We start from the raw sequence: 576,716 nt of genomic DNA, 5'->3' as shown, positions 1-576,716 counted from the left end.
CGTATTTAAGTACGATCTTGTATACATGGTTTTCCGGGATGTTCGCTGGGTAGGGCAAATTGAATATTGGTCTGTAGTTGCTTGGATTTCTTCAGTGATTGGCTCTAGTCAGGTAAGTTTTGCGGTAGTCAGTGTCTTGCGCGTTGTCTGTTGTTCGGCGGTTGTGGGTTGTGTTGATGGTCTGTTGGCATGTTTCTATTTTTGATTTTATGTGGTTGGTGATGCTGTCACATAGTGCTTGTGTCGGGATGCTAGCTTTCTTGCAGGATGAGGTTTTTCATCTCTTTGATGATTCTGATGAGGTTTTTCTGTGGATTGTTTGCTGATTTAATTTTTGTAGTGTAGTATTTTCTTTTTGCTTTGAGTACTGTTGATTTGTGTAGTGTGAGCTGTCTTTGGTATTTTATTTTGTCCTGTCAGCTACACTGTTCTCTCAACAAAAAAAATCATTTTGCAGTTGGTTTTTGTGACTTTTTTCAGATCTTCCATGAACCATTCTGCAGTCAGCTTTTTTGGTGTGGCTTTAAAAGATTTGGCTGATGCCAGGTGGGCTAGGGCCTCGGTAATCCAAATGTTCAGTGTGTTTTCTGCTGCATCTCAGGTTGTTTCGGTTGGCTCTGTGGTGCTAGGTAGGGTCAAGTCTAGCAAGTTTAGTGAGGACCCCAGGTCTAGGTTCTTCAAGTTTCTTTTCTTGCTGGCATGGCGTATTTCCTTTCCAGTCAGTAGGCAGGCTCAGAGTTTGATGAAGAATGGCATCAGGTAATGGCCGCTCCATACCATTGGTGTAGGTGGCGCAGATGCGCACAGTACTTCTCTGCAGAAGATTGAGCCCAGGATATGCCCAGCGTTGTCGGTGGATTCATTTACTATTTGCTTCAAGTGCAATTTTTCCTGGAGTGCTCAGAGTGAGTTTGCTGAGGTTTAATTTTCTTTTTCGAACCATATATTGAAGTCTCCCTGTATGAAAAGGTTGTCATGGTAGGTTGATAAAATGGCGATGGAGTCTGCTAGCTTTGTCACCAGGTTCCGGTTTTAGGATGGTGGTCTGTAGATCAGGAGGGACACTATGTTTTCTTGGTCACTGAGTTCGATCTTGATGAGGTGGGATTCACAGTCTTCGACGTTGGTTGAGGTGAGTGGTGCTTCTCGAATGTGCTCTTTGTGCATCATTGCGATTCTACCTCCTCTTTGGTTTTCTATGTTGGCGTGTATTCATTTGAAATCAGTATGGCTTCATTCACAGTTGCTGTGTAGTTGTCAGTTAACCAAGTTTCTGTAAGAATGAGTATGTCTGTGTCTCCTTCGCTTAGTAGTCTGTAGAGTGTTTTACCATGGAGTTAACATTGAGCAGGCTGCAGTGTAGATTGTTTAATTTCCCTTGTGGGTTGTTGGTTGTTCTTTTGTCAATCGGAGTCGGTGTGTTGTCGTTTGGGTTTCCGTTGCTGGTGGTTTTCTCGGTTCCGTGTGTTAATATTGCTGCAAAAATATTGCAATACAAGAGTGCCGTCGTTTTCTTGTGGTGATATTACCCCATGGAACCTGTAGGGGACACCCCTGGAACCCCCATAATTTTTTTAAGTGAGCGGGGGACACCCCCGCAACTTCCGCTCCAATTTAAACCTAATATTAACCCCATCAATAATGTCGCTTATGCCGTCTTCCAATGATTATATGTATGGCGACATTATTGGTGGGGGTAATATTACAAGATACTGTTCTCTCCTGGTTGTGCCTGTTGGGAAGACTTGTTCTTGGCTGGTCCATCTCTCCATCGAGTAGTCTGATTAGATTGGTGGTGGGGTTGTTTGGTTTTGGTTCATTCTGGTTGGTGAGTTGTGTTGGTGCCCATCCTTTGCTAAAGTCTTTGGTGATGTAAGCTGTGTTGAAGGTAATGGATTCAAGTTTGTCCTTGATTCTTGTTCTAGTGGTGTCTATGGTGTACTCCTGGTAGGGGTGGTTCATTTTTTGTCATGCTGCGTTTGGTGTCCCTATGGAGTCTATCTTTGTTTTGCTTCTTGCCTTTAGGTTTGTTGCTGGTAGTCCGTCTTCACTTGCAAAGCAGTCGAATGTGGAGAGGTAGCGAATGATGTAGTTTGTCTTTGCTCTGTTCTTTGCATGTGTCCTCGGTCTGTTTATTATTTTCTTCACCAAGCTTTTCACAGTTGTGACATCTTGCTGATCTGCACCTTCCTGTGCGACTGAGGAGTCCTTCTTATTTCTATTTTCCATTCTACCTTCCTTGTCTTTCTTATGGCAAGACATGCTGTTTTTGAGTTGTGGGTCGCCTTTCCAATAGCCTGAGTCCTCCTTGGGTTGGATTGTTTCCTGGTCCTTGGGGTTGACTCTTTAATGTTTGTCATTTAGTTTGTGGATGGTTGTTATTTATAGTTGATGAGCTTGCTGTTGTGGAACCAGCTGCTCAAGCCCTTGTGATTCAGTCATTTTACCAGTTTCTCTTTATGGATTTGTCTGATTTTGCTTTTCTCGGTGTGTGGTCCTCTGGTGTTTGCGTTTGGGGGCACAGCTCTGTCCTTTTCTGAGGTTTGCTAGAGGTGACTTGCACAGTGCTGGCTAACTTGGGTGGAAGGTATCTGGGATCTAGGTGGTTGTGGTGCGCACCGTTTAGCCCCTCTAGCCGAGGATAAGTTTGGCAGGGATGTCTTTGAGGGTGGCTTTAGGTGTGGTTCTGTACCTGGGCAGGCTGGGGAGCTAAGGACCCTTGGTTGGAAGCACAGCAGTGGTGGTGGGGCACCTAAATCAGATCACCATACTAGTGGGGAACCTAGTTGTGGAGCACTATGGCTTGGAGGGTTAACACCTAGGATTGGGTCACTGCAGTAGTATTGGAAAACCTAGAATTATAGCACAGGGGCTAGAGGGGAAACACATAGAGTTTGGAAGAGCAGCAACAGGTAAAACATCTAGATTCAGAACACAACAGTAGTAAGGGGACATCCAGAACTGAAGTGCAATGCTATAGGGGAAGCACCTAGAAGTGGTATAAAGAAGCAGAGGGGAGAACACCTAGATTTGGAACATAGGAGTAGTATGGAAACACCTAGAAATGGGACATTGTGCTGGAGCGGAGAACACCTAGAATTGGGAAAGAGAGCAGTGGGAAACCACCTAGGATTGGAACCAAGCAGTGATAAACATACACCTAGAGTTGAAACACAGTGCTAGGAGCAGAACACCGGGAATAGGAAGAAACCGCAATGGGAAAAAAATCCTAAATTGGATGCAATGCAGTAAATGGAAAACACCTAGATTTGAGATACCTGGGAAGTGGGAAAAACACCTAAATTGGAGACACAACAGTAAATGGAAACTCATCCAAAAAGTTGTTACAGCAGTGATTAGAAAACTACTTACTAGCTGGCTAGCATTGCTGTGCTATGTTATGAAGGTAAAAAGAGTGAAAGGGCTTTTCTGGAAATCAGTAATTGCTGTGCCCCCCACCTAGACCACATTTACCTTATCAGTCTCTGCTGGTTGACGGCAGCAGGCTTTCCAGGTGATCACGGGAAAATGCGGACTGGAGCTGCTTCTTCAGGAGCTGCCCTTTGACATGGGGCCCTTAGCAGAGGGCTGCCTGGGCAGAGGCTGCCCAGGATGTACATCCATTGATAGCCTCAGTGGACCAATCAGCAGCAGAAGGCGGGATGCCTTAAGGGGTACTGCAGGAAGCGGAGCAGGGACATATCCAAGTGCTCTGGGGCTTACAATTACCATATTATTGCCCAACATTGATGCGAAACACAAGGGGGGGCTAGATTTCACTACCTAAACAGTAGCGGGTCAAAGAGTGGCTTGCAAAGTGAATGCGAGGGCTCTGCGCCTCGCTAACCCACACTGGGCCTCACCAGATAAATCGGTATTGGAGGGTGGGAAGGAGGGAGGGCTCATGGGGTACTGCAGGAAGCATAGCAGGAACAGTATCTGAGTGCTCTGGGGCTTAATATTACCAAATTATTGCCCAAAATTGATGCAGAGTACAAGAGGGGCTAGATTTCACTTACCAAAGCAGCAGCGGGTCACAGAGTGGCTCACAAAGTGAATGCGGGGGCTCTATGCCTCGCTAACACACACTGGGCCTCAGTGAACCAATAGGCGGCAGAGGACGAGAAGGAGGGAGGGCTCAAGGGATACTGCAGGAAGCAGAGCAGGGACGGAATCCAAGTGCACTGGGGCTTCATATTACAAGATTATTGCCCAAAATTGATGCAGAACACAAGGGGGGCTAGATTTCACTAACCCAAACAGTAGCGCGTCACAGAGTGGCTTGTAAAGTGAATGTGAGGGCTCTACGCCTCACTAACACACACTGGGCCTCAGCATACCAATCAGCGGTGGAGGGCGCGAAGAAGGGAGGGCTCAAGGGATACTGCAGGAAGCAGAACAGGGAGAGCATCTGAGTGCTCTGGGGCTTAAATTTACCAAAGGTAGTTTACAATCAAGATTCTCCACAGGTCTTCTCTGTAAAGGACGGCAGACTGGGGTTGTACCCTATATACTTTGACACTTGGAGAGATGACAGGTCCTCCATGGCACTTTGAGAAATTCAGGGTGCTCTAGAGTGCAAAGTCATGCTCCCTTTTATGCAACTGGGGATTCCAGGATCCATTACAATTGAAGTGAACTCCTAAGTAATTAAAGTGCTTTATATTGCGGAATTCCTCCCCTGCCACACCTCTGTAAACTGCTTTAGTGGCAATTCAAGCACTGGGTCTTTGTTACATTAATTGTTAACCCTTTCTGGCACAAATGTGGTGACCTTTAGCAAGTTTTTTGTGTAAACCTATAGAGGTCCTGGATAACAACAGGATACCCAGTCTTTTTCCCATTTAAGCTTTGGGCAATAGCTTCCTACAATGAAACCTCTACTGCCAAGACATGAATAAAGAAACAAAATAACAGAGGCATCAGGGGGGAACCCCTTGTGAATACTGACTTGAACAGGGAAGGGTCTAGTTGGTTCACCTGGCTGTGCTCAACTCACCACTGCATAGTTGAAGGTATACACATTTCTGATTGCAGATATTAAGGTGCATGGGAGGGGTTCGGTGCTGTCAAACCACCCCACAAAAGTGGAATCTCTACACAGTCAAAGGCTACTCTGAGGTCTGTAAATAATATGTATGGGGCCTCTTTGCTTATTGATACAAATCTCTGAATAGGAAGGTAAAGATGCAATGCAATACCTGGTCTTATGTCCCAACTCCTTTTCTACAGCGGCCGACTGTAAGTTGGTTAATTAATTTTTATTTAGGGTCCATTGCTCTTCCCAATTGAGCAAAACCTTACCTCATAACCTTACAAGACCATTGATTAAAGATATAGGGCAGTAATTAGCCGGGCTATTTATTTCACACTTTCTAAACATCTGGATTAATTCAGCTCCTTGCTAGGTTGGTGTTATCTGTTTCCAGGTATGTATCCCGTTGAATAGTTTAGCCAGGAAGGTCACCTAGTCCAGAGGTTCAAGTTTAAATAGCTGAATAGGGAGCTTCCTGGGCCCGGCACCCTTTCTCAATGTCCATACCTCTGAGACTCTATATATTTCTGCTTCTGTGAAAATCAGCCTCTCAAAAGTACCGTGTATGGTCCAAGGCAGTACATCACCATCATCGCTTGCCAAGGTCTGGGCATAAGACTTGTATAGACCACTCAGTAATAACCATTTCTAACAAAGGGGGGTTGTCTGCGGAACACTGGGCAGCTGTGCTCCAAAATGCTTGTTTGTTCTTGGTAGAAAAGGCTAATTGTAAGGCCTCCTCTCAGTTCCTTCCCTCTTTAGTTCTCTATTTTTTTTACACAACCAATACCTTATAACTAGATCGTCGCTTCTAGGCCCCCGGAGCTCGATATTTTTAATGCTGTTGGTGATGAGGATTTGGCCATGCTCCAGTCTTCGTCGAGCCATGATCTCCCCCTTGATAACCGAGCTCGATATTTTTAATGCTGTTGGTGATGAGGATTTGGCCATGCTCCAGTCTTCGTCGAGCCATGATCTCCCCTTGATAACCGAGCTCGATATTTTTAATGCTGTTGGTGATGAGGATTTGGCCATGCTCCAGTCTTCGTCGAGCCATGATCTCCCCCTTGATAACCGAGCTCGATATTTTTAATGCTGTTGGTGATGAGGATTTGGCCATGCTCCAGTCTTCGTCGAGCCATGATCTCCCCCTTGATAACCGAGCAAGAGATTTTGACATATGGGCTGACCAATGCCACCAAAAACCATAATATGACTCTTGAAAACTAAGGAATGGAAAAGCACTATATTTAAAAGAGGTAGCGACCTCAAGTATGTTTCTGGAATCACTGTCATTTGGTTCAGACATGCCAACCTGAAACCTATTCATTTATTAGAGTTAATGATGTCTGAGCCCTCAGTTGTTTTGTACTGCGGAGAGGTCTTGTCTAACGTGATGCTTCTTTTGAAAATCACAGGGTCGTTATCGCTTTCCACACATGTGTAGATGGTCTGGTCTTTTACCCTGTCCCACCCAGGGAATTCCACTATGATATAAAGCGCTCGACGGCATCTGGAGACCATTCTAAACATCTGGCAGGCAGCAGTTTTGCCTGGCAAGCTGCCATCACAGACCCTCATCCCTGGCCTGGCCAAAAGAGATGCCACAGGTAAAGCTTTGTGGTGTTGACTTCTACGGGGTGCAGCATGCAAATCTGGAATTCTCCGGTGCATACCCGCATCTTTTCTGACTGCAGATTTAGCACCCAAAAGGCTCGAGTTGGAAGTTAATGACCCCCAACAGTAACTTGGAAGGCTGGGAGCCCTGCCCTCAGAGTTATGCTGGTTGTCAAAAGAGGTTATCGGGTCCTCAAAACACTCAGAGGACCTACAGCTCGAAAGACAGCAGTCAGTCTGATATTTACCTTGTGCCATGAGTAACTGTACATTCTACGGTAAAGTAATCTTCAAGGCCTCGATGACAAGAGAACCTGAATCAAGTATATGCAAATAAGCATGTAATGTTATATTCAGGTACTCGGTCACCCTTGTTCACCCTTCTTAGGGGTACAGCAAAATATGCATACTCCTGTATAAAAATAGGGTGCATGGACCATGTCTCCTAGTGTTCCCAGTGCAGCATTGAGCCTCGGGGCAGCTGAACCCAAGGCGGTAAGGGAATGCATAGGGGTACTATTAAGGACTGCATACCGACTTTGACCAACAAGAATGTTTTCATTCAGTCAGGGTTAGAGCTCGGCTTGGGCATGAGGTCCTTTTCTCATAGCTCGTCATGGGAAAGTTGTGGTGTTTCTAGTTGTCTCTGTTCTATCATAAACATCATAAATTGTGCCACAGATGTTATTCAAGGACTCTGGTTATTATTCTAGATTATGTCCAGAATGAGTCTGAATGAATGCATCTGCGGCACGTGCACAAATACACGCATGCGGGCGTGCACGCACGCACGCATGCACACACACACGCACACACACACACACACAGATTGCGTGTCACGCAAATTCCAGATGTCAATGTTTTTTTGAGAATATACATTAGCTATATATTAAAGTAGAACGTGTTTCACCTATGAGGGTTGTGGGGCTGGGAATTGTTGCCAGAAGGTGGGGAAATGCCTGGCTCTATCAAGTGGTAACTGCAGCTGCCTCAGGCTAGTCTCTTAGTCTTTTAGCTATTGGCCTCACAGTGCCTGCAGCTTCTCGAGCTTCCGCTTCTCCTCTGAGTTGTAGCCTGACATGATGGCTACGTCTCCAACAGCCTCTGCAGAGCATAGCTACTGAGACTTGGGAGGATAGCTCAGGGGCAACACGCTCGCCTTGGAAGCAAGACAACACAGAGCAACAGTTTCAATCCCCGGGTCTGTGCTTAGAAACCTCTGCGTATTAAGCGCGTCATAAAAAACCTATCATAACCTATCATGTTCAAGTCATGGTACAAAGCTCTGCCTGTTAGTCAAGTGTCTGACACCTCTCTCTTGATAATGATTGAGCTGTGGCCCTATAAACAAGCATTGACAATGCTATTATTTTGGGCTTGTGGTGGGCATGGGAAAGGCACCTGCCAAACAATGCAGTAGTGGTATTAACTGGCCATTGATGGTAGCAGGTGTAAAATGGTGGAAGTACCTGGGCATCTAATAGCAGTGCCTGGCAAAGCCTAATTCTTATACACAAAGAAATACTGTTGCCAATGCTTTTTTTTAAACAGGACTTCTGTGAAGGACACATATAGTGCTTTTAAATCGAGTGGCTCAAGGCAGATCTGGATAAGACTTTTTTATTACACCAGTAGTGGGTTTACAGATCCAATAAAGCCATTAACTCTCAGAAGACTGCTTTGAAAAAAACTGGCAGGCACTTCCGGTGAAATGTTTGATGCTAAGTCTTGATTAAAGGGAGCTCAGAGGGTTCCCATGAGGAGGTATTTTGGGCGGGGAAGGGCAGCAATTGGGTGGGAATGGCAAAAGGGATTAGCATGGTGATGGCCAGTTAATGGGTGAGCACATAACCAAACAACATCTACAGGCTGTGTGTCCCTCCTCATATGCCATTCCTCCCCGTATGTAGTGTTTAATGCAATAGCTTTGGCTTATAGAGTCAACTAACAGCACAAACTAAAAAGGGACATGACCTACAGATAAGGCTGGCGAAGTCAGACCCATCAGTGTCGTCTATATCTGTGTGTGGTATCGTGAACCGGTTGGTATTGAGGGTGGGACTGAGATGGCGATGATGGCTGTGTCAAAACAAGGAAAAAGGTGGAGAGGAAGAAAGTTGTACTAGGAAATACAAGGCAGGCTGTACAAGGTGAGCTTCCTGAATAGAAAACAAACAGATTTTCTAAACCAATGGTAAAACTCAAACAAAAATTGAATTGAAATAAATCAACCAGATGCTAAATACGTGCGTCAGCAACGTCTCACATGACCAACCAGAATGAAAAACTATTTAAAATAGGAACGAATAGAATATTATCAACTTGCCTAGATGTAGAAATTTGGGGTGAATCTTGTGCTGCACCTGGGACGTCCGTGCTAAAGACAGCACGGCGGGGAGCGTGAGAAGCACCTTCACGTACATTGTCGAGAGCCTGAGCAGACGCGGAAAGGCAGGGCTCGGTATTTATACTGCTGCGCATGCCTCGCTGCTGGACACTGCACGGGACGGGCACACAACTTTTGTTGTCAGCGTCCAGATAAATACAGAGAAGCACAATGAACGGCCCTCAGAGCGCCCGGGGCCTGGATGCTTCTGCCTTTGATAAATAAACCCGCGTGTTATGAGTCGGCAGTTTCATCAGCAATTTTTGCTCTGAACGGCGACCACCATCGATTTTCTGTTCGGGGTATTTTGCGCACATCACAGTTTCACTCGGTGTCTAGTGTTTTTGCTGGTTTGTGTGACTTTCGAATTGTGAGGGTAGTATTAAAGGAGTCGTGGAATTAAATGCTATGCCGTCGAATGAACGCTAGATGGCGGTGCAACCTATCGTTACTGTAGAAGTCCAGAAACGATGCCGATATAGTTCAGCATTAGCTCACATACAGTATGACTGCCAGCTAAAGACACATATTCTTCTAAGAAGTAAAAAATGTCAAAGATGTGTTACCCTGGACTCACTCCATCAGTGTGATGCTGTTGATATGGAAATCCAAGGGGCGGGGGGATTAGTAATACCATCTTAGGGAGTTATAGATGGGTAGCTTTCAGGGTTGTTCCACCAATGGATTCTGTGGGAAGACCCTAATATTCGCTCTTGGGGAGGTTAGGCTCTGACATTAGGTACAGCGAAGTTCAGGGGCACGGTACCCTGAATAGAGGAAAGACTATTGCCCTCATTTTGAGGCTGCTAGCAACCTCGGCTTACCGTTATCCGCCGCCCGATATCTCGGTAATACCGGGATATTATGGGTGGCGGCGTAACAGTAAGTTCTCATTCCTGGGGATTCCCATAGGACTTCATGGGAATGGGAACACTGAAGCACCAGCACCGTTAGCAATGGTGCCAGTACTTGCGTGATTTTTCTGCCGTTAGGGGCCTGGACTACTGGCAGGTCAGGCCTGCCGGTCGTTCACAATCCCTACCAGCTGATATGATATGATATGGCATTTATAACACGCCTATACACAGGTGTTTCAAGGTGTGGGACTCAGTTTAAACCGGTCCAGAAAAGGTACCAGTAAACGTTGTTACCAGCAGGGCTCAAGTCGAGGGTACACCCGGGTGGACGGAATCCACCCACCTTTTTTAGAGGGTGGACTCAGTCCCCCCCAGCTAAAATGAGAACATTGAATGTCCTCTTACAATTTATGAATTAAAGTCGACCTCGGGATTGCACTGCAGTCCTCAGGTTTACAAGCCAGACACTTCACCACTGCACTATATAACTCGGTGAAAAATAAACAACTAAAGGTGAACTGTCCCATTTCGGTACTGTAAATCCCAGGGAAAACATTCATATACTTGGAGTTTAACACATGCACACCTTTTAACGTTTTCAAAAATACTATTAGAAGAAAATATACTTTCTTGGTTTTATGTGTGTGATGATTTTATGAAAGGAAAATGCCATTCATCCTGTGCAATTTAGGTGGTTGCGCAAAGCCAATTTAATGAAATATGCATATTTCACCTTGATATGCGAATATCCGTTGACGTCACATCACATTGCGTTTGTTGATGAGTCCCTCCACTTTAATTGGTAGGACTTGACCACTGGTTACCAGCACTTTTTTCCAGACCGGGTCACTCATAATGAGGGCCTATAGACACAGTTGCTGGGTTATGCCAACGGCCTACGCACAAGGACCAGGTGAGCCCATCACATAACAACATACCATCCCTCTCCACCCTAAGAGAAAGCCTTCTGGCCCAAACGATGAAAACATCAACGTTTATTCATACCAATATTTGTTCCTTACAGAAAGGATTCATACGTCACATAATACTGGAATAGGCGATAAAAAAGGTCCTCGCTACTCCTTGTAGCTAACTGGTAACTACAGGAGTAGATTCATGCAGTGGAGCCATCACTCAAAAGTCAACCTTTGCATTTCCACTTCTGATGCTTTACATGGACATACCTGCTTTGGTTGATGGAGTGCCGCAGTCTTGGATCTTGCTGCAAGTGTCGCCTTCGTCCTCTGAATCCCTTGCATGGATTGCAACTTGCCTCGACCACGGTGCTTGATCATTCGGGCTGTTGATTTCTTTTTAAGAACCTGCTGTATGCCTCTGCTTGCAGAAACCATTGCCCCTCTGACGCCCATGACAGTGTCGATTGATCCTGGCTTGTGATGGAGAGTCGGGATTCTATTAATGGCATGGAGCAGCGGCACTGACAGGGTAGGGCCTGATCGGGCAACGCCCACCCAAAATCTGTGAAAGCCCACTCAACAGCGCTGTTGCAGTGGTTGAAGTGAGCGGGAGCGGTGCTCCTCTACTTTTTTAAATTAAGTTTTACTGTTCCTATACTTTTATTTGAAAAATAAACAGTTCCGGAATGGTTTCGTTTTAAAATATAAGTGTAGGAAGAAGTTGCAACTTGCACTTTGAGTGCACTACACTTAATGTTCCCTTAAACAGCAGATGCATGTGTTTGGGGGTTTGTATTGTGTGTGGGAGGGGGCATGGTGATGGGGTTTGTGGGGAGCGGGTGCAGGCCAACAGGTAATATAGCTCCACTACTACTTTTCGCACACTTTGACCACTGCTGTTGGGACATTTACAGATATTAAAGGCATGGGGCCTCATTACGACCCAGGCGGTAAGTTACCGCCTGGGCCGTGACTTTACCACCATGGCGTAAACTACGTTTACGCCATGGTGGTAGGCGGACTTACCGCCCCATTCCGAGGTCGGCGGGGCGGTAAGTCCCCAATCCCCATTTACCCTTCCCCATTCCCATTTTTGCCCCATTGGGCATAATGGGAGTGGGGAAGGCGTTAATTACGCCACCGTAAATTACGGTGGCGTAATTAACAACATGGTCCCTTAGCGCCATGGATATTAACACCTGCTAAAAGCAGGTGTTAAATCCGCCATGGCGCTAAGGGACCTCGTACTCAGACGGTAAGGGTCGGCGCTGTTTACGGCGCCGTAAACCCCTTACCACCTGAGTTGTAATGAGGCCCATGGTCTAGTAAAAAATGTTATTTAAAAAATAGATAGGCAACATAAAAAAAAAAAATACTAGCATTCTCTTTTTTAAAACTTCCTATGTAAAATTTTGAGCTATTGAAGCTAAAAATTCGCAAAAGCAAGCACATGGGCGCATCCATTTTGTGAAATGGATGCCCTCCTGTGCTGGCTTTTGCTTTTGCGGCACTAATGAAGGAAAAGCCAGCCAGCTGTAGTAAATAAAAGCTACCGCTGGGTGGCTTTCCCTTCATTAGTGCTGTACGCGGAGGACGGGGACCGGAGACCAGAGCAGGAAAGCTGCAGCTGAATCTCGGTAAGTGCTATTTATTTTTTTTTAAAAAATAAGCACTAGCTGCGTTTTTTTTTCTACATTTTCCGGGCTGGAGGAGCCCGGAAAACTTAGAAATAAAACCGCAGCTTTAAAAACGTATTTATGTTTGCGGTCGCTTTTGAAGCGACCGCAAACATAAATACAACGTTATTGTGTTGGAAAACGCTGCGGTTTTGCTTTCCAAGTTTCTCAGGCTCCTCCGGCTCAGAGGAGCCTGAGAAACTCGGAAAGAAAAACCGCAGCGTTTTCCAACACAACCGCATTGTGTTTCTGCCTGCTGTGGCTATCACTTTGGGTCTCCGGTGCTCCGGAGACCCAAAGTGATAGCCACAGCAGGCAGAAACACAACTCGGTTGTGTTTACATGCCGCGTAGTGTTTCTACCTACAGGTGATTTCCCATTTGGGGCACTCGGGCTCCCCGTGGGGAGCTCGAGAGCCCCAAATGGGAAATGCTAAATGCTGCGTTGTGTCTGCCTGTTTTCCGCAATGCCGCGTTGTTTCTGCCTGAATCTGCTTTCACATTTGGGGCTCTCGGGCTCCCCGTGGGGTGCCCGAGAGCCACAAATGGGAAAGGAGACTCAGGCAGAAACAACGCGGTTGTTTTCCGCAATGCCGCGTTGTTTCTGCCTGAATCTGCCTTCCCATTTGGGGCTCTCGGGAAAGCAGATTCAGGCAGAAACAACGCGGTTGTGTTGGAAAACGCTGCGGTTTTTCTTTCCGAGTTTCTCAGGCTCCTCTGAGCCGGAGGAGCCTGAGAAACTTGGAAAGAAAAACCGCAGCGTTTCCCAACACAATAACGTTGTATTTATGTTTGCGGTCGCTTCAAAAGCGACCGCAAACATAAATACAACGTTTTTAAAGCTGCGGTTTTATTTCTAAGTTTTCCGGGCTCCTCCAGCCCAGAAAACTTATAAAAAACTGCAGCTAGTGCTTATTTTAAAAAAAAAATAAATAGCACTTACCGAGATTCAGCTGCAGCTTTCCTGCTCTGGTCTCCGGTCCCCGTCCTCCGCGTACAGCACTAATGAAGGGAAAGCCACCCAGCGGTAGCTTTTGTTTACTACAGCTGGCTGGCTTTTCCTTCATTAGTGCCGCAAAAGCAAAAGCCAGCACAGGAGGGCATCCATTTCACAAAATGGATGCGCCCATGTGCTTGCTTTTGCGAATTTCGAGCTTGAATAGCTCAAAATTTTACATAGGAAGTTTTAAAAAAGAGAATGCTAGTATTTTTTTTTTATGTTGCCTATCTATTTTTTAAATACATTTTTTTACTAGACCATGCCTTTAATGTCACTCTGGTGGGCCGAGCTACATTAGCTTCAGGCCCCACTAGTTAGACAATCCTGGATCCGCCTCTCGCACGGAGGTGAGTATTAAGCATCATTACTCTTTTATTCTTTCCTCAAAAGTAAGGAAACAAAAAGAAAACTACAATCACTATCAGCCTTTGCATTTCGCCCTCCCTTTTCCTGGCCTCATACTATAAGAATGCAGTCCTCCTTAGACCGTCCTCTTTTCCAACTGCATTGACCATTCCACTAGCACCACTTTGGGGGAAGGAAAGCCAACAATGCCAAACAAATTCACAGCCACCAAACTCTGCCTGCCACCTCTCGGCCAGGTCAGTAGAAAGGCTGCCCTGAAGCACTGTGATCTGGCAAGAAAACACAAATCAGAGAAAGTAAGGGAGGGAATGGGGAGGGATAAAACTCACCTCTGTGCAATTAATAGAATTCTCTGATTTCATCACAAGCTAGGAGCAATCAACATTTTAAGGCATGGCACAGGTGCTTCCTATTATGCTTGTTCAAAGCTCGGCCAAGACTGCGCTTTAGGCGTACACAAAAGGCTTGCAGTAGAAATTATAAAAAGTCTCTGCATTAGACCGATCCACAGCCTGCAAAAGCCTCAGCCCAATAGGCCTAATTTGCAGTAGCTCTGCTAGCTGAGTCGGCCCCAAAAAGAGACCCATCCACCCCTGCCTGATACATAACCCATTTAACCCATCTGGCCAAAGTAGTAGTAGTTTGTCATTTTTATAGCACCTTTATCCCATTGGTATGGCCTCAAAGCGCTGTTGGTGAACACCCGCAGGGGACCGAAGTTCAGGGTATGGGAAAACTGTCAGAAGAATAGAATGCATGCATGCATTTGGCCAACACGAAGTTGTGTTTTATGGCTAAGACTCCGTTAGCTACCCATGTATATCAGGCATGTAGATGGGTGCTGTCAAGTAGTTAGGAGAGTGCTTGAGTTCAGGAGACTCGTTACTTGTCCAGCTAGATCACATTTTTGTCATAGGTTTTAGCAGCATTTTGATGGCATAGTTGTGCGTTGGGTTTTAGACTGGTATATGGTAGCGGATGCGTGCGGGTGGGAGGCTGTGCCTGCGGCTGGAGTCCATCAAAGTTTTGCACGATACATACCCTTGAGCCCCAGTTATTTTTTACTTTTCTTGATGTGGCTAGGAATTATTTCATCAGGTCTGCTGGGGATTATACTTTAACTTGCTCTGGAGAGTTCCTGGGGTGACAAATAGTGCCACAGCCTAGGTGCCATGTGAGTAAGCATGAAGTGAGGCATGAGTTTGTCAGGTTACAGGAAGAGCCTGGTCGTGAGGGCTGGCCCTCTATGCAGCAGATGCTAAGTGGAAGAGAGTTCCAGAGTGTGGGAGCTTGGACAGAGTAAGGGGACCCCCCCATTCTAGTAGAATTGAAGGGATGGATCACAAGAAGGAGTGAAGCGCCTGATTTAAGGTTTCTGTTGGGTTTGTAGCATGCAAGTTTGTGTTGAAGGAATTCATGGCCTGTCCTGTGGAGGGCACGGTGGGTGATGCACATGGCCGATAGGAAGCCAGCGGAGCACTTGTAGGGCAGGAGTAATGTGTTCTCTGGGAGCGAGGCCAAGGAGAAGCCTAGCTGCAGAATTCTGGATCAGTTGGAGCTTTCTGAGCTGATGAGCAAGGCCACCCATATAAAGGGAACTGGCGTAGTCTAGGCGAAAGAGGATGATAGTCACAATTGCTGTGACTCTGTGAGGGTAGGCGAGATAGGGGAAGGTTCACCTGAGGATGAAGAGGTGTAGATGTGGTGAGAGGGTGTTAGATCTGAATCCATAGTGCATCTTAGGTTCATTACTGAGTTGGATGCTGCGGGCGAGGGCCTAGGGAGGACCGCCAGGGGCTGATTTGGGGGCAGAGTGCCATCTTACCGCAGATCAGGATTTCTGTTTTATGAGGATTAAGGAAGCAGTGGTTAGCCATCATCCAGTGGTCGATTTGAGTGAGGCACGAGGCAAGGTCAGGATGGGGAAAAGCAGGGATCTTGGGGATCTTGAAGAGGATCTGGGTGTCATTGACGTAGTTGTAGCAGGTTAGGTCATATGAGTGAATAAGAGCAGGGAGGGGGCTCAGGTGGAGGTTGAAGAGTAGGTGGGATATGGAGACCCGCTGTGGGACCCTGTTGGAGACATGAGGGGTGAAGAGTAGTACAGGGGGTGGAGGATGATTTGTTATTGGTTGGTGAGGAAAGAGTAGATCCATCTTAATGAAGAGTCCATGATGCCTACGAAGTGGGGTCAGTCTGTGAGGATGCTGTGGTCCATAGTGTCAAAGGCTGCTGAGAGTTCAAGGAGGATAAGTGCAGCACAGTCTTCTAAGTGTGCAGTTCTTTTCAGGTCATCCCAGATAGAGACGAGGGGTGATTCTGTTTCTTTGAGGTGTCTGAATCCCGACTGGGCAGGGCCGAGCAGGGAGTTAGACTCAGTGAAGAGGCAGAGCTGAGAGTATGCCGTGCAGTGAATGAGTTTGGGAATTGAGCGGTTGTTCGAGATCGGCATTAGATGGATGGCAGGAGGGCATCAAGGGAGGGTGTTTTGAGTAGAAGTTTGCCGTGAAAGGTCTTGAAGGCTGCCGGGAAAATGCCTGAGGGCAGTGTATGGTTAATTATGGATATTGCAATGCTGCTTCTGGATGGGAGATGGCAGAGAAGGAGGAGAGGATAGGGCATGCAGCGGAAGAAGCGAGGAGTAAGGAGAAGGTGAATACAGAATGGGGAGCGCTGCTAGCTTAGTGCTGATGGTGTGGTTTCTTCCAGTAGTGATGTTGTAAAAGTGATCAGGCGGGGCATCATAGAGTGCTTGGAAGAGGTGGAGTGGGGGGAGCACATGGGGCCTTGAATTCTGCAATGATCTTGTGGAGTTCCCTGCTGGATGTAGGGGCGCTGGTGGCTCAGATCCCATAGAAAGATCTTTTGACTTTTGCAAAGTAGGTGAAGACACCTGGGGGAAAAAAGTTTCCAGATGGACACAATGTACCCCACATCTCCTGAGCCCTGGCCACAGAAGCAGGTAAACACTGAACCACGCTGATTTGTGGAATACCCGGAAATGCAGGAAGCAAATTACCTATGAGCCACACATAGTCCTGCAATGTAAATGGAACCTGACACCTTCTGAATGCCTCCAGAGCAGACCCAGCGCCCTGACATACCTGGATACAGTTGGAGGAGGCCTGGACACCCAAACTCCTTTGAGCAATCTACAGATCACAAGCAGATCCCTGATTGGGAATCCATCCCTCTAACAAAGAGTGCTCCGAAGGACAAAGCAGATCTTTGCACACATTGATAGTAGGATACGATAGACCCGGGTGGAAAGATGCAAAATATTTTACCACCTGAGGTAATCCAGCATGAACGGGATACAGGTTCTTTGGTATGCACTAGCGTACCTGTTGTTGTCAAGCCACACATAGGCCCTTCTTGTCTTGGGCACCCAAGACCACTGTAATAGATCTGTAGCTGTCTGAAAAATTCCTGCAGGGGACTATCTGCCCCCCCCCCAACTAACCAAGCTACTAACTGTGGGGATCCCTCCCGTTTTAAGGGCGCAGATGCTGGTGGGGATCCAGCAGTAACCATGGAAATCCCAGAAGCAAAAAGAGAGGAGCCACTGCCATCTGCATGAGCAATGGGAACCATGTCTGACTCCTCCACAGTGGTGTTATGGTGACCAGTGTCACCAGTGACGTCCCCTGCAGACGGTCGTGCAGCAAGGTTCAGGCTATCAGTGCAAGTGGAAGGAGCGCATAATGCAGACCTCCCCCTCCAGTGTTGAAAAAGATGGGTCAGTTGCTATTGCAAACGGATCAGGTTTTCAACTGAAAAATGCCCGTAGTTGGGTGTTGTGCCTTCACGCACATAGGTCTGTCTGAAAAGAGCCCCAGATCCTCTCTAACTGCAGAAAGCGGGGTAGGTAGAACCTCCAATCATTCCCATCCTGCCAATGCAAAGATCACCAATCCGCCACCAGACTGAAAGACCCCGTTTGGTACTCCGCCTATACTTTGACGCAAAACTGAATGCAAAACTCCCTAGAACACCTTTTCCATGTCCACCAGGGATCAAGATCTGGTTCCCCTCAGCCTGTTGATATAGCAGAGTGCTGCATTGTCCATGAGAAGCTGCACAACGCAATTGGAGAAACTGCCTGTGAAATATTGTATCGCGAATGAACCACCAAGCATCTCCAAACAGTTTATGTGCCGAAGAGAAGCCTTCAGTGACCATCGCCCTCCAGTGAAGATCATTACACATCTGGTGCTCCAACCCCTTTGACTTGCATCTAACTGCAGACTTGGGGAAGTAGCAAAGATAGCTCAACCTTTCCAGGCATTGCAGTGTCTTGACCGCTAAAGTAACACCACTCTTGCATCGGAAGAAAGTAGGACCCAACCAGAATAACCTACTATTGATTTCAGGGCCTGAACTGTCAACCTCTGCTGTGCCCGGTAGTGCAATCGATTGGGAAATACTGCCTGAATCGAAAATGAAAGGAGTCCGATTACCCTGGCCAAATGCCTGACTGACAAACCGGACAACCCGAGAGTCCTCAGGATAGTCCTCTGGATGACCTCCAGTTTGTTTGGAGGAAGCTTCAGGGATGCCAATCTGGAATTTATCAGTTTATCAGGAATCCCAGGAGGAACATTTCCTGAGCTAGCCCCAGCTCTGATTTCTGGTAATTGATAACAAATCCCATCTCCCTGAACAGGTGCATTGTCAACCTCGACTTGCCCATGAGTAAACTATCATTAAATAGATCAACATATGCACACCTCTGGCCCTGAGGAACTCTGCCACTGGTTTCGGGGGCTTGGTGAAACGCCAGAGGGCTGATGATAACTCAAAAGAAAGAAGTGAGAACTGATAACAGTGGCCATCCCACAGAAATTGTAAGAACTGTCTGACAGTTTGAAGAACGACACTGTAAGGTAGGTGTCCTTGTGATTAGGTCACATAAACCAGGCCCCTGCCCCAACAATTTCTTTGAGCGTGGCCAAAGTTTCCATCTTCAAGTGGTGATAGAAAATGACTTAACTGAACTCCCTCAAATTGATTACTGCCCTGAATCCCATGTCCTTTTTTCAGACCAAAAACATATTGCTGAGAAATCCCAGAAGATGAACGTTGGTCCTTTGTATAGCTTTTTTCTCCAGAACACTTCTGATCTCTTGATCTATCAAATTGCAATGTTCTCTGGAGAAAAAAAATCCCTCCCATGGGCCACCTCTAAAAAGGAGTGTCCACAAAACCGAGGTGGAAACCCTCTACCGTCTGTAGCAACCAAGAAACATGACAAGAGTTTTCTATAAAACACCTCAATCGTCCTCCTACAGGTCCATCTCACTGCTAAAGTCAAATTACCATGGGAAGAGACAGCTCTCCCTCTGCCGCCCCTGTAGTCACGTCCCCTGGTAACTGGGATCTCTGGGGGAAGAACGATTGCTTTGGTTGTTGCTACTGGGTGTCAGAATTTCTACTTGGAATGGAGCCTGTGGCATGGGAATTTTGCCCGGCCGAACGGCTCCTGCTACGGCCGGGTCTGAAAAAGACCCATGGGGAAAATATATTTTTCAAGGATACCTGGGCCTTCTCCAGGGAAGTGAAGGTACTAACATATCTTTTCTGGCCTTTCAAGAAATCGTCTCCAAACAGCAGCAGGCCTGGTGATTCCAACCCTTGGGTGTCTGCCATCCTGACAAGCTTCAGTCTAATCGTAAGGCGAATTCCCTTCCAGCATTTCTGAGTCTAGGATGCATTAGCACTGCAGAAGCAAACCACTTTCTGGGCCCAATTGCTGATCTCCACCGGGTCCAAGGGCCACCCTGAACCTTCGGCCTCTTCAGTCAAATCCAAGATCTTTACTAATGGCCCCACTGTATTCAGCAATCTGTCTTGGCATACTTGCCATGCCCTGTCCACCCCCTTTGACACATCTCTTCCAAATTCTGAGAAAAAAGTAACATACATAGTGTTAGCTCAGTGAGTGGAAGCTATACTGTCATGGATGCTTGGGCGTAGGAAGTCTGCTTTCATTTTAGCCCTGGCCTTGGAGTCTAATTCATGCCGCAGGAACCTGTCTGCATTGTCACCTGCAATCTGGGAGGGAACCCATTCCCAAGAGTTAGGATGAGCCAGTAGCTTGTGACTAAACATAGCATTACCTAGGTTATTCTGAAACCCTGATGGACCCTCTGCGGAGTCCTGCAGATCCAAATCCCCAACCTGAGAGACTGGAGTCCCGAGTAGCTTTGCTAGTAAAGGTAAAGGGGTACCTGCACCCAAGCCTCCAGGTAATGAAACTGGAGACTGTTTCCTAGATCTCTTAGCCTGTAAGTGGTCCTCCTCCAGGCCAGAGGGTCCTGTAATTGCCTGAAGAAAATCAATTATGGATATGCCAGTACCGTGCCTGCTCTGGAGTCACCGGCATATGAAAACCACCACATTGGGTCTGCTCAGTGGGGTAGTACAAAATGTGGGGTGCCGCCTGCGAGCCTTGTGAGGGGGCCCCTCCATGTCATCAGCAACAAATCACAGGTCGCACCACACTCTGGGTTGCCCTAGACTACCACCCCAACTGCCAAAATCAGCTCCTCTGCCCCGAATTACCTCCACGTCCCTCTTCCTGGTCCCATATATATATTTTTCTCCCCCCCTAAAAATGATATGAGTTTTTTTTTAAAAATGTGCAGTAAAAACCCTCCACGAAAAATCATCCCGCGATTAAAGGACGTTGTACCCATCATACCATTGTAAGAAAGGGTTAGACTGGCTGCCCCAAATGCCAGTCTGGCCAAGTAATAAGGCATACCATGCTTGGGTCTGGAGCAGGACATGGATACAGTGGTCGAAGTGGGCGGGAGCGGTTGGGAGTATTGCTCCTCTGCTTTTTTTCATTAAGTTTTACTGTTCCTATACTTTTATTTTAAAAAGAAACCCTTCCGGAATGGCTTTGTTTTAAAATAAGAGTGTAAGAAGAAGCCACAACTTGCACTTAAGTGCACTGCACTGAACGTTCCCTTAAACAGCAGGCACATTTGTTTGGGTTTTTGGATTGTGTGTGCGTGTGGCGCAGCACTGGGGTTTGTAGGGAGGTGGGGCAGGCCAGCAGGGAACATAGTTCCACTACTTCTTTTCGTACACTTCGACCACTGCACGGACACCAGTGTGGCTGCATGCTCCTGTTCTGCACCCTCCATGCACAATAGGGGGCATAGCAGGAGCACGCTCTGTGTCCCGCTCCAGGCCTCTGGATAATCACGGAAGAAAGGTACCAGGAGAGTGTAGCCTCCGGGCAGAATCAATCTGAGTTATTGGAGCAAGTAAAAGGGGAGTTAAGGCAGGTAGAGGGGAAAGCGCGAGAGAGCCAAAACTCTGAGTTAGAATTAGGAAATACCATTCAGCAGCTAAAGGATGAGTTGACAGTACAGCAACAAACCAATTCAGAGCGAGAATCCCAATTATCTGCACTAAGAGAGGAGTGCCAAGAAAGGGTTGATTCCCTGAAAGAGAGTCAACTCAAATTGAACCAACACGTGACAAACAATAGAGCCTGATTAGAGAACATGTATGTATATCAAAAGCAGATTAAGGAATTGGAAGAGGAGATTAATAAGTGGGTTATAAAGGAGGTCAATTCCCAAGCAGAGTTTGACCAGGAACGCCAGAAGTTGGACGCTATGGAACAGCAGAGAGATCACCTCAGTGAACAGAATAGTAGGCTATGTCAGGAAAAAGATGCCCTGTGCCAGGAAGTGTGCCAGTTGAAGGCAGACCTGGAGAAAAGAGAGTCATGTCTTCAGGAACTGACTGAGATAAAAGTACAGTATGAAAAAATAATGGGACATATGAGGTGAATAGAATTTGACCTAGTGCAGACAACACAGACCAAAACTGCACAGAGTGAGGAGATTAGCCTCCTTCAAAAGAAGAGGTCTGAGTATTCCCAGATCCTACAAGAGTTACAGAAAGAAAGTGAGGCAATGTGTGAGGAGAACAAGTGGCTCCATAGCCAAGTTTTAGCACAATGCAAGGTCATAGAAGTTAGTCAAGCCCTGATAGGAGAGCACAAGGCTCATGCCTCTGCATACTATCAAGAAATAGGGGCTGAGAAAGAGATATTTGAGAGGTTAAAAAAAGAACGGGCTAGATTTAATCAGGCCTTGAGGAACCCCAAACAGTTAAAGAGTGGCAGGGCAATCCCTGATCATGGCGTGATGCCCTCTGTACCAAGGGCCTCAAGCCAATTCTCCACCTGGCATGCGCAAGGTGCTGATAACTTTGTGCCGATGAGTTCACAAGAACAAGATAATAGGAGGCAGTTGGACTTAAGTAGGCCTAGCATGATTGAACCGGAAGGCCAGCCCACATCAGAGATTGATGGACGTGCATCAGTGCTTTGGTTCAAAAGTAGTTTGTCAAATGTATCTGACCAGGAGGACTCGTATGAAGAGAAGATCAGGGAGTTAGACTGGCAGAAACATCAGCTACAAAGGGACCACCTGGTCCACTTTGCATATAAAAAGGAGTCTGAGTTTAGGCCCCAAAAGAGCATCCTGAAAACCTCCACCCAATCAGGAAGGTGGAGGAGTTCTCCACCAAGCCCGGAAGAAGGGAGGAGTCAGATGAGTACTCCCCTGTGCGAAAGAGGGAGTCCATGGGAAGTGACCTAGAGAACCCACAATAAAACAGGGGAAAAGAGACTAGACCCCGTAAATCTGGAAGAGACTCCCAATCTCAAAGAATCAGGGAGCGCCTAGAGGATAGGGACGGGCCTCAAATAGCAGCAGCACTGAGTCTGAGGGCGAATGCACTCAGGTGCAGCAGAAAAAGAAGGCTGCCAAACAAAAGAGTACTCAGGTAAAAGACCCCATTCGGCAAATAAAAGCCATTAGAAGTTTCATGGCCCTTTACCATAAAAATACAAAATACTCTGTCTGGGAGCATCTGGAGTATAACCAGATAATGATGTAATTTGGCATAAAAAATGACCATAATTCTATGGAATTTGCCAAGTGGACGTTCGCCCCAGAATACTCCAGTTTCTTTGCTGGGCTGGAGGATCAGAATCATTCAAGGTGGTCTACCTACAAGGCGGCCATCTTGAAGCACTTCTCCGTGCACTGGAACCCCCCCAAGGCAGCCACAACCTGCAGTGCAGAGAAGATCAGGCACCGAGAGAATTTGTCCAAGAATTGAAGCTGGCATTTGCCCAAACCACTAGACGGGTGCGCACAAACAGTAGGGAGTTCATTAACACCTATTTCCATGCCCTCCCTAAGTACATAATGACACAACTGGTTAGGGACTTCCACAAAGAAGGGACCCTAGAGTGGGTAATAGAGCAAGCTATGCAGATCTATGAGGTCCAAAAGCCTGTGGAAAATAAGAATTCCCCCAAAAAACCCAAACCAACCAACACCCCTGCTGCTGCAAAGGTGGCAGAGGTGAAGAATGCCCCCATTTTGGACCTAGACCTAGATACATTTGACATCCATACCCACAGACCATGGGATGACTCCTGTATTTTGTTACTCACCACTCCGAAATAGGCTGAAGATGCAGAGAAGTGACCTTGGAGATGATGGTGGTACAAGAATCGATATTCAGCCTTCCATCCCAGCTCCCCTGAGTACAAGACTCAGGCTTCCTCAAAGAGGGGCTCTTTTCCACAATGTACCTCTCTGCTGTTTCAGTTGGGACAGACAGAGGTGTCAATTGAATAAAAGAGCAGGGAGAACACACACCCTCAATACCAATGTGTAAAGGAATACAAAGATATTAGACAGTGTTGAGGTAAATGCAAGTGATTAGAACAGTTGAATTAAATGGGCAACTACCTGGATATGTATTGGAGTGGAGCGGAATAATACAAAATGAGTGGAAATGGTCTAATTCAATATTGGTCCCAACTATATATAGAATTGATAACAACTAACCTGGATAAGGATATATTGAGGAAAGGAATCCAGGAAACAGAAGACAACGACAGGAGAAAATAACAAACAGGGATGTTAGTATAGGGAAGTAGCCCCGGACGGCACGAGGGTCGCACTAGTGCGGGGTTGGTGCAGTTTTCAGGAAAGCGTTTATATGCACTTAAGGACAATCTCACAGGAAAGTCACTCAATGTCCCAGAATCCAACAGAAGACAAATATCCAAACAAGTCGTGGAGATAAATAGTAGCAGAGATGGGGATAGCCAATTAAGTATGTACCTGAGCACACATGTATCCAGAGTAGCTGTAGAAAAGTTCCAGATAGTCGAAAGCAATTTGGTTCCGAGTGCACAAGCAGCAACCTGGAATGAAGTACTGCAAGAGACAGAAGGGAGCCGGATCCAGCAACGTTCCGAGTCAAACAGCCAGACGAGCACGACAGGAATAAAGGAGGAGACGAGGCAATCCAGTAGTCAGGCAAAGGTCAAAACCAGGAGTTCAGATGAGGAATCGGGTAGGAAGACACGAAGAAGTAACGGACGAAACCGCGTGTAGCTTGTAACGCTAATTAGCAGCAACAAGCCCCTTGGCAGACGGTGGTTTTATAGTCGTAAGAGGGGCGTGTCTTGCCGTACGTCTTCCACGTACAAGACGTGTCAGCTGACTCGGAGTCCGTCAAAGTTTGTACAGACGCCATGGTAGCCTGTATCTGGTCCATAGAGGAGCTTGTAAAGAAGACATACTCTGCAAGGAGGCCCGCGGGGAAGCCTGAAGTGTAACAGCATCCGCCCCCAAAGACTCCGGCAACCCCTTGGCGGAATGGAAACTCCTCAGAAGATCCGGACAATGCAAATTAGAGAGAGGCTCCCAAGTACGGTCCTCAGGCCCATACCCCTTCCAATCCACGAGGTAGAACAACGTACCCCTAGACACCCTGCAGTCCAGGATACGCGAGACCTCATATTCCTCCTCACCATCCACCAATATTGGCGAAGGACGAGTAGGCAGACGGGTCCCCTGGATGAAAGGCTTGATCAGGGAGACGTGAAAGACTGGATGTATGCGCCATGATCGTGGCAGAGAAAGCTTAACCGCCACAGGATTGATAACATCAGTAATGGCATAGGGTCCCACATATTTGGGCAGAAGCGAGCGTTTGCCCGCAATTCGCAAATTACGGGATGACAACCACACCTTCATGCCACTGCGATAGACTGGAGCAGGTGATCGATGCACATCAGCATACTTCTTGGCACGATCTTGAGCTCGGAGTAAATGACAGCGTACATCCCGATGAATCTTATCGAGATGTCTCATACAATCTCTTGCTGCAGGATTAATGGCCGGTAATACCGGATCAAGTGGGAGTGCCCTAGGATGACCACCATACAGGGCAAAAAAGGGAGAAACTCCAGTTGATGTATGCATAGAGTTGTTATATGCAAATTCTGCATAAGGCAGAGAAGTAAACCAAGACTGTTGGAACTGAAGGCATAAACAGCGTAGTTACTGTTCGATAGTAGCGTTAGTTCTCTCAGTCTGCCCATCCGTTTGGGGATGGAAAGCCGAGGAGTACCTGTCCTCAATACCCAGAGAAGGTGTAAGAGCCTTCCAGAATCGTGACGTAAATTGTGTGCCACGATCGGAAACAATAACCGAGGGTAATCCAAAGAAACGAAACACATTTGTCAAGAACAGTCTCGCCAATTCCGGAGCCGCAGGCAAACCAGAGCAAGGTATGAACAATGCATATTTTGTGAAACAATCAACGATTACCCAAATAGTGTCATGGCCCTGAACGTCAGGAAGTTCCACAATGAAATCCATTGACAGCATCTGCCAAGGTTTGTACGGAACAGGAAGAGGTTGCAACAAACCGACTGGTTTGGCTCTAGAAGTTTTACACTGAGTGCATATGGAACAAGTCAAAATGTAGTCCTTTACATCACGAACCATGGAAGGCCACCAAGCCCAACGCCGTAAGGCTTCAAGAGTTTTTTTGACTTCCTGTATGTGCAGCAATCAAAGAATCGTGAGACCACTGAAGCGCTAAAACTCTAGCTTGACCTGAGGGTATATAGACGCGCCCTTGAATGAATGGCATGCCCTGAATTAATTCCAGGTTGAAGTCAGTGATCTCTTTTGGATGGGTTGAGACCCAATCAAGGATGATTGAACGCAAAGAGGGCTGAACCGAACAACCACAAACAACTTTGTTCGGTAGAAGAGGAAGTGCTTCGATCTGTTGAGACTGGCCATCCGCATGTAAGCGAGAGAGAGTATCAGCCGAAACTTGAGCTTTAGCAGGACGGTAAGTGATAACAAATTGATATTGTGAAAAGAATAAATGCCACCGTGCCTGTCTTGCTGTAAGACATTTCATAGATTTGAAGGCTAAGAGACTGCGGTGATCCGAGTATACTGTTACAAGGTGTTTAGCCCCCAGAAGGTGATGTCTCCATTCCAAGAATGCGTCTCTGATGGCTAAAAGTTTGCGTTCTGTGATGGAATAATTTCTTTCGTAAGCTGTCAATTTACGGGAGAAGTAGGCAACAGGATGAATCTCTTCCGAATGAGGACAGGTTTGAGACAACACCGCCCCAAGAGCGTAACCTGAAGCGTCAGCTTCAACAAAAAAAGGAAGCTCGGGATCAGGATGTTTGAGGACAGGGTCGGAGGTGAAGGCTGATTTTAATTGATCAAAAGCTTTCTGAGCTTCTGAAGACCATACAAATGGCACCTTGGCACTTGTCAGAGAGGTAAGAGGTGCAGAGATTTCAGAAAATCCATTGATGAAGCGCCTATAAAAGTTTGCAAATCCCAGGAATGATTGTAAAGATTTGACTGAATTGGGCACAGGCCATTCCAGGATTGCACTAATTTTGGACTGACTCATGCGCACTCCATTGTTAGTAAGATCATATCCCAAAAATTCCACCTCTGAGGCATGAAATATGCACTTTTCGGCTTTTACAAACAATCTATGTTCTCTCAGGCATTGGAGTACTGTTTTGACATGTTTTTCATGGTCTTCCTGGTTTTGTGAATACATCAAAATGTCATCCAGGTAGACAACAACAAATTGATCAAGAATGTCATTAAAACAAATTGTTCATGAATGCCTGAAAGGTGGCCGGGGCATTACATAACTCAAAGGGCATGACAAGATACTCAAATAGACCGTAACGTGTTTTGAATGCGGTCTTCCATTCGTCCCCCTCTCTCATACGGATGAGATTGTAAGCTCCTCTGAGATCGAACTTAGTAAATATTTTGGAAGATCCCAATTGATCAAGGAGGACAGAAATCAGAGGAAGAGGGTACTGGTTTTTTATGGTTGCTGCATTCAAAGCACGATGATCAATACAGGGACGTAAATCCCCTTCCTTTTTAGGAACAAAGAAAAGTGGTGATGAAAGTGGTGATTTGGAAGGACGAATGCATCCCATGGCCAAGGCCTTGTCTATGTAATCTTTAAGGACTTCATCTTCTTTGAGGGTGAGGGAGTACACTCTGCCGGATGGTATCTTTACTCCCGGTATTAGGTCTATTGGGCAATCATAAGCTCTATATTTGTGAAGCAATATCTGTTGCATCTCGTGTATATGGAGTCTGTCACGGAAATCATAAAGAACCTAGAGTCCCGTGGGATAATTTGTCCGGTCCACAGTACCTTTAACAATTTAACAGGGTAAATTAAACAAGGCGCTTGTGAGATGCTTCTCTTCAGTTGTTTCACTGCCTCGGCTTGTTCTGGACCCCACTCCCACTTGACCCTGGCCTTCACTTAATGGACCAAGGGTCTTGTGACCTCTGCGTAGTCTTCGATGAACTTTCTACTGTAATTAGTCAGTCCAAGAAGGATCCGATTGTTGGGAAATGTTATCAACACATTGAGGACTGCATGAATTTTCCTTTGACCGAAACTGATTACATAAGGAAAGAGGATCTCCAGGTGTTGATTATGTTTCCCAAAATGTTCCGAATCCAAGACGGTTTGTTGGTACGGAGATCCATCTCTGGGTGTGACCAGTGGGTGGTACCTACCTCATTCTGAAGCCTGATGTTGAGACAAGCCCATGACACGGCCACAGCCGGTCATCGGGGGTTTCATACTACTTTGGAAATCTTGCGAGAGGTTGCATACTGGCCACATATGGGGCAGGACCTTGACCGATACTTGAAGGGGTGTCTTGTGTGTGCACAATTTCAGCCAAGTTCTTTAACACACCAAGCTCCCCTATAGAAAAGGGGGATGACACTGCCTTTGTCAGAATTACAAGTAGATTTGATCGGGCCCGTGATTCGCTCCTCTAGAGGAAACAAGTACATGTTAACGGTAACATGTTTGTTTACCAAATGGGTGGAATGTCTCCCGGACCCAAATTGCAAGGCAGAAACCGCAGCTGCCCTGATGATCAACGACATCTTCTCGTGTTTCGGCCTTCCCCAAAGGATTGAGTCAGACCAAGGAAGTCACTTCACCAGCGAGGAGATGACAACGGTGTGGGAGACACTTAGGGTAAAGAGAAAACTCCATATTGCCTACCGCCAGCCTCTAGTGGGGGAGTTGAGAGGTACAATAAAACGATTGTGGGCATCCTAAAGAAGTTTGTGGTGGACTCTGGACCTAGTTGGGACACCCAACTACCGCTTGTCCTGATGGCCATCAGGCCTACATCATCTTCTGCGACAAAAATGTCTCCATTCGAGCTAATGACTGGACGAAAAATGGTGTTACCACAGCATCTGCTCTACAGAACGCAAGAACAGACTCTGATTAATGCGTCCACAACACATGAATATATTGAGAATCAGAGAACACCTTCAGCATGCTTTTGTGTACGCTCAGCGGAATCTGGGAAAATCGGCAGAGGGGATGAAAACCCACTTCAATTTAAAGGCCACTAAAAAGAATATCAAGTAGGAGACAGGGTCTACTAGTACAATGTTCTGAGGAACCAGACCAAGGAGCGGTAATTCCTTCCCTCCTGGCGCAGCCTGTTTGAAATTGTAGACACAATCTCACCTCTCGCCTATAAGATCTGCATTCCTAAAGGAGAACAAACGGAAGAGAAGTGGGTGCACATCAGTCAGTTGAAGTGCTACCATCCCAGGCAGAATTTGCAACTGATTGAAGAACCCAGTGACGGTAGAATCCAGGAATCCTCTGAGGAGTGAAGGTAAGAAATTTAAACATGGATGAAGAAAATCATACATTAACAGGGAGCATAACAACTTTTGTTTTTGGAACATGTAATTGCCATAAATATGTCACATTCAAACTGCGTATTTGTATTGTCTATATAAGGAATATGTATGCTTGCTATGTGTACATGGTATGTATCTCTTGTGCTGTTTTGTTATCTATTCTCACGTCCCTACCTGGGAAATGGTATTGTGTAAAATACTTAATCTCTCTGTTCGTCTATTAACTCCTTGCCTCTACAGGCCAGAGGAGAGCTGCCGGACGGGGAGAGGCTAAGGAACCCCAACCCAATGGAAAAATCCAAATCCGAAGAGAGTGGGTGCGAACCAGTGCACCCCTTTATCAGGACCAGGAATAGAGCAGACACACCCTGAAGGAGAGTCCTTGAATGAACCCAGGAGCAGGCCGCTCTAAAAGAGATCCCTGGGGCAAACCCAGGCCGTCATGGAGTGAACACTCCACTCTCTCCTTGCTCTTATCTCTCAATAAAGTTGCTTCAGAGCTAGGAGTGGGAATTTGTGGGGTGAAATAGCCCTAAAATGCCATAACTGCAGGCCGGAGTCAGAGGGGGAGATATAGCCCTCAGCAGAAGGCCTCTGCATGAGCACGTGCAAAATGAGGCCCGTGCCCAAACACGAAGGAGAAAATGTAGGCATTTAAGCCTAGTGAGGCCTGAAAATGTTCCTTTCTACACATGAGGGGAAGACCTCATGGCACTTTTTTTCGAAGGATCCAGAGAGGCTGAGACCATGTTGGCAAAAACGGCGATGTCCAACATGTAAATGAAAGGGCCAAAATGTGTGCAAGCCTGCACAACAGACTGGGGTTTTTACTGTAACAAGAATGATTGTCTTCAAAAATCAGTTTTTCCCTCTCATTATATTAAAGACATGCTTTTCAAAATGTGTAAAAGATATGCCATAAAGGAATTGTAAGTTTGTTCATCCTGAGCCCATCATGAAAAGACACAATTTGCTAAATCATGTGAAACTGCAACAGAATGAAGGGTCACAGCTGGAACTTTCTGCAGTAATCAAGGCAATTGTGCTTTAAATGTTCACACTTGGAGCTTCCACATATTCAGTTAAAGTGTTGTAAAATACATTATGTGCCTTTCTATAATCATGGATTACAGGCAACCACTGCGTGAAGGTTTTTACATATTGTAATTGTGCCATTCTAATAGTTGATTTAAGAAAATGCTTGCAGTGTGGGAAATGCTGGAGTTTCACTTTTGTTTCTGCTGTGGGCTCCTGAGGTGTGATCCTGGCTGTGTCCAAACCCGTTGCCAAGGAGATGGGTTGAGGAATTATCTGCCTTCCCAGTTTACAACCGAAAGCACTTAAAGACCTCATAAACTCGGCTGTAGCTGGCAATCAAGCCCTTTGATGTGGGAACAGCAACAGTCGTGACATCACAGTCCCATTTGGCAGAGGTTGGGGGCCGATTTAATGAGGGGGTTGGTGTCCCATTGCACACAATGGGGAGATATGCATTTCATCATATGGAATCCCCAATATCCATCTCAGAATATTCATGTGTGGATTTCTGGAAAGCTGTCCTGAAGCTGCATCTGATCCACCAAAAATTATTTTTGGGACCCCAATTTAGCAAAAGTTACAAAGGAAAAATGGATTATGATATTTGCATAAATATGACAATCATAAACATTTGAGAAAATGTGTAGCAGATGATAGGCATTCTGCCCATCGAATGACCCAATTTTTCAGTAATATAGTTTGGGCGGAAACGAGGGAAAATTGTGGTGTCGCACCAGTAGGTCCCACGGTCATCAAACAAAGTTTAGGCGACTGCATGAAAAATATAGTATCTAGAAATGTGGCCATAGGTGACATAACATGAGAACGGGTAGTTATTAAAATGTGAGATTTCTAGGTACCAAAGCCCCCTGTTTTGTCATATGATTGATGCGGTATCCTCCCCTGGCTGCTCAAATCACACCTGCATTCACTGGACCTATCTGCTTGCAGAGGGGGAGGGAACCCTTGACCACTGCCCTATCAGTTGTGCGGGTAAAATGACACATTCGTGATGTCATTTGGCTACTAATACACCTCCTTAACTGGGGATGCTCTCTAAAATAATCTGAGGTGCAGATGACTGAAGATCTGGAGCTATACTTGCAGAAATTTCGCCTAGTCCTGGAGTGAAGCATGGACCTGGAGTAACTGCTTGGGAGGACAGAGTGAGGCCTTGATTGACCCCTTTGATGGTCCTGGCAGTGGAGCCCTGGCGCCATTGATGACTATAGAGTCCTTTTTCTTCTGTAAGTATAGATCTCCACGGCCATAGAGTAAACAAGTCCTATCTATTTAAGCACTATCCTAGAAAGAATCCTCTATGCTATCTGTTTATGAATTTAGTAATTTTTCTATTGAAAAGTATTAATTGTCTGTGCACTTTGGTAACTCTCCCCTTGACAAATACTGTGTTCCTCTGTGCATTTAAGTCATCTTTCCTATGGAACAATATCATCCCTTGTGTATCTGTTGATGATCATAGTTCTCTCTTTCCCCTGAAAAGTAATTTGTTGGTTTGCATAGTTAAGTAAGTTATGTCTCTAGTATTTTGCTTAATAAATCAATTAATTCCCCATTGAAATTCACGGAGCAAGGTTGTTGCAATTCGAAATGAACAATCTTGTGCCTAGTGTTGTTATTTAATTGGTATAGTCATTAAATTGTGTGTTTAAAAACAAATCGCATTTGCATCTCTCATATTAAACCCAAACTGTTGTTCCCACTGTGAGAATCTCTTTGCCCAAAACATACATGTAAGTTGTCCCTGTCATTTCCCAAAAAAACGTGGTTCCTATGTGCCTTTCTCATTGTTGACAGCGTGTGTGTCATTTCCAGTTCCAGCTAAAATAAATGGGATTTATAATTTCGTTTTTCCAAATATTTCCTTTTCCCCTTTAAAAATTGATTTTCCTAGAGCATTCCCCTTCCTCTGTCAGGTTTTGAGCTCTGATTTTGCATTGCCTTTCTTTCATTTTTCATGGTTTTGATCTTGCCTGGCAGTTCCAGCTTGAGCTAAAGTTAGGGGAATTTCAAATTTCGAATTTCGTTTTTCCAAATATTTGCAAATATTTCTTTTCATCCTTTAAACAGTGATTTTCCTAGAGAATGCTAAGTGCCGCCTTCTAACAGATGTCCATCATCAAGCATATGCAATACGAGCCAATTAAACACACTCTGCTCACAGGTCGCTCCTGCAGCAACACGTCAAGAGCCCTCACTCCAAAGTAGGGCTAGACCAGCAGGTCTGGCAAGTCTCTCCTCCAGAGACATAGGCAGAGAGCATCAGTGAGCTTTGCGGAGAGCACCTGAAAAATGTGCAGGACATGTCAGGAAGGGCATTTCGGGGGAATTTAGTGCAAACATTCGGGCGATTTAGAAGATATCATAGAGAGGGACGTCTGTTCTGTTTGCAGGACGCCTTAGTGAGTTGTGGCAGGAACAGAAGCGGAGTCTCAAAGGAACATTAGGGACATTACGTGGCTACATTAGGGAGATTTGGCTATCAAATCAAAAAGATTTGATAAACAAATGAAGGCGGCGTAGAGCGATCAGATGGATTTTGGAATGATCATGACTCACATGTTGAAGGGAGATTCATTCATGAGTTTGGGAAGCTCAGTGAATTCCTTGCCGGCTGCGGAGGTGTGTTTCTGACCTGCAGGTGACGGGATCAAATGCCAGCTTGGCTGTTATTCACAGTGTTACCAAATGGGGAAATGGTGGTAGCAAGTGCTGTCTAATTTTAAGGGAGTGTATGTACACCCTGCATTGCATCGGAAGCCATTGTAGGCCTTGCCCACTCCTGCATCTAAGCGGTTCCATCAGTAGGTTTGGTGGGAGCACTGAGGGTGTAGCAGGGAGATCTGGAGGTAATGTGATGCTCCTTCAAGATCCCCTGGCCCATAGCGCGCTGTGCGCCTCTGTGTATTTGTGTATCTATATATCTGCAGCCTGTGAGAACGGTGTGTGTGAGCATATGCGTGTGTGTGTGTGTTCATGCACGAGTGTCTGTCTTCAACCTCTTTGTATGTGGGATCGGCCAGTGTTCCTATATGGGGGCTGGAGTATCTTCTTGCTTCTGTGTGTGTTTGTGTTGTATGACTTGCGCTCTGCATTGTCCGAGAACATCTGCCGGTATAGGCATGCAAGAGTATCTGTGTGTGCCAGGCTGTGGGTTAGTAACTCGTTTGTCTGCAGCCTCTGGACGTGGCAGCATGTGTATGTGCCCTGGTATTATCAGACTGCAACCTGGGATTGTGGGAGTTCCCCCATTCTGAGTCAGAGGGGAGTGCCTGGTATGTATTCTGCTAGTTATCTGCTCTGAGTGGGAGAGGATACGTTCTTATATTGGATGCGTTGCCGAGTAGGAACATCTGTACTGAGTGACACTGAGTGCATTCTATATGGTCGGAAACATCGAGATACATTTGTATACAATGATTCTAAATGTATGCAAATCTTTTCTCATGAATATTAAGGAGGGATATCCTGAAAACCCATCAAGATTCCGGCCCTTGAGGCCTAGAGTTGGACAACCCGGCTATATAGCCACATTTGGGAGGACCCTTGGAGAGAAGCTGTGCATGTTTAGACAGCAGGTAATAGGGTATGGTATTGTATGAGGATTTCTAAAGCACATCTAACACCTCAAAGGGATCCCTGGCACGAGAAGATTGCCACATCACAAGGTACTAACAGAACTATCGAGAAGTCCCTAGGGAAAACATCTGTCATCAGAAGACACGTGACCTGGGGGTGATCAGTGAGAGTCCCAAGTTCTATAGGCAAGGAATCCCAAAGAATTGCTGCAAAAATGTGGGACTTTTTTTTATGATAGGTGCGATGACCAAGACAGAGTGCCTGAAACGATATCCTAAAATCAGCTGGGAGCCAGAGGTGGATATGCTGGCCACTGCCCAGCCTCATCAGAATCCTGCCAGCTGCATTATGGACCAGTTAAATCCTGTAAACGGCTGAACGTGGCAGATCCAAATGCATGGCATTGATATAAAGCTGGCGGTTGCAAATAAATGTGTTTCCCCCAAAAAGTCATCCAAAATGTGGTGCAAGGTGCAGAGACAGAAACAGGCAGGTTCTAGTAACTAGACTGATTTGATGTTTCATTGAGTGGTGAGTCTTAAAAATGCCAAAGCAGAGGACACACATTTGGGGGACCGCAAAGCACGACCTCCCTCTTTGAGGGTTTGAATATGAGCTATTACGATCTAACAATGGTTCACCTCCTCCAGCTTACCTTGAATCTTTCAAGGTGGCACTCATGCCGTCACAAGAACAGAGAATGAACGGACTGCCATCAGTATATATGAACTGGGGAGCCCCACATTATTTGCTCATGTTGTTGAACTGGGGAACTCCACATTGATTGCTCGTGATGTTGAACAAGGGAACTCCACATTGTTTGCCCGTGGTGTTGAACTGGGGAACTGCCCATTGGTTGCTTGTAGTGTTGAACTGGGGAACTCCACATTGCTTGCTCTTGGTGTTGAGTTGGGGAACTCCACATTGGTTGCTCTTGGTGTTGAACTGGGGAACTCCACATTGATTGCTCTTGATGTTGAACTGGGGAACACCACATTGATTGCTCGTGATGTTGAACAAAGGAACTCCACATTGTTTGCCTGTGGTGTTGAACTGGGGAACTCAACATTGGTTGTTCATGGTGTTGAACTGGAGAACTCCACATTGATTGCTTGGGATGTTGAACTGGGGAACGCCACATTGATTGCTTGTCATGTTGAACTGGGGAACTCCACATTGATTGCTCTTGGTGCTGAACTGGGAACTCCACATTGATTGCTCTTGGTATTGAACTGGGGAACTCACATTGATTTCTCTTGGTGTTGAATTAGGGAACTCCACATTGGTTGCTCTTGTTGACGAACTGGAGAACTCCACATTGGTTGCTCTTGGTGTTGAACTGGAGAACTCCACATAGATTGCTCTTGATGTTGAACTGAGGAACTCCCCATTGGTTGCTCTTGGTGTTGAACTGGGGAGCTCCACATTGATTGCTATTGATGTTGAACTGGGGACTCCACATTGATTGCTCTTGATGTTGAACTGGGGACTCCACATTGATTGCGCGTGGTGTTGATTCGATAGGAGGAAGGGGGACAGACTGAGACTGCAAATTAAGGAAGCAAAATCAGTCAACATAATCGCTTTGTTCCTAATATCGGCGGGAAAAGACAGCCTAGGAGAGCTAATCAACAGTGTGAAATGCCACTGAGAGATCTTAAAGGATGTTATCTTAAGAGTAGTAAGGCTCTGACACCGCCTCTCTCACCACTCTCCAAAGATTGTCCATGGCAGAGACAACCACAATCTCTGTGCTCGGTCCCAGCCTAAAACTGCCTCAGAATCATATAAAATAGAAAACTGTTAAACAAATGCCTATATCAAGGGACGTCATTTCACCAAAATGCCAGGGGTAGTGGAAGTGACATCACATGACCCTTGACCTCTGATGAAATCACAGGAAGTGATGTCATTTGACCCAACCCCAAAGTGACATCACGGGGAGCGATGGGACACGCCGTTTCACCCCTTGACAAAACAGAAAGGGACATCACATAGCATTGTTGCGACCCCCGGCGGCCCCCAAATGACATCACAGCCTATATCTAGGATGCAATCATGTACTCCATCATCCTCCCGGAATACTGTAGTTTGGAGACTGGACACAGGTTTGATGTGTGTGCGGTCAAGAGATAGCTTTTTCAGCACAGGGACTACTACAACTTTTTTAAGTCAGTCTCGCACAATGCCCGCTGAAAAGTAAGCATTAACGATGGAACAGGGAACTGACGCAATAAACAAGTGTGGGTCTTTAAAACTGCTAAGGGCATGTAGGGTCGTCTTGAAATCACATAAGGAACCACTGTAGGCTCCGCCCACTTAAGCAGTTAAAAATGTGAGCAGGACAGGGACCTTTAGGTGACCCTGTTTATGAGACAATGGGCCTCGTTACGAGTATGGAGGTAGCCATGCTGCTTTTAGCGGCATGGCTACCCCCATACCGGGTCCAGGTTCCTGGAATGAGGAATTACCGGGCCATTCTGACCTTGGAGGGCCCGGTAATTCCCTTTCCTGCAACCCAGACCCTGTACATCCCCATTCCAATTTGATCCCCCATAGGGCTCAATGGGAATGGGGAGGATGCTAACAATGGGCCGTTAATGACGGCCCGTCATTAGCATCCTGGTCTGCTAGCGAGTCCCGCTAAGGACACCTGGTTTTACCAGACGTCAAAACGTCCTTTGCGGGACCCGCGAGCAGACCTCGTAATGAGGCGGTGAGCAGACCTCGTAATGAGGCGGTAGGGGGATAATGGGGCCGGCAGCTCTACCGGCGCCGTTCTCCCCCTACCGCCTTCCTCGTAATGAGACCCAATGTACCATAATATCTGTGAGATACGATTTGGATGCGGCCGCATAGCAGGGCAAAGTTCTGATGACTCCACAGGCACAGTAGCATGGGATTGTGGTCACCCTGTGGTCTGATTGGTAAAACCTGATCGGATTATCACACAGCAGTTGAGATGGTGGGATCGGATGGTGCAAGAGATAGAATGAGAGGTAGCATTTTAAGGACATCTGTATTATTGTGGAAATGAAAACTACATTCGGCGGCATGCAGTCCTTTGAGAGCGTGTACTATGTCAGGCAGGGCGCATTTTTATAAATGTGTAGTCTGATGGCGTGCTTATGAGTGTAACACTCTGTATTCCTTGACACGTAGTCTGTAGTTGTGTGTATGAGTGTGTTGGGTCATCAATATTAGGGAACATTGGCTTGCTAATGGGGCACATAGGCTTTTGAAGGATTTTGTTTCAACTGAGCCACAGTGCATTGTGGGGTAAGTAGTCCAATGTTTACTAGGTGTGCATTCTAGTTCAGTGGAGAATTCTGTATGGAGACAGAGTGCATTCTTGGAGACACTATGGGGCTCATTACAAGTCCCCGGGTAATTCTGGCGGAATAACGGGGGACTACCGTACCATCTCCACTGCCTGATATCCTGGTGTTACCGGGATATTACGGGTGGTGGAGAGGCCAGTAAATCCCCATTCCCATCAAGTCCTACAGGACTCCATGGGATGGGGCTTCTGCAATCACAGGCACTGGTAGTACCGATGTCGGCGATTACAGCAATTGTCCCCCGGTCAGGGCCTGATCTCATGAGCAGGTCAGGCCTGCCGGTAGAAAACAGCTCCTACCAGCAGACTTGAAGTATGCCTGTCCGGAAAGATGCTGGTGTATGTTATTACTGGCACCTTATTTCTGGACCGGCAATTATAATGAGGGCCATAATCCCAAGGTGGGCTTCTATACTATGCAAGACAGAATGCATATAGGTACAGTCAGTCTTCTAACCCAGGGCTGCATTGAGTGAAATGAATGTGTTCTGGAACATATAATGAAGTGCATGAACCTGTACTCAGTGAGGCTTTGTGACTGTCTCTGGGGACATCAGTAGTGAGTGTGCAGTATGGCATATGTAGTCATATCCTGAGTGATACAGGTTGCATTCTGGGACATGCAGTCCTTTTGGACCTCTTTCTCGGTCAGTCAGAGTTCAATGTGGGAGATGCATTCCTGTTGGGGCATTTCTACCGATTGAAACAGAATGTATTCCTGAATATGTTTTAACTTCTGCACTAAATGGGCTCTGTGCAGTCTGACAAATACTCCTGTGGGTCACGTGTGCTTTGAGAAGGTGCAAGAATCTTCGCATGTGTTTGAGGTACTTAGGCATATTGGGGCACACCCTGCCATGTTATGGAAGCATCTGGGCATGTGAAGCTTGACATGTATTTTACACACGAGGAGCACGTGGGTATATGATGGCTACATCTGATACACACGGCTGGACCTGGGCATGGGCTGACTGCATATAATTGTATTTGGCTGCATGCCAGCAATCAATGCTGCACTGTCATATGATGGCAATACATGACCATATGAGGCTCCACTTAGCATATGATGGCATCACCCATGCAGGCAAGGCTGTTCCTGGGCATATGATAGGTGGGACTGGGTATATGGGACTACAAGAGGCATTAAGAAGACCTAATATTTTGACTTTGCCAATGCTTGTTCAACAGTTGCCACATCATCAACCTTTCTACCATTGGTAGCTTTTCTAGCCTGGGACATACATTTCTTGATGTATTGGATCGAGCAATTTGAATGGGACCACTTCTCCTGGTGCCACTCTGTGCCAGTCTTTATTTTCCTGCTTCCATTTTTACCTGGCTATATACCATTGCATTATTCATAGGGCAGCATCATTAACAAAATCCAGGGCAACCTCAGCCAAAGTACCTACGGCTGGGGTAGACATACATTAGGCTGCATAAATGTAGCTCACAAATGTTGCCGGATAGGATTGCCTACCACCCAAGCCATTCATCTGTGTTACATTTTTAGAAATGACTCACCTCTGTGTAGCTCGTCTCAAACAATCAGCCTGGAAACTGCACAGTGTTTCACTGTGTACCTTTTTCTACATTGGCGCACTTGCTTCGCTCGGGTTCAATAGCTTTGAAACCAATGACCAAATAGCATTACATCTACAGTCCAAACCATAGTTCCAAGTGTCTGCTCTCCGTGAGCTAGTCCAACACATTGTTTCGGGGGGAGTTGATCATATCAGATTTAGCAAATGGATTTCTGAAAGATGATGCTACTGCTGGGTGCCAGCACTCGTCACAGCTGCAGCCATGCTTGACTAACCCTCACACTGAACCTCAGGTCTGACCTTTGTCATTCCCAGAAGCCACTTCTGGCAATTATGGTTGCTGATTGAGATCCTGAAATGCTCACTATCAGATGATGTCCATATACGTCTTATGTGTTTGAACTAGCCTAAGAGTCTCCTATGCCATTCTAACCAAGCAGCATTTACACATGTTTTGTTATTGTGTGTCTTGTAGTCTTATGCCCCCTCAAAAGTTCATATGAGGTGTGTCTCTTTCTCTACAGCCAGTATGTCAGTGTAGGTCATTTCTGCACCCATACCAGGGTTTTTGTTCTTGCGATCAACACCAGAGAGGTCATGGATTGCTTAGTCAGGTATCCAGGTCCTGGTTTCTGTGTCGCTTGATATGGACATGTGGCATTCCATCATTCCCTTCACCTACCTAAGGCCATTTTGAGTTCCTTGATTTTTGTAACCATGCTGTTTGGAATTATTATGCCTCTGACTGGATGTGTGGGTTCTTGGTGCAATTAACGTCTCAATAGTATCATCCATGATTGAAGCTATTAATACTGATTATTATGAGATCACGTGCTATATAGTTCTTTAGGAACTTTCCTGGGTTTTTTGGACTGCTTGTCTCTTTGTTCGCAATGTTCCATCCTTTGGAATATATATGTGGTGGGGGTTATTTGCCCTACATGTGGAGCAAACCACTGTGTGGGTCTTTGACAGTGCCCCGTTTGGCTTGCTTTGCTTTCCCTCGTTCTTTCTCCTACATACTGCAAGGTTGTGCGAAAGAGAGAAGAGCACTCTCCGATGCTCCCCAATGCTCCCCTGGGCTGTCCTCTGGAAGGTGGGGGGGGGGCTTTCAACCCCTTCTTGGAAGAGGGGCTCCCCTTTCAACCCTCCCTTGCTCCTTCTCCTCCATCCACCTGCTTACATTGCCTACTGCGTCCTTCTTCCTTGTTCCTCCTATCCTCCCACCCACTTCCACTGCACCACTTCCACTAGCAACCCCATATACGCCTCCACCACCTCCCAGCCGCCGCTCTTTCCTGCCACACAATCACACACCTTACCCCGCCCACTCCTTGATGCACGGTTCTTTCCCACAAAGGAAACACTGGAAGGTATAGACTGTGAAGGCATCACGAATGAGACACAGACAACAGATTAAATTTTGAACAACAAACTTATAAGGTAGGATGGAATAAGGCCTGACTTGCCCTACAGTGACGTCATTTAGGGGTCGCCAGGGGTCGCAACTGCGACCCCCGAGGTCTCCCTTGCTACCCCTGTGGTCTCCCTTGCTACCCCTAAAAAATAAATGTAAAGAAAAGTGTTATTTTAAAAAAATAAATGTTTTTTTAATGCAAGCTCCTGAGCTGTGTTCAGCGCCATGTGGATCTTTGCTTCTGGAGTGGTTGCCTTTCTTGTTCAGGCCTCTTTAAAAAAAAAAAAATAACAGGGGTTCCACAAGTCTAACACTTTCAGCAGCGACCCTACATAAGAAAGAATAGGAATACCAAATAATGTGTCTTTCTGGAATTCTGTACAAAAATTCCTAAACTCATTAAAGGTTTATTTCAGTCACACTTCAGGGGTGAGTCACTGATTTAGTCTGTTCTTAAACACTTCAACTCAGCCTTTCATCCTTCTGAGGTCGATAAATGAGTACCAACACAGGTTGGGTGATATTGTATGTATATTCTTTCTATATGAAGCGTGTAAGCGCAAGTGCTATGTAATAACACATCATTATCATTTGACCATGGATGTCTGCTTGCATTCACAGTAATTTGGTAATATGGGCCTATACACACGGATCTTAACAATACATATGGTGAATCATTCTTGTATGAAATGTTTATCATATTATAGTGATATGTAACCATATTTTTCGTATTGTACTTATGAACAATGCTATTTGATGCCACTTGCTGTTTTGTCAAGGGGTGAAATGTTGTGTTCCATCGCTTCCCTTGATGTCACTTTAGGTGGGGTCAAATGACATCACTTCCTGTGATGTCAGAGGTCAAGGGTCGTGTAATGTCACTTCCGCTACCCCAGGCTTTTTGGTGAAATGACATCCCTGTTGCCCTATGCTAAGGTGGGCTTTGCCTACCTAAAGAAAACTAAGTATAGTCTTTGTCAGGAAGTCCAAAGCAAATATCTGTCTGTGTCCAAAACCTAAACTTGCTTTCACATCTAAATGTATACAATGTCTAGGGATGTCAGCATCAAAATAAGTAATGTTCAAATAAAAGTTCAGAGCTTCATCCAGCTCCAGCTTTCCCTTTCCGCAAGTTCAAGATAGTGCACAAGGCATAGGGGTTCCCTTCCCCAAGTTCAAGACAGTTCACAAAGCACAGGGGTTCGCTTCCCCAAGACAAGAGCTCAAGCCTTTCAGCTTTCCAAAACAACACAATTCCTTGGAACACTTCCCAGTTCTGCTGATATGGTATTCGTTCATCAATTCACATATGCAATTCAAACACAAGCTTCTTTGTGGGTGCTTTCACAGTAAATATGTAGGGTATTTTGTGGAGATTTGGGGCCTGACGGTATTTTATTACCGCCGAAAAATAACTTAGCAATAATCACTCTTTGTATTCAGATTTGGCCATGTGCAACAATAATACAATGGACATGCATTATTTCAGCACCCAGACCTGCATATTTGGTATACGTGGTTGGTGGTATTTTGGTGAGCATAATTCCCTTGTTTTATTTGTGGCCCCAATGTCCAGAATCCCTTATCTTTGCTTAGATTTTTCGTGTGATCACTAGAGAGACCTCAGACCTACATTTTAGGAATACCACATTTTCCAGTGATAGTGTTGGTGTGCCACCATGGGCGAACTCACTGACTTATTTACGACAGAGAGCTATATATGGTAGTCTTGTGGTAATTTCCACTACCTTATATACGGTAGGGAGCTATGTTCAGAGAGTCTCTCTTCCCGTTGGCTCATGTACCTCCAACAAGCTATGCTACAGTCACTCACAATTATTCATACTGATTCTGACATGCACACATCTGTCTTAAAATGACCATTGCACTGTTTAAAAATCTCCCCACATCATCGGCATTGTAATGGTAAATAGTAAATACACCACCCGTCTGTTTTCAAATATTTTTCTGTATTATAAAAGTTGCATTTAAACACAATCTCACTCTTTACAGAAATAAATAAAATGGTACAGTAAAAGCATTGTCTATGACACACTGCAAAGAGAGTGGCGGAGAACAGAACTCAAATTGCAACATTAGCATTTGATTAAGGCATGCACAGGAATCCTACACTGACTGCATATTACCGTACACACTCAGCTCCCACACTTCTCATTACCTTATCTTTTTAGTTGTTCTCTTTGGCTGTTCTCTTTGTGAATGTGGCTCCCTTGGATTAACTCCAGCAAAAAGGAACGCTTGCCTTCTCAAACCGGGGTCATTGCCTGGAATTCTCAACTTTTGCAGATAGGAATGCCTCAGCCAGTGGAAAGGTCCTTCTTTCAGCTCTCCCCAATCTTGACTGCAGCAGGGCGCAGGAATCTGCATTCAGTCAGGAGTCCCACAGCCAGGTCTTCTCCCCAGTAGTGCAGAAAAATGTCTGCCTGTCTTTTTCTCCGATACTGCCCACTAAAACTTTCATCTCAGCCCTCTGTATGACGTGTCCCAATGAAATCCATCATCTCTCATCCTCCTACTCTCAACAATAGCTTCGCTTATACATTTGCAATTGTTGCAAATCTGACTTCCTTCTTCCTGCAGTTACTGTGCACAAAAACACGGAGAAGCAGGCAGAGAAGAAAAAAAAATCTGCACACACATTTAAATGGCTTTCAGAGTATGCCTAATTCTGCAGTGGAGAACACATTTTATTAGTGGGTTATGTTAAATAAGGTTTTATTAGTCAGGTTAATGGTTAATAGGTTAGCTGTTAATTTTCAAATGTGTCTCTCGCACCATAGGCATTTCAGGTGAAAAATAGTGTGCATTTTTAAATGAGCACGTGTGCTTTTAACTGTAAAAATAGATTTGCATCTTATATGTTAAAATCGTTTTTGACTGAATAGCCTGTCTTTCCTTGTTAATCTGGTAACCCATATAGCAATGCACCGCACCCTTGTGGTGGTAATGCAAAAAAAAAAATGTGCTACTTGTGCAGTAGTGCTGTACTCTGTGCTGTAACATGCCAAATATCCTTACATATACCCTCCTTTTGTTTTTAGAACTTGGCTATAATCCAAGCCAATTCCTAAAAACAACTTGTTCTTTCTTTTTCTTTTAAAATGCATGTGTATTGGGATATCTTTCTCTTCCTGACGTAGTAAAATCAGTAACATTTTCATTTTTACTGATAGCACAATCAACCATCCACCCATGATTAGCACCAGGATAGCCAAACCCACTATTGAGCGTTCCCCCCAGGTTCCCCAATTAAATCTTTCCACTTCTATTATGCCCAGATTACTAATTGTAATATTGTTTTTTCGCAAATTCATTTTCATAACATGTCTTTCTTTGTGATTCAATAAATATTCCACATCTGGATCTATTGGAAAAGTATCCCTTTGAAAAAAATTGATATTTTCCACTTGGCTTTCCCAAACATCATTTGTTACATGAAACAATGTTAATCCCCCAATTGACACAATTGCATCCTTTGGAACCTGTAAATAAAAAACATTATATTTTACCTGTTTAACCACGTATGTTCCATGGTTTAAGTGTACTACCGTCATGTTCTTTAAACAGGTGCTGACCAACCATTTACCTCTGACCATCTTAGCCTGTGCCATTTCTTCACTCCCCATATTACTAATAATCACTTCACATCCCTCTGATATACTTGGGTCAGATTTCAACCCACAAATAGCATCTGTGGCATCAGGAACAAACGGTTTACCTGGACACATATAATTTTGTTCTTTAAATGTTACACATGTTTCCAGGTTTGGTATTAAATAAACTTCAGGTTCCCATGACTGAAATGCCACCACTTCTGGAGTCTTAATCTTAATGAATTTGTCCTCTTGCCAAAATCCCACGTTGTGTACCCACTTCGTTTGATAAATAAGTTCAGGGGCTACAAATGGGATGCATAGCAAAAATCCGATCTCTAGTCTTTCCAAGTCCACATATAACGGCATTGCATTCCCCATTTCGAATGCGATTTTTACCTGTATAAGGTCAATTTCCCTCCTGGTCAATCTTTCTATCATTTGACGAATGATATCCTGCAAAACAAAATACAAGGGAATATGTCCTTGAATCAATTGTGAAACTGCAGTTTGAACTTCTCTCATATAATTCGTTAATAGTCTATCAACAGGACTCATTATGTTCAATATTTCATTTAAAGTTCTGTCATGCTTAAGTATTATTTTAGTCGCCCGTTGCATCACATCCGCTTGTTCATTTAGAATGATTGCAGTTTCATTTATGAATCTCACTTGTTCATCCAGTCCCCCTCTAATTCCATCTAATGTTTTTTGTATTATTTCTAGGTCAATACTCAGTTGTTGTGCTTTAGTACTCAGTGTTCCTACCGAAATAGAATTGGCTGTTGATATTGTGGTACCTATTATTGCTCCAATTATAGACATTACCATTGATATCGCGAGCATCACCGCACCTCTCTTTCCTCTCTTCTTCTTAATGTCTGCTGAATTCACAAATGTTTTTTCCAATTGCATTAATATATCTCTTATTGACTGCTTAGCGTCCTCTTTTCTTATTTCCAGCCACTCTTTAGTCTGTTCAATCTTAATTCCGGTATTGTTCAAGTGTTTTTCAATCAAAATCTCAGGATTTAACGGTATGTATATATTTTGGAAAATCATCCTTCTATCACTCATGATGAATCCTGGTGCCTCTTCCACCGCGATACCAGATGCTGGTCCAGGTTCAATGACAACCTGTGCTTCTGAATTCTTGAAGATCCCTCCAAATATCATCATCATCAACCAGATCATCGGTATCATCTTCAATGCTGATCGCTTTGCAGCCTTGGTCTTCACCCCTCTTTGGGGCTTTCCCGGAATCCGTCCTCGTGGGTTCCAGGACTCCATCGTCTCTCCCGTGGCCTCTGATCCCGGAACCTCCGACCAAATAATGTTAATTGTCTAAATCAATATAGAAAATAAACAGATGAAGTACATAGCACAATACTAACTTCATCCTTTTGCCAAAAATAAAACATGCTTGGTAAAAATATTTCATTTTTTTTTTTCTGAAATTAAATACAAGTTAAAAGAAAACAAGCAGATATTCAATATTTAACACACTTTCTCTCTGCACACCAACCATGAGCTTCCATTATATGGGCATTTATTTATTTATTTATTTATTTATTTATTTATTTATTTATATTATATATTTTTACATATATTACAGTGTTTATGTACCATCATAACAATCAACTTTTTAACTTCTTTGTCACTGCCTCCTGATTGTACCCATTTATTTTCTCTTTTTGTGTTCAAGGGATTTTATCTGTTTCTACATGCTCAAGCCGCCTGATCTCATGTCTGGGATGGCATGGTTTGATTTGATTTACATGGACAAACTGCTCTATTGCTGTTTCACCTTCATTTTTCAAAATGTTATACACTACAGGAGAGACCTTATCTATAATCCGAAATGGCCCCTGCCAGGCTGCTAGAAATTTAGAATTTTTCTGTTTACTTTTTCCAAAATGAAACTTGTACACCTGATCCCCTACACTGTATTCCTTTGCTGATGTCTTTTTATCATAATATGACTTTGCACTGTCAGCAGCTCTTTCCAGATTTCTCTGCACAAAAGCAAATGCATGTTGCAAATGCCTCCTCAGTTCATCAATATATTCATGAACTGTGGATGCACTCACAAGGGTTTGCTCATGTGTTCTGTATAGTAGGTGTTGTGGTAACACCATTTTCCTACCTGTTAAGAGCTCATGGGGGCTAACACCTGTTGCTTTGGCAGGAGTCGACCTGATTGCCATCAAAACCAATGGTAAACGCAAATCCCAGCTGGAACCTGCTTCTGCCACAAATTTCTTTAAAATATCCACAACAGACCTATTGCTTCTTTCAACTGTACCTGAAGACGCCGCCCGATATGCGATATGTAGTTTCCTTTTCACACCTAGTATTTGCCATACTTTACTCATTAGAGTACTTGTGAAATGACTTCCTCTGTCTGACTCAATTCTTTGTGGCAACCCAAACCTTGAGAACACATGGTTCACCAGCAATGTGGCTGCTGTTTGCGCACTACAATCTGGTGCAGGAATGCACTCAATCCACTTCGACATCAAACATACCACACTCAAAATATAACGGTGTCCCCTGCTCGACCTTTTTAAAGGACCTACATAGTCTATTTGCAAATCTGACCATGGGAGAGTTAGGCCTCTTTTGGTGCTCTATGCATTGGTGAAGCAGGTTTAAATTGGGCGCATACTAGACATCCTCTAGTATATAATTCCACATCTTGGGACATATGTGGCCAGTAAGCATAATCTTTTAGTATTTCCAATGTTTTTTGTGAACCTCTATGGCCTGCAGTTATGGCATCATGTGCATGGTGTAACATCAGTCCTCTGAATGAAAGGGGTACTACCCACTGTATTTGTCCTGTTATGGACTCTCTAATCATGAGTCCATCCTGTAATCTGATTCGTGTTTTGTTCTTTAATAACACCCTCAACTCTTCTTTTCCCATACAATCATTTTCTGTTAAAGGATTTTGTTCAGGATCTATCAAATGATTATAATAGATTCCCAAAATTTGATCATTCTTTTGTGCCTCAATCAAATCTTGGTCTGGCGTGTCATGACTCCACTGCACCACCGGTTGATCTACCTCCTTTGGTGCTTTAGAACGTGTGATTGCATCAATTTGTATTTCACCCATTAAATAATCAATAGGTAGCAATTCTCCCATCACAGCCCCAATCTTAGCCAGATGGTCTGCCTTATCATTTCCCTCCTTATCCTCTCCTGGTGTTTTTAAATGCCCACGAATTTTTCTCCAGTATATTGTTAAATTATTTTCTGACACCAATTTGTCTATGGCTTGTATCATTTTTCCATGTTTAAGTGGCTTTTTGTTGTATGTAACCATGCCTCTTGCTTTCCAACCAGGCAAATACTCCACAAAGCTATTCCGTGCATAGTCAGAATCAGTCACCAGGACAATTTCACTGAACTTTTTATCAACTGCAGTAGCAATTGCTTTATAGATGGCTGCCAATTCCGCCACCTGACTGCTCCTATCTCCAATCCTCATCCCTATACTGGGGACGCCTTCACATTTCAACCAGACATTTCCTATTCCTGCCACTAATTGTTTATTACTGTCATTTTCAATGTGAAAAGCACAACCATCCACATATACAGTTGGCAAATCCTTGCATGTTTTTTCATCAAAAGCTTTGTTTGATGATTGTTCAAATTCCTGCAAACTAGTTTCCGCTTCCATTTCATTTGGTATTTGTTCAGCTGCACAGTCATGTAAGTCAGCTAACCCTTGAGCAATTGGGCTCCTTTTATTTTGTCCATATCTCACTTCCACGGGAAAACCTTGTAATGCCAGCGTCCATGAAGTGATTCTGGATTGCGCTAGATTGCCTGATCTAATTCTTTTACTCTCTAAAAATTGCAAAGGTTGATGATTTGTTTCAATAATCACCTTTTCTCCCTAAACAATGGGGCGGAAATGTTGTAGCGCCCACACAGTGGTTAATAGGGCCTTTTCACATTCATTAAATTTCATTTCAACTTGGGAAAATGCCTTACTTGCATATGCAATGGTTTTGTGATTCAAATCGTGTTTTTGTGATAATACTGCTGACATACAATGTTCAGAAAAACCTATTTCTATGAAGAAATCCCTGTCCTTTATGGGGTATGCTAAACATGGTGCCTTTACAAGACATTCCTTCAATCTAGCCACTGCATCAGACTGCTCTCTTTCCCATCTCCAGGGAGTATTTAATTTAAGCAGTTTATTCAATGGTTGAGTGATTTCTGCATAATTCTCAATGAACTTTCTGTTATAGCCTGTCATCCCTAATAAACTTTTTACTCCTTTCACATCTTTAGGATCTTTTAATCTTTGTATGGCCTCTATTTTCTTCCTTTGTGGATTTAGCCCACATTCAGTCACTTCATGCCCTAGAAAGTTCACTTTTTTCTTGCACCATTGTGCTTTTTGCAACGATACTTTGGCGCCTGCTTTCTGCAATTGGCCAAGTACATGTCTTATTTCATCAAAATGGCTTTTCAGGCTTTCATTTTTTATCAGGACATCATCCACATAAACTATTGTTCCTCTTTCCGCTGCATCCGGCATGGCCTTTCTCAAAAATATGCCAAATTCACTCCCACTATTGATGTACCCGAACGGAGCTCTAAGCCAGGCATATTGAGTCCTGTCAAATGTAAAGGAAAATAAGTGTTGTAACTCCTCTGCCAATGGCACACACCAATATCCAGATGTGAGATCTAACGTGGTAAATACATTTGAACCATGTATCTGAGCTAGGCCCTGATCAATGAATGGTAGTGGCCATCTAGATACTGGTACTCTTTTATTTAACTCTCTTAAGTCTGCACACAGCCGCCATTGACCATTTGGCTTTAACACACCTAAAATAGGCGTATTGGATGTGCTATGAATGGGCCTGATTATTCCCCGTGATTCCAAATTTTTAATAATCTCTGCCAATGATTCTAAACATGCCAGCGGTAGTCTATACTGGCGTACAAACACTGGATTCCTGCTACAACCTTCTGGTAGTGTGGCCACATGTAAATCAGTTAAACCACAATCATAAGCATCTTTTGCAAATACATCCTTAAACTCCATAAATATTTCCCTCAGGTCGTCTCTATCCTTATCGCTGTCACATGCATCCGCTAATGAGATCTGCTCTTCTACCATTCTGGAAAATTCTGGAAACTCTTCTGGTAAAGGAATCTCAGCGCTTTCCTCTAACTGTGTGGCTGTGTCTTTTTGTAGAGCTGCCACTTTTAAATATTTTGGCATATCAGCTTCCACTTTAATGGGCTGATTTCCTGTTTCATTTTCATTTAAATTAAATATTATGCAATCCTCTTGATGGCAGCACACTGTCTCATTTGAATCATAAGGATACACAGAATGAATTTTAAATATTCCTTTGGGCTGAGAGTCCAGGTGTTCTGGCAACTCGCCCTTGGCATCTACATATTTTTCAGGAATATTCCCAATCACCATGTTATTTAAATCTGCCGTATAATGTGATTTTTGTATGGCCATTCCTAATGGGGAGTTTTCCTCTAAATGAATATCCTGACAACCTTTATTATTTACCATGATTTTTACAGATCCCTCACCAATGTCTACCAATGGAATGTATTCATAATCCAGGCCTTGCTGTTTTATGGATTCATTCAGGCATACAAATGCATCAGAGCCTTTCATCTGCTGTCCATTTTTGCATTTCAGTGTTATTGCAAACTGTTTTGTAAATGCAGGAATAATAGTATTTTTCCTCATTTGTAATTCGACTGCATAAGGAACCAGTTGTGCACAATGATAAGCCCTTCTTTTGTCTTCAAATTCAGGTGCCGGACCACCTAGGCGTGACCATATTTTTTGATTAAGGAAATCTAAATCCATACACATTCTGTGCATGATGTCATTGCCCATGTAAAATTCATTTTGTGCTCCACTCACTATCCATACATTATGGTAAATTGTTTTCTGCCCAATGCTAATTTTAAGCATGCATCTGCCTGCAATTCGGTTTTCAAAGTCTGGACTGTCCAACCCAGAAACATATTGGTTTTTAATCCTAAATTTCGGGATTTCTTCCCTCTCCATAATTTTTTTGCAACAATTTCTCATTAATGAAACTCCTTTCATGTTCAAGTGCTAAAGTGGCTTTTATTGTTTTAAGATAATCATTTATACCAACATGAACCCATGGTTGCTCATCTTCCATGTGTATTTCTGCCAGAGTGGTAATGTGTTTTTCTGAATCTGTTTTAGGAGCAATATTCTGTTTGCATGTTTTCTCTTTTAAATAGAAACGTAATGTGTGCTCATCTATGGCAGTCTGCCAATCTTTCCTTGGGTCCAAGTATACTTGTACAGGTAGTTTTTCATTGTCGCTCTGCATTTTGTCTTGACACATTAATATAACAGTGACACTAGGTATGCAGCTATTCTGGAGATATACCTCCACAGCATCATTTGTTTTGGCAACGGTGTGACATTCATTTATATTGCTGTTTTGTGATTTTAGTTTCTTAGGCCTCAATGGTTTTTTGGTTAAGGACCACAGCACTCCATTCACCCCATCTATGAGAGGAGACAATCTTTTCAGGCAATCTGTCCCCATCAGAAATGGAATTTCACAAATAGATGTGATCAATACCTCTTGTTTCATTCTGTGCTTTCCTATTTTTATGTCAACCTCAGTTACACCTATGATGGGCACCTCCTCCCCATTAAAGTTATGCACTGGGCCTTGATTTGCCTTCACTGTGATCTGACTCTGTGGAGGCCTCCCTTCATTGATACTCTTTACCAGCTCCTTGGACATAATTGTGGCCTGTGCGCCAGTGTCAATCATAGCAAAGGTGTGGCACTTTTCTTCTACAGTGATGGGTGCATAATATCTGTCCTCAACTTCCTCTAATACACATAAGAAGTGTGAATTCTTACTGAGTTCAGGGCTCACCTTTCTCAGATCTTTCTCACTTTTGGCTAAGCACATTGGTAAATGGAAAGACATTTTTCCCTCCTTTTCACCCATTTCTGTGCGAGATATTTTATTCATTTCTCCATGTTCAGAGGTTTTTTGGAGTGTGGCCACTGTTCGCCCATCCATCTGGGTAACATCAGAGACCACATTACAACCTTCCAACTGAACATGTGTAACAACATCATTCAGCAATTTGTCATTTTTTAATTCTGTGCATTTGTGATCATTTAGTGTAATACCAGCCCTTTCAGCCTCTTCAAAAATATGTGACTCAAAGAATTCTTCAGGTGATTGACTTGTACCCTCCTTGTGAGTATTTCCTTTTTCTCTCTGTGTTTGGTCATTGTTTTGCTTGCCCAGGGAAGGAGCTATGGCATCCCCACTTACTCCCTGTTCACTGGTATTCCCCATGCATGAGTCATTTTTCTTAAATCTGTCCCTTTGTTCTTTTGGAATTCCTAATGTTTCTTTTTCATTTGTGCAAATCTTTACTGTTTTATTTAGCTCTAAGTTAAACCGTACCTCTTTTTTAGAAGTATTTGCACTTTCTATCACAATTTCATTTACTGGTACTTTCATTTTTAATCCATTAGGCATCTCAGAGTCGTTATGCAAAATTATATCAGAGCAATCTGTCTTTTTTGGCACTGCAGTTATCATGAGTATTTAGTCACTTTTCGGAAGCCCCCCGGTCATTGCTATGGCAATCAGCCCCCTCTTTGGAAGGTTGTTTTTGCGCTGTATAGAGCTTTCCTATTTGCTCAGCTAACATTTTCACTTGGGCCTCAAGGCACTGGAACCTTTCCATCTCTCTAGGATCCTCTTTCTGTGGCCTAGGTCGATATTGGTTGTTTTCCCCCTGATTGGATCTATTCTGATACCTCTCAGGTGATTGATGTCGGTTGGGATGGTTTCTGAACTCTTGATTCATTTGTGGAGGGGAGCGGGTTGCACCCATCCTTTGATTATAGTTCCCTGGTGGGGAATCATTGTACTGGCGTGGATTGTAGTTCAAGTTTTGCCTCATGTCCTGTCTCTCAGATTGTGGGTACTGGCCCCTATGTTGATTTCCATTATCAGTAAATCGATCCACATATCGGGGCCTATCCTGATTACCATATATCATGGTGCTGGGATCAAATCTGCTCTGTGTCCCCAATGACTGGTAGGGACCATCATTTCTTTGATCTTGATTTTGTCTCTGGTTATTGTTCATACCTGCCATATCAGGCCGATATCCTACCCGGGGTCTATCCCCTAAATATCTAGGGCTGATGTAGCTCTCTCTATTACTAGGATCATGTGTTTGGAACATTGGTACAGGAAATGGCGATCTTTGTTGATTACCCCTTTGTTCATGTGTCACATTATTTTTACCTTGGCTTTGAGCAGACTCAAGGGACATTTTGGCTGACCTGATTTCCATTACTGTGGCTGAGGGTTCTTTAGATTTAGGCCTGGTATCTTTCATTTTATCACTTTCTCTACCCTGACAATAGAGTACCTCATATAGCTTTGTGCTTTGATGTACAATCCATTCAAGGGACTTGTCACGGTCAAATTCACTGACCAATTGGGATATGATGTCTTTCTGTAGCCCATAGAAGTATGCGGTTTTAAACTCATTGGAATTTGAGTCAAAAGATACATCAAAGCGAGAGAATGCTCTTTTTAAGTCTTGTAAAAATTGGCGAGGGGATGTATTAGGTCCAGCAGTAATTGTGTACGCGACTTTCTTTGCCTCCTGCAATGACTGAAAAGGAGAAAAATGACGCCTAATTTCTTTTTCAAACTCCAGCCATGTCATATTCTGCTGTTCATTTAATCCCCTTATGATGCTGGCCGTCGGGGCATCTAAAGTTAAATGAAAATATTGTCTGTACTGTTCCCTAGGTATCTGGAGTGCTTTAAAAATGTCATGCACCGCTTCTAAGTGATCCTCAATGCAGCATTCACCTCCCTTTTTAAATGGTTTGATCAGGGCTTTAATGGATTTCATTATTTTTATGGGGCTACTTGTTGCAATGCATGGAATTGCACTATTTTGTGATTCAATCCTGTTTTCAGGTGTATGAGATTGGTGGCTGCCCCCAATGGGAGTATCAAATCCCCCAAGGGCGCTGCAACCAAGTTCAGTCACCGGCCCAGTCACTGGGGCACTAGCTCTTTGGGCAGAGCTAGAATTCACCTCCACTCCATTGAATGTGGTACCCTGCCGCCTCTCCTGGGACCTGGGAATGCACATTTGCTGTTCTAAGTCCTTACACTTTTTAAGGAGTCTGTTGGCTTCATCTTGCAAATAATTATTTTCATCACTCATTTTATTAATCACCTCCTGCATATCGCACATTTGCATTTGGCATTCATTGAACTCTTTATTTCTCTTGTCTCTTTCTTGAATCATTTTAATCATTTCTTGTTCTGCACTCTGGAGATCACCTTCTTTTTCGCAATGTTCTTTTTGTAAAATCTGCATTTCTGAAACAACCTCATCTTTATCCTGCCTAATGTGATCCACTAAGGCTTTTAAGTGTGCCAATTCTTGCTCACTATCTTCAAATTGTTTCTTGCTTTTGGATAACTGAGTATCAAAGTCTCTGCATTTTAATTGCATGTCTTTTTGGCATACATCCAATTCTGCTCTCAACATTTCATGATTTTTACTTGCCCCCTCTAATTCAGTCTTTAACCTGTTAATTAGTTGAGTATCATTCTCTTGCATTCGCAGGGACTTGTTTAAAATAAACCATATTTTGCCGCATAGCCGTATTAAACAGTCTTTCTCTGCACTTTTATCGGCTGCATTCAATAATCTTGTAAGGCAGACCTGAATTATGCTGCCTTCTGCAAAAATATTGTCTAGTTTTTCTTTCTGCACCTCACCCTGAATGCGGTTACTCCATTCTAACGTGCTATTCGAAGACCAATTCCCATGTGCAAATAACTTTGCCTCTAAATATTGCACTAGATCTGAGAATGTGGTTTCCCTTTGTGACATTCTGAAATTCGTTTTTAGTGGCACACTGCTATTATAAAATGGGTTCCCTTTAATGTGCAAATGGCAGTGTGAGACACACTTGCCACGCCCAGTAGGTACTCTATGATCACTTTCCCGGCCTGCAACGCACCATAAATATGTAGGGTATTTTGTGGAGATTTGGGGCCTGACGGTATTTTATTACCGCCGAAAAATAACTTAGCAATAATCACTCTTTGTATTCAGATTTGGCCATGTGCAACAATAATACAATGGACATGCATTATTTCAGCACCCAGACCTGCATATTTGGTATACGTGGTTGGTGGTATTTTGGTGAGCATAATTCCCTTGTTTTATTTGTGGCCCCAATGTCCAGAATCCCTTATCTTTGCTTAGATTTTTCGTGTGATCACTAGAGAGACCTCAGACCTACATTTTAGGAATACCACATTTTCCAGTGATAGTGTTGGTGTGCCACCATGGGCGAACTCACTGACTTATTTACGACAGAGAGCTATATATGGTAGTCTTGTGGTAATTTCCACTACCTTATATACGGTAGGGAGCTATGTTCAGAGAGTCTCTCTTCCCGTTGGCTCATGTACCTCCAACAAGCTATGCTACAGTCACTCACAATTATTCATACTGATTCTGACATGCACACATCTGTCTTAAAATGACCATTGCACTGTTTAAAAATCTCCCCACATCATCAGCATTGTAATGGTAAATAGTAAATACACCACCCGTCTGTTTTCAAATATTTTTCTGTATTATAAAAGTTGCATTTAAACACAATCTCACTCTTTACAGAAATAAATAAAATGGTACAGTAAAAGCATTGTCTATGACACACTGCAAAGAGAGTGGCGGAGAACAGAACTCAAATTGCAACATTAGCATTTGATTAAGGCATGCACAGGAATCCTACACTGACTGCATATTACCGTACACACTCAGCTCCCACACTTCTCATTACCTTATCTTTTTAGTTGTTCTCTTTGGCTGTTCTCTTTGTGAATGTGGCTCCCTTGGATTAACTCCAGCAAAAAGGAACGCTTGCCTTCTCAAACCGGGGTCATTGCCTGGAATTCTCAACTTTTGCAGATAGGAATGCCTCAGCCAGTGGAAAGGTCCTTCTTTCAGCTCTCCCCAATCTCGACTGCAGCAGGACGCAGGAATCTGCATTCAGTCAGGAGTCCCACAGCCAGGTCTTCTCCCCAGTAGTGCAGAAAAATGTCTGCCTGTCTTTTTCCCCGATACTGCCCACTAAAACTTTCATCTCAGCCCTCTGTATGACGTGTCCCAATGAAATCCATCATCTCTCATCCTCCTACTCTCAACAATAGCTTCGCTTATACATTTGCAATTGTTGCAAATCTGACTTCCTTCTTCCTGCAGTTACTGTGCACAAAAACACGGAGAAGCAGGCAGAGAAGAAAAAAAAATCTGCACACACATTTAAATGGCTTTCAGAGTATGCCTAATTCTGCAGTGGAGAACACATTTTATTAGTGGGTTATGTTAAATAAGGTTTTATTAGTCAGGTTAATGGTTAATAGGTTAGCTGTTAATTTTCAAATGTGTCTCTCGCACCATAGGCATTTCAGGTGAAAAATAGTGTGCATTTTTAAATGAGCACGTGTGCTTTTAACTGTAAAAATAGATTTGCATCTTATATGTTAAAATCGTTTTTGACTGAATAGCCTGTCTTTCCTTGTTAATCTGGTAACCCATATAGCAATGCACCGCACCCTTGTGGTGGTAATGCAAAAAAAAAATGTGCTACTTGTGCAGTAGTGCTGTACTCTGTGCTGTAACATGCCAAATATCCTTACATATACCCTCCTTTTGTTTTTAGAACTTGGCTATAATCCAAGCCAATTCCTAAAAACAACTTGTTCTTTCTTTTTCTTTTAAAATGCATGTGTATTGGGATATCTTTCTCTTCCTGACGTAGTAAAATCAGTAACATTTTCATTTTTACTGATAGCACAATCAACCATCCACCCATGATTAGCACCAGGATAGCCAAACCCACTATTGAGCGTTCCCCCCAGGTTCCCCAATTAAATCTTTCCACTTCTATTATGCCCAGATTACTAATTGTAATATTTTTTCGCAAATTCATTTTCATAACATGTCTTTCTTTGTGATTCAATAAATATTCCACATCTGGATCTATTGGAAAAGTATCCCTTTGAAAAAAATCGATATTTTCCACTTGGCTTTCCCAAACATCATTTGTTACATGAAACAATGTTAATCCCCCAATTGACACAATTGCATCCTTTGGAACCTGTAAATAAAAAACATTATATTTTACCTGTTTAACCACGTATGTTCCATGGTTTAAATGTACTACCGTCATGTTCTTTAAACAGGTGCTGACCAACCATTTACCTCTGACCATCTTAGCCTGTGCCATTTCTTCACTCCCCATATTACTAATAATCACTTCACATCCCTCTGATATACTTGGGTCAGATTTCAACCCACAAATAGCATCTGTGGCATCAGGAACAAACGGTTTACCTGGACACATATAATTTTGTTCTTTAAATGTTACACATGTTTCCAGGTTTGGTATTAAATAAACTTCAGGTTCCCATGACTGAAATGCCACCACTTCTGGAGTCTTAATCTTAATGAATTTGTCCTCTTGCCAAAATCCCACGTTGTGTACCCACTTCGTTTGATAAATAAGTTCAGGGGCTACAAATGGGATGCATAGCAAAAATCCGATCTCTAGTCTTTCCAAGTCCACATATAACATTTCGAATGCAATTTTTACCTCCTGGTCAATCTTTCTATCATTTGACGAATGATATCCTGCGAAACAAAATACAAGGGAATATGTCCTTGAATCAATTGTGAAACTGCAGTTTGAACTTCTCTCATATAATTCGTTAATAGTCTATCAACAGGACTCATTATGTTCAATATTTCATTTAAAGTTCTGTCATGCTTAAGTATTATTTTAGTCGCCCGTTGCATCACATCCGCTTGTTCATTTAGAATGATTGCAGTTTCATTTATGAATCTCACTTGTTCATCCAGTCCCCCTCTAATTCCATCTAATGTTTTTTGTATTATTTCTAGGTCAATACTCAGTTGTTGTGCTTTAGTACTCAGTGTTCCTACCGAAATAGAATTGGCTGTTGATATTGTGGTACCTATTATTGCTCTAGGTAAGAACAGGTGAGACAATCCCCCTTTGGAAACATGTACAAACTCAAACCGACAGGTCTGATGCCCAAGATGAATTCAGGATGGTGCAGATATCGCATCAAATAGGTCCGCCAGGAACGATTTGGTCCCATCTCCAGATCTGGATTTTTATTTAGAGTATTATGTTGATCAAACAGCAGATGGAGATTGTAGCATTTTGGGATGTACCCCGTGAGAGTATGCAAGGGCTAGAAGAAACTTGTGCAATGTGAGCAAAATGTGGGTGCTAAAAGATGAATATGATTAGGCATGGGAACGGAAACTGGAAGAGAAAGAAGCATCTAAAAGATTTGTTAATGGATTAACGAAAGGGGGAGCGTGGGATTCAAGCCCAACACCCCAAAAATGAGAGAAAGTACAAACTAAGAAAGCTCCTATAACATGGAGAAATAGCCATTCCAGTGCCAGCATTTTTTGTCATTGTGTGCAACATTTTGGCCATGTGTAAACAGGATGTAGAATGTAGTTTAGGGTGTGGGTCAGAGTGGCATAATGGGAATTTGCTGGTGAGCAGTAGCTGAAGTGGATTGTGGCACGTGTATGTTAAGGAGAAGTTGGGCAGGTACTCTCTTGTATTGAGGAAAGCTTTTTTATTTAGTTACTAAGAGTCAGTCAGTTTAAATATTAAGGAACATGCATCCTGGGTTTATTATCAGACCTTTGGTTATATTGGCAAGAGTTGTGTAAGGTTGAATTACGCCACATTAGAAGGTGTAGCTTTTGGTTGCCCCAGATGACTAGGCAGCGGGTTAAACTTTGTTTTTTGTTTGTGAGTTAGATTTCATTCCTGCTCCCCCTAGCCAGCGTACAGACAGTGTCATCATCCTTGGAGGTGGTGTGGAATGCTGTACAGTAATTGGTTGATGTTGTAGGTCCTAGCAGTATTCCAGGCTCCGAACAAGGACATTATAATAGGGTTGTGTTGCAGACATTGGTTCAGCACCTTAGTGGCGAAGGACCTATCTCGGTGAGAACAGGGTAGTGTTGAGCTGTGGTCAGAGGGATCGGATCAGGTTGTGGGTATACTGCCACCAGTGAAAAATGGTCACTTAAGTGCAACTGCTGTTAGCAAAGTAAATGAAACCCATAAATCAGAGAAATTAATTTCCAAAGAGTGGTGTCTTTTTGGTATTTGTATAAGGCTACCCGTTCTCATAGGAGATAGGGAAGGATATGTACTAGAATGGCAACATTTTTCCAAATGGGAGTGGATATATGATCTGTCAATTGTACAGCCCCAGGAGGGAGAACATCAGGGGTTGCCATTTTTCTAGTTGCATGGAAACATGATGATGTGTTCATTTTTGTTGTCACACTGTCTGCACCTCACCATCTGATTGGTCAATTCTAAGGGGCGAGCTCACCATGAGATACTCAGGGGTGGGTGAACCAATGGGGAAGAGGTATCATTGCAACAACTGTACTCAAAACATTCGGGCAATGGAGACAGAGAATTTCTGCTGTCTCAGAAACTAGATAATTAATGGCGGGGTTGTGTTTGTTTGGTCACGGGGTAGAGGTCGGCCAATAGGGCCAACTAATGTATGGTTTTCCTTAGGGGACTAATGGCATCACACAATGGGATGTAGGGATTTACATGTGCATTGTAACTGTTGCAACTTACTGCTTGTAATTTTTCCTTCAAATAGCGCCACTTAATGTAGCATTTTTAATAAAATCTGTTTTCTCTTTGGCCGAAATTGCATATAATAAAACCTTGATTTTTTTGCAATTCGTGCACTTGCTCCTTGGATTGTTTTTGCTCATTTGGGATATGGGCCATCCATACAGTTTATCAAATTTCAGTCACTTACAGTTTTAAGGGTTTTAATTGCACCCACACGTCTTTAGAGGTTCTTATTTTCTACAAGTTGAGTCTTCTTCTCATCCTGATTCTGCTAGTCACAGCATACCCCTTGTCCTGGCTGGGTTTAGAGCTCTGAATGTGCTTGCACCTTATGCCTAGGCAGCCAAGACAGAGCAAGCTTAGTGTTTCCAGGCCAGGTCCAAGAGTTCCCACCAAGACCCGGGCTATGTTAGCTGATTTCTGGGCAGGGTTCAGAACGCATTCTCCCAGCTAGGAGAACTTTGTTGTTTCTCAACTCTCCACATCTCTATACCTCCTCGACAAGTGGAGATGATCTTGTTCCTAAGGGTCAACCTTCTTCTTTCCCTCTTATGATTCCACCACTTGTCTGTACTTTAATCTTTTAGAGGTTCTGTCACAATTTGTTCCACTCCTCTCAATCTTCCTCCCAACAAACGTTTAATCTCCCCACTCAGACGTTCTCCTCTCCTCCTTAGATGTTGTCTCCTCTTTATTCTTCATCTCTCGGATACCCTTGGATCCTCTCTGGCCCCTTTTCTGGACTTTTCTCTCAGCCTACCTCTCTTCTCTCTTGCTCCTTTCCACTTTCTTTTTGCCTCCAGCACATGCCTGTGCATTACGATTGTAAGTGATCCGACCGCGGCTGATTTTGCCATGGCTGGAATGTTTGCATGAGAAAGGTGCGACATACCAAAAGTTTGCACCTTTCTCATGCAAACACACTTACACACTACGGGTGCTGCATGGGTTTCCCCCACAACCCCCGCTCACTATACTCTAAAGTATAGTGGGCAGGGTGTTGCGGGTGACACCCCTGCAGCCCTGTTTTTTTCCATTTTTTTTTTTTTGCAACACCCCGCTCTCTATGCCACACAGTATAGTGAGCGGGTGTTTTTTTACTTACCTGCAATGCTACCACCAAAGGTTCCAACTTTTGGTGTTCAAACCTTTGGTGGAAGCATTTTTCAGTCATTTTGTACGGTCTGACCTTTTTTTTCCGATCCGATCGTACAAAACTGTTCATTACCACTGCCTCCAACCATCCATTCCCTACTGACAAAGCTCAGCCTTGATACAGGGGCTTGGCCCCACCTCTGGGGACCACCTCCATGTAGCTATGATCAGGTGTGTGGGATTTTATATGCAGGAACATGATTGGAAATTTTAGCTTGACTGCAGGCCTTGTGCGCCTTGATTGACTCTGTAATTCCCCCTGATGAGAACATGGACTGTGTCTTTAGATTGGCCTGGTGCCACCTTTGATTCAGAGTTCTGCACAAGTGCGGAGGGAAGTGGGTGCGGGGAAGCTACTTGTACCATGGATTTCTGCTGCTTTGAACCTGGAAACCTCTCTGCATGCAGAGACTCCCATGCACTGGTTGGTTTTGCTTTACATAACTTTCAGACATTTCTGAGGACCACTCTCCAAGTGCATCTACAGCTAGCTGCATCTTTATACCTTGCTGGGCTTGGCGACCCCAAGTCAGGCTGGGTGCCGCTTGACTTGGGGTGCAGTTTGACTAAGGAATACTATATTTCTCTTAAATATGTCCACATGACGAGGAGCACATAAAAAGCAAGTGTCATGACTAGGTTCCTTGTGACAAGCCGCAGCCAGATCGCTGGGGTGAAGTGGAGCAAGCCACAAGATCCTTCTGGCACTGTCCTCTGACCCTGCATCGCTTAGCGTGTGGCAGCACCTGGCACATGTGGCTACCCCACACTCCATGCAAAGTGTCAGGCAGGGGACTTCTTCACAGGTTGCACATGACTGGACTGATGACTAGTTGGGAAAGAAAGTATAGATTGTTAAGCCGGGCCTAGTAACAAAAGCTGTATTTGCAAAAAAATTGAGGAAAAGAGGAAGCAATGGAGAGTGGAGCAGGGGGGAGTGAAGCGATGTGTGCTCCTAATGCAAATCTGTTATAGATCACCGATGCTGATCTTAGTGCTGGAGGCCTCTCCCTTATTCGTATCTATTTAAATGCTAATTTGTATGGGCCTCCCCCCAGCACCACCCCCACGTCCCCCGTATCCTATGCAAGCTTGAGGATGCATCTTCCAGCAACACTTAAAGCATTCTGCAGGCTGTATACAGGCGCCAATATGTGCGACATATATTATATTGGTACTTAATTTATAATGAAGAACGAGAAGTGAGAATGAAAGGAACTTTGCATGTACAGCAAAGTATTGCTTTAATTAGAAACTGCATATACAGAAACACAGCTTTTGAGTGATATCGTTGAAGGTAAGAGTCCTTTATGTATTGATGTTAAGTCTGGGCATGCAATCCACTCACTCACGTTGAGGTAACATTTGTTTTTGCTTTGAGAATGAACTGACAAGTAGATCCTTCGTTTTAAGTAATTTCACTTTGCACCACCTTCTGAAGAAGTCTATTGGACTTCGAAATCTAAGGCATTCTTCCACCTCTGCATATGTCCAGTTAGTCCCAAAAAAAGATGTCAAAACCATTTTGTGTGATTGTAAAACTAGGCGGACATGTTGGAAACGTTTTTTCGCAGATATATTGGACATATTTTCTCAATTTTTTTGGTGCAAATGATAAAATGCGCTAGCGTATCTCAACACTTGAGCCAAAATAAATCTGCCCTATTCTCAAGGGACATTTGAATTTGCGTATCATAGATGCAAACAATTAAATGACCTTTTTAACCCCTGTTGCACTATTTAAGGGTGTCTCTGTATATTCTAAAGTGCACACTACATTAACAAACGGGGTGGGCTTTAAAATGCATAGAAAGCATAGACCTTCCCCTGCGCCTGTTTGGGACAGGCTCAGGAGGACGCGCAAAGCATGATATGCTAATTTCTGACCTCGCAATGTTTTCATCTAAGGGGAACAGCAGTGGTACGAACTGCTGTTTTCCCACTTGGATTTCTATCCTTCAAACATGCGTAGAAATGTGTTTTTCCTTTGTGACCCATTTTAAAAGGGCAGGCCCTTTAAAGGCCAACCCATGCGATGTGTGCTCACACCACGTGGATGCTGGAAGCCTGCCATACAATAGAATCCAAAGTGTCCTCCTGCTACTAATGTATGCACGGGGCCTGGCCAGCGGATATTGTGTTCTGCCACACAGCCCCGCAAAATGCGCAGACCACCCTTCAGCGTACACTGACCTGCTCATTTACCAAACTAATGCACATAACAAAAGCGTACCCTCTGCGCATTTGTTGCTTGCGATAGATTTTGAAAGTCTGTTCATGTGTATATGGGCCTATGTCCACCCTATTGGGACTGTGGCGGTATTACACTGCTTCACCAAAACCACTCTAAGCACTAAAGAAGGGAACTTGACATTAGGCATGGAGTAGACAGAAAGCATGGCAGTGTAAGAGTGGACCAACTCAGGAGGGCATTAACCCTTTAACCCGTATTCTCCAAATACCTCACATAGAAACCAGAGGTGCAGGATCACGTGTTCTCATATGGGAACACGCCTATACCTAACAACTAGCATTTGAATTTATTACATTGAATTTAGAAAATGAAAATGTAACATACTCAGCTGCAAAGCGTTAATCCTTTTCTTTTACATCCCATGAATAATAAGTTACTGTGACCTGGAATCAACTGTGCATTGACCTGTTTCCTGTTCCAGTATCAATACGCTGCAAAGGGGACATGTCCGATTCGTGATCTGCCTGTAGAGCTCTCTCACAGGGTGGCATCTCATTGACTCCTGCCCTGGGAAGATGTAGCTAAGCAGTGTCCCAGTTAAATAACTAAAGGTCATGTAAAGCATATGGACTGGGAAGCATGCATGATGTCCCCATTGTGTATGTCCCCTTACGTAAGGCATGAGCTGCTCTGTGGAAACAAGATAGTCCAAGGAGATGAAATAAATGTAATACAATGTGACAAGTCCATACATCCAAGCAGACAGAAATGGATGTGTGGCACACAGTGACACATTAGACAAGAAAGGAAGGAGGATATTTGTATTTAAACTTGTATTTGGGTTTTATGTAGTGCAAACCTAGAACAGAATCAAAGGAGGTTTGTACATGTCGTTGATGTTAATGCATGAGGTAAGGGGGGGGGTACGGTACGCGGCACGGGATGTTCCAGCAATAGGGATGGGATGTGAAGCGGGAACGGAAGGAGCCTAAATGGCACCTAGCTATTGACTGTAGGGTAAGGTCTTCAGTTAATTCCTGACCTTCAAGTGCATTGGTGCAGTCTGGATAGCCACGGGTATGGTGCTCCAGTAGGCAAGGGCATAGCAAAAGAAGGCCTGCTTTTTTCCGTGCATGCCAGTTGCGTCTCAAGTCTAGCAGTGCACTGGCTCCTGGAGGAGCACAACCCACCTGATCTACAGAGCTTTGCAGCTAGCTAGGCAGGTGTGACTGGTGGTTGCCTTATAGCTAATGCAGGCAGTTCTAAAAGGTATTTTGGCTGAGAAGGGCGGCCAGTGCAGCTGGGATAGGTGTGATTGCTTTTCTTATTTCCTGGTATGAGTCATGCCACAGTGTATCTGGCGCCCCTGAGTGGAGCCAGACGCATCACTCGAACGCCATTGTGGAGGGCATTTCATCCATCCATGTGGGAGTTCACCAGCGCCTGGACTGTGGCTCTGAAGACCTCTGGACGAAGGGGTTTATTCTTCCAGAAGGGGGCCAGTTGTTAGCAGGCAGTTTGGGTCTTTTTGTTGGTATGTTGTTGGAAGGAGAGAGTGCTGTCGATAGTGAGCCCAAGTGATTTGACATTCCAGACCAGGTGAGGTTTGAAATCGTTAAGGTGACTGTTGTTTAGCCACTCTTGAATAGGCTAGAATGCTTCTGATAAATACTACAGGGTAAGGTAGAGGAAAACTTTAACAAAAAAACGCTGTACCCATGTGACCCTGGTGTAGGTTCTTGATGGGTGCAGGTGCATAGAGCAATACATGTTAAGGGGTTGGATGTAGAGCCTGTAAACAGACAATTGGGAGAGATCGGCACACAAAGGGAATTCTCCTTGATTTGCGTCCATTTTGTTTTCTACCATCAAAACAGATTTCAGTTTAGATGCTACTGCTCTGAAGGTTTTTGGAATGTTCCTCTTGTAAATCCTAAACGTCTTAGCAATGTGGCGAAGGTGTGCATTTAGATGTTTATTTTGTTGTCAACCTTGGTGTGGCATTTTACATTTTTTGTACGATAGTGTCACTCTTTTTCAAATTAATATATAATTAAATATAAAGAAAACTAATGGTACAGTGCCATGTATGTTTTCTAAAAAACGAAATTCAAGCAGGGGAGGGAATGCATTGACTATTTATTGTTGCTCAGTGATTTTCTCAACTCTGTGTTCCTTATTTTGTACAGGTTCTGGGAGATGCTGATTGTGATGCCTAAATGGTCCAGAAGTAGATGAGGTCCTGTGAATTATCAACACATGTTTTTATTCGTTTATAAATTGACACACATTAATACCAAAACAATATGCTTTATAGAGCCAAGAAATAAGATATTTGTTTTGGCCATCAAGGCTCAGTAGAAGCTTTTAATGTGGAACAAAATAAGTGCATAATGTGAAGAATATGCTCTTCGCATAAGTACATCATATTTCCCAAAATGTGTCTCTTTAACCGGATCAAACTCTTCTCGCAGTGTCCTCCACACTCACATATGGTCAAGCAATCATCACTTAACAATGTTGTGCATGGTATTCTGCTTTCTAGAAGCTCAGCAGCAGGCCAAGGGAATCGCTTAGCTTCAAGGACTCTATCAAGTTAAACGAAGAGACGTTGTATACTCAAACTGAAAACAGAACAGTTCCAAAACTGTGAAAATGGTTGTAAAATGTAGTGGAACTATTAACAGAAAAAAGCAAAAATAGTGGAACTCAGTTCCCGTTAGGTTCCACTCACTTTGACCACTGTTCCACTGAGAAGACTACTGTGAGACTAAACATGCATCTGTCAGGAAGGCATGGTATCAATAGTAGACACAGACACAATGGATACACGTTTTGAAAACCTTTATTTGGTATTTTGGTTGGGTTGGTAGAATTCCTAAGTGGCCCTACCTCTAGAATGGGAGTAATATCGACCATTAAATGAATAACAAACATGTCCAAGTCAATCTAGTCCAAAGGAAAATAGTGTCTCAAAAAGAAATGTAAGAATGGCTTAAATAACAACTGCCTGCCCCACATTCAGCATCACATGGGCTAGAGAGTTTCTTAAAATGGATAGGTGAATAGCACAGATCTTTCAGTCTAGCACACTTTGGCTTACTGGTACATATTAATGGTTCAGGCTTGGGCTTCAAGCTTCTGGTAGTTCAATCACTTCCTTAGGCTTCTGCTGCTGTGTCATAAATTTTACCTTTAACTTTACACAAATCACCACAGGCTTCCCTCCGCCAGGCTCAAGCCTGTTTCTCCTTTCACATTTACTTTCCACTTTATCACTTTGTGGGAATTCTCTTCCCCACGTTTTGTCTCAGGTATCTTTTCACTGTCAAAGACTTTCGAAACTGCCAGGATTTTACATAGACCTTTGTTTGCATGACCACTTTATCTTCTCTTTCAAAAATTCCACAATCTTCCTCCTCTTATAACACCAATGCCTCTTGGTACTTGTAGTTTCTTTTAGTTTGCCTTCTTGGCCTTTTTCACAGTTCATATATTTTTTCCTTTTGGCATATTTAGAGTTTACATACTTTGCTCTTCAATCATCCAACTCTCTTTTGGGATCACGGTTACTTTCTTGCCTTTGGTTCCCGTTCAATTCAGAACTTTTCACAGAGACTTTTGAATGTGAGATTTCACCTCACAGGACCACTCTGTTACTTCGTATTCATGCCTTTTACAATTAAATCATTGTCCTTTCAATTATGCATTTTAAAAATCGTGCTTTTATTGCTCTTGATAACTGACTGGTCCTGTTTATCAGTCTTCCTTTATCAGCGCTCTTTATGCAGCAGTCAAGGCTGTTTGCAATGCCTCCTCTCCTCCTCCCCAACTCTGTCATTCACCTGGGAGGGTCGCATGCCGCTTTCAAGTACCTTGGAGGGTTCTTTCTTCCTGCTCACTCGCTTTCCATCTTGCAATGCTTACAGCTTCCCGAAAGTGTGGGATTCTCGCTTGGCTCTCTCTCGATCTTCGTAACTGCAGATCATCCCCTTGGCTTCCTGACTTCCATCGCCTGGTTCACATCAGCCACAGAGGAACTCTTCCTTCTCGTACCCAGCCTTGCTCAAAGTGTGCCTGTGCGCACCACCTTTTAATCACCTGACAAGGTGTGTTAATAAGTGGCAGATGTACATAGTTAGGATTATGTGCCTGACTCTGCCTGGCCTCATTACAGGGACAGAGCCATTGCAAATCAGAAGACATGATCTGCCTGACCTCATTCCTCATCTTCCTCGGCTCAGTAGTGCTGCCAATTTAACATGGGGAGGAATTATGGGAGCTGTAGTTTCCCATAGAATAAGCAGGGATAGGGGTTAGATAGGCTGTGGAAAGAAAGGGATACCATGTCTCACCATTGGGTGTTTCTCCCCCACTCTCTGAGGACCACCTACCCAGGTGATCCTGCTTCGCTTGTCCACCCCCAGGCCCTTCCCTGGCCACCTGAGTATGGGAACCCTAGGGACAAGGTTGTGAAACAACCTCTAGTTTTTCACATACCCTTCACCTATGCAATGTGTATGAATCTGTTTCACAGGGGAACTGTGAAAGGAAATCTACGTTGCTCTGATCTTTACCTTTCCAATGTTCTACAGTGAAACAGTATGGTTGTAAGTTCAGAAACCATTGCATAACACGTGGTTTGGATTCCTTTTGCTGACTTATCTAGACAAGGGGAGAATGGTCAGTAACTAGAAATAATTTTTTTTTGGGTCCGGTTATGGGCCAATGAACATGCCTCTCTCTGCCATTCCATTATTCATGCTGTGCTGGGCAGAGATGGATGGAAAAAAATCCCATGGCTTGTATATGTCTGGAAAACTCTGGGGGCAGCTAATTTAAGATCCCTCTTCCCACCCGCCATATTAATTACAAAGAGTGAGGGGGTGCAATATAAATTAGCATTGGGGGAGATTAATGTGAGGAAAAGAATTCTGGAGGAGTATGGCCACAGATCTGGTCAATTCCACACCAGTATTAGCAGGCTCACAGGAATACAACCCTATCTGACTTGGAGCCCTCACAAAAAGGATAGGTGGCTGATCACGAGGGCACGGTTTGATTCCCTAAGGTTACAAGGGAATACCTACAAATGGAAAGGCTTCCCTGATTCTGCAGGCTGCCCAATCTGTGGTTATCATCTCGAGGATTTAGCCCATTTGTTGTTTTTCTGTACTGGATATGCCGGCATTCGTAGAGCGACCTTGATCCCTGCCCTTAAGAAGACAGCGATACGTTCGCACAGGGCAGCTCTTGTGTTTCTATTGAGTGCCGACACGCCCTATACAGCGTGGGCACTGCTTATGTTTTTGAAGAGAGCGATGTTCTTTAGAAAGGGTCTATTATTAATGCAGGGAGATGCTAGTTAGCACTCTGAAACATTTTTTAATAGGGATTTAAAGTTCACCTTTCTTATCTAACTGATACTGCTAGTGTTTTCATGGGTTTTAATCATTCTTGTAATTTTTTGATCAATGTTTATGGCAGGTTATCTAGGTTACGAATGCCTATGATTTTATTATTAGGATGAGTTTTATGATATGTAACTTTATTTGTGATTAATCGTGTTTTTTTTGTCGTTTAATGGATTTTTCATAATTCGAATAAACTTGTTTGACTCTGACTCTGAATTAATTTTCTTCCGAAGCGGTAATATTTGAGGCAAAGGCTAATGCTTCTTACTTTAACACTGAATAGTTCTCTCTGGGAAATAAATTGCGACTGGCATATAATATAGGATGCTCTAAGCTGTCATGCACTTGGGACATTACAGCCTCCAGTGAGGTGTCAGTCTGAAGTATAAACTCTTTTTAGAAGTCTGCAACTTTCAGTATGGGATTTTGACATAAAGTGTGTTTCAAACTATTATAACAGACTTCATCCTCATCAGTCCAACAAATCTTTTGAGGTACAGCATTTTTTAGATTATCAGTCAGTCGAGATGTTTTATCTAAGAAATTAGGGACAACCCTTCAATAGTATCCAATTAGACCCAAACATTTCTAAGGTCTTGCTTGGTCTTGGGTGTTGGTTCATTTAGGATGGCTTTTACATTCTCTAGCTGAGGCTGTATGCTACCATTTCCCACAAAAAAAGCCTAGATATTTTACAGCCGACTGAGCCGCTTACATTTTCTTTGCATTAGCTGTGTGTCTGGCTTTTCTTTTCGTAGGGCTCTCATAATGGTGTAGAGATGATAAAGATGGTCTTCCCATGTTTGGCTATAAATAATAATATTATCAATATATGCCCTGCAGAAATCAGAATAGGGCTGCAAAATCCTATCCATTAGTCTTTGGAAAGTCGCAGGTGCACTGACAAGAAAACGACATTCCCCAATTTGTCTATCGGGTCATCTATATAAGGCATGGGATATGCATTAAAGTTGCAAACAATCCTTCTTGGGTTTTGCAATGGAGGTCATATTTTCTAAGCTCAACTGAAATAAAGTGCTATGTGCTGTGCAAAATGTCCAATATCCTAGTCCATATTAGTCATGTAATACGTGCCAAATGTATTAAGCCAGCAAACAACAATAAAAACCTCCTACAAATGATCAAGACATTTGGTCGGGACTACTGGAAGGCATATAAATACAACACAAAGACAATGCAGATGCCAAACATGTTAATTCACCAGCGCCAAAACCCAGCTAAACCCAAAGACAATATTAAAAATTAGATAAATGTTGAAAAAACCCTCCCGAAAAAACACAAATCACTCTCAATATCAAATCATATTCTCTGGTGTTCAGATACCCCACACCCCATATACTTCAGAAACTTCATAAATGCCGTCTTCATTACAGGCAAATAAACTCAACGTGGGTCCTCAGAATAGATCCCAAAGTAATCATGTTGTTTTCAACTACCTCATACACTCTATATATAGATATATAGTAGTCCACCATTGATGTATCCAGGAAAGTATGCAACTCCTCTCCACATTATGTCCAACTGGGTATTGCGTTTCAAAATCAAGAACATATCAGATTTCTCACTGACGTAATTCGTGTTCCTTGTCAGCACCTCTCTAGGTCACATTTCTATTTCATGTAGGCCAAAAAATCCCAAACCATCCACTTTCATTTCATGTGCCTCATAAAAGTGTTCGTCCATAGGGTAAGCAGCATCCTGATTTTTAATCGCCCTAAAATGCTGCAAAACTCGCACCTTCAATTTGCATTTGGTGCTAGCAATATACCACTCACTTATATATATAAATAATATAGTTAAGGTGAGATGGACTCCCATAAAAAAACATGAAAAATTCTATTGTTAATAACTTTTGATTTGAGTAACAGATGTGGCCGAAATCTTGGAGTTGGTTAGAGATGTGCCGCCCCACCCCCCACCCCCACTCACCAGACTGCAGGTTTTCTAAAGATTTGTGAAAAAATAAAAAAGTCATTAAGAAGACAATTAAAAACAAATGTCCAAAGTTGGGGCCTACTTCCCATTCATTTTTCCATAGACAAACAAGGTTACTTTTTGCCAGACTGCACAGCCCAAACCGCTGGATGGATTTGGACTAGGCCCAAAACAACTTGGGCACAAAGCATTCCAAAGAGGCATTTTTGTGGTTTAGGGTTATTCAGTGCAGTAGTTTATTAAATACTTTACAGTGAAGGGGTGCCCCTTCTCAAAAATAGATAGCTATATCTCAGCTAAATTGCAAAACCGGGGATTTTTAGAAATGAAACAGCCGCCATCTTTGTTTTTGCTCAATGCGAAAAATAGCAGAGTTCATAGTGGGGGTTATCAGAATATGAAACGCAGAAAAAAGCCATTTGCAGCTTAAAATGCCAACAGTCTAGAGGTGTGGGGGTGGCTAGAGGGCATCAAGTGACATTTGGGAGTTAGAGAGGCTCTAGGGACTGAGTTTGCAACACAAAGCTTTTCTTTAACCACGGTTTTATCCGCGAATAGCTGACATCTCAAAGCAAACTGCGTCACAGAAACAGCATGTGTTGTGGGGGAAGGGGGAGGGCAGGGCAGGTGAGGAGGCCATCTGGGGAGCGGTGGGAGCTGGCACATATGATGGGGGTACTTGGTGAGGGACTGGGGGGCAAGAAAACATTTTTGTTCAACAGCTTTTCTGATACTCGCGGCTATAGAAAAATACACATAACCGCGGCTATCTGTAGTGCATACATTAAATGACTACAGATAGGCAAGATTGTTTGTAGTTCTGTACTCGCGGCTACACAAAAAAAATTAAAAACTATATTTTGACAGGTACAGTGACGCTTCTGTGACTCCCATCCAGGCAGTAACTGGAACTGACCCTGCTTAGCTTCAAAGCAAGGTAGCAGCTGGCACCCTCAGGCCAGGTTGCCTAACAAACTAGCACAATTTAAAAGACCATGAAGAGCAAGCGCCCGAGGGGGCAGGCAACTTCCTTGCATTGAAGCTAAAGAGGGTCGGTCCAGGTTACTGCATGGATGGGAGACAGTCGACAGTTCCGGATGCTATATGTTTTCTTAGTTTTAAATATCTCAAAACACACTAAGAAAACACACGCCATCCCCATTATTCATTTTTAAAACGTGCTAATGTCAGCCCTGGAAAGTATTGCACTTAGAGACCATTATTTCGCATTTTGCTGAATTGCATTCTGGTATTTGTAGTTGCCGAGCCTGGATCGGGAATAATGCCATAATGTAACACTTTTTGCCTGACATAGTTTGATAATGATTTATATATTTGAGTAACAATATGGTATGTGTACATTTCAAGTTATCTTTATAAAGCAGAGTATTGTTGAAAGCCAGGCATGTGGGTTATGAGGAGAAATGAGAGGGCAAGTGAATCATGAGTATTTTCCCATGATGTTGCTAGAGAGTTTGCAATCCTGGACACTGGTGCAGTTATTGTCCCTAATGGGGCTGATTTTTAGGACACAAGTAAAGGGCACAGGTGAGTGGACAGCGTAGCTTTTTTTCAGAGGGTGGACGCAATCCCTTGTTTTTTGTTTAGGTTGACAAGCTTGCTCAAGTATTTGGCTACCTGGATTATACTCGGGTTGTCATGTTCCCAGTGCAGACACTTGCCCACAAGACCACATGCACTGGCTTCATGTTGGGATTTTGTTTTCCAGGGATGTTTTCATGACAGATTGCTGGGTTTAAAAGGTGAGCACCTTAATACGTTGCCATAGTTTTTGTAACATTTCCTCTCTCAGGTTATTTTTCTGGTGTTCATTACTTTTTTTCTAAAAGTCCAATGCTATTTTGTGTGCGCGCTTTCTTCTAAGAGGAAGATCAAATGAACTACATTTGTATATTTCACTTCAGGATATTTGTTCACTTACTGTGCATATATTCATGGGTGCCAGCTTTTGATATTTTAGCTATGGGGGCAAATGTACCTGGGCAAATGTAATTCATGCAGCCAGTGATTGTTTTCCTTTTTCTGTGCTGCTTAAATGTGGTTAGATGGGGTCGTGCGATGTATCACAGTAGTTACCAAAATACTGGCTATAAAAACCAGTGGCTTATAGAACGCTGCTTAACTAAAGTGTGTGGTCCATGGCAAATAATGTAATCTCACTGCACATTGCCTAAAAACATTGTGAGTTCTCAAAGCCTGCAATCCTTTATACATAACCGTACCATTCGCAAAACAGGTGAACATCATTTTGTGATTGATGAACGTCTTTGAGCGATGGGCTGCAGGTGTTTTAAAATAAAGAGTGGCCGTGTCCACCAGCTATGACCAAATGCCATGGCTAGAAGTTTGGTAGTGTTCAGCCGGGCCCACCGGACATGGCCGAAGACCATAGCTAGGTCTGGTAGTGTTTTAAAATGGACAGTGGGCACAGCCAAAGGCCCTGCCCAGTGACCATGGCTGAAGAGCATGGCTAGTGGTCTAGTAGTGTTCTAAAAATTCAAGGAAAAATTTTATGTTGCAGGGATGTTAAGGTGAGCAATACATTGCAAGAAAATCTTTCAAATTCAAGGAAACAACTTTAGTTGCAGGGACATTAAGATGAGACCTTAACACAACAAAACCCCTGAAATTCAGCTAGAGCCACCTTTACATCACTCCCCCTGTTGCACAGCCTATGCCCACAATTGTGACATCACAGATGGCATTGCTAATAGCATCATAAATGACATCAATGATTATTTAACTAATGGCATCAGGCATAAGATCACTCTATGTATTTGCCCATATTTAGACCACCCTTATAAATAAATAGAAAGCGACACTTTGAACCCTAATTATTAACGACGTTTTAAAATAAACATACGTGAAATACTCAATTGCTTTATTGTAAGAAAAATGTGTACACGTATCATTTTCTAAATTACATGAGAAATGCTTTAAAACAGGGAACTACTACGTATTAGGATATATTTTAAGAATTTCCTTTCATGGTAATTGAAAAAAGGGATAATTACTGTAAAAGTATATATGTAGAGAAAAGAAATGAAGTTTTAAAATTCAACATTTGCTTGAAAACATGTACATAGATGTATATTTCTTTCTGTGTGTCTTTTTAAAGTGATTAACATGTTAAAATTGAAATAAAACACATACTGTACAAAGTAAAAGTAATCTTTAATTAGTATCCAGTTTTTTAATACATTTTTGACTTGTGTGTATGTCATCAGCGATGTCACCAGTGATGTCACCTGTGATGTCATCATTGTGGCCATAGGCTGTGCAACAGGGGGCGCAAAGCTAAGGTGGCTTTAGCTCGATTTCAGGGGTTTTGTTGCATTAAGTTCTCACCTTAACATCCCTGCAACTAAAGTTATTTCCTTGGGGAAAAAATAAATTATATATATATATATATATATATATATATATATATATATATATATATATATATATATATATACACATTTTCCTTTCACACAAAGGGGGGAGAGGGGCACACTTTGGTTCGCAGCACATTCAGCCTCTTATAGTCTAGGTGGTGTTCTCCAAGTGATGTTGTGCTTCTTGCACTCATCAGCGAGGTACTCAAATCAGGTGTTGCTGGGTAATCCAAGTTTGTAGCTTCAAGGAATTCTGGTAGCTGTAGTCTACGATGGCAGCCAGGAACCAACTCTTCCTATTACATAATGCAAGACCTATAGTGTGGAGAGAGGGGACAAATCAGTAGTGTGGTTCTCCTCAGTAGGATGTGTCACCCCGTACAGCCCCTCAGGAGTCTGAAGTTTCCAAATATTGTTTTGCACACCAAGTGGATTGAGGCGTACTCTCTGATTTGCAGCACATTCAGACTCTTACAGTCCAAGTGGTTTTCTTCTCCAAGCGCTTTCGTGCCTCTTGCACTCATCAGGGAGACCATCAAATCAGGTGTTGCTGGTTAATTAAATTTTGTAGATTCAATGAATTCTGGTAGCTGTAGTCTATAAAGGCATCCTGGACCCAACTCTCCCTACTATTACATAATGTACGACTCATAGTTGTGGAATGGGGGAAAACCAATAGTGTGGATCTCCCCAGTAGGGGTCACAAAGGGATGGTAGTTTGTAGCAGTACAGAAAAAGGTTGAACGAAAGCCCTGGGGCTGGGTTTAGGGAAATTCATATGAAAAGTGGAATTACTGCAGGCAATACCTAAAACTGAAAGCTGAGACACTCTCAAAAGAGGGCTGGATCAATTTTGCTTAAGATGGACAGCAGTGAATATTTGCAGTTACCACAAGGGAATTGCCATAGCATTTTGGTGCTGGTATGGCCATGTGGACGGGACAAAGACTGATATGCAAATGGACATTTCCCATCTGTGAAAGTTATAGTGAGCAAAAAGCGATGGCTGCGAACTCTCAAAGTGGGAAAAAAGCACAGAACAGGTTATCATGCCATGTTCTTTCTGGAGAGGGGCGCCTGCTACCTTTTTGAAAAATGTATGCAAGGAACTTGGGGTTGGCCACCCTGATTTACCTGGGGCAGCCCAGACGTGGACTCCCTGCTCACTGTGCTAAGAGAGGCACAGTTCCACCTCACTGATGAGGCACAAGAAGGCTGAAACACGTGTATGGGATTGCTGTTGGTACTCTTGTTCAGAAGGGAATTGCCATAGCATTTCTGTGCTGGACTGCCCATGTGGGTGGGACAAAGACTGATATGCAAATGGATATTTCCAATCTGTGAAAAGTACAGTGATCAAAAAGCGATGGCTGCAAACTCTCAAAGTGGGAAAAAACACAGAATAGGTTATCATGCCATGTTCTTTCTGGAGAGGGACGCCTGCTACCTTTTTGAAAAATGTATGCAATGAACTTGGGGTTGGTCACCCTGAATTAACTGGGGGAACCCAGACGTGGACTCCCTGCACACTGTGCTCAGAGAGGCACAGTTCCACCTCACTGATGAGGCACAAGAAGGCTGAAACACGTGTATGGGATTGCTGTTGGTACTCTTGTTCAGAAGGGAATTGCCGTAGCATTTTGGTGCTGGACTGCCAATGTGGGTGGGACAAGGACTGATGTGCAAATGAATATTTCCCATTTGTCAAAGGTACAGTGAGCAAAAAGCCATGGCTGCAAACTCTCATAGTGGGGAAAAAACCACAGAACAGGTTATCATGCCATGTTCTTTTTGGAGAGGGGCGCCTGTACCTTTTTTGAAAAATGAAATATTTCATACTTGCCTTCTCGATGCCCATAAACAAGTGCTGCACCTGCCAAACACCTCTCATGCTCCCGTATACATACATACACACACACACTCAAATTCATACCCATTCACCATGGTCGGCATCAGGGCCTTTCAACCTTTTCAAATAAAAGCGGCCTCAAGCCTCAGGGGTGGCCCCCAGCACCTGCCCCCATGTTGCCAGTCAGCACTCAGCGGTCTTGTAACACAACATTATATTAATTTCTCTCTATTTTAGTTCTGGGGCTTAAAATGTGCACTTTGCAGCGCTCGCATTACAAACTGCGTTTTCTCTTCCCACCGGATACACCAAAGTGTTATCACCTCTTTGCTTTCTAACACTGGTACCTCCACATCAGCCACATGCTGTCAGAGAAGGGTTTAGAGCTCTTCAGTGGGCATTTAGCAAGATAATTGGCGGCTATTAACCTTATATTTATCACCATTGTAATGTATGCACCCCACGGGTGCCTCAGACTGTTTTTGCTCTAATCAGGTGGCCCTGAAACATAATTTTGAAAATGGGCCTCCAAACATCTTCATTACTGCCTGTCACCCACCTATAGCCACAACAACAAAACATTCACAAACTTCAATCCACCCAGAACAAACAAACCATGCATTATTTATCATTCATTCAGACACAAAAATCAACACATGTATGCTTGTACACACTCAGCTACTCACACACACATGCACCCAGCACCTCCATTGCAATGCAGTGTGTGCCCGCAACATGCATATGTACATTACATACACAATAACACATGCAAACAGTGGCGCAACAGCCATTGAGCAGACCATGCTTTATCCCCCCTTGCAATGACACCCGAAATGTTGAGCTACTTTGACTTGACCTGACTGACCTACAGTGCCATTAAGGCCAGGACCTGACAAACAGTGCTTGGGGGAAGGGGTGCACTTTTAACAAAGGCCAGGCAATTAGTAATAATTTAGTGCATTTCATTGTTAGCACCTGAATTTGTATGCATACATTTTTAGGCAATTGAAATCATGATGAGTGACTTGGTACTTGCATGTCAGGGGAGTGAGCAGGACATGGGAGTCAGAAGGCAGCTCATTCTCACAGTTCTTAAGTAAGTGTGTGTTTCTGAAACAGAGAGTCAACAGCTTTTAACATTTAAGCTGACCAGAATAGTCTCATTAGAATATGCAGATGCACCCACAAAGTTTGCCCCTCTCCCGGCGACTCCCACAGTCTCAAAAAGTTAGCCCCTCAGTGCAAGGTTAGCCCGCAGTCAGGGCCAGCACTAGGATTTGCGGGGCCCTGGGCAGCAAAAGATGTGTGGGTCCCCTCATAGAAAATGATGTAAAAACATTACTCATTAATATCCATAGGGATCAGATAAACTGACGTTTAATATCTGAATTTTAACTGTTAATATTACGGTTGTAGCAATATCAGGAGTGAGGCTTATTTTGGAGTCGCCGACCAAGTGAGCTGAATCATTTGTAGAAATGGGGAACTAAAAAAAAAAAAAATACTGTGACGGGGAAGAGCATGGCAAAGCGTAATGAAGATCGCTGTTAAGTAATCCAAACATACCTAAGGTGACTGAACATTCCAAGGATGTAGGGCCGGGATTGGTCCTGGGCCAGACAGGGCAAAGTGATTGTGTTGCAGTATAGTGCAATCGTAACAAAGCCTATTTACTGGAAAGGTACTAAGGCAGCTGGAGTAAGCAATTAGGCAGGTCTTCAAATGTCATCAATAGGTGTCAAGTCCAGAAAAAAAGTGTGGGGGTTCATTAACATATGCATAGGGACTGAACGTATCCTACAGTGAAAGACACACATTTAATTCAACTGCCCTTGCCTAATGGAAGAAAATTCAAAATAGAAATGTACATTGTTTTTCCAAAATGAATCCTCAATACCCGAAATAAATAAAGAGCTAGAGGAGATTTTCCTAGAACACTGCTGGCAAAGAGTAAAAGGTGTGCACCTTTTAACCCAAAAATCTATATTGAAATATTCTATGGAAAGCAAAATACCAATACAAGATGTGTGCTTTGGGGACACTTACATGCGGTTTTGTGGGTTCAAATCCTGGTGGGCGAAAACTTGAGCAAACCATTTTTTTTGCAAGCTGGCCTCAAAAACACCCAAGGGGGATGGAGTCGGCACTGTGAAAAAAGTGAGCAGACGCAGTCATCCCACATGTAATGTCAACTTGTACCCTGAAAATCAACACAGGACCAGGGGGAACATCTACAGTCCAGCAACCTCTCTTCCCACATCCAGGGACCTGGTGAATCATCACAACAAATGTGCCCTCTGATCCTTTCCCCTCCTCACCATGACATTTGGCTTTCAGCAATTATCTGTTTCACAAATTAGACCTGAAAAGTACACGCATCATAATTAAAGTACTCCAGCAATATAGGATCCTTATTGAGATATGTCAAACTATAAGAGCACAAATGTGTTATTTTCACCCCATCTTGAAGACTACAAATAAACAAATGCAATTCCACAAAATTATAAAGAGTTGCTTGTAGGCTGTCTTTGAAGACTTAATCATAACAAAAGATAATGTGAAATGGTAACCTTTTGCATCTTTTGATAAAGGCATTCTCCCCAAAAAATTCAAAATCTATTTAACTCACTAAATGCAAACATATGAATACTACCAATGAATACTATGAATTCCACCCAGTCCAGCACCCTGGCAGTGGCTGCTGACTTTGAGTCAGGCCACCAGCCAGGGAGAGGAACGGAGCCGCGCGGGGTATCCCTGCCGCCCGCTTTATGTAATGGACAGCCAGGCTTGCGCTGCCCAATTACAGAATTGATGCAGCGGCTGCAATGTGGCCCCACGGCCCTCCCTATAATTATGCCCATGCTGGTTAGGTTTGAGAAGGGTGAAGGCTCTGGTAGATGATGGAGGGATGAGGGTAGTTGAGGATTGTGGAGGATTTGAGTGACGTAGACAAGAGATGGAACTAGAGAGGTGGGGATGAGTGAAGAGTGTATGGCTTTCACCCCTCCTTTGCTTCTAAACGCACAGGATCGTGTGCTCTCTGGCTCTATGCACAACAGTGTCTTAAATTCATGTGGTCCTGAAGATGCTGTTTACTAAGATGAGTTACAAGATTGATGGGGGATGTGTTATAGATTGTGTATATTGCCTGCGTGCATTATGTGGTGTGGGTGTGTGCACTGTGTGGTGCGATTTCGTGTGGACGAGGAAGGGTTCTAGAGAAGGTGAGAGGGTGATAATGGGCGAGGGAGAGTTGTAGGGGAGGGAGGAGAAGAGAGAGAGTTAGTAAGGAAGAGAAGAACAGGGGATGAAACAGAAATAATTAAAAGGGGCGTGGCTAAGAAGAGCTGAGATGGGCTGCTTTTGTTGCCGAGAGGGTCAAAGAAGTCTTTCATAGAGTCATAAGTAAATAAGCGGAGGCATTAAAAAAAAAAGAAAACACAAGGCTACCCATCAGATTCCCTCCCAATTAGCATCCACTTCTCTATGAGGAGGGCACAGGAGAAGGTCTAGGAGGTGGTATATTTTGGACTGTAAAGCATAAGCAAGTTGGCCTGCCCACTGCTCACCTTCACATTAGTGTATCACTTAGCAAGGAGCCAACCACATGCTGATCCATTTCTCCATGGATGAGGATGGCGCAGTATGAAAACTAAAAACCCGTATGTTGTGCCTTGAATTGGTGACAAGCAGTTCATTTTGCAATGCCAACATGATCCATTCCTTTCAGAGACACTAGTCCAGTCCTGGCTTTCGCTTTGTATTCTGAGACTTGTAGTCCTGTGTTTGTAATGGTAAAACAAGGGATTGACTGGTGTCTCCTGAATGGAATGGATAATGATGGCCATGTATGGTGGAGGGTACGACGTTCATTCAACGACAGTGTTTTTTTCAATGTTTTTTATCGGCCAAATTTCATTTTCTCAAAATAACCCATTGAAATATATAGGGGGTTGTGGGGATGGGTATATAAGTGGTGTGGGTCAGGAATAGTGTACTATTAGTAGGGCTGGGGGGGATGCGGCAACCCCCTCACAAACTGAAAATTAACCTTTTAATGACTTTTTTGGAGGAAAAGATGTAGGCAAAAAACCCATTTAAAAACACTGTCAATGAATGACCATAGAAAGTATAGGAGGAAGCATACTCATGTTTCCTCACTAATTTGCAGGCTCACATATAGAGCACAGTTTGCTATTTGAACACTAGGCGTGGACAAGGACTCTGAACAGACTTCAATGCTGGGAATGCTGATCTAATGAAGCATAAGAAAATAAAATACTGTATAGTTATAACTGAGGCCACACCCCATCAATGTGTAAGCCACACCCCTTGCGTGGTGCAACGCTCTGGGTTAAGCAGCTTGTTACTCAGAGCAGAGCCCCCATGTAACGTCCGCAGGCTGGCAGGCATACTCCGCTGTTCTCAGAGATGAGCAATTGTGTTGTGAGAGGAAGGTCCTGGAGCTCAAATGGGCGGGAGGCTTCCCCCGTCCCCCCAACTCCCGCCTACCTAAGCCCCCACACGGCCCTCTTGAACGAGTCAAAACATAATGTGTATAAAACAGCAGAGTATGTTTTCCTGTGCTAATGCGGGATTAATGTGGTTTATGTCGTGCTATCAATTGGCTGATGGCGCTGTTAAGTGGCACACAGTGCCAGGCTGTGAGCAGCCGGATTTGCAGGATGGAAAGCGGCCTCTCAAAATAGAACAAATAGCCGGGTCTATCCTCTTGCGCTGCCGCCTTCTAAGCCACTGCAGAGACTCAATGCCTCGTGAGAAGAAAACTAGCTTCCATTTCTTCGGATTTGCGCTTGCCCTGTCTGCTTGTTTGCTGGAATCTCGTGAGTTACCCCACCCCAGCCCCTCGCCCAGCCGCCCCGTTCACGTTTGAATTTCAGCAAATTTATTTATTTACATTTTTGTAAAGCGCCAACTCGCCCGTAGGTCTCAGAGCGCTACCACAAAACAGACAACGAAATACACGATGAAAACAATACAAGGCGAAAAAAACGAAAAAAAGAGGAACATAAAACAAACAATCATAAAAGTGACCTCTATCCAAGAAACCACAGAAAGGTGCAAAAGGAAAAACAACAAAACGTGGCATAAGTTCCCAATTAGATGTTCCTTGCTATAATGGGGACCAATTAGAGGTCCACTACTGTGCTCAAATCAGATGAAGCTTTAGTAAGGTCCCTGAGTGGAAGATTGCTACCACCACACCCTGCAAGGATACAATCCCTGTTGCTCTGCATGCGCCATTGGTCTATTTTGATCCTCAGTAAGAATTTAATAATAATAATAATAATTCAGCATTTATATAGCGCTACGAACCCTCAGGTATCTGAGCGCTGCTTATTATTACCCACAGTGGGTGGTGCTCATTTATCGACCTTGGAAGGATGAAAGGCTGAGTTTGGCCCTGCCAGGATTTGAACCTGCATCAGCAGGCTCTGCACAGATGTTCTAGTGAGCGCAGCTCTGCGCAGATGTTAAGGTTCTAATGACTCCCGGTCCAGTCTTCTGGCAACGCCAGGCCAGTACTTTGTTCCTCAAAGCTTCTTTTGGTTCAAAACCCAGCCGGCGACTCAACATTGGTAACAAAATTACGTTGATCCATAACAGTCCCTCTTAAAATGAGATGTTGTCCTTAATCCGCGGCGTATGACTTTTGGCAATGCGCAGACTCCCAGCCGTGCCAAATGTAGCTTTGGGATTACCAAATCGCCAGAGGTTTGGAAATCTGCCCCGCCCATTCTTAGAATGACGCAGAGCAGAGGTGATAGGATGATGAAATACTTCACACTAAACAACTGATTTGATTGTTACCTCGAGCTGTGATATAAGGTTTGCACCTTTAAAAAAAAAAGAGACAACATGTGTCTGTTTTCTGCTGCTCTGGTAATAGTTTTGCTCCAGTTCATTTTACCTACAGATTCTTTGCACAAGTGTGAAAAGACAACTATGCAGTTTTGCACAAGCTTGGATTCTTATGTAATAGGGGCGTATTAAATCATATTTTGTACCAGGACAACATGCTGTTTCACCTTTTTTTTGCTTCATCAGGAATAAGGAAATTAGGAAATAATTGCTGCTTCCAGCAAAGCAGAAAAGATAGGGAAGAACCCTCTCAATTGGAGGAACACCCATTTGCGCCATTCCAAATAGTCCCTGCAGATTTTCTAGGAGAGCAAGTGATTTGTGCTTTTTTGTGCATTAAGATACTCTTTGCTTGTTTGTGGTCGTGTCCCGCCTAGTCATTGCCTGTCACGGGCCACTCCTCCCGCCAATTCAATTTGCATATACATAAGTGCATAGTTGGCAACATGACCCATTCCAATCTGTAGGTGCATATCCAGTCCCGTTTTTTTTCTTTGCCTTCTGAGACTTGTAGTTCCACTTTGCCCCATTATAAAACTCGGACTACAAGTCCCAGAATGCTAAGAAAAAAACACCAGAACTGTATAATCACCTACAGATCGAAATGGGTCATGTTGGCAACAATGCAAGTAATGATGGGGTGTGGGGGGGAGTAGGATTTGCTCACTTTTGTTTCACCACTAATGCTTTGGTGCCTTCCTGATAATGAACATTCCTTCAAAAACCCTGTGGAATGTTGTTGCAGTGATCTGGAAGCTGCAGGCTGCATTGAACACGTCCTTCCTACCCGCACGTAGTTCTGAATTACGTCAGCCAGCATGTGATTTTAAACGCAATATTCCCTAAGCCAGGGATGGGTGAGGGACGCAGAACAGTTGTGGCTGGCAGGCGTTAGCTGCTGATCACACCTGAGGCATGTGATAATTAACTCTGGAAGCTTCCGTTTGCCTCAGTTCAGTATTAGTCATTGTTGCAGGGTGCCAGTTGCAGTCGTCTCCCTGGTTCCTAGTTCCTATCTCTCATTACTTGTTCCGGATGCCTGAATTTTTATTTTTGCTAAGCTTTGCAGTGTTTTCCTGCTTCCTGGGTTTATTCTTTCTCACGTTCCCCTTGTTCTTGAGCTAGCACTTTTCCAGTGCTCCCAAGTTCCGGAAAAGCACAGTTTTACTGCGTAAAATAGTTAATTGCCCTTGTTTTGTTTTGAAGGTTATCGTAATTCACTGGAACTGCCCCACTTTCGGGAGATTTCCTGTTTCTTGTTCTAATTTCCTTTCATCCTTTCCTTTTGTTCGCTCCTCTGGGAGAGCGGTTCCGGCTCTAATACCTGCAAAAAAAAGACCGACATTGCGGAAGGGAGCCATAAGGGGCGCACCCACAACATCGCTATTTTGCCTCCTCCACGTGAATCCCTACTTTCCACCATCCCTGCTATCAAACTCCCCCTCACCCTCACACCAGGGACGCCTTATGGGGGAGTCAGGGCCGGTCTTACAACAGATTGCACCCCAGGCGGGAAGCATCGTTGGCGCCCCCCTTCCCCCGACCGGTGATCTCATGCATGTGTCATGGGCTGAGCAGCGGGAGTGGGAACTATGAGTTAACACAATTGTCAATGCTGGCATCTGCTGAATTTCATGAACCTCAGAAAAGAGCAATAAGAGGGTCAAACCCGAACAGGCCTGGTTATGTTAGTCTGCTTTTGCTCTTCATTTTTAGTAACAATGACCAGTTTGCTGCTGTGACTCAGGTCAGAGAATCGATAATTTCAGATCTACATTAATGTCATTCGTATGACCTCAAACATTTAGCCACTCTTAAAAGGTGATGAACTGGTCTTGAACAGTGTTACTCAAACCTCCAAGACCAAGCACCAGCAACATACCCACCGATAGCTGTACAAGCCCGTTTATCTCAGCAATAAAATACATGCATTTATGCAATATGTATTGCATCAAATATTTCACGGGAAGTTAAATATATTTAGGAGGGACACACGTAAACAATATCACTACTACATGTGAGTGGTAAAGTCTACTTTAAACATATGCAGAGAGTTGACATGCATGTACAATTCAACATAGCTCCCAATGTTAATGTTGGAGAGGTGGCGTTCTAAAATTATGACATTACAATGTGGACTTTACATTGAAACACACTGCAGTGCATTACCGTGGCAGAGAAATGGCAGTTCGAGAATTGAGGTTTGTTTCGCTCATGCTCGTGAACTCTCCAAATTCTTAAATGTTTCCTTAGTGATCACTCATTTTAGCTCCCGACAGAACCATGAAACTGTAAGATCGCAAAGAAAAACGATGTCTACCATCCCAACATAAAAACAAAAACAATCAAATTCTTAAAGGGTGGAAGATGACCTTTTCTTGGGACTCGTTAAGTTTACTTTTTGCAAATTACTAGTCGCGTGCTGCTTGAATAACAGCGGCCCTTGCACATTGTGCAGTGTATAGACAAATTTCATTTCAAGGGACTTGGAGCACTGCGGGTATCAGGGGAAGCATCTCCAGTGTACCCCAAGTGTAGTGCGCTTTTCCCTCCACCCTCACCCCCCAGCCTTGCAGCGCTGCGCTTTTTCACATTCTCCATTATGGTAAAGAACATTGTCCCGAGCTTGGGAGAGTAATGGACTATGCAGAAGGAGCTGCCTCCCCAGGGTGTGTTTAGCTGCTGGTGTATCAAATGCAGAAATGGGTGGCATCAAGAGCCCCACGCTCTGGAACATCTTTTGCGCACTGGTTGGTCACACGACAGAAAGTGTGAGCAGGTGATTCCCCAACCCTTGAACCATTCTTTAGAGACCTGGCTTTGATTAATGTGGCGTTAGCTAGTCATGGCCATATCCCAGCGTTTGTGTTAAAGGAGATCGGAAGCTGCACCATGCAGGGTATTTTAAAGGCCATGAATTGATGTTACAGCATGTCGCCCCCAATGGAACAAAGAAAGTGAAGCATGCATCCTACAAGTCTGGGTATTTGCATTATACGGAAGATGGGCCAACCGTCCACAGAGACGGTTTCTACTGTAGTTGCTGAGTAGCTTTCCCAAGCCAGCTGCTGTGCAGACTTCGCTCAGCTTTTGGTCCAGCGCCTGCATCCATCCTTCACACCATCATTCACAAGGCGCGTTCGTGTAGGTGTTTGTTTATCTCGTTAGACTAGCGTGATTACTATTCCAAACAAAAGAAGCAGAACGACGAAGAAGAGTATAAGACAAGTCTGAGCGAACAGTGAAATGTATGAAACTCTTGCACTAAAATAAAGTCAACAGTGCATGCCCAGGAAAGAGGGAACGGCGAACAATATGCTCGGGAGCGGGAACTAGGGGGGCGTAGTAACCCCCAAACTGGCCCAAGTGTGGTACCGGCCCCCAGGGCCTCGCCCTGGAAGTGATTTTGGCCCGGCCAAGGGACCGACCAATCCAACCCTGCTGGAACGTGCAACTGTCTAAGATCTGCTGACGGTGACACTCTGCCCAGGTCTTCCGAGAACCTGCCTTTTGATCTCCTGCGGAGAGTCCACCAACAATGCTGGCTTCCCTTTTCATGACTACTTGAGCCTTGACAAAAGTGTCTAGCTTTGTGGCCTCCAGAGGCTGTTCTTGGATGGCCCAGTCATCTCCGCAATACCATTTTAAAATAAATAAAACGCCTATGCAGCAATAGGCCTCACCTACGAGGACGGGAGCAGGAGGAAAGAAGTGTGCTTGCCTTGGCAGGCTGTAGTTACTGCCGGGTTTCCTGAAACAAGGCCAATCAGTGATGGCAGGATGCAGAAACTGTTTGTATTTGCTGATTATGCTGCTGCTTGGCAGTGTGTGCTTGTCAACTTCAGGATTTAGTGACCCACTCGCTCCTCTTTTCTGTAATGGCCGGGGCGACAAAACCAGCCAGCCCCAATCGATCCACACTTCAGTGTCAGTGTGCGCCCATAGCCTGGAGGAGGGCACACCGCACGTGCGCCCATGGGCCTGGCTGGCGCCAGCAGCGCCGGCACCACCCGGGGCTGGGGGAAGGTAATAAAGCAACAAATGTTGCTAATTTATCTGCCCCTTGCCCGTCCCTGCCTGAGGGCCGAAGCCAGGCCTGTTTCTTGGCCCGGACGAGGTGGGCAACTGCCTGGGGCGCAATAGCCCCAGGGGACGCAATTGCCCCGGTCCCTGGAGCCTCTGGAGGGGATGGAATTCCCCAGTTTGTGGGGCGGCGCATTGACGTGGGGAAAGTTCCGCAGGTCAGGTGCTGGCGCTGCCCATTCCGACTGTAATGTCACGTAGTACAAAAGTACTACGTGACATTACAGAAGTCAGAGGCTCCCTCTGACCACTTTTGCGCCACTTGGGGTGGGGGCATAAGCACACCAATAAAAACACTTTAGGTCCCACTGCAGATAAGACCAGCCCCTTCCATCACAATGCCGGCAGGAAACTGCTAATGGTGGCCCATTAGTCACTAAATGGTTTTGTGCTGGCATTGAGATCGGAGGGGAGATGCAGTGGGCTGTGGGGAGTGTGGGTGCCTTGCAGGCATGCACCGTGGGCCCCGACCCTTTTGGGCCCATGGTGCGTCCCTGCAAGCCCAGAAAATGGGCAAAGTAATATTTTAAAGCAGCGCTTTTTCTTTCATGCTGCTTCTTTTCCAAACTATGTATCAATTACACGTTAAACCACTTCTATGGCACTGGTGATGAGTTACTTCACTATGCGGACAATACTTTTGACCAGTGTTGCTGAGTAAATATTCTTTAAGCTACGAACTGGTTTATTTATTTATTTATGCAATGTTTGTTGGGTACATGGAGACGAATAATTTATTTATTTATGCAATGTTTGTCGGATACCTGTATCCGACACACATTGCATAAATAAATAAATATGCAGGTACCCGACAAACATTGAATGAATAAATAAATAATCCTGGTAATGTATCCTTACAACAGTCAAGACTTTACTGTATCAAAGCATAACCCTTGATTCCCATTCAAAGAATGTTAAAGTGATTGTTTATTGGGTTCAGGTGTCTCCTTGTCATTGCCCTTTTGGCTTAGGTTGCCTCCAAACCCCCGTCAGCGTCTTGTGTTCTTTGTTGGTTGTATATACTGCATCCTGTGCCATAATCATGGTCTCTTGGTTGGTGTGCCCAGCCCTCATTATCTGCAGCCTGGATGGGACTGGGGCATAAAAGTGTCTTGGACACCAGTGAAAAAGTGGCCCACTGTTGCAAATGGCAATTCATTCCTTGTGTGACAGACCGTTTGACTTTGGGTAGGAGTTCCTTAACGGTGTAGTTTGGGAATGGCGCATAGGGTGCAGTGGGAGTGGTGCGCGGGGTGCGGTGGGAGTGGTGCACGGGGTGTGGCAGGAGTGGAGCGCGGGGTGCGGTGGGAGTGGCTCATGGGATGGGGAGCGTGGGGGGCACATTCCTAGTATTTCGCCCTGGGCACCAAATGGACTAGAAACTGCCCTGGCCGAGGCCACAGCCTGCAGCAGTTCCAGTGGTAGAATACACGTGTAACACGTTCGTTTCCTAACATTATAAAAATGAACAGGCGCATTAATTTTTATAATGTTAGGAAACTAACATGTTACACGTGTATTCTAGCACTGCCCTGTCTGAGGGCCGAGGCCGCATCTTGCAGCAGTGCCAGTGGTAGAATACACGTGTAACACGTTAGTTTCCTAACATTATAAAAATTAACAGGCGCATTCATTTTTATAATGTTAGGAAACGAACATGTTACACGTGTATTCTAGCACTGTGGACTGCTGGTGCAGCGCCCCCTAGATGCTGACTGACGTCAGGCAGCCACCTGGGCTGCCTGACGCAAAGACCGGCCCTGGGGGGAGTCTTTAAAGGTCTCCCCCGAGCTGGCGTGGTGGAAGAAGGCATGGCAAGCAACCTATTAAAATTTTATCGGGGCACATTTAATAACAATAGGGCGCTGATGCTTTCGCATTCGCATCGGCGCCTATTGAAACATTTGCCCTCCCTCTGCATGACCATAAGCACGAGGAGAGAAGGAGGGCGGACGCCAAACTTTTGTTTTGCTGGCTGGGGCACTGCCGCAACTAAGCCCATCTCTGCCTACAACAACGCTGGCTTCCTCTTCCCAGGAGTCGAAGTGTAGGAAAATAAGTAGTGGAACTATGTTCCGTGCTGGCCACCGGCTTCCCACAAACCCCCATACAACACCCCTCCACACGTAATACAAACCCCATACCTGTGTCCCACCTTTCATCCATATCACCCCTACCACTGTTTTAAGGCTGAAAGAAACACAGTGAAATAAAAATCAAAATACATTTTAAACGACACCCATTATCTGTATTTATTTTCCCCCACAGCATGCAGCTTTACACACTCCTCCCCTTTCTAATCACCCACCATTCACACCCCTTAAGGGAATGCTAAAGATAAAAGGCATCTGTGAGGAATTCGACCATCCGCACGGGAGTCTGCGCTGACCTAGGCTTTTTTGAAGTTTTGTAATGAAAATGAATGATGGGAGAGCAACCTCAGAAAATGTGTGGGGCTAATCTGCACAAATCTTCCTCTGCTTACTACACAACAAACACATAGTCATGTGTACTCTGGGGGGGACACAGCCAACAAGCGCAGTTCTCCCTGTCACATTTAGCTGAAATGTGACAGCCACTGATACATCAAAGCATCTCGGGAAGGGGGAAGGCAACACCTTCCTCCGGCCATGGCCGGCCTAATTAAAATATCAATGGCTCCATGCATTCACTGGCCCTATTGTCTAAGTTCTGCTGGTGGCACGCATACTGATGAGTAAATTGAAGCAGGCCTGCGAAGGGGCTTGTTTGCAGAACTGACAAAACGGGACAGGAAACCCAACACCTCTTTGATATGCAATGTGTCAACTTGAAGCTAGCTCCCACCCCGCTGTATGAAGGGCAGTGAATGGCATGTCTGCGACAACTTTTTACAGTAGGCAACCCATGCAAGGAGACCCGCTTTCAGAGGGAAGAAGTATATGAATTGATGGAGACAGATGTCTGTTCTTGCCACAGTCTTCTAGGGAGACCTGTGCTTTGCTCAAGAGTTACAGAGAGCTTAATTAACAAGAGAGACACTTTGATCCACAACAGACAGGAAGAGGGGTGGGACTTAGTAGTACATGTTGCTAGCCCTTACCTTTTCTGTTGACCTCACGCATAACAGAAGATTGTTGGTGGGGACCCCGGATTGGTTCCTTAAGGTAGGCTTAGCCTGCACCAATCACTGGGGCCCATTTGGCTTTAAAAGAGTGTTGAGCCTATTTTTTGGCAGATCATCCGACGACTTCAAAAGGAGTAAGAAGAAGGACTAATTTGGACGCTGGCTGAAGGTACAGTCTGCCTTATAGCTTCCGCCAGTGAAGGAAGGTCATGATTTTCAGGAGGGAAGCAAGATCCCTCCCCAAAACATCTCCCACGGAACAGAGGGAGATACCAGACTCAGAGGACCCATCCAGCAGCTCCAGAACCAGTACCCAGCCAGCACACAGCGTGCCCTGCTAGGTTCTACCAGCCAGCTTCCTAGGTGGGAAGTGCCAGAGTGTCTCTGAACAAATAACAAGGCCCTTGCCTGCAAGCACTCTCCTCAGCGCTGGGCCAGCCACCTTAAAAGATGACAGGAGCCCTGCGAAAAAGCTAGGAGGAGTGCCACAACAAGCATAAACCAGCATCCATTTATTTAAGGACATTTTCAAGGTATTCATGGCCTCGAACAATGACCGGCTGCACCACTGACTGTTGTCACTCTGCAGTCACTACAGCTGTTCGAGATGCCTCAACCAGCGTTCCAGATCCGGCAAACAGCACAAAGACAATGATTCTTGACCCTAAGCCGCTGTGTAGGCCAGCCTGCAGCCATCCGTCCAGCCTCACCTGCCGAACCGCCTTTGGCCTAATACCCGCAGCTATCTCCCATCTTGAACTCTGTCGCAGGAGCTGCAAAGCATCCTGGAACCGACTTGATGCTGTCGAGCATCAAGATCATCTCAAGCACCAGATGCATTGTGGTTCTGTCGCCATGGTCTGTCTCCGAAGGCCCCTAGTGATATTAACGACCCTTTGCTCCCTTGGTGCTGAAAACAAATAACCATAAACAGTTAAGACGGATTGCTTTACCGCCTACCCTCCTGTCAGTATCCAGATTGCATCCCTTTCCTTCGTGAAACTGTCTGTCCTCTGTGTTCCTCCTTTACAGGGTGGTTTGTATTTCGTAGTGTGCTAGAACTGTCTGTTGTAATAATAATAAAGTAGATATTTTCATACAACATTGAGTGGACAGACCCTTTTATCATTGTGTAATCATTGTATTTTCGCTGTGTTGCAACTAGCCAACGATCCACAACCTTGCAGAGATAAGCCTTTCGTTCCGTCCATGTAACCAAACTTGGATAAGGATGTTTATAATTTACTTGTGTTCCCAATCTGTTCGGATCCCTTCTGGTGTGGGGCTGATTGATGCTTTAGAAACCGATATTTATCCCTAGACCACTGGCTGCCCGGAAGTTGATTCGTCACACCATCCCTCCCACATTCCCATTAACTCCACATGCAGCTGTGCCCGCAGTATGTTCACATTAAGTTGCTTCAATGCAAAAGAAACATTCTGATTGCTGCGGGAGCAGGGCGATGATGGGGCTTGGGATTGGGCTTTGTCCCAAGCATGCCACTGAAAATATAACAGCCACCTAGCAGTTCTATGATGGTCCACTGTGGTGTGAGGTGGAGAGCTGATCAAGCGGCTCCCAGGTATGAATCCTCAGTGAGGCGAATGCAAGCAACAAACCCGACTGCTGCTTAATGTGACACAGAGCAAGTTTCAATGTATTATTTCCTACGCTTTTATTTTAAAACGAAACCATTCCGGAACAGTTTCTTTTTTAAATAAAAGTATAGGAACGGTAAAACTTAATTAAAAAAATGTAGAGGAGCACTGCTTCCACCCACTTCGATCACTGCCTCTTCCTGCTTTCCTCTAGGCTACGCCCGAAGGACAGATGTACACCAGGTTGTGCAATGTTACCCGGCCTCTGTACGTCCGTTTTTAGTGGGGGGCAGTCTATAGACCGCCATTGGCGTGAGGAGCAGGGCGTTTTGGAGAGTTTTTTTCTTCTTTTCTCCTGTTCCCATTTCCACTTCCCCTCTTTGGGTTTGTTCCTGGTTTTCCTCTATCCTGCTCCCTTGATCCCTGCTGAATACTGAAGTATGTGGTTTCATTTGCTATTCTGCTTCTGCATTAATGTCTATGCTTTCATCTCTGTCACAGTGTTACTAGTCCCACTGACTCCTTGTGTATGACATGTTCCACCATGCGTTGTTACAGCCTTTCATACTCCCGTGTGATTGATTGCAAGGGCTTTTGGGCAGGGTTGGACCGGGCCATACTATAAGCTCGGGCGCCAGTGGAAAAAGTGGCCCACAGTTGCAAACGGCAATACGTTCATTACATATATGAATTGACTGTGTGGTGTTGCACTTCGATTATCTGAATTTGTGCTGTTTTCCCCAGAACATATACTGCACTCAGGAAATAGAACAACAATACTGTGTTTGCTTTTGAGAAACACTCTTTAGGCTACACCCATCATTTACGTGGTCCATATTTTCATAGCCCAGGTGGACACCGAGTGCAACGCATTTTCATAGCTCTCACTCTCTCAATGATATTCATGTACAACTTACATTTTCCATTCACCTGCTTTGAACAAAATGTATATTTCTGAGGATTAAACTATTTAACCTCTTACTTATGTCAAAAACATACATATAATATGGGTCAGTGCACTGCTGTGCATAAACTACACGGACTCTGTCACAGCCAAGATCAGTAGGTAAGTCAAAGTCAATGGTAGATCCATGTGCTGCCATTATTTTGCAGGAGACAGCACAGGGATTATGTCTTAACTGGGCCCAGGTGCTGGGTGTTAGGATTCCAGATTAACCAGGGATGTCTTTAGGTCAGTGGACTTCAGTCCTTCCTTCTCTCCCATAAAGAAGGTCAGCCTTCATTGTGGCGGTCACCCACAGTCTCTGGAATTTATAGCATTCCCCTGAACTTCCTTGCCCCTTGCTGGGCCTTTCTTGGTAGTCGATGGGCTCTTCACAATGTTACCCCGTTCCTCCTGCGCTTTCAGTTTACCTGTTGGCGCTACCTCTGGTATCCCATGTCGTCTTGACAGGGGGGGGTCAAGCATCAGACTCTTTCAAAGTGGTTGGATCAAAGGATTTATCAGTCTCTCCCAATTATAATGAGTAGCCTCAACTGGCGGGACTTCCGGACCTTTTGCGTCAACACTTAGGTCTCTCCACCACTGGAGGATCTTTGCCAATTCTGAGTGTCTAAGAACGTTGACCTGCTTCCCTCCCTGTTTTCCTTCCACCTAATCCTTTTTGCGCCTTTGTTGGCTTTTATCTTTTACTATCTTTCTTACACATCCTACCACTTCTCTTGCTTTCTTTCTCTACCACTCCCCCTCTCCTCTAGCCTCTCTTGTCCCTCCTTCTGTCAGCTGGTTTTTCTCTCTCACTTTTACCTTTTCTCTTCCTTCCTCCTCATTTCCTACGTTCTCTCTCTACCACCCTCTCACATCCTCGCCACTCTGCCACGCTTTACCACTTCTCTGCCCCTCCTCCCTTTCCCTTCCCTCGTCTCCACTCTTCTCTCCCCACCTCATCCTCCTTTTCACGCACTCTCCGCTCATCCTCTTTACTACTGTCCCTCAACTTCTTCTCTCCTTTCCTTCTCCATATCTTCACTCTCTATCCTCCCCTTGAATTCCTTGCTGCACTGCCAGGCTCTATTCTCCACCTGCGCCACACTCAAACGGTTTGGGTCTATTTGACCTAAAACATTTGACCTAATCACATTTGATCTAATTTATTTGACCTTTTTTTCAGTCTAAAATACAGGGTGGGGAGACCGCCCGCAAATCCCATCCACTTCCCCTCAACCTAATCTATACCCTTACCCACCCCCATATATATTTCATAACATTTGACCGAAAAAATGGTCAAATAAATTCTATCAAATGTTTTAGGTCAAATGTTTTTAGGTCAATTATGCTAATACCCACTCAAACGCCTAACTCCCATGTTGCCCCTAGGCTCCACTCCCCTTTTCCCACTCTGCAGGTTTGGAGCTGTGAAATTGCCCAAGTGTGAGCATCTGCATTTGTCACGGGAGCTTGCCCTGAGATTGGGTGCCGTCTACACAAACTGTTGTTTCTCCAGCTGACATAAATTGGTAAGCCGTTCACCTGTGGCGGCACGAGTCACAGATACAATAAATGCATCTGCCATGTTGGAATTAGTTGTCCTGGCAGCTGCAGCTCTTTGGGGCAGCTGTTGTAACGTCTGCACTGAGTATCTGTAAAGTATGATGCTCCTCTTCCTTCTGCCATCAACAGGACATGTGACCAGGCCAGGGGTTCTTTCCGCGAACAATGCTGGCAGCCATTGTTCTTTCTGTCAAGCAAGTTTCTCCAGCTATATTTTGTGGCTCATTGATGCTCATTGATGCTTCATATGCCAAGTCCCTGTGTCTTTACCACTATACTTGTGTTTCTCAAGCAGCCCTGGAGATTTCCAGGCAGTAGGAGTGGTCATGCGCATGGCGGTAGGGATGCGCTGGTGAGCCTCACCTCTGGCTCTCACATTATGGGGAAGGTGGTGTCCCCTTGCCCCTCTGCCCCTCAGGTCACCCCACACACATTAGCTAGCCTCCAGAGTGGGACTGCGGCACAGCCCCAACCACAGTATTGATCGCTATTGGGAAAATGTATCACTCTTAATTAATCGCAGAGTTCACCTGTTTATTGAAGAGAATACTTTGGTTCTATGTCCTTTCACCGTCAGGCATTTCTACTCCTGCATTTTAAATGTGTATAATAGAAGTTCATCCATTTTTTTGTTTTGTTTTGGGGAGGCAGCCCCCCAGAATCCTCCCTCCCCCACCAATTTATGACTATACCCGACCCCCCCGACCCCTTATATGGCCTTTCCCACCCCCAAAAGAAATTCGAGGAACTTATTTTGCTATTATTTACACATGTAACATGCAGGCGTCGAAATGCCTGACAATGAAAGGACGTCGTACCAATACTTTTATTTGGAATCAGCATGCTGGTGGACAGCGCGCTCTCTCATCTCATGGGAACAAAACTACAGTGAACATGTGAACAGAAGCAGGGCTTTGCATTCTTCAGTTGAGGAAGGTGTGCTCATGTGACATGTTCACGCCTCCACTTAATCAGGCCTCAATGTTTCCCCAGGGGCATTGTTATTAAGTTGTATTTATCTTCTCATTGTATTGTTTGTAGCGCAAACCTAGCTCAAGAGCAGCAGAGTGCTTTACATCAGGAGGGGACCAGCATGGGGCTTGGCTTTTTCTACACTAGTGCAGTACTGTTGGTGGAGGGGGAGAGGGATTACTATTTGCCCGGTCGGTATTGTTGAAAGGGCCACATTTTTTTGAGTTTTGCAGAACTGGAGGATGGTACAGACATTTCGAGCCTCTGCCCAGATTGAGTTCCAGTTCAGCGGGGCATGCGAGGATAGGAACTGCTTGCACGTTTTATCTCACGGGAATAACTTCGACTCCTACCTTCTGATAGTTGTGCGACATGAAGTGTGAGAGCCACCAGAGGTGTGGGGTTTAGCCGCTAAGTATGTTGGTGTTCCGTTCAAGACTGCTTTGTAGGTGATAAATGCACTATTGAATATAATCCTGATGGAGAGCGGAAGGAGGTGAACCCTGCACGGTGTTGGAGAGATGGAGTCAAATTTCCGGGGACCTGCAATGAGGCAGCTGCAGCGTGGTGGACTGCTTTGAGCGGGGCCAGGTGTGAGTGAGGCTGATGCCCAATAAGGTGGCCGCTTCCACTTTTGATATTTCAGATCCCAAGTGCTGGACCACCGTGCAGATGTCATGCGGGGAGATGAAGGGCTCGATTTCGAGGAGTGTGGAGATCTGTAACCACGTGGTTTGCGCCTTTATCTCTATGTGCTTCTGGCAGGAAAGGCTGCGGTCGATGATAAAGCAAGCCCAGGATTTGGCAGATTTTGACAGCTGACGGGTGAATTCTTTCAGAGTCATGTCATCCAGCCATTGTTGCACCAGTTGTTCTTTGGTGAGGAGACAGATGAGATAAACGTTTTATTAGATCGTTTTTAGGCGAGAATGTGAGAATACTAAGAATGTGATTTTAATATTGACGGTCAGCACAGCGAGTAGAGCACTAGCTTTGACATCCGTGCAGAGCCTGCTGACACAGGTTCGAATCCCAGCAGGGCCAAACTCAGCTTCCATCCTTCCGAGGTCGATAAATGAGCACCATACACCGTGGGAAATAATAAGCAGTGCTCAGATACCTGAGGGTTCGTAGCACTATATAAACGCAAATTATTAATATTAAAACATTATTAAAACATTTATTTTTAGTAAAAAGGTTTTCGGTATGACAAGTAATGCTTCAAGTGCTTTCACGCTTTTTAATGGGTGGGAAATATTCTATAGTTAATAAAACATCATTTTAGACAAGCATTTTTTTGAAAGGATCTATGCACAGTACTGCTTTATGCAATCATTGAGATGATAGTGTGTTACATTTAGGTGACTAAGTATAAGGAATTTCCTTTCTAGTTTAGAAATTGCAAGCTCGCATAATGCACTTTTGGAATTTCGATCTGTCATAGATATAAGACTACACAGCCCTTATTCTGCAGCATTTAATACCCACAAAGCAAAAAAGGGCAATTTTAGGCAGATTACTGAGCGATAATTGGCAAAGGCTTCAAAAAGATACATTTTACTTGTACTGCAGTGTAGGGCAAGCTTAAGAAATAGAACAAAAATAACAAATATAATGTAAGGAATCAAAGAAATGACAAAAACACGATATATCAAGCAGCCGGCAAACGAAACATGCTTTTAAAAGCATATTTGACAAATCTTCTCCAATTTAGACAGCTTCGCTTGCTCCTACTCAATGGCTGCCACTCTAACAAAGCTTTCAACAGGATGCACTCGTTCTGCATCCTGGGGCAGATGACTGGCACCAGGGCCATCTCTAACATGTATCTTCAAGAGGTTTGGCAGAGAGATAAAACGTTTTCCTGGCAGGCCCACGTTTATTTCCCTGCAGTTTAGTGTTTGCATATATTTGGTTTCATGCAATCAAAACAGGGACATCTTGGATTGTTTTTCAGATTTCCGTGCAGCACCCAATGCAGCAGTAGCACTACTTTCCTGTACAAGGTCAGCACCCCAGAAGCAGAAGAATTGCATGTCATTATTGATGCACCATAATGCCTGATATTTTGCCATTTTACTGTATGGAATACATTATGGATGAACGATATCCTTTACATGGAAGCAAGATCATTCTTCCTGTACAAGAACAAATGTGCTTGCTCTAAAAGCCACAGTAAAAAAAAAAATGGGCACAGGACAATGATTGCACGCGACATGTTGCCATCTATTGCATGTGCCCTGCCCTGACTGTGAAAAGTTTAGGAACACATACATTACAGAAAGGGCACTATCCCCTGGCCCCCCAAGTGACCCCAGACCTATTACCTAGGCTCCATTAGGTGACTGCGTCACAGCCCCATTCAGAGTACTTGATAGATATTGGAGAAAAAAAAGATCAAACGTCATTAATTGCAGATTTCACCTGTTTATTCAAGAGAATACTTTGACTTAGAATTAACCTGCGGGTGGACCCACTGTCTCATCTCGTGTGAACAGAAAGGCAATACAAACGATGCGAACAGAAATAGTCCCTTGTTCTTTTCACTCGTCAGTTGAGCAGGCTGTGCTAATGTGACAATGGCTCAAAACTGTACAATAAGCGGCAAAACATGGGCTCAGGCCTCCAATTAATCAGGCCTCAATACTGTTTACCAGGAGCATTTTATTGAATTGTATTTTCTTTATTTTACTTTATTGCTTATGGCGCAAACCTAGCTCAAGAGCAGCGGAGCACTTTACAAAAGGGGGGTACAAGCATTGGGATTTGCATTTTATGCAGAAGTGCGGTAATGTTGGTGGAGGGAGAGAGAGGGATTTTTATTTGTCTAGTTGGTACTTTTGGAAAGGCCACATTCCTAGAGTTTTGCAGAACTGGAGGGTGGTGGGGGGGGGCATTTTGACTCTCTGCCGGGATTGGGTTCCAGATGGTTGGGGCCTGGCAGGATAATGCTTGCAAGCTTTCTCCTATGGGGTAGCTTAGACTCAAACCTTCTGATAGTTTTGAGACATGCAGAACCTCCGAAGGTGTGGAGCTGCCGACCACATATGCCTTCGGACAAATAGCTATTTGCACCCTGGTGTTCCCTCTGAGGTGCAAATAGTTTCAATGTTTATTTCCCCCAGGAGACAGGCCCTGCTCACATTGCTGGTGACCAATTGACTTTAAAAGAAAAAAAGAGATGGCCACCACCACAGTGAAAAGAAAAGTGAATAAGTCTGCTTTCTATTTCTACAGAGGGCGTGGACAGCAAGGGTGCACGGCAGCCGGAGCCTGAAGCCTCAGATCACGAGGTAAGTGGGTGGTTGGGTGGAGGTGAGGTGGTTGGGATGTTGTGGGGCCCAGAGAGGAGTTTCCGAAATGGAGGAGGGGCATGGGCAGAGGCACTGAGGTTAAGAAATGGTTGCATCCAGGGAAGGGGCGTGCATGGATGGAGGGACGCAGGTGGACACTGGCAGTTTCTACCTACGTTACCAGCTAACTGATTGTCAGAGTGCTCCTTCCCTGGGTGCAACACATTCTTGGCTCTCCTTTTGATGTCAACGCATCATAACACTTTCTGTCTCCCTAGATCTGTCGTTCTTGATCAGCAGACCTCTGTGACGTAGACACATGAAATGATATGTGCACTAAAAAATCCCCTGTTTGGGTACCTGAAGCAGGGGTGTAACGGGTAGACATACATTTCCTTTACTCTTCCAAAGGTTAATCCAGTGGGGTAAATTATTTAAGCACGTGATTATGGAGCTGTTCACAACAGCACCATTAACATTCTCCAATGCTATGCCTGCTTGACTTGTAGGTGATGTGATATCCATTGTTGGTTTGTGGTGCTACAACACCCCTTCTGGGAAGATGTCATGCCAACCTCTTTTCTGTTGCCTCGCTTGGGGTAGGCTTTCTTTTCCTAAATTATCACTGGACTTTACAGCAGACTTGGAAGTGGTAGTTTCCCAGGTCCTGAAGCAAAACCTTAATGTCACTGGTTAACTTGTTAGCATCCACTAGCTGCCCATTATTTTAGGAATCTTTTTATCATGTTGCCGAGGTGAGAGATCATTCCTAGCATTTAGTCATCTTAAAGGTGAACTAGTTTTCAGCGTAAACAGACTTCAAACACGTTCTAAGGAACTGACTGCATTCATCACACCCGAAGGCCTCTTCTAATCCATGTGTGTGACAGTTGGTCTAGTGTCGGCCGCTTCAGTGTTCCGAAGAATCATTTATGAAATATTCAGAAATTAACCAGATGTTATGGGCTTTCACGATGATCTACTAGTTTTTGGTGAAGACCAGAAGACATACGATGAAAGGTTGAGCAGGGTAGTAAAAACGTTAGTAGAAAAAAGTCTCACATTAAGCGAGGAGAACTGTAAATTCAATTGAAAGGAAATTGCCTATTTGGGGGACATGATATCGGCCACAGGCATTCATGTGAAAAAAGAGTTGCTAAATAACATTAAAGGAACACCTGAACCAAAGGAAAAACTGTGTTCGTCTCTAGGAATGGCTGAAAACTAATCAAAATGAATTTCAAACTTTGCAGGCAAAACAGTAAACATGAGATCTCTGCTGAAGGATCGATCCAAATATGAATGGAATGCAGAATGTACCAAAGAGATGAAATGATTAAGGCTGCTCTAGACCAGACACCATCTTTGAAGAATTTTAAAGTTGGAACGCACATAATTCTATCAACAGATGCCAGCAACACAGGTTTAGGAGCTTTGACAGTACAAGTGGAAGGAGGCAAAGAACTCATCATAGTATTTGCCTCGTGGCTTCTCAAGGGTGCAGAAGCAAATTATTGGACCATTGATAATGGACTCCTTGCAATTAAGAGCTCAATAGAAAAATGTAGAACATTTCTGTAGGGATCGCAAAGTATAGTTCGAACAATTCATAAACCACTAACACTAAAGAAGAAAGGTCTTGACAGAGTTTCCTTGAAGTTAAGAATATGGGGGATATCTCTACAAGAATATGCATTTGAGGTGCAATATGTTCCTGGAAAAAAATATATCTGCTGACTGTTTATCGCATTTGGTTACAGGTGAAGACGATAATAGAGAAGGCGGTGAAGAGAGTGAATGCATTCTAAATTAATGCATTCTAAATATTGAAAAAACTATGGTTTATAAGGATGAGTGGGATGTCTGTTCGGATAAAGTTTTAGAAAAGGTTGGGAGTGGGATAAAGGAGAAGGGAACCATGTCGAAGGAGTGTGAAATAGGAAATTAGTCAGAAGTGTTTTAGATCATTAGGGATGAGATGCAAGTGAGTGGAGACTATGTTGTGAGGGGTGATAGGATAATACCTCCGTATGGAGTAAGAAAACGGATTCTACAAGTGGCTCATGAAGGTCATCAAGGCATTACTAAGATGAAACAGAATGTGTGTGCTGAGTATTGATGGCGATGGCTGTCTGTGATTTGTAGATAGAAAGAGTTCTGAGGGACTGCATTTCATGCAAATTGAGTGAGAAAAATCTCAAGTCAAGAGAACATTCCATGACTCTTGTTCCCATTTCCTGCATTCCCTAGGAAAGAGTAGGCATGGATATAGTGGGACCGTTCAAGGGTCAAAGAGTGCCTAAATATGGTATTGTTCTGGCAGACACGCTGTTAAAATGGGTAGAGGTGAGAATAACAAGGAGCAGAACAATGAGAGAAGTGATACATTTTATGGAAGCAGTGTTTAGACTTGAAGGATAGTCAAATTGAATACTGACAGATAATAGGGTACAGTTTAAGCCTAATGATATACTGGAATTTATTGCTGGCAATGGTACAGTGCATACATTTACGTCTATGTATCACCCTCAAACCAAGGGTGTTATGGAAAGGTTTAACAAAAATGATGAAGGATTGCATCAGGTGGGCATGTGACAACCATGAAGATTGGGAAAAGGCAGTTATGGATAGGATGGTAGCTCGTAGATTCTCACCACGTTAGTATGGGAATGTACCCCTTTTGAAATGAGATGGGGAAGAAAACCTAATAGCAAATTGTGCCCCTGCCCCCCTGCTCCCTCCCTCCCCAGTTGAAGAGAGCAAAGTGGGTTAGGAAGAATGTGGATTGAGCCAGATCACATACCAGAGAAAAGTAAATGTATAGTAAAATGAGGTATGACGAGAGGACGGCTGTGTAGGAGAGGAAGTTACAAGAAGGTGAGTGCATGAGAGTTGAACTATCTGGACTGCTTAGGGATGTACCCATGCAATGGTCCCAACCACAGACAGTAGTAGGTGCTTGCCACAGCTCTGTTAAGACTGAGGATGGGAGAATATAGAATGTGAATAGAGTGGTCAAAGTAGGAAGAAGTTGGGATAGTAATGAAGCAGGTGGGCCGCTTGGAGTTGCACTCCAAAGGCCAGTAAGGTTAGTGAGACGGTCTGAGCATTTTAAAAACTTTGTGGTATATCGGCGTGGGGTAGGTGTGTAGCATGCTAGCAGTTAGTAAAGCACTGGAATGGGAGCTGAGAATGTGGAGTATGATGAGGTTGGAGAATGTGGAGTGTTGCGAGTGAAAAGCAGTTGGGAGACCGGTACTAAGGGGATGTGGATCTTTATGCTGCTGGTGGAGTTTTGATGTAATAACTTGAAAAGGGATATAAATAACACATCTTTGGAGTCCTGATACTACAAACATCATATTTAAGACAAGAGGGAGAAAGCTTAAACATGGAAATATGCTTTTACTTTAAACAAACAAAGGAGCTCATTTTGCTCAATATCATAATTTGACGGCAGGGACCTGGTAAATTTGCACTCAGCCAATCCCCGCCACCAAATGTTTGCCATTTGCACGGCAGAGTGAAAATGTGAAGAACAAAAGATGGTGGTAAATGTTACATCCCATGCGAGCATGATAGACAGGGCCTCATCACGAGTTTGGCGGTAGCCCTTAAATGCGGCGGTAGCGCTGTTACTGCCGCATTTAAGGGTCTGCCAAATCATGGCTTCGGCTGATTTCCCCCCAGCTCTGAGCTGGGGGGAAATCCGCTGAAAAATTGCCAATTTTCAGCACGTTTACCGCCGGCGGGAAATCCGCCAGCAGTAATAGCGCAAAAATTCCCCATTGAGCCCAATGGGGAATCGGGAATTCCCGAATGGGCTCAATGGGGAATGGACAATACCCGTTCCGCCAAACCCGTGAACCGGCGCTATTAGCGCCGGTGGGTTTGGCGGTAGGGCTATTAACGCCAGCACCATTAGCGCCGGCGTTACCGCCCAGCTTGTGATGAGGCCCACAGTGTTTAATTGTACTGTACTGCAATTCAAATTTACTGAGTACTGGCTTCCTTTTGAGGTCAGGACTTGTATGAATGTAGTCCACCCTATTTTCGGGTTTATCAGAGAAATGTCTGTGACTGCTTTTTTAGAGAAATGGGGGTGGTGTGGGTCTGATTCTGAACAATTTAAGTGTAATAGGACAATGAAAAACAAACTAGAGCAACAAACCTAGTTTGTAGCATGGCACGTAGCATTTACAATGGATCCATAAAGCAGGTGGGCTGCATAGGGATCTGCAGCATTTGCGGCGGCATGAAAATTCATGCTAACGCAAATATGGGGCATTTGTATGGCACGATAATGACCCCTCCCTCAGTCTATAAGGCTATAATACTTAGTCTACTTAAAGGCAACATTGCCCTCCAACTAACAACAAAATAAACATTGTACTTCTGTTATATCATCTTGGTTTTCTGTACATGTGCAACTCATTAATTGCAAAGCACTAGATATAATGGAAAGTCAGGGAAGCCGACGCTTGGTTAGTAAACATCTGAATTTTCGGGAGGGAATTTTTGACACTTTCAGTCTCTTTACTCGGCACTAGCTTCCTTCCTTATGAGGCAAGGAACTGTATGAATGTAGTCTACCATATTTTCAGGTTTGCCAGAGGAAGATTACCGTTCTTTGGTTGGATAAAATGTATTAGAAGCTCCAGGACTAGTGACGCAGGGATGAAGCGCAGAACACTTTACTGGCTGGAAGGTAACCACCCTGGGGGTCATCAGAGCAGCACTTTCTGAAGTCCAGTCTAACTCGTTTACTTCCTCGACTGCTTTTTATTTATTTATTTTTTATTAAAATGTTATAGTTTACAAAGAAACTTTTCATTTTATCATATCTCTACTTAGTTCTCATTCAATGTATAGTGAATATAATTTACATATTAGGTTTCTTATGTTGACAGTGCATCAGTTTTCATGATTTTAATCCAAAATTGGATAATGATGAAAATCAAGTTCTTATCATTGCCTAATAGGATTTGCACCCATCTTGTTTCTTCATCTGTCATTGTCTCTTTCATCTTAAAGTAAGTTTGATATCGAGATCTCTCAGATTGTAGTTCTAAACGCCATGATGATATGGCAAATTGTCTCAATCGTTTCTGGCCTCTTACAGAATCTACAGAATTGTTGAGAGGCATCTATCTGCTTTGTTCTTGCAAGTCTTAATCTAGTTGGTAATGTGTTCAGTCATAGTTTCAAGTAAAGATTTCTAATGGATTTGCCCGGAAATGTCTTTAGGTAAGTTGCTGAATCATTTAATGCTCTTATGTACAGAAAACATGTCAGGTTTTCTTGAAACCTTAGTTTTCCATTCATTGTATGTATTCAGTCATTCCGCATAAAATTCTGTTTCGCTTCTTGTATGTGATTTAATAGCATTTTCATTGTGATGCTTTCTTTTGCGATGCTTGTAAGTATTTGTGCCTTCCATTCAAGCAGTGCTTTGCTGCATATTGCATTTTCCTTTGTTCTCAAGATGTCTATGGCTGGAATTGATTTCATACAAAGAAAATGTGGTAGGGAGGGTCCCTAAGGCAAGTGGATTGGGACAATCAAAAACAGTATATATACCAATAGTATCCACTATGCTGGAGAAAATGTTTGTTAAAAGATTTTTTTATTTATTTTTTTTTTATTTAATTTTTACCTGGTGTGTATCCAAACACAAATATCACAGTTATTTTAAGCCTCTATAGATGCTGAAAACAATCCTTTTTGTTAAATCAAATTTAATAGAACATTTTTAATTACAAAGGCAAAATTTGTTGAACATGTTTGAGTTAAAAAATGACATTGTTAAATAACAAAAGAAAACACAACGGGAACAACAGTTTTGTTGAAAACAAGTGTGGAATCACAAAAATAGAACGTAATAAAACAGAAGCCTTAGTTAAGGTAGTACAGTATTCGAGTCTTGAAATAAACACAAAGGAAAGTACAGAGTCAAACAACATTTAGAAAATAAGACAGATGATGTGCAATGAATGCATCAGAATTTGGTCATAGACATTGGAAGATAGAACAAATAACAAGCAATGGATGCCTCAAAGAAAATGGTCATAAAAGAAAAATGAAAAATGCTGCGGCTTCTATTAATAGTCAGAATTCCATAGTCCTACATATGCAGGTCCGCCGACGTGCTAGTGTTGAAAAGAGATGCAGACTCATCAATGGACTCTGACAGAAAAACGTTATTGTTTGAAATTACATCAATGTCACATTTCGGCGAGAGCGTCCCCTGCTGGGCAGGATATTTCAAAGCCTTCCTCAGGGCGAAAAAAGAAGAAAGAAGGAAACTTTACCCGTGGTCATTAGCAAGGACTAGATTGAATGCTCACTCTGCAAGGGCTGCAGTCCCACACTGGTTCAGGAGACGCACCATGGACCTGAAGGCAGATACGTTCAATTCCCTCATCAAGCATATTAGTTCTTGTTTTTGAAATCTTGCTTTCAAAAAACGTGATTGCAGGGATCCTCAAGAATATGCAAGCCGAGAGTAGGTTGTGGCAGCTGGGCTAGCTGAGATAGAAATCTCATCTTAATGGATGCTTCAGGAAGCAAAGCTCGTGTTTGCTTATTTGAAATGCCTGACAATGTGCATCCAGGCAGAAGATTAATTGTATAGCGTAGCTCATGTGCAGCGTCCTGGCTGCATGTCTGATCCCAAAGTCAGTGCAGAGCAGAGCAAACCGTCCCTGCGAAGGCTGAGTCTGGATGGCTGGAATTGAATCTTCACTCATCATTTTGCGGAATAGGTTGATTTTCTTCCAAAGCACAATCAAAGCCAAGGATTGCGCAGCAATCTCAAAGCGGATTCTTGTGATCGGGAAGGAAGGTGGAAGCATCATCATTTTCCTCCAGAAAATGGCTTCTATCTTCGGCCATATCGTGGGAGACAGTTTAATCATAGTTTCACTTCCATAGGTTATACACGGAAACACTTTGTTTCTGTTAAAGGCTAAGATTGGATTGAAAGAGAATTTTCCGAATTTTCCATGGAGCATACTTCGTTGCCGTGCAAGTGAATGGATTTTGGTGAGCAGATGATCGGCTTATTCCTTTTCAACTGGAGATTGATTAATCAGAATGCCCAGATATTTGTGTGTGGGCACTACAGCTAGCGTTGTTCCTTTTATATGGAGTTTTTGGTTTTTCTGTTTCTTATAATGAGGCTTTGTGATAGATAATATTTTCGTTTTTCCAATGTTTACCTTAAGTTCATTCTGTTCCATATAGTCTCCCATCCGATTGAGACTTGCTTGCAGACCTCGTGGGGTTTTATCAAGTAAGCCAACAACGTCCGCATACATCATCACTGATAGTGGTGTAGAAATTAGTATCGGAGGATTGGAGGTGGTATTTATTGTCTCATCTTCATAATAGGCAATGTATAGATTCAAAAGAGTTGCAGCCAACGTGCACCCTTGCTTCAGGCCATTCCAGGTCTTCTTATAAGTAAATTGTATTCCTTCTTTAGTTAATCTTACCCGTATCTTTGTATTTGAATATAGCAGCTTGATGGGTTCCAATATATGGGTGGGACATTTCCATTTTTTTTGTTTTTCCCATAACAATTGGCGATTCACTTCATTAAACACCAAATGTAGATCCACAAACGCTACCTATACTGTGATTTTCTTTAGCATGGCTTATTGTTTGATAAGGTTCAGGAGTATTAGGTTTATATTTTTCCCTACTTTTCGCACAAAGCCTGTTTGTCTTATCGCAAATCGATTCGTGTTCCTGGCCCAGGCACATAGGTCCATCAAGAGGAGGGTCCCAAAGATTTTCCCCAAAGGGTCAAGTAGAGTAATTGGCCTGTAATTCGGTGTGTCTGCCTTATTACCCTGTTTGTAGATGGGGATCAAGTTTGCATGTTTCCATGTGGTTGGGATTTGGTTATGCAGTTAATTAGAGCCATGATTTGCATCAGAATCTCAGACCAGACTTCAAGTGATTGTTTAATGATTTTGTTTTTTAGGCAATCAGAGCCAGGAGCACGGGAGGTGTTCAGATGTTTAATGATATTGGGGATATCTTCTTTAGTCCAACTCATCTTCCAAGGTCTCTTCTGAGTCAGTTCCTCTTCTATCACCGTTTGTCCTCTTTTGCGATATAGATTTGAAAAATGGGTATCAATTTTTTCTTTGGGACATTTTGGATCAGTTGATGTTGTTTACTGTTTGTTGTGTTCAGGAGGCTCCAGTCATCACGCATATTTCGGTTATTTAATGTTGCAAGGGTATTCTCTGCGTCCTGTTGGTACAGTGTTCTTTTGTACATTTGAATCCATTTTCAGTATTGTTGAGTTTTTAACTTACGATTCTCCGGAGTGTTGTTCTTCCTTAGCTCTCTCACTCGTTTGCGTAGTTCTTTTTTCGTGTCCTTAATTTGTGAGCTGAAATGGTGAGTATGGCTCGTAATCTGTTTTGTGTTAGTCTTTACTTGTTGTTGGTAATGATCAAGAAGCCATCCATAATTAAGTTTCTCAAGCCTTTCTTTGTCAGCTTGCTGATATTAATGCGATAGGGAAATCATTTGAGTCGGCTTAATTCGTAACCTGGTACATTGTTCATTCAATTCCATCATGGGTAAGGGTTGTAGATCTCGCTTCAGGCCGAGGCCTGTCCATGAGAGTGTCAGTATTTGATGATCCCTCATGTTTGTAGGGATCACACTGGTTTGTTGAATTGCTGCCAGGATCCCTGAGGAGACATATATATGTTTTAGGGCCATCTCTTTCACCCATATTTTCACTCTTATTGACAGACCAATTTTTTCCAGACGGTTTTTTCATTTAGTTATTTTTTCGCCATGAATGTTGTTTTCGTTGTAAGTTCCAGTTTGGCGCCAGTTGATCTAGGGCCTGTTTGGCTGGTGCTTCTGAGACGCTGATCCACCGCCCCATGCCGGTGTTACATAGGCCTGTTATTGTTTATACAAAGTGCGACTGAGAAGTAGATCTTTGGCGATTGTGAGTGAAGACGACACATTAGAGAATGCTGTTTGGAGGGGCGTGCTGTTCTGTTCCCCTGGACTTCGGAGAGACAAGTCACCCCCCTTTGCACGAGTACTTAAAGATAGGATGTGCAAAAAATCAAAAATCTAGTTACGTTACCCAATTCATTTATCATCCATGGAAGATACAAGCACCCCCTAACATTGTGTAGTTGAGCATGCCTAGGACAGATTCAAGGAAAATGCGTGCGCGCACATACCTTTACCCCCACCCAGGGGTGTTGCTAGATCTGGGGCCACGCTAATGCTGGGAGTGGTGGGTCTCGCGGCTAACTAGCATTTTGGTTGTAGCACTTGGGCTTCTATTCAGGGCTACAACCAAAAGATCCGGGGCTATATCCCCATCAGCACCCCCTCTTGCAACGCCTCTACCCCAGCCTCTGGTGTAGTGTTGCTTAGAAATCCGCCTTCTCAGTTTGCAGTTTCTAGCAGGGGCCTGTTGCTTACGTAAGGCTTTTTTCCAAACTGATTTCAGTTGGTATTTCAGTTATATCTGTTCGTGTCATGTTATGTTGTCAGTAGCATTCCCTTTTGTTTTTTTCTTCCAAGTGTACATGTTGCAGGGAAAAGATTGTACAACTGGTCAACTCGTGAGTACAATGTACTCAAAACCCTGACAAATGCTAGACAATGTGAACTGGATAATTTACAATTGGTACGTGATATGGTTAAGGGCAACGGTTCAGAGTGGGGATGGTAACCTGGTGGCATATACTGACATCTACATGTTTATTGCAGCTGAGATGTGATTGTGCACCGCTAGAATTGAGAGAATAGTTTTTGCCCCACTACATCTCGGCTCGCATCACATTCCAACCCCACGAGGGCTTTGAAACTGGCTATCCAGTATTGAGTGCTATATTGCAAAAAAATCAACCACGCATTTGGTAAGCCTATGGGGAGCATGCATGTTTTGTCGAGGTTGACTTGGGGTTATCATGGGAGAGGTGCAGTGCTCGTAAGGGACCATGGACCACAAACCATATGTGTTCCCTGCTTTGGAGCCCTCGTTACAAGTTTAGGAGGTTGTAACCTTCGTGTGTAGACCGTTATTCGACTTTTGGAGCAGGCCATCCCCGTTCTATAGGAGGAGGCGGCCAATATTTTTCAAACACATCCCATTTTCCCTGGTGCGGTTGACAAATAGCTGTGCATGCACCTAGTTCAATGTTTTTATAAACTCATGTATTTCTTTTTAGCTGTTTCACAATATTGACTGTGAGCTCACAATATTGTCTGTGAGCAGTACATATGACCCCCTCTGCTGAATGCTTGTACTTGAAGACTCGCCTTTGGGTCCAACTTCGCTGTTTATCTTAACAGGGTTGATAGTATGAGTACCGCTGAATTTGATGAGTGTCTTGTTTACAATGCTGCTGGCTGTCAAAATCAGCTGTAGCAGGCACAAGAACCATTTTATGGGACATGTTGTCCTTTCACTCCATCAGTGAGCCCAACAATGTAAACTAAAACGAGGTGGGTTAGGGGGTATGGGGCACCCACTTGCTCCTTTGCAAATCTATGGTCTGAAGAGCAAACAGCGTTTGATGCTATTATTGGGACCCAATGGAAATGGTTGGCCTTCTCATCGTAGGCCTTCTGGCGGGCTAAGGACTAGAGCAAGAAGTCTGGCAATGTGCGTTGGTCGAATGTCGCCCTCAGTGCTCGCGTCAGGAAAAATAACTCGCCCATACCCTGCAACTGAAATGGAAATGAACCTCAAAGTTAGGGTGTCAGAGAGAACTGGGCCCATCATAATACATATTGTTGGGGGGCGGTCCTGAGCCCCCCGCTGCGTTCCCGTAAGTCCCAGCCCCGAAAGGAGACACTGACACAGCCTTTCGGTTCGGGCTTCCCGGTCGCTCTGCTCGTGGCCGGGAACGCCCCTTTATTTATACATTAGGCGGCGGCGTGCTACGTCACGCCGCCGCGTAAGCCCGTCACTGCGGGCAACGCCACACTCCTCCTTTTTCAGGAGGAACCACAAAACAGTCCTTTTAATGATCATTATGTTTCGAAACACAACTATGCTATAAAACTCCACTGCACACCCAACGCCCCTTTATTGTCAACCACCCGGATCCCTGCTTCACAATTTACACGCTAAGTGTCCAAGAACATACTCGTTGAGGTAAGCAGGTTTCCCTCTCCCAGCCCTCTGGGGGTACCTCCTGCCTACCTCCGGCCCGTGGTGTCCCTCAGCTGCGGCTCCCCGGATTGGGGAGTCCGGGACCTCGTCCCAGAAGTCTCCGGCGCCGGGGTCCTCTGGTGGGTCAGGTTCCGGCAGAGTGTCAGTCCGGGGATCACCCAGTTTCTTGAAAAAACTCACATTCCGGGTGACGGCAGACCGCCCATCCGAGGCCGTCACCATGGACCCCTTGACAGCCACCACATCCAAAGGCTCGGGTTCATAGGGGAGCGAGAGCTTCCCGTGGGGGTGTCGGTTGCGGACCAGAACTTCGTCTCCCGGCTCCAGCCGTTGAGGCCGGAGACCCCGTCGTAGGTTTTCCTGGTCAATCCTTATTCTCCTCTCCGTCGCAATCCGCTGATCATCAATCTCTCCCGGTTCCTTCTCCCCAACCTCAGGGAGCAGACCTCGGGGACATCTTTTGAACAGCGCTTCCGCGGGAGCCACTCCAGTTGACGCATGCGGGGTGGTTCGATACACCCGCAGGAATTGGTACAGGGCCCGTTGGAGGGGTTGACCCTGTCCCTGGGCGATCCGGAATGTCTTATTAAGAGTCCGCATGAGTCTCTCTGCGTCGCCATTGGCTCGGGGCCACAGCGGGGACACCTTCCTGTGCTGCACCCCGCAGCTCTCCATTAGCTCGGAGAACCGCTCACTTTGAAAAGGAGCCCCATTGTCTGAGCACAGGGTGTGGGGAAACCCGTGGGCTGCAAAGATCTTCTCCACCGCCACCACCACATGCTCAAACGCCACAGATTCGACGAACTCCACCTCTGGATATCTAGAGTATTCGTCGACAATAGCCAGGAAGTGGGTGCCCACCGACGTCGATCCAAAATCTGCGTGGACGACCTCCCAGGGCCGGGTACCTCGAGGCATCACTTCTATTTCGGGCTCCCGTTGCAGAGGAGAGGCTGCCTGGCACCACACGCATGCCGCTACAAAGTCATCAACCTTCCTTTCTAGTTCGGGAAACCAGACCTTCAGCCGGAGTCGCGCCTTGGTCTTGGCCGCGCCTTGGTGTCCATGATGTGCCAGCGTGATTACCTCCCTCACTTTTGACAGGGGGACGACAATCCGGTCACTGCGGAGCAGAAGGCCCGACTCCGAAAACGACAACTCATCCTTGACCTTCCACAGCTGCTCAAGCGTTGTTTTGGCCTCATGTGTCCGCCCGGCCACCGCCTCAAGGACGGACTTCCAGGAGCCGTGTTGCATCGAGTGCCTTAATACTTGAAAGCACTCATCCTGGGCTGCCGCGGCCTCCAGCTCCTCCAGCGGCATCGCGTTTGGTGTGGCCGCCTCCACCACCATCTGCACATGGCTATCAGCCTCCTCCTCACAGGCATCGTGCCCCTCTCCCCCGCGCACCCTCGGGTGGCGGGACAGGTAGTCTGCCGCATTATTGGCCCCAGGCCGGTACACCAGGGTGACAGAATATTCAAGGAGGGCAAGCATCCATCTCTCAATCCTTGCCGCGGCTTTGACGAAGACCCCACCAGAATCGGGAGCAGCGGCTTGTGATCGGTTACCACCGTCACCGGACGACCCAGGACATAGAGTCGAAAATGTCTGCAGCCCCACAGCACCGCCAGGGCCTCCCGCTCGATCTGGGAGTACCTCTGCTCAGCCTCTGACAGTGCTTTACTGGCATATGCCACTGGTCGAGCTCCCCCGTTGCTGTCCACCTGAGTCAGCACGGCCCCCAGGCCAAAAGGACTGGCGTCAACAACAATCTCCGACTCCAGGGCTGGGTCGAAGAACGCCATGGTGTCTTCCGTTGTGAGGGCTGCTTTAATGTCCTCGAAAGCGGCCTGCTCAAGTGGGCCCCAGTGCCACGCTGACTCCTTCTTTGTCAGTGCCCGGAGTGGTTCCGACCTGGAGGCGAGGTTTTGGATGAAACGTCCACAGTAGGTCACCATCCCCAGAAAACTCCTCACATCTGACACTGACTCTGGGGGCTGTGCCGACTTCACGTCCTGGACCTTTCTTGGATCAGGCGATACCCCTCCTTCCTTAAACACAAACCCAAAGAATTCGATGGAAGTACGCATGAACTCGCATTTTTCCTTATGCAGGGTAAGGCCCAGAGATTGGAGTCGTTCCAGTGTCTTACCCAGCCTCCTCATGTGAGCAACTTCCGTTTTAGCAAACACCAGGATGTCATCGCTGATGTTGAGGATGCCCTCGAGATCTGCAAGGGCTCCCCTGATGATATTCTGGAACACCTCCGCTGCAGATGACACTCCAAAACTCAACCTTTTGTACCGGTACAACCCCCGCTGGGTGGTAACCGTCGTTATGTACCTGGACTCCGGGTGAAGAACGACCTGGTGGTAACCAGCTCGGAGGTCCAGTTTCGAGAAGAACCTCGCCCCCTGCACTTCCGCAATGATGTCGTCGATCGTGGGGGTGAGATGCCGCTCCCTCTTTATTGCCTTGTTGGGGAGCCTCATGTCGACACAGATGCGGACCGAATCAGGCTGCTTCGGCTTTCTGGCCACCACGATCGGTGACACCCAGGGGGTTGGGCCCTCCACCTTTTCGATAATGTCTAGGTTTACCAAACTGTCCAACTCCTTGTCCACTTGCTCTCTCAGATGAAACGGTACCCTGCGATGTTTCAGGGCGATCGGTTGGACCGACTCATCAATGTGAAGCCTAACCGGTTCGCCGGTCATCTTCCCGATCCCACTGAAGAGTGCTGCGTACTTGTCCAGGAGATCATTGATGTCTTCCAAGTATACTGAATAGGCGAAGCTGACGATCCCCAGGGCCTCGGCGGCCGCACAGCTGAGCAGGGTGTTGTCACTCACCGGGGTAACATAGAAGCGAGCCTTAATCTGTGCGCCGTCATGCTCCACACGGGCTACAAAGGCACCATCCAGTGGTATCGGTTCCAGCCCTCCAAACGCAAAGATGCAAGCTTTCGGTGCGTCCAGACCCGGGAGGGGATCAAGCTTGTCATAATGTCCTCTGGCCATTACATTCACGGAGGCCCCCGTATCCACGAGCACCGGGACTGGGGAGTGGTTGACCTCCACCACACATCTGGGCTGGCTCTTCCTTTTCAGAACCTCCTCACTCGAGACGAAGAAGATGTTCTCCTCGTCGTCCTCCTCGGCACCCTCCACCTGGGGATCCACCTCTCCCTGATCCCCCTGGGCCACATTTGGCGGCGGGTTCTGGCGTGGAGTCCACGTCCTTGGCTGGCCTGTCGGCACCATCACGGGCAGGGCTGCACGGCATACCCTCGAAAAGTGGTCGGCCAATCCACATCTGCCACAGGTTTTTCCAACCGCCGGACACTGTCGGGTGAGGGAGGTCGTATCCACACTTCTGGCACGACTCCGCGGCTCTGCCTGCCCTGTCACGGAGTCCTCCACTAGGACGTCTCATGCCTCTGCCGCCTCGCCACACAGCACACACCTCCTCCGACCGCACTGACCGGGACCCTGCCTCCATCTTGTTGGCCCGAGCCTCTGCCACCTCATGGCACCGGCCGAGCTCCAGTATGCGGGGCAGAGTGATGCCTGGCTCTCTGAGGACCTGCCTTCTGAGTTTGCCGGATGAGCATGCCTGGATAAGCATCGTGCGCATCATGTCTTCTGCGTCCGTCCATGCACATCCAAGGGAGAGGCGGCGCAAACGGCCATAAAAGATGTCCAGTGTCTCATCGTCCTTCTGTTTGGCCGACAGCATGACAAATCTCTCATAGTCCACATTAGCAAGGGGGAGGAAATGTGCAAGGAGCGCCGCCTTAGCCGCATCATAGGAGGCATTAGCAGGTGTGAGGGATTCAAATATCTCCTGGACCACAGGTCCTGCGGAATACAGCATGGTGGCCACTCTGCTGTCATCATCCGTCACCTGAGAGGCTCTGAAATACATGTCCAGGCAACTCACCCACCTTCTCCACCGGGGGCCCATGCTCGACGGTGGCCCTGATGCATCAAACTCGGGAATGGGCTGCAGAGCAGCGTGGGCCGTAGGAGCTCTCGCCTGAGCCATGATGGGAATTCCAGGTTGGGCCGCTGGCAGCACTGCGGGAGGACCTGGCAGGGGCAACTGTGGAGCCGGTGGCGGCTGTTGCAATGTACTCACTGGAGGCTGCCCAAGCAGTTGAGGAGTTGGCGCAGCCGCTGCCCCGTCATCCGAGTCTCCAGAGTCACTCATAGGTCTGAGCGCACAGGCACCCCCACCAGTTACCCTGGGGGCCGCAACTCAGCCTCGCTTCACCACCCACAGTATGAATGCCTTCAACAGTCACATCCGATGTGAAGTACACACCTGGGACGGGTACCAGCTCCCAAGACCACTACCACAGCATACAGGTGTGAATGGCTCCCAATCCTAGCCTTCCCCGATGATGAAGAGGACGAAGAAGAAGCCACAGCGACTTGATGATGAAAGGGACGAAGAAGATTGCAGTCTCCATCCACTGGCATCCACCAATATCTTGGTAGTTCCAAAAATTAAGCCATAAGCATGGAGTAGGCTAAACAGGTCCAGCCATATTAACGCTTCTCCTGGCTTTCACATGATGTAGTTACACCAAAACTACATAAAAATCCACAATCCAACCATGGGTGTGCAGATCAAGCTGCCTGCAAGCAGAATTGCCAAAAATTAGGCCCGGATTCACTTCCCCTTTTCAACCGGAGCTCGGAGAACATCCGCGGCCTGTCACACAAAATGGCCGTCGGCCACGTGTACGAGCCGCAGCCACGGCGTAACACGGAGCATCCAGGCGCTCCGTGTATGCAGAAAAAAAATTCGGAAGCCTGCACCGCCGGGCCCGGGCATCCGCACTCGCTCGTCGCCACTGTTGGGGGGCGGTCCTGAGCCCCCCCGCTGCGTTCCCGTAAGCCCCAGCCCCGAAAGGAGACACTGACACAGCCTTTCGGTTCGGGCTTTCCGGTCGCTCTGCTCGCGGCCGGGAACGCCCCTTTATTTATACATTAGGCGGCGGAGTGCTACGTCACGCCGCCGCGTAAGCCCGTCACTGCGGGCAACGCCACACATATGACTGTGTGGTCTTCTGGGCACCAGTGCACTGTGACTAATAGGAATATAAGCGCCACTGCTTTTGCATCTGACGTTTGTGCATGTCACAGATTTTCGGTGCTTAGATAAGAATCTCACGTCACCCTGTACCCCAAGATAGTTTACCTGCACCCCCTGCACTAGAGTTACTGTTCCACGTGATGCTTAGTCCACAGAGCATGGGTTGTGTCGCAAGCTAAATTCTCGAAATGCTTGTGATGAGCTGTGCATTTTAAAGTGTACGTTAAGTATATCGATATTGTTTTATAATAACGCGGGCAGGTAAAATGGCTGAAAAAGAAATGAGCATGTTGGCAATTGGTGCAAGGCTGAATGCACAATCAATGGTGTAACTTTGCTGAAAATGTTGGGGGGGGGACATGCCATCTGAAGAAAAGGTGCCCCAGCCAAATGAATGGGGACAAAATGGTATGTCATGAAAGTTGGGGATGGGGGGCAAACACCCCTGTCCCCCTATAAAATTACACCCATGGTGCACATATTAAGCTATTGCTCTATTCTCCTTTCTTCTCATTGTATTGCACACTTGCGCCCCTTATCGTATCCTCCTTTAAAACTTTGCACCCTCCTCCTTGCACCCTGGTACCTATAACTGCACAATGCAAATAATTCAGTAAACGCCAAAACTATTGGCATTGCCAATACTTGTTTAGAGTAATGAGGGGGAGAGAGGGAGGCCTCTGATTCCAAACCCTAATTATTATAGGGCTATGAAAAACAAGCCGCAGCAACCTAATCCATAACGTGCTGTTCAAAAGACACATTTCCTGTGATAAGTTATCTGTAGGCATTTTCTGAAGGCCTTTGAACATGCCAGCCTCCGTGACTCACGCAGGAATGTGCAAACACAGGAACGCTTGTGGCGCGTGGTTCATTACACCTCTTACGTGCGAAAACTGCGTCTTCAGTTTAGTTGGATTGGGCTTGTACTTGTTATTTTTTTTGCACCAGTTCTTTTTAAGGATATTTTGTGAACTTGTGTCATAAGCTTGCTACTTTTGGTGTAGTTTGATATGTGCGTGTGAAAATGTTCTTCAAGAACCTTCTTTGACCTTCATCACAGTCTATGGATTCAGCAAGCCGACATCTGTTTCCGTTCATAACAATACATATAAATCTGAAATGCATTTGCTGGGCATTGGACAAGATATTATAAGTGTTGAATTAAATGTATGATTTGTGAGGCTGCAACAACAAGACGTCAACCTGAGCTGCAGATAAAATGGTGGTGGGGTGTGTGTGGTGGGAGGTGTTTGAAGGCAAAATAAACAAAATATTTTAAAGAGTCAATATATATGCAAAAAAGCAAAGGAAATACATCTCTGCATGTTTCAATGGAGTTTACCATTCTGCTGCCCCCACCATTCAAACTCCGGCCTCCACCATTTTCTCTTAAACTCAGGTGGAAGCCTTGTCAGTGGCATAGCAGCCAACAAATCATACATGTGTGATAATTCAACCTTTATGCTTTCCAATTACAATAAAAGATAGTTTTATGCGTAGTTCTTAGTCTTACTGCTACGGGAATATTGGAGCTCATTTTCTAAAAATGAGTAATTTGCGGCAGATAGTCGTTATGTTTTCACTTCAATGTAAACGGCTCCCTACTGCCAAATTTTCATAATTTGCACTGCAGGGCGCAAAGTGAGTACATGTTGCCTGGCATGCTTGAATGGCAGGCAGCGTTAACGTTTGACTGTGAGTGTGGCAAGTGGGACTCACAATTACAATTAAACCCTCTCTGAGCGTTTCATTTTAATTTGTAAACACTGCTTACCAGGCGCACGGTAGGCAGCGTTCACAATGAAAAAATAAACACTCCCCAACATGCAAGCATGTCGGAAGAGCGTTGATTTGTAATCGCAAGTGGATCATTATGGAGTCTGCAGGCTTTTTGCTGGTGCAAAAAGCCGGTGGGCTCCTTAGGGATCTTCCAAATTTGCACCCGCATGAAAATGCATGTAGGAGCAAATGCTGAAGTCTTTGTTTGGCAGAGAAAAAAGGAGCAGCGGAAACGTAAATGGCTACCCTCTGCCACATTTTTGACATTTGCACTGCGGGGTGCAATTGTAAAGGGCAAAAGGTGGCATGGAAGCATGTACTCGGCCTTTTGCCCTTTTTGCACTCTGCAGTGCAAAGTGAGTAAACGCTAACTGGCAAGGCTTTTACACTTTGCATTTACAGTACGCAGGGCCGAACCTGAGCCTCAAAGTGTCTAATAGCTGAGCTGTACATACCAGGTGTTGCTATTACCCAAATCAAGGCAACTAACTGTCTCACCCTTGGTTTCCACAGCAGACACATTACCTCCAAGTCCACCTTCCATGTCCCAGTAGTAACTTATGAGGCGCCACCCTCCCTGACAGGAACCCATTTTCAAATGTATATATTTCTTTTGCTTGCCCCATCTGTCTATCAAAGGTATGGTACCCTCAGCATCCCATCATGCCTGAGTTAAAAAAAATGGCCCTTGCCTATTTCGGCAGGGCTGAAGTGGTTAGCTATTTGAAGTATGCTCGACACGGTAAGTAAATAAGATTTACTTTATTGAAGAATCAAAGAAGCGGGTGCCCCGCACTGCAACTCCCATCAATCGCTCGACATCCTTCTCAACCGTCGCTCTAAGAATCTCTTCACGCCCTCACGCTCTAACCCAACAATCTCTCTCACGCGCAGGCGGGAAGCCGCGGCACTTCCAACAATAACATTGCATTAGGCATTAGAATACTACATCATCTCCCCCTTTACAAAATTGAACAAGAATAGAAGGAAAAATATTATAAACACAAAAGAAAACATGCGTGTGAAATTACATAAAGTTGTAACCAATATTGCAAACAAAATGAATAACATTGAATAATAGTACCCCTACATAAAGTTGTTACTTAACTCCGCATGACATAATCTCTGGACCAGAACGGTAACTTTTTCTCTCTTGAACTACGTACAATCCTCCTTTCACACACCTCATCACCTTGTTGTTGTTGTACGCTCGGTTCACTGACTCGTCTCACACCATCACCATTCACATTCTCAATTCTATTTTGAATAAGGTCATCACCAAACAAATCACACGTTCGTCCCTCCAATTAGACTTGCTTATCTCTTTCATTTTTACCTCTCCACATCCATTTACTAACTCTATACAAGTTCCATACTGATCCTCCAGTAACTTTAACCGCTCTTCTAAACACTTGTATCACTTTGACTGGACTGCTGTATTTTGAGTCACCTTTCTTAACATTTTGTCCCAACTTGATTTGCACGAAATCTCCCGGTAACAATCTCAACCTTGGCCTTTCTAGAGACATACTGTGCATTTCTGGCTGTTTGTCTGAACTCTGTAATCTTTTACTTAAACCTCTCCTACGATTAACCCATGCTGGATTAAGAAAGGTATTGGGGCTCTTCCCTTCATTAATTCAAAAGGAGAGACCTCCATTCCTCTTTTAACAGACATTCTAGTGCTCCAAACCCTATCCTCAAGAACTTTGTCTACCGGCATGTTGTTACTTAAAGCCATTTCTACTGCTTCTACAATAACTCGGTTATACCTCTCCACTAACCCATTGGTTTGTGGGTGATATAATGATGAAAACCTCCATTCAATTCCCGATCTTTTGGCAAATTCTCTCATCTCTCTTCTTCTAAACTGAACACCATTATCACTTAATATTATTTTGGGAAATCCTTCCCTTCTGCAGATTTGCATAATGAATTTTATTACCTCATCAGTATCAGTTTTACTCACCGCTTTGACCTCCAACCATCCGGAGTAGTAATCGACTAAAACTATCAAAAGTTTCTTCTCCCCAACCAACCTCACGTATGGCCCAACAATGTCAATTCCTACCATCTCCCATGGTGTTTCACCCTTACAAATATTAATTGGCTCTGACTTGAAAACCTTGCAGCTCTTGTCACTATTCTGACATGGGCAACAAATCCTGATAAATCTTTCAATCATCAAATCCACACCTGGCCACCAATATTTCGACCGCACGTTGTTCTTTGTGCCAGTGTTGCCTGGATGGCCTATGTGTGCTTTTTCAACGAGTTTCTTACACAAACTCCGAGGAGGAATCAATTTATCTCCTCTCACTAAAAATCCATCCTCAATAGACAATTCATCCTTCACTTCCCAAAATCTCATACATTCTTCACTAATTGCCCTCTTCTCAGGCCACCCTGATTCGGTATATCGCCTTATCTCTTGAATCACATCATCCCTACCCAGCTCCTCAATCCATGTATGCTTTAACGTAACCTCATAACAACAGCCACCATCTCCTCATCTGCATCAGCAACTGTTTCCTTACCCTTCAATGGTAATCTAGATAAAAAATCAGCAACAACATTCCTTTTTCCCGGCACGTATTTCACTGAAAAGTTATAATCTTGTAACTTGAGGCTAAGTCTTGCTAATCTCGGCTAGGCTTTACACATCCCTTTCACCGTGAGAACTTCAATTAAAGGCTTATGGTCTGTCTGAATTACAAATTTGCTTCCCCACAGATATTTTCTGAAATAATTCACTGCCCATGAACATGCCAATAACTCTTTTTCAATGACAGAATATCTGCTCTCTGTTTCTGTAATAGCTCTTGAAGCATGACTGATTATCCTATCATTAGCATCTTCGTCTAATTGCGATAGCACCGCCCCTAAACCACTCCCACTGGCATCAACTGTGATCTTAGTCAATCTCCCAAACTCGAAACCTCCTAACTCCAAAGAGTTGCAAATTTCTCTCTTTATGCCTTCAACCGCTTCATTACACTTCTCAGTCCATATAAACTTTGCATCCTTTTTCAATAACTTTCTCAATGGTTCTGTTACACTCACAACATTTTTAACAAATATGTTGTAATATTCACACAACCCCAAAAATGATCTTAGCTCATCTTTGTTATAAGGATTGGGCGACTCCTTAATCGCTTTTATGGCATCTCTTTTAGGCCTGTACCCCTTACCATTCACAGTATGACCAAGATATTCCACCTCTTCTACTCCAAACGTACACTTGCTTTTCTCAATTTCTAAACCAACTTCTTCTAATCTCTTCAACACTTCCTTTCACCTTCTGTCATGTTCTTCAGATCCCTTACCAAACACAATTATATCATCTTGATATAAAAGCGTACCACTTATTCCCTTAAGTACATGCGTCATTACTCTTTGAAATAGTGCCGCAGCAGATGCTAAACCAAATGGCATACGTTTGTATCTATACAGTCCATGTGGCGTAATAAATGCCGTAATGTCTCTACAATCTTCTGTCAGCAAAATCTGATGATAGGCACTTGATAGGTCCAGCGTGGAAAACAGATCAGCATTACCAATTCGATTTAACATTTCAGATATAATGGGAAGAGGAAATGTGTCAGTTATGATGTTCTTATTTACGTCTCTCAAATCTACGCAAATTCTTAATTTGCCGTTCTTCTTCAATGCAACAACAATGGGGCTCACCCATTCGGAGGATTCCATTTTTTCGATCACTCCTTCAGATTCCAACTCTGTTAATTGTTGCTCAACCTTGTCGGCTATGGAAAATGGGACTGGTCTGGACTTTGTGTGCTTAACTGGTATTGCACCATTCTTGAGACGAATTCTGTGTGCAAAATGTTTTAGTAAACCTAATTTGAGTCGGTTGTTTCTCTTCACTTTGATAGTTTTATCTTCGTGGTCCTGACTACAGTTAACAACCAGAATTTGTTCTTCGTCACATGGATCCAATCTGATCCTCAATCCAGCTGGATCTCTCCAACCTATAACATTGACGCCCTTCTCTGCAACATAAACCTTTACCTGAGCATGTCTATCTTTAAATTGAATGATGCAAGAAAACCATCCGATCATCTTGATCTTGGATCCTTCAAACCCACCAGGATCTCGTATGTCTGATGCATTCATCCTACTTTTGAGGCCACGTGCGACTAAATTCTGCCATGTTCTTTTAGTGATAATCGTCCATGGTGAACAACTGTCCACCTTCACCTTAAATTTCCAATTGTCAACTTTCACTTCACAGCTAGGGCATTTGAATTCTCCACCAGGTGGCTCATGTATCAGGAACACCCTTTCTTCTTCCGATTCCTCTTCTTCTTCTAAAATGGCAGAAATGTTCTTCCTCCTTCTACATGCAACTGCGAAATTACCTCTTATGCCACAATTTCCACATTTCTGCCCCAACACTGGGCACTGCTTTGAGAATGCATAATGACCAATTCTGCCACAATTGTAACATCTGTCTCCCTCTCTTGGTTGAGCCTTCTGAAATCTCTGATCATTTTGAATCCTGGGTTCATTCTTCACCTAATTCTTTCCTCTAAAAGAACTTCCTTTTTGCTCAAAAGATTTTGCCCTGTTATTTCTTCCTGCGTTGATTTCACTCTTATCCTTACTCCTAACATTAGATTCAGCTCTGTCTTTAGGTCGCATTACATTAACCTGAGCCTGTTCATCTGTTTCTTTTTCCTGTATCACTTTGATACTCTGTTTTTGCATACTTTGTACAGCCTCTTCTTTCTTGCTTTTCATTTCCTTCAAGCACAACTGACTGTGTTCCACACGTTTAGCAATCGCTATAGTTTCTGGTAAAGATGGATTCCCAACCATCCATAGCCTGTCTTGTACCAAATTATCCTTCGAATGAATAATGATTTGATCCATGATCACCTCATCGAGGGTAATGCCATTGCCAAATTGGTAAGTTCGTGACAACGCTCTTAAGGCTGAAACATATTCTTCGATGCTTTTGTGTTCCTTCTGTACTCGTGTATAGAACTTCTATCTGTTTATGGCTAAGTTTGTTTCTGGAGCATAATACTTGTCCAATTGTCTTATGGCCCTATCATGCTCATCAGCATCACCAGCTTCATCTACAGTCAACTCTGGTAATTCTCTGAACTTTCTTTGTCCTTCTAACCCTAATGCATGTAGCAATAGTAACTTATTTTTGCGGGATGTGAGTTCTTCTTGTTCTACGGCTTGAATGTAATTCAGCCAAAATTCTTTCCATTCTGACCACAAAACCACAGGTTGGCCTGGAGTTGGAAGGAAACTTGCCGGCGGTTGGATGCTGATACCTTGCATTTCTTTTGTTTGCTTTACTTGAGAAATGTCTTATTGCACACCACTTCCTTATAATCCTCTTGCTAACCCTGCTACGTGCAGGGTGTATAGTCTGTGACTACTAGTACAAGTACTTTGACGAAAATGAGGGAATCACTGTCCGCTCTTCATTTAGCCTGGCTCTAGATCAAGCAGATCATGTGACCTAAGAGCTAAAGGCGGGTCCTTTCCTTCAACCCACCAGTATTACGGCGTTACTTGCAGTTCATGGAAAACTTCCTGGACCAGAGGAGGAGACTTCCTGGACTCGGCACAAACCAATGCACAATCTGCGCCGGTTCGGAGCACACGCTCTCCTTTTCAGTCCAGCCGTGGACCAGAAACAACACCACAAGCCAACGCAAGATGATCGTTAGCTCGGAGCGTCCGCTCTCCGTTTGTCCTTTCCTTTGTTGGGGAACACCAGCACAGCCTGCGCAGCGTAGCGCTTAGGCTCGGAGCATCTGCTCTCAACTCCTCTTCACCCCGTGGGTCCTCAGGACGCCGGCATCCTTGTCGCCAAATGAAGTATGCTCGACACGGTAAGTAAATAAGATTTACTTTATTGAATAATCATACAAGCCGGCGCCCCGCACTGCAACTCCCATCAATGCTTGACATCCTTCTCAACCGTTGCTGTCAGAATCTCTTCACGCCCTCATGCTCTAACCCAACAATCTCTCTCACGCGCAGGCGGGGAGCCGCGGCACTTCCAACAATAACATTGCATTAGGCATTAGAATAATACACTGTTCTACAGCAAGATCCTCTCCCTGCAGGGATTTGAGGGTCACACTGGCGTAACAGGGGCCCCCGTAGCCCCCGCGGTGCGGGGGGCCCGCCAGCACATGTCATGGGAGGGGGCCCCACTTAAATTTTTTTTTTTTTCTAACAAAATTAAAAAAAAATTCTTTTGAAATTCACTCTGCCTTGATAAAGAAATGATTTCTGTAACAGAAATAATTTCTTTATGAAGGCAGAGTAACTACAAAAAGAAACTTTTGAGGGCTCTCCCCCACCCCATGACATGGAAAACCCTAGGCTGGAGGCCTCCATGTCATGGGACAGGGGGGAGCCCTATGACTTCAAAAAGAAATAGTTTGTTTTTGAAGTCACTCTGCCTTCATAAAGAAATGATATTGGTTATGGTTCGGTCCTTAACTGAAATAATTTCTTAAAGAAGTTAGAGTGACTTAAAAAAGAAAGAATGGGGCTCATTATGACCATGCCGGTCCGGAAACAACAGTGCTGGTAAGCTTACCCGCACCGTTGTTTGCGGACCGGCATATTACAGGTCTGCCTGCTTGGGCCGCTATGCCCGACAGGTCTGACCCTGCCAGGCACAGCAGCCATGGTAGGCAGACCCGTCACGGAAGCACCGGCACGTTAACAACGGTGCAGGTGCTTCCGTGTCCCCATTCCTGTGGAGTCTCCACGGGAGCAGGGATTAATGAAATTACCTGTGCCTGATTTCCCAGCCGCCGGACTTGAGATAGCCCGGTGGCACCGGAAAGTCAGGCACCAGTCATTTTTTACGGGTTCGACGGAAACCCGCTGGTAGCACCGGCACGGTTACCGCTGGACCCATATTGAGCCCCAATTCCTTTTTCAAGTACTAGGGCTCCCCTTAACCCCATGACGAATGCGTGTGTGAGTGTATGGTGGAAGGGTGCACACTCAAATGTATAGGTGGCTGCCTGTGTGTGTATGGTGAAAGGTTGCACACAAATGTATGGGTGGCTGGGTGTGCGTGTGTGCGTTTACAGTAAAAGGGTGCACACTTAAATGTATGAGTGGCTGCCTGGGTGTGCCTGTATGGTGAAAGGGTGCACACTTAAATGTATGGATGGCTGGGTGTGTATATGGTGAATGGTGTGTGTACTTGTGTAAAGGGGCACAACAAAACCTTCATTTGGGGGGGCTAACCCTTCAAATGTTGGGAGAGGCGCTTACTTCACAGGCGGTGGGGAGGGGGAAACTTATTTGTGTGGGGGCATCTAACATATTTACGCATTTTAATGAGACTATTCTAGTGCAGATTCAATGTTAAAAGCAGTTAACTCTCTCCTTTAAGTCTCCTGTTCCCTCTCTACCCTTCCAACCACTCCCCTGGCATAATAATTTAATAATAATAATAATGCAAGTACTAAACCCACATCACGATTTCAATTGCCTAAACAATGTGGCATTTCAATGCAGGTACTAACTGCCAAATGCTTTACGTTGGTAATTGCTGGGGTCTTGTTAACAGCAAAAACTAGGTGCCGTTTAACATCTGTGTCCTGTTCTGTCTGGCAACTGCTCATTAGGTCAGTTAGGTCAAGTCAACATAGCCCAACATTTCGGTAGGTGGGGGAGTGCTGAAGCCCAGTCAACTCAATGGTTTTGGGCCACTATTTGTGTTTAATGCCTTGCTTACTTCTATCCCTATTCTTCCTCGTCCCAGTACTTATGTATGAGGCAGTACTTGTGTGTGAGGCACTCTGCCTCATACACAAGTACTGGGATGAGGTAGAGGTAAATGGAGGTAATGCCTGATTTAGCTGCCTGTAATCTTCATTACTCCTAGTTCCACTGTTCCACATCCCAGTACTTACCTATGAGACAAGGAGCCTCATACGTAAGCTCTGGGACAAGGATGAAGGACGTGGAGGTAATTCTGGGCCAAGGAGCAGATTCTGGAGATTGGGGTAAGGGGTGGGAGGGAGAGGGGGTGGGTGGGGGGTGGGATTGTGTGATAAATCATAATGGTTGTCCATGTCCATCCAGGCTAAGCAGGCATAATATGTGGTATTAGTGGCTAGAGAGGCATTTTGATGCAGCCACTCTAGTCATTCCTCGGTTTGGTATGACTTTCTTTTAACTGGGCATTTCTGATAAAGCAGTCCTGCTAAGTGTTTAGTTACCTGGCTAGATTGGCATTTGGGTGCTGCCAGTCTAGCCATTTCTTTCTGCGGCATTGTATATTTTTCTGGGCATCTGTGATAAAATTATATAATATGATACAAGTAATTTATAGCGCGCCTGTACACAAGTGTTTCTACATGCGACAAGACAAAGGAGGGAAGAGAGAGGGAGGACAAGACAAACAATCTCACTAGGCCTCGTGTCATTGCGAGAACGAGAAGTGCAAGGGAAAAGGGAGGGGGAAGTGCAAGGGAGAGGGAAGGGGAAAACAGGGCAGCAATGCTCTGAGTAAGTGCAGCCAGGGCAGAGTGGCTATCGGTTGTGCAAGGGTAACAAGGGACTGCAGGGTTGCAGTTACAGCCCATAAGTGCCTGGTAGGCCCGGAGGCAGTGCAAGGGTGACCGATCAAGAAAGAGCCTGGACTCAGAGAGACTCTCAGGGTAGCCAAGCAACCAGCCTGTACACAACTGAACTGGGGGCTTTGAATCAAAGCAAACATAAATGAGCTAATCTAAAGTCACTCATGTGCTACTAACATCACCTATAATACAAAGTATCATGTGAATGAATGCCAAGACTAACATTGTTGACTAATTGTCTCTTTTTATTTTGATCTTTTAATATGTTGTTGAGATTTGCAAATGTGAACAAATGGTCTGTTTTATGACCGAGTTGAACAAAATAAACATATGAGATATTTTTGTTAAAATTGAGCCTCGCATCTCTTCACATGTTAAAAGATTGATGGTGTGCCTGCACACACATATGGGTTGAGATTCATCTTTGTCTCCTCCTGTGTGGACATCTAAAGGTAGCTTGGTGTCATCCTCCTAGTTTATACTCCCAGCAGACAGGTAGGTCAGCAGGGGAGGGAGAGAGAGAGAAAGCAGAGGAGAAGAGGAATGTTTTGAGCTGCTTCCGGAACTTCCGGTTGTCTGGCTCAAGTTTGAGAGGGGCAGGGAGGCCATTCCAGAGGAAGGCACCAGCAGAGGAGAGAGATCTACCCCCCACCATCTGCCTGGAGAAGCTTCTAAGCCTTAGAGAGTTGGAGGTAGCTGAGCGAAGGGCTAGAGAAAGAAGGTATTTTGGAAGAGAGCATTGGATTTAGTGTGTGCCCTGGCCTCAGAAAGCCTTGAGTACAATGCAATGGTTCTTGAACTTGATCCTTGCAGCTACCGGGAGCCAGTGGAGAGATTTCAGGGCGGACAGATACAATCCCAGGGCTTGAGGCCAAGGTTAAGTCTTGCAGTCCTGTTCTGGATTAGATGCAGATGATTGAGAATAGAAGAAGGCAGATTGAGAAATTGGCTGTTGCAGTAGTCCAGCCTAGAGAGAACCAGGGCTCTAGAGACAGTGAGCTTTTCATGGAAAGTGAGAAAGGGAAGAGTCCCTTTGAGGAGGAGCAGCTGGTAGTGGGACTTCTTGGCGATGTCCGAGATGTGAGGAGAGAAAGAGAGAGTGGCGTTGAAGATGACACCAAGGTTTTTTGCCTAGCAGGAAGGTGAAGGAAGAGGGCCCAAGGCGGGCGGCCATAGTGAGAGAGGAAACACAGGGGCAGGGGTCCCAATGAGAAGGATCTCCGTTTTACTAGCATTAAGCCAGAGATTGTTGGAGGCGCACCAATCCTGAAACGTGGATAGACAGTCAGGAATGAGTGAGAGGAGGCTAAGGGGAGCCTGAAGGAAAGCTGAGTCATCGGCATAACACTGAGAGTTAGAGGAGAAGGTAGAGATCAGGGAGGCCAAAGAGGCCAAGTAGAGGTTGAAAAACCAGGGTGAGAGGATAGAGCCCTGGGGAACGCCACAGGTAGAGAGAGGCGGCTGAGAGAATAGGACCAAGATGGGAGGGTAGGGGCGGTCCAAGTGGAAGGAGGTCAGTCACTCCAGGGTCTGATCCGTGATGCCCAGGTGCTCACGGCATCGATTGATCAGGATGGCGACAATGACCCTGTCGAAAGCAGAGGAAAGAAGAAGGATGAGGACAGAAGGAATGCTGGAATGAAGGTTAGAGAGCCGATCTTCACGGATGTTCAGGAGAGCAGTTTCCATGCCTCTGGCAGCTCTGAAGACAGACTGAAGACAGACTGATGGTCATGGAGACAACCAAAAGATTCAGTGTGGAGAGTAAGCTGGGAGATGGCAAGCTTTCCCAAGAGTTTGTCCAGGAAAGGGGTGATGGAGATTGGGCAGGTAGGATCAGCAAATGGCTTCTTGAGGAGTGGGTGCACAAGGGAATGCTTAAGGGGAGAGGGGAACGTTCCAGTGGCGAAAGAGTGATTACAGGAATTGGCCAAGGCTGGAGCGAGGGTGTCAATATGGTCCTTGATGGTTCTGGAGGAGCAGGGGAGCATCAGGTTGGACAACACTTTCATAGATCGGACATGTCTAGAAACCTTGTCAGGTGTTGTCAGAGAGAAAGAGGAAAAAGGAGGAGGAGAGGTAGAGATGGCCAAAGGGGGCCGAGAGAGGAAGAAGAGATAGGGGACAGGATGTCTGGGCCTGGGATGGAACAGGAGAGGAATAGACCGCAACAGCATTGACCAGTTCCTTGCAGATTTTAAAGAGTTTGGCCGTGTTGTTAGAGGCCGCGGTACATTCCTCAAATTCATCACATAACTCATCAACACATTCAATATTCTCTGCTTTGGTTTTGCAACAATTAGTAATGTGTCCTTTCCTATTACACCTTTTGCACATTTCTTTTAACGCAGGACACTTATCACTGCTAGCAATATGATATATGCTACCACATCTAAAACATTTCCTTTTATGATCGTTCACATCTCTTTTTTCCTTGAATTTTGACCCTTTTTTTCTTTCATACACTTGATATTTCTTGTTTGTTTCTTTCTTTCTGGTAGTTTTACTGTTAACTTCTTGTGCATACAGTACTTCTGGAACACTATTTATATTTAGTTTGTTATCAGTTTCTTCTCTCTTTTCCGGTTCCTTTACACATCTGTTTGTATGTTCAACTTCCTTTGGAATCCTGAGAACTTCATCCAATGAAGGATTGCCTTTGGCCCATAGGGCATCTCTTACTTATTTTGGGTGGTAAAATCTGAGGCATTCTTATTTAGATGAGATCCGGCTTGTATCCCCAAGGTCAGATCAAAGTCTCACCAGTTCCAATAACTGGTTCTGCCAGCCTTCTTTCAGAACGCCCCATCTGCAGAGAAGCCTCAATGGAATAAGGTCAAGATACCCGGAAAGAACTAACCCAGCAGGCAAATCAGACGGTTTTTGATTACCTTTGGAGGGCTGCAGCTGAGTCCAAAGGCTCCAGTTCCTCTTAATAGTGGGCGGAGAGGCCATAGCAATGGGTCTCAGGGATCGCTCTTCCCCCTATTGTTCAGGCAAGGTTGATGAGGGGATGTCGGCATCCTGGGCTGAGGCCCAGGGCGTTCCAACCCAGGACATTTCTAGGGCAGCGACATGATCATACACACAAACCTTCACTAGACACTATCACTTGAGTCCACACAGACAGGAGTTAAGTGCATGTGGCAAACGTGCACTTACGGTAGGTATGAAAAGAGGCACTTGTTAGATTATTAACAGTGAAAGTAATTGGAGATGCTGCTTGTGCACAGCAGACAGATTGGTCTGAGTGGTTTGCTTTCTTAGACCAATGTTATCGAGTACTTTGGTATTCCTTATAAGCAGGTACTGGGATGATAGGAGGGATGTGGAGGTAACGCTTAGGTTACTTATCAGTAATCACCATTACTTTAAATCCTGGTCTTCGCTGCCACAGAACTTACAACCCGCCTCTGCCATGGAGTGAAATGGGCCATGATGTATTTGTAAATCAACTGAGGCTTGCTTGGAAACTTGGAAAAAAAAGTGGGGCACGCAACATACATATACATTTGAAAATGGGTTCCTGTTGAGTAAGCTGGTGCTTCATATTGTGACATGAAAGAGTAGGACTAGGGAAAATAAAGATTACCAGTAAGTAATCTGAGTATTAATGCACTCAGGTATCCTAAGCAATTATAAGAGAAGAAAACAATAGTGTGCCTAATCCTTTTGCCCTGAAATAGGAATGTTTGAAAACTGCAGAGGGGCAGAGAACGAGTATAAAGGTGCAAAAGAAACCCATCTTTAACAATTGGATTTATACTAAATTTCTGGAAAAGGATGTGCGTTTGTAGAATGTTTCTGTCCACCCAGGATCACACAGTTGGTATTATATTAGAACTTTGGTTTTCATATTCGGGAACCAGTAATGTAAGCCCTAGGCCAGCAAAGGTTGGCAAATGCATATTTTGATGCATCGAGAGCCAGCCAGCATGGACGCGGTGAGCAGGGCTGGGATGCACAGTGGGTGATGATGCACAGTGCGTGAATTGCAAAGCATCATGTACAAATACTCATGAGGTGGAAAGTGTCTAGAAGTGGTATCTATGGGAGGATGAGCGCATTTACATGTGAGTAGCTTTATTATGGTGGCCTGGGAAGACATACTTAACAAATGAGCTTGGTATTGTAGCTAGTCAGCAAATCGATCCAAGTCGACATTAACCCAACCCACTGATACTATTCTCTTAGGGTGCCTATGCCTTGGCATCTAAGCATGTACAGAATCATCTTCTCTGCGCTGCAAAAGGAGCTTGGATCTGGGACGGCCCTTGGACCCCACTAGAGAGACTGATGCTGGAGCCATTTCCTCCTTACATCCAAATCCAAAGGCTGCCTGAATCAGTTTATATATTTCAATGTTGCAAACATTTAAAAGTTCCGGTGAGTGTTGGGAAAGATTAAATGAGCAGTGTTTATTATGCACTTAACGAATCGGGCATATATTACCCTTATCACACACATAGCAGCAAAAATAAAGATGTGAGGTTACTCTTACATTTACAAACTTCTCTTGTTTAATGCCAACGAGGCTGGCCGGAACCCTCACTGGTGCTATTTGTCCACTTACCCCTTTTCATATTGGGCATATCAAAAGAGCACAATAGGAATCTACCACGAGGACCATCTTGTCAAAGCTGAAAAAAAGAGCCAGTTTACAATACTAGTACAAATACATGATTTATTTTTAATAGCTATAAAAAAGTATTCTGACTGCATACTGTCGGAAATAAGGTCCTTACCTGCACTCCATGGCTACCACGCCCTTGGGACGCCAGCAACTCTGTGTGATCCTGTTTTTATTAGAGCTTCTAGATGAGTCAATAGGTGTACTTACCCTATGATAGTACTTAAGCACGATGCACTCCAAGAGGGTGACCGCCCTCACGCAAGCAGCGCGAGTCACGGTATTCAGTCAAAATACTGTTCTTCAACCAGGATCTCTAGATGTGTACCTGCACTTACCAGGATAGAATGGAAACCCTCCCCTTTTCCTGATCCGTCTCTATTATAGCGCGCATTTCCCCCATTCTAAACAGCATCCAGGCTGCTATAGAGGATCATCCCGGCAGAGCGGACTGTGTTCAGCATGTATGCATGCTCATGTCCGAACAGGACGCTGCTAGAGTGTGAAGTAGCTTCATTTTCCTTACATGCTTGGCAAAGCAGAACTAGCATTACACAGCTATTCCAAGGTTCGTTTTTTTTTTTTTGGTGGGGGCGCCGAAATGACACCGACTACTATGCCTGCACTCCCAGCCCTTTAACTTACTACACATTGATGTAAATGGCAAGTATATTGCATTAGATGTGCACTCCAATATGCTATCTTTATAGAAAAGGCAGCGTGCCCACAGTGGCAATTTAACGTCTTATTAATAATCACTAAATATTGGGATTTGATGATGACTCGCTACTGGAATTTCATGGATGGGATCCATTAACAATGCTCAAATTATTATTTTGCTTCATGGACATGTAGATGTCTTTCTTGGCTATATTAAGGTGTGTTTTTTGTACAGGTTGCTGCTTTTGAATTGCACACGTCATCCAAGAAGGACTTAAGTAAGCTATTATCTCTTTACAGGAGAAACATGGGTATTTAAGGCCAATGTGCAATGTTACTGAGTCTGCTAGCATATTGTCGAATGTAATATAACATTGATGGTCATTTTTGTCTTGTTCTGTCCCCTTCACATTTTTAGTTTTGGCTATTGGGTGCCGCCTGAGACACCTCTATGCCTGAATTATTGTATTAGAGCACAGATAGGGAGAAATGACATAGGAGGAGGGACCCAAAGATTGTAGGGGTGTTGTTTGGTTATTTGTCCACCAATTGACTGCCCAGGGCCATGCTCCTCCCTACGGCCAGTCAGAGCTGGTCCTACCCTTTCCTGCCCAAAACACCTCTGCATCGGATTCTTTGAGCTTACTTTATTCAAGCCTTACCATCAAACTGTGCACTTGAAGTGCCTGCCAGTGCTTTTTCAAAGCAATCTTGTACGAGATCATGCCTTAATTGGAGTTGTAAACCTGCTACTGGTGTAATAAAAGTGTCTTAACAAGGTCTGCCTTTGGGTGCTCTATTTACAAGCACCCTGTGTGTCCTTCCCTCAAGTCCTGTTAAAAACAAGCATCTGACTTGTGTATAAGTAGTAGGCATTTGCCAGGTACTGCTATTAGATACCCAGGTCCTTGCACGATTTTGCACCTGCTGCCATCAATGGGCACTTAATAACACCATAGCAGTGCCTGGCAAGTGCCTTTCCCATGCCTACACAGAAGCCCAAACTGTTGGCAATGCCAATGCTTGCTTCCTGTGCATCTTCTTCAGTTCTACGTGTTTTTATAGCCGTGCAGTTTTGGTCGTCATGAATTTGAACAATTATTTAATTTGTTTTAAATCAATGTTTCAACATTGTATCGGGCCTTGTCAGCAGGTTTTTCTTGTGAAGTGAAAAGCAGGTGTTATGTCCGCCCTCCGCCCCGCTACGCGGTGACGCAGGGCGTCTGAATAAAAGCCCCTCCCCCGCACGAGGGAGGCAGTTACGGGCACATTGTGTTGTGTCTTTCTTTCGAAATCAGCAGTGGTTTGCTAGGAAGGGCCAGCAGTGATCTTGTGACACTGGCTGTGATGGCATCCCTCCACTTGTTGTAGCTTATATTCTTACATGCTCCGCTAAGGGTGCAACACCATTGGGTAATTGGGCTTCATGCCCCCCCAACCCCCATCCCTGCCCCCACGGCATTCTGGGCCATGCCTGAAGGAACCTGCTGACCTTCAGGGCTGTGGTGCACACAGTTACTTTTCTTTTGTTGTTAGTAATGCCTTTCGTAGAGGTTGTCGGGCAAATGGCACTGCAAAGGGCAATTTCCAACTAAAAGACCCCCTGTGTAGCTCCAATTAACCCGACAACCTGTGGCTGTATCCTGGACAAAACAGGAGCGCTTCCTTTTACAGATTAGGCCGTACCCATGACATCCACTATCTTCACATGCAGAAAAGGTTTGCGTTCATGTGGACATCCATTATGCATGTCAGAAACCTGGAAGTCTGTGACAATCTCTATACCAATTATTTTCAGGCAGGGATCGTGGTTATTATGACTCAACATAAAGGCATATGTGAAATGTATATGAAAGGTTTTGCACATGCTTTTTACGAGCATCCTATTTTAATTAATTTGTATAGCAGAGAGGGGGCACGGTGTGGAATTGCCTTTTCTGCCACGCCGTCCTCTCTGTCATAGAAAGGCACACATAATAACACCAGCATGTCATGTTCATGCTAGCGCAAATGCTTCCGATTCGTGTGGAATTGGACTGCTTTTTACACCAGCTAAAAGCAGGCTGCTTGCAAAAGAATACTTTGCAAACACTGCTTACCATGCATTAATAGCAAGTGGCCTTTACTCAATTCGAACTTCAAAGTGGAAAGACGAAAGCGTTCAGAAAATTACGCCTGCATTTGCACCTGCGTTTTGTACTTGAAAGTTCTGATAACTAAAATTGCATGCAGGGGACCGGTTTGCATGTGAAGGCAAACATAAAGTCCTTGCCATACAATTTACATTCTTAAGCAAAATGATCCCTGGTATTTCTTAAGGTGCTAAAAGCACATTAGTACCCGGCCAGTGGCAGATTTAAGGCAAAGGGCCCCGTGGGCAGCACCTGACACAGGGCCCTAGGTGGGCGGGTCATGGAGGCGGAGCTTTGGGTGGGCGGAGTTAATTGTGGTAACAAGTGCACAATGGCAAACTTTAGGGACAAAAGCTATTTTTTATGAAGTTACCTAGGGGTCGGTCTAGCTGGGCCTCCTCAGCAGGCTTTGCTATCAATGGTAATATTGGAGGATGAAGCCTGAAGCTACTGTTGGAAATTAACATGTTTCAATGCTAAGGACGAAAGAGAATTACTTAAAGCTTTTTAAGAGCACACAATTTCCTAGAAAAATGGCTCTAAGAAGTCTAGTTGGATCCAATGTTTCTAATTACAACACTGGACATCTTTCACAAAAATACAAAACCTTGTAGAAATGTCTTTAATAAGTACACATTTCGCAGTACAATAATTTCAGTATTGTGCAACCAAAAAAAAACTATTCCTTGATAGACGCAATAAGGCAAGTAAAAACACAATTGCCAGCTAAGCTTCATAAAATGATGCCCTAAGCATAAATAAAAAATAAAGTGCAATGCTAGAAGTAAATAAATTGCCAGCGCCAACCAAAGGTCCTCAAATTTTATTGGAATACACTGCCTCTTCGTGCCTTTGCCTTTGCAAATACTTCTATCAATTTTGATAAATCTAAATTATACACAGTATCTTGTTCAATTGCCAGAAGCGCCAAGTCACTTAGACGCTTCTGTGTCATGTTAGAGCGCATGTAGTTTTTCACACGCCTTAAAGTACTCATGCTCCTCTCTGCACTTGCAATGCCTATTGGCAGGGTCAAAAAAATCCTGCACAGCACGGACATCTCTGGCAAGACATCTTCCAGAGAAGAGGAGATTATAAACTGCAGATAGTTTAGCACTGTGGGGCATGCACTCCCAGTTTTTACATGTTTCTGAACTCCAAAATAGTAGGTCTGCAATAAGACCAGGTTGCCTAGTAGCTCATGGCTGAAGACTGAATATTTCTTTAGGAGGAGTTCAACTGGTTTCCCTAGCTCAACACTACTCAAGCCTGATAACCTTTGGGGCTGCAGGAAGCCAAACAGTTCGCTCACTTCTTGGAAGCCATTGCTTCGCTCTCTCATTTCACCAAGCATGTTATGCAATACTTCAAACTATCCTAGTTTATGTTTTTCCAAAGGTGAAAGTGCCACATCCCTTAAAGTTTCTCCATCACGCCTTGGTACACGCCTTTCACGTTGGACAGGGAAATCATTCTGTTCAAGTCCCATTGCTTCCCATTCTTCTCTGGCACATTTAATAAAATCAAAGTAGGCATCATCTGACCTTAAATTTTGAAGCTTCTGTATCGTCACTTTATATGTTTCAGCAACCAAAAATAGGTCAATTGACTTAGACTGTAAGATGCGTGCCACAGCATCCATAACAGTCAGGACTTTCTGCCACCACAACAAGTTCAGATAGAATACCCAATCCATTGATAAGAGGAGTGTTCTTGCCTTCATAACATCCTTTCCATTACTTCGTTGGGCATGGGCTTCATCCTCAAGGCATTCAATTATGTTCAAAAGGTTCTCTTTCATAGCATCAACTGCCTTCAAACGAGCAAACCAACGTGTTTCACACAGGGCTTTTAAGCGCAATGGCACATGGTGAGGTTTTTCATATTCTTTGCTTGCTGAAGTAGGTGTGACATCATATTCAATTTCTCCTGTACTGGAGGATTCCTCTTGTGGAATTCCGTCGCAGTCTTGTAGAGCATCAAAGTTACAAATGTCATCTAGTTGGGCATTTGCCTTTGTAACTATTGAGTCACTTTCTTGGGCAAGAGAAGCAAGGTGTGCATGATGTTCTGCTTTTTTCAATAAAAGTGCCCAGCGACGATTGGAAAATGCAAAGTAAGTGTACACTGATTGTATGACGGCAAAGAAACATTTGGTGGTTGGGCTGGCCTTGTTCTCTGCTGCATGTACCAGAACCAAGTTAATTTGATGAGCAGGGCAGTGTATATAAGGGGCACAGAGATGGGCTCCCAAATAATCTTTAATTTTTGCCTGCAATCCACCCCGTGCACCCAACATCACACTTGCTCCATCATATCCCTACCCACATAGATAATTGGGATTCAGCCCATATTCCCCAAAAAGAACATTCACAATGCGGGAACACAATGCAGCTGCATCTGCTTGTTGTAGGTCAATGAAAGAAAGAAATCTCTCATTGATGGTCACATGGTTTTTTTCTCTATCAATATGAACATAACGTACCAATATGGCCATTTGATCTACATGGGATATATCAGTTGTTGAATCAGCAATCAGTGTAAAGAATTTCGCCTCTTTACACAAATCTAGGATTGACTTCCTAGTCTCCAAAGCAATCATGCCAATGAGCTCATCAGTTATAGTTTTGCTGACATACTTTATACGGCTTTGTCAGTTGAGATGAGCATTAAAAGTAGGATTGTACCTGGCAATCAACTTAACAACCGTCAAAAAAAAGTCCACAGTTGAGACCATCTAGGTTTTCCCGATGACCCCGAAAAGGCATTCCTAAAGTAGACAAACTTCGAACTATGTCTAAAAGAATAGTTAGCACTTCTTAGCATCTTCGGAAATTTGCCTGTCAATAAATGTTTCAATGCTTTGGTCATTGTTGTAAGCTAAAAAAGCTAAAGTAGATTGCATGTGCGATTTGCTTTTTGCGTGCATCATCATTGATTGTCCAAGACGCCGCCAATCAATGAAGCCCTGAACCCACTTTACATGTTTGGCTTCATGGTCACTCAAAAGCCAGCAATAATGGCAATATGCATAGTCTTCTTTGTATGAGTAAGCCAGCCATTTCACTCTTACGCTTTCATTTAATGCATTCTTTATGAAATAGGCCGAAGAGGAGAAGTGACGCAAACTGGCATTTCTTGGATTTTGGCCATCTGAAAAGTCTTTTTCAAGTGGTTGTCATGCACCATGAGAAACAAGAGCACACAGTCCAGCTTGAGTAACATGTTTGTACAGCGCTTTATCTGTTACAAAACAACCAGATCTTAATTTATCACCTGGTGATTCCACCTCAGTGATACATTCATTCACTGTATTATCTGCAGCACTTCCTATTTTCAAATTGGTTACAGAAGGATTCTGGAGTACTTTTTGTGGGCTCATGTTTGTGAAAACATCAACATGGTCCACATTTTGGGTAAGGTTAGTTGCTGTAGTTAGTTGCTGTTGCGTACACACAGGCAATGGAAATGCCACAGCAGGTTCCCCAATTTGCAGAACAACTGAGGCCCCAATAGACGTTTGCCCCCCTCTTTCTGTACTCAAGTGCTTCTGACAATCTATACTGGAAAAACATAATCTCCTCTGTTTTGGATCGCTTGCTGCAGAATTCAAAAGTAGTCGATCCTTATCTTTCCTTTTCAAAGCACCAGACTTGTGCTTGTAGGTGATGTCCACATCATTTGGAGCCATTCAAGTACTATATCCTGACTGTTTCAGTAGCTGATGAGCAATGCGCATGTGTACGTGGCAGGGCAAGTCTTAAAAAAGAAAAAGAAGAAAAACGGGTCCTTATTAACATGGGCAATGGGAAGACATCACAGGGGGTGACATCACAGGATAATTCCTACAGCATGCAGGTCCATTTTATCGATGGCCCCACTGTCCAGCAACTTTTGTTATGAAATCAAATCCACTCTCGACACTAAACTCTAGTTGATGATCATTATAGGTTATTTTGCCAACCACTATATAGATAGAACATATTCACATACAATAATCGGCCAACCAAAACTGGAACTGATTTATCAACCTCAGAAGGATGAAAGGCTGAAGTCTGAAGTTACAGTGCTTTGAGGATATTGGGTCAGTTACGCTCCAGTCGAGCTTTACCTTTCAGAAATTTGAATCTCTCTCGGACCCCTCCTGAAGCTCAAATGAATGACTTTCAACTTTGACCACAGACAGTAAAATTTGAAAAAAGACAAAAGCAGATTTCTCTTTAGTTTATCAGTGTCCCGATTATGCTTCATTGGGGGGTGAGGGGTTGACGAGCAGCAACCCAGGGTAGCAACTGCTGCACCATGCGCATGATGCCCTTGTACACCCATTGAATCTCAACAGCAAGTTAGGGTGGCGAGTCACGTGTTTGATCCCTATATAGTCACATTTCACAGAGGCCCATCTATTCCCACAAGTCCACCCTTTCAGACAAGGGTGTTGCTAGATTTGGAAAGATCCGGGCTATGCTAATGTCAGGACTGTCTGGACTCGAGGCTACCTAGCCTTTTGGTTGTAGCCTCTGAGCTTCCAGCTCTTTGCAACAGATATATACGTGAAATGTGTTCTAGTTATATCAGGCGTGGCATTGCTTTTCTTGTGCCAATCATTTCAAACCGGATAGACAGCATATTGGTGCAAGATCCCTGGGGGAAGAAAGGGGAGATGTGTCTAGTTATATCAGGTATGGCATTGCTTGTCTTGTGCCAATCATTTCAAACCAGATTGGTTCAAGACCCATGGGGGAAGAAAAGGGAGGGTGCTGTGAAGTGAGGAGTGAAAGAGAGCAAGCAAGGTGGAAAGAAAAAGAAAAACAAAGGGGGACAAAGAGTGCTTTTGAGGCGGATGGGAGGGGGGATGAGGGGAATACGATGAAAGGCGAGAGAGGTAATGATGGGTGCCAGAGAAGGGCGATGAGAAAGAGGAACAAGAGGGGCAAGTGAGAAGTGGGATGGAGTCATGAGAATGAAGGAGAAAGGAATAAGGAAAAACAGGGAGTCTAGGCGAGGGAGTGAGAAAGATTATATAAAGTGAGTTAAGAGAAAGAAAGACAGAGCATAGGATGGAAGAGGAAGTCATGGGTAAAGGGGAAGGGCGATGGGGTGAGAGAAGAATTCAGGTGAGAGGATTGTAGAGAAACAGATGAACGAGATGGAGGGGAAGGGAGAAGAAGGCGGACAGGACGAGAAAGAAAGACATAGAAACAAACACAGATAGAGAGACACAGAGGCAACGAGGTGGGCCCATGGTGGCAACGCACTACTGCGGTCCATGAACTCCCCCTCTGAGCTGGGCCCAGAGCCTCTGACTCACTGTGCCAGGGATGGTCCCTGTGCCTGGCGACCGTTGGATCCGCCTCTGAATCAGGGCCGCAATTACCATAAAACCACTCTATAGACGTACTTTCCCCAGCCAAGGCCTGGCCAACCAGCATATCAAACGGGCAGCTGTCGCTACATCCAGCCCAGGGCATGCATTACAAATTTGACAACGAATCACAAACCTGACCGCTGAGGCCTTCCAGAGTTCACCACACCAGGGGAGAGGCAACGAGAGGCCAAGCAGCGAATGGGTGGGAGGCCCTATGGCCGAGCACTGAGTGAGCAGAGAGGCTAGACTTCTCCCAGCTCCCCCAGAGAATAAAGAACAATCACTGGATGGGCACTGACTGCACTGCTTTTAACACCTGGGCAAGCCCCATAGCTAAGCATCACCCACCGAAACCCGCTAATTCGGAAATTCCCCCACACAAAGAGGCCAAGTACGGAATGCGCACGGTGGCTGCAGCTGCACACTTCCGTCAATAAAGAGGCCAACCACCTACATGTCCCATTTGATCCCCCCAGCAGTAGCTGTGTCGAGGCCCAGCAAAGACAAACCGTCAAGGAGGCGGGCAGTTCAGGACACATCAGCCTAAACTCTACAATGAATTGAAAACGAAACGAAAACACAGTTACACACTCTTTAGTTTCGGAAGCACTGATGACATAAAAAATAGTCAATCTGCCATATCTCTCCTCCCTCTGAACATGTCTCCCCTTCCACTCCTTACCCCTCCCTCTAGCGCCATAGCGCCGATTACACACCCCCTTTAAATAAATACATCCATTTCCACGCAAAGGCCTACAGACAAATGCTTAGAAACACTGGAAACAAAAAAAACACTACACGTACATGGCCTGGGCTAAGCGTCTATCCGAGAGCATCACTTGAGCCCAAGGTGCTCTGCTTGGAACAAGACGATACCAAGTCCTGGTCGCTGACTTGGCCCTTCCCCAATCCCCCTCTCTTCCAGGTGGAGTGAGTGGGTAATAATAGTGACACTGATTATTACCGTACTTAGAAAGTGCAGCTATCCGGCATTAAGTGCTATATAAATGTCCAAATTCGTGTTATTGTATAGACTTATACGGCGTCCAGCCTTTCAACCTTTTAAAACGAAAGGGGCCTCGAGCCTCAGGGGGCCCCCGGCAACTGCTCACATGTTACCCGTCAGCAGCCTTATAATACGGTAATAGATTCCCTTCTACATTATTTTCGTTTTGGGACTTTAAAGGTGCGCTTTGCAGTGCTCACATTCCAAGTATCTTTTGCTGGAGCCCTTCAGGCCGTCACCTGCAAGTGATGGCTTGAAGGGCTCCAGAAAAGGAAGTTTGTAATGCAAGTGCCGCAAAGTGCACATTTAAAGGAAATAAATACACCCAGGCGTTAATAGACACTGATTAACACGAGACGGCCAACCAGCTGAAACACTAAGGGCCTGATTCACAGAAGCATTTTACAATGGTAAAATCCCATTGGAAAATGTTCTGTGAATCGGGCGCTAAATGTCCACTGAAAAGCTACAAATGCTTCTTAATGGAAATGCTCCATAATTGGAAATAAAAAAACACCATCCAGCCCCCACCCCGACAATAGCCAAGCTTACCTGTTTTAGTAAGCAGCAGCAGACAGCAAACACAGCTGGACGACAGCCTCCCTCGACTCGAGCAGCAGCAGCACCTTCTCTTCTGCAGCTAGGCTCGGGCAATGGCGATTGGCGACTCCTTCCTCGTGGCACCACCACACTGGCACATAACACTGAGTCACCTGAAACAGAGGCGGATCTAACCGTCTCCTTTCTTCCTCCCTTCCAATCCTGGGCCAGTGTAGGGACGTCACGAGATGTGTCTACATCACGGTCGTCTCTCAGGTACCACTACCTACACTGGCCCAGGATTGGAAGGGAGAAAGAAAGGAGACTGGACTCTGGAGTGACGTCCAAGACGTCCAACAGACAGGGCCCTGAGCTGCAAAGAGCCCTGTGCTGCGTGAAAGGGGCGGGGCCTGGCACAGGGGCCCGGTCGCCATTGGTCTGCCTGGCGACCGTTAGATCCGCCTCTGTACCCGGCGAGGGTCAATGATCTTGTTACAAGCAATCTCACTGGCCCTCGCCCGGGCCTCACCTTGCCGAGAAGACTCTGAAGCCTCTGCTTCACTGCTGCAGCCCGTCATGGAAAGGAAGAAGAGACTACCCCAAAGCGGCAATTTTTTTGTGTTTACTTTTTTCCCCATTGGTCTGAATGGCCGCCATGGAAAGGGCAAAGGCACTACATGTAGTGCCTCCTCCCGAACCCCAGTGGGCATTTTTTCCCTTTTTTTCCTCAAGTGGAGAAATGGTCACAGCGCTTTCTGAACTCAAGAGAAATTGCAGTTAGTACCCCAGTACGTCATGCCAGGGTACTAATGGCAATATGACCCTCAGAGGGGGGCCATTACCGGTCGGGTAATGGCCCCAGGGGCATTACCCGACTGGTAATGGCCCCCCTCTGAGAGTCATTTTCCCTAACTGGTGTACAATAGAAGATGTTTTAATCAATCATTATTTAGTAGTCTGAGACTTGTATTTTTCCATTCAGGAAAATAAAAGTTATGACATTCTTTTGGCTTAATATGTATTTGTAAGTATTTACATATTGTCAGTTTCCTTTACTACGAGATTTGTGCATTTTTCATGTAAACACTATAAGACAGTATTACTGTAGTCCTTGAAAGCCAAAACTTAAATAATTGTACCAAGTAGAGCTCAGAAGGTATGTGCTTATTTGCCTAATTTGGAAAGGGGGGTTAAACTGTAGAAAGTGGAGTTCTTAGACGTGATTAAGTTCGCACTGTAAAAAAAAATACTGCCTTACAGCGGGACAGATTTGAGGATTTTAGGGTCAAAATGGTGTCTTCTTGTCCTCCTCCATTGGTGGCTCACCAAGGCTGCCCCCTAGAATTGCATTATTGCTGCAATGACCTGCCCTCAGTTCCCATATCACTGAATATGACCAGCAGAAATATAGTCTCACTAGCCAGTCATTGCACCAGAGTTTATAGCATAGCAGGCTGACATTCATTTCCTGCCCTCTTGCTGTCAGTCTCCGAAGTAGCCTGCGCTGCTCAGAGTACTACCGCAAACGACAATGAGTGAAGCTCTTTGCTATGTCCTGGGAAAACTATGTTACAGAGTCTTGCAAAACACGTCATCCTGCTTTTTTTACGATTGCTTGGAGCTGCAGGATCTGTAAGCAGTGGGCTCAGAGTCTAACACAGCGCAGTACAAGGCTGCTTTGTTGCAATGTTGACGAGTGCAGATCTGTAAAGGTATGGCTGTAAGTAGTGTTTGTGCTTTAGGTAATTTGTGACCTGTCTAGAGTTGTGGTTAATGTGTGCTCCAGGGTGCTCACGTAAATTGTTTGTGTGGTTGACTGTGGGGTCTGTCAGAGTGGTGTTTAATGGAGAAGTTGTGTTGGTGTATCTGTGGTGGGATTGCATGGTGTTTGGGAAATGTAGTGAAGACATTTGTCTTCATTGGTATTGGTGTACGTTCCATTGTGTAACCTAGATTGTTTTGCTGTTGGAATTGTGTGCTGAGATGTGTTGATAGGCAAGGGGATCGCATGTTGGTTGACTCTATGCCATGACACACATTTATGGATCATACTGCCTAGTCAGTTTCCTGAGGCCTCCCCCGTGTGATTGCCCCCTCACACCTTATAGAGACTGCAACGGCAATGCCACTCAATCTTCACTGGATTATGGTGCAATGCAGCGGGATATGCATCATAAACTACCAAGTGACACATCCAGCCGTGCATCACATAACAACCACAACAATACCATGTTGGTAGTGACAATAAAAATGCATGTTTTGTATTTAAAAGATAGTATGTTTTTGGAAAATGCTGCTGGTCCAATAGGCATGAAACATCCCTTTGGGACAACATGAATGGGGCACCATAAAAGTAAATGTGCCCTGCCCACACAAAGACTCTGAAGGTAACCCCTCCCTTATGATTTGCTCAATAGACCCTCACCCCCCAATGATATGGTCTTTTTGCACCCCTGTTGTACCCCTTCATGCAATACACTGGTGAAGTGAAGATTTATTGCCGTTTTTTTTAGCCAGAGAGGGTAATATGAGGTTTGCCAAACATAACAAAAAATGTGCTTTCAGCTATTTGGAATGCAGCTACTCATACAAAGGCTCACAAAGGACTGATGTGAAGTCATGTTTTGTTACTGGTATTTGTGCAGCACAATGCTGTCATTTGCATGGCCTGCAGCTGCTCTGGCGGTTCTAAAAAAGGCAGGGGCTGTGTTAAGCCAATGGGGAGAGAGGCAAAATGCAGGATAAGCTTGCTGTTCTGTTGGTGCCTGGAGATGTGTGATCCAGTGGTCGTCACACAAACCTTGCACCTTAAAATCCATGCACTCTATGTGTTGCGGTTTATTGTACAGTCACAATTAAGCTCCTTCCCCTACAATGAATGTGGCGCACAACAAATTACTGAGCACAGAGTTTTTAGTTGGTTCACTATGGTGAGGCTTCCAACCCGTCTCGCACACATCGTCAACAAACACCCAATACCACAATGGACTAGGAACCAAGCCGGTGTGTATTAATAAGATATGTATTAATTAATTAATTTAAACAAATTAGAACCAACAGATTACAGCAGCCACCAATGTTGTGGCAACACAGACAAAATATCCTTTTTAGTAGAGTACCACCACAGAGCTGACACCAGACTGTGCAGTTACAATAGCTACCTTTTACGTCACCCCCCTCCATCCCCCAATACAAACAGAGAACAGTTAAAAGCACAACAGGAAAATAAATGCAAACAGACAGGAAAGTGATACTTTTGTCCCAGCAACCCTCGCCTTCCAAACATCAATTTGAATGGATTTCTTTGACTGGAAGGCAGTTGCAGGTACTGGGGAACACAAGGGAACCATCGGATTTATGACTTGTGGGTCACAGAACCAATAGGGAAGAAAGAAATGCAATGGAACACATTCGTTTTGCTACACCTGCTACACCTGGTAATAACACACAGGGCTTTAGGATTATGGTCAGCACAGAATGAGAAAATCGGTTTTCAGTTACCTAACACAGTTGCAATGGGAAAGCATAGAAAGAAATGGGATTCGTTTTGTTCCACCAAAATCACAGGCGGGATTTGGTGAACATTAGCACACACTGGAAAAATCGTCTTTTGATTCACAGAAACAATATGACAGTAAGAAAGGTAAGGGAAAAATGCGTTTTGCTGCGCTTGACCATAACACATAAGGCTATAGGATGATGGTCAGAACAGCATGGGAAAATCGGTTTTGGGATGAGATGACTGATGCAATGGGAAAAGGAAATGCAAATGGAAATTAGTTTTGCTGAGCACAATTGAAACACAGGGACAAATTCGTTTTTCAGATCACAGTTGGATTAACACTTTATGATTATTCCGACTTACACTACACTGCAAAAATATGGTTGGTTTTGAATGCCAACAATACTGATCCCGTGGAATAAATGCGTTAATTAATTAATTTACTTTGATAAACGTGCTAAGGATCTACACGGGCCTGCAGGGGATTTTTCAATGGAGAAATAACTAAATACAAATGCAAACAAGGGATTTTCCAATGGGGAAATGACTAAGACAATGATGAAAGAATACAGGGCCTACTCACTCTATGACTTTTGGAGTTTAGTTCTACTTACAGGAGAGGTCTGGACTGGACATCAGGGAGCGTCAGGGCACTGCTGGGACAGCCAAAGGTAGCCAGTCCAGGTCTCTGCTGAGTCCTCCAAGGGGTTCCAGGTCAGCTTCTAAATCTCCTCTGCAAGATTAGGCCTCACTCTGGTGAGATGTTCACGCCAGACTTCAGAAGCAGGTCACCTCATGGAATTAGTGGCAAGAGACCTGCTCTGAGGCAAGTTTGCTTAGTTATAGGGCAGATGACATCACTAATGTGTCATGATTCTCGTGAAAGGGATTGGCTAGCCTCCACTAGCCCCACCCCACCTGTGTGCTGATAGGACAAGGGACTAGAGGAGTGTTTTTGGAAACCAGGGGAGGAGATCACTTCATCATCTCCCTTCGACAGGTGGGCTTGGTCATGTTTTTGAACTCAAAATCTCATGACATGGCAAATGCCCTTCATTTTAACATCTTGACAGATATGAATATATTTTTGAAAACTACATTTGACAGTGAATCACATAAAAGTAGCCAGTAGTCTGTAGGTCATTCCTGTGAAAAGATACCGTTTTTTCTTCATTTACTCCGGAATCATATCCGTGAAAAATACACCATTTTATAGGCATCATAGGAATTATGATTGGCATGTTTTATCACATTTTTGCATTGCTGGTAGTTGTGTTGATCACACCAAAATAGTTTTGGCATGGTCAGAAGGGGTTTACTGTCATCTTTCCAAAAATCCTACAATGACTGTGCTGCGATGAATATGGTCAATTTTACATGATAAAATACATTTCTCCCATTGTACTCAATGTGCAATCTCACTCCTCACCTGGCTAGGCCCCCACCCTCCTGGAGCACATTATGTCAGCAGTGTCAGTACTCACTCAGTGTTCCAGATGACAAAGCAGCTGTATCCATGCAGGCCAGGTAGACGTGGAACCTGGGCTAGCCCTAGCCCAGGTCTCCTCTCATGAGGGAGTTCTTCCTTTGGATTCGCCACTCGGCTGATTCCAAAATCACAAGACAGAAGGGAAAATCGAATGAAAGAGCGGGAGCACACACCGCTGTAACCCAGGCTGCAAAAGAAAGAACAAGATTACACTGAATTGTTATTTCAAGTATATACAACAGATATATACCACATCACTCCAGCCCTAAAAACACTACACTGGCTCCCAGTAAAACATTGCATCACCTTCAAAACAATGTGCATACCACACAGGGCAATCAGCGGGCAAGGAGCAGAATTCCTACGAAAGAAAATAACTGTCTACAAACCAACAAGACCCCTCCGATCAAGCAACGAAATCCGCCTGGAACGCAAACCATACCTCAAGAAAAACATGGAGGCACCTCCTTCTACCACTTAGCCGCAAAAACCTGGAGCAATATCCCAAAAGAAATAAGAAACACAGAAGATCACCTAAAATTCAGGAAATCACTAAAAACCTGGCTCTTCTACACCACATATTAAAAAATGAAAACCGAAACAGGAAAAAGGATGACTAAATTAGAAAGGACACGGACAACTCCGAACCGACAGGGAAGCTCCTGTGGCACCTGGACGGGTGACACCGGATAGACTGGAACACAGGTGACACGCACAGAGACTGAGTCAACTATCCCTGCCAACCCCACCAACACTTTCCGTCCGCCCGTTAGCTACCGGCAGGTACTACAGTGTTGTGGAATTGTTGAGATATTGGCAATCACCACACTACCTGAGATGTTGACATCAGCAGGGACACTGGCCACGGGAGTATGAAGGGAGGACAGGGAAGGCTATGAGAGAGCATGATAGAGGTGGGGGCCAGAGGAGTAAGGAACCTTGTATGCCAACCGGACCCAGATCAGGAAAGAGGCGCATCAGGGAAGACTACGCAAGCAGAGCGCCTCAATTCAGGACAGAGATGCAAACTAACTAACCCCACTAACAATTTCCCTTTCTGCATACACTCTCAAAAACCAAACTAAACACAACCAACACCTACAGCACAACAAACCACACAAACATCACTATATTGCAACAACAAAACAAAAAAAAACACATAGACTTGCACAACAGTACACGAGGACTACTGGCCGCAAACACCCCAGGCCCATCCTACGGACCCATCGGGCTGAGACCGCCAACAGCACATCACTGTTCTCTTGCACTTTTCCTGCTTCCTCCCACTAACTCAACCCCCCCCCCCCTCCTCTTTCAGAGCCGCCAGAGTACCAGGGGTGGTGCACCAGGGGTCACTCCGGTGGTGATAGTGCGCAGTACAAATGCCCTTTAACATTAACATTAACATATAATATGAAAAGACCAGCCTACGTGATATTGTATGATCTTGGGCCAACCCGTGGGCAAGAGATGCTCTGTCTTCAACCTGATCACCCTTTAAGATCGAAGACAGAAGGCAGAATTGAATTGAATTGATATTTTATTTCTATCGTGCTCGTACACAAGTGTTTTTAGTACCGTGGTTAACTATAGTAAAAAATGCAGAGGATCTAAGACGTATCTTGCCAGTGTGGGACTGTATATGGATCAGAGTGGGAAGTAGTATGGATAAGAAGTTTAATCCTGGAAGAATGGGTAAGGGAAGGAAGGTTAGTATTGGAACTTAACCCGAACGGCAAGAGGGACGCTCTAGGAATGGGTTGGTGCACTCTATTATTGTCTGCAAGGCGTCCATATAGTGCACAATACTGTTTTGTAGAGGTACAGGCTGGATGCACAAAATGGAATGTCCCAAGTCCTAGGGCAGTCACATATGTCCAGGTGGTGAAAACAGACATGAGTAACAGGCAACAGAGGAGTAGTTCAGGAGAGTATGCAGAGTCTTGGATTCTCTTAAGGTGACCATGCTGAATAAGCACAACAATATCAGCAAAGCGGAATCGCGCTGAAAAGAAGGTAGGAATTGCTCTTGAACGTTTGTTATCTCAGCGGAGTGGGATTGCACTGAAATAAATGCAAAAGAGGTATGAGGATTGCTTTTGTCAGTGGAGCGGGATTGCGCTGAAATGCATGTAACAGAGGTATAAGGTCATAGCGCTGTAGCGTAACCCAGGGACTACGACAAAGGAACAAAGAAAGGTAACAACAATGATACCGTAATGCGAAAGTTGTCCGTGAGGCAAATGGCAAGTTAGTTGAAGCAGAAAAAAATGTTGTTACAGTATGATCGTCAAAGTACAGAATCAGCAGGCAAGGGAAAACATAAAACACGGCAGGAATCAAAGCCCTGATGTGTCTGAAAGCAGTGGAATGCTGAACTAGACGTTAATAAGAAGCAGTGTTGGTAGTAACCCGGAAGCTTTTATTAATGGCATAATACGCCGCACAAAAAGGAAACGTGTGGAGTCACGTGACCGTTGAAACGCACCATAAACAATACGATTATGCTGTGCGTGTTGTCTATGCTGATGTGAGATTCTCTACAGAAACCTGTATTGTTGGAGAAATGGAGCGACACCATAACGGGATGGACAGGATGCCTTCCGTGTTTTCGTTCTTGAAGGCAGCGCTTTCCTGGAAGATTTTTGACATACTGGAACCGTGACAAGCAGAGGGTCTGTGTTTAGATTAACCTACCCATTCCAGGGGCTAATGACTAAGCTATTGCATTTCTTGTGATTGAGACTTGGGGCATGGGGTCACCAAGGCCAGAGAACAGACCCACTCTTATCTGGTCCACCCCATGTCTCCCATCTCAAAAGTATTTAAGGTTGTATTTGTAAGGGAAGGCATTGTGAAGTTGCAGGCTTAGATCTCCAGAACAACAGGGACCCTGCAATGCAGTTTCACATCTTGAAGAAATGGCAAGCAGCACAAGGCCTTTCAAACTCAGCCACAAATTGCCTTTTAACTCACAATTCACTTTTAAATAAACTCTTAGGCACACAGTTTCAGCATATGTAAGTGTCACTGCAAAGTCATCCCTTGCATACAGCTGTTAAATAAGAGCATCATCATCACACTTTTAGTTTTTTACCTTTTTGCTTTTCAGATTGTCACTTTGGAGGAAAAACTAAATTACATTTTATTTATTTGCCATGCAAAATGCTTTGCTTCACTACGGCTACTTGAAACACAATTCTGGTATTGCACTTAAGATGCTGGGCACTGCTGTTTCTGAGAATGTTAGTGGAGCTCTCCATAGATTTATTAACACGTTGGGCCCAAGTGTGTTTTGCTTCCTTCATGCACGGCAGTTCGCAACTTTCAGCATCTGTAAGTTTTTAGATCCAATTTCTCTTATTACTTTGGTTCCATAGGCCTTACGTTAGACATCATCTCAGTACAGGACTGGGAATTTGGTGAGTCCTCATACTTGACTCTGGCCTCTTTATTTCTCGCATCCAGGGGCCATTTCACCCCACAAATCCCCCTCCTATCTCTTAGATGAATTTCCCAGAGAGAGAGCAAGGAGAGAGTGGGGTGTCCATTTCACTGCGGCCTGGGTTCATCCCAGGAATCTCCTTTAGAGCGTGTCTGCTCTTTTCCTGGTCCTAATGGAGTGGCTCTGGTCTGCCCTCCACTCTTTTCGGATTCTTATATTTTGGTACTGGACCCCTCCCTTTCCGGTGGCTCCACCTCTGCCTCTAGAAGCAAGGAGTTATTTAATTTGCCAAGAAGAAAGGAGAAATTAAGTTTTTCATACAATACTATTTTCCTCGGTCGGGACGTGAAAATTGACAACAAAACAACAAGAGACACACCATAGTTTATACATCAAAAATGTGTTTTTTAAGATGACAACTATTCGCAATGGTTTCAAAATAAATATAAGTTGTTGTACTCCCTGTAAATGTATGATTTTTTTCATCCGGGTTGCCAATCTGTACCTTTACGTGTCATATGGTTCCTGGGCTCTACCCTCACTGTGTTCTTCAATCAGATGCAAGTTCTGCCTGGAATGACAGCTATTCAACTGATTAATGTGGACCCATTTCTCTTCTGTTTGTTCTACTTTAGGGATGCAGATGTTATAGGCGACAGGTGAGATTTTATCTAATATTTCAAAGGCGCCGCACCAGGAGGGGAGGAACTTACGCTCTTTGGTCTGGTTCCTATGAAAATTGTACAAGTAGACCCGGTCTCCTACTTGGTACTCTTTAATCATGGTCTTTAAGTCATAGCGGGTTTTCATTCCCTCTGCTGACTTTTCTAGATTTCGCTGAGCGTAAGCAAAAGCGTGCTGAGTGTGTTTTTGTAGGTTCTCAATGTACTCATGGGCCGTGGACGCGTTGATCAGGGTCTGCTCTTGAGTTATGTAGAGCAGATGCTGAGGTAGCACCATTTTTCATCCAGTCATGAGCTTGAATGGTGACATTTTTTGTTGCAGAAGATGATGTAGACCTGATGGCCATCAGGACAAGCGGTAATCGGATGTACCAACTAGGCCCAGAGTCCGCCACCAATTTCTTTAGGAGGCTCACAACCATTTTATTGTACCTCGCCACTCCCCTACTCGAGGCTAGGTGGTAGGCAATGTGGCGTTTTCTCTTTACCCTGAGTTTCTCCCACATCTTTGTCATCACCTCACTGGTAAAGAGACTTCCTCGGTCTGACTCAATCCTTTGGGGAAGGCCGAAACGCAAGAAGATGTGATTGATCATCAGGGCAGCTGCTGTTTCTGCCTTGCAATTTGGGGCCGGGAGACATTCTGCCTACTTGGTAAACAAGCATGTCACGGTTGTACTTGTTTCCTCTAGAGGAGCAAATCACAGGCCCGATGAAATCTGCTTGCAAATATGACCAAGGCAGTGTAATTCCCCTTTTCTGTAGGGGGGCTCTGTGTGGGAGGGGACTTGGCTGTAATTGAGCACACACAAGACACCCCTTCAAGTATTGCGACCTCTTGCAAGATTTCAAAAGTTGTGTGAAACGCCCTATTACTGGCTGTGGCTGCGTCATGGGTGTGACTTTACATCAGGCTGCAGAATGAGGTAGGTACCACCCACTGGTCACATCCAGAGATGGATCTCTGTACCAACAAACTGTCATGGATTCGGAATATTTTGGAGAACTTCAACACAAAGAGATTCTCTTTCCTGACATAATCAGATTCGGTCAGAGGATGATTCGCTGGGTCTTCAATGTGTTGATAACATTTCCCAATAATCGGATCCCCTTTTTGTGCCATAATGAAATCAGCCTAAGGGGTTTCCTTACTCCACTGGGCAGTTGAGAGTTCATTTTGGGCATGTGTTTGGGACCTGATGACAGCAGCGACCTGGATTTCCCCCAAAAGGGGTTCGGTTTCTATGAGATCCCTGTGGATGGCTATGGTTTTGGCCAACGGGTCAGCCAAGTCATTTCCAGTTTTGTCTGGTCCCTTAACTTTGGAGTGACCTTTGATGTTTTTCCAGCAGATGGTCATCTCATTAGAGGTGACCAGATCATCAATGGATTGTATTAATTTTCCAAGCTTCAGTGGTTTGTTATTTGCACACAGCATGCCTCGATTTTTCCAATTTATCAGGTGCTCCACGAACCCATTCCGGACATAATCTGAATCAGTGATTATGACCAGTTCTTGGAGTTGGTGTTGCATGGCAGTGAGGATGGCTTGATGTACCGCCATCAACTCTGCCACCTGACTACTTTGGAGACCGGTCTTTTACCCAGCAGAGAGCTCTGGAGTATCGTTCACGCAGGCATTCCCAATGCCAGCCACCAGTTATTTTTTACCAGTAATTATCAACATGGTAGGAGCATCCATCCACATAAACTTTGGGAATCCCCTGGCACGTGTCTTCCTCATAGACTTTGTGTGGGGAAATAAGGTACTCTCATTGTTGTCTTTAGTTTTTATACTTTCGTCCTTGAGACAGTTATCTTGAGCACAGTCATGCAAGTCAGCCAAACCTTGCGCTAGGGGACTCTTCTTTTTTTGGCAATATCTGACCTCCACAGGAAAGCCTTGCATGGACAGAATCCAGGAAGTAATTCTGGAATTACTGACGTTCCCTGTTGGGATTCGGTCACTTTGAAGATATTGCAAGGGTTGGTGAGGAGTCTCGACAATGATGTGCTCCCCCTGGATGAACGGGCGGCAATTCTTCAATGATCACACTGTTGCTTGCCAGGAGAGCCTTTTCGCAATCGTTGAATTTTTCCTCTACAGAGGACAAAGTCTTGCTTGCGTACGAGATGGCTTTGTTGACCTTGTCATGCTTTTTTACAATGCTGCTGTTAAGCAAGTATTTGAGAACCCCAAACAAGGCGTTTGGGAAAGGCTTCTCTTGAGTTGTTTTACTGCCTCGAATTTCTCTGGACCCCACTCCCAGTTGACCCCGGACTTTAGTAAATGGACCAAAGTTATTGTGACATCTGCATAGTCCTCCATGAACTTTCTACTATATTTAGTAAGTCCAAGAAGGCTTTTTAGTTTACGCAGAGTCGTAGGGTCTTTCAATTTCAGTAAGGCTTCCACCTTTTTTGCCTTTTTTGGTAAAAGGCAGAGGGGACATCTCTCACAACACAACAATTATGTTCTATACTTTTGTCGCCAATTGAAATGTTTAGTATGCACCTGCTAGGCAGGAGATGTGTGGAATTGGGAGTTTACAGGCCCATTTCCCACTTATCAATCAACTTAAATGTGGGAATGGTCTGATCTTTCCTGAATAATGCTTTGCTGATGAAACTTCTTCCATTATTGAGGCATACTCTGGCGAGAACAGGCACCCCACCCCATCTACCTGAATGGGGAGAAACAACTGTTCATCCCTTTTCTGGGTATCAGCCAAACTTTGAGCTGCTTTTTCAGCATCTTTTGTCATGGGATTTGGGATTTCTTCAGATTGTGGATCGGTATAACATTTGAGGGTATTTCTTTCCAGTGTGGAATACCACTTAAAACTGGGAGGAAGGTTGATTTTAAAAAATGGAGAAGGGTTCCCATCACCAGTTTGCTCTCCTACAGAGATGACAGTGATGTCTGGGACTTGATTGTTCTTAAAGGTAAATTCGATTTGGTCTGACCGTCGCTCAATAAAGTGGCATGTGCCATTTAAACTCACATAATTTGTGATATGGTACAATTTTATTGGCTGGCTAGTCTGTGTCCAGAGGACCTTGTTCACACAGTCAATCAGGGGTGATAACCTCTGGAGGAGGTAATTTCCCAGTAGACAAGGTGTGCCCTCTGGGGTGACAACTATATCGCCAAATTTTGATCTCCAGATTTGCTGTCCCCTCGACAGAATTATCATTTCCATCGAAGTTTTGGAGTTGTCCAGGAAGAGGTGTGAGGAGAATTTGGTGACTCTCTCCCCCTCCCCCCTTCCTAAATTAATTTGGTCAATGCACATTGACCCTGTACCTAGATGGAGGCATATAATCTGCCTTCTCTCACTTCAAAGGGGAAAAGAAAATGTGCATTTTGGGCCAGCTTAGCAGTTAATTTCTTTATTTTGAACTCTGACACAGCGTGATCTTGGGCAGTTTTCGGTGTCGTAGTCTGGGAATCTGTAAAGAAAATCTGGTACCCAGATATCTGTGGGATTTGGAAATCCCCTTTTTCCCCTGATTCATTGCTGCCCCCTTTTCCTGGAGACAGTTGTCCAAACCTGTTTGGGGGAAGGATCCCTAATTTCTTTTATAGTTCTCTGCATGACATTGTTGGGGGTTCAGGAATCGGTGGTCCTGGGTCAGTCTCCATACTTACCGAGTCTAAGTTAGGGTCTTTTGGGACCCATATTTCCTTGAGAGGGATCCCTCCATCCCTGAAACAGAAGATTTTCTTCCCTGAATCCTCCAGGGATTCTTTGCCTTAAAAATGGAAGACGCGGACTTCATCCATGAAATGGGTTTTCTTTGGCCCTTGATTTCTCCTACTTACCTTCTGTTCCCTAGGTTCCAGCTTTTCTGGGGTAGGATATTTGGGTTCAGGTTCAGAGGTTTCTAGGGGGTTTTCTCTGGTGATGAAGGAAGTTTCCTCTATGGCTTTGCATCTCCCTTCCCCCTGAGCCTCCTCCTCTGGAACCTGTTGATTGTCAGGGCTTTCTCCCAGTTATTGTTCCGGCGCACCAGATCCAGGTGTTGAGCTGTTCTGGGCAGACATGTTCATTTGAGGGCTCTCGTGAGCTCTCAACATGCGACCCAGGTCTTGTGTCAGAATTTGGAGCTGGCGTTCCAGTTGCGACATCCTTTCGGGTTGGCATGGGGGTCTGGAGTCATACCTTTGCTGCTCTTGGGAAGGGTAGCTGTCCCTTCTCCAAGAATAGCTCAGGTAGTGAGAGTAGTGAGAGTTTCGCTGATAACCCTCCAGCCTTGGCCTCCCTTTGCCCTGATTTGAGGCTCTATTGTCCTGAAAGTGGGGAGAGATGAGGATTATTCTGAAAGTTGGGGTTTGGAGAGTACCTGGGAAAGAAACTTAAGTTGGAGGGTGGAATATTTCTTTCCTCCTGAGGGAAGTTCTGAGGGAAGTTTTGAGGGAGGCTTTGAGGGAAGCTTTCAGAGAGGTTTCCTGATTGGATCCCCCCATGTGCCGGGGGAGTCCATACATACCCCAAGATGGGTCTCTTACCCTTGTATCTCGACCTAATATAGGTGACAGGGTCAGGTGAAGAGTTGGTTGGATACCCTGCCTGGCTATCGCCCGATTGGGATTGATCAGAGGGTCTCCTCTGCCTCTCATTCTGCATATTAGAGGGAGGAGTATTTTTAGGCCCCCCCCATTTCCAATTCCAAAATGGGGGTATTGTTAACCTCTGCCACCTTGGTGGCAGCGGCTGTGTTTTAGGTTTTGGAATACATTTTTGGGGTTATTTTTGTTTTCCACTGGCTTTTGGACTTCATAAATCCACGAAGCCTGTTCCATTAACCAATACAGGGTCCTTTGCTCATGGAAGTCCCTAACCAGTTGGGTCATTATGCACTTAGGAAGGGCATCGAAGTAGGTATTAATGAACTACCTACTATTGGGGTGCACCCATCTAGATGTTTGGGCAAATGCCCGCTTCAGTTCTTGCATGAACTCTGTAGGTGCCTGGTCTTCTCCGCACTGCAGGTTGTAGGCTGCCTTCCAGGCCTCCTGAGGGTTCCTGTGCACAGAGAAGTGCTTTAAGATGGCCACCTGCGGTGGTCTTGATCCACCAGTCCAGCAAAGAAGCTGGAGTATTCCGGGGAGAATGTCCATTTGACCAACTCCATGGAATTGTGCCAAATGACGTCATCATATGGTCATACAGCTCCAGAAGCTCCCATACTGAGCATTAGGCATTTTTGTGATAGAGTGTCATAAAGCTTCTGATGGCTTTTATTTGCCAAATTGGGTCTTTTACAAGAGCTCTTTTGTTTGGGAGCCTTCTTTTTCCGCTGCACCCGAGTCCACTTGCCCTCTGACTCAGAGCTGATACTATTTGTGGCCCACTCCCTGTCCTCTAGGCGCTCCCTGCCTGCCTGAGACTGGGAATCCCTTCCAGAATGACGGGAGCTGGTCTCTTCTCCCTTGTGGTACTGTGGGCTCTCTGGGTCACTTCCCTTGGGCTCCCCCTTTCGCACAGGGGAGTACTACTCATCTTCCTCCTCCCTTCTTCTGGGTGTGGTGGAGAACTCCCCACACATCCCTAAATGAGTGAAGGTTTTCAAGATGCTCTTTTGAGGCCTATACTCTAGTTCTTATCGGTCTGCAAAGCGGAGCAAGGGACTCAGTTTCCTTCTGCAAAGCCTGTATTATCTGGGCATACTCAGACCTCTCCTCACTGCACATTTTGGGCCTATGTTGCCTGCTCTAGATCAAATTCTGCTTCCCTCACATGTCCCATTAATGTTTCATTTTCTACCCTCATGTCAGTCAGTTCCTGAGAACATGACTCGCTTTTCTCCATGTCCATCCTTAACTGGTACACTTCCTGAAACAGGGCATATTTCTCTTGACACAATTTACTATTCTCCTCAACGAGGGGATCTCTTTGTTGTTTCAGAGCATTCAGATTCTGGCACTCCTGATCAAATTCTGCCTGGGAATCGATGTCCTTTATGATCCACTTTCTATTCTCATCTTTTAGTTGTTTAACTTGCATTTGAAGTGCACAAATGTCCACTAAGCAGGCTCTATTATGCCCTACAGGCTCACTTAATTTCTGTTAACTCTCTCTCAGGTTTTCTTGATGTTCTTCTCTCAGTGCATAAAATTGGGACTCTAACTCTAAATCAGTTTGCTGCAGTGCCACTAACTCATCTTTTATCTGCTGAATAATGTTTTCTAATGTTACCCCAAAATGTTGCCTCGGTTGCACTTTTTCCTCTACTTGCCCCAAATCTCTCTGTGCTTGATCCAAAAGCTCAGATTGGGTTTGGACAGAGGCTACACTCTTCTGGTATCTTTCTTCCATGATCACCATATGGAAGTACATATATGCTTTGAGCTGAGCCATTTTAAATTTGCTCATCTTTGGTGGTCTGTGTCATATAAAAGTCTGTCAGGGCCTGATGTAACAGACCACTATCCTGCCACAAATCCACCTTTACAGAGGTAACCTCCTGCATCATTCTAGATGGCGACTTGTCTTGTTCTATCCATTCACCCTTAATAAACAATTTGGATAGAAGGGGCTTCCTTGCCGTGTCAATTTCTACGGTGCTCATTATAAAAAGTGTTCTGCACTTAGTAGGTTCTCTACGCAAGGGCAAAATCTCAACCCTGCTCCTGCTTAGTTTGTATTCACAATAATCCCGACTTTTATTTATACACACAGCCCTGAAACCCAGGGTACAGGTTTGGAAGGGGCCTTCACAATTGCACCCAACTTTTTATCCACTAAATTTAACAATACCTTCAATGAATAGTCTGCTCTGGTGCACTGTCACGAGTGAAAACTCTCTACCAATCATGACACGAGCCCCCAGTTTTGTCGCCGGTTTATTGTACGGTCACAATCAGGCCAGGTAGCTCCCTCCCCTACAATGAATGTGGCGCACAACAAATCAATGAGATTTTAGTTGGTTCACTATGGTGAGGCCTCCAACATGTCTCAAACACCTCAACAAACACCCAGTGTCACAATGGACTAGGAACTAGGCCAGTGTTTATTACTAAGATATGTATTAATTTATTAATTTAAGCGAATTAGAACCAACAAATTACAGCAGCCACCAATGTTGTGGCAACACAGACAAAATATCCTTTTTAGTTGAGTACCACCACAGAGGTGACACCAGATTATGCAGTTATAATACCTTTTATGTCACTCCCCTTCAAACCCCCCACCCCCCACTGCAAGCAGAGAACAATTCAAAGGACACCAGCAAAATGAATGCAAACAGACAGGAAAATTATACTTTTGTCCCAGCAACCCTCACCGTCCAAATATCAATTTGACTTGATTTCTTTGACTCTAAGGCAGGTGCAGGGAGTGGGGAACACAAGGAAAACCTCGGATTTAGGACTTGTGGGACACAGAACCAATAGGGAAGAAAGAAAGGAAATGGAACAAATGTGTTTTGCTACATCTAATAATAACACAGAGGGCTTTAGGATTATGGTCAGCACAGAATGGGAAAATCAGTTTTCAGTTACTTAACACAGTTGCAATGGGAAAGCATAGAAAGAAATGGGAAATTAATTTTGTTACACCAAAAGGACATACAGCGCTTTGGGGAATATTAGTCAGCACACAATGGAGAAATCGATTTTGGGTTGTGATTCACAAAAACAATATGACAGTAAGAAAGGTAAGGGGAAAATGCGTTTTGCTGCACCTGACCATAACACACAAGGCTTTAGGATGGTCAGAACAAAATGGGAAAATCAGTTTTGGGTTGGGATGACAGATGCGATGGGAAAAGGAAATGCAAAAGGACATTTTTTTTGCGGAGCACCATTGAAACACAGGTTTTGCAGATCACAATGGGATTTGTTCTTTTGGGCAACTCTTTATGACTATACCGACTCACAATACAGGTGGAAAAGATGGTTGGTTTTGAATGCAAACAATACCTATCCCGTGGAGTAAACGGAGGAATTAATTGATTTACTTTGATAAATATGCTAAGGATCTACATGGGCTAACAGAGGATTTTTCAATGGGGAAATAACAAAATACACAGGCAAACAAGGGATTTTTAATAGGGGAAATGAATAAGACAATGCTGAAAGAATACAGGGCCTACACACTCTATGGCTTTTGGGGTTTAGTTCTACTTACAGGTGAGGTCTGCACTGGACATCAGGGAGTGTCAGGGGACTGCTGGAACAGAAAAAGGGGGTCAGTCCAGGTCTCTGCTGAGTACTCCAAGGGGGCCCAGGTCAGCTTCTAAGTCTCCTCTGCAAGATAAGGCCTCTCTCTGCTGAGATGTTCATGCCAGACTTCAACAGCAGGTCAAATCATGGGATTAGTGTCAAGAGACCTGCTCTGAGGCAAGTTAGCTTAGTTATAGGGCAGATGACATCACTAATGTGTCATGATTCTTGGGAAAGGGATTGGCTAGCCTCCACTACTCCCCTCACCCCCCTCTGTGTGCTGGTACGACAAAGGATTAGAGGAGTGTTTTTGGACACCAGGGGAAGAGAGTGCTTCATCATCTCCCTTCAACAGGTGGGCTTGGTCATGTTTTTTAACTCAAAATCGCACAACATGGCAAGTGCCCTTCATTTTAACATCTTGACAGATATGAATATATTTTTGAAAACTACATTTGACAGCGAATCACCTAAAAGTAGTCAGAAGTCTGTAGGTCATTCCTGTGCAAAGATACAGTTTTTCTTCATTTACTCAGAAATCATATCCATTAAAAATACACCATTTTACGGGCGTCATAGGAATTATGATTGGCATGTGTTATCAAATGTTTGCATCGCTGGTAACCACAAGGAGGACCACATCACATGTTCATGAATAACTTTAGTTGTGTTGATCCCAACAAAATCGTTTTGGCATGGTCAGAAGGGGTTTACTGTGATCTTTCCAAAAATCCTACAATGACTGCGGTGCAATGGATATTGTCAATTTTACACGATAAAATACATTTCTCACATTACAGTCAATGTGCAATCTCACTCCTCATCTGGCTAAGCCCCCACACATGTGGAGCACAGCACATGATGTCAGCAGAGCATCTGTGTTTAGATTAACCTACCCATTCCAAGGGCTAATGACGAAGCTAATGCATTTTTTTATTGAGACTTGTGATCTGGGGTCACCAAGCCCAGAGAACCGACCCACTCTTATCTGCTCCACCCCATGTCTCCCATCTCAAAAGTATTTAAGGTTGTATTTTGAAGGGAAGGCATTGAGGTTTTAAGTTGCAGGCTTAGATCTCCACGACAACAGGGACCCTGGAATGCAGTTTCACATCTTGAAGAAATGGGAAGCAGTACAAGGCCTTTCAAACTCAGCCACAAATTGCCTTTTAACTCACATTTCACTTTTAAATAAACTCTTAGAAGGCACACAGTTTCAGCATATGTAAGTGTCACTGCAAAGTCATCCCCTGCATAGAGCTGTTAAATAAGAGCATCATCATCACACTTTTAGTGGCTTTGGTGAAGGTTTTGCTTTTGCAGATTGTCAATTTGGAGGAAAAAGGAAATTACATTTTATTTATTTGCCATGCAAAATGCTTTGTTTCACTACGGCGGCTTGAAACACAATTCTGGTATTTCACTTAAGATGCTGGGCACTGCTGTATCTGAGAATGTTAGTGCAGCTCTCCATAGATTTATTAACACGTTGGGCTCATGTGTGTTTAGCTTCCTTCATGCACGGCAGTTCGCAACTTTTAGCATCTGGACGTTATTAGGCCCAATTTCTCCCCTTATTACTTTGGTTCCATAGGCCTTATGTTGGACATCATCTCGGTACAGGCCTTGGAATTTGGCGAGTCCTCATACTTGACTCTGGACTCTTCATTGCTCGCTTCCAGGGGCCATTTCACCCCACAAATGTAATCATGGAGTGAGGGTACGGAATAATACATCTTAACCATAGAAAGCAGTAGTAACGACATCTATGGTGTGACGAGTTGACTTCTGCCCACAGGAGTACAAAAATGAACAGAGCCTACTCAGGCCTCACACTTATACAAACCAACAGTCAACACAATCATAAATGCAAAACAGGCATAGTTAAGAGATATACATACTGCAACTTTTGTGGTAAAGTGGGCAGAGGGAAGGTTGCACTCCCAAGAGGGGCGTGAATGTCATTCAGTAGCAACTGAAACAAGTACCAATTCAAAAAACCTAATACTAAGCAAATCTAAACCTACAAATAGTGCAGAAAGTAGCGATACACCAGGCAGTGAGGGGACTCGAAGCCGCAACAAGATACTGTGAAGAAGTCAATAACCTGAAATTAGGTCTTTCTTTTGCACCAGTCCCAAACACCACTTGCTTTTAGGAACACATTTATCTTTTTAAGCCAATACGCAAAATGGAATTGAATGTGTTTTTCTCGAGTCAACCAGAACTTCAAGAGAGATGAGCTGTATCTGATTACTTGGGGATGAAAGACAAGAGTGTGTTACAGCCATAAATATGTCCTTGACCAAAACAGCTAGTAAATTGGCACCCTTGCCATAATGGATACATATTTCTATAATACTAGCTGTATGAAATTAATTAATGATCAGTATACATATATAGAGCTTGACCATGACCCTACAAATTCCATCACTAAATTGATGGCTGAAGTGTTGAATGAAGCCTGTGAGCTAGAATGGATCACACAGAGAACAAAGGAATATCTAACCAAAAAGCATCCTATTATGCCTGTATTTTATGCTCTTCCAAATATCCATAAAGACCTCATGAGACCACCTTTCAGGCCCATTGTTGCAGGGACCAAAAGTGTGTTTGACCCCCTGGCTAAATACTTAGATCAGACACTACAACTGCTAGTGCAACAGACATTAACCTATCTAAGAGCTCCTCAGACTTTCTCTTGTCATTAAGTGAGTTACAATCATCTCACACAGGTCTAATACTGTTTTCTCTTGATGTACAAAGTTTGTACATATCGATCCCACATTGTAACGGCATTGATGCCTTTTAGTGGATGTTGGTACAGCATGAGTATACACTGGTTCATATGGTTTTTGCGATCGAAGTTGCTAGAATTATTTTGTACAATAACATTTTCTAATTTAATGGCACATACTATCTGCAAATTTCTGAGCCAGTCATGGGCTCGCCCATTGGGCTGGCCTATTCAAATATCTTTACGAATAATTTTGAAACAATACACATTCTCAATCAACATCCTTGGACTTCCAAGATCATCTATTGGCGACGTATTATCGATATCTTTGGAATCTGGCAAGGAACTCAACTTGAGATATTAGAATTTGTTGAGTTTTTTAAGAATATTCATCCACGTATAAAATTCACACTTGAGGTGGGTGAACCTGACTTGCAATTTTTAGATGTAAAGGTTACTCTGGTCAATAACATACCAGCGACCACGATTTACAGAAAACCGACAGATGTTGACAACACCTTACATTACATGAGCTTCCAGCTCCCACACCTTAAAAACAGTCTGAAATGTAGCCAAGTTATGAGACTTAAAAGAATAATATCCGATACTGACTCTCTTCATATCCAATACGACCTCATGATCAGCCAATTTCTTCAGAGAGCATTTCCTCAGAATCTACTCAAGAAAGCCATTGATCGTACTGAAACACATGATAGGGAAGCGCTCCTGAGACCCAAACCTAAAGATGACAACCTTCCAATATTACTCACCATGAAGTTTTCTAGCCAAAGCTACCAACTATCGCATATTATCAAAAAGAATTGGAAGTTCATCCAACTAGATCCTTTGCTACAAAGGCTATTCCCGAATCCTCCAATGGTAGCATTCAAAGAGAGAAGGTATTTCAGGGACCAACTTATAAAAGCAAAAAGGCCAAAACAGAAGACACACATGTTCATTCAAAATCTTAGAGTAGGCACATTCCCCTGCCAGAAATGCCAATACTGTGTTAACATCATCAAAGGATATTCAGTCAAACATCCACATACCTGTAAAAAGATTAGACTCCACCACTATGCTGCATGTGACACACTTAATGTCATTTATGGCATCCGCTGTCCATGTGCAAAAGTATTATGTTGGACAAACTGGGAGAAAAGCAAAAGATTTCTGGATGGAGCACAAGTCAAACATTTGTACACATAATGAAACGTCGCCAATAAGTAGGCATTTCCATGAACATCACAATACTATTGCAAAAATGGGATGTGTCACATTAAAGATAAAATACTCCCTTCCAAGGGGTGGTGATAGCCACAGAAAACAATCACAGAGGGAACTATATTGGATACACCAAATGGACTCTTTGAACCCATTGGGTATGAATGAAGAATTCTACCTCGATCTGTTTTTATGAACGTCATCTGTGTAATGTCTATCAATATTAATTGGGGCTTCATATACATTAGGCAGATTAATACTTTTAATGCATCCTCATTACTGCCATTGACTATGTCATCCATCTTTTAATGGATTATACATTGTTGAGTTACCAGACGCTTTGATGTACTGTGTATCTACCTTGGGCAACCAGTCTACCATTGATACTTTAATATGTACATAGGCTGTCTCTTACTTGAACTGTGCATTTGTATGCTTTTTATCTGTCTTTCTGGTGTCATTTTTGATTATAGAATGGCAGTGTTTCCAAGTTGTTTTCACGTATTCATTCTAAATGCTTGATCATGCATTCCAATGAGCTCTAGGAACATCAACCTTATCTATTCATAGGAATTTCTTCCAGATTTTGTAAATAACTTGATAATTTTTTACTGAGCATATCTGGAGCCAAGAAACAATTTGGTCATTTAGGTTATGCATTTGGAGGTTAAAATAACATTGAGGGTCACATTGTGACATTATTTTTAAGCTTACAATGACAGCTTTTACAAGGCTCAGAACACTAAAATGGTGAGTTCCGCTATGTATGTGATGACGTTACCTAACCTCCAACATCCGACTAATGGCAGCCATTTTTTCACCACTTACACAGTGGCATTTTGCATCCTATGCAGCTATCGGCCACCGCACAAATTGGAACAGTGAGCAGGTAAATATACTGAGGCTTTGTACATTTGTGCAGGCTTTTAGATGAATGTGACATGCTTTCAGTGTCTCATTAGGTCAGTTTCTGCCCCTTTTTCCCCTTTTTATCCTCAGGTGTAGAATCAGCACTAAAACTCACCTGCTCCACCCAGTATGATTTCAAAAATGTAACCGGGAAGGTAAGATTTGTTAACCCTCCTGTTATCACTTTGATTTCTCCACGGTTGATATTTTGAACACCCTAATTTTGTTTCTTACCTTCAGATATCCAGCTTTTGTAGAGCTTAATGACCATTTCCTTCACTGAACTGAAGCAATTTGCTTTCTGAGGTAGAACACATTCTTGTCCTCTCCTTTATACTTGAATATCTTTTATTTTGGTTATCATCATCTCACAATATTTACAGATGTACTCTAATTTATACATTGGAAATGGTTTCATGGACACACTGTGGACTTCTCTTATATGCTGTCTATTGACTGAAAATGTCAGCTATAAGAATCTCACATAAATCCTAAGGTAAATGACCAACACTGATTCTTAACAGCACATATTTGTAGTTATTCAACAAATTACGGATGGATCTCCATCTTGTTAACCCAACAGATTTAAATTGAATTGCTACTGAAGAAGGGACAACCTGGTGCTGAAAAGCAGTCAGCCAGACCATTTTGCTTTAATGAATACACATCCTCTTAATGAAGAATAGAACGACTGAATGTGATCATATCTGTACCTTTTATCAATACCATCTAAAACATATTGTGTAATGTTTTAGTCAATTTGAACTAATTATTTGGTGATCTGTGCCCTTGATAGAGTGCCCTTACATTTTGGATACTGTTTTTCTTTCTATTTGTTTCACAAACAATGTGCCAGGATTCTTATTTTTCTCCCCTTCACCTGGTTGAACCCGATACATTTTTTTACTTATTGATTATAACCTTTTCCAGTTTGAATTTCTCTGTAAAGTAGGAATGCAGTGCAAGTTATTTTCTTTACGTATGGGACAAAGCTTGCCTGTGTCTTTGAACACCTGTCTTCACGCCACAACTGGAAGACTTTGGAAAGGACTGCTCTCCCAACTGGGTCCTACAAAATCTTCAAGGTCTGGAGTCAAAAAGATGATACATTGAAGTAGTAGGAGATCCCTTCTTTTAAAGGGAAATGTCCCCAATCAATTGGACTAAAGCTACCCTGCTTTATGGGTCTAATCCTTGTTCTAGGAACAAGTGGACTTTGCCTTCTGACATCACACCCAATGTGCTTTGTACTACAGGAAGTGGATGGGACAGGAAGGAAAGATAGTGGCAGAGAGAAACAAGTTGGTAGAACCTTCCTCAGATCTAAAGAGATCCACCTGTCTACTCTAACCCACTCCTCTCCCCTTATCAATAGAATCAAAAACTTTTAGACTTGCAGTGCGAGGCCTAGCCTTTTGTGAATTGGTGTGCCATTTGATTCCTTTTCCCAGGCCAGCTTCCTGTACAGTAGGTGTCATTCTGGGGAGGGTGTTACCTGTCCTCACAAAAGGATAAAAGAGAAGCAACCCCCAATGCTACAGTCTTGCTGGCAGCAGAAGGATTAGCCTGTCTGGAGGAAACCCACATAGCCCTTTCACAGATGAACTGGGCTCTGAGGGCTGACACATGTATGACATCAAATTGATGTTGCTTGGATAACTATGAGAGTTGTTGGCCATCATAACCCAACTTGGCTATGGCTTATATTTACAGTTTAACTTGCCATGCCACCAGGACAGCACTCCTATAGTTCTGTAGATTTTGGAACCAATGTGTATGTTTTGAAAGTAGTCCCTTTGCTGCAGAGACTGTCGCTGCAGCGGTCCAGAGGGCACATGTGACCCCTGAATCTGGTGGGCCACTGGAGAGCAGGCGCCGCAGATCAGGCTGAGGCAGCTTGTCATAGGTGTGCTTTATGCTTTTGGCATGGAGCTTTAGGAAATGCGAATCTGATCAGCAGATTTCTCTTCTTTTCCTGAGATGCAATTTACCTACAATATTTATGAACTAATACAAATGAAAACAGTAAGGGTTTCTACACCTTTGCCAGAAAGCAACTCCTCACATACAGTCCAGTGTTTCAGGAAATGTTAAAATGACATGCTGAAAATAATCCACTTTCTGTTTTGGGCTGAGACGCTCCTAGCAAGCCAGCATAACATTATTATGTCATCCGTTGATGCCACAGACTTAACAGGCATTGGCAATGCCAAGAGTGCTGCTTTTGTGTAGGCACTGGATAGGAATTGCCAGACACTGCCCTAATTGTACTAACATGTCATTTGTTGTAGCCACAACAGAATACAATAGCAGTGCCTAGCAAAAGCCTACACACAAGCCAAAACTGCTGTCCTTGCCAAAGCGTGCTTTTAACAGAACCTCAGTTAAGGACATTCATACTTCCTATAAACCAAGTGGTTGAAGTAAACTTTGTGCTTGAAGTGCCTGCTAATTGTACCTCAAAGCAGTTTTGAGGTAACACTGACAGGCACTTCGAGCACAAAGTTTGATTTTACTGTTTGAAAGAGATTGCTCTATGAGATCACATGACATGCTTTTAGCTATGGGAAGTGAATGGGTGGGAAGGTAAATAAATGAATACCACCTACAAGCTGTGTGCCCGTCCTTGTATAATATCTCCCTCCTAGTTGTAGTCCAATGCAATAGTGTTGGCTTATTGATGATTCTTCAGCGCCACCTGATAGCTAAAACTAAAATTGAACCTCCATTCACAATGTGTTTTATTTTCAAAGGAATTCTGCTGTGTAAATAGGATACACTGGGATTCTTTAACTATTTGCAATCTAGAACATTGATTCATATAGGTCTAGAATGGTAAAGGTCTGTGCGCACCAATGTTATGTATGTGCTGCTAATATGTAAGACACGGTAGAAGTGGGTTTGTTCAAAACAGATACAACCACCATATGAATTGGATCCATGCAAAAACAAAGAAAAAACCCTCAAGAGGTTTGCCAAGAATTTGATTTCTCCCCTGTGCTCAAACTAAAAGAAAATCAAATATAATTGTTTTCCTCTGATTTGATAAACAAAGAACTGTGACAATATTATAACCTTTGAATGTTTACTTTGCCAAGAATTATTTTAGAAACATAAGACCATAGAAATTGGATGCATGATGTGTTTCGCTGCTAAATTTGCATCCCTGCATAAATTGACGAGGGACGGAACTGGGATAGAAATTTGCATTAGCAAGCCATTATGATCGCCATCTTCCAAGTAATCAACACTTTATATTTTGAAGCACATGTTTAGGCAGCTAGCAACACTAGTGACGGGCTGGAATCAGAATGTGTGCCACCCATACATCAACAACAGCCAAACAGCTTATGTCCTACCCCCTTCAAGGAATTATATGTTTATGCCTAAAACTGATATGGACTGTAGGAACATGTATGGGAAGAGATGGGGAGAGGGGGTTCTGAGCATATTACCGTAAGAAAGCTGTAACGGTTTTTGGTAGCAGAAATATTTAAGACTTACAGGGTGAGTAAAGAAGAAAGGACGAGGTCTGGGTTTGTCTGGCATACTCATGCTTGGGGTCTATTTCTAAATAGGCCAAATATTTCAGCTTGAAGACAGCAAGCACACCCTTCTTTATGGAAATGGTCCTCTCCTCTGGATTAAAGTGAATATCTTCACGGGTGGCAGTATCAAACTGTAACGATGAGTTAATCAATAGTTGATACGCTGCCGCTGGAAACTGGAGAATACGTTGCAATATTTAAGTCGGTAGACACCTAGGGCGGACATTCTGAGATCTGTAGAAATAAGATCCAAAAGGAAGAGGAAATTCAAAGACCTTCAGGTATTTCTGACCTTTGAGGCTGTACTGGGGTTATGTTCTAAAATTGTAAGCCGAGCTCCAGGGCAGTTTAGAGTAAGTTCAATGTCATTGTAAATGGCCTTAAAAATGGCCAGCCAACGCTTGATAGGCAGATTGGTATTTTTCTTTTGCTGCCACTTTCTATGAATAGAATGGGGAATCCGAGCTGCCGACACGTGGGACAGTGAGCAGTGCAAGAGAAGAGGGGTAATGCACTACATTGCTAGGCTAATGGGGGTCAAGGTGGATTTAGCCAGGCACTCTTTTTTTCAAAGCATTTAATTATTCTATTAGCAATTGTCACTGAAATACACACCCATCCCTGACCTGCACTATCACCATTCACCTTATCTACCGCCTTCCAGGCTCCTCACCAAACTTTGAGTAAAATGTACTCCATATCCTCCAGGATAACCTCAAAGCATCCTCAAAAATAATCTTATGAGGTGACCTCAACCTGGGCCTCCATGACCTTAATGATCTACCGTCCAAATCATTGTCTGACGCATGCAACACACTTGGCTTCACTCACATATCACCAATCCCACACAAAACAAATGCTGCACACTGGACTGGATCGCGGCCCACAATTGCCAAATAACCACTAGCGCCAACACACCCTGTCCCTAGTCAGACCACCATATTATCCATTTCTCTATCACTCAGCCAACCAAACTCATAGCTTGTTCCAACCCACTCCCTCCTGCTGTCGCAAGGAGCTCTCGGAAGATCACCAGAGACAACATCCTACCCCTGATTAACATTCTCTGCCTTTCGGCTCCCTTCGCCATGAACTCCATCTCACTAGTGGACACCTACACCTCAATCCTCTCTAAGGCTCTGAACACCCTAGCCCTGCCAATACCACACAAAGCAAAGATGGTCAGACACTCCAACTCATGGTTTACTACTGACCTTCTAGATCTACGCACCCTGAAATGACAAGCCCAATTAACCTGGCTAAAACATCCCACCACTACTGGTAAAAAGACTTCAACAAAGCCTCCAAAAATATAAATCTGCTATATAAATCTCCCACAATCACAGCTCAGTCCAACTCCTTCAACACTAGAATCAGCAATGCTAGGTCAGACGCCAAAGAAATATTCACCATCTATAGAGAACTTGAATCCCCTGCTGCTCCCCCCACAGCCATCATCAAAGACAAAACGTGGTGCTCGAGCATCCAAGAGGCACACCTAGGCAAAATTGACACACTGAATAGGAAGATATTAGCTCACCAAACGATCTTCAACATACGACCCATGACCTCTAACAACAACTGTGTCAAGGCGTGATTATTGCGTAGAGTATGAATACCTTCTTCCCCAAGTACAATTCAGGGAGAGCGATCTCACTCGCTGACCGATTTTTGGGGCCACAGGTGGCTGGAACAGCAGCACTGGGTCTCCAAAGGCTGAAAAGGAAACAAAATAGGTAAGTACTTATGCAGAACATGTATAAGGACAATGAACAAGTAATCAGCTATTAGACCTACCTAACGGGAGACTGTAACGGGTGCTGAAGTGGGAAAGATGAACAAAGCTCCCGCTGTGCAGGAGGCGTTTTCCAAACCCAGCGTGGTGCAAGGAAGAAGACAAGTGGTTCCAGCAGCCAGAGGGAGCCCTAAGGAGACTGGATGCAGGGCACCCCACCAGCAGAGCAGGGTAACAAGGTTCCAAAAAATGATGCAGTGAATGCAATCCGAATGCGTGATTCCAAGAAGGCAGTTCAAAGGCAGTCCATTGAGCGGTCAGAGGTCAAAACAGAGGAAGCAGTCCAAAAAATGAATCCGAGAGTAAATCCAGAAACGTAGTCCAGAGTACAGAGCAAAATGGTCTGGAAAGCCAGGATATCCAAGAAACAAAACAAACAAGCAACTAGGAATGCCACATGCCGGCCAAAGACACAGCTGAGAAGCAGCGTGTATGGCGCCGTGTACAAATTTAAGCATGTTGCCCTGGTAATAGATCACATGACCCCTTACACCTCATTAACGTAACTGCAGGCACTCTCCAAATGTCCTGCAGTCGCCAGGGCCACCGCCACCGAGACCGCAGCTTGAACCGTAACTGATATGGTCTCTGCAGCGTCTTCCTAAGCCCTTTTGGATACAAGGTAGGAGTGGGAAGCGTGATGGCGCCACCATGTACACGGAATCGGTGAATAGCTGAGTAGCGAGGGGTAAGGCAACTCCGTGATCGTGGTGTGGATGCAGGCATGACAGAGTCCCCCCTCAATGGCCCACGACCACGTGGGCATAAGGGATGATCACGGTGGAAACGAGCAACTAGAACCAGGGCGCGTACATTAGCAGCAGGTACCCCTTCCAATCAACGAAATACTGTAGATAACCTCTGCAGATGTGGAAGTCCATGATGGCCTGGGCTTCAAATTCGTCAGGGGTAGAACCTTGCAACAGGAATGAAGGGGGTAGCAACAATTGCGTGGAAGGAGGGCAGGGCTTCACAAGGGAGGTGTGAAAAATGGGATGGACCCGCCAATAGACTGGTAAGGCTAGACGATAAGAGACCGCGTTAATGTTAATAACACTGGTGAACATGTATGGACCTATATATTTGGGCAGTAGTTTACGGCAACCAGGGATGCTGAGGTGTTTCGTGGACAGCCACACCATGTCACTGACCATGTAGACCGGAGCTGGTCTCCGCCTCTTGTCGGCCGAAGGGCACATGGCAGTCTGGGCCTCTTGTAGATGGGCGAGGGTTTTTTCATGTATGACTGTGAGGTCCCTGAGACGAGCATTGGCTGCGGGAGTGGGAGATATCGACAGATCGTACAAAGGCAAAACACGGGGGGGTTGACCGTATAGAGAGTAGAATGGTGAGAAACTTGTAGAGGAGTGTGGTGCGTTATTATGTGCAAACCAAGCGAGATGGAGAACCTGATACCATGAACTGGGCACTGTAGACAAAGGCACCATATGTATTGTTCGAGAGTTTGATGCACACGTTCCATCTGGCCATCTGTTTCTGGATGATAGGACGATGAAAAGCGTGAGTCAATACCTAGAAGTGCCATGAGAGCCCTCCAAAACCTAGACATGAACAGTGAATCCCTATCAGACACCAGGATGGAGGGAAGACAAAAGATTGTACCAAAGAAAAGATTGGCCAAAGTAGGGGCAGACTGTATACTTGTGCAAGGGATAAAGCAAGCCAACTTAGTAAAACTATCTACCCCTACCCAAATGGTGTCATAACCCTGTACTTTGGTAACTCAGTGATGAAATCCATAGATACGGTGTGCCAGGATTTCTGAGGAAGTGGCATGGGTTGCAGGAGCCTTACAGGCTTGCCCCTATGCTTTTTACATTGGGCGCAGATGGAGCAGTTTATGATGTAGTCAGTAACATCCCGCCACATGGTTGGCCACCAATACCAGCACTGGAGAAGAGAAGGTATGTTTTTGTCCAGGATGGCCATTCATAACGGCATCATGAGACCATTCTAGAGCCTGTAGCCGCATATTCAGAGTGGGCATTAACAGCCGATCCTAGACAAAAGGGAGGCCATCAAAGATTATGGGATTCCAGTCTAGTATCTGCTCTGGGTGTTGAGACCCATTGACGTATGTCCGTAAGCAAAGGCAGGGGAGGCGTACATAAACAAACAAAATGTGATTTCTCTAAAAGGTTGTCAGGAAACACAGTGAGTTTGTCCCCACCCACCATATGAGAAAGGGCATCTGCTTTGCCATGGCCTATACCTGGGCGATATGGAATGACGAATTCAAAAGAACAGATGCCAGTGGACTTGGTGGCTGTTGACACATTTCAGGGCGGCAAGATCCTGAATGTTCTGATGGTCCATATAGACCGTCACCAGCAATTTGACCCCGAGCAAGTGATGCCTCCAAACTTGAAATGTGTCTTTCACTGCCAACACCTCTTTTTCAGTTACAGTGTAATGCACCTGCGTGAAGGAGAATTTTTGAGAATGGTACGCCGCTCACTGGGTGTAACAAACCTGTAGTTGGGCAAGACTGCAAAAGGACTGCTCCTAATCCAAAGGATGAGGCATTAGCCTCCACTATGAACGGCTGGTCTGCATTGGGGTGTTGGAGTATGAGGGCGGTAGTGAACGCCGCCTTCAATGTATCAAAGGCTTTCTGGTGTAAAGCGGTCCAAACATATTTTTTTTGTTGGACTAGTGAGTTCTGTTAGGGGAGCAGCGGTGGAAGAAAAACCAGAGATGAAGCGTCTGTAAAAATGTGCAAAACCTAAAAAGGACTGTAGAGTTTTTACGGAAGTAGGAACAAGCCGGTCTAGGACTGCCTTGACCTTAGCAGTGTTCATTGATGGACCGTGCGGTGTGATATGGAACCCCAAGAAGTCTATTTCGGTCACATGGAACAAGCATTTTTCAGGTTTAGCGTACATGGAATTGGCTTTGCGATGAGTGAGGACTTCCAGGACATGTTTTACGTGGTCTGGTGGACGGGAGAAAGATCAAGATGTCATCAAGATACACAATAACATAGGAATTAATGATGCTGTGAAAGTTGGGATTCATGAATCGTTGGAACGTGGCACGGCGTTGCACAACCCGAACAGCATCACTGAATACTCAAAAAGGCCATGGCGAGTGCAGAAGGCCGTTTTCCACTCATCTCCACTTCTAATCCGGATCAGATTATAGGCTTCCCTGAGATCGAATTTAGTAAAGATCGTGGCAAGGCCCAACTGTTCGAGAAGGGGTGAGATCAGTGGAATAGGGTACCGGTCCTTTATAGAGATTTGGTTAATCCCTCTGTAATCCACACAGGGACGGAGATCACCTTCTCGCTTGGGGACAAAAAAGATCGGATTGGCACTGGGCAACTGGGATGGCTTCATGTGGCCTAACCTGAGGGACAACGTTATGTTCTCTTTCAGAGCTTGATCCTCTGATGGCGACAGTGAATATATCCAACCACAAGGTATCTCAGCCCCCGGGATCAAATCAATGGGACAGTCAAATGGTCGGTGAGGCGGAAGGAACTCGGCACAGCCCTTGTCGAAGAAACTAGAAAAATTATGGTAATCAGGATGAATGTCTGGAATGATAGCCTCTACTTCATGTGTGAGGGTTGAACATGGAGTTTCTTTTTTATTCATTGGATAAAGATGGGCAATGGCAACAAGAGCTTGACAAGGAGAATAGAGTTTTTTGTCTAGTCCTAGACAATGTTCTTGACTGTAACGGGATCCAAAGGTGATGCAACCCTGAGACCAATCGATGAGAGGGTTGTGTTCCCGTAACCAGGGAACACCAAGGAAGATCACGAACTGAGGGGTGGTGATCAGATCGAACGTCACCATTTTCCTGTGGATTTCGTGAATGATCAGTGTGAGTGGCATGGTTTGTTTGATTGGGCCCGATATCAACTGGGAACCATCCATGGCTTGCTGTTATCACGGCTCGCTCCCTTCGCTCCCATTCCCGCCACTTGGGGGCATGTTTTGGGGTTTATTCCCTACTGAACATTTCCTCCGAACCTTATGCTACAGTGTTGTGATGAATTGGGAGCGCTAAAACCTTATTTTCCAAGTTACTTCCCTTCCGGATCCATTCCAGGTTTTTGGCAGCCAGCATGCTACTTTAATCAAATGACTATACTTCCTAGAATGCCTGGCCCACTGCCTCACCTCCTCCCTTGCAGGACAAGGTTGGGAGGAGGATAGGCAACACCTGTGGCTGCAGGTGCAGCAGGCGGCACACCTGAGGGGTGTGCTCGTTAAGGAGCCTTAAAAGCCTCAGTTTACTTCAGTCCAGCGCTGGTCATTGTTGCAGTGTTCCTGTTGTGACTGGTCCCTTATTCCTTGTTCCTAGCTTTTGTGCCTAGTTCCTAGTTCCTGTTTCTTTTTCCTCTGCCCTGGATTTCGGATTTATGTGCTTAATTGATTTCTGCTTTCTGGATTTCCCTTTCTGTCTTCCTCTGTCTGCAGGAAGCCTTTCTCTGTGCTTTACCCTTTGATGCAGCCCAATTCACCTGTGTTCTCTGTTTCTTTGATGCTGTCCTTTGCTACTGAAAAACTTGATGCATTAGTCTTTCCCTTTTTAGATTTAGCTTCCTGCCTTTTCTCCTTGGATGGGTGGGAAAGGTTTTCTTTTGTGATATCATTTTCCCTGCTCCTGATCCTTACTTTCTATTGGGATCCATTCCATGTTTTCCATTGCACTTCTGCCTTTATTTCCTATTGATTATTGGGTGTGGGGTGCTGTTGTAACTAGTCCCTGTGTGAATGCCTTTTGTTTTCCTCACTATTCTACAATCACAATTCCTACTTGCCCCTTGACTTGGGTCTTATGAATTTAGTTATCCTCCACCCATTGCTGTTATAGCCTTCTAGGTCCCTGTTTGATCTACTGGGTTCGTGAATTTACTGACATTCAAGTGGTCTTTCCGGTCCTTGTGAGTACTGTTTCTAAGTTCCTTATTCAGTATCATCCAGAGTGTCAGCTCACAGATCCTGTCCTTGCTTGCCCTCTACGTGGGTTTAGCGCTGTCAGTATCTGTAATAGCATAGTGGGTAAGGAGTTTGCCGACTTTCCTTTCAGTCATAAGGAGGTTCTAAGTGCTTACCCCACATCCCTTTTCATATATTGGTATTATTGTTTCACTCTATTTGCACTCCTGGGTTTTAGTATACACGAGTCTTGGGTATTGTATGCACGTTGTTAGATTCAAAGTTGTTCACTGTGCGATTCCGTGCACATTTCCCTTGCCATATTCATTGCCTTCTTCCTTTCTTAACAGAATGACCAGCCGTTATTCCTGTTTGAATATGGCCAGTTTAAGAAAGAAAGGCAGCAAGGCCACTAAAAAGTTTGTACAGAAAGCTTCCCTTACGTTTACCTGTGACAATCAAATCACTGTTCCTGACTTAAATGAACTCCTTGTCACGAATGGGTATTTACGTGCAAAGTATTTTTCCCACAGGATGGCCCATCGTACATTGCCTGATCCTAGTTCTGTCTTTAATTTTGATCCAGATTCTATGTCCTCACAAGCCTTAGCAGCGGAAAACAACACACTGCTAGATTTATTACACACGAGTACCTCTGTTGTTGAACCCCATGATTCCGGTTGTGCTTTATCTCAGATTGAACAGTTTCATGATTCAAACATAAAGAATGGAGGGGTTCCTTGCATATCTTCTGTTTTCAGCCCTCAGTCTACAGCTTACTCCTCTGTACAAGTACTTACTGTAGTCCCTAATGCCAAGAGGTCTGATGTCAATAGTCTGCTTAAGGGAAACACAGACCAAGTCGGTAAGAGAAAGTATAGATCACAAAACCTGCAAGCAGTAAATGACAATGTACAATCAGTGCACATCCGGATGGCTAGGGCAGGATCCAGCCCTGATGCCACCATGCCTTCCCCTGTGCCTACTGATAGGGATGTACAGTTAAGGCGGGGCATGCTAAAAGCTGAATTTGAGGAGTTAAAACAAGAATACATTACTTTACTAGAGGAGAATAAAACCTTACAGTCTTTTCTGAATATACCTCAAACTTTATCCATTGATGAAGTGAATACTGTTCAGTCCCTGAGTGTGGATATTTCTGTAGGTCATGATACTTGTCAATATGTAAAATCTATTGGGAGTGAAAGTCTTTTTTCTAGCACAGCACTTATTCAGGGCACAGGTTCTGACAATTGTTCTACCGTTTGTCAGGAATTGCTGTTAGCTGAAGATTTACAAGCCACTCCTTTACCTAAGATTTCCTGTGTAGCAGTTTGTCATAATTCTGAGCTTGAACACATACATGCTTCTGATTTCCAAACACAATCCACAATGGTTGCATACACTGAATCAGTCACTACTGTAGGATTAGGTTCTGCCTTTGATCTAGCTGCTGAGACTGAAGTAGACATTCAAGCTGATGTGGAAAACGATGCTACCTCTGTGTTCGTTCCTCCTTCTGCCAATTTTTGTCACAACAAACAGTCAAAGACAGTACATAATTCTTGTTTTGATGGACTCATTCCACAGTATAATGAACCAAAGATCCGGCAGGCGATTCCTGAACTGTTGATTGTTAATATGCCACTTTCAGAAGCTAAGACAGAGGAATGGACATTTGACGAATTCCTGATTAACAGAGACTTTACTATGGTGATTCCTCTGGTTGATTTTGACTTCTACAAAGGAAGAGACTCTGTGTCATCCACTAAGGAGAGGGACGGCATGGGTACAGCTCAGTCCTTGGTTACTGGTGCCAAGGAGCCAACCGCCCTAAAGGTGCTTTCCATTCCTGAGCCACAAATGTGTCTGTCGACTTCTGGGACTTCAGTCTGTCCTCCTACAACCATTGACTCTTCGATGATCCAGTCCACGGCTCTGCAGTCATCGTTGACACACGTGTCTTCAATCAATGAACAATTGCTATGTCTGCCAGTCACTCAAGAGCCTTCACCATGTACGTGGTCAGAGCCAAAGACCTTGACAAGTTTGTCTTCAGCTAACGAGACGGCTCCAGCTTGCATGCCCTCAGCCTCAGAATTTCCTCTGGCATGCCTGTTTTCAGCTACAGTGACTCATCCAGTGGATTATCCTTCAGCCATGGAGCCTCCGGTAGCACATCCTGAGTGCATGTCTTCAGTCCCAGAGCCTACTGCTAGTTTGGCTTCAGTTCATGAGAGAGCTGTATCCTGCTCAGCCTCGCTGCCAATATCGGAGGTGCACCTGTCTACTCTGTCTGATCATGTTGCATATTCTTCTACTTCAGAGTTACTTCCTGAATCCCAACCATTTATTACGGATGAACGTCCAGCCTGCCCTTCTTATGCTTTAGGGGGATCACCAGAATGCCTGCCTTTTACACAAGTTGATTCTCCCAACTGCTTGACTGTAGCATTAGCGCCTCCCGAATATGCAACATCTGAGTCTGAGACTTCTGCCAGCTCTCCCTTCAGAAACATCAAGCTGGATCACGACTCGGGAGGGCCTTACATGCGAGGCCGTTGGACTTGCCTGGAGTTTTACGAGAGTGAGACGGATAGCATCCGCCATGGCCCAGTCACCGAACAAGTAGCCGACCAGGATAGCGGGCTGGGCGGTTCGCATTTGGGGGCCGGTTTGGATCAGCCGCTTGACAGCTTTCTTTTTGCCGGATCCCACATGAGCCTGAGGGAGGGGACAGGCACGGCCTCCCAGCTGCAGCACCAGTCGGGTGCAAGTAGCCAAAGGAAGGGTATGACTGCTGCAGTTCAAGATGTGCCTGTTATTGCTCCTGCTGCGAGTGTGCCTGATGTACCAAGTACTGCGTCTATCACTCCCATCGGTATGCCAAACGTCCCTGCGGTTGTATCCCACGTGCAACAAGGTGGCTACATGACTGACACCAGGAGTGCCAGCCTCGTACAACCCATTGGACTTCCAGGCCCCCAAGGCGTGGAACAGATGCAGTCGAACCTTGGTCACCCTCAACCACAGGCTTTACCCAGATGGATGACGGGAGAAGATCCGAACCTCTACCTCGGCCGCCACCTTCTTTTTCTGAACATGAACATTTCCTGAAACCTGCTATTTTCTCACCTCCTGTGTGTCCGCTCTCGGCAGGGAGGCTACCAGAGCATCTACCATTGTCTAAAGCATGTTGCACCAGCCTGCCTCCCTCCTCAATGATGTATGAGTGTTCGCTCCCAGTGTCTGAGCTTCCTGGACCTTCCAACTCTGCTTCAGGTCCTGCAAGTCCTTCATGCCTTTCTTCGACCCGTGAGTCTCTTCCTCACCGAAAACCTGCCTATGGCTCTTCTAGACTGCGGCCTGATTCTATTCATTCCAGTCCTTCTGCTTTTGCCCGCGGGTCATCGTTTCCGTCGTTGCCACCCCTGAAGACAAAGCGCTCCTGTCATGGAAGGAAGATGTTTTGTGCGGGTGACGATCGCCTGGAGTCGGCCGTGGGAGGGGGTATACTGTCACGGCTCGCTCCCTTCGCTCCCGTTCCCACCACTTGGGGGCATGTTTTAGGGTTTATTCCCTACTGGACATTTCCTCCGAACCTTATGCTACAGTGTTGTGATGAATTGGGAGCGCTAAAACCTTATTTTCCAAGTTACTTCCCTTCCGGATCCATTCCAGGTTTTTGGCAGCCAGCATGCTACTTTAATCAAATGACTATACTTCCCAGAATGCCTGGCTCACTGCCTCACCTCCTCCCTTGCAGGACAAGGTTGGGTGGAGGATAGGCAACACCTGTGGCTGCAGGTGCAGCAGGCGGCACACCTGAGGGGTGTGCTCGTTAAGGAGCCTTAAAAGCCTCAGTTTACTTCAGTCCAGCGCTGGTCATTGTTGCAGTGTTCCTGTTGTCCCTTGTTCCTTGTTCCTAGCTTTTGTGCCTAGTTCCTAGTTCCTGTTTCTTGTACCTCTGCCCTGGATTTTGGATTTATGTGCTTAATTGATTTCTGCTTTCTGGATTTCCCTTTCTGTCTTCCTATGTCTGCAGGAAGCCTTTCTCTGTGCTTTACCCTTTGATGCAGCCCAATTCGTCTGTGTTCTCTGTTTCTTTGATGCTGTCCTTTGCTACTGAAAAACTTGATGCATTAGTCTTTCCCTTTTTAGATTTAGCTTCCTGCCTTTTCTCCTTGGATGGGTGGGAAAGGTTTCCTTTTGTGATATCATTTTCCCTGCTCCTGATCCTTACTTTCTATTGGGATCCATTCCATGTTTTCCATTGCACTTCTGCCTTTATTTCCCATTGATTATTAGGTGTGGGGTGCTGTTGTAACTAGTCCCTGTGTGAATGCCTTTTGTTTTCCTCACTATTCTACAATCACAATTCCTACTTGCCCCTTGACTTGGGTCTTATGAATTTAGTTATCCTCCACCCATTGCTGTTATAGCCTTCTGGGTCCCTGTTTGATCTACTGGGTTCGTGAATTTACTGACATTCAAGTGGTCTTTCCGGTCCTCGTGAGTACTGTTTCTAAGTTCCTTATTCAGTATCATCCAGAGTGTCAGCTCACAGATCCTGTCCTTGCTTGCCCTCTATGTGGGCTTAGCGCTGTCAGTATCTGTAATAGCATAGTGGGTAAGGAGTTTGCCGACTTTCCTTTCAGTCATAAGGAGGTTCTAAGTGCTTATCCCACATCCCTTTTCATATATTGGTATTATTGTTTCACTCTATTTGCACTCCTGGGTTTTAGTATACACGAGTCTTGGGTATTGTATGCACGTTGTTAGATTCAAAGTTGTTCACTGTGCGATTCCGTGCACATTTCCCTGGCCATATTCATTGCCTTCTTCCTTTCTTAACAGCTGTCAAGACTATCAGACTTTTTAACTGGATTGACCACGGAATCTGCTATGTCCTCCTCACTGCGCACCCCCAGCGTCCCTTCCTCCTCCTCACCTGGTGAGGTAGAATAGTTCAGCTTCTTTCTTCGGGGGTGTCGCGCTGGAGTCTTCTTCTTTGTGAGCAGATACGGTCTGCCTCGAAAGGAAGCCACTGTGACTCTATATAGGGAAATTCACAATGACTCCTCACCGCGACAGCCAGATATGTTTCAGGGGAAAAAGCCACTAGAGCATAAAAAAACCCCACGCTGCACCGAAGAGGACTGTCGATAGGCTGATCCGATGAGAGGTAACTTGCCGATACTGAAGCAGAAATCTCTGCAGGAGCACTCCAAACACGGGTGTGATGATGCAAAACACACTGCCACAAACGAGCAGAAACGTAGAAGAAGGTGGGCAGGGAACCAGGAAGAGAGGCAAGGTAAACGGGTAGACTGGTAGCAAGGAAGGAAAAATAGGAAGCGGGGGAAAGGGAAACAAAGGCGGACTAAGACCGCAGAAGGATTCACAGAAAGGAGCGCACAGAACACGGGAAAGCACAGTTGCAACGCGCTGAGCCGCCGAGTAACGAATGGTGAAACATGGCAGAACAGTCTAATGGCGTTGGAGTTTCCACCTCCGCCAGACTCGTCAGCTGCCAGCAGTCGTGACAGTATGCCCCCGTCGAAGACCCCTTCCTCCCGGTTTACCTGGATGAAGTCTGTGAAACTGGAATAGAAGTCGGGGGGCATGGACCTGAGTCTCTGGTTCACAAGTATCCTCTGAGGAGGGATAGCCTTTCCAGTGTATGAGATACTCAAGGCACCCTCGATGGTATCGAGAGTCACGGATTTGTGAGACTTCGTATTCATCCAAGGCAGAAGTGGGCTGGATCATTAACTTGGTCGAAATTTGATTCCTAGTATCAGGTACAAAAGAGCGTAAGAGAGAGGAATGAAATACTGGATGGATCCGTCTGAGGGTTTTGGCAACTTTAATCGGTAGGCAACTGGATTGACTCTGGACTATATTTCAAATGGTCCGATGTACCTGGGAGATAGTTTGGAAGGGTGAACCCAACGGGGCAAGAACCTTGTGGACAGCATAACCTTTGTGCCTGTACCCCAAGTAGGCACTTGACTCTGATGTTTATCTGATTGCTTCTTATACAGTCTGCTGGCCTCCTGTAGCCTTTGTTTAGCCATGTCATGAGCTTCCTTAAGCTGTTTGAGTGTAGTCTCCAAAGACGGGATGTTGGTCTCTTTCCAGATGGTAGGTATGATGGATCGAGGGTGGAAACCATGCGTACAATAAAAGGGGCTGAGACCCGTAGCGGAATGTACTGCATTATTGTACGCAAACTCAGCGGTAGGAAGTAGGGCTACCCAGTTGTCTTGTTGTTCATTTACAAAGCATCTCAGATACTGTTCCAATGTTCCGTTGAGCCTTTCGGTTTGGCCGTTTGTTTGGGGATGAAATCCTGATGAAAGGGCTCTCTCCATGACCAAAAGTTTACACAAGGCCTCCCAGAATCGGGAGGTGTATCGGGTACCTCGATCTGACACGATCTTCTGGGGAAAGCCGTGTAGCTGAAAAATATCTTTGAGAAAGACTTCCGCCATGACAGAGGCTGCCGGTAACTTGGACAGCGGAGAAAAATGAGCTAGTTTGGAATAAGAGTACACAGTGACCATAATGCATGTACAACCCTGGGAACTAGGCAGTTCAACAATGAAGTTGGTAGAGATGGACTTCCAGGGACTCAAAGGGATTGGATCTTGGTGTAATAATCCCAATGGTCTTTGGGTGGAATGCTTGTTCTGCTGACACACTAAACATGATTGTACGTAGGTCTGTGTATCAGTCTTCATGTTTGGCCAATGGAAAGAACGTTTAAGCAATTCCAGCGTTCCTCGTATCCCTCGATGTCCGGCGGTTTTAGAGTCATGACACCATCGAAGAACCTGTTGGCGGAGTCTGTGTGGGCAAGAAGAATCTTCCTTGTACAAAGCATCGACCATCTTTACAGCTGACTGGCAGTCTACTAGTATCCAGTGTTGACCCATTCAGAGAGGCTTCTCTCACTTCCTGCATAAAGGAGGACACCAAGGTGATAATTTGGGTGTGTGGGAACATCATCTCCTTCCTGTAGGTCGAGTTAGTGTCGTCTCGGCGGGACAATGCATCCGCAATCTGGTTCTGGGTACCAGGTATGTAGGTTATGGAAAAATCGAATTGAGCAAAGAAGTGAGCCCATCTAGCTTGTCTGGTGTTGTAACATTCTTGTTTTTTGAGGATTTGTAGATTCTTATGATCTGTACGTATTTGGAAGGGATGAAGACTCCCTTGGAGTAGATGTCTCCACTCAAGGCAAGCCAGTTTCATGGCAAGGAGTTCCCGTTCAATGACAGAATAGTTCCGTTGACTTGGGGTCAAAGTCTTTGAATAGTAAGCCACAGGATGTTCCCGGCCTTGGTCAGATTGAAGGAGAACGGCACCTACGGCCGCTGCTGAAGCATCGGTCTCCAGGATAAAGGGTCTTAGTTGATTTGGCTGCTTAAGAATGGGTGCTGAACAGAAACTCTGTTTCAAGCTGAGAAAGCTGTTCTCAGCTTCTACTGACCAAATAAAAGGTCTGGAAGATTTCTTTAACAAGGAAGTAATGGGAAGAGTAAGTTGTGAGAACTCTGGAATAAACTTCCTATAGAAATTTGCAAGTCCCAAGAAACGTTGGATTTCTTTGATGGAGGTGGGTGACGGCCAGTCTAGTATGGCTTCGACTTTTTTGGGATCCATGGTGATTCCTTGCTCAGATAGAATAAATCCCAGATAGGACAAGGAGGACTGGGCAAAGGTACATTTCTCCGGCTTTACCAAAAGGTGGTGTTGTTGTAATCTGTGTAAAACCTCTTTAACTTGGGGGATATGGTCTTCCTGACTGCGGGAATACACCAGGATATCATCCAAGTAGACCACTGTGTTTTGTCCCAATAGATCCGAAAACAAACGGTCCATGAACCTTTGGAAGATTGAGGGTGCATTAACCAGGCCAAATGGCATCACCTGATATTCATACAGGCCGTAGGGTGTGCGAAAAGCCGTCTTCCATTCGTCCCCCGCTCTGATCCGAAGTAGATGGTTGGCATTCCGTAGATCGAGCTTGGTGAAGACTACTGAGCCTTGGACAGCTTGCAAAATTTCGGAGATGATGGCCAGCGGTCATTGATGGTCATTTTGTTAAGTCCCCTGTAGTCGATGCACGGCCTCAACTCCTTGCTGTCTCGCTTGGGGATAAAAAACAACAAGGCTCCTGCAGGTGATTTAGAAGAGCGGATTAGTCCATTAGCTAGATTGCCATCGAGGTAACGCCTGAGTACAGCCTTTTCTGACAAAGATAGGGGATACATCCGTCTGAAAGGAACAAAAGCCTGAGGGACCAGGTCAATACTACAGTCCTCCGGTCTATGCGAAGGAAGTGCAATGGGTACATGTTCCTGAAATACTTCCGAGTATTCATAAAAACAACCTGGAATACAATGAATGGAACTCTTCTCCGTAGCGCTTACCATCTTAACGGTTTCATGTAATGGTTCCGGTAAACACTCCCTTTGACAGTACTTGGAGTGAAAGCCCATTAGGTTGTTAGCCCAATCCACTGTGGGGTTGTGCTTCCGAAGCCAACCGATTCCCAAGATGATGGGGAAATGAGCAGCACGGATAATGTCAAACAGTATCTGCTCCTTGTGTTGCTGTATAGAGACATGTACCATCTCGGTGGTGTGGGTTATGAGTCCAGAACATAAGGGAGTACCGTCCACCCCTTCAACCTTCTGATCTTCTTTCTTGGCAATTCTGAGTAGACCCACCTTATCTGCCCACAGGGTGTCCAGAATGCCGTAAAAATAGTCCACACGATAGTATAGGCTTCTCAGTCTGTCAAGACGATTATCGCGTGGAGTATGAATACCTCTGTCCCCAAGTACCAGTCAGAGAGAGCAAACTCACTTGCTGACCGATCTTTGGGGCCACAGGTGGCTGGAACAGCAGCACCGGGTCTCCAAAGGTTGAAAAGAAAACAGAACAGGTAATTACCTATGCAGAACATGTATAAGAACAATGAACAAGTAATCAGCTTTTAAACCTACCTAATAAGAGACTATAACAGGCGCTGAAGTGGGAAAGATGAACAAAGCTCCTGCTATGCAGGAGGCATTTTCTGCACCCAGCCTGGTGCAAGGAAAAAGACAAGCGGTTCCAGCAGACAGAGGGGGCCCTAAGGAGACTGGATGGAGGGCACCCCACCCGCAGAGCAGGGTAACAAGGTTCCAAAAAATGATGCAGTGAATGCAATCCAAATGCGTGATTCCAAGAATGCAGTTCAAAGGCAGTCCCTTGAACGGTCCAAGGTCAAACCAGAGGAAGCAAACCAAAAACGAATCTCCGGGTAAATCCAGTAACGTAGTCCAGATTACAGAGAAAAAGGTTGGGTAAGCCAGGATATCCAAGAAACAAAACAAACGAGCAACCAGGAACGCCACACGCCGGCCAAAGACACAGCTGAGAAGCAGCATGTATGGCGCCGTGTACATATTTAAGCATGTTTCCCTGGTAACAGATCAAGTAACCCCTTACGCCTCATGAACGTACTGAACCACAACTGATACGGTCTCCGCAGCATCTTCCTAAACCCTTTTGGATACAAGGTACGAGTGGGAAGCATGACGGGGCCACCATGTACACAGAGTCGGCGAATAGCTGAGTAGCGAGGGGTAAGCCGACTCTGTGATCGTGGTGTGGATGCAGGCATGACAAACTGCTCACTCCCCTCCCCTACGTCCTCCACCACTCAGTTCTTCTTCAGAGACCTTTCTGAAACCAATGTCACCAAACTAATTCATAGCCTCAAACCCTCAAACTGCAATGGTGACATATGCCCTGCATCCCTCGTCAAAGAGTGTGCTGACATACTAACTCATCATAGCAATCATAAACACCTCCTTACTCAAAGCACAGTTTCCGGCCAGCCACAAAGCCTGGGTTCTCCCTCTCCTGAAAAAAACAACCCTTAACCCAGCCATCCCCACTAACTACAGGCCAATCACCACTATCCCCTTCCTCCTAAAATTCCTGGACCGAGCTACCTACCTACCTACAAGTTCAGCAGTTCTTGGAGGACAATCACATTCTAGGGTGCATTCTGTCCAAAGTACGGTAGAGAATCTGCCCTGCTTGATCTAAAAAATCAACTAGATGAGATCAGAGACCAAGGCAAGCCGGCACTACTCCTCCTTGACCTATCCGCGGCTTTCAACCTGGTCAATCACCAGTTCCTCTTCCATCACCTCAACACTCACGCTCACTTATCATCAGCCACTGCCTGGATAGCATCTTTCCTCAATGGAACAGTGATGAGAGTATTCTCAGAGATCGCCAATGCCTCTCCTATCACCTGTGGCGTGCCACAAGGTTCATGCTTCGCCTCTACGCATTCTAGATTTGCTCAGCGTAGCTTACACTAATTATGCCGACGACACTCAAATCCTGATCCCCCTCTCAAGCAACTAGATAGAAGAATCAAACACCCTGTACACTATCTATACCACAATTCAGAGCTGGATGGCAGCTTATCACTTCTGTCTCAACAGTGACAAGACGGAAATCCTGATTGTCGGCCCGCCAAGCACCCTTATGTCCCTCAACAATCAATATTCTGCCTTCACAACTAACAACTGCTGAATTCCTGTCTCCAACACTGTAAAGACCCTAGGGTATATTTAGACTCATCACTCACCATGACCAGACAAGTTAGTGCCATTGCCTCCTCAGCAGCCTATACTATAAAGGTCCGTAATACAGCCAGACCATGCCCTTAGAGCAGCCCTGAACATCCCCAAAAGAGAGCACATCTTGAGAGTTAGAAGAGACGCACACTGGCTCGCCATCCATGAGCGGATTATTTTCAAAACACTTTCCATCACCCATAAGTGCCTATCCAACACAGAACCACCCTACCTCTCCAAAAGAATTGCCAACGTCCACTCTTCCAGACCCCCTAGGACACTGGGTCTTCTGTGGTGGGACTACGAGGAAAACCTAATGAAGGGAGAACCTTTTTGGCAACCATGGCCGGAGGTGACCGTAGTGACGGGTGCTTCCCTCACAGGGTGGGGTGCTCATGCCAATGATCTGACCATCAGTGGTCGCTGGTCTCCATCGGAGTCCAAACTACACATCAATCTTTTGGAACTGAGAGCAATCAGACTAGCCCTGAAGGATTTCCTGCCCTTTGTGAGGGGGAAGAATGTCCTGATAATGATGGACAACATGGTGGCTATGCATTAACTCAACAAGAGAAGGGTTGTAGGGTCACTACCACTGTGCAGAGAGGAGATGTAGCTCTGGTTCTGGGCAATACAGGAAGGAATCTCCGTAGCGGCAGTTCATCTGGCCGGAGAGTAGAATACGGCAGCAGAGGTTCTGAGCAGGCAGAGCGCAGTCTTATGAGTGGGAAATAGCTCAGGAAGTCCTTTAAGAGGTCTTCGCCCTCTGGGGAACCCCGCAAATGTATCTGTTCGCAACCGGTGCCAACCGGAAGTGCGAGCAGTACTGCTCAAGGGAACTTCCTCCGAGGGGAGCTCTAGGAGACGTGTTCGTGGTGGATTTGGAATTCCCGCTACTGTACGTGTTTCCGCCAGTCCGCGTCATTCCTAAAGTTCTCAGGAGGTTTAAGGTGATTTGGGTCCCGCATGATCCTAGTTGCTCCGGATTCGGACAGGAGATTGTGGTACCGGCTCTTCTGGACATGTCCATCTGTTCTCCGATGCGTCTTCCCCAAAGAGAGGATCTTATATCACAAGAGGGAGGTCGGGTTCTCCACCCGGAGGTCAAGACTCTCAACCTTCACGCATGGTTTCTGAAAGATTGCGATACAAAGACTGGGACCTCCCTGATGACGTAATGGAGGTGTTGCTTTCAGCCAGGCAGCCGGCAACAAAGTCTCTGTACCGTTGCCGTTGGAATAAGTTCTGCGACTGGTGCAGAGAAAAGAATGTTAATCCTTTTCAGTGTTCAACCCCGGATGTTCGGTCCTTTTTGCTTTCTTTAACCCACAAGGGTCTTCAGGAGGGGACCATTAAAGGTTACCTAGTAGTGCTTTCAATCTTTAAGCGCTCATCTGAGGAATGCTCTTATTTTAAGATCCCATTGGTTTCTCAATTTCTGAAAGGGCTCACAAATGTGTTCCCGCCTTCACCATTTCAGGTTCCGTTTTGGGACATTAACTTGGTCTTAACATTTCTGATGGGTGCTCCATTTAAACCATTGCACTCATGCCCATTGAGGCTGTTAACCTTTAAGACTGTTATGTTGGTTGCTCTTACATCTGCAAGAAGAGTGAAGAGTGAGCGAGTTGCAGGCACTTTCTTCCAAGCCACCCTTTACTGTATTCCAAAAGGACAGGGTTGTGTTGAGAGTCAGACCCTCCTTTCTACCTAAGGTAGTTTCAGACTTTCATTTGAGTCCAAAATGGTGCTACCTGCCTTCTATCCTCCTCTGCATCCTAGTAAGGAAGAGGAAAGGCTTCATAGGTTGGGCCCCAGGAGAGCTTTGAACTTTTATATTTCCAGAATGTCCAAGGTGAGAGTGGATGACCAGCTCTTTGTGGGTATACCGGGCACAGACTAGGCCAGGCTGCACTGGCGTAACTGGGGCCCCCGCAGGACCCGCAGTGCGGGGGGCCCCGCCAGCACGTGTGGGGGCCCCTCCCAGGACTTGTAGAACATGTTTTTTTTTGCAAAAAAAAAAATCTTTGTTTTTTCTTTTTGATTTCACTCTGCATTTATAAAGAAATTATTTCTGTAACATAAATAATTTCTTTATGAAGTCAGAGTGACTTCAAAAAGAAATGATAGGCCTCATTGGCGGCAACCGTGCCATTGCTACCGGCAGGTTGCCGCCGGACCCGTAATGATTTACCGGCGCCCGACTTCCCGGTAACACCGGGGGATTACAAACCCGGCGGTCTGGGAAGTCAGGCTCCGGCAAATGATAAGTCCCAGTGCCAGTGCTTCCGTGAAAACTATGCGGGTGGGTGCCGTTCTGCCCGGCAACCGCCCACAGAGCTGTAATATGCCGGCCCGGAAACAACAGTGCCGGTAAGCTTACCCGCACCGTTGTTTACAGTTTGGCATAGTTGTAATGAGGCCCAATTTCTTTTTTAAGTGTTAGGGCTCCCCTCAACCCCATGGGAGGGGGGTGGGTGTGTGTGTGTGTGTGTGTGTGTGTGTATATATATATATATATATATATATATATATATATATATATATAGTGAAAGGGTGCACACTTTAATATATGGGTGGCTGCCTGGGTGTGCCTGTATGGTGAAAGGGTGCACATGTGAAAGTATGGGTGGCTGCCTGGGTGTGCCTGTACAGTGAAAGGGTGCACACTTAAATGTATGGATGGCTACCTGAGTGTGCCAGTATGGTGAAAGAATTCACACTTAAATGTATGGATGGCTGGGTGTGCGTGTCTGTATATGGTGAATGGTGTGTGTGCTTGCGTTCAGGGGAGCAACAAAACCTACATTTCGGGGGCTAACCCTTCAAATGTTGGGAGGGGTGCCAACTTCATGGGCGGTGGAGGAGGGGCAAACTTATTTGTTTGGGTCATCTAATTTCTTTATGCATTTTTATGAGACTATTCTAGTGCAGCTTCAATGTTACAAGCAGTTAACTCTCTCCTTTAAGGTTTAAAGCACCCACTTATGGACTGCCGTGAGAATGAGTGGTCTCCTGTTCCCTCTCTACCCTTCCAATCACTCCCTTGGCATGCAAGTATTAAACCCACATCACGATTTCAATTGCCTAAAAAAAAATGGCATTTGAATGCAGGTACTAACAGTGAATTGCTTTATGTTAGTAATTTGTGGGTTCTTGTTAACAGAGAAACCCATGTTCTGTTTAACATATGTGTCCTTTTGTGTCTGGCAACTGCTCTGAAGGTCAGCCAGTTCTAGTCAACATAGCCCAACATTTCAGGGGGAGTGGGGTGAGTGCTGAATCCCAGACAACTCAATGGTGTTGCACCAATACTTGTGTTTAATGCCTGGATTACTTATTGGTAATCTTCATTACTCCTAGCCCTATTCTTCCTCGTCACAGTGTGTATGACACCGTACTTGTGTATAAGGCACTCTGCCTCATACACAAGTACTGGGATGAGGTAGAGGTACATGGAGGTAATGCTTGATTTAGCTACCTGTAATCTTCATTACTCCTAGTCCCACTCTTCCTCATCTCAGTTCTTACCTATGAGGCAAGGAGCCTCAACCGTAAGCTCTGGGGCAAGGAAGAGGGACATGGAGGTAATTCTGGGCCAAGGAGCTGATTTTGGAGGTCGGGTGGGAGGGAGAGGGGATGTGTGGAGGGGGGGCAGGATTGTACGACAAATTATAATGGCTGTCCATGTCCAGGCTAAGCAGGCATGATATGTGGTATTAGTGGCTAGAGAGGCATTTTGGTGCAGCCAGGCTAGTCATTCCTCAGTTTGGTATGACTTTTCTTAATGGGGCATTTATGATAAAGCAGTCCTGCTAAGTGAATTACCTGGCTAGACTTCCATTTGGGTGCTGCCAGTCTAGCCGTTTCTTACTGCAGCATTGTATATTTTTCTGGGTATCTGTGATCAAATGATATGATACAAGTCATTTATAACACACCTGCACACAAGTGTTTCTAGGCGTGACAAGACAAGGGATGGAAGATAGAGGGAGGACAAGACAAACAATCTTACTAGGCCTTGTGTCATTCAGATCGTGGAAGTGCGATAACGAGAAGCGCAAGGGGAAAGGGATGGGGGAAGTGCAAGGGAGAGGGGAGGGGAAAACAGGACAGCAAGGCTGAGTAAGTGCTGTTAGGGCAGCACAGCTCTGGGTAGTGCAAGGAGAACAATGGACTGTAGGGTTACAGTTACAGTTACAGCCCCTAAGTGCATGGTAGGACCAGAGGCAGTGCAAGGGTGACTGATCAAGAAAGAGTCTCGACTCTGAGAGTAGCCAAGCAACCAGTCGGTAAAGCAAACAGGTAGGTCTGCAGGGGAGGGAGAGAGAGAAAGCAGAGGAGAAGAGAAAAGTTTTGAGCTGCTTCCAGAACTTCAGGTGGTCTGCTAAAGCTTGAGAGGGGAAGGGAGGCTATTACAGAGGGAGGCACCTGCAGAGGAGAGAGATCTACCCCCACTCTCTTCCTGGAGAAGCGTCTTACCCTTAGAGAGTTGTAGGTAGCTGAGCGAAGGGCTTGAGAAGGAAGATATTTTTGAACTTGCAGCAACTGGGAACCAGTGGAAAGATTTCAGGGCTGGAGAGATACGATCCCTGTGCTTGAGGCCAAGGATAAGTCTCGCAGTCCTGTTCTGGATTAGTTGCAGGGGCTGGATAGTAGAGGAAGGCAGATTGAGAAAGAGGCTGTTGCAGTAGTCCAGCCTATAGAGAACCAGGGCTCTGCAGACAGTGAGCTTCTGGGGGAAAGTGAGAAAGGGAAGAGTCCCTTTGAGGAGGAGTAGCTGCTAGTGGGACTTCTTGGCGACGTCCGAGATGTGAGGAGAGAAAGAGAGAATGGAGTCAAAGATGACACCAGTGTTGTTTGCCTCACAGGAAGGCGAAGGAAGAGGGCCCAATGCGGGCGGCCAGAGTTAGAGAGGGAAAGCAGGGGCAGGAGTCCAAATGAGAAGGATCTCCATCTTACTGACATTAAGGCAGAGATCATTGGAGGCACACCAATCCTGAATCGCGGATAGACAGTCGCGAATGAGCAAGAGATGAGAGGAGTATGAGGGGAGCCTGAAGGAAAGCGGAGTGTCATCCGCATTACACTGAAAGTTAGAGGAGAATGTAGAGATCAGGTAGGTCAAAGGGGCCACATAGAGGTTGAACAACCAGAGTGAGAGGATGGAGCGGGGAGAAAGGGACCAAATTGGACCTGGGAGGGGCAGTCAAAGAGGAAGGAGGTCAGCCACTCAAGGGCCTGATCCGTGATGCCCAGGTTCTCATGGAGTCGATTGATCAGGATTGATCAGGATGGCATGGTTGACCGTGTCGAAAGCACAGGAAAGATCAAGGAGGATGAGGACAGAAGGAATGCTGGAATCAAGGTTAGAGATGCTGGAATCAATGCTGGAATCACAGGTGTTCAGGACAGCAGTTTCCGTTTCTCTGGCAGCTCTGAAGACAGACTGATGGTCATGGAGACAACCAACAGATTCCGTGTGGAGAGTAAGCTGGGAGATTGCCAGCTTTTCCAACAGTTTGCCCAGGAAAAGGGTGATGGAGATTGGGCAATAGTTTGCCGGGCAGGCAGGATCAGCAGAAAGCTTCTTGAGGAGTGGGTGCATAAGGGAGTGCTTAACGGGAGAGGGGAAAGAGTGATTACAGAAATCGTTCAAGGCTGGAGCGAGGGTGGCAATATGGTTCTTGATGGTTCTGGGGGAGAAGGAGAGCACCTGTTTGGATAACACTTTCATAGATCAGACTTGTCTAGAAACCTCGTCAGGTGTTTTCAGAGAGAAAGAGGAGAAAGGAGGAAGAGAGGGAGAGGAAAAGGAGATTGAGGACAGGATGTCCTGAGTTTTAGCGTAGAAGTGAGATGACAGAGCCATACAGAGGGCCTGGGAGGGAACAGGAAACGTAAAGACTGCAACAGGATTGACCAGTTCTTTTTAGATTTTAAAGAGTTTGGCCGTGTTGTTAGAGACCACAGAGACAAAGGCTTGAATGTGTGTTCTATTCTTGATGAGTGTTATTGCTTCGACTGCCATTTTGGTGCAACCAGTCTAGATATGTCTAAATGTGGCCTGGCAAGCTTTACTATATTGTTATTACATGTCTACACTGGTCTACATTGTGCAGCCAGTTGGACATGTTTTCATTGTGGCATGGAATTTTTAATAGCAAAGAATGAATGTTCCTGTGCACTTTTGGTGACTTGCATCTATTGGATTGGTGTTACCCTACAAAACAATTGCAAACACTCTGGCTTTTTAGCCAATTATTCTCAGACAGTGTGCTGTATGTTTTATTAAAATACATATTTATATCTTTCTCCTAGTGCAGTGTGCGGCATATCCGTTCAGCAGCACATTTGTAAGTATTGTGCAAGTGTGATAATCTAGGCCGGCCCAGAGTGTGGCGCGACCCTTGATTTGTTGCTTAGTTGGGGGCCCCCACATCTTGTGTTACGCCACTGCCAGGCTGTGTCTAAAAAGACCTTGTCTAGGTGGATCATCCTCACTATTTCTCAGTGCTATTCTTTGGCGGGCAAGGTCCCTCCTGAGGGCTTGTGTGCTCATTCCACCAGAGGCATGGCTACATCGACAGCCCTGCACAGGGGTGTCCCTGTGAAAGAACATATGTGATGCTGCAATATGGTCTTCGATACACACGTTTACCAAGCATTATTCCCTGTATACTTCCCATGCTCAAGATGTGGCGTTTGGTAAGGCAGTCCTTTATGCTGTCCTTTAATTTCCATTCTTTATAAATTCTTCACCCTCCTCCAATTATGGATACTGCTTTGGGAGACTGTCAAAGATGAGGAATATGTTGGAGGACACAATCCATTCGAAGAAAAAGTTACTTACCCCTGGTAATGTTCTTTCGACTGGATGTTCCCCATCGCCCTCCCAACCTACCCCACTGTAGAATTTCCCATGCTATTTCAGCTTTCGTTCCAACAAGGCTGAGTACGGTCAGGCCCGGTTTGTGGCCATGTCTGCTACACGAGGAGGGGGGAAAAAACTAGAACTGAGGCTACGGGCGCTGTGTGTGCTACTTATAACATCCAATGACATCACCCTCCACAGAGGCCTTCGAGGGACGTTGACCCAACGCCATCGACGCAGGGTGCCCTCAGCCGAAAAATTTCCAAAGCAGCCGAGCTGTGAACACTACCTGTCAAAGATGAGGAATACTTTGGAGGAACATCCAGTCAAAAAAATGTTACCAGGGGTAAGTAATTTGTTCTTCTCAGATGATCTCTACGTTAAATTCAGAATAGGTACTCTTCCACTTGCTAAAGTGACAAATGAGTGTCATGCCACTACCACAGACATATGTTGTCACAATAAGATATGGGTGGAAACTGCTACATATTTTATGGTGCCATGCCTGCTGTTCTTGAACTTAAGGAAAATATATGTAAAACCTAGATTTCTGGAGCATGAAATTAGAGACACTGCTCAAGCTATGGCACTTTGTTACAGAACAGATGATGCATTCATTGTATAGTCAGTGGCCACATTTACACAGAGGATGTTGAAGAGACTTTCTTTGATGAATTTAGCAATCTGATTATCATACTTTAGTTTTTAGAAATGTGGTTTTATCCATGATATTACTGAAGATGTACATAGTGTTTTTATATGTTTTAATATTTTCATATGCTAATATTTGTTTTGTGACTGGATGACATTCTGTCGATGTATGGTCAATAAACTGAACTGAAACATTTTGCTGCAGCAAAGTATGCAAGTACCAATCATAAAATTAGGTGCCCAATAGAAACAATGGCTGCAGTCGGGAAATGCACATTTGTGCCACATTACTTATACAGGGGGCAGATAAGGCAACCATTATCACATTGGTAAGAATAGCAATCGTAAATGATATGCCAACAGAAATTACTGTTTCAAATGTTGTGCCAAGAAAGGTATCATGTAATGCACCTCATTGCAGCTCTGCTTGTTAATAGATTACAATCGCTAGTCAGAATCTGACCTTCTTTACTATGGAGTTCAACTGTCTTGGCACCAACACAGAAAATGATCCATTTTCATATATGGGGGAGTCTAAATCAAGGACTGCACACCGGCGTGCTTCGTGAAGATCATAGACATCTCAGAGGAGAATACCTTATGCACACCGGCGTGCTTCGAAAAGATCATAGACATCTCAGAGGAGAATATCTTATGCACACCAGCGTGCTTCGAAAAGATCATAGACATCTCAGGGGGGGAATACCTTATGCACACCAGCTTGCTTTGTGGAGATCATAGACACAGAGAAGAATACCTTATGCACACCAGCAGGCATCATGAAGATCAGAGACCTCTCATAGGAGAATACCTTATGCACACCAGCGTGCTTCGTGAAGATCATAGACAAAGAGGAGAATACCTTATGCACACCAAAGTGCTTCGTGAAGATCATAGACATCTCAGAGGAGACTACCTTATGCACACCAGCGTGCTTTGTGAAGATCATAGACATCTCAGGGGAGCATACCTTATTATCTTTGCCTGTAAGGAGGCAGGCCCAAATCTGGGTTCTATGTGAAAATAATATCGTTTTTGAAACATTTCCAGGAAAGTGCTAGATGGCAGTCAGGAAGAAATTAGTAGCATGCATCATTTAAAAAAACAGTTTTCAGTTCACCAATTGATCTTTTGATAACCAGGTTCATGCAGAGTTCTGTGTAAAAGAGAAAGGGCTTTACAGTCTACTCGGTTTTCAACAGGCAGCCAATGGAGAGGTCGAAGAACAGAAGCAATATCGTCAACCCTCCCCATCCGTGCAAGGGCCCATGTGGCGGCATTCTGCATTTGTTATAACCTATTCAGATGATCATTTGGGAGGACTAGAAACACATTGTTTGCATAGTCAAGATGACAAGTAACTAACAACATCAGGGCTTGTATTCTTCCTGTGAATGTAAGAAAATGTAAGAAATTTGGAAATGCTCTTCAGTAGTTTTAAGTTGAAAAAAAAAATTCTCTGTAATGCCAGATATGGGAGGATTCCTTGTTGATTTATCAAATAGAACTGTGAGATTTATAACAAGTATTAGTAGTTTGAGCTTTGAGACATTTGTTTTGAATGCCAACGTGCACCCATTAATAGAATCTCCATTACCATCTTGTGATCATTTTCAGACATCCATCGATCCATGGTGAGGAAGCAAGTATTAGGACACATAGGATCGTGGTTGGCTCTAGGTGTGGAAACAGCCTGTGCTAGGCTCTGTTATTTTCAAAGTCTACTATTGGGGTTCATATGTTGCAAGAGCACAGGAGCTGTCGGGATTTAGCCAGCACCCCAATTGTTGAGTAGAAGAAGAAAGTTTTCTCCTGGTTATCTTGCTTCAGTGGTTCAAAGAATAGTTCTAACACAGTAGTTATTGCGATACAAGTTTCGCTTTTATTAGTGCTAGTGCTGAGTTGTTTTTAACATTCAGTTGGTATGCATTGAGTACATTAAGGGGCAATTGTATCCCTTGTTTGTCAGCCGACACGTGTTTCGACCCGTGGGTCTTTATCAAGGCTATTGTAAAGAGTCTCTAGCGCCATATGGGGTCCTGGTCCGTGGTATTGTAAGCTGTCCTGTAGAGACAGTGGCTCCTGTTCCGGTGTATCCTGCAGGTCCGTTGCGGCTCCTGTTCAGGGTCGAAAAACGTATCGGCTGACAGACAAGGGATACAATTGTCCCTTAATGTACTCCATGCATACCAACTGAATGTTAAAAACAACTCAGCATTAGCACTAATAAAAGCGAAACTTGTATCGCAATAACTACTGCGTTAGAACTATTCTTTGAACCACTGAAGCAAGATAACCAGGAAAAAACGTTCTTCTTCTAAGTATTAGGACACAGTCTGCTTCCCAGCCTATTACGCGGGCGTACACTGCACTCCCTGGCATCTAGGGAAGGACCCTGGGTGCTCTAGCATCTGGAAGCAGCCCCCGACGCCATGCCAGGAGAGTCCTTTCCTCTGGGAATGACATCTGCACGTTTGCACCAGCATGCTAAAGTTCCACAAAGCCGAAAACATTAGAATAAATACAAAAATACAATGCAAGGCTGTGGCTCAGCGTTCACACAACAGTGATCTTCTATGACCTGGTTCACGGACACCAGCTGCATTTCAGAGCAACCTTCAAACTCTATAGGTATTTAGAAACCCTGTTCTGCCTTGTTTTATGTTTGTTCCTTGTGCTAAATCCACTTTCAAGACATTTCCCATGTCTAATATCCGTCCCTTTGGAGAGTGAAGAAACTACTCCAGGGCATCTTTGCAATTTCATGGCCCTTGCATGTCCTACCATCGGAAAAGTAATTCTGAAGTCTTCGTTGTGTTCATTCTGTGGGGCTAATATTTCTACCTCCAATACTCTAACCTTGTCTCTCCTATGAAGAAAGGGATAGGGCCTCATTACGACCCAGGCGGTAAGGGGTTAACGGCAGCGTTAACAGCGCCGACCCTTACCGCCTGAGTACGAGGTCCCTTAGCGCCATGGCGCTTTTAACACCTGCTTTTAGCAGGTGTTAAAATCCATGGCGCTAAGGGACCATGGAGTTAATTACGCCACCGTAATTTACGGTGGCGTAATTAACGCCTTCCCCACTCCCATTATACCCTATGGGGCAAAAATGGGAATGGGGAAGGGTAAATGGGGATTGGGGACTTACCGCCCCGCCAAGGTCGGAATGGGGCGGTAAGTCCGCCAACCACCATGGCGTAAACGTAGTTTACGCCATGGTGGTAAAGTCACGGCCCAGGCGGTAACTTACCGCCTGGGTCGTAATGAGGCCCATAGTCCTTGCAGCTACATCCATGACCTAGAGTGGGCGTGTCAAGTAGTGCTCCTGCCTGGGGGACCCCTTACACTGTGTTGCTCACCAGTGGGGGCAGATCCTTCTTGGTTTGGGTGTGTATATTGTTGTAATTCGCGTTTTGCCTAGTGTGGAATTCTACTGTAGTAGAATTCCACACTTGCTCTTACTTGTTGTTTACTTCTGTTGTGGGTTCTATGTTATAGGGGGAACAGTTGGCATCTTGCAGTGGAGAGGTGAAGCGTAGGCTGAGTACTGCTGGGCTCAGACTGGTTACCAATAAAGAGACTTCACTTACCTCCAGTGTGTGTCTCCTTTCTTACACTGGCGACGAGGGTAACCAGCCTGCCAACCCACGCTGCCGTCTCAGCAGTCCAGCAGTTGCCTGTTCCTCTTCTAACGCCCGTTCGTTCGAGGGGCGAGCACCTGGTGTCGGAGCCAGTCTGTTGCCTTCCTGGCAACCGACGTACCAGGTGGAGAGGAGTGCCCGCAAGGAGGCGAGGAGTGCCCACAAGGAGGGGCGCTCTCCTGCCGACGCCGTCCGCATTGAGCGAGTTGTTTCTGAACCACCGGAAAGAGGGGTTCATTGCCCGTGTGCTGTGAGCTGCCCGTCCGGTGGCTACAGGGGCCGAGGGATTCCCCCAGGCTTCCTTCTTCCCCGGGAGGCGAAATATTCTCCGAGCACCTCGGCATCGGCTGCCGACGTACCTGCAAGCCTGTGCTCCCCAGCCGGGGTCGAGCGTGGAACACCACATCTGCTGCCTGGAACCTTCGGGGACACCCAGGTGAGAAGGGAAGGGCTCCCTGCTCCCCGGTACGTGCCAATGCAGCGAGGGGGAGGGCGGGGAGGCCCGAGGGAGGCAGCGATCAGCGGCCTGTGACTGCCAGTCGTGTCCTCATGTGCCGAGCTCCACAGTAGCCAGAAGAAACGTGTCGGACAGTCCTTATCCAATACCCGCACGCTTTAGTCAAGGGGGCGTTCCCGCTGGCGAACGCTTGGGAAGTTAACCCCTGGTGAGCTGCCTGTGGGTTTGAAGACTGAAACGAGGTTCCAGTGCATAGCAGAGCTTTGTAGTGCTGCACTAACCTTCCATACACGGTTTCGAACCATGACAACTTAGGGTAATTGCTTCCTGCCAAGCACGGTGGCCAAGTGACAATTTGCTAATTAGTTTCCACAAAACTCTGCGGAAGTTCCAACATTAACATGCAGCACAACAATGCACGCCCACCTCCTGCATTTCTACCCAGTCCCGGTGAACCAGCAATTGCATGGGACTTGTGGGTTGACACATTCAAAGTGTACCTCAGAGCGGCAGGCAGTGAAAAATGTACGGATGATGAGAAGGAAGCGGCCTTACTGAATTGTCTAAGGACTGAAGGACTCAGGGTTTTCAGACATCTTCCCGGTTCCAATATGTATGCTGCCCGCGCAGAGGGTACGGGCAGGGGAGTTGCTAGGTCTGGAAAAGACCCGGGGCTAAGCTGATGTCAGAACCGTTGGGACTGGGGGCTAGCTAGTCTTTTGGCTGTAGCTCCTGAGATTCTATCCGGGGCTACAACCAAAAGATCAGGGGCTATAGCCCCCTTAGCCCCCCCTAGCAACGCCCCTGGGTACTGGGATGGCGAGGCTGTACAAGAAGTGGTACTTGCTTATGAAACGGCTTTGGGCAAGTTGGAGGCGCGATTCGACAAGAGGGCCAATGTTGTACTTGAGAGGTACCATTTCTTCTCGAGGGCTGAAGGGGCCAGTGAAGGTATTGATGCCTATGTCACGGCTCTACGCACCTTGATAGCAACGTGCAAGTTCACCGGTACCATTGATGAGTATAGCCGTGACCAAGTTATGATGTGGACATGCGATGCACGTGTCAGGGAGAGACTGTGGATAGAAAAGGATCCACCTCTGGAGAAAGTCATCGAGATTTCTCGTGCCATTGAAGAGTCCAGGAAAAGTGTGAGAGAAATGTCAGATAAGGGGGAAGCGGTGCATGCTGTAATTCCCCGCAGGACTATTGATGCCAAACAAGGACAGCAAGGGAATGCCCATGCCAAAGGAGCTGTGCAGAAGATGTGGTTGGCATGGACATGTGGCAGGGGCAAAAGAATGTCCTGCTGCCAATGTAGAATGTAGGAGATGCAAAACTAAAGGACATTTTGCGCGCATGTGCAAGAGTGCTGCACCCAGTAGAAAAAAAGTGAGAATGGTGAATGCCAATGATGAGGAAGAGGAGGTGACAGTGGTGGGGTACATCGGTTGTTCGGACAAAGAAAGTGGTAGTGCATCTGAGGGAGTGTTGTTGAGTGAAGGTGCTACAAGAAGAGAGCATGGGCAACGCTCATGGTCAATGGTACCCCCATACATAGAGATGATGGTAGACACGGGCTCTCCGTACACAATGATATCCCTCGAACTGTATGCGTCCAAATTTCAAAAGAAAGTGTCTGATTTGTCTCCCTCTGATATAAGCCTGTGTGTCTATGGGCGTGTACCCATCAAGGTTCTAGGGTTCGAGTGGGCCAATATAGAGTTTGGAGGCCGGATGACCAAGGGAAAGCTGTATGTGGCTCACAATGGTGACCCTGTTGTAGGGTGGGACGAGCAAGCTGCCCTGGAAATAGAAATAAGACCGGGGAAAACAGTTCCTGTAATGGGCCAATATAGAGTTTGGAGGCCGGATGACCAAGGGAAAGCTGTATGTGGCTCACAATGGTGACCCTGTTGTAGGGTGGGACGAGCAAGCTGCCCTGGAAATAGAAATAAGACCGGGGAAAGCAGTTCCTGTAATGAGCGTGAGTGAAGTGAACGGAGTCCTGAGTTGTCCATGGAACTCATGGCGGAAGTTCTCGAAAGCAGATATCCCACGGTTTTCACAAGCTAGCCAAACTTAAAGAGTCCGGAGTCATTGAGGAAGTGGAGAGTTTGGAGTGGTTGGCCCCAGTGGTTTTGGCACGCAAGAGTGATGGGAGCATGAGGATGTGCGTTGATCTCAGGGACCTGAATTCGAGCATATGGGTGGACAGACACCCCCTGCTTAATATTAATGAAATGCTCTCTTTGGTGGGTGGTGCTTCCTGTTTCTCCACCTTTGACCTTTCTTCTGCCTATCATCAGATCGATCTACATGTCGAGTCCCGCCCCCTCACATCCTTTATTACCCCTTTTGGTGCATTTCGTTTTCGTAGGATGTCATTCGGATTAGCGTCCGCGTCAGCTGTATTTCAGAGAGTAATGCCGCTGACGCTTTTGTGGCGTGCATGGGGTTGAATGTTTCCAGGATGACATTCTGGTGTGGGGAAGATCTCGAGTAGAGCATAATTGTAAGGACCTCGAGGTGATGGATGTCTTGAAGGCTAGGGGTCTCACTGTCAAACTTAGCAAATGTAAGGTGGGCATTCCCAGTGTGACTTATCTAGGTCATACTCTGGTTATCAAGGGTATTCACCCAAGGAGCGATTTGGTGAAGGCGTTAAGTGATGCACCGTCCCCTGCGAACAAGGACCAGTTAAGGTCGTTCATGGGTCTTGCAGAGTATTACAGTAGATTTGTGCCTTCCTATGCCAATAAAACTGTCTGAATGAGGTCTTTGCCTAGGAAGGGTGTGCATTTTGCGTGGCCAGATCCCGTAGGAAGCCCTTACAAGTGAAGACTGGTGATTGGGTACAGATTAAGAATCCTAGGTTTGTGGCCAAAGGGCACAGCAAGTATATGCAACCACGAGTGGTCGTCAAGTGAGGTCGTGGTTATGTCAAGCTTGACGATGGGTCAAGGTGGAGTCTCAGGCATGTTGTAGTGGTGGACAAGAACAGGGTGTCTCATGAAAGTGGTGAGGCTGTGGAGCCCAGGTGCAGTGGAAGTGATGCTGGGGTGGTGTTGGATAAGGACAGGGTGTCTCAGGGAGGTGGCGAGTCCATGGAGCCCATGTGCAGTGTAAGTGAGGCTGGGGTGGTGTTTGAATGTCCGTTAGGACGTTCTTCCGCTGGGGAAACCGGTGATTCACATGTTGACTTGCAGCCCACGGGCAGTGGGGTGTTTTTGGATGGCCAGGATAATGAGGTTAGTTCCACACCGGTTTCTGTTTCCATTCCAGTTTCTGTTCCTGTTCTTGATACCACCAGTAGTGCAGTGGCTGGATGTGATAAGGGGTTGTCCACTGCAGCCGCAGGCTCTGTCGAGAGTAATGCCCATTCCGTCAGGGAGAGGAAGTTTCCCTCCAGGTCCAAGGATTATGTGTTGGGAGCCATAGTTCAATAACTTCTTTAGCGCAAGGAGTTTTTATAGGTACCATATGTTTCATTAGCATTATTCTGCCTTATTTTCTTCTTCTTTTTCTCTCTTGGGGTTGTTTGTGAGTGGTGTGAGTGTATGTCAGCGTGTGTGTCTGTGTGTGGGTGCATGTAGATGGGTGTTATTATGTGTTGCTGAGTAAGGGGGGAGAAGTGTTGTAATTCGTGTTTTGCCTAGTGTGGAATTCTACTGTAGTAGAATTCCACACTTGCTCTTACTTGTTGTTTACTTCTCTTGTGGGTTCTATGTTCTAGCGGGGAGCAGTTGGCGTCTTGCAGTGGAGAGTTGAAGCGTAGGCTGAGAACTGCTGGGCTCAGGCTTGTTACCAATAAAGAGACTTCACTTACCTCCAGTGTGTGTCTCCTTTCTTACGCATATCTACAGCTCCTTAGAGATTCTTCACCAGTGCCAAACCTGACAGCACGCTGAGAAATCTGTATTTGTCAGTGTATTAATAGATTTCAATTTAAAATGCATCTGACTATCATCAGCCTACTTTAATTCCTTCAACGATTGGATCAAACTGATCAGTGGAAAGAAGAAATATTAAAAAGTGACTGACCTTGGAGGACCCTACAATTCAATGGAACACCAGCAGATTTATAGGGAAAGAGAGAACTATTTGACCCCTGTTCGTTAAACATCAATTAATCCAATTGACCATTGGGTCTTTCACACCAAGATCATTTAGGTGAGATCAGAGGATTGCCTGTGCCAAAGGCTGCCAAAAAGTCTTATAAAACTAGGGCCTCCCACCACGCTAAAATAAACCTCCCATCTCAGATTATCTAGACCGGTCATAACTACTCTGTCCTATGAAGAGTAAAAAAGCCACATTGTGCTGGATTAAAGACCCCTTCTGCCTGAAAGCTCTGGAGTTCTCTAGGGATTTCTCTTTCGAGCATTTTAGACAGAAGTGGTACAGTATATAGCAGTCTGAAATTGGCTAGACGAGCAGGGTCAGCCTGGAGCTTTGTAAGTGGGTGTGAGAAACATGTCAGTTTCAAATCATCAGGCACCACTTCTTTAGAAAGTTAGAGGTTGAATATGTGTGTTATCTTGAGAGTCAAGTGGGGCAGTAATTTACATTCTTTAGAAATATTAGGGAGTGACGAACATCAAGTAGCTGACCAGAGATTTTAGTGGACATAACTGGGTTAACGTTAGAAGTACGGAATAATGGAACAACAGAGGTTTAAAAAAAACAATTTTCTTGAGGCAGAGTCTGGTTAGGAACTAGTTCTACAGATAGGGCATTACTGGCGGTGAGGGAGATGTTCATGGACAAAATGTCCTGATGGATTTCGGAAACATATTCTCACAAACATCTGATGAGGGAAGCGCTCTCCTTTGCCAGAGCTAAAAGACTACAAAGCTCTCTGAGTTTGTCTAGAGTTTTCTTAAAAAGACGATTTATGACTTTGTTCATAGTATTTACATTTCTTGATTTTGAAGGCTGAATCTTTATTCATCCCTAAGTATTGAACAAGGTACAGTCTTCCTGAAGGACAGTGACGAGAATGCTGAATTCTTTCCTAGACTTTCTTTCTGATATTTCAGTTTTCCAAAGTGGCAGTTTAACCACCCATTTGCAAGAACAGCATTTGACCTTTTTGCAGTTACTACCAGGAGCAATAGAGTGGAGGCCAAACGTAATTTGTGCCTTCGACTGAGAAAGTGCAAAATTGATGTTGTCAAGGTTCTAGTCTGCTCACTCAAGCTTCACTAGGAAGTCACACAATTCTTGTTTAGGTAACTGTTTGCTTTACTGATTCTATGTAGGGAGAGGGATTATAACAGTTTTAGTTATTCTTCCAATGTAAAGTTAAAAGCAGAGTGCTCAGACCACATGAGTGGCACCAACACGTAGAAAGACATTGTCTGCACATAAAAAAAGCAAATCCAAAGTATGAACAGCAAAGGGCATTGATCCACCTATTGTTTGAGATGTACAGCATTCAACATCCACTTTAATATTACAATCACCCAAAATGGTGGAATTTCCACAGTTAAAGCTGCTTTGTGTGTGGAGAATGCTGCATCACATCCAAAAGTGTGAAATGGGGGAGGGAGTAAAAACATTTCTCTTCAGAGGGTGCAAATCCTATCAACATAGTTTGAGCCATGTGAACGGGCTTACAAACAGGCCTTTCTAGAGTATTAGCTGTTAAGTAAATAACAGCTAATCCTTCACCTGGCACATTCGGCCAGTTAGTGCCAATCAATTTACTACAAAGTGTAACCAGGTCATGCGTAACTGGTGCACAGTCACCCATTATGACGATTCATGGGATCATGTCACTTCTCTACAACATGGAGCCCTTCTCTGTGAGGCTAGGGAAGTGAGGCAGCTATCGGGTAAGGGAGGGACTCCCACCTATGGGGACAGAGCCTCCTGTTCCATGAATGAACTCTATAATCCTCTTTCCCTAAACACTATGAAACCCTTAAGATCTGTCGAGGTTCAGGCTGACCACACTATTGTGATACTCCTTCTCTTCTTCCTGTAAGATTAGACACTCTCAATAACCAGGATTTGTATTATGAAGGTACTGAGACGTAGAACAATCACAGAGTCAGGCAGAACACTGATGTGAAATATACTTGGACGAGATGGCCCCTAAGAGGCAAGAACAGTACACAACTCATCCAGACGATGTACTATGACACTCTGCTGGGGAAGTCCCAACTCAATGAGATAAAAAGCAAAGACCCGGTAAAGTGAGCAACAGGTGTGGAGCCTGGTCAGCCCAGAAGATGAGAAGGAGCAACCGAGAAAATGGGAAGATACCGGCCATAGACCAGCAGAGTCCTATGGCTGAGCAAGAGCAAACAGAACTGGAAGCTGGAATTCAGGAGACTTGTGGCATGACCTCAAGGAGGTGGACCACGTGGTCTCATAACTATGCAAATATCGCCTACCCGAAATGCCAGCAGAGACACTGCAGAGAGAGACGTGCAAAGCCAAACAAGCATTCACTGGGAACAAAGATGCCTGAAACCCCAGGTCTAACTGCTGACATACTCTGACCAAAGTAAAGGGAGTTATGGGACACCCAGTAGGGAACTGGGGGCGTGTAAAGTAAGCATCAGCAGTGATCTCCCTCGTCCCAGTAATTGTATTGAGAGTAAGAACTTTGAAGCAAGCTTCAGGAGTGATCTCCCTCGTCCCAGTAATTGCATTGAGAATAAGAATTGTGAAGTAAACATAGTGAGGATAGGAGTTGTGAAGAAAGCCTTGGGAGTGATATCCCTCATCCCAGAATAAGAATAGTTGGAAAGAACGCCTGGGAAAGAATCTTTTGCATCTCAATAACTGTTCCAACAAAAAACAAAGTAAAAAGTCACATGGGCAATATCCCTTGTCTCAGAGTGTTAATATCAGAAATAAAGAGTGTGATACTTTCAAGTAACCCCCAGAGAAGCCTGGAGGGAAGTAGAAGAGCTCATGAGAACTATTGTGAAAAACAGATAGACCAGCACTTTGAGTCACAGAACCAGGAGAAAGGAGCGATGCTCATGGGTTGTAATTGTTGAATCAGAAGCTAAGGTTACAGGTTTTAAAGGACTGTCAAGAGAAGCTTGGACTTGTGGAGGCTGGGGAAGGGCGTCATTCACCTGGCATTCTCTCTTCAAGAAGAATTTAACTGAAATAAAAACTCTTTGACACTCCCCTAGGGCTGAGGCTTATTGAACCAGGAGTAGGGAGTCATTCTTGAGGTATTAACTAGGTTTTCTTCGGTTGATTAGTCGTAGGGCTAGAGAAGAGGAGATTTGTAGACAGAAGATGGATATTCATTTGGACATCCACCGTGACGACAAACACCCCAGTTAATTCTTGGATAGGTAGGGAACACCCTCTATTTTTTATTTTTTGGCCTCAGATAAACAGGGAAAGGTAGGTGTTTTCTCCTTTTTTTAACTAAAAAAATACTGAAATGCCACCTCCGTCTCTGACTCCTCACTCCAGCACTCCACATTTTGTGTCAGAGTGGGATCACACCCGACTGATTGGGCACCCTTACATTCAGTAAACTGACGAATAGAGCCTCAAACCCTACGGTCGTTATGACCGATTCTAATGGTTTTGATATTTGTAGTAGTAGTGCGGTTACCATTGCAATGCAGGACAGACAACTTGTTCCTACTGGACTTCTACTATCACCCCCATATGGCACTTCTATTCGCCTAGTTTCTAAGTCAGGTCTAGCATGGCAATATGGCCTAGACATCATGCAAGGGGTACTAGATTCAGACTATCGATGGGGACATAAAGCTATTCATACACAATCCTGGGAAACAAGATCATGTCAAGATAAGAGAAAATATTTCTCAAGAGATTTTGGAGAGCGTGGGCTTTCCTCTACCAGCAGAAATGCAAGAGCCTGATATTACCAAACGAGGCAGTAAAGGTTTCGGGGAAGCATACATAGTGGTACCCCCGGTGTCAAGACCTCTCTCTGAAGAGGTAGACATTATTCCTGACTTAGCATTTGCCCAGCATAAGGACCCGATTTTAGCAGAGGCTTTTCTTGCAAGCTGAAGGAAGGCCCCAAGAGGGTCAGTTCTTTTTCTTGAAGCATGGACTCTTATATAGAGGAGAAGTAACTCTTGATGGAATAACAGGAACCCAATTGGTCATTCCTGGCAGCCATCAGTGAGTAGTCCTAGAGATGGCTCACTCACATATAACTTCAGGACATTTGGGAGTTATGAAAACTCTGCAACAGGTCATTCCTCACTTTTAATGGCCTGGAGTCCATGCAGACGTGAAAAACTTTGTGGCCTCTTGTGCTCTCTGCCAAAAGACAGCCCCCTCTAGGGTCCCTGCAGCCCTGTTCCAACCACTCCCTATCATTGAGACACTCTACTCCAGGATCGGGATGGATGTCATTGGGCAGATAGGACCTTCTAAGTTGGGAAACAAATATATTCTAGGCATGATATGATATATGATATGATATGGTATGGTATTTGTAACGCGCCTATACACAAGTGTTTCAAGGCGCGACGAGGCAGGGAGGGGGGTACAAGGGGAGACAGAAAACGATCCTACTAGGCCAGGTGTCATTCAGATCGCGCAAGTGCAGGGGTAGGGGAGGGGAAAAGTGCAGGGGGAAGGGGAGGGGGGGAAGTGCAGTACAAGGTAAGAGGCGTACGTAATAAATAAATAGGGCCAGCTGGTGGCAAGTGTGAGGTAAGTGCAGAACAAGTGCTGGGGGAGGGGGGCTGTAGGGATACAGAGACAGACCCGCAGTGCAAAGGGGTTCCAGGGCATCAGTGCAAGTGGAGAGTGGCAGGGCCCAGGACCGAGGCCGTTTAGAGTGGTCCAATTGCAGGATCAGTGCAGCTTCAGTGGAAATTAATTAGCCGCTCAGCAGGGGAGAGGGAGAGGGAAAGCAGAAGCAAAGAGGAAGGTTTTGAGGTGCTTCCGGAACCGGAGATGGTTCTCCTCAAGTTTCAGGGAGGCAGGAAGGCTGTTCCAGAGGGAGGCCCCTGCCGCGGAGAGAGATCTACCCCCAGCTCGTTGCTTCGAGAAGCGGCTAACCCTGAGGGAGTTGGAGGCGGATGAGCGAAGGGCTCGGGAAGGAAGATATTTGGGAAGAGAGAGTTGAAGGTATTTAGGACCCAGCCCCCAGAAGGCCTTGTGGACAATGCAGAGGGTTTTGAACTTTATCCTCGCAGCCACTGGGAGCCAGTGTAGAGATTTCAGTCCTGGAGAGATACGGTCCCTGGGCTTGAGGCCAAGGACAAGTCTCGCAGTTCTGTTCTGGATGAGTTGCAGAGGGCGGAGAGTGGAGGCAGGCAGATTAAGATAGAGGCTGTTACAGTAGTCCAGCTTCGAGAGAACCAGGGCTCGGGAGACAGTGAGCTTCTGGGGGAAGGAGAGGAAGGGAAGAATACCTCTGAGGAGGTGCAGCTGGTAGTGTGACCTCTTGGCGACGTCAGATATATGAGGAGAGAAGGAGAGTGTGGAGTCGCATACCCTATTACGATACACTGAGGCTTTTCCCCTAAAGAATGATACATCTCAGCTGAAACATCTGATCCCCTTTTGATCAAGGGTTACGTTTCCCTGGGAAATACTGATGGACCAAGGTAGCATGTTCATGTTTAAACTGATGGCAGAGGTAAAGGAGATATTTCAAATTAAGACCTTACATACCTCCGTTTGCCACACACAAACTAGCCAATCTGAAGAGATTCAACCAGACTTTGAAAAACATCCTTAATAAGCTGGTTGAAGCAGATGGAAGAAATTGGGATTCACATTGTGGAAAATACCACAGGCCTCTTTAGGTTTTTTCCCCGTATGAGCTTCTATACATACAGATGCCAAGGGATGTATTTTCATATGCTAATATTTGTTTTGTGACTGGATGACATTCTGTCGATGTATGGTCAATAAACTGAACTGAAACATTTTGCTGCAGCAAAGTATGCAGGTACCAATCATAAAATTAGGTGCCCAATAGAAACAATGGCTGCAGTCGGGAAATGCACATTTGTGCCACATTACTTATACAGGGGGCAGATAAGGCAACCATTATCACATTGGTAAGAATAGCAATCGTAAATGATATGCCAACAGAAATTACTGTTTCAAATGTTGTGCCAAGAAAGGTATCATGTAATGCACCTCATTGCAGCTCTGCTTGTTAATAGATTACAATCGCTAGTCAGAATCTGACCTTCTTTACTATGGAGTTCAACTGTCTTGGCACCAACACAGAAAATGATCCATTTTCATATATGGGGGAGTCTAAATCAAGGACTGCACACCGGCGTGCTTCGTGAAGATCATAGACATCTCAGAGGAGAATACCTTATGCACACCGGCGTGCTTCGAAAAGATCATAGACATCTCAGAGGAGAATATCTTATGCACACCAGCGTGCTTCGTGAAGATCATAGATATCTCAGAGGAGAATACCTTATGCACACCAGCGTGCTTCGTGAAGATCATAAACATCTCAGGGGGGAATACCTTATGCACACCAGCGTGCTTTGTGGAGATCATAGACACAGAGGAGAATAACTTATGCACACCAGCGTGCTTCGTGAAGATCATAGACAAAGAGGAGAATACCTTATGCACACCAAAGTGCTTCGTGAAGATCATAGACATCTCAGAGGAGACTACCTTATGCACACCAGCGTGCTTTGTGAAGATCATAGACATCTCAGGGGAGCATACCTTATTATCTTTGCCTGTAAGGAGGCAGGCCCAAATCTGGGTTCTATGTGAAAATAATATCATTTTTGAAACATTTCCAGGAAAGTGCTAGATGGCAGTCAGGAAGAAATTAGTAGCATGCGTCATTTAAAAAAAAAGTTTTCAGTTCACCAATTGATCTTTTGATAACCAGGTTCATGCAGAGTTCTGTGTAAAAGAGAAAGGGCTTTACAGTCTACTCGGTTTTCAACAGGCAGCCAATGGAGAGGTCGAAGAACAGAAGCAATATCGTCAACCCTCCCCATCCGTGCAAGGGCCCATGTGGCGGCATTCTGCATTTGTTATAACCTATTCAGATGATCATTTGGGAGGACTAGAAACACATTGTTTGCATAGTCAAGATGACAAGTAACTAACAACATCAGGGCTTGTATTCTTCCTGTGAATGTAAGAAAATGTAAGAAATTTGGAAATGCTCTTCAGTAGTTTTAAGTTGAAAAAAAAAATTCTCTGTAATGCCAGATATGGGAGGATTCCTTGTTGATTTATCAAATAGAACTGTGAGATTTATAACAAGTATTAGTAGTTTGAGCTTTGAGACATTTGTTTTGAATGCCAACGTGCACCCATTAATAGAATCTCCATTACCATCTTGTGATCATTTTCAGACATCCATCGATCCATGGTGAGGAAGCAAGTATTAGGACACATAGGATCGTGGTTGGCTCTAGGTGTGGAAACAGCCTGTGCTAGGCTCTGTTATTTTCAAAGTCTACTATTGGGGTTCATATGTTGCAAGAGCACAGGAGCTGTCGGGATTTAGCCAGCATCCCAATTGTTGAGTAGAAGAAGAAAGTTTTCTCCTGGTTATCTTGCTTCAGTGGTTCAAAGAATAGTTCTAACACAGTAGTTATTGCGATACAAGTTTCGCTTTTATTAGTGCTAGTGCTGAGTTGTTTTTAACATTCAGTTGGTATGCATTGAGTACATTAAGGGGCAATTGTATCCCTTGTTTGTCAGCCGACACGTGTTTCGAACCGTGGGTCTTTATCAAGGCTATTGTAAAGAGTCTCTAGCGCCATATGGGGTCCTGGTCTGTGGTATTGTAAGCTGTTCTGTAGAGACAGTGGCTCCTGTTCCGGTGTATCCTGCAGGTCCGTTGCGGCTCCTGTTCAGGGTCGAAAAACGTATCGGCTGACAGACAAGGGATACAATTGTCCCTTAATGTACTCCATGCATCCCAACTGAATGTTAAAAACAACTCAGCATTAGCACTAATAAAAGCGAAACTTGTATCGCAATAACTACTGCGTTAGAACTATTCTTTGAACCACTGAGGCAAGATAACCAGGAAAAAACTTTCTTCTTCTAAGTATTAGGACACAGTCTGCTTCCCAGCCTATTACGCGGGGGTACACTGCACTCCCTGGCATCTAGGGAAGGACCCTGGGTGCTCTAGCATCTGGAAGCAGCCCCCGACGCCATGCCAGGAGAGTCCTTTCCTCTGGGAATGACATCTGCACGTTTGCACCAGCATGCTAAAGTTCCACAAAGCCGAAAACATTAGAATAAATACAAAAATACAATGCAAGGCTGTGGCTCAGCGTTCACACAACAGTGATCTTCTATGACCTGGTTCACGGACACCAGCTGCATTTCAGAGCAACCTTCAAACTCTATAGGTATTTAGAAACCCTGTTGTGCCTTGTTTTATGTTTGTTCCTTGTGCTAAATCCACTTTCAAGACATTTCCCATATCTAATATCCGTCCCTTTGGAGAGTGAAGAAACTACTCCAGGGCATCTTTGCAATTTCATGGCCCTTGCATGTCCTACCATCGGAAAAGTAATTCTGAAGTCTTCGTTGTGTTCATTCTGTGGGGCTAATATTTCTACCTCCAATACTCTAACCTTGTCTCTCCTATGAAGAAAGGGACAGTCCTTGCAGCTACATCCATGACCTGGAGTGGGCGTGTCAAGTAGTGCTCCTGCCTGGGGGACCCCTTACACTGTGTTGCTCACCAGTGGGGGCAGATCCTTCTTGGTTTGGGTGTGTATATTGTTGTAATTCGCGTTTTGCCTAGTGTGGAATTCTACTGTAGTAGAATTCCACACTTGCTCTTACTTGTTGTTTACTTCTGTTGTGGGTTCTATGTTATAGGGGGGAACAGTTGGCATCTTGCAGTGGAGAGGTGAAGCGTAGGCTGAGTACTGCTGGGCTCAGGCTGGTTACCAATAAAGAGACTTCACTTACCTCCTGTGTGTGTCTCCTTTCTTACACTGGCGACGAGGGTAACCAGCCTGCCAACCCACGCTGCCGTCTCAGCAGTCCAGCAGTTGCCTGTTCCTCTTCTAACGCCCGTTCGTTCGAGGGGCGAGCACCTGGTGTCGGAGCCAGTCTGTTGCCTTCCTGGCAACCGACGTACCAGGTGGAGAGGAGTGCCCGCAAGGAGGCGAGGAGTGCCCGCAAGGAGGGGCGCTCTCCTGCCGACGCCGTCCGCATTGAGCGAGTTGTTTCTGAACCGCCGGAAAGAGGTGTTCATTGCCCGTGTGCTGTGAGCTGCCCGTCCGGTGGCTACAGGGGCCGAAAGATTCCCCCAGGCATCCTTCTTCCCCGGGAGGCGAAATATTCTCCGAGCACCTCGGCATCGGCTGCCGACGTACCTGCAAGCCTGTGCTCCCCAGCCGGGGTCGAGCGTGGAACACCACATCTGCTGCCTGGAACCTTCGGGGACACCCAGGTGAGAAGGGAAGGGCTCCCTGCTCCCCGGTACGTGCCAATGCAGCGAGGGGGAGGGCGGGGAGGCCCGAGGGAGGCAGCGATCAGCGGCCTTTGACTGCCAGTCGTGTCCTCATGTGCCAAGCTCCACAGTAGCCAGAAGAAACGTGTCGGAAGTCCTTATCCAATACCCGCACGCTTTAGTCAAGGGGGCGTTCCCGCTGGTGAACGCTTGGGAAGTTAACCCCTGGTGAGCTCCCTGTGGGTTTGAAGACTGAAACGAGGTTCCAGTGCATAGCAGAGCTTTGTAGTGTTGCACTAACCTCCCATACACGGTTTCGAACCATGACAACTTAGGGTAATTGCTTCCTGCCAAGCACGGTGGCCAAGTGACAATTTGCTAATTAGTTTCCACAAAACTCTGCAGAAGTTCCAACATTAACATGCAGCACAACAATGCACGCCCACCTCCTGCATTTCTACCCAGTCCCGGTGAATCAGCAATTGCATGGGACTTGTGGGATGACACATTCAAAGTGTACCTCAGAGCGGCAGGCAGTGAAAAATGTACGGATGATGAGAAGGAAGCGGCCTTACTGAATTGTCTAAGGACTCAGGGTTTTCAGACATCTTCCCGGTTCCAATATGTATGCTGCCCGCGCAGAGGGTACGGGCAGGGGAGTTGCTAGGTCTGGAAAAGACCCGGGGCTAAGCTGATGTCAGAACCGTTGGGACTGGGGGCTTGCTAGTCTTTTGGCTGTAGCTCCTGAGATTCTATCCGGGGCTACAACCAAAAGATCAGGGGCTATAGCCCCCTTAGCCCCCCCTAGCAACGCCCCTGGGTACTGGGATGGCGAGGCTGTACAAGAAGTGGTACTTGCTTATGAAACGGCTTTGGGCAAGTTGGAGGCGCGATTCGACAAGAGGGCCAATGTTGTACTTGAGAGGTACCATTTCTTCTCGAGGGCTGAAGGGGCCAGTGAAGGTATTGATGCCTATGTCACGGCTCTACGCACCTTGATAGCAACGTGCAAGTTCACCGGTACCATTGATGAGTATAGCCGTGACCAAGTTATGATGTGGACATGCGATGCACGTGTCAGGGAGAGACTGTGGCTAGAAAAGGATCCACCTCTGGAGAAAGTCATCGAGATTTCTCGTGCCATTGAAGAGTCCAGGAAAAGTGTGAGAGAAATGTCAGATAAGGGGGAAGCGGTGCATGCTGTAATTCCCCGCAGGACTATTGATGCCAAACAAGGACAGCAAGGGAATGCCCATGCCAAAGGAGCTGTGCAGAAGATGTGGTTGGCATGGACATGTGGCAGGGGCAAAAGAATGTCCTGCTGCCAATGTAGAATGTAGGAGATGCAAAACTAAAGGACATTTTGCGCGCATGTGCAAGAGTGCTGCACCCAGTAGAGAAAAAGTGAGAATGGTGAATGCCAATGATGAGGAAGAGGAGGTGACAGTGGTGGGGTACATCGGTTGTTCGGACAAAGAAAGTGGTAGTGCATCTGAGGGAGTGTTGTTGAGTGAAGATGCTACAAGAAGAGAGCATGGGCAACGCTCATGGTCAATGGTACCCCCATACATAGAGATGATGGTAGACACGGGCTCTCCGTACACAATGATATCCCTCGAACTGTATGCGTCCAAATTTCAAAAGAAAGTGTCTGATTTGTCTCCCTCTGATATAAGCCTGTGTGTCTATGGGCGTGTACCCATCAGGGTTCTAGGGTTCGAGTGGGCCAATATAGAGTTTGGAGGCCGGATGACCAAGGGCAAGCTGTATGTGGCACACAATGGTGACCCTGTTGTAGGGTGGGACGAGCAAGCTGCCCTGGAAATAGAAATAAGACCGGGGAAAGCAGTTCCTGTAATGGGCCAATATAGAGTTTGGAGGCCGGATGACCAAGGGAAAGCTGTATGTGGCTCACAATGGTGACCCTGTTGTAGGGTGGGACGAGCAAGCTGCCCTGGAAATAGAAATAAGACCGGGGAAAGCAGTTCCTGTAATGAGCGTGAGTGAAGTGAACGGAGTCCTGAGTTGTCCATGGAACTGATGGCGGAAGTTCTCGAAAGCAGATATCCCACGGTTTTCACAAGCTAGCCAAACTTAAAGAGTCCGGGGTCATTGAGGAAGTGGAGAGTTTGGAGTGGTTGGCCCCAGTGGTTTTGGCACGCAAGAGTGATGGGAGCATGAGGATGTGCGTTGATCTCAGGGACCTGAATTCGAGCATATGGGTGGACAGACACCCCCTGCTTAATATTAATGAAATGCTCTCTTTGGTGGGTGGTGCTTCCTGTTTCTCCACCTTTGACCTTTCTTCTGCCTATCATCAGATCGATCTACATGTCGAGTCCCACCCCCTCACATCCTTTATTACCCCTTTTGGTGCATTTCGTTTTCGTAGGATGTCATTCGGATTAGCGTCCGCGTCAGCTGTATTTCAGAGAGTAATGCCGCTGACGCTTTTGTGGCGTGCATGGGGTTGAATGTTTCCAGGATGACATTCTGGTGTGGGGAAGATCTCGAGTAGAGCATAATTGTAAGGACCTCGAGGTGATGGATGTCTTGAAGGCTAGGGGTCTCACTGTCAAACTTAGCAAATGTAAGGTGGGCATTCCCAGTGTGACTTATCTAGGTCATACTCTGGATATCAAGGGTATTCACCCAAGGAGCGATTTGGTGAAGGCGTTAAGTGATGCACCGTCCCCTGCGAACAAGGACCAGTTAAGGTCGTTCATGGGTCTTGGAGTATTACAGTAGATTTGTGCCTTCCTATGCCAATAAAACTGTCTGAATGAGGTCTTTGCCTAGGAAGGGTGTGCATTTTGCGTGGCCAGATCCCGTAGGAAGCCCTTACAAGTGAAGACTGGTGATTGGGTACAGATTAAGAATCCTAGGTTTGTGGCCAAAGGGCACAGCAAGTATATGCAACCACGAGTGGTCGTCAAGTGAGGTCGTGGTTATGTCAAGCTTGACGATGGGTCAAGGTGGAGTCTCAGGCATGTTGTAGTGGTGGACAAGAACAGGGTGTCTCATGAAGGTGGTGAGGCTGTGGAGCCCAGGTGCAGTGGAAGTGATGCTGGGGTGGTGTTGGATAAGGACAGGGTGTCTCAGGGAGGTGGCGAGTCCATGGAGCCCATGTGCAGTGGAAGTGAGGCTGGGGTGGTGTTTGAATGTCCGTTAGGACGTTCTTCCCCTGGGGAAACCGGTGATTCACATGTTGACTTGCAGCCCACGGGCAGTGGGGTGTTTTTGGATGGCCAGGATAATGAGGTTAGTTCCACACCGGTTTCTGGTTCCATTCCAGTTTCTGTTCCTGTTCTTGATACCACCAGTAGTGCAGTGGCTGGATGTGATAAGGGGTTGCCCACTGCAGCCGCAGGCTCTGTCGAGAGTAATGCCCATTCCGTCAGGGAGAGGAAGTTTCCCTCCAGGTCCAAGGATTATGTGTTGAGAGCCATAGTTCAATAACTTCTTTAGCGCAAGGAGTTTTTCTAGGTACCATATGTTTCATTAGCATTATTCTGCCTTATTTTCTTCTTCTTTTTCTCTCTTGGGGTTGTTTGTGAGTGGTGTGAGTGTATGTCAGCGTGTGTGTCTGTGTGTGGGTGCATGTAGATGGGTGTTATTATGTGTTGCTGAGTAAGGGGGGAGAAGTGTTGTAATTCGTGTTTTGCCTAGTGTGGAATTCTACTGTAGTAGAATTCCACACTTGCTCTTACTTGTTGTTTACTTCTCTTGTGGGTTCTATGTTCTAGCGGGGAGCAGTTGGCGTCTTGCAGTGGAGAGTTGAAGCGTAGGCTGAGTACTGCTGGGCTCAGGCTTGTTACCAATAAAGAGACATCACTTACCTCCAGTGTGTGTCTCCTTTCTTACGCATATCTACAGCTCCTTAGAGATTCTTCACCAGTGCCAAACCTGACAGCACGCTGAGAAATCTGTATTTGTCAGTGTATTAATAGATTTCAATTTAAAATGCATCTGACTATCATCAGCCTACTTTAATTCCTTCAACGATTGGATCAAACTGATCAGTGGAAAGAAGAAATATTAAAAAGTGACTGACCTTGGAGGACCCTACAATTCAATGGAACACCAGCAGATTTATAGGGAAAGAGAGAACTATTTGACCCCTGTTCGTTAAACATCAATTAATCCAATTGACCATTGGGTCTTTCACACCAAGATCATTTAGGTGAGATCAGAGGATTGCCTGTGCCAAAGGCTGCCAAAAAGTCTTATAAAACTAGGGCCTCCCACCACGCTAAAATAAACCTCCCATCTCAGATTATCTAGACCGGTCATAACTACTCTGTCCTATGAAGAGTAAAAAAGCCACATTGTGCTGGATTAAAGACCCCTTCTACCTGAAAGCTCTGGAGTTCTCTAGGGATTTCTCTTTCGAGCATTTTAGACAGAAGTGGTACAGTATATAGCAGTCTGAAATTGGCTAGACGAGCAGGGTCAGCCTGGAGCTTTGTAAGTGGGTGTGAGAAACATGTCAGTTTCAAATCATCAGGCACCACTTCTTTAGAAAGTTAGAGGTTGAATATGTGTGTTATCTTGAGAGTCAAGTGGGGCAGTAATTTACATTCTTTAGAAATATTAGGGAGTGACGAACATCAAGTAGCTCACCAGAGATTTTAGTGGACATAACTGGGTTAACATTAGAAGTACAAAATAATGGAGCAACAGAGGTTTAAAAAAAACAATTTTCTTGAGGCAGAGTCTGGTTAGGAACTAGTTCTACAGATAGGGCATTACTGGCGGTGAGGGAGATGTTCATGGACAAAATGTCCTGATGGATTTCGAAAACATATTCTCACAAACATCTGATGAGGGAAGCACTCTCCTTTGCCAGAGCTAAATGACTACAAAGCTCTCTGAGTTTGTCTAGAGTTTTCTTAAAAAGACGATTCATGACTTTGTTCATAGTATTTACATTTCTTGATTTTGAAGGCTGAATCTTTATTCATCCCTAAGTATTGAACAAGGTACAGTCTTCCTGAAGGACAGTGACGAGAATGCTGAATTCTTTCCTAGACTTTCTTTCTGATATTTCAGTTTTCCAAAGTGGCAGTTTAACCACCCATTTGCAAGAACAGCATTTGACCTTTTTGCAGTTACTACCAGGAGCAATAGAGTGGAGGCCAAACATAATTTGTGCCTTCGACTGAGAAAGGGCAAAATTGATGTTGTCAAGGTTCTAGTCTGCTCACTCAAGCTTCACTAGGAAGTCACACAATTCTTGTTTAGGTAACTGTTTGCTTTACTGATTCTATGTAGGGAGAGGGATTATAACAGTTTTAGTTATTCTTCCAATGTAAAGTTAAAAGCAGAGTGCTCAGACCACATGAGTGGCACCAACACGTAGAAAGACATTGTCTGCACATAAAAAAAGCAAATCCAAAGTATGAACAGCAAAGGGCATTGATCCACCTATTGTTTGAGATGTACAGCATTCAACATCCACTTTAATATTACAATCACCCAAAATGGTGGAATTTCCACAGTTAAAGCTGCTTTGTGTGTGGAGAATGCTGCATCACATCCAAAAGTGTGAAATGGGGGAGGGAGTAAAAACATTTCTCTTCAGAGGGTGCAAATCCTATCAACATAGTTTGAGCCATGTGAATGGGCTTACAAACAGGCCTTTCTAGAGTATTAGCTGTTAAGTAAATAACAGCTAATCCTTCACCTGGCACATTCGGCCAGTTAGTGCCAATCAATTTACTACAAAGTGTAACCAGGTCATGCGTAACTGGGCACAGTCACCCATTATGACGATTCAAGGGATCATGTTACTTCTCTACAACATGGAGCCCTTCTCTGTGAGGCTAGGGAAGTGAGGCAGCTATCGGGTAAGGGAGGGACTCCCCCCTATGGGGACAGAGCCTCCTGTTCCATGAATGAACTCTATAATCCTCTTTCCCTAAACACTATGAAACCCTTAAGATCTGTCGAGGTTCAGGCTGACCACACTATTGTGATACTCCTTCTCTTCTTCCTGTAAGATTAGACACTCTCAATAACCAGGATTTGTATTATGAAGGTACTGAGACGTAGAACAATCACAGAGTCAGGCAGAACACTGATGTGAAATATACTTGGACGAGATGGCCCCTAAGAGGCAAGAACAGTACACAACTCATCCAGACGATGTACTATGACACTCTGCTGGGGAAGTCCCAACTCAATGAGATAAAAAGCAAAGACCCGGTAAAGTGAGCAACAGGTGTGGAGCCTGGTCAGCCCAGAAGATGAGAAGGAGCAACCGAGAAAATGGGAAGATACCGGCCATAGACCAGCAGAGTCCTATGGCTGAGCAAGAGCAAACAGAACTGGAAGCTGGAATTCAGGAGACTTGTGGCATGACCTCAAGGAGGTGGACCACGTGGTCTCATAACTATGCAAATATCGCCTACCCGAAATGCCAGCAGAGACACTGCAGAGAGAGACGTGCAAAGCCAAACAAGCATTCACTGGGAACAAAGATGCCTGAAACCCCAGGTCTAACTGCTGACATACTCTGACCAAAGTAAAGGGAGTTATGGGACACCCAGTAGGGAACTGGGGGCGTGTAAAGTAAGCATCAGCAGTGATCTCCCTCGTCCCAGTAATTGTATTGAGAGTAAGAACTTTGAAGCAAGCTTCAGGAGTGATCTCCCTCGTCCCAGTAATTGCATTGAGAATAAGAATTGTGAAGTAAACATAGTGAGGATAGGAGTTGTGAAGAAAGCCTTGGGAGTGATATCCCTCATCCCAGAATAAGAATAGTTGGAAAGAACGCCTGGGAAAGAATCTTTTGCATCTCAATAACTGTTCCAACAAAAAACAAAGTAAAAAGTCACATGGGCAATATCCCTTGTCTCAGAGTGTTAATATCAGAAATAAAGAGTGTGATACTTTCAAGTAACCCCCAGAGAAGCCTGGAGGGAAGTAGAAGAGCTCATGAGAACTATTGTGAAAAACAGATAGACCAGCACTTTGAGTCACAGAACCAGGAGAAAGGAGCGATGCTCATGGGTTGTAATTGTTGAATCAGAAGCTAAGGTTACAGGTTTTAAAGGACTGTCAAGAGAAGCTTGGACTTGTGGAGGCTGGGGAAGGGCGTCATTCACCTGGCATTCTCTCTTCAAGAAGAATTTAACTGAAATAAAAACTCTTTGACACTCCCCTAGGGCTGAGGCTTATTGAACCAGGAGTAGGGAGTCATTCTTGAGGTATTAACTAGGTTTTCTTCGGTTGATTAGTCGTAGGGCTAGAGAAGAGGAGATTTGTAGACAGAAGATGGATATTCATTTGGACATCCACCGTGACGACAAACACCCCAGTTAATTCTTGGATAAGTAGGGACCACCCTCTATTTTTTATTTTTTGGCCTCAGATAAACAGGGAAAGGTAGGTGTTTTCTCCTTTTTTTAACTAAAAAAATACTGAAATGCCACCTCCGTCTCTGACTCCTCACTCCAGCACTCCACATTTTGTGTCAGAGTGGGATCACACCCGACTGATTGGGCACCCTTACATTCAGTAAACTGACGAATAGAGCCTCAAACCCTACGGTCGTTATGACCGATTCTAATGGTTTTGATATTTGTAGTAGTAGTGCGGTTACCATTGCAGTGCAGGACAGACAACTTGTTCCTACTGGACTTCTACTATCACCCCCATATGGCACTTCTATTCGCCTAGTTTCTAAGTCAGGTCTAGCATGGCAATATGGCCTAGACATCATGCAAGGGGTACTAGATTCAGACTATCGATGGGGACATAAAGCTATTCATACACAATCCTGGGAAACAAGATCATGTCAAGATAAGAGAAAATATTGCTCAAGAGATTTTGGAGAGCGTGGGCTTTCCTCTACCAGCAGAAATGCAAGAGCCTGATATTACCAAACGAGGCAGTAAAGGTTTCGGGGAAGCATACATAGTGGTACCCCCGGTGTCAAGACCTCTCTCTGAAGAGGTAGACATTATTCCTGACTTAGCATTTGCCCAGCATAAGGACCCGATTTTAGCAGAGGCTTTTCTTGCAAGCTGAAGGAAGGCCCCAAGATGGTCAGTTCTTTTTCTTGAAGCATGGACTCTTATATAGAGGAGAAGTAACTCTTGATGGAGTAACAGGAACCCAATTGGTCATTCCTGGCAGCCATCAGTGAGTAGTCCTAGAGATGGCTCACTCACATATAACTTCAGGACATTTGGGAGTTATGAAAACTCTGCAACAGGTCATTCCTCACTTTTAATGGCCTGGAGTCCATGCAGACGTGAAAAACTTTGTGGCCTCTTGTGCTCTCTGCCAAAAGACAGCCCCCTCTAGGGTCCCTGCAGCCCTGTTCCAACCACTCCCTATCATTGAGACACTCTACTCCAGGATCGGGATGGATGTCATTGGGCAGATAGGACCTTCTAAGTTGGGAAACAAATATATTCTAGGCATACCCCATTACGATACACTGAGGCTTTTCCCCTAAAGAATAATACATCTCAGCTGAAACATCTGATCCCCTTTTGATCAAGGGTTACGTTTCCCTGGGAAATACTGATGGACCAAGGTAGCATGTTCATGTTTAAACTGATGGCAGAGGTAAAGGAGATATTTCAAATTAAGACCTTACATACCTCCGTTTGACACACACACAAACAAGCCAATCTGAAGAGATTCAACCAGACTTTGAAAAACATCCTTAATAAGCTGGTTGAAGCAGATGGAAGAAATTGGGATTCACATTGTGGAAAATACCACAGGCCTATTTAGGGTTTTTTCCCCGTATGAGCTTCTATACATACAGAAGCCAAGGGATGTATGAGGTATGCTCCGGCAGACCTAGGAAGAGGCTATACGTTCCATTTCCCAAACCACACAACGCCTAAAAGAACATATGGTGACTGTCCGAAAGTAATTAAAAAGCATCTCAAACAAGTTCAAGACCCCCAAAAGACCCAGTATAATCGGAAGGTGGTACACCATTCCTTATCAATAGGGTAGACAGTATTAACCCTCTTGCCAACATCAGATCCGAAAATGCTTTTCAAGTGGAGATTCTGGAACAAAATGGGCATTATAATTACCTGGTTTCACAACCTGATTGAAGATTAAAAACCCAGTGGAACGTAGATCTGTTAGAGTCCACTTCTGTGAATATGGCCACTCTGCAGACACAGACATCTCTGAATCTCATTTAATTTCTTCACAGTTAACATCCCAGTAGCAGAAGGATTTGCAAGATCCACTCTCCCAAATGTTCTGATGTCTTTAGTGAAAAGCCTGGGAGGGTTAAGAACATTATGCACCACATCCTCACTCCACCTGGAAAAGTGGTTAATCTAAAAGCCAATCATATTCCAGAGGCTAGGGAGGAAACAATCCTCAATGAAGCAGAAAGCAGGTTGGAGGCAGATATTATAGAGTCCTTTGAGAGTCCTGGGTCCTCGTCAATAATACTTGTTGCTAAACCTGTTCGATCATGGAGGTTCTGCATCGAGTTCCGCAAACTCAATTCAGTTTCCATGTTTGACAATTATCCTATGACTTAGATTGATGATTTAATTGACAAACTGGGACTGGCCAAACACAATTACATGATTAACTAAGGGCTATTGGCAGGTTCCCTTGGACCCCTGCGACAAGGAAAACAACTTTTTCTACCCCTCAAGGGTTGTTTCAATTTAAAGTCCTTCCTTTTGGAATGCATAGGGCTCCGGCCACCTTCCAGTGTTTGATGGATAAGATATTGCAATCGTTTTGCATTTTCTGTGGTGCATACTTGGATGATATTGTAATCCACAGCCAGACCTGAAAGGTACACCTTTTTCATCTTTATGACATTGTGAGGACCCTAAGGAAGGTTGGACTGACTGCTAACCCCAAGAAGTGTCATCTGGCACAGACCGCTGTTAAGTACCTCAGGTTCTTTTTTACAAATGGGCTGGTACAACCTCAACTGGAAAAGGTCTGAACTGTTCACGAAACATCTCCTCCTAAAACCAAATGAGAGTTCAGGTGCTTCTGGGGCTCACAGGGTTCTATAGACGATTTATCCCTAGATACTCAACTATCACCAACCACTTAACTGACAAGCTTAAGAATGCAGAGCCCCAGACACTAAAGTGGGAGAAGCTTGATCAGGACAGCTTTGACTTATTGAAGCATTTACTATGCAGAGAACCTGTTCTGAAGGTCCCCGATGTTAACTGGAAGTTTGTTCGGCAGACTGATACTTCAAAGGTTGGCCTTGGTGCAATTTTAACCCAACAGCATGAGGGAGTAGAGCATCCTATGTTATACATTAGTACAAAACTCTTCCCTTGTGAAAGAACTGTGCAACCATAGAATTCCAGGGCCTAGCGATCAAGTGGTCTATGGCTTACTTAAAATATTATCTCACTGGTCGTAAGTTTAGGTGGATAACTGATCATTCCCCGTTAACATGTTTAGGGTTATGGAAAGATACTGATCCATGCATTGGTTTTTGGATCTCCAACCATATTGCCTTACTATTGAACATCGGAATGAGAGAGAACAGGGGAACGCAGATTTCCTATTCAGGTTTCCTCTAGGAGAAGATGGGGTGGGGGGCAATCTCTTTAGGGGGAGGGTATGTGATAATTCATGTGATCATGTCACTTCTTCCCAAGGAGGATCCCTTCCCAGTGAGGCTAGGGAGGTGAGGCCGCTATCCGATAATACCCCTGCAGCTGGTAAAAAAAAGCAGGAGAACCTCACAGGGAGAGACTCCCCTATGGGGACAGGGACTCCTGTACCATGATGGAACTCCCTAATCATCTTGCCCTAATAATTATGAAACCCTGGAGATCTGTCGAGGTTTGGGCTGACAGTACTACTGTGTGTTATTGTGATGATACTCCTCTTCTTCCTGTAAGATGAGTGTAACGCTCACCTGATTCCCGTAGAGGCGCCGGTCTTGACTGGGCGTATACCGTATCTTCAAAGGTGATGTGTAACACACGGCTGGCTCTTTGGGCTGGACCTCTGTGCACTGTATGTCTGACTCGAAGGGTAAGATGTCTGCAGATAGAAAATATGGGATTAAGGAACTGGGTTATTAAATGTCTCTCTCTTCTTCCCTTTCTCTTCTCCTGTAGAACCCCAAAGGTTAACGCTCTCACCTTAGGTAAGTGAACGCCGTGCTCTCCATCTGCCTCGGGGCAGGGTGCTGTAACCAGTTTCTTCACTGGATAAGGGGAGCAGGCCTCTTGACTTCAGAGGACTGCTGTCCGTCGTTTACTGCACGAACGGTAAGTTTTGAGTAATTCTAATGTCTTTAAAGTCTTTAGTAATGATGTTTCTTGTTTTGCAGGGTTCCGGCGATGGCGGATGATGGGCTAAAGTGAGTTGAAGATGGAGCCCGTGTGATGAATAGAAGCGCCTGGAAGCACTTAAGTAAGCGCTTGTTGCCTGCTTCACGATGCGCTCTAACTGTCTTTTTATTTTGCAGGTACAAGTTCGGAGCGGCTGCAGGGTGCCGGAATACCCACTGGGTTAGATGTGGAAAGGAGTAATGGCACGTGAGTATTAAAGTTCCCCAATGTCTTTAAACGCACCTTGTTTTGTCTTTCAGATGCGGGATGCAGCGCCGAAGGCCTCCGGAGCGTGCAAAGAGTTGGTAAGCTTTTGTCTTTCAGATGCCGGAATGCAGTGTGAAGACCTCCGGAGCGCACGAAGAGTAGGTAAGCCTTTGTCTTTCAGATGCCGGAATGCAGCGCGAGGCGTTGGTGACAGCCGATGGACCAGGTAAGTGAAGAGCTGTCACTGAAGACAGTAATGATAACCTGTTCTTTCTTGTCTTTATAGGTGTTGCTGAAGACTGGATTCAGGATGGTAAGCCTTTTTCCTTAGGCCCAGGATCAGATGCAGAAGACACGATGAGCGTTCTGCTGCAGAGGATGCAGAATAACGCAAAGCAAGATTCATCCATCGGGTGTGGTTTAAATAGCCTCCTGTAGTGCTTAGATGTCTCCTTCCACAGCCACGCCTAGGTAAGAAAAGAGTTCCTGCTTTCCAGAAGAGTTCCAGTGTTCTGAATTTTAGGGAGTGGCTCCTGCCCCACCCAACAGGAAAAGTAGTTCCAAACAGAAGAGGATCAGAGGCTCAACTGGCAGGCAAGTAAGCAGCATGGTCTGCTGCAGGTAAGTCCACCCAAGCATTATGAGCCCGGCGCTTCCAGCGCTGGGACTGGGCATATTTATGAGCCTGGTGCCACTGGCGCCAGGACTGGGTCCAAAAGGTCCCAATTGGGACTGGTTGGCACTCAGAACCTGGGTTATGGATCTGCTTCCAAGGGAGTTGGGAAAACCCTGACCTTTTGGAAGCAGAGATCATGACAGTACCCCCCCTCAAGGCCCCTCCCAAACCGGGCTTCTCCGGGGGTTTTGGCTTGTCAGGAAATGTTCGGTGAAATCTTTCGATTAGGCGAGGAGCGTGGACATATTCAGCAGGTTCCCAGGATCTCTCTTGGGGGCCGTAGCCTTTCCAGTCAATTAGGTAAAGTAGTTTAGATTTGGAGATCTTGGAGTCCAGAATGCTTTTGACTTCAAACTCGATTTCTCCATCAACTAGGATAGGTTTTGGCGATTTAGTTAGTCGGGTTTGAGGTTGCACGGGTTTTAATAGAGAGACGTGGAAGACCGGATGTATCTTCATGTGTGGGGGCAAGTCCAACTTGACCGCTACTGGGTTTACTATGGTAGTGATGGAATAGGGACCAAGGTATCTTGGGTTGAATGTGCGTGGCCCTTTTAGAGGTAGATATTTGGTGGATAACCAGACTTGATCCCCTACTTGATATTGAGGGGCTTCCTTCCGATGTTGATCTGCTCCTTTCTTGCATTGTTCTTTAGCCCTTTGAAGGTGAGAAACAGCTTCCTTAAAGGCTTGGGTGATTGTAGAATGCAGGTAGTCTACTGCTGGTGTTTCAAGATCTTGGAGGGGATCCAACTCCGAGGTTCGAGGGTGACTGCCGTACAAAAGAAAAAACAGGGTTTTCCCAGTTCCCGAATGGACAGAGTTATTGTAGGCATATTCGGCTATCCAAAGGATGTCTTTCCAAGTTTTTTCAGTTTGTTGCAGCATGCAGCGTAAATACTGTTCCAGAGTTTGATTGGTCCTCTCGGTTTGTCCGTCGGTCTGAGGGTGGTGACTGGTCGATAGTCTCACATCAATTTGAGCCGACCAAGAGCAACTTCGCCAAAAATGAGAAATAAATTGACTACCTCGATCCGAAATTAGAACCGAAGGAAAACCGTGCAGTCGGACGATGTTTTCGAGAAATTCTCGGGCCAGAGTTGCTGCTGTTGGCAAGCCTTTGAGCGGAATGAAATGCGCCATCTTGGAGAATAAGTCCACGATTACTAGAATCGTATTGTATCTGGAGCATGGAGGTAGATCGGTGATGAAGTCCATAGAAAGCGTATGCCAAGGGCGAGGTGGGATGTCAATAGGGCGTAAGAGGCCTGCTGGTCTTTCCTTTTGACTCTTGTTTTGGGCGCATACTCCACAGGACATTATAAAGTCTCTGATATCTTTTTTCCAAGACGGCCACCAGAAGTAGCGCTTGATCTTTTCTGAGGTCTTGGCCATACCGGGATGTCCTTCCATTAAAGAATCGTGATAACAAGAGATTACTTTTTTCTGTAAATCTGTGCTGGGTAGGTATAATCGTTCTTGGAAATACAATAAGTTGTCCTTTACTGCAAAGTCCTTTCCCTGCAGATGCCAATTCTGTATGTCTGCTGGAGTTACAAGTTGCCTGGCTTTATCCTTAACTTCCTCTATGGATTCTGTGGCGATTACACCCAGAATTCTTTGTTCGGGAATGATTGGTACAGGTTTAGGGTTGATCAAGTGTTCTTCCACTCCCATCCGAGAAAGGGCATCAGCTTTACCGTTCTTTGTACCAGGTCGATAGGTAATTATGAAGTCAAACTCGGCAAAGAATAATGCCCAACGGAGTTGTCTAGAGGATTGGGCTTTTGCGGTTTTCAAATATTGCAGGTTTCGGTGATCCGTAATCACAGTAACGGTGTGTCGGGCCCCCAGCAGATAATGCCGCCAAGCCTTAAAGGCAGACTTGATAGCCAAAAGTTCCTTGTCAGTAATCGTGTAATTGATTTCAGGAGGCGAGAATTTGCGGGACCAAAATGCCACGGGATGCAACTGATTGGTTACCGGGTCCTTTTGTGATAGAACTGCCCCCATGGCAAGGCTTGAAGCATCAGTTTCCACGATGTAGGGGAGTTCGGGGCGAGGGTGTTTTAAGATTGGTGCAGAGATAAATTTAGTCTTCAAATCCTGGAAAGCTTGTTCCGCCTCGGTAGACCATTCAAAACGTTTGTTTTTCTTTAACAAGGCAGTGATGGGCTGGACTATTCGAGAGAATTCGGGGATAAACCTGCGGTAAAAGTTAGCGAAGCCTAACATGCTTTGCACACCTTTAACGGAGGATGGTGATGGCCATTTGAGAACTGCATCGACCTTCTTTGAATCCATACGCACTCCGCCAGGTGATAATATGAATCCCAAGAATTCAACTTCAGTCACGTTGAAAACACTTTTTTCCAACTTAGCGAAAAGTTTGTGTTGACGCAATCTTTCGAGGACCATTTTCACGTGTTTCCGATGTTCAGATTCCGATGAAGAATAAACGAGGATGTCGTCAATGTAAACAACAACACACACATCTATGAGCTCTCTGAGGACATCGTTCATAAAATATTGAAAGGCGGCCGGGGCATTGCAAAGTCCGAAGGGCATGACCTGATATTCAAATAGCCCATACTTGGTGCGGAAGGCCGTCTTCCATTCATCGCCCTCTTTTACTCGTACCAAGTGGTAAGCTCCTCTAAGATCCAGCTTTGTATAAATGCATGCTTTTCTGACTTGGTCCAGGAGTTCAGGGATCAAAGGTAATGGATATCTATTCTTAACGGTGATCTGGTTCAGGGAGCGATAATCTATACAAGTTCTAAGGTCTCCTTCCTTTTTTGGAACGAAGAACAAAGCTGAAGAAGCAGGGGACTTGGAAGGACGAATAAACCCATTTGCCAGGTATTGATCCAGGTATTGTCGAAGGTGAAGGTTCTCAGGCTCGGTGAGGGCATAAATTCTACTACAAGGAGGAGTAGATCCAGGTATCAGGTCTATCTGGCAGTCATAAGACCTATGAGGAGGTAGAGAGTTAGCCTGATCTTTCCGGAAAACATCTTGGTATTCTAGGTATTCGGGAGGTAACTGGGGAGTCTCTGAAGAAATTGCTGCCAGTGCAACACCAGGTGGAGGGTGACAAGTAGAGACACATTCTGGAAACTGGACCGTTCTTGCTCGCCAATCGATCAGAGGATTGTGTTTCTCTAACCAAGGTATTCCTAGAATAATCTGAAACTGAGGGGCCTTGATCACATCGAACACGATCTTCTCATGGTGTCCATCTTGACTTACTAGCGTCACCTCTTGAATGGTATGCGTTACTGGCCCGGAGGCTATCTCCGTACCATCCACCGTAGTAATGACGTCCTTTACAGCCTTGGGACAAAGAGTTAGATTCATCCTCAAAACCATTTCATGATCCACATAATTGCCGATGGCACCGCTGTCGACGTAAGCTTCAATTGCATGTAATCGATCCGGATTATCAGGGCTAATGAGGACCATAGGTATCACGAAATGCGAGGTCACAGAACTGGTTTTCACGCTCGGCAAGAGGACCTCTATTCTTGTCGGGCGAGGTCGTTTCCCTGCTCAGAGTTTGTAACTTTGGTAACTGCAGCTCCTACTGCCTTCTTGGCAGGTTTCACCGGACAGTCTCGAAGAAAGTGCCCTGAGTTTCCGCAATAGAGGCATAATTGCAACTGTTTTCTCCTTTCCCGCTCCTTTTGTGTTAGAGGACCTTTCAGATCCCCTATTTGCATGGGTTCCCCGGAGTCTACTCCTTTGGAAGGAGTTGGCGGTTTGGAAAATACTCGAGCATCAAACTTGGAACGATCGGCCTTCCTGTTCTGCAGTCTGTGATCTATTTGAACGACTAAGTCTATATAGTCCGAACAATCTTGTGGGGGATTCACTACTTGGGCTAACACATCTTTGAGCTCTCCACGTAGACCTCTATAAAACAGCGTAATCCTTTTGTCCTCAGGCCATTGAGTTTCCACCATCAGTCTGTTGAAAGACGCAATATAAGCCAAAAGGTCTTGATTACCTTGTCGCAACGAAAGAAGCTCATTGTCCAAGGCCTGCGTCTGTGAATGTCTTGCGAACAGTTTTTCCATACTGAGCTGAAAAGCTTGAAAATCATGGAGGACCGGATCATCTTGATTTACTAGAGGGATCGACCAGTCTGCCGCATTGCCACTAAGGTACGAAAGCTACTTTAGCTTGATCAGTTGGAAAGGCTGCTGGCCGGCATAAGAAATGCAACCGGCACTGATTGATAAATACTGCAAACCTCTTTGGGTCACCAGAAAATCGTTCGGGCGGAGCCAGAGGTACATTCCCAGGTAGGTTGATCTGCACTGGATTCATAGAGGATGTAGAAGGAATATTTCCCCCAGATGCGGGTAACGGGGTCTGTCCGGCTTGTGACTGTAGCAATTGTCTAGCGAGATCATCTGTTCGCTCCTTGGAAATAATCAGTTCCCTTCTTAGAGCGTTCGTTTCCTGACGCGCTGCATGCACTTCTGCCCTTAGTTCCCCAAGTAACTGGGCTAGCTGGTCGGTATCCGAGGTTTCCATAGCGCCTGGACGGGAGTTTTGTGGTAGGCTTTGCGTTCTGTAACGCTCACCTGATTCCCGTAGAGGCGCCGGTCTTGACTGGGCGTATACCGTATCTTCAAAGGTGATGTGTAACACACGGCTGGCTCTTTGGGCTGGACCTCTGTGCACTGTATGTCTGACTCGAAGGGTAAGATGTCTGCAGATAGAAAATATGGGATTAAGGAACTGGGTTATTGAATGTCTCTCTCTTCTTCCCTTTCTCTTCTCCTGTAGAACCCCAAAGGTTAACGCTCTCACCTTAGGTAAGTGAACGCCGTGCTCTCCATCTGCCTCGGGGCAGGGTGCTGTAACCAGTTTCTTCACTGGATAAGGGGAGCAGGCCTCTTGACTTCAGAGGACTGCTGTCCGTCGTTTACTGCACGAACGGTAAGTTTTGAGTAATTCTAATGTCTTTAAAGTCTTTAGTAATGATGTTTCTTGTTTTGCAGGGTTCCGGCGATGGCGGATGACGGGCTGAAGTGAGTTGAAGATGGAGCCCGTGTGATGAATAGAAGCGCCTGGAAGCACTTAAGTAAGCGCTTGTTGCCTGCTTCACGATGCGCTCTAACTGTCTTTTTATTTTGCAGGTACAAGTTCGGAGCGGCTGCAGGGTGCCGGAATACCCACTGGGTTAGATGTGGAAAGGAGTAATGGCACGTGAGTATTAAAGTTCCCCAATGTCTTTAAACGCACCTTGTTTTGTCTTTCAGATGCGGGATGCAGCGCCGAAGGCCTCCGGAGCGTGCAAAGAGTTGGTAAGCTTTTGTCTTTCAGATGCCGGAATGCAGTGTGAAGACCTCCGGAGCGCACAAAGAGTAGGTAAGCCTTTGTCTTTCAGATGCCGGAATGCAGCGCGAGGCGTTGGTGACAGCCGATGGACCAGGTAAGTGAAGAGCTGTCACTGAAGACCGTAATGCTAACCTGTTCTTTCTTGTCTTTATAGGTGTTGCTGAAGACTGGATTCAGGGTGGCAAGCCTTTTTCCTTAGGCCCAGGATCAGATGCAGAAGACACGATGAGCGTTCTGCTGCAGAGGATGCAGAATAACGCAAAGCAAGATTCATCCATCGGGTGTGGTTTAAATAGCCTCGTGTAGTGCTTAGGTGTCTCCTTCCACAGCCACGCCTAGGTAAGAAAAGAGTTCCTGCTTTCCAGAAGAGTTCCAGTGTTCTGAATCTAGGGAGTGGCTCCTGCCCCACCCAACAGGAAAAGTAGTTCCAAACAGAAGAGGATCAGAGGCTCAACTGGCAGGCAAGTAAGCTGCATGGTCTGCTGCAGGTAAGTCCACCCAAGCATTATGAGCCCGGCGCTTCCAGCGCTGGGACTGGGCATATTTATGAGCCTGGTGCCACTGGCGCCAGGACTGGGTCCAAAAGGTCCCAATTGGGACTGGTTGGCACTCGGAACCTGGGTTATGGATCTGCTTCCAAGGGAGTTGGGAAAACCCTGACCTTTTGGAAGCAGAGATCATGACAATGAGATACTATCAATATGAACCTTCAGTCTAAACCAGATTTGTATTATGAAGGTACTGAGGAGAAGAACATTCACAGAGTCATGCAGAACACTCATGTGAAATATACTGGGAGGCAAGAGGAGTACACAACTGAGCCAGACGATGGACTACGACACTTCTCTGGGGAAGTTCTAGCTAGCTTAACTAGATGAAAATCAAAGGAGGACCGGGTAAAGTGAGCAACAGGTTTGAAGCCTAATCTGCCCAGTAGAGAAGACGGGACGTTGAAGGAGCAACCCAGATGCTTGTAAAACGCTGGTTGCAGACCAGCACAGTCCTTCTATGGCAGAACACTAGCAAACCGAACTGGAAGCTGGAATTCAGCAGATGGTGGTGTGACCTCAAGCTGGTGGACCGAGCGTTCCTACGACTTCACTGATACTGCCTGCCTGAAATGCCCACAGAGACACAGTAGGACAGCAGAGAGAGAACAGCGAAGACTAACAAGCGTTCACTGGGAACGTAGAAGCCTGACACCCCAGGAAAAACTGGTTATGTACTCTGACCAAAGTAAATGTCATAATGCCTACCCCCGGGGATCCGGATCAAGTCCAGCAGCCCCGGAAGCAGGCATCAAGTTATTCCAAGCAAGCCCAACAACCCCTGCTAGGGGCCATTTGGGTGCAGTCCTGGCGTCTATGGCGCCAGGCTCATATGGAGAGTCAGTCCTGGCGCCATAGGCCATAGGCACCAGGCTCATAGATTAAAACTTACCTGATGCAGACCATGCTGCAGAGCTCCAAGCCAAAAGAGGCTTGGAAGGGACTACATTACCTAGGGACTATTTTTTTACTCGGGTGGGGTCGGGGAGGAATACTTACCTGGGACTACTTTAAGGCTATATAAACCCAACCAAAGAGCAGCACACGCTTCACGTTATTCTGCATCCAGCAGCGTAACGCTCACCGTGCCTACAAGTCTGCATCCAGTCTTCTGCCACGCCCGCCTCGAGTCTGGAGCTCCTAGAAAAAGGGAGAAAGAAGGAGAAAATGTTAGAACAAGAGCAATACCTTTGATCCTTACCTGAATTCCCGATCCACCGTGCCTTCGAGCTGGAAGAAAGAAGTTATTTTATGCGCGTCGCCTCGCCTGCTGCAGCGCCACGCTGGTCTCACCCGTCTTCGCAGCATCTTCACTATTCACCGCATCCTTCTGCATGTTCCCGCCGCACTCCGGCACCTAAGGGGAACACAAGAACAGCAAGGTGAGCCAAGGGAATAAACAGAGGCAATATTAGTTACCCCCCATAGACTTACCTGATTTTACCGCCAGGGGTACTATTCCTCTTCACGAGTCGGCGCAGCCTCCACCGCATCTTCGCCGTACCCCGGCCCCTAAGGGGAAACAAAAGGACAGCAAGGTGAAACAAGGGGACAAACAAGGGGAATCCTCCTCACCACAATACTTACCTAATTTTACCGCCGGAGGCATTATTCCCCGAGACTTCATAATTTCTCTCAGGACCTGAATAAGGGAGAAAGCAACAGCTTACATACTGCCATTATTTTATCGAACTGTGTTGGATAATACAAATCCTTACCTGAATGTTACCGGTTGCTGCGAGGAACTCTTCGCTTGGGTCAAGCTGCAACCTGCAAGGAATCGGACAAGAGTGAAAGTCAGACATTTGAACTCTTATGAACTATATACCTACCGCGCCTTGCTGGAAATCTCAGAGTCAATATTGTTCTGGAACTCACCTATTCCTTCGAACCAGTGAAGCAACTGGTTATCTACGCGCCCCTGCGCTCAATGCAGGATGGAGAGCTCATCTTTCCAAATCATCAGGTGAGACTATAAGAGGGGACATTAAAGGTGATCAGTGGGGAGAACAGCGGGGGGTGGAGGTTAACGCTCAACTCCACGGGTGGTTAATTCCCTTTCTCCATTTGCAGAAGAATACTCCTACGGGCCAAGCAAACGAAGCTAGGTGGGCCAGTCCAGTCTGTCATCTCGGCACTACGCATCACATTGGTGGAGACCGCAGCTGTCCAGTTCAGATCTACGCCCCTGTGGGAGCCAGGTGAGCGTAACAGAACGCGAAGCCTACCCACAAATTCCCACCCGGGTGTTATGGATACCTCAGAAACTGACCAATTGGCCCAATTACTAGGGGAACTGAGGGCTGAAGTGCATTCCGCCCATCAAGAAACCAATGCTCTTAGGAGAGAACTGATTTTGTCAAAGGAGCGAACTGATGACCTTGCTAGGCAACTACTCCAAAGCCAGGCTGGACAAACACCCCTACCAGGAGTCGGAGGAAATCAGCTCCTGTGTCATCGAGTAACCCTGTGCAAATAAACCTACCAGGAACTATTCCATTAGCTCCGCCCAAACACTTTGCCGGGGACCCCAAAAGGTTCGCCGTGTTTATGAACCAATGCCGCTTGCACTTTTTATGCAGACCTGGAGCCTTACCAAACGATAAAGCCAAGGTAGCCTTTGTATTACATATCTCAGCGGCAGTGCAGCTGATTGGTCAATTCCACTAGTTACTCAGGATGACCCAATTCTTCGGGATTTTCAGGGCTTTCAAATGAGCATGGAAAGACTATTTGCCCGGCACTCCCAAGCACAGGCCCTGGACAACGAACTTTTGTCCCTACGACAGGGTAACCAGGACCTCCTATCCTACATCGCAACCTTTAATAGGTTGATAGTGGAAACTGGGTGGCCCGAGGTAAAACGAATCACGTTATTTCATCGAGGGCTTCGAGGAGAACTCAAGGATGTCTTGGCTCAAGTTGTGAACCCACCTCAAGACTGCGCTGAATATATAGACATAGTGGTCCAGTTAGATCACAGACTTCAAAACGGAAAGGCTGATCGAGCCAAGTTTGAGAATCGGGTGTTGGTCAAAACCCACGCTAACCCCAAAGGAGCAGATGCTTCGGAACCCATGCGAATCGGAGGGGTTAAAGAACCCTTAACCCAGAAGGAAAGAGAAAGGAGACAGCAAATGCAATTGTGTCTATATTGCGGAACTTCTGGGCATTTTCTATTGGATTTCCCTGTAAAACCACCCAAGAAGGTGGTAGGAGCTGCTGATAAAAGCCATATGGAGTCAGACTCGGGAAACGACCATGCCCGACAAGCGTAGAGGTCTGCTTGCCGAGCTTGAAGAAGGATACTCAGACCTCGCATTTCATCATACCAATGGTCCTCGTAGATCCAAGGCAGCCATCACGTATGCACGCAGTAAGGGCATACATTGATAGCGGGGCCATAGGAAACAATGTGGACTATGAATTGGCTTCCAGGATGAATCTACCTCTCTGCCGAAAGACCACCTCAGATGTCATCACCACAGTCGATGGAACTGAAATTGCCTCTGATCCCCGAACTACTAGACCAAGTAAAGGACGCCTGCATATACACTAAGTTGGATCTCCGGGGGGCATACCATCTGGTACGTGTGAAAGAGGGCGACGAATGGAAGAGTGCTTTTCACACTAAGTGCGGGTTATTCGAATACCAGGTGATGCCCTTCGGGTTGTGCAATGCACCAGCAGCCTTCCAATACTTCAACAGCGATGTCCTTCGTGAACTCATTGACGTTTGTGTTGTCGTATATATCGATGATATTCTAGTGTACTCCTCTTCAGAATCTGACCATGTGAAGCACGTCCGAGCAGTCCTTGAGAAATTGTGCCAGCACAAACTATATGCAAAACTGGAAAAAGGCGTTTTTCATGCCACGGAAGTTGAATTCCTTGGGTTTATCCTGAGTCCAAAAGGAGTCCGAATGGACTCATGAAAGGTGGACGCAATTCTTAAGTGGCCATCACCGAGTTCAGTTAAAGGAGTACAAAGCATGCTCGGCTTTGCCAATTTCTACCGCAGATTCATCCCGGATTTCTCACATGTTGTACATCCCATCACAGCACTCTTGCGAAAAAACAAACGCTTTATGTGGACTGAAGAAGCTGAAAATGCCCTACTAGAGCTGAAAGCGAAATTCACGTCTGCACCTGTACTAAAGCACCCACGCCCTGAACTTCCATACATAGTGGAAACTGAGGCATCCAGTTTAGCCATGGGAGCTGTCCTGTCCCAAAAGGACCCTGAAACTGGCCAGCTTCACCCAGTAGCATTTTGGTCCAGAAAGTTCTCGGCACCCGAGTTAAACTATGCTGTTACCGACAGGGAGTTATTAGCCATGAAATCCGCCTTCAAGGCTTGGCGGCACTATCTTCTCGGTGCCAGGCATAGCATTACTGTGATCACCGATCACCGGAACTTGCAGTACTTAAAGACAGCCAAGGCCCAATCGTCACGCCAACTCCGATGGGCATTATTCTTTGCCGAGTTCGGTTTCGTGATAACCTATCGACCAGGTTGCAAGAACGGTAAAGCAGACGCCTTATCCCAAATAGGGATGGGAGAGGCAGAAGTGAACCCAGAACCAGTACCTATAATTTCCAAACAAAGGATTCTTGGCATGACTACTCTACAGACACTAGAGGACATTCAGGTAAAGATCCAGCAACTCTTTGATTCCACAGCCCTGCAGGACTGGGTAAAGAAAGGCCCGGACTACTCTGTCACCAATGACCTGCCTTATTACCAAGGGCGGCTATTTCTGCCACACAAGGAACAACAAGAGCTAGTCATTTCCCATTATCATGACACCCTAATGGAGGGGCACCCAGGTATCGCAAAGACTGAAGCTAAAATTAAGAAACAATTCTGGTGGCCCACCTGGCGAAAGGATATTAAATCATTTGTAATGTCTTGTGGCATTTGCGCCCAAAACAAAAGTCAGAAGAGAAAACCAGCTGGACTCTTACAACCTTTGGACATTCCGCCTACACCATGTCACACCTTATCGTTAGACTTTATTACTGATCTACCTCCATGCAATGGTTTTAACACCATTCTAGTTATTGTGGATCTTTTTTCCAAGATGGCCCACTTTATTCCTTTAAAGGGGTTACCTTCAGCTTCAATCCTGGCCAAGGAGTTCCTCGAAAACATTGTTCGCATACATGGATTTCCATCCGTATTGGTCTCTAACCGGGGCAGTCAATTCATTTCACATTTTTGGAGGAAATGTTGTCAATTGGCGCAAATCGATGTGAGGTTATCGACCAGTCACCACCCCCAAACCGATGGTAAACAGAGAGGACCAACCAGACTCTTGAACAATACCTGCGTTGTATGTTACATCAGACAGAGTAATTGGAAAGACATTCTTTGGATCGCCGAATATGCATACAATAATTCAGTACATTCTGGAACAGGACAAAGCCCCTTTTATACCTTATATGGGACCATCCTCGAACCTCAGACCTTGACTCACCCCAATACTTAGAAATGACTGCAGTGGACCATCTGCACGCTACGATTACACAGCCTTTAAGGAAGCAACTGCACATTTAAAACAAGCGAAAGAAAAATACAAGAAAAATGCTGATCGGCATAGAAGTGATACTCCACAATACCAGATAGGGGACCAAGTATGGTTGGCCACAAAACACATACCTCTAAAGGGAACACAGACCTTTAACCCCAGATATTTGGGACCTTACTCTATTAAGGCCATTATCAACCCAGTGGCCATCAAGTTGGACTTACCTGCTAATATGCGAATTCACCCCATCTTTCATGTGTCACTTTTGAAACCAGTGCACCCAGGGACAAGACTAACCAAGCCACCAGACCCCAGCCTTATAGACGGGGAACCCGAATTTGAGGTTAAGAACATCCTGGACTCCAAGCTGGTGAAGTCAAAGCTTTTTTATTTAATCGACTGGAAAGGTTACGACCACAGGAAAGGTCATGGGAGCCTAGTGACCACGTTCATGCACCCCGATTGGTGAAAAAATTCCACGGAGATTTCCCAGACATACCAAAACCACGGGGAAGAACGACTTTAGGAGGGGCCTGGGGGGGGGGGGGGGGGTGAGTCATGATGCCTACCCCCGGGGATCCAGATCAAGTCCAGCTGCCCCGGAAGCAGGCATCAAGTTATTCCAAGCAAGCCCAACAACCCCTGCTAGGGGCCATTTGGGCGCAGGCTCATATGGAGAGTCATAGGCGCCAGGCTCATAGATTAAAACTTACCTGATGCAGACCATGCTGCAAACTTACCTGATGCAGACCATGCTGCAGAGCTCCAAGCCAAAAGAAGCTTGGAAGGGACTACATTACCTAGGGACTATTTTTTTTACTCAGGTGGGGTCGGGGAGGAATACTTACCTGGGACTACTTTGGAGGCTATTTAAACCCACCCAAAGAGCAGCACACGCTTCGCGTTATTCTGCATCCAGCAGCGTAACGCTCACCGTGCCTGCAAGTCTGCATCCAGTCTTCTGCCACGCCCGCCTCGAGTCTGGTGCTCCTAGAAAAAGGGACAAAGAAGGAGAAAAGGTTAGAACAAGAGCAATACCTTTGATCCTTACCTGATTTCCCGCTCCACCGCGTCTTCGAGCTGGAAGAAAGAAGTTATTTTATGCGCGTCGCCTCGCCTGCTGCAGCGCCGCGCTGAACTCACTGGTCTTCGCAGCATCTTCACTATTCACTGCATCCTTCTGCATGTTCCCGCCGCACTCTGGCACCTAAGGGGAACACAAGAACAGCAAGGTGAGCCAAGGGAATAAACAGAGGCAATATTAGTTACCCCCCATAGACTTGCCTGATTTTACTGCCAGGGGTACTATTCCTCTTCACGGGTCGGTGCAGCCTCCACCGCATCTTTGCCGTACCCCGGCCCCTAAAGGGAAACAAAAGGACAGCAAGGTGAAACAAAGGGACAAACAAGGTGAATCCTCCTCACCACAACAGACTTACCTAATTTTACCGCCGGAGGCATTATTCCCTGAGACTTCATAATTTCTCTCAGCACCTGAATAAGGGAGAAAGCAACAGGTTACATACTGACATTATTTTTTCAAACTGTGTTGGATAATACAAATCCTTACCTGAATGTTACCGGTTGCCACGAGGAACTCTTCGCTAGGGTCAAGCTGCAACCTGCAAGGAATCGGACAAGAGTGAAAGTCAGACATTTGAGCTCTTACGAACTATATACCTACGGCGTCTTGCCGGAAATCTCAGAGTCAATATTGTTCTGGAACTCACCTATTCCTTCAAACCAGTGAAGCAACTGGTTATCTACGCGCCCCTGCGCTCAATGCAGGATGGAGAGCTCATCTTTCCAAACCATCAGGTGAGACTATAAGAGGGGACATTAAAGGTGATCAGTGGTGAGAACAGCAGGGGTGGAGGTTAAAGCTCAACTCCACGGGTGGTTAATTCCCTTTCTCCATTTGCAGAAGAATATTCCTACGGGCCAAGCAAACGAAGCTAGTGGGCCAGTCCAGTCTGTCATCTCGGCACTACGCATCACATTGGTGGAGACCGCAGCTGTCCAGTTCAGATCGACGCCCCTGTGGGAGCCAGGTGAGCGTAACAGTAAAGGTAACCGGAGTTACAGGAGACCCAGTAGGGGAGTGGGGACGTGTGAAGTAAGTCTCAGGAGTGATCTCCCTCATCCCAATAATTGCATTGAGAATAAGAACCGTGAAGTAAGCTTCAGAGTGAACTCCCTCGTCCCAGTGTTTGCCTTGAGAATAAGAATTGTGAAGCAAACCCTGGGAATGATCTTCGTCGTCTCAGTAAACATATTGAGAATAAGAGTAGTGAAGAAAGCTTTAGGAGTGATCTCCCCCATCCAAGAATTTGCACTAAGAATATGAACAGTTAGAAAGAACGCCTGGGAAGGAATCTCTTGCATCTCAATAACTATTCCAACAATAATCCAAGTAAACAGAGACTCAAGAGCAATATCCCTCGCCTCAAACAGGGGGAAAATAGTGTTAATATCTGAAATAAAGAGTGTGATACATTCAAGAGAGCCCTCGGAGAAGCCTGGATGGAACTAGAAGGGTTCATAAGAACTATTGTGAAAAACAGATAGAAGAACACTTTGAGTCATGGAACCAGGAGAAGGGAGTCATTCTCCTGGGTTGTAATTGTTGAATCAGAAGCGAACGTTAAATGTTGTAAAGGACTGTCAAGAGAAGTTTGTACTTGTGAAGCCAAGAGAAGGGAGTCATTCTCTTGACATTTTCTCTTGAAGAAGAACTGAACTGAAATAAAAACTCTTGGACCCTGCCCTTGGGCTGATGCTTTCTGAGCCAGGAGTATTATCCAGGTATTCACTAGGTTTCCTTCTGTTGGTTAGTGGTAGGGCTAGAGTAGAGGAGATTTTTAGATGGATATTTATTTGGACACCCACCCTGACGACAAACAGCCCAGTTAACTCTTGCTTAGTCAGGGACCACCCTCAAGAATTAGTGAAAGGTAGGTGTTTTGTTCTTTCTTTAAAAAATATACTAAAATGACACCTCTGTCTCCTCAATCCAGCACGCCACACCATCGACCAAGATTCAGCACGAAAATAGGCATAGTTATTGTGATCAAGAATGAAATTGTCTATCGCATGTCTGGGTTTTACTACAGACCTTGAACTGATTAGTACAAACTTTAGTGGGGGGGGAAGAATTGGTATTGAGGAAGGTGCATTAATTACACATTTTGTGCATCTGTGAACAAGGGATGTCGTCAAAGGTTTGGGTCCTGAAGTAATTTAGAAGTATCGGGAGTCAATTAATCCAGAAGATGACCAAAATAATCTTTCATCAGTCGAAGAATGGGAGGAGCTTAATGTAGTATTTCCAGGAAATCGGGCAGAGTTTCTTATATCACTTCCCTACATACGAGATGCATCATTTTTTCTCATAGAGGTACTGATGGGCTTGGCTATGGTGTGCCTTGGGTGCATTGCCAGTCACCCTGCAGCACACTCTGCACCCCTTCAATATCTGAGTGGTACGGTCTTCCTTTGTGCCTGCACCAAACCAATGACTTCTGCAAATAAATACAATGGTCATCCCTTATGAGAGGGGGAAGCTCTCCCTAATGTGCAACTTTAAAGTACATTTTAATTTATTGAAACAGAGGACAGTGCTAAACAGCAAATCAAAAAGGAATTTCCTATCCATAAGGTCTTTAAGCATAAAATAAAGCTTATAAATAAAAAAAAAAGTTAAAGAAATGTTCTCTAATTTGTTACAAGCGGCTAATTTTCACATCACCATGTCAGCTTCAAAGTCTCTCAATTATACCCACATTATCAATCTCATGCCAGTTTTAAACACATCATGCCTCCCTGGTTCGCCACATTAAAACATCATAATGATGGAATCTACAGTTCACCCGTAAAAATGCTGGAATCCACAGTTCGTCCAGAAAATTGTGATGATAGCCTAAACAAAGCAATACCAGCGCTGCTTTGTAGCACACAGTGTCACGCTCACAGGATAATGTGTTTGCCTGGGGCAAAACGGGCATCTTTTCTTTATACACATCAACATTGTTTGGGCTGATCTCCACACATCTACAATTCCCACAGGAGTTTGTGATGCAAGTCGGAAAAATACTGCCTCTGTACACCCTATAAACACATTCTTGCGCAGCTGTATATATTGACTCTAGAGAGATTGGAGTGCAGCCTCAACAACTCCATTCCAGGGCCAATGCTCATTCCTTACAGATCTGCCCCATTATTCCCGGATTTGTCTAGGTCATTGCTCCCCAATTTGCCAATGGTCACTCATTATCCTTTGGAAGGCCTCATGTCACATCATAGTGTCCTCTGATTTTCCCCATGCCGCTCACTGCTCTTGTAGCTGCACTATGGTACATCCGACTGGCCTCCAATTGTGGCAGAAGACATTTCTCAAGAACTGACACATTGCCATTACTTATGCCTCATGTCCTCCTTTGTTCCTTGCATTGCCCAAGAACTGCCCCCGATGGGCCCCATGTTACTCTCACTGCTCCATGAAATGCCACATCATGCCCCATTCCTCATGGAACCTCCAGGAACTGCCCATTGTCTCCAATGTCTTCCATGTTGCTCTGATTGTCCCTAGAACGGTCATGTAAAGTCCCACCACCGCTGATTTGCCTCATGTGACTCACCTTTAGAACTGCCATATGTCATACCCTCGTTCTTAGATTTTCACCATGCAGTGCCCAGAACCACCTGTCACTCATTACCCCTCGAACTGACCCATCCAAAGTTTTACTGCCACCTGATTTTCCTATTGTTACTCAACTCCCCCAGAACCATTCTATTGCCAGTGGATAATTCACTTAACTCGTTGCCACTGGGACTTACCCATGTCAGGTGGCATGGCCATTTACCTTGCCACCCATTGCCCTTAGATCTCAACCATGTGAAGTTCTACCACCCCCGGATTTGTCCCAGGTCACTTCCATTGCCATTCAATGTTTCCCCCTCGCCTCCTATTGACCCCATATCACTCTCATTGCGCCAGAACTGTCAGCTGGAGCCTATTTGCTCCATGTCACACTTGTTTCCCCTGGAGCGTAACCATTTCCCCCGTTTGCCCAATGCCACATATGCTCCTAGAACTGCCCCATGTCAAGTCTCTGCTCCCCAGGTTTGCCCATATTATTCTCATTGCTCACAGAACTGCAACATCGCCCCATGATGTGCTCACAGCATTTATTGTTTCCAAAACTGTCCCATTCTTCCAGATTTGCTCCACTGGCATTGTAGCACAATGTGTAAAGATGGACAATGTTAAGAAAGAACAAATTACTTACCCCATGTAATGTTCTTTTTGATGGATGTTCCCCCCACATATTCCTCATCTATGATATATCTGATATCCTGCCTGCAGCTTTGGAAAAATGTTGGCAGCAGAGGGCGTCAGTGTTGTCAACTAGCGGTCCCTCAGCAGTTTCCATCCTGCTCTCAGCGTGATGTTGACGCTGTTATAAGTAGCACACAATGCTCCCGTTGCCTCAGTTTATGCTTTTCCCTTCTTTGTGCTCTGCTGTCTCAAAGGTTACAGAAACTCAGATGTTGAAAGACAGGAAGATGCAAACCATGGACATTCTTACAAAGATAGAGGGGTGGGAGAAGAGGAATCGGTGGGAGGAACATCCATCAGAAAGAACATTACCAGGGGGTAAGTAATTTGTTCTACTAATGGATCCTGTCCACCCACAAATTCCTCATTTTCGATCGACTCCCACAGCAGTATGGAGAAGATGGTGGGAAAAGAGAACTTACGTTTGATTAATGATGTGGAGAACAGCATTGCCAAATGTAGCCTCCTGACCAGATACAGAAATCGAGGCAGTAACATTTTGTAAAGGTGTGCACCAAAGGCCAGGTTGCAGCACTGCAAATGTTATCCACCTGCATCTCTCTTTGAAGAGCCGAGAAATAGCCACTCCTCTTGTGGAATGAACTCTCAGACCCTCAGAGATCTGCCAGCCAGAGTCTAACATTCCGTAATAAACAAAATGAGCCACTGAGACAGGCTGTGCTTATTAACAGCCTGTGCCAACCTACGACCTGCATATCCCACAAAGCGCTGATCCTCCTGTCTGACGTTAGCGAGCCTGCTAATGTAAAAGCTCTACGCTCTCTTCGGGGTCCACACGATGAAGCCTCTCCTCTTCGTTGGAAGGATGAGGAGGTGGATAAAAGGATGGCAAGTATTCTTTTTTCATTCCAGGTGAAACACCTACACTACCTTAGGTAGAAATGAAGGGAGAACACTCAAAACAATTGTCTCCTGAAAAAAGGTAGCAAGCAGTGGTTTGCGACTCAAAGCCTGAAGTTCGCTCACCCTGCAAGCCGAAGTGAATACTGACAGAAAGACAGTCTTCAGAATCAACTCGTAAGGGGATAGAAATACAGAGGCTCAAAAGAACCCCCCACCAAGAATTTCCACACTAAATTAAGGTCCCAAATCGAAACTATACACAGTACCGGCGGGAAAATGTTAGTCAATGCCTTCAGGAACGGGATCAAAATCAGTATTTTGAAACATGAGCCTTGCAAGGAGAGTGCTTGAAAATGCAAAACACTGCCAGATAACCTTTCTCAGAGGAAATCTGCAGCCCTTGATGAGCCATATGTAACACGAAGGAGAACACTGATGGTGTGCCACAAGTAAAAGGGTCTATATTCTTAGCTCTGCAACAGCTGCAAAATTTGTTTCAATGGCAGTGGTATACAGCTTTTGTTGATGACGTTGTGGCTGAAAGCAACACCTCCATTATATCCTCCGGTAGATCCCAATCTATGCATCTTAACCACTCAAAAACCAGGCGTGAAGTTTCAGGGTGCTGATCTCTGAGTGGAGAAGGAGACCTCCCTCCTGAGTGAGTCAATATGGCACCCTATAATAAATAAATAAACAATAAGAGCTAAATGAAATTTCAATAGAGGATCTTTTGCAGGGCCCTTATCATGAATGTCTGTAAGATCATCCTGCTCATATTCAGCAACAAATCTACTACAGCCTAAATACTCAATCGCCTTGCCCATAACAGATCTATATGAGGCATTAGCATGCCCAGTCACATCTGCCGTGGCAGAGTCCACTTCTGGCGAAGTATCCAGGACTGGCATCCTTCAAGGTGATCACAAGGTCTTTTAACCTTGACTTCTCAGAAATGAACCATTCTGGAGCACCTCAAGTACAATACTCCAATCCAAACAGAGGGATTCTCTCCACCTCCTCCTCTTCATGAATGGAGCTCATAGACCTAAACAAATCCTTTTTAGATAAGGGCTTAAAAGTCTTAGACAAATCCATCGTAGACGTTGATTGCTTCAACGTCGAAGAGCTTGACGTCAAATCCTTTGCCAGAGCAGAGGGGGCAGGAAGTACCTTCGACTTGTCATGAAGAGTTGAAACGTTCAACACTTCTCAAGGAAGCTTCATGGACCTATTGCCAGGGCTCTAAGGCATGCAAGCAGTGGATTTAAAGAACACCCTGGGGGCCTCACGAGGCGAGATGGGGACAGAAGACTTTTTCAGTTCACTCCAAGGGGTGGGTGTAGCCACCTTCGCAAACACCTAACATTTTGAGTTGGAATTCCTCCAATTCTGCTTTGGAAGCAGATTTATTAGGAAAAGGTACCCATTTCCTATCGGGCGAGGAGTCGGAGAAACACAATCAGGATTGATGACGTCGCTCATTAGATCTCTTTATGGAGGGAGGAGTGTCGAGATGTGCTTCTTGATCTAGAGCACTTAGTATGTTTGCTCTGCTTTTTAGCCCTCTGAAGCAAAATATCCCTCAAGCTTTACTCAACGGATGACTTCATTTTAGATGGGGTAGTGGAAGGGGATTTGAACAAAGGCCTACATAGGATGAGTTTCCCCTTTCTCTCCTTCAAGGCCATAGGCTGGCACGAGCCACAGTGGTCGACTTTAAGGCACACCCCAAGACACCAGAGAAATATTCCATGTTGATCCATGATGGACATCTTTGACCCACAGTTGACCCTGGTCTTCAGAGTAGACCTCTCAGACATTTCGAAGAAACGCAGTAGAAACTCACTGAGGTGAAGGAACCTTTTCGAAACGGGCAGTGCATGCGTAAACACGGAACTGAGGTAAAGGGGCATGGTGCACAATACTTATACCAACATTGACATCATGGCCAAGAGCGGGATGGAAGCTGCGGAGGGACGAGTCGAAACACAGTGTCCTCTGCTGCCAAAAGGTTTCCAAAGCTTCAAGCAGGATATTGGATATATCAAAGATGAGGCATCTGTGGCAGGACATGATCCATTACAAAGAAAGTTTACGACCATGCCTTCAATGAATCTGGTGTCCTTTTCAGTAGGAGGTGTGGTGATAAAACTTCAGGAGACCCACCATCAAGTGATTAGCTTAAAGTAGGTCCATAGGGCAGGTGATGTGACCAGCAAATTACCTTCTTAGATGTTCTGGTTCCCCTAATGTATTCTCCAACGGTGTGAAAACCCATAGTTGATGATATGGAGCAGTATACAATCACTGCAAGGGAAGTGCCATCCAACGTTGTGTGGACATGCCCATTCTCCCACATTCGGGTCAAGGACAACAAGATCCTGGCTGGAGGTAAGAGAAAAGGTGCACGGCAGCACCCAACTGTCTAATAATGTCTCACCCGAGGAGTAGACAGCTTTCCTGGTTCGCCCATTCCCAAACTAGCTCCACTTAACTCTCAGACGCAATTTTCCCCTATGGATGGGAGAGTGCTGTAGAACCAACTGTCAGGATTTTGAAACCTGGGTGAGTTCTATGAGGAAAGAGAAGTAGGTCATGTCTTCAGAGAAAAATGAATGAATATTGTCCTTTTCCAACTGTGGAAAAAGGATCCTGTGACAATGCATTTTGAGAGTAAAGTGTGGAATTTTTGTTAGCAAGCTCATCAGTGAATGATCGTTAATATCCACTAAGCAGCATAAGGTAGACCAGTAAGCACATAGAGGTATGGAATTATAGGTTTCATGCGAATTTATTTTGGTGTGATCCCTACGTTCTTGTTTATTTCTGCATTTTAAATGCCTAACACAAAAAATACTGATTCTTTTGAGCTGTTTTGTCCTTTAAAATGCAGAAATATCACATACTGATCCCCTCTCTTAAGACGATCCCATCCCCACCTTCTCCAGTTGGTTTTTCTGAATATCAGGGTGGGGGGGGTTAAGCGCCCCCCTAAACGCCTCACTCACCACCCCCTTCCCAGCCCAAAACACACACATTAAACATACTTACCTCACTCATTCAGAAAGACCGCTATGTGTGGTCAAAGAGCGGTCTTTCTTAAACAATCATTTTATTTATTTTAAAAAAAAAAACCTACTTTTTCACTGGATAACTCTTGTAATGGGTTTACGTTGGTTATAGTTGCGATTAGCCTTCAAACGATACTGCTCCATACACCTGCCAAATTGTCAAGTCACTTTCTCAGAAACCTTTCAGACCCCCCATTTCTGACCGTTATGAGTATTCAGGAGTAACAGATGTGTGGTTTACTGAGGGTGCATTATATCTGCCAGGATCCCGATATGCTCAGTAATCTAAGAATCTCTATTGGGGCTCTGCATTGAAATTCTGCATGTTCGTATAACTCCACCCACACCCCCGCCAAAAGGTGGTTATAAAAACAATCTCACCCTAGCATGTAAAAGTTGCTGTCCTTTCAGTAACAGAACATTAGTGAATCCCTTCTGCTTAAGAGATAAAAAAAAAAAAAAAAGGCGCGCAGGGACATGCCCACATTCTCGCTTCTTGACATCCCATCACCGACCAGTCTGTGCATTTTCTTTTCTGGTACATTATGTTTGGTTGTTTATTAATTTGTATGGCGCACCGAACCCAAAGGTAACTGGGCGCAACAGAAAACAGAATACATGGATACTTAGAGCTTAGTTACAGAGTAAGGTAAATATTACATTGCAAGTAAGTAGATAAACAATCTATTGAGAGACTATACATATGTACAAACAGAGAAGGGTACAGTGAGGACAAGATTCAGAGGCTAAGTGGTTCACGGTTAGACCTGGGGGTCGTTGAAATGTAGCCATTTGAGAATATTGTGTTTGAAGCTGTACTAGGATTGATCTATTCTAATATCTAATGGGAGTGTGTTCCAGTACTGGGCAGTCTTAAAAGGGAAACTACTGCCGCCTTTTTTTTTGCCTGAATTTTGGTATCTGTAGGCAGTAGGTGTTGGCAGCTCTGGTAGGGTGAGTAGATGTTCTTCTCACTATTCTCTCTGCAAGGTAGGGGGGGCTGCATTATTGAGGCATTTGAAGGTAAGTGAGGCTGTTTTAAGTGAGATTCTGTCGCTGATTTTGAGCATTTAGCATTGTGAATTGTTGCTGTAGCATATGCACGTCTATTACCCCCAAAAGTGGTGTTCAGCTTCTCTGAATTACCCCCAAATGTCATACTTTTAGCCCACTGGTATTGGTTGGGTGAGCTTACACTTGTCGGTACGCCGTGAAGTTAAAAAATGAAAACATCATGAGATAGTATTTGAATATCCTTTAATTGAAGGTTTTTAGTGTTGTAGCCTTTGTGGATGACATGTGTTTCGGCAAAGATAGATTGCCTTTTTCAAATCCAGGCTAAAAGTACATAAAACAAACATAAGAAAGAAAAAAGAACATCAGAAACCATGATAAGTCACTCATGAAAACGACTTGTAATAATCAGTTGTCATATAGTCACTGACTGCGTGTGTGGTGCTCAAATCATTGGAAAATTATGTGAATATAAATGGAGCTCCGTGAATAGTTAACCCATGCTTGTCATACAGTCATGAAGAGATGAGGAAAAATTGGGAGGGGAAGGAGGGGACTCTGGTTAGTAAAGTTTTAAGTTGTTGGAGTCCGCTATTCGAGATATCTTAAGTGATTATTTAGGCATTTGAATTGCAGTAGGACTTTGGCATTCATTTAACTTTATTTGGAAACGCTCACTTGTGTTGAAACAGGGACATCTATGGCAATAAGACAGAACTCTGCTCGGAAGATGTGGCATTCACAATTATTAACTCTGAGTACCGTGGCAGAAAATAGAACCTTTCCTGTGAGATCAGACTAACCTCCAGCTAGAGTTTAGTAGTTCCTATGAAACATCCATAGCAAGGGTTGCTGCGGGATGAAAGGAGTCCAGGGATTTGGGTCTTGGCATAGAAAAATCGGGTTTGGCCTACGTGTGGGAAAGTAATTTGGCAGCTCAATTCCAGGAAAATCTCCATTGCTCAGAGGTTTGACAGGCCTTGAATAAGAGGGGTATAAATAGCTGCTAGACAGCCAAGCAGTGGGAAATTTACTTTGTATCAATGCGAGTTCAAAGTAATTTATAGCAACAATAGCTTACCTTGCGCTGCTAAGGGATGAAAAGAATCCTGGATGGGACGGTTTCATTTCCATAATGAGTAAACACAGAACTCTACATAGTGCTTGTAAAAATAAGAATACAAAAAAAATATTGCACAAAGCCATTATGCCAACACACTTTTCACAAGTTCACAGGCAGCTAGGTAGGGAAAGACCTGTTTTCAGGCAGCTATTACAATGGTCACCATTTAAAACTATGAAAGTCCCTGATCAAAGCGTTGGAGAAAGGGAGAAACGTGTTGCTAAAAATTACTTCCTGGGGAAAAAAACATGATAATAATAATAATAATAATAATTTGGCATTTATATAGCGCTACGAACCCTCAGGTATCTGAGCGCTGCTTATTACCCACGGTGTGTGGTGCTCATTTATCGACCTCGGAAGGATGAAACGCTGAGTTTGGCGCTGCCGGGATTCGAACCTGCGTTCGCAGGCCCTGCACTGATGTCAAAGCGAGCGCTCTACTCGCTGTGCCACTATGATCTTGTGCATATAACAATCCTCCTCTCTAATGCCAGTGGATTACTTAAGTATAACACAACTTGCTTGCAGACAACACTTCTAAATCCTAGCTCTCGTCGCAAACCACATCAAGCACAGCACACAGATAGCACCATACCCACACCCCCAGGCACCCTTTTGGGGAAATGGTGGAATTTTAAATTTCCACCAATTAAAGGACTGCCAGTCCTCCCAGAAGCAAGTCTGCTGAAATCATGCCACAGACTTGAGCGAGAGTCGCATGTCTGGATCTCTGCACTTCTGGATTGGCTCAAAGAAAGTAGGAGCAGTCATTCTTTCAGTCTGGAATACTTATCTTGAGCTGCTAGCCGGGCCAGGTGTGCAGCCTTCCCACCTTGCCCCCTAAGAGAAATACAGCTTGGAGGATAGGTCTATCACGGGCCTGCTGAACAATCTCCCCATGCAGCCTCCAAGAGCCATCAACCAGAAGTAAGAGCTGTGGATCTTGCAATTTGCTATTTGCTGTTACCCATGTCTACCCAAAGAGTGCTAAAGATACCTGGGGTTCCAAGACTCACCGATCAGCCAAGGGGCACAAGTCCCGAGAAGAAATTGAAGTGCAATTGCTTTTCATCACCACAAAACCCAAAGAGGACATTTTCTTCATAATCTCAAAACCTAAAAGGATAAGAACCTCGGACAGTGAATACATCGAACTAAATGTATTCATCATGCCCCACCTACTATTGCTTGACCTCACCCCGGACCTAATTGCCTGTAAGAAGATTCTAACTCCCTGTGGATTTCTGGTGGACATTTAGATGCTATACATTTTTTGTTATTTTGATAAACAGTTGTGGTATTGTGGTTTCAAATTGACTATTTGTGATGACCTTTGATTTATATAAGGCTATTTTCAGGCTAATTGGACCAATTTCGATACCTGACCATTTTAGATATCTGTGCCTTAACAGAAATGTGGTTACAGGAGACGTCGGGTCCATCCTTGGCGCTCGCTGCCCCAAATGGGTATACTGTTTTATGTACTAATAGAGATAACCAGGGTGGTGGTAGGGTGGCCATAATATACACAAACTCCTTAGAGATATGGAAACAGGATGTAAAAGGCCCCCACGGATGTGAGTCATGTTTTAAAATCATAACAGACGAAACCACAACAGTGAATGTTTTGTTGATCTATCGTCCCGCTAACGTTATTCCAGACTTTGTAGTGCAATTAAATAGTTACATTTTGTCTCAACAAAGAGGAATGGCTAAATGGCTTATCTTGGGGGACTTTGGAAGGATAACCCAAAAGATCTACCTGCTAAGGAGCTAGATAGATTCACAAAGACTCTGGGATGCACACAACATATACATAAACCTACACATTCTGAGGGTCACATACTGGACTGTGTTTTTTCATCCAATCTAAAGATCTGTAACCCTGATATCTCTTTATGCCTATGGTCGGACAACACAGTCACAGAATTTGGGGTGGATATCACAACCTATAATAAACCTACCTCCTCCAAATAAAATTGGATTAAATCAAGAAATCTGAAGAAGGTGTTAAGGATACCAATCAGGCATCACACACTGGACCAGGACACTTGGTCTTAGCCTTGGATGTGGCGCTCAATAGGAATGCTTTTTCTTTAATTTCAATGAATTCAAATTGACGGTTGGTGAAAGATACAATATTTATTTATAAAGCTCACAAAAATCACACACATTTGAATAATGGGCAGCAATCACTAATGGGGTGATAATTACAATGGGAATGGAAGCAATGCACTAGGTTAACCTTGTACATGAACATATCCAAAGCACAGTGGAATAGGAGCACTTTTTGAAATAGGATAGATAGCACCAAGTTAAGGTTTCCCCCTGCAATGCTCCCTCAACCCACAAATAATCGAATTCCGATCAGCTAGAAGGAAGCAGCAGGTAGTCAGGGATAAGAGACAGTAAACAGAATCAATATCCGACATTCCCTCAGAAAATAAGAGATTTTAAATCATTTGCAAAGGCCTGAAATGACTCTCGGATTTTGATAAATAATTAATGATATGTGTGTTTAAATAATGCTATGCATATGTTTTATCACAGTATCAGGGATGTTATATCACTAGCAACCATCAGGCAAAGTATCATAGAAGCATACAGTTCACCAAGCAAGTTAAAATTGAAAACCCAGTGTGCTCAAATCACACGTTGGAAAGTTGCATTTTTACAAAGAAGCAGTTTTAAATGCAAAAAGGGTTTTAAAAAAAAGGGTGAAAAACACTGAGTTGGGATGCGGTTTTTGGGCTGGGGGTAGATCTATATCACAGGGACAATATAGAGGTCAAACGAGGGGTATAGGTGGTGAATTGAGAGCGATTTGGAAGGTAGAATGAGGTTCGATTTAGTAAAAGAGAGCAGTTAAAATTAAGACACTGTTTTAAAATAAAAGGCACATTTTACTTAAACTAGATGTAATGGCTAAGAAAAGAGGAACGCCACCCGTGAATATCAAAGTTACGCTGCAGTTGTAACCCTTCACACATTGTACCCCTTTTCTTTAGGGAAAAATAATTTAATCAATGTTGCTAATGACTTATGATCGATGAAAGACAGAATTAACATAGAAATGGCGCTAGTACTTAGAAAGTCAAGGACAGGGCGCATAGCGAATTCTAACAGTTTTAACAAGTTACCAGGGTAAGATAGGATTGCTTAGAGAGTAGGATAGAGACAAAAGGGTCAAGATAAGGTAGACTGTGTTTCTATGGGGTGGGGATTTATACTCACAGTCCACGCTTAAGTCTAGTGATTTTGGACAGTCAACAGGTTCTGGTCACAAAAGATTCTGGTGACCGGATGCGGACTCTCCTGACAAAAGACAGCTGGGCAAGGTCTGGTCGCCGGATGCTAAGGGTCAGCAGGCATGCAGGTACTGGCAAGAAGCCGGTCTGGTTTCAGGATGCTTAAGGTACCACAACTTTCCCCTTTTTAATGGGATTCAGTGAGTTTCTCTGGATCAATGGCCTTGCTGGAGTAGGGTCAGCAATGCTTTGGCTTTGTAGGGAAATCTGGAATCAGCAAGATGAATGGAGCAGATCAGGAACGCAGCCGCAGGAAATTTAGGAGAGAGTCTGTGGAGTCCTGTCAGGGACTCTTTTATAATGCATAGTGACATCATAGAAGTATATGGTAGGGCAGGCTTAGCTAAGCATGGCTCTAAACCACTGTATTGGTCAGGGGTGATAGTCCCCACCTCGCTCTCATCTGGTTAGATTTCAAGGGCAGGATGTCAGATTTATGAGTTTTACAATGCTCAACACCTCCCGCAGTTACTTTAGCAAAAATCCAGTTTTGCCATATTTGACCCATTTGTACAGTTGAAGCATCTTAACAAATTATATAAGCAGGTTACATATTTTATGCAGATCATACCAGCCCATCTCTGCAATCTGTAAGACATTGTTTCTTCCGTTTAACAGTTTTTGTCGTTTTTAGTGAGACATCTTCGGCCTAAAATTCCATAACTTTATACATGGGTGTGGATTATCATTAGGCATGTAAGTATTAAAATGTGCAATGGCATCCTGGATACTTTCCTTACAATACCCAATTCTCTGCCATTTCTATTCCCCATGTGTCAGTGAAGCCTATGACGCCTTAAATGAAAACCCACGAAATTACATTAAACCTGTACATTACTGCAAAGTCGGGTTGCAAAGATAAGAATCTTATAAGTTTTATTTGTAAAATAGTCTTTGGAAACAAATGTTCAGTATTGTTCCCCATATACGGGCATAGCTTCCAAGCTACCCACTCAATCCAGGGTTGTCATAGAGATTTCCCTTGAAGCTTCCTGTAGAAGTCACAAGTAGGTGTGATTTTTCACTTTGCACATCCGTGTCCTAGAAGTTCCATTGTAAGATGGCTCAGCCAAGACCCAAGTCTGATTAGTATGTGAAGTTTCTTTGTCCTGGTCAGTCAAAGTTTTCCAACCTAGCAATTATCACTTTCGTGTTCTGGAAGTTTATGGTGGCTCCTTTTGCGGGAAGCCTTAGCACTGACCAACAGGAAAAACCTGTTTGTGTAGCTTGCAAAAAACAGCCCATGCAGTTTAACAGTTTTATTTCTTTTATTTTGTCCTGGATCAAAATAAACCTGTTGGATAAAACATCCTCTATATATTCTACAACAAACCCCTTTATATTGCTATGCCCAGACAAGTTTTTGTTCAACATGGCACTTTTTAAAAACAGGATTTTTTTTTCTGGTTTTCAAAAGCCCATTTTTCCATGTGTAAATGTTGCTGGGATTTCTCTTCCATCTACTTCCCAATGTTCTTCTGTAGCCAGCTTATTTTACCCAACAGTCTGTACAAGGGAAAGGTCTCTTGAAATTGACATGTGCACAGAAAGCTAGGATTTTTCTTTTCAGGCTGTGATCTTTGACATTTTGTAGCAAAATTTAAGCATTTCCCATGTAGCTGAAGGAACGCTTTTGTTGATTTTCTCAGGTTTGGCTGGCACAGCCTGTCATTCAGGAACAAAGCTCTTTTCTGCTGAAGCACCTTGGGGATATGAATGGGTATGGGAGGGCCTTATTAATAACAGTAGTTTGATGAGGAATCAGAGGAAAAGAGCATAAAAACGGCATCAGTTTTAACTGGAAATATTTCCTTTTTCAAATGGGAACTTTGGCTTGCAGCAAAACAGTGCTGCATTTTCACTCCCTTTCTTTGGTACATGTCAGAACATAATGGCAGGCTTTCTCAGTGTGCCCCCTTGTTCCATCCTGCCCCATATGCGCTTGGCAAGATGGTGCAGCCATCTTTTGTTGTTGCAAAACGCAGTTTTACCATGAGGCAATGGTTCTCACAGGAGCCAGCGCAGCCATTTTGCCGCTTCTGCTGAAGCGCAACTTTGTTATGGATGGGAGTACTGCTGAGTGGGTCAAAGTAGCCCACAAGGGTGAACCAAGAAACCTTGAGGGACTGGATTGCACCTTTAACTCAAGAAGAAGTAGCATCCTACGTGTATGTGGAGGAACTGACGGACTCTGCCCTGAACAGTCTTGCTAAAAGGAATCCAATATCCCCCATAAAAAATAGGAAGGTCATAAATCATATTACAAATATTTGGTTCTCAGAGGATCTTAAGAAATTAAGAGTAATAAAGACTTTTTATATATGGAAAAATACAAAAAGGAAGAATATAGAATCTATTTGGGAGCAGCAAATAGATTTAAAATGATTGTTCTAAAAACCAAAAGAGAATCGTACGAGGCATGCATCCAAAAAGCCCAACATGATTCTAAAGAAATCTTTGCAATCCTTAGGGAATTGGAGATACCCGATTTTTCTCATCAAGAACATAGTTAAAAATCAGGAATGGTGTTGTCACAGTTTTATTACACGCCACATTCCAGCCAGGGACTCCTTCCCCCAACAATGAATGTGGTGTAAAATAAAGTGCTTTTTATTTTTAATAAACCACAGGTTCTTTTTGAGTAGGCCTCCAACCCGTCTCGCACCCAACATCCAAAAACACCCTGTGTCACAATGGACCAGGAAACAGGCCGGTGTTTATCAATAAGATATTTATTACTTTATTATTTAATGCAAAAGGAAAAATCAAACAATTCCACAGCCACCAATGTTGTGGTAACAAAATGCACTAATCTCTACAAAAGAATTAGGTTGAGATATCCTGTTACAATTCACACAATCTTTAATGGCAACACAGAAAATAACTATTTTACAAAGAGATAACACCAACGGTTTAGCACTCCCCCTTGCGAAACCCACCCCCAAACATCAGCTAACTTGATTCCTTTGAAGGGAAGGCAGTGTAAAGGAGTAGGAATAGAGAGAAAGGGTCGGGTTTGGGGTATAGCCCACCACCCCAAGATGGGAAGTCAGCAAAGAAAGTGAAAACCCATTTTTGGAGCAAAAAGGCAGACTGGGATTTTGATCATTACTCACAACGGCTACGGGACAGAATGACAGGAGATTAGTGTTGCTTACACTTGAGGAGATAGGGAAGCTCAGATAATACTAATCAGCACACCAGTGCAAAGTAGAAATAAAGTAGGAAAATTGGTTTTGGGAGAAAGCAAATGCAAAAGGGAAACGTACGATGGCAAATGGAAATTCGGTTTACACTGGATTTACAATGACTGGCAGCTCAGGGAAAGGGTTTAGCTCAGAATAGGAAAATTTGGTTTTCAATGACCAGGGCAGAGGCACATAACAGATCGACTTGTAGGCAAAAGGGATTGCCCTCACTGGGACTATGGTTTGGGGTTTTAATAGGACAGGTGCAAATAGGAATTTGTGTGGTAATGGACACAATACACAGACACACTCAGTTTTCAGTTACAAGGAGACTAAATCCTTTGAGGCAACACTTTAATGACTATAATAATTAAAGAAAGACACCAGGGACAAGGTGGTTAATTTCAAATTTCAACCATATGGTACCGTGAATTTCAATAGGGGAATGAATTGATTTACTTAAAAATATGCTAAGGATTTACACAGACAGATTTACCAAAGGGAATATGCTAACATACAAAGGCTAAACACAGCTTCTTCTATAGGAAGGTCACTGAATTACCCTAGCAATGTAGGGTTTTAAATGAGGAATTAGTGGGTAGAATGCTACAAAAGGAAGGGATAATCAAATTTAGGGCTGGGGTTCTTTGCTACTTACACAGTAAGCCTTGGTTTGGGATTCTGGAAAGCCATCTGGATCTCAGGGCACTTTGGACAGCTAGGCAAGGGGTCTGCTCACTGCACTCTCAAAGATGGTAAGGTACAGCCGCCTTCTCTCCATCCTCCTTCTCCCGTCTCCCCGGGTTTTTGTGTCTCTCCACTGCCCCCCTTATGTAGCACAAAGGACACTCACTTACTTTACAAACTGGGGGGGGGGGAATACTCTGTAATTACACCTACTGCTCGGATAGGACAGTTTACCATTCCTCTCTCCACCCTCTGGCAGGATTGGTTCAAGGGAAGAGAGCACCATCTGTCTGGTTGCCTTTATTACTATTCCTTGTTCTCTTGGCCACTTTTTGACAAAAACCAGTTATGTCTCATAACTTCATAATTCTATTAGCCCCTGCTATATGCATCAGAGAAATGGTTTTCATTGGTCATAAGGAATTAGGTAAGCCAATCGCCAACTCCATATGATCTAGCATGGCCCGATGGCACATCTTTGTCCTTTTCACAAAATTTAGAACAGTTATAAATCTGCAATTAATCAAGCATGTTCATAATTTCATTTTCCATCTTTCCACCCATTGTCATATTTGTCCATTTTTCAGATCAGCCAGAAAACTATTCTAACTGGCCATTTCAGTCTCCAAAGTCCTAGAAAAATGCACTTTATTTCTTTAAACCCACCTGGAAATTATCCAAAACATTGCATAAAACGAAATTATTTCTCATTCTAATTGCTGTGAAAGATGGCTCAAAATGAAATCAGTCCTTTAATATCAATGGGGACGGTCTGTTACCCACTGTGGGGGGGGTTCATTCTCCAGAGCCAGTGGACAGAGATTTTGAAACACCCGAGCCCCTGCTTTCAAGTCTGGCAGAGCAGGGAATTATGACACCTTCAGTAACATCACATTTGACTGATGTTCACTGGTAGGTGAGACTTCCAGTGGGAAGTAGGGCTTTTCATTGTGAAGTTTCCTGCCTTAGCCCAAACTGTTTTTTCCGGTACTCTGTGCCTCTTCAAAGGTGACTGAAGTCTTGTGGGTGGAAAAATAATGTACATTGCTTTAGCCAACTGCCCCAACAGCTCATTTCCCTGACATTTCTGTGCGAGCAGTGCTATTTTTTTCACTTTTTCACTGTGGCATTTTAAATGTGTACAAGATGTTTTTTCTGTCTAATGTTTGAAATCCTATTTTGTATGTCACAGGATTCTTTAATTTCTTTCTTTTGAATTCTTTCTTTAAGTTTGCATTTGCTGTTGGTCCATTGACAATGAGGGGTAAGCCCACTTCCACACGGTTCTCTGTTTTGACATGAACAAAAGAAAAAGCCAAGCCATTTTTGTTTGCATTGTTTCAAGAGCTGCTGTTCAAGTGAAATCGAAAGCAAAAGCCGTGTCTGGTTGTGGTGTTGATTTAATCATGTAAATTAAAAGTAAAACAAGGCCGTTTTTTGTCAATGAAGTGAAAAACGCAACGGAGGGCCTCTTTTGGATTCAGTGCATAACTTCTTGTCATTTGGGTGAAATAAAAGCAACGCAAGACCGTTTTTGGGATACAGTGTTCAACTGCTTGCCACTCATGTGATAGGGAAAGCAAAGCACAGCCGTTTTTGGTGGCAGTGTTTAAATGCAGTTTTTCAGGTGAAAGGGATTTGTATTTAGGGCTTTCAAATGCACCCCACAGATCTCCCTGCCCCCTGCTCTTCCATGACTTTTTGTTGCGGAAGAGTAGGGCAGAGTGTGTTTCCTTCAGTGTAATTTTCCCTCCTCAGGGAGTGGGCACTCCAGTATTCCCTTCCATCTCTGGGTTGGAAAGTGTGGCACAGCACCATCCTTTCCTTCCAGGTCCCCGGGGCATTCCTCTCCAGGCTGGAATGTAAGGATGTTGGTTTTCTAATAGAAGATTATAAAAAAAAAGTTTCAGTACTTTTTTATATAGACATTTTTCCTAGAAGATTTACCAAGAATTTATAATGAAAACAACTTGCAATTTTTATGCAACATCAACTTTTCTTTTTTTCATGTTTACAATAACACCAAGAGAATTACTCCCCGTTATATATGTATCTACACACTTCCGTCTGATTTTTACTCTTTTCTTTTCATTTTTCGGATGGTATCTCTGTTCGATTTTCATCTGGCTCAACAATCAGTCGCAAAGCATGTCTGGGATGACAGCTTTTCAACTGATTGATGTGGACCCATTTTTATTCTGTCTGTTCTCCTTTGGAGATGCGGATCTTATAGGTGACAGGTGAGATTTTGTCTACAATCTCAAAGGGGCCACACCAGGAAGGGAGGAATTTCCACTCCTTGGTCTGGTTCCTTTGAAAATTGTACAAGTAGACCCTGTCTCCTACTTGATATTCATTTTTGGTAGTCTTTAAATCGTAGTGGGTTTTCATCCCTACAGTGGATTTTTCCAGATTCTGCTGAGCGTACGCAAAAGCACGCTGCAGGTGTTTTCTCAGATTCTCAATATATTCATGTGTCGTGGACACGTTAATCAGGGTCTGCTCTTGTGTTCTGTAGAGCAGGTGCTGGGGTAGCACAATTTTTCATCCAGTCAATAGCTCAAATGGAGACATTTTGGTCACAGAAGATGGTGTAGACCTGATGGCCATCAGGACAAGCGGTAGTCTGATGTCCCAACTAGGCTCAGAGTCTGCCACAAACTGCTTAAGAATGCTCACAAACATTTTATTGTACCTCTCAACTCCCCCACTAGAGGCTGGCGGTAGGCAATATGGAGTTTTCGCTTTATCCCAAGTATCTCCCACATCTTTGTCATCACCTCGCTGGTGAAGTGACTTCCTCGGTCCGACTCAATCCTTTGGGAAGGCTGAAATGCGAGAGGTGGTTGATCATCAGGGCAGCTGTTTCTGCCTTGCAATTTGGGACCGGGAGACATTCCACCCATTTGGTAAACAAGCATGTGACTGTAAACGTGTACTTGTTTCCTCTAGAGGAGCAAATCACGGGCCCGATGAAATCTACTTGTAAATCTGACCAAGGCAGTGTCATCCCCCTTTTCTGGAGGGGAGCTTGGTGTGTGAGTGAACTTGGCTGAAATTGCGCACACACAAGACACCCCTTCAAATATTGGTTGAGGTCCTGACCCATGTGTGGCCAGTATGCAACTTCTCACAAGATTTCCAAAGTAGTATGAAACCCCTGATGACCGGCAGTGGCTGCGTCATGACTGCGCATCAGGCTTCGGAATGAGGCAAGGACCACCCACTGGTCACATCCAGAGATGGATCTCCGTGCCAACAAACAGCCTTGGATTCTGAACATTTTGGGACACTTCAACACCCAGAGATCCTCTTTCCTGATGTAATCGGTTTTGGTCAGAAGAAAATTCACAGGGTCTTCAATGTGTTGATAAAATTTCCCAATAATCAGATCCCCTTTTTGTGCCGTAATCAGATCAGCATCTGGGGTCTCCTTACTCCACTGGGCAGTTGAGAGTTAATTTTGGGCAAGTGTTTGTGACCTGGTGACAGCAGCGACCTGGATTTCCCCCAACAGGGACTAGATCTCAAGGAGATCCCCATGGATGGCTCTGGTTTTGGCAAACTGGTCAGCCAGGTCAGTTCCAGTTTTGTTTCGTCCCTCTATTCTGGAATGACCCATAATCTTCTTCCAGTAGATGGTCATCTCATTAGAAGTTACCAGATCATCATTGGATTTTATTAGTTTGCCATGCTTGAGTGGTTTGTTTGCAGACAGCATGCCTCTGGTTTTACAATGAATCAGGTGCTCCACGAACCCGTTCTGGACATATGAATCAATGATTATGACCAGTTAGTGGAGTCGGTGTTGCATGGCAGTGAAGATGGCCTGATGAACCACCATCAACTCTGCCACCTGACCACTTCGGGGACCAATCTTGTACCCAGCGGAAGGCTCCACAGAGGATAAAGTCTTACTCGCATAGGTAATGACTTCATTGACCTTGTCATGCTTCTGGTATAATACTGCTGTTAAGCACGTATTTGAGAACCCCATCTCCAAGAAGAACTCCTCGTTTTTGACGGGGTAAGCTAGACAAGGCGCTTGTGAGAGGCTTCTCTTCAGTCGTTTCACTGCCTCGGCTTGCTCTGGACCCCACTCCCACTTGCCCCAGTCTTTAATAAATGGACCAGGGATCTCATGACCTCTGCGTAGTCCTCTATGAATTTTCAACTGTAATTAGTGAGTCCAAGTAGGCTCCTTAGTTCACGCAGAGTTTTGGGGAGTCTTTCAATTTTAGTAGTGCTTCCAACTTTTTTCGCCTGGGTACGGAGACCCTCCGGGGTGATTTCATGCCCTAAGAAATTCACCCGAGTCCTACATCACTGCTCCTTTTGGAAGGAGTTTCGCTCTGGCCTCCTTCAGCTGGGTCAGAACAAAGCAGATTTCCGCTATGTGTTCCTCCACTGTTGAGCTTTTAATTAGGACATCATCCACATAGGCCAGGTTTCCCCTTTCACCCAAGTCGGGCATGGCCTTGTGCAGAAATATGTTAAATTAATTGCCAGAGTTTATATATCCAAAGAGAGTTCGGGTCCATGTGTACTGCTGCCCACCAAAGGTAAAGGCCAGGTTGTACTGGTCTTCCCTGCTCACAGGTACTGTCCAGTATCCATTGGTCAGGTCAATGGCGGTATACACCTTTGACCCTTGGATCTGGGCCAGTCCCTGGGTCAATGTAGGGAAGAGGCCATTGGGAAATGTGGACCTGTTTGGTCAACTCCCTAAAGTCTGCACATAGTCTCCATTGACCATTAGGTTTTAGTATCCCCAGTACCGGATTGGTAAAGGCACTGTGGACTGGACAAATTATCCCACAGGACTCTAGGTACTTTATGAGTTCTATGAGTGACTCCATAGACGTGAGAGGCAACCAATAATGCTTCACAAATACAGGAGTCATCCCAGGGTCTGTGGGTATGAATGTAGAATGCATCTCGGTGCAACCACAGTCGTACAAGTCTACAGCAAAGATTTCTTGAAAATCTAAAAACACCTGCTTCAGCTTTTGCTCCTCAGTATCACATGGAATCAGCAAGGTTGACCCACTTCTCAAGCATCTGTCTGAAGCCTGGAAAGACCTTGGGTTTTGCAATCTCTGCGGTATCCTCCAGCTGCATGGAGAGATCTCTGGCTATAGTGTTGACCTGGACAGGGGGTTTCAGGTAGACGAGGCAGTCACTGTGGACCTAGAATATCACCTCATCCTTCCGGATGTCAAAGGTCACTTGTTCCCCCTCATAAGGGCAGGAAGAGTACACCAAGAAATTCCCCCACCTTGCTGGGTGAAGATCTTTCCTGGCGGTAAGTCATCACAGTCATTGGGGATCTGTCGCATGATTTAATTCCCCAAGTCAATGGAGAAAAGTTGGTCATCAACTGCCATTCCAATAAAGGTTTCTGCTCCCAGAGTGATACTCCTATGGTTGCTGTTATCCACCAATATTGGAATGTTGTTGCGTTCTAAGTTAACTAAAGGTGTCGGGTTCAAACCCAATCCCTGCTGTTGGAGACGACGATTTAAATGTACATAAGCGCCCGGGTTTTGGAGTTTCTGCCCTCTCTAATTTTTAGGGGGTTTGGGGATTGTTGGGTCCATCCTGGGATGGTGACTACCTCTCCAATTTGAATTTCAACTGCCTACCGTAGAAATTGAGCTAACCAAAATGCCTTTTCGGGATTGTCAAAGCCCATGGGTTTACCCCCCAGTCGGGACCAGGCTTTGTAATTAATGAGGTCCAAATTAATTGCAAACCGATTGAGAATGTCACTGCCTAAGTAGAAGGCAGAGGGGACATCTTGCACGACCCAACAATTATGCTCTATACTTTTATCACCAATGGAAATGTTTAGCATGCACCTGCTAGGAATTGGGAGTTTCCAGGCCCATTTCTCACTTATCAATTTAAATGTGAGCATGGTCTGATCTTTTGGGAGTTTCCTGAATAAAGCGTCGCTGATGAAGCTTTTTCCATTATTCAGGCATATTCTGGTGAGAACAGGCCCTGCTCCCCTCATTTACCTGAATGGAGAGGAACAGCTGTTTACCCTTTTTATGAATATAGGCCAAGCTTTGAGCTGGTTTTTAATCACTTTTTATCATGGAATTTGGGTTTTCAAATTGTGGATCAGCATACAATTTCACAGTATTTCTATCCAGTGTGGAATGCCACTTAGAACTGGAAGGAAGGTTGATTTTCAGAAATGAACGGTTCCTATCACCAGTTTGTTGTCCTTCATCAATTACCGTGATGTCGGGGACTTGATTGTTCCTAAAATGGAACTCAATTTTGTCAGACTGCTACTCAACCATGTGGCATGTCTCATTTAGGTTTACATAGTTGGTGCTTCATTTTAATTTCATTGGCCAGTTACTCTGGGTCCAGTGGACCTTGTTCACACAGTCTATTAGTAGTGACAACCTCCAAAGGAGGTCATTCCCTAAGAGACAGGGGGTTCCCTCTGGAGTAACGACTATGACCAGATGTTTCACTTTGTGCCGCCCAATTTCGATGACCAGATCCGCAGTCCCCTCGACGGGAATGTAATTCCCCAAGTTCTGGCGTTGTCCAGGAAGAGGTGTGAGGGGAATTTGTTGACTCTCCCCACTTCCTGAATCGATTTGCTCAGATGCCTTTTTAGACAGGAGGGTGGCTTGGGATCCGGTACCCACCAGTGCCGGAAATGCACACTGCCCTTGCACCCGGACGGGGGCATAAAACCTACCTTCTTTCTCCTCCAGGGGGCAAAGGAAATGGGCTTTTTGGGCCAGATGGGCAGTTAATTTCTTTATTTTGGACTCCAACACAGTGGGATCTTGGGCAATTTTCTGTGTTGGAGTTCGGGAATCTGTAAATCAAATTTGGCATTCTGAGATTTGGGGAGTTTTGGAATCCCCTTTTGCCCCCGATTCTGTGCTGTTCCCTTTTTACTGGAGACAGTCACTTGAACCGGTTTGGGGGGCGGATCCCTCATTCATTGCCGAGTTCTCAGGACGACGCTCCTGAGGTTCAGGGATAGGCGGTTCTAGGTCCGTCCCCATACCTACCCAGTCTGAGTTACGGTCTTTTGGGACCCATTTTTCTTTTGGGAGGATTCCCCCCATCCTTGAAAGAGAACACTTTCTTCCCAGAATCCCCCAGGGATTCTTCCCCTTCAAACTGGAGGAAAGCGGACTTCCTCCACAAAGTGGGTGTTCTTTGTACCTTGGTTTCTCCTACTTACCCTCTGTAAGAAAAGAGGGTTGTTCTGTATGTTGGGGCTATGTGGGGAAGAAACAAAGTAGAGGGTGGAAGATTAATGCCCTCCTGAGAGAAGTTTCCTGGGGTTGTACTCACTAGATTGGATCCCCCCTGAGCCGGGGGAGTCCATACATACCCCAAAATGGGTCAGTTCCCCTTGTACCTCGGGCTTATGTAAGTGGCAGAGTCTTGTGACATATTTGTGGGGTACCCTGCCTGGTTACCACCTGCTTGGGGCTGGTCAGAGGGAATTTTTTGCCTCTGGTTTAGTTGGTTAGTGGAAGGTGCTTTTTTAGGCGCCCCCATCTCTAGGTCCAAGACAGGGATAACCTTCACCTCTGACACCTTGGCAGCAGCAGCGGTATTGGTTGGTTTGAGATTTTTGGGGGGAATTCTTTTTTACTGGCTTTTGGACCTCATAGATCCGGGTAGCTTGCTCGATTACCCAGTCCAGGGTCCTTTCTTTATGGAAGTCCCTAACCAGTTGAGTCAAAATATACTTAGGGTGTGCATGGAAATAGGTATTGATGAACTCCCTACTGTACACGTGCGCACCCGCTTAGTGGTTTGTGCAAATGCCCGTTCAATTCTTGAACAAATTCCCTCGGGGCCTGATCCTCTCCACACTGCAGGTTGTAGGCCGCCTTGCAAGCCTCCAGGGGGTTTTGTTGCATGGAGAAGTGCTTCAAAATGGCCGCCTTGTAGGTAGACCACCTTGAATGATTCTGATCCTCCAGCCCAGCAAAGAAGCTGGAGTATTCTGGGGAAGAGTGTGCAATTCTGATCATTTTTTATGTCAAATTATGTCATCATCTGGTCATACAGCTCCAGATGCTCCCAGACTGAGCACTTTGTATTTTTAATGGTACAAGGTCATTAAGTTTCTAATAGCTTTTATTTGTCTAATGGGGTCTTTTACCAAAGTTCTTTTTTGTTTGGCAGCCTTCTTTTTCCGCTGCACCAGAGTCCATTCCCCCTCAGACTCAGAGCTGCTGCTATTTGAAGTCCTATCCCTATCCTCAAGGCACTCCCAGATCCTTGGGGACTGAAAGGCTCTCCCAGAATGACGGGCCTAGTCTCTTCTCCCCGGTTGTATTGTGGGCTCCCTTGGTCACTTCCCTTCCCTCTTTTGCACAGGGGAGTACTCATCTAACTCCTCCTTTCTTCTGGGGTTGGTGGAGAACTCCTCCCACCTCCCTGATTGGGTGGAGGTTTTCAAGATGCTCTTTTGGTGCCTACACTCAGACTCCTTTTTATCTGCAAAGTGCACCAGGTGGTTCCTTTGTAGCTGATGTTTCTGCCAGTCTAACTCCCCGATTTTCTCTTCATAGGAGTCTTCCTGGTCAGATACAATGGCCACAATATTCTGAACCCAAACAGAGATGCATGCCCATCAATCTCTGATGGGCGCTGGCCTGCCGGCTCAATCAAGCTGGACCTAATCGCGTCTGGCTGCCTCATGGTTCCCTGTTCTTGTGAACCCGTGGACATGAAGTTAGCAGCGCCTTGCACACAAAGTGGTAAATTGGCTTGAGGCCCTTGGTACATAGGCATAACACTTTGATCAGGGGTTGCCCCGCCACTCTAAATGTTCGGGGTTCCTCAAGTCCTTATTAAATCTAGCACACACTTTTTCTAACCTCACAAATTTTTCAGCCCCCATTTCTTGATAGTATGCAAAGGCCTAAGCCTTGTGCTCTGCTATCAGGGCTTGACTGACTTCTATGACCCTCCCTTGTGCTACCACTTGGCTCTGGAGTTCCCTGTTCTCGTCACAAAGGGCATCATTTTGTTTCTGTGCTTCTTGTATTGTCTGGGAGTACTCCGACCATTTCTGTTGCAGGAGATGCATCTCCGCACTCTGCACATTTTGGGTCTGTATTGTCTGTTCTAGATCACATTCTATTTGCCTTATATGCCCCATTAATTTTTCATTCTCTAATTTTATGCTAGTCAGTTCCTGAAAACATGACTCACTGCTCTCCAGATCGGTCTTTAATTTGCACACTTCCTGGCATAGCGCCCAGCTTCTGGCATTCCTGGTCAAACTCTGCTTGGGAATGGACCTCTTTAATGATTAACTTGCTATTCTCCTCTTCCAATTGCTTGATCTGATTTTGTAAAGTGCACATATCGCGTAAGCAGTCTCTTGTTGACTCAATTTTTGTTGACTCTCTTTCAGGGAATCACCCCTTTCTTGGAACTCCTCTTTTAGTGCAGATAATTGGGACTCCTGCTCTGAATTATAACTCCTCCTTTAGTTGCTTGAGGAGGTTTCCCAATTCTGAATCAGAAAGTTGGCTCTATCGCATTTTCTCCCCTAAATGGGTTAACTTGCTGTTTCGATTTAAAAGCTCAGACTGATTTTTCACAGAGGTAACACTTTCCTGGTACCTTTCTTCCATGACTATCATATGGAAGTACATGTGTGCAGTGAGTTGGACCATTTTAATTTGTTAATCTTTGACGTTTTGTGTCATATTGAAGTCAGTCAGGGCTTGATGCAACAGGCCACTTGTCCTGCCACACATCCATATTTATAGGGGTCACCTCTTGCATCATTCTAGATTGCCAGGCTTCTTGGTTTTTTTCTGCCATTCCCCTCTAACGAATAATTTGGACAGAAGGTGCCGTTTAGCCTTATTAATTTCCACGGTGCTCATTATGAAAAGTGTTCTTTTGGTTATCTATGCAAGGGCAAAATCTCCACTGCTCCTGCCTGGTTTATGGTTACAATGTATTTTGTGGCACAGGCCTGATACTTAGGGTACATGTTTTTGGATGGTGCCTTTACAATGCAACCCAGCTTCCTAGCCACTAAAAGTAACACTACCTTCAACGGATTAGTCTGCTGTGTTGCACTGTCACGGGTGAAAACGCTTATCTCAATCCCGGCACAAGCCCCCACTTTGTCACGGTTTTATTACACGGTACACTCCAGCCAGGGACTCCTTCCCAGACAATGAATGTGGTGTACAATAAAGCACTTTTTATTTTTAATAACAACAAGTGCTTTTTCTTTGAGCAGGCCTCCAACCAGTCTCGCACCCAACCTCCACAAGCACCCTGTGTCAAAATGGACCAGGAATCAGGCCGGTGTGTATCAAGAAGATATTTATTAATTCATTATTTAATGCAAAAGGAAAACCAAACAATTTCACAGCCACCAATGTTGTGGTAACAAATGCACTAATCTCTAAAAAACAATTTGGTTAAGGTATCCTGTTACAATTCAAACAATCTTTAATGGCAACACAGAAAAATAACTATTTTACAAAGAGATAACAAAAATGGTTTAGCACTCCCCCCTGCAACACCCACCCCCAAAAATCAGCTAACTTGATTCCTTTGATTTGAAGGCAGTGGCAAGGAGTAGGAATAGAGAGAGGAAGTCGGGTTTTGGGGTAAAGCAAAGAAAGTGAAAATCCTGTTTATGGAGCAAACTGGCAGAATGGGATTTTGATTATTACTCTCAACTAGGGGACAGAATGACAGGAAATTTGTGTTGCTTACACTTGAGGAGATAGGGAAGCTTGGATAATACTAATCAGCACACCAGGCCAAAGTAGAAATAAAGTACGAAAATCGGCTTTGGGAGAAAGCAAATGCAAAAGGGAAACTTACAATGGCAAATGGAAATTCAGTTTACACTGGATTTACAATGACTGGCAGCTCAGGGAAGGGGTTTAGCTCAGTATAGGAAAATCGTTTTTCAATGACCAGGGCAGAGGAACATAACAGATGGACTTGTAGGCAAAAGGGATTGCTCGCAATGGGACTACGGTTTGGGGTTTTAATAGGACAGATGCAAATTGGAATTTGTGGGGTAATGCACACAATACACGGACAAACTCGGTTTTCAGTTACAAGGAGACTAAATCCTTTGGGGCAACACTTTAATGACTATAATAAAAGAAAGGCACCAGGGACAAGGTGGTTAATTTTGAATTTCAGCCAACTGGTACCGTGAAGTTCAATGGGGAAATCAATTGATTTACTTACAAATATGCTAAAGATTTACATAGCATATTTGCTTTGGTAAACCTCTCTGTCTAACATATACAGGCTAAACACAGATTCTTCTATGGGAAGGTGACTTGAATTACTCTAGCAATGTGGTGTTTTTAAATGGGGAATTATTGGGTGCAATGTTACAAATGGAAGGGCTTGTATAACTTAGGGCTGGGGTAATTTGCTACTTACACAGTAAGCCTTGGTTTGGGATTCTGGAAAGCCAGCTGGATCTCGGGGCACTCTGGACAGCTAGGCAAGGGGTCTGGTCACTGCACTCTCAAAGATGAAAGGGTACAGCTGCCTTCTCTCCGTCCTCCTTCTCCTGTCTCCCCGGATCTTTGTGTCTCTCCCGACTTAGTACAGTCCCCCTTATATAGCACAAATTACATCACTCACTTTACAATCTATGGGGGGAGTAGTCTAATTACACCTACTGCTCGGATAGGACAGTTTACCATTCCTCTCTCCGCCCCCTGGCAGGATTGGTTCAAGGGAAGAGATCACCATCTGTCTGGTTGCATTTATTACTATTCTTTGTTCTCTTGGCAATTTTGTTTTTTACAAAAACCAGTTATGTCTCCTAACTTCATAATTCTATTAGCCCCTGATATATGCATAAGATAAGTGGTTTTAATTGGTCATAGGGAATTAGGTAAGCCAATCGCCAACTCCGTATGGTGTAGCATGGCCCGGTGGCACATTTTTGTCCTTTTCACAAAAAGAATAACAGTTATAAATCTGCAATTCCAAAACAAAAGTTGATGGCTGGAAGGTTTAGAATAAATCATGACCTCTGGCATTGCTCTGGGCAAACCTCCAGACCATCGTTCTTCGCCTGCCAAGCCATTACAAAAGGAGAAAAACCATATACAAATCAGGCTTGGTCCCACCCCCAAAGGGGTAGTCCAGCCCGAACTGCTATGTCACATCCCTTTTGCACGAGACCACAAGCATCCCCAGACAGGTTTCAGCCTTGTTGGGCGTCAGTGAGTAGCAGCTTGGGTCTCTAGGCCCGGCAGGCAAGGGACCCACGTCTGGGCATACCATTCCCACTCGGGGTGACAATAGCAAAACAAAGGAGTTGATGGCTGGAAGGTTTAGAATAAATCTTGACCTCTGGCATTGCCCTGGGCAAACCTCAAGACCATCGTCGTTCTCCTGCCAAGCCATTACAAAAGGGGAAAACTCGTATACAAATAAGGATTGGTCCGACCCCCAAAGGGGTAGTCCAGCCCGAACTGCTAGGTCAAATCAAAATCTGCAATTGATCAAGCATGCTCATAATTTAATTTTCCATCTTCCCACCCATTGTCATATTTGTCCCATTTTTAGATCAGCCAGAAAACCGTTCTGTCCATTTTAGTCTCCAAAACCCTAGAAAAATGCACACTCTCTTTAAAACCACCTGGAAATTACATAAAAACATAGCTTAAAACGAAATTATTTCTCATTCTAATTGCAGCGAAAGATGCCTAAAAATGAAATCGGTGCTTTAATGTCAATCTGGAGGATCTGTCTCCCTCTGTGGGAGGGGCGCTACATCGCCCACAGCCGGTGACCAGAGATTTGTATGCCCCCTTTGATGTTGTCTGTTTGTTCTTGGTAGTGGGTGCAGGAAGGAGCGCACACCTAGTCAGGCTTTAGCCACACTTGCTTTCTTTGAAAATCCTTGAGCCCTTGCCTTCAACTCTGGTAGAGCAGGGAATTATGACACCCTCAGTAACATCACATTTGACTGTGGGATGGTTCACTGGTATGTGCGACTTCCAGTGGCAAACAGGGCTTTTCATTGTGAAGTTTCCTGCCTTAGCCCAAACTGTTTTTCGGTTATTCTGTGCCTCTTTAAAAGGTGACTGAAGTCTTGTGGGTGGAAACATAATGTACATTGCTTTAGTCAACCCCCGCCAGATGAGTTATTTTTCTTTTTCACACGTGTGCAAGCAGTTTTTTTCGTTTAATGTTTGGAATCCTGTTTTGTATGTCACAGGATTCTTTCATTTCTCCTTTTTGAGCAAGTTTGCATTTGCTGTTGGTCCATTGACAATGAGGTGTAGGACCCCTTGCACACAGTTCTCTGATTTGACATGAACAAAAGAAAAAGCCAAGGCTTTTTTCGTTTGCAGTGTTTCAAGGGCTGCTGTTCAAGTGAAATGGAAAGCAAAAGCCATGTCTGGTTGTGGTGTGGATATTCTTGCCCCTCGTGTGAATTAAAAGTAAAACAAGCCCGTTTTTTTTCCATGCAGTGTATAACTTCTTGTCATTCAAGTGAAATAAAAGCAATGCAGGGCTGCTTTTTGATGCAGTGCATAACTTCTTGTCATTTAGGTGAATTCAAAGCAAAGCACGGGCGTTTTTTGGTGGCAGTGTTTAAATGCGGTTTTTCAGGTGAAAGGGATTTCTGTTTAGGGCCTTTAAATGCACCCCATAGTGTACTCGGACACAAAAGGCCATGATCAATAAGCCGCTAAAAATTAAAAAGGGTATTAACGCACCATGAAGGCACAGTCTTGTTCCTCTAAAGGTTGTCCACGAATCAATATCTAGTACCATGCAATCTAAACCCAAGTTCAGTTTCAGGAGTATATCAGAAGAACAACGCTGTATTATCCTAGCTAAACTTAAGCCTACCTCTTGAAAAGGAGACCAGTTTCCAGACACGGCCATTAAGGCCTGTTCGAAGCTCCTTAACCAAGATAGTTAATGCTTCCTTTAAAGAAGGTAATAGACTGAAGGGCTCTTGGATCACCCCTTTGCTGAAAAAATCTGACCTTGATCCCAAAAACACAACCAACTATCGGCCAATCTCCAACTCGCCCTTTATTCTAAAGATCATGGATAGGGTTGCTTATGAACAACTGACATGTTACATAAAAGATCACCAGATTCTGAACGATGGTCAATCAGGTTTTCGGTCAGGCTTCAGTACAGAGTCAGCACTCCTTGAATTAAAATCTAATATGATGACGAACATCAATGAGGACACAACAATGTTGTTGATGTCCTTCGATTTATCAGCAGCGTTCGACTTAGTGGAACATAGTCTCCTTTTGGATAGGCTACAGAATACTGCTAACGTTAGTGAACCTACTAAGAACTTGATGCAGTCCTTCTTGGGGATGAGAACTATTCGTGTCTATAGCAAGCAAGCAGAAGCAGAACCGGTTGCAGTCAGTTATGGTGTCCCACAAAGGACTGCACTCTCTCCAGTTTCATACAATCTTTTTACAGCCCCCTTCTTTCATATATTAGAAGAAAAACAGATTGGCTTCTTAAATTATGCAGACAATTCACAGTGCCTCATTTTCCCAACAGGGAATTATGAGAAGGATACCAAAGTAATGTCAGAGATATAAGACCTTATATGTGAGTTGATGGATAGGAACGGTATGGCTTTGAACCATGGTAAGGCAGAGCTCATGATAGTTGGATCTAGACATAGACTTGCTAAACTTGCTTCAGAGTATGATATGAATCTTTTTGCATTGCGGGATATGCTGCTCATGTAAATAGCCTGGTCTCAGCATCGGCATATTAAGCTGCACTCGCATATTCACCCATGCCCATCTCAAAAGGGTTGTGAAACCATTGCTAGAGTCGTTGTTTCCCCAAAAATTGATTACTGCGGCTCTCTCGTCATAGGAGTAAAAATTGCAACTAGTAAAACTCTAAGTCGTGCAGAATAGCATGATCAGAGCTATTATAGGTCTACGAAAGTACGCGCATGTGTCGGAGTGTAGAGGAGGTCCCAGACATGGCCTTCACCTCTCCCCCTCATTCGAGGTACCAGGAGCGTACTCGCCAAGTTATGTGACGTATGAAGAGCAAATGAACCTACAAAGAGCTGCACTGGGACTCTGCCCAGTATACATCAGAAGATCCATACCTGTTGAAGCACCCATAACCAGACACCCCTGGGCAGCAGGGTACTCTATCAGACAGCCATATCGGCCGCTGATACGGAACGAAGAGTACCTACATACGGTCCACGAAGAGACCCCAAAAGCCTTAATGGAAGGCCAGTGGAAATGACTCAAGGGCCTGAACAGACTCGTGAATGAACAAAAGCGGCTACCAAAGATAAGCACGCTAGTGTGAGTAACTACGAAATAAATGTAATGGACACAGAGAAGAGATGATGGTAAAACGTGAGGAAACAGTGCTACGTGACAAGATGGAAGCAACCGACCTGTTAAACGTGTGTAAATAGGCTTGAAACGCAAGATGCTAAGAAATCGATACTGCTTGCAATGCTTCGTAGAAGATAGAGTGGCAAGCGCCAACCATATATCTACCTCAATAAGTCACATTATACAAGTGCAACTCCATTTTGTAAAAGCAGAAATGTACCCAGGCGGCCAGAGGCCTGACAGGCCAAGTGTCGAAACCCAGCCAAAGGCAAGAGAAGGAGCGGAATCGAAACACAGAGCGGCTCATGCCTAGGAAATCGAGGTCAACCAGAGAAGGGGAGGAGAGCATCAGCTAACAAGACTCAAACTTCAGAGCATACCAGCCTGCCTCATGAAGGTCAAGATAAGGGGGGCCCATGCAGGTGGTGAGGCTGACAGAATTAAATGCACTAAAAGCTGGAAACTAAAGCAGATTCATGGTGAACTAACACGTGATCGACCAGGCGCGAAGAAGTACCATCGCTGATGTCATCCAGGACCCAAGGATGCCATAACTTTTCCTGATAAGAGACTACAGTTTCGAGGCGATCCTTAGCCAACTAATTGAAATATCGCCCTAAACCACCGATTGATGGAAGGGAGGCAGGGTGAAACTTGGGACACCAGGCACAGGGGTGTCTATTCTGCATGCTACTAATTAAAAGTGGAAATTTATGTCCAGGGGTGTAACCTGCCCAATCACAATGGGCCAAGTTATCTGGAGTCCTATAGATATTGTAACCAATAGAACGTTGTAGTTGTAGTGACGCCTATCACGCGTGATGTAGAGGGATGGGCGTAGATGCCCACCTGATAAGCGGTATCCAATCTGCATGCCCTATTATGATATACAGATATAACACCTATACTTAAGATTTCCATTTGTTTCTCTGTTTGATGTACTGGTCATTAAATGGACTTCCCTTTGTCAACTTACCGAGTCCTCATTATTGAGTCGTGTTGGAGTAAGTGAATCCTGCACCCCCTGTCCTCACATGGTGCAGCTATCTTGCATTACAAGTTCTAGAGGGTGAGCGCTGACCTATGGGCCCGTCAGCGATTTCCTCTCCCCCAGAACAGGAGATTAGAAGAAAGTTACATTGGCTACCTATTGCAGAGAGGATTGAGTTAAGGTTGCTCACCTTTACTGGCATATATAACCAATAGACTAAAAACCAAACCCGTGGTACGCACCCTGCATTCAAATAATGATAAAAAATCAAAAACCTCATTAGAGCTAGTTAAGCGATAAAATGGAATGCCCTGCCTTTAGACTTAAGAAATTGCTTGACCCTGGATGCGTTTAAGAATAAACTCAAAACACATCTATTTAAATAAAATGACCACTTTAGCTCTCACAATTGAATGGTTTGCCATTGATAGTATTGGGCGCACGTATGTCTCTGGGCCACTTTGGTTGCGCCTAACAAATAATTTAAAGTAAATGGGCCTTACTGCCGGGTCCTGGCAAGTGTCCCAATGGCCAATAAGTGTAATAATGAGAGTGCAGTGGGGACCTTCCAGTCACAGACACTACTACGACAAAATTATTCAGACAAAAAAAAAAGATCTGTTTGTAAAGAGCTGTGGATATTGTCAAATTTAGTGATGGATCCTGAAGGAGGGAGATTAAGATCTCCTATTCCAAGTGGCTTAGATCCCATAAATATCAGAAAGAATGCGAAAAGTGGTGTGATCTGGTGTTGACTGCTACTAATAATGAAACTAATATTCGGGCAGATTTTCAACGGCCAAGGTTCTCTCACGTTCGATCTTAACGGTGTCCCCGAGTTAGATTGGATTACTTCTATTACATCCATTTTGGGTCACTCACAGCTGAGAATGACGTTTGTCCCCAGGGAAATAGGGCATTGGCTTTATGTGAAAAATCTGCAGGAGGCTCATGGAATAATTGGCGCTAGTAGATCCTCCCAAGCTCCAGGGCCGGATGGGCCCTGCAATTTAACCCCTAAGGCAGAAATCTCCCTTTGGGTAGGGGTCCTCCACCATTTGTTTAGCTACATCTCTAGTACACAAGTGCTCCCCTGTTCCTGGCATGACAGCATCTTGGTTCCAGGCTACAAGAAGGGTGCCCGAACTGATCAGCGCAACTACCTCATGTTGGGTGTTTCGTCCAAATTCTTTGCGCGTATCTTGTTGGATGAGCTGACCTCCAGGGTAGAGAATAACCTTACTCACTGGAACCAGACCGGTTTAAGAAAGGACTGCTCAACATCTGTCAACATACTGGCACTCTCAACTATTGTAGAACAGGCACAGATGATCCGCAAGTGACCTATGCACGCTGCGTTTGTGGATCATAGTGCTGCCTTCGACATGGTGGACCGTGCCAGGTTGTGGGGGAAGCTAGATGGTTGAGGGATTCCTTATGGCCTATTAAAGATGATTATGCTTCTGCATGCCGAGACCAGAGTCAAAATAAGGTTGGAAGAAGATATGGGAACATCAGCTTGCATTTCAATGAAGTTAGGTCTGAATCAGGGTTGTCTCCTGGCTCCGATCATCTTCAACCTATATCTCTCGGACTCTGATGTTATACTGGAGACTCACACATGCTGATAGCAACACTCTGAGGGGGGGGATCATGTTTAATGGCATCGCCACTAAGGCAGTCTTCGTGAAGTATTCAATGCTGGGAAAGATGCAGAGTTTGGTTATCAGTGGGCTGGGAGTGCTTGGGAGGGTTTATTGATGCAAGGTGGCAATGAATTTAAGAATGTCATGAGGAGGAACTAGTCTCACTCAAACATGAGCAAATGAGTCACCTTGGCCGCTAAATCTACAGCTGATGGCTTCTTCCCGTATATGCGTGAAAGGGAGTGGATCCCCACTTACATATGCAAGTTCCTGGGGAATGCTATTGTGTGGGACTACCTTTGTCTCAAATTTAATGCAGTGAATACCCTTGAAATTGTTGATCTGTGGTCCAAAATCCACAGGAGGAGGATAGATGCGGTCAGCTTCGTGGTAATGACGAGGTGGAGACAGCACAGCATCTTCTGTACAACTGCAATGCACTCACTGAGTAACGCAGAAAGGCCCTTAGGTCATCAGGGTTGGACCCTTTGCCTGGTTGGTCTGTGGGGCCTATTTATGTCTGGTACCAATGAGGGACTTATTGTTTTTCTCACTAAATTGTGGAGAGAGGTATATGGCATAATTCAAATGCTGGAAGATTTAATTGTACTGAAATTGTGTTCCTCTGATGTTTTGGCATTATGTTGACTAGGATATGTTTTCTTAGGCAGGCATTTGTGTTTTATTATTTGATCATGATGTAATGTGCCAAAAGTTATTTAACTGTATGATACAAATAAAACAAATTAAAAAATCATGACTTTAGATTATGGCCTTCCCAAGCTATAGGTGAGCCAGTGGTACAGAGGCCTTTGGACTGCCCTTTTGTGAATACATGAATTCGGTATTGCGAGTTCAATTAAAGCACGTTCAGATCCAAGCACTATCCCAATCCTGGACTTACTGTGAAAGCATTTTATTGGTTAACCATTAGAGAAAGTTTTCCAAGTTTGCACAAAAAAAACAAATAAGTCATGTGGAAGTCATGTATGTTTTGTTACCAATTTCCATTCATGTTCCTCAGACCTACAAAGAAATCAGAATTTTATTTAATTGAAATCACAATCAACTCAGAACTTCCTATGCAAGTTTAATTAAAAATGTAGATACACTTAATTTCCTTTACAACATTAGACATTTGTAGTATATTTTCTCTTACAGTAATTATAAAACATTAGTTTAACAAAGAATTCTAAAAACAACGGGATTCATCATTTTTGGTGGCACACATTAAAAGTACAAGAAAGGGAAAGATTATTGAAGGGGGTTACTTCACTTAAAATGTAAAAAGAGTTGGGGGAATGGACTGCAACCACAATTGAACATCACATTACAGATATTTTCTCATCCTAGAAGTCCACACCTTTGACAAGCAAGGACACAGAGGATCCACTCAGCAGCTTTCTGTGTTTGAATTTTGCGTTTAAAGTTTCAATGATTGGACATTTGAGTTAATAGAGTTCATTGCGAAACATGAGGTAGCTGTAGAGATTGCTTTCGACACCTAATGGAGATGCAAACATACATATAATCATTTAAGATTTGCCCAAAAAAACGTAAACTGACAGGGGGGACTTTAAAATATAGGAATTAATGGAACCTTTTCTCGATTTAGTTTTTGTTAATAGGTTTTGTAAATATAAAATCATCTATTGAAAAGAAAAACAAATGATGTCTACTAGAAGTAGGAAAGTGCTCCTTTTCGAAGAAAACTGATTAAAAAAAGAATTGTACCAGAATTTCTTCTTCACTCAACCACTAAGACTGGAGGCAAACTGTTCAATAGCCTAACACATGATGTGCTGTGTGGGGTACAGATCTTAAATGAAAAACACACTTGCCTTGTATTTTATAAAGTAGTTTACTATCATACTTTTGATCTAGCAGTTTTACCCAAAGCCCTTCACGATTCCGTTTTGTATGCAATCCTTATTGATCAATCAAATTTGGATTTCGTTTCGTGGTCTTCAAAAGGGGTTTAAAGCAAGCACTAACCACCATACAGCTTCCAAAACCCATGACCTTTTAGTTTCCAAACTGGATGTGTGTTTCGCCCAACTGCTGCCCAAGCAAAACAAATATTGAGCTTGGAGTACAATTATGCACTTGTTCTTTCTTTAGCCGGCAGCAATTTCCACTTGATATTCACTGTATTTCCACTTTCACAGTTTTCTTTAACAAACCCATCGTCGATTAATTTTGTTTAATTATAGCACCATGTTAAATGTTCATAGGGTGCTGAAAATCTGAAAATTGCACTCATAGTGACCAACTGTGACAAAGAAAATCTTCTTTCAGATAGGCCAAAGTACATATTCGAGTTACCCGTGAGAGAAATTCGTATTGAAGGCTAAAATATTTTGCTGCTGGTTTAATTTTTAAAAATGTCAACCCTTACCATAGTTTGCCTTATTAAGGGGCAATAAAAGAAAGGACACTGGATTATAAATAAGAACACATCAAGTTCACGCCAGTAACAGATGTGTAGTAGACCGTGTGCTGTGCAATTGTTTAACTCACTTACATGGATCCTGTAATAAAAATGTGAAAAGTGGTTGCTAGTCGAGTTAAAATATTTATCAAGTTAACACGTTTTCAAACAAAACATGTGTGGAAAAACATGACAGACTTCCCTTGACACAATGTAAACAATTTCATGAAACCCGGGCCAGAAAAGCAGTACTATCTGCTAATCAAAATTCGTGAATTTTCAAGAATAACAGCTTTTCCTGGGGATCCTTTTTTTCGGGACAATGTGTGGCAAATGGTGTGCTTTAACAAACACCAGGCCGGCATCGTGGATGCAAACTAGGAGCTGCACAGTGAACGACGTTAGATAAATGGCCAACAATGTCCCACCGAGCAGGCTTGTCAGGCATTGCAGACTTGCCTAGAGGCCTGCCTGAGAAATGTATTTCATACAAAATGTGTTGCAGGGACCTACAATATTTTACTGCATAATTAATAGAGCAGAAGAAAGATCGGGTAGATTTCACGGCAATGTAGAAGTTTCAATATGGAGAGCCATGTTGCAAGGACACCAAACAACCTGCCCTTTTTCATGTTTAAGGATCTCACAGATGTCCCAAATAAAATAGTAAAAGAAATTTGACACAATGGACCATTGCATTGAGACACTTGATCCTCGGAGAATGGTATCTGATAGCTTGGCTAATTTGTTGGAAAATTAATGCATTGGGTCATCTGAAGGTGATTTCAGCGAATATCTTTTCATCATGTGGAGTGTCATACCTCGTGTAACCATCAACTAAGCTGTTTATTATTCATCTCTCAGATTAACACGCATCACTCTTATGGTGTGAAAGCTCACTTTCAAACCTAGGTCAGCAGCAAGAATGATCAAGGTTTATTTGCATTGGCCAGTTACGTTAGAAACAGTGTGAAGATGGAGGGACCACCAGTACCTAATGTTTAAACAGGGCTACAGTCAAACGCCTTTAGCTAGGCCCCACGTTAATTGCCAGTGTTCATAAATGGGACTTCAACTTACAGCCAGGTTGTGAACCCGTATTTATAATTTACCGGGTCTTTAAAACTGTGCATGATTGAATAGACTTATTTTGTCAACGTGATTTCATGTACCTTTGAATATTGCTCTTCTTTGAGTTTCAGGGAGCTAACTGATGGGGAGGGAGAGAGACAGAGGGAGAGAGACACAGGGAGAGAGGGAGAGAGACACGGGGAGAGAGAGCGAGAGAGCGTGTGTGATGTGGATACACGCATGGAAGTGTGGGTAGTCTAAGTGATGGTGACTTTATGGATGAGTGAGGAAGTAGGTGTGTTGGAGTTGCTGATCTATGGAGACGCTGTGGGTGCGTGACATCTAGATGTGCAAGGCATTGGCTGCAGTGCTACATCATGGCCAGTATGCGAATCGTGAGGGAGTGAATTAATGTATACCATAGTAAGGCATTGGACATTTAGCTCATTGTGTGGATGAGATACTGGCTGTGTTGCAAATCTTTGGAGAATGAAGCTCTAAACCAGGAAATAATAAATTATGAATGAGAGTGCAGTGAGCCAACAAATCCACAGCCTGAAATCAGAATGTCGTCCTTGGATGTGACAGCAATACCTTAACATCTATATATATATTTTTTAAATGCATTGCTGCAACTTTATACTCTACAGTCTTAAGGGCACATACCTCATATAAATCACTTAACTCAACTCATCCAGCGGAGCAATTACCATCGCCAAAGGGAAGTAGCCGGGTCTCAAAACGTTCCAGCCTGCTTACAGGAATGTATGAACCACTCACATCAATCAGCACAATTTGCTTTAAGCAAATCTATCTTACATTTTGGCCCTCCCTATTCACCAGGCACTGAATGTGCAACTCCTTTGTAAATGGCTACACAATTCTGGAGTGACCTTCATGAGTAACACAAATGGGCTTCTTAAAAAGCAGGAGTGCTTTTTCAGAACAAGTAACAAGGCAAGTACTTTCATTAATTACCATGCCCTTCAGGGCTAATTAAAAGATATGCAGTTTCAGCATGTAAGGTATTCTAGGTGTACAGAGAATCACAATCTGTTAATTGGGGAAATCACATTTGGAGATCTGGGTGGGTCTTGTAGCCGCACACTTGAATCAGTTTAAGAGCAAGTCCTGAAGTTCTCCCACAAACACGATCACATAATGTTCCAACGGCCATATCTTGTGTTTCTACTTCTTTCAGATAAAACGTAAAAACCAAACAGAAAAAATGTCGACCTTATCAGTCTTTAAGAGACACCGAAAATGTTGGGGATGAAAAAAGAAAAGGATGCATTGGCGAATCTTATGAGCAATCATAAGATTTTCCTGGGAGAAATTGGTCATTGATCCTTACTTTAGGTTGAATAGGTGGTAGGTTATAGTACAAACCACACTTTAAAAATGCAGGGCCGGAGACCCACTAAGGCCTCACTTGCGTGAATGGCTCACACAGGCCCTGACAATAAAACACTTAACTGGCTCAGGGCTAGTACAACATAAAGACGACTGACCAGGGAGAGTTATTTTGGGCAGACCCAAATTAACTTCTTGCCCAGCACTTCTTTAGAGCTAGTACAAGGCTGCCATATAATCACAGTTGTTAAAATGTGCACAAAATGTATTGTATCTTTATGAGAAAGACATTTTTTGGTATATGCACAGAAACTCCTGTAACCAGTGCTGCTTGTGTTTGGCAATGTGCTGTCAACTTTTAGAAAGCAACACAAAAACATCTTGGCAGGGCTTCTACCTGAAGGAACTTTGACAGTACACAATTTGGGGGGTCAACAAGTTACTATTGCGTTGCGCTCTGCGCAGCGCCCAATGGAGGACTTGACATCTTTGACAGCAGCAAAAGCAAACTCCTATTAACGCCTACCCCCCAAAGATATAAGCACACCTTGCAGCAGCTAAGAGTGTGCTCATTCTACTGCAGCACTAGAACGGGCACAGCAACTGGAGCGTCTCAGGGAATACATTATCGTCCGGAAGGACCTTCTCTTCTCCTCCTTGGACGAGTGCACGCCCATGTTTTTATGAGGGGAGCCTGGGGGATTTAAATGCTCTTCTATTTGTATCTCAAGGTGCTTTTGAATGGCTAAGCCAAGAACCTCAGGATCCACAGAAGCCCCATAAACCTCCCAAGTCATTCCTTCATCATCCCATCGTACTTCATGCACTGGGGTTGGGGAGTCCGGAAAGTCCAACTTCAAACTAACTTCTGGGAACACATGCGAGTGCCCACCACCGAAAGGACTTGGGCTGGTTGCAGCAGACTTCGTTTCCAGAGCTGCAATAGTTTGTACCTCTGCATCTTTATATTCATGCAAGGGCTTTAAAACCATAGTCAAATTGTCCATCGCAGTCATAGTCCATGTGTCTCTCGTCTTAGCACCAATTTCCACATTGAATCCTGTAATGGAAGTGCTCACTGGCAACCCAATTTGATTTTGTTCAAGGCTACTGGTGCCTGCCCTTTCTTTGCAGAGAAGTGGCACCTGTTCCCCAGGAGCACTTCCACATGTCATGAGCCTCTTGGCATCCAACCCAGACTCACTGATGGAGCACGCTAGCTTTGGAAAGGTTACCATATCTGAAACGGGAATAGGAAGACGATACCCAGAGGCAAGCTGTTCTCTCCCAGAAGGATTAACATAGGCAGACGCTAACCTCGGGGCAAGCTGAATAGCTGGAATGGGCAATGAATGACAGTAGGCGGCTACTGTATCATTCACCTTCATACACGTTTCGTTCCTGATGTGACAATGCATTGAACAGCTGTCATGTGTCGTTGCCACTGGGGAGAAGTGCACAGTACATGAATTATTATTGCAAGCAGTGCCACATATTAGACATCCAGTGGATTGGCTATTCGATACCCGGTTATCCTGATAAGTATTTCTAGGTTCTTGCTTTCTGACTGTGCTGTGGTGAAAAGTTCCAGGTGAGGTGTAAACTGTGATGTTGTGTTGAATAGCATCACTGGCAAAACTCACAGGGGAAGCATTTTGATCTCTTGCGGAAGTTATCAACTCAATCCGGTTCGGAACATTTTGGCTGTGCGTCAATTCATATGTGTAATTTTGGAAAGACAGGTCTCTAGCGGAAGTTTCATAGAGCCCATTAGTAGGACAAAAGTCTGAATAGGTGGCACTAGTTCTATGATGTATACCCGGACTGGAGTCATTGCACCCATACAAATATTCAGAGTGGCTTTTCTGAACAAGCATCTCTGTTGCCTCCAGAGGGTCAGCACTCTGGGTCTTATCGATCATGGGTTCTCCTTCTCCGAAAGAAGCAGATACATTCTCAGCAGTGCTACTTCGAATATGGATCCTTAGGTCTTTACCATCCCAAGATGTTGTGGCCCGGTCTACAGTCAGGAAATGATTCACAGCTTTAGCGGCCAACACCATATTTCCTCCTGGAAACTGACCACCTCTCATTTGGTTTCCACAAGAATTGTCCACAGTCTCATTGTGCACAGGAGACCGGAGGGAATCCCGCAAACATGGCACAAAGTTTTCAGGCGCTCGCGTTTGGCAAACTATGCTGCTGAGACTCTTCCGGAGCTCCTGTTTACTGGTCTGCGAGGCGTCAGAACCATACTGTCCACTGCACAACAAGTTGGATGAGCTCTTTGAGAGAGGATGGTAACTGTGCATTGAACTCATATGGCAAGGGCAATTCGTTGGGTCTTGGTAGGAAGGGGCTGATAGCCTGTGGCTCTTGGTTTCCATGATGAAAAATGACGAGGACCTGCGGAAAAAAAGAATATGATGTCAACGTTATAGGATAAACTACTTTATAACAAATATTCATTGAAAAACATCAGTAAATGGAGCCGAGAGGTTGAAAGTACTGGCCAAGCTGCTTAATATACAAGAACATTAATTGAAACGTTTCACAGGAAACCCATAATTTTAATAGCTATATTTAGTTGAATGCCACAAAAGGGGTACTGCATGACAATCTCAAATAGCTAAAGGTTTTTCAGATACTCTACGCAAATGTTTCCAATAAGGGTTGGGTTTTGTCAAATGTATGAGACAAAAACTTGTAAAAACTAAAGCAAATTTCAAACACGTATGCTGGTTGTTTTGCGATTTGAAAATGAGTCAAATGGCGGGCAAGGTTTTGTCAGCAGCATGTGGGAGGAAAGCAAAGACCAACGTCTGGGCGAAAGGCCTTTGTTGACAAGGGAGCTGGAGCACAGAGCGCAAAGAAGGTAAAATATTAGCACTGTCTTTAATTAGGCGAATGACCATACCCAAAATAGAGCCATTATGGGGTCAATCGGCACAGTCTTTTACCCAGACTTTGTCAATATAGGTCAATATCCGTGGGGAACAAAAGTCCTTGAAGACGTGTGTTCATGTTGGCACTTGATTGGATGAAACCAAATTCTCCAGTGCAGACTTATTCAAATAATTTTTCATTTATTCTTCCCACCTCAGATGTATAAACATTTTAAAAGTCAGTGACAATTTACCCCAGATGGACCGCATCTCCTAGGGTCATCAGTTTTAATACACTTCGGTATAGTGAGTTTGCAGGCTGTTTAGATCATGGCCGCTAGGCTGGGGCCCAGGAAATTCTTTGCTCATCTTTTCCATCTACACTTAATAACCTTCTCATGCAACCCACGACATGAAACCCTGGAAGCCATTTTCAAATCCTTAAGAGCATCAATCACTCCCAGAGTCAATCACACGCATAAAGTTAATCACATCCGATCCAATAATTTAAAAAACAATCTTGCTGAATGCCCCACAGCATGTTGGTTTTCTGAGGAGGTATCTGGAAACCTCTCCCACCTTCCTTAGCTGACGAATCCAGTCATTTCACTTTGAGAAAAACCAAAGACCAGTTGCCTACCTCTGTTGGAAAAGCTTAAATGGGAATTTAAACTAATCCGAAAGCATCTAGAGCACAGTTGGTTAAAAAAAAAAACTGTTTCTTCAGTTTCTTGTAAAGGGAAGAGATACCTTTAAATCTGTATTTGCTTTTTATTTGACTTTATAAAGCACTTATGCTGAAGTGTGGTACATAGGTTGTAAACAGAATAGCAAAGTAAGAAGTACTGATATAAATGTAATCAATATGCAGTAACAACCATAATGGTTAGAATTAGAGAAAAGAATTTGATGGAAGAGCGAATAGAATTAAGAGCATGAGCAGAAACGAGAAAACTTGAGAATTCCAAAGTTAAGGAGCAAGCTAGTAACAGGAATTAAAACTAGACTGAGCATACGTGAGTGGGAGGGGCAGGACACACTAAAAAGAGAAGGAACATTGAAACAGAGGAGATTAAACTGGGATAAGGGAGGGCAGACCAATAGTACATTTTAAGACAAGGCATAGGAAACAAAACTGCAGACGGGCAGAAAAGGAAATCCAGCCAAAAGAGGCTGGAGAAAGTGAGAGAGAACAGGGCGGGGGATGAAAAAGGTTATGCACAGCACAATTACATTATGGAAGTCAAGGGGGAAGAGAGCATAGGCCAGGAGGCTGAGGGGAGAGTGAAGAGCAACAATTAAGAGAAAAGAGAATAGGGAAAATAAGACTTAGTACTGGAGAAGCTGAGAAAAGGGTGCACCTTAAAAAAGTTATACAGTTGAAAACAGAATGAAGGAAGGTGAGGCGATGGGAAAAGTTACCAGCAGAAGTGGAAATAGAAAGTCAGGAAGGAAAACAATAGGGATGCAGACAAAATAAGTAATTAAAGGGAGCAGGAATGAGTAGCTCAGTCTTTTTGAGTAAAACAATTTTATTGACTTCCTTTGCAAGTAACAAATTCATCAACTTCAACCAATTAAACCAAAGGTAGACCAGATCATAAACAAAATCCCTGCACATCATATCAACTCTGCCCAACCTCCCTTCAACTTACCAACCTTCTCTTCCCAAGTATTCTCCCTTCCCCCAACCCTCGCTTTCCCTGCCTTAGCTCGCCCTCCCTCTCAACCCTCCCACTGATCGCATACAAGTGGTGAATCATCCTGTCTCTAGCCATCTGGCCAATACCTTTTGACATTTCTGTGGGCACCCCCTGTCTCCATTCACCCTCTTCGCTTACTCCCCGCAATTGTCCGTCCAGTCTAGCCACCTCTGAAAACTTAGTGGCGTCAAGGTACCCCATCCTTTAGCCAGCATTCTCCCCCCCCCCCCCGATCGTCTAGGCTGTGCAGATTTGTCAAAGGCACTGAATCCGGACTCCCCTGTGCTCCCCCCACCCCACATGTAGCAGACTTGGAACATCTTACATCTAACCCCATCCCAGAAGCCTTTACCTTAGGGCATTCCCAGAACATATGGTAAAAGGAACCTACTCCCACTTCAGGCACATTGGGTCTGATGCCCGTCCCATTCGGTAAAGGCTGTCCCCTACAGTATAAAGTGCTTCTGTAATACAGTATCAGTCATAGGGTTATATTTGCCTCCCTCAGTGAGGCCAGGGCCACCACCCAGTCCTCTTCCAAAGGTTCCAGGTACCCTTCCTATCAAGGGTTTGATGGAAACGATATTGAGCATCTGGTCTGTGTGATCGCTTTGAACCCTTATGGTCCTTTGAGGTAAAACATTGTACGATAGATGGGATGCTGAATAACTTACACCAGATAATAAGTGACTCAGGAAGTTGGCAAAATCTCTCGTCAGACTTATTTTCAAATGTCTAAAACAGGAAGTTACAACAGACATCGCACAGCATAGTCGCAACACATTTGATAAAAAAGCATTCTTATATAGAAAAAAATGTCATACCTAACATCACACTACGTGGCAAACAAGAAAAAACTACACAGGATTGTGGTTGGCTTAAGGGCAACATCCAAGTATACTTTCTATATTGGGCGGGATTGTGATAGTCTCTCTACAGTCTGGTGGACAACTTATGCCCACCCCTAGTTCAAGTCATCTTTGACATTTATTGGATACACAGTACATCACTGGCTCTCAAACTATAAGGTCCTTCGTTAGATGGCCTTCGACAATTGGTTGGCATGCGTGTACCCTTCCAGAACATTTGATTCACTAGCAGCATGTAAACTGGTAGCCCAGGTGTCAGTGGGTGGACTTGACCGTGTCTCCCCACCCAATTAGCGCCTATCTCTCATCGCTCATGCCTTCTGCCATTCAGATTGTCTTTGAACTCGGCCTTTTAGTTGATTCATGCTCCTGGGAATATAAGGGAGTGAGAGCACGATCTTATCAAAGTTCAGGCCTGCATGCCCACTTCCATTTCCATCCTGGACTCATGTGACATGAGACCTTGAATCGCCCCATCTTATATCATTTAATGGTCTTATATGAAGAATCTTGGCACTCATGAAGTTCTCTCTTTGTAACTTAACAAGGGATGCCTCCGAGTCTCACATTCACTCTTCAAGGACTGATAACCAGTTTTGACTGCTTCAGCCTTTTGACATCAGGCCAGGCAGCCTTCTTGGTCTTGCTTGGAGCACCAGCTAATTCTTTGCTCCGACACACACATAGCTATCCATACTTCTTTCTTTCTCCATGGGTTGAGCTTACTGAAGTTGTGACATTGAACATCCAGATTCTATATAATGAGGGCACCGCCTGCAGTCTATTTCACTACGTATAGCCAGCCTTATGATTACTTAGCCTACTTGCATTACTGCAACTGTACAGTTATAATACAGCTTGCATTATCTGCAATACTCTTAACGTGTGCAATCTTAAATCTGCATATGAAATCTTACTCGATTCTTCGTCGTCCGATTCTATAAGGTCTATGCATTTCTTCTTTGACCATTCTTCTCAGTGCGTCACGCTCACTTCTTGTGACGACAACAGCTTCTTACCATCTTATTTTCCTGTTCCTTTGGGGACCTCCGCCAGGAGACTGTCAGTTCTCCAGGGATACATCAAATAGGGTTTTCTCAGTGGATACCTTGTCTCGAAGACTCGTCTCGGAATAGTCAGTCACTCGTGTTGTGCATGTCGCAACTTCAGGTTTCCAGTATACAGGTAGCATGGGGGCGGGACTTCCTGTAAAGGCATTTGGCTGCTCCTCTACAACTTTCCCCTTTATCTCCCCCTCCAAGAGGTATTCTTCGATTGGTGACCTTTCCGGTAAGTCCCAACTGTCTCGTCCCTCCCAGGACAATGCATGTTGTGGCCAAATATATGTGTATTAGACCTCAAAGCCATACCCCTCTCTTGCAGCCGCTAAAAGGGGAGGAGCTGGTTTTGTGTCACTATAACATCCATTCAGGTAATGCCGTTCTGCCACTTCTAGCTTCCCAGTTTGCACACTTCCGGCAAGTCTGCATTCCCCCATATGGGTGCTTCTTTGGTCACAACCCCTCCCGCCCCATTGCTCTGAAAGCTGCCTTTTGGGTATCCAGTGGGTTGGCCCCAGGCCCTGTAATCTCATACTCTGCCTTACTGCCATATATCACCTGTAGGGAGGGGTTGGGGGGGACTGGGTCCCATACTGCCCAACTCCCGCTCTACATGCACCATCCCCGCCAACAAAAAATCCAAACGTTAATTGGCACTAACTGGAAGGCCAAATAGTGCTGTATATTCAGGACCCCCTATCCCACACGTTCCCCAGTCTGCGTTCTCAATGCAATACGTGTGGCCTTATCCGATATGATACCTCTCTGCAACCTCTCTATGGTCCGGAACATCCCTGGGGGACTCTCACTGGGGCATTCTGCAGCGCATATAAGAGGCAGCAGCGACATCATTTTAAATACATTTGCTCTTCCAACCATTGATATTGGCCAATGTTTAGCGTCAAGATTCAGCCAATCCAGTGCCGGGTCCTGATTTTTCCTAAAGAACTGTGACCACCCCCCCACCCTCCACTCCCACCGTGATGCCATGTACTTAATGGATGTTTTTTCTATCTTAATTGGGCACCCCACCAGGACCACCTCCACCCCCTCCTTGACCAGTAGAAGAGACTTTTCCCCAGTTAATTCTGAGGCTGCTGACCTCACTGAAATCCCAGGAGACCTCCATGACCTGAGGTCCACTGCGTCTAGGATCCCCTATAAATAAGGACATCATCTGCATACAAGGAGATGGGGTCTTCTCCCACCATCCAGCCACACAAACCCCTGCAGCTGGGGGTCCAATCAGACCTTCACTGCTAAGGGCTCCATCGCTAGCAGAAATAACAATGGTGACAAGGGTCATCCTTTCCTAGTACCCCTCTGGATTGGGAAGGCACCCAGGGGCCCACCCATTCACTTTAACCCTCTCCTCTGCATCCTTACCCATCTGATGAATCACGGCCCAAACCTCCACATCACCGCCTACAGGTATTCCCATCCCAATGAGTCAAAGGCTTTCTCTGCATCTATTGCCATGACAGGGAGGGAGCCGCATCCACAGTGTTATGCACATGTCTAATATTCATCTGAGTTGCCCCTCCCGGCACAACCCGGTACTGGTCCGTGTGAATTATCTGTGACAGCAATTTAGTGGCCAATACTTTAAGATCTTTGTTTCTCCATTAATTTGAGAAATTGGGCGGTATGCTCCATGGGTTTCCCTTTCTTGTGAATCACCAGCACTGTGGCTGGTCAGAGAACCACCGGCAATATGCCTTCCTCAATGCCCTCCAAGAACATTTCCCTCATTTCTGCTGTCGCTCCCTGCCCTACCAACCTCCAGAATGAGTTAGGCCCCAGCAACTTCCCTGCCTGGAGCTGGGATGTTGCCAACTGGATCTCTTCCAAAGTCAGAATGAGCTCTAGCCCCTCCCGTTGTCCTTGACTCTGCTGTGGTAGTACAGTATTACCCATATACTGTGCTGTCCTATATCCATGCCACCCATGGTTGAATCCCTGTATAGCTCTTGATAAAACTCAGTGGGGGAGACATGGTGAATGAAAACTACGAGCCAACCTAGGCTTTCAATCCGTCTTATTTCCTTCACCCACCTCGTCTCCTCATCCCTTCTCACCAGGCAGGCTAACAATCTGCCACATTTATCCCCAATGTTACACACTCTCGCCTGCTTGGCCCAGTAAGGCATCTTAGCCTCTTCCCAGGTCACTGTGCCATATAAGCTTGTAATCCCTGGACAGTTCCCACCTGCTCTCCTCCATGCTTTCTCGAACTTGAAAGGCCCCCAGCCATCTCTACCTCCCTTTCCAGCTGATCCATTATCTCTGTGCACTTCGAGATGCTGCCAAATTACCTGCCTCACCTTCTCCCTTGGCACTGTCTTGTATGCTTCCCACAGGGTGGGTTTCTTGTCCACAGTTGCTTCATGTTCATGGCAGTAGGACTCCGATTCCTCCTTAAGTGATTCTGCTATTTTTGCATCCTTTAAGTAGAAAGTGCTTAGTTGCCAGTCCCCTGCCCCCTTTCCCAAAGCTTGTAAACTAACCTACATTGGAGAGTGATCCGATATTCCCCTTGCAAGAAATTCAGCAGATGGTTCCCTGCCCATCATTGTATCCCTGTTCGTCCAGGTGCAGTTCCCACCAAACGTGCCTCAGTCCTTTAGTGTCAATTAAATTCCTTAGTTTGGTCTGGGATTGCCCCGCTCCTCCCCGATATGATCTATCTACCGCAGGCCTCCCCTACCCCCCATATTTCACCAGTAGAGTTTGCACCTGCTGTAAAGTATCCTCAAGTGATGTTGGAGGCCGCATACACACGGATGATGCACACTGATTCCCCCCATAGTGATCCATCCAGAGAATCACACCCCCCCCCCCCTAGTCCCTCTCTACATGCCACACTGCCAGCGGTATTGATTGCCACCCTAGAGCCTCTCGTGAATTCTATGTCCTCCACCACTGAGTAAGTGCCCACACCAAGAATTTCTAGGCTGTCCCAATCACGCAAGTCTCTTGCTGCAGCACTATGTCCACTTCATGAAGGACCAGACTTTTTGGCACTAACCCCCGCTTAAGCTTGTCCAGGATTTCATTTACATTCCAGGGCCTACAGCTCAGTGACTTGCGTCGTCCCCTGTTCTCCATTCCAGCAAAATATACTCATCCTCAGGGGCTGGGTGGAGCACACCTACCCCTCCACCCCCGATCCCTTCCCTTCCCTTCCCTTCCCTTCCCATCCCATCCCATCGCTGTGCACATATCCTATGGTCGACCTGAAGCACACAGTTAACCCCCCCCCCACGCCCTCCATCTCCCTCCTCCCCCCTAACATGAAGCATCTATCGCCCTACAACAGTAAACCAAACTGATCACCCTAGCCTTCTGGTGGGCAATCCAGGTGTGTGATTTCCCAGCGTCTCTCCAGCTCCGCTTCGGCCCCATCGACTCCGCCATGTTTTCTTCGAGCTGCCCCAGTTCAAATGACAATTTATGCAACCAGGTTTTGTATGTTAACAAACTTTATGCCTCCCAGGCCAAACATTCAACAGGGCACTTTCCCTTCCACCACCCTGGACTTGTTCCATTTACCCAAGCCTTCGCCATCAGCCCAGTCCCAGGCCTCCTGTGGGCTTTGGAAGAATCAGACCCCTCCTGGGAAAAGCATAACATTTAATCTCGGCCTCTCAGTCACCTTTTAACCTCTTCAAATAAATATCTGGCTTTCTGTACTTTACTCATGAAGTCTGGGTAGTCAGTCACCCTGCCGCCGATCAGCACTGGACCTTTACTTCGAGGCATGTAGTATCACATCCCGATCACAGTAATTTAGCAGCTTTGCCATCACTGGGCTGGGACCCCGGGATCACCTTGCTCGGTCTGTGGGCCTGTTTTGCAGAGAAAACCATATGCCTCGACTGACCCATCCCTTCAGAAAGCCACTTTTCCAAGTACAGCTCCATGAAGAGGCCTTTTAATTTTTTGAGGGAGGCCCAAGATCCAGATGTTATTGCCGCAGTCGCCCCCCTCTGCGTCTTCGGCTCTGTCTTCCAACAGTTTCATTATCCTCTGAAGATCCTGAATTTCTTTTTTCATCTGCTGCAATGAGTCCTCCACCTTCGAAATTCTGGTGTGCCGCTTCTTCCACTCTGGCTGATATCTTCTGTAGATCCTGCCAGAAGAAGCCCACTTCAGCCGCCACCGAGTCCACCTTCCTTTTTAGCTTGGTTTTTGAATCAGTGAATGCGAGCAGGAGTACACTCATTGAGGGAGACCCACGGGTCCCTCCCATCTGCCAGCCACACCTATGTCTCGGCCACACGAGGGTCCTTATCATAAACCGTAAATGTGTCCATCTTTACTACCAAGGGCGCTTTCTTCCCTTTCTCCTTTGCCATGGTGTCTCCAGTTTCCTCCTCAGAAGCTCTCTTTTCAGACAACAGCCAAGGCCCAGCACTCCTGATCTGTAACCCGATGCTGGCTCTGGGTGTAATCACTGCCCCCGCTTAAACCCAGCAATATGGCTGGCTTCACTTTGTGTATGCTGGGTACAGCCCCTTGAATGCATTCCGCGGGGCCCGGTGGGCTACAGCCACAATCTTCAGCCTCTCCACCCCCTAGCAGTGGGGGTGGGAGGGGTGGTCGGGCTGTCCCCTCCGTCTATGCCTTCATCTTTATCAGGGGCCCTCGTGCCTAATTTTGCTTGCAGCCTCTGTTCTTCCCATGCAGTGGACACCCCACTCAACGCAGTGCTCTGGGGTAGGACCTTTCCTTACCCACACTCTACACTGTCTGCCTGTTTCTTTTGCCACACCTGCTGGTGACAGCCACCTATGTGCTTGCAGCAGGCGCGGCACCCCTCTGCCGCCTGCTTGGGCAACTCTGTCTCCTGGCTTTGGATTGGGAATGTTTCTTCCTGGGCCCCCGCGCCCAATCTGCTGCTCGCTCCTTTCCTAGGCAGCAAGTCGTGCACTCCAGCCTCCGACCTCGGTCTTCTTTCTGGGAAGTGCTGTTGGGGAGATCGCTCCGCCTACTCACTGCGATCCCGATCAGGCTGCTCCCTGGTCAGGTCACTGGCTCTCCCCACAGACGCTGGTCAGGCCAGTTTGTGCCACCAATCCAACTTTCCTCCTTCACAGCCAGGCCGCTTCCACCCTTTCTTCACTCTCCATCACCCACCTCATGCCACCATGACTGGTCATTCATCACTGAATGCTTAACACTCATTTTCTTCAGTTCCCTGATAATCTCCAGAGCCAAAACCGCCATCACTTATTCCCAGCCAATCTGGGTGCCTTGGGGTGCGCAAAGGCTTAACCTTTTTGCAGCAGGGCAGCTCATGGGGCCCCCTGGACAGCGACACTGGAGAGGAGCTGGATTCCAGCAGGTCTACTCCGTCATGCTGAGCAACAGCACCCACAGCTCAGTCTTTGACAGCCCACAGAGCCAGAAATAGTGCGACGTTAATGGGTTGAAAGACAAGAGACAAACATTTTGGAATAATTAGCTTAGAAGTGACAATCCAAACCAAAAGAATAAATAGAAGAGAGGAATAGTAAAGTGACTAAATTAGAGGACAAAGGACTGAGTTTTGGGGAACATCAAACATAGGGGATGGGGGGTGATTACTTGCCCAAAACACAGTAAGAGCAATCAAAAGACAAAAAGAAAAACAAAGAATGAAGAAAGAGGCATAGATGATACAGTGTGGTCTACTGTGTAAAATGCAGCAGATAATTCCAAAAGAATAAGAAGTCTGAAGATTGTAAAGAGCAGTTTGTTGCATGAGCAGGCCAGAAACCAGATTGACGTGAAGGAAGAAGAGAATTTGAATCCAGATTAAGAGATTTGAGATTGAATTACATGTGTAAAAAGATTAAAAGACAGGGGAGGAGAGAAATAGGTTGCGTGGTAGGACGACAAACTAACAATTGCTACTTCAAGGGTGTTTGTAACAATGCCTTTATAAAGTTCTGCAGGAAAGGGGTTGGACAATTCCTGCAGAGCCTATGGACTGAATCTATAATCAAGAGTATCACAAAGGTAAACGGGTTCAGGAATGGAACACCACAAAGTGGGTTTCTACCAGGGCCCAACACCTCAAAAGTGCAATATAAAAAAAAAACTAATTTTTAACCTACTCTTATAAGTCCTTGCCCCTCCTTAGGACATCCAAGCGATGTGGCTGACAGAATGTTCCCATTCTACTCTTAACAAGTTCCTAGCCCCCCCCTGCTTACCCTAGACTGATGACACAAAACATTCCAAGGATTGTCCAAATCAATAAGTTCCAAACCTACTCTTCAGAAGTCAAAAAGCTATCCTAATATAAACAGAAGTATTCCTGTGGGAAGGATTCTGAGGCAATTATTCAGAGTTTGGTCTCTTTCATGCCTCTCCGTGCATAAGTGTGGGTCGTCAACGGGGCTATTAAGTGGTGTGTAAGTGATTTCAATCCGGCACTCCACCCAAGTCAACCCCTAGCGTGTAATGCACAACTGAAATCCTTATTTATTTTGAGTTTAAAAGTTTTTATTCTGAATGATGTACCACTCATATCATGCCACCTCTCTTGGAACCCCGCCCCGGTCACACTGAATCAGGCTGGTTTGCAAAGTTAAAATATTTATTTATGTAGCTCACGATATAATCACACTATGTTTAATGGTTATACAATAATCACCAGTGGAGCGAGGTAACACTAAGCAATCTCTTTAATCAGAAGGAGTAATAGTGAGCAAAATAATTCAGTACAGAAATAACACATTTGTGTGTTCAGACCAAATAGTGTGGTTACCAGTTCCCCCCTGCACATCCCTCAACCCCCCAGCAGGCAATGTAAAGAGATAGGAGGAGAGAGAACAGGTTTCAGGAATGCAGAATTCAACAAAATGTCAATCCCAATCTCCCCCCAAACCCCCCCAGCAAACACAAGAGAAACAGAAATGATTGGCGAACTGTCAAAATGGTTTAAAGTTATCTAGAGAATGGATTGGGTAAAACACTAAAGATAGGTTTAAATTGCTGAAATTGTTTAAATTCTAATGGGAGCCGCTTTAAATAGTTGCAGACAAATACTAGCAATTATTTGACACTAATAAGCAATGTTAAAACTTAGGTCGGGTGCAATCAAAAAATGTTTTAGACGCAATTTCAATTTCCTAAAACAAAATTTGCGGCAAACTTTTCTGTGCATGGTAATTGCGATTGCGGGAGAACTATATGGATTTAAGATGCGGTTTTTGGTTCAATTTAAACCTGTGGATGTTAGCTACAAGCAGAAGTTGAAATTTTGTTCCTAGAATAGTTTTAGTGGAAGTTGTTTTTCTGAGATAGGTGCAAGTATGGGAAAACAGGGATGCACTTTTAAAATGACAGATTTCTTACACTAGATTATGACTAGAGAAAAAGAATGCCACACATGAATCTCCATTAATCCTGGCCAGGGACCCTTCATGTGGTGGATAATCAATTTCTTTCTGGCATTCAATTTATTTATTCACAACACTATTGATTTATGATTTTAGAATACAAATAAGAGAACTCTGCGCAAGGAAAGTTCTGACAATTCAAACTACTCCTACCAATAACAGGTTCTAAAGACAAGATAGGATGGATTTAGAAAGGGATTACTATGGACAGTACATATGCTAGTGACAGTTCTATCTATAGATAATCACTATATGGGTTTCAAACGGAACCGTCAGGGATTCTGGTTCTGGGACAGACTGCTGGGCACACCGGATTGGCCTGGGTCTGCAATGGTTCTCTGGTCACAGCTCGGCACCGGACTGGATCGGGTCTGCAATGGTCACAGCACAGCACAACGGGATTGGATCATTTGGTTCTGGTAATTCTTTTAGCAGGAATGCAGTTCCAGCACAGCCCGGCTGTTTCTCTTGTTCCCCTTTAGTTTTGTGGGATTCTTTCTGGTTCTGGAAATTCAAGGCCTAGTTGAAAATGGTTCAACTAATGGAATGGGCCTTTCTGCTTGCCAAGTTTCTGGAGTCTGCAGCTAGGAAAATGGATGGTTCTTTGGCAGGGTGCTCCGCCAGCAATCGGTTAGTGGGTGAATCTGTGTGTGCCCCTTTCAGTCTGAGCTGTCTCTATTTATGCTTATCATAAAGGGGTGTGTGCTGGCTTAGCCCAAGCGCGCCCCCTTAAGCAAGCGATTGGCTAGAGTCTCTTCTCTACCTTGACAGAAGGAGAAAACAGGGTGTCACCGTGATGGTGTGAGTTTATGAGTCAGAGAATCCTCCCCTTGTCCCTTTGAACATAAAATCTACTTTTGGTACAATACATATTTACATGTGTGCAATCTTTATAACAATAACATATATAGATTACATATTTTGTGCAGTAGATACTCCTCTGAACCTCGTCGCTGTAGGATCTTGTGTCTGCTTTTAACAGAATTTCGCCCTTTTTGTCCGGAACACAATGTCCAGTTTATCCGAAAATTTGTACAAATATGTGCGTTGAACATGGGCACAAGGGTATAACGTTTCATACTTCTGGCACAAATACATTTGGTGTAAAACCACCTTTTCCGCCATTTCCTTCTAGAACATGTCACTTTTTTTTGCTGCCTCTTAAAGTACAGTCAGAATTTAAATACACAAATATGTGATTTTTGTAATTTAAATAATTTTAAGTGGTAAGTTATAGGTCTTTAACAAAATGTTTCTTTGTGAATGTCCAGCCCCAAATGGCTGTTTGTCTCCGCCTCCTTCTGGCTCTCTGCAGTAAGAAGCAGTCTCCTCCCATTTCCTCGAGAGGCCCAGGCCATTTATGACCCTTCATACTTAGCATCTCCTGGAGCTGGAGGAAGTCCATCGTCTTCTTCCCCTGGCAGACCAAATTCTCCTCCTCTAATCTAATGATCGCAGAGGTGTGATATCCTGGTGGACTGAACAGAATGGAGATGCCTGGCCTCCGTGGGGGGAAGCTGTGGACTGGTTTAATTGTTTTTAGGCCGGCTTAATGTAAATGTCATTGTTAAATTTTTTCTTGGTTTAAAACAATCTTGCAATTTTCAAAACAAGCAGCTAGAACACTTATTCCAGCTTCTAAACCATGGGATTTAAATAGTTACAACCTAGGTTACTCTCAATAACAGGTCACCTAGTTTTCAGACATTAGATTGCAGTTATGCAAGTTTAATTCTTATGATGCAAGCTTCTGACGGCTATTATACAGGCGGCCACGGGTACTGCACCCAGATTTTGACAGATTTCACAGGCAGGCCCATTTTTGCTGTGACTGTTTTGATGACAAATTCAGCTTTTCAGGACATGGTATGTTGATAATGATTTCTTGAATGAAGTGACTTGTAACTGCCAGCAAGAATATTGGATGTTTGATGGTGTTTTGTACCAACATTCTGCAGTTTCAGCAACCAAGAAAAAGGATTTAAAAACAAGATTCCGGATTTTTTTCAGCAAAGCACTGCTTTTCATGCAGGCTCCATTTATTTTTACTTGTTGGGCAGCCCAGTGACATGTTTCAGGAGTGCGCTCTCTGTTCCACCACTGACAACATGCATGATAGATTTGGCAGCCATCTTTTCATGTTACAAAGCGCGATTTCCATAGGTTTTGGCGTGCACAGGGGTTTTGCGGCCATTTGATAATTCTAGCACCATCAGCACACAGGGATGACGCAGGGCAGAGCATAAGTGTGTTAATACATCCCACAGGTGGTACCCTCACCACCTGCAGATTTCAGAATAATGGATGCCCACATCACTTTACCCCCCTGGCACGTCCCATTGTGCAGCAACCATCGTCCCCACTGACCCACCAGGGGGGTGAGGGGTGGGCACCTATTTCTTGTGCCCTTGAGCTCCCTGTGGCTCATCTGTTCGAAGTGTATGTTGCCTCTCTCCCCCTTTAATTCTAATGCCCTCTGTGGTTCAATTAGGTTGCCCCCATTTCTCCTTTTGTTTCAAGTAGGACACTGGAATGGGTACCTGGGTTTCCCTCCCATTCAGATGCCTCTACTTCCCTGCACTTCGCTATGGTCCGATCTAGACCCCCTCAGTGTTTCCAGTTGTGCTTTCCTGCCATGGGACGTGGCTGTTGCTCATTTGTTTTTGTCCCGTTCAGAGTTGAAAAGCCAGGTTTTTAGAGGTTTTCTGAATTTTAGATGGTCCATCATGGTTCGTATTTCTCTGGAGAGGGATTTCCAAAGTTTAAAGGCTAGACAAGAGAATGCTGATCCGCAGAGTTTTTTCCTCATGTATGGTTTAGGTACTAGGCGTATGAATTCTGCTCCTAGCCCATGGATTGGTCCGTGTGTTATTCACATTGTTTTGAAGGTCATTCATGTTTTGATTGGCAGTCAATGTAGCATCCTTAGTGCTGTGGGCCCTTCCTGAGAGTTTGAGGAGACCTCTGGCAGCTGTGTGTTGAACCACCGGACAGGAACACATTACGCTAAAGAGGTCGGCTTTATCAGCTAGGCACGTGGGGCAGTTCCTCCCACCGAAGGATAAATTTAAGCCGTTGAGCAGGAGAAATGCAAGCTTGATTTAGTATTTTAAATTGGATAAAGTTGTGTTTTACAATGACTGAAACCCTACGTGTGTACACATGGTCTTCCAGGCTTCCAGTCCTTGCCCTCAAATGCATGCCTGGTCATCCTCTCCTCTAACTCACGGGTGCTGATAGCAGAGGGGACATGTTCTCGATCATTCGGTACAAAGTGTAAACCACCTTCACACATCCAACCAAGGGGCTAATGTATTTAAGTAAAGGAGAAAGTACGGTTCCATCAGGAACGTAGGGCTCCACTTGCGAAATGCCCCTCTCATTCATAAGTACTGAAACAATCGAAAATCCCTGCCCACCATTTCCCAAGAGAGCTACGTAGAGGGGTACATATCCACAAGCTTTAGATGCCTCATTTCTCCCATGTTTCCTTAATCCACCCGTCACAAGTCAGCTTCATGTCCCCAATATCTCACAGGTGCATCCCGGGAGCATGTAGTGAGCCAATGTTTACCTTCTTGTGGATTTGGATCCAACCATCCACTGTGCATAGTAGTGTGTCGAATTCTTTAGCCATTCTTTTTAACCTCTTTCTCTACTTGGTGGAAGAAGTACTGTATGTAATCCCTTAAAGCTGGCCATTTTCGTCTTGAATTACACAAGAACGTATTGCAAGCTTCAGGCAATCCGGCACTTAATATTTGGAAACAACTGGGCAACGATCTGTAGTGTTTTCTAAATTGTGTGCTCTTTTGACAGAGGTCACAACAGACATGATTCAGCAAAAAAAAAATAATTGGTGAATTACTTATTTGTCATAATAGCTGCGGGTGCTCTCAAGGCATAACAGCAGCACTTGGGCCGGTGACTGCAGTACCATCAAAGGCTCCACTTATTTTATTTTGCTGAATTTACTTTGCCTAAAAAGTCCTGATTATTTTATTTTTAAAGAGTGGTTTTCAACGTTTGTTGCATCCGTTTCTCTCTCGCCCTTTACAGTACGGACCATTGTTAAAATGTTTTGTAGATCTGTCTCGTTTTGCTGTCAACCAGCAACACTGGGGGCCCCATCCAGTGCCTGCAGGGGAACAAATACTGTTCTTCCTTTATACAGTGTAAGTTCACATTGCGAGCTTACCAACGCAGCTGACGTGGCCCACATTGTGCACAATACATGGCACCACTTTTTCTGAACCCTCGATACAGTTTCTAGAACACTGCTGCTTTGTAATATAAATCAGAGACGGAGGAGGAGCAGAGATGTTGGTATGTATGCTTTTAACTGTAGACGTTGTGCTCACACGGAATAAGCCATAAAAATAACATTTGAACAACTCATGGTATGATTTTTCCTTTGTCGTTTTCTATATTTTGTTTGCTTACCTTCGTATATGAAAACAAGCAAAACGATACGAGTTGTATATTTTCCTTCTACTTAAAAATCCTATAATGGTGTACAAAGTAAATAGATTGCCTGTACTTTCATAAGGTCACAAACCTTCATGTCTCAAGTACCATTTGTGTCCTTGCTCAGCCACCGTCCTGGTGACTAGCAGGACCACACATCTGGTTGAAAGGGGGTGGGATAAGACGAGAGGGGACCAAAAGGGGACACGTGCCCAAAGAGGAAGTTGCACTGTTGGTGGCAGACAATTTATTGAATAATAGAGGTCGCATTTCTTACGTTTGTCAGCGTTACCTCTCCCGATATCGTTCTGCAGCGAGAGAGACCACCCACACTCCCTGACCTCCTTACACGTGGTCCATTTCGTTAACTATGGCACCGTTGCAGTGACCGCCTATGGCATCCGCACGTTCTGTCCTGCGTCACCACTGCACGCCACCCTGTTGTGTGGGGGCGTCACAGGGTTTAGCATGGGTAGTGTGCACGAGCGGAGCTCGAGAGATAAGGACTCGCCGTCCTCCAAGGAAAATAATAAAATACAGACTGCAATCAGGTGTTGGTAATTGAAATACTTCATTTATGTACATGATCAAGTATCTTGTACAGGCATCAAGCTCCATTACTCCTTTAGGAGTCTTCAAAATAGACGTATTATACATTTCTACAATGGCGACGAGATGGGATTCCGAAGAGAATGCCACATCCCTACCAAACCGACACCCGAAGAGAAATAGAGGGATAAACAAGGCACCACACAACACTTCGACAGGGGGCCACCACACCAACCTTTCTCCAAACTCCAGATGAGCCACCAGTTCCATGGAACTAATGGAAGTCCCAATTCCACACCTATTTAGAAGCAGTAGATGGGACGGAATTCACACCAGATAGAAAATCTGCACTCTTAAGAAATGTTCAGAATAGAAGGCCAAAGATTATTTGCTCCAGCTGAAGCATCATGAAAAGAGAATGGGTCAGCTCACAAAAACGCCTACGAAGAGGAGATGGCCAGATTAGAATCCAGATATTCAAGAGTCCCCAACATGAAGTCTGATGTAGAACTTTTGACATTCCCGTACTTACATCAGAATCAATCGAAGACTTTGCAACAGCACTGAAAGAGTTCACGAGCATGTGGAAATTTGGCAACAGGGTCGACAATTCGTAGTGCATTGTTGTGATAAAGACTCAAGAAGCCTTATGGATGAGCAGGGACGCCACCATAGAGAAGGCGACCCTTGCTAAACTAGCAGAGTGATTGCTTTCTTCCATAAGAGAAGTCGAGCAAAACATCACTGAAGAAGTGTGCTCAGTGAGAAGACGAACCCGGAAGACAATGGGAAAGGGCTTCCATTGAGCAAAGACCATCGGAAGAACCTCAGTTGAAACATCCTCCGGACAAGAGGTAGACAGAAAGGAATAGAGAATGCTTCAGATGTTGAAATTGGAATCACATAACCAGTGATCGGCCATGTCCAGTGACAGGGACGGAGTGCGCAGAGCGTCACATAGGTCACTTCGTCACCATGTGCAACTCCAGGCAAAGGCGCACAGTCGTAGCCATACAAGATAATTCGGATCACAACAAACCCAGTGAACAGTAAGAACAAATATTGCTCTGCAATGAAAGCAAAGGGAACGCGAGCAGGAAACCTTACTGCGAACTCAACATGGGCAGGACCAGCACTTATGTGCTGGTCGACTCCCATTCCAACTACACGATCCTGCCAAACAATACATATTTCAAACCATCCCAAGCTAAGGGTTGCCTTCACGCACTGGAAATCAATCTGGGAGCATATGGAGGCCACAAGATTGACTTAATTTGTTACAGAAGAAGCAGGGTTTACTTCAAGGAGCGCATTGCTGCCATAAAAGGTGTACATCTTGGAAAAAAGGCCCAGCAGTTCTGTGTTGGCATGACCAGAGGCTCCTTGAGATCAAATTGGGCCTGTACTCCCCAGAACAAATGTTCAGAATCCATTAACAGTCAGTACAAGAGTCGCTTAACTCCCAGAGAGATTTTGTGAGGAACTAGGAATGTTGAAACAGTACATACATTAAATAATACTGCATACTAATGCCACACCTTTGAAGCACAGAGTTAGGCCAGTTCCCTTGATAGACTTCAAGGAGCTCAAGTCATTAATTTAACTTCTCGAAAAGGTAGCAATGCCAGTGGAGGCCACAGAAAGGCCATGCCAAATCGTACTGCAAGGCAGCCTCAGTATGCAAATGTGCGAGGATCCTTCAGTCTAAACACAAATATTGTGCCACACTTATCAATTACCAAACATAAATGAGCTGCTTTTACTTTTCCAAGATGCCAAGATGTTCACGAAACTGAATCTAAAGAGGGCCTACCATCAGATTTGTCTCAATTCTGAATCCAAGCCTCTTACAGCACTTGCGACCCAAGAAGGCACTTTCCAGTATACACGAAGCCATTCGGCCTCTCAGACGTCCTCAAGGACATTCCGCAGGTAGCATTCTTTCAGGACTACATCCTAGTGTAAAGGCGGAATGAAGAGTCTCACAATTACACTTGTGTCCAAGTCTACGTATGCTGGAGGACAGAGTATTCACTTTGCGCAAAGGGAAATACATGTTAGATGGGTAGAAAATCTAGGCTACACCATTTCTGCTGCTCTGTCCCAAAGTGTCATACGTTAATGCAATCATGAAGACTCCCAAACCAACCATAAAAGAACTATGATACTTTATGGTATGGTACGAATACTACATTTGTAAAAGCGTTCTCAGCTAAAACCGAACCACTAAGACTCACCTTGAAGGAAAATGCACGTTACAAGTGGTCACCATAATGCATTCAACATGTTCAAATCCAGCATACTAAATGCTTCCACTCTTCGTCCTTTCACTCCTGACAAACACACGATCACAACAGATGCTAGTGCTTATGATCCAGGAGTGATCGGGATGCAAGAGGAAAGGGAATGTCATTCCATTGTGGCCATTGCATCTCAAGCTCTTACAGACTCAATCACTCAGTCATTGAGAATGAGATGCTCTTGTGTGCATGCGCTACTGAACGTTTCAGAAACAAGATTTGGGGAAGAACATTCACACTCCAGACGGAACACAAACCTCTCATCCACATTGACACCAGGGGTATAAATGAAGTTACATCATGGCAAGCCAGTCTCGCTGGAAAAAATCCAAGAATTTATATTCACCATTGGATATATCCCACGATGACAATATTCACAGGCAGATAGCTTGTCCAGATTCCGTTGACCCACAAGCCAGGCAATTAATGGGATGCAAATTACTGTGTTGCAGCATCCATAGAGGATGCGATTGTGCACACAGATCGCAGTATATCAGCAGACCAGTAGCTGCAACATACCAAAGCTGACAACACCCATCAGCAATAGCGGAATTCACTAAGACCGGATGAGCATCGGAAATAAATATTACACCTCATCTCTGTCCTTGCAGCAAGATACAAGCAAAACTCACAGTGTACAAGATCTACATGGCAGAGCCAACAAGCTCATACTGTTGGCATCACTAAAAAAACTGGATTTCTTTTGCTCACACAGGTCATCTAGGTTGCATGCTGTTTGAACAGACCAAGAACTTCTGGCAGCCGTGCATGGTCAGTGACATGGAAGGCACATAGCTGCATGTGTGGCATGCAAAGAAGGTGACAAATGGCTCATTATCCACATTCCACACATGATGTTCGTAGAAGGAAGTGGACATCCCTGGCATAAGGTTGTAATAGACTTGAATAGGCCAATGGACGATATGCCCGCTGAAAATAAAAATGCAGTGGTCCTAGTAGATTACATCTCCAAGTGGGTGGAAGCAGAATTTATGAATGAAATAACCACCATCAACCATAAAAGCACTCACAATAGTCTTCAGGATAGAATGATATTCTGGAGAAAGTCTTGGACAGTGCAGTCCAATTTACCTTAGCAGGAAAAGTACACTGTCTTGTAACAATATAAAGCACATTCGCATAGCTCTTTACCACCGATGGGGAAATGGACAAGTAGAATGAGCAAATCGCACGATTGAAGAAGGAATTCAGCACAAGAGCATGTGGTGTCAAATGCCATGAAACAGTACAGAAAACCTTATCTGCCCACAGACCAACAGTGAATTAGGCAGCAGAAATCGCCCCCTTTCAGTTGATTAGATGAAATGCCAAAATAAAATTGAATTCAGCATTGACGGATCATAGGATCATGTCACTATACGAGACAAACTAACATACCTGCGCATCAACTGGAGACGGAACAACACAGGGTAAAGGGTATGAAAGCAGATGTGTAGATAACATTAAAGGACACGAGGAAGAAACACAGTCCGTATGAACTTTATTACACACAACAGGGGATGATTTGGTGATGCTCCTGTGGCATCCCCGCGTTCTGTCCCGCGTCACCACAACATGCTGCTCGTGGTACGGTGTATGGGGCGCCACAAGGGAAGAGCATGCACAGCATAGCTGGAATGCGACACAGACTAACGTCTCCCCATGTTCCCAGGAGAAAAAGAAAACAAAATACTGACTGAAGCGGGGTGTCAGTAATTGAAGATACTACTTTATGTACATAAAGAAGTATCTTGTACATGCATCAGGCTTATGAGTATTCGACATATCTATATTATACATTTCTATGAACGTCCATGTGCGACAACAGCAGAGCCTCCACCAGACTGCTGACATTCCAATGCTCCCAGCATGGTCTGTGCTACAGAGGCAGTCTCTGCCTACCTCACTGCTCAGCTTGGCAACTGGCGCATACAACCTGCTCAACCCTTCATCCCTCATGCCTTACGTTGGCCCAAGTGCTCGCAATTCCACAGGGCATGGTTCCTGTGCAACCACTCCCGCTTCAAACTTGCTCCACAGGCGCAGTACAGGCGCTGGTTTCACTCAAAATGAAACTTTCTGTTGAGCGCTAGGACACTTTCCCATCTATGTTCCGTGACTTTATTGGCACAGGAAGCACATTTCCCAAATTGTCAGAATAGCATTTGTACCTTTAACATGTTTCGATAAACATTCATTTGCAGAGGATAGCGATATTGCCAAAGGGACAGTAATGGAAGGTACTTCTCAAAAAGGGATATTAGGCTTGTTCATAACTGCTCCCTGTGTTAAAAGCTTGGGACCTGCCCAACACAAAGGCCTTATATTTTCACTGCATCATGTTTTACCGCAAGCCAGAGCCCCCACCTTACTCAACTCCTGCCCCACCTTCATTCTCAACCCATCCAAAATACAACTTCTGATCGGTAGTACAATGCTATCAAACTAGGCACTAATACCCTGACTGGAAGTAATGGGAAGCATGGTATCACAAGTACACACTGACCAGAGCTGCACATTTCAAAACATGTATTGATGGTTTAAAAAGGGGTTGGAAAGCTCCTATCTTGCCCTATAACTAAGATGGGAGTATTCTCGACCATTAAACAAAAAGAAAATGCAGTCCTAGCCAGTCTTTAGTCAAAATAAAATGGCCTATACTAATACACCTAATGCTTGCCCCATTTCTAATACAATAAATTTGTAAAGGGAATGTGTGCTGCAAAAAGGATAATCAGTGTTCAAAAGAAATGTCAGTATGGCTGCGTGAACTCCCTTCCCGACGTTTTGTAGCACGGGTAAGGTGGCACACTTGGACCTTGCAACATACTTTGGCTTCGGACACAAGGATGCAGTTTGTTTTGTGGATCAGGGTCCACTTGGCCTTCCACGAAAAGTCACTAGTTTATCCGCTGAACCTTTTGGCTTTCACTCACTCCAGCCCAGGTCACCTTTTAGCTTGTCATACAGTTCAAAAAAAGTTTACGTTCGTTCTCATTACCACAATTCAGTACAGGTTTCCCCCTGCCGGGCTCAAACCTTTCAGTCACAATTTGTGGGGCTTCCCTTTCCCAAGCTTCAATCACACCCACCTTCATAGCTTCCCTCCGTTGGGCTCATGCCTCTTCACTTTCCTTCCGCGTATAAAGCGTTTTTATAAATAACCCATCATATCTTTTGAAGACTTTCAAAACTGCAAGGCTTTTGCTCTTACCTCGGCATGACCACTTCAACCTTCTTTCCTCAAACGTCGCTTTTTCTCTCCTACAACAAGGCCTCTTGGTAAATGTAGTCGAGCACAGTACTTATTACAAAGTTGAAAGACATTTCTCCCATCCGGGTTTCCCTCTGCCAGGATCAAACCTAACAGTTCAAATTTTGCATCTCAGTTTCTTGCTCCGAGGAGCAGCACAAGCATGGATCCAATAAGATATTTTGTGATGAATGACAAACAATCCAAAAGGAACAAGAGTGAAGAAGCGTGAACCAAATGAGATGGTACCAATGCAGGTTTGCCTCGCCAGCACTTGGCTAACAACTGTACCCAAGATCATAATCAACATATTTGGGAGATCAGCAGCATTCATGTCTGTCCCACTCAGCTAGGATGAAAATCCATTCACTAATCACTGTACTGGAACTCAAATGGTTCTGTCCAGTACTACGACGCCACAGCAACACAAGACCTCACTGATTCTATATCCTCCTCTTCCTGAACTTCGAGTCACTACTAAATATAATACACACACACACACACACACACTACCCCTCCACCCCCATCCCCCAACCCTCTTCAGGGCTACCAATACATATCTTGAGCTATCTATCACCCACTGTCCCAAGTCAGTGGCTAAACTGTTCTCGTAGCACAGCCATTAACCATATATTTGTGTCTCTCTCCCACAAAAACACATACCGCATTTATCCCTGCCAAACCACGTAGAACCATACAGGCTTTACAGACTCTGGTCTTTTCAGCCTGCACTCATCGACACCTCAGATTTCCAACACCCGCTTCCCCAGTCTATCTCGCTAACAAACCTACCCAAAACACCTTTTTTGTAGGGTTTACAATGAGTGCAATGAGGCCACCTAAATGGCAGGTGCACTATACAAGGACTCTAAAGTATGTTTGTCAAGTACATCCTCCAATGCCAACATATGCTTGACAGTCATTTTATGAATTACAGGTGCAGCTGCTGCAAACATATGGCATGTGCTACATACAAATCTCAAATAGATCAATAAATACCAGTCGTCGAAAGTGTACAAAAAGAAGTAGTGGAAATATATTCCCTGCTGGCCTGCCCCATCTCCCCACAAATCCCATCGCCACTCCCCCTCCCAGGCACAATCCAAAACCCCAATCAAACACACCTGCTGTTTAAGGGAATGTTCAGTGCAGTGTACTAAAGTGCAAATTTCAGCTTCTTCCTACACTTTTATTTTAAAACGAAACCATTCTGGAATAGTTTATTTTTAAAATAAAAGTATAGGAATAGTAAAACTAGTAGATGAGCACTACTCCCAAACGCTCACGACCACTGATAAATACATGTATAGTGAAGCAGGAAATCCTACAACAAGCTGCGAGTCACAAGTGCCCTTTTCTCAGAATGTTTGCTGTTGAATTTTTCTGACAGACTCTGGACTAAAACATGACGAAACACTTGTGCGTTTAAATCATTTTTTATGAATCAATATATTTCCCCTAGTAAGCCAGAGGAAGAAACCAATATCCTTATTGCCACCTGACCAGCCAATTAAGTTGGGTGTGCATGGTTAATGATCTCACCATTTTCATTGTCAATGTTTGCATGCTTAGTGCTTCGTAGCACTCCAGAGGTGGAAGCAAGTTACCACTATAAATAACTTTACATTTTTTTTTTTAAAGAGTAGTGAGGCAAAGAGTGGCGAGGAAGGAGGGACTGAGCAAGAGGTGTTTGCAGCTTGTGGTCTGCTGATACACACGTGGTGAGAGAAATGGCAGAAATTCTACTACTGAAACTATCATCCTAGCAGTTCAGGAGACAAAAAAAAATTAAAAAAAAATAAAAAATACATGTCAGCAACTCGATCCAGTAAAAAAAGAAAAAATGATCAAGTGGCATTGCCACCAGGACACACAGCCCACACCTTAAATAAAATAAGTCTGTATAGGTTGGTTAGTAAGAATGGGATCATCATGAATGGCTTCATGATGGCTGTGAATAGCTTATGCTAGCGGAACTTGTGTGGGGAGTTGGAGAAACTCTCCACCCTTTTATTTGAGGGGTCAGAGTAACAAGTGATTTGGTTGGTCTGGCTGCTTCCTGGTGGGCATCCCAAACGGTGGATTGAGTAGGGGTCCATGTGCTTGCTCTCACCCGACACAGTATTTCCACAAGCTTTAAAGATCAATCTTTGCCTAAAAAATGGGGTTGAGGGACTTCAAGCATGTCACAGAATGGTCAGATTCTGAGAAAATAGAAAAGGGCAACTGTAAATGTTTTCTACAGTATAGGGCTAAAATAATATTAAGCACCCAGAGTGCAGAGTTCCGGTACTGAGCAGATACCCAACCATGCCACTTTCAGCGGAATACTGAAAGAAAGGGAATGAGGGAGTTCATGAAACACCAAACGCACAAATTAATTAGCCCCAAGGCCATCAGAAAAAGATAGCCTTTCAAGAGTGGAGCAGACAGCTTGCAGGTGGAAAAGCAAATCCTGCTTGCTCCCAGAACACTCAATACCACAGGGACGCATTCACATACATTTGTAGTTCCAAAACGGTGCCAGTGTCCTGGCCCACATTTAAAGGCTCAGAGGTGACTGTTAAACAATTCGTATCACATTTAAGACCTGACCGATACGAACAGAGGCAATAATGAGAATAGGGTTTGAAGGGAATGTCCAGGGAAGAAAAACCAATAAGGAAACATTAACAAGATTTTTCAAGGAAAGGACCAATGTTGGAAAGGTTAAGAAAACCAAAAATTGGCCCGATAACTATAAAAAAGGGATGGAAAATGCCAGTCAGTGGTGAAGAAGCCTGAGAGGATCATAGGCCACTGAGACCTAGGAGATACCTGAGAGAATCTGAGTTTACGTAGAGACAAATGAAGATTGATATGCCGAGAACTTTACATCATGTGCTGGCCAGAGACCATGAAGAAGACTGACCAACGAGTAGCCCCACAGGGGAACTTGCCCAGGAAAGTATCGGATTTTTTATTTCTAGAACTGTGGTGGACTTGAAAGGATAGATTTAGGAACGCTTTTGTTGGCCAATTCGAAGGACTCTTATGTCATAGCTTAGGGTTAGCCTGGATAGTAAAGGACTTATGAAGAAGTTTAGACTGTAATGGCCATAATCTTTAGACTTCTGTGGCTAGAAAAGGACATCACGGGTGAGAGAGACACACAGGTGGGGGTTTAAGTCTTATTTTAACTGATTTCAACACCTTAATCTACAAGGAGCACCTAAAGTATCACCTTTTGGGGGGCGTGGCTCGGAGCCACCACGAACGTCATAGCGTCCTAGGAGCTCCTGTCTGGCCCGATGCGCCGCATATAACAACGCCGCTCCCAGGCTCCGTTAAGAGCTACAATTTAAATATATTGCATCGGAAGATCTGAGGGCGTCGCCCGAGCAGGTCCCTTTGCCGTGGTCGATTTATCATGTTTTTCGGCTCTTTACTAATCGGAGCCTGCTCGACTCCAAGATGGCCGCCGCACTCTTCAGCGAGGAGGTTCCGCAATGAGGGAGAAAGGCAAGCAGATTAAAAATAACCAGTGCCGCCGATCGCACCCAATACGCTTCCCTGCCCAGCTGATCGTGTCCCGCAGAGGGGCGTGGAGTCGGAAGCACGGCGACACGGAATCAGCTGCGATCTACGAGCCCGAAGCTCCCTGCCTCATTCGCTGATCCTGAATCCAGCCCACGCTTGACTGAGCACCCACGCCTGCTCTCTGAACAATACCGTAGGTGGCCGCGAAAATGACATGCGGATGACCGTCTGTAGCCTCGATACAGTTGCCTAACAGCGAATTCTTCCCACCGACCAGCCAAAAGCTCTGGCCCCTCCATAAAGCGACGCTACGAGGCCCGGGGCAAAGCTGACGCTTCAGCAACATCAGAATTTCCCACTGAGGGACCGGTCCACGGACTGTAAATGAACCACACCACCAGCGGAACAGCCCGGTGAAACGAACCATCACTCAGCCAATCATCCTCATAGTGGGCGCTGTGTTGCGTGCTGCCCATGGGGCTTGGACCTGGAAGAGGGTAGCCTCCTGGGACAGAGGGGGGGGGGGGCCAGCTCCAGCTAGAAACCGCACCGGTTCAAATGGTATAAGGTGAGGATTCGGGAGGGAAAAGGGGCCTCAGCGGTTCCATCTGGGCCCAAAAATAATTTCTTGCAAGCAATTTGGCCTCAGTAGCAAGTGACAATTACCGTCAGTACCCGCCTGGCCTATAACCTACGCCTCCATCACTTCCCTCTAGTCAGTCTCCTCATCACCAACCAAAGCCCGCCAAGCGATGCACTGATCCCCAGATTAGCCAACACCAAAGGTGCGAATATCATCCTCCCCTACTCCCCAGTGATACCAGCTTGGCTTAGACTAGGAGTGGGAGAAATCAGCGCGCCCACAGAGATCCACTGGTGGCAAAATGGCAAAAAGCAGGAAGCCTGCCAAGCAAACAGATATTGCCACCCTTATGGCTAACTCATCCATGGAAAGATCCAAAAAGATGGACCTGCCAGAGGACTCCAAGAATGCTACACTCACCTCAACCGCGCTGGATCACAACTCCTCACAAATGGCCACCAAATCCGATCTCCAAGAACTACTATCAGCACTAACCAGGGAAATCCAAAAGAGCACAGAAGAAGTCTCAAAGAAAATCAACTCTCTGGACAAAAGGGTGGCTGAGGTAGAAAGCCGTACAACTGAACTGGAATCCAAGGTCTGACCAAAGATTTGAAAATGAACATGATAGAGACAGAATCGAGGCCCTGGAAGCGAGATGCAACATCCTGGAAGCCAAACAAGAGGACGCAGAAAACCGATCTCGAAGGAATAACATACGCATTCGCGGGATTCCTTCCTCTGTCCCAGATGCAGACCTGAGAGCCTATGTCTCGAATATGTTTCGATTCATAATCACCCTACCAGATGGCTCACCTTTGGAATTGGACCAGGTACACAGAACAACCCCAAGGAAAACATCCAAGTTCCCCCCTGACGTCCTGGCAAGGTTGCAATTTTACCAAATGAAGGAGGGAATTATGCGTGAAGCAAGACAGATGGGCCAAATCACCTTTCAGAGCTCTACAATCTCGCTATACCAGGACTTGGCGAACTCAACTCGCCAGAAACGAAAAATCATGCGCCCACTAACAGAATGGCTGCGCGAAAGGAAGACCCCATACCAATGGGGATTCCCAACTTCAGTGAGGTTCATATTGGAGGGATCCCAGAGGCAAATCCAGTCGCTGGAAGAGGTGGACAAATTTATGGGCCGTGGAAGAACAGAGGAGCATTCCGGCCCAGAAGAACCAAATCAACCCCATACAAGCAAACCTTCGGGGGAAGAATGGTCAAAAGCCAGCAGGCGAGGCAGACTCCGGGGTCCCCCCAAGAAAGGCATCAGCACGGGATGAGAAGTCCCCAGTACCGCTAGAGAATACAAGCTCGCCAACTATTCCTTTCAAACAATGACGAGGCAACCCCCAAGGGAAAATTAAACACAAGTATTATAACAATACGGGAGCATGACCTGAGCTCCACAATACGTCATATTGGCGGCCCAGTTGGCCAACAGCAAGCGCATTGGTGCCACCAGTTTTCCCAGTGGCAGTAGGATGACGATTCTCCTACCAGTTCAATTTGGGGAGGGGCCATGGGGAGGGGGGAAATGGGTTTTGAAAGGACCAATACGAAGACTGGAACTCCAGCTATCGCAGGTTTCGTCCTACAGATCAACAATACAACATACAACGACAAATGATATACCATCCTAACATAGCTGCACAGCACGATCAACAATCTCACAGCTCCAGGTGGGGGGACAAGGTCCGATACATACTCGACGCAAAAGACTAGATGATGGCTGACATTAGCAAGATATGAATCCTCTCATGGAACGTCCAAGGCATGAACTCACCTAGAAAGCGCAGGTCAGTGGAACATAGGCTAGGTCAATTGTCCGGAGACATTGTACTACTCCAAGAAACTCACCTGCTACAAGAAGATGAAAATCAAATAAAATTTAATAGATATAAAAAAAGCCTACTTCGCCACAGCAGGAAAGAAAAGAGTAGCTATATTATTAAGCGACAGAATCCCACTATCAAAAATCACGATAAGAAGAGACCCAGAGGGCCGCTTCTTCTTACTTAAAGGGCACTTTGAAGAACTCCCCATCACAATCATCACAATATACGGCCCCAATACATCCCAAACCAGCTTCATCTCGGACCTGATCCCGATTAACCTAGCTTTCCGCGAAGGGTACCTTATCATCGGTGGGGATTTTAACTCCATGCCAAAACCACATCTGGACAAGACTCCCCCTCCTCCCCTCCCCCCCACAAATGCAGACTTCACTCAAGCTCTAGCCCTAGCCAAACTGTTCAGAGAAACAAACAGTTGACGCCTGGAGGCTATTCAATGACAATGCACGAGACTACACGTACTATTCCAATGTGCATAAAGGATATTCAAGAATAGACCTTATACTAATATCCGGAGTGCTGTTCTCATGCCTAAACACCGCAGAAATTCATACCTGCATGATTTCGGATCAACTCCAGTTTCTGCAACCTTAGCTATACCAGGCCAAAAAAACCCCGTACAGAGTTATTGGAAATTGAATGACTCCCTACTGCTAGACGAATGTATCAGAATGGAAGTGGAAACCACAACAGTCACTATTTTAAAGAAAACACCACAGAGAACTCCGCGACCAATATTATCTGGGACGCAATGAAAGCGGTAACCAGAGGTTCCTTGATGGCCGCAGGAGCAGAACACAGAAGGATCTCGAACATTGCAGCCAACAAACTGGAAGAAGAAGTGAATAGTCTAGAAGCAGACCTGAAAGTGCGTCACACCAGAAAAACAGATCCCTGAGAAAGGCTAAAATAGCGCTAGAAATGCACTGTGCCGATCGAACAGCCAAATCATTAACATACACAAAACAGTTCTATTATAGTAAAGGAAATAAAGCAAATAAGGTACTAGCGCAGAAGCTGAAAAAGATCCACAGCCGAAACAACATTCTCAAACTACGGGGAGAAGATGGGAAATTGCACTACTCCGAGATAGACAAAATTAATGAACTGGTGAAGCACCATAAATCTGTAATGACCGGAGATCCTACGGCTCTAGACAACCTGCCAGAATATGGAAGTGCTATATCCTCCCAAAGCTAAACCCAGCTGAAATCCCTGGAAGCCCCCCATCAATATTGAAGAAATCAATGAAGCCATCAAAACTCTCAAATCTACCGCTCCTGGACCAGATGAACTCACCGCAAACTTCTACAAAAAATATGCCAGAATCTCAGCACCACAGATAGCCGACTTCTTCAATTCCTTCCTGTCCGCAAGATCGGTCACCGAATCAATGGCCGAATCACTTACAGTCCTGCTACATAAGCCCGGGAAGGACCCCGAATTACCCGACTCTTACCGTCCGATATCACTCCTGCACAATGATGACAAGATCTTCGCCAAAGTACTAGCTAGAAGACTTGGAACAGTCCTCCCATCGCTAATCGACCGAGATCAAACAGGATTCATACCGGGAAGAGGGACTCACGACAACAGACCGACAAACATAATTGAAAGCGCCCACAAAATGAAGGTAGGGATGGCCGTTATTTCATTGGATGCCCACAAAACCTTTGACCGGGTAGACTGGGGGTACATTCGAGCGGTTCTTGAACATTTCGGCTTTGGCCCAAATTTCACCACATGGGTAATGGCTAACTACCAAATCCCCACCACACAACTAAGGGTTAATGGCATCAGGTCTGGAAGCATACACATATCCAGGGGCACTAAGCAGGGATGCCCACTCTCACCCCTTGTCTTTGCCCTATCTATGGAGCCTTTCGCTACTAGGATTAGGCAGAATGATAGAATAAAAGGGCTATCTGTGGGAGACCGAGAATACAAAATTGCATTATACGCAGATGATGTGTTAATCACAGCTTCAAACTTAGCAACGTCCCAGGAGGCATTATGGGAAGAAATCAAATATTCGGGGCCCTATCAGGGTTTAGGGTGAACTTGTCCAAGTCATCAGCCTTAGCCATTAATCTATCTACGCAGGAAAGACTCCCTGGCACCCCTAAGGAGCAATTGAAGATCTTGGGGTACATATTACAAAAGACCCAGGGCGCTTGTACTAAAGCAACATCCCGCAACTAATCAGTGACCTTCAAAATGATCTCAAAAAGGTGGAAACATGAAATCTCATGGTTCGAGCGAATTACCGCCATTAAAATGCATCTAATCCCCAGATGGCTGTACCAGTGCACAGCACTGCCAATCCAGATCCCGGGTCCAGCCCTAAAGACCCTACAAAAGAAAATACAAGAATTTGTTTGGGACGGGGGGGGGGGGGAAACCCCGAATTAGCAAGCGAATTATGCTGAGGGGAAAAGCACAGGGAGGACTGGAAGTACCCGATGTGGCTAGATACACCCTAGCAGCCCAACTATCACATGCATTCTCCTGGGTGCAAGAGTCAGATCCCCCAAAATGGACGTTAATTGAAGATGCCTAGTGTCCGGCCGCACCATCTAATCTCCCACACCTACCAAACAAAGCCACAAGCAAAAAGCGGCCCCCTCATAACTACAAATGCAATGGTTCAATTCTGGAAAGCAGCAGCTCGGAAATGGGGCATACATGGATCCCTGGCCCCTCTAACCCCCATTTGGAATAACCCCAACTTTTCACCAGGAATGTCCCCATCCGACTTTCAACCCTGGATAGAGGGTGGTCTGGGTAAAACTGGCGACTTTTTAGAAGAGGGAGCCACCATCTCGTTTGAGAGATGCAAAACAAAATTGGAGTGGGAGAACGAGAGATATTCCGCCATGCCCAAATCAGGCACTGGATATCACACAGGGTAACCCGAGAAAAATGCTCTAGAGAGCTAACAGCGCTTGAACTCTCATTGACAACACCAACCAGAAGAGGTAGGGTCTCAACAATCTATCGCCTCTTAGACAGGGCAGACCCCACAAAAAAGAAAGGATATATGTTAAAGTGGGAAAATGACCTGGGACGAGAAATAGAGGTGGAAGAGTGGGAGAAAATATGGGGTAGATTTCACAAAAGCTCTCAATGCATTACGAACAGGGAAGGGCAATATAAACTCTGCAATAGGTACTACATCACCCCAGCTCAAATCCATTAAGCCAACCCAAATATTCCTGGAACCTGCTGGCGTGGTTGCCCGGTCTCCGGCTTGCTGTTCCACATGGTATGGACCTGCCCAAAGGCAGGAGGCATACTGGAGAGAAATCCTAAAACACAAAGAAATCTCCGGGCTCTCCATCCCTTGGAAGCCGGGAATCATCTTGCTGGGCGAAACAGGAGGGGGTGCATTTCCAATCTCAGGTCAAATCCCATCGTCTATGCACACATCTACTCCTGGCAGCAAAAATTGCACTGGCCCGACTGTGGAAAGACGAAGACGGACCCTCAATAGCTCTATGGTGGTCCAGATGCTGGGACATAGCAGTAGCCGAAAAAATTACGGCAATACGAGCAGGCTCACTGAACAGAACCCTGAACATATGGGACCCATTTATGGACTACCCGGCTAAATTCCTAGCTCTCACCAAGAGACCTCCACTCATGAGATGGCTACAATGTAGCCCGCTTTATTAAATAGTAAACCCCACTCAAAGCACCTCAGAAACAGGATTTGAATCTTTGCAGTCACCCACGAACAAAAAAAGGATCATGGACAATGGAAAACAAGATCACTGACAATCCCCCCTATCCCCCCCACCCACCCCACTAAGCACATCGAGACACACTACTGTGATGCAACTAACAATTAATGCATTGTTGTAAATGTTGTATTGACTTGTTAAACCCAAGAAAATGTTGGTATGAAAAAAAAAAAAATATCACCTTTTAAGTTATTCCAAGTGTGACACTACTTATTTCAAATTTTTTTTGTTAGGAGTAGAATATTTTCCTATTCCATATATGCATTCATCCAACCTGGAACCTTCTATTGTCAGCCGTAATTTAACTTTGTTAAAAGATATTGATGTTGTGCGTTGCCTTTTGATCAACATCCCGAAATCAGCTAGCTGGCCCCTAAATGTGTACATATGTATAATGTGAAGAAAACGTTTATTAAAAAGTTAAGGTTACTACGTATAAAAAGTGAAATCTACACATGTGGGACATGCAATTTTAAGATTACTATCCACAGCCCAAATTAACAATTTCCCCAATCTAATCAAAATCCATCAGACTACAAATCAAGGTTTAACATGCTCTACGCCAATGTTTCAATATTAGGGAGCTTACATCATAGCTACAGTGAAGCAGTGGTGTAATGAGTTATGGCTTTGCAGTAAGCAGGACATTCTTTTAAGATTAGGGGTATTGTTTATGTGAGCTGTTTATTATAACCTCGGGCAAAAGCAACATTTGTAGACTTTTTATGGGTAGTGTGGGGCGATAAAGAGTAAATGAATAAAAATAAAACAAAGGATGAAAATGAAGTCCACCCATCCAAAATCATCACAACATGTAAAGGCCCTATGATGCGTTTCCTTTCCGATGGATATTATGTTGCCCCATGAACTTAATATAATATTTACCAAAACCTGTTCCTTTCTAGCAGACTCTTGGGCATGCACGAAGCAAGGCTGGGAAACTGCTGCTTGTAGGAAATGAAGCCAACAACATGTTGGCTCATGTGACCCTCTGACTAGCTCGGGCCGGTGCAGAAAAAATATTGCTCAGAGTGAATGATATCATCATGGTGAGATAAGTGCATACGCCTCACAGCGGGACACTTTTGGGACTGACTAGGTCATGTGACATGGTAATCGGAAGATGAAATTGAGAAAGTTATAGGTATGAATGCGAGAGCATTGCCTTGGCAGGAGGGGGCGGCAGAATGGCCTAGTGATGTTTTTCAAAGCGTTCTTCGATTTCAAATGTGTCCGGTGACTGACCTATAAAATAGTGGGGGTCTGGAGGGCAGGTTAGAGCGGTCAGTTCTTGGTAGATATAGGATGTGATTTTCCTGGTCTTGCAAGCCAACAATAAATCTGTCTCGGCCATCACCCAAAATTGATGCGTGAACCTCATTTCTACAATGGTAGTAACCTAGACAATTATTATAATAAAAAGCAATTCATACATCGTTTTTGAGGGTTCCCATTGTTGAGTGTGTTTTCAAACAAGTTCTTCCAATCCGCAGGTATGTCTGCAGTTTTCCAGATGAGGGCGTGTTCCTTTTATGGGGCCATAGCCACAGGTCTTTGGGTGGTGTCACTTGTGTGTGGTTGCATGATAAACATCCAAAAGTCACAACCAGAGTTATCCAGGTTGTGGATGTGCAATAGTTACCCCTACCAACAGCCATGTTGGGAGGTATGCTAGTGGTCATCCTATGTGCTTGCACATGTGTCCTCCATATCTGTTGCCATGTTTACAGATATCTGGGTGGGACCATGTCCCCATGCGTCTGTGTGGCACTTGTAAAAGTGTGCTCGAGTTATTTACATATGCATATATTTTTCAGTATTTGCTTCTAGAGCTAATGTGTGGTATCCAGGAACAAATTAAGTCCACAACCAACTTATTTTTCGTCTTCTTTATTTTTGGTACATTTGAATGCCCCTCTCCACAACCAGGCTGCATAAACTGTCAGTGCTTCACCAAGGAGCTTCTTACATACATTCTTGGGATTCTATTATGTCATAATGCAGCAGCCTGGACAGGAGCTCCCAGTCTGAACATAGACAAACAACTTTAAATTAATACATGTATAAATCTGTTTAAATGCGGTGGTTGATGTCAAGTACCAGTTTGAATGAATGCATGGACTCTAATGCAGATGTACACGATAACACATCTCCACCTTTTTACCAACATAGGGAATGTAAGTTCATTTCTTTTGCATGCAACCCTATCTTTGTTGAACTTCCTTCCATCCTTAAGTACTACTGCCGTGCACAAATCTTGGGTGACCACTACAGGACCTTCATACCTTCTTTCTCTCTTTCGCACAAAGCCAGGCTTGCAAATCCAGACCGGTTCCCTTCAGCAACTCTTACTAGTCTGGTCCTCTTTTGAGCACCATATCTATTTTTCATGCGTTCCGCATTACGTTCCAACCTTTCTCTCAAACGCTCTTTGTCCCCATTCTATAAATCTAGACATCCCTAGCCATGGTGGACACACTGCAGTAGACACCTTTCTCCTCTGTGGCACTTCGAATGGTACCAAACCCGTAGTTGCAAGCAGAGCTAATCTTTAGGCATATACTCTTATTAACTTGATTTTCCTAGACTGTCCCTTCATTCACTGCCATGTGGATTCCTTGCATTGTGCTGTTGAACTTCTCAACCATCAAATTGGTTTCGTGAAGGAAGAGAGATTTAATATGAAACATGGTCTTTCCTTAAAATGTGTTGTACCACAAACGTGTGCCCTTGCAAAGCAGTAACCCATCCAAGTATTCTCATAGAAACACTGTCCAAACCTCTGGAGTTAAATAATCACTCTAGGGGCATGTTGTCTGTATATACTGTAAAATGCCTGCCCCATAAAAATGCTTTACATTTGACAGGCCACGATACACATAAGGCCTCCCAATAACAGTATTTAAGCTCTGCTCCCTTCAAACATCTGGATGCAGAAGCTATGACTTTCTTTGCTCGTCTGTATTTGCACTAGAACAGCCACTAGTCCTGTATTACTGGCATCAGTATGCACAACGGTTTCACACATTATCAGAATTGCCAAGTACAGGGGCATTTACTATGCATTTTTGTATATTCGCAAATTCTCTGGCATTCCCCTGTCCATTCAAAGGGTGCATCTTTCTTACACAACCCTATTATAGCTCTAGACAAGTCAGCAAATCCATTAAACACATTTTGCGTAATACTCTACTAAATCAAGAAGTGATAGGATACCATGATTGTCACTGGGAGCTACAATGTTCACTATGGCATTTACTAAGCTCTTTTTGGGAGAAACACCTTGTCCATTGAGTTTGTGCCCCAAATAGTCAAACTCGTTTACTCTAAACTTACATTTGGCCCTGTCTAATGTACTCAAGACTAAAATTAAACTCTGGTCATGATCTTTAAGTGAACCTCCTGCGACCAGAATATCATCTGGACAGTATCACACTCCTTGGACCTCACTAAATAACTTGTGCATTCATCTCTGGAAGTATGCTGCAGCTGACAACGCCATAGGAAATTCTTCTGTACCTAAACATGCCCTCCTTTGTGACAAAAGTAGTAGGGTTTTGTGAAGTGGGATGTAGATTAACCTGGTGGTATGTGGACATGAGATCCAATGTACTGAAATATTTGGCACCTGCCATTCTACCTACCATTTCTCCTATATTGGGTAGGGCAAAATTAACACCACATTTACTCAATGTTCGAAGATCGACACAATCTGACATTTCCGTTTCCCGTTCACACTACTACTACAGGCGAACCCCACTCTGAGGCGTCTACTTTATCAATTATTCCTTGTTTAAGTAGTTTAAGTTATTGGGACACTTCCTTCCCTAAGAACTATGGCAACACATGTAGCTTTGGCTGCGGCAGGTACAGCATCCTGCTTGAGAACAATCTTATGGGAAAATCCTTTTAAGCACTAACACATGTATCTTCCGGTCTGGATACATCCATGGAAACAGTAGCTATATGCCCTGGTACTCTTGGGTGGGCTGATAACGATCCCCAGTTTGGCTTGTTCAAACCAACCTAGATGATTTCCCCCTTTGCTCGAGACATACATATTAGCTTGTATTCTTGGATCGCACCACTGCAACTGTGGTGGGTAGTAGTGGCATAGCCTTGTACCCACGAACAACTATTTGCATACTTTGCAATCAATGATGGAATAATCAGACCCAGAGTCTATAAGCATCTCCACTGAGCTATTACCTACTCAAATATTGGCATGAGGTTTGCGCCCTTTCTTGCACTTTGCACCAGCCTCACTTACTGACCAGATAACACCTTCACGCATATCACATCACTATTTTCACCTTCTTGTCCAGCAGAAATATCTTTAACGCCATCTTTGGTGAAATTTCTGCAACATCTGGCAAAGTGGCCTTTCTTGTTACTTTTGAACATACTACTGTTAGGGCTGGGTAATCTGCAGCATAGGCGTAATGTGTAAAAACTTACACCTAAAGCATTTCCTAAGCAAGGTTTGGGTACTTTCCTTGGCCTTGCCATGTTGTCCGCCTTGGTTTTGTTTTGCTCCAGACTGGCTTTCCTACCAGATACATTCCGACAACCTGTGGACACAGTTGACATCATTGGCAAGTGACTTCATTTCAAGTTCGTTAACACAAGCAGTAGTGTGTTTTATGCGTTTGGCAATATCTAAGGCTTCCTCAAGTGTGGGGTCACATTTGGTCCATATCTCCCCTCTAGTCTTATTCTCTTTGACTTTAAGCATGAATTGATCTCTCAATCTTTCATCAGAAGTTGTGCCAAATTTGTAACTGTTGGCTAGTTCCCGTAGTGCAGTGACAACACTATCAATAGACTCACCCACCCTCTAATTGGTCCCTGGTTGAAAAATGCTATCAAACACAATGCTAACTTATTTTCATAATGTTTGTCCATCTTTTTGATGATGGCATCAATGGCATTTTGCACATCTGCTGATTCCCCCATCACCTCCAGCTGGTGTGCTGAGATTCTGAAGGTTTTTTTAAGACCAGTCTCTCTTCAAATCGCAAACTATGCATGAGCAATGCCCTGCGTCTTTCAATACTGAAATTGGGCCTGTGTACTGCCATGACCGTCCAGAAAGTCCTCTTTTCAGAAATCTCACTTAACTAGAGGTTCCCCCTGGCTTTGGCAAGAACTGGACAGGAAGGGCACTCATGTCTAACCAATTAGATCACAACAGTATATGGCAGTTCTACACGGTAAAAGTGGGACAGGGCAGGTAGGGGTTGCTCAGGGTATAACAGTTGGATATACAAACAACTTAGAAAGATATGTACCACTTAAGCATGACATGCAGAAATTTAGCAACTTTAAAAAAAATGTCAGTGGCATATAACGGAATGCCTAGACTAATGGTGTAGGCATGTAGCATACTGTAAGTACAGTGCCAGCATGTGTTGGCACTGTCAATGGGCTAGAGCTCACTGCCCAGATATAGTACTGATGTATCCTGCAGGATCTGCCCTGGGCCAGTAACAACAAGGAGCAGGAACCAGGCTGATCCAGGTATGTAGAAAAGGAACACGCTTTATTCTCTTAGTTACAGGTTCAGTTCAGAAAGTAGGAGAGAGAAGATCAGTAGCTTCCACCCTGTTCCCTGCCCAGCTCCAGGTTCCCCAACCGTCCTCCTTGGAAATACCAGGTGCCCCAACACTCCAAGCTCCACTAGCATTCCAACACAGCTCTTGCACTCATTCAGACATCATTCATAACATATAGGATACTACACATCCTCCCACTTTTACAATCACAAGAAAAAGCAACAACCTCAAAACCATGCTAGGACCAACAACCACAAAATTACTACTACTCCTTCCACCCTGGACTGCCACACCAGGGTCTTGGTGCCACCACCACCAAGCACAAACCTTGCCCCAATGGACAAACAAAAGCAAAACTACAGACAACAACCCTCCTACACAAAACACTTTCCGCCAAGACGGCCACTCCTGGCCTCAGGTCTGCCACACCTGAGCACAAACCAAAACGCCCCCCACAGAGGCTAACACACCTGCCAAAATAGTGTAGCCACGAATGTTGTAAACTTACACAATGGCCATAACAATTGTCCTAAACATGCCATACAAAAATATAACAAATATTCTATACACACCAACATTACAAACAACAACCATGCTTCATCCCTCCTCCCCTAAAAAGAACATGAAAAATAATGAAAAATATAGGAAAGTGACACACGATACAAAGATCACAAGATTACAAAAACGCAACCACAAAAGAAAAGGTGTGGCGCAAAAATGCATAGCAAAGGCTATGTAAAGATAATAAAACTCAACCAGATGAAAAGAACAGTAGTGCAGTGCAAATTCCACAATTTTCAAAAACCCAAAACTCAGACACCACACCGATGGAAAAATCAATGGTGTGTGTTATGTTCGCGGGCCGCGGCCTACGCGCGGGGGCTGGCGTTGATCAAAGAGGCCGCGCGGCCTGCGGCGCAGCTCCAGCAGGAGCTGGAAAGAATGCACACCCACGCTGATGTTGGGTCTGCCCCGGAACTGCCTCCCGAACGCGGGGGCGGGGCTTTTATTAGGACGCCCTGCGTCACCGCGCAGCGGGACGCAGGGCGGAACGTAACATTCCTCCTTTATTATAAAACACAACAACACACATAACTATAACTGCAAAACAACTGCGAGGTCCAACAACAACTGTCCGTCTTCAACACTCAGCCGCCCCGCTAGTAGGGTTCAGGGCACCAGTGTACCATCTACCACACATAGTCACTTAGCTTAGCTGGCGGTCTTGTTGTTGTTCTCAGTCTGTATCGTCCTTCGCGGGGGTCACCCCCCCTTGCTTCCGGCTCTGTTCCATCTTCGCGGTTCGGGTCCTCGAGGCCGGGTTCATTCACCGGCTCCCAGTCTCCATCCCTCGCTCCGTTGTCCTCAGGGATGGCCTCCGGCTCTTCTTCACTGGGAGGAGTGTCCTCGCCTTCACAGTGGCCCTCCTTGTCGGTCCACAGTGTACGTGGTACGGCCTTGAACCATGACGCATTCCTCGTCACTTGGCGGCTTCCCCGTGTCACCGTCACCATGGTTCCATGCCGGTTGCTGACGGTCCATGGAAGTTCCTCGTACCTGGTGTCCAGTTTAGACTTGGAGGGGTTTCGTAGCATGATGACCTGGTCACCCACTTGATGATGGGACGGCCTCGCTCTCCGCTTGCCACTCATGTGTTAGTTGGCATCCCTTCTCCTTCTCTCTGTGCGTTCCTCGTTCACCGTGTCCGGGGTTCTGCTTGGGTGATGCGGGATTGAGGATCTGATAACGGTGCCGAACATGAGGTCCGCTGGCGGAATGCCGGTTGTGCTGTGAGGCGTGACCCGGTAATTTCGGAGGAATCGGAAGAGGTCAACCTTCCAGGGGCTGGCGTTGGCCTTAGATACTCTGAGCACCTTATTGATAGTCCTCATAAATCGCTCTACATCCCCGTTTGCCTGGGGGTGTCTTGGAGTGATGTGATGATACTTCACATTGAGTTCCTGTAGATACTTTTTGAAATCCTCCCCTGTAAACGGCGGCCCATTGTCGCTTTTGATTGAGATAGGTAGTCCGTGAGTCGCGAACATTTTCTCTAGTGCCGGAATTACCACTTCCGCTGCTGTGGACTCAACTACCTCGACTTCCGGGTATCGAGAGTGATCATCGACTGCCACCAACAGGTGGAGGCCTTCTCGGAGCTTGCAGAAGTCAATGCTGATGGCCTCCCAGCGAGAGCGGCCCCGTTCTGCTGATATGATAGGTTCCGGGTCTGGCGGGGCCCCCGTGATCTGACAGGGTAGGCACGTGGCAACGAGTGTGCCGAATGCGGGCTTTCGTCCTCACCAGTCCTTGGTGTCCTTCATGTGCTAGGGCCACTATCCTGTCCTGTAGTTTGAGAGGTATCACGATGCGGTTTCCCCGTAGCAACAGTCCACCTTCCGTGACTGACAAGTCTTGCCGCACTGTGAATATGCCGGACAGAAACCCTTTTGCTTCCGCTGTTCTGTTGTGTGTGTGTCTCATGAAAGTCTTCCAATCACCGGAAAGGATGGCATTTTTCACTAAGTCACAACACGGGTCCTGGTGCGTTTCCGCCTCGATCTCCTCGATGCTCACCGCCTTGGGTCTCATTGCGCGCACTACTTGGCATATGTGTTCCTCTGTTTCTGCCGCCACTTGGATCTCTTGTTGAGTGGCCTCTCGCGGATGCCTGGAGAGATAGTCCGCTGGGTTTCCGCTGCCTGGTTGATAGACGAGATTAAAGTCATATTGCTGGAGGTGCAGTAACCACTTGGTGATTCGGGCCGGAGGGTGTGCAGATGTTCCCATGAAGATTGGTAGCAGGGGCTTGTGGTCCGTGATTGTTGTGAAATGACGCCCATAAAGGTAGAGGTGAAAGTGTCGGCACCCCCACAGCACGGCAATGGCCTCTTTTTCGATGTGTGAGTACCTTTGTTCGGTCTCTGTGAGGGCTCTCGACGCATACGCAATCGGTCTCTTCTCCCCTTCTCTCGTGACTTGCATTAAGATGGCTCCGAGCCCTATGGGGCTGGCATCTACGAATAGCTCTGTGGGCAGTTCAGTGTTGTAGTAGGCCATCTTGGTGTCAGCTGAGAGGGAGTCCTTGATGCTCTCGAACGCGTCCTGGCATGTTGGCCCCCATTCCCACTTGACGTTGGCCTTCGTGAGTTCCCGCAGCGGCTCAGATAGTGTGGCCAGGTTTCGGATGAACCTCCCGCAGTAGGTGGCCATGCCTAAGAAACTGCGCACTTCCGTGGGGATCATCGGTGGGCTTGCCGCCTGGATGTCTGCGACCTTCTGCGGGTCAGGTGAGATGCCTGTGCTGCCAAACTTGTAGCCGAAAAAAGTGATCTCGGATTTGAGGAACTCGCACTTTTCCCGGTGTATTGTGAGCCCAACCTCTTGTAGTCGGCCCAGTAGTGTGTTTCTTTGTCGGGGGCGTGAATTAGAATATCATCGCTCACGTTGAGGACACCGGGGATGCCCCTGATGACCTCTTGGATGGTCTGCTGGAACACCTCCGCGGCAGACGATATTCCAAAACTCAGGCGTTTGTATCTCCGTAGCCCCAAATGTGTAGAGAACGTTGTTATGTAGTTGGTGATACCCCGCCTTTAGATCAATCTTTGAAAATATGCTCGACCCTGTGAGGTCAGCCACAATCTCGTCGATTGTTGGGGTTATGTGGCGTTCCCTTTTGATGGCGGTGTTGGGGAGGCGCATGTCTATGCAGATCCGTACCTTTCCAGGCTGCTTGGGCTTCCGTGTTACCACCATGGGAGAGACCCAGGGTGTGGGCCCTGTGACTTCCTCAATGATACCTGCTTCTTCCAGGGCCTTGAGTTCCTGCTCCACTTGTTCTCTCATGTGGAAAGGCGTTCTCCGGTGCCGGACGGCTTTCGGCTGCACTGTCTCATCAATATGAAGTTTGATGGTTTTGCCTTTCAGACAGCCTATGCCTTCTTGCAGGTCAGGGTACTGGTTCAGCATCTGCTCCACTTCCTTTTCATCGTTGACATGGCAGATGAATTGGACCACCCCCAAATCCTCCGCTGCGTCCCCGCTCAGGAGGCTCTCAACACCTGCCTTCACCACATAGACTTTGGACCATAGTCTGTTTTTTCCGTGTTCCAGCGTGGTGCGGAACCTGCCAATGACCGGCAGGGGCTTTCGACAGCCGTATGCATACAACAGAGTGTCGGTGCTTTTCAGCTCTGGTGTAAGACTTAGGGTCAGGAAAATGCTTTCAGGCATGACGTTCACCGAAGCGCCTGTGTCGATGGTCATCAGAATGCACTGGTTTTGGATGGATACCATGCATTTGCGCCTTCGGGCGGCTTTTCTGCGAGGTCCTCGGTCTTGGCATAGTGCAGACACCATGTATACCTTCCTTCCTTTCCTGTCTGTGTCCTTGGAGGGGGCCTGCAGCATCGCCGAGATATCATCCCCTTCATCCTCCGTGGAAGAGCTGGCCACTGCGACCCTTCTGGCACTGGCTTGCTTCTTTTTCTTAGTCGCAGCCTTCTCCGGCTGGTTCTGCGGGGGCTGTATGGGGGTGTCCGTCGATCGGCATACCTTCGCGTAATGGTCCTTCCGGCCACATGCTCCACATGTGGTGCCTTGAGCAGGACAGTTGCGACGGCCATGTCGTGGGCCACCGCACCAGCCACACTCTGTGGATCCCGGACCGCGCGGTTGCCACCTGTTTTGGCCGTATCCACCACTGTTGTCATCTCTCGAGGGTTGTTTGTTGGTGACGCGGGCCACCATAGCTGTGTTCAGAGCAGGTTGCAGCCTGTGTAGTGTGGCCTCCATGTTGGCCGCTCTGGTGTGTGCCAGTTCCCTCTGACGTCCTAGTTCAAGGATCCGCTGTAGGGGAATACCCTTCTCACTAAGTATCAGGCGCCTCAATTTTTCCGAATGAATCCCGTTGATGATCTGCCTCCTGATTTCCTTCTCCACGTTCGTGAATTCACAGGACATGGCTAACTTTCTCAGGCGGGTGTGGTATGCATCAAGGGTTTCCTCCGCTGCCTGTAAGGTGGTGCAGAAGAGAAACGTCTCATAGTCTGGGTTTAGTTGAGGGAGGAAGTGATCGGTGAGGGCGTCTTTCGCGCTTCGGTACCCATCCAGGCCATCATCAACGTTGAGGGAATTGAAAATGCGCAGTACCTCGTCACCCACGCTGAGTAGAAGGTGTGCCTTCAGTTTCCTGGGCGCAGTGATCTCTTTGCACTCCATCGCCATCTCGAACTTCTGGATCCACAGCTGCCATCTGGGACCGCATGACGACGGATCCGTGAAAGGGTCAAACGGCTGGACCAGTGTCGACGAAGTGCCTTGTGTTCGAGGTGGAGGTGGCGTCATGGACAGGTTTGCTGCAATTCTGGACGGCGTGGAGGGCCCAGGCGTGGATGCGCCGGCCGCCATGTTGGCGTGGACCTGATCCGTGTTGTCGTAGTTGTCTCTGACGGCCACCCATGCAGCGACGTTGGGCCTACCTTGGAGGTGCCGCCGTATCCAGGCACCGTGTTACGACTCAGGGCCTGGCCTTCCCTACCCGCCGTGATGCTGCTCCCTTGTGTTGGAAGTTCGATGCCACCTGGTTTTCTCGTTTCTGGAGTGAGGAAAAGTGGACTTGGTGGCAGAGAGCATGAATGGATGAGGTAGACAAAAAAAAAAAAATTTTTTTTTTTTTTTTTGGGTGGGGGGGAGGGGGGGTCACGTGTGTGATGGCACCCCCACCGGGTGTCCAAAAATTTAGCCGATGACTGTGTGGCGTTATTGTGCTCTCCGAGCACCGAGCCTTTCGTGAGGTTCGTCTCTCCTCGTCGCCATTGTTATGTTCGCGGGCCGCGGCCTACGCGCGGGGGCTGGCGTTGATCAAAGAGGCCGCGCGGCCTGCGGCGCAGCTCCAGCAGGAGCTGGAAAGAATGCACACCCACGCTGATGTTGGGTCTGCCCCGGAACTGCCTCCCGAACGCGGGGGCGGGGCTTTTATTAGGGCGCCCTGCGTCACCGCGCAGCGGGACGCAGGGCGGAACGTAACAGTGTGATCTGAAAACTCTGAATTAAAATATTGATAAATGTAAACTGAACTAAATCCAGTAACCCATGCCAGTGTACAGACCACAACTTCACTACTAAACAAACACTGGCTACTACCATTAAAAACCAAAATTTAAACTGGTGTGCAATAACAAACAAAATACCTCCTCCCGCATGCACCGCCTGGCATCACAGAAAACTTAGGAAAACAACATGGCTCCTAAAAATCAACCCTAATCTCAACAAAAGGGAAAATTGTCATGGGGTAACCTTCAACGCAGACAGACAAAAACTACCACAACCAACTGTCTCCTTATTGGTACGAGCTCCACTTTTAATTTCACCAGCTCACCAATTTCGACGCTGCTTGATGCTGGTAATGGCCATCTCTCCTCCAAGCCTTCATTCTCTCAGCTCTCTCCAAGGTTCGCTTACTTATATCCTCGTCGCCAAATGATGTATCCTGCCTCCTGCAGGATCTGCCCTGGGCCAGTAATAACCAGGAGCAGGAACCAGGCTGACCCAGGTATGTAGAAAAGGAACACGCTTTATTCTCTTAGTTACAGGTTCAGTGCAGAAAGTAGGAGAGAGAAGATCAGAAGCTTCCACACTGGTTCCCTGCCCAGCTCCAAGTTCCCCAACCGTCCTCCTTGGAATTCCCAGATGCCCCAACACTCCAAGCTCCACTAGCATTCCAACACAGCTCTTGCACTCATTCAGACATCATTCATAAACATAGGATACTACAAGTACACCATAATAGGCACAGTAGCAGTAAGTGAAGGTGCAGGAAATTCAGATGAGTTAGTTGCCCACATTAGTAATTCAGTAAAACCAAACAGGATAAATCTCACGGAACCAGTGTGTCTTTTCCTTGTTCTTTGTTTAGAAAATTAGGTTCTTGCACAACCTAGGGTGAAAATTAAAAAAAAGCATATATTAAAAAGGCATCACTGCCGCGGCCCAGAACTGTAAAGCTGGAGGGGCAGCCCAAGGGTCTCCTACTTCGACATTCATCGACGCAGCACGGGAATACAACAGAGAAGTGCAGGCCGATATGGAGAGAAGACTCGCACGTCCAGGTGTGCGCAATGCGTCCATGTCAGGAGCGAGTGGGAGGTTGTCTCCTCCTGCTTCGCTCGGCAGACCCGTCACAGGGACAGAGGACTGTCAATGAAAGCACCGGCAGTATTCAGCTGCTGGCAGCAACGGGAGTGCAGGCAAGGCTCCAAAAAGGTGTGTTGTGGAGAGTGGATTCCTCAAGCAATTCAGGCACTTAACTGGCAGCCCAGGAAGGGGTGCCCAAGTCAGTCACACGTAGATAGCATGATTGAAGGGCCAAGCAGATCTGAAAGGTGCCACAGAGGTACAGGCATTAATCCTTCTCCGGAAAAGGCAAAACACAAGAGCCAGGGCACAATCCACAGAAGTAGGGCAGCAATGAGCACCTACAGCGCAGCAAATTAAGTGAGCAGTAGCAGATTTCAAGATGAGAAATTGAAGATGGGCAAGCTCCAGCTCGTAGCCAAATGTGGTATCCAGGAACAAAGTAAGTCCACAACCAACTTATTTTCAATCTTCTTTATTTAACCCCTTAACTGCTGAGCTTTAATCAAGTCTATATGCAAAAAGGACATGCATACTCGTCCTTAGCACTTAAGCGGTTAAGGTTCATCTGAATGGCCCCCTCTACAACCAGGCTGCATAAACTGCTAGTGCATCACCAAGGAGCTTCTTTTATACATTGACATTCTATCATGTCATAATGCAGCAGCCTGGGCAGGAGGTGCAGTTTAAATGAATACGTGTATAAAGTTGTGGAGTAATGCAGTGGGTGATGTCAAGTACCAGTTTGAATGTATGCATTGAATCTAATGCAGATGTACACAATATAACAATGCCAATGTACAGGTACATTTTTAAAATTTCAAAAAGTGCCCAATTTGGTTTTCCCAATTCATGTGGCATGCACCAGATGTAGGAATGGATTATGTGCATGCCAAAAACATTGAAAAACGAAGCAGGCCATTTTAAGACATGGTTCCTGAAAGTGTGTGGGTTTATGAAAAACGAAATGCAATGATAAAGGAAAGCCATAATAAGATTTGACAAAATCTTGCATGTGTGTAGATATAGCCAAAAAGATTTGATCCTAATGTGGTCAACTGTCAGACAGACATGGTACAAAGCTCTCACTTTCCCATGGAAACCGGAAACCTAACTATAGCGATGCTAACAAAAAAACATTAAAGCCACAGCAACTGTAATCATGGATCAGACTTTTGAGCCAGGATTCAGAAGGTGGTGAGCAATGTCTTTATGTCTCGCCATTATAAAAAGGCACAGAGAAAAATAGTGATTGTCAATGACACCAAGAGAAAGGTAGCACAGTGATAGACCTACAGAGTAGCAAACATTCCATTGTTCTTTAGTGACTTCAATGTGGAGGTGTTGCCCAAATGTTACATAGTCAACAAAACCTTTCCTACACAAAAAACACCCATTCCAAGCCCCATTAATGGAAAGTGGCACCATTATAATGTTGAACTATGGCTGTCTTCTCTCATTTTCTGGGGTTCCTCTTGGACTACTCTCTACTGAACCCAGGCAAGACTAATGCTCCCAATCCCAAATCTGAGCACCAATTAATTCAGGGGCCGTGGAAAAGGCCAAAACAAGCATTGGCAAAGGCAACAGGTTTAGTTTGTCTACAGCCAGTCGTATTCCACCATTTACATTTTTTTTAAAAAAAAATAGATAAACCTGTATGCAGTGTAATTTTCTATAAATGAGCATATTAATGGGCTATAACTGATCACCTTAACACAACAAAGTATCAGCAAGTTACTACTATTCTGGATATCTACTACACCAAAAAAAAAAGGAGACAAGCCAAGTACTTTATTACAAGGCTGTTGCTGTTGAGCAATCAGAGGCCAGCTGCTTGATGGCTGCAATGAAGCAAATATCTTTCAGTGGGCGGCTAAATGTGACAATTCAGATCATGGAATTTCTCACTGTTCCTGGTGCTGGCATATTTCCTCCACAAAATACAGAAAGTGCCTAGCAGATATATTAATCGTTTTATCTCACAGAAAGGGATATGCCAATTCTATGAATCAAGGCTAAAAATGAGGACATCTGCAGCATCTTTCAAACAAGTGATGGGAATGCCTGTTCGCACTATTCTTCTAATGAGAACTACACCCTCTCTCACCAAGGGGAAGAGAGGGTGCGACAAAGGGGGCGAGAGGGCACGATAAAAGGAGGGGAGAGGGCGCGATAAAGGAGGGGGGAGGGCGCGATAAAGGACGGGAGAGGGCGCAATTCAAGTGAATGCAATCAGGAGCGATGGGGCTTTATGGCTCAAATGGGGTGGCAGAGGCAAGTGGGAGGCTGAATGTGATGGTCTGGAACCAGTGGGTGGTGAAATGTTTCTGGCAGAGGGTGTACGTGATTTCAATCCAGCACTCCAAGTCAATGCCTAGTATGGGATGCCCAATGGAAACCCTTATTTATATATTTTTATGTCAAAAGTTCTTTTAATTCTGGATGATGTAACCTTATATAATGTCCCTCTCTTTGAATTCGCCCGGTCTCACTGAACCAAGAAATAGGTTTGTTTTGCAAATGAAAAGATTTGAAGAATTGAATATATCACACTTTTATAAATATGGAAAATATCTGCATATCACACTTATGAATATGAACAATGATCGGCAATGGGTAATATGACAATATCAACAATCTCTTTAATCAATTAGGAATAGGAAGAATAATGTTGCAGAGAAGAACTGTGTGGTTCAAGGAAATGCAATGATAGGAAAGACTGCAACACAGAAGGAAACTTGATATGAATTTAACCAAAGACAATATAATCACTCTTTCCCCGTTACTCACTCCCCCGAATATGCAATATGAAGAGATGGATGAGGGCACACAGGTATCAGGAATAACAATCAACAATTGCAGTTTCAATCCCGATTCCCCCCAGCAAGCTTAGAGAGAACAGTAATGATTTTAAAAGAGGTCAATTGCTTTTAGATGTGATTTGAATTGGATGGGAAAAATGCTAAAATGATTTTAATTCGCTAAATGAGATTCAGAACTAGTGAGAGTTGCTTTGGATTGGTTCAGGTCAACACTAGCAATGATTGTTGAATGGTTAGCAGATGGAAAACGAAATTCAGAAGTTGAAATCAAGAAATAGCTGTTTTTACATGTGGTGAAATTTAGCCAAATGTAAATTCGCGGCAACTTTTCCCCGTGCGAGAAACACGATCATGGAAAAACTATGAGGAATTGGAATGTCGTTTTGGGTTCATTTGAAAGCTGGGGATGTTAGCTCCAAAATGACATTTACATTTCGTTCCTAGCGCATACGGTTCAAAAGTTAGAGGTTTTAGTAGAGGTCGATTTTTCTCAAAAGGAGTCAATATTTCTAATGAAATTGCGCTTTGAATTACAAACAGGTTGGCTTACACTAACAATTATCACAGGATTAGATGGATGAGAAAGGATTCAGAATGGACAAAAGAGATTCTACAATGCAGTCTGGATATGTTGGATGGATTACTTTAAACTAAGAGAGGACTATGGACAGTTCTATGCTAAATACTTACAACTATGGCTTTGGAATGGAATGGGCCCATCAAAGATCTGGTCAAAGGTTTGGCTTGGACTTCGCTTGCCAGCGGACAGGTCTCAGGCGTTGGGGTCTGCTCTCAGCAAAGCACTCTGGTCTATGCGCGGCCTCATGGACTGGATCTGATGGGTTCAGGGTTACAGCTCTGCTGGACTGATCTGGATCTTGGGTTCTAGCAAAGGTTGTTGGCCAGAAGCAGCAAACAGCTCAGCAAGGCTGTCGAACGGGTTAGGCCCGTTGAAGTTTAGGGGTTAAATCAGGTTGCTAGATTTTAAAGTCCTGCTGAAAAGGGTTCAGCTTTTTGGGTCGGGCCTCTGCTTCAGTGTTCTGGAGTCTGGTTCTAGAGATGGGTTCTTACTGCAGAGCGCTTAGCCGGTGGATCAGTTGATGAGTTTGTGTGTCCTTCTGGGTCCTCAACAGTCCCTATTTATCCATTTTCCAAAGGGGTGGGGAGGCGGATTCTACTAAGCCCAACCCGCTAAGGGTGCTACCATTTACAATCTAGGGAAGAACCTCCCCTTTGCTTTTACTTGAAAATCTATTTTTCACAAAAAACATATTTCCAAGATGCACATCTTGTTAATAATACATAATTACATGACAGACTGACTAAGGCACGTTTCTGTCAAAATCTCATCTCCCTATGAGTTTTGGTTCATAAATGACAATTTTTCGCGCTTTTGGTTGGTTATACATTTTCGGATCTGTACGATTTTTTACACATGCATGCACATACCCTCTGGGCATATTCCTGTAATTTTTCATGTTCCTAGCATAATCACAATAGCTACAATATTAAAAATGTCATGGTTCAGTCTCTGAATGTCGCACAGATTCCAGATTAGTTTTAAACTGAGAATTTTTAATTTTAATAATCTCCAAGTTTCATATTTTTGTCAGTTCGGTACAATATTTTATAAGTCTTTTCCTTAAACATATATTTAGTCCAGTTCAAATCCACATTTTCAGTCTGGCCCGCCTCCAAAGCTTGGCTGAGTCAGAGAGTCACATGGCTGGTCTTCCTGCCAGGGCAGTTGATGTCAGTCACACCCGAATTAGCATTTCCATTCAGTTCAAGGACTCCATTGTCTCTTTCCCAGAGCCACATGCCAGAGTCCCCCTCCCATTTCCTTTCACACTTGCCTGTCAGATACTCAGCAGAGCACAGGAGAAAAGATTCCTTTGTTTAGGGAGAAGGTGTGGAATGTGTTTGAAGCTCAGTGTGGGAAACCTCTTGGAAGTTTAGCTGAATCAGGTTACCTTATAGTCCATTTTAACATTGTCCCTTGTGCAAAATTACAGTTACAAATTTAAAATAAGCAAACATATCTTCAATTCCAGTCTTTTTCAACATGAAAATGAATGTGTGGCACCCTATATCGCATTTGATGGAAGTCCTTTCCTTGGCATATTTAGCTTTTTGAGACCCAAGTTTCTCCTGTCAGATTTAGAGATCGCCAGCGTCTGACAGAGGCGAGTAACGGTATAGCACCCATTTTTGACAGATTTCTTTCCAGCAACCATCTTCAAAAGTGGCCTTTGTTCAGATAACATACGTCTGCTGACATTATATTTATGTGGATTCTTGAAGTAGAATGATGTTCATCACCCAACAGGAGGTTGGATCTTTTGGGTGGTTTGTGAGCCATGATTTTTACAAATTTGACAACCAAGAAAAAAGTTTCACACAGCTCTGCGTTTCTTTTGCAATCAGCCTTGCTCTGTGGGCAGCCAAGTGATGGGTTTTGGCAGTGGTCTCCTGTGTTACCACTGACATAGGCAAAAGTGGATGGCGGCCTATTTTCAGATTTTTACTGCACACTTTTGGGTGATTTTAGCGAGCAGAATGCTTTCCAGTGGCCATTCTGATGTTCCTGATGCAAGCAATGCACAGTAATGTTGCAGGGCCTGGACTAGTGGGGAAAAAACATCCTATAAGCACCTAAAGTATGGTCTGGATGGAACACAGTGGTGACCAAAGAGCAAATCTAATAGCATCAAAGAGAAAATCTTATATTTATTTTATTTGTTTGCTTGTTTGGCGCTTATACAGCAAGTAAAATACTGTTTCAAAGCGCCAACAGGGCGAGGGGAGGGAACAAGGGAGTGAAACACATTACAAAAACAATATTCAAAGCAGTGGAGGGGAAAAAAGAACGCACCTACTCTATTACTTGTGAGTATTCAGAACAAACAAGTGCAGCAAGGAAGAGGGCAGAGGAGGCAAATGCGGGGGGTCTAAGCTCATGGGTGAGCCACAGATGTGCTTGGAATGTTGAGTGCTACATGGCCTGGAGCCATGTTAGTTATAAGTGCGAACCTCCAGGGCAGAGGGTAAGCCAAGGTAAGTGCTGAGGGTAGACAGGAGCTGAGGGAGGTCAGCCCCCCCCTACTCCCCAGAGGATGCATAAGGGCCCTGGACACCAATTACAGCAACTGTGGGATTAGCAGAGGCAAGGAGGAGGTAAAGGAGGAAAGTCTTGAGGGGCTTCCGGAATTTAAGATAGTCCTACTCAAAGCACAGAGGGAGAGGGAGGCTGTTCGATAGGAGGGAGCCAGCTGAGGAACGCGATCGACCACCTACCAGTTGTTTAACAAAACACTTTAAACACAAAGTGTTGGTGCCAGAGTAACGTAGTGGTCTAGGAGAGTATTTAGTAGGATAAATGTGAAGATAGTGAGGTCCCTGGGGCCAGGTAGCATTGTGGATGATGTAGAGGGATTTCAAATTAATCTGTGCAGCAACCGGGAGCCAGTGAAGACTTTAGGGCAGGAAAGATGAAGCCCCTGGGCTTGAGGCCAAGGATAAATCCTGCTGCCCTATTTTGGATTAGCTGGAGGGGGTCGCAGAGTGGAAGAAGGTTGATTCAGGAGGAGGAGGCTATCGCAATAGTCTTAGCCTAGGGAGAACCAGGGCTGGGGTAACATTGAGCCCCTGGGGGAAAGTGAGAAAAGGGAGAATTCCTTTGAGAATGAAGAGTTGAAAGTGGGACTTCTTGGGAGTGTGAGGGATGAAGGAGAGAGTCGATTATGATGCCAAGGTTTCTGGCTTCAGAAGAAGGAGCAGGAGCCCAAGGAGGAAGGCCATAATGAAGGGAAGGAGGAGGAAGCAGGGGTCCTGATGGGAAGGATCTCTGTTTTACAGGCATTGAGTCAGAGATCGTTGGTGGTGCACCAGGACTGGATTGCAGATAGGCAGTCAGGGATGATGGAGGGTGCAAGTGGGTCAGCAGGACGTTTGGAAAAGGATTTGTGTGTCATCTGCAGAACACTGGAAGATGGAGGAAAAGGAGATGAGGCGTGCAAGCTCAGCAAGGCAGATGTTTAAAGAGCCAAGGGGCGAGGCTAGAACCCTGGGGGACACCACAGGTGGCGAAGGAAGAGAGGAGAAGGTGCCCAGGATGACTTGGGAAGAGCGTCAGTTAGGAAGGATGTCAGCCAGTCCAGTGTCCATTCAGAGATACCAAAGGTATCATGGAGCCCTTGTATGAGGATGGAATGGTTGGCTGTGTCAAAGGCAGAGGAGAGATCAAGATGAATGAGAACAGCTGGGGAGTTTGAGTCCAAAGATGCAAGCAGTTCTTCACGGGTATTCAGAAGAGCGGTTTGTGCCTCTGGATGATCAGAATCCAGATTGATGGTTGTAGAGACCGCCAACAAGTTCGGTGTGAAAGTTGAGTTGGGGGCAATGCCAGCTTCTTCATCAGCTTCCCCAGGAAGCTGATGGAAAAAGGGCGTTAGTTGGCAGGACAAGTAGGGTCTGCTGAAGGTTTGTTCAGGAGGGGACGCACAAGGGAGTGCTTAAGGGAGGAGGTAAAAGAACCAATGTCAAAAGAATGATTGCAGAAATCAGCGAGTGCGAGGGCAAGAGAGCCAATGTTATCCTTGAAAGTCCTGGATGAGCAAGTGGAAATCTGTTTAGAAGAGGCCTTCATAGAGCAAACAACTCTGGTAACTTCTTCAGGTGTGAAAGGGAGAAGACGGAGGAGGAGGGTGATGGGCTGGAAGGGTGAGTAACAAGGGTGTTCATGATGTACTGAGTTTTGGTGGCAAAGTGAGTGCTAGTGCGTTGTAGAGGGTGTGGGAATGAGAAGGGGAGGAGACTGAGGAAGGATTGGTTAGTTCCCTATAGATTTTGAAAAGTTCAGCCGTGTTGTTGGATGCACCGGAAACCGATGCTTGTATGTGGGCTCTTTTCATGGCACGGATGGAGAGTATGTATAGCCTTTGGAGCAGGCAGCAGGCCAGTTTGTCAGAGGATGAGCCTGACTTTTGCCACTTGTGTTCCGCCGCCCTGCACTCGTTTTAGGGATGCAACATCAGAGTCGTACCAGATGTTTCACTTAGAGGCAGGTTTCAAGCGGATCCTCATGACTGGGGCAAGAATGTCAAGAGTATTGGTAATGGACAAGTGTAGGTTGCTGAGAGCAGAGTCGGCGGTAGAAATTGAGGTGGGGTGAGGAGGGATGAAGGTGGAAGCTAAGGCAGCAGCTGACACTCCTTTCATCATGCAGATGTTAGTGAAAGAGGTTGGCAGGGCCTTTGGGGATGCGATCAGAGGGCCAAAAGGGACCCAGGTGGAAGAGGAGGAGAGAATGGTCTGACCAGGAGAGAGGGGCGACTAGTAGGGGGGGAGAGAGGTCAGAGGGTATGAGGGCGTCCATAGTGTCCAGCAGAGTGGGTTGGAGAATGGAGAGGGGAAAAAGGTGCAGAGGTCAATGAAGAGAGGGGATGCTGAGCCAGGGGTGTCCAGTTGGATGTTGAAATCACCCAGGAGGAGGGGGTTGGAGGTGAATGAAAGGAATAATAGAAATTGGCCCATTCTGAGAGGAACAGGGTGGTGGAGCCAGGAGGCCAGTAAATGGTAGCAATCGTCAGGGTGGCGATGGGACAGATGACTAACTTGCAAACCAGGCTCTCAAAGGAAGAGTAGAGCTGAGTGGGTAAGATGGAAGCAGGAACCCACTCAGGGAAGATTAAGTCAACCCCTCCCACCCCCTGCCAGTGTGGGGAGGTCAAGGCTTGGAGATGATCTAGAAGCCATCAGGAAGGAGGGAGTCAACAGTAGTGACTGAGCTGGCATTGAACCATGTCTCGGAAAGGGAGAGAATAGCGAGGTCTAGGTCTTCAAGGAGGCGGCAGATGTCAGCGGAGTGCTTGTTGGCTGAGCAAACAGTTGCCAGGTAGAGGAGGTCTTTGTCTTTGAAGTTTTTTTTATTTTTTAGGCAGGGTACAGGGGCATGGTACACCAGTCAGAGGAGGGAGAGAGAGACAGTAGTAGGGGGAGATGCAGGAGAAGGAAGTTAATGAAAGAAGATAGGATCCGGTCAAAGAGAAGGAGATTGGGTTGAGGACCCTGAAGCAGTACAGTGCCTGTGTGATACACATTAACGAAGAAACAATAAGATGAGAAGCCGGCCAAAAGGACTTGCCACTTGGTGCCACCGTTAATAGGAGTGTAAGGAGAGCGAGAGTAGAGCAGAGATGGACGTCCATAGATCTGGAGAGGGGCCAGAGAAGAGGATATCAGAGAAGACCTCTTGAGGAAGCTTTGACATAGGTGTTAGCGATGGGAAGGCCAGGGTTTGCAGATGTCTTTTTTGTGCTTTTCTTTTTAACCAGTGTCCATGAGAGAGGGGCGGGATAGGTGATAGTGTGACAGTTAGAGAAGATGGGTGAGCTGGAGAGAGCCATATGGGCAGCAGAGGTTAGTCGAAGAGTGGCTGCACAGTTCTAGCTAATTTCACCAGGAGGCCTGGTGGAAGTAGTTGCAAAAGGTATGCATGCAATCCCGAAAGGAAATAGAACATTAGGAGACAAGGTGTATAGATGTAAAAGTACACAGCTAAAGCCACAAATGCAATGCTTGAGGTGCACAGATGTAAAGGTACATACCCCTAAAATTGATTTTTTTTAAAGGAGGCACAAATGCAGTGAGAAGATGTAGGTTTGTTGAGGAAAGGAAGGCAGAGCACAATGAAGAGTGAATTGATCAGAAGGATTGGTGGAGGCGGCAGTGGAAGAGTTCAGCCATCACTCACTTGCAGATCTGCAGGGAGCGGAGATTTCCAAGGAACAAAGGACAACACATGTGGGAGCAGTAAATAGAGGCAGAGTCATAGTTTGTGTAGGGGGGGGATCTCCAGGCCCGGACAGGCACAGACAGGGGCTATATGTGGGACTTCGGGGGAGGGGCCGGCTTCTGCCTGCCCGTGCCCCTAATTGGCCTAAGTGTACAGAGTCAGCCAATGATAGAGGGGGCAGGCCTGCAAGCAGCAGGGGCAGTCATCTTGTAAAGTGCACACCGAGGACCCACATTCATGGACAATAAAAAGGAATTCATACACTGGGCAATTTAGAGGCAACACGGATGCCCAAAAGTAGAAGACATTTTGGCAAAAGTCAATTGTGCTTCAGATGGTCAGATTTGGATCGTGTCGTACGCTTGGTGAGTTTTAAAAAGAAATGCTGTTCTTCTTGTATAAATGTGGATCGAAGATCAGGGACGTCATTTAGGGTTTCTTTTTTTTAATTATTTTTTTGTAATGCAAGCTCCTGGCCTGTGGCCAGCACCATCGGGCTCTTTGCTTCTAGAGTGGCTGGCTTTCTTGTTCAGGCCCCTTAAAAAAATAAAAAAAAAATAAGAACAGGAGTGCCACAAATCTAACACTTTCAGCACTGACTAAATAAGAAAGCATAGGAATAACAAATACTGTGTCTTTCTGGAATTCTATAGAATAATTGCTAGACTCATTAAAGGTTTATTTCAGGCACACTTCAGGGGGTGAGTCATTGATTTAGTCTGTTCTTAAACGCCTCAACTCCGCCTTTCATCCTTCTGAGTTCGATAAATGAGTACCAACACAGGTTGGGTGATATTGGGTGTATATTTTTTCTATATAAAGCATAAGTGCTATATAATAACACATCATTATCATTTGGTCATGGACGTCTGCTTGCATTCACAGTAATTTGGTAATCAGGGCCTATACACACTGATCTTAACAATACATATGGCAATCCATTCTCACATTATAGTGATATCGTAACCATATTTTTCTTACTGTACCATGCTATGTGATGCCACTTCCTGTTTTGTCAATGGGTGAAAGGCCGTGTTCCATCGCTTCCCACGATATCACTTTGGGGTGCAGTCAAATTACATCACTTCCTGTGATGTCATCAGGGGGTCAAGTGTCGTGTGATGTCACTTCCGCTACCCCTGGAATTTTGCTGAAATGACATCCCTGTCGAAGACCACAGCACACTACACGCCCCAATGGGCTTAGCTTGTGGTGAGTGCTGCTCCAGAGGAGGTATGAAGGTGGGAGCATGATGTTCTTCCTTTTCTTCAGATCAATCAGAGAGGGTCTCTCTCGAAGGGCCTAGATGTGGGCCTTCGGTGTTGTGGCTGGCTTCTGCCTGCCGGTGCCCCTGATTGGCCTAAGTGTAGAGAGTCAGCCAGTGGTAGAGGGGGTAGGGCTGCAAGCAGTGGATGGCTCTTCTGCCCTGGGCAGGGACGGTCATCTTGGAAAGTGCACACAGTGCACACCGAGCACCCACATTCATGAACAGTGAAAAGGAATTCACACACTGGGCGATTTAAAGGCAACACTGATGCCCAAAAGTCGAAAACAATTTGCCAAAAGTCAATTGCAATTTGGATCATGTCACACACACTGCGGCAAGTTGAAATGCTGCTCTTATTGCATAAATGTGGATCGAAGTCCCGAGCGCACTACATGCCCCAATGGGCTTAGCTTGTGAATGATGCTCCAGAGTAGGTATGAAGGTGGGAGCACAATGAGGTTCTTCATTTTCTTTACATCTATAGCATGGCGGCGTGGGTCATCTAGTGGTGTAAGAGCTGAGATTAAAGGCATAGCAGCCAAACGGCCCCTTTATGTTGGATAACTGCTGCCAGATTCGCCTTCCTAGCCGATACTGCTTTGCAATGGTGATGTGTGGACCGTTAAAGTGAAAAGTAAAGTCCTAGAATGCAAACTTCACTTGGATAAAAACTGGTCCAAAGCGCCACAATGCTATGGCTTAACTTGCCAACTGCAATTTTTAAATGTCATACCATTCCTAAAGTGCTGGATCCAGAGTCCAAAAAGACGAAATACAGAGCTTGCATTTTGAGAATGAACATAAATGTGCTAATTGGGTGCATAAATAAGACACACTTGCCGGCAAAGCCCTATTTACAACTGTATAATTAGCAGTCCTCCCTCCTCATCATAGCTGCCAAAGAGCCCCGTCGGATACGCGCTACTCCTTCAGGTAGTTCTGAGTGTTGTTTACCTGCTAGTACTTTGCATGCTATTACCTGGAGACCCATACTTGTAATTGGAAAAAGTGCCAGAATGCACAGTTCTGTTGGCCAAGAAAAAAAGCATTGGCTGAAGGTGCTACACAACTTAGAACCACTGGCGTCTATGCCTTATTTACGCTTTATTAACACTAGTTACCAACTTGCACGAAGAGGTAAAATGTGTACAGTGGGGGGACGTCTGTAGGTATGCCAACAGAAACAAGTAGAGCTAAGGTAATAACTGCATGCGAAGCTGCTTAAAGCAATATCGAAGTCATGAAAGTACACTATATAAAGTGGTGCTGGTGTCGGCATACAAGGGGACACTACATTTATGATCTGGGCAGGATAGCACGGTGTAGTTATGAATTTACTACATAAGACAGCCTGAAAGCTGCTGGTCGAAGGGTTGAAACTAAGCTACATAGCCTCATCCTTTCCTTCTTCTGGGGAAAATTACTATTCAAACTGCTCTGAAATTTGAACAGAAGCTAGACCCTAGAGGACGTCTTCAAAGTTGTATTAATATGAAGCAATTACCAGCAGCTGATGGGAACTCACGGTTTAGAATGCAACTACCAGGGTATTTGATGCTACAAACGGACCATCTAATGTATCGGTCATTGAACTGAAATATCTAGCATCAAGCGAGTGCCTGGGTGTTTAATGGGAGTATGTAGCATTTGAATGGAGCACCCAGCAAATAATGACAATGGGCCTCATTACAACTCTGGCGGTAGCCGTGCCGGTAAAAAGGGCAGGCTGCTGCCGGAGTTGTGTATTTTTTCTGGCGCCTGGCAATGGGGAATCACCAGGGCATTACAGCCCTGGCGGTCCCTGAAGCCAGGCATCGGAAAAAGCTACTCCCCATTCCCATTGAGTCTGATAGGACCATTCATAATGGTGCCGCTGCTACTGTCAAAGTGTGCGAGCCGGTGCCTTTCTGCCCGCCAGGTCAAACATGGCAGGCGGAAAGGCACCCGGCCCACAAACTTGTACCCTGCTGGTCCGGTAAGAACGGTGCTGGTAAGCCTATTGGCACCATTGTTACCGGGCCAGCAGGGTTGTAATGAGGCCCAATGTCTGCTGTGGGGTTCTGGGAATAACTAGTCAAAGGTCTGATACAACAAAAACAAGTTCACTATGCAAGTGCCAACACAGTTAGCTTCTTGGAGCTTTCTGGTGGTGCCATTTTTTTCATGTACTTTATTTTATTGTTATGGTTGAAAACAACCTTTCAATAATTAATACATACATGTTTAGTTACAATTTTACAGTTAGAATTTCATAAAGAAAAGCAAATAAGCGATACAAACGATAACACAACATAAATCCCGCATTTGATTTGGTGAGCATAAAATCTAGACTAAAAATGATAACCACTAATGTCCTATGCATTTCAGGCGAGAATTTACTTTGACAAGTGGTTTTGTGGCATTAAGTATTTACAATGTTTCTTATGTAATTCCAAGTTAGGTCAATAAGGTATCACCATGTGGACAAAAACGTCATTTATCAATTTCTAAAAGAGTGATAAACCTCACAATCGCTAGCTGTAACCCTAGGTAGATTTGTATGAAATAGTTTGGTCCATAAACTTTCTGGTTTCTAAAGTCTTCAAAGCATGGCTTAAATAAGAGACTACGCAAATCAGCCAATTTTGGACATTTGGTTAGCAAGTGCTCCAATGTCTCGATTTGATCTTGAATGCAGCAGAAAGATAGAAGTTCTCACTTGTCAGAATTTGATGTCTCCGAGCTTGAATATGTTTTGTTTTGCATAAGTTCAATCTGTAACGCAGAAATACATGTCGATACTTTGGAACAGGGAATTTAAGTCGATAATATTCAATACTCCAAGATTTTTTTTCTACAAAGCGATTATCCTTAAAGACTTGATATGTCTTGCACGTTTCCAAGGTGTTCATCCAATCTAGTTACCATAAACTTCGTTTGGCTTTATTTGGATTCAAGATCACCAAGTCTGAGATTACAGCTGCATTCATCACAGAGATCACATTTTCTCAACAAAGTTGAGAAAAGCTTTGATTTGAATTAAGCAAATAGTATGATATTTTAACCAGTAAAAGGTGCGATTTGGTAGCCATTATGAACGTCCTATATATACACCAAGTATCGTCCATGAGTATAAAGCATTTAGCGATGGTATTCCCAATTCAAATCTTGACATACACATGGATTGGCATTTAGGTAGATTCAAGACTCACTTCCAAAAGAAGCCTTCCATTTTTGTCCAGTACTGTATGGGTTTGAATGGTTTAGTTTCTGTTCCATACAAATAATTGCCATCACTTTCTGCATATAGACTGATTGGAGTATGAACATTTACCAAATCTTGCATGTATTATCAGCACTTGGAATGTTACTGCACAAATTTTAGCTTGTAAATCTATGGTGTATGGGTGATCGAATGGATGGTTATTAATATTGATTCCAAGGTATTTGTACTGCTTTATCACTTCTACGTAGGTCCCATTGAGGTGCCATTTAGTAGTGCAAAACCTTTGTCCCCTCAGGGGTACAACATAGAATTTTTGTTTTCTCGACATTTATTTGGAGTAGATTGGTTGCATCATAAGTTTTCCAAGCAGTTAGTAGTTTCTGGAGTCCTCTTAAAGTCTTGGACAACAGGACGAGATCGTCCGTGTAAAAAAGCCACGCTATGCAAGATGTTCCTACTCAAGGTGGATCAGATTGGACCTCAGACATTTATTTCCCCATATCAGCGATGAAATAGTTGAATAGCGTTGATGCTAATACGCATCCTTGTTTGAGGCCAGAATGTGTAAGTATTGGTGCTGAAGTTGGCCTTCCATCGTCAGCCTGACACGAATAGACGTGTTTTGGTGAAGTTGTGCGATTAGAGCAAGAAGAGATTGCAGACATGCTGCCTTGGCTAGTTTGGATAATAATAATTACCTGTTCACCAAATCAAATGCGGATTTAAATCAACATAAGCCACATATATGGCTTGCTTGGATTTTTGAATTTGCTGTTGAATGGCTGTAATAACAGTTAAATTAATAGCAGTTCCTAGACCCGAGATAAACCCTGTCTGATAGGGATCAATTAGATCATTCTGGCTGATCCATAAATTTAGATCTCACAATAAATCTCGAAAAGAGCTTGGCCAGCACATCCTGTAGTGCAATGGGGCCGTAACTTTCTGGCCTCTGCCAATTGCCTTTCTTGAATATCAGAATTATCGTAGATTTACGCCAGGATGATGGTATAACTTGCGTTTCAAGAATTTTTGAAAAGATTTGCTGCAATATCAGTGCTCACAATTCCAGATTGGCCTTTATCATGGAATTGAGAGGCCGTCAAGGACCGGGGCTTTTGAATGGGATAGTTTGGATATGAAGAATATGACGTCACAGATCAAAATGTAACAGCAGCTTGGTCCTGGGGATGTTGAAAATTTAAGCAGAGTCATGGTCTCTGGAAGCATGTAAAATCAGAAAAATACTGAATCCAAGTCTGCTCTGATACAGCATTAGTTTGAAAGGCAAGCTGAGAGGCATTGCAAGTTTGGTTGAGTAAGCGCCATATGGCTCCTTAATCTTTGGAGGATAGTATCCGTAACATAGTCTCCCCATCTTGTTGGTACATTTGAGCCTATCTGGACTTTATCCAGTTGCATTTTATTTAATGATTGGATTTGCAGTTTTCGTTCTGTGGGAGTACATTTTTATTAAACTTATGATGGCTCTGCGAAGAAATATTTTTTGTTGTTTAATATTAGGGTCAAAGTAGTGTTTATGTTTAAACATGGGCTTATTTGATTTAGAATGAACCTCTAAAGAGTTAAAGAGCTGCAGCATAGTCTCCCTTAAATGGTCGCACAGGAGAATCTCCAATATTTCCTTCTGTTATGTAATGATAAAGATCATGAAGACCATGAGACCAGAAATGAAGTTCTTTTGGAGTGCAATGGCTCGAAAGGCTTCCAGGTCCATGATACAGTCAATTGGTCATGGTCACTGGCATTTTGTTCTTGAACAATACAATTGTCATATTTGAAAACAACAATTGGCGATCAACAAACAGTTGATTATGGCTTTTTGGTCACAGTATCACCATGTAGGGTGAGCAGAGTCTCCTTCAAGGGCACCATTAAGCATTAATAACATGTCTGTTGCTCATAAGATTGGACCACCAGCGACGTGCAGTTGTATCATGTTAGAGGTCAGTTGATAGACTATGTTTAGATCGCCTACAATAATTGTGACCGTGACTGTAGTGTCAGATGCAATAAGGTCGAGAATATATTCCATGTCGGTGAAGGAGTCATCGTCAGAAATAATGACATAAGTAAATATTTACTAGAGCCATTATATTTTTATTGAAAGTAATGCGAACTGGGTGAATTGATTTGGCTCGGCCCACCTAGATAGACAGAGGCCAGACGATACTTTGGTGGCCACAAGTAGACCTGCCATGGGTCTCTCCTTGGCCTGTCGCATGGCTGTAACAATCAAAATGTTAAAGTTATTCCAAATGGGTATCTGTGAGCCAAGTTTCTTGGAGGACTATAATCTCGTACTGGTTGAGTTTAGATAGATCAGAGTTCATCAAATGGCTATGGCCACAGGTGTTCCAGCTAAGCAATCTCAACCTCCGTTTAGTGTGAATTGTTATGAAAATGGTATGTGGAGGGATTATTCTTGTTGGAAGAAAAGGTTATTTCATGACGTTCAGATGTAGGCCTTTGCATAAGGACAGATTTGGAATCTGATGCAAGGTCTGCTTGCCTAGGATTATTATGGTATCCTCAATGCGCTATTGGTCCGGGGACAAGCTCTTGAGTTGTTTCATAAGCAAGAGTGAAGCCCAGGTCGTAAGAGGACACCTTGCCTGCCAAATCAAGTTGACAACTACACTGGATTGGATCCAAATCCTTGCAGAGGAAAGATTTGTTTTGTGTAGGAACTCGACTGGATTTATATTAGAGGATAAGTCTTCCAGACTCGGAATATCGGCAAAGATATTCAATATGGATGTTCTATTAAGGTCATAGGTTTTGCATGGATCCGGTCTACATCACATTATCAAAGTATGGAAATTTGAGGCCCCCCCCTTTAATAAAGCTTTTTATTAATTAAATGCTGATCGTTTCTCATGTGATCACATGTTAAAGCTTTTTTTATTTCTTGAAGTATTCTTCCGAGGTTGCTTTGCGTGATGTCTTTCTCATGCAGTTGATTTCACCCCTGAAGTTCATACATCCTTCCATAAAGCCACCCAGGAAACAGTCTGTAGTCTAACGTGGATTGTACAAATACTGCAACTTAAAATATATGTCACCTATTCCGAATACGCCGCCTTTGCGTCATACTAAAATCCTGACCCCCCCCACCATTACTCCGACTAATGGGAGCAGGGATTGCGGCGGGTGTCCCCTTCTTCCAATAGATGGTAGCGGGGGACAAAGGGAAAAGTAAGAAACAAAAAAGGTCCCTGCGGCGCCAGTACAGACCCATGTTAGTTGGACAGTACTGACGCTGCAGGGATACAGGAGAGAGACGACTGCACACTTCTGTGTGCTGGCACAAAGGTGAGTAAGGGGGTGGCGGGTAGCGGGATGCTGGGCACAGTGATGTATGTGATCACTGCGCCACACCATAATGTAAGTCAGCTTTTTGAAAGTCGACATTATGGGTGGTGCAATGATCACACAGATCGTCTAACGTGAATCCTTTCAAATGCCCCATACACTATTAATGTTAGACATCTTTATCCAAAACAGTTTCCTAAGATCCAATGATGTTTCTAGAAACGTCAAACCCAGCTGCAACCTTAGCCACTGTATGGGCACCAAATTCGGTATTCCTAAAGTGGTTATCAATAGACATCCCTCTGGGAGGTTAGTTCGGGAGCATGGCGAGTGTTGTGCCTGCTTGCTCCATCCCCTCCATTTTTGTTTTTGCCTAGGTCTCTTCCTTTATTTTTGTCCTTTGGCACCGTCGCGCAGCGTTGGTGCCGTTTACCCTGCTTTCCTTCCCTAGTCCACCTGCCCTCCATTAGCCCTCCCTCGAATCCCACTCGCTTCAGAAACCTTTGTTCTGACCTACCATGGCAGTCCACTGCCTGTGCAGCCCAGTCGGCTAAGGGCAGCTCCTACAGAAGCAGGTCCAGATTGTGATCGCCAGAGATCGCTGGGGGAAAGCGGAAGCCTGCACCAGTCAACCACCAGTAACTGACAAGGTAAGTGTGGTGCAGGCAGGGAACGCAGCAATCACTGCACTCCACTAAACTGCCCCACCTCTCTAATGTCTTAGTTCACTAGCACCCAAAATCTTAAACCAATTGTCAGACTCCCACACCTAGACAAACTGTGTTGCCTAGCCATCTCTTGCATCTAGGTGAGCTGCGTTAGTTAACCCCATTTCATATCCAGGTGAACCTTGTCAGAAATATCTCACATCTAGGCGAACTGTGTCAGTTAACAATATCTTGCATCGTTAGCATGGTGTTGGTCAGCCATTACTGTACTCAATTAACTAGCCTACCCGCCTCATTTCCCAATTCCCTACTCTCCAGGCACTCATCCTATTTGTTGCTTATCAGCCATAGTCAGCATTTATCTCACTTGTATAAGGTAGCCTTTCTGAATTTAGGCTCAATGTGTAAGGCTACCATACGTTGCATCTAGCCATTTCGGTTAGTCAGCTACAGTTTACATATTGGCCGGGTATGGATAAGATAAAATTGTAAAGATTAGCTTGCGTCACAGCTGGACAGAATTGCTAATATTAGCCTGCGTCACATCCTGACAGAATTGTGAAGATTAGATTGCGTCTCATCTAGAACGACTTTTGAAGATTAGCTTCTGTCACATCTAGACAGAAATGTGAAGATTAGCATGTGTTACTTCTAGATGGAATTGTGGATATCATCATGCTTGTTAATACCTATTATCTAGGAGCACACCTTGTTATTAATTTTAAGGTATTGTTGTCTTGCGACAAGTAATAGAGTGCGGGGGAGACAAACAACCCTGACACTAGGTTGTGTTACCAATTAGAATAACAAAACAGGTGTCCACAAACTTGTAGAACACTCCCGGCCAGTGCACACCTACTTTGATTGTAATCCAAATCAATATTTACGACTCGCCAATTAGTCAGTTAAGGTTACTATTTCTTTCTTTAAAGGAATGATATTGCTCAGCAATTATTCAATTGACAATCTTGATTATTCTCAACAAATAATGAATTCAATAAGACATAATTAAAACCAAACTCTTAATCCATCATTCATATGTTCTAGGCGTTTCAGGGATTAATTTCCCTTCTTCAGGCGCTAGTGTTCAACTTGTCGTGCCTCAAATGCACAGTGATCTACAAATGTAGAAACAATTTTCCTATTTTAGTAAAGTCAACTATGCAAAAGCCATTCTAATTATGAATATCATACAATTTATGCGATGATCTTTTCCTTAATATTTACCTGGTGCATTTACCCATGCTTTACACAGATTTATGGGTGCGACACGTTCTAGAAGAGGATTTCTCCCTTTGTTCAAGATACCAGGGCAGAGGATTACACCACTGGGACACAGTTCCTTTCACAGCATTTGAGCAAGGTTAGTGCCCAACAAACATAGGTTCTTCTTAGGTGGCTACAATGTTTAAGAGTTGCAACTTGTGCTTAACAGATATATAATTATCTGTTGCCCATATGCTGATTGAATCATCACATTGGGAGAACACACTGAGTCAGTTCCTGAATGACAAGGAAGTATTCTACAGAGCTTCGACATAAGGGATCCAGGCCTTAAGGTGAGCATAGAACAAAATAGAGGTGTGGTTTCTTGGAAAGCCATATTTGACATGTTTTTATACATTGGTTGTTTCCATTTTTTTTACCAGATAGCACTGGATTTATGGAATTTGAGAATAGTGTTTTGGAATAGGACACAGGTTGAACTGTGATAATATTTACTTGGTGTAGATCTGGTTAAGGAAAAGATCATGACAGAAATTGTCAAATATTTATTTTATTAGAATGGTTTTTGCATAGTTGATTTTACTAATATAGGTATATATTTTTTTTTTTTAAGTGTGGTAGATCAGTGTGCATTTGTGGCAAGAACAAGTTGAACACTGGCTCCTGAAGAAGGGAAATAAATTCCGGAAATGTGTAGAGCATATGACTGATGAACGAAGAATTTGTGTGACTAACGGAGTGCGGCGAGTGTGTTGGCAGTGTTGGAAACCTTGGAGGAACTGCAGCAACAGGGGTCTGTTTTCACCTTCTACTGGTGAGGATGAGGAGTTTTTACAACAAAACACCACACCATACCATACGCGGAGCGTTGTGGAGTGCGGCGAGTGTGTTGGCAGTGTTCGAAGTGTGAGGTAAGACTTACCCAGAGACTTTGACTCTAGATGGAAATCCTAGCTGGTATTAGCTAGCGGTGGTATATCCACCGCCTTATAGAATTTATAACTTAGCGGACAATAGGACTTTGCAAAGTTCCATGAAATCCGGCACAAGGGTGATTGAGCGAGTTGTGCCCCCCATCTCCTCTCACCCACAAACACGCTTGCATCACAGGCGCTGTAAATCTGCTCTAGAACAGCAGTCTATGTATGATATGCAGATTGAACCCCTGGAAGATACATTGAGAACGTACTCCCTCGCGGACGAGGGTACTCAGTCATTTGAGAGCGAGTCATCTGCAATTAGGGATATTTGCCTGAATGATAATAAGGAGCGCAATCTGGCTCAAACTGACATTCAAAGACAATTTTGGCAATTCTGGCAATTCCACTAACTGCAAACCAATTGTAATTGAAATCCACATGCTATAGTTGCAAAAAGTAACAGCCATGATTGAGGATACTCACTCAGACGTCCTTGGATGGAGGGAGCGGCCGGTCCTGGATTCGTCAATGGTTGTTTCGGCGTGGCGCAGCCTCAGAGTTGAGGCTGTGCTGTGTCCAGGCACGGATGTGTCCGGGACCCTGCCTGCTCCTTCCCTGGAGTCCGTCCCCGCCTTGCTCCGTGTAGCCGCGGGTGAGGCGTGTGGTTGCGCGTCCCCGGTGCTAGACGTGGAGCCGGGTGTGGAATTGCCCTGTGGGTGGGGGCCCAGTGGGAGGGCGGGTGCCGGTGGCGGCGCTGCCACAAGGTCCTGCGGAGGAGCGGGTTGCAGCGAGTGGGGCTGGAGCTGCGCCCCTCCTCCTGGGAGGTGGGCCTTGCGATGAGAGCTGGGATGGGAGTGCCCAGCACTGGAAGCGACTCCGGGGCCGAGAGCTCACGGTTTCGGGTCCTCATACAGGGAGAGCACGGTTCCTGTTCTCATAACGTGTTGGTGCCGCAAAACGGCACGATATGTAAAAAGACTTGCAATTGTGATAAAGTCAACAGTGTAACTCCAGCAAGGAAAAACAGGAATATTAATGTGAAAGAAACAGGACAAACTATAGGAAAGGAGGTGCAGTATCCTTTAACAGCAAGCCTAATGGACCTGGATAAACCTGATACTGTACAAGAACTTCCCAGAACCAGTAATGTCTTCTCTAGACCATTTTTGCTCATTAAAAGAGATAACAGAAAATGGAACACTCCATGAAACCCTGCCTATAGAGAACAAAAGATCTTCATTGGCTGTGGCAGATCAATTAATAATGGATCTATCTATGTTAAATAAGAGACTACAGCTGGAAAAAATGTCTAGAAATCTGGTTAGGACTAAGAATGTGGTCGAAAATGCCCAAACACACTTGACCCCTCAAATTGAAGGGTAATGTGAAGGACTTAATGTGCAGTACAGCTAAGAGGAGAAGGGTCAAATTGAGCCCGCAACAGGACATCCTAAGTTCGCAGAAAAGAACGAATAAGAGCTGTCAATACGTAGAGAAGGTGGGTAATAAATTCACCTCCTCCCACTCACGCTGTAGACAATATGTGGATATGGAGTCATCATTGGATGAAAATTGGTCCAATTTCTCATTTGTAGAAAGACCATTCCCAAAAATAAGGAGAGGTCGAAATCAAATACCCATAAAATCTGGCAACACTAATGAATTACCAAATGCTTTATTGGAGAAACTATGCTCGGAATTGGTACCAAAAATATCTCTTGCGGTTACCATAGCGACAGCACCATTCTCCAAAATGTATTAGCAATTTAATGAGTTACCGAGAACAAAATACTTTATTATCGATGGTAAATACTAAAATGGCGAATACTGAGCTCGAAATGAGGGAAATGAAGTTCCAGGCACACAATGATATACTGTCTCTGGAATAATCCAATTCCATATTGAAAGAACATCTGCGGAGGTCGGTGGAAGACAAAAGATTGCTTACTGAGGTTGCTTGTGAAGCTTTACAAATCCTGAAACATACTAATACCAATGGTGGTGTAAGCAGGCACGCTACAGATCATCCGAATCGGTTAGTAGAGGCCTGCTGCTGTTAAAACGAGTGTCTGAAAAACATGAAGCAACTGGGAAGCATTGACGAGGAAAATGACGAAGTGTCAAAAAAAGCCGGACCTGAATAGCCCAGCACCTCTGGACTAACTTCCGAAATCTTTAATGATAGTATAAAAAAAGTTCAGAGCCTGGATAAACTAGATAAGCAGGCACAAAGAACTTCTAGACCAGTTGTTATACCTAATAACCATCCAGAAAAAGCCAAACATCTACAGATGAAACTGTAAAAACAAAGGCAGTGGAGAAGGCAAATACTGGAGGTTGGAGTTCCATTTGATGATGGTGCCACCTCATACATAAATAATAACATAAAATCAGGCAGAGATTTGCAAACTTCGGAAGAAATCCCTGTGAAATTCGTGAGAAGTTAGCCAATATTTGAAAAGAAAAATGTGCTACCAGCCAAAAACGTGTCCCCAAAACCAAAACAAGGGAAGTGCAAAAAGAAAACAAAGAATATGACCAATTACAAGAAAAATAATGAAAATGGCTCGAGGAAATTCCTTAGAAATTTAAAAATCGCAAAATATGGCAAACTGTTATCGGCAACAGGACCCCAAGCAGCTGTAAGAGTGTTGTCAGTATCAACTGAGGCACATGATAAAGAATGCCCCGCCACGTCGGATGCCATTGATGAATCCTCAACAGATCTAATGGATCTATCAACCTATTAAATAAGTGATGAAGAAACAAGTGATATTGAGGAGACACAAGAGACCAACAAAGAAGGTCAGAATGGTATGAAGGAGTCATGATGAAATCAAGGACAACACAAATTTAATTTTGTGTATGTCAGGGAATACACAAAAAGGACCGACACAAAGAACAGTCGTTCTAGTCACTGGCCCAAAGAAGGACAATATAGACTCAATAAACGAAGGGCCAAAAATCGTAGGCTGTTTTCTAACACTGGAAGAAAGAAGGAAAATAATGCATAATAAAGAACGACAAGTGGTTGCCATCCGAAAGGAGAACGAGGAAATGGAGAGTAAGTCCCAATGAAGAAAACTTCATCCAGAATGATTCAGCAACTATTATTAAATCAGTCAACTAAGTGTACTGAATGGAAGAAGTTGGGAAAAATCGCTGAGAAAAATAGTGAGCGGACTCTGATAAATTATTCCAAATTGAAGAAAAAGATCAAGACCTCAAGAAAGTAAGAAGATCTAACTATTACATTGCGTTAGAAAGAAACAGTATAAAGGATGGATTAATACTAAATAGGAACAACATCACAATCTTATTTCAGAATATTCCGGAGCCGAGGTCAATAACATCGAGTGACATTAAAACTGTTGAATTTGTCAATAAACTCAAATGGATCGTGTAATATTACACATACACTCAACGTATATAAAGGATCAAATCTTAGAAGGTGAAACATCTTTGAGACAGTACGGATTTAAAGTTGCAGAAACGCTTCCAAATCTGTATATTCAGAATGAAACATCTTCTGAAGAATAAATCCAGTTAAACAAGATCCCAAGAACACAATTAAGGGTAGGAAACAATAAGGAAACTAGAAATGAGATCGTACAGTTAAATTTAAAAAACAAAATCAGTATCTTGGGACTCGGAGGAGAATGTGAGTGAAATGCCACAAAAAGAAAGGTTAATTAAGATAATACCATCGGAGGAAAATAAAAATCAACAAACAAATTTTGTAGACCCGAATAAAATAATTTCTAACTCCGATGAATGGACCCGGATCGCAAGTGCATTAAACTCTAAAAAATTAAGCTAATGTCCAAAAGGGAAACAAAAGGACATGCTCGAAATTGGATCATGGAATACAAGGGGTTATTACCACTTACTCCAAGAACAACCACTGGAGATCACAGAAGTGGACATATTGGGTCTACAAGAAACATGGCTTTCTGACCTTCCAGTGGTTGACGAGTATGAAATCGCAATGAATCCAGCAATAAGACCCTTAAAAGGGAGACCGATGTCCGGGCTGCTTACATTGGTACATAAAAGAAGTGGATACTGAATTACAGAGTCTGTGAATAAGTCGCCCTATATCCAGATTTCAATTTTGGACAGAATAAAAAAAAGATAGTGACCCTGATCTACGACTACATCTAATTAATATATACTGGCAGCCTAAAGCAACTGGGACCTGGGCCTTTTCAGATTGGTTAAGCGACGAAAATGATATTGTATCTGAAACTGAAAATCCCAATATAATTTTGTGCGGAGATTGGAATATCGATCTAATAGCCATACTTACATCAGTAGATATGAGTAAATGATTAAAACCTACTTCAAAAGCTAATTTAGCTAAACATATACAAGAGGAGTTGAATACCAGAGGACTTCATATATTAAATGGTCATATTCCAGGCGATATACTACCTAACCCAGGCGATATACCACCTAACCCAACTTGGTCCAGGAATAACCCAAGTGCAGTGTTGGACTATATCTTTGTTACAAGTGGTCTACTTGAAAAGATAGCTTACAAAGGTCCATAAAACGCAAAATAGTGACCACGAACTAGTAAAGTTTGGGTTGGAAGTTCAACTGCAAGGTAAGAGTCAAGAAAAATATGCTCATGACCTGGAAGTAGTTCCTGGCCGGAATCGTCAGATTAAATTCCTCCAAAATATTGGAACTGACAAAAAAGGTTGAGGAAAATAGTATGATGAACTACCCACCACTGCTGGAACAATATAGAGAAACGATAATGGCTAATGGAAAAACAAAATACAAATCGTGTCACACTTTTGATGAAGAAATAATGAGGAGAAAAAGAGAATTACGACAAAAGATCTGTAATCTAAAACGGATAGAAACAGCGCATAGATGTGATGAAGTAACACAAATTAAAAGATCATACAACTGGATAAAAAGTCACAGAAGCATATGCTTCAGAAAGATGCGGAAGCAATGGAACTTTGCTTAACAAAGAAAACGAGAGAGTTTTGGACTAGATTAAAAAACATGGAAACTCCACAAAAGGCGAGTTTTTGTAAAACTCGCTGCAATATTGTCATAAAAAATAAAAAAATTCCATTATCTTGGAAGAGTGCCATAATTGTTCCAATCTTTAAAAAAGGGATACGCTCAGAGCCGAAGAATTAGACCAATGGCGCTCCTTGATGTTGTAGGAAAGATCTTTGCAACACAACTTCAACAACAGTTATCAACCAACAACAGTTATCAACATGGATCAGAAAGTCAGGAACATACGATCTAAGACAATCAGGGTTTGTGAAAGGTGTCGGCTGTAACCTGAATCTGCTCATGATTAATGCATTAAAAAATGGAGGCGATAAGAAAAAACAATATTTGCTGCGTTTTAGATCTTGCGCATGCGTTTGATGCAGTAGATCGTAATCTACTGTGGAAAAAGCTGAAAAACAAAAACTGTCCAGAGGGTTTGATCCGTGCAATAAAACAACTGTACACAGATACAAACATAAGAATTTGTTGGGACAGAAATGGATCACTATCAAGATCCATAAAAACAGAACGGGGAGTGAAACAGGGATGCCCATTGCGGGCAGTAGTATTTAACATTTTCATTGCTGATCTAGGAACAGCATTTGAGGATATAAGATCGTTTTCTCCCAAAATTAACAGGAAAATTGAATGGATGCTGTACGCAGACGATATTGTTCTCTTGGACTTAACCGAGATTGCTCTACAACGCAAGTTAACGGCACTACATTCTTATATTGTCGAGAATGGAATGGTAATTAACAGCACAGACAGAAATTATTGTATTGAAGAACTTACAAGGCCGAAGCAGTACTAAGAAAGTGAACTTCCAATGGAAGATTGAATTAAACACCCTAAAGACGACAAGTCAAATAAGAGATCTTGGAGCCACAATAAGTGCAAACATCAATGATGAGCCAATGATGACAGTAGTAAAGGCAAAAAGTAAACAACTGACGACGCAGGGCCCACTCGTCAATAAAAAATGTGTCAAATTCAGCTTAAAACCAGTAATGGATTTTTACAAGATGAAAGTGGTGCCTTCTCTAATTTACTGTGCAGAGACATCATTTGGATGTACTTACAAGGTCTGGGAAACCTGTGAACACGTCTTCTGGACAAAAATATTACATCTTGGATTAGGAGTGCCGAAAGCATGTATTAGATACGAGTTAGGATTAACATTGATTACAGAAAAAATAATATGGAACTCTATTATTTGGGAAAATAACAGACCCACATTGTGCACCACAATTCCAAATACTGAAACCACAGCTTGGAGTTAATGATCAATCAATACTAAAGATGTAGATGATAAACTGTAAACTGACTTTGAAAATGCTCGGTGTGCAGGAAGAAATGCTGTGGTGGAATCCGAATAAGATAAAAAGTAAATTATGGCAATGGGATTGGATGGTAACTTGTCAAAGGTCACAACATAAATGTATGGAACTTGTGCTTTTGAAGCAAAAGCATATAACAGTCCATCAAGCTATCTCGTCAAGTTTCCTAATAAAAATCTTCGCAATGTGTTTCTAAGATTCAGGTTGAATCAACTTGAGACTAAAGAAACACTAAGAAGGAGGAATACAATATTAGCTGATGTGTAGGTTCTGTAATAACGCCGTAGAATCCTTAAAACATCTTGTGGCTTTATGTCCAGCTTTGTGCGTAAAAAGATCTTTATTCTTTGGAGAAGAAATAGGAAAACGAGCCACTTGGAACTGTGAAGATTGGTGGTCGGCACTATTTGAAGGGTCTAAAAACAAATTAACTTTTGCCTTGATCTATTTCTTAGGTTACATTGGAAATGTAACATGAACTAATGATTAAGGTTTATAATATGGAAATGAGTGACGTTGATTAATCACAAATTTGATGTTGTCTGGTTTAATGACTCTCTAAGCTAAAAGAACAATCAGTAATAGATGGTTACTGAAGAGAAGGAGATGACGATGCGAGATGAGAAATTTTTAAAATTTAAGTTTTTTGTTTTAGACCTGTTCTAGACCGTGCGGAGGGATATTAGTTACATTGAGTTTCTGATGTTTCTTTTTTTTAAAAGTTTGTAATAAACTGTACAAAAATAAAAAAAATAAAATAAATGTCTTATTGAATTCATTATTAATGTTGAAATCATCACGTACGGCTTATTGTCTTTATAAAAAATACATGTAAACAATCAAGATGCAACAAGTGCCTTGACCAGTCACTAGGGTCCCACAATTAGGCTAAGGGTGTAGGAGCTCTCAATAGTAACAGATTCCACATCTTGGGCAGTTTGAGAAGGTCGAACCAGGCTCTGAGATGTGATGCTTGCGAGTCGAACTGGGTTTGGGTGCAGTGGGTCGCGTTGATCATAGGTGGCGAGTCAGCATCAAATCTGGCTCGAGCAGTGCTCCACACTGTTAGAAGGCGGCTTTGAGTGATGCAGGTCGATTGATAACTAGGAGTGGTTCGACCATCAAGCGTGTTTCGAAACTATGAGTACCACTGGTTCGAGTCGATGAGGGACACGATGCTCGAGAATTTCGAGTCAAGCGGTGAGGCAAATTCCTGGCAGCAGTTCAATGCTTGGTTCAGTGGTGAAAAGTAGTCTGCATAGTGCGCTGGTGCTCAAGCCGGACAGGTGACGAGGCGCTGCTTGGATGATGCGTGCCGAGGCAGTTCAATGATGCAGCGACTACGTTTTGAAGACTCTAGGGGAGTACCAAAGGCCGTACCATGGGTTCTGGTGGTTCAAAAGTGGCAAACACTGCTATGAAAAGATAGGGCCTAGCTGCTTTGGCCCTCTGGATATTTGCTCCATTGCAGGGTACTCTGGGGTAAGGGTAGTCCTTTTCAGTCTTTGCTCTCCTAGCCTAGAGAGTTTTGCTAACAGAGCGGTAGGCCTTGTTCCTCAGTTAAGTCACCCCCAATGTGCCCTGTGGATGTGTAGGTAGTAGAGCTTTCCCAGACATTGGAACACCTGTCGTCACCTCTGACAGGGCTTTTGAAAGGACTCTCCCAGCCAGGTCCAAATGAATTTGATCTGATGTCATTGAAGGGCCAAAGGAGAATCAAAGAGGGAGTTTGAGACCCCTCTTTTATAGGTGAAATGCTACAGGCGATTGGATGAAAACAAGCTGAATTAAGGGGGAGGGGTTCGAAAAGAGTGCCTGTGCACTAAGTTATCCACCTAAAATTATTAGTTAGAATCCAAGCCACACTCCCACTGAGCCTACCCTTCCAAGGCTCAGAATCACTAAGAGGTCACAATTGGTATGAGAATGTAGTCAAACGTGCAAAGCCAAAACACAGTTTGTTTTAGAAAATGGAAGTCTTGAAAATATATTAATGAACTACAAATGCAATATTAGCACAAACATTGTTTAATTGGTTTCTGTTATGTGTTTCGACCCAACTGGTTGTTCCCAAGGCCCAAGATCCAAGGTGGATTGCACAAAGGGCAATGGTGAAGTTCAGTTGCAGGTGGAAGAAGAACACATTAAAGGTGAGGTACAGTCAAAGATGTATGTTTAACGCACCAAGGTAGACTAGGAGCGATATTCTATGTTCAAGGTGGTTTGCACAAGCCATACATTCATCCAATGACAAAGTTGTCGAGGTAACCAGAGAGCAGGGGTAGATCCCTCGAAAGAAAATAGAACAATCCCATGTACTGATACAGCGTACAAATAGTCAATCCATCAAATGGCCCAGAAAGCAGATGTCAAAATGTGCCAGTGTTAAATCCCAACAGCAGCAACTGCTATGTGCGAAGGAACGCGCTGCAGATAAAGATTCTTGAACATTGTTTCAGATCATGGGATTGTTACATTTTCTTTCGAGGGATCTACACCTGCTCTCTGGTTACCTCGACAACTTTGCTTTGGGTTTTAATAACTATATTGACAATAAAAAATGACAACCTATGCGTCTACCAGCCAATCCCTCATCTCTATCCACCTCTCTACTCCCTCTCTGGCCTCCATCAGTACAATCATTAAAATATGTTTACATCTCTCCCTCCAATCTGTCTCCTTCCTCTAAGCCCTGTTCAGACTCCTGTAAACACTCCAGTTATCCTGCTCTTAAACCATCTGCAAATTAAGTTACCACTCATTTCCACCAGATCCTCACAAAATTGCTGCTCCACTTCAGTCTGTCACTCTGTAGCAGAAGTGTAGCAGAAGCCACTGAAACTCCTCTTCATCACTATCTGCTGCACGGCACTCAAAGCTTTCCTTTCTTCCAATTCTCCTCAATTTATCACCATTCTGGATATTCTTCATGACCCTTTGCTGTTCCAGTCACTATCCGACCTGGCGGTCAGTGGCGTCACCCATCTCTTGTTCTCCTGCCTCATCTCTTGGTAACTACACTTATTTCCTGGACCGCCAAATGTCGAACCTCCTTTATTGGGCTATAAGGGGATTTGATGAGGCTTTAAAGTGAAGTTTAAAAACCTTGAACCCAAATATTCTACATGGTCTCGGTCTTGTGATGTGTTTGGGCCTCTGGAGGTGAGGTTAATTCTCGGTCAGCACAAATCAACACCAAGATATGCTAGGCATGTTTCATTGCAAATTAAATAGATAACAGCCTTGTTCAAAGTGAAGCAAAACATGACAAGACTTAAACTGATGTTTTCACTTTTCTATATTACTTTTCCTATTATTTTGGCTAAACAAAATAGATAGCAAGTAGAGTCATGGAAAGGAAAGCGACACATTTCGAACATTACAGATTTATTTTTCTACATATAATATCCAAATTATAGGAATATGTTGAAGAATAGAGTTCTTTTTTAAGCATCAAGGATGCAATACCTTTCCTGAGCCTAGGAACACAGCCCTTGTGTCATTTCTAGAATCTTTCCTGAAGGTTTTAATAAGCGAGTCAAGCCAGTTCGAAGAGGCCTCAAGGCCGTAAAGAGGGGTTCTGAGCGGCTTATGAATTTCTGAGTTGCTTGGAGGCACAATCCATGGTCTCCAGGAAAAAGGAAAGCCCTATTCTCTGCACTTTCACTACAGGAAGGTTGTCTGCCACCCGCAGGGGTCCTTCTCCTCAAGTGAGCTGGATTCTGGTTCCAGTGCACAGGCGGCAGAGAGACTTGGTCCACCGCAGTGTCACCCCCAAATGTGTCCCTAAGGTTCTCCTATCTTCTTTGGTAGCATGTGTGCTCACCTTCATGGCAGAGGACTTTGGAATAGAGTGTATGCACAACAGAGTTCCAGATCAATCCTTGTCAAAAAATGTCCAAAGACGAACCAATACCAGGCTCTTAGATCCCCTTACCCCCTTAAAGGCAAAATGCTAAAGTTCATTTGTCATAGGACGGACATGGCATGGCCCTCCTTCCAATCGATGGAGCGGCTCGTAAAAAAGGTAAACTTGTGAGGGGATTTTTGTCACTTGGAAACCTGTCGATTGGGCTTTGACAAGCACACCAGTTTTCTTCACGTATGCCAGAAAACAAAATGGTTGTTTCTCCAAACTCACAATCAGCAAATCTTAAGAGGCAACATGGAAGCGTACGGCTTACCAACTGTCAGCGTGATGTGAATTGCAGTATAAAATAAGTCTTGGGTTTATGCTCCCAGGGTGTCAAAACGCCATCTGATAACCTGCTCCAGGTTCATGGCAACACTACATTGAGATGTTGGTCCCCATCCTCCTTTGGATGCAATCTTTGAAACCATAGTAGCTCACACCAATGACTGGTAAAGCAGCCCATGCAGTCACTGGGCAGAGAAGCATTATAATACAGTAGAGTTACCATAGTGCCCCCCCCCCCCCTTCCCTTCAATGTCCTATCCTGTTTACATCTCTTTGTACCTTATCCTGTGCTCCAACCCCCATCCCACTTCGTCCTACTCCGAAAACACAAGAGCTTTTAACTATCAATGTTTGTTCCATTTTCATTTCAGCCTCAGATATAAACTAATAAACAATTGCTCTTGGAATTTAATACATCAATAGCTTAAATGGTATTGTCCTTTAAAAATAAAGAATAAATCAGAAATAATCTAGCAGCCTTTAACACTGTATATCCAGCATTCAGCACACCCTGGATTTCCATGATTTTGGGTTAGGAGACATGCTCTCTATAAATCAAATCAACCTCTATTGCCCAAACACTGGGGGTGGGCACAAACTAGGGCAGTGTGTGGCCTACCATATATGCTCTTCCTAGGCAATAGCAAGAGAGGTTTCATAGTGTTTAAGAATGGTGTGATGGATACTGCAGCCCCCTGCCCAATCGCAGCACAACTGAGAATTATCGCCCTCAAATAAGGTTCCACTAGCTACTCCCACCCGAGAAACACTTCACATAACATCCTTATTTATGGACTTGGATGACAACTTTTGCACCAATGCATATACATCTCTTTAGGCACCACAATATCTTTTAATGACTCCCTCTTCCTCCCAATTATTACATATAGACAAACAGTTAACTATGAAACTAGATGGGTTTCCTCTTCACGGTAGCTTGTGAGAGTCCTGCAAACCATTTAGAAGCTGGCATCACGCCAGGGGGCAGGCTCAGACAATCTCTGCATACCAGCTGCCCATTCCACCTCTGAAGGTGCGATGCTTCAGCAACTTTTGTACAGTGGCCACCTGCGAAAAGTAAATTATACATTTTTCAAACCTCCCAACATGTTGGCCCACATCATCATTGGAGATGCATTAAATGTCTAAACGTAAGGTTTGGTTGGTCACTTCTACCAATACATGAATTTTGGAATAGAGTAAGATTTTCTTTACGCTTTGCTACAAATGGGGAAAGCACTGGTCTCAGATTTCAAGGTATAAGTCAGGAGACAGAGGTCTTCTATGCCTGGCTGAAGAGATTACGGCAGTGGCACCTTGCGAGATGGTGCTCTTTGACAAGCCTTTACCATCCTGCCACACAGTCAGAATCCTAAAATCCATCCAGGATTATGACAAGAGATTTAGGACATGACCTTGGGTGTCCGCGACTAATCCCAAGTGGTAGTACTACAGGTTCATGGTGTATGTAAACCTGTTCACTCAGTAAAACCATAAACTCATTCAGAACAGCTGGGAATGTAATTGGTTTGTGGCCAATTTAAACAGAGCCGGATTGTTAAAGTAGGGGTGACTGCAAAGAAACTAGACATCATTACCAGGCTCATCTATGGCAAGAGTAGACGCATGCCTGCCAAGAGCTTAACATCTGTCCACAACTGTGGAAACTACAGTTAAGTATGGTAACACATTCCAAGTGGACAGCCTTTATGAAGCCGAGTCCAGTGCACATGCAACAGATACACGCTTTGTAATTTGTCAGCACAAGATCGCACCACAGTGTTTGCCAGGCGTTACCATGGTAACAACGCCGTAAACAAGTTTGCCATGGTACTTTACTTCATGCAGACTGCCTTCTTGTCAACCGCACCTTACCCCCAAACCTGTGCATGAGAAAAATATTGTGAGAGACACCAATAAGAAATGAGCTGTGGATCACTTTCAAATCATGATCAATGGCATTAACAGAACTAATAGGCTGTTCCCTACATATAACGCTCAAACGTGGTAAGTCATATTTTGGGAACTTGTTCCCATCTTTCACTGAATATGCATCCCTCATGATCAGAGGGTCGGGCTGTGAGAAAAAACGCCCCAGTAGCCAAAGCATTTGTGAATCAAAGCGATGCAATGCGCCCCGCAAAATACCGACACGCTGGAAGATGGTGGACACCAAGTGATGTGTGCATTTGAGCTTGCCAAATGCCCTATTCCAAAGGAAAACTGGAAAAACCACTGACAAATTGTAACGAAACAAAATTACTACAACCCCACACTCGTTACACTCTACAACTAGACATGGAAAGTCTGTTTCATGCAGCGCACAAAGACCTGTGTCCAACAAGCCCTGCAACTAAAGGACAAGCAGAGTGCAGACTGGCAAATCCTCAAAATGGAAGCAATCTAATATCATCCCAAAAATACCACTGGTGCAGATCACAGCACAAACCCCCGAAAAAAAGCCCGACAATTTGAAGGGAGCGCATGAAAAACTGCCACCGATGCTAGGTCACTAATCGGACATAGGAACCTGCCACGCAGGGTGCAGAATTTCAAGTTAAAAAGCTGCTAGCCAGTCATAAAAAGTTACTCGCCACCTCATGTCTACACATATGCAAAGCACACCATTTTTTACTTGCCAAGAGTGAAACACCAGCCTTTGGAGTGTGCAAATTTTGCACATTACTTTCCGTGCCCGCAACCAGATAAATCAATAGTAACATGAACAACAAAAGTCAGAATTGCTCTGCAAAAGACCTCTCCACACTGGCAGTGATCAAAGTGGTCTGCATCAAGATATTTGCCAGCCCAGCTCAGCAAAAGACACCTTCATGTCAAAATGGTCCAAGAATATACCTGGGCACGTGTAGTGCCCTCTATTTGAGTTTTCTCCTGGACGCTTACCTGCTAGCACAGGAGAGGGGCATGACATAACAGAGATAGACAAATTGTCAAATCACCATATAATTTTGGGACTTTGTAAAATAGTATGTAGATACACGCTATAATAGGAGCCTCCACCTACTTGAATGGTGGATGAGAGGGGCTGTTAGGCGTCCCGTAGGTTCCCTCACAGAGCCTCTAAAAATCTGTAACAAGAATTGAAAATCTAACTGTTCGTGTTTAGTCAGGCAGGATGAGAATAAACACATGCAAATACAAACACGTATCCAGACTACATATACACACCTTCAACCACATAAATAAGGGTACTGCGACCAGACCTTGCAGATTTCCTATACGCAGCCAGCAGTACCCCTGCCACACTGTTCTGGCCACTTGAAAAAAAGACAGCTTCTACCACTATAAAAGAAAAATGCACATAACTAATCTTCATTTCCATCTATTTCGGTCATCTCTTTTCTGATAAAAACGCAATAACAAAGGGCCCAAGAACTGCGTTCTGTGACTTGGTTAAACCATTTGCTTCACTACAGACCTTGGAGGGGACTACTACAGCTCAGGGCAGCCGGCATAGAGGGGTAAAATGTCAGAGCCGCAAGCTTCCTGAAGGTGGTGTATGGCGGATGCAGCAGGACTCGGTTCTTTCCTTGGTTCTGTGTAAGGATGCAAGCAATGTTGGGGCCCTCACTCAGGAGCAGATTATCCTACTTCCGTTATGACAATCTCTCAATGGCAGAGACATGGGTGGCAGCAACATCCGAGAGCACAGAACAAAAAGCAGAAGCCTCCGCTAAATAAAACAGCGGAGGACAAGAAAAGGAGCCAAGGCAGCAGCAAAAGTGGCAGTTTTCCAAGAGAAGCGAAAGAGATCTGCCACTAGGAAACCGTCTACTGTGGAAGATGCACCAATTATTGAGAAGGATAAACTTGTAAGTTTAGGGACATCTGTAAAACCCCTCTAGCACTAGGACCCCTTAGTATCCTACACTCTGGGACCAAAAGGGTGTTAAGCGCACTATAACATAGCACAGAATGGAAATAAGCCAGAAAAATACAAGAGGGCTGGTGGGAGCAACCATTCCAGACAGATGTGTGCGGTTTCTGATCCTTTACTAGTTTACTAACTCTGACACGTCTCTCTAAATCAGGAAGCAGTGCGCCAGTCACTATCCTCTAATATGGATTACAAATAGCAAGCAGATCGCTATAACCTAGTGAAGAGGACCGAGCCAATAAGCTGCCAACTGCGATATTCCTTAGACTTATGTTGTAGAGTACATGGGTAAGACCGGGATCCTCACTTTACTAACAACTCATAGTTCGTCCCATCATGACACTGTTGCGATCAGTCCCAGCTATGGTTACCCTTCTACTCATATGGGCAAACACATACATTCTTATAGGCACCGAGCCTCTCCGTGGCTGAGAGGCTGCCTTGGCCCCCCGCCGGGGACTCCGGTAAGTCTTTTTTTTTTATTCCCTTCCCTCCCACGCCCCCTCTCCCCCCAACTTAACTTCCTGTTCCTACATCCCTGGCGGGGGACGAGGGAAGCCTCCAGCTGTGTGGAGACTCGGAGCGGGGCCACCCCTGCTCCGCGCCTCCACACGGCTGGAGGCTTCCCTCGTCCCTCGCCGGGGACGCAGGTAGGTTCCCCCCCCCATCCCACTACCGCCCTCCCAACCCCACTTACCTTCATCAATTGATCCTTTTTCGGGAGCGGACGCGCTGGGAACACCTGTGTTCCCAGCGCGTCCGCTCCCGATGGCCACCATGGAAAGGGAAAACGGACTCAGTTTTCCCTTTCCATGGCGGCGGACCCTTTTTTTTTTCTCCCGAAAAGCGTTTTGGGTCCAAAAAAAAGAAAAGAAAAGCTTTTAGTGCCCCGGTCACGCAATTTTTGCGGGCCGGGGTACTAATAGCAATATAACCCTCGCTTCGCTCGGGGCCTTACCTATAGGCCCCACGGCATTACCTGAGTCTGTAATGCCCCGAGACGCTCGGGTTATATTGCTTAAATAAATAACCCTACACTTATGAAAACTACAGAGCCCCAAACATGCATCTGAGGCAGATTCCTCACTAGGATGGACCTATTCTGCAGGATCATAACCTCAGTGGAAATAAGGATTCTACTCTTGGCATATCAACTCCTTGCAGGGTTGCTCAGGCATCCATCCTGGACGCTAGGAAATGCCAATTTATTAGGTTTCACTATCAACCCTAAGGTTCACTTGCTAGAGGTAAAAAATATAGTCAAGGAAGCGGTTTTTCAGTTACCACTTATCCGGTGGTACAAGCGTCAGCTATGACTCACTGTAGACCCAACTACAGTAATGCCATCATTGCCTAGCTATTTAACCTCCGTATCCAACTAATGATCTCTCCACAATGGTTTCCGATAGAAGCCAGATGCCAAATCAGCAGCCCATGCATAATATGCAATGCAACACATCTGATCACCCCAAATACCCTAGGAGACGCACTTCATCACTGGAAGGTGGCAATCCATGTTTAGCAAAGGAGACGCTCTACCTTTAAATACCCTCCTGCATGACATGACAAATAGTCAATAGCTCGATGATGGAACACCTGACATATTATCCCACCTGAACTATAGTGTAAACAGCCCTTGCACCTCACTGATTGCACAAAGGTTTGCAAACCCTCCTCTTCAAAATGTACCCGACAGGGAGGCAAGACCCTGTACTACTGAAAGTCCAATACTCTAGTGATGAGCGATTGATCCTACATAATTTCACCTTCCATTATTTTCCCTATTTATCTTATTTCTTCCACCTGTCCCTTTTCCCTTCCACCCACTTACGTCCTATGCCTCACCAGACTAAAAACAGAAGGACAGTGTGACTAAAAGCTACATCTGTGGCTTCCTGGGTTCGCAGATTCTCTTGCCCTCACCTATGTCCATTCCTCCCAGCCTTTCCCTTCATTCGGTTATGAACTAGATGGAAAGATGTTCAGACTCTCCTTGCCTTTTGTGCCGTGGTGCAAACCTTCCTGTCTGCTACTTCAATGGTGGAGTGCTGCTATCAACCCTATTAACTGATCTGCCTGCCCCAGCGTTCTAGCCAACTACTCATGTTTCTGGTTGCACAACCCTCTACCTCACTCCTCAAACAGTCAATCTGAGCCAAACTCACCCCACCATCAACAGACTACCTAGAATTACTTTTATGGTTTTCTTAATCTCACTTACAAGTCCCCCCTACAGATAGAAATCCAATGTCAATTTCACTTGCCAGTTGAATATTCAAATTAATCAACTTTCAATATAAAATTCCCAGATATGGTACCAACCATAACTACTACTTTACAGAATAAGATCAACCATTGCGATATCTTTCTGCATGTGATTCATGCCTTACCCAGGAGGATTGTAAATTGCTGTGTTGCTCCTAATGATGCAATACTTGTAAACACTCTTCTGTGTTGCCACTGAGGTAATTCTTGTAAATGCATGCCAAAACCCTAAGGACCCTGGCACGCACAATACGAAGCTACAAAAATAAATATAAAATAAATACAAGCTCACCCAACAATCCCATCTCTCTACCAAGCAGACAATCATTTGGTTCAAGTGTTCCAGATCCCAAGCAACAATTACATTTTAACTTCAAATCAAAGCAAACATCCCTAACAAACCTAGAGGGAGATCTGCTTCCAAGTCTGTATTGTCATGTAGCTTTACTAAACGCACAGAGGCCCAGACCTTTTGGGAAATCTCAGTTTCCTCCATAGGGCAGTCTGCCTCTCAGCGAAATTAAATTTCTCTTGGAAAATCCTAACGTGTCAGGAAACTAAACTGCTCACTCGGAATTGCATGAATGATTAAAAGCGATCTTTCTTCTCATCTGTGAATGAGAAGTTTTCAAATAGGCAGAAACTCTGGCTTAGAATTGCCATGCCTGCTCCAGCACTATAGCATCATGTACATGCAATATGCAATTCCTATTTTACCCAATGCACTACTTCTCCAAGTTAAACGTCCAAATGATTTGCTGATTCAAAACCATTCAGTAGAAGATTCAAATAAACCACTGCCATCATTGTCCAAGAAAAGTCATAATATCTAGGGACCAGCCAAGACATTTTCAATCCTTATTGGCACCGGAGGGGTGGGGGCGCAGCCAATCAGGTTCCGTGGATTGCGGGCTAACACTGCTAATCTCAGCCCATGTTCCATGGAACCCACAGGTTGCTTCCCCCACCCTGCACTGCCATCTTCTCCCCACCCTCCCTTCCATTTTTATAATATCCCCAACTCCCCTCCCCAGCCCCAATTACCCGATTGTTGCAGCGGCAACGCCTGGCAAAGCTTTTCTCCATCTCCCTTTGTGGGCCATCACGGAAATAGAAGGGGAGACTCTATAAGAAGCCCCAGCTTCCATCTCTGTGGTGGCCATTTTGGAACAGTATTTTCTATGAATCAACAGAATGTCGCGAGGCTTCCTGTGCATTCATAGAAAAGACCCCGCTATCGGTACCCTGGGTTACCAGATTGGCAACCCGAGGTGCTAATGCCATTAGCAAATCGTTTCACAGGCTTTGCTTGGGCCTTCAACTCAGGTTGCCAGGCCATTCCCACCCTCCCCGGGTATAGCCCATGGACCGGGTCACTAACGCCATATGAATAAACAGCCCAGTTTACCAAAAGCAAAGCTTGTAATTAGACCTAGGCTGAGATCCCTGAACCAAGATCTCTTTAAGTGGCTGATTTTACCAATACCAGAGAGATCACAAAGCTTTTGTTTATCGTGGTTTCTTAAATCAGGATGACATTCCTCTTTTTCCTTGCCCAGAGGCCTTAAACTTGTTAAGGACGGTGGGAATTGTAAAAAGCCAATGACCAATAAACAATTAAAACTATTCACGAAGAAAATCTTTAAAAACAGGACATTATAAAAGTTCATGACTGCAAGTCGCAAGAGTAAATTCAGTGCCAACTAACGTAGGTTCTGGAGAATTTCCCAGAAATAAGATTGTCTATGACGTTCCTGCTATTATCCCAAGACAAAAACCTCATTATTGAAATCTGAATTGCAGAATATTTTTTCCTTTTACATGACGTGTTTTGTTCCATCAACATTTTAAGTAATAGTACACTATTAAAAAAATCACACCAAAAGGAAATATAAGGGATAAAGGTCTCATACTTGATGAATGTTGTCAAACAGAAAACTAGAATCACTTAAAAATGAATGAAAAGGGCATTCTGATTTGGCCTTCTTGAGAAATAAAAGCAGAGTATCTTAAGATGTGAGAGAAGCAACTGTGGAAGAGTAAAAGCATGCATTGTTTTCATTTAGTTATTAAACCTTCATCCTCAGGTGGATCTCGGGTTTCCACCATCCTGCTGCTGCTTACTTTGCGTAACACATCCTTCAGGATCTGGCATCCTCTGTTGGCACAAACAAATCATTGATGCCAAGACATACACAAACACCCGGTTTCTTTGCACCTGAAATCTCAAGGATGTTTAAATAGGCTACGCTCTTAGATTCTAGAAGATGTTCATTGCAATTATAGCGCTTGATCGCACGATTTGCAGGACTGTAAATAATTTGTGCTGCTATTGGCAAAAACAATGGTTTTAAAGATTTTATTGGAATAGTTCTCAAAATATCTGGCCACTATTATTGCGCAAAGCGGGCTCATGCAAGGAAATCTGGTATGATAAACTACACAAAACATGAAGGGCACATGCACAAAACAAGAATGGAGTCTTTCGGTCATATGGTGCATGCAACAAAAGATCCATTTTGGACAAATCAACCCTGGACAACATCTCTTTTAATCACATGAAAAACGACAAGATCAATTTTTTCCACATATTAATGAAATTTAAATTCATGGCAATAATTTAAGGGCGTACTGAAAGAGGAGTGTGTGCTAAGCATAGATATACTTGTAGGAAGTTTCTAGTCGGAGAGCTGGCCTGCCGGCGCATTAATGTAATCCGACAAATCCTCCGCTAAGGATTAACCCAAGCCTTGCAACGTATGGATGCTAAATCAGCACACAGATTAGCCTCATAGCGAGGTCTTTATGGTCCAGGGTATACTTTACAAGACAGAAACTGTACTTTGTAAACATTAAAGCATGTTATTTGCATATCATTGTGCACAACATAAATGAAAGGCTAGAAAACTAAAAAACAAACCTTGCCAAAGGTTTTGTCTTCTGTCTATGTATTTGCTTGTGCTGCTATAATGGGGACTTTTTCCCCATACCACTTTTCTTCTGTTGCCAACTCACGGGATCAGGAAATACTAGCGTTTGCCCAGTTTTATGTGACATGATCAGCTATATGATATGGCATTTATAACGCGCCTATACACAAGTGTTTCAAGGCGCGATGAGGCAAGGGAGGGGGCACAGAGGGAAGACAGACAACGATCCTACTAGGCCAGGTGTCATTCAGATCGCGCAAGTGCATGGGAGGGGGAAGTGGGAAAGTGCGGGGGGGGGGGAGGGGACAGTGTAGTACATAAATAGAAAAAATAACAGTAAGTAAAAGTCTGGCCAGCAGGTGGCAAGTGCAGGAGTAAATGCAGATAACAGGTGTCAAGTGCTGGTACTGGGACTGTAGGTATAAAGAAACAGTCCAAGTACAGGGGTTGCCAGGATGGCAGTGCAGGTGTGCGACTGGCGGGGGAGGGGACCTGGGTCCGAGATCAGAAGGTGGCTACTAGGTAACCAGTGCAGTTTCAGGCAGACAGTCAGCAGGGGAGAGGAGGAGAAAAAGCAAAAGCAAAGAGAAAAGTTTTTCCTATATCCTTCTTTTACTCACATTATATGGCACATCTATTTTTCCAACAAAAAAATATTCATGATACCATCATTTTTTTAAAACCAATTCAAGAAAAAGCTTTTATCAAATAAACATCTCCCACTTTCTAACAGAAAGTTAGGATCTAACAGATCCTTGCTATCCTATTTTGCTTAACCCTGCACTACGTTATTGGAGCAGTTCTGGAAATGTTGAAACATAATGAGGTTATTTTTAATATACATTTGTAAAGGATCATGGCTTGCGTTTCTACCATGTTTTAATGCAACAGGTAATACAAATGTGTGTTGTGCGACAAATGCACATCATGCGTTAACGCCGTTATGGAAATGTATGCAGATTGCTGGAAATTTAAATGTCTCACAGGGGTCAAGAGTGACGTCCCTCTTAAAACCAACATCACTGGTAAAATCCTTAATACTCAGTGATAACATGGTTAATCTTTAGTAAAGTAAATAGTTATTTATAACATCCATCGACCATTGTGCAGGGTTTTAATCTGTGTGGAACACACCTTATGGCATTGAGCCATTTTAAAATAAATCTTTAAAATGTCTGGAATTTAGCTGGCCATACTTTATCACATAGTTCACTCGTGAAATGGCTGCTTAGTTTAACACGTGATGGGCAACTTTCCTATTGGCAACAAGACTTAACACTCATTTACAACCGTGAGTGTGCTTCACTAACACCACTATAGCACTGGTTCGATTTCACGTTTATATTCCTATCAAAAGACAATAAAAGGTTCTATGTATTTGTGTTACATATAGCGTGAACCTGGCTCCCGAGCTACAGAGCTCATTACATGCGTTATGTAACAAACCTTTTTGCTTCAAATGCAGAGAATTACTAAATAAACAAAGACGGGCAAGGCATCCGGCTATGTTCACGTTTACATGCGATTACCACAGTAATAACTACCATTTACAAAATACTAATTACATAGTAAAACATCAATCTCCACTAACAGACTAGGTCTTTCTCTTCAAAATCGCATGAAAACCATAAAATAAAACTGCATTCATTATAAAAGGAACTGCACCCAGGCCAGCCAACATAATGCAATGTGAGAACCGATGACACAAGAGGCTGCTTATAAGCTTTCAACAGGTCACTGTAACTTGAAGAGCGATTAAGGGAGGACAGAGGCTACTTGAACATAGGCAAACCACTTTATCCATCATAAATGTCCATCAAAGACTGCCATCGAGCTACACAGTATTCAGTGCCATGAACCTTTGACGTACAAAGCAGCTACTACTAAAGTAAAATTATGAGCCACCACGAACCATTTTCTATATGTGCCATTAACAGCTCACCAGCGTGAATAGGCACAGGACAGAAGTTATGAGGGTATCACATCAAAGACAGAACTAGTATTAACAGCTTATATGGATGGCTAAACCATGGATAGTCAATGCTGCAAGTACTTCCACTTAAGAGTTTCTATAAAAGAAACACGTGTGTGCCTTTGCCATTCAGGGGAACATCTCTGTCCAATATATATATTATTTAAAAGCATGGGTCATGCCAACAATTCTAGCTACCGTTTAGGCATAGGAAAGACATTTTCCAGGCACTGCCGTTGTGGCCATCAACAGAGGCATCTGCAAAAGTGTGCAGTACCTGGGCAAATTATAGCAGTGTATGGTAAATGCCTAATATGTATGCACAAGCCAAAAATCCTCATAAATCAAGTGGCTGAAGGAAGACAAGGTTAAGACATTTTTATTACACCAGTTCTCGGAAGACTGCTCTAAAAAAACCACTGGCGGCAACTTCGAGCACAAAGTTTGATGGTAATGCTGCATGAGGGAAAGGAAGTGAGTGGGAACGGCCATAGGGATTAACAGGGCCAAGGGCAGTCAATGGGTGGGTAAATAACCAAACAAAAACTACAAGCTTCGTTTCCCTCTTCATACACCATTTCTCCTTAGCTGTACTCTAGTGCAATGCAATATATTTGTCTTTTAGGCGGTGCTTTGATGCCACCTAATAACCGAGAAAAAAATGGGGGAGTTTATATTTAAAAAAAATGAACAATTAAAAACGTTTTCCTCATGTTTTCCCCCTGGCACTTCCTTTCAAATCCTGTGTTGACCACCAGATCCTCACGGAACATCTGACGGCTTCAGCTGCTTTCTCCAGTCAGGCGACCACCTGGGTCCAATCCTTCCTAGCCAACCGAACCACCCGGGTCTTTGCGCCGGGGGCTTCAGCCCACCCCCATCCCCTGTGGCATCCCACAAGGCTCCTGCGTCTCGCCGACCTTATACAATATCTTCACTAAGCTATTGTTCGACTGCCTCGATAACCTGGGTGTTACATACACAAACTATGCTGACGATACCCAGGTTCTCATCACCCCATCAGGTTGCTATGAAGAGGACTCCATACGGATTAACAACCTCTACCTGGAGATCCAGGCGTGATGGCGCAACACGGCTTATGCCTCAACGAGAAAACTGAGCTCCTTCTTATCAGCTCCCATCCACGGCTAAACAAACAGGCCCCCCCGTTACACCTCTATCAACATAGATAGTAACCTAATCACACTGGCCAAAGAAATTAAGACCCTAGGGGGTTTATTTGGATTCCACACACTCGCTCAAAAAACAAGTAAACGCCACAGCCTCGGTTTACACAAATAAGCTCATCAATGCCTGCAAAGCATTCTTCTCACCTTCCAGTTGCATTACACTAGCCAGAGCGCTAGTTCTCTCAAAAATCGACTACTGCAATACTCTCCTCCTTGGCACTTCAGAGCACAACTTGACCAAACTGCAGGTGCTGTAGACCAATGCCCTTAGACAGCCCGAGTATCCCGCGGCACTCGCACATCTCCAGCTGTAGACAAGATGCCCACTGTCTCCCTGTACGAGACAGAATCACACTCAGATCACTCGTCATCATCCACAAATGCCTCTCTAATGACGCCCACAAGTACCTGGCAGACACATTCAACAAACACAGCAGCCAGACCAAATAGATCGCTGTATTCCCACTGCCTATCCATCCCCAAATTCTGCCTAAAAAAAAAATTGAAAAAACACAAAAGCAGGAAAGCAGGTGGCTCCAGCTTCCCGCTCCTAGCTGCCAAACTATGGAATGCCTTACCTTTGAACCTCAGCAGAACCTTCCTTCTGGATCCTCACAGCAAAAATGAAGTCCTGGCTCGCCAACAAGAACTCTCTCATTGCCTGACTTACCAACCAATTACTCACCACTGTATTCTTCCTGTCTGCCCCTCGACCACCAGGTAACCTGGTCATTTGCACTTACTGTTATTATCTTGTATGTCTAACTTGTTGTAACCTGCTCCAAGCCTCCGGCGCCCAGTTGCCGCAGGGTTCGGCGCACAGTATAAAGAAACTAAACTGTATGTCCGTGTCCCTGCAGACCACAGCATCCAACATGTCAACTGTACAGAGAAGTCTGCCAGGGCCTTGCATCATCCACAAGACTTCATGGACATGCATGCTCCATTATCAATCATCCCACAAATTCATCGAGCTCCTAACACAGCAGCGGCTCTCCTGTATGGGCGAAATGGCAGAGCCCCCATTCTTTGCAGAGCTAGGTGAAAGATGCAAGTTTTGATTTAAACTTCTATCTTTCACATATCAAAGCTGTGCAGGTGTTCTAAAAGGAATGGCATACTTCTGCACAGGCATAATCTGTGGGCTGGGTGGAATTTGGTGTGTGCTTCTGTGCAGGACACGTCCAAAACTAGCAACGATTTTTCTATGTTGCGCAAGGAGTCTGACTGGCTCTGCGCAGATTGCGCAGGGCTTTCCTGTTAGAGACCAGTGGGGTGTCAAACATCAGGTCCTGGTGCCTCTCTCGAGGTATCTGGAAGCTGTGTAAACTTTGCAACATTGTGGCCCATGCATGACTAACAGCACACTTGGCCAATCTGAAGCCATGGTTTGACATCAGTCAAGCAAACATTCAATATCCATTGGCTTTTTTTGAGCCAATAGAAATTGAATGTGTTGTGTGCTGTGGTTGGACGGGCTGCTGGGTTTTGCCTCAATGACACGTGCAGAATTTGGTGAGAAAGCAAGTTGTTGTCCAAAGAAAATCACCATCTGAGGAAAATTTACTGCAGGATGAGCACGAGACGTTTGGATTTGTGGCAGTCATTGCAGAGCCAATCTGCCCCACTCAGGAGCGAGTGTGGTGGATGTAGGGTGTTAAGTGTGGTGTTGCCCGTTTAAGAGTGTGGGTCATGACACAGTCATGATCCGTTAATAAAAGAAGCAGAGCTGGCACGTGCAGGCAGAGCGGCAGCAGACTCCATGAGGGGCAAGCTGGTGTTGGTTTCAATACTGTGGGCTTGCTGTGTGACCACAGCGTGCATTTCCCCTAGCCCGTGTGCCCATGGGGCCAGGGACTGTCCACTGGGTGATCACAGTTTCCCCGTCCATCCAAGTGATTTCTGATGCAGCAGGGTGCTCCCCCTACACCCCTGCCCCTATCTTGGTGGCTGCGGCGTGAGCGGTCGTTACTGGGTGCCCCAGCAGCTGTCTGCCTGGCCCAGGTGCACCTGAGCCAGCCACAATGTTGTCAAAAAAGGGGTCTGTGAACCCTGCAGTGCCCATTATATGCAAGGCCGTCTTTACGCTTTGCGGTCGGCGCTGTTGAGAATATTACAGGGAAAAATGAGGGACGGAAGGTGAAAGCTCCTCTGCGTCGTGCTCGGCTGACAGGGGAAACCCTGCTGGGAGCAGCGGCTCCAGCATGCAGTGATAAACGCTGGGTCGGCAGTCCCTTTTCTGTATGCCTGGGCCCCGAGAGGTCGGTGAGTAAAGTAGTGCTCCAAGTCAGTCAGAGCTTCAAGAAAAGAAAAGAAAAAAGGGCCATGGCCAGGCAGCACGCCATGCAGAGGCGGCTGCTGTAGGCTCAGTGGAAGGGTGCCTGGGCACACATATTGAAATGCCCTAATTATTGCAGCTCGGCATCAAAAGTTGGCAGCAGGTTCCCTGGACTGGGGGGACAGACTTGGTTTAGCTCGGCTCTCTCCTGGGTGAGCCCGACACCTGCAACTTCAGGACGGGAAGCTGCGGACCTACACAAAATGGCGGGTGGACCGTTGGAGCTTTGGAGCTGGGGCCGCTGAACGAGCTGGTGACCCAGTGCTGAGGGACGACGACAGTGGCTGCGAAAGTGAGTGGTAGCAGAGCTGGTTGGAGAGCCGCCCGGAGAGAGGTAGCAGTGCAGGCAAGGATCGGGCAGAGCGAGAGATCGGACCCCCTTTCGGCGCTGGAGACATCCGGAGCACAGGGAGAGGAGACGGCCTGATCAGCTCTGATTTGGAGGAAGGTGATCGGTGGAGGATGGTGGTCGGGAGAAGTAGGAGGCGGGGGGCGAGCAGAGTCCCTATTTGGAATTAACTTAATGTGCGTTGATGCAGCGATCCCCCCCCCCCAGCCCTCCTGCCCCACAGTGGGTGCCTCAGGCTTATGATCCTGGGGGGCCTCCTTGGCTCCTGGAGCAGCGGGGTCTGAGGTGGCAGACCCAGCCCCGCTTGATTGGCTGCACGGGCCTGCCTTGCTGCCTGAATTGGAGCGGTTTGTTTCCTTCCCCTGGGACACAGCGGACACTCGGCTCAGGCGGAGTGTCTGCAGGGGAAGAGAACAGAAGCTGGACACTGCTGTCAGGAAGGAGAGGAGTGTGTGAGAGCTGCGAGTGGGGCTGGTAGCCCGTGAGTGTAGACTTCGGCTCCCTATGCCACCTGTCAGTGAGGTTTGGGTGACTGCGAAAGCGGACCCTCTTGGAAGGCACCAAACGTGTTGGATAAGGAGCTCAGCTGCCCCGGACACTCCAGGGGGCTGTTCTAGGGCTGGAGGCAGGTAACCTTAGCCTGGATGGTACGCTGTCCAAACTGTTTTTGCTCCAGAGTGTCATCCTGCTCGTGCACTGTACTGGCGCATTGCTGGAGCCTGCATCGGGTGAGCCTTCGTCCTGTGCTCCCTCCTGGGCTGGGGGAGTTAATTTTCATTAGTCCTCCCTGATAATGCCCAGGTCTGGACATAAGCATAAGGGGAGTGAAATCACAACATACTTGGCCCCTTCTACGCCTGCTGTTCAAAGATGCAGACTACTAAAGCGGATGTACATGCTACGCAGGGGACAGACCCTTCCCCGGAATCCTCTTTGTCCATGGAACGCTTTGAGGAAATGTTGAGATCCCTCAAACTTGACATCACCCAGGAGATAAAATCGGAAATGAAATCATCCAAAGACTCTTTAGCTCGCTCCATTGCCGATCTGGATTCTCACCTATCTGGATTGGAGGCCAGGGTTAATGATGTAGAATTTGGCTTGTGAGCAAACACATGGGAGTGAGGAACTCGCTGGGAGGGTCAGGAATATTGAGGAGCGGTTGGAGGATTTGGGGGCTAAGCAAGCAGACTTGGAAAACCGTTCAAGAAGGATCAACATTTACTTGCGTGGCATCCCAAGACAAACTCTGGATCAAGGCCTCCGATTATGTAAAGGCTCTTTTCAAGTCTTTGTTGTCCCTTGGGGACTCGGAGGACTTGATTCTGGACAGGACCCATCGGGTCTACTCATCCAGCAGAGACGAAATCTACCCCCCGATGTTCTTTCTAGAGTTCACTGTTTCAATCAAAAGGAGGCAATAATGACTGTGGCTAGAAAGGCAGAGCCAGTGAACTTCCGGGGATCTACAATTACTTTCTTCCGAGACCTGTCACCATCACAAGCGCCTCCAAAGAGTCACGACTTGGCTTCAGGCGAAGAAGGTCCGCTACCGCTGGGGGTTCCCTTGTAAGCTTCTTTTTGAACTGCATAACCGGTCCTAAACTATTGGCTCTGAGGAGGAAGCAAAGGAGCTGATGGCAGGCCCTGAGGCTGATGGTGTTGAAGGGGGTCACAAGGCTTCAAGGGAACGGTCGGCTAGCCCTACACCAAAAGACATGAAGAGGAAGCCCAAGGGTTGGGCGGTGGTGGGGACCTCTCAGGGTAGGGAGACAGGGAATATGGACCCCTGCTGATATGGTAAAATGTCGCTAACACAAGGTTCTCAAAACATGCTTAGCTAAAAGTTGGTGTTTAAGATGCCAAAGCTTTTCTGCCTCCTAGGAAGCTGTGGACAGAGTCAAGTTGTAGGTTACTATGGTTATATGTTGAGCTTTGGGTGTTGAGTTGTACTCAAGATGAGACGGAGCGTGTTTGATCGGGCGCCCAGATATGGATTCCGACCACTTTATCGCCCAAGTGCGATGTTACAATATTCTGTGAAGGCCGATGTGGCCTTTTGTTCTGCTCTTGTTTTTATTCCTTTTGGCATATCTACTTATTTCGCTTACTTTAAGTTACAATTGTTTTACTTCTTATATTGGACATGTTATTTTGATTGATTTTATCATAATGTCAGTGCGGGTGCTCTCTTGATGAGATGTGGGGCTCACTTCTGTCCTTAGGGCTGTTGTACTGCCAGGAGATTGTTCTCGCTTTAAATGGGCTGCTTTGCGTAGAGACACGAGGGGAGTTAGTCGAGGGTGGAGGCTCCTCACTGGGGGAGATTTCGTTTTTGGGGCCAAGCAGAGGATTGTAAGTGAATGGAGGGATGGGACAGAACTTTAGTTGCCTCACCTTGAATGTGCAAGGCTTAAACTCCCCCCCTAAAGTGGTAAGCTCTAGTTTCGGCTTAATTATAAGTCTTATCCCAATTTATTGCGCTTCTGCTGGCTCAAAAAAAAGTGGAGTGGCTATCCTGATGCGTAGAGATGTCCCCCTGAAGGTGAAGAAGGTGTTGCGTGACAGGGATGGGAGATATATTATGCTGGTGGCTGAGGTACGGGGGCGGAAAGTAACCTTGGTCTCGCTATATGCACCAAACTCCCATCAGGAGGCGTTTTTTTCACCTCTTTGTCGAAACTGCTATATGAACAGGCTGAGGGTGAACTCAAGATAACGGGAGACTCTAACGCTGTGGTTAACCCTTTAGTTGATCAGACCTTGCCCCCCTCTGCTGCAGATAAAAATATTTTTTTTAGCACTCACTTCTCTGTTCCGTGAACACTCACTCATTGAGGCGTGGCGGTTTTCTCATCGGGAGGAGCGGGATTATACCTTTTGCTCTGCGGCACATGGGGGCGGTTCTCCAGATTGGACATGTTCCTCATTTCAGACAAATTGGTTCCCAGTTAATAGATGTAGAAATCCTACTGCAGGCTCTGTCTGATCACGCCCCAGTACTTTAACAATGGCCCCTTTCCAGACGACCCCACTTCCTACGAGATTATGGCGTATGAATTAACTTCTGTTGAGTGACCCTCAGTTCCGAGATAGTGTCTCTGAAGCCATAGTTCACTAGTTCTCTGTAAATGACACAGGGAAGGTAGATTATCTCAAGGTTTGGGATGCTGGGAAGCCGGTAATTAGGGGGCACATTACAGCACAAACAGTGGTTAGGCAGCAAATTAGGAGACGGTGCAGGTTCAGCTGGAAGAGGAACTGTGAGAGAGGGAGGAGCTGTACAAAAGGAGACGCTCCCGGTGTCTGCTTAGGGACGTGCGAGTGGCCCGCAAGGCCTTAGAAGCCCATTATACAAGTCAGGTGGCATATGGTATTATGAGAACGAAGCAATATTATTATTCAAAAAGGGAATAAGGCTAATCGGCAGGCAGGGCGAAATCATATTTACTCTCTGAAGGATGCCAATGGGAAATCTATGAACTCAGAGGGAGGGAAACTCCAAATTTTAGAAAATGTCTTTAGGGAGCACTCAGCTGCGTTTCAAACAGACCTGAAATTAGCCCAGGAATTCATGCAGAAGGCACAGTTGCCTCAGGTGACTCAGGAGTCCCTGGATCGCTTAGAGGAACCCATTACACTTGAGGAAACGGAGCTTGCAATTCGTTCCCTTCCGTCTGGGAAGGCCCAAGGCCCAGACGGTCTCACGAACAGGTTCTATAAAACCTTTGGCACTGTATTGGCCCTTTACTTGACTAAATTATTTAATGCTATTTGGGCCGCGGGCTTGGTGTCTAAATCCATGGCAGAATCTGCAACCACCTTGATTTTGAAGCCAGGGAAAGACCCGACCAGGGGCGTTGCTAGGGGGGGGGGGCTAAGGGGGCGATAGCCCCTGATCTTTTGGTTGTAACCCCGAATAGAATCTCAGGAGCTACAGCCAAAATACTAGCTAGCCCCCAATCCCAACAGTTCCGACATCAGCTTAGCCCCGGGTCTTTTCCAGACCTAGCAACTCCCCTGGACCCGACAGAATGTATATCCTCTTGTCCGGTTGCGTTATTAAATACGGACGCAAAGCTACTAAGTAGGATTATAGGAGCAAGGTTGGGCGAGATTCTCCCAACCCGGATAGAGAGAACAGAATTTATTCGTAATTGCTCAGCAGAAGATAATATCCGACAGGCGATAAATCTGATTACCCTGGCCCCGAAGATCCCAGGGAGACTAGCCATTCTATCTTTAGATGCCCATAGGGCTTTTGACAGCATGTCCTGGGAATATTTGAGGCTGGTATTACATGGATATGGGTTTGGCCCCAACTTCTCTAAACTAATATCAAATTTCCAATTCTCTTCAACAAGAGTTCGGGTGAATACACGATGGACCCCTTTGATTACCTTAGGCAAGGGGACGAGGCAGGGATGCCCCCTGTCCCTGTTAGTATTGCTCTAACATTAGAACCCTTGGCCCAGCAAATTAGACTCCACCCTGAGATATTAGGCTTCAAATATGCGGGACAATGTCATAAACTAGCCTTATATGCAGATTTGCTTTGCTTCCTAAGGGATATCAATAGGTCTATACCGCTGCTGATGAACCTTTTGTCCTGTTTTGCTGACCTTTCAGGATTTCAGGTGAATCCATCCAAATCTATTAGATTGGCCTTGGCGGAGAACCCCAGCGAGAGGCAACCATTCGAGCACAGTTTTCCATTCCATGGTCTACGACTGAGATCCCCTACCTGGGTATAAAATTGACTCCGTCTTACTCAGGATTCTTCAAGGCCAATATTCCTGCCTTACTGAGGGAAGCAGAGTATTGGCTCTTACAGTATGAATCTCAAGAAATATCTTGGTTGGGCCGGATTACCGCGCTCAAGATGACCTTGCTCCCGAAACTCTTATACGTCTTTCAAGCTTTTCCAGTTTGTATTCCTGAGGGGGACCTTCTCGAGATGCAGAAAGCATTAAGTCGCTTTGTCTGAAAAGCGAGAAGGCCTAAAATATCTCTTAAACTCCTTACCAGGGGAAAGCTGTTGGGAGGCCTGGGATTGCCCTCGATTCAGAGATACTATAGGGCTGCACAGGTTGCTGCCATGCTGACCTGGGCAAACCCTCTGGAGGCCCCCAAATGGCAAGATATCGAACATGCAGTGTACCCATTCCCGTTGGCGCAGCTTCCATTTCTTCCTAGAGAGGCCCGGACCTGTGGGTGTGCTCCCTTGGCCACCACGACTTCCACGCTACAGTGTTGGGATAAGGCATGTGCTCAAAGTGGGATCAAATTGGGCCTGGGACCCCCTGTCTCCCGGAGCCCGTCCTTTACACTGGGCCTGGTGAGCAGGGCGTTTCGCAACTGGGAACCCTTTGAATCAGTACGTCTGAGGGACTTGTATAAATACCGGGAACCTCTGAGATTTGCTGAATGCAAGGAGAAATTCAATTTGTCAGAAGCTGAACGCTTTCGATACATTCAGCTGCATCACTGGATAACTAATAGGTTCACTCAACGAGCTGCGGATAGAGATCCGACTGGGCTAGAACTAAAAATACTAGAAGGCCAGAGGGCTCAGAGTTTCAGCCTGTTACAAACTTTTAGAGAAGGTCCCTCCTGGAGAGAAGCCTCCTTATAGGTGGGCTTGGGAAGAAGAATTGGGAATGGAGATCCCAGAAGAATCCTGGCAAAGGATATGGCTCAGATTCCAAACAAGCTCACGATGCACGATTGTGAAAGAGAATGCCATTAAATTATGTTTTTGATGGTATCTGCCCCCAAGTAGATTGCATGCAATGAATCCGAACTACCCGGACACGATTTATAGTCATAATTTCGAGAAAAAAAATGTCGACTTACAAAAATGTCGAAAACAATGTCGAAAACCTATACTAATGACAAGCGGCAATTTTTAGAAAAAAAGTCGAAAAAAATGTCATTTAGCACTATCAATAAATACATAAACAAGAAGTCCCCCGCAACCCCCCTCACCCAACACCCCCTGCCACCCCCCATACTCAACACATTTTAATATATATATATATATATTTTTTTTTCTTTCTAAAAATTTGAAAAAATGTAGAAAAAAATTCGACATTATTGCTGTTCTACATTTTTTTCCAACATTTTTTTTTCGACATTTTGACTGTCTAAATTGTTATATTCTAAAATATGACTTACCACCCCTGGACACATGTTGGCACAGCTGTGGCGAGAAAGGTGATCTGGCGCATATGTGGTGGCAATGTTCTGTTATACTGGAGGTACGCTATAAAATGAAAGATTACTGGTGTTTTGCTACTTATGGACCCGTTGGTTTTGGTGCTAAGGGACTCACCAGACGACGGCTCTTTTCCAATGTCTGGTAATAGAGCAGCTTTGATTTCTACCCTCCTTATAGCGGCTCGGATCACAAGAGCCCGATTCTGGAAGTCCATAGAGGGGCCCCATATTGCCTATTGGTGGGTGAAAGTGTGGGAATTATTAGGCCTAGAAAAGCTCTTGGCTATGTTGGATGGGAAAATGTTAAGATTCATGCGCATCTGGTGATCATTTCTTGACTTTGTGCGGGACAAAGAACAAATGTTTTTTCAGCCAATGTTATTGAAGCACTTTCTGAAGCCTTGAGGAGCATATTGAAGCCCTCATGCGTTTCCTGTAACTGACCATGTATAATTTGATTTTTTTTCCTTCTCTTCTCTCCTTCTACTCTTCTCCTTTCTTTTGGCCTCCCTTTCTAGTGCCTTCTTACTCCCCCCGTCTATAGGCGCTGCTCTGGGTTCAATTACCTTTTTAAGGCAATTGCTTTAGCATTGGGGAAAGCAATGCATTATAAATATCTATAATGTGGAAAATCATGCAGGAATTCATTGTCTGTTACCGGCAAAGTATTTGTTGAATATACCCTTATATGATGCCGGTGTGATTTTAAGTTGGATTATGAACTGGGTTTTATTAAGAGGATGGGGGGGGGGGGTGTTGATTACTGTTTAATGAATTGATGACATGCCTTATTGGTCTGTTTATTGATGCTGGTTTCTTTGCTCTTTATAAATTGGAAAATCTAATAAAAATATCTGTTAAAAAAAAATGTTTAAATAAAGACCAGAGCTGCACCTGTGAACTACAGAGCGCTCTGTGTCAGAGGTAATGGAATAGGAGAGAGCTAGGAGCGAGTGCCTGCAGTGTGCTCTGGCGTCAAGCTCGGAAGGAAAAAGAAAACTCTACTGGGAGCATGTCCTTCCACCTCAGCTCCATGTCCGCATCAGAAGAAAAAAAAAAATGAGAACACATAAGAGCTAATAAACTAAAGATACCATTGGCATTTGCTCTATGCGCTTCATGCTCAAGTGTTTAGTAACTGCAATGGGATAAGGCATGGTGTGTGCTGAGTGCCTGTGGCAGTTTGACTAGATATAAAGACCAACTGTCCTGAAACTCGTTTGGGGATCAAAGGAAGTGGTGCACCATGCTTAAGGCTGGGTGAAAAGAGACAGGACACCACAGGGTTGTGGCTCCTCAGGTCGCCCTTTTGCAGACACACTCACTGAATCACTGTGGCACACCATTTTTGTACATGCGCAGGGCATAGGAGCATCTGTTAAGACGCCATGGGATCCTATGGAGATGGGGCACAGGCAGCTGGCTGTGAGCAGTAGATTTGATATAGTGGGAGCAACAGCCAGCCTTGGTGGACCGCATGGGTCAAAATTCTTTAACTCTACTTCGAGGCTGTTGAGATCAATGAGCGGGCCAAACGGACAACCTTGCTATATTCAGCAGGCCCGCTGTTCAGAAGCTGTTCAAAACATGCAGCCTAGGGATTTATCATATGCTGATGGCATTGAGTTGTTAAACAAGCACTTCCTGGTCCTCCTCTCCCTCCCGCCTCCCTGCCCGCCCACACCCCCCTCCCCTTCCTCTCCCTCTGCCTATAACCTCCCCCTTCCTGGGCAGCCCCCTGCGGCTAAGGGCCCCAGGCCAAGGGCGACTCCTCAGCTGCATCTCCCTGTGTGTCTGCAGGTGGGGACGCAAGGCGCCAGCTTCACCTGCTTCTCCGCTCCCCCGGCCCACCCCTCCTTCACCTGGTTCACCTCATCCGCATGGTGCCTTCGCCTCACTGTATTCCACAATTGTGGTTAACTTGGGTGTTTTTCTCCCCTCGCAGGACTCTCAAACTTAGGTGGCCCTGTATCTAATACGCATTACTGTTTGCTCTGAAATGTGGTAAACTTGCCTGCCGCTCACTTCCTGTCTACGTGCTCTCGTTTCGTCTGTCTTCTCCCCCACCCCCCCACTCCCTCCTACTCCATGGTGCTCTCTATCTCGCCTATCTTCTCTAACTGCTTCTCCATTGACTATCCTGCTCTCCTCACTAAATCTGGTAGGAAAAAGTTTAAAAAGGACATCCTGGTCTCCAACCCAGGCCTCCCTATCGCCGACACCTACACTAGTGCCAGCTCCAAGGAAACTCTCACTGACATTCTCTTTTTCGTGCCTTCGCCTGACCTATGGACCCTTCATATGGTCTCTGTGCTCTCTCCTTTCTCCTCCTCTCCCATTAATGGTGGCACCCGTTGGGATGTCCTCTTGGCCCCTTTCCGCTCCTCTAAGGCCATCATTAATGTCTACGCTAATGGGACTGTCTTGGTTCAAGGCCCTCAGGCCAACCTTCACCTCTTTGATAGACGCTTCCCACGCCTCATCAACTTCCTCTCCTCTCCTGCTTTCCCCCCTCCTCTGTCCTCGGCTACCTTGCCTCTACCCTCCCTCCCTGCCTGCCCCCTCTCGTGCTCCTTATTCACCTCCTTCTCCAACACCTCCGCAGGGCGTACCTCTGATCTGTACCCCTCCCCGGAAGTTCTTCAAGGATGGCAACCTTCTCCACATTTCCACTCTTAATTCTCGCTCTGCCATCAAGCATTCCTCTGATATCTGTCGCCTTCTTGAGGAACTGGACCTAGACGTCCTCGGTCTCACTGAGACATGGTTCACTGCCAGCTCTGCCACCAGCTTTGACACACTCCTACCTGACGGTTACAAGATCCTCTCCGTGCCCAGGCCCAACCGTGCAGGGGGTGGTGTTGCCCTTATCTTCCCTGAGTGGATTCCTGCCACTGTCACTCCTACGCAGACCTACTCCTCTTTTGAATGTCTTGTCTGCCAACTCTCTCTCTCTCCTAGCCATTCCCTTACCGTGGCTACTATCTATCGGCCACCTGGTCAAATTTCCTCCTTCCTCTGAGTGGGCTGACCTCTCCTCCTCACTCCTGTCCTCAACCACTCAACTCCTCTTTCTTGGTGACTTCAACCTCCACCTCGATGCCTCCTGTCCCCCCCCACTGGTCTCTTTCGTGACCTCTGCGACTCTCTGGCACTCTCTATTGTCCCGTCTGGGCCTACTCACTCTGCAGGGCACACTCTTGATGCTCTGATCTCCTCTGACCTTCCCCTCTCCGTCCCTCTCTCCACTCCTCTCTCCTGGAGTGATCACTTTCTCCTATCCTCCCACATCACCCTCCTTACCCCACAGGCAAAGCCACCCTCTTCACTACCACCCACCTTCTCGGTCATCCGACCCATGAAGCGCGTGTCAGTTGAGGCTTTTGCTGCTACCTTCTCGCCCCCGCCTCCCCCTTCGGCTGACTCCCACCCTGACACAGCCCTCTCCATGCTCCACTCTGCTATATCTAATACTCTTGATATCCTTGCCCCCGTCATGAGAATCCGCCTGAAGCCCAAAGCCAAATGTAACTCCTGGTATGACTCGGATCTCGTCACCCTAAAACGCAAGTGCAGGGTGGCAGAGAGGAAATGGCGTGCTTCATGTTCATCCTCTGACAAACTGGCCTGCCGCCTGCTCCAAAGGCAATACCGGCTCTCCGTTCTCACCAAGAAGAGAGACCTTATCCAAGCCCGCATCTCTGAGGCATCAAACAACTCGGCCGAACTCTTTAAAATCTGCAAGGAGCTGGCCAACCCTGCTGCAGTCTCTACGTCTCCTGTCCCCTCCCAGGCCCTCTGCACTGCACTGGCCTCTCACTTCATCTCAAAAACTCAGGACATCCTGTCCTCGCTCTCCTCCTTTCACCTCCCTCCCTTCCCGGCTCTTCCTCTGGCCCTTCTGCAGCCACCCCTCCTCCCTCCTTCTCTGCCTTTCCACTTTTTTCTGCTGACGAGGTTTCCAGACAAGTCCGATCTAGGAAAGTCTCGTCTAAACAGGTTCACCCCTGTTCTTCCAAAACCATCAAGGACCACATCGACTCCCTGGCTCCTGCCCTGGCTGATTTTTGCAACCACTCCTTCGCCTCTGGAGTCTTCCCTTCCCCCCTCAAGCACTCCCTTGTGCACCCCCTCCTCAAGAAACCCTCTTCCGACCCTTCCTGCCCGGCTAACTATCGCCCAATCTCCATTACTCCCTTCCTGGGCAAGCTCCTGGAGAAACTGGCCATCTCCCAGCTTAACCTCCACGCTGAATCTGTTGGTAGTCTTCATGTCCATCAATCTGGCTTCAGAGCTGCCAGAAGCACGGAAACTGCTCTCCTGAACATCCGTGAGGACCTGCTCTCGAACCTCGATTCCAACACTCCGTGTGTTCTCATTCTACTCGATCTCTCCTCTGCCTTTGACACTGTCAACCATGCCATCCTGCTCAACCGTCTCCGTGATAACCTGGGTATCACTGGTCAGGCTCTGGCGTGGCTGACCTCTTTCCTTTCCAATCGACCCTCCCAGGTCCAACTGGGGTCCTTCCTCTGACATTTTTTTCTCCTTCTGTGGTGTTCCCCAGGGATCTAACCTCTCTCCCTGGCTTTTCAACCAGTATCTGGCACTCCTTGCCCTCCGCATCGCCGCTCTCTTCCCCAACTTCCAGTGCTATGCGAACGATACCCAGCTCATTTTCAGGCTACCCTCGGCCTCCTCCTCTCCTTCCCTCATCTCCGACTGTCTGTCTGCTATCCAGGAATGGTGTGCCGCCAATGACCTCTGCCTTAATGCCAGTAAGACTGAGATTCTACTTATCGGCACACCCACTCCCTCCTTCCCTGCAGCTCTCTAGCCGGCCTCCCTTGGCCCCCTTCCTGCTCCTACCTGCAAGGCAAAAAACCTCGGGGTCATCTTCGACTCCACACTCTCCTTCTCTCGTCATATATCAGAAGTCTCTAAGAAGTCACACTACCAGCTGCACCTCCTCAGAGGTATTCTTCCCTTCCTCTCCTTCCCCCAGAAGCTCACTGTCTCCCAAGCCCTGGTTCTCTCAATGCTGGACTACTGTAACAGCCTCTATCTTAATCTGCCTGCCTCCACTCTCCGCCCTCTGCAACTCATCCAGAACAGAACTGCGAGACTTGTCCTTGGCCTCAAGCCCAGGGACCGTATCTCTCCAGGACTGAAATCTCTACACTGGCTCCCAGTGGCTGCGAGGATTAAGTTGAAAACCTTCTGCATTGTCCACAAGGCCTTCTGGGGCCTGGGGCCCAAATACCTTCAACTCTCTCTTCCTAAATATCTTCCTTCCCGAGCCCTTCGCTCATCCGTCTCCAACTCCCTCAGGGTCAGCCGCTTCTCGAAGCAATGAGCTGGGGGTAGATCTCTCTCTGCAGCAGGGGCCTCCCTCTGGAACAGCCTTCCTGCCTCCCTGAAACTTGAGGAGAACCACCTCCGGTTCCGGAAGCACCTCAAAACGTTCCTCTTTGCTTCTGCTTTCTCTCTCCCTCTCCCCTGCTGAACAGCTTTAATTCTTCACTGAATCTGCTCTGAATCTGCAACTGGGCCACTCTCAGTGACCTCGGTCCAGGGCCCAGCCACTCTCCACTTGCACTGCCTCCCCTGGCACCCCCCTGCACTGCGGGACTGTCACTGTATCCTTACAGCCCCCCCTTCCCAGCACTTGTTCTGCATCTACCTTGCACTTGCCACCAGCTGGCCTTATTTATTATTTTTTACGCTACTTACCTTGTACTGCACTTCCCCCCCCCTCCCCTTCCCTTCCCCTTGCACTTTTCCCTTCCCCCCACCCCTGCACTTGCGTGATCTGAATGACACCTGGCCTAGTAGGATCGTGGTCTGTCTTCCCCTTGTTCCCCCCCCCCCCTGCCTCGTCGCGCCTTGAAACACTTGTGTATAGGCGCGTTACAAATGCCATATCATATCATGCCCATGATCAACCATGACTATGAGCGTTTCAGGTTGAGATCAGTAAGGCAGGAAGACGGAGAAAGTCGGGACGCGTTCCATGGAAGGTTATGGCACACTGCACTATCCTGTGCACCTATCCTGTGCTTTGGGCAACAATGAGGACACTGATTAGGCAACAGATCTACTTCTGCAGCTCAGTCAAACTGAGGAAGCAGGCCCTCAGAGAGCCTGGTATAATGTGATCCTGGAGTTGGGCCGTTTCCAGGAGCCGGCAGAAGAACACCCTACATGGACATGTCCAAGCAACGGATGAAGCTGGAGGACTCCATGCAGCGGGTGAAGATGGGAGATGTATGTGCCGTAGAAAAATGGCAGGGAAGCAAGGCCTTCAAGAAAGGGAGTGGCTGCAGAAGATTGCTGGTATGGGAGGCACACACACACACACACACGTCTGGAAGTACTGGAGCAAGGTTCGAAGGGGTGAGGAGTTTGTTCCTGGGATTTAGGATCGCCAGATTGACTCAATGTGCGCTTGGACTGGAATGCATCCAAGTTTTTTAGGTTGATTCACATGTTTGAGGTTTACAGTTGTTTTTGTTATGGAAAAGGAGGCATGGGGTCTTGCCCTTTTAAGAGTGTGGCTCATGATATAGCCACGACCCGCTGTTAATAAAACAGATCTGAGCTGGCACATGCAGGCAGTGCGGCGGCAGACTCCACGAGTGGCAAGCTGGTGTCCATGTTTTATTACTATGGGCCTGTTGTGTGATCACGGCCTGGGTATATCCCCTGGCCCGTGTGCCCACTGGGGTAGGGACGGTCTGCTGAATGATCTCAGATGCAGCAGGGTGGCCCCCTGCCTTGGTGGAAGCGTGACCGCAGCATGAGCTGTTGTTGCTGGGTGCCCCAGCAGCTGTGTGCCCCAGCAGCTGTGTGCCTGACCCCAGTGCCCCCGAGCCAGACAACAGTAATGGTGAAAGCCAGCATGGGGAGGCCTGGTGAAAGGCCAAGCGGTATCATTCATGAGGCATTGATTGGAGCCACCCATAGGTTGCCTGTGACTCCAAGATAACTCTTAGTTGTGGTCCAGCCAACATTTACTGAAGTATAAGTATGCATTGGATGATGTGCTGTCCCAGGAAGAGCTGTGTCCCTGCACTAGTTCTCATTCCTGAAGACGGAACTCTGGGCTCTTCGCTTAACCTGGACCAGCCCTAATGCCATCAGTGAGGATTAGAAGGTTTGCATTAATAGCACTCTGAAGATGGCAAGGTAGGTGGAAATCAGTGCGGGTTGGTTACTTCGAACCAGTTCCTAACATACTGGTCCCTAAAGCCCTCCATAGGGTATGAGGACTATCTAAACCAAATGCAACCCAAGGAAATGCGAAACCCGTTTAGGCTAGCATGGGCAAGTTACAGCTGGCTGCCTTAAAGAACAAAGGGAACAATAATGCAAGACTGACATGTGTATATTGCCTGGATACGGTGCATTTTGTCCTGCTGTGCAAATACTACGGTGATCTGAGGAGAGGCCCTTTAAAGCCCCTCCTGATTGACCCTGGAATACATACTATGCCAGAGGCCTTGTGCCACGCAGCCAAAGAGCCGCAACCTTTGCTATTGGCTGGTACTTGCCGAGGGCCTGGAGAAGAGCCAAATGTATTATTTTGCCTAGGGAGGCAAACAATGGTTACCTCTATTCTGTATGAACATGTATGTGAGAAATCCTACCTCCTAGCTCCTAAGAGCCATTGTGCAATAGAGGGCCAGTGATCTGATGAAAGGACTGCCCCTGTAATACAGATATTTTGACTGTGCTATTGCTCGGCCGAAACGATTGCATATTTGCATTACAGATAACTTTTTTTAATGTCTTGAAAATGTCTTTAATAAATTCAGATTTGTATTTTTGCTCTGCGTTTTCACTGTCTAGCACTGGATTGTATTGATACAGATATTCTTATTGTGGTCTTACTGTTTTGTATTACATTCGCTGACTTTTATGGTATTCTTACTGAAATAAAGAGCTGCCCATTTGGTTTCAATTCACTGTCCGTGACATCTGCACCACTCTTACAAGTAAACTAAACTCCAGGAAAATAAAGTCGCGGACAAGAGGTTACCAGAAGCGCCCTCTCGCCTCTGCTTGGACTCGCGCTCCCAGCACAGACTGTTTACTAGACTTATTTGTGCTGCATTTTATGAACTTCTCTGGATTAAAGCATGGAATCCCCTTGAATGAAATTAAGACTGGACGGCTGAACTCAGTAAAACTAACTGTGTCCCCTCTGCACCCCCCGCCCCCACTCGCCCCCTCCATGGACATGTCGACACAGGAGACAACACAGGGAATCAGAGACGTGTTGTCACCTTCCTGTTTCCCAAAAATACAAAAAGCACGTTGTTGCGTGCTCCTTTATTACTTGAACTACACCATTTTGGAATCGTTGGTTACAGGCCATTCATGAAAACAAACATTTTAAAACTGAATGGCCCACTTATAAAAACTGCTTCTGGGTGACAGGGCACTTCGGAAATATAAACCAGTATAACCTTACTAAAACGTCAATCTGCCAAAAACAAGATGACATACACCATCCGACATTTTCCTGAAGACACTGCACTTTGCTAATTACAGTAGCTATTCATTTCTCGGTCATCATTGCTCTTTCAGAAAACTTTTAAACCATTCCTAGTTGACGATTGTGACGCTTCCAGTGGAGCGTCGGCTATTACTTCCTAGCACCTACCTTCCACAGTGTAATCCCTTCTTGGCCACAGTATCTGTGCACGTAGAGATTCGACATAGGACTAATTTGCACATTTATATTTTCTGTTAACCCAATTAACATAGGAAGGATGTGGTGGGTGTAGAAAAGAAAAGGTCAAGGTTTCTTGTATTATGTATTTTATCTAACACGTTAATTTTAAAAGGCATTTTTCTACTCGCCATCAAAGCTAAATCAATGTAAGTTATACTTGATATGGCATTCTTACAGGCAAATCCAAGGTGAACATGTTCTTAAGTGACTAAACTGCCCTATATTGACAGAGCCAACACGGACATATTTTCTCATAGCATCAACCCTGGCATTATGTGCATCGCAAATATTTATGTTCTTGTATGGATGGAATAGCATTTTGGTGCAGCCAGCATGGAAAATGTATGGGCACAACCAGTAGGACAATGATTTTCATACTGGCATAAATGAAAATGCGTTGGAAAATGCCCCTGTGCACAGTTAGGGACTTCCATCAAAATCAATTGCAAACTGGGTGACTTTTTACCCAATTTTTAACAAAATGTCAAATGCAAAAACAACAATACAAGACCACCTTGGTAGGCCTCAGCTACCTCACTATGCTGATTCGCTCGTGCATATTTGTGGGAAACATTAACTCCCCTCCGACTGTAAACATTCTCCAGCCGCCACTGTCTTAAAATATCACTTTCACAAACCGCAACTGCTGCTTTCCACCTGATCAATCGTTCACCATAGAAGAGTAAAGTTGTGCTGGATGAAATCACCAATCTCATCTCTGCATCTAACTGTTAACAATTCCATCAAATTCTTCCTAGGAGATCTCATTCTGCCAGAACTGCGAGCAACCAAGAAAAACAAAGTTATTTGATCCCCAAGATCCACATCACACACCCCATCACTGATCCCAACCACATCAAAGCCAGTACTCAACCTGGTATTCACATTGTCCCCAATCATGAACTACTTACCACCTATACAGCTTGACTGATCACTCAGCCACACATCTCAAGCTCGAGCACTCAAAGCCCTCCCATCAACGGCAACTGAAACCAATAAAAACACCTAGGCTCATTCCAAAACGTCCTTTTGGATGCATTTGAAGAAGTTCAGCAACCTGCTTTAACATTCACTAATCATCCGACATCACATTCCTTCTCAAACAGCTAAACCTTGACTACACCAGCATCCACACAACATTGAAACTATGAAACAACCAAACCAAGGGATCTGCACTCTATTAAACCACTGTAAATGTGCAATATGCAAAAAAGAAAAAATCTGGAGAATAAAATATCTCCCTACTTTAAAAGTCTCTGCTCAGCCCGCAGGACCCTCATCACCTCAGCCAACGCATATTAGTATGCATCATCCATAGGAGACGCTTCCAACAAGAACAGAGCCCTCTTCAATTCTGTCAAACACTGCATCTTCCACCTACGAGCTCCCTACATCTACGAACCCTTGGAGAGATGCAACACAATCAATCTGTTCTTCACAGACAAAATTGACAAGATCTGCCACCACATCAACAACACCCTAACACCCTACAAGACCAGACCAAGATCCAGCAGCGACAGCCACCATCCAGGTTATCAATGAGGCACTCATGGACAAAGGCATGAGGCACTCATGGACAAAGGCATGAGGCACTCATGGACAAAGGCATGAGGCACTCATGGACAAAGGCAACCCCTGCCTTCTGGTCCTGCTTGATCTCTCTGCCGCATTTGACATGGTCAGCAATAAAGCACTATACAATGCCTGGTGTGCCCGCATGGGATTAAATGCCACAATCCTTTGATGGTTTGACTCCTACCTCACCAACAGACACCAGCTCCTTCAGAGGAGCATCTGCCGATTCCAACAATGGTAAGTGACCTGCGGAGTTCCACAAGGCTATATCCACTACCCAGTCACCTTTCAACCTTTCCATGGAGCCACTGTGGGCCTTCTTGGCCAAACCCAACATCAAAATCTACCAGTATGATGAAAGATTTACCTGAAGGTCAACTGTCTCAACAGCATTCACCAACTGAAACACTGCCTGTACACTACTCAAAGCCTGGATGTCAAGAACGTACCTGAAACTCAACCTTTCTAAAAACAGAATTTTCTACTAGGGGGTACCACCAAAAGCACCCACGGTCAAAGCTGACAGACCTCAACAGTTTCTCGCTCACAGCGCAAAGACTCGCAGCTTCACCTTTGATTGCATCTTCTTGGCAAGGTGTGCTTTGAATGAGAGATTGCAAACACCATGGTACTCCCTCCTGCACAGGATTAGACCCTTCATCCCCCACCTCAGATTTAAAATATTTGTCCAGGCCCTGGTGCTCCCACCTGAATGTCTACCTCCACCTGACTTGTATCCCACCCACCACTCCAGCCCCCTTGAAGCTGTAGAGCTTGTCACAGCATACCTCGTTGCAGGACTGAATTAATTTGATCCCATTTCTTCCCACTCTCAATGACCTACACTGGTTAACCCTCAGAGCTTGCATCACCTTCAAGACAGCATGCATCAACCTAAAAAGCTCTATTGTACAAGACCCCATCAGTCTTAGCTGAAAACATCACCATCTAAGGAGCTCAATGCAACACTAGGAGCCAAGTTATCACCATACTGGAATCCAAGACATGTAATAAGGAGAAGGCAAGAAAACAGCATTCCCCTGCTGTGTTCCCATGCTCTGTAACAACCTCCATGCCAACATCAGGCTGGCTCCTTAATGCGATTCAGGAATGATATCTAGAGCCTGCTTTTTAAGGAACACTCCCTCAACAAATGAGGACCATAGTCCGACAAGACCACCCCCCCAATCACCATGTTAAACTCCCTTATACAGCACCCCATTACTTTCTAGCTAGGTTTGCACTATAAAATATATCACATACATCAGGCATTACTTGTGAAAGATTGCCAGCTGAGATTATAGGTGACATCATGTCCATGTCAAGCTAAGGATGTCATGATACAGAGGTCTTCCTCAAACCATTTTCAACACATTGATCCCAATAGACTGTTGTGCATAGGGTCAATCTTGTAATCAATCTTACAAGAAGCCCACATCAGGATCTAGGTTTTTGGAAAAATGCTCTTTCGGCCAAGTCATGAACTGAAAAACTACTATTACTCATTTCTAAAGCAGACCACACAATTTAACCTTCACCACATACTGTCCAGCTCCCCGCCTCCCCCCACTAATGCCATTAACAAGGGTTTTTCTGCCACTTGCCATATTGTCACACAGATGGTTGTGTACAAATCGGACAATTCAACTCATTACCAATCTGGTCAGGACATAAAATGTCCCAACACTCAAAACATCTACGCAGGGCCTGCAGTGTGTGCCATAACTACTGGTCCTTTAAGACAACTTAGATGGTCATAAACATCCCAGGGAACACTTGTAAAAACGTTAATGTTAAAATGCACAGTTTCGGTGGGATAGTGAAAAGGCGTGCAAGTGAAAAAAAATGGAGACATAAGAAATTCAAACTCACACCTATATATTGTACTAGAATTTCAGGTTTGCTAACTTTCACTTTTATAAAACTGGAAGGGCCACCCAAGGATATCACGTTTAGATAGTTAGCATGAAGGGTGTTTTGTAGGCCTCCATAAAAAACTATCCAACAAAACACATTTTGTAAAATTAAGTCTCAGGGTCCTTGAGTCAGTTGAACAGTCTTAAAATTCTAAACTCCATGTGACCCAAGAGCATTAGGGTGGGGCGCCAGGAGCAGCTCCTGACTGAGCAGTGCATTGTGGGAAGGAAAAAAGGGGTAGTGTAAAAACTGAAGAGTTTGCACCATTTCTGCTGCATCAAAATGATAGATCAACCAACAATAAGTTGCTTGGTTATTTCCTACCAAGAGATGAGGGGAAAGACAAACAAAGAAGTTGGACTCAGCTGGGCGTGAAGAGGTGAGGAGGGCAGGGGGGGCGTATTGAATCGAGCAAATTGCAGTGGGTGGGTAGACTATTCACCTGCATGGTGCAAGATCGTACAGGTGCATCATCTTAAACTCTTCTCCATTAACTGCCATCAGTTCCAAGCAGTGTGTTCTGCATTCAGCTTCAAACTTATGACATCACAACACATCTCCATCCTCCCAACAACATTACATTTCAATGTATGCAACTGGAGAACAGAAACAAATATAAAACGAAGAACTAATCAGTCTATCCTAAATCCGACTTAACAAAATGAAATTGTGATGAAATACAAACACATGCTCCATGTTAATAAAATGTATAGCATAACATCAGCACAGATACCCTGTGTATGAGATCCTCATCGGGATCTACAAACATCCAGGAGCATGGATGCCTGCTGTTGTCTGCTCCTGGTCCCTGTATGCATGTCCAAGGTGAGTGGTGATGTCAGTGTAGAATGTCAGCGTGGAACCCTGTGTGTCTGAGAAGAATGTGGTGTGGTTAGAGTTCTGACCCAGGCAGTTGATGAAAATGTAGGCTGCATAGTGCGAGCCAGTGAGCTCTCCAATGATCGTCCTAGCTCTTTTGATGTAACCTGATGAAACCGGATTAACTGATGTGGTGTGTGAATAAATTGCTTGTGTATCCTTTTCAACCTGCTGTACAATACTGGCGACTAGTTGGTCTCAGATATGGACCCCTTGGATGAAACATGGAGAAACAGGTACCTGTTAATGGCTCAGTGAGCGAGAAATGGAGGCGACTACTGCAGGGGGGTGCAGTAATGGAGCTTGATGACTGGAGTGGAAGAAGGAGACCCACCGCCCCCAAGAGATGAATCCAACCATCCAGGGCGAAAAGTAAAGCTGAGAGAGAGGACGGACGTTGTAGTCCTGCATCAAGGCAGGGAGTGTGATCCTGCACCCAGCATGAAGAGGGAGAACGCTAATCCAGGCTGTAGTGTTGTGTAAGTGGCACAGGTGGATGGCAGAAACAAGCAGACTGGAGACGGAGGACTAACCCAGGGATTTAATGGTATTGTAAAGAGACTCCTCTTTGTGCTGCGATATTACGCGCACCAACTTAGTGCCATTTTCGCATTCCTACCTATAAGCAAGGTCTGGAAGCTCTGTTCAGTGAAACAGCAGGACATTGGAGCATAGTGTTTGACAGGGTTGATCTTGGCCCATGCAAGCTGCGCCGACCGTTGTAGCGGTAAAACCCAGAGACCTGCTCCCACCGCTGTGTTCCCAGTGACTCTAGTGACGTCATTGTGTTGGTGAGGGAGTTTAGTGGAGATGGAACCCCTCCTCAACAGCACTCCATGGTGCGCGGCCTTGCTGCGCAGCACTGAACTGGATGTTTAACGAAAGGGACCCTCTTACGTGGAGGAAACGGGAAGAAGCCTGCATTGGTTAAGACGGGATGAATGAAAAAACCACGGAGAGTCAGTGTGAGGGTGCGGAGTGGAGGAGAACTTTCCAGGCCTAACAGGAGCACACTCTCCGGGGGTGATGCATAGAGAAGCAAACGCCAAACAAATATTGAAAAGTTTAAAGAAATGTTCAACCGCAAGTAAACAGGAAACTTGTGAAAAGAACAAACATTCTTGCATGATGCCAGCACTTTTACTGTTCGATTCTCATTTTGGATATTTCGGTAACAAGAGACGAGGAAAGAAGTGGGAGATTAATTTTTGGGATATTTGAGTCCTACACTGCCGGTGCGTCACTCTGATGGCGTGCATTTCTCATTAGTGAGTTTGTGTTGACATAGCAGATGCCAATTGGTGACAGTTATCCGATTAGTTTAGGCGTTGATCAGTCGCGACGTTATGCACCAGTCGCCCTATGAGGAGATCATATTGTCATTTCCAACGTAATATTGAAATGTTTAAAGAAATGTTCGTGTTCCTGTTCACACAGGTACTTGATAAGCACAGTACACTTTTCCCGAGCTGCAAGCTATGGATGTATACAAAGGCAGTGTTTTAATCACATGGTGTCTGGGTGCTTCCCAGAACGGTTCACTTTTGGAAAGTGAGATCCCAAAATGAGTGGGGTATTTGGGATGTAATTAATGTATGTGAATACCCAGCTGGTATGAAATTTGGTATTGAACATGGAAGCTTATTTCTAGTTATGTATGCTTTTGGTTCTGTTAATTTTTTTTTTTTGTGTTAACATTTGCGGAATTTGCAGGAATCTGCCATTTAGAGGCTGCAAGGAGATAGCATTGGACATTTAATTAGGTGTTATGGTACGGTACTGGCTTGCGATTTTGATGCATATTACTTTGACAGCAGAGTGTCCAATGTGAGGTTAGAGCTAACCTTTTGAAGAATTGCAGGAGAAGGGACCTTCGGGGACCTTCATTTATTGTTAGGACACTGCGAATATATCACAACGCATCAACGAGGCGCGAGTGATGAGAACAATGTTGTGCGAGTGTTTGGTAGTGCACAAGGTGATGTGCACCACTAACCTTCTTTGAAGTTGAAGCGATTGAGAGAAATGCAGTGTGGATGTGTTGAAGTATGTAATGCAGAGTTGATAGCACTATTGCAGCTCGCCTCTACCTGATGCGTTGCTAAATGTGTGGAGAAGCACACAAATTAGCAAAGATGTTTAGTCTGGGTTGCAATTTGTATTTGTGGTGCAATGTTGAGTGTGTGGAGTGACTAGCTCATTTGCACTTCGGGGAATTGTGCAACAATTTAGCAAAGATGTTTTACCTGGTTAAAGTCTGGAATTTGGTTAAGAGAACAGTTGCACACTGATGTCAAGGACAACTGTGATTATGCGCATGTGCGTTGACTTCCTTGACAAAAGCAGTCAACTTCCTTGACAAGAGTTGTCAGTAGTGCCGACCGAGTGTCAGAAGGTCGATTTCTACATGTCAGTTTGAGAGTGGTTTGGGTTTGGTTGGGGACGCCCGCCTGAAGTGTTTCATGACTTGAGGTTTGGAGAATGAAGTCATATGTTGGTTTACAAAATTCTTTAATTGGACATGAAGATCAACTGTGCCAACCCATTTATCTGGGTCCTGTGTGCACAGTTTGATCTCTCGTGACTGTTTTCACATCTGCCTATGGGGGTTTGGGTCGTTACCTGTTCTTGCTTTTGATGGGTCTTAATGTTACCTGGCCAGCAAATTGAGATTGGTTCTAAGTCTGTGCAGAGTCTCCCATCCAGGTAGGGCGTGGAGGTGTGTCAGGTGAGCGAGATGGAGATAGTTGTCGCCTCTGCAAGTTAGCTCAACATTTTGATGGCACAGAAGGGCCAGCGTGCCAGCAGACTGAGGGGCAATATTGATGTCCATCAGTGCCAGAGATGGATGGAAGGTGCCTTGTTTGTTACTGGTGGCGTATGGACGCTGTTTGGTAGCCCATGGAGGGGCAGGTTAGTTTTCTAGGATGGCAGCCTAAAGGTTCATTTGTGGCAGGAATTGACAGGAGTCATCATGCTATTTCTAGATGGTTTGGAGTTCATAGGTTGTGGTGTTGCCTTCAGTAGTCATGCCTGGTTGGGTGCCTCTGTCTGGGGGTGAGGTATTATTTGGTCTTAGAGGTGGTGTGAGTTGGTTGCATGATGCTTAATTTTCTGTACTTCATATGGTAAAGGGAGGGATGTGTGTTATGTCTGGTCCTAGTGCCTGTATGCATGTCCAAGGTGTGTGGTGAGGTCAGTGTGGAATGTCAGCGTAGAAACCTGTGTGTATGAGAAGAATGGTGTGGCTGCAGTACTGACCCAGGCAGTTGAAGATGTAGCCTGGGTGGTGGGAGCCAGTGGGCTCTTCAATGATATTCCTAGATGCTTTGATGTAGCCTCATGAAATTGGATTACCTGATGTGCATGAATAAAGTACATGTGAAGTACCCTACAGAGCAAGTGTATCCTTTCAACTTGCTGTACAATACCTATACCACCATGTAGGCTAAGGAAGCCCTGTTAAGAAGGCCACCCCATGCACAACCAGTATACAGTGTGCCTTTGTGCAATGAGATGATTGGCCAGCAGCAACTTATAGCCCCACATCTGACCAAAGCGGGGTGGCAGAGTCAGCTGTTCTTAAAGGTCCCGATTCAAGGCTGCCTACATACTCTGTGGCGACCGACATGCACTGAAGCCCTCCATAGATCCGCACTAAAAATGGACATGGAGGATGGAAAGTCTGAGCCTACAAGCACCTCAAGGTAAGCATGCATTTCGCTCATCTAGCAATGCCGCTACAATTATATATGCCAATCATGCTGTCAGTCCATTATCTCCATCCATCCATCCCGATCGTTTAGCCCAGTGCCTTTCATCTCCATTGTCTCCCCTTACCATAGCAATGCCAATACTACCTTTTTCACTCATGCCGCAGAATGCTAAGGCAACCGCTCGCAGCTGTGCTCCCTGCATTACAAACCCTCCCCATGAAACCTCCCACCAGCCCACAGAAACCTACCGACTGCATCCAAGCTGAGCCTATCACAGCAACAGTTGATAGACTCTGCGCAGATGTCTGCTCTTGTCAATACATTGTTGCAAATACAGCCAAGCGACCATTAGCACAGTACATATCCTGCCCCAGGGCCACCCTTCATCCTCTGCGTGCCAAATTCCCTTCACCATTGGCCACACAACACCCCCCGCGCTCACCATAAGAAATGAGACTCTAGTATACATCAGCCTGCATGCTCATAACCTATGCTCATTCCACCATCACTAGGAACTCCAGGTTGGCAAGCCGAACCTCAACCCATAATACAGTTCTTCCTGTGAAACACTCACCCCACCTGCCTGCCCCAGCCTGGATCATCCAAGCTAACCACCACCACCAAGTCCCCTTCTAAACTACAACCAACCACAGGTATAAATCAGACCAAGCCATCTTTAAAATCTGACACACTGCGTACCTGCCCATGCCCTGGACAGCCACAATCTCATTGTATCTCACAACATAGACCTCCTAGCCCTCACTGAGCCCTGGCTACACCCAGCCTCGGGCCCTCCGCTATCCCTAGCAATCCCCCTTGCGTTCACCATCCTAAGAGCAGATAGACAGGACGCCAGGGGAGGCGTGGTTGCATTAATATACAGAGAAACCCTGAATATCAGAGAGTGCCCCTCTAAATTAGATGGAAATTGATCTGTTCTCCCTAAAACCACCACATCCTGCACTAGCTCTATACTACTAGATCTAGTATGCAGGCCAACCGGATCCCCAAGCAACTTCAAAGACTACCTCATTCATCTGCTCAATGCTAGCCTTAAAGCAACGTCCAAAGTGATCCTTTTAGGAGACTTGAACTCGGCCCTGAAAGTTCCAGCAGACCACAATGCCACCTCATTGGCTACTGCACTAAAGGCTCTAGGCTTTACACTCCGCATAAACACCCCCATCCATGCCAAGGACCGTACTTTGGACTGGTTGGGAGACCAACTGTGAAGACATTGCAGATGTCTCCCGTTGCCCCTGGTCCAATCACTTCAACGTTAACTTTGACATCCCACTTCCCCGTAACAACCGACTTGCCAGAACTCCTATTCCCCCTATGTGGGCAAAAAGCTCTTGCAAAAATACTAAATACACTATCACGCCACTTCCATCCAACCTCCACCCTGTCCAGCATGCTCCCTGGGCTGATAATCAAGTGGCAATGGCTGAATTCTAAAGACATTGGAGACCGCAGTGGACTCGGTCGCCCCACTGACTCCACGTAAGGCAATGCGCTTTCCTACACCTACTCCAGGTTCACAGGGGATCTCCAAAACCTGGGAGCCAAGAACCACCAGGCAGAAGCATCTTGGAAAAAAAACACCAAACAGATACCCACAAGGCCCTGTTAAAGTCCACAGCCAGGATTTATAAACTAACTACCACCCAGGCCAATGCCAGCTCCTATAATGTCAGAATTGCTAAATCAAACTAACACAAAAAGTACCTTCTTGAGATCCTTCAGGAACTGGAAGCCCCAGCAGCAGCCCCGCAGGCATTATCAAAGCTGAAACCTGGTGTGCAAATATGGAAAAGACCCTACTAAAGCAAGTTGTCACTAGGCAATCCAACATTAAAACCCTCTTACTGCACCGCCATAACCAACCCACGAATACCAAACCCCCCTCTGCTTTTGTATGGTCTCAGAAACGGAAGTGTGCTCCAGCCTCAAAAATCTGAAACCCTCCACATGTAAAGGTGACACCTGCCCTGCCCGTGTCATCAATGAATGTGCGGAAGCTCTTATGCCCTTCATCACTAGCTTCATTAATGCTTCCTTCTCCTCAAATACGGTTCCTACCTCACTGAAGGAAGCTTGGGGTCCTCCCGCTCCTTAAAAACCCCTTGTTAGACCTGGCCATGTCCAGCAACCATCAAACCATCACTACAGTCCCATTCTTCCTCAAAATCTTAGCTAGAGCTGCATACCTACAAATCCAGCACCATTTCGAATCTAACCAAATCCTAGGTCTGCGTCAATCCAGTTTTAGACCAGGTCATGGCATGGAATCAGCTTTGCTAGACTTTAAAATCAACTGGATTCCTTCAGAGATGAAGGCAAGCCTGAACTCTTAATCTTGCTAAATCTCTCTGCGGCCTTTGACCTGGTGGACCATAACATCCTCTGCCGTTATGTCACCTCAGTGGCCAATTTCTCAAAAGAAGCCACGTCCTGGGGGTTCCATATCATTTCATCGTGGGATGTTTTTTCGCTGGGTTTTTTACTGCAGATTTTTTTACGAAAAAACGTATCAAATATTTTTTTGGGGTAACCCCCCAAACCCCAGATCACCTTGAATTTGTTTTTATATTCCCGTACACCCACACCCAATATATATATTTTTTTAACCCCCCCCAAAAAAAATCAATTTGTTGTTTTGGCAAAAAAATTGCAGTAAAAAACCCAGCGAAAAAACATCCCACGATGAAAGGACATCATACCATCCTGGGTAGCCTCATTACTGGCTGACAGAAAAATAAGAGTCTTCTCAGAAGTTGCCTGTGCGCCACGCCCCCATCTCATGTGGTGTTCCCCAAGGCTTCTGTGTTTCCCCGACACTTTACAACATATTTACTAAACCCCTCTTTGGCCTCCTGGATTTCATCGACATGTCCTACACTAACTATGCCGATGATACGCAAATTCTGCTCCCCTGAAGACTCCCACACCCTCAAATCAATCTACTCAATCATCCAGGCTTGGAGGGCAGCAGCCAATGGTCTTTGCCTAAATGATGAACAGACAAATCCTGATGGTCGGGCCTCCATCAGTCTTAATAAACCTCTGCCCCAATAGGAAAAATTCAATATTGACAATTTCCTGAAACCAGTCTCCATCTCAGTAAAGACCCTGGGTGTCTTCCTGGACCCCTCACTCTCCCCAACACGCCAAGTCAACGCCATCGTGACATCAGCTGCCTACACGACAAAGCTTATTAATGCCGCCAGACCATTCCTTGCTGCCGCCAATTGCCTTACCATTGCGATAGGCATCATCAGCCGAGAAAGGATTACTCCAATGCCATTTTTGCCAGCAGGTCCTTGCACAACATTTATAAACTACAAGTGATCCAGAACAATGGCATCAAAGCATCTCAATAACCCCGAAAGAGCACATTTCTTAGGCAAGAAGAAATGCCCACTGCCTACCTGTCAAGGAAAGGATCTTCTAAACCCTCTCGATCAAAACACAGATGCCTAACTTGGCACCTCCTTACCTCTCCCAAAGCATTGCCAAAGTTCAATCCTCCAGACCCACCAGAAGGGCCTACATCCACAGACGTGTCCTGCCTAAATCTAAGTGAGCCAAAAGTGGAGGCGTCATCTTTCCTTCCGTAGCCGCCTGCCAAGAGAATTTACTCCCACCACATCTGAGGGAGGAACAATCGTAATCGTATGGGCCTTCAGAAAATCCTTGAAAACCTGGCTCTTTACTTAGTTCACTTTACCAGCTAATACTTGTTTGTTTCTTCTCCTTTCGCCACAATGTAAACGTACCTACTTGTAACAGTGCCTCAATGCCATTGGGTTCTGTGTGCTTAATAAATGTAAAAATAGATAAAAAATAAATACCCAAAGCGATATTCCGAAATGGTCTTTCACCTGCCCGCTCACATTTTGACATTGTACTGATGCCATTTAGGTTGAAAGCTCTCCCTGATGCCATTTGGGTTGAAACATCTCTAGAGCCCAATCTCCACAGAACCCCTTCAGCCTTCTTCACACTTTGCTTCTCACCACCATCACTGAACAACTCCTGAAATTTTCCCCGACATTGCTCCTCTGACCCTTCCTTGTGCCAGGTTTGCATCCCTTGAGTGAAACAAAAAGCAACACCTTGGCAATCGAATGCGGAGTAGTACAATAGCCCCACATCATATGTCAGAGTACCTCCCTCCACAGCACCCTGGCCTTAATGGCCAACTGAACTCCCCCTTTGATTAACAGATTCATCTATTCCACTAGCCCATTGCCCCCGGGGTGGTATAGTGCTACCGTGTATGCCCGACAGAATATCCAGCCAACAACTTTATCATCAACTCTGAACAACATTGGATCCCACGATCCGTTAGGATTTCTTTCAGAAACTCTTCTCTGAAATACACCTTCTCCAAAAATGAAGATATCCACCTTAGTTGCTTCCCTCACACCTTTACATTCAGCCCACTTGGAATGTTAATCAACCATCAGAAATATATATTTCCATACCCAACCCAATCCTTGTATAGGTCCCATCACTTCAATAGCCACCATAATCCGTGGCTGCTACGGTACTTCAACCTCACGCCCCACACTTTCTCTTAACTCTCTGAAAACAACTGTCAATGGAAGACCACCAAGAGCTCTGTCTCAACCTCCTCTTGGTGCCACTTGTGCCCAAATGACCCTGGTGAGCCAATACTAACAACTTCTGCTGCAAACCCTCTGGAGACAATCTTCACACCTCTTCTAATTTCTCCCCCCCACCTCTCTAGGATAGTTAACTCACCCGTAACCTCAAACCAGCCGGCAAACTCCTTCTCCAACGCTATTCATTCAGGCCAAACAGAAACAGTCCACTCTTTAACACAACGTATATCATTACTCTCTTCAACCAAACTCCATTCCTGTAAGCTTACCGCCTCCTCCTACAGGTTTGCTCCCAACAATTCATTTAATCCTTCCTCACTTAGTACTCCCGTGTCCAACGGAAGACGCAGCAAACAATCAGCCACTGTTAACATGGTGAGACCTCCAAAATAAAACTTTCCTAACAGGCCCGGATCTAGCAGGGGGGCCACCCCCTGTCTCCCCTAGAAAGGGGGCAATGCCAGTGGTGGTAAACAGCACTGGAATCCAAGCGAGTATGGGCCCTGGGGGATGGATTTCACTCTACGCATGCAGCAGCAACCAGGGTCGAATTAAAGCATAATATTGTCTCGGGCACCAATGAAAAAGCGGCCCACAGTGGAAAATGGGAATTAATTCCTTTTGTGACACTGTTTTGAGTAGTACCCAAGGGGGAAGTTTTTTGATAAAATGTGATGCAAACTGTACATTTAAAAGAATATTTATTCAGCAACATTGGTCAAAACTACTAACCTCATAGTGAAGTAACTCATCCAACTGGCCCACACTGGCCAAAAAACAGGCCCACTTTGACCCAAAGAAATGGCCCACACAAGCATTTTGCGTTTTTGGTTCGGCCATGGGCCCATTGCCCTATTTGCCAGTCCGAGCCTGACATCAACCTCAGAGACATCACTCTGAGAGGCTGAACTGCAGGAAGCCCGGCCAAGATTTTGCTTGCCCTAGACAATGGTGTATGCCCCACAGCCACAAAAGCACAAATGACCAGGGAGATGGAGGGCCATTCACATCTTTAAGTGGGGTAGCACACTTACCGAAGCATGCTGCCTACTACTATTTTCTCAAAACTAAAATCACAATTTCAGTTTCTGTAATTTAAAGCAAGTTTCTCTTTTGTGGGTATATAGCATCTTTTCACATCATGCTTAATAAAATGGTTAACCATAGCAAATCATCAATGACAGGTGATGTTGCCTGAACACAGATATCTGCAGAATGTGCATCATCTAACTGGGGGCCCTTACAAATTACATTCAAAGTATAGATTCTGCTGCATTAACTACTTGAGTATAAGTGAAAAGATAAAGTTGGTAGCAATAAAAATGTAATTCAGGTGGGGAGAGTGTAGTAAGATCAAATAGTGATAGATGCAAGGCTTTGAATTCAAAATTACCACTACTGTTGCTCTGCGCAACATTCCATGCCATTATTCTGTAGTATTTCTGTGCCATTACAGAAGGGGACAAACCATTAGCAAATAACTCTTGGTGCTGCCACCACAAGGTGCAGTTCAAGCTCAATTGCTAGGCCATGTCCCCTCTGCACTGGAACACAAGCCACATGCATGTTTAGGCCTTGTGGTCTAGCAGTCTGGGATTAGTCACATGGCCAAGGCTGATTTGAAAATAATGGTATGGCTGGCTGGCCAGAGCAATGCCAGTAGTTATAATTGATTCAGAGAGATTTGCCTATTAGGTACAAGCCAGAACTCATGCAGTGGAACACATAGGATGGAGATAACATGCGTGGAGAAAAACACATCCTATGAGTGAGTTTGGTCACTTACCCACCCAATGACTAGCCAGGTCTATATTAATGCCTATGGCATTACCACCAGCTGCCTGGCCCTTGCCACTAAAATGTACCCTTTCTGGAACTCGTTGAGCTAGCTCCATCACAAAGTAACACAAAACGTGTTGGTGTATAGTGCCGTCCACTGTTATAGCAAAGTATTCTTTTAGGGTTTTTAATTACCTCTGCAAATGAGCTCCTTGTGTAATAATTGATTAATGTGCGTCTTCAGCCAGTTGATTTTGTAAGCAATATCTTTGTCAATGCCTCTGTTCCTTGCACTGAAGTCCTGTCTAAAGCAAGCAATCACAAAGGCAACAGTTTTGGCTTGCATGTAGGCATTAGACCGGCATTTGCCAAGCTATGCCATTATATGCCCTTGTACTCACCGTTTTCCAGCTTTTCCCATCCTATGGCCAGGTGGTACTTGTGATGATTCACAGGTTCTCATCACATCGCCCCATAGCGTAGCCCTCCCCTAGGAGGGTAGGGAGGTGAGGCCCCTACCCACTGGTCCCCCTAGGGGTGGTAAAAAGTGGGAGGACCTCATATGGAGAGAGTCCACTCATGGGGATGAGGACTCCCGTCCTGTAAAAGACTACCCGCCACCCTTGTTCCCTGGAGCCATGGCCTGATTACCTCCTCCTTTCTCCCAACCCGAAGCTACTCATGTGTGTTATTGTGACGTCTCTGAGATGAGGTAGAGCCAAAGAAACATTCAGAACAACGGTAGAAGAAATTACCAATGAACTGTGATGAGGTGGCCACTGTTAGGCTTGAAGGTAACTTCAAAGACATTTACGACAAACATTGACGCTACGCTGGGGCAGGCCCAGCAATATAAAGTATAGACCAAGGAAGGACTAAGTGTGTTCCGAAGCAGAAAGAGCAGTAAGGGACGCTGGTGTCCATAGTGCAGGGTCTGGGAAATAAAAACTCACGCTTCCCAAAGTGCTGAGAGACAGGTGGTCTCCGAAGAAGCTGAAAGGAATTACATGAGCTGGAGCAAACCCAAATCGCAGCTGAAGCAGGAAGAACCCAGCAGTGGTGTGGCCTCTTGGACGTGGACTGTTTGGTCCATAAAACACATCGACAATGCCAGAGTTACAGCTCAGCGGAGCCACACAGACCAAAGAGGAGCAAAGCAGGAAGACGCGTTGAACATGTGCTGAACTGACAGTGACCTGAGACCCTGCGAAGAACGGGTTGCGCTCCCCAGTGAAGATGCAGGTAACAGGAGTTGCGAGAAAGCTGGGTGGGGACCTGGGAGCCCGAAGAGTCAAGTATTCCTCAGGAGTGATCTCCTTCATCACAGTGGTGACATAAGAGCGTAAATCTAAAAGTGCCTCTGCAGTGAACTCCCACTCCCTCACCATAGTGGGCAACTCAACACATTTGAAAGGTATCAAAAGGATCAAGGACTCGCAGGGAGTAATCTCCCCAATCGTCAAGATATAAAATGTCCTGACAAAGTGCCAGCAATAAGAAGAAGAGTTGATAAAAGTCTTAACTCTGTTGTTCACCAATTATTGGGAGTAATAAAATAGACTTGAAAGACTTGTAAACAGACCTATCAGGGAACAGTCTCCAAGGCTCTTCCAGATAGACCGGGAAAAGGGAGTAATTTTCCTGGTCTCGGTATAATGGTAAAACAGACCTTGATATAAGATTGCGGTTAAGTCAACCTAAGTTCATTGAACCCTTTTCTTATTGGTTTGTTAGTGTCGGTGATAGAGTAGGTGGTTTTGACAGAGGATAGTATATTGGTTTCTTTTGACTTGCATCCGGACGAGCATTCAAGTTATTTTGTGTTTGAGGTAGGGAAAACCCCTCTTGAAATAGGGAGAAACAGGTTCTTTTCTTGATTTGAATACAAGTCTATAGCCAAAATGATACCACCTTGTCCATCTCCATACTCCATGCCACATACCCTTATGGCAGTGCCTGGCAAATGCCTAATCAAACCCCAGAGGTGTTGGCTTCACCGATGCAGGTTGTCTTCAGTTTGTCTCCCTAAGTGAACGTGCATATGCCCAGATGCGGGTGCCTTGCTCGCTACACCTAGGAAATGAAGCTGCACCTCACTGAGTTGGTCCAACAAGGCCCTGCCTGAAAATGATGAGGCTAGCATGGCAAGTGTGGACCCGATTACTTTTTAATGGGGGTCTGACCTAAATAGAATGTATCTTGGTCTGTGTGGAAGCCTAGTCTACTCTGCCGAAATGTTTCACGATTCAAACTTACTTGAAAAAAAAAAAACACTGTTTTAGAAACCTTTTTGCATTCAAACAGAATACATTTATGGGTTTAACATTTGGACAAGGAACAGATGCTCATGCCCCCCTGCTTTGCCTTTCTCCCCTCAAATACAATCAGCCAAGTGTGCACAGGCCCTCCTAGTGAGGTGTTACCTTAGTAACATGTCTCAGAGGCAGATCATTTACAACAGTAAGTGATTAGAGGTGACAAAAGGTAAAAGGCAGTGGCAGTTTTTTCTTTAAATTATATAGGGTTTCAACAAGCTATTAAGTGTGATTGCTGAGTGATTAGAAACTAAGGGGATACAGGACAAGCTGCGTGAAACAACGACCTTGTCATGCATTTTTTTTTTCATTGCATCTGTAGGAGATGTTTTGTATGTTCTTATTACTTTCTATGCTGTAGCTTGTAGGCTTCCATTCAGGATAAGGACAAAGCTACAATCATAGGGGTAATTTTCCAAGTCAAGCAGAGTGGAAGACATGGTGCTCAAAGCATTTATTGCCACTTTTTATGCGCTGCAGGATTTTGTATGATTTGGCAGGCAAAGTTGGAGAGAAGATGGGAGTTAACATGGTCCCCCTACCAAATCCGATTGGCTTTCCACCAGCATGTATTTTTACGTTTGGCGGAATATCAATGGATTCCTATTGGATCTGCCTGACTTTTACAACTGGTAAAAGCAGGCAGATTCCAAAGGAATTCATTGTGGATGGCTCCAACAATCGTTAATTGTGGAAATGATTTACACTTTTCCAGACACATGGTGGAAAGGTGAAGAGCAAAGGCAATTTTCACCTTTGTTTTTACTCTTTACTTTTCTAGTACTTGGTGGAAATATTAACATTAATGAATGGTCCCTTTAAAAAAAAAAAAGTGGAAACAGGAGTGGTACCTACCTGTACAATTTAAGATTCAAAATAAAATGCCCCCTTGCTCTTTTCATCAACACATTTCTACCACGAATAATACATTGTCAGGTTGATTCATCAAGTGACTTGTACAAAAGTAATCTGTATCAAATGGAGTATTATTTTAGGCATTCAAAACCAAACTTCATCACATATTTGTACCAACTTGAGCTTGTAAGATGTGTGGTTAAGAATCTAAATATCAAGCGAGGCTCAAATTCTGTCTTTACCATTTAACCAAAGTGTGTGATCCTGGACAAATTATAGAATTTTACTATGCCTTGCCTGTTAAAAATACATGGCCCTAGAAGTGATTCAGTTCGCATTATAAGCTATTCCAGAAAGTCACACTCAAGGTTTAATAGATGGGCAGCACAGGCATTAGGACCCACCAAGAACACACATCCACATCTTTCTTTGAAAATATCATGCCACATTTATTGAACAAAATGGTGTAATTCAATAACAAATCAAAGTAACACATCAAACAAAAAGTCATCATGGAAAATTGCATATTATAAACAGTATTTATATAATATGTGCCAGACAACGATGTGAAGGGGCATGTCAGGTGAGCAAGGCAGTCTCTTCCCTGCCACACCCCACCAGGAGCAATACCAACAGGCTGGAAACACCTCAACCTGCACAGTCTGCCTCCTGATGCAGCTCTCCCAGCCCTAGCATTCTTATCCTACATGCGATCCCTCCCTCGCACTCTCAACTTAATTAAAATGTGCTTCAAAAATGCAACAACATATAAAATGTTATGTTTAAAATGTAATTTTGTAAGAAACAAAATCTCCTATTCCTTGCTTCAGTATTCTGGAGGGGGGAGGGTCAATCTTTCACAGCAAGATGGAGGTAGCAGAAGCACCTCCTTCGTGGCCTGCTGGGATTAGCCACAGTGTTCAGAAAGGCATTGTTGGGCGAACACCATCTGAGATGGTACAAAGACTGGGGGCCTCACTGCTCAGCCCTCTTAATTAATGAGGAGGCATCACCCTTGATTTTACCCAGCCAAGCCAAGAAAGGCATGCTGGCGGCTGGTGGGAGTGGAGGTAAATGGGAATGGTGGTTAGAGGAGATGAAGGAAGGTGACTTGGGGTGAAAGGTGAAGGAGGATTGGATATAATAGAAAGGGAAGAGCAGATGTGACGGGAAGATAGGTAGCTTGATGTTGCAACACTATTTTCCTTGCTGCTCTTTTTGCTCTGTACTGTTTTTTTATAGAGTGGTGCAAATGTATTTTTCCAGACTTGGGAAGACATGTTTTGCTACGGATGTGGGAAATCTGGTTCAACGGGAGCACTTTATTTGGTACTCATAGACCCACACCCAATGGAATTTGGGCCTCCCTGGTCACAAACCTGGCCCACCCAGTTGGAAATTCCTGAAGCCGGGCCTGTTCCCTAAACATGGTGCGCTCGCAATGTCATCCTTTATCTGCTCAAATGCTCTTCCACATTTGAGACAGTCACATTTTGACCTTCAAGAGTAACTATAGAGGTGTGGATTGGATTGCAAAATCCCTCAAACTTATTGTAATACTCAGCTAATCCCGAACAAATCTCAATTGTTCCTTTATTAGCAGGGGCAGGTGCACCCCTGTTGACTCCTTATGACCCACCCCATACACACCTATTTCACATTTGTTCCTTTGCACAGTCAACCCAGCCACTTGAATGTCTCCAATAAACTCCTCAGAATTCAAGCATGCTCCTCCCTTGTAGCTGTGTACACTAATAGATCATCCTGGAACACAACCACGTGTCACCCCTTCAGTTACTCTCCCTTACCCTTTGGAACACTGTTGTAGCCGAAGCCAGTGTGAAAGGCATCCTACAAAATGTAAATGCTCCTTTTGGCGTTATGAATGACTTTAAATGCAGACTCTCCGGTGACAGTGGCACATGATGATATGAAGCTAAGAGGTCCATCACTGTGAACCACTGAGCCTTTCCTAAGGTAGGCAAAACTGATATTTTGGGCAATGGGCGTCTGTCTACCCAAATACACTTGTTCAAATCTATAAGATCCACACATACCCTAAGTTTGCCATTACTCTTGGTGATCAGGACTATTGTAGATTGCCATTCTGAGATCTCTATTCTTTCAATTATTCCCTTATGAAGCATTTGTATCCAGTTCTTCCTTTACGCATCCCCTCATGTAGTGAGGCATCAGTCTCACTTTGTGTACTATTGGGCTTGCATTTTCCTTGAAGCAAATAAATCATTCAGTTCCCCCAACTCTTCTGAAAATACGTCTAGGTACTCACTAGCACAATTATCAACTACCTATGCCACTGTAGGAAGTGCCTTGCTCCTGCCAGTACACAAATGCCAAATTCTGATTGCTCATCCCAACAAGGAAGATCCTTTATGCACTTCCTTCTTTTTTACTCTTCTTCTGCCTCGAATTTCCCAATAGTTCTATTTCCACCTTCCCATAAGCATATGTCACAATGTCATGCTCCACCAACTCCTCAAGATCCCCGCTCTAGCATTTCCAGATAGGTTTTAACCAATATAATCCTCCATAGGGATACACTGTCCACTTTCATTTGCATTAGCGTGCCATTCACCACAAAATTGGCCACTGAGCTTTTATTTCCTCTAGTTACAACCATTATTTCAAATACATGCCTCCTTTGGATCTGTATATTGTTTTGCATTTCTTGTTCTTGCTTCTCATTGACAGCTACACCTTCCATTCCGTTGACGGATATCTCCTTGCACAAGTGCACAAAGCAGTCCCTCCTTTTACATTTCATGCAGGCCATGTTCTTCGGCCAGACAAAATTGGTTTGTAGAAATAGGTCTGTTGCTACCACACTTGGAGCATTTCATCTCCTTTGGTCCTTCAAAGTTCTTCCTGGTGGGGGCCTCGAGGGAACATACAGTTGCCCCTTCATGTTCACTCTTCTCACCCTTCATATGTTGTATATACTTAGCGGTTTGCTCTACACTTGAAGCCACTTCCACAGCTTCTGCAGTTACTGGACCCTCAGAAAATTTGTGCACCTCGCCAGTGGATCCCTTGTGAGTGAGGTTAGCAATCCAGTCACATCAATGTCCTAAGAACACCAATGTAGTTTTCAATGAGCTCCTATTGCTCCTGTGCCTTCTGAAAGAATTTGTCTCTCAAAAGGTTGTGTTAGGCTCAAAGTGAAGTTGCAGCCTCTTCACTGCTTTCCCAAACTCCTCCAACTCTCCCTGCCCCTCAATTGGTTCAGGGAGCCCATCGTTGACACTGTACCCCAAGTTGTGTAATAAAGCAGCCTTCTTCCACATTGGCGCAAACTTGTCACCACAAGATAGGAGGAGTTCCTGGTTCTGCCAGGAATTGGGGAGAAAGGGGCCATGCTAGCTGCAGCCATGATGGGTGAGTGGATGACCACTTGCAATATGTCAGATCAACAAGGGTGAATGTGTGAACTGTATTGTACTTTGTTACTGTCTCCTTTTATATTCCTTTTTTCTTGTGACCTCCATTAGTTGCAAGTATATAAACTGTAGTTGCATGTGTGTAAACTGTCCCTGTCTAAGGTACTTGTGCGCGCTCTGCCATCTAGAATCCTGTGTGCACACCAATGCAACAGGGCACTGTTTGGCGTTGCTGAGCAACCGAAGCCACGCTCACACAATGTGGTTACGAGCGCACAGGACAATGCACTTCCATACGGCCAGTGGCGCTCGCACCTGTCCACAGTCAGCCAAGTTGCTGCAGACTTGTGGCCCTCATGGAGCGGTGTGCCAAAAGGAGGCAAGGCTCATATCCCTCTCAGATTGCTGAAGCCGCAGCCTCCCGTGGTGCGTATGGCACCAGCAGACCTGTGGCAGCAGACCACCCGCTGTCAAACTCCTGATCCTGCAAACAGGCCCCAACACCAGGCAGGCAGGGGGGGGGGGTGCAGGTGACTACACCCCACCCCCGCACCTCCTGCGGTGCCATCCTCATCGCCAAATATTGAATCCAGAAAATCACAGTAGCTGGGTAGACTATATTCACCTCCACAGTGCAGGACCTTACATATGCACCACCTGCAACTCTTCTCCACCAACTGTCACCAGTTCCAAGCTGAGTGTTCTGCATTCAGTTTGGAACCTATGACATCACAACAAGATGCGAGGGGGTGGAGTGCAAAGAAGAATGCCCAGTGCCCATTGAAGAACAGCTCAACAGAAGGAGTGTGCGTCAGCAGGCTCCTTCATAACCACTTGTTCTGAGGAGCAGTCTGAAGTGACCACCAGAGCAGTCTCAAAGAGTGCAGCTGGTCAGTGTCATAACAGAAGTGGACGAATTTGAATAATTCAGCATGCCACTGCATAGTCACCTTCTCTACCCAAGAGACATGACTGGAAAAGAAACAGCAAACTATGGTGAGCAAGGCTACTAGCACTTCACCAGAAATCATTAGCAGATGGGTGTCAAACAGAGGGAGCCACTAGATAAGGAGAGAAATAACTGAAGAGTTCTTTATATATTTATAAGAAGTTCCATAATAATCCTGAGGGAAATGTGATGGATCCAATGGCGTCATCACTCCTTTCCCAGCACCTACTTCTCCCCATGTGGCCAGGGAATGGCAGCTGCTATCTGATCCTGACCCTAGGGGCGTCTACATGAGGGAGGATCAAATGGTGGTGCGGGGGGTGGGGGGGGGGGGGGAGGGGAGGTAAGAGAGCCTCCAGGGGAATAGCTGAGCACCGCTGGGTAAGACACTATTCCCACTCTTCTTTGGAGGAGCCCCCATCCATGACCAGTGCCTTACTGGCAGGTTGTTACACCTCGCCTCATCGACCTAGGAAAGTTACGGAAAACCATCCTGACAAGATCGGTGTATAAACCATCAAGACTTGACCTCCAGAACTCATGAAAACATCTTCAGACTTTTCTTGCAAGTTATCAAGAGCTAACTTGCCTTCAAATACTTCTAAAGACACGTATACAGATTCAACAAGAATGGACTTAATTCCCATAACTGCAAGAGTACTGGGACAAGGAAAAGAATCCGAGTAATACAGAGTGGAAAAGACCAAGCGTGCAGGCTACACTCTAGTTGTTGTGAGTAAAGTCATGTAACCGAGAGATTTAAAGCCCAGCCACAGCTGATCAGGGCGCACTTCTGGAAGGAGAAAGCTGCTACTCTCGGGATGCACAGAGCGACTGTGGAGTTGCAGAGACTGTCATGGAGCCATCTGGCTCAGGAATACAGAAATGGGTAGCGGACCGCGAGACAAGGCACACAGAGAACACCAGAAGCCAGCACAGAGCTCCAGGGAATTTGCAGCAGTGTTGTCCTCCCTGAAGCTGAAAAGAAAGCAGAAGAGCCTGTCAGGAGCTGCAGGGGGCATACGGAGCGAGGGAGGAGAAGCAGAGAAAAGCTGAATGACAGTCTCTGGCTGACGCAGGAAGAGAAAAAACGCCAGCAAGAGCCGGTTGAGTTCCCTAAAGGGAAGCAGAGATACCGGGCCGTACCGGCATACAAGCGAAAGGAAATAAATGTAAAATATGTGAAAGACTTGCTTGGGAAGGAAATCCTGAACCCTTCATAAAAAGGTAAAGCGAGCAAGGTGACTGACTTTAGGTTTTGCAAGTGTATGAAATACACATTGAAAAAAGCCCTTGCAGGATACGGTTCCTCCAGGCAGGTACTGCATTAGATAAGGCAGACGCAAGAGGATATTACATTTAAAAGTGTGTACAGAACACATGTGGACAAGAGTGTTTACAATTGATGGTGTTTGCAGAGCACACAGAGAAGAAAAGCCCTGGCAGGAGAGTATACCAGGCAAGTGGAAGTGTGTTTACATGGGAACCCCATAGTAGAGAATATACCAGGCAAGAACAAATTGAACAGTATACAAGAAGTATATAAGCAAAAAGTCCCTGAGAAGGATACATCAGGACCAGTCCAAGTGTGAAAACAAAATCAAAATATCGAGGCTGAGTACCCCAAAAGGAAATACACCGAACACGGGTTACAAAGGAACATACAAAGTATTTTTATTTTATACTGAATCCAGTTACTAAGAACAGAGCAAAAATCAGATAGCTATCGGCCCTCAGTGCAACACAACAAACTCCAGCGTGGTTCAGTGTGTTCAGTGAGAGACGCTGTACATTAGAATGCATTGTTTTTTTTTATACTCTTTGTGAGCACACTTCAGGTTAATATTCCGCTAATACATCACCGATCTAGGGTTCATGCCAAGTCTCGCACATCCGCATATACCTGGTTTGCTTTTAATACATATATCAACAAGCCTATACGGCAACTGTGTATTCTGGGATTTCCCATGCAGGTCTTTTCAAACATTAATACAATGTAGTTAAACAAGTGTTCTACGTTCAGTATTTGAATACATTGTTCTTAACGTATGCTCGCAGATTAGTTTTATTGCACGAGTAATCCTTTACACACAGGTCAACGAAGGACAAGGTCTCAGTTCACGACCTCAACATGTGGCCTGGAGGCAAGTTACATATTAGCTACATACAGAGGTCAAGACGGCCATATTGTATTTTGGAATGGCATCGTCCACCATTTTAACTCACAGGGTGACTTTACAAAGCGAACCTAAAATGGCGGATTGGCCTAAAATGGCGGCTTACATGGATTCTAAGGTCAGGACCTTGCAACACGGATTTCTTCGCAAGCGACTTATAAGCAGCTTGGTGTAGGCCAATATGCATATATTTATTGCGATAGGAGGCACAATATGATTTCTCATTTGACACAAGGTGTGAAAACAAGGAAACAAGAAGTGAAAACCTGACAGGAGATTACACCAGGTATCCCAACTAGATAAGGATAAAAAAAAAATAATCAAGTGGTTTGTGTGGAAAGGTTGCATTGTGGATTAAGAGAAATTCAAGGAACTGATATCTTTGAACATACAGAGGGAAGAGAAATCTAGGGGAAGTAAATCATCTTCTGGAATAGGGAACTCTGTCGTTCTGGAAGTTGTGCTAGAGTTCCACATTGTTCTTTTGAACATTTATAAACCACTTAAGGCCAAAGACATTATCCTTTTCACTTGAGTTTATTTGTTTAGAGTGTGAAGGCCAGAATAGTGCTTTGGACATTCAGACATTGACAGGCCCTTAGTTTTGGTTTTAGGTAGGGAAACCCCTCCAGTGCAGGGACAGAGGCATTTCCCCACCCCCTTTGATGTTAATAAAAGTCTTTGACCAAAACTATGAAACTCTAGTGTCCGAGTCGCAGTCCTCGCTCCTCAAAGAAACCAAACGTGAGGACGGGTGTGTATCAAGGATATGGAACTAAAGCCACACAGAGAAATAAAATGCATGGAAGAAACTGGCTGCAATAGAACTAAAATCTGACTTTTGGCTATTGATCCGTTCTGGCATGTTTCATGCCAACCTGGCAGTTCTTAACTTAAGTCAGAGCATTCAAGACAACGTGTCTCAAACAGTTCAAGATTTCAGCACCACAAACGAAAAAGCCACAGGCCAGGAACAATAAGACCCAGAAAAAATAGCATCCATCCGGGAAGTATGGGCATTTCCAGGACAGACTGTACAGTTGACTAGTAGTTGGTGGGCTTGCTGTTATGCCATCACCATGTATCCATCGCTTGGTGAGGTTTATTGGGGAGAGCAGGCTGCAGCCCCAAGACAGACAAATTGACTATGGGTGTGGTTCAGCGCCTTATGGAGCATTGTGAGAACACAGGCACCAGCCTGTCCAATGACCCTACATGTGGGAACAGTCATATGAAAAAAGCTAGCCAAGCCATTTTTTTTTAAAAATATTTGACAGAGGGTGCCCCCCGCTCCTTTAAACCTGTATTTTGGCTTCAGTGCTTTGCTAGCTGGATACATTTGGATGACATTTTCCAAACAAAAAGGTTTGTCAATGGCCCCCCTCCACCCCAAAAAAATACTTTAACAATTAATTAAATACAAATATCAATCACATCAGGCTACAGGTCATGAGTGGGAAAGAAGATACGTGAAGTTTTGGATTGGAGACGAGTTGGGGAGCCAGTTACATATAGAGTATTTTCAGTCCATCTAGGGAGGACCGTGCAAATCGCACAAGATTCCAGCTGCAACCCCACAAGACTTGCTAAAAAAATGTGCGTCACACGAAGCGATGAGTGACTGACGGTAATGGGAGAGGGATGGAAATAGCAATTGGGTGGATTGAGGGGACCTGGAAAAAATGAGTGGGGCACATGTTGAGTGCCTGTGAGGACGTGGAAGACTTTCAGACCATTTTTCCCTGTTATCGTGACAATCGGCAAACTGCCACTCTACAGCAGGAATTTCTGTTACTGGAAACGATTACTGTGAAATTATCGCAGGGATAAGGCGTTGGAGAAAAAAATAAAATATCTGCAAAACCTACACCTACTGGGTAGAGGGCAATGGGTGATTTTTAACTAATTAATGAAATGATGGGACATGGCCAGTGGCCCCAAAAGAAAGCTATTGATTCAACATGTACAGTGGCCATGGCTAGTGGGTCCCGAGGGAACTATATTATAACAAAATCCTTGAAATTCTGTAAAAAAAAAAAATTAGTTATGAGATAAGGTGATCAGATTTAACACAGCAAAACCCCTGAAATTCAGCACTCGCATTTTAAGCAAGTGCACTTTAAATATGAGCCCCCTGTTGTGTAGCTTATGACCACAATTACATCACACATGACATCACTGATGACATCACAACTGAGAAGAATTACATCATATTTAACATTGATCATAAGTTATATCTTTGTGCACCTCTTTTGACACATTTTATTTATTACACTTCACCATAATAACATAACATGGAACAATACACAGGAACAGAAGTATATTGCGTGTGGAGCATTAATTTGTAGTACTTATCAACTTCTACAATTTAAAATAAATAAAAATATGCAACGTTATACAAACGGTTTGAATTTCATGTCTTCCTAAGAAATTACAAAGCCTAAATTGCAGGGAAAGTACCTGATTCAGGTACATCTATTTCAGGTATTTCAAACAGAATATAATAAGTGTATGTAGTAGCTGAAAAAATAAGACTTGGTAGAAGTAGAAATAGGTTTAATGCACGTTATGAAAATAGTAAAATGTATACCTTTAAAGTTACAATTCTCCTTACTGTTACAAAATTACATGAAAGCATTTTCTAAATGACAAGTTTTATTTTAAAAATAATTATCACATAATAGAAAGTATGTGCTATGAAGGCATCAGAAGGTAGGCACAGACAACTAAGTAAAGTGTGGGCTAAAGAAGGTTGGGAAAAGGCCTAACTTGCCCTATGTTAAGGGGAGATTTCCCTACCTAACTGAACTAATTGTAGTCTGTGTAGGAAGTCCAATGTAAATGTTTGTCTACCCAAAACCTATGCTTGCCCTCACATCTACTTGTTCAAAACGTGTAGGTATGTCAGTCAAATGAAACATGTTCAAACAAAAGTTCAGAGTTTCTTCCAGCTCTTGGTAGGAAAAGGGGTTCTTCATTCCCCATGATTCAAGACAGTTCACTTTCAGACAAAAAAGGGGTTGCCTTACCCAAGCTTTCAAGTCTCTCAATGTTTTCAAAACACAATTCATCTGGATACCTCCCAGCTTTTTAGGCTTCTGCGTCTTTCACCAATATCCCAAAGTTCAGATTTTTAAGTGCAAAATACACAGGCTTTTCTTGACATTCAATCACAAAACTATATAGGAGTTAAGTCGCTTTCCTTTAGTTGGATGTACTCTCTCTAGGTGCAGTTGTCGGACCAGATGGTCCACCCATTAAAAGGTCACACAACCGACACCTTATTTGCCACAATTACACTGCTTCAGCTTAACAGTGGCATTGGACTTCTACTCTAGCAGCTTTTCAATACTCGTTTTGCCACCATTCACCCGTTTGATTATCAAGTCTTCTCATAGCTTTGCCACGGCTTCAGCTTTCAATTTATACAGTTCCTGTTTTCCGTAGGACTCTTGCCAATGCTTGTTTTGCTTAGATTATATAATCCATAGTTCGTTCCTTATATTCTTTATGGCGCTTGCCAATGCTTGTTTTCTTTAGTTTACACGATTAACAGTTACTTTGTATCAGGGAACGCTATCCACTGCCTTCAATCCAAGTGGCATTCAATCATTGTTACTTTCCTTTGGTTCGATATTCAAAACTATCAATCCATTAAATAAAAGCAACCACATTACCAGTTCACTGTCCTGCTGGGAATTTGCACCTTGTTCACAGGTTTATGCACACTTTCAAAGTTTACTGCTTTTCTGGCCCTTCCTTGGCCTTCTCAGTCATTACCTTTTCGGTATTCGCAAACCGTTACACTCATTTCGTTCAGCCTTCAAGTTATGGTCATTTCGTTCAGCCTTCAAGTTATGGTCATTTCGTTCAGCCTTCAAGTTATGGTCATTTCGTTCAGCCTTCAAGTTATGGTCATTTCGTTCAGCCTTCAAGTTATGGTCATTTCGTTCAGCCTTCAAGTTATCGTCATTTCGTTCAGCCTTCAAGTTAGCGTAGTTAGCAATCATCTGCATTTTAAGTTGGACCGACATTCCGATTGCCTACTCGGTCCTTCGCTCACTCACGAGCGATCCGACCTGCATTCACGGCACGGTTCCCACCACCGCGTCTCAAGTGTCATTCAGCCTGCTTTGACTCACCGGATTCGGTTACTGTGTGCTGTCCCCTGCTTCTGCAGGATCTCTGTGGCTGTGGCTGCTTCTGGCTTGGCACACCTCTCTTCCAGGGTCTTCGATACCTCGGGTTATCGGGGAAGGAGTACTCCTGGTTCCAGGAGGTCGGCAGTCCAACCCAGCCACTGGAGACCTCCCGAAGATGCCTGCCACAATCTGCTTCCGCTGCAACGACTCTGCAGCTCCTTGGCGCTTTGCAAACTGCCTCCCTGTCTTCACCTCTGGCTTCTCCTTCTGTACGCATTCTACAGGCGATCTCCTTAGCCTCACCTTATCAGGCCATTTATACCGCCCCTTTGGCTTCAGGTGCAGGCAATATTCTTCAATTGCGTAACGGTCTTGGTACTCAGCAAGCCTCTTCCTCGTCCCAGTACCAGAGTGGCGTTTCTGTATGTCTGAGTTAATAAAGGAAGGATGTATGTTTCTATGTTGTCTCTTCTTCATCTCAGTATCATATTGGTGTGTATTAGATTTTTTTTGGCAAAAAAGGGAAGGGATTGGTAATACCCCATAAAAGCCTGGGGACATTTTGCTCCTTAGGGAAATGGGGGATACTGTGTCTCACCCAAGTGTGCCTCATCCCCACCCAAGGTCTCCTCCGCCCAGTTCATCCTCCCTCGCACATGCACCCCCAGGTTCAGGATCCAAAAAAGACGGCCTTTCCCTGGCCACCTGGGGTGCGTGGGGGGGTATATTGGGGAAAGCAGCGAGAATGCCCTCAGATTCCTCACAGTGCCCGTGAGCATTGTATTAGAATAGAATCCAAGAATGTAAAGTTTAGTTAATATACAAAATGAAATATCAGTTACTTATACTATATAATTACATTTATAGAAATGAAGATTAGAAAGTAAATATTTAATTATAGAATATGGCAATTTTATTACTCATTTTTAGTAATTTCTTTTGAAAATAAATTATGAATTTGTATTTCAATATAACATTACCTTCCAAAGTACTTAATTCTTATACTCTACTTTTCATCATAATAATCTGTGCACTGTACACTACATTTAAAGAAACAAGGGCAGAATGCAATGTACATATGTTATTCAGTGCAAACCTTTTGTTAAAGGGACGCTATGGTTACAAGTAAAATTCGAAAACCCCAGAAATTCACCAGGTATGGTAAGGTAAGCAACCATAACTCACGCCCCAACTGTACACTGCTAAGACTAACACCTGGGACAAAGAGGACATCACAAATGTCATTGATGACATCACTGATGACATCACATATCTAGGCCACTTGTTTTTGTTTACAGACATTGAGAATTTTAGAATTCAAAAGCTGGTATATTAACCTTCTTGCGTGTTCTTAAAGTGCTTTCCTTACGGTTTTGTCTCAGCTCATGATGCACATACACAGGGCAATAACCAGGCCTCAAACACTCAATTCATTTGTATACATGATGATAAACTTTAATGTTATTTTGATTTTCTAGGTTACATGGTTTCTTTCTTCCTTACTGTACTTTCCCTGTATGTACCTCTGATTTATATGCATTGTGGGTCTTCCTATATATTGTTTGTGCCAACAGAAGCATGTAGTATGTCTTGAATTGTTTGACATTTATTCCATGTTTAACATCAGAAAAAATTCTGATAGGTTTGCATTTATTATTTTACTGGCCAATATTACCAGATAAAAAATGCTGTACTTCTATGGTGCATGCTGCAGCCATTGTCTATGTGCATGTATTGTTAGGTTCCTGTATTAATAACACTCCAATATAATGTATTTTTTCAATGGGTACATTTTAATACATTAAGTAGTTTGTGGGAGGTCTCCAGATTACCCCCCGAGATGTTTCTACCAAAATAGGAAACCCAAACCCTTGTATGTACTTTTCAGCAGAATTAATTAGATATGTGATGTCATCTTTGTGCGTTAGTCTTTGCAGTGCACAGTGGTGGCACACGTTATGGTTGCTTACTTTATCATAACTGGCGAATTTCTGGGGGTTTTCGGTTTTACTTGTAACCATAACATCCCGTTAACAAAGTTTGAATTTCATAGGTTACCAGTACACTTACATCTTCTGTATTATGTTAAAAACCATATTAGAAATATCCATTATCACTGTTGTACTTGTACCTGTCCGTCTGCCAACAATCACCCCAACATTCTCTCCCTACAACCCTCAATAATCAGTATAGAAAATTCCAAATGTTTCCGTAAGCAATATCCATCCCTTTTCATAAATAAAATAATTTGTTATATTATAAATATCTTGTATGTCATTCTTTCATGTCAGCGGCCCTCATCACGGACATCACATGACTGCACACGTGCAGTGTGACGGCATGTTCACGAATGGGTCCTGTGATTTGCAGACATTTTGAAACTGCATTTTTGGACAATCTAGGACATTCCCCACCCCCAGCCTCATTCTTAACAGTTCTATCAACTGTGCTGCTTTTTGCTCACTGACGTTCGTGAACGTCTGACGACATTGCGGGCCCTCGCGTGGCCGCGCACAAGCACGCAGCATGATGTGTTTGCGAATGGTTCTGTGCTTTGCAGACATTTTACAACTGCAGGGAGTTTCCAGTTGAAAGTTTACCCTTCTACAGCTTGGAAGATTATTGGCACAACTATTTAACTTCAATAATGGCATCAGTCATGGTCATCCCTCCCCTGAGGGGCCACCACCAACACCAGCTGCAGGACCTTGACAGGGAACAGGTGCGATGATGCAGAGGACAAGGAATAACAGTTACTCACCATAGTGACTACTCCTAGTCCATAGTCCCCATTCTTCCATACTTTTGGGACATTGGAACAGGATCAGAGCACTTTTGAAGCATCACAAATAACTTGTGTCATATTTTTACGCTAGTCCACCGGACGGGACCATAGCCATGCCTTCCTGCGCAGGGCGGAGCGCATCACCCTTCAGTCCTTTCCTATCGCCAAAAGTCAAAGTGACATTAGCAAAATAGAGGATACTTTTTAGAGGGAATGGCGGGTGGACGTGTGGAGGAAAGGGGACTATTGTCACGTATCAACATCCCTTATGATAGTTTCTGGGCCGTAGGAAGAGGATTCACGTTTACATCACTCCGGCAGACACCTAGCCAACCTTTTCATGGACATGTCTGAATTCTCCAGTGTGGAATTGACCAATCCCAAGAAGGCCTCCACGTACCCTATATGCTTGAGACGGAGGAGCCCATCCATTACAAACAAATATTGGAACCGAATGCCGGCTCTATGTGTTGCAACTTTGTTGCTGTTACACACTAGTTTACCGCACGGTCTACTTTATTCTTGCCAGCTCTGATTTCTCAGCGCTGTTCCTCCTGGATTCTCCTATTGCTGCCTTATCCCTCCTTCCTGTTTTACCCATGGCCGCTCTGCCTTGGGTTCCTTCTTTGCAACTCCTTTTGCTCTCCTTGGATCTAGCCTGCAGTCCTTTGTTGTTGCCGCTTGGAGTCCTGCTGCTACCCCCGTCTGCCATATGCAGAATCACCAGGTACTTCACCAGAAACAATCCGTGTTTACACCTTGGAAGGGGCTTTTTTCACCTCAGGGGACTGGCCTCTCTGACGGCCAGTTCACCCTGGATCACCTTTGGGAGTCCTGGCAGCCAGAGAGAACTGTCCCCATTTGACGATATCAAGAGCAAGACCGCCAGCAAACAGGTGAGCACAAAGCCTAAAAACTATGCACTAGGAGGAAGTAGTCACTACGGTGAGTAACTTTTATACTCCTACGTCCCATCCCATTTCCTCCATACTTTTGGGAGATTCCAAAGCACTGATCAAAGAAATGGGAGAATGGACATTTCCCTTAGTGGAACAGGCTCTTAAGAACTGCCTGGCTGAACTGGTCATCAGCTCGGGAGCTCCGGTCAAGACAAAAGTGTCTGCAGAAACCAGAGGGAGAAGCCCACGCAGCAGCTCTGGCTATGGACTCTCAAGGAACATATTTCTGGAAGGCAACATCAGCTGCTTTGCCAGAGACCACATCTGCATGAATGCCTCTTGGGGCCGACGGCCTTGAATTGGATATGCCTCTGAGATGCATGAAGCGATCCAGCGTGAGATTGATGCTTTTGAAGCCGGTTTCCCCTTTGGGTCCCCGAAAGTAACAGTTGTGAGGAACTTCCAAGTTTGCTTGTTCTGTCAAGGTAACCCTTAGAGCTCTTCTAACATCCAGGTTATGTAGAACCTTTCTGCATCCAAAAACCATGTTCGGAAAGAGAACCGGTAGGGATATGATCTGATTTATGTGAAACTCAAAACTTTTGGGAGGAAAGAAGGATTAGTGCGAATCACAACTGTATCCTTGTGAAGCAGAGCGTGAACCTCTTTTATTCCTATTGCAGATGTTACTGCAACCAAGAAGGCCACTTTCCGGGAGAGAAACTTTAGCTCCGTAGTGGCCATTGGTTCAAATGGCTTGTGACACAAAGCGGTAAGGACCACGTTTCGATCCCATTTTGGGTGAGGCCTGACCGGCAGAAAACCAGCGAAATGCCTCTCGATTATTGGATTTGTCAGAGAAAAAGAGCAATTATCTGTAGAACGAGAAGCTGCAATGGCTGACATATGTTTAGCATGATAAGACGTGGATGCCGCAGGCTGCAAGGTCAGATGTAAAAAGGCAAGAGAGTCAACAGAAAGCCATTTACTTTTTGTACTGCGCTCTTGTAGAAGGCTTACGTGCCACCTGCAGTATGACCGCGTGGGTTGAACCGCCATTTTGTCACTGCCTGAAGTGATCTGCGTCACAGGTTTTAGTGAGGCCATTGTCTCTACAGGGATTGTAGGGTTTTTTGGATCGGTTTTAGCCCTTTCACAGGGAACCTTGGCAGAGCCGTTACTAGCAGACCTGAAGCACCCTTCAGCCCTTTTGGTTTCTGTAGAAAAATTAGCCCTCAGTGAGGGACTTAGCCCTCACTGAGTGAACCTCGGCAGGGCCGGTGCTTGAAGACTTGGGGCCTTTTCCCTCTTTTTGCCCCCTCAGCAGGACCGGTATGACCACAAGATTGTTTGTGGTAAAGCTTAGGGGCACGCCCGGTAGCCAGAGCTCCTAAATGGAGCTACGTTATCCCTCTCGTCTTTGAAAGAGCCCCCGATTGGGGATCCTCTGGGTTTTACCCCAGTACTTTTAGTCACTTGACAGGAAACCTCGAGACACGGTACGTTTAGTACCAGACTGAGAAACCTCAGGAATCACCCTGGTTGAAGCAGCCCCAGAAGCGTTGGACTTAGTCTAACCCCCGAGATGCGGCACCTCGGAGGAAAATCCAGTGTTTGTGGTCCCATTTGATCTTCTGTGATGGTCTGCCACGCCTCCAGATGTGATGATATACGTCCTCCCACTGGAGTATCGTGTGACCGATGTAAAATATAATTTGGATGACTTATCGGGTGTGGCACCACCTGTTGCCGAAGAGGAGGCTGATGACCGACAGAAAAAACGGCCACTTTACCTTTGTTGCTTGCGCCGAGGTGCACCAGAAGAGCCTTCTGCCCGGTGTACTCAACGCTCCTGGGACCCTCTGAAACCAGAGAAAGACGTTGTCTGGGTCCCCGACCTCTGCATATTGGCCGCTTTAGCTGGGGGTTGGCAAGGACCAACAAAAATGTAGCTGTTTGCGTGCTTGCCTTTGTCATTTTGAGTTCCTCATCGGTGGAGGAGTGGGACAGTCCTTTACATTCGAAGGCAAGATCAAATACTTTATCCTGAACCTCCTTCGAGAACTTTGTAGCATGCAACCACGCTTGGCGGGAGAGGGCAATCCAATCATAAGGCCAAGTGTCTACATGATGGGCCTCGGCCTCCAGCAGGTCCTGAGCTAGAACTCTGGCATTGGATAGGACCTCTTTAAAATATTCCTGCTTAAAATGGTCCTAAAGGATACATTCCTGAAATTCAGGAAGCTCCTTCCACAGCTTGAGATTTTCCTCTGCAAGGATGACTTCGGTATTCGCCTGACGCAGCCGAGGACCAGAATTGGATCCACATAGACTAAAGGAGCCGACGCAGGAGAGAGCAAGACTGTGTGGCAGCGAAAATAGAGCATGCCAATCCATTGGAGGGCGGAAAGGATTCCTATTGTCCACATTCTGTGGAAAATGCTGCTCAGCCCCAAATATAGGCCCCTATGCACCAGCCGTTGAGAACATTGGTGTAAAAGAGCTAATCAAAATGACCACCTCAGACCGTGTGGGTTGAACTGCCATTTTGTCACTGCCCGAGGTGAACTGCATCACAGGTATCAGTGAGGCCATTGTCACCGCAAGGGTTCCAGGTGCTTTATCCATTTTAGCTTTGTGGCAAGAAACCTCGGCTGAATCGGTACTGGCAGATCTAGAGCGCTTTTGAGCCCCTTTGGATTCTGCAGAAAAATTAGCCCTCAGTGACGGAACCTTCGCAGGGCCAGTACTTGGAAGACTTAGGGCCTTTGCCCTCGTCCTTTCCCCCCTCAGAAGGATCGTTTCAACAACAAGACTGTTTGTGGGAAGGCTTAGGGTCACCTACTCCCCCGACCCCCCAGAGCCCTTGGAGGAGGACACTATCGTGCTGGTTTTAAATATAGCCCATAGTTTGGGATAGGTGCCTTTAGTCACTGTACTAGAAAACCCGAGACTATGCTTGGTACGTTTAGTTCCAGACTTGGAAACCTCAGGAATACCCCCGGTCAAAAAAGCCCCAGAAATGTTGGGCTTAACCTTAGCCCCCAAATGAGTAACCCTGGATGAATATCCGGTCTTGACAGCCCCTTGACAGGGGGCTTTGGAACAACTCCGGAATACAGGTTAGATCCCTTCCGGGACAACTCAGCAGAACCCTGGTACCAGAGCCACTTCAACCCCTCCCAGAACCAGAAGACCTCGGGACGGAGTCCCCTGTCCGGCGTACTCTAAAAAAGGAAAGAACTTACCAGACGCTTCCTTTTTTCAATCTATGAACTGCTGTAAATGTGGAGGAGGAATCCATTGGAACACCTCCTCCCACCTGACGAGCCCATGCTGTAGTGCTCGGACGGAGACGCAGTAGAAGCAAGAGTCCCACTGATGTCCTGGGCCCAAGCACTCCAGACAGAGAATGGTGATCCACCCCTGTAAAATGACGTTTGTACGTAGAATAGGACAAATCCCAGATGCTCCGGCATAGGAGTAAAGACGACTCTGAAACCGGTGTACAAAGATTAAGGAGAAGGGAACAAAGAAAAAATTCCCTACGATACAAGTGCGTCTGACTCAGACAGCGCAGAAAAAAGGTCTAAAGGGTGATGTGCAAGGCAGATCTCAGGAAGGCGGGGCTACGGTCATGTGTATACGTCCTGGGCCCTGTGTAAAAATAAAAGAAGGACAAGTTTTTTTTGATGCTTCAAAAGTGCTCTGGTCCCGTCCCGATGGACAGAATGTCCCAAAAATATGGAGGAAAGGGGATAGGACATATGAGTAGATGAGGGGTACCAAAGGCTCAGGCTGCCCATGTTGAATGCATACTCAGTCGCGGAGAACACAGGCAATTCTCTCTTGGTACCACCTTCATGGCCCACCACACCCGCTCAAACCACCTGGGTGCTCCAAGAAAGGCTATTCCTTGCTCAGGAAGTAGTAAACCGTCTTTCTCCATCTCATCTTCCTCAACTGCTCCTACCAGCATACAGATTACTCCTGTAGGACAGAGGATCCCATCAGCTGCCTCACAAGCCATAAAAGATGCTGTTGATCCATATCTTTGCAAAACAGTACTGTGTATTTACTACAATCGCTCCTTCAAAACTTTGCAGCCTATTTGATTTCACCCCAGTCACTACCAAAGATGTAGAAAAGATCATTGCAAGCCTTAAGCCATCTAAATGCCAGGGTGATATTTGCCCTGCCACTATTATAAAGTAAGGGGCTAAGGAATTTGCTCCCTTCATCACCTCCTTCATTAACACTTCATTCGCCTCTTATTCTATTCGAAGAAAAAATCTATCTCAAAGATGCCTGGGTCATGCCTCATCAAAAAAACCTAATCTTGACCCCAGCATTCCAACCAATTACAAACCCATAACAACTGTGCCTTTTCTTTTGAAAATCTTAGACAAAGCAGCCTACATCCAAATACAGAACAATTTCAAAGCCAATAATCTTCCGGGCCTCCAGCAATCCTGGTTTAGACCCAGACAAGGCACAGAGACAGACCTCTTGGACTTAAGTCTAGATGGACGATGCTGAAGATGATGGAAATCTGGCCATACTCCTCCTGCTCGACTTATCGGCAGCTTTTGATTGAGTCAATCACAACAACCTAACCACTCATCTAACCACAGCTGCTGCCTTTTCCACTAAAGCTGCTGCCTGGGTCCATTCTTATCTCAGATAGAGCCATGAGGGTCTTTGCCCCCTCAGCCTCAGCTGAACCTTCCCCAATCACATGCGGAGTCCCTCAGGGCTCTTGTGTCTCCCCAACCCTTTACAATGCTACTATTAGAGCATTTAGTTGATTTAGGCGTATCTTATACAAATTACGCGGATGATACGCAAATTCTCACCACACTATCAGGCTCATACGACAAAGACTCCGCATTTCTAAATGAAATATACACTGGAATTCAAGTTTGCAGGGCTAAAAATGGTATTTGTCTCAATGACGACAAGACCGAGCTTCTACTCATCGGCTCTAGGCATCGACTCAAACTTGACGCACAGTACACCTCTTAACATTGATGGGAACAGCATCAAAGTTGCGAAGGATGCCAAAACATTTGGACTCCACCCTCTCCAAGTTAATGCAACAGCCTCAGCAACAGCATACACCGCTAAACTAATAAACGCATGCAGACCATTCTTGTCTACTAACAGTTGCATCACATTGGCAAGATCTCTCATACTTTCTAAATTAGACTGCTGCAACACTCTATACTTATGCACTAGCAAGTGCAACCTAAATCATTTATAAGTGTTGCAAAATAACGCCATCAGATCGGCCTTAAACATCCCTCACCCGAACATATCTCACACCAGACGTTACATCAACTGACTGCCTATACAAGATAGGATCACATTCAGAACCCTATTGATTACCCACAAATGCCTGGCAAATTTGGCCCTGAAGTACCTGGTCGACAAATTCTCTAGAAAACAATATTCTAGACCTACTAGAACCAACTACTCCCACTACTCGCACTGCCTCAACATCCCTAAATTCAAATTGCACAAAGCTGGAGGGAGTAGCTTAAATAATGTCGCCAATACAACACTGTTTTCTTCACGGATACTAAAACAACCGGACTCCAAAGGGTCTTACGACTAGATCTTTAACACTAAACAAATGCCTTTGGAGGTCTCTTCCTGCTCTCCGAAGACTTGCGGCCTGATCTGTAACACAGGATAGCTGCCTTCCTTACCCAGTATTGCACTTTCATGTCATATGTGCGCTGCTGCCTTCCGTGTTGGAACGGCACCTTTCGTTAATTATAAGTTTTTTTTGTCTGTACTGATGATAGCATTTCCATGTTGTAACAACTTTTGTATCTTCAAGCAAAAGCGTCCAGATTCCCTTGGGTTTGGTGCGCTATATAAAAAAATAAACTAAACTAAACAATAATGTGCAGAGGAGAGCAACTTGCGAGGCTGCGGTAAAGAAGCACAAGAAACACTGCCCCCTTCTTAGATTTAAGGCATGCCCAACATCTTCCCCCTATGCCACTTCGTGCATGCGTTTATAGTGTCCCTTCCCTCACCTCTCCTTGGAGAAAAAAAAAGGAAATAAAATAAAGAAACACTGGAAAAAAAAAGCCTTTCAGAGCCACCTTTCACAGTTAAAAAATAGAATAGAACTAAAAAAACCTTAGACTCCACCTGCTTTACATTTTTCAGTTAAGTAATTAGACTAGAAGATTCTCCAACACTTACATTAGCATTTTGTGCTATGCTAATGGAGGATTGTATACTAGAGAAACAGAAAATATAAACAATGTTCTGTCCCAAATAGTTTTCTTCAGCATACAATGTGGCGTTAAACCCCTGTTCCAAGAGCTGGTACAGGGGGTAACAGCCCAGCAGTGCAAGTTAACAGCCCAAGGTCAGTGAAGGTCTTTATCAAGATCTTTGGGCCATTACCCCCCCCCCCCTCGCCCCCCACCCCGTTCCAGCGCTTGGAACAAGGCCATTAGCAACCCAGGTTATAAACGCGGTAACCCGAGGTGCTTAAAAATATTTTTTGTCATTTAAGATTAAGCCTCACACGTTCCATTCAATGACTAAACATACTGTTTTAAGATAGCTGCAATGGAAAGACAATGCAGATTTCCGTACAGAGCCCCTTGTCCCTTTCCATGGCGGCAAAAAAAGCTGCAAAGCTCCTTCAGCAGCCAGAACCGCTGCGACACACGAGTAATTGGTGTTGGTGAGGTGCGTGTGAAATGCACACAAAAGAAACCGGGACAGACAGTGGTGGGAAGATGGCAATAGAGGGAGCCAACACAGATGGATTACAAAAAATATTAACTGTCTAAACTACAAAATTGTAAAACATAACCTTGACGCAGAACACAGGTTAAACAATGGAGCAATTGCTACACTTGTTGGGTTCTACAAATATCCACATGACAACACCATTTAGTTTGTCAACATCCACTTTGACAAACTTGCAGAAGTTAAAAAAATAAGCCTTTCAATAAAGTATCTGTTACACAGCTCGTTCATATCTCTGTACACTCCATGATCAATTCCTAGTTAACTTTCAAGCAAACAAAGTCAATACTGACATTCCTTTCATCCTACAATACAACAGGCTCCCTGCACTCTATGCCCATATCTAGATATGTACCTTGTACCTAAAAAAAAGAAAACATTCAAAAAGGAAAGTAATACAAGCGGAAAGTAATACAAGCAGAAACTAAAGCACATCTACCACACTGGCGCCACAACCACTTCACTATACTGCATATGTCCAAAAAAAGAAGTCCTTTTCTTCAAAGTAAGGACACTTCCGTTCCTCAAGAACCTACGTTATCACCAAATCTAAAAAATGCCTTACTATTGCTTCAACCCAAAGTTACTCACTAAACTATAGTACAATACACTGTTAGAGCACACCAACAGGTCTATGACTACATCCACAGTACAGTAGTAATTCTAAAATCCAAGACAGTTACCATACGCCAAAGGGTATATAACTATTTGTAAAATACCTTTCATTATAATGCACTTCAAATATCCTATCACAGTTATTGTTACTGCAAAACCTCTCGAAAATATATATATATATATATATATATATATATATATATCAATAATACCGCACCCGCACACATGTATTCTGTAACACTTAGATTACTTAGATTACATCATCCCACCATATTACAAATACTGTATACTCCCCCCTACAGTACCTTAAATTACTATACTCACTATAGTTTGTGTCCAGTAGCCATATTCTTGGGTTCATGGCCTACCGCCATGCACCCAAAAATCTGGCCACTGCCCACAACTACAATAGAATGAAACCATAAAACACATACGTACAAATAATAACACTCAAATAAAAAAAATAAAAAAATAAAACACAATGATGTCCGCAGATCTGTTTTTGTCCACAGAATGTAACATTAACCACAGAAGTTATTGTAATTGAGCAGGTTCTGGGTGAGTCATTTAAAAGCCATATCCCAAACAATCTAGCCACAACTACCACAATAAAATTAAACCATATAACAAATGTGTACAATACACCATCAAATAAAAAGACTCACCCAGCCCCCCTCCCGACTCCCCAATGAGCTCCACAGACATATGCATGTCCACAGAGTGTAAAATTGACCGCGAACCCGGCCGCTTCACACACAAGTTTGGTGACCATCCATACAGCAGTTTTGGGCTGTAGGCATGAGCAACATTTTTCTTCAATTGTGGACATTTTGGGACCCCCTGCAAAAATTGCCCCCTCATGCACGAAACCGCACCAAACTTCTGAGGTGCCCATATACTTTTTTTGCAAGGTCTGGTGAGGATTCATCCAGGAGCGGCAAAGTTATAAGCCACCTAAAAAGGACTATCCACAGACATATGGCCTTGTCCGTGGACTCCTTCGGCCACAAAATAACCCCAAATGCATTCGACTTTTTACTCACTGTGCTGTCCGCAAACGGCGGTGGTCAGCGAACCCAATATGGCGACTGTTCCAAATATTCTGACGCACCTCATGTTTTTCAACATATAATCAGCGCGTGCCTTCGACACCCCTGGGCCAATCTGGGGGTGGCTTGATGTCTGCAGACTCCGAATCAGGAAGGGAGCCCACGGAACGGACCCAGATATTTTATGCCAAATTTGCAAAAGCACGCTTTTGGGACCAGGCCGCCGCTCTTCATGCACGTTTGGTGAAAAACCATCCAGTGGTTTGGGCAGTAAGCGCAAGCAAAACATTTTTTCATTGCATCTATGAGGATTTCAAAAATTTTGGGGCCCCCCTATAACTTTGCTCCCCCTGGACAAAACTGCACCAGACTTCGTAAAATCATTCTGGGGTGGCCATATACTTATTTGCATCGTTTGGTGAGGATTCATCCAGCGGTGCCAAAGTTATAAGCCACCCAAAAAGCGTTTTCTAGGAGTTGAGCAACTTAAACTACAGGGCCGCTAACGGTCCTGTAATGTAACTAAACAGTGGTCTTATTTCACAATGTAATTATCAAACCAGTGATATCAGTGATGCCATAAGTGATGTAATGTGTGATGTAATTAGTGGCCATGGCCAATGGGCCCCAAAGAAACTTATTGGTGTAAAATGTACAGTGGCCAAAGCGGACTGTCGTGGCCACTGGTCATGGCCAAAGACCATAGCTAGTGCACCCCAAAGAAACATATTGGTGCAACATGTGCACCAGCCACAGCCAAAGGTTATAGCTGAACGCCATGGCAGTGGACCCATAAAATCCTATTGGTGCAACATGTGCAGTTGCCACGGCCTTAGGCCATGGCTAATGGGCCCCAAAGAAACCCATTGGTGCAACATGTACAGTGGCCATGGCTAGTGGGCCCTAAACATACATAATGAGTGATCTCATGTCTGATATCATCAGTCATGCCATCGGTGATGTAATCTCTGATGTCATCATTGTGGTCATACACTGTTTAACAGGGGGCGAGTAGTTAAGGTGGCTTTGCCAGAATTGTCTGCCAAATTTCAAGGGTTTCGTTGTGTTCAATTTTCACGCCAAAATCTCTTTAACAAAGGTTTTTTTTCGGACTTTGAAAGGGTGTTACTATATATTTTCCATATTACCTCTGATCACCTTAACTCTCGCTCTATAAACTAAAGTTTTTTTTACTGAAATACATCAAAGTGTGGCGGTCGCCGCACTAAGTTGAGTATCAAGTTCCATAAGAAAACCGAAAAGGTAATTGCTAATAACCTTTGACTTGCGCAACGGAACTGGCTGATATTTTGCAAATGTCAAGTTTGTCACAGGCCCACTCAAACTGGAAGTTTTGGGAAAGATTTGTTAGAAAAAGAAAGTTATTCAGAAAGCGAAAAAAGAAATGCTATTTCGGCCTACTAGCGTTCCTTTCTCCACAGAGAAAAAGTGAAACAGCAGGACGGAATTGTATCAAGTATGAAACAACTTGCGCAAAAAGCATTACATTTTCGGGAGGGGTCTGGAGTTATTCCGTCCAGCAGTCAAAATATATTTGACAATGAAGGAGGTGCCCCCCTTGTCCCAGAATTATAGCCGTTTATCTGCCATGATTCTTTGCAGCAGAGAGACTGTTCAGAAATGAAAAAGGAGCCATTTTCTTTTGTGCGATGCGAGAGATAAGCAGGGTTATAACTGTTATAACCAGGGTTAGTTGAAACCGAAAGTGGAAACAATGCCATTTGGAGAAGAACGAGGATGAAATGGCATCAGGCTAGCGGTGGGAGAAATTGGGGAGTTGTGGGTGCTAGGGACCAAGTTTAGAGCTCAAACGCTTGCGCACAACCAGGGTTATACTGGGTATCTCCACAGTTATAGTAGAAAACAAGGATTGGTAATGAAAGTGCATCACACAAAATAAGCGTGGTTATTTTTGGGCATTTACGGATAACAAGGGTCATTGCTAGAACAGCGGTTATGGGAAAAGTTTTTAAAAGAGTTAAAACAAAGGAGAATTTTACAGCTACAGTGAGGTGGGGTAATTGGTGTAACCGAAGGATATGGGTACTGGGTTACTTAAAGGAACTGAATGGTGCAATATGGTCCATGATAGTGGGCCCAAACAAAACTGTCAAGGGGTGCAAAACGGAAGGGGGTCACAGCAGAACGCCGTTGCCAAAGGCCATGGCTATGCTGCCCAAAAGAAACCTATTAGAGTGGCCACAGCTGAAGGCCATTGCTAGTTGGCGTGTTTAGGAAACCTATTGCAGCAATATGTAGAGTGGGCCATGGCTGAAGGTCGTGGGCATAGTGGGACCAGAAGAAAGCTATTGGGGTAACATGTAAAGGGGCCACAGCCGAAGGCCGGAGCCAATGGTCATTGAGTAAGAAAGGTAGTGTTTTATAATATACAGTGGGCACAGCTAAGGGCCATGCTCACTGCCCAGGGCCAAAGGCCCTGGCTAGTGGGCCTGAAGGACATGCAAAATGGCCACGGCCAAAGGCTGTGGCCACCTAGTTTGTCCAAAAGAAACATTCATGTACAGTGGACATGGCCGAAGCTGAAGGCCAAAGGCCTTGGTAGCACACAAAAAAAGTTTGTATAATAAAAGCCTTGAAATTCACTGAAAAAAAAACTAGTTAACATGGAGTTAAGTAGTGTAGATTTAACGCAAAAAAACCTTTGAAATTCAGCATATGTGGGCAGTCATTACCAGTTTAACCCGGCACGTTCCCATTGCAAATCCCATGAACACATACATATTGTAAGAGAAGGGATTCACAAATGCCATACAAAATGGCATTATGGGGGACATCAACAGGAGCGTGCCGAGTTAAGCTGGTCATGACTTCCCTTGGAATTCAGGATTTCGGGTTTGTGGTGTTAAATGTGCACAACTTAACTGCACCTTAACTGAGGAAATATATATATTATAATCCCCCCCCCCTTGTCGACACCCCTCCTTCCCCCATCAGGAAAAAAACTTTAGTTTTAGGGACCTAAAGGTGAGAACTTAATTTTGTATAGTATGTTTTTATTTCAATTTGAACATGCCAAGAACTTACAAAAGACAGACAGAAAAATACTTCTATGTACATGTTTTCAAGCAAATGTTGAAATTTAAAATGTCATTTCTTTTCTACACATATATACATTTAGTGTAATCACTTTTTTTCAATACCCAAGTATGGAAATCTTGAAATATATCCTAATACATAGTTGTTTCTTGTTTTAAAGCACTTCGTCATTTAGAAAATTATACGTGTACACATTTTTCTTACAATAAAACAATTGAGTATTAACATGTTTATTTTAAAGAATAGTAAATAATTAGGGTTCAACATGTGTCACTTTCTATTTCTTCTAATGATTTTTGTAAATGTATATACAGATTATATTATAGTGAACATGTCTTAGATATATTTGGCACAAATAGGAATATTCCAAGCAGTGTCCTATTTATAATTCAGATCTCTTAGCAAAGTACTACAAAGGAAAGCTCCACAAGTGGCGATATGATGCATGTGTTTTTGTTTACGGTTTTACACAATGTACTCATTGTTATTAACTATTCTAAAATGCTAATATCAAATATGTAGAAACATAAGGGTGGTCTAAATATGGGCAAATACATAGAGTGATCGTATGTGTGATGCCGTTAGTTAAATAATCATTGATGTCATCTGATGCTATTCGCGATGAATGCCAGGAACACCACAACCACCACCAGTGGTTTGTGAAGGCAAGGAATAAACAACAAGGTAGCATTATTTGCTACTACACATGTTCATAGTGCACCCATGCAGTTAAAAATAAAGGTGCAGAGAAGTGCACCATAAACAAGGTTATGCTGCCAGTGCCACTAGCTTGTCTGGAGCATACTGCGTTGGAGGGAAAACCCTCCCGGGTTAAAAGAAAATTGGGAGTCAGACTCTCCCTATACTGGTAGATACAAGGCCTAGCAGAACTAGAAAAAAAAAAAATAAAAAAAAAAACGAGAGGGGGGCAAGGGTCGCCTGTATTAACTTCAGGGACCGGCCATTGCTGTCCAAAGTAATGAGTTACAGTGGTAACGAGCCTCAGCTACCCAAAAAGAAGTCAAGAGCACCAAAACAGCTAGTAGATAGGATTGGGGTTAAAAGGCAGATGCTAAAAAAGAAGCATAAAAAGGAAAAACATCCAGCAACTAAGTTGAGGCAAAGAGCTTGCAGCTTACACAGACTGCTACACAGACCCATAAACTGCTTTTGATCCCTACCATGCAGCATGGCGTGATAGCACTAAAACACAACTTCAATCCCAATTGCCCAGGGCTGTAAATCACTGTCCAACATAATTGGGCAACCCCTAAAAATATGTTTACCGCTTGGTTAAAAACGAGGACTTTGCCACTCTGGAACAGAACACAGACTTGCATGATAAATGAGACCATGTGAAGAAGCGAAAGTACTGGTCAATATCTTGTTTGCAGCCACTGAAGAATATTGTGATGTAGCAAGGCTCGGCACCAGTTCACTAACCATGCATGTGCCCATTTCTGGCTGACAAACATTTGAACAATCATGCCATACAGTATACCTCTGGGGCTACTGAAGTAGTTGCTCTTCTCAATCCTTGCCTGCAAGCTCCATGCATAATAACAGAGCTAATGCTTCGTGTATACCTTAAACCCTCAATCCAAGCGAACCTAGTAAAACTCTTGTAGACTACATTCAATGTTTGGTCACCAGCATCCAGTCCCATGCAGCCTTTAATTCTTTCTTTGCCTATTCTTCTGCCATTTTGTACCATGATCGGTATCTCACTCCCCAATGAGAAGAAGGGAAAGCTACCAAGCAAGAGATAAAGCCAGACAAAGTGACAAATGGCAGGTGAAAAGATAGATGAAGCAACACCTGGGAGAGGGCAAAGAGACAGATATAGCCTGACCAGGAAGATGACGGCCATGGCCACGTGTGCACCAAGGGCTAGATCAAAGGCTACATGGGCATCAAGGGATGGAGCAAAAATTCTTAGGCCAACGCCACATGGGCACCAAGGGCTGGGCAAAGAAACACAAGGGAGTCAAGGGCTAGAATGAGGGAGGACGATGTCCATTTTTGTCCTGGTCCATTTTGTCAAGGATAAAAAAGGAAAACAACAAGGACAAAAAACAGACAAGGGCAAAAAAAGAAACGGACATGGGCAAAAAGGAGGTGGACCAGGACGTAGGAGATGGGCTAGAAAAAAAAAAGGACAGGATGATGCAGTAGTGCTAGAAGGAAGAAATATGATGAAGGCAGTGGCATTGAAAAAGATGAAGGATAAGAACTAAGAACTAGGGCTACGTTAAAGGAAAAGGGTGAAGGACAGACTATGGAGGAGAAAAAGAAGATGAGCATGACAAAGATGAAGGAGACTTACTACAAAAAAGTACAATAATGAAGGAAAAGAGCAAAGCAGAAGGACTATGATTAAGGACTAGAAGAAAGAATGAGGGGCAGAAGGAGACAAAAGAAATCATCTCAGATGTAATAGCATTGCTAGTTGCCATGCTCACCAGACACACTGTTCCTCATCTTTTCTCCTTTCGGTAGCATAGCATTATTTTAGTGACAAGGGAATTGCCACTGTATGTGCCAAAACCAAAATAGCTAGGTGGCAACAACACTGAGAACCCAGAGGGTGTTCTCACATCTACTCCCCTTGGATTCTCTGTGCAGGTGGCCAGCGAAAGGCCCTCACTTTTGGATCCTGACCCTGGGGGCAGAAAAGCGAGAGAGGATCACCTGGGTAAAGTGTCCTTGGAGATTGGGCGCGAGATATGCTCAGGCGAGATGCAGTATCTCACATTTCCCTTCCAGGAAGAACCCTTTATTCCAAGGGCAGTCATGGGATATAGTTATCCATGTCCCATTGACCAAGAAAATAATATGAGCTACCACCAGTCCAGGCATACCAGAAAGAGGGCAAAAGGGGTTACATTTAAGATGGGCGAGACATGGTATCTGAAAAAGTGAGCCAGGAATGCTTCCCAATTCGTGGTTAGCTCACTGTGCTCGAATAGTACAGCTACAAAAATGAAAGAACATAAACAGTTAACAAAACGACTTGCAATCCATTGTGTGTAAAACAGTTCTAAATGTTGTAATCCTTTCAAAAAGCAGTATGCATATCCAGATAGCCAATGCATTTCTGAGTGGGATTCCGTCATCAGGGCGAAATGCCACATAACTTCAATTGGGTTTATATGTCATTAACAACAAATCACAACACACACGTGATCAATAGTAAATATAAGTAATGATTATAGGTGCATCCATATGAAAATGTGTAGGTACATACCAATTATGTTGTATTTGTCCACACGCCTAGTACACATTTTACTATTGAACACGTGTCTGTTGTGATTTGTTGTTGATCACATGAACCCAATTGAAGATATGTGGCGTTTAGCCCGGATGACGGAATTCCTTCCAAAATGCATTGGCTCTCAGTGCCACGATAACTATCTGGATATGTATACTGCTTTTTGAAAGCATTAAAACATTTGGAACTGTTTTACACAAAATGGATTGCAAGTTGTTTTAACTCTTTTTGTGAAAGAACAAACAGTTAAGCAAAGACATTTTCGTAGCTCTACTATTAGAGCAGACCGTGAGCGAAGCACGAATTAGGAAGTCTTCCTAGTACACTTTTTCAAATATTCTCATACCTAGGTGCCTAGGCCTAGTGGTATGCTCAGAGACACTACATGAACTTGAAAATATCAACACTGCAAGATTGAACAGAACAAAGTGGTGCCCACCTTCATCTCTCCATATTTTTCCCTTTGAAACATGGTATCCCCTTTTTCTATTGATGACCAACCTAACACTCCCCTAACCTTTATGAGCTATAAGCTAGCTCCCCTAATTCTTGCACGCGACACTGACAATACTGGCACGAAGAAGAGGCAACCGAGTGATAAAGATTACACCTTTTAACGGCTTTGGTACTGGGACAAGGAAGTGGCCTGCAAGGAGCTGCGAGGGTCAGTCATGTCCCTTTAATTATGGTCAGGCAGGGCTAATGGAGCATGCACACTTGTAGCCTGTCAAGAGGCTGCGGGTGCATAAAAAGAGAGCAGCTCAGCAAGTGAGCATGACAGGAAAGGCAACATGGAGACCTGTGTCTGGGAGAACAGCAGGAGACTCTTGTGAGAAGGCATCCGTGGTGGGACCAGAGAAGGAACCAGGACGCCAGCCTTTATCCCAGGAGACTTGTGGGACCCGATCTGAGTGGGCTGCGTCTTTCCCACAAGCCTGGGAGCCTCCACTGTGCAGTGCGAGCAGGAGCTGCTTGGGAGCCCGGAATGCAGAGGATGCCGTCTGCGACTATCAGGAAGCGGAGGTGCTGGTGTGAGGAAGGCACACACAGCGAGCAAGCAGAGCTCACCCAGGTGGATTTCCCAGCTTCAAAAGCCAAGAGGAAGGCGTGGGAACCACCGCGGAGAGGCACAGAAGGTTGGCAAGTTTCAGGAAGACGCTCCAACACCAGGCTACAAAGAAAACAGCAGTCCGTGAAAGAAAGCAAAAAAATACTTAAATACCAAACTAAGTGGAAGCTTACCTTTGAAGCAAACATGCATATTCAATACCGAATATAAGTGAGCAACTTAAGTACACATTGAACACCGAACTGAAACTAATTATTGAATATATGTTGCACAACGATTTAACTCAAACATTGAAGTCAAGTACATTAAAAGCTGAAGGGAGCCGAACAGTGAACTTTAATGAGTAAATGAGGTGCAGCAAGGCCACAGTATGGCAGGAGGTGGGCGACACGTGGTGGCAGGGCCACAAGGCTACTAAGAAGCCAGAGAAATGCAAGAATACTCAAAGCTAAGAGGCCAATTAAAATAAGCAAATGTGACTTGCTGCATAGGAGCAAGTGCCAAGGTGTGTGGTTGGTGTGTGTGCACGCCGAGGAGTCCCGGGCCCTGGTAATGGGTGGACCATGTGGTCTAACAACTGCGCTTAAACTAGAGAGCCCTGAATGGTGAAATACAAGGACAACGAGCGACAGCCTAATGAAACCACTACATACGAACTGGCGAAGCGAGCCAGAACGAGGGTCAGGTTGACATGGTGTTTTGTTAAGACTTTTTTGAAAGGCTGAAACAAGTGTAGGTGGCGATGTTAATGTTTTGGGGAAGGGAACCCAGAGACCTGAAGGACACACTTGTCTTAGGAGTGGAGCCTCAAGACCCTTTTGCTTTGGATTGTGTTACTTGAAATTTGGGGAAGGGAACCCCAAGGATTGGTTCTGAACTAGATCGCCTTGAACTGGAGAGAGGCAAACAGACTTTTTCATGGAACTTTCTTATGCTTGGGGAAGGGGAGCTGAAAGACAGCTTTGAGCTGGAAGACGCTCAGAACTTTGAGTTGAACACTATTTCTTTTGACTGACATCCCTACACTTTGGTTAATTATAGTTATGAGGGCAAGGATAGTTTTTGGACACAGACAGACTTTCAAGTTGAACTCTTTGACTCAGACTTTCCTTAGTTTCATTGAGGTAGGGAAATCCCACCTTAGTAAAGGGCAAGTTAGGCCTTTAACCATCCTGACATCTAAGTTCATCAATATATTTTGTTTGAACTGTAAGTCGTTGTCTGTGTCATACTGTAGAATGACTTCACAACTCCCATTAAATTCTACAGAATTTACACTAGCATTAGTATTAGTATTTTTCACAAATCCTCTGTTCGTATAAATTTACACACGCTCAATGCCTCTTTTAGCAATATGTTCGCTTCCATTGACATGTTTATACGGCACAAAAACTAGAAAACTGCACCATACCCACATTCTTTGGCACATATTGAGACCAGCATTCCCACTGAGGTTACCATCGGTCATTGCCGGCACAAACCACAAAGACGATTTGAAATTGGTGTGATTAGAAGACTGCTTATTAGTTATCAGGATGTAGTTAATTAGCACAGACTGAGCTCAAGAATTAAATGCAAATGAGCCCTTGGACGCAAGTTCACCTCTCCCTGGAAACCGTTGCTTATATAGCTTCTCCGCCACTGCAGAAGCCAACAGGCGAATGTATTTCTGGACTAAGCAGGATACTAAATTTGGGATGTAGTCAGAACTATTCAGCAGTCGCATGGATATTGATTTGCTCCCAGTCTGTGGCTTCTCTTACAACAAAAATTCCCCTAGAAGGGATTGGCCATGCTTAGTGGCTCAACTGCAAGTCATATTTGTAGATGGTTTGCATTTGTACGACATTTTAATAGGAGTAATTGTGAATTGAAGTGCCTGATATTTGCTTAGCTGGAGCATTTTCAAGATTGGTGTTACGCTCACCTGGTATCCATGGAGATGCCACCCTGCCCTCGTTAGATGATTTGCACTCTCGAACCCTCTCCCAGTCCCTTGGTAAGGCCTCTGGTTAAAGATGCGTCTGCAATATAGGAGAGCTGGATTCAATACCAGATTGTATTTATGTTTTACCACCTCCCTTGGCCTCATCTCCTTCCTCCCCCTTAGGTCTTCTCCTCACCTTAATATTGTAAGAGGTGGATTCTCCGTCCTGCTCCTCGTGGCAGGGACATGTAGATGTGGGGGGCGAGCAGCGACCAAGTTACTTCACTGGTGCAAGCCCCCTGTGGGAATCTAGGCCTGCTGCAACTCCGTAGGTTTCCTGCTTTACAGTCTTTATATGCAGTTATGTTCCTCTTAGTTAGAATAATAATGTCTTGCTTCTTACCTTTTAGGTATGGAAAGGTATTTTGGTGTTGTCATGCAGTTTGAAGATGAGCATGGGCCGGTAGGCGAAAGCGCGGTGTGCACGATGCTGTTCGGTGAGTAATGAGCGATGCGTGGCGCCGTTTCGCCTTTTATATTGCTAACCTGTCTTTTCTCTCCTTGCAGGTTGCAATGTTCCTCGCCGAGCGCCGTAATGGTCCAGCAATGACACTGACCAGAAGGGGACTACCCAGGTAAGCATTGTGTGGCTTTCTTCGTTCGGGAGGAAACGTGAGTAAACGCTTATTAATGCTGTCTTTCTTCCTCCTCTTTACAGGTTATGGTATTCCAGGATGCATGCGGTGCCGGATGATGGAGTTCCGTACCTTCAGGTGAGTGGAACTGAAGTCAGCCGTGGATTGAAGACAGGATACTGTTCCAGGTAAGTTTCGTAGTGTTCTTTCTTTCTCTGCAGGTCCTTGGTTTCAGGTAAGCTGGCATCAAAGAACTGGACACAGCGAGCGTTACGCTGCCCACAGCAGAATAACGCAAAGCATGTTCTGCTCTTTGGGTGTGGTTTAAATAGTCTCGGGTAAAGTAGTCCAGGTAAAATAGTCCCAGGCCTGCCACACCCAAAGTAGTCCAGGTAAAGTAGTCCCAGGCCTGCCACACCCAAAAGACTAGACCGCATAGCTCAGTTCCTTGTAACTGAGCTATGTGTGTGCCTCCATGTTGGCTGAACCCCCCACCCCCCCCCCCCCCCCCCCCAAGTTAAATAGTCCAAAGTAAATAGTCCCATTCTAATGTTGGTCTTCATAATGGTTATGAGCCTGGCGCCAAAGGCGCCAGGACTGACTCCAAGACAGTCTTGGATGAGGTTTTAAGGTCTTTGACCTGGCCCTAACTGGAAGGCTGACTTGCCAGTGAGGGCCAGTGGCAAGGGTCATGACAATTGGTTTGTCTGCATGATTGATGAATGGAATGGAGAATGTAATTTAGACTGGGAGACACTCAACCCAGACTCTTTAGAGAGATTTAAAAGGAGGAAAATCCAGTTTAAGTCTTTCCAAAACATTATGACACTTCTGCACGCATCTGACTTTAGGACTATCAGGTTAACATCTATGAAACTACCAGGTCAAGATTTAGGTACCTTATATACAGTGATGGATGGAAAAGCTTTTAATTAAACCATGGATAATTGTGTTTGGCAGCCTTCCATTGCATTCGTTTTTAGCCTGCTGTGCCATTACGGTAGGGGAAAAACCATATGGAGAAATCAGGCCTGGTACCACCGCAAAAGAGGCAGTTCAGCTCAAACTGCTAGCTCACATAATGTTGTAACAATACTATAAGCAGCCGAGACAGTTCTTGCTTTTGTTGGGTGCCAGTAAGATGTACGTTGCGATGCTAGGCACACCAACATCGGGATGCCTGTCTCGCATACCTGTTCCATCCAAGGCAGTTAATCCCATGTATTGTATAGGAAAAGGATGCAACCCTTATTGCGATTGATACAGGAACACAGGAAGTTTGTGATTTCAGGATATCCTACTACAACTAGACTTGTACAACTCTTTTAAATTTAAGTTTTTATTGGCATTTTTATAAACATTAACACATTCGAACATGAATGCAAACTCCCCCTCCTTCTTCCCACTCCTTGGTTCGAGGGTAGTCCGAATGTTTGGCAATTCTCTTGGTGTACGGGTACTGTGGTAAGCCAGTTGATAAGAGTCCTTCAAGGTGTGGTTACCCACAGACTTTTGTCCCATCATAGATCACCATGCAGCCTTCACCCGTGCTTCAAATATTTCAGTAGGGATGACCAGTCTGTTAAACCTACTGTAGGCCCCTTGGATGGAATACATAAGCCACTCGACTGCCAATAGGCTCCAGATTTTCACCACCCATTCATGGTCCTGTGGGGGATCCCAGGTCTTCCATTTGTGAGCCCATCACAGCCACCACCATCATAATCTCGCCTGCCTCTAGAACGCCTGCCCAGTATTAACGATTTTAGGGCATTCCCACCATATATGCTCCCAGGTGCCCACCACTCTGCAGTACCTCCAGCAGAGTTGTGAGGACCCTGAATACATTCTGTGGCGTTTTGAGGGGGTCATGTGCCACTGGACGATCAGTTTCAACCAGATCTCCCCGATTTGGAGGGACCTTGTTAATTTTGGAACCTGCGCCCATAGCTAGGTCCATTCTTTTTCCTCAACTGAGCAGCCGTAGCTACATGCCATCTCCTCATGTATGTTGTTGTTGGGGGATCCTCTCCTGCTTTCAGGCGTTTGTATATTGCCATGATCAGGTGCCTATACCCCGGATCCCTACTAATGGTACTATTTGAAGGGAGTTAGTTGGCGTTTTGCTGCTTATTGCACAGTCGGGTGATGGAGCCAGTGCCTCAACTGGATTTGCTGTACCTTTCCCCTAGCACGAAGTCTGCTTTACATTGTTCAAATTGTTTCACCTACCCTTCACTGATCATGTCCTGTACCAGTCTACATCCCCTTCTTGCCATGTACCAAATGTAGATGTTTTGTGTCCCACAGTAAATTGCGGGTTGCCGAAAAGTGGGCGTAGGGCAATGGATATTTTGTGAGATGGCCCGTCTGCACCGCTTCATCACATGTACGGCCCACTAGCGCAAGGACTGCACTAATGTACATCTGGGTTGGCCTATCCGCCCTGGGCTTCCACAGGACTCTAGATCTTCCCTCACCACCGCCCTGTCCATAGGTTCCATATTTCCCCCCCCCCCCCCCCCCCCGATAGTCTTTTTGCCAGTCACAAATCACTTTCAATTGGGCGGCTTTGTATTATGCCCTAAAGTCCGGCTGGCCAATGCCCCCAATCCGTTGGCGCCCTCATCAAACTGAAAACCAGTCTCGGAGATTTATTAGTCCACACAAACTTGTTGGTCATTTTACTTAGGCCCCTGAACAGAGCCGGTGGGACATAAACCAGTAGGGCAGCAAAGAAATACAACAACTGCGGAAGGACCACCATTTTTAGGACATTGATGCACCCCAACCATGAGATAGCTAACTGATCCCAGTTGATCATTTTGGTCTTAAGTTTCTCCAGCAAAGGTGGGTAATTGGCCTGGTACAGTTTTTCCGTTGTTTTGGCCAGTTTTTTACCCTGGTAGGTGATAGAGTGCCCAACCCATCTGTAGGGGGAGGTTTCTTTGAGGGTTGTCGGGATGGTGAGGTTAAGGATTTCTGTTTTGGAAGCATTGATTTGGCTAGTTCCTTTTCTATTGCAGTTAGGGCGGTGTCTGAGTAAGGGACAATAGGTCATCAGCGAATGCTGCGAACTTGTGGATTCTCCCAGCGAAGGGCACTCCCGTTATATCCTTATTAGATCTTACAGCTTCCAGGAAAGGTTCCAAGTGAAGCGCATCAAGAAATAGGGACAGCGGGCACCCCTGCTTGGTACCCCTCTCAACGGGCACTGGTTCCATAATTTGTCCCTTTACCGCTAGACGGAGGATTGGATGGCGGTAGTTGGCCGTAACCCTGTACAGGAATTTGGGGCTGAAGCCCATTCTCTGCATGGTTGCGAAGAGGAATCCCTACTCCACCCGATCGAAAGTCTTTTCCGCATCAACCACCATGAAGAGAGCACAGATTCCTCTTGTGGGCCTTCTCTATTAGGTGCACCAGTCTCCTGATGTTGTTGCTGGTCTGCCGGCCCCCAACAAAGCCTGATTAGTCCGGGTGAACTAATTTGGGGATTATCTGATAGAGTCGACATTTATCAGGGCTATGCGGCAGTATGAACTGCAATCAGTGGGGTCCTTGCCCTTCTTGTGAATGAGAACGACTTTCGCCTCCTCCATCGATCTTGTAATGACACCGTCCCTAGCTATTTGGTTAAAGAGGGTGGTGAGTTTTGGAATCAGCATTCCCTTGTGGGTTTTATAGAATTCTGCCACATACCCATCTGGGCCCAGTGATTTAAGGGTAGGTAGGGATTTGATCGCGGCCCTGACTTAGTCCTCCGTTATATCCTGTTCTAGAATTCCGCTCTCCTCTCTGGATATGCAGACTAGGTTGACTATGTCTAGGTATTCTTGCTGGCGTGTCAATGATGGATTGTCCGAGGCATACAGAGAGGTGTAGAATCGGGTAAACTCTTTTTATATCTTCATTGTTGGCGCTAGTCCTCCCTCCTGCCACCTTGATTGTCAGGATTGTTTCGGCTTTCTCTTCCCTTCTTAGCATTCTCACCAGCAAGCGGTCCGCCTTATTGGCTTTAATATAGTATTTTTGCCCGAGGTGTAATAAATTATGTTCTGCCGCTCGGGTCTGGATTAGGTCCAATTGTCCCCGGACTGTCCTGTATGCCATTTTGGTGGCCGGGGTCTGGTTCGTCCCCATTTTAGCCATTATCCCATTCAGCTCCTCTTCTAGGCGGGCCTCCTCTAGTCTTATTTCCCGGTCTCTCCTCACTTTGATTGCTATTATTGTCCCTCTTAAAGTCGCTTTAAAGGCATCCCACCGAACCTGAAGAGCCGTGTCTCTGGTCTTGTTGTTCGCAAATAAAAACTATTTCTTCCGAAACCTCCCAGGAAAGCAGGTTGTCTTTGAAGAGGGGCGTCGGGTAGCGCCATCTCTACAGACCTGAGGGTCTCCTATTCGGTTTTAGGGTAAGAATTATAGGGGCATGATCCGATAGTATCATAGTGCCAAGGGTGATGTACATCACCCCTCCCAATAGGCTTGTTGAGACCCAGATTATAATCAATTCTTGAGTGGGTGCAGTGAGCATGAGAGTAGAAGGTGCATCGCTCTTTCTCCCCTTGCAACTCCCTCCAAGAATCAACTAGGGCCAGGGTATGAATTTTGCCCCTTAGTTCATGTGTTGGTCTCCCCTGTAGAGCTGCCGCACCAGCGCTCCCATCTTTAGATGGGTCCCATGCGATGTTAAAAATCGGCATTAAGTATGATAGGGAACTTGGCGAACCTCTCGAGTTTGTCTAGGGTGGTTTAAATAAACAAATCTAGCGCACTATTTGGGGCATAGAGTGTCACCACCGTGAAGGCCTCCTCACTCCCTCCAGCGATACTGCCAAGTACCTTCCCAGCTCGTCTGAATACTTCCCTGTGATGTTCAAGTCTAATCCGTCTTTCAGGGACAGTAGGGCCCCTGCTTTTTTGTTGGGTTGTGTGGCTTGGAGTGTTCTGGAGTAGCCCCATATTTTAACCCTCCCTCTGTCCCGGGACTGAATGTGGGTCTCTTGCAGCTCAACAATGTCCGGGTGTTCCTGTCTGAAATAGCACTATAGCTTTTTTCTTTTGATCAGGGAATTTAGGGTGTTGACGTTTAGGGAGAGTATCTTCAGATTACCTCTAGTTGGCATGTTGAGTCAAGGGATAGTACTTTTTTTTACGGACTCCTCGGGTTGTGACTTCAGCTGGTCTTCCCGGATGGTCTCCCCTTTCTGCTGATTCCCTTCTTCTACAGGTGGGACTCCCTCGACCCACCCCCCCTACCGTCTCCCCCCTGATGGGCTGGAACAACTGGCCATTGCCACCCCCCCCTCGACTTGGAACCTTGAGAGTTTTTCCCCAGATGGCCCCCAGGTTTGTCGAACGCAGCATAACCCAATCCCATTCCAAGTTTTGCAACTACCCCCCACCCCCCTCCCAAGGCTCGTCCCTGTAGTATAAGGCTGCGGCCGTACTTCTCTTCAATTGCGCCCTCCCAGGCTTGCTTGTTCTGAGACGCTGGTGCTACCCCTTGTGAGTTGTAATTCATGACGTACGATGATCATTCCTGAACCCCTGATCCTTCCTTGGCAGTGGGCCTCTCAGGTATGGTTCAGAGTCACCTCTCCTAGACTTTTGGGACAGCATTGTTGACCATTCCCATGGTTTGCGCTCAGCCCGTTGGGTGGAGTGGTCGCCGATGGTGCTTTTTCAAGACCCAGAAGTGTGATTCCCTGTTTGCATGTTGCGATTCCCTGTTCGCATGTTGTGATTTCGGAGACTTCCCAGTCCAGTGAAATGTCAGGCCGAACAGGTGCACCCATCTGTAGCGAATGTCCTGGGTCCTTAAGTAGGTCAGAACCGGTCCCATTCTCCTCCTTTTGAAATAGAGTTGCTTGGGCTAGGTCCTGATATAGTGCGATCTCCGCTCCATTATATGTGATCTGCATGGCCTTACTGGCTTTTGATAGTATTTGTTCCTTCACAGTGTAGTTGTACATAGCGGCCAGGACGTCTCTCGGTCTGGTGCCAGGGTCCAGTCTTCTGGGGCCTACTCTGTGGATTATGTTGAATACTATGTCCACCAGAACTGCAGTGTCCAGGAGATATAGAAAGATGCCCTTAACCACTTGGCACAGGTCTTGTGGATCCTCCGGCAGGCCTTTGATTCGAATGTTCGACCGGTTCCCCAGGTCTTCCACTGAGCTCAAAGTTACATGTGGCTGCTGCCAGTGTGTCCAATAGGGAGTCCGCTTTCCTTGCGTCCTCAGCCAGGTCCTGGATTGCTCTCTCGTTTGTGTCGACACTTTCCTCTACTTTATTAATTTCTCTTGATTTCCTGTAGACCCTCCGCTTGATTCCATCTTAGTGCATCCATTTGCTTCTGCCCGGCTGTAAACTTGTCGACTATGTCTGGCTGCCAGGAGATGTTTCAGTGCAGATTGTGTGACTGGTTGATCGTGGTCTTCCTGTTCCCCTGGGTGTGCATCAGCAGGCCAGTCATTGGGGTGACTCCCCTGTACCTCCTCTTTGTCTTTGGACCATATTTTTGCCAACACACCCTCCTGCGCTTTACTGGCGGGTCTTTGGCCCGGCAGGGAGTCCTTGCCCTTGTTCTTCGACATGCCTTTGTTATCGCTGTAACGAGTCTCTTCAATGGGGCTCTTCTCCTTGGTCATAGGTGGCAACTTTGGTCGGTGAGGGGGACCCACTTGGTGTTGTTCCTGTTGATCCTTCTTGTGGAAGGGGTGCCTCCCGGGCTTGAAGGTCAGTCGTGACCAGGTGGGATGGTGGAGGGAAAGGGCTCCCTCCTCGCTTGGGCCTCGTTATTAGGCTCTCCCTCAGGGTGCGCTTTTGACCTTGGGGTTTGATCTTGGTGCTTGAGTTGGCCTCCTCCACTCGCCAGGGTCTCGGTGTCAGGACTGTCCCCATTGCCTAGTGGGGATAGCGCTTGTCCTTGGGGCGCGAGGCGTGCAGCAGCACCCCTCGTTGTAATGATTAGGCCTTGTCTGCTGGGAGAGATGAAGCTTGGGTTGCGTGGTCTCTGCGGGCCCAGGTGGCGGGTAGGAGAGGGTGCCGTCCATACTGGGTGTCCTTAGTGGGTCTGGTTGCTCGACTGGGGCCCTCCATACCTTCCCTTGTCACACTTGAGGCTTTATTCTGGTGCAATGGGATCCCTGGGTTCCGTCCATGCAGGCCAGCCACCTGTGTCCTCTAATGACCGCGGGAGGTGGTGTGGAAGACCTTTGCGGGAAGTGGAGGTATCAGAGGAGGGGTCACCTCCGCACTCCTGAGCCTTGCTGCGCAGTGTCCTGCTGCCTCTCCCATCGGAAGCCCGACAGCGGGAAGCAGGGAGCTCTGAGGGGAGGACCCGAGGGGAGGACCTGAGCTTTGCAGCGCGGTGTCCTGCATCCTCTCCTCACGGAGGCCTTCAGATGCATTGCGTTGGGGTACGCTCCTGCGTTGCTGGTCCATGCGGACTGCTGGTTCTCAGCGTGCCTCCGCTTCAGAGTAGTTGGAGCCTCCAGGGGAGCGGGGGGCGGAGAGGATGGAGGCAGTCCGAGGGTTCGCCTGCCCCGCTTCAGCAGGCCCTCGCTGCCTCCCCTGTACTTGGGGCTGCAGTAGGGGGCTGCCTGCCCCTGGCCCACTCTGGTTGCAGTGTCCGATTGATGCACCAATTGGCCTGGAGTCTACGCTTTGGGCTGAGCTTCCGGATATCTGAGCGCGCCTCCTCGGCTCGCGTCCACAACTTGGAGTCTACTTCGTCGCCCAAGTTCGGCCTCCTTGGGGGACCCCAGTCCAGTTTTGGCAGTTGGGGGAATGGGGCCAGGGGGGGCCCACAGCCACTCTCCTCAGGCGGGTAGTACCCCGAGTTCTGCCGCATAGCCCCCTCTGCAGTGGGTACTCCTCGGCGCGGGGGGCCAAGGTACTCCTCTCGGGTTTCGGGCCGAGCTGTAATGTGCTTGTCTAGGCGCGCCACACACCCAACTGGCGTCTCCTCTCTGGATGTTTGCAGGGGTCTCTGGTGGGCAGGGTGGGGTACTCCAGGGCCCCCTCTGTGATCAGGGGGCCTCAAGGGCCGGGAGCTCGGTGGCCGCAGTGTGTAGAGCATCGCGGCTATCTTGGAATCCTGGAACCCTAGTACAACCTTTTTGATCATGTTCAGAAATGAATTGGTTGCCTATCGGAGCAACCTGGAAGATTGTAGTGTAAACTGATTCCACTTCCACCAAAGTGTACTTACATTTGTTGCAGTAGCCCTAAAAATGGACTGCAGTAGAAGCTCTTGAATATCATAAAAACTTTACCACATTATACAAAAAACAGCTCTTCCTTTTGTGGTGACCATAGTGTTGGATGGATTTTATAGTTACATAATAGTATCACTATATTAATGTAATGCAAATCCTTTATCCAATCATCTGAAGAGGGATTTACCTCTGGTTCAACGATAACCTTCTCAATCAGCCCAAACCCTTTGCTCGAGTACATGCATTCACTCTCTAGTCGGTCAATAGTTGAGGCAGGTTATGTTCCTGGGGATGGGGCTTTGGGGTAAAATCAGTCCCCATAGCGAATCAGCCAATACCATTTCACTATTTGCAAGCAGCCGGAGAGGGATGTGTGGGGGGTAGACTACAATGGAAAAGAGGGGGAGCTCATCAGGAGACAAGGAGTCCCAGGGGTGCGAACATCTTCAGCCCTTACTTTAGGTCCCTCTCCACTGTGTCTGTCTTCGGTTGAAGCAAATTCCCCCTGGAAGCTCCATGTTGGTATTTCCATAATGCCCATGTGAACAGTCATCGATATACACTTCTATTGAAGCTCATATTAATGTTATTCCATTTTCCCTTTGGAGTTCCACACTGATTTTTTAAACAGTAATCTTTACTGAACTTGTTTTAACCTTAAATTCTTCATTCTTTTAACTGCATTACTTTTTGGGTCATTTTTCATTCTGTCAATTTCCAACATTTCCCTCAGAGTAAGCTTTGTGCAGGACAATGCAATCCACAAACAGAGAAAAGTATACATGTTAGGAATGCATCTTTAAGTTCCACCTCTGCATGATCACAATATAGCATGTTCAATTTTCTTGATTCACCCCTTTGGCAGGCGTCCATTTTTCTTTCTACTCCCCACGATGTTGCATACATTTTTTTTTACTCCTCCCACTGCCCCAACGGGCCATATTTCATTCTTTGGGCCTCATAATTTCACCCATCACCCCCTTTTCCCTCCCATTCCTCCAGTTTTAGCATTGGTCTGCCTCTTAGTCTTTTGGGAGCAGGTGTGAGGTTTCTCAGTCACCTTGATCGGGTGCATAAGTATCTGCTTGGCACAGATCTAGTTCCAACTCGCTGAGGTGTAGGTTCAGTTTAACACTCTCTGATGGAGCATGTTTGAGGTTCCATATTCCTTTTGCAATCTTTCAATTAATTTGGACATGGATTAGGAGTCTGTTGAAGCAGGCATCCAGCCCACTAGAACTACACTGAGCTGGAAAAAGATTGCGACCACCTCTCCCAAACACATGCTAGGCAGGCAACTCCACCACTAGGGTTAGTCAATATTGATCACTTCTTTGTATTGGTCCTATATCAACGACCGGGGTGCAAAACAACTCTGTGGCAATTGAAAAGACTGTCCTGTGAGATACTAAAATGCCCCTTCATACAGACTTTTTTCCCTTACTTTCTGAAAGAAAAAAAAATGAAGTATGCTCTAATAACACCAATTTGCAGAAATTGGACAGGTCCAGAAATGGTTCTTGCATTTTGCCATCCGAGCAAAAAAATAAAAAAAAAAACCACACTTGGTTACTGAACACATTATCCAAATGTAGTCTATCGTGATGAAGCTTGGTTACATTATATGCAGGTAGGAGAGGTGTGCACCGTACCGTCATACCCACATCTTGCAAAAGAAACTGGTCGAAGGACAACAGGGGCATCACCAAAACAAAAAAAAGGCAACTAGATTGTAGTTTTCTTTAAAATCAATAAAATGGTTCTGCAGATGGATTGAAATTGTTCTATTGAACTTTCCAACCACAGACGAATGCAACTTTATTTTACACTAACAAAAAAGTACCATACTCGGCACGGGTTCCGTAGACAAGACATGATAACACTCAATTGTTGAGAATCAATGATCCTGTCGGTCATTCTGAGTCACTTATCGCTTAAAGGGATGGTTCGCCCAAATTTTTTTATTTCAAAACGTTTGGCTTTTTTTTTTTCCAAGTCCCTATGTAAACTTTTGAGCAATTCAAGCTCAAAATTTGCAAAAAGCAAGCACATGGGCGCATCCATTTTGTGAAATGGATGCCCGCCTGTGCTGGCTTTTGCTGCACTAATGAAGGAAAAGCCAGCCAGCTGTAGTAAACAAAAGCTACCACAGGGTGGCTTTTCCTTCATTGGTGCCGCGACTCGGAGGACGCGGACCGGAGACTACAGGCAGAAACGCTGCAGCTGCATCTCGGTAAGTGCTATTTTTTTTTTTTTTTTTTTAAATGAGCATTAGCTGCGGTTTCGCTGGAGGAGACCAGAAAACAAATAAAACTGCAGCTTTAAAAACGTTAAAAAAAACGTTGTATTTATGTTTGCGGTAGCTTTTGAAGCGACCTCAAACAAATACAACGTTATTGTGTTTGAAGACGCTGCAGTTTTTCTTTCTAAGTTTCTCAGGCTCCTCCGAGCCTGAGAAACTTAGAAAGAAAATCTGCAGCATTTTCAAACACAACCACGTTGCGTTTCTGCCTAAATCTGCTTTCCCATTTGGGAATCCTCCCCCGTGGGGAGCCCGAGAGCCCCAAATGGGAAATCAGCTGTAGGCAGAAACACTGCGGCATGTAAACACAACCGTGTTGTGTTTCTGCCTGCCTTGGCTTTCACTTTGGGTCTCCGGTGCTCTCCTGGGGAGCACCGGAGACCCAAAGTGATAGCCACCGCAGGCAGAAACACAACACGGTTGTGTTTGAAAACGCTGCGGTTTTTCTTTCTGAGTTTCTCAGGAGGCGGAGGAGCCTGAGAAACTTAGAAAGAAAAACCACAGCGTTTTCAAACACAATAACGTTGTATTTATGTTTGCGGTCGCTTCAAAAGCGACCGCAAACATAAATACAACGTTTTTAAAGCTGCAGTTTTATTTCTAAGTTTTCCGGGCTCCTCCAGCCTGGAAAACTTAGAAAAAAAAAACGCAGCTAGTGTTTATTTTTATTAAAAAAAATAGCATTTACCGAGATGCAGCTGCAGCTTTTCTGCATGTAGTCTCCTGTCCCCGTCCTCCGCGTACAGCACCAATGAAGGAAAAGCCACCCAGTGGTAGCTTTCGTTTACTACAGCTGGCTGGCTTTTCCTTCATTAGTGCCGCAAGCGCCAAAGCGAGCACAGCGGCGGGCATCCATTTCACAAAATGGATGCCCCCAAGTGCTTTCTTTGAGCTTGATTTGCTCCAAATTTTACATAGGGACTTGGAAAAAAAAATTGCCAATCGATTTTTTTTAATATTGCCTATCTATTTTTGAAATTAAACATTTTGGGTGAACCATCCCTTTAATGCTTTTTGGACTCTGAAGTAAACTGCAGTGGAAATGGGTGTATGTGGTTGACTTACATACTCCGGAGCAGACGTGGTGGGGAGGCGAGAGTTGGCGTGCTGCATCATAGTGGGACCTTTAATACGCTCGCCCCACCCGTTGCCTCACCCTGGTGCAGTGCAGTACATTGGGCTGCAAATCAGAAACAGTGCGTCCTAGGAATGTAGTTTTCTTCGAGTTTTGTTCCTCGAGTTGACATGCTTAAAATGAGCTGTGTCCAGTTCTTCTGCGACCACGCTGATGTTTTGAGGCAACTGTCTCATGTGTGAAGGGGCTGAAATCCGGGGAAAGGGTAGAGTGTCCAGATGTCATGTAGCCAGTAATGTCTGGAGGGTCCGAACAGAGGCAACTATGCATAATTTGGTGCAGATTGGTGGAACGGTTTGGAATTGTATAAGGAATATATATATATATATACACACACACACACACACACACACACACACACACACACACACACACACACACACACACACACACACTACGACAGCTTTAACACTTCATGGGTTTAACCCATGTGACTAGTCACTGCTCCGTTTTTAAGATGTGCCAGGCCCCACCAAGTGAGGACGGTGCTCGGTACTCTAAGGTGCAGTACAACCTTCACTGCTAGCCAATCAGTCAAGCTAGTGCACTTTGCTGCCAAATGCCCATTTCTCAAAGTGGCATTACTGGCTGTGATGAGGTTTTTTTGTAGCCCTTGTTAAAATTCAAACAAAAAATAAGTACAGGAAAATACAAGTGGTGACTCTTTAACAAAAGTAAGCCTGGTGGAAAAAAATGACATGGTGGAAATACAGAGTGAAATGGTTGCAAAGTACCATACAACGTGGAGACTAACTTGTAACTGAACAAAAGCCACTGACAGGGTTTCATGCTCAAAACAGGATAAATGTATCCAAAAATCTAGCCGCGGTGTTGGTCATCAGACCACACTAGAATAAACCAGGATTTAGAAAAGCAAATACCTACCCTGGGAAGCTGTGTTTATTTTTCTGTTAATGGCAAAAAGCTAGGCATTTCAAAAGGTAAATGTTGGAGGATTAAAAGGCGACATTAGATCAATAAATGCTACTTGTTAACTCGTTATGAAGACCTAAACCTTGAAATAAAAATAGATTACACATTATATCAAATCAATAGATGCCAACCGTAACCTCCACTGAAGATTCAGTCAATGGGCACCTTTAAGTGGGCTGTTTGCTGAACTGTTTGCATGACATGCTTTGTAGGTGGAAGACGGGGCTTGCAGACCTTGCACCGTGTACACATGCAGGGTAAAACGTATTATATAAGTAGGGTATGTGTCAGTGTCAAGAGCCCAGAACCTGACACAAGGTATGCAAGGGAATGTGCAGTCCAGGAAAGCCTGGCTTTCAGAGCCTTTGCACAAGAGAAGACACCTACTTGGAGGTAGTCCAGTGTGTGATCCGCTGAGTAACCTTCACCACTAATACCCCCTTCTCCCAGCCTGGTCAGGTAGGTCTTGGAGATACTGGCCAGGGAGGTAATCTTATGCCTTCTCTTTATGTCCAATACCACAATTAAACAGGAGGCCCGTGGCAGAAACCCCAGGGCACCAGAAGGTTAAATCAGAATTCAAGCCCACATTCCTCTAGCGACCATGGAGCCACGACCCACAATCACATTAGAGAAGCCAGCCACCCCAAAAATACCAACAATAATCCCCACACAAAGGGGTGGCACAGCGGGAGAGGGATCCTCACCGACATTCACTCAGGCCCATCCAAACCCAAGGCTACTGCTAAATGAGAAAAACAGTGGCAATTTACACCAAGGTGCCTTTTTGGTCATAAGGGGCCCTCCCCGATACAAAGCCTGTGAATACTTAGCACTGATGTAGAGTGGGTTAGCCTGCCAGAATTTGAGCGGCTCAATCAGCAAGCCGAATTTGCCCCGATTCCAAGATGGCAGCCAGGGGCTTGTATTCTTCAGAGTACTGCCCAGGGGCTATGAAGCTCATAACATGCTTAAGCTCATCAGAACCCACACAACCAAAACAAAAGCTACCAATGGCAGGCCAGGACACACAGCTAGCCTGAGAAGGTAGCCTATAAAGAGCCTAGTGAATTAAGTCTTCACTAGTAGTTACCTGAAGCAAGTGAGTGGCCATAAAAAGGAGACTCGGTTAGAGGCAGAAGCGAGCCTGTATCAACTATATGCTGCCTGGCCTACCTGAGAGAGCCAATGATCCTGAAAGATAGAATAAGAGCACACATCCTGAGACTGCAGCCAAGATGGATGGGCACTATATCCCAACACGCAGTAAGCTGGGTGTAATAACACTAGGAAATCGTGCAGGGCCCTATGTTCCCAAGACTGTGTTTTAGAGCCAGAAGGGGTGAGCCAGCAATATATCCTGCAAGGATTACAAATAGCCAGAGGGGCCCTATAATCCTTTAACAGTTTTGGAGTCGAGGAGCATGTTGCGAACTACATCCATGAGGCAGTCCTAGATCCACAAAGTATGGTGGGTGCTACATCCCCAAAACGGTAGAGAGCCCATTATCACTATGGGACAATAGACCTACAGAGCCCTCGGGTTTCACCATGCCATGGATGAGTAGGTGAGCTAGTCCTGCTCCCCCCCCCACCCCCTTTGCTTTCTGGGACTTCTAATCCTGCTTTTAAAATGGAACCAGTACTACAAACAGCAAAATGCAAAGAATCATGGCATGATTGGAGGACCTAATCATGCATGAATTGGGGAAATTGGAGAGCTCCTGACCTATATGATCGTTTGTCCCTACATCACCTTTTGCTTAGATTGTTCCAGGGGAGGAGCCGCCACTTTTTTTTTATTTTTTATTTTTGAAAAACTCTTAATACGTGTAGACATTTATCCCATTCCTGGGCCAGACAAATAAAACCCCTTTTATTATTTCTGTTTCATGTATTGTGGTGGTCCATCCCAGGTGGTAGCTATTCAGTTGAATAAAGAATAATTTATCAGCTAAACAGTCGATGCAGAATGTTTGTACTAATCATGAGCAGGGAGCAATGGATAGACTTGGTCCTGATCAAAGGAGCCGGGCAGAAAAGAACAGTCAACAAAACACCCTATTAAAAAGGCAAGTCTTGCCCAATGTGCAGCTCGTGAACTACAGAAGCAATGTACCGGACTGGAAAACCTACACAGGGCGCCAAACCTCCACCTCTAAGGAGAAGTCTCCTCAACTTTTAAGCCACGTGTTGCATATTTGTGTGCTTTTGCACCCCAAAGGTGCGTTTGAGCTCTAAAAGTGATTGCTGTGCCCTAAAAAATAATAAAGAATAAATCAAATCGCAATGAAGTTTTCAAATCCAGGACTGATCAGGTGCACTCAGAAATCATCTCTCTCAGTATGTTTGTTTTCTGGGTGCCGGCCCGAATACTCCTAATCCTTCATTTCCCCGTCCTTCTTATTATCATTCTCCTCATTTGCAACCGGATCAGAGAAAACACTATGACCCCACAATCCCCTATGTTCGGTTCTTCATTCCAGACATTCACATCCATTACACAAATCTTCCTTATCCCGGTCCGTAGAATACTCCAACCCCACCCTTTTCTGACACATACCTTTTCACACCCAAAACAATGGACCGATATAAAACCGGTTTACCGGACATGTCCCGACACAAGGATCAGCCAGTGGACTTAAATCACACATACCTGACGGCCCTTCATTTTCCCCCAGTGATAAAAGGTGGAGCCAGAGAGTGCAGTACGAGCAAGGAGAGTACAGCAGACAGGACAACAAGACGGCTACCACGCAGCAGTTCAAAAGAAGGAGAAAGGCGGCAGGAATCGAGAAGGTGGCACGGAGACAAGTGACCTTGCCCTTTTCATCCCAGGACTGGGGAACCTTCGTGGAAGAGAGCCTAAGACCGCGAGCAATAACACAAGGGTCCTGCAACAGATGTCAACAGTACATGGGGCAAGCCTACATCGACGCAGGAGTGAGGGAAGATCCTGCGCCCGTGGTACCGGCCTTAACTCCAGAGAAGCTAAAAGCCACCCTATCAGAATTGTGAATTACGATACGAAAAGGGTCAACCCCAAAGAGGGGAGACCCAGGGGTGAAACCATCACCCTTATTGAACTTGGAAACGAGAATTGGCCGTCAATGGTCCTGAGAACTGCCATTGGAACGGTTGTCTCGTGCTGGAAAAGCCAGAGACTGTGCTGTGCTCAAAGCTCTCATCTTACCCAGTGTCCAAAATGTGGGGAAGGGAGACCCAGGCTACTGCATCTTGACATATTATTTGAGAACCCTTCATTTTTTTCTTGAGAACTATCCCACACCCCTTTTTGTATTAGTTGTGAGGCTTGGCCACAGGTTTCTTAGTATAGGCCCCTTTTGTTTTGACACACTACTAGGACTTCTTTATTTTTCCTTTGATAGTTGACATTTGCTCCCATCGTAGAGTTCGGTTTAGATTAGGTGTTGTGCCAACCTGTATACAGTCTTTTATTGTACATTAAACAAGCTTGAACTATGGTCACTTGTGTCAACCTTACTTGTTGTCACCACGAGTTCCTCACAGTCCTCTCAAAGCTGTGCTTGAATCTGCGGCGGGCTGGATTGCTCAGATTATCCCTTGTTGCTTTTTTATACTTTGTACCCAGTTCCTCACAAGCGGTTTACAAGAGTCCTATGACTCTGTTGATGATTGATCTTCCTGCCTCCACAGAGCCACCTCGTACCAATATAAATAGTCAATGATCTGGTGTTCTTCCTCATTTTACACTTTTGATGTTTTGTTCTAGGCCACAGTAATACATTGGTTTGCCTTCAATGTAATGGCTCTGAACATGGAGGGTTAGAGAATGCTTGGCAGTGACAACATCCAATGGGCTGTACTCCAGGTGATCTTCCTTGTCCCCAGAGGGGGAGTCCCTCCCCATGAGGTCCTCAAGCATTAAACCACCCCTAGGGGAAATATTGGTTAGCGGCTGCACCACCCTAGTCTTACAGAGAAGGGCTCCTTCCTGGGGAGAAGTACTGTCATTCAAAGATTCGTCACAGTATTATGAATTCAGTTTCTTTTTGGCAAGGTTTAATGTTTATAATACTAGATTTACAGTAAATAGTTATCATTTAGCAATGTAATACTTTACACTGGCACTCAGTGAGCTGAATTACTGCAGCAAATTTCCATCCCTGTATAGCACCTGTACTGTATCATGTAGCTCGCTGTGGACTTCACTTGTTTTCCATGACTGGGTTTGGGTACGTTGTTCCTGGCCTTTATTTTTCTTCAAATTAAATCACACTTGTTCCCAAGAGTTTATTATGGACTAAATTTACTTTTCATTTATTTTTTAGCTTTCCTTTTCTCAGCCTCACTTTATGTTTTAGCAGCCATTTTGATCGCCACGATAGCGTCAATTTTAATTTAACTGTCTTCATAAAATGATACGTGGACTCCTGCCAAATAGGACACATCTTCGAGGCTGCCTGGCGGGCGTTGTGCTTTTCATATTAGTTTCCTTCGGTGTCAATATTTGTGCCAAGAGTGCCAGCCATTTTATTTACTCTCAGGTTTTCAATGGAGTTGCATGCTTTAAATGAGATTTATTATGGCTATCTCTGTAAGAGGTCTTCTTCCTGCTGCAAACTGGACATCAAATTACCTTTGCTGCCTGTGAAAATGTTCCTTGAACTACACCATCATTGACCTTATTATGTGCAACAATGGCCACAGCAATGCATTGATTTAGGCATCTCCAGAGGACTGTTTTTGTGGACTTGTGGTCCTTGGTTAACACTTCGTTGCCCCAGAACGACTTCACACTCAGTGGACGATGGAGTATGTCTGCTCAGACTAAGTCCAATCGACAGTTACTGGTCTCTGAGCATCTCTGTCACGATGCCCTGCAACCCAAGGACCATTCAGCCATTCCCCCCCCCCTACCCGCCCATTACTCACACTTCAGAGCAGCCCCACTAAATGTGTTGGAATCTCACTCCTTACTGACTTGTGATTCTCACACTTATTAATTTCGGAGGGTCCCCACCCATACAACTACAATCTTCCTCAATAGGTGAAAGATGGAAAGTAGGGAGCAATTACGGTATTGGAGGGCACTATTCAGATAAAACAGCCAAAAGCCTACTGACTCTGTAAATGCTCCAAGACACCTTTGAGTGCAGGGGTCTGTTGCATTGCATTTCTTTAGTAATAAAAATAGATATGGTCCCAGGCAGGAAGCAGTCAGAAAGATCTGCATTGACTGAAAGTCACTTTGGATGGCAGCACCCCAGCCACTGCCGCAGCCCCACACAAAAGGAGCGATTGAAACAGGGCGAGTGTTCATCAGGCCACTGCTGCACTGATCTGCTTCTACGGTCTATCCTTTTATATGCCGACACCCATATTCTCCCCAGATGAGGCAGCACTGGATGCCGACACCGCTGCATTCTGACTTACTATGGAGAATACAACAGAATGGATACAAAAGAGACATCTAAAAATCGATCCTAACAAGATCGAAGTCATAGCTTTTGGGCCTAGACCTAATCTTTGAAATAATTCTCTTTGACCCTAACCTGTACGCAAGTCAGATCTATCACTCAGCAAGGTTTTAAATAGCAAATATTTTAGTTTCATGCAAATATATGGCCAAAAGAAGGGTACACTGGTACAACTTGCATGTTTATTCACTTTACAGGACTAGTGGCTAGCCTTAAAATTATCAAGGCCATAGAATGCTAGGCCTATGAAGCAAGTTGTGCCTTTATGCTCAGTTTTCCCATCTGGCGTATTGTATTTTCCTCTTCTCCAAAAGTAATGATTTGGCCTTAAAAAGGTAGGTTTGCTGCCCCCAGAAACAGTTCAATGCCTTGCCCTGTTCAATGCCTAAGCAGATCACGAATGAGCACTGCTAAGTACTGAACCTTATTTTTCAATCATAGGTAAAAGGACTACTCCGCTTAGGAATTTTATTTTTCGTTTGAGAATATGTATTTTCTTAAAGTTACTCAAGTGCAATAATAACCGATGGGAAATAGTTATGATTGATAGGAATGTAAAAACAATGTTCTCAATAAATGAGGAAACAAAATCACATAATAAAACCCTATAAAACTTTGCAAAATATAGGACCCATCTCCCAAATAAGGAAATGGGGACAGAGCGAGAAGGGAGTAAAGAGGGGGGAGGTTTTGCCAGGGAACCAGCATTAAACAAGAGAAAAATCAATCATGGACCATTGTCAAACACCACAAAAACATGTATAAAGCATTACAAATTCAGGAGACTGTCTGGATTTCTGTCAAATCGCCTTGATTCTGCAGAGACAAAGTATTTGGGAACTACATTCCCAATTGTCTGAAGCGTCCATTGTGATGGGAAGTTAGGGGGGGGGTCATTAAATTTGACAATGGGAGACCAGTTGACCTTCTAGAAACCCATTCTAGACATATTGCCTTCACACTGACTCAGCTTCGATTTGGACAGGGTAGAGGGCAAGAGGTAAGTGCCCAAAAGGCTTGTGATGCAGTTTGATGAGACATAACGGATGGCGCTGCTCCTTTGCTCAAACCTTAAAATCGCCCTTACTGCATACTACACCGATACAAAGTAGAGAAAACACATTTTATCTATGAATCTGAAACTGCCAGCATCACACCATGAGCCCCAGTAACCTTTTTCCATTCGTTTTTTGTGAGTAAAGCCTCAGAGGTTTCGGTCTGCACTACTGCATGCCAGACCGACTAAGAGCATCCCAGGTAGCCATTCAAACTGGACTTTCCACAACACGACAATTTTTGCCCCACATTGGACGTAGTCTTGAATCAAGGTTAAGCGACAAACATAGCAAAATGAAATGCTTGATAAGAGAAAGCAAGACAGCACAAATGACTTTCTAGTTCATCTTTTGTGGAGAAAATTCGTTTGCAGGACATTTACTCTTTAAGCATTTGATTTGGAATGTTTAAGCAATGTTGACCTGGGTTCGTTTTGTGGGTTGTGGCTTAAATCATAGGAATGCCAAGCTCGTTAAAGTCTGTTTATTCATTTAAGAAAAATCAGTCAGAACTAAGAATGTAATTTTTCACTCTTGAAATGTTGCCATCATGACCGTCCCCTATCCGGTCTTATCAAAGCCAAAGAGGAACCCAGATTGCCTTCCTTCACCCCACAGACTATCAGCACCACCTTACCGTAACAAGATACCTAGCCATCTGATTCTGCACTTTGGTTTATGAGTGCACCACCACCTAGTCACGACATGCGTACCCCAGGTTGAAAGAGCTCCACCTTGATCCTAACGTTCTCATGACATCATGCACAACCATGGGATAGACAGGGAAGCTTAAAACAGCGTACAGCCATGTAATGGTATGATGGCCGTAACCATCTTGCAAACAGTATTCATCGTAAGGCCTCCCTGCATCCAACTCCTCCCCAACCCCCCACAACCAGGGCGCCTTCCCCAAATTTGGCCTGTTGGGATCAGATTTTAGTTGAAAGTAGGTAGAACGTCCAGTGGGAACATTGATGGCAGACTGAAGTGGTAAGGAGTGGGTGGGTCAGGGGTGAGGTCAGGGTTAGGATGTCTAGAGAGTGCTGGTGGGAGGGATGTGAAGAGATGGCGGGAAGGAGTGTGCCCGGAAGGAGGCCGGCAGCTCCGGGAGAAGTGGTTGGTGGTGATTTGGGGGAGGCAGATGGCAAGACACAGAAACCTGTGGGGGTGTTCCCGTATGAGAGAAGGGTCAGAGGGGAGAGTGTGCACATTCACAGTACACCATTAAGGCAAGTAATCAAATGAAAAAGATTGCGTTCCCTTTTGTTCTGCGCCATGCAGTGAAACGCATACCTCTCCTAGGTTCACATTCTTCTTTCGCATGATATGAAGATGAAGACATGTTTCTGTGCCTTCCTTGGCATTAAGTAGATTACAACATACTAGGGCTCTGAGCTAAGCGTCGTACAGCTAAGCACAGCAGGCAATTATTTTGCAACAGTTTAATAATTAAGGTTACTCACCATAGTCACTATGTTACTCATAGTTCATAGTCCCCTTTTCTCCATCCTTGTGGGCGTCCCCCCCCCCCCCACATGGGGACGGTACCAGAATCTTTGGCAGCGAAAAATTGAGCTTCCCCTTTACACTTAGTATAGCGCGCGCGGGGTGTGGCCTCGGGCGTGGGAACGCCCCGCCGAGGCCCGCGCTCCAGCGCCTCACCTCAGTCCCCTTGGAACACATTGGACACTTAGATAGCTGGCTATACTTATTTACATATTAGCCCCTGGCATACAAGTGGGGGAAGGTGGGTGGGACATCTGGAGGAAAGGGACCAGGAGTACTCAGTCACTAAAGTAAGTAACTTTAATTACTCAGACGTCCTGTCCCCTTTCCTCCATCCTTGTAGGTGATTCCACCGAACAAGGCCATAGGGTGGAGCTCTGACAACGTGCCTCAAATCTAGGAAGAAACAAACAGATTCTGCTGAACCGCCTGACGGAACTCTGCATCGCACCTGGAGCTGGTGTCCAGGGAATTGTGCTTGCAAAAAGTCCAAGTAGTAGCCTTGATGATGACATCTGCTGAAAACACATGCTCAGGGGAATTCTTGTAGGCCGCCAAATAAGTGCAGTAAATATCCACCTGCACTCGAGTGAGCCAGGTGCGCTGAAAAAGCCAGTATGTCAACCAGAGGGCAGGTGACAGGATCCAGACCCTTGTCACAAGCCCAATGGTAGAACATGGTTCATTTGCTCTTATACTGGGACCGAGTGAAGGGCTCCTGGCCTGTTGAATCATGTTCCAGTTGTCATCCGAAGGTTGAGCATGCTGTAGCCTTAGCTGGTCAGGAACCAGGCTGCCCTGCCACGTCAGGAAACCCCTGTGGGGAATCGGAAGGAGGACAGGCCCCTGGGAGCACAACTGCAGCAGATCGAAAACTAGGTTCTCGAAGGCCAGTGGGGGGCAATGAGGATGAAGCTGTAGCCCAGGGAAGTCTGGAACATGCAGAGGGATCGCTGGAGTAGGGGACCTGTGGGGTGAGGGGGTGGCAACAAGGCATAACATCTGCAGCCGTGCCAACAGATCCAGAAGGCAGCTCCCAGAACCCCCCCCCCACCACCATCCTGCCCATGAAGCAAACTGGGGCACTTGGAAATCAGAGGAGTACAGGTGCCACCCTACTTGTTCAGGTAAAACATTGTAGTAGAATTGTCAGTCCTGACCAGAACAGAACTGTTGCTGATGAGGGGGAAGAAATGCCTTGAAGGCCAGGCCCACTGCCCTGAGCTTGAGCAGATTGATATGCAGGAGGGCTTCTGTCCTGGACCCTGCGCCATGAATCGCGTAGCCCTCCAGAGTAGCCCACTAGCCCGAAAGAGGAGTCAGTCACCAGGGTAGGCTCCGGTCGGGTGACGTGGCACCCACGGAAACATTACCATCCATCAACCACCAGAGAAGGTCATGCAGGTTTAGCTGGGATATTGGGATCTTGTCCGACAGACCCGGTCTCATGATCCCAATTGGCCACCAGGTGAAACTGAAAGCGCCTCATCTTGAGGCAAGCTTGCTGCACAGTGCGCACGCAGGATGTCATCAGCCTCAGAAGGTGCTGGAACCACCATTCCGACGTAGCCAAGTTGGTCAAAAAGTGCCCCATCACCTTGTGAAGTGAGAGGAGCCTCTGCGGAATGAGAAACACCCACTGAGCAGCCATGTTCCAATGCACCCCTAGGAAAACCAGATCCTGAGTGGAGCACAACTGTGACTTAAGCTGGTTGAGGGAGAATATCTGCAAATATCTGGCAGGAATGTACCACCCCCTCGGGTGCACCCACGCTCACCAGCCAGTTGTCTAGGTAAGGGTACCATCACTGCGTTAATCAACTTCGTGAAGACACGAGGGGCCAAGTTTAGGCTGAAAAGCAGCACCTTGTAATGAAAATGGTACGACAATCATGAACAGCAGAACCCTTTGATGCGACTGGTAGATGGGGACATGCAGGTACACATCCTTGAGGACTACGGAACACATCCACTCTGCACACAGAGAGACTCTGCAATGTGAACGGGAGTAGTCATCTTGAAGCGTTTGAGTGGTAAAGACAGATTGAGAAATGACAGGCCCAGGACTAACCTCAGGCCAGCCTGGAGTAGAAACCTGAGCACCTGTCTGAGGAACCGGTTCCACCACCTGCACCTCCAAGAGCGAAAGGACCTCCCGTGAAAGATCCAGGGACCCAGTCTGACAAAGAGGGGACGATGGTAGAGGAAAAGGAAGTCTGAGGGCCGTGGAGTCTCCGCAGAACTCCGTCCTGAAATCCCTTGAAGCCACTTAAAGCACAGGGTTTCAATTCGGTACTTCCAACACTGAGTGAAGGTTTGCTTCTTTGTCAACTCCTCATCGGTGATTTAAAGAGGTCCACGCCCTCAAAGGACATATCTAGAATCCGCTCTTGCACATCAGATGAAAATTTAGTGGCATGGATGCATGCCGTCCTCATCTCGACACCCAGGAACAGCCCTCTCTGCTGGCTGCGATGTAGGAGACTCAAGACTACATGAGGTTCTGCCCAACGGCCTGGTCATTCAGCCTTGGAGTATTGCCTCTCCAGAGGGAGAGGAGGCAGAAACTCCCCAAGCTCCCACCACAGCTTTTGGTTGGCCTGTGGCTAAAAGGGCATTGGCATTGGCTTGCCGCAGACGCAGTCCCATTATGGCATAACAGCGTTTTCCCAAAGACTCAGGACTTTGTCTCCCTTGGAAAGACAATTGGAACTGGAGGTGGCTTCAGAGGAGCAAGAGGAAGAAAATGGTTTAGAATAGACGGAGGCTGCAGCCACCACTGAAGAATGCCGCAGAGTATGGGAGTCCAGGTGTATTGGCTCGTCTGATCAGCCTGAACCCGCTTTCCAACTTTTTCATCTGTGTGTTGGCCCTGTGCTTCTTTCAGACCTTTCTCGCCACCTGCAGGACATCCTTCTGGAGAGGGATGCCAGCCCGAATTGTGCTGCGCTTGCCCAAGACCTCTGCTAGCACGCCCGACTCCTGGATGGCTTTCTCGGGCAAGGGACACCCCTCCCCCCCCCACAACCCCTCCCCCAAAGAACCCGGACATGAAAGGCTTTAACAGATCCTATGGGTACATTATCCTGGGAGTCATTGCACCGCCCCCTTTTTAACAGCCTGAGGGGAGTCCGGGCGCCGGGACACAGGTGCCGGCAGAGTCCCTCTGGGTCCAGAGCCAAAGACAGGTCCAATGGCTGTTGAGGGGAGGTGTTGGTGGTATAGGTGAGGGATCTGAACAACCGGTAGGGCCTGGGCGAGAGACTGGCACCGGTAGAGCTGGAGGAACTGGCTGGGGACCCAGTAGAGGCAGCCGGGGGCACCACATGCAGGACCCATCCCGTTCACTATATCCTTCTGGAGTCCTGCCATCCGAGGGAAACGCATGAAGGAGGAGGACACTCTCAAAGAAGCAAACCTCGCTAGTTGCTGGATCCGTAGGGGCCCGGCGCTCTGAAGCGCTGGCCCGCCGCTCCTGGTCAAAGCGCTGAGGCGCTTGAGGCATATAACTGTTGCGATGGGTAGATGTACCCCTGAGGAGACCATATGCCTGTACCATACAGTCAGCTGCCGCTTCCAGATGGAAGGGGACAGGGACCTTCTTGCAAGTCCCATACAATGGGTATTAGCACGGACATGCCCTGGTTCGAATCCAAAATGCCCACCGGCCTAGAAGGCTCCACCATGTGCCAATCTGCAATTTTTGGGCCTTCTGCCACGCCCAGGATGGGAGGGCATGAAGGCACCATGCCACGTGCAGGCACAGACATTGGAGGACACATACTGGTCCCAAACGTAAACAGCAGCGTCCACCTCAGAGACACTGTGGTAGGCACTGAACCCTCAGTCGACTAGCCAGTAGTCGAAACGCCCCAACTCAGGACCTCTGAGCGAATTGCGTCCTCGGCACATGTGTGGGTAGATGTGCAGGATCATGCCGAGGGCCGACTCTTGGCGGTAGCACCCGAAGAAGACTAACAATATCACCCTTCCGAGGACAGCCCGGTAGGGGCCCGGAGCCCCTCGGCTTGGGAGCCGGTAGCCTTAGAAACCTCGGACCTGCCAGAACCTGAATCCACGGAATTCTTGCCTGTGCGAACCCCCGGGAAGGAGTCGTCCCGCTGAGGAGCCGTACTGAAAAGAGGGCCTACCTTGACGAGAAGTCCAGCGCAACAACTGATTCTTCAATGCCCTGTGACCGAGCGCTGAAAGCCGCGCATGCGTCCCAGCATTGATCGGGCCTCGGGCACTCAAGACAGAGTGCATGGGGGTCCGAGGTTGGGAACAGGCAGTCGCATGAGGCACAGCTCATGAATTCTCCTACAGCTGACATGCACCGGGGGAGGCGAGGCACCGAAGGGAGGCTAAATAAGATTGAAAAACAAAAACGGGGAGCAAGCGGAAAGTTAAACAAGTCTCTGTGCTGGTCCGACACCGTGCGGAAAAAGGGACTGAGGTGAGGCACCGGAGGGCAGGGCCACGGCGGGGTATTCCCACGCCTGAGGCTGCACCCCTGTGCGCTATACTAAATTTGAAGAGGAAGCACAATTTTTCCCTGCCAAAGGTTCCGGTACCTTCCCCATGTTGGGGGAGGCCCACAAGGATGAGGAAAGGGGACGGGACATTTGAGGATAACAGCAAGGCATAAAATGAGCGGTACTGCATCGAAATTTGCAATATAATACAATTCAGTTGCTTTTTATTTATTTGTTTAGTAATGTCGCACTAACTGAGAGATGCTTTTTGAAGTGAGTGCTAAACTCCAGTACTGCTAAATGTACGGATGGTGTGGTGCATGGAGCACCCAGGCGAGGCAGATGCTCCTGGGCTGTGATGAAAGATTGCATCATTTCATGTCCTAGGCCCGTGCGCCGCATCCACGTGTTGGTGCTGACAGTGAAATGCATGAGCGAAGGAGTGGATGGGATAAGCAGAGTTGCTGCACCCGATGCTGTCTTGGACGTGGTAAGAGGGTAGAGGACAGGGTGGCTAATTCCTATCAGGGGGCACCGGCGACAACATGCTCAATATCTATCTGCAGATTAGATTTGATGAATAAACACACAGAATCTAACAGTTTTAAATATTTACGAGCAGGAGCAGTGAGGGGCTGTGTACTGGTCACTCCGAGTTTGAGAGAGAGTTTAACAGGGCACATTTTACCAACAGATAATTTCACAGGGCCCTGGACCTCAGCGGGGAGTAGACATGGTGCAGGCTTTTGGTAAATACAGGCATAGTGGCGTTCAAGAACAAAAGACTGCGCGAGTTCTGCAGGGTCTTTGTGCAGATCATGCTGGGGCTGGTGCGAGGGTGAAATATTGTGTTGTTCTGTTGTGTGACCTTCAAATTACGTTCGACATTTACAGTTCATAATTTGCATTGTAATGCCTGTGTCATGCCACTTTTCACTGACCCCATCAACAAAGGATTTAAGCGGAAAAGACATAGTAGTCCGGTTTGGATAGATTTAGCGGTGCGGCACAAATTATTTGCCAGACACACGCACAAGAGCACTACTCCAGCACAAAGCAAGTGTCAAAGTAAAAACCTGAGCCCTCTCCTCCATCAAAAAAGTGCATTTTACAGCACATTTTTCCAAAAGAATTGAAAAAATACTTTAACAGTAAAATGGCAGCTCTCAACATGTTGCATCCCAGCACTGGTAACTAAACCTGCAAAGCTGCCTGTACAGCTTTCTACTCCCGCAACAGGGACTTTGTGCATGAATCTCAACTCCTTTAGTACATAAAGTCACTGAAAACTAAAGATTTATACAATGGGTAAGAGCGGTGGCAGAGTGAGGTTCTACGCAACACTAATTGTGTTTACATACACCCCCTTACACCACAATTCTTGGGTGTAATCAAGGGGCCGCACACCTTCAGAGCCCTCATGACCAGTACAAACTTCAGAGGAAAACTATGTGATCCAAACAGTCCCTCAATTAATGTCTTTTGTTATTAGCAGGGACTATGTATGAAAGATTAGGCAATTGGCATCGAGAGGAAACCTTTCTAACTGAAAGGCTCCCAGACGTCTCCTCTTACCTAGCAAATCTTTCTGCTTCCGACACACTTGCATTGAGCAACACAAAACAATGTTTTTTTTTCCAAGTCTACTAGCTTGACAGGCAAAAAGCTCAACAAGCTGGAAGTGTTTGACGTATATCTATATTCTGGTAACCTTATAACAATTTATTTTAGCATGAGTCTTAGTGGTAAAAGTACAATGATGAAAAAAGATTTCAGACAAACTATTTTTTGCATTTTGGGACTTGTAGTTTTCTATTCAGAGTGTGGAAAAGGTACAGTGATATTCTTTTGACTTACCATCTTCATATATTAATATACATATGGACCGGTTGCTTTATGGCGTACTAAGACAGCCCAGATACCGTGTGCCTATGTTATTCAGCCCCTACTAAGAAGGTCAGCACATACAATATCTGGGGACACAATATCTGGGGACATAGGAGTATACAGCAAAATAAATTACTTCCAAAAACAATGCATAATGCCTTAACAAGTAACTAAAACCGCTATCATTTAAGATGCATGTACTCCTCTTCAGTAGATTACTGGGCACTTTACACAAATATGTCAATAGAATCTAGGTGGACAAGCACTCCCTTTTGTTCTTGGATGTGGGTAATACTACCTCTGGTTGAGATTTGAGAAAACAAATTAAGACCTGGGTGTAAAACAGCATAATACCTTTGAACTAGAAAACAAAGTAAAGCCGCATCAACCCCACGGCCATTTAGGGACAAAATAGATGGCCTGCCAAACACGACATTGGATGGAAGAGCTGCACTGGCAGATGAAAGGGAAAGTCAAGTTACAAGGTACGACTAGAACCAAATGCAGATCAAGCGCAGAAGCCCGTGTTTAAATATGTCGTGGCACAGACACACTGAATCCATCTTGTTTCAAAAATGTTTACTGACCATTGCAATTGTTTACAATCTGTGCAGCAGGAATAATTATCGTCAACTATCAACTACTTGCAGAAACCTAAAACCTAAAACTGCTGTGCATCTGATAACTTCTGCTTCGAACAGATGGCAAATGTCCATTACTTAAGCATCAAAGATGTCTGCCTCCATGTTCAACATCTGGGGTCTGCCACTGCAGTACAGAATAACAAAAAGGGCACATTTGTCCTAGTGAGTGTACTCATGAACTGCAGAGCATACATCATGCCTTTAAACACTGTGTAAACCATATTACTCAACTGCGGGAGTGGGCGGAGCATACAATGATTTCTTATGGCAATTTAGGACTAACATAAACGCCTTTAGCACTTTAAGGCAGGTTTTGGCATTGGAAGATTAGGTGCTGGAGTCCAACACCTACCTTTTCCTTTCAGACCCTTCCTCGGGCAGTTGCTAGCTTTCAAGAAAAAAGTAGGCAATCACCATGAAATAAATTAATGCAACAAAGCAGTCACCTATGCAATATTGTACTATTTATATACACACAGACGATGGCCTTCTCCTTACAAATGATAACTCCCCCCCCCCTCTCCCTCGACCCATACTGTGTCACCTGTAACACTTTGTACGCAGTCACTGACCTCATTTCAAACTGTCCCATCCCTTTTATTCAACATTAAGCTTGTTAATTTGCCTGCAGGGGATTAAAGAACAGTCCTTAACATGACATGTATTACGAGGATACCTTAATGTAGCAGAGAAATTTGGTTCAGCGTCACTGCAGCCAAAGTAAATACTTGCAGTTAATAGTAGAAAATGTACTTCTAGCCCAATTGCAAACAGCGATGAAAATGATTGCTAGTCATTTAGGTTGGATTGCCAATCAAAACCTTTTTTTTGCACGTTTCACTAATCAATTTTGAAGAATTAGTGTATGCCTTGAACAGAATGGCTTAACCAGTTAGACAAATGGCCGCTTTTGCCAACATAACAAAACATTATTCATCTTTACTCGGAGTCCTACTCTTCCAGCTAATACTTAAAATCCAAAGATGTCCGATCATAACAAAGACGAAGGGGATCCAAGGGCCATTAAGAGGAACATTATCTTGCTCCAAAGACCAGGAAGAGAGTTTGAGGAGCAGGAGACTGGTAGCCAACCCGGGCTCACCCCTTCCTGCTGCAGTGGACTAGAACCCATCGACTCAGACAGTTCTAGAAAACAAACTGTTCTTTTGATTAACAGAACCCAAGAGGTACTGTTTGGCCCATTATTCTGGGATTCCACATGGAAATCACCCACTAAGTCACCAACCATAGTGAAATCGGTTTCCCCAACAAGCTCCCAATGACGGGAAATAAATTACAAAGTTCACCATGACTAGTGTTAAAACTGAGGAAATGATTACTGCATCGCTTATTTTACCAAGAAAATGAGCAAGCACCTACATTAGGTATCACACCGGTATCAGTAGGACGCACCCAAAGGACAGGGACTGCGTCGTACAGGTGGTTCTATATTCATTCATCCCCAATTTATTTTCTCACTGCTTTTTTTTTTTTAAAGGAAAAACTGGCTAAAAAAAAAAAGTTTTTAGGGCCCACCCAAAATCATCCTCCTCTATTATTTATCCCTATACACCATCCCTTAAATGCCATCTCCCCCATATTTTTTGATGTTTTTTTGGCAAAACATTTTTGGCAAAAAGTTCCACGAAAGGAAAAAGGGCGACGTCATACCGTACAGCTAAGCACAACAGCCAAGTATTGCGCAATGGTTTAATATCGGGAGAACAGAATGGCGGTGGACGGTGCCGGGACAATTCAGTGTGCTGTGGTGGATACACAGGTATTGTAAAAGGCAAGATGGTGGATACCTTTCTTAATGATTTACTCCACAGTGCTGCATTGCCAATTAGAGACGAACAAGCTTTAGCTTTGAGCCATTGTTAGAATTTAGTATGCCAATCGGGACAAAGAGCGCGAATCGGAGCAGACAAGAGTTTGTTAGGGCGCATCATCCGCAGGGCAATAAAAGTTGATTCAACGACCGCTGTGGTGTGGGCGTAGCAAAGAGTTGTGCATCATCAGGCTAAAAGGAAAAAAAAGCAGGAGAGCACAGTAGATGCAGGAACTGTAAAGAAGCAGAGTGGTCAGGCGAGAATAGCAGCAGTGATAAAATTATGACTGAGGAAAGTACAGACTGCTCCTGGAAGGGCCCAAGGGAGAAAAAGGGTTGTGAGATAGTATTGAGAGTGAAGAGGCGGGTGAAAGACTGGAAATTATAAGCGAGGCATAACACCTGAAGGGAGAGAAAATAATGTAAAGGAGATGAGGAGCGAGACCCCCGGGAGTGGCACAGTAAGAGAGAGAGCAAGAGCCCCAAAGAGTATTAGCAAATCCTGAGCACAGAAAAAGGAGAAGTTCCAGATGGGTGAGAAGTATGCATCACCATGATACGGTAAGAGCGGAGGTGACGCGGGCCACAGTCGCTTAGGTTTCGATGTGGAAGTAAAGACGGAAGATAGAGAGAAAAGAGAAGCAGTGCTGGAATTTGAAAAGGGACAGTAGTGAGGTCCAGAAAAGGGGGCACCAGTTCAACTATTGCAGCCACTGGTGTGGCATAACCACTTGCTAGCGCTCTGAGGTGCAAACCCAGAAAACTCCATGGGCTCAGTAAGAGCTGGAGAAACTTGAGCAAAGTGTGTGGAGACGTGAAACGATGATGAACCCGATGAGCCCTGTCTGTGGAGAGGACCACCTAAAGGAAGCTCAGCATTCTGACTATAGGGATCTTGATGGAAACATGAGTAAAGCAATAAACATGGAATATACACAAACCAACAGGGGAAAGAAACAGTACAGGGAACAGTTAATCTACTGAATGACTTGTTTGACTGCCTTAAGCCAGAACCTCATGGCACTGAGGGATGAACTGATTGACTATGATACTCAAGCAAGCTGAATTTGCTTCATTTTAGTTTCTTTTAAAGATTCCCTATCCTTTAATCCAATACTTTACCCTACCAGGGCCACCTCTCGCCAACCACTGAAGTCTCTTACCAACACTATTGGCAGGCCAGTCCAAGTCTCAAAATCGTTTCTATCCCCCCTTCACCCCCCACATTGATTCCACCTGGGCTGTGCATTGGGATCTTACTACTGAGGCTGCCCCGGACAACTCTCCTCCTATTTTTAATTTGTAACATGCAACTGGGTAGAACAACCTGCATTTGGGTGAAGATAGTGAAGGAAGAGCGAACCAGTTTGGCAAAAAACTAAAACATCAGTGAAGTGAGAGATATGTCACTGGCATAGATACTTCTTCAGAGTGTTAAAGAATATGGATAAAGTAGTCATTTCTAAGCTCGAGGGGTAATGAATTCCACAGTCAAGGGCTGTAAACAGGAGTGCGGTATCTTCATTCGTTTTTTATCCACTTATCTGAGCTATCCCGTTGGTTGGTAATAGGAAATTCTATTTGCTAAATATGGTAGAGCTAGTCCATTCACACATTTAAACATTAGACAAAGATTTTAAACTTAATTCATTGACCCATCTTGACACTGGGGTACACTGAGATCTTAATCTGCCCAACCATTGCATTTTGAACTACCTGCAGATGTGTAGCTGGTATTTAGGGATGCCTATTAAGGTAGCATTCACATTATTTAGGTTGGAATTTACTAAAGAGCCTACAACTAATGATGTCAAAAATGGTAGAACTGAACGAAGTATCTAAGAGTATAGTTTATTTTCCCAGATTGCATGAACATCTGAGAAACAGTCCACACTTGTTCAAAGCCAAACTAAAAGCCTACTGCATTGCCTCAGTTACCCTCTTAACGTAGCTCTCATCTACCTGCTACCTAACATTTTTCCCCTCGCCTCCATCCTGCCGCTGTCCCACACTTTCTCTGCCTCCCCCCACTCCAGCACTTCACCCATCCTGGTCCCATCCCGAGCACAGCTGTCCATACCGCCTACCTGAATTTTAACAATGTCCAATGTTGGTCGTAATGTCCCTGCTGTCTGTTACATTCACCCCCTCGACAACATGTTCAGAATGTCCCTCAAACTCACTGCATTGTAAGAAGGTCACTGCTTCCTGTCAAAAATGATTTCTTATCTATTGTATGTCCTTTTGTGATCAAAAGACCATTTTCCTCCTGTACATACATAAATATTGACTAAATAATGGAGCCAATTTGATAATTGCAGCTCAGATCAGACTGCCAGTAGCATCCAAGATTCTTGATTCTCTCTGCATAAGTAGATGGCAGTTCAAACAGATTGGGGGGGTGGGGAGGGACTGCTGCAGGATTTTTCATTAGGCATTTCGCTCATAGCAAAATTATTTCCTTTTTCGTGGTATTAAGTTCAAGGTCATCCATAGTGCAATGTCCTCAGTACATTGTACAATAACAATATTGTCAATGGACACAGTATGGTCCTCAGTCCACTATGGTCCCCAGTCCACAGGTATAACTGGGCACCAGCTGCATAAGATTTAAATGACAGATTACACTTAGAGTTTCATCAAGGGTTGCATGTAAATATTAAAGAGTTGGGGACAGTGAGGAACACCACAAGATGGAGGTTTCCAAGGACACATTTCGCAGCTTAACTCTTTGTGACGATCTGTCAAAAAAGAGAAACCATGCCAACGTTTGGCTTGACACTCCTGCCACATTAGCCAGCCTGGACAGCAGAGTTTCAAAATCCCCTCTGTCTAACATGATCAACAATATCAGTACACCCACATCCGCGTTTTTCAACACACCATCCCTTACCACAACCAGTGCAGTCCAAGTGCCATGTAATGGGTGAAACCCAGATTGGTATGCATCTAAAATGTGGTATTGGTCTATGTGTGACTTTAGCTGGGAGGACATAAAACTTAGCTGAAATCTCAGCCGGCCATGGAAGCCCTGAAACTGATCCATAGTGGTGCAATATTTCTGGGTCAAGACACATTATTAGCAATTGTGTCAAGACGGTAGTAGTTCAGTCTGACACTAGCCTGTGCCTGGTCTCCAGCTCCATTTCCTGCTTCTATCCATAGCACAGTCCATTCTCCTCTTAGCCTTCCAGGTCTAGCGCGATCTGGGTTATCAGGCCAGATTTCTCCACAGATTGAAGTACGTTTCCTGCCTTTACTCCCTCAAGTTGCTCTTCTGAATTCTCCTCCTGAAGTGAGAGCCTGCCTAGTTGCCACTCATGGTTTGTATACTCTCCCAACTCCTTCCCCATGCTTGACTCCCTGGAAGAGTTTGCAAGAGTGAATAGGCTCTGAACTGGCTAGTTAACATTTTTCAACCTGGGCTCAGTTTGGGTTCTGGGGGTATGATTAAGTTTACATAAGGTATATTGGCCATTCTGATTTCTCTCACATCCTTCCCACCTCTTTTGTCACATCTTTATTTATTTCTATTTGTATCATCTTTAGGCTCCCCTGACCTATGAAAAAGTCTTGGCGTTTTTCCAAATTCATTTCAGGGATCTACAATTTTTGTATAAAGCCCTTTCTTATCTACTGTCATTTCCGTATAAGCTTTTAATCTTGGTTGCAGAAAAAAAACTGATGTGGTGTTTTCTGTAATGTTGGAGCATAAAGGAAAAAGTACCTGCAATCTCCTATTATTCCTCCCTAATGTGCTCTCCACGGATGATTCCTAGGACAGCATAAGAGGAATATTGATTTAGTCTGATACTGCTCTCTATAGGAGTTTGCTCCACAATTACGTAATAATTTCTAAAAAGGTCTTGAAAGCTAAAATAGATCCCCGCTAGTCATGTGGAAGAAAAGCAAATTATACGCTAGAGGTTTGTCCTGCAAGGGGGGAAATCCAGCTTTCTTTAAAAAGATACAGGATTAACCACTTTGCTATCTTTCGGAGTGGGGTGAATGCTACTATGCTCATCTGCTGCTTCGCTTCTATTATGATGTGCATAGAAGCGCTAAAATGCCCATTTTATGGTGATCGCTGGAGTGTTCTCCCCCCTCCCAATCAACAGTCTCTATGAAATATCTGCTTTGAAATCCCTTAAATGAGAAAGCATGGTCCTGCCTTGCAGCCATGCTAAAAAAAATAAGTATAGCTGTAGGCGTAGAAGCCGATTTTCATCTTTATTAGTTCAAAGTAGCTCACTTCTACTTTCCTGATGGATTTTGCTTGTGTATTGTCTCTAGCTCTCAAATCAGGGAGCCATCTTTTTAGTTCTTAAGGGATCTTAGGGAGGAGCAACGTGAAGGGCTTACATGCAGTTGTGCTCATGGTTCCTCCAGCATCATTGCATAAAATGTTGCCAGGCATTCGGGCCTCCTCTGGTACTCGCCTTCTCAGCATTTGCGTGTGCCATTTTGTCCATCTTGACCCCTGATGAACTCTGGTCGAGGCGCAGAGCAACATTCAAGGTCTTGGCTTCTCTTCCTGATGAGACAGAAATGTCCTGATCATATCGTCTGGATAGAACTCCCATCCAGACTGGTATGTTTATTCATATTTGATATTTCTTAGTTCGTTCCCGAGTAATCGCCTTCTGTGTGTCTCGTCATGATAAAGTTGCTGGAGCAAGATCTTGTAACAAAAGGCAAACAACGGTTACACGGAAATCTTTACCAAAGGAATAGGTCTAATAAATGACGGGTTTAAAATGCCAGTTGATATACTCAAACAGAACACCAGATGTAATCAGGTTTAGAGCTTTCGTCAAGAGTACACAGTGATGAAATCCTGTAGCATCCCTCAGCAGACTCTCCCCTAATGGACTACGAAGAAGGCAGCCTCATTACCGTTGTGCATGGCTCTGGAACGCGACCAAGAAGTGGGTCACAGTAAGAACGCTTTCAGTTCTTTTCCTCACTGAGGCGCACACATCTAAATCTCTGCACGTTTCCACTGGTCATACATTTAACATGCCAGGCTTCCTGCATCCCTCTGCTTTGTGGCATAAAAGGAGATGCGATTTAATGGCAATGCTGCAGATATTGGAACTTGAATACTCGAGTTCTAGCCCCAGCTCCAGCAGAAAAAAAAAAAAAATGATGAGATTCTGAGCAATTCACTTTATAAGTGTGTGGCACAAATGATGTCAATTTGTGTACTCGAATGTAAATATGTAAAACCAACTGCACAGTGCCCCTTCTTTTGTGGGACCAAATTACATGTCCCTACTCCTTGCTCCACATCCCGCCCAGATTTCTGTAAACTAGTCCCAAGAAGGACCCAATGCAGCTCACTGTTCCTTGCACAGCACCTCATTTTTTTTTTCATATGCTCCCACTACTATTAATGTTTTACGCAATGTGCTCCGTGGCACCTTGCCGCTGGATCTGACTAAAAGAAATAATACACACACACACAGAAGTGAAAGTATTTTTCTCAAACCTTAAATTCTTTTCAGGGCAGGCTTGGAGATGATTCCCTCTTACACATGTTATCTTTTGTGGGACCGCAAAACAATCCCCAACTTTATTATGACTTCATTTGCAAGTTGAATAGAATGTAATGAACGGCAGTCTCGCTGGTCAACAGGGCACTCTGGAAGGTGCCAACATGGTCTCCAAGGGAAGCAAGACCAGTGGGAAGTAAAAGTAAATTATCACCTCCAAGCCTTTTCAGCTTCTCCTGGGAGAGCAACTCCATGCCACTGCTCTCAGTTGTTGGTCAATACATGTGGCACACTCAATGAAAAAAGGTCAAAGGGAGCAACGTCGATCAGACTGTTGGGGAGTCTCAATTCCTATAGGCTGCAACTGGAAGCCATCTTGTAGGTCATAGGCTGCAACTGGAAGCCATCTTGTAGGTCATAGGCTGCAACTGGAAGCCATCTTGTAGGTCATAGGCTGCAACTGGAAGCCATCTTGTAGGTCTGCCCACACAGGTTTTGTATTCACTTTTCATTTACTACTATGTTCAGCTCACTAAACGACCCTTCAGCATTGGAAGCACAAGCCAAGCCTACCTGCACTCCTTTTCAGTGCATTATTCATTGCCATGCTGAGTGCCAGTCCTCACGCACTTGAGGACTGCGATTTAGATGATAATTAGGTTTCCAGTTATTCTTTATTGTTTCATTTGGTAATCAAATACTTAATCAGTACCTCCATGGCATGGCGGCATTAACTTCCAAAATCTTGCTTCAAGAAAAGTGAAACATTGCTGCAGATAGCTGTACCTTTGTGGCAGGTATATTTAACAAGCGATAAGATAGCATTGATGATGTGCAAATGGTGTTCTCCGGCTTGAAAACTAGCGCACACAAGGAAAGTGGCTTCACCCAAATACGTGCGTATTGGTAACAACTGTGAAGATCGGGCATCGGAAACTGGCATTGATTTGAGACTACTCGTTGAGCTGTTTTGCTGCAATTAGCGAAAGTTACAACACTTAATAAAGTCACAAATGGTACACTTTTTGCGAGCGCACCATTCGCTTGGTTGCCTGCATAACAAATGATAAACCTTTTGAACAAAAAGTTGAAAACTACACTATTTTTCCGTGTCGCGATTCCTTGAATGTTCAATAGTAACTTTTCACTTTGTACATCAACCCTGAAATAAACATGGTGCTTTCCAATTACAAAAAACACGCCATTAAAGGGCACAGTATTTCAAAGTAGCCTCTGTATTTCTTAATGTGTCTTTCATTGCATGCCAATGTATCCGTCTCTTAAAATAATACGGCTTATAAACCTGCTCACTGTTGACCATTTTAGGTTTACCAGAAATCAAATTAATTGTCATAAAATACTGATCAATGCATGAGAGTGCCATACACACTTCAAATGCAATAATACGCTGGCTTTGGGTGCATTATACATGTGATCATGGCACCAGATCAGCCAGCATGGGCATTTGTAATGACTCTATTGGTAATTTAGTTAGATGGAACTACCGAGGTCAACATGGACCTATACTGCAAACGTGACGGCAACCAGCCTCGTAAACATATTGGGACAACGACAAAGGCATACATGTTTGTGTTGAGTTAGTGTCACATGTAGAGCCTGCATCTATCTGTCATGGTTAAGGAATCCGTGTGTTCGAAGTTTCAATGTGAAAACATCGACAGGCTATTAACATCAGTGGTGTTACCACTCAGTTTTAATAGCAGTGGCCCATTTGTTCCATTGCTTGCTCTGCGTCGCTGGCCTGCTCTCAGTCTTTATTAAAGGGTGGGATCATGTCCTCCATGGCCCAAGCTAATCTTGGGGTTCCACTTCCCACACACCGCCACCAACCATCCTCGGGCTAATGCTGCTCACGCCCACACCCACAGCAGCACTGCCCAAATATCATGGTCTAATGGTTCTGCAACCCCACCGCTGTCTACAAGTGCACCCTTCAAGTCTCCAGATTCTGTCTCCTGCCAAAATGAATAGAATCCCAGGACCCAATTTCTGCATTACGTGCTGCATTCACTTCCCAATTACATGTTTTGCATGCAGCATCACTGCTTCAGCTTTTCAACATAAAAACTGTGCAGTTGTTCCGTTTGTCAACTAATGAGTACTTCACTCTTCTGCACAAGACCACAATTCCGCAGCAGTTTGAACCTTCCCTTATATATGCCATGCTGCGATCGCTGATACGCTCAAGTGATACTTTTAGACACAAACCAAGGTGTTCACAGCAGTGTGTAATAACACATCACAGTTACTGCATCCCAGCATGGTCCTAGTTACCAGCAGGCTATAGTACAAGACGACTTAGGAGGGTTTAAGACCCTGAGGTGTCCTGCAAAACATCATACAAGGCTGTTGCTGCTCATTGGGTCCCCTTGACGAATATGGGGAGTGAAGCATAGGGGAGTAGGAAGAGAAGATATCTTATCCGATTCAGTCCGGTGGTATTGAGATATGGCCCATACCGTCCAAAACTCTACTCTGCAGTCAACTATCAGTGTGTTCTCAAGCTCAATATCTTCTACAAGGGGGAGGAGGGATATCTGCATTACATTGCACCAATAGGAGGAAATGGTTGAAGTAGATGCTTACTGTTTTGCTATTCATGTAACACCAACTCTGACAGAGAAGTAGGACTACCCTACCAATCTGCCATACTTGTGCAATCCCTGATGACCTTTGTGTAGGCACAGCACCTTGTAGCAAACAGATTGTCAACCAGCATCGAGACAAAACTGCACAGAAGCCTACCATGAATGTTTTAGGTTTATGTTTGGTTTCATTTGCACTGGAACAAATGTACTGTGCTGGGGTACTCCGACATGCTAGGCGTTAACAAAATGGGTCTATAAGCAGCTTTTACACTGAACATGGCTTTACAATATCAGAAATCGCTTCCTGAATGAAGGATTTATGAAATAAATCAAAAGATGGTTCGCTAGTAGCAGTTTGGCTCCTGGCAGACAGATGACCCGTTCCGTTTAAAAGGTTTTCGAAGCGAGGGCTAGCCATGATGAAGCCTAGGACAACAGAAAAAAAGCACAAATAGGATAAGCAGGGAAGGAGAGTCAGGTGTTACTAAGGAACAGCGATATGAGCAGGCAAGACCACAAATAGATCGGAGCACATTACACATAAGCCTTCACTGGTGACGTCAGGACCAATGGTAACCAGCGGAGGTGAGAAAAGAGAAGCTGGAAGTCAAGGAGGCCTGAACTATACTCTTCTTCAATGAGGACGCCAGGATTAAGGGGCAGATCCTGAAGATGGTTTTCAAGATAGATAAAAGCAGAAAATAAGCCAATAATAAATTGTGAATTAAAGGTGATAAATGGACGAATGTCGCAGAAATTAAAGCAAAAAAGGCAGGGTAGCGAGCAAACACACTGGGTGAGAAAGGAGGCAGCGGTGAAAAAGCTTTGCAAGGAATAGACATCGACGGTGAGCTTCAGAATCGGAATGCGGCTTGTATAACAGACCTGGTGCTGGAGGCAGAGCCAAGCAATGGTGCAAATGTAATGGGGATAGACCAGCCAGTCATAGAGCTGTATCCCGTTACTTTATTGTACAGCAACTTTCCAAGGGCAGGTTATCTGTGCCACTGCCACAGGAAATGCAGGGTAACCTTGGCTTCGCTATTCCAGTAGAGGCGATATTCTAGTTCGCTTGGATAACGGGCCTTGAGCGGGAAAGGAAGTGTGCATCCATGTTCGGATAGGGGACTCTCGGCAAAGCAAGGCGGGCCTCTTTCAACGCACAAAAGTACTCTGTATCATGCTAATTTGGCTATGATGTCCTTATAACGTGTCCCGAGTGGTGGTGTGAAAGAAATGGACCGTGGCCAATCCGGATACATACGGTCCCTGGATTTCTCGTTTCCAGGACCCTCACCTCTTGGTCAGTGGTGTAACACAATTAAGAGTATCCCAGCACAAAGAGATGGGGGGGGCCCTGAGATTCTACACGGGCCTCAGAGCAATCTGGGGGACCCTGAATAATGAGAGCTCCCCTACACCGCAGGACTGTCTGTCACGCCCCTGCCCAGCTTCTCAAAGCAAACACCACACAGCTTTCCATGCTATGATCAAAAGGGGGATTTTTGCAAAAGAAGCTCTGCTTTTATGAAAAGTTTGGTTTTATCAATTTATGGCAAGAGAGGACAGGAATTTCAGAAGCGTGGGAATAGTATTTAATAGGGCAGGGTCTAGGGGTGTTCACAAGTAACAGAGGCACTCATTGCTAGTTTTCAAGAATTCAGTGGGATTGCCACATACAGGAATTTGAAAACGTACGAGCTTTGAACATAGATGTCAGCCGTGCTGATGCAGATTCTAAGCAGCTCTGGTTTTAGCGAGTGGTTTGGTTGGTCCCTTAACGAGTGGAGGAGGGGACGCGGTGCATCAGAACCTTCAGCTTTGGCAACAGTTACCTTCTCCACTCTTCCTTGTCCAAGGGAAGGATTTGCGCAAGGTGAACTCTAATCTGGATAAGAGCCGTTCATCAAAGGCTGAGAGGCATTGAAGAATGTTTCATGGATCAAAGAACCTTTTTCACAGTTCTTTAATTCCAAGGGGTCTCATGAGAATGTGCATTCTCCCCCTAAAATCTCCACTCCTGCCTCTACATTTGTGTATGCCCTCCACTTTCAGATAGTTTGTACGAGAAAATTATGCGGAAATAAAAGGTCATACTGATATTTTGTGAGACAAACGGTTCGGGAGTCAACGATTGCTCGTCAGAAAACACTTTGCCTTCAGCACATAATTTAGGAAGAACCAAAAAAATATATAAAACTGCCCGCTGAGCCTACTTCCCCTATCCGAAGGTGGGTGGAAGGGAGCAGTGGGGTCAGGGGGGAATGAGACCTCTTTAGTTATCACAGTTTGGGTCAAGAATAAACACTAGAGTACTTGGGGACAGCTAAACCTCATAATTACAGTGAACTTAGTTGTGTGTGGAGAGACTAAGGTCAATATAACTGCTAAAAATGAAAGAAGGAACTTTTCCAACCAAACAAAAAAGGTAGATGGGGAAGAAGATAACCCCAGGCATGACAAAAATAACCAAACTAATGTCAAACCTGTGTACATCAATGGGTGTTGTACTACCAGTGAAGGTATAATCACTCAAACTGAAGGCGGGAGAGGAACATGACTAAGAAAACATGTGAAGTCATTGGAAAAGAAACAGAACACAAACGGCACTTGAGGAAAAAGATAAAAGTACTTGCCGAGGCGGCTCACAACTAAAGAGAAACCAGACAAGGAGAACAATGTTGAAAAGAGCAATTTTGGTGCATTTGAAGTTCCTCTTAGGATGGTGGGAGACTCTCTGAAGACTGAATGGAATCTAGAATTTGAGCAGGGAAACTTGGCTTTTATGAAACAAAAGCCCTATGATGAAATGGTCCAATAGAATGAGCAACCTCCCTCCCTCCTCTGAGGATGTTGGCCGCAAGTAAAATACCAGCACCTCAGAAACTTCAGCCCATCAAGAAATCTTGGAAGAATGGGGGTTGGTGGATAGAAAACACTTCTACATAGGAGAACGTTTCTTCCTAGAGCAACCCAGAAAATGACCCTCTCCATCGGCTGTATAGATTTAAATATTTTCCATGAAATCCACAGGCTCTGGCTATTAACCACAGAATATTTGTTCCAAGTGTCCTTTGCCCTTACAAACTCCACTATTTTAGCCAAGTCCTGGGGGACTTCCAACATTTGGTTCGAAAGAGAATGAAACCACAGTGAACTCGCTCTGCGCTCTCCTGGAAACACTCCACATCAAGCAAATAGTAAACAGATCCACCCACAATGTCTGATAGACCTTGGGTGCAATCTTCTGCAGAGAATGACTCTGCATCCGCCCCATCAATGCCAATGGTATGGAGTGATCACTACCCAATACCATCAAACATCAAAACTTCAAACCTGCATACCACCCCGAAACAAACTATATTACATGCCACTAGGAAAAGAAACTGGAAGAGTCTTACAGATCTGCTGGAATCTACTCAACCGAACATCACCGAGCTGAACAGAATGACTCCAGACTCAGTGGAAAACACTCAACACCTGGATCACCGAGGCCCTAGACCAACCAGCACCAGCAATAATGGTTAGCAGCAAGGTGAATCATTGAAGAGCTGAAAACAAAAAACAAAACAAAAAATACGCAAATTGGAACAAAGATGTAGAAAACACTACAACCAACCGGTCAAAATAAAATACCAAAGAGAAGATTATACAAATCGGCAGTCCTCAAAGCAAAAAAAAAAAAAAACAATTAAATACAAAAATAATAATTACTACGCTGCAAGAATCCAAACACCAACCAACCCATAAAAAGAACTCTTCAGAATAATAGATATAAAAAAAAGAAATCCTTCATCCTGAAACAAAGGCGACATCCCAACACAAGCACTATGCAACATCACCAACTACCTTAGAACAAAATTTGTAACAATCGAACAGACCATCGATGCAAACTGTGTAAATATAAAAAAACCATTGAACCACAGATAACTGGCAATACAGCAACCATAGCAAGACTTGTCCGCTTTGAACCAATAATGAAGAAACGTTCTCCACACTAATGAATGACACCAACCAACCTCGCAGGATCTCCAAGTGACCCTTGCCCCCCGGATATTTACAACAAAGTCCTCAACCACAGCACCCCAGCATCACACTTCCGGCATCTAATGAACCCATCCCTAAACACAGGAATAGTACCGAAGTCCTAATTGGCATACATCAAACCACTAATAAAGTGCGGAAGACCCCAGCAACTACAGACCTATATCCAATCTGCCCTATCCGGTGAAAATACTGGAGTACAATCTGTACAAAATCTGACTTAACTACGAAGAAATTAATGGAATACTCGACCACTCGCAAGTTGGCTTCTGACCGGTGAGGGGCATGGAATCGGCACTCCTATCCATATGTGACGACCTAAAAATAAATGCAGACAATGGCCCTCAATCTGCCCTCATACTACTGGATATATCAGCAGCATCCAACACAATCAGGAACACAACAGAAAGACTGGTGGAATGCGGTATAAAAGACTCTGCATTAAAATGGTTAAAATCCTTCCTCACAAACCAAACAGACTTACCTCCCGAGGTGTGCCATAGGGCTCCAGCCTCTCCTCCTTCCTTTTCAATGTATGTCCCACTTGATGAAAATCATTCAAACCCACGGACTGACCACCTACAACTACGCAGACAACTCATCATCAAGATAGCCACAACCCAAGACCCAAACACCCTTAACAATTGTCTGACAGACATACAGCTGGAAGAACAACCTCAAACTGAACCCAGCCCAAACAGAAAAAATTATCTCACCCCCAGAGTGCAACAGAACCAACTCACAACTGGACTGGGCGCTAGGCATGGAAGACCATCTGGAGACGAAGTGTGAAACATCCAAGGAATGCTCATGGACAATAGACTATCTCTGGAACCACAAGTGAATGCCATCACAAAGCAGTGCGTCTACGTCTTGAGCCTACTCGGAGGGATTCTCCTCTACCTCTCTTTTCGAAGTAGAAATGTTGCAATCATTTCACAGATATTGTCAAGAATCGACTGCACAAACATCTACCTCAGATGCCTGAATGGCTCACTAAAAAACATCAATGCATCCAGAGCACTGCAGCAAGGATACTCCTGAGATTAAACAGAAAGACCACATCACACCCGCTCTGAGAAGCCTACATTGTCTCCCAGTAAAACAAAAAGAAATGCATTAAATTAAAGGCCCTCTGCACTGCCCAAATCTACACGAACAAGGAACTGAATTTCTACAGGTTGTGATCAGCCTCTACCAACCGGTAGGAGACCCAAGATCAAGCAAAAAACTCCAAATCAAGACAAAACAATATGAGAAAAGGAAAGTAGGCGCAATTGCATTCTCACGCCCAATTGCTAACCTATGGAACATAATGCCAAGGAAATTAGAACCACAAAAGTCCTCCTCGTCTTCAGGAAATGACTGAAAACATTATTTAACTGCCAATGACCAACACAAAGGGACAAAAAGCAGCTAAACCAATGAGGGCCGAAGGGAAATCCCCTAACCACCAACCATCCTCTTCCCACTCCTCTCCTAGCCATGCGTCATACTTAGATAGATCTGCGAAGACTAGCCATGTGCCACATTAAGAGAATCTGAGCAGATTGAACCACTCACCACATTAGATAGAATTATGTAGACTAACCATGTGTCACTTTGGACTAACCATGGGTCACTTTGGATAGATTTAGGGAGATAAGCCATGCATGGCTTCTAGAATGTTTGTGAGCATTAGCCATGCGTCACTATAGCGGTTGATCTTACAACACCCAGAAGCATAATGATAGTTAATAATTCTTGCTGCGCGAATGGGGGCTAATGGGAGCAGTCAATGTGCTGCACTCAGAGGAACTTGTGGGAGCAGCTAGCGCTCTGAGCTTAAAGAGGTGTGGCGAGCAGCCGGTGTACCACAGCTGGAAGAATTGGAGGGTACCATTGAGTTGCAGCTGTATGAGCTCCGAGGACATACATGGAAGAATTTTGTGAATAACCAATGTACTAGTTAAGCACCCTGCTCCCCTCAGACAACTCACAAGAACTATACATGTCTATGGGCTAACTAAACTACACACACACACGCCAAACTTAACTAATATCATCAGACATACAAACTATCTCAGACACTGGACCATGCCCTTATGGACAGATCAAACCAGTGCATACAACCATAAACCCCAGCCAAACTACACATGAAACACACTAAAACACACACACCAACATAACATTCTCCTGCATGCAACAAACAGCTGAGACACTGGACCTTCCCCTTACGGATACAAGTCAGTGCGCGTGATACTACCAACCAAACCGCACATGAAACACACCCAATATAACACTATTACATCTGTGTCACTGAGTCTTAACCTTACAGATACAACATGTCAGGTCACAGAACCAAATCACAAGCAAGACAGCACACAGATGCCAGTTTCTCCTGGTTCTGAACCTATCCTATCATTCGACCCTCATTAACAAACCCCACCCTCTTTCTTGCACAGCCATGTGAGCACCTGGAGACTGCCCCAGTGGTGGTAATGGTGCATGGTATAAGACAACACAACAAACTTACTTTAAAAAACATCCATTTCAACTGGGACTTAAGCTGAACTGGAGGAGTTTCTCAGTTTTAGATCTGCCTTTTTGCGTTCACTATTATGAACCAGTTAGAACAATTGCAAAAAAGGGGGTTGGTTTTGGAAACATTGGGAAAGATTATGATTTAGAGGTTTCCAGGGCCCACATATAATCTTACAGTGAATTGTACTAGGTACACAGAATGCAAAAAGGAGGGTAGTGTATATGGGAGGGGATGGGGGCAACTAAGGAAAACAAATAGAATCTAGGGAGGGGAAATTGTCTGTGGTTGACAAATATTCTCCAGAATTTGTTGATACCCCATCCCTCATATATGGAGAACAACCGTCCTGTAAGACAAGGGATATCAACTTTTTTTGCTAGTAGATGCTGGGAAGACTAGGTTATATGAACACCAGACTAGGTCTACAAAAGGTTTAGCTGTAGGACCTGCCAGGTTTCAGTTCTTCCGATGCGCTGTAGTTACTGGCCCAGTGGTTGCCCAAAATTGGGTTTGACAATTGCAGTTTTAAATAGAATATTGGCTAGATAACGTGACTTGGACAATGCACCTAGCAATCTTTTAGTTAATCAACTAGTGCTGAAATATTATGCTAATATCTATAGTCATGGAGCAAACCTACGTTTCTTAGGCACATCTAAGATACAAAATAGTACTTTCACGTAAAAATGAATTATGGGTTGGATGCAGTTCTGTTAGCCAATGATCCTAACCCAAAATGGCCAGATAATGGTCACAAAAAAAGGATTTGACAATGCCCTGCAGACTAAGCAAATACATACACTATACAACTAGATAGGAATTAACTTGGCTGAATAATTGGGTTAATAAGAGCTCATGATGGCTAATGGTAGGTTAAAGGGCTAGAGGGTGCTATCCCTGGTGAGTTTACACGGTCCAGTGGTTGGGCAAGTACCACATTTTAAAAATGTCGGGCGCGATGCGGCCTCAGAACGAGGCTTGGCTTCTCCACGTTGCTAAGCAACGGCCGGAATAAGGATCAGGAACATCCGCCGGCAGGCGGAAGAGCCGGCTCCAGCTAAGGCCAGTATAAGGCCCTGTTAGCTCCTGTGGCCTTCCAGTTTGTGCCCATCTTCTGGTGGAGTGGGCTGGAGCCCCCACCAGCTGCCCTGCCACCCTGCCCGCTGCCCTGCCACAACACTTACCTGGACGCATTCTACGACAGCAACTGCATCCGACACACAGTGAGCAATCCTCAGGCTGCCAGCCAGCCCCTGCCTGGGCTCCGATCTACAGCTACCTGATTTCCTTCCATTGTGCTACCGAATCTGTCCATATAGCATCGCACCGACGTGCCCACATTTTAAAAATGTCAGGCGCGATGCGGCCTCAGAACGAGGCTTGGCTTCTCCACGTTGCTAAGCAACGGCCGGAATAAGGATCAGGAACATCCGCCGGCAGGCGGAAGAGCCGGCTCCAGCTAAGGCCAGTATAAGGCCCTGTTAGCTCCTGTGGCCTTCCAGTTTGTGCCCATCTTCTGGTGGAGTGGGCTGGAGCCCCCACCAGCTGCCCTGCCACCCTGCCCGCTGCCCTGCCACAACACTTACCTGGACGCATTCTACGACGGCAACTGCATCCGACACACGGTGAGCAATCCTCAGGCTGCCAGCCAGCCCCTGCCTGGGCTCCGATCTACAGCTACCTGATTTCCTTCCATTGTGCTACCGAATCTGTCCATATAGCATTGCACCGACGTGCCCACATTTTAAAAATGTCGGGCGCGATGCGGCCTCAGAACGAGGCTTGGCTTCTCCACGTTGCTAAGCAACGGCCGGAATAAGGATCAGGAACATCCGCCGGCAGGCGGAAGAGCCGGCTCCAGCTAAGGCCAGTATAAGGCCCTGTTAGCTCCTGTGGCCTTCCAGTTTGTGTCCATCTTCTGGTGGAGTGGGCTGGAGCCCCCACCAGCTACCCTGCCACCCTGCCCGCTGCCCTGCCACAACACTTACCTGGACGCATTCTACGACGGCAACTGCATCCGACACACGGTGAGCAATCCTCAGGCTGCCAGCCAGCCCCTGCCTGGGCTCCGATCTACAGCTACCTGATTTCCTTCCATTGTGCTACCGAATCTGTCCATATAGCATCGCACCGACGTGCCCACATTTTAAAAATGTCGGGCGCGATGCGGCCTCAGAACGAGGCTTGGCTTCTCCACGTTGCTAAGCAACGGCCGGAATAAGGATCAGGAACATCCGCCGGCAGGCGGAAGAGCCGGCTCCAGCTAAGGCCAGTATAAGGCCCTGTTAGCGCACTGGTAGTGCACAGTGTGGGAAATCCTATCTCCTTACTGTGATCTCATCGGCGGGCAGGATCTCAATGTTGGAGCAGTGCCCTGCACGCCTGCATCCGCTGATCAGGCCTATCCACCCATAGAGGCCTGCATCTCCGCTAACAAGACTCCCTTCCACGGTCATCTCAGCATAACGCCACCAATTTCAATCCAGCACCCTGCTATCTGCAGCGCTTGCACTTACCACCCCCTTGACCAGCACCAGTTGTATTCTGATTGGCCTCTCCAGTCTATCTCCAAACCAAGGACCTGACCCCATGACAATTCTCCATAAGGTAATACGAACGCTATCTCACAATTTGATGCTATACTATCTCCTTTCTCACGGTGCCATTGTGGCTGTATATATATAAGTATAGGCATAGGCAGCTTACTGTACCTGCCCTCAACTCTATACTGTGTACTGGCCTACAGTGCCTGCCCTCAATTAGACTTGCCATCAGACTGCATTGTGTTGTGCCCTATGGTCGCCTAGACCTCATTCGCATTGTGTTGTACCCTATGGTCGCCTAGACCTCATTTGCATTGTGTTGTACCCTATGGTCGCCTAGACCTCATTTGCATTGTGTTGTACCCTATGGTCGCCTAGACCGCACTTGCATTGTGTTGTGCCCTATGGTCGCCTTCACCTCACTTGCATTGTGTTGTGCCCTATGCTCGCCCTGACCTCATTTGCATTGTGTTGTACCCTATGGTCGCCCTGACCTCATTTGCATTGTGTTGTACTCTATGGTCGCCTAGACCTCATTCGCATTGTGTTGTACCCTATGGTCGCCTAGACCTCATTTGCATTGTGTTGTACCCTATGGTCGCCTAGACCTCATTTGCATTGTGTTGTACCCTATGGTCGCCTAGACCGCACTTGCATTGTGTTGTGCCCTATGGTCGCCTTCACCTCACTTGCATTGTGTTGTGCCCTATGCTCGCCCTGACCTCATTTGCATTGTGTTGTACCCCATGGTCGCCTAGACCTCATTTGCATTGTGTTGTACCCCATGGTCGCCTAGACCTCATTTGCATTGTGTTGTACCCTATGGTCGCCCTGACCTCACCTGCATTGTGTTGTACCCTATGGTCGCCCTGACCTCACCTGCATTGTGTTGTGCCCTATGGTCGCCCTGACCTCATTCGCATTGTGCTGTGCCCTACGGTCACCTCAGACCCAACCCACATTGTGTTGTGCCCCACCTATATCACCAATGCCCCCCACCCGCCACTCCTCTGTACATCACCCTAGCCCCAGCATGCTACTTTGCCTGACGGCGATCATGTTCCCCTTCTGTGTCATGCAAAGCAACATACCTTGCACTGGCAATAGTTACCTAGCCTATAACAATGGCTTAGTCAGACCCGCCTGCCCAAGACATCACCCGATCACCTGCCCCACACCATTCCTGCCCACCACACCAGCCTTCCTCCCGGATCCTAAATCCGCCCATCCCGCCCATAGCCATGCACACTCTCCGGATGTCCCAGCTAATACGCACCTAGCTGTCTACAAGCGGAACCCCATCAACACGAGAGCATCATGCCCCACTTTCGACTACAGCACCACCACAATAGCTAACCCAACTATCTCCCGAACCACCACCTTCATCCCTTCCGATCGAAACATTAGACTTGGCGCCAGAACCCACTACAGATCTAGCAAAGGCCCAGCCAAATCACCTAATAAGACCAACCCTCACACTGTAACACCTATCAACACCATCCATCCCATTCCTAAAGGAGCTCTCCTAAATGTCAGATCACTAGTCGCCCACTCCACAGAAGTCGCAGATATTATTCTAACAAACAACTTGGACTTCCTTGCGGTAACCGAAACATGGCTGCACGATGCTGCAGGACCATCTCTCACTCTAGCCATACCTGATAACTACACCATCCTTAGAGCAGATAGACCGAACGCTCGAGGAGGCGGTGTAGCCATTATCTTTAAGTCCACGCTTGACATCAGACTAGCCTCCTCTCCTCCACTTAAATCCTGTGAGCACATCAGTCAAATTTCAAACTTCCCCTAAAAGTACTATCACGCTGCATTTAATTTACCGACCCCCGGGCCCACCTGGCTCATTTGAGGAAGACATCACCTCACTAGTTGCTGAAAGCTCCAAACCATCAGCACAAATGATTATACTTGGAGACTTTAATCTTGGGTTTAACGACCCCCTCGACACCCCAGCCACTGCCCTGGCCATGGCATTAGAGGAGCATGGCCTCCAACAACTTTGCTCCAAACCCACCCACTCGAAGGGCAGAATCCTCGACTGGATAACGGCCCTTAATTGCAACATTACTGTGAAAGATCCCACACAACTTATTTGGACTGACCACTACTTCCTCCCTTTTGACATTCACACTAGCAACTTAGCGCATAAAAGGCCTATCATTGCACCTGCCTGCCCAACCAGGAAAAAGAGCAACATTACAGCGGAAGCCTTAATACCTTTGGTGATCCCTACTTTGAACGCACTACCTGCTATAACGGACTTGAACCAATTGGTCAACGTCTACAATGATTCCATGGCCAAAGCCATCGACATCATTGCCCCACTGAAACTGCGTAAAGGGAAACCTAAAGCGCACCTGAACACATGGTACATCCCGGAGCTCAAAACCCTCCGTCAACAAAAAAATAAACTCGAAGCACTATGGAAATCAGTGCCTTCTGTAAATAACAGAACTAATCTCACCAACATCTCCACTCTCTACAAAAACGAGATTACACGTGCCAAGAAAGAATCTCTCAACACTAGAATCTCCCAGGCAAGCTCCAGCACAAAGGAGCTCTTTAACATACTAAAGGAATTAGAAAACCCCATTACTCCCACCGACGCTTGCACTAAGGACAAACCGTGGTGCGCAGGGATCCAGAATGCCCTAGCTAACAAAATCTCAGGGCTCCAAACCAAAATCAACAACAAACGACAACAACTTACTCTTGATCCTACCTCCATCCCCATTCCCCCTCCACTTACTGCCACCAGCTCAGGCTTCACCTTCAAAAAGGTATCCATATCGGAGGTTCAGAAAATTATAGCATCCTTGAAACCATCTAACTGCAAGGGGGACAGCTGCCCCGCACAGATCATAAAAGATGCAGCTAGGGATCTCTCCCCATTCATCACTAAACTAATAAACCTGTCTTTCGCCAATAACATGGTCCCCAGCAATCTGAAACAGTCCTGGGTCTTACCTCTACTAAAAAAAACTACGCTCAACCCTGACATTCCCACGAATTATAGACCCATTACCACCGTCCCATTCTTACTAAAAATCTTGGACAGAGTGGCCTATTTACAAATCCAGGACTACCTCGAGGCAAATCATTTACTAGGAACTCGCCAATCTGGCTTTCGACCACAACACGGGACAGAAACGGCCCTCGTTGATCTCAAATGCCAGATAGACGAACTCAAAGACAAAGGTAAGGCTGCCATCCTTCTACTCCTCGACCTCTCCGCTGCCTTTGACCTGGTCGACCATAAAATCCTGTGCAACCATTTGTCTCTGGCAGCACACTTCTCCCACTCTGCGGTCACATGGATCCAATCTTTCCTGGACAATAGGACCATGCGGGTCTTCTCTCCCTTAGCAGCGGCTGACCCTATCCCCATTACCTGCGGTGTCCCACAAGGTTCCTGTGTCTCACCCACCCTATACAATATATTCACTAAGCCCCTATTCGATAAGCTGGACAATTTGGGTGTCACCTACACGAACTACGCAGATGACACCCAGATACTCCTCACCTTATCAGGTAACTACAACAAGGACGCCAAATGGATCAACGAAGTCTTCTCCATCATTCAGGCATGGATGGCCACACATGGCCTGTGCCTGAATGATGATAAGACTGAACTGCTCCTTGTCGGTTCACCTAACACCATCCGAAAACTCTGTCCCGGCTACACTAGCTTTACTATTGACGGTAACACCATACCCATTGCCAAGAGCGTAAAAACCCTCGGCTTTTACCTAGACACGAACACCAACCTAGCTAAACAAATCAACATGACTGCCTCAGCCACTGCCTACACTGGTAAATTAATTAGGGCCTGCAGACCATTGATCTCCCCTAACAACTGTCTCATCCTAGCCAGAGCACTCATTCAATCCAAACTGGATTACTGTAATAGCCTCTATGTAGGTGCCAACAAAACAGTAATCAATAAATTGCAAGTCCTACAAAACAACGCACTCCGTGCCGCCCTCAATATCCCCAGAAGAGAACACATCTCCGCCACCAGAACTGCTTGTAAATGGCTGTCCATCCAACAAAAAATAGACCTAAAAACTATATGCCTTACATACAAAGCCCTTAATCATCTTGCCCCGCCCTACCTCTCTAACAAATTTACATTAAGACAGAATACTAGAACCACCAGATCGTCTAACACATCACAACTAACAGTACCCAAATACTCCCTCAAAAGAGCCGGTGGATCCAGCTTCCCAGCTCTGGCCTCACAACTTTGGAACACTATCCCACTGGATATCAAATCCACACCCACTTTCCAACCCTTCAGAACCAAGATCATCTCCTGGTTACTTAACAAATAACCATCCTACCATATATGTATGCATTCCCAATGTCCAATTGTTTTCCTATGTTATTTGCCTATTATTATCTATGCATTAACTGCCTTCCTGTTCAACTTTCCTATGCCCTATTACTACTGTACTATTGTCCGTTACTTGTAACATGATGTTAAAGCGCACATATACCCCTGGGTCAAGAGCGCTATACAAATAAATAAACAAACAAACCACGTTTGATTACTTATTTATCTCACCTGGTATTTATTCTGGGGTCATGACGGTACAATTTAGTGTGCTCACTGATCACTCAAATAAAATAAATACATTTCTTTTCTTAAGTATGGCAGGTAAGGGTGTCCCTCACAGTCGCATACATATGGGGGTGCACACTAATCGCTCTAAGAATCGTACAGTATGGGCAAAAAAGTATTACAAATATGAACACAAGATGGGCCACAATTCTGAATGAAAGTGAAACAAGTTGTACAATCCTAGCATATTCTCCAAGATTATCATCAATTGGACTAGGCATAGTGACTAAAACATTAGAATGTATATCAAAAAGGGAGATTGAAAATGCATTAAGATTTGGTCAGATAGAATGGCCATTTTGGTGAGGGGAGTAGTAGCCAAAACCAGGCAGAGCAGAAAACAAAAATAGAAATTAAAATTAGTTGAAGGCTCATAAAAGAACAGGACATTTAATACAATGGCATGATATGCTAGAGCCAGTTTCAAACAATTCTAGAAGGTTCTGGCCCGTGACCAACTACTTCTAGTGACCATGAAAGGGAAGAATAGGTTAACAGCATCCCAGCATAAATATAGTGAGCTTACATTGAGAGACACATCTTTGTGGTCATTGACTCAGGCTGCAGCGTCTGGCATTCTCCAACGAGATCGGCCATGTGGAAGACATCAGCAGCATAATAGAAACATTAAGAGCATTACATGCACCGGGCTGTGAACAGTTGGCAAATAGAACCATAAGACATTAACCCAATAAAAAGGACACATTTATACTTTGAATATTATTAAAAATTCCAAGTTACCAAGTTCTGCACCAAGTCAATATTGATTTCCTTTTTCAAAAAGAGATAAGCTGAGCCACATATTACAGTTGGTCTTGCTAGATGTTTCTCGCAGGTGTTGTCAAACTTCCTACTTGGGGAATTAACCGCCTGGGTCAATGAAAGGAGATTCTACCTGCTGTCCAAAAAAGGTTTCCAAAATACATTGTGAAAGAACAGGCCATTTCACAACATGGGCTTCTCCTACATGTTCTTGTCCTTGAAGCAGCCTTCGGTAAGGTTGATCAAGGGTAACTTTTGGAAAAGCTGCAGATTTCAGGCATCAATGAGTAACTGGTCAAATTATTTTCCGATATTATGCTCCGATACTTTCTCCCAGGTGAGACTGAACAGTCAAGGAGACTTTTTAGATGAGTTCAAAGTAAACCGTGGTCTAAAACAAGGTCTAGATTTTGCAGGCTTGGGAACAGTAGTGAATGACGAGGCTAATTTTTTGCCAAGGCTTGGTCGGGAGAATTTAACCCAGCTAGTCTATGCGGATGACATCCTATTTGATTTTATGCGGATGACATCCTATTTGATTTTAATGCAAATGATATGAAACATTCTTTAGACAAACATTATGGCCTTCCACCAAGCGCAAGATCAACTACATATGGTGGTTGGAAGGTGAGAAGTAAGTAGTGAAGCACTTCCAGTTTCTTAATATTTGGTTGCCTTCATTCAAAACACCCAGCCCACATTTAGACAGGCTAAAGAAAAAGCTTATTCCAAGCTTGCAGCCATCATAGGATTTCACAATAATCATGTAGGTCGTTACTTTACTTTTTAAAATCATGACAAGAGGTAATGTGTAACACAGACTGGGTTGTATGGGATCAAGGCCAGACTTGATCTCCAGGGCAGTTCCATACTGTGAGGAATGCTTTTTGAAAACTACTGTGTGCAGCCCATTGGAGCTTCGATCCAAGCAATTCAAGTGGAATTTGGCAGGATATATTTGGAATGCCTAGTGTTAATTACTGTTCCCATCAAACAGTGGGAAAAACATCAAAGAAAAACATCATCATGAACCCATCGTACTTTAGCCCTTTTTTACTACCATGGGTTTACAGTAAAATAGCACAGGTTACACCCTTTTGTCTCAATGTATAACCAATGTGTGTACATCATACTCTGGTATACATTCTTTTGTATGTAGAGCCTGATGGACTGCTTTATATCAGTTAATGGGCAGCATGTTTAGTGGCACACAACACTCCACATAAAAGAAAACTTGACAGGGAGAAATTCAATCACCTTCCCAGTCTGCCAGAAACCACCATCCCTAAATGTCAGTCTTCATTTTAACAGAGATCATGGAAAGGTGCCCTTATGAACAAAGAGGGATGGACATTTTATACAAGAAACCAAAATTATTTTGTCAGGAAAGGCCATGAAGAATAAATCTAAGATTTGAAAATAAAATGGGGCTATATTTTAGGATTAGTGGAAAAGCCAGTGTACATTTTCAGAGTGTAGAGATATTATGTGGTGTATTTGAACGTAACTTATGTTGATAGAAAAATATGTTGTAAAGGATCTTGCTCCTTTTATGTGGAGGAGTAGTGACCTCCCGCAAAATCTCACAGAATCCATTGAAAGTTCAACATAGTACATACGGCCAATTGTTGTATCAGCTCCTCATTGTCTTGGTTTCCACTTTTGGACTCAAATATATAATGTTGAGGGATGGAATACAATTCACATGCAGAATAATTTGAAGAAGACATGAGAACATGATACCAATTAATATTACAATGAATAATTACATAATACATGAGTACATTGAAAAGAAAAAAGTAATTTGTTTTGTTAGAGAAAGAGTGCTTAAGGAATTTTATTTTTTAATGCCTATATTTTCTTAGTGTATGCAACTTAAGGTGTGTGGTATCCCTGTCTTGGTCCTTTTCTGCGGCTAATTGTAGGTTATTGTTGAAATACAAATTTTGTTCACCTGGAAGATAAATTAAGTCTTACTGTTGTATGCGTCAGGCAACAGCTCAACAGGCGAAACGGGCAGGACAAAACAGATATGGCCTTTTAGTATATAGTATAAGATAATATATTCTGCATAAAACATGTTGTGCTTGTTATTAAATAGCAAAAAGGAACAAACAATAGGTATGTCGTTTCTACCGGTAATCCTTAGGGTTCAGTTGAGTAACATTGCTTAATAATGTGCTTAGCCAGTTTCCCCACAAGGGCCTGCAGTTTGTGCAGAGTAGGGTGAAGCAATAGATAGATTTGTCAAGGATCACTCTTTTTGTCCACATGCAGAAGCATGGATAAAAAGGTCTTCAGATTGTTGATTATTCAACAAGTCAAGTCATTTGTTCTCCATGGTTATGAACCTGTCACTATCCTATTTAGAACACCTCACGCACTGACGTTAATTTAAAGCAAACCAACCACATGGCATTGGCACTCCCTTTTAATTTCAACCCTCTTAGGTCGAAATCGGGCCTAAGCAATGCAATTGTGCAAAGGCTCAGTTGGCACCATTTGCAGAACAAAATATGAGCAGAAATGATCTGCATCCCCCAGGCTTCTGCTGAATACTCCGAATGTTGCCAGATTTTATTATAATGCACTCGTCCAATTCCCTACACTACACATTAATGAAAAAGCCAAATCAAAGATACTAAAAGAATCCATGATGAGACTACAGAATGGATGCATATAAAAACAATATATACTGTCAGTAGTTCCTCATCTCTACATTTAAATACATTTGTGCTCTCAAATGTACAGCTATATTTTCAGCATTAACTGATTTTAAAGAGTGCCTAATCTGCAGAGGTGGCGCCATTGACAGGGGAGGAAACAAAATGGGATTTGAAAAATAATTGCACTGAAGGCTTTACACTCATTGGAGAAGTAACAAATCCAACGGAGACTTGCTGGAGGGGAGTAATTATGTGGATCAGTTATGCAACCAATAAAACAGTAATGGAGGTAAACACCTTGTATTAAGTGCCCTCAGTTGCATTGTGATGATATTACAAGCAAGAACCTGCAAAAACAGATGTGTTTCTAATAATGGCAAACAAACAAATTCACTACTAAAATGGTTACAACTATTGTGTACACAGGTTTGTTGTGTTCCTAATGTACCTAGAAATTCTCTTGCTGTGGGAACAGTAATAAAGAAGAAAAGCATAATGCTTGCCTCCTATCTCGCCATAGAATGCTGCAACTATCATACAGTCCTTTCTAAGACCTTCTACATCATTTAGTTTGTCTTGGAAGCAAGACAATGCAGCGCAACAGTGGTCCGAATCCCAATATCGCGCTTGGAAACCACTCGCTGGTATAAGCACGTTATAAATTAAGCATACAAAATACATTTTGAAAAGGGTGCATCCAGTGTGTGGCAAACCGGCATGGATCTTCAGCCTGGAGCCCAAGCCACTACTTCTCACACAATTTTAAACAGGGGAAGTGTCCAATTCAATGGGGCAAGAGTAGCATAGAGAAGGATTAGATGTTAAGTTGTGCGAAAAGGGGGAGCTACCCAACAGATACAGACCGGTGTCCTGTTTAATGAAGCTATTCATTTAATTTGTACGGATTCATAGAGCACTGTACAATAGTAAAAGTGCAGCAATATGGAACAGAGATGAGCGACAATGTTACGCGTTTTACTGGAGGCAAATTTCAAAGGCAACGTGGAGTGCAGAGGATCAAGGGAACAGTGGAACAGAGATGGAAAGAAGGAGGAGGAGACCGATGGGACGGGGGGGCTGGCATTCCTTAAATTAGGGACATCCAAGTTGAATTGGGTAAGGGAAAAGAATGAGATATTGGGAAGTGCATCGAAGATGGTTTATGCCACTCTTTTTACTGTGCCAGTTCCAACTATAATGGTATTTCAGCACTGTGTCTTGTCAAAATTGTGGGGTTTGTGCCCCTCCACAAGGGGGCTCCAGACCTTAACCTGCATAGGAGTGGTAAGGCAAGGGGAGGTGGCAGGTGAAGTAGTAGCTACATTTTGACAAAAACTGAGATGGAGGAAAAATGTAGTTTATATGCATTTGGTTAAAGTGCAGAAACATCAGGGCATGCTGCGGATTAGGAAAAAAGCTCCTCGGTATGCTCCTGAAAGTCAATTAATCCATTGTGGCAGTTTCTAGTACGATCACGAAATTAGTCACTGAACAGTTACATGGTGGGCTTGAATCGTGCTTCAGCGTACCCTCCCAAGTATGAAGTTGGATTAAAGGTTTGGTACTACCAGGACCCGTCGGACACAGACAGAAAAATCTGCGATCATGCAGCAGTGTGTAAGAAGTGACCCAGCCCGGAGTGGACTGTGTGTAAGTCAAACGCAGTGGAATTGAAACAAAAGAGAAGAAGAATAGGGAATATAGACAGTCACACTGAGTGCCATGGCTGCATGCTGGGGCTGGGTTCGATAGTGGTGGAGTGATGGAATTTAATGTTTCATTGTGAAAAAGAATTACATGGGAGGAAAGGTTGTAAAACAAATCGTGGCAGACCAGCAGTCACTTAAGGCAACAATTTAGGAGGGCAATTGTCCATTACAAGCCCTGCATTCAGTGACAGTTTGGCACAAGTGTGTGAGAAATGTTCTAGTGATCAGAGCAGTGGCTAGGGGTGGTCATTCTGATGCCTCCCTGCACTCCTTGTGTGTTCAACCAACATACAAGGGAACAGGCGAGCACATGCTTCTCTACTTACTCCCTAGGCTCTGAACAACCGGTTCTAGCAACAGGACATCTGCTAAGAAGTACAAGACACACTTGTAGGAGGTTGTCCCTCTGGGAGCAGCACTCTTGACTGGGCTGCAAGATCTTGAGGGCTGCTAGGAGCTTTATGGTGAAGGTAATAGTGGTGCGGGAGGCTGGATTCCTCTTCATCTAAGGGTGGACTCTTGGGAGTTAATCTGCACAATCCAGCCATCTACCATTCGTAACCAGGGCTGCAATGATCTTGTCCTATTAAAGGAGGCTTGCAGAGCATCAGTGTAGAGTATACCTAATAGTCTGGCCCCTTTTTTTTCTTCTTTGTTCTGCTAGCATGCATTTATTTCAGGAGCAGTAGATTAACTACCACTACAGGCTTCTACAAAACATGACAATGTGATACTACATAACAGAAATATGACATTACAAAACATGAAATATGCTTGACAGTTTAACAAAATCTGGACTAATGTCCAAAACATGAGGGCGAGAATAATACACAAAGACGGAAATTAGTAAAGTTCTTGGGAGGATAGATTAGGGGAGGATAGATCAGGGGCAACGCGCTCGTCTTGGAAACAAGACGCAGAGCAATACAAGTTCGATCCCCGGGTCCGTGCTTAGAAACCTCTGAGTTTTAAGCGCATCATAAATAACCAATTTCAAAAATTACAATTATAAACACTTTTGGGTTATGAAATGGAAATTGGACAAGTAGAATTAAAGAAAAAAACTGAAGGGTGGAAAATATTAGTGCAGTAAAAAGAAAGTTCAAGTCCCACATGAGTGTGTGTGGAAGTTGGGAGGCGGGGGCAACTCCAATAAAAGAAAAAAAAGGTCAACATTAAAAAGCACCATTTCATGGTAACGCTACTGGCAAGGAAGCATTTGTTAACACAAATCTTAATAGACGAACAATGCATACCATGTTAAAGCACGCACAAAATGCGAGTAGTAAATACAAACGGAAAAAAGTAGTAGAACTCCCTTAAACACACAAAAAAATACATTTGCATACAAAATCGAAATTGTGAAGTTAGAATTAAAAGAACAAAACAGAGGGGTGAAACAGGGTTAGGCAAATGTGCAGTGAGGGAGCAAGTGGAAGTTCAACAAAAGTGTCAGGGGGGATAAGACACCCATTAAAGTGTAGTGCCAAATAAAAAAAAAAGCACAATTTGATGAGATTTCAGGCAAAGCTGCATTGGGGCACAAAATACAGATTTTGATAGAACAACACTGGGTAGCATATTTCTCGCTACACAAGCACACAGACACACACACTTTGCAGTTCTAGTTAACATTAGATTCTCTAAATAAATATCAAATTTGTCGAGGTTTCCAAGCACACCATGTCTGCTTGCCTCTGAAAAATCAACTGAAGTGGAGACAGACGTCATAGGGAATCGATCAAGGATAACATCAGCAGCAAAAAGAAGTGATCAGACAATAGGAATGTAAAGGGAACACCAGCATTACTCAAGATAGTGGAGTGGGGGGATGGGTGAGGGGGCTGCACAGAGCAGTCACGTTGGGCAACAGAAGAAGTCACACCTGTACCAGACTACAGTGAACACAAGAGGTGGAGGGGCCCGATGGTGAAAACAGAGCACATTGTTGGAAATGAAAGCGAGAGCTATGGGCAGCGATAGAGGAAAGAGATCCTGTTGCCGCTATACGAAATCAAACAACCTAAATTATTAATGAGATGGAATCCTGCGTTGTGCAAGCGTATTTCAGAGAAAGTTCGAACTGCCTTGACTATGGCATGATTGTGTTGGGGTCTGGATGTTTCACCATTTGTTAAAGAACAAACAATAGTTAAAATAATTGCTGTTATACAAGGCGTTCAAGGTAAATCTTTTTCAACAGGTCTATATCACTCAAATAAATTTGACCATGAAATATAGCTTTTAAAACTGAAAATAAAATAAAGATCTGCGTATTTCCAAGAAACTTTTATCTAACCATGCTCAGTTTAAACATGTAAAAACTCGAATTTTATTACTGTCTAAAAACAAAATGAGAATCCTGAGAAGTGTAAAAAAAAAAAAAAAACCCAAAAAAAATAAATAAATCACACAATCTCAATTGTGAGATTGTGCGAAAATTGTGCATGCATGATTCCAAGTACATCTGGTCGATTATGCGTAATACCACTTGCTCCAAGGTTGCCATTAATGAGAATATAATACCGGCAGATACATGGGTCGCATATTTAACAGAAAATGTTGCTATTCCACCTCGTTTTAGATCTAATGCGCCTGTGTTGAATTTTTTTGTGAAATGGGATACATTGAATTGGTCTGAAACTGACATTATATGGGCAATCAAGAAATGATCACAGTCTAAAGCTCCAGGTCCAGATGGCATACCTTTGTGTATGTACAAAGCTGAGCCAACAGTATGGGCAGCAATACTCAAATTTAAATTGGATGCAATTCTCAAAACCGGTAATATACCAGAGCAATGGGGAACATCAATTGTACCAATTTATAAGAAAGGAAATGCTCTGGATCCCCAGAATTACAGACCCATCTCACTTATTGACACAAGCACTAAGATTTTTGCGAGCCTATTACTGTATGATCTGGAAAAGTATATTGCTGCTAATAACATTCTTACAAAATCCCAGATTGGATTCAGGAAGGCGATGGGTACCCCATTGAATGGAACATTGATGACCCACATAATTGCCACTATGAAAAAGAAAGGAGCTTACCCAATATACATAGCAAGCATTGATCAACCTTGTGCTTTTGACTGTGTGATAAGGAATTTATTATGGACTAAATTACTTCAATTGGGAATTCCTCCAGAAATAATATATTGGTTAATAATGCTGCACTAACACTGCATATAAGGTATAGTTATTGAGAGAAGGTGCCATCACTGAAGCTATCAAAACACAGATTGGCCTAAAACAAGGCTGTAATCTTGCAGCCATGCTTTTTAATCTTTATATCTGCGATTTAGAACAGATTTGGAAGGAGCTTGGGATGTACCCTGTACGACTTGGCTCGATAATACTACACTGGCTAGCGTTTGCAGATGACCTGCTTATGATGGATACCACCCCTACTGGTCTGCAAGCTAAATTGTTTTCTTTGGAAAAATAATGCCCTTAACCTAAAGGTTATACCAAATGTCAGCAAAACAAGTATTTTAATTCTCCATGCTGGGCGGAAAATAAAATCATTCAGTTGGAAAATGGGAGATCTTGCAGTACAAATACAGTGAGATTTGCTACCTTGGATATCAACTAAGCAGCAACTCTTCCATTTCCATCTGGAAAGAGATACTTAATAATAAAGCACGTCCATTAAAGAGTCAAATGAAGATTATGTTTTAAAAGATACTGTCAATTTTCCCTTAGCGCGAATTCTTCACAATGAAAGTGCAAGCTGCTCTTATCTATATTCTTGATGTGTGTCCTTTTGATTTAAGTGATCACTTATATTCTTTGCAAGGTCGAATAATTAAAAGGTGCCTTAAACATGGCAATGTCAATTCCGAATTGTATGATTAGGCACAAGCTATGTCTGATCTCATTATCTTGTAGAGTGGTATGGTGCTTATTATCGAACTACGCAAAAATTTTAAATCCCCCAAAAATTGTTTATACAAAGATCTACAACACGCAATGGAAAATAACACACTGGATAAAATTAAGAGGTTCGAATCTCGGATGCATGTGATATTAGACAGACTTGGAGTAATTCAATGATTTATGCATTCGCCCTGCTTTTGTCAAAATGAAATTGTTCGAGGAAGACTGGATTCGAACAATGGATCAATCAAAACGGTATTCCACGTACTTAGAATATGCAAAATTTATGCGGAAACATTTGCCATGCAAGCCTTATGTTATTTTATTTCCTTGCCCCGTTATTAGGGGATTGTACATACGTTTTAAACTAAATCAATTTCACACTAAAGAACGCTGTCAGCATTGGGCAGGAAAGTCAATGTGTATGCAATCAATGCAATGTAGATTTCCCCACTGTCAAGAACCATAGGAAACTTTAAAACACTTAGTGTTGGAGTGCTGTTATTTTAAAAGGATTACGTAAGTTTTATTTGGTAAAATTTGTCAGCACCGAATTTCTATGGGAAAGACTTATGAATGGTGTATATTACACATTAATTTTAGCATTAGGAAACTTTTTAAAGATAGTAGAAAAAGAAACGTACTCGCTTCGAAATCCAAGATGAAATTAACATAGCTGTGTGATATTAACACGCAATTCTCTTTTTAGTGTTTATATCAACTTAAAATATGTTTTAAATATTTTGTATAAAATATATGTGGTCGCAATTGATAACTGTGACAAGATAAGAATGTAAAGATGTATAATACTGTTTTAATGTGTTCTGTATGAATTGTAATTTTATGATATGATTATTGACTCATTTTTGCAAAGGTTTAATTTTAACCAAATAAAAAAAAAAAGAAAAAAAAAAGGAGGAAAGAGACAAGGGTATTTCAGGCATGAGTTGAAGGAAGATAGTGGAGGAAAAATTAGACTCTGGCTTTTGTGATACAGAGTTGACATCAAAAAGACAGGTAGAAGGAATAAGGCAGAGATGGAGTAGAGAGAAAAAAAAAAAAGAAAAAAAAAAGGAGAAACTTTGAGAATCCTCAACGCAGAAGCAGGAAGAGTCAAGAGAGGCAATTTGTATTTAGAAAAGTATGTGTAGATGAAAAAGTGAATCATGAAATGGTATCTGTCCAAACATTTCTGATGCTGCATAGGACCAGTGGAAGCAGTATGAAAAAATAACTATAAATACAGAGTGAATTAAGTAGAGTGGTCAGCAGCACCGAAAGCGGTAGGTCAAGAATACTAACATTTCTGGGAGTTTAGGGTGACAAGAAGTGATGAGTTAGTAACAGGGAACAGAGCAATGTAAGTGTCCTAAGACTGTCAGAAGCTGGAAAGGAGTGGGGGGCGGGGATTGGATTCCTGGAAAGAACAAAGGGTAGTAGATGAGCCTGTTGCTCGAGTAGTGTTGAGAGAAATAGTAAGACAAATAGGGTAGAAATGAGACAGAATGGATAGATGGATTGAAAGGTGGCTTTTCAGGTAGGGTGATGCGATAAAAAAAAAAAAAAATCGCAAAGGCCTTTGAAGGGCCCTGTGAAGAGATGGAGAATTTGAAAAGAACAATCATTAGGATAAAAGGCGAGGGTAAAAGTAAAGTAATTAAGATAGAGTATAGGGTTGTGTGCAACAGTAATGGGATTTGCCAGATAAAAGCAACAATAAATAACGGGTACAATGACAGGCAACAGATGGAGCTGCAGGAGTGTAGGAGAGAGAATTTAGATGATTGAAAGCAGATCAACTTTTAAGTGAAATTGTCTGGGGGAGAGAGCGTGAAACAGCTGGGATGATTAGGTGAGGGAGGGGGGTAAGAAGTGGGTTTAGAATTGATAACTCCTTCACGGTCCCCCTCAATGAATGAAAAATTACATTGACTCATTAAAATGCAATCATCCACATGGATCCAGAGATAAACAGACAGAAAAACTACCGAAAGAAAGGACTACATGTCAACCCACCAAATCTCTGATATTGTGGAAACGTGGCAAGTCAACTACTGTACAAGAGCATAACCTAACTCCATGATAAGCAATCAGAGTTTAGATCCAGCAGAAGCGCCAAGTTCTGATGAGACAAAGGCATAAGAAGAGGGCAAGCCTGGAAGTTGCACTACAACTGTGGAATGCCCGTAGCACATGACACACCAGAACATGAGATGCGCTTTCAATAACTACAGGGCTACTTAGGCGTTACTCAGCCTGGACGGCATTTTTCAACTAGAATTTAAATCAATCAATTAGGAGGGCCTCCAACAGTACCCCAAACCAATCACAGCAAATGCAATATCAGACACAACCGCCATGCTTTTCATGAATATGTTTGTATTACTTTTCTTGGCAATGAACCCATCAAAGTAGATGCAGTTCAAATAATAACATTTACAAAATAAGAAACATACTGCATCACAGTTAAAACAGATTAAAAGTGCAACAATTCATCACTTATCAAAAAAAGTCAAATAGACCTTTAAGATAACAAACTTATATAGGATTACCTTGGTCATGAATATATGTGCAGCTCCCTAACAGTCAGTCCAACTATAATTACAAGTTTCTGCTGAACAAAAATCCACAAACATCTCGTATCACAAGGAGAGGTAAAAACAGGTAATACTGATTAGACCAGGAGGCAAACAAATCTACTTGAAAGTTACTAGTGTGGGGTGCATTTAAAGGCTCCAAACAGAAGCCCCTTTCACATGAACAGCAGCCATTTAAACACTGCAACCAAAAACGGCCTGGCTTTTGCTTTTATTGCACATGAGTGGCAATAATTTAAACACTGCAATAAAAACAGCCTGGGTTTTTCTTTTGTTCATGTAAAATTAAAGAACCATGGGGAAACCAAAGTCAATGTATAGGATGTTTCACCCACAAAACTCCAGTGACAGTGAAAGACACCTACTTGAGGAAAAAACAGTTCTGGCGGGGTGCAGAAACTTCACAATGAAAAGCCCCACTCCAGCTGGATGTCACACCTCCCAGCTAACAACCCAGCAATACATTTGATGCTGCTGGAGGTGAAAAACTTCCCTATTCTGCAGACTAGCTGGCAGGAAAGCATGGATTTCAAAGAAGGAAATCCTTGGCTAAAGCATGACAAAAAGGTGTGAGCCCTTGGTGCACCCACTTCAAAAGAGCCCACACTGACTTCAAAGGGACTAAAGAAAGAAAATACTCTGCTCACAGATGAGCCCAGGGAGACAGATGGCTGTGGGGGTGATGCTGCCCTCCCCTATGTTGAACAGACACTCCCAATTAATATTAAGGCATTTTGTGCACCATCATACTGGAGGATAGATTTCAATTTAATGCCATTTTTCATCTAGTTTCCAGGTGGCTTAAGGGGTATAAAATGCATGTACTTGGGCCTTTGAGAACTGTAATGTCCAGTTAGATTAGGTTTCTGGCTAATCTGAACATGTGACAAGTATGAGAGTTGATGAAAAGGTGGAAAATGAAATTAGGAACTTGCTTGATAACTTACATATTCATAGCGTTTGTACATTATGCAAACCACAAAAATGTGACACATGGCCTTGCTACATCGTACAGATTTGGCGGTCGGCTTATCCAATTCCCCTCATGATCAGCTATAACCTAAGATATGCTTCATATGGCAGTGTGAGTACAATTATGAAGTAATGATACATAACTAGTTTTTGCCCAAAAGTTGTAACGAGAACAAAAGGATGACAAGTGGAAAAAGACAGATGTGCTCTCCTCCCCTGAACCAATGCTGACTGGGGGTGGAGAGATGGATGGTAACTGTCCAATCCTAGAAGCAGGGATAATTACAGGGTACTCCACCTAGATTGTAAAATTAGTTATATCATTTTTGCTATACAAGGGGGACTGTACTAGGACTCACCACACAAAAACCAGGGAGACTGAAAAGGAGGATGGAGAGAAGGCTGCTGAACCTTACCTTCTTTGAGAGTGGAGTGACCAGACCCCTGCCCTTTCTTTCCAGAGTGTCCTGAGATGCAGCTGGCCTCCCTGAATCTTAAAGGCTTGCTATTTAAGTAGCAGTAACCCTGGCTCTAAATTGCAACGCCCTTCATTTTTGTAGCCGTGCATCCAATCTTTCCCCATTGAAACTCCAATTGTCTTTGTAGTTCAGTCATCTCCCCATAGAATAATCTCTTGTTTGCCTGTATATGGTAGTATATCCCCTTTAAGAAAACTAAGCATTTGTCTTTGTAAATCCTTAGTATTTTTGTAAGTAAATCAATTCATTCCCACATTGAATTTCATAGATCGGGATTGTTGAAATTCAAAACCTACAATCTTGTTCCTAGTGTTTATTTAATGGTTATATTCATTAAGGTGTTGCCCCAAAAGAATGATTCCCATTGTGAGCTAAAAAACGAATTTGTCCGTGTATTGTGTGCGTTACCAAACAAATTCCTGTTTCCATCTGTCAGTTTAAACTCCAACGGGTTTCATTAGTGTGAGCAATCCCTTTGCCTAGAAGTCTACCTGTTCTGGGAAAAGGCTGTTATGCTGTCTACATTCACAGTGGCGATATAAAATGTAACTTGGAGGGGAGTCAAACCTCTGTTAGCACTGGGCGCTTGCCGGGTTTGGTGGTCCAATTGTGAGAAATGTCAATTAGTAGATTGTCCAGTCCTTGGGTCATGCAAGTGTGATTTTATTTGTATCAGAACAACATAGATGATTTCTAGTGTTACAAAAAACAGCCGACGCGCGTTTCAACCTGGGTCTTTATCAAGGCAGTTGTCTGGTGGCAGCAGAATTGCTGAGGGTACTTTCTGCTGGTGGCCCACGTGAGGGTGCCAGTTGGGGCTGATAGCCTGATCTGCTGACGGGCTCGGTGCAGCGTGGAGGCTTCTTCCGTTCAGGGTACCGTCAGCAATTCTGCTGCCACCAGACAACTGCCTTGATAAAGACCCAGGTTGAAACACGCGTCGGCTGTTTTTTGTAACACTAGATTGGCACAAGTAGAAATCTAGATATCATCTATGTTCTTCTGATACAAATACAATCACACTCACATGACCCAAGGACTGGACAATCTACTAATTGACATTTCTCACAATTGGACCACCGAACCCAGCCAGCGCCCAATGCTAAAAGAGGTTTGACTCCCCTCCAAGTTACATTTTTTATCGCCACTGTGAATGTAGACAGCGTAACAGCCTTTTCCTTATATCAATTTGACACAGAAGGATAAGATTATGGAGATCAAAAGTATATACTGGAATGGGGATCGGAGGAATAACTGATGCATGATCGATAAACTGGTGAATTGCAGTACATGTGTTGCGTTTTAAGGGTTTCAAAGAACAGACCATTGGTGACGGTTTTAAACCAGTTTGGAAATACAGCTGTATTTTGTGAGGTTTTATATTGTAATGCAGTTTGCTAAACAATAACATGTGTAATGAGGATTACGACAGAGAACTGGGATAGTTTCTCACTCAATGGCTTGTGTATACAGTTCTGCATTTGCACTGCATCAAATAGGTTTGTCGTCTAGATTTACGTTTCTAATGTGGTCACTTATCGCGACTTTTGCACCGGTTCCTAGGGTAGAAGCTGGGTACTACTCCCAACTGAGGTAAAGAGGGCTTTTTTGTGATTCTCTGCACACAGTAAATAAAGAAATGGCTATACAAGCGCAAGGTTCGAACCATACATTGTTATTTACAGGGAATGTTCTGGTCAAACTGAAAACCCCAGGTCTGCCCGTTAAATAGATTATAAAAACATACATCAGCGAAAGGTGGAGGAGAGGGTGCAGGAGCAGAGAAGGGGAGTTCCACGGATAGGAGAGGGTGCTTGCTTCTAGACTTCGAAGTACTAGCTGCGAGCGTCTCCCAGTGATCCTAGGACCTTCCAAGATGTGAGCAAGTTGTCAGGGGAGGCATAGCAAAGGGACAGTTGCCCCTCAGGATGGCTTGGCTGTTGCCCCATGGGCCAGAGCTCCAAAATGTAAAAATAATAAATAAAAAAATAAAAAAAAAAAAGAAATCCTTTAGAATCTATCCTGACACAAAGGAAACAAGTGCTGTAAATCCGGCGCAGATTCTGTGTAAATGGGGCGAATCCTTAATCTCGATTTCAGCAACGTTGTAAATGTACCTGGATTGGCACCACGTATGGGCCTCCACAGTGAGTGAGAGGGAGATAAGTCTATGTTCATGCACCCAGTGGCAATGCATGCATTTAAATAACAGATTATGTGACCCTGGATGATAATGTTGGAACCACTGCCCCTCATACACTATTGATCTATTACAACCCACAGCAGCTTATCAAGACTCCTACTTGCCAAGGAAGCAAGGGTCCATACTTCATTAGAGTGGGTCCTCACTTTGATTCTGTACGAATGCTTCTCCCATGTTCTGAATCACCAGTGTGTTCATACAGAAAGTTTAATAGCACCGATGGTTGTTACTTATATAGTTGGTATAGAAACGGCTGGTGGACTGTTTATGGTACTTACTTTTGGACACAGTTGAGAAAAAAAAAACTGAAAATATTAAAAGGTCATTTAGATTTGGGTGGATTTTTTTTTTTAATACTGATGAAGAAAGTTTTCAGCTTCTTCTGGAACGCTGCACTGCTCAATGTTTACTACCTGCACAGTCAGTATTTCTGGAATACCTCCAGTGCTATTTCAGAAATACCACCTTTGATGAAGGTAATGTAAGATTTTTTTTAACATTTTATTGATTTTGTACAGTGGTGGATCATATCACTACTGTTGATTCTTTTCAAAAAAGAGTCAATTCTGACACTTTTATGCATTATATGGAGAGGGTGTAAAGACATTCAGAGATACCCACCATTTTACCCCATCAGCATAACCCTTTGTAAAAACTAGAAAGATTCAAAACATTTGGTGCCAGTTTGGATTTTTTTACCTCCAACTTGAAGGTAAAAATAGGTGGATTTTCTGCAAAAAATATTCCTAATATTCCACTCCCAGTATTTCCATGGATAACCTCTGATTGGACGTATGATACTGTATTTGCCAAATCCTGACTATTTTACTGTTACCACCCAACTCTGCATGACCCCCTATATCTCTGATAATTTGTCATGGTCTTGTCCAGAACACGCTCCTTATGTGGCCAAGAAAAGACACATGCAGATCAACACCAGATTCAGATATATAGATACAAAGCCACACGAACACAGATATAGCCTTCCATCTATACTTTACACTGTCACAAATACACTCACACATTACCCCCATTTACAGAAAACACATACACACACTCCACCTTATTTGGAAATATAATAGGCTGCTCTTGCTCCCTCTCGATCACCAGGTCCAAGGTGTATTCCCCCCTATAGTTCCCTCTGCTTCTGCGAGTTGAAATATGCAGCCAACTTTCCAAGAAAGTGCAACTTTGGAGCACAAAAAGCCATGTCCCCTCGGCATCTTTCGCTTTGCATTGTCCAAATGCAGACCCCCATAGCCACAATTACCAGAAAGACCCTGACGACGACTTCCTGTCATGTCTGGCAGAGGCTGACTGGCAATAGAGGTGGTAACTGTAAGGCAGGGCAATAGAAGATGGTTAGGGCAAGGAATGGGCTTGGTGTGATGGGTGATTAAAGGGCATGAGTGGCAAGGAATCTGTGACTGAGCAATGTGGGCAAGGGAAGGAGGTGCATAAAAGGGAAGGGAAAAGCATAAAGTTAATAGCTAAAGGATGGAGCATAAGGGCAATGGAGGTCTGAAAGTTAATTGTAAAAAAAAAAAAAAAGAAAGAGGGAGATTGATTATGTGGTGCAAGGGAAGGACACCGGAGGATAATGGGTATGGAACACAAGATAAATGAAATGGAAGTACTCATCTGGAACCGTCAGCCAGCAGGTTGACTCTTACTGAGATCCACTTCTGACCTGCATGCCACTGCAACCGACTGTGGCACTGGCTTGACCCCACCTTTCCTTTTTCTGACTGATGCATACTTGCTTTATGAAAATTGTTCAATTACTACACCTCTTATATTTTTTCAGTTTGCTTTATAATGTGACTTAGTTCTTTGAAAGTACACACAATTGTAGAGCGATTGTAATTATAATCATAATCTGTTTTTCATATGCATTTGCTTCAAGATACAGATGCTTGATAGGCGCCCTTGTTGATACATGGTGCTGTGAAAACCAGATGTATTGAACAGTACACTAGTTTGGCCATTAAATAACAATTTTGCATAAAGCATTTCTTTTGTTTCTAATATTGAAGATGGAATAGGAGAATATGAAGTCTTCCCTGCTTTCTGAATTGGAAGCTGTGGAACCAGAATGCAAGGCACCTTCCACACTTCATACATTATGTAATCCTGAGCAAATCACTGTACATCACTGTGCCTTATTTTCTTTAGCTATCTGTAGAGAAAGCCTCACTCATATGGTTTATACTCTCTAAATTGGATCTAAAAAGAATGTTAACAATTTACTTTACTAGACCAGTGGTGAGGCAGAACGACAAGTAAGGGTCTTATGTTGTGGGGGTGGGTACACAGGGTGCAGGTATGGGTTTTGTGGTGTGGTTTGGGGCGGCAGAAAATCAGGTCTGGGTAACTCGCCATGCCTGCTCATGTTTGGCTCCGAGAGCAAACCCTGAGCCCCTAGTTAAGCAATGGCTCGGCTCTATCAATATATTTTCTAGCTTTGTCACATCTTTAAATGGTTCTAAAACTAAAGATGTGATGGGAAGGGATTTAGCCTGCTGTCAAATTACAAACTGTAACACGTTGGAAACTGGGCTCAAATCCCAGCTTTCTCTTTTCACCAATTATATTATCCTGGTGAAATACTTTTACTGTTTGGCAAGTGGGAGAATTTTCAGGGGCCTGGGTCTCTAAGAAACCAGAAACCGAACTGAAAAATATGTTGCACAAAAGGAAAGTAATGTCAATAATGTCCGTTATATGTACTTGGGAATGTGTGGGTGGGGGAGAGGTTGGTATTGAGTTTACTTGTTATTGAAGTTGGGGCTGCTGCACTGTGGATTGGGCCATTGCACTATGGGCCAGAAAGTAAACTTGCCCCCCCAGGCTAAATGTTGCCAGTCCACTGATGATGTCCATCGCCGTCGCAGGACAAAAATACAGGGACATTTAATTAATGCGTTGCAGCTTGGCGCTTCCCACCATCAGCCTCTGCATACACTTCACAACATGAAACTGACAAAAACAGCTACACCTCTGCGCAACCGATCACATACAAAAAAAAGAAAAACTATAGTCGTTTTCATTCAAATAGAAATAAAGCATGCTTTACCAAACGGTTGACCGTTAACATACCAAAAACACCAAACAGAACCCTCTCTTAAGTTCCCAAATGCTAATCATTTCCAAATTGAAAGATGCTCACTTTATCCATCCCTACAGGATAAAAAGCCTACTTGCCCTGCCGGGATTTGAGCCTGCGACCTGAAGGTTACAACTCTTATGAAACAGGGCCACAACAAACTGACCATTATGGGGGGCCGGGTTATCCGGCCCCTGACATTGTGAGGATGCACCTCCTGGTTGGGCAGCCCAATGGGCCATTGTCGGTGCGCCATGCAGGACGGCAGTCAGGAAAAAGATACTCACTGTAACTGCTGAGCAGCAGACTGCTTAGCACCTTTATTGGTGCAGGGCACGTGAGAGGGCACGTGGCCCAAAGCATGTGACTTAGCACAAGCCATAGTGCTCATGCTGACGTAACAAAATTCCATTCCAAGGGTAAAGACAAACAAATCACACAACGACAATTTGAGATGACATGTGTAACACTGAATGGTACAACTCACACTGACCTAATCGGTCATTCGGGCACACCGATATGTACATTCTTATACAAGCACACTACTGTACCTATCATTTACAAGGGTGCACTACCAGGGGTTGGGCGTTTCAGTGCATTGTCGCTTGAGGGGTGATGTTCACTCCTTCCCCAGCTTGCCATGGCAGCAGCCCCACCATGTTGAGGCTTCATGCAGCAGGAGTTGGCATGTGCCGCGATCAGGGCCACGCAGTTCTCAGGTCTTCCCTCCCCTTGGCAGATCGAACTTCTGTTGATACAGCAGTGGCAACGGCCACACACACCCAGTCAGGAGTTCTTTCTGGCCTGGCCCCATGAGCACTCTCTTTGGGGAGAGCCGTGTCCAGGCTAAGGCTGTTGCAAACTAGTTGTCTCCCCCAGGCGGGAGGTCGCTGTGGGGGGCTCGGCTGCAGATCTTTCCGTACCACTCTTCTTGTGCTGATGATGTCGGGGATGAACCCCAATGCATGACCTGCTCCTGGCACTTTGGCCATAAGAATAGGCAGAGTCAGTGGTTGCTTCCATAAAGCCATAGCAGCAGTGGCTGTTACAAGACGTTCTTCTCCCCCAGTCAAGAGCGGACGGCAGCTTGTGTGGGCCAGGCTCTCATTCATTGCTCACCTTCTGCATGACTGCACTCTCACTGGGGAGAGCCGCAGTCATGCCAGCGTCATGGTTAGGGAGAATTTTCAGTTTCTGTGCCAATTCCACTTAACCTTAGAGACCACCAGCCCTTTGCTGGAGTCTGGGACCTTTTTTATTTTAACCTCCCGAGTGAGCGGGCCTTTTTGCCACCCATTCATGCCTTTTCCCTCCGACTAAGATTGTGTGTTCCTTATGTTTTAAAGGGAGTCTGGTGAACTCCATAGGCATCTCCTTTTATATAGTAACACACAGCACCCTTTGTGCAATGCCTCTGAGGAGTCCATTAGACTCCTCTAAATGTTTAAATACATTTTCTTGTGTGAACTATAGTTCCCCAAGAATAGGAGGACAACTTATGTCTTACTTACCTTTGTCCTTTTTGGGTTCACACACCACCGTATGTGGAGTGCTGGGAGTTTACATAGTAACGCTTATCCCACTTCTCATGTGACCCTTTGTTACGCTAACTAACTTGAATGGCTGGTGGCAGTGGTTTCTTTTTACTATGTTTTGTTCAATGGATCTGCAGGCTGATTTCTCAGCTGCAGTTTAGGACCCAAGGGCGACCATTTCACTAAAAGGGCCCCCTTCTTTTCTCCATTTCTTGTTTGTTAATTCCTTCTGGGATTTTACTCTTTTTAGATCGTTTAGATCAGGTTTGTGTCCATTGTGCGTTTCGCCTTTAACGGGCTTCAGCCCTGAAGCCCGCACAAGCTCCAGTGTGTTTGGGGAGGCAGGAAGTGAGGGAGGAGCCTGAAATTTCACTGTCCTTTGTTAGTAGGCATGCTTGACTGAAACCAGTTCCAACTGGGTGGGAGTCAGTCCAAGAGGACACCCCCCCCCCCATGTGATTGACAGCCTAGTGGAATTTCACATATAAGGCAAGGGTTTTGGGACTACAGGCAGAGTCGACCACTGGAAAATCAAATCTGAAGTAGATGCAGAGAGAAGCCAACATCATCTTCCAGGACCATGAAAGCACCTGTGAAGCCTTGTAGCTGTGCTGACCCTGTTTTCTCCATCGACAGGGAAGCTCCTCCAAGGATGACTTCCTCCCTTGGGCTGCTGGGACCAACTAGCTTCAGGACCCGCTTCGTTCTGGGCCAACCCTTGGGTCTCTGCAACATTCCTCGGCTGCAATTTCCCAATATGCGAAGTACCTGGATCATAGACAAGCGCAACATATTCCGAAGGACAAATCTGGCTGCAACTTGCAGGCATCTGTCTGAGTCTACAGAAGAAAGAAATCGTCTTTCAGAGTCCCCTCACCAGAGTTCAGGAACGAGATAATTCCTCTTTGGCGCTGGGAAAAAGGCACCAAAATCACAAAAAGCCACTGAAAGGTTTATAATCCAATGTTGCAGAGTCCCTCTTGAGAGTGCTGCCACAGAAGCCTGCCAGACGTCGTCCCTTTTGTCACCATGACCAAGGTCCAGGAACAATGGTCTGCATTGCTGCATCAAAAAAGAAGTCAGCTGGAACATCTGCTTCAATTCTAAGGCACTCTGGGGTTCTGGGTTTTACCACCTTTAGCCAAATGTAGTGCTCCCTAGGTTGGGGAGTGCTTCTATCCTTTAGAATTACTTCAATTCACCTGTGCAGTTCTAACAGCTTGTGCGCATCAGGTAGGCTCTCTTGAGCTCCTGATTTTTCTTCAAATAACTACTGACTTTTCAACTAACTTTTTCTAAGAAGATGGCATCAGAACTACTGTCCTATTGACTTTGGCTGTCCTGGCTTACTAATGGCATCCCTTCTGAACCCTACTGGCGTTGGCAGTGCTTGTTCCTCTACAAGTTTTATGGGAAAATACTTCCCACATCCCTCTGGGAGAAAAGGCTATTGTTACAGTGCTACCGTGTTCTATTCTACACTACTTGTTCCCTCCAAACTCAATATTGTATAGTGAACCATAAGTGCTACTACTGACCTTGATTGCTGTCACTGTGTGCTGGAAATGCTCTAGTACAAAAATAAATTACTCGCCTGCATTATTGCTGCTTGAATAACTGGATTCTGAAATTCTACTTGATGTTACTATTATTTGTTGCATAGTTTGTGTGATGTGTTTGCTTTGTGTATATGTAAATAAATAATCTAATATATCTTTTAAGGGTGCAAGTGTTTACTTGAATACTTGTATTTACTGATTTCATTGGACTGCTGTACAACTCACAGTACCCCTTCTAAGATAAGCCTGGCTGTTGAACCATTCTACCGACTTGTGTAGTACAGGCTCATGTTAAAAGTTGGGTAACTAACAGTCATGGCAGGGATTTGTGGTGCTTAGGTGCAGGATGGGCAGCAGTCCAGGTTGCGCCATCTGCAGGCCCCCTTCCAGACAGGAGGCCACTGTTGTGGGCTCTGGGGTACAGCCAGTGAAGCAGCGGTTCTTGCCACGCGCCATTCTCCCGTTGAGTGTTGGGGATGTAACCCTATGCATGACCTGCTCCTGGCCATTTGGCCGCAAGGGTAAGCGTCGGTTGTTGCCACGCAGTTCTCTCTCCAGATGGGGGTGTCTTTTGGGCAGTGCGCCTCTCCCCAAGACAGGAGTGCCTGTATCGAGGGTCCAGAGGGGCAGGGCGCTCCTCTGTCTTCTGCTCTTGGCAGGGGTCTTTTGATTTGGCACACCTGCACCTAATCAACAAGCCAATTTATAAACCAGTAAAATTGGCAGCTTAGGAAGTTTCATAGTAATGCACTCCCTTTTTTCTTGTTGTGCATTCTAAACTTAGTAAATCTTTGTTCATTTGCAACAATTGCATTTTGTGTTTTTTTGGTAAATTTGCTATTGAACCAACGTGCTTTTTTCTCCATTAACTTTCTATATATGTTGCTTTAAGAAAGCATTTTTGTTTGTTCTTTTCAAACATTTTTCTTTAACTCACAAGTGTTATAATAATTTTAAACACATAGTGTGACCATAAGATTGCATTCAGAATGGATAAGGTCAGAACTCCCTTTGACGCGATATCTGAGAAGATACACAAAGTAGTCTATATAATTTAAACAACTTTGAAGTAACTGCATAGCAGCGTGGACTCTTAATGTTTTTTCTTCAGTTTAATATCCCAATCCACAGCTGCTCATGGGACTCTTCCCCCTTATTTTTTGTACGAGTCTTTTGTAGAACAGCGGCATCAGTCCTTGCCATACCACTATTGTCCACTTGAGCGGCAGCATGCCACTTCTCCTTTCCCCCAGTGAGGAGTACTCAAAGTTACTGTGGCAGCATGGACTGCCTGCTCACCCCCAGGCAGGAGCATGTCCCATTGATGGGGCAGTATAGTCTACTTTTCTCCCACAGGCAGGAGAGTTAAATGTTTTTTCCAGCACAGGCCCTGGGCAGCCTGCACTCTCCCCCCCAGGTAGGAGATGGCTTTATTTCCAATGCATGTGGGTGCCCTCGCACTGCCCTTTCATCTCGCCCAGGCAGGAGTTTATTATTGTATAGGAAGGCCAGGGCCGGCCTTAGCAGCAGCACTGTGGGCAACATTGGTGCCCTCCTTCCCTGCGTGCCTCTGGTCAACAGGGGGCAGGAGCGCCACATTTTTTTTCTAACTCCCCGCTCCGGCGCCTGGCCGTTAATCACTCAGGCTTATGCAGGAGCCCCCTATTCCAATGAAAACCGCCTCGCTCCCGCGTTGGACCATGGAGGTAATCCTCTGAATAGGGTGCTGATGCAAAGCATCAGCACCCTATGATTATTAAATGTGCCTCACCTCTGCAGGCGCATTTAACAACAAAGGGCGCATCCTGCACCTTCTCCCACTACCCCAGCTCGGGAGAACCCTTGAAAGACTCCCCCGAGCTGGCGTGGCAGGGGGATAATGGCACCCTGGGAGGGGCATGGAACCATGGGCGGACGCCCGGCCCACCCCAAGGCTGGGCCGGGACGATGGAGCATTCTCTCCACCAGGTGGGAGAAACTTAATCTGCTGTGCTGGCAGAGGCTACGGCGCTCACTCCCCCAAGTGGGAGATTCTGATTATCTTTGCGGCGGGCCTCTCAACTTGTTCCAGTGGATGAGGTGCGAGTCGCATGCACCCAGCTCACCCCCTACCTGTGGGAGGGGTGTGGGGGGTGGGGGTGATGGGGTAAAATTGGCCAGCACTGCAACGGCCCTCCAAGGGGTGAGTGCTCTGCCCCGGTCACGGGTCCTAGGCTGCGCTGGGCACAGCCCTCGAGGGCACGTCAACACTGTGACCCACTTCCCTTTGTCTCTCCCCCCTGGGTGACCAGCCGCCTGTGAGGGGCCCGATACCTTGTCACCAGTTGGGGGTGCAGAAAGTTATGCTTTCTGCACCCCCAACGTTGCGAGGATGCCCCTCCTTGGCAGACCGATGGGCCCAAGGACTGTGCGGCACAGCAGTCCAGACACGGATTCTCACTAACTGCTGAGCGGGAGACCCCTCTGCACCTTTATTGGTGTGGACACCTGTGAGTACACGTGGCCCCAAACATGGGACTTAGAACGAGTCACAAGACTGACCAACCCGAGAGCGCGATACCAGCAAAGGTATAACATTGCCAATACCATGCGAAAAAGAACCACCACGACCTCAGAGCAGGCAAAAAAGCAACCACCGAAAAGCCGTGAAACAAATCCTTTAAAAGAATAAGCTTTACATGGCAACGTGCATTACACATGCCCATATGCCGCCGCGCTCAGAGAGCCTGTCCGCTGGGCATCAAGGCTATTTTTGTTCATTTAACGAGATGGAAATCCCAGCAGTGATTTCCCTTTAGACGGGCAATTTCCACCATATGGTAACAGAATAGGGAAGAATACGCAGCGAGGGGGCGCGTCCACAGAGCGGCTGCAGGAAGAAAAGGGAACACAAAACAGTTCGACTACGAGAGGGCGGCTGCGAAATGGTTAACTTAAAAAGATTCCATCAGTCACATTTAGAGAAGTAGCCGATGGATCACTGCGGGTGCGGTAAAGATGCCTGGAGGGGGAAAAGGGTGGATTGTTCTCCCAAGTCCATAGGCAAGGTAACTATCCCCATATATCCCAAGGTTGGGAGGGGGGGGGGGGGTGCGCTGAGAGTCCACTCCAAGATTTTCCCTGTGACATATGCTGCATGTCCAACATGCCCAGTCCATCCGCTTTTTTTTTTTTTTTTTTTAAAAAAAGAGAGGCTGGAGAGCCTTTTATAGGTAACTTGACGCTAGGCTAAACAATTCAAGAGTAATCAAAGTAAAAATAAAAAAAACCTGTGCTGGAACACGTGGATGGCGACGTCTGCCCACTTTTGTTTCCGAGAGCAGACACTGTCCTCCCCATGTTGCTTTGAGGGATAAAAAAATAAAAATAAATAAAAAATGCTGCATTTTCAGGCCAGATTATCAAAGATTTGCACGTATACTAAAGCGTGCGTGAGCAAATGCTTTGAAAATACAAAATAGAGCAAACAGATTTTGTCTCAATCCGTATCATCTAAAACGTTTGCACGTGGGGGAAGACCTTAATCTGACTGTTTTGTTTGGACTCGGTTTGCTGTGTAAAATACAACACCAGTTTCTACTACATTTCTGTTCATGTTACGCAGCACACATCATAAAAAAAAGAAACAGCCTGCTCCCATTTTCCCCAGGTGAAAACTTTTTAGATAGTACAGATTGGGGCTAAACCTTTTTGCACCATTCTCTAATAACAAAGCAGCAAAATTGGTGCTAAAATAATTTGCTGCGCTTTTTTGCTCAAGTGCAAATCTTTGATAATCTGGCCCCACGATGCGATCCCCAAACGCAAAGCCTTTAGTACCAGCACTTACACGTACAAAACAATTAAACAAACCTCTGATCATGAAACTGCCTGTATAACCTCTCCTATTGACATTTTGCTACAGCACGTGTTTGCACACAGATTTAGATTTAAAAAGGGGCACACCTTTTATAATTACTCAGCAATAGTGTAAGAAAATCTGTTCTCATTGTCTTGTGCTAATGCTTTTTTTTAAATATTATTGATTTTCCAACAAAAAAATGATAATACAACGAAAGCAACCTTATAACAGAAATCCAGAACAAACATCGACCAACAATGATCTTGAAACATAGCTTGGATGCATTGTACAAACTAAACAAGGCAGAAGACATTCAAGTACAACACAACTATCCACAGCAATGCGTAGGAGGACCATTTATTGTTATCCTTTTGGTCTTGTGGTGCCTGGAAAAACTTTCTGTTGTAGAGGCGCCATACACATGTCCAATAAAGCATCAAGCAAAGATTTCACGTATGGCGCACACACTTCTTGTGGATGGGCATGCAAGGGCATAATACAGTTGAATGCGGTCTTCATATCGTGACAACATGCCATATCTTTCAGCAAAATCTGTATGCTGGGGCCCCGGGGGACTTCCACCAAGACATAGCAACCTTTCTATGGGCCACCACCATGAGCAGGCAGTCACTTTTTGGACCGCCTGAGGTAGGTGCCTCGTGCATTCCAACAATGCCACCATAGGATCCTGATCGAGCTGTTCACTGATGAGTGAAACCCTGGACATCACACCCCCACCCTCCCCAAGATCCCAAGCACTCCAGTATCGGAATATAGACCGACAGTCCCAGGCCAAGTGCATAAAGTCGGCTTGACGCAGCCATATCTGGCACACGAGTCTGGGGGACAGGAAGGGTCTATGAAGTTTTACCAGGGCATAGTAAACCGGATGCATAAAGTTACAATGAATCAACTTAAACTTAGAATTCTGGGTTTCCCTTTGGGTTCGACTCATCACATATTGCCAGCCATCACTTGCCATTTCCTTACCCAGATCTCTCTCCCAGCGCTGCCTAGATTTATCTCCTCCCCACGGGATATCATCCATAAAACTGCGATACAAACGGGAGACGAGACGGCCCTCTACTTGCGACTGTATCAATCCATGCAATAACTCCCATGAAGTGGGCTGTTTTTGAAAAGAGGGGAACGTGCCTTTTAAAACATTTTGCACACAAAGCTTGTCTAGTGACGTGGTCTCACCCCAGCGTCGCCTAGTGCAATGATATGAATGAATCATCCATCAAAAAGTAGCCAAAGATTTGTATACCAACTTTTCCCACCCACTTTAGATGGGCCTTCTCCCTCCTGTAATCGCCATTCCGGCTACATGTCTAACAGAAAGCAGTGGCAAGTAGGGAATATCAATGCCCTTCTGGCGGGCCACTTTAAGCCAGATAGCGCAAGCAACCTTCACTATGTGCAAGGATCCCGTCACTGCTCTTGAAGCACCCAGGATCACAGAACGTAGGAGATTGGGGGCAGCCAGCGCCCTTTCCACCTGGACGTGGGGATGAATGAAGTGCGTGGAGTACCAAAACACCAGATAATGTGCATGTGCCGCCCAGTAATACGTTTCCAAGTCCAGCGAGGCCAAGTCCCCCTGTTCATAAGGATGCGTTAACGTGCCATAGGCTTCCCTGGCTTGTTTCCCAGCTCAGAATAAATCTAAAACAATCCCATGCAAGCAGAGAAAGAAGCCAGTAGAAATGAACAAAGAAACGTAGGCAAAATCTCTATTTTCACTATGGAGATGTGGCCCATCAGGGTAAGAGGAAGGGTACGCCATCTCGCCACTAGATCCTGACTAGAGAAGATGGCTCTCCCATAATTGTCCAGGAATAGAGTGGACTGGTCCTGTGAGACCTCCACTCCCTAGTACCAAACAAGAGCGGACTGCCACGCGAACCCAAAGTCATCTTCAAATGCCACAGTTCCATCAATGAGTGGGAAAACCACGCATTTGCCTTGGCTAACCTTCAACCCGGAGAACTCTCCAAACTTCAACACCTGACGCATCACCTGTGGTAAATTGTGGACAGAGTCGCTGACAAATAATCACGTTGAGAGAGGACCAAGGTTTATGAGCCATTGGTGTGGACCGCACACCCTTTAGCCCAGTGGTCTTCAAACTTTTTTGGCCTGCCCCCACCCCTCCAAATAGCAGAATTTGGGCAGGCCGGGCCCCCCCAAAAATGCCAAATGGACAGTATGTATTGCACGCTGTTACCTGCTCCCCATCACAGTTGCTGGGCTCCCTCATCCCACTCTTATCCAGTCCCTGGGCTCTCCCCACCCCATAACACACCCTGGGCTCTCCCCACCCTATCCCATGGTTCCCGCCCATCCTGCTCCCACCACAGTCCCTGGGTTCCTCCCATCCCATTACCCATGGGCTCCCATGTTTTGTGTTCTTGTTGTTAAACTGTAAAGCGCCATGGAGGAAGGTGCTATATAAATAAAAATAAATACAAATAATTGTCAGAGGGCTGGTGAATTTTTTAAGTGGAGGGGCATAACCATTTACCCCAACAAAATGCCATAGCGAGCGCCATGAGGGAGCCCGAACCAATCAAGGGGGGAAGCAGGGCGAGGGGAGGGGGGGGAGAGGGCCCCCCCAGTGAATTTATTTTAAAATAATGGATTAAAATGTTGCATTGTAGAGCATACTTAAAAAAAAAAAATAAAAAAAAAAAAATAAAAGGGTAAATAGCCCAACAGTTTGCAATTGGTGCTGGGAGGCCCATGAGGCAGGCATGACATTTTTTACTGGACATCTGTAATAGATGTCCAGTAAAAAGATATAGATACCATCCCTGTCGCCTGGGCCTAACACAATCAACATGATTATGTGTGTATGCAAGGTGCTGGGGTGCCGAGGTGGAGAGCATGGTATTTTTGACTGGACATCAATGATAGAAATCCAGTAAAAAAAAAAAAAAAAAAAAAAAACTATGCCTGTCCCCTGGGCTCCACAGCGCCTCAGAAGGTGGCTGCTTTTGGCAGGTGGGTAGGGAGATTGTACAACAATGGCATTTAGGAATTTTTTAAATTCTCTTGTTGTACAACCCTCCTTCCCCCCGCTCTATCCACCACTTGCCAAAATCAGCTCAACGGACCAAAAACTAACACTAACACGCACACACACACACACACACACGCGCATCCATACACATGTTTAAAAAAAAAAAAAATGTTCTGCATTTGCCTGCATGTGGGTGCTGAAACGCCCTGTTGCAGGTTGCTCTGTCCCTATGTGCGAGGAGGCGCAGGAGCTCCCCCTCGCACATACAAACATACAGTGCCCCAGCCAGCATTTCCAATGAACTATGCAATGCTGGCGAAGCAAAACACACCAGCCTTGCGTGGCGCAGTGAGCATGTGCAGCTGGGGAACTGAACTCAACTGTCAAAGGGAAATAGTGTTTCCCTTTGACAGTTCAGCCAGCCCAGGAGCACTCCTCAGCTGAAAAAAGCAGCGGATGGAGTGCTCACTGTTTCACTGGGCTGGCTCCTTAGCTCCTCCATAATGGGTGAGGAGGCCACTGGGTGGGTGCCCCCTCACCATTAGGGATGAGCCGCCAGGCTTGGACTGGCCTATAGGGCAATGCCAGTATCAAAAATGCAAAATGCTAGTGTGGGCCAGTGAAAATGGGCCACCTTTTTGGCCAATGTGGGCCAGTTTGATGAGTTACTTCACTATGCAGTTAGTAATTTTGACCATTGTTGCTGAATAAATATTCTTTAAATATCACAATTTACTTACATTTTAAACACAAAGCGCCCCCTTGGGTACTATTGAAACAGTCTGACTAAAGGAATGAATATCCATTTACAACTGCGGGCCACTTTTTCATTGGTGCCCGAGACAGTTGTGAGCCGCCCCTGCCCATTTCTTCCAGTCTATATAAAAACATTTTTTTTTTACATTTCATGCTGGTCTCTCACGGCCCCGCGGGGATGCACTCGCGGTCCCCTGCGGGTGTGTGCCCTACAGTTTGAATACTGCTGCTTTAGCCCAAGGAGCTAGCCCAAGGAGCTAGCCCAAGGTTTGTTGATTTATTCACGGTTTTGAAATTTCTCAAGGATGAGGTAGAATAAAAGATTTCTTGTAGGTTCTTTGTTGTGTACACATAAGTTCTTTTTAATTAACTTGGTCACAGGTGTCTAGATAGACAAGGTTTGGGATTGTTTTTGATAAAAGAGCCAGGACATGCAGCCCGAAATGCATAGGCCAAATACATGATCTTTTTGCCTCCAATTTACGCCTCAAGGATTTGGTGTGACCAAGTTAATTAAAAAAGAACGTATATGTACACAACAGAGAACCTACAAGAAATCTTTTACTCTAACTCATCTTGAGAAATTTGAAAACAGTAAATAAAAACAAACCCTCTTTGGCTAAAGGGTGTGCGGTCCACACCGATGGCGCATAAGCCTTGGTCCTCTCTCTGCACTTTACTGCAAGTACCCAGCATGGTGGTACTGTACAGTGGACTGCACCCCACAAAAATAAATTGGAATACCAATTACTTTATTAGAACACGCAACCTTGCTAAGCAGTGCCTACTCACCACCACAGAAAATACAACCACACTGTCATCATCTAGAGAAATAATCTGTGTGGACCAAGCAGTAGGCCCCCCTGTATGTGCTGTGCCCGCAGGATAGCCGCCATAGGTTCGATTGCAATTGCAAAAGGAGCGGGAACAATGAACATCTTGGCTTTGTCCCGTGTCCAAACCCTATGACCTCAGACCAGTGATGCCCCACCACAATACTTGCAATCGGAGCAGCATAAAGTGATTCCAGTGAGATGAATAGTTAACCAGACAGAGCTACCGGAGAACTGAAAAGAATCAAATGCCTTTCCGGCATCCAACAGTACCGCTATCGCCTGTGTCTCAGGCGCCAATGCGGAAAGGATCTTTAAAAAGCGGTGCATGCCATAAGTCATGTTCCTGCCTGGTATAAAAACAGACAGGTCTGCCATTACCAGTACAGGCATCATAATGAGGAGCCATTTGGCCAGAACCATGGCAAAGACCTGGTTATTGACATCGGTCTGTAGGAGGCACAATCCTCGGGTGGCTTACGATTGATTACATGCAATAAAATAATATCGGCTTTGCACCATTGAAGGGGGCATGGGCCCATGCTCGAGAGACTTGTATATTGTGAAGGCATCATGAAGCAAGACACAGACAACAGATTCAAAGTTCAAAACTGAAATAATTTATTAACTCAATAACGCCTTACTTACCTTCTGCTAAGGTGGGATTTCCCTTCCTGAATGAAACGAAGGAAAGTCAGAGTTCAAGTTAAAAGTCTGTCTATGTCCAAAACCTATCCTTGCCCTCACAACTAAAGCTAACCAATGCGTAAGGATGTCAATAAAGGAAATGATGATTAACACAAAGTTTGAGGCTTCTTCCAGCTCTTAGCTTCCTCTTCAGCTCCCCAAGTTCAAGAAAGTTTTATAAAGTCTCAAGATTACATTTCCTATGTTCAAGGCAATATGGTCCCACACAATTCTCGGGGTTCCCATCCCCAAGAGCAATGCAACACAGTTCAAACAATAAGGGTCTTGAGGCTTTCTCAAGACAAACATTTTCAGTTCCTCAAGTCTAGGGGTTCCCTTCTCCAGGACTTTAATTCAGCCACTTGTATTTGTTTTAGTCTTTTCAAAAGGTTCAACACGACCCTCCTTCCAGCTTGCATCACCAGTTCGCTTACATTGCTTCTCCATGGCTTGTTTCACAGTATCTTTGGTTTTTATAATTTATTGCTCGCTGGGCTAAGCGCAGCTATCAGACCACACAGTCCCACCATAGCAGGTCACACAGCCAGGATCCATAGGCTCTTCAGCCCACACAGGTTCATCTGTACTTGCTCCTGTGTTCACAGTCACATTCATTGGCTCCACTTTGTTGTCCCCTTGGCTTTATGTGCAGGGTTACACTTTTCTGGCTTTTCCTAGTTAGCCCCTTGGCCCTTGGGTTTGCCACAATGTGCCACACACCGCTTGCTACTGCACTGCATCCATAAAGTTCACCTTCAGGTCTTACTCCCACCTCTATGGCACTCTTTTACACTTGCACTCTTTTCTCGTATGTTGTTTTCACATGGGCACTTTCCCTTTGGCCATCATCTGCCATATGCTTTGCCCATAAAGTTGCATTCAATTTAATATTCAATATGCTCAACTTCAAATTTTCATTCAGTTCAGTATTCAATATGAATATTTCGGCTTGGTTTCAAGTGTTCATTCAATTCGATACTTACACGTGCACAGCCCGCTAGGAAAGCCACCCAAATCCGGGGCGCTCCCGGACAAACCTGTTCTCCCCGACGGCTCCTGCTGCTTCTGATGTCGGCGGGCCCGGCCTCCGCGAGCCTCACACCCTTGCCAGGTGCAGTCTTGCACACGCCGGCAATTCTGCTGCCTCTACAGGGACGTGGATGGCATCCTCTTCCATCCTACTCGCCCAAAGCTCCAGCTGCTCGTTCTCGCACATGGAGGCTCCCACACCTGTAACAGCCTCTTTCGCCTTGGACTCCACAGGTCTTCCAGAAAGCCCGCCAGCGTCCTGGGTCCTTCTTAGGTTCCACCATGACGGCCTCCTCTCAGAAAGGGTCTCCTGCTGGTCTTTCCCACACAGGCCTCCCTGTTGCTCTCTCTGCTGTTCCCCGATTCTCCATTTATACACCGGCAACCACTTCACAGGTTGCAGGTGTGGATTCTCAATTGAGCTTGCCAGACTATACCTCAGAGTACTCAGCAGGCATCTTCTTCAACGCAGTACTAAAGTGGTGAAATGTGTTTAGTGTTCATTGCCTCTTCCTCGTCCCATTACGGTCAGATGTAACATGGGGGAAAATTAGGGGAGCTGGCGTACAGTAGCCCATCAAGGCTGGCAGAGGGTTAGGTTGGTCTTCAATAGGGAATGGGGATACCAGGTCTCTTCTGTGGGTACCCCAATCCCTGAGGACCCCCTAACCAGGTGATCCTCCCTTGTTTCTCCACCCCCCAGGGTTAGGATCCAAGAGCAATGGCTTTTCCCTGGCCACCCGAGCAAAGGACCCCAGGGGAGTAGGAGTGAGGATACCCTCTGGTTTCTCACAATTCCCATAGCAGAATAGGAGCAAGGAGAGATATATATGCTTTATAAAAGTCACCAGAAAGGCAGTCAGGCCTGGGATCCATAGACCCAGCAAGCTCCCTGTAACAACCAAAATCTCTTCCAGCGTCACTTCTCGATTGAGAAACTCTTATGTGGTTAGCCCAACCAATACAATTCTATATTATCTAGATATTGCTGCATACTCGCTGCATCCCATGTGTATCTAGAGGCATAAAAGGTGTTTGTGGCATCGTTCCGGGAATTATGCAAGGTCTTTTTATAGAGGGCATCTCTGATCACCTGATATGCGGAGGCTTCCTTTCCGCTACTAGCAATCTGGCCAGCAAGGCCCCAGGTTTTTCCCCCTTCACCGTACTGTCTTACTGAGTGGGCACTGCTAAGGAATTTCACCTCCTTACTTGCGTTTGCCTTGAAACTGTCTAGCTCCAGTCACAATGGATCTAGTACCTTGGGATATGCAGTAGTTACATACTCCCACTTCCAACTGCTTCAGTTTCTCTTCATTGGATGCTAGTTCTTTGCTAATCAAAACGGAGAATCCAGTTTTCCTTGGCCATACAGATACCCCTGATCTAACATTTAAAAACAGTCCCAGAGCACCCCGTGAGGAGATACAACCAACATTAGGATTGAAAAATGCCACCATTTTGTCATGAATTTCTTGACGGAAGACATTGTCTGCCAGAGCATCGGACTTGAAATTACAGAATTGCATTTCCACTTGACCCGTAGCAACTTCACACTCCAAAACGATCGGAAAGTGGTCGGACAGAGTTAGGGAGAGAATCCGACAATAACCCAGAGAAACCATCCCCACCCCAATTGGGGACACCAGTAAAAAAAATAGAGTCTAGCGCTTGACCCGTGCACCCAGGAGTGAAAGGTATAGTCCCGCTCATCCCAGTGATCCATCCTCCATGCATCCACCAAATTATAGGTCTCACATACATTCAGAATTTACCTCTCACCTTAGTTTGGGAAGCACTGTTACTGCCGGATCTAGCACAAGCAGGATCAAGCACAGTGTTTAGATACCCAGCCCACACAATAGTAGAATCATGACACGGCCAGGTTAACCAACACCCACTCAAAAAAGTCAGTGCTATCCACGTTCGGCCCATAGGTATTTACCAAAGTTACTTTCACTCCCACCAGGACACCACAGACCATCAGGGCCCTCCCCTCATCATCCTTGAGTGTTCTGAAATTTTACAGCCTTGTAGATCAATATCTCTACACCCCTCACATAAGTCAAATATGCGGAATAGTACCTGTGGCAACCAGAGTGTGAGGCCCAGCGATGAATGCCATGTCCACCCCCTAAGCCTGCTCAAGTATTGTAACATCTTCCTAACATTAGAGGATCTATTTCCCCCCCATAATATTCCATGTTACTACCTTAAAGGCCATCCCGTGGGGCTAAAGGGTTATAGTATGTAGACAAAGGCTCTCAACCAGATATTTCAGGAAATCTCCAGAGCTAATGAACCTGGAAGTCACCGTTAAGGTTCTCAGACTCCAAAAGACAACACCCCCCCCCCCCCAATTACAAACTCCAGATTCCCCACCCTCCCTCACCCACACGGGCAAACCCAAACAACTAAAAAAATACACTATACCAACCAACCTCCCCAATACTAACATGGAACAAGTGCTGTGCTCAGGGTGCTAGTTCCTAAGTCAGTCCATACCAACACAGGATGAACAAGAAACCCAGGGCAGACACTGAGTGGCCCAGTCAGCAGGCTAAAGTTGGCCCTCTTTGTAGGATCAATGTACGGCATCCAAGGATGACCTATCACTTGCAGCATCTGATATTCAGGGTCCATCTGACCCTCAAGGCCTTGATTCCTGGCACCAATGCGGGGGCCATGGATAGTTTTGCTCCGTCAATCCCATTGATAAAGTAGCTGGCATACTCCAGAGACGTGAAGAATTGGGATATCCCTTCAAACTGGGCCAAAGCTTTGCAGGGAAAAGCATGGAATATTGTAAATTAGTATCAGAGTCTGCGTTTGATCCCCCCATGAACGATCTCCTAGATGCTTGAACAGTTACTGAGAAATCTGGGAAAAACTTGAAATGTGTCACCATTGTAGTGCAGCTCCCCCTTCTGCTCTACAAGACACACAATGGTACCACAGTCCCGGTAGTTCGAGACACGCTATAATGGGAAGCCCCCGGCGCAAGTCTGCTGCCAAGGCCAATATTCTGTGGCTAAGAGACTTGGTTGGTGTCCTGAGTTCTGAAAGAAGCAGAACTGTAAGCACATGGATAGGTGGCAGGCTTCAGAGTAGTGAAAGTCTACCATTTCCCCCTCCTCTTTGGAGGATGAAGTATGAGAAGCATCGGAACATAGCAGGCAAAGGTCGGTTTCCAAAAAATAAATAAAAAGGGTGCAGAAGATTGTGCTGAAAGCTTTAAAGGCAGCTCCAGGCCACAAAAAAAGAAGGGTTGCTTCGTTTTTCTCCTAGTCTGGTTCTTCATTGTCAGGTGGCTCCGAATTGGAGGAACGGAGTGACCTTCGGGGCAAGTACCTGGATAAAGAGGCATGAACAAAGTTGTTTCAGCAGGTGAAAAATATAATGAGAATCCCCTCAGAATGAGAATCCCCTCAGGTCGTTCTTCGGATGTCGGGAAAAGTAAAGGTTCGCCATTTCAATGTCCCCCAAACTGGGGTAACCTCCAATGCCCGATTTTAAGGGCAAGGTTTTGTCAGAACGTAGGGACTCAGAGGATCGCAATTCCCTGATTTATGGCCAAACTGTCCTTTTTAATTATTAATATTTATGATTACAAAGAATCTTTACAAAATGTATTGAACATTCAGCTCAATTTGATATTTAAATTTAATAAAATATTTAAAACAAAAACATTAATTCATTAAGCATTACTCATAGGCAGATCATAAAAATAAAATTCATAAGATAATAAATTTCACACTATTCACTATCAACTTCAACAAGCAAAGAATTTCATGAGGTCACAAATGTCTTTTATGGTTACCTAAAATTTCATATAATTCTATAGTTTTATAATTTCACGATTTACATACACTTACAGAAAAATCACATAGTTTATATTCTTTGAGGACACAACCAAGACACTAATCGGGGATAACATCCCTATTTTAGTACAGAGAGTTTTAGCGGCACAGGCTACAACATTAGTCATGGGGGGCAAAGTCAAATGGAGTGGTATACATTCAGGGTTTTGTTACTTGGAGTAATACTTCAATACTACGCCAAAGCCAATATAGTGAATTATGGAGGGATTCCAATTCCAAGTTTAGACCATACATCCAGAATGCCTCACTTTTTATTGAGTCATAACTGTAGACATAGCAGCCCCCCCCCCCCACCCTGAGTATAGTCATAGATGGTTCCCAGGAGGCTACATTCTGAAAACACATGTTTGGATGTCTCAATGCAGCCTGTCAATTTACATATATGGCAAATTCGATGATCCAGTGCTATTTTTAACCTAGCACCCTGGAAGACCATTAAAGGAAGTTGGTTGGTACAGTCTGAACCAATTTATTAAGTTACAGTTCCTGTGTCTTAAGTCACCTACAACTGAATAGATATTCCTAGAACAAATAATTAAAAAAACAAATAAATAAAATCTAACTATCCCTCATGTAAATGTATTTTCTAGGTTTGGGGATAGATAAGAGACTCACCCTACCCTCTCTCAATACTTTGCTAATCTCTAAAATGGGACGCACAATTCCGGAAGTCAATTCTCTTTCTTTTATTCATATTGCTTCCTTCCCTTGTGACTTATCAATTCTCATCAATAGTTTTACTTACAAAATACAAATGGCGTTTTTAGAGCGTCTTGATGCGGTGAGTAGGCGCTAAGCACAGTGCTATGATGCCTTTCCTTTTGCTAACCTGTTGTCTCGTCTTCCCCACAGGTCGCGGTGCTCACCCGGTGCATGGAATTCCGGAGGCGATGCTGGTCGAGGAGCGGCTTGCGAGGTAAGCTTTTCGGCACAGTTTGTTAAATTGTAAAACTGTCCAATGCCTTGTTTTCTTCCTTTTTTCGCAGATCTGTCAGTTCGGGAGGATCGCTCATTCTGGGATGCTGATCGCAAGAGCCGTGGACAGCTAACGATGAAATTACAGGTAAGCTGCTGCTGCTGACGATGTCCTTTTCCTCCTTAACAGATGCTGTTCTTCCGAGGTTCGCGGGTGCAGCTGAACACGGCGAGCGTCACGTTGCAGAATTGCAAAGTAACATGAAGCGGGTTATCCCAGTCGGGTGTGGTTTAAATAGCTTCAAGAAAGTAGTCCAGGTAAAAAGTTCCTATGGTACCACACCCAAGAATACTATACCGCATAGCTTGGTTCCAAGGAGCCAAGCTATGTGGATGCCTCCATGTTGTTGATTGGCACTGAAATAAAGTAGTTCCAAAAACAGGTCCTTTATCAAGTATGAGCCTGGCGCCAAAGGCACCAGGACTGGCCCCAAGAAGGACTAGGCCAAGGATGCCTGCTTTTAGTGGAGACCCGGGTCAAGACCCTTCCTGGCTCATGGGCTTGCCAAGGGGTCTTCTGGATTTTTGTCGTGACAGCAGTCCTCCCTCCCCCCAACAACACCCCCCCCCTCCTCCTGTCCGGCACGGGTTTAGTTGGGAAGTTTCGATGATAGTTTTTGATCAGACGTGACGCATGAACGTTTTCACAGGATTCCCAGGATCTATCTTGGGGTCCAAATCCTTTCCAGTCAATTAGATAGTATAGCTTCCCCCTTGAGTACTTAGAATCCAGTATGCCTTGAACTTCAAATTCTGGTTCTCCGTCAACAAGAATGGGTTTCGGTGGTGTTCCAATCCGTGTACCAGGCTGCATTGGTTTTAAAAGGGACACATGAAACAACAGGTGGATGTGTAGATTGGATGGTAAATCTAATTTAACGGCCGCTGGATTAATAATCGCCTTGATGGTGTAGGGTCCTAAGTACCTGGGTTAAAAAGGTTCGGGTTCCTTTGATGGGTATATACCTGGCGGCCAGCCAAACCTTGTCCCCTACTTGATACTCTGGGGCCTTTTTACTGTGTTGGTCGGCAAATTGTTTTTGCTGGTCTTTGGCGCAAGTTAGATGTTCTTTGGCCTTTTTGGAAGCCCGAGTGATGTTGGTGTGAAGGGTTTTTACTGCTAGCATTTCCAAGCTGGTTGGGAGATCCAGTTCTGAGGTACGTGGGTGTCTACCATATAGGGTGTAAAAGGGTGTTTGTCCGGTACTGGAATGCAAGGAGTTGTTATATGCGTACTCGGCTACCCATAGTAAGTCCTTCCAGTCTCTTAATTCATGGTGCAACATGCATCGTAGGTATTGCTCAAGGGTCTGGTTGGTTCTCTCGGTCTGACCGTCCATTTGGGGGTGATGGCTAGTGGATAGCCAGACGTCAATTTGTACCATTGCAAAACACTTTCTCCAAAAGTTAGAGACGAACTGGCTACCTCGATCGGAGATCAGGACTGATGGGAAGCCACATAGTTTAACAATACTGTCCAGAAATACCTTGGCTAGTGCGGATGCGTCAGGGAGGCCTTTGAGCGGAATAACGTGCGCCATCTTTGAGAATAGGTCTACGACTACAAGAATGATGTTAAACCCTTGACTGGAAGGTAGGTCAGTGATGAAGTCGAGCGAAAGAGTGTGCCATGGTGCAGGAGGAATGTCCAAAGGTTTCAGAAGGCCAGATGGTTTTCGTTTTTGCAACTTGTTTTGTGCGCAGACTCCACAAGACTGAATGTATTGGATGACATCTCTATGCCAGGTAGGCCACCAGAAGTTCTGTTTTACCTTGGCTAAGGTCTTGGTAATTCCAGGGTGCCCTTCGATCAAAGAATCGTGATAACCTGAAATTATTTGTTGTTGTAAGTCCTTGGTGGGTATGTACAGACGACCCTTAAAAAAGGGTAAGTGATCTTTGATGGACTATTGTTCCCCCTGCGCTTGCCATGTAAGGAGGGTATCCGGATTCATGGTTTGTTGAATTTCTTTTCCCAGTTCCATTTGGGTTAAGGACATAGTGAGGCCTAAGAGTTCGGGTATGCTGGGGACTGGGTCTGGGGCCGTATAAACTATGTCATCAGTGCTAGTACGAGAGAGTGTGTCAGCTTTTCCATTCTTGACCCCTGGTCGAAAATGTAATGACAATCATATTCGGCGAAGAAAAGAGCCCACCGCAACTGGCGTGGCTTTAGCTGGTTTTAAGATATTGCAGATTTCGGTGGTCCGTGATAACTGTAATGGAGTATCTGGCCCCCAGAAGGTAGTGTCGCCAAGCTGGATTTCATTACCAAGAGTTCTTTGTCTGTGATGGCGTAATTTACTTCTGGGGGTGAGAACTTCTTCGACCAGAAGGCCAGTGGATGTAGCTGGCCAGTGTCAGGATCTCTTTGTGAGAGGACAGCTCCCATTGCTATACTGGAAGCGTCCGTTTCCACGATATAAGGAAGATCTGGACGTGGATGTCGTATGATTGGCGCTGAGGTGAACCTTTTCTTAAGTTCCTGAAAAGCTTATTCTGCTTCTTCGGTCCAGGCAAATTTTTTGTTATTTTTTCGTAGTAATACGGTGATCTGGTGTACAACTTGGGAGAAGTCTGGTATGAACAGGCGAAAGAAGTTTGCAAAGCCCAACATACTTTGCACTCCTTTTACGGATGTTGGTGATGGCCACTTTAGAATGGCGTCAACTTTGTGCAGGTCCATCCTGATGCCTCCGGGAGTAAAAGATAAAGCCTAGAAACTCTACTTCAGTTATGTGAAAGAAACACTTTTCAAGCTTTGCATATAAACAATGTTCACGGAGCTTGGTGAGGACTGAACGGACGTGCTTGATATGATCCTGTTTTGAGGTTGAGTACACTAGGATATCATCTATGTACACTAGGGCGCAGACATCAATTAACTCTCTCAGGACGTCATTCATGAAATATTGGAATGCTGCCGGAGCGTTGCATAACCCAAAGGGCATGACTTGATATTCAAATAAACCATATTTGGTATGGAAAGCAGTTTTCCGTTCGTCTCCGTTTCTGACCTGGACCAGGTGGTACGCTCCCCGAAGATCCAATTTGGTGTAAATCTGAGCATCTTTGACCTGGTCCAGCATTTCCGGGATAAGTGGCAAGGGATAACCGTTCTTTACAGTGCTCTGGTTTAATGCGCGGTAGTCAATACAGGTCCTTAAATCCCCTTCTTTTTTCGGCACGAAGAACAAAGGACTGGCTGCAGGGGACTTCGATGGACGGATGAATCGGTTTGCAAGGTATGGGTCTAAGTAAGACTTCAGATGAAGATTTTCAGGTTCCGGAAGAGCATAGATTCTACCACAAGGGACTTGAGCACCAGGAACAAGGTCAATTTGACAGTCATAAGGCCTGTGCGGCGGCAGGGTGTTTGCTGGGTCCTTCTGGAATACATCCTGGAACTCGCGGTATTCCTCTGGCAAGGTATTAGTTACACCCAGGGTGGTTGATGTCGCTCCGGGAGTTGCAGAAATACTGAAAGCTGGTTTCTGTTCTTGATAACAGGCTGGAGAGCAGTCACTGAGGAAAGTTAATTTCCTGGCCCACCAGACGATCAAAGGGTTGAGCGACTAACCATGTAGTATGAGCCGGAACTGAGGCGCCTTGATGAGATCAAACGAGTTCCCGGTGCCCGTCCTGGCCCAGCAAGGTTATCTCGGCTGTGCATTGGGTTACGGCTCCGGAAGCGATTTCTGTCCCATCTACCGTAGTCACCTTGTCTGTAGTCGGCTTAGAACATAAGGGAAGCCCCATCTCTGCAGCCAGGTCTTGATCTATATAATTCCTGACTGCCCCACTGTCGATTTATGCCTCAACGGCATGCATTCGTGACGACCGTTGGTTATTGATTAAGATCACTGGTATTGCAAAGTGTGAGGTCGGTGGCTCTTTCCTCTCACTCGACAAACTGACCTCTACGTTTGCCGAGGTGGGTAGTTTTACGATTTAGATTACTTCTCTTTATCTTTTTCCGTGGCCCCGACGATCTTGCTTGGAGGTTTCATCAGACAGTCTTTCAGGAAATGCCAAGGTTTTCCGCAATACAGACATAACTGTTGTTGCCTTCTTTTAATCTCGCTCTTTTTTTGTTAATGGAGGTCGCACCCCCCCCCCCCCCCCCCCCCAATTTGCATGGGCTCCACATTGCTTTGTTGTGCTCGGGTTACATTGTCTCTGGACCGAACATACACAGCCCGAGGATCCATTTTGGAACGATCTGCTTTTCGGTCTTGCAAACGGTGGTCTGGATGTACGACCAGATTCATGAACTCGGAACAGTCTCGAGGAGGATCAACTACTTGAGCTAGAACGTCTTTTAATTCGCCTTGTAAGTTCAATACTGGGCAACTGGGGTAAACAGCCCCCCACCACCCTGTATACCCACGGCCTCTCTGGACCTCTCCTCACCTTGTTTTTAATGCAGGTGTGTTCTCCGTCCTGCCTTCTTGGCAGGGGCGCGTTGTGCTTGGTGGGCGATTGCGATCAAGTTACTTCACTGATGCCGGCCCGCTTTGAGTCTTTCAGGTAGGTCTTATTGCTGTGGTATATTGTTGTCCTTGCATGCATTTTTGGTTTGACACTTTTTTTTTTGTATTTTTTTTATTTTTTATTGTAACATTAGTTTAATACAAAAAGAAGAAAAACCTTTAAGTTACAGTTCATCACGACCAAAAGGTTGCAGAGGGAGGGAAAGAAGAGAAGTAATAGTGAAAACTGAATTTGTCATCACCTCACCATCGCTCCCTACGATTTCATCTTTTGTTCTTCAATTAATGTTCATCATTGTCTAACATCAAAGCGTCCATGAAATGTATTATGGTGCAGGTTAACTTTGTATTAAATCCTGCAATCAAATAGCTCCACCAAGTGTTAGGGAGAATTCTCTGTATAGGCTAATTTCCTCTGTATAGGCTAATTTCCCCAAACCTAGGGAGTCCCCCAGCAGCTTTGCTGGATTTTTGGGGTTTATTTTTTTCTCCTGATAAGAGTGAGACTTTTTCTCCCACTCTTAGACATGATTTGAGATATCCTTTGACTTTGTAATGTGTTTTATGGGCTATGGGCTCCTTCACTCCATAGGGTTTCATATGTTTTTGGTAAGTGTGTTACACAGCACCCTCAGTGCAGTAACACAGGCGTGTCATAGTGACCCCCAAACATAGACTCCATACCCTGGGACTGACACTGTCTCCCAGGGCATGTAAAGTCACCATTGACTTTACTAGTCTTAAATTGTGACCAGAACCAGTACAAATCATCATATTGTGGAAGTACTGGTAGGGGTAATTAGATTGCCCCTGGGTCTGTTATTCGAGGGGGCACTGTGCAGTCCCCCCTCGTCGAGTTTCTGGCTGGTGGCAGTGGTTACCACGCAAAATATTCCACCGGAATATTTCCTATGGGATTTTCCCATTCATTTTAAACGCACCACTTTTTCAGTGCAATGTTAAAGATACCGCTGGGTTATTTAATATTTATTCCCCGGTTGGGTCTTTTTGCCAGGACTCGGTTTTAAAATGGCGTTTGTTTTCGCCTCTGTAACTCCAACGCAAGTCGAGCCCTTTGTTCCACTTTTAGCACGTTTCTGCCGAGAAGCCACCAAAAGTGGTGCCACTCTGTCTGGGTCTACAGGATGTGTGGGAGGGGGGTTTAGGCACCCTGGACTGTGTTGCCTCTGCAACTCAAGTCGCACTTGTATGATTGGCCCTGTGGCGAGCCGCCCGGCTCACCACCTAGCATGTTTGAGTGACAGCTAGGACTGATGAATGGGGGTTTTCTGCATAAAAGCAGGGCTTTGGGGACTGGAACTTCAGAATTCGCCACAGGACCAAAGAATCCGAAGAGGGAGAAGCTGAGCCGACCTGCAATGACGACACCACCGGTGGAGCCCTGCTAAACCGCCTCACCACTTCCCGACGACAAAAGATCTTCATCCCGGAGAGTCTTCTTCCTCTGAACTGGTGGGGATAACCAGTTTGCCCTCTTTTCGCCTTCCTGGATCGTCTCGTGGTCGAATCGCACATGCCAAGCACCCTGGCGGCTGGATAGCCACGCTTCACCACTACCGCGAATAAAAGGGTAGTACCTTTTAACCGGGAAACTCTGCGGCTGGTTTCTTCCCTGGCAGTGCAACGACCTCCAGCTTTCCTCCACGTCGAGATCTTCTCTTCCCCTGGACGAAGCACCAACTTGCACCCGCTGCCAGGAACTGCCCCCGCCAGAGCTTTCTCACCATTTCAGGTACTGTGTCCCACCTGGTCTCCCTTGCAACAGACTGTTCAAGGTGTCCCGTAAATCCTTGACTCTCTATCCTGGGGTGACCTGGGACCTGTTAACTAACTTTGTCTGAACTGATCCACTCTTTTTGAACTATCGGCAAAGACTTCTAAAGTATAATTCAACTGTGTGATCTTGGACACATTCCGCATTGCTCTCTCCAAGAGTGGGCCTGGCTTATGAACTTTCTTGCTCTAAAGTAGACTGCCTTTCCTGACTTGCTGTGGTTCTTTTAAAAGTGTTGGTATTGTGTGCTTTCCTAATTCTGCCCTTTCCGTCCTTTTCTAACTAACTTCTTGGATGCAAAATCAGCCAAGTGCAGAGAACGATGTGGTGTAGTCGCCTCACAATCAGTAATTAAGTGTCTCACAGATTCTGTAGCTTCTTTTCAAAATCGACGAGTCTTGCACTTAGGGATCTTGCCTTATCACTTCAATCTCCTTTGTTTTGTAGAGATTAAGATGTAATCGTAGAAACTTATCCCGATGGCAACGTGATGGAAATTTTGCCAGATATTTCGGGATCACATCAAGTTTATTCAAAACATTTCCAAAGTCAAGCGCTGTTGCAAGATTCTTTCGTTTTTCTTCATTTGTTATCCAATTTCTGTACCGCAATTTATTTTTTGCTTCTTGGTGGCGTAACAGCAAGGTGTCTAGGGAAACATCAGCATGATCTAACACAGAGTTTTTTCACCCACTCATTCAGAAGAGAAGACGATGGATGGTTTGAAACTCCATGTAGTATTTCATATGGTTTAGCAACCGGCGTTAGGTGCATTTTCCTGAAAATCGAAATTTCTTTCCATAGTACTGAACCATATAGAGAGTCTATGCATAACTCGTGTCGTATTGCGATGATTGAAGACTTCTTTTGTAGTCTTAACACCTTCCGCCAGAATTTCCCCTCAAGCTTATCCCACAGCTCATATGGAATGTTCCAGCTGGTTTCAGCCCCAAAGGATATTGCGGGAACCACCTTTTGGAGATAGAATGATAGTATTGGATTCAAGGTAAATTTTCCATAGGCTGTGTGTAATTTCGCACCCTGTAAAGCAAACATTTGCATTCGGCTCACCAGATCTTGAGTCCATTCCCACTCACGTATTGAGGTGTTAAATATTACGCCTAAATACTGTATGCTGTTTGATACTTCAAGGCGTTCATCTTTTATCCTCCATGCAAAGTTGTTGGATCTCATTGAACTACTTTGGCAAATAACAATGGTTTTAGACTTTTTGTGTTGATTTTTAAATCATTTTGGATGCAGAAGCCATGTAGTGCATTTAGCAGTCGCTGCAGACCAATTGGCGAGGCGTCCATAAGCACGATGTGGTCTGCATAAATGGCCCAGCTTATGTTTTGCCCATTTACTGTAGGTGGAAAAATCCTAGGTCAGTAAAGGACAGCGACAGATCTGGTAGCACAACTTTTCAAGTTATTTATTTCAGAGGACAGCCCTGTTTTACTCCTCTTTTCGTTATTTCATCGGACAGCTCGCTTTCCTCATTCAGTCGTACTCGAATGGAGGTATTTGTATGCAATGCAATCGGCGGTGACAGCAAATCACTAGGACACTTCCAAGTGTTTAGTTTTTTCATTTATAGATTTCGATTGATGCTGTTGAACGCTAGGCTCAAGTCAATAAAGGCAATGAACAGCTTTCTTTTCCGCTTCATTGTGTCCAATTTCAAGCTGTTCAAAAGGACCAGGTTCAGCTCTACTCCCACTCCTTTCATGAATCCTGTTTGACGTGGATCAACAACTGCATTCTCAGCTGCCCAACGTGCAAGTCGTTTTTACAAGGAAGCAAGCAAGCAAAGACCTTTCCGATAGTGTCCAAGAGGGCAATCGGGCGATAGTTCAGATCGTTCCGATTGCCCTTCTTAAACACAGGCACAACTACCGCTTTTAACCAGAAGTCCAATATGTGGCATAGACTGAATTGGGTCTCGCCGGTAAGTAATGGTGTTTTTAGAGCACCTTGATGTGGTGAGTAGGCACTAAGCACAGCGCTATGATGTCTTGCCTTTTGCTAACCTGTGTCTCGTCTTCCCCATAGGTTGCGGTGCTCACCCGGTGCATGGAATTCCTGAGGCGATGTTGGTCAAGGAGCGGCTTGTGAGGTAAGCTTTTCGGCACCGTTCGTTAAATTGTAAAAATGTCCAATGCCTTGTTTTCTTCCTTTTTTTGCAGATCCGTCGGTTTGGGAGGAGCGCTGGTTCTAGGATGCTGATCACAAGAGCCGTGGACAGCTAACAATGAAATTACAGGTAAGATGCTGCTGCTAACGATGTCCTTTTCCTCCTTAACAGATGCTGTTCTTCCGAGGTTCGCGGGCACAGCTGAACAGGGTGAGCGTCACATTGCAGAATTGCAAAGTAACGCGAATCGTGCTATCCCAGTCGGGTGTGGTTTAAATAGCTTCAAGAAAGTAGTCCAGGTAGAATAGTTCCTATGGTACCACACCCAAGAATACTATACCGCATAGCTTGGTTCCAAGGAGCCAAGCTATGTGGATGCCTCCATGTTGTTGATTGGCACGGAAATAAAGTGGTTCCCAATACAAGTCCTTTATCAAGTATGAGCCTGGCCCCAAAAAGGCTTAGGCCAAGGATGCCTGGTTTTAGTGGAGACCCGGGTTAAGACCCATCCTGGCCCATTGGCTTGTCAGGGGGTCTTCTGGATGGGGGTCGTGACACATTGTCATAGGTCGGGTTTCAGGCATAGGTAGCTATGGGATACATATTGATATGTTCTCAGAGTTGATAATAGAATATACAGTTATACTGTATAACTGTCCTTTGAGGGAGCATATATGCCAGAAAGTGATGGGAGTCATCAGATCTTCACCGGCTTGGCGTGTACATCCTATATGGTGGCTGAAGATGCCGTTCATGATCCGGTGGATGCAGCATTTAAGAAATCCTATGCATAGGCATATCTGGCTCTGTATTGGGGGATTTCCGTGAGCTTGTCAGGGCCCTTCTGGAAGGAGCCGATTGTGCCCCTATACTAGAGGGCATCCACTTGATGGGGGAAGTTTTTAAATCTGCATTTGATGAGGTGCAATCTGCTGCTCAGGTTATGGGTGTAATCGTCTATGGCAGGCAGCATTTACAACTCGGGATTAGCACTTTGAATGTACTCAAAAAGTGACAGCATTGACAACCTTTGAGGGTGCCAATTTGTTTGGCGATTCCTCAATTCAAACTCCCCTTCCGTGCTCATCCTTCTTAACCTTCCCTCTGCCATTGATACGGTCAATCATGCCACCCTTATAAATCGGCACCTTGATACCATTGGCATGACTGACCTTCCTCTCTGAACGACTTTCCCAGGTTCAACTGGGCCCTTTTCTCTCCTCACTCTCCACCTGTGGTGTCCCTCTGGGATCTAATCTCTTGCCTTGGCTATTCAACATCTATCTTGCACCCTAGCCCATTTGATCCCTGCCTTCTCTCCTAACTTCTAGTGTTATGCAGACAGCATGGAACTCTCCTTCAAGCTTCCCTCCTCTGCATCCTCCTCTTACTCTTCCATTCTAGACTGTCGTTCTGCTATTCGGGCATGCTGCAACGATCCCTACCTTAATGACTTGAAGTCTAAGATCCTTCTCATTGGGACTCTGGCTCCCACCTTCCCTCCGTCACTCTGGCTGGCCTCCATGGGCCCCCTCACCTTCCTGTGAGTCAAAAAACCTTGGCGTCATCTTCGACTCCTTTCTCTCCCCACATCACAGACATTGCCAAGAAGGCCCCATTTCAGCTGCACCTCTGAGGCATTCTCCCTTTCCTCACCTTCCACCAGAAACTCAATATCTCCAGAACTCTAGTCCTCGCCAGGCTGGACGACTGCAACAGCTTCTTCCTCAACCCACCTAACTCCTCCCTTTGCCCCCTTCAACTAATCCAGAAGAGAACTGCGAGACTTGTCCTTGGCCTCAAGCACAAGAACTGCATCTCTCCAGCCCTAAAATCTCTCATCTGGCTCCAGGTTACTGCAAGGATCAAGTTTAAAACCCTCTGCATCATCCACAAGGCTTTCTGGGGCCTGGGACCCCCCCCTTACATCCAACTCTCTCCCTAAATACCTCCCTGCTAGAGACCTTTGGTCTTCTAGCTCCAACTCTCTGCAGATCAGACGCTTCTCCAAGCAGAGAGTGGGGCAGATCTTCCTCCTCTGCAGGTGCCTCCCTCTGAAATGGCCTCCCTGCCACTCTCAGACTTAAACCTGAACTCCTTAAATTCCGGAAGATTCTCAAGGCCCTCCTTTACTCTTCCTCCTTCCCTCTTCCCCTCCCCTGCTAATGTTCCCTATCTGACTCTTGACTGGCTGACTGGTTCCTTCAGATTCTTACAGGGCACCATGCCCTCACTAATCAGTCTACCCCTGCACTTGGTCTCCTCTGATCATTCTCCACATCCCCACCAACCTGCAGTTGCCCTTCTAGGCTCCCTCCCCCTGCACTATCCTAGCTGGGCCTGCACCCCCTAGCGCTTCCAGCCCCGTTCCTCGCATTTAACACATGGATCTTATATACCCCTGCACTCTCTTCCCTCTGGGCTCTATCCGCCTGGCCTCCCCTTGCACTCGCCTAACCCTTTGGCACTTCTGCCCCGCTCCCCTCTACCCTGCGCTTCCGTTTACTCCACTTGCATGATCTGAATGCCACAAAGCCTAGTAGGACCGTTTTTTGGTTTGTCCGCGATCCCCCCACCAGCCCTTTGTCTTGTTGTGCCTTGAAACACACAGTGTATAGGTGCATTATAGAAACCCAATAAATAAAAGGTTCTCTGGAAGACAAGGTGCATAAGGGCTTTGAAGTGGATAAGCACAAGCGTTGGCAGATGTCTAAGGCATATTATCAGTCTAAGGACACTGTTTTCACAAGAATAGCAATATCTTTCTAATGCCCAATGAACTGACAAATTCTAGTGATGGATTTGAGGATTCTCAACCAGTATGTGGCCAGGTAACCTTGCATGATGGAAATATTGAAAAGAATTGTTCCCCTGGTGAAAGGGGAATTAGGGAGTGGGGGATTATGGGGGGGGGGGGGGACTCCCTGGCTTCCATCGACCATCTGGACGCATACTTCCATACCCCAACCAGGGGCTCTTTTCAGATGTTTTTGTGGTTCGCAGTAGGGAGGCACCACTTCCAGCTCTGACTCTACCGATTTGGACTGTGACTGCCTTCAGAGGGTGCACAAGGATTTGGCTCCTATGGGGACTTCAAGTCTATCCTTATCTAGACGATTGCCCAGTAAAGGTGCCCTCAAGGATTCTTCTGCAGTAGTTAATTTTCTCCCTGTTCCTTCAACTGGCTCAACTGTGGTTCCTTGTCAACTGAGGAGGAAGGCCCACCCGTATTCTCAGGATCGGACATTCATTGGGGCCCAGTTTTGGAAACACGTCAGGGGGGGGGTCTTGCTCCTAGTAGATCAGACAGTCTTGCTTCAGCACTTTTTGCTGTGGTAGGCCAGGGTGGAGGTGGAGGTGGCTTTAGCCAGGATGCTGCTCCAAGAACAGGGGCATATGATCTTGTATGCTTGTGTTAAAGTAGCAAGGTTGCACCTTAGGCTTCTCATCTCAGGCATTATAGAACCTATTGCCAGTGTACCCACAGCAGAGAGACTACTTTAGTTGGTGGCTCGTTTTGGGCACACTGAGGAATAGGTTCTCGCTGATGCACTCTGTGCCGATAACTCTTAACACTAATCCCAGTGCACTGGGCGAGTGGCAACTCTCAGAAAGCTCACGGATCAAGAGGAGTGGACTAGGCATTATAGCAAGCATTCTTCCAATTCAAAATGAGTTGGTGATTGCTAGGCCGCTACTGTTCTTTTGGACTGGGTAAGGAGAAACATTGTTTTGGTCCACATAGGCAATAAAACAGTGGTAGCCTATGTCAACTGTCAAATAGACACTATCTGGAGTGCTGGGGGTGCTCAGCCAAAGCTTGGGGAAACGGGCTGCCTACCCTGAGGCAAATGCATATCAGGTAAGTGGAAAAATTGTGACAGCATACAGACTCGGTAGAGTGTTTCCATCCTCGCAGGAGAAGTTGCTTCCACTGGAGCACGGTTTGGTTCAGTACTGTGATCTCTTTGGCACTCTGGGGAATAGAAAACCTCCTTTGTTCTGCTGCAGGTTCCCGGGCAAGGGTGGTTGTGAATGGCTGTGTAGGCATGCAGGGAGCCATGTGGGGCACGTCTGAAGTGGCAACAGTTGCAGAGCTTTTCTCTCTTCAGGGCATTGGACCATTCAAGGGCTTGGCCTTGGAGTCTTCCACTGGTGTTGAGGTTTTTCCAGGGTCCACCTTTTGAGCTGGTGGAGGAGATTGTCTTCAAAGTAAAAAAAATCATGTCAGTCTTTTTGGTTGCTACCACATCTGCCCACAGTTTGTGGGGTGGGGTCCTAGATAGGCGGCACACCACCGACATCTTGGGTTAGCAAACACATGGGACAGTTAGTTTGGTTGGAGGGTTAGATAGTGCTCATTTAGTGATGATGGTAAAATAAATATTGCTCCGCACCCATAAAAATATGTATGAAAAGACCATCTTGCATACCAAGTTAAGTCAGAGTGAAGTCAAGTCCCTCACAACAACTCTGCCATATAAGTCAACAAGATCATTTTGTGGTTTGACACAATCTGTCCACTTTGTTTCCACAAAAGTAGCCAAACATTTTTTTTATATCTAGGTTTATCTACTGCAGTGCTCAGACCCATGTATCGCCAAATGGGAACCAGATTATCTACTTGGGGCTCTTGGCTACTCTTGCAGGGTTTCCAGACCTTGGTCCGTGCTGGTGAACAGGTATGCGGTAACCTGGTGGATGGTTGTACTTTGACATGCATTATTAATGCATTTATTGTGCAACCCTGCTTATGCCCCAACTATACATTTTGAAAATATTCAAAACCATGAATATCGAGTTTGCTAGAGTTCCTTTTTTAAATCCTTGTAGCGTGCTTTGGCCCACTTATCGGTCAGGGGTCACAATTTGAAGTTGCAAGCTTCTAATCAGGCATGAATTTAAACCCCACAATTTAGTTTGCAACATACATAAAACACATAATTTCTTACTCACCAAGAGTCAATTATCACTAGCCAAGAGCTAGTGACCAGTGCACATTTTGAGGCCTGGGCTAGGTATATGGCAAAAGCCGAGGAATTGAGATATTTGTCCCACAGGTGTGTATTTTCTAGGTTTATGGAAAAGTCTAAAACAAAATCCCCACCTTTTTAGGGGATTAAAATCATCACATGTGGACTCGGTTTATATGTGGCCTGGCGATTATCCACATTTTCTGAAGGAGGTCAAAAGAGGAAAACATTTTTATATTTCATATACAAGTATCGTGGAACCTTAACTATTGTGCTGCTATCGTGACACTGTACTAATCCAATGTCTCAAAACCCAGATGATAAAAAATGTATCCAGTAGAAACTTGCTTAGAAGTTGACTGGAATTTCCCCTAGCATGAGTTACTCACAGCTGGCACCTCAACCACATGTTAGCCGGGATGATAGCTCAAGAGAAAAAAAAAGCTTGCCTTGGGAAAAGGACTATGCTCTGCACCATGTGGTTGATATCCAGACAAAGCCAACTCAGCTCTTCACAACCCCCTGCCCCTGGAACAATGGAGTACCAGGAGTGGTTAATAGTGATCTCCATTATTACAGCACTTAGAAGCTGGAGGAATGTAGCATCAAGCAACAGGTCACTAAATTATTATTATTTTTTAATTTAAAAAGTTGTTTATAGTTTACATATACATTTTAAAACTTTTACAACATATATTTGTTTACATGACTTAAAAAATAAAATTCAAATAATGACATGTTTCCAAGTCTCTATAGCATTACGTAAAACACTTATCAGTATTCCCACTTCCCTCTGATCATCAATAATTGGCAATTGACTTAATATAATGACATACCAATGACTTATGATTAACAAGTATGGTAGATAGCTTGCAACAATTCTCCTAATGAACATAATTCATAGGCAAGATAATCATCCGCTACTCTGAATGCTTGAACCATAATCACATTTTTCTTTGTCAGTTCAATCTCAATTTTAAATAGTACACAAGAGAGTGCCAAGATCAAACGCATGCTATTTCCATGCATGCAACGTTCCCAAAATGCAATTCTTTCTATGTCTGTTTCCTGCAGAAAATAATATCCCAGAAAATTACATCTATCTTCCTCAAAATGAGAACAGTAAACCAATAGATGTTTTAAAGATTCTAACTGTTTTTTTACATAAACAAACTCGACAGCTCAGGTCACCTTTTAAGGAAATGACCTGATCCCACCTCTGCATGCGCTTCAATGTAGGAAACTGAACTTAAATCTCGTACATATGTTTCTAACTGTATTGCAGGGACATTTAATGATGTATAAAGAGCAAGACTCCCTCTTTCGTGATCTCAATGCATATATGTACTATATTCTTTGTTTGCATCCAAGGTCATTGACCAATCCCAGTCATATAATTTTAGTTTGTTTCTAAACACACCTATTTTAAGATCTTCAATGGAAACGTCAATTATTATTATATATCATACCCCTACCCTTACCAGAACGCGATCTCTGCTTTTTTAATTTCAAGGCAGTGCACCCGGTCCATGTCCCTAATGTTTCTACTCGATCCAGTTGCTGACATGACTTTTAATATATCTTCTGAACCTTTATCGAGACAGAGCAAGTGGCCCCCCTCATCCACGGCACCGCCTGCCTACACAATGCTTAAGAGCACCCTGCCAGCTCCACTCACCCCAGCTTTCCCTTGTTCCTTACTGTTCTGCTTTCCACCTGCACTCTTTATTCCTTTGCAGAGTCTCAGTCCAAAGGCTATGTCAAAGACAAAAGGATTGGCTTTGTCAATGCTTGCTTTTTTGATAACCCTTATGTCTGAAATCGTGCCGTTTCCTAGAACTGTAAATATCAAGCATAACCCAGAGGCATGCTACTGGTGATATCTCGTGGGGGGGGAGGGGGGGGAGTGGGGGGTTGAAAAGCTGAGTAAACTCCAGTGACGTCTGAACGTGAGAGCCACAAGTGGCGAAACGCTGAAGCGGGCACACCAAGTCACTTAGGTAGCTTACCCAATAATAAAATGACAACCTTGAAGGTTGAAAGACTAGGCAAGATCAGGCAGTATAAGACCTTCACGTTACTTTTTCTGCAACAGGTGCCATTCACCCGTAATTATTGCTTTATGGAACAGGTACTCAGGTTATCAATTTCAGAAGGATGAAAGGCGGAGTACAGCCACTGCAGGGCTAGAAAGATTTGCCGGGAAGTTGCACAGATGTACGCAGCATATGCACAGAAAAACGCGTCTTTTGTTAAAACAATATTCCGCCGAAAAAAGGTCACTTTGATCCATTTGGATTACTTCAAAACATTGAATGCCTTCCTTCCGGCTAGTCATAGCTTCGCCCGCCATCCACCACGGTGCTTACGATGCAATAAAAGCCTCAACTTAATGGTACTGCTTAATCAACATCGGCAAGCTGAAAGGCGGGGTCGACCCATCGCCTCTTTACATGCCACCCTCGCCTTACAAACACACCCGTACATTAAAGCTCTGGTAAATCCACCAACTTTTCATAAAGAACTTGTACAATGTCATCTGACGCAAGACCACGCATTTTCAGGGTGCAGGTGCACGGAATTGCACTAAGTGTATAGATCAAACAAATACACAACTATGAGTCTATCATGGAGTTCTACCGAGTTGGACTAGAGACTGGTTCGCCGCTTTTGTGGACCGATACAACAACGATCAAATAAAAGCAAGAATTTAGAGTACCCGTTGACACAATGTTTCATTATGGAGAACAAACAGACCCAAGCTGACAATTAAGAAGACGTGCGTTGTGTAGCGCTGGAGTGTACTCCCATGACTTGGACACCATCTAACACTTCGGGACTGGACGCACTACTTTGATTTGTCCCGCTGTGTTCGGGTTGTGGCAGTGGATAGGGGGAGGAACTGACGATCACTAGCAGCAATACGTGGTATATTTACAAAACGCTGTCAGGTTCGCACTCTGGAGACACGCTGCGATTGTTGAAACTTATACATAGATGCCACGCGCGCATATCTGAAGGTAAGAAAAACGATCCAGTTAAACTCCTCAATATTGCACAAAGGCCGCATAAACACAAAAGGTATTAAAAGTAAAAATGCACAACCACCAGAAACCCCCCACATGGAAAACAAGACAGGTAATTTGACTGAGGATACAAAGTCATCTTGGCAGAAAAGCACTGCAACGTAGCAAGCATGTCCCGGAGGTATCATGCTTTTGTCCTTCCCTCTCAAGGAACAAAGGGTGGTTTGTTTTTCTTACCTGGAGTTGCAAGACTGCAAGCAACACAAAGACATCGCGTTTTTAAAATGCAACAAAACAGTTATATGTTCAGAGAGAAATTAACGGAGCCGATTTCCAAGCAACGCGACAGTACGTTTTTTCCAGTAGAGGAAAAAAAAAAGATTTGACCTTACCTGATGTTGCTACAAGGCAGCAAAACGCACATGCAACAAGAATACAAATAAATGTAATAAGGCAAACGGGTTAAATGTCAGGGTTTCCTATTGGGAGCAGGCGAAGAGGACGTCCAATTCACCCTGAAGCAGGGGGAGAAATACGTGGAGCCGAGGAGAGGAGCGCGCAAGAAATTACAGCAAGTACCATTGCCACAGGTTCTCTGAGCGAAGCTCGCTACAGGTGACATACCCCTCCCCTTCCCAGCCCGCAGGCAACGAGACGACGCGTGCGCAGAATCAGCAGAGTAACTACTGGTGTCAGGGGAGGCGAGCTGGCGACACAAAAGAAGGACCGGTGGCCACCCTCGCAGAGGCACAGGCAGAAAATACACGAGTCTCTTGAAAACATACTAGTACACTGACATATGAAGCCACACCTCGACATCTTTGATCTGCGGTTAAATCAAACTCACGAGAAACACTGAATTCTTGAGAAACATTGAACTCGTGAGAAACATTGAATGTTTACAATTATGCACACAGCCATACCTTATATTTGGTGTCGTTTTTGTTTTCTGTTATCTATTCTTGATAGTGGATGCCCTCAGCTCCTTGCTAACCCGTCGCGAGGCCCTCTCTATTTACTCAGTTCGGCGAATCCATCGCTATGTCGGTAGCAGCGTGTACATCGAACGATTGCAGTCAATAGAATTCCTTCGAGGTTACTCGAGACTGCCATGTTGGACTGGAGCGTTTTAGAGTGACAAGAAAATGCTGCCGCAGCATTAGCTAAAAAATAGCAATTTTTCATGAAAGAATTGAGCACATTAATTGTAAAGATCTCTTATTATAACAAATATATAGAAGTTATGTGGTCAACACAATGTATGCTACTGCAACCAACATGCGTGCCATCATTTTGGATTGGCCTTGGAGGGGGATTTTGCCATGGAAAGCGGGAGAATCGAATTTTTCCATTGAGTTGTATTGAGGTTAGGGATAATTTAGGAGGGAGAAAGTAACAAATGGCAACATTTATGATAGAAATAGGAAATCTCCCATGGTGCTGGAAATTGACATTTTTAACTGTGGGAGCCCACCAGCGATGTGGGAGTGGAGGGGTGAGGGCAATATGCATTTCCCTTTTAGGAGTTAAATCACTAATATCTGCTAAATAACCCAAGAGAGGATGATCATTTCCTATAATGTTGCAAGCAACGTATGAAAGGCGCACACCTTTTAAACCTACAAAGCTCTTCTCAAACTGAAGAGTAGATTTGTAACAGGCGTATTCCCAGATATACTGACCAGCCGTTTATAATTGTTATTTTATAAGGCATTTAAATACCAACGATTGGTTTCTCAGTGCGGGATCGGATGTGAACCTGTGTTGTGCTGTGTTGTCTTGCTTCCAAGACCAACTCGTTGCCCTTCCTCCCCTAAGTGGTCTTGTGTGTAGGTCTCTTGACCTCGGTCCTAACTGCAACTGCATGAGTTCAAGTCCTATGTTCGGTAGCGAAAGCAGATCGAAAATGCTAAAACTCTTAAACAAGATATGAAATCCAGAGAGATATATGTTGGCAAATATGGACCAATGACCAGCACTGGTCATGAGGATTCGCATGTATGAACCAGTGACCGTCTTTCCATGCCGTCCAACGTTTAAGAACACAGCAAGGGGCCTTTTGCACGAGAAGAGCATTTGTTTTAGTTTTGGATTAACAGAGCTCTCAAGTTTTCCCATACCATGCCTGAGAAAGTCATCCGGTCCTGGTTTGATTCTTGAAATCTGGGAATTGTAGTTTTGTCTTTCCCATTTTAAGTTTTTCACTACATGCCCCAAACAGGACTGTATTATGTTCTCGCCATTGGCATTAGGGAACATGACAGCTGTGTATTGTGCTGCCAAAAAGGCCAAAACTAATTGCAGGTTATAGAAGGGAGGTGGAATGTGAGAAGGGACAGACAGCCTGTGGTGGGTGTTGTTTGGGTTTTCACCCATCCATTGATGCTGAACAGAAAGTTGATGGCTGGAAGGTTTTGAATGAATCATACACAGGTCAATGCTCTGGGTAACCATCCAGACCATGTTTTTCCGTCTGTCATGTCAATGCTTAAGGGGAAAGATAATATGCACATCAGGCTTGTTCCCACCCCCAAATGGGGCAGCCCAGTCTGAACTGCTAGGTCAGATCCCCTTTGCAGAAGACAACAAGCAACTTTAAACATGTTTCAGGGTCATTGACCATCGTCAGTGAGGTGCAGCTTGGTTTTCTAGTCATAGCACGCTTGGGACCCACGTCTGGGCACAACAGTCCTACTGAGAGTGACTTTAGCAAAACAGACGATGATGGCTGGTAGGTTTTTAATGAATCATAACCACTGGCATTGCTCTGTGTGCCACTGCTGACCATAGTTTTCTGCCTGTCATGTAATTAAAGCAGGAGAAAGACCATATGCAAACCAGGCTTGATCCCACCATAAGAGGCATTGTCCAATCCAAAATGCTATGTCACAGCCCTTCTCAATGAGAGAACAAGCAACCCTAGACACGCTTCAGGCTCATTGGCCATCACCATTGAGGTGTAGCTTGGTTTCTAGGCAATGCAATCTCAGAGCCCACATCTGGCCATACCCGTTCCACTGAGAGTGACTTTAGCAAAACAGAAACGTGATGGCTGGAAGATTCTGAATAATTCATTACCACTGACATTGCTCTGGGCAACCCTCCAGACCATAGTTTCTGAGCATATGCCATTACAGAAGGGGGAAAACCATATGAAAGATCAGGCATGGTCCCACTCCTAATGAGGCAGTTGAGCCTGAACTGTTAGGTCACGTCCCCTCTGCACGAAAACCACATCCAAACCCAACAGTGTTTCGGGCTTATTGGCTTTCGTTAGTGAGGTGTAGCATAGGTTTCTAGGCACAGCAAGCTTGGGACCCACTTCTGGGGATATCCGTCTCACTCAGGGTGACTTTAGCAAACCAGGAAGGTGATAACTGGACGGTTTAGAATTAATCATAACCACTGGCAATGCTCTCTGCAACCCTGCAGACCATCATTTTTCAGTCTACCATACAATGAAAGAATGAGAGAGACCATATGCAAATCAGATTTGATCCCATCCCAAAAGGTGCAGTCCAGCTCAAACCTTTAGGTCACGCCCATTCTTCATGTGATCACAAGCAATCGCAAATATATTTCAGTCTCATTGCGCATCGAGGAGTAGCTTTGCTCTCTATCCATGGCTAATTTGGTACCTACACCTGGGCATAACAGTCTCCCTCTGTGTGACTTTAGCAAAAGAAAACAGTGATAGGGGGGAGTCTGTCAATGAATCAAAACCACCGACCTTGCTCTGGGCAACGCCCTAGACCATTGTTTTCCTCCTACCATTACAGATGGTGAAAGACCATATGCAAATCAGGATTGGCTCCACCTCAAAATGGTCAGTTTAGCCTGAACTGCAAGGTCACATCCCTTCTGTGCAAAACAACAATCGTCTCAATGGAGTAGAAAGAAGTGATGACTGTGGTCCAACGGTATGGACGGAAACTTATTCTACTCCATTATATTTCTTGTACTCAAGCATTCTGGAAAGCAGAGGTTGGTCTTCGGCCTAAAACACCTTCACAAGTTTGGGGGCTACAAACACTTTAAAATCTGCAACTTACAGTAAATCATCCCAACAATATCCTGGAATGGTGGGGGTGATTTCCTGGTGTCCGCGGGCCTCTATGATGCATTTATTCATGTTCCCATTGAAGGGACCCATCAGACATATCTGAGGCTTGCAGTGCATCCTACTTCCAGTTCAGTGCCCTACCCTTTGCCTTCAAAATGGCACACAGGATATTTACGATGATTCTAACTCCAGTAATAGTTGTGCTACACCTAGGGTGAGTTCATGCTTTCGCCTACGTTGATGACTAGTTAATCAGAGCCCCCTCTGAGACACAACTGTGTTTGACTGACCTGCAGTCTTATAAAATCCATGAGATTCTTAATCAATCAGAAAAAATGTCAACTCGGCCTAACACAAGATCTAAAATACGTCAGAACCCATTTCAGAGCAGACCATGACAGGATCCAGATACCTCAAGACAGAGAAGTGAGACTCAGGGAACTGGTAATGGAAATCTTGCATATGCTATACACAATGGTAATGGCAGCATGTGTTTATGTGGTCCCTTGGGCGAGACTGCATCTTTAGCGTCTGGTAGCTCATATTCACATGGACTAGATACAAGTGTGCATTAGGTTTTACCTACCTAGAATAACTTTGAGTCATTCCTAAAGTGTAACATTGGGTTTTGCTTTCCCTGTTCTGTTTTAGACAGACACAAAAAGAGTCTTAGGTTGATACCTGCCCCACGTTGCTGATAGCTCCTTGAAATATGGGTTTTACTTACCTTGAGTAAGCTGTGTGCCATCCTAAAATAAGTTACATGAGTTACTGCTTATCTCAATTTGTGATTCGCTGATCTCAAAAGCACCTGTAATTGAATAGTACATCCTTAGGTTTTACTCACCTAGTATAAATGTGTTATCCCAAAAGTATTTATAGGTTCTTACTGTACCTAGAATAAGTGTTCCACTATTTGCAAAATGTATACTGCCCAGTGGACTAATTATGTGATTTGTTGCTGAGCGTCACGGTACCACTGGTAGGGTCTATTACCCTTGAATTACTGAATGTAATCTGAAAGTAACCCTTGGTTTTCACTCCCCAAGAATAGGTGTGACCTATACTGAATGTGTATGAAAAGGTTTGACTTCCCTAGAACTACTGATAGGTGTTCCAAAATTATGTTTATGCTTTGGTCTGTGTACCTTCAAGCATAGTGTTGTGTTTTTATAATTGTGATTACATATAAGGTCATAGTACTTATTTCCCCCAAGATGTATCTGGGCCTACTTGTATTTAAATAAACCATTTATTTTTACAATACATAGTGCTTCAGTGTTTCTTTGGACCATTTGTATTACAATTTCATTTGTACTGATTCTACAGCCCTCTCTCCCCTCCTAAAATAAGCCTGGCTGCTCTATCTATGCTACCCTGAAAGCAGGTGGTACAGCCTTATACTAAGAGTGCAGTCTTGTACTGCCTCAGTTGAATGGTTTTACTAAGCCCTTAGTTGGACTTCAGAAAAACAGTCCTAACATATACACTATGGCAAGACATCTCCACCAGCTACAGGGGCATATGGCAGCATGTGTTATTTTGTCCCTTGGGCGAGACTGGTAGCTCATGTTCACATTCAGTGGATACAAGCCTCTCAGCAGTTCAAGGCTATAAAACTGGTGGACAAGAGCTAGAGGGAAGCTCTACAGTAGTGGTTACAGGAGGAACATTTGACAAAGGAGTCCCTTTGAGCTGCCCCTCAATGACCATTCTTTCAAAAGACACCAGTGGGATTAGATGGGGAGCAATCATGATACAAGCCTGTGTGACAGGGCCGAGGAGCAGGCCCTGTGAGGGGAAGAAGAGAGCCTGAAACGAGATGCCCCACAGGGTGCCAGAGTGCGTGTGATCAGGCCCCCTCCAAGTCCTTCTTACCTGTCCGGAGGGTAGCGTGGCAGCAGCAGGACACCAAAGTCTTTTTTGTGGGCCCAGCAGGAAAAAACCATTACAACAAGTGGTGAGCAGACGAGAGCGTGCCTGCACCTAGCAGACTGGCCTGCCTCCACCTTCCTAACTCCACCTTTTGATTTAACATCTCTTCTTACTCCTCATCTTACTGCTACTACTACCTCCAACTACCACTCTACTACCCCCTCAGTGTTATCTTCTCCTCCCTCCTTCCTACTACTGAATCTCCTGGTCACTACTACCTCCCCGCTCCTACTACCACTTCACTACTACTTCTGCTTCCCTTCTCTCTCTAGTCTCACTATCGCCCTCTAATACCACTACTAATACTACCACTGCCTACAATTACCACCTCTCACTGCCACCACTACTCAACAACTACCACTACTGCTTCTTCCTGCTACAACTACTACTACCGCCTCTTACTCCTATTACACTGACTCCTCACTCCTACACACAAAAACTCCACAGACCCCTCTCTCTAATTACTGCTACACTTGTTCCATTCTCTCCTCCTCTGGTCTATCGGACATCCTTCTCTACCTCCTGTCCTCACCCAACTACATCCCACACTAGACTGTTCCCAGCTTACCTTCTAAATAGCCCTACACTGCCAGGATTCGCTAGCTATCCCTGCCAATGACGTACCTTATCTTAGGGTGTGTGAAGGGGGAGGGTTGCGGGGAGGCTTCAAAAAGGATGTGTAAGCCCTGCCCCCTTTTCCTTGCGGTCCGCCGTGCTTATGGCACAACAACTACCATGTCACTTTCCTGTCACTCTCTGGCCGGCCTCTCTTGGCCCTCTTCCTGCTCCCACCTGCGAGGCTAAAAACCTCAGGGTCATCTTCAACTCCACACTCTTCTTCTCTCCTCACATCTCTGACATCTCTAAGAAGTCACACTACTAGCTGTACCTCCACAGAGGTATTTTCCTTTTCTCACTTTCCCCCCCCGAAGATCACTGTATCCAAAGCTCTGGTTCTCTCTAGGCTGGAGTACTGCATCAACCTCTTTCTAAATCTGCCTGCCTCTTCCCTTCGCCGTTTGCAACTAATCCAGAACAGGATTGTAAGACTTGTCGTTGCCTCAAACCCATAGATAGTGTCTCTCCAGCCCTGAAATCTCTCCACTGGCTCCCGGTGGCTGCAAGGATCAAGTTCAAGACCCTCTGCATCGTCTACAAAGCTTTCTTTGGCCACGGACCATGCTACAACCAACTCTCTCTTCCTAAGCATCTCCCTTCCCACGTCCTCTGCCATCCACCTCCAACTCTCTGAGGGTCAGATGATTCTCCTGGCAGAGAGTGGGGGGTAGATCGGTGTCCTTGGCTGGGGCCTCCCTCTGGAACAGCCTCTCTGCCTCAAACTTGAGTAGGACCACATAAGATTCTGGAAGCAACTCAAGACCTTCCTTTTCGCTTCTGCTTTCTCGCTCTCTCTCTCTCTCTCCTCTGGTCCTGCGCCTGTCTGCTGTGCTAACTGGTTACATGGCCACCCACTGAACCTCACGGGCACCAGGCTCCTGCACGACCAGTAGCCCTTTGCACTGCCTCCAGGCCTCCCACCTACTTGCGACTGTATCTGCAACCCTACAGTCCCCTACCTCCTTGCACTTACTTGAGCCACCAAGCTGGCAGCACTTACTTCATTTTGCCACTGCATTCTCCCCCCACGCCCCTCCTCTGGCACTTCTCCTCTTCCCTCCCCCTCACACTTGCACAATCTGAATGACACAAGGCCTAGTAAGATCCTTTGTTTTGTCCTCCATCTGTCTACCCATCTTTGTCTTGTCGCGCCTACAAACACTTGTGTACAAGCGCTTTATACATGATTTATCGTATCATATCATGAATGAGAAGATCCTGATATCTAACAGACTTGTGACCACTCTATGGTTCATAACACCAGCCAATATACGTAGAAGGTCAGAAAGCTGGTATAAACCAATCTACAAGAAGCCCTGTTCGACAGGAAAGGGCTTCTAACAAAGAGGCCAAACGTTGCACTTTCTGGGTCAGAGATATAGTCCTGGTATTGCTATCTACAACTCAGAGTACATTTCTTGTCATTGGCACAGTCCGTATGTAGCCACAGAGGTAATCTCCAAACTCATCTATAATGTACAATAAGCGTACTGATGGGAAACCAGTAAGCTACATTATGCCAATAAACTGAAAGAGTGGAAGGACAATAGCAACCCCCAACTGCTACTGCTGTATGCGAATAACACTTGTGAAGCCCATTTACCTGTATAGGTAAATGGAGTAGTGGTACCAATAGGACTTACCATCTCCACTCAACAGTAATTAGCACAAATACTCAAACAATACCCTGATGTGCTCTCTATGAAGCCTGGAAGGGTCGAGGGGTGATGCACCACCCTGAGAGCCCCCAGGTCGGGTGGTACATCTAAATCCCTATCGGCTAACAGAAGCAAGGAATGTACTAGTCTGTGTAGAACTCAGGAAAATGGTGGAGCTTGGTGTGATTGAAAGATCTCGAATTGAGTGGTCATTTCCCATCATGTTCTTCCCAAAACCTGACCAATCATGGCACTTCTGCCTAGATTTCTGGAAGTTAAAGGAGATCTCAAAGTTTTACACATACCCAATGCCTAGAATTGACAAACTAGCCGATACATTGGGCAAAACCAAACATATTTCTACCCTGGATCTAACCAAGTGATATTGGCAAGTTCCGCTGGCTCAGACAGAGAAGCCTAAGACATCATTTTCCACAACGGATGGGCTTTCTAAATTTACTGTACTTCCCTTTGGGTTACATGGTGCCGCAGCAACCTTTCAAAGACTAATGGACTGGGTATTAGCTCCCTGCAGAGAATTGTCTGGGGTCTACCTTGATGACATAGTCATCTACAGTATTTCCTGCTATGAACACGTAGAACACCCCAGGGAGTTATGTGACCAGCTCACCTTACAGCCAATCCCTCCAAGTGTAATATGGCACACTCTTCTGTTAAATATTTGGGGTTCCAAGTAAGGAATGGTCAGGTCCTTCCCCAAAAAGCCACAGTCGGAGCCATCAGGTCTATCCCCAGATCCGCAACTAAGTGGGATGTTCAAGCCTTCCTGGGGCTGGTAGGGTACTACCGAAGATTTATTGCCAATTTCTCAGACAAAGCAGTACCCCCTACAGATAAGCTAACAAAAGATTATCCCAACCTTATTTGCTGGGAATAGTAAGCCCAACAAACCTGGGATGAATTAAGGGAAGCCTTCTGAAAATGTCTGGTCCTCGCTATGCCAAATTTCAACCACATGTTTATGCTACAAATTGACACCTCCACTCTAGGACTGGGGTGGTACTCTCACAGCTACAATAAGGGGAGGAACAACTTATTATGTTCATTAGCAGAAAGTTGTTCCCCTGGAAGCGGAATTATCCAATTGTGGAAATGAATGCCCTGCAATTACATGGGGCATCTCTAACTTATGATATTATTTAGCAGGCCGACAATTCAAGCTTTTTACCATCCATGCTCCTTCTGCTTGGATGTGCCACAAAAAGGATTCTAATGTTTGCATCCTCACATGGTTTCATGCTTAAAACCTTATTCCTTCACGGTAGAAGATAGAGCAGGTATGCTTTCTATCCAGATATCCTCAGCCAGCCAGAACTCAGGAAGAGCTGCTCATAGAAGAGGATGTATAAGAAAGGTTGTAGGTGTGTGACAGGACCAAGGAACAGGCCCTGTCAGGGCAAGGATACAGCCCGACACGAGACACCCTAGTAAGTGCCAGAGTGCGTAGGGTCAGTCCCTTTTTGTAGGATGAAATAACTTATGTTTAAGTGGTGGATTTTAGTATTTAAAATTATTTATTGATGTCTGATGAAATAGTTGAAATTTGTTATTAACATTTTTGAAAGTATTAAGGTTATGCAATTTTCTTTTTTTACTTCCCTTTTGCTTATTTTGTAAAATGTATTTTTAGGTATGCCTTTTATGAATTGTTTGTGATTGTGTAAGGTTGACTTTGTTTAATCATATCACAATTTAAAAGTTATAAGAAAAGGCACATCTTTCTGACCAATCTCTCTCATTAATACAACCACCAAATTCTATGCATCCATCTAGGCTGAGAGGCTAAATAGACTGCTCAGCTTTTCAGAGCAACATAACCTTGTTGTATGTAGAGACTGGAGTTTATCACCACCCAAGACATCTCTCTACTGCCTTCAATATAGGTATTACTGAAAGACTACTATTAGACGCTACAACAATTGATGCAGAAGTGTCATTTGTCAGGGCTCAGTGGTAATTCTTATTGCTCACAATGAAGAAAATTAGGTTTTCAACTAACATTCTGAGATCAGTAAAAGCATTATACCGAACACCTACTGCTAGAATAATTATCAATAATTATGTGATTAAATTCTTAAGAATACGTTGATGTACTAGACATGAATTCCACCATAGCCCTGCATTGTTTGCACCTTACATTGAGACACCTGCAATATCTTTGAGAAGTTACAAAGACACACATTTTCCTAAACTATTCTCATTGTCTCATAGTATTGCATTCTATGTAGATAATCTACTAATGTATACATCTGACCCGTATAGAGCATTGGAGATAATATTAAATATGGCTTGTCACTTTGGTGAGACAAAATTAGAAATGCATAGAATAAGCTATGAAAATAATGAAAGTGAAATAAGCAAACAGTTGCCTTGAATTGGGGGATTCGAGATGCCAGACATCTCAACTATCACTCCTTTAAAATACAAATACTAGATGCATTACCCACTGATTATGAGATCAAACCTCTGAAAAAGGCAATGATTCAGGATTTTGAATCACTAGGTTGTCTTTTCAAATTTTCCACAAACAATTCTTTCAAAAATGCTGACTAAAGAGCTTATTAGCATGAAGTATGAACGCAACTTTCAGAATGTCAAAGCTACTATCACCCAGTATGGGGCAATGCACAATTTGACAGAGAGTTTGGGAAGGGTAGAGGATGGCAACTAATTAGAGACAAACTACAAACATTAGGCTACTTATTTCAAGGAAATGTCACTGATGAAGAATCCATAGACAACAGAGGATACATAGTCCCCATGATTTATTATGAACTAGCAAAACATGGCAGTTCTCAGAATGGTTTCTGTGGATAGACATGACAACACTCTCATCAATTGTGGAAAATCAATGATCCCGCAAGTCGCTGCTCCAATCTGCTTATCACTTGATGTGCCTTGTACTCGGAAGTAAACTGCACTGCAAATGGGCATATGTGGCTGGCTGACACATCCCGCAGCAGACTTTGGGGGAGGTGAGAGTTGGTGTGCTGATGCATACTGGGACCTACCATGCTCTCTCCTCACCTGTTGCCTCACCCTGGTGTGGTGCAGTTTTTTGCGATGTAAATGTCCCATGTACCATGCATTCTAGGGTTGAGGACTGGTCCTTCCACGACCACATTGTTCAGGCACCGTCTCATGTGTGAAGGTGCTAAAATCCAGGGAAAAGTGTATAAGGAACAACGCTTTTGCCAAGCCACAAACCCACCAACAAATTAAGAATTTTGCTGAACTCCAGTTAAAGGGGTGAGCTGTCCAACTGGCATGTAGCCAGTAATGCCCGGAGGGTCCTAACAGGTAACTATGCAAAATGTAGTGCAGATTGGTGAAACAGTGTTCAATTGTATAAGGAACTTGACTTCACCAAGCCACAAACCCACAAACACATTTTGACTTTTTCTGAAATCAGGGGAACAGTGTGGGGTGGCCAAATGTCATGTAGCCAGTATTGTCTGGAGGGTCCAGACAGTTAACTATGCAACATTTGGTGCAGATTGGTGTGTGTGGAATTGTATAAGGAACAAAGCTTTGCCAAGCCACAAACCCACAAACACATTTTGACTTGTGCTGAAATGCAGGGAACAGGGTGGGATGTCCAAATGTCATGTAGCCAGTATTGTCCAGAGGGTCCAAACAGGTAAGTATGCAAAATGTGGTGCAGATTGGTGAAACCGTGTGGAATTGTAGAAGGAACAATGCTTCGCCAAGCCACAAACCCACCCACATATTAAGAGATTTACTCAAATCTTGGGAAAGGGGTGGGGTGTCCAAATGTCATGTAGGTACTAATGTCCGAAGGGTCCTAACAGGTAAATATGTAAAATTTGGTGCAGATTGGTGAAACAGTGTGGAATTGTATAATTAATAACGCTCCGCCAAGCCACAAACCCACACATTTTGACTTGTGCTGAAATCCGGGGAACGGAGTGGGGTGTTCAAATGTCATGTAGGTACTAATGTCCGAAGGGTCCTAACAGGTAAATATGTAAAATTTGGTGCAGATTGGTGAAACAGTGTGGAATTGTATAATTAATAACGCTCCGCCAAGCCACAAACCCACACATTTTGACTTGTGCTGAAATCCGGGGAACGGAGTGGGGTGTTCAAATGTCATGTAGCCAGTATTGTCTGGAGGGTCCTAACAGGTAACTATGCAAAATTTAGGGCAGATTGGTGAAATGGTGTGGAATTGTATAATTAATAACTCTTCGCCAAGCCACAAACCCACACATTTTGACTTGTGCAATCCAGGGAAAGGGGTGGAGTGTCCACATGTCATGTAGCCAGTATTGTCCAGAGGATCCTAACAGGTAACTATGCAAAATTTGGCGCAGATTTGTGAGACAGTGTGAAAGTGTATAGGAAACAAAAGCTTCGCCAAGCGACAACCCCACCAACAAATTCAGAGTTTTGGCGAAATCTGAGGAAAGGGGAGGGATGTCCAAATGTCATGTAGCCAGTAATGTTTGGTGGGTCCTAACAGATAACTATGTAAAATTTGGTGCAGATTGCTGAAACAGTGTGGAATTGTATAAAGAACAACGCTTCACCAAGACACAAACACACAAACAGATTCTGACTTGTGCTGAAATCTGGGGAACTGGGTGGGATGTCCACATGTCATGTAGCCAGTAATGTCTGCAGGGTCCTAACAGGTAACTATGCAAAATGCGGTGCAGATTGGTGAAACAGTGTCGAATTGTATAAGGAACAACCCTTCACCAAGCCACAAAACCACAAACAAATATTTACTTATGCTGAAATCCGGGAAACGGTGTGTGGTGTCCAAATGTCAAGTAGCCCGTATTGCCTGGAGGGCCCTAACAGGTATCTCTGCAAAATCTGGTGCATATTGGTGAAACGGTGTGGAAATATATATGGAACAACGCTTTGCCACATACTCAACCGCCCACAAATGTTCACTTTTATAAATATAGATAGAAATATGTTTCTCTGGAGACTGTAGTGGATGTGGACCAAGGGGTACTCTGATCTATTCTCAGCCTTCCTGTGGGCTACCTCCACCGAGCACAGGCATCCCTACTTCCCACTACAAATTCTGCGATAGAAATCTAAGGCACTGTAACCCTTACTGTCTATGTTTAATCTGGTCTAAGGGAGGACCTAAAAGCCTTGGCCCCCTCTAGCTCTCTCTCTAAGTGAATTTTCTAAAGAAACCCATACTAGATTGTTCTTGTCAATTTGGTATGTCCAAACATTTTATTTCCCAGTTCTTCTGTCTCTCTCTTTCTCTCTCTTGCTCACACACACGTTCTCATGTTCTCTCAGCAGTCTCACTCCTGCTCTACCACCTGACTCAGACCTTTCATCTCTAATCCCACTGTCTCTACCATATCTCGTGTCCTCTACTCTTCTTGTACCTTTGATCTTACTGCTTTCCCCTCCTCTCTCACTCACCTCAATCCCTCTCTGTTCTGACTATTCTGACAAATCTGAGGATGTTGTCACTTCTTCCCTCGGAGGAGACCTTTCCCATGGGGCAAGTGTGGTGTGTCCACAGTACAATAGTCCTCCTGGGGGTGGTGCAAAAAGGAAGGATCACATGGGGAAGGAATCGCCCTATGGGATTGGGGACGACCATCACCAGAGCACGCGGTATCACCCTGCTTTTCTATATTCAACCATTCTCCAACACTAAATCCTCCTCTTCCCTCCCTGGATGGAGTTATTATATTTTGTTGTCAAGTCAGTCAACATTAACCTGCATGACAACACTGAAAACCTAGATAATATGAGATATCCTGTATGTAGCATTAAGGCTGGTACTGTGTCAAAGAAGATGGCCGCGAGTACAGAGATCACTCGCAAGAAGCAGAACGAGCGGTCTAATTTCCAAAGGTCAGTGATTGGCCCTGAGCAGTACATTAGTCTGATGTTGGAATTCGAAGGCAGTTCAAGCTCAAACTGAACCGTGGTTGAGACATGAGAGAGAGAGAGCCATCCCTCAAAGAGGAATAGTGGGAGCCATTCACGGAAGCAGCTGATGCAAGCCGCAGGACCCAGTGAAGCGCAGAACAGCCAGACTGTGCAGCTGGAGCAAGGCATCAGTCTGAAGAGTTTCTGCAGACCCTGCTGGACACCCGAACTCTATCGGAGCCTCCAGAAGGGATACAGCTAACCGGGAACCGCCAGGAACTCAGAGAACGAAGCAAACAGGTATGCAGGTTGCCTAGGAGCTGAGAGAGGTCTGGGAAAGCAACAGGGTGAGCTGAGGAACTGAAAAGGGAGGGCCTCCGACCCTGAAGAGAATGAGAGACAGTTGTATACTTGGCAGGAGAATGAACCAAGTAGATAAAATGCGCCAGTGCAAGTCTGGGACCCGCATCCATTTGAGAAGCTAAAGTTCAAAGCTAAGAGGGTCTGGGACCCTGTGAGAGGAAAAGAGACAGTCGCACAAAGAACACTTGCTTGGCAGGAGAGGGAACCAAGCCAAATAAAGGATTGCAAGTCTGGGACCCGCACCCAAATGAGTGATTGAGAATAAGAGGGTCTAGAACCGTAGGACTGATAGAAAAGAAATTCTGTACTTGGTAACGGAGCGTGCCAATCTCATAGGATATACGAACTGTGAAGCTAAGAAACAGTTCCTCGTGAGTTACCCAGGAACTTGGGATACAAAGAAGTCTAGGGGAAAGGAGCACAACCCTAGCTTTGAAATCTTGTATTTCGGGACATTAGTTTGCATCACTTTTTATTACCAGCGAAACTGGGAACATTTCTGTTGCTTGAAAACACAAATAACACTTTTTACTTTGAGAAGTGAGCACCCTTGCACAGTTACTATTAGATTATTAGTGTTAGGGACAGGAGTAGGTTTTTGTGACACGACAATGACAGCCTTTTTAGTTTCCGACTTCCTGGCAATTTCACTAGTTTCCTTTGAGGTAGGGAAACCCCTCTTCGCTTTAGGGATAGAGAAGCATGTCTACACCCCTCTTTTTATTGTTAAAAGTCTACATCCAAAAACATGCCACCATTGTGTCCAAGCCTTACTTCTGCACCCTTACACCATTCTGACCTAACTTTGGAGTGACCCAAATTCTATGGCCATGCAGACATTTTCTTGCTCATATCTTCTGATTTACAAAAAACAGAACAAGCTTCACAGTAGACTGCTCACAAAAGCTAAGAAGCACACTTTACTCTGCATGCAGCCAGTGGCTACAGCAATAGCATAATTGAAAACAAACCTTTAGATGAAGCACTCTGAATCAAACTTAATTGTAGAGAAAAAACGGATTGTCAAAAGAACTAACTGCTGTTGACAACACTTTGAAGCAACAAGGCTACAAAGCTTCAACCATCAACAAGCCTAAAACAAATGCCACAAAAGTTATGTGAAATGAGAATGACCCCCAAAACTGCGAGACAAAGACATTAAGATGAAGTAAAATGCATTACATAATGTAGACGTCAAATGGAATATGTTGTTAGACAGGGCCAACCATAACATTTTGAAGGGTCATTTCTGATTGGTCATGCTAAATGTCAGATATTGCTCTATCTATCTATCTATCTATCTATCTATCTATCTATCTATCTATCTATCTATCTATCTATCTATCTATCTACCTATCTATCTATATTTGTTTTTGTATAGCGCCTGAGGGCCTCAGAGCGCTCACAAGGACTAACAGAACAATAAGGAACAAAGAAGACTTGTGAGGGTAAGATTCCCCGGCAATAAATGGATAGGGTAGGTATTACTCTGTTCCTTCGTTGAACAGCCAGGTCTTAAGTTGCTTTTTGAATGTGTTGATAGATCCGCAATTTTGAATGTGTTGGTAGATCCGCAATTTTTTACCTGATACCTAACTGCGGAATTCCTAGTTTGTGATGAACTGAGCTATAGAGTGTCACTGCATCATATGTGACCGGTATGTAATGATGTTGTCAAATGGTTTAGGTGATGAGCGGGAGGATTTGAATATTGTCACAACTTCTTGTAAAAATCATTCTTTCTTTGATTACATACAAGTAAATAAAAAAAAAAAATATATTGTCACATGTGAAGCACCATTCATGGTGCGGCGATTCACAGAAAACTCAGGATTCGAGATATACGGTTCAAAGAGCTTTATTTAATCAAACCAACAGGCCCAGGGATTGGGCTTGACTGATTAAGTGAATTAGGGGTTTCTAAAATAAATTAAAAGGGAGCAATTCAAGCTTATTTGAGAACTATGATATGCCAGTCTGTCCCTCACTTCCTAGGCGGCGACACTTCCTTGAGGTAAATAGCCATTTTGTTTTTGGGCTTTTCTGAATTTTTTTCTGCTGTTGTCGCTATAGTCTGGATGATGGTTCCTCTAGGTCTTCCTCCCCAGCTGCCGAACTCCTGTTTCCCGGGCATGTGTCAGTTCTTGCCAGACGTGGACCACGCTCCATCGATCTCACTGGGTCCAGGGAGCTTTGTGCATGCAGCTTGTAATACTGATTCTTCCACAGTTGTTGCCAGAATGGGATGAGCAGAAGCTCCTTCAGCAGTACCTCTCTTTCCCCTTCTCAGCCTCCCGTTCTAGTCATTTTTCTCTCTTATCTTCGTCCGCCTCCTTTCCCAAAGGTCCCCACACTGATTAATGATAATGATGTGTTATTTATATAGAGCCTTAATCCAAAGCGCTTTACAGAGCACAGTTCTGGCGCGGGACCCAAATTATTTTATTATTATATACAATATCACCCAACCGAAATTGGTGCTCATTTATCGACCTTGGAAGGATGAAAGGCTGAGTTGGCCTTGTCGGATTCGAACCTGCGACTTGCAAGGTCACGCTCAGATGGCAGCAGCAAGCGCTCAACCCGCTGAGCTATCTTAGGTTCTTTTCGTCTTCCCTCGTAGCTTCTGTTCTTCTATGGGTGATTCCGACTTTTTATCCCGACATGTTCCTGCCTTCCCTTTCTCTCTTAGCTCATCATTGATTCTCACTTCTCTCTTAAGAGCTCTGTTCTTTTGACTCTCCTCCACTCCTGGCACCCCTTCTTAGGTGGCTCTATTGTGGGCCATCTCCTGCACTCATTAGATCCCTTTTCAGCTCTTTCCACTCTGTGCTTTCTCTTCTGCTCTGTATTCTCCTCTTCACATCTATTCCAACGACTTCACTCTTTCCTTCCCCCTCCAGGACTTTTTCAAACTCTTCACTCTCTCCTCTAACCTCCAGATATATATCACATTTCTTTCTCATTTTTCCCCCCTGCTTGTCTATTCCAACTTCTTTGCTGTCTCCAATCCTTACACTTTCCTTCCTTGTTGCTTACCCCACTTTTCCTATTCCGTTATGCTCATTCTGCTCCCTACTTCCGTATCTCTTGCCATCCTCACTCCTCACTGGTAATGCATGTTGGGGGTGGGTCGGGGCCCCCATGCGGTCCCGTAAACCCCTGCACTGCACAGACACACACACGTCTTGGCAGTTCGGGCTTCCCGGTCGCTCTGCCGCGGCCGGGAACGCCCCGTTTATTTATGCAGCACGCGGCGGCGTGCAACATCATGCCGCCGCGTGCGTGCGTGTAACATCACGCCGCCGCGTGCGTGCGTGTAACATCACGGGGCAGCGCCACACTCCTCCTTTTTCGGGAGAACACATAAACACTTTTAATACACACTGCAAGCCACACAAACACATAAACTGTTCTACTTAACAACACAACTTGCCCAAACCCCTTTATTGTCAACCACCCGGATCCCCTTACTCAGGTTGATTAACCAACTGTCCCAAAACATAATCGCTGAGGTAAGCGGGTTTCCCTCGCCCAGCCCTCTGGGGGTACCTCCCGCTCACCTCCGACACGGAAGTCTTTCAGCAGACGTCTCCCGGGCAGGGGACGCAGGTGTGCTGGAGGGACCTCCTCCGTCCTCAGGTATCTCCATCAAGTCCGGTTCCAGCGGCTGTTCAGTTCTTGAATCACCCAGTTTCTTGAAGAAGCTGACATTCTGGGTGACAGCGGACCTTCCGTCGGATGCCGTTACCATGGATCCCTTTAGGGCCACCACATCCAACGGCTCTGGCTCGTAGGGGAGCGAAAGCTTTCCGTGGGGGTGTCCATTAAGGATGAGGACTTCGTCCCCCGGTTCCAGCCGCTGGGGCCGGAGCCCTCTTCGCAGGTTTTCCTGCTCAATCCTTACCCGCCGGTCTACCTCGACCTGTTGACTGTCAATCACCCCGGGCTCCTTCTCCCCGACCTCGGGTAGTAGACCCCGGGGGCATCGCTTGAACAGGGCCTCTGCCGGAGCTACCCCCATGGATGCATGAGGGGTGTTGCGGTACACCCTTAGAAACTGATAAAGGGCTCGCTGGAGTGGCTGTCCTTGTCCCTGTGCGATCCTGAAAGTCTTGGTAAGTGTCCGCATCAGTCTCTCAGCATCTCTGTTTGCCCTGGGCCACAATGGGGATATCTTTCGGTGCTGGACCCCGCAGCTCTCCATGAGTTCCGCAAACCGCTCACTCTGGAACAGGGATCCGTTGTCTGAGCACAAGGTGTGGGGAAAACCATGAGCTGCGAACACCTTCTCCACAGCCACGACCACATGCTCGAAGGCCACCGATTCAAAAAACTCCACCTCCAGATATCGTGAATATTCGTCGACGATTACCAGAAAATGGGTGCCCACATATGTCGACCCAAAGTCAGCATGGACGACCTCCCACAGCCGCGTGCCCCGGGGCATCGCTTCAATGGCGGGCTCTCGCTGTAATGGAGACGCTGCCTGGCACCATATGGAGGCCGCCACAAAATCATCGACCCTCCGCTCCAGTTCAGGAAACCAAACCTTCAGACGCAGCCTGGCCTTAGTCTTCGCGGCGCCCTGGTGTCCATGGTGAGCCAGAGCAATCACGTCCTTTACCTTGGACGGGGGGACCACGATCCGGTCACCCCGCAGCAGCAGGCCAGATGCTGAGAATGAGAGTTCTTCCTTGACCTTCCACAGCTGCTCGAGTCCGGTCTTGGCCTCCTGGGTCCGCCCCGCCAGGGATTCTAGGACAGACTTCCAGGAGCCCTGCCGCATGGAGTGCTGGAGGATCTTGAAGCACTCGTCCTCGGCAGCTGCTGCCTCCAGCTCTGAGAGAGGCATGGCGTTCGGCGTGGCCGCCTCCACCAGCATTCAGACGTGATCGTCGGCCTCCTCCTCACAGGTGTCATACTCCTCTCCCCCACGCACTCCCGGATGTCGGGAGAGATAGTTCGCTGCGTTGTTGGCCCCTGGCCGATACACCAGTGTCACTCCGTATTCGAGAAGGGCGAGTATCCACCTCTCGATTCTGGCTGGTGGCTTGGAGGATGACCCTGCCAGAATGGGCAGCAGGGGCTTGTGGTCCGTCACCACCGTCATTGGACGCCCCAAGACGTAGAGCCGAAAGTGTCTGCAGCCCCAGAGGACCGCCAGAGCCTCACGCTCAATCTGCGAGTATCTTTGTTCAGTTTCAGAGAGCGCTTTGCTGGCATAGGCCACTGGCCGGATGCTCCAGTCCCGGTCCACCTGTGTTAAGACGGCCCCTAGACCAAACGGACTGGCGTCCACAACGATCTCTGATGTTAGCGCCGGATCGAAGAACGCCATGGTGTCCTCCGCTGCCAGGGCGCTTTTGATGTCTTCAAAGGCCACCTGCTCAAGCGGGCCCCAGCGCCAGACTGACTCCTTCTTCGTCAGAGCCCTGAGCGGTTCTGACCTCGAGGCAAGGTTCTGGATGAAACGCCCACAGTATGTCACCATGCCAAGGAAACTCCTAATGTCAGATGCGGACTTTGGAGGCTGTGCCTTCTTAATGTCCTGGACTTTCCTCGGGTCTGGTGACACACCCCCTTCTTTAAAAACAAATCCGAAGAATTCGATGGAAGGGTGCAGGAACTCACACTTGTCCCTGTGGAGGGTGAGACCTAGCGATTGCAGTCCCTCAAAGGTCTTCCCCAGCTTTCTCAGATGGTCCACCTCGGTCTTCGCGAACACCAGAATATCATCGCTGATGTTTAAGACACCCTCCAGATCTGCGAGGGCACCCCGAATAAGGTTCTGAAAAACCTCTGCAGCCGATGACACTCCGAAGCTGAGTCTCTTGTATCGGTAGAGCCCCCAGTGAGTGGTGAAAGTGGTGATATACCGAGACTCCGGATGGAGAACAACCTGGTGATATCCTGCTCGGAGATCTAATTTGGAAAAGAACCAAGCCCCTTGCACTTCCGCAATAATGTAATCGATGGTGGGGGTGAGATGCCGCTCCCTCTTAATGGCCTTGTTGGGGAGTCTCATGCCTACACAGATGCGGACAGAGTCAGGTTGCTTGGGCTTCCTAGCCACAACAATCAGGGACACCCAGGGAGTGGGGCCCTCCACCTTTTCAATAATGTCCAAATTCACCAGTTTGTCCAGCTCCTTATCCACCTGCTCCCTGAGATGGAACGGTACCCTCCGGTGTTTCAGGGCAACAGGCTGCACAGACTCATCGATGTGCAACCTCACCGGGTCACCAGTCATCCTTCCAATGCCATTGAAGAGAGCGGCATATTTATCGAGCAAGTCATTTATGTCTTCGAGATACACAGAGTACGCGAAGCTGACAATTCCGAGGGCCTCAGCCGCAGCACAGCTTAGCAGAGTGTTGTTGCTCACGGGCGTCACGTAGTATCGGGCTTTGATCTGCGAGCCCTCATGCTCCACCTTCGCTACGAAGGCACAGTCCAGTGGTATTGGTTCCAGTCCTCCAAAAGCAAATATGCGGGCCCTCGGTGTGAGCAGCTTCGGGGGGGAATCAAGGGCATCATAATGCCCCCTGGCCATCACATTGACCGAGGCTCCTGTGTCCACCAGCACCGGGACCGGCGAATGATTGAACTCAACCACACACCTCGGCTTCCTTCTGTTTTTTCCTTTTAGGACCTCTACACTGGAGACAAAGAAAATGTTCTCTTCATCCTCCTTAGCCTCATCCTCCTGGGCATCCTCCCCGCCCTGGTCCACCTGGGCCACATTTGGTGGGCAGTTCTGGCGCGGGACCCAAATTCGAGCCTGTCCTCTCGGTACCAACACGGGCAGGGCAGCCCTGCATACTCTTGAAAAATGGTCAGGCAGGCCACACCTACCACATGTCTTTCCAGCTGTCAGACACTCCGTCGGGTGAGGGAGGTCGTATCCACACTTCTGGCACGATTCTCCCGCTCTCCCTGCTCTGTCCCGGGGTCCCACCCCAGGTCTTCTCACTCTTCTACCACCACGCCACATAGCACACACCTCCACAGACTTTACTGAGCGGGACCCCGCCTCCATCTTGGTTGCTCGAGCTTCCGCCACCTCATGGCAGCGGCCCAGTTCCAGGAGGCGGGGCAGAGTGATACCTGGCTCTCTCAGGACCTGCCTCCTGAGTTTGCCTGAGGAGCACGCCTGAATTAGCATTGTGCGAATCATGTCCTCTGCGTCTCCCCGCGCACAGCCCTGGGAGAGGCGACGCAGGCGTCCATAAAAAGTGTTCAATGTTTAATCGTCCTTTTGCTTGGCCGACAGCATGACAAACTTCTCATAGTCCACGTTGGCAAGGGGCAGGAAGTGGGCCAGGAGTGCCGCCTTGGCTGCATCATAGCTGCCATCCCCCGCAGGAAGTGACTCAAAAATGTCTTGGACCGACGGCCCAGCGTAGTACAGCATCGTAGCCACCCTGCTGTCGTCATCCGTCACCTGGGCGGCCCAGAAGTACATGTCGAGACGACCAACCCACCTCCTTCACCTAGGCCCCATGCTGGACGGCGTGCCCGATGCATCAAATTCTGGGATGGGCTGCAGGGCTGCATGGGCTCGCGCTTGTGCCATGATACGAGGTCCTGGCTGGGCAACTGGCTGCACCACCGGTGGCCCCTGAGGCACAGGAGCTTGACCGCCTACTTGGGGTTGAGGGGGTAGCTGTGGAGCGGCCACTGGCTGTAGAACTGGAAGCACTGGAGCCTGAGGAGCTTGCTGTTGACCTCCCGCTTGGCCGCCGTCCTGGGGAAATGGTGCGGCCGCAGGGCGCCCACCGTCCTGCCCACCAGCGCCACACTAGGACCTGGGGGCCGCAACTCAGTCACCCACCACCACCACACACCTGGATACCCCTTCCGCAGGCACAGCAACAGTCCAACCTGGGGAGGGGATGGTGGAATCTTGCCTTCAGCTTTGAAGAAGTAGAAAGAAGATGACTGCCAACTTGAGGATTCTCCACTGCAGTACTCCGCCCTGATGATGAAGAGGACAAAGAAGATGCCACAGCAGCCTGATGATGAAGAGGATGAAGAAGCACAGTGCCCCTCCACTGCAGCAACACCAGGGGGTGTAAAAGTTCCAAAAATTGGCTGAAGAAGAGAAGAAGAGAAAAAAAAAATCTGGGCTAGGCAGGCCCTGCCATTTTAGCCCTTCTCCTTGCTCTCACTCGACGTAGGAGGCCCAAATGTGAAGTAAAAATCAAAAATTGGGCATGTATATGCAGGTTAGACTGCCTGCAAGCAGTGTGTCCAAAAATTAGACATGGATCACCTTCCCCATCCAAACCGGAGCTTGGAGAAGTTCCACGGCCCTGCTGACAAAATGGCCACCAGCCGCGTGTGCGATCCGCAGCCACAGTGTGAAATGAAATGTCGCCCGTTCCGTTTCCATGTAAAAAAAATATGCCATTCATCACCGCCGGGCCCGGGCATCCGCATCCACTCGTCGGCACTGTTGGGGGTCCGTCGGGGCCCCCATGCGGTCCCGTAAGCCCCCGCACTGCACAGACACACACACACACACATCTTGGCAGTTCGGGCTTCCCGGTCGCTCTGCCGTGGCCGGGAACGCCCCGTTTATTTATGCAGCACGCGGCGGCGTGCAACGTCACGCCGCCACGTGCGTGTTACATCACGGGGCAGCGCCACAATGCAGTACTCCTTCCAATGCCCGCCATACCTGGCATAAACTGTGGCTGCAGTTCATGTCCCCATGGACACACCTGTGGAGTTTGCAAAGGCCAGATCAGATTCAGCTATGTGCTGACTTTTTCACAGGCATTGGTCAATGGAATTTGAATAGGTTTTCTTTGCTGTTGTGCCTTGTTTCAGTGTGGCTCAGGGAAGCGACTTGTGAGGAGAAGCATCGGTTATCTTGCCTTCCCTTCTCCTCTGGTCCCTGCTGATGTTGTTGGTCTGCTTTATGTTACTCTGCTGGTCAGCATGGCCTTTCTCCAGCTCTACAGGCAGACTACCCAAGAACTGGCAAGTCACCAAAGGGAAGTAACTCCATGAAGCCACTGTGGAATGTTTGATGGATGTCGATCACAGAGCCTTGCGACCAGGGAGTCTCACATGGGTCCTGCTGTTATGAATGGATCGTCTTGTGCATTAGACCAGTGGCTTGGCAAATGGTGTCCAAGGCATGTCTATTTTCCCTTGGTTACTTGCTGGGTCCTGGGGCATGGTAGCACTTTGCAGATTTTGCCGACAATGGGATTTTGGATTGATAGGGACTTTTACATGGCTAGTGGTTGATGGGGATAGGGTGAGCACCAAAGATTAGAGCTTGACTGAAGGACCTGCGGGACCCTGCCTTCTTATCTTCAGAGCCCCACACCATGCAGCGGTGGTGGCATCTGCCACCCATGGTCTCCTAATTCTCATCTACTAGTCTAAGAAACAGGACTCCATCACAGTCATGTGTGAGAGCACACACAGAGCAAAATGTGCATCTGTGTATTTAGATAGATGCTCAGTCTGAGAGCCGCTGCCACTAACAAAGGGATCCATAGGTGGAAAGTCATATCCTAGTTTGGGGACTTTTGGGAGAAAACACACATTTGCTTTAATGGCATATTTGTAATAAAGATATTGGGGGTCATTCCGAGCTTGGTGCTAAGGGAACAACGATGCCGGTAAAGGAATACCGGCATCGTTTTCCGCTACAGGCTATTCTGACCAGCCCGACCGTTATTAGCGGCATCGTAAAGTACAATGCCGTAAATAGCGGTCTGGGCGGGCACGCGACCCATGCCGCCAATAGCGGCATGCCGTAAAGTGGAGGAGATCACAAGTGAAGTGGACATGCAAATAACGGCCTCATGAAGGCGGAAAACGTGGCTACCGGCATGCCGTAAATACCGGCATCTCCGACCAACCGTAAAATGCCATGTGCACTGTTCCCAACTGCCACCGGTGCACACAATCAGCACAGGTGGAGGCAATGGAGTCTGGGCCAGAACTAAAGGAGCACACACACACACCACACCCCCTCCCACACCAAGATGATTCCAATAGTAGTAGCATTACTGGAGTTGGATGACATGCTTGCATTGCCACAACATCATCAATAACAGCCGCCACCACAGAGGAGAAGGACGGTGAGACATGGTCAGCATGCCCAACCAGTGCAGCCACCTTAACCACGCTGGCAGCCCCCAATCCCTCACATCACAGCCAGTCCTTCCAACCTAACCCCTGAGCAGATCCACACCCTGTACCGTCTGGACTGGGACACCATCACCACCATAGTGGACCTGATACACGACGACATCGTGAGACTCATTGAAATACGCACCGCCATTCCCCCTCTACTGAAGGTGGTGTCTGTGCTCCACTTCCTTGCCACAGGTACCTACCAGCACACAGTGGGGCACATGCATGGCATATCACAACCCTTATCTTCCCGGATACTGAACCAAGTGCTGGATGCCCTCCTCAAGCACACAAGGGACTACATATCCCTACCACGGACTCCCCAGGAGATATTTGATACAAAAGTCGGCTTCCATGCACTGGCAGGCAAGCCTAATTGTGTAGGTGCACTCGACTGCACCCACGTGGAGATGGTGGTCCCGCATGCCATGGAGGCGGTGTATCGCAACCACAAGCAATACTACTCCATCAATGTGCAGATGGTATGCAACGCCAGCAAGATCATCACACATTGTTGTTCCCGATATCCCACATCAACTCATGACACTATGGTCCTGCGGAACTCCACGCTACCATGCCTCATGGAGCGACATGCTGGACAACGTGCCTGGCTGCTTGGTAAGTTGCATGACCGGCACATGGCATTGAAATGGGGGGAGAGATGCACACACCAGCATGGTGTCATTGGTGTGGTGACTGCACAATGTGCACATCACCGAACACTGTGCCCCAAAGCATCACAAACAGTACATGACATCCAAATCCCATAGGAATGAAGTAAGGTTGACACCTATCAATACATGACTAACAGGAAACCACACCACATCCCACAACACATGCACCACTCATCAGCGGCCCTCACCCTCCATAATGCCATCCTGCACCATGCACTGCATATGCACTATGTTGCTGTTACCAGCACATCACCACACAGGACAAGCATCCCTGTGAGTGCATCAAACTGAACCTACTAGGGAATACACTGTCTGGCACAGAGCCGGCACACTCACAGGAGTGCTGCATGTCACCATGGGAATGATCAGCGCTGATTGACCAATATAGCACATACTACTGGCAACACTCCCTCTAAGTAAATCTCGCAGAACACAACACCTCACTAATTTGACACTAACACAGCTGTATGCGTACACGATGCATGCGCAACAAGACGTCAGTGCACACCATGTATCATCTTGAAGATGCAACCCACACCATCAGTCCATGGCAAAGTACACATTGAGGGACTGAAAAAGGCATCAATACATCCAGGGACATTTGCATGTGGCCAACGTAAACCGGCAGGCATGTGTGACTAGTACAGCTGTCCATCTTTATTCGCCTGACATTTACCTTTAATTGCCTCTCATGCAGGTGATAGTGGCTATCCCTTGAAGCCGTGGCTCCTCACCGCTGTCCGAAACCCACAGAACAGGCACGAGGAGGACTACAATCATTCCCATACCCGTACCCGTGTGGACATCGAGCAGACCTTTGGCCTGTTGAAGGCACGATATTTTGCTGCCTCAGTCGGTCGGGTGGGGCACTCTTCTACAGGCATGAGAGGGTAGCCAAGATCATCATGGCATGTGTCAAGCTGCACGATATGTGCATCCGCCAGAATGTGCCCCTGCCCCCGGACATTGAACTGCTACCACCTGGTGATGATGAAGGGGAAGAAGAAGATGTGGCTGGGCATCATCGCGGTGCCGATGCACAGGAGGGACGTGCTGTGCGCAAGTCAGTGATTGCACAATATTAGTGACACACATGGCAGCAGAGGGTGACATGATGGTTGGACAGAGGGCACTGGGTGTGGGGGTACATCTAAACTATGCACTGTAACTGCATAAATGACACATGCGCAATGATGAATGTCCACTCAGGTCTTGTTTTTCACACAACCGGTGTATTAAATGTAACAATGTAAACGTAAGTGAAAAATCCCTCCACCACCCTCACCCCCCCAACACAACTCCCCCACACACCCTCAACACACACCCTCAACCCCCTCCCACCACCACTCCCCCACACAAGTCCCATTGAGTCTCCAGAACCTACATGAGGCTGCCCTGACAAGTAATTGGCACTCCCTGATCCAGGGGGCGGCATGTCTTGCCGGCGCTGGGTACGGGCCGACATGCGGAGCGGGCTTGTTTGCGTTGAACTGGAGGAAGAGGATGTGGCCGCCTGCTGTGGTTGTGTAGCGGGATGCCCTGCCTCCATGGCATCCGCTGTGCAGCCTAACACCTGCCAGAGGGCCGAGACCTCCTCGCAGAGGCGGCTTGTGTTGTCAGAGAATGATTTCGCAATTGAGGCAGTGTTGTCCGTGATGGACCTGCCTAGTGCGGCTAAGTCCTGATGCCACTCCTCCCTGGCCAGTCTGTTGTCCTGGACGAACTCACGCACAAGGGCAGTTAGCAGGTCAGACCGCTGCGGCCCTGCGGGTGCACCTGTGGAGGTAGTCGGCACCTGGCTGTCCTGCCCAGCCTGCTCAGCCTCCCTAGCCCTGCAAATCGGACTGAAGTGTCCCTCCGTCTCCTCAGGAGCAGACTGCTCTGGGGTGGTGGCATTCTCTGTATCGAGCGACGATACTTGGGGGGATGCCGGTGGAGTTGGGGTATGGACCACATCCGAAAGATCGTCCTTCATGGGGACCCAGATGTCCTCCTGTGTGTCCTCCACAGCCAGGGGTGCTGTGGCTGCCACCTCCCCAGCCAAACCTGACTCTTCGGATGGTGGTGCCTCGCATGTATCATCAGGCTGGGCAATGGGTGGAGGTGGTGGTGGTGCTTCGCCCTCCACGGGCCTTGGTGGCACCGGTGCAATGGGTGCCTGGGGTGGCTTGCATGTCGGTACACGGCGCCCCCTGGGTTGTCCCCTCGAGGTTGGAGGCCGGTTGCTGTCACCCGGGGACCTCTTCCCGGGTGTGGCCTGTGCAGGGGTTGCGTCCTGCCCATCGCTGTCATGGTCAGTGCCTGTGGGGGTCAGAGAGAGGGACGGCATGAGTGATGTTTTGATAGGCATCATACATACATTAGGACATTTGCTCATCCGCACAATTGGGTGTAATAGGCATTTGTGTTTGGATGATCACATTCTTTGATACATGGGTGGTTAATGCAGGCATATGTCGGCGTCACTCATGTTGCCCAGGAGCAGTGCTGTCTGACATGCATACTATTTTGGACATGCACGCTGTGTGACTCGTGCCATTTCCTACTTTGTGTGGTATGTGTCATGTACGATATTGCCTTGCACCAGGCATCTGCATGTGTCTGTGATGCATCAGCCTACCTTGCTGGGAGTGTGTGTGTGTGGGCGACCATAGCTTGACTCTTTGAACTGACATATTGGTTGACTTTAATCAGATTTGGCATAGCAATGTTTACTTTCGACACTCACCTCCATCACCCGATGTTGTGGTGCCACACTCCATCTCGCCTACACATTAGATGCCTTCTATCCCTATCATGCTGGCGCAGATGTCTTCCCATGGGGTGAGCTTTATCGGGGAACTGGGACCTCCTCCATTTCCCTTGGCCTGGCTGCGGTTCACAGAGAGGATGTTGCGTACCCTTAGTCGCACGTCGTCCCAGCGCTTGCGACAGTCTTTTACTGTGCGTGGTGTGTTCCCCACAGCACTGACCTTCTGGGAAACAAGTGCCCAGATCTCTTTCTTCTTTAGCACTGCCTCTATCTTCATGTTGCTAGAGAACACTATGGCAGCATGCTCCTGCAGTGTGTCCACCAGTATCTGCAGCTCATCATCGTTGAACCGTTCTTTTCACTGGCGGGTAGCTCCCTTCTTCAGGGCCTTAGGCATAGTGGTCTTGGAGGTGGATGTTTAGCAAAAATCAGCAGAGTCCCAGGGGTCCTGTGTGGTGAGGATGGCAATGGATTGTGTTTTTAAAGATGGCCGCCATGCACCTTCCCGTTCCTGTGCGATGACGCTACTTCCGGTTCCGCCTATTAGCGGTGACCGTAAATAGCGGTGACCGCTAATAACGGTCACTGCTATTTACGGTCACCACTAATGACACATTGAACTGTCAAAACCAGACAGTCCTTATCACAACCCTCTCTTTGCCTGAAGCCAATTTGCAACCAGACTTTCCTCACAAGAGCACAGTCTGTAGGAGGATGAGAAAGCACCTAACAGACTTGGGGCTTGAGTGAAAAGGCAGGAGCAGCAGCAACAGAGCTAGAGGAAACAACAATAAGAGCTCTTTTAATGCTTTGTTCAAATATATCAACCGTATCAGACACCACCCCCTTTTTCCCACTCTTACCTGCTCCGTGAAGAACAAGACCCGTAACCTACTTGACCACAATGGAGGAAATGGAATGAAGAACCAAATAATGAAGTTCCAAGAAAAATCCCGTAATCCCAATGGAAAAATCAACAAGAGTTTGTGTTGTACTGCAGAGCGTCCTGGTATTAGTGTAAGGAGTGACTGAAGAAGAAAACAGGAGAGCGTCCACAGTAGTCACTCAGGTATCCAAGGTAAACAACCCTTGTGATTCAGCAAAGCGTCCCAAGGAGTAGGCAAGTGAGTCCGTGTATGAGGGTGTGGAAGAAGGGACAAAATAGACAAAGAGCGGAGGAGAAAAGAAAGGAAACTTGAAGGGGAGCAGAATGCAGGTAAGTAACGGGTCCAGGCGGAAAATGGGAGGTACTGGGCCAGGTGTCGGAAGCAATATGCTGGGTTGCAGAGTTCCGGGAATGCGACGTAACCAAAACGGTAGGCAGAAGGAATCCAGGTAACGTGAGCCGCGTCGGGGGTAACAGGAATCAATCCGAAGGGGCCAAAAAAACAGAAGTCAGGGACAGTTCCAAGAGGTAATTCCGAAGTAACAGGCCAAGGAGTCAAAAACAGGATTCAATAAACAATGAGATTGCCAAAAAACTGATGCTACAAAACTGGCAGACAACTCAGTTAAGGAGCACCTGATCCGTGCGCGCAGCAATAATAAGTACTATTCGCATACAGACGCGAACAACGGTCCGTGCGTGTCACGTGACCATAGCGTCTGACTCGAGTACTACCGTGGAATGCTGGATGCTGCAGTCCGCACAGAACCGCCGTGTTTTCGGCGTTGCGCTAAACGCCAAGGAATCCTCCAAGTACTTGGAGGGGCAATCGCAAGTCTTCGTGAGATGACATAAGGCCGATTCACGACATGAACAATGTCGGTAGTGTTATCTGCGCTATGCTTGATGCCGCTAAGGGCATTTTGGGAGCCTTTAATGGCATGGCTCTAAATACCTTACCGGCATGGCGTAAAGCTTTTGCCCGTGAAGTCGTAATAGTCCTCTATTAGCGGACTGGTGACAGCACAGACATGCTATTTGCACCATGCCGGTAAGGAACGTTACTTACCTCCAAACTCAGAATGAGGGCCATTGTTTTTCCTCCTCAATGATGAGTCCATCTTTAAACCACCTGTATGGATTAGTAGCAAGTTCTTTAGCGGATCGTTCATTGGGTTAGTTGCAAGTTTCTTATTGTGCAGAATGACCATCTGGCAAAGGGTGAAGTCCCTGTCTGTTTTATTTTTTGTGATTAATGAAATGATGCAGGCAATTCTAATTCAGAAAGGGTGGTCTGATAACCAAAGCCTTCTTTTATCAAACTCCATGCCAAACCCATAGTGTACACCAGTGCCTTGTTGCATCAGTATTGTCAGGAATCCTTTGGAGTCATCACTGATCCCCATCCTGATATCTTCTCCCATGGGGCCAGAGGATGGCAGCCGCTACCTGATCTTGATCCTGGCCTTGGTATTATGAGGGAGGAACACATTGGAGGAGATGGCTGTCGGGGAGATGTGGTGACCCCATCAGGAGAGAGACAGTATTCTTCCCTTCCATGTGAAGAAGACCCTATAATTCCTAAATTCCTGATGGCAACTTGTCATTATACAAATCCCTCTAGTTGCAAAACCATGAAACCCCATCTTGCTAGATATTCTAGGCAGAATAACATTCACACCTCATTCACACCTCTGAAACACTTGTGTACGAGCGTGATATAAATAAATTATCATATCATATCATATGTACATGACACTCACATACCACCTCCTGTCTCTGATGTTTTTGTGTCTAAAAAATCCTAAACAAAATTACCTTAAAAGTCCTATAAAACCAATGGAATCCAACTCCCAAAAAGCCCCAAGTACTGAGACGAGGAAGGGGAAGAAGGAGTTAATGTGGATCAACAGAAATACTAAGCTGAACATGCAGACTAGTGGTTATAATCAGGGGCGTTGCTAGGGGGGGGCTAAGGGGGCTATAGCCCCTGATCTTTTTGTTGTAGCCCCGGATAGAATCTCAGGAGCTACAGCCAAAAGACTAGCTAGCCCCCAGTCCCAACAGTTCCGACATCAACTAAGCCCCGGGTCTTTTCCAGACCTAGCAACTCCCCTGGTTATAATTATAATGAAATCTAATTATGCGGGACATTTAAACATGGTGCCGGCATCTGTAACACAGAGAGGGGGAGAAAGAGAAGCCATACAGAAGGAAGCAAAACCACAGGAGAAGGCAGAAGCACGCGAGCAGACGGTGCTGAGGAGAACAGATGTTCTCAGACTGCTGCTTGCAGGTAGTGCTTACCGGCGTGGTGCGAGGCCACAGAAGATACAGCAGGCACCGGGAGAAGACAGCTGGGTGACCGGCAGCAACAGAATAGCTGCCTGCTGCCCAGTAAAGCCCAAAAGCAGCAGGTTTACAGGTGGATGCACGCAGAGACAGCAGAGGAGTTGAGAGAGGGTATGCAGAGTGGAGAACGCCATCCCAAGGTGAATTCTTCACTGCAACAACGTGCCACGGATCGGACGAACTGCCAGACACCAGTAAGTCTGCCCAGAGATGTTGGGGACCCTGGGGCATACTGACAGGCTAGGGAACTGTTTAGAACTTTATTTGATTACTGACCAAGTAGGAAAACAAGGACAGATCTTGCAAAAATCCTCATGTACGAGATGTCAATATGAAGAAGGTTGGAGCAAGTATTGAGACAAGCCAATTAATGTTAATGAAGGAATTAAAAGACAAAACATGAAATATAAATATGGGGAAAGTTGGAGCAAGTCTTACCAAAAGCAAATGAATACTATTGAAGAAGTTAAAAGGGCGAATTGAACAAGACTCCATATATGAGATGTCAATGTGCGGAAGTTGTAGCAAGTAACACCTTAAACCAAGAAAGTATAGATAGTAAGGAATACAACTGTACTACACTGAAAGACATTGAGAGCATTAAAAAGGAAGCCCTGGTGAAAGAAGTAAATTGGCCCGTATGTATTTGGGGAGAAGATACTGTAAGGAACTCATGGTGGCAACAGCAAAGACAGACACAAGTAATCACAGTTCAAGGGTGTTTATTTAACTGTATGAAGGGTTGGTAAAACACCTACTTTAAACCTAAATCTAAAATGAGAGCAAGCTACGACCATAAAAATAATAACAAGGCAGTCCTAGTTGTGTTTTGTCAAATAAAAGGGCCTATACCAAAACAAAACTATTGCCAAAACCTTACAGCTAGTTAACACTAATAGTGTGGGATAGTGTTTCACAAGAAAAGAAAGAAGTGTCACAAATGATAAGCCCGGATGTGGTAGCCGGGGTCTCCCTTCCCCATCTTTTTGGCAGGACTCCTGAGCACAGCACACTTTCGGGCATCCTCACCATGAGACTACACATCCTTTCACTGGTATCGGGACCTTCGGTGGTTAAGTCTCTTTTCTACAAAAAGTCTCTTGCCTCCGAGGACCTGACATTCAAAATCACAAAACAAAAAGTTCCTTTCCATATGAACGTTGGGTGAGGACTTTTCACCCCTTGGTCCTCCTCTTCCGGGCTCAGACCCCTCTCGAATGTTAGCCTCCCTCTGTCGGGTTCACTACGGCTTTTATTCAAAAGATTTCGCCTGTTGCATTCACAGGTCTCAATGGGCCTCATTACGAGTCCGGCGGTAGTCGTGCCGGAACGGCAGGCTGCCGCCAGACTCGTAGTGAATTACTGCCTCCGTGATTGCTGGAATCACCGGGCATTACAACCCCGGTGACCCGGTAATTCCGGAGGCGGAATTCCATTAATCCCCATTCCCATGTGGATGGGGACCATGGAAACACTGGCACTGTAAATAACGGTGCTGGTGTTTCCATTTCCGTCTGCAGGCGGGTGGCGTTACTCCCGCCAGGTCAGACATGGCGCGAGTGACACCACCCGCCTGCAGAACTTCTAATCTGACGGTCCGGAAACAACGGTGGCAGCGGGTTTACCGCCACTGCTGTTTCTGGACTGGCAGGGTCGTAATGAGGCCAATGTCTTTTTAAACAATCCACTGTGGACATCTCTCCGTCGGGTTCACTCTTTTTCAACAAAATGTTCATGAGGTTACCATGCTTCACGCTGCTTGGCAGGCATTCCTCAGTCGGGTTCACGATTGGCAATTATACAGTTCCCTCTGCTTTATCACAATGTGGGTTTTACTTCCCTTAGCTTCCTTTTACTCACGGGTCAAAGACTTTCGACTGTACAAGGGGCTTTACTCGACCCTTGTATGACCACTTTGACCTTCTCTGTGAGGCTCTCATAGGGCATTCTGGTATCGGTAGTTTCATCAAACATAACAGGGGGACAAGCCAGAGTCTTTCGAGTGAGCACCCACGTGGTACCGGACCACTCTGCAGCTGGTCTTACCCCTTCGCTTTCAACAGTTCTTTGATTCACCTTATGTTGCCATTTGCAACCTTCGCTCAAAACAGTTCAGTTTCTTTATTGGTTCTCCCTCCGACTCACTGTGATGAGCCGTTTGGCTTTTTTTGTCTCTGGACTCAAGGGTGGTACCAGTGTAGCAGGCGTCTCTCTTTGCCTTGATCATCAGCATAGGAGGGCTCTGTGTACTGTTGACATCTGCTACAGCACACTCTGGCTATTGTTCGCTGTCTTATGTTTCCTCCTTCGCAGGCTTTGCGGTTGTGTGGGTTGCAAAGGGCAAGGGCTCTTCTCTCCTTGTCGTCCTTTCGGGTTCTCACCATCTTTCATCTACTCTTGAACTGCTGGCCTGGAATAGCTGCGTCCTTCTTTGGTCTGCCTTGCTGGTGGTGTGCTCTTGTGCTCCACCTTTTATCCCTGTATGGAAGGGAAAGGGACGTTAGGTGTTATGTGATTATTATCAATTGCCTGACTCTGCCTGGCCCTCGTGTTGGAACATGTCAGGTAAACGGCTCGGGTGTTAGTCCATTGTTTTTCTTGGTGTAAGAAATGTTCATGTCAGAATATGGGGTGGGGGTTAGAGCTTCTAAATATCCTACGGGGTAGGTTGGGGAATAATTGCTATAAGGAAGGGGGTACCGCGTCTCACCCATCAGTGTCCCACTTCCACTCTCCGAGGAACCCCCATCCAGGTGATCTTCCCGCACTGGTCCACCCCCAGGAACTGGATCCAATAGCGATGGCCGTGTCCTGGCCACCTGGATGACAGATCCCCGGGGACTAGTCAGGGAGACACCTTCAGGTTTCTCACAATACCTTGCAGTAGAGTATACCAGGAGATCTGCAGACCCCAGAAATTGATTCCTGGCAGGGGAGTATACCAGGAAATCTATTTAAAGTATACAGAGAATATTGACATTGGAGGCAGATGCCTCGTGGGAAAGTATACCAGGGGAGCTGTAACAATCAGATGAAGGGAAGTCCTGGCGGACTAAGCACCAGGCAAGATGAAATCAAATAAATAAGTTAACATAACATAGTGGGAAGATACCTGGCAGGAGAGTATACCAGGGGATGTAATCAATCTACTAGAGACTTCCTAGCAGGGGAGTATACCAGGGGGCTCTCCATAAGAAGGTTTTGTTTTCAAAGAGACCTTGACACTTTTAGCATTCTTAAAGAACTACCTTCACTATCCTTAGGAAGTAGCTGCTTGAAAGAGATACATTTTCCATCATTGAGAAGTGATTATTTGAAAAGAGACATTTGTTGCCATCTTTAAGGAATCAGTATTTACAAGAGACACTTTTGCCATCCTGTCTGAGACATCAATGGATGAACTCGATAGGATGTTGGGTCATGCTTCAGTCTCGTGTCCTTTCCATGAAATTGTGATTGGAGGCGACCTAAATTCATACCTTCAGTACTTCCAGTCATCAGGCTCTCCCTCCTCCCTCTCTTCCTACGCCCAACATGCTGTTTATAGAGGTTACCACTTGTTAAGATTCTTTGAAAAATGGGGTATCTATCCAATCCAATTTGCACCTAACTCCTCACATATCTCATGGTCACGAGGAAACCTTTCTTCCCTTATTGACTACATCCTTGCGTCCAAAGTGTGCTCCGGGTTGCTCGAACCAGTCTCAATCTTAGACTTGGGTCTGAGCGACCACCACATGTTGTGTTCCACACTTTATATGAGGTACGAGGTCTTTAGTCCTTCACTTTCGGCTTCTTTGGCGGTTCCTGACCGAAACACCATCTCCGTCAACTGGAATCCGGTCGTGTGTAGGAAATTGGTGTTTCTGGTGAATAGAGATCTCATACCAAACCATGATAACCTCATGTCGCAGGGGCATATTAAAAAAATCAACGACAGAAACATCAATATGATTCAGTTTCATTTACTTTCTTTAGCGAAGGACGCTTTAGTTAAAGGCAGCCCATCTGATGTCAACCCACTCCCGAATCAGATAGCCACATTAAAAATGGGGATTTGGCGATTTTAAGAAAAAAGGCCCTCTGCCCTCTTTCCTACCATCGTGAAAAAAACCATATTATTGGGTGCTTTAAGCACCATATAAAGTCTCTTTCTCAGGCTGCCTCTACTCTCGCAAATCAACACCTGATTAGCCTGCTCTGCAAAAAAAAAACCCGAGAGATATGGGCAATCCTAAGAAACCCCTATGGTAAGGTGGAGACTCGATCTGTGGCGATCATCTCGGGCTCAGAATGGGAGAAGTATTTCTCTCAAAAATATGCTCTGCCCCTAACTCACGACATTCTTGAGAGCTCTGATATGTGTTTGCCCTTACCGCGAGTCTGTCCATGGGACACCAAAGACATCATATGGGAAATTTCCCAATTGAAGTTCTCCAAAGCAGCTGGTCCCGATGGGCTTCCGCCTTGCGTCATAAAAGACGACCCCCATTTCTGGGCTAGCTATCTTCTTCCCTGTTACCAGTTGATCTATTTAACTGGTAAGATTCCGGAATCATGGCTGACTGCTATAATTATTCCCATACACAAAAAAGGTATGCTAAACAATCCATCAAACTTCAGGCCTATTGCCCTCATAAATACTGCTGCGAAAATTTTTGCACGTTTGCTCTTAGTGGAATTGGAACGCTGTATACATGAGCTAAAAATTCTTTCCAAATCACAGGTCGGTTTCCGCAGAGCAATGGGCACCCAATTAAATGCCACGATCTTAGCCCATTTGCTTCGGAACGCTCACTTCGAAACAAATGGAACTATATACATGGCTGCCTTGGATCTCTCGGCTGCTTTTGATAACGTACTCCGTACACGGCTTTGGCAGAAGATGTTGGCTTATGGCGTTCCTTCTCCTCTTGTTGCATTAATCGCAGCACTACACCAGAAGACTTCTTACCGAGTCCGCATTAATGCGGAAGGACTCCTGTCTGACAATATACCGACGTTCATTGGTGTTAAACAGGGCTGCAACTTGGCAGCAGTCCTGTTTAATCTTTACCTTGCCGACGTCGAGGAGATCTGGCAGGGTTCTAACTTTTTTCCGGTTAGACTGGGTTCTATGCGGCTTCATTGGTTAGCTTTTGCCGACGACATTATAATATTTGACAGAGTGCCGTTTGGACTCCAAAACAAACTAAATCTGTTTGGAGATTATTGTAAGCTCAACAACATGACTATTAACTCAATTAAATCGCATATACTGGTTTTCACTGCCAAAAAAAAGCTTCCGAGAGTCAACTTTACTATAAATGCTCAGGTGATTTTGAGAAAAGAAGAGATCAAGTACTTGGGCTACCATATATCAAATGGAATGTCAGCTAACAAGTGGCGCTCCGTATTGATTGCAAAGTTTAATCCCCTCTTGGCCCAAATGAGAATCATCTTCACCAAATATTGTCGTTACTCTCTCTTGCCTCTGATACAATATTACACCATGAAGATAGAGCCCATCCTTCTCTATGCACTAGACAGCTGCTTGTTGAATTTGGGGCCCCTCCTAAACATCTTACAGGGTAAACTTTGGAAGAACATCTTGGGGTTGCCCGGTTTCTTACCAAACGCCTTAATTATACATGAATTGGGTTTATATCCATTAGGAGACAGATTTACTTGGCGGACGGTATCTGCCTTTTCCAAAATGATTTCCCCCCCCCCCGAACTCACTCTATGAGGATTTCCAGGAAATGATAGCCGGAAAGTGTCCCAGTTCGATCACTAGTGTGAAAGACCAGATACAGGCGGTTTTAATCTCTCTGAATATGACGCAGAATGACCTGGTAAATAACCCTGCCAAAGTCAAAAGGCGTTTTTTAAAAAATTCTTGGGCCCAAAATTGCGATCGGATTGGACGCTACCCTTCCTTCACCATATATGCCTCCTTTAGACATGCAGTCGCACCTCGGCTGCCTTATCTTCTAGCTTTCCCAGACAAAGGAGCAAGAAGGCATTATATGCGCTTCCGCATGGATCTTATCCAGACGGGTGCTCGCATCAGAAATTGGAATGGCTATAGGACACTGGCAAAATGGGAGGGTTGCCGATTTTGTCTAACTACATCCGAGCCTGAAACCCTGTCTCATCTTTTCATGTACTGTAATTTCTTTTCCAGGCAGAGACAACGCTGTTTGGCTGCATACCTTACTTCGTTCTCGCTGTTTGAACGTCATCTAGTATGGCTGCGATGTATGCAGGGAAATTCCAACTCTATCATATTAGCAACCGTTAGACTCGTTGCAATAATCGAAGAACATCTGTTGCCACTCAATAGGACCTTTTGGAGTGGGTAAACTTTCAAATCTGTGAGATTTTGCATACTCGATGATTAGTGGTCTTTGCCGTCTGTTTGTGGCAAGACCTTGTTGGTGGAGGCCTGCAATGCCCTAGTACCACTACCATGTTGGGTAGGTTAGGATGGGTTGGGTTTGATAGTTAGCACCATTGATCCTTACTGTGACTTTATGATTCTGTGACATCGTGACTCTGTGATGTGGTGATTCTGCGATTCAGCGATGTCTATGTGACCTTGTGACTTTTTGAGTTGGCTACTTTGAGGATTCTTGCTGATGCATTAGGAAATGTTTTAATTAGCTATTGATTTTAGTATTGTTTGGTTGTACAATCATTTGTGTGTTAGTATGTTTGTTTCATGAGATTTTATATGTTTTACATGTGTTATGTATAATTTGTAAAGGTGTAAATTTATTTTTGCTACCAAAACAAATAAACAAGATAAAAAAAAAATATAAAAAAAAAAAAAAATCAAGGGTAGGGAAACTCTCCCTCTGGATCCAAGGATTGTTTTGTTGGATTAATCTAGTTTGTTTGAACACATTTTGCCAGACTTACATCAAAGATGCTTTCCTTGCACTTTTGGTCGTTCATCTTTAGTGTGAGGGTGATGGTTTTGGACACAAGGACTGTTTATATAATTTTGATGACAAAATACAGACTGATCTATAGTTTTGGGTTCCTGGGTGGGTAGTCTCTCTTTGGGATGGGGACAGATAGGCCTTTATCCAGACCTTTTGTTTCAATAAATATGTCTGATTATATTTTAATTGTTCTTTTATAACGCGCTTGACACAAGTGAGTGGTTTCTAAGTTATTAAGTGCGGGATCAGGATTTAAACCTGTGTTGCGCTATGTTGTCTTGCTTCCAAGACAAACGCTTTGCCCCTAAGCTATCCTTCCTCCCCTATTATGAAAGCACTACCACTTTGTGTCCGCCTTTCATTTCCGACCCCTCAGAGTATCCTGATCTGCAGTGACTGATCTCCAGTGGCACAGAGCAGGTACAGAGGCCACATGTTCCCTCTTGATAGCTAAGGTGACCTCAAAGTCACTTCAGCACAAAGGCTGCATTAAACTATATGCACCTCCGTTCTAAAACTATATCATTCTGATGTACAGCTATCCTGGTAGCAGTTCAATCTTTAAACATAAACCATACCTGAGTATGGGGCATGATGGGGTATGGTTAAATCCACATCTGAAAGGTATATTAAATGTCCCAACACTTAGAGCCGAGGCTACCATGGACAGGCTGTGTGTTTTTTTCCATAGACTGGCTGCTTCTGCTGTGCCCAGCAGGACCATATCCAGTGAGAGCTGCCTCTATTTTCATCCTTTGTGAGTTCAAGAAACAAAACTGTCCAAAAAGACAGCCACTTAGCAGGAGATGTCATGGAACACAGGAATCAAAAGGCGCACCCTAAACAAAAGGAGTAGCCTCACACTGGAGTGTTGCATACTAAGGGACCTTTCATTCTCTGGGTCTGAGAAGAGGAGGGGGTAGCATAGCCAGAGGGAGCTCACTGCAGTTGGGGAAGGATTCCACCATCTTGTTTCCCACAGTACCTCTTCTTCCTTCCTGTCCCCTGCATTTGCTTTAGCATAATACCGTTTGGGTATTATGCAAGAAGGCAAGGACCACTTGCCACAGGGACATATATTGGACCCTTTGAAGCAGGTTTGCTTTTTTCCAATCCCCTGTGGACATTTGCCTATGAAAGAGGAGGTCGCCACTCCTTCTCTGATTCACCTTTGGATCATCGAGGACCTAAAGAAGAATTCATTTGGAGTGGAGTGTGATCTTCCCAAAGCCTTCAGCCCATGAAGTGAAGAGCAAGCTCTGCTCCCTATCCACTACCAAGGCACATTGGGGGCAACTGAGGACCTGACACTCTGCCATGAATCCTCCCAAGGCTGGGGGAGCAGAACGTGAAAGGACTCACGCTGTCCTAGAACCCTGCAGTTGGTCTCAACATCATCTAGAGAGCCAGACAGCCAGTATCTCCTTTATAAAAGGCATGTAGTAAATCATGAGAGCCGGGCCTATGGGAATGCAGCGCTTTTACAAATAATAATAAAGGAAGGCTCTCACTTGAGTATGGGTATTGGGGATATCCCAATCCTCCTCCACCTGGACCTTCACCTGGAGATGCTATTTCTTACCACCACCTACTTTGTGACCTAAGTAAGTCACAGCTCCCTGTGCTATATGGCACTTGGAGGCCTTGATAGTCAAGCCAGCCTTCTGCATGGATTGAACCACCTGTTTCAGATGGGATAGATGGTCTTCCCAGGTGTGAATGAAAACAGCAATATCATCTAAGTAGGTGACTCTGAAGTCCTGTAGTCCTGACAACACCCTGTTTAGCATCCTCTGAAAGGTGGAGGGGCATTTATTAGTCATAACTGTTAACTAATAATGCCTTACTGGAGTGTAAAATGCTGACCTTGCCTTTGCTTGATCAGTTAGGCCAACGGGCCAGTACCCTGATGTGAGGTCAAAGATACTCTGTCAATCACATCAACTGCCCTTTGTATGGGGTGTGCATCTGTCTTGATGAGAGAATTGGGTCCTCTGTAGTCCACACAAAAGCGGTTTTCTGGCCACTGGACCTTTTACGGACCAGTACACTGGGCTAGCCCAGGGGCTTTGGTATTGCTCAATAACCCCCAAGACAAACATCTTGGAGACTTCCTCTTTAATGGTGTCGTTGACCTTGTCAGACATCTGTTGAATCCTACTCATTATATGCGTACTGTCTTCAGTATCGATGTCATGGATGCACCAATCAATCTTTCCTGGAGTCAGCGAGAACAGGCCCACAAACTGCCCTTGCAGCCACTAGTAGTCTCTTAATTGCTGTTCGGTTAAATCTGTTGAGACATGGACTCCCTCTAGAGATACATCAGTGGACCTTGTGTGTAACAAGTCTGAGAGGGTATCTGATTCCTCCTCAGTCTCATCATCAGTGTCAGAGACATCACTAAGTATCCGGTTGACATGGGAGACCCAACACATCTGGCCCAGGACCTTGGTATCAATGAGGAAGTTAACCTCACTGATTTTCTCCAGCACCACACAAGGAACTGTCCACGTATCATAAAGGGCGCTAGGCTTGACTGATTTTATGATCCAGACCATTTGCACTGGTGTGTTCTCGAGCATTATGGCCTTCTGTTAATGCCTGTGCCTCATGAGCTCCTGACTTACTTTCAGATTTGTGGTACTGTGTCCTCTGTACTAGGACATTTAGGATCTGAGGCCAAACACATGGTCCACTATGTCATGGGACAGAGATTAGGGATTGCCCTTACATCCTTCCCACACCAGACTTTGGGGACCCGAAACAGGATTGCCAAACAGAAAGTCAAAGGAAATGAACCCTACTCCTCTATGTGGCACTGCCCGGTAGGTGAACATAAGGCTGGCAGGAGAATATCCAACTTTCTCCTCAGGGGATTTTCCAAGCCACCAATCATGCTCTTGTTTACCATTTAAAAAGCCTGTTTGTCTGTGGGTGAAAGGCTGTGGAGACATGTAAGTTACTCCACATTCATGCCACCTAGCCTTCATATTTGCAGACATGAAGGTGGATCCCATGTCAGAAAAAACTTCTTTAAGGAATCCCACATGAGGGAATATCCCTATTAGAGCCTTTGCCACCACAGAGGCTTTGATGGTCTTTAAGGGTACAGCCTCTGGATACTAGGGTATGAGGTCTACCACTACCAAATGTATTGGTTCACTGAGGTGGTCTAAGGATCCAAAGGACCTACAATGTCCATTCCTATTCTAGAATGGCCTCCCAACCCGTGGTAGTAGATTTAAGGGGCCTTTTGTGGTTCCGCCACACTTACCGGATGCTTGGAAAGTGTGACAAGACAGGGCAAACTCTTTTATTTTTACTCTCACATGGGGCCAAATGGGCAGACCGCCTGTCAGCTGTCTTGGTCACTCGTATGTGACCTGCCAAAGGGATGCCATGAGCCAAGTCCAGTAGAAACCTCATGTGGCATTGGAGCACAACCAACCTCCACTTCACAGTTGCATCAGAATTCTTGGGCTACAGGAGACCATTCTCCGAGTACAATCTGAACATCTCAGACGCTTCGGGCAGGGCCTGTTTTTCTGCCTGCTCATGCAGATCAGCCAAAGTGAGGCAGTTTTGCTGCATCTGACAAAAGTAAGCCTCACTGGGCCTCCAGCTGAGGACAAGTCACTCAGTTCTAGCAGACCTTGAGATCTGTAACCACTGTGTCCTGCATCCCAGGTTGTGATTCAATGCCAGTAGGCAACCCTGGGTTCACTGAGTCTGGTGTCACCTCAGTAGGCCATTAGTACCTCTCTGGCAGGAGCTGGTGCTTCTGTGGAGTCTGGATCCGGAGTGACCATGTCGGTCTCTCCCCATCTCCAGCTACGAGCGCCCCTTGGACGATAGCCACAAGGACTGCTTTCCATGATACTTATTTCGCCCTTAATGTAGTGACTGCAGCAATTAATTCTTCATCGGGCAGGACATTCCCTAGCAGACAGTCCAACAGAATTGCATCCTTTACAGCGATATGGAGCTGAGAAGTTTCACCTCTCCAACTGATAGCCAACTGATGGGCATCTGGTAAGGCTCTTAACCCCCCTGACTAGTTTGTCAGGTCCAGGAATGATCTGGTTTACTTGCACCCACCACCATCAGACAGCAGTGATACTTGCAGAAGAGCACAAGTTGCTGGGGGTCTGTTCCCATTCATGAATACACGATCCAACAATGTCTTATTAATAGCAGGAACTGCAGACTCTGATTGGGACCCACTAATGTTCACGCTTAGAGCTATTAGAGTACATTTGGCCAGCCACTCTCTTAGAGGGAATTCATCATATGTTATTCCCACGCTGTCTATCTCTTCCCACTGCATGAGGGTTGCACTAACTACAGCTGGCTTGGGTCACCCTTGCAAGCATGATCTCCCTTTTTATGTTTCTTGACTCCACACACAAGAAGGCCTGTGGTCTGAAAACGTGGGTGTCCCACTGGTAGGGGTGCCCTCCCTTCTTTCTGTGGGAGCAGATGATGTATGTGGCTGAAATTGACCCTCACAATTTTGGGGACTTTACATAGCAGGAGGGGGCACACATTTTTCCTTAGCCTCCTTTGATTTGCTTTTCTCATGTGTCTTGTCCCGTGTTTTAGATGTAGGTGCCTGAGAGTTCATTTGGACTCCAGTGCTTACATACCTGTCGGCAACCTTTGCAAGCTTCCTAGAGTCTGTGATACCTATGTCATCTGAATGCTAGCGTAACTCCATCTCCCAATGTTAAAAGATATTCTCACACAAAATTAAATCATACATGCCTTCAAAAATGTCAACTTTTTTACCTGTAACACATCCACTCTGGTATTTCAAGGGCTGATTCGCAAACGCCTCAAATGTTTGATTCCCCTTCTTGGCGATCTCTATAAAGCTCCTAAGGTATTGTTCTGGAGTTTTGCAGAACTTTCTGAGGACCGCGTCCTTCATTTTTGTATGAATGGGCCTCTCTCAAGAGTCAACTAAATAATCACATCAGCTGTTGGGAGGAGTTCCAGTCGTCGGTAGGTGGCTCATAAGGGCTGAACCCCACAACTCCTTTTCCACCTCCTCGAGGTGGAAAGGTAGTTCCAGTTTTTTAAACCAGTTGAAAATATCCTCCACCACCTCATATGGTTGGACTAAGCCTTGGGGATGTGGTGCGTAGACCTTCCTTGTGCGCCAACAGTATAAATACTTCCCTTGCCATGGCTGGTCTCGCTCTGGGCATCAAATTCCATCTCGTGGAGCATCACAAAATCCCTGTGCGTCTGCATTGCTAGTGCTTTGGCAGCCTTCTGCTTCCGCTCTGCTAGAGCAGCAGCCTCCTTTTGCTTATTCTCAGCCAAGGCCGCCCACCTTTACTCTAGGAGGTACTTTTGATCAGATATGTCATCCCCAGGGAGACTCACCCGAGACATAAGGGAAACTTGAGACCTGGCTGAAGCATGGCATCTAACAGATGCTTCTGACCTGTGGGGTGCTTGGGACCTTTGGAATGCTGCACTACCCCCATTCAGAATGAAATGTTGGGAAGTGTTATCGCTGTTGCTTTCCCCATCTAGTTCCATACCCCCAGAGAAATGGGCTGCTGGGCTTGGTGCTCCAGCTCTCTGCTGGTGTCATGACTCAGTGTTGCCCCAAGACAACACTAGGAGTCATGACACGATATGGGGAATATGGCAAGCTGATAAGCTCCCTCAAAAATGGAAAAGGTGCCCACTTGGACCCAGTCCTGGCGCCTTTGGCTCCAGGCTCATAAGAAATGCTCAGGTGCTTCAGTACAACTCTCTTGATGATTCAACATGGCAGGTAGAGATCAGGATGAAACCCCTGCATGCGGTCCAGTGTTCAGGGTGTGGCTGTATCCTTGGGTGGCCCCGTATATATAAGCCGCGCTCTTCCAGCAACCCATGCTTCGCGTTGTTCTGCTTCCAAGCAGCAGCACTCGCTCACCGATGCTCAGCATCCAAGGCCCATCTGCTCCAGACCAGTAATTCTTGTCACACTTACCTATTACGTACACTGCAATGACCACTACATCCTCACTTACCCGGACCAGCTTACCTTTGCCAGCAATGGCCGCTGCAAAAACTGCTACCTCTTCACTTACCCGGATCAGCTTACCTTTGTCAGCAACATCCGTTGCAATGACCGTGACATCTTCACTTATCCGGACCAGCTTACCATAGTCAGCAAAGCCCTCTGCAGCGACCGCTCCATCTTCGCCTGCCTCAGCTCACGCTTGCA

The 576,716-nt window shown here is 45.2% G+C and overlaps 1 protein-coding gene across 1 annotated transcript; it reads right to left on the bottom strand.

The window, feature by feature from the left end:
• Nucleotides 1-266,140: 266,140 nt before the first annotated feature.
• On the bottom strand, nt 266,141-532,821 carry GPRIN2 (G protein regulated inducer of neurite outgrowth 2). Its single transcript, XM_069610790.1, has 2 exons — nt 532,582-532,821; nt 266,141-272,331 (listed from the first exon to the last, which is right to left on the bottom strand). The coding sequence occupies exons 1-2, from the start codon at nt 532,611-532,613 to the stop codon at nt 270,495-270,497; spliced, it is 1,869 nt and encodes a 622-aa protein (XP_069466891.1). The 5' UTR covers nt 532,614-532,821; the 3' UTR covers nt 266,141-270,494.
• Between the last annotated feature and the right edge of the window lie 43,895 nt (nt 532,822-576,716).

This window comes from Ambystoma mexicanum, chromosome 8 (assembly GCF_040938575.1).
Source record: "Ambystoma mexicanum isolate Mex_15411 chromosome 8, UKY_AmexF1_1, whole genome shotgun sequence".
Lineage (NCBI taxonomy): Eukaryota > Metazoa > Chordata > Amphibia > Caudata > Ambystomatidae > Ambystoma > Ambystoma mexicanum.
Note: the sequence above shows the minus strand (reverse complement) of the source record. Positions and strands in the feature narration are given on the sequence as shown.

Bases quoted from the DNA above. Each gene is read 5' to 3' on its own strand.
- GPRIN2 (XM_069610790.1), bottom strand. From the start codon at position 532,613: ATGTGCGTTTTGCTGCCTTGTAGCAACATCAG. The intron at 272,332-532,581 runs GTAAGGTCAAAT...TTTTTTCCGCAG, and splicing joins CTGCCTTGTAGCAACATCAG to GTCCTCGTCATTTTTCATCA.